The following is a 498,004-nucleotide window of genomic DNA, read 5'->3' as shown; positions in this document are numbered from 1 at the left end:
AGTGCAGCGCAGCTGCAGAATGATGAGACGTACATTTCTTCATGCAGTTTTCCTTCATTAAGTGCTTGAGAAACAAAAAGTGGTAGAACAGAAAGAAAGCAGTACAAATATTTTTTTCATAGAGTATTCCTTACTTCATACAGTGCTTCCTTGGATAACACCAGTGAGTGCTTGAGAAGCTTTTATTTTAAATGAGTGAGAGAAGTCTCTTTAAAGTTCAATTACATGTTTGTTCTTGCCTATGTTGGGAAGAGTGAGACTCTCAGGAGGTCTCCCTGCTTGGAAAAACATGTCAGGAGATGCAGTACAGAATTTCAACGTAGTACCTTTTGATAGAAGTTGCTCGATATTTTGGCAAATAAACATTTCAGGTCATTGGAGAATACCAGCTTTTGGCTGAAGTTCCCCAAGCTTGAAGCCTGACTCAGCTGACAAATGCCTGAAAACTGTATGACCTAAGAGACTCATTTTGAATGCAGAAGTGAAAATTTATTATGTAGATTATTAGGCATCTATATGTGGAAATGGAATGTGCACAAGGCAAAAGCAGGTATTCAAATATAGGCGTGATACATTGTTGACCATTTAATAATGTTCACCTGCTTACCAGTATTTGTAGGTTGGCACCACACAGATACATCTTTTGATACACCTCACTTTTGCCCTGGCAAAGCAACTACTGGGCTTTCTTCTTGCAAAGGATTTCTTCCTTGCGTTTGTAAAGCCTGTTATTATACCCTCCTTCCTCCCTCCTGTTGTGAGGTGGGCTGCATAGCTAAATTGGGCTTCATCAGCCAAGTTTGTGTTTAAGGTGGTGAGAGAAAAATAAATAGAAATGTATATAGCAAATTATATTCTGGTCAGCTACTGTGCTTATAAGCAGCTCTGCAGTAGACAGCCTAAAGATGGGGTTATGTAAGCTATGAGGTCTAATACAGGCTGTCTGAAGAAAAAAAGATGGAGTAACACAAACAAGAGACAGCGTATTGAAGTCTGGGATCCACACAGTCATGGAATCAATAGAAATTGTATCTTTCCATTTGAAAAAGGCCCTTTTTTTTTTTCTCTAAGAACTCGATCACTGAGGTAGAGGATACAAGATTTGATTATCCTATAGCATATCTTTGAAGTTGGTTCTTCCATTTTTAAAGCAATTTTGAAGCAATTGGCAGTTCAGCATCTGTTTCTAACTCATACAAAACTGAATAAATGCTGTCTTTTCTCTTGGAGATTTCTTCTCCTGGATTGCTGGCTCAGTAAAAGCCAAATACTGTAAAAATAGTACCCACATCTAGAATGGTCTCAGGATTAATATGTCATTCCTTGCACTCATAAAAAAAGTATAATGCACAGTTCTTGCACAGTTGCACTCTGGATGCCGATACTTAGTGTCTTTTAGAGATTTAGTCTCCTTCCTACTATGCAGCAAAAATAAGCAGCTGATAAGAGAAGCTGCCTGTATTTTCTGAATGAAAGACCACTTAAAATCAAGATCAGTATCCGTGGCTCCGTTACATGTAGCTGCATTTCTGAAGTAGAATTCTTTGCCTTTGTTTGTGAGAAAGCATATAAAAACTCCCTGCATTTGTTAGCAGGAGTGACAAGATAGGTGGTAATGTCACAGCTGAAGGTCTGGGAATTTTATTCGATTAGGTCAGAATGGTCAGGTTGTCAATGAAGCTCTGTTTAACTGATGTAGCACATGCTTTTATATTATTCTGTTTATCAGCAATATTCCCAGCTGGAAATCTCTTTCTACTTAAAGGAGCTGTTCATTATGTTTATTGTTGGAAAAAATTGACTTAATTTCTAGTCTGAATTTGCTAACTTGTTTTTTGTCTTATGATGTATTTGTAAAACTGGAAAACTCTTCCATCAAATTTCTTTTCCTCTTCTGCTTTTACGCTGTCATCTAATGACCTCTTTTGCTTTTTCTTTGATAACTTAAACAGGCTGAACTCTTTGTTTTTTATGTTTTGCAACTCTTCAATCTTTTTGTGTTTTATTTCTGAAGAGAATGCCATTGCTTAAAAACCTCATTGCGTTGCGTATGCTAGAATTGAAAACTGCACCATGGTCTGAAACAGATACTATGTAAAAATCTTCCTACTTCTTGTTCTCTTGTATATGCATCTTAGAATTAGACCTTTTTTCTTTCTTTTTTGTATTAGCATTGTGCTGAGGGCTCAGGTTCAGTTATTCATTTATCACTATTTTCAAATATTCTTAAGAGTCATTACTTCCTAGACAGGGTGCCTGCTATGTAAGCATGGCTTACATCCTTTGTTGCTTGAAGTTTAAGCTTTAATTTATATCTATATATGTTATTTGCTGGTTTTGAACTGCTTTGCAGTTTATGAAGTGATCTAGGTCAGTGGTCTGTCCTCTGTCTGGTGTGCCAGTCACAAAAACATGCAAAAGAAATCTCTACAATGACCCTAGTAGGAAATCTGAAAATAACATTTAATTATAAGACCTATTAGTTAAACTTTCCTTCCTCAATTTAATATATGCCATACTGATTTGCAGCTTTCAAAAAGGCTGTGTATATGCTGACAAACAGCTAGTTTTCAAAAAGGTTTAAATTCCCAGCAGAATTCTTATTATAGTGGCAATATTGCTTTTACTCAACAAAACTTATCAAAGAAAGATATCAAGTTATTTTAACAAGGTCTATTTTATGCAATCCTGTGTCAACTGGTGTTAATTATGTCACCCTCCTTTAATTAATAATCCCATATTAATTAGACTTTCTGTTACTTTGCTTGGGATTGCACTTTGATTGACAGGCCTATAATTACCTGGATTATCCCATTTATCCTTTAAAATTATTTTATATAGCATTACAAAGAACATGCTAATGTTCTTTTTATTTTAGTGAAAAGAAATGATTTTGTATTCGTGCACGGTTAGGCTTTCGATTTTTCTCCCTGGATTTCAGTTAGTCATAAACCATCTTACTACTTTTAAGTTTGCAATACCGGTTATCACCACAGGGAGACACTATTTAATTGATTTTGGGTTGAAATGGTAACTTTTGCTTCCATTACCGTGTCTAACAGGCTAAAATTCGACCTTTCAGCTTCTGTGAACAAAGTGCTTTGAGTTGCTTATGACATAACTAGACAAATTTCTTCTCAAAATAAACTAGAAACTGATGCTGTTCTGTAATTAAAAAAAAAAAAAAAAGTCTTGCAGATCTCTTCAAGCATGTCAGGAATATGCAACTACATGATGTTTACAATTATTGGAAGCATAAAAGCAATTTATTTATCACAATACCTGATTTTTACTATAGTATGCATTTGATTTTCTTCCCACCACCCTTTTCCTCCTTGGATGCATTCATCATATTCAAAAGTTTACTACATCAGTGAATTGCAAAGTTGTATACTATTTTGTTTCACTTATTTTCTGTACCTTTACTTTGTTTATTCCAGGGTTTTTACGATATTTACCAATGAGAGATCTGAAATATTATTTAAAGGAAAAGAGCCTTTATACTAACATCATTAGAATGTTAAGCTTTAGCTGATTAAGGAGCTTTAGGTTATTTGTAGATGGTAATAATTTGGTGGATTCCAGTATTTCTGCCTTCATAAAATATGTTTATATTCATTCTGCTAGAAATTGTGAAAACAATTTAGATAGATCAAGGGAGGAGTCCACCATATCAATCTTTTTGTCTTCAAAATGCATTTGGTTTGGTTGGAGCCTTTACATTGAAACGATGTTCTGTGGTGCCTCGGCCTCTGGAGTTGCTCCTCTATGGGTTCAAAGGATAGTCGCGGTTAGAGATGGAAGGACCTAACAGGTCACCTTTTCCACCCACGACGAAATTGGGATTGCGCCCTACAGTATATCTAGCTCAACTTTGGGGTCAGTGCTGCACAATATAATGCTCCAAGGTTTATTTATTTATATGCCACAGTAAATAGAAAACAGAATTGCAAGGGTGACTTTTTTTACCCCTGCTTTCAAAATCACAAGGAGAAGTTTCTGGGTGAAACTGATTAATTTCCTCTTAGGCTTGTATCATAAGAAATTAAATGGGGTTGACCTGTGTTGGGTGCTCTGCTGTTGTGATTTGCTGTACAAATGAGATACAAAGGGTTTTCCTTGAGAGCTCAGAGATGTATATTGAAACTGAAGGAAAATATATCATACTGTATTTCTGGTCTGCAGCTGTGCCTCCTAGGTGCTTTATATTTTTCTCACTTAAAAGGCTATAAGTAAAGATTTTATACCCATAACTGCTCTACTGGGTAAATAACATTTTACTCTTTTTTTTTTTAAATTGTTTACAAGGAAAAAAAATGCAAAATTTCAAAATACATTCTTTTGTCATAATTTTTGTCAAGAACTAAGTCTTAGCCAGCAAATAATTCAGGTATACCTAACTGAATATAGTAATACTTTAACCTGTGCTGTTGAGTTCTGTATGTAATTATATTATTTGTGTTTCCTTACTGCAAGCGTGTGAAAACTGACCAACAGTGAATATTTTGAATTTAGCATAAAAGTCATAAAATGACATATGTACTGCTAACTATGGATTGTGCAATTTGAGGTTTTCATTTGGCAAATATTCAAGCTTAAAATGTGTTTTTCATGATTATACCCCTTATTAAAGCTCATTTGCTATTCATGGAACGTGAGCACAAAAGGGATGTGAACAGTCAAAAGAAATCCATTTAAAAATTCAAATGAATATCCAAGGGAAATGGATTGCAGTATTTGCCCAACTCTAGTGGGTATACTGTGCCGCTGAATGTCTTATTAATAGGTGCCTTTGTCATTGTCCTTAAGGCTTTCATCACAAATGTTAGATAGTTTTGTTATGACTTCATATTGCAGTCATTATGCAAAATTTGTTCTTGATATTGCTAAAATGGTTCTGTTAGAGTGATGCTAGGTGAGAGTCTGTTCACCGTGTGGCTGCTCCTTTTTCAAATTAGTTAAAAACTTACTTGTGATACTAACTCCCGAGTTTAAATGTGGTGGAGTCGAAGAAACTCAGATCATCATCCCTTACTAAAAGCTGAGTCATTACTTCCAACGGCCTTGCTCATACTAGCCTCAGGGACTCCAGTTATCCCTCTGTAACCGCCTATGTAGAAACAATACTTACCTACTGATGGGAAGAATCTGGATCATCAACCGTGAGAGCAAAAAGCAGTAACTGCCGTTTATTTTCTACTTATGCTGAGCTCCTGCATGCTAAGTTGCGCTTTTTTTCTTTGTTTGCTTTCGTGGGAGCAGGATATGTATTTAAGGTCCTTTTCTCTCCACTGCTTTCATCCACAAGGTCTGATTGAAGTAAAAGTAAGATGATCAGTAACTGTCCTCTAAGTCCCAATCATTTGATACAACTGCCAAAGTGCTACTTGTTAATACTTCACAAAATGGTATGACATCTCTGATCACAACTGAATCATAGTTAGCAATGTGATGGGGTAATAACTGTGGCTAAGGTGTCAGATTCTGCAGCTTAATGCATACCAGTGTTGTCTTCACTGTGTCGCCTGGCCCTCTGTGAGCTGAATCATAGAACAGTTGAGAGTAGGAGGGACCTCAGGAGGTCTCTAGACCCTCCTCATTGAGCAGGTTGACTAGGACCATGTCCAGTTGGGTTTTGAATATCTCCAAGCATGGAGGCTCCACAACCCCTCTTGGAAACTTCATGCCTGACTACCCTCACAATAAAACATTTTTTTCTTAGTTTTAAGTGGAATTTCCTGTTTTTCAGTTTCTGCCCATTGCTTTTCATCCTGTCACTGGGCACCACTGAGAAGAGCCTGGGTCTGTCGTCTTTACTGCCTCCCATCAGAGGGACTATATACACACTGATAAATCCCGCTTGAGCTTTCTATTCTCAAGACTAAACAGTCCTATCCACTCTATTATTATAAGTTAAGCTACCTCCTAGAACTTTCTGGAGGGATGGACTTAAAATGAAATTGAGAAAAGACCTTTTTTAGGTTTTGTTTTCCTGGATGATAGGAATTGTTTTCATTACAGATCAATATAAATATAGAAAGAAAATCGATCTGAAGCCCGATGGTAAAGAATAATATAAGTAGTTGCTCTTTTTTCTTTCTTTTTTTAAATAAGGCAAGTTGCAATAGCCTTCGCATGTGAGTCTACAGTAGTACTCTTTGCTTCCTGTAATTTCTGAATGAAGAAAAAGTGCTAAAATATGGGCTATAAGCTATATGCTATAGTTAAATAGTGCAATGTTTACATGTCATAATTCCCTATTATGTTGGAGAGTTGAAGTTATGTGTGCAACTGCATGGTTTCTAGGGGTAGATAACTGGGAAAGAATTTGCTGCATCATTTAGCCTGAGGTTTTGGAGAGGCATTTACTCATGCAAGCTGAGGTCAAAGGCTAGTTCTTTTCAGAAAAGTCTTGCTTCTTAGTCAAATTTATAACTGCTTGAATTAAAGCGAAGAAGATCAAATTATTTGCCTGGGGTCACATGCCAACTGAGTGGCTCAGCCAGGATTTGAACCAAAGATCCATTTTCTTGGTTCATCACCCTTGACTGTAAATAGTAGATTTCATTCTGTTTTATGAAGATATTAGGCAAGTAGCATAATGTTTTATAAGTTTCTGAAGGAGACTGAGCTGCCGTTACAATGAGCAGATAGTCTAATGGGCTAATAAAAAGTTAAGAAAAAACAAGATACAAAAAATATTATCAGAGGAAGAAATTAAACCTTGGACCAGTAGTTTACTCTTCTGTTAAATAGTCTGGACCAGGATACAGGGTTTCCTTGGGGAGACCAGTATGGGTTGCACAATCGGGCAGTCTGTCACCTCTGGCTGTCCCCATGACCTCCAAAGGGAAAATCCACCATGGATATTGTAAGATACATCAGTTAACTTCAACGCTTCAGGTACATATCTAAAGTTAAGGAGGTAGGCTGACCTAGCTTATTTCTAGTGAACAAGGAGAAAGACTTTTGTGCTTAGAAATGGGTGACATGAATACTCTTTCAGGTACAGCACTGCCCACTCTATAATGATCTTCCTTCTTCCCACCCAGAGTTCAATCCAGACCTGTAGAACTGGCAATGTAAAGAGATTGCCAAATACATTGCATGTCCTCCCTTTACAGGTCACAGGGAAGAAAGTGACTGCTGCTATGCATGGTCCAAACAGAATCATTTGAGCTTGTGCTGTCCTGGTGTAAAGAGGCTGCCACAGGTTGCCTAAGATTACAAATAGATCAGTAATAAGACAGCGTTTCAACACATCCTATTCAGAAAACTTTGTGTTTAGCTCTAGAAATGGAGCTACTTTATGTGGCAGCTGATATGATGTGGAACTTTCTGGGGGCATGAAGGACATGAGAATGCCCATCAAATACCAAGATGCTCATTTAATCTAGTGAGACACTCCCTGATTTTTTTATATTTTTGACGTTGATGCTTACTTTAGATATTTTTTCCACTCTTTCTCTAGTCCTGATTCCACATCCTAGTATGCAGTGTGTGCTGCGGAGGAAGTGCAAAGCACCAGTGTGTGGAGGTGTCCCACATGTTGGACTAGCGAGTGCAGCTGCAGGTAAGAGAAAGTTTTTCTGCTGGTGCAAACTGCACACAAAAGAGCAGACCCAATTCTGTGGCAGAACAGTTCTGTATTTAGAGTCAGGTGACATGAACACTCTTTCAGATATGACAGTTTATACCTTTAGAAGCATATAAGAAGATGGAGGGACAATCTCAGATTATTTCAATCTAATATTTTTGCTTAAAATTGAGTTCAGTGTGTTATTTTCCAGCTTATCTTGCCACCCCTCGTTTTTTTTTTCTTCTGACATGTCCCATTCCTTCAGTTTCATTTTTGGAATTTAGTATCTCCCGTTGATTTCTGTTCCTTATCTTCCCTTGATCCATTTCTGGTTCTCTGTTAGATTCTGTCCCCTTGAGTCTCCAACTAATGTCCCCCCATATGTCAGATTAAAAAAAAAAAAAAAATTTGCAACATGCTAGGCTGTGAAAGGAACTAGAGAATGTTTATGTGGTTGCAGCAGGCCGACCATTAAAATGGCTTTATTTCTACAGCATTTCATACAGTTTCCTTTCCGAAACTATTTATACTCACAAAAGTCCATAACAGCATTTCCATTATTTTCTTATATGCTTTTTTTTAAACTATATTTTATCAAGTTAGCTTCTTCTATTCAGGCCTGATTTCAGATAATAGGAACACAAAGTGGAAAAATCCTTTCTAAAAGACACTGTAGCTTTTTATCTATTAAAGCATCTTTCTGTGTCCCAACAGATTGTTATCTCAGTCTACTTTTCAGCTGCTTCTGTTTATTTGATCCAACGGTATGACATGCAGGGGAGACTTAGATGAAAGTTTCACCTGAAGAGTTTGCGTGCTCATAGCTGAGGAACCTTACTAAAGCTGCCTTCCTCATTATTCACCAAAGCCCTCTTGCTGTTCCAGATACTGCTTCCAGAGCATGCCATATTAAAGTAAAGGCTAACTGTAACTGTTGCTTCACATTGAAAACGTAGAGGGAGTAGTTATTTTACTAATTTAGTACCAGTGGATATCACAATAGGCTAGGATGGAGAAGAATGATCGATTTTATTTTCTTGCTTTTCTAAATATTATGCTGTCCAAGCATTTATATATGTGATGATTCATTTTCCTTCTACTTCATTAAAAGGAAAAAAACCCCGCACAAATTGCAGTTTTGGAAAGGAAACTACAACTAACATTAAATATTCTTGAACAACATCATTGTATTAAATTCTGACACAGTTTGCATAAAGAGATTGTGGAATATCATTCACTGGAAATTTGTAAGAATAAGTTAAATATATGTCTGTTAGGAGTAGTCTAGGTGTAACTTGCTCCTTGCCACAGTAATCAAATGAGTGATTCCCAGGCTTTCTAGTCTAGCAAAGCATTGTCAGCTCTCAGGACTTATCTACAGACCAGCAGACCTCCTTAGTATCAGTGGTTGTTGAAAACGTAATAAAGACAACACTCGCTATGATTTCACAGATTACAGTTTGGAAACCACTAGACAGAATGACGGCTTTGGTTCCCTCCAGCTTTATATTTCTGTGGTTCTCTACTGTTGCCGTAATTCCAGGGCAATGGTAGAATAAGTTTGCGATGATATATGATAATAACAACTGTCTGAGCTACAGCCCTTACTACAGTCTCATTCGCTTGCCTCAGAGAGACTGCTTGCCCAGGAAGGTCAGCAGGTTTTTTGCTTCCTGTTGAGCTAATTGGCAGGGTGACAACCACGGCCTGCCAAGCAAATGCATTTGTTTAATCTCTGCTGGTTGTGGATAAAAACCACCAATAGACACAAGAGGCCTTTTTTTAAAGAGCTAATTTAGAGCTGGGTGAAGATGGGTTCTCCCCTTAAACCCCAAAGTATCAGTATTAGCTGCTGTAGATGTGTACAAATAATATACATCCAAGCTCAGTTTGGATCCCTTTCTTTACCTGACAGTGCGGTAGTAGGAGAGGGGAACTATTGATCTCAGTATAACATGAAAAGTTTACCAGAACCAGGTAGATTTGATGTCCATTGTTATGTACTTAAAAGCTGATGCCAACTGTAAGTGCAAGATTGAATGGAATATAGGAGAGATGAGGAGCTTCCTCAATTGATTTAAGGTGTGTGAAGCCAGTGGACAGTACCTTTCCACTCCTGTATAAAGGGCGTATGCAAGGCCCAAAGGAGTCAGCGCAAAGATTCTTGTTAACGTTCATGGGCTTTTGATCAAGTCCTAAAGACAGAGTCAAGACTTAAGATGTTTTGACTTTGTAACAAAGACTCTGATGCAATTACATAATTTCTATTAATCTCATTTAAACTGATTTGTGTTATTCATCATGCTGATAAGAACATGCTTTGCATCACTGTACTATTTCTGGTTTGATGATTGTGATTGATAAATTTAGTAACCTTTTTCAGCCTGTGAAGTTGTACACTTCCTTCAGATCTTTCATTTAGCTTGTAAAAGTGCTTTTTAAGTTTTAAAGGACAAAATTTATGTTTGTTTTTGCCAATTAGAGATTACTGAGGGCTAATGGTATTCTAAAAATGTAGGAATACTTTTAGTACTGCTTCATCTTTGCCTCTTTCAGAGATTTCCATACTTTCCATTTGTATGTAGTGTGCTTGTTGTTGCCGTCTCCCTATAACAGAGGGCTATCTGTTTGGTATCCTTAGGATTTGCAGGTTTTAATTAGAATGGATTTATGTTGATTAGAGTTGATGGGATTGAAATGCCATGTAGTTATTAATTTCCTAGTTTTAATTTTGCTACTTAGTCATACGTTACCAAAAATATCTTAGAAATATATTTTTTTTCCCTTGTAAAGTGGCAAAACAGAAAAATAAATGCATTGCAGCATGCTGTCATTTTGCAGATAAACTTCTGGCAGATCCTGACTTTTTAAAATCTTTGAATGCCTATTGAGCTGGATGAAAAATGAAAAGAAATATTTGCAGCCAATTTTTCTTAGATTTTCTTTGAAAACTGAACTAAAACTTGTAGGAATTTCTGTTAGGATTTGCTTGTTTTCTTCTTACATTTAAAATGTCAATGAACATAATTCCTTGAAATTCCAAAATTTGAAAATGTGCATTATGATTTTCATATCCGTAGCCTATACAGTACAGACCTAGGTTCTGTACAGAAGTTAATATTAATCAGCACATGGAATGCTATTTCCATTTTTGCAGGTAGGAAAGTGAGGCATAAAATAATCTGTGGTCCAGTCCAAAAGTCATTACAATCAATCTAGAGGTGTATCTTTAGATCTCACTGTAACAGGGTAAGGTCTTATGCAGAATGGACTAGCTCTGTAGGCTGCTCATCTTTGCAATGACGAATAAAAGCAGCAACAAAAAATCCCAGAGCAGATAAAAATTCAGATTATCCTCTTCCCAAAAGTCCCATGCTGAGCCCATTGAAGATGAAGACAGTAGACCGCAGCACTGAGATACACAAGTCCAGTTGGCAGAGTTTTGGACTAGGAATCAGAGTCCCAGGTTTTATTCCCTACTTTGTCGTTGCAACTGTAGGCAGTTACGTTTCTTCTATTTTGCCTTCACTCTTGCTTGCATTATTTTTTTTGAGATTGTATATTACTGTGAATATATGGGAATCAAATGAAGTCCTGGTCTTGGTTAAGAACTCTGGGTGCTACCTTTATGCAAGTAAATTATAATGGCTAAAGATAAATGCGGTCATAGAAAAGGGGTACAGTTAAGACAATGTTTATATCCAGTGTTCACATTCAACTAGTTCCTAAAACTTCAGGGCAAAAATTCATGCAGAAATATATCATAAAGATAAATTCACAGCTTCTTTCAGCTTGTCTCTTCTTTCTGTAGTAAAACCCATTCCTCACTGAATACAAGACCAGTGAACACAAAATTTCTTTTGATAGAAACATAGCAGAGCAATGTGTGTTCCACAGTGTGTCCAAATAACACCAATTTCTGTAACAGTACATTTCATAGAGATTTAAGTTCTGTCCTTAATATTATGTCTATCTGGAGACAGCTGATTGAAGGAAACTGGCTAAACTTGATGATAAACTTGCCCCAGCATATTTAGAAGTACTTGTAAATAAGATATAAATGAAGATATCATATAGACTTGTTTCAGAGTGCAAACCACATGAATTTCTATCTATCTGCTTCAGTCTTTATTTTAACTTTATTATCTGGTTTGCTATCACTTGGAATTCTGGTCAGCTTTCTCCAAAGGGGAATTTCCTAAGTGAGAGCAGTCCCTTGGGTTTCTGTGTGAAGGAGCAGAACTTTGGGGGACCTCACTGTATTGGTGTAGGCAGGTGAAGTGAATCAGCGTTCTTCTTTAGCTGCTGATTCTATGCCCCTTTTTTGGTCTGTGCTTGCTCATGGCTGTTCTAGCCTTTGGGTTTCAGTGAAGGAGAAATTCTGGTGCTTAATATCACTAAATTTCTTCACAGAAGACCTCTTGCAGTATTACTGCTTTACATCAGTGCCAGCAGGTTTCTGATTTGGTCCAACCTCAGCTTAAGGAAATGTAGATGTATAGTCTTTAAATAATGGCTCTCTGAATCATTGGACAAACTCAGGAGGTTGGTAATAGGCTATGCAGCTTTTAACCCAATTACAATACAGCTGATAATGTTCAACCTGTAGATGCCTGTTTGGTGGTGTAAAGTTGGGAATTGGTTACATTCCTCCCATACCCTTGATTCTACCTCAGCCAGTACTAAGAGGAATGTCCTGTAGACACTCAGGAGCCTGACGGATAAATTGTCCTTTAACTCTCAAAAACAGAAGGTGAAGATGTGGTTGGAAGCAATGGGTATTTGCTTCAGTTGCAGTATGTGTTTTCTTGATGGAAAAAAAACCTAGTCTTTGAGGCTATCCATACAGGATTTTTCACTAGAAAGACAATAGTTGCTGTTGACCTATATGACATTGCTATTAATTATGCATTATGTATGCTGCTTTTCATATTTTTTTTTCATTGTGAGGGGCCTCTTTGCTTCTCAGTTCATATGAATAACTCTAATAAGAATTTACGTATTGTAGAGTGATTGTCAATCTATTTTGATATCCTTCTCCAACACTTACCTGTATCCTGTGATTCAAATGAAGGCAGAATGTCATTCTTGTTGCCAGCATGTACTTGGGGATCCTGATATGTTTCATATAGAATTACACACTGAAACTGTTTTTCTTTGCTCTGGATAGCAAACCATTTTTGCTATGAAGCTTGGAGACTGTAATGTACCCAAGCTATTTTAACTGCTTAGGCTATTCTGATTCATCAAAATAGTCCATCTTTTTCTACAACAAAGCTGTCACAGCTATCCTGCAGCAGGGAATTCCACTCGTGAATTTTGTGAAAGACTGGTCTTTTATCCAGTTGATTTATAATAAAAGGAGTAATAGCAGCGTACAACTGACTTTCTTTTGTTATTTTTGTTACTAGATCAAATTTCTCCCTGAAGTAGTCGGCTATAGTTCAGTTGAATGAATGCTATTTCTTCCATTTGCATCATTGCATAATTATTTTCTTCAGCCTTACCAAATCCTTTTTTTATTTTTAAATTTACATCATACTAAGCAAAGAATAATTTCATGCCCTAAGCCAGTGCAGATGCCTTGATTAAGAAAAATAGCAGTTGCTAAGAATGACGGTCATACACACATGATTAAGAGCAGAATTTGACCTCATATAGATAAGATTTACACAAAACCCCTAGTCACTGGCCAGTTCTTAACTAATTTTGAGTGCCCTTTATATTGTATATGGGGAACAGACTTAAAAGCTATGTTAATGGAAAAAACAATTGACACAATTGAATCAGGCCCTATATGCTTAGTGTCTATTTGAATTAGATTAATAGCTTCTGTATACTTTTGCTAATGTTATGCAGGATTAATGTTTTCTGATTTTTTTTTCGTTACCTGTTAATTAAGAGTAGTGGGACAATTTGAGTGCACCTTCATATTTGGGAGAATGGGTCCATGATATGAAAAAAGGTAAATTAATGTTGTCTCTGGAGCGGACTCAAACTCTGAAGGATATCTAAGCTTTTTCACCCTTTGGATTGAGGTATTCTACTTCTCCAAACTTGGTAGCTTAGTCAACAATTCTGACATTGAATAAAGTGAAATGCAAGTCCTATGAATGCAGGCATTACCTTTCTAAATGAGAATTCTTGCAATCATTATTTGGATAGATCAGTGTCCTGGTTTCGGCTGGGATAGAGTTAATTTTCTTCCTAGTAGCTGGCATAGTGCTGTGTTTTGGATTTAGGATGAGAATAATGTTGATATCACACCGATGTTTTAGTTGTTGCTAGGTAGTGCTTACACTAGTCAAGGACTTTTCAGCTTCCTATGCTCTACTGACTGAGAAGGCTGGAGGTGCACAAGAAGCTGGGAGGCTGGCTCTACTTAAGACTGTATTTTCTACACTGCCTACAACTAATATGTTTGTATTTGATTTGGACACTTTGTATTGGTAGAAGGGAGTCATGCATAAATGAGGCCACACTATTATTCAGTATTATTAATGATGTTGTCTACTCCTAGTTTCTCAAAAACTAGAAAACTAATAAATTTTACATATTGGAAAAAAATCGCAGATAAATCAAACAAATATATAAATTCTTTAAAGTATTTAATATGTGTTAAGAGGACAGAATGATGAATTCAATATTGAAAACCAATATCAAGTTTACAATTATGTACCATTTATCATCACTGATTGCACAGACAGCATATTATTGTGGGGAACAGAATGGTGCATAAACTAAAACCCTGATTGGTTTTATAAAAAACAAGTTAAAATTCATGTTATGTCTGAAAAGCTTTGTTTTTCTTCTGCAAGAATTATTTTCAATAATAATTTCATTCAGACACAAATTATGCATATTTAATTTCTTGAGCTTTAATATTAAATGTGTAATAATTTTAGAGTGTTGAAAACTGGTGTTTTTACGAACAGTAACATGATTCAGTATGCTGCTGTTTTCTGAGGCCCAAGTCCCCCTTTAAGAAAAAAGAACATATGGAGAATGAAAAAGTGGATAGGAACTAGTTTTGAGTTGGACATGTAGAAGCAAACAAATAAAAGCAGTAAAAATGCTCTTGAAAGGTGATTTGACTTTCAAGAGAAAGCATGTACAAGTGGTAGTATCTTACTCAGCAGATCTTCTCCCAGGGTACAATTCTGTCTCCCCCAAAAGTCAACAGCAAAGCTCCCGGTGACTTCAGTGTTTTCAAACTTCCATTGTCTGTCTGCACTGAAGGACATACCTGCTTACCTTTATGAAAGAGCTGCACTTCTTTAAACTCCTGTCACCCCAGCCGAGCTCTGGGAGAGGGAAATGAATTCTTCTCTGGCTCACACTTTATCAGCAGAATTATTAAGCAGTTTTCTGTTGCAGAGTCACTCTTGTAATGCACTCTTGCTTCCCCCCCCCCTCTGCCCCCCAAATTCTTTTCTCAGTTTCATGTTGGTGTTCAGGTTGCATGGGGATAACCAAAGATATCATTTCACCAAACTGAGGCTGTGCACCCATAACTGAGAGTTTTGTCCTTCAGAATTTCAACAACTCATTCTGATTTATGAAAGAATCTAGCTAAACTTGAAGATTCAGCTTGAGTTTAGAGTTATAACTCTAGGCTAGACTCGTTGAGTCAACAATAATAAGAAAAAAGCCAAACCATCTTTTTATATCTTTATTTGTAAACTGCGCATTTTAAAAACAGAACCACTGAACTAGAATCAGTGTGATGCAATCTAATGCTGTTTATACTGAATGTCTTTTTAGAGGGGAGTTGCATTTAAATAGAGACCAATAATAAATGAGTATTATAGTAGTCACCCTCAAATGTAAAACACATCCATAGTCAGATTCATTGACATTTACTAACATCTACTACCCTTCAAGTAGACAACCATATTGCAGAGAATACCAGAACTATACTTTCCAAATGAAATTACTGAGCTGGATGGGATTTTACATGAGAAAGAAGAGCAGGGCTGAATGCGTTATCTCAAACATCTGTAAAGAGTCATACAACAGTGTAATATCTTGGGGTTTTTTGATGTCCAGGGCAGTCATAGTTTGACAGGACACTTCTTTGGAAAGTTTTAGAGAGAACTCTGAAAGACAAAAAAAACATGTAAAAAAAAAATTGTAGCAGCAAGCTGGCCTAATTTACTTTAAGCAGACTGGTTTTGTCTCCATGCATTTCAGACAGCATCTTACCTTTTAAAAAGAAAAATCAGGGAGGCTAAATAGTTCCCCAGCTGGAAACTGGTGACAAAACTGAGTCATAAACAATGCCATCAGTATAGAGCAACTGGTGTTTTTAATATTCTTATATGCACAACAAAACCTAATTATCTTTATTCAATAAATCTAGTTAAAATTTGATCTATTACATTTTATTAAATATTGCAAATAATAAATAAACATGATTGCTAATTTAGTATTGATAGTCATTGTTAGGATGTTTGTAAAAATAATTAAAAACAGGTCAGGAAAGATGGGGATGAATTCACCTCAGGCACTAATAGTGCTGCAGATCCTGGTTAGGTTGCTTTAACCATAGCTAATGAAGAAAAATAGCCTTCTGGACTAGGGAGAGAGCAGAGGGCTGGGTTTGCAAAAAAAGAGGTGGGGAAGCCAGCCGTCACTGCCAGCACGCATGCATTCTCCACTGCCCCGTTCTCCTGGTTCAGGTGGCTGGTGCAAGATCTTGGGAAGGCTGCAAGCTGGGACAAAGCAGCAAGGGGAGGCACGAAAGCAGTGGTGGGAGCGGAGAAGTTTTTTGGGAGGCTGGAAGGTTGCAGGGAGTCCCTTATGGAAACAGTGTATCAATTCTGGCCCAAACTATCTTTATCCATTTTGAAACGCTGCCATCACCTGCGGTCACGTACTGGCATGTTGCCAAGAAACACACAGTGCAGGACAAAGGATTTTGGCAGCCTGATGCATACATAAAATATTGTACCATGTGGGGATTCATCGTGTGGCTACAATGACAAAAAAGTTCTATTAGCCATTTTGGTACATTATCAAAAAGGGACTTGGTCTTATGTTTCTTACATACTGAGATGATAAAAAAGCAGGAATTTGGCCAATATTATTATTATAATTAGAAAATAATCAGTAATAGTACATGATACAAATAGAGCATTTCATCTTGAAAAGACTGTGCAAGCATAAGATTCCTGGCTAAGAGCTAAGTTAGTGCAGCTGTTCAAATCACCTGTCATAAGCATTTTGGTCTAGTGATTTTTATCATCATACATTTGTGACTTCTGGTACATCTTTCAGGAAGAAAATGACAACCATGGGGTGCAATTCGTTTCCTGTCTGATACCTCTCTAAGCATTCAGTGGCACTGAGCCACCCTAAAGAGCAGCAGTGGTGCAGTCAATTTGACAGTACAAGGGCAGATGCTCTGGACGGTAGAGGATGCTAGAGAAGAGGTAAATTTTCCATCGCGCTTTTCTCTGCCTATTAGCATCCCCTCAGTCTTGCCTGATATCAGCTCTAGCCAGCTTCTCTCCATCCAGGGGCTGCTTTAGGCAGTCAGAGAGCTGCATGTCTTTGCTTATGTCTGCATGCCCCTACAACTGCGTGCGTGTAGTTGCAAACTGAGGTACCTTGAAATGGGTCCAGAAGTTTGCACCATCTCCCACTAAGCACATCCATGGAGTTTGATAGGTCTCTGCTCTGGAGATCCTGTTCTTTCAGCTGCAGGAGGCAGGGAGCCTTGGTTTTTTCCCATCTCCTACCCTCTGCTGAGCCGCCAAGTGTTTCTGCCTCAGCTATAGAGTTTGCTTCCTCATTCCCACATGCACTGTTCGGGCAGCAACCTTGGGATGCCGGGGTGTCGGTCTGATTCTTTGTCCTTTTAGTTTATTTAAGGTATTTTAATTGAATCGGGCTGAGGAAAAAAACCCCAAAACACATACACAAACCCCAAGGCTTCAGGACTAGATCCCCCTCCCCCCAAACAGCAAATGGTTAAATAAATAATGAGATGTCAAACCAACCATCACCAAACAAATAAGCCAAAAATCAGCGTCAGCGCCGCAGGAAAGGGGAAAGTTTCTGCGCTCTGAAGCTGGCCCCGTGGTACCGCGCGTAAATGCAAGAATCCAGGGGGAGCGGAGCGGAGCTCGGCCCCAGCCCGGCGTCTGCGGGAGCCGGCGCTGCACCGGTGCGCCCAGCCCTGCATCCCGGAGCGACAGCCCGAGGGATGCTGCTGTGACTTGGTTCTGCGCTGGGAAATGAACGGCTCCGAGCCCCCACCCCCGTCTCCTCCCTCCCTCCCTCCTCCTCCTTCCTCCTCCCCCCCCCGGGTCCTGCGGGGAGGCGGGTTTAAGGTGGGTCGTGTGGCCGCGGTAACTTTCCTAACAGAGCCAAAGAGGCGCCCGGAGTCCCCCGCAGCAGCATCGCCTCCCCGTCCTGGGCAGCGGCACCAGTGCGGTGCACCCGTGCGAGCGGCCCCGGCTCGGCCGTTGCAGCCCGGGCTGCCGCTCGCCGCCTCCCGCCGCCGCCCCTCGCAGCGTCGCGCTGCCGCCGCCGCAGCCCCACGGATCCAGCCCCGACGGCGAGGCTCCGGCCCCGGGTCCCGCCGAGGTAGGTGCGAGTCGGGACAGGGGCTGGGCGCTGCGGGGGACGCAGCGGCGGAGCCCCTGTGTCTGCAGCTGCGGTCCCCCGTGCCCCGTTTGTTCCTGGCGCTGCTGCTGCGGGGCAAGGAGCTTCCTCTGCACCCTCTGGCTGCAAGGGAGGAAGCCCCCTTCCCTGTTCCTCCTGGAACTGCCCAGGCATCCAGGACGAGCCGGGGCGAGGCAATCTCTCTCCAGCCTCCCGTTTGTGTCCCTTCCCTCGATCTTTCTTTGGGTTCTCGTTGGTGATTTTGGAAGTGCTGATCTAGGAGATATGTGCGTGGGTGAGATCTTACGGGTTTATTAGGACTCTCCCCTATCAGCGCTTCTCTCGGAAGCCGCCCCCCCACCGCATGGTCTACTGGGGTGTTGTGTCGGCACGAACTTTCTTCTGGTTTCGGAGGCAGATTTGGTCCCCGCGTGTCCCCGTCCTCGGGCTGCTGCTCTGCGCGGGCGAGTGGACTCGCTGCTCGAGTTGTAGCGGCTTCCCTCGCCTGTACGTAATAGGGCTCCTGATGAAGAGGGTCTTTGGGGTAGGGAGAGGCACAAGGGAGAAGTTGTAGGATGCAGTGTGTAAGCGATGCCTCAGTTTCTTGAGGCTGGGAAGCTGGTGGAATCTCACTCTCGCTGGTGCTACTCGCTGCTAGCAAACATTCCTTTCTTTTGCCTAGGAAGGACTCTGGCCGCCCTGCCAGATGGTTCTTAACAAAGAGGGAGAAGTTTGGGAGTGTCAGGACATCAGCTCCCAAATTCAATGCTCAGCTGAGATCCTCAGGTGACAGCACACGGTTCTGATGCCTGTGTTTATCAATATTCATCTGCAAGCACTGGGCATCTGGGTGGCCCAGAGAGGTGGGCAGAGGATCAATATTTTGTGAAACCAAGGCAGCCATCTCTCAAAGTATCACAGGGGTTGGAGATTTAGATAAACCCTGTGATCACAAAATACTGCAAAGGCTGGGGTTAGCCCCTGCCCTCCCCCCCAGCAGGAAGAAAGTCCAGAGTTAACTAAAAGGAAGTCTACATTTTGTATCTTTATGACCTAGTTTGGAACATAAATTCGTAACTTATGAATTAACTAGAATGTAGCAGCCTGTCTACCTTCCATATCCTGTCAAATGGGGCAGACACGCCCCCCCTGGTCATGCTCAGTCCTGTATTTTGGTAATAGAAATCTCAAGTCACGTGACTGGATGTTATGTCTCTTAATTTCACATTACAGAGCTAATTAATTCTGTGGAGATTTCTTCTGGGATATCCAAGTTTCAGTCCAAATCCTTCCCGTTCTGTTAGACTTCTCTTAGAGTGCAGCCAGAGCTTTTCTGTCCCACTCTCTGTTTGGACCTTCCTTACATGTCCACTTTGTTATTAAATCCCACAAGTTTTCCTTCCCAGAGTAATGTCTGATGGATGGATGGATTTTTTTAGGTGTATTGCCTTGCTTATGGTAGTGCTAAATAAAGGTAAGTAAACCAACTAAACAGCTTCGTCATAGGATTTGATTTTATGTGATCTTTTACAGACTGAGGATCTGGTCTTGCAAAAGCTTATGAACAAGTTTACATTCATGGGACCTGGTCTGGAGTCTATTAAAGTTAGTCTGAGGCACCTGAATTGGCTTGGCATTAGGACAATAAATACTAATAAGCACATGTCTTTAAGGATAATGATACATATTTGCAAAATTAGTTTCAATGCAAGTGCATGAGTTCTGAGCAACCTCTGGAGGCTTCTTCAATGTTCAAACTGTTGAACTTAGTTTTCTTTCTGCTTCTTGTTAATACTGGAGTAAATTTGTTACAGAACTGTAAAAGTTTTATGGTGAAAGTGTTTCAACATATGAAACATTGAAAATGGTCATATGGTCACTATCTGTTTTTCAAAATAAAATTTCAATGTTGTCTTGCTTTCCAGTCACCTAGTCATCTACTTTATAAAATTTTGTAATTTTAGTTAAAAAAAAAAATTGGCTGAGGTAAAATATACAATATTAGGAACGCATTATGTTGCACCTGGTTTTTACTTATTGAAAAAGGACTAATTTAATCTCTTGCTTTTACAATTAAAAATACATTAATAGTCAAAAGTATCAAATAGAAACCAGTGTTCTCTTTTAATAAGTTGCATGTCTGTAAGCATATTTACTCTGAATGGGGCATTCAGCCATTTTTACTTTGAATAATCCGTCCTGCTTTCAACGCTAGGCAGCAGAATTAATATTTAAGCAAATGCATACAGCAAAACTATAAATCTCGGAAAACAATTAATTATATTAGAACTGTGAATGTACCTTCAAGTACAGTCTGTATAAACTATTTCTGTATAGCGTGATCACAATTCTTGCAAACCTTTTATCCTTGTCTGTGAAATAATTTCTAATTCTGTGCTCCTACAAAGCATGTGCTTGGTTATTGTTTTCAAAACCATGTGGTTTGAGCTACTATTTAAATGTAATATTTATGATACTACTTTCGTTGTTCAGCTTAGAAAGAGAAGTGCTGCATACCATTGCATACTTAAAAGCTTCTATATAATTACTACTTTTCGCGGTACTGCTGTGCAAATCTCTGGGGCGGGAATTTAAATGGAGACTTTATGCAGTTCACAGTTACTTTATATAAAAGCTATAAACTCTTTTTCTTGAAACATGGGGGTTGCAGGCATTGGGGAGTGTGGAATTATGGTGCCTGCACTAGATTTTACATTTTAATTATTGCAACATGTATGCTTGCCATTGGCCTTCGTGTACTTCCAGGTGCATAGAGATTGTGTGGCGGGTTCCCACACGCTATCCATCTGTACCACTTTGGGTTTGAATTACCTGTTTATACACTTCGTTCTTATTGTCATTTTATGCAAATATGTCAATGCTGGTTGCGTCTTGCAGAGGAGTGCTGAGAGGCATGGGGTTACTTATGCTGCCCCTCTCTCCTTTGCATATCCGTGCAAAGGAAACTGACACTGCAAGAGTCAGAGTCTCGTTCCAATTCAAAGCCAAAGTTACTGGGAACTTCTCCACTGATGGCGATGGACTTTAGACCACCCTGTAGTTGCAGGTAGGATTCAGGTCTCGCAGTCATCTTAGGTTCTCCAGGGTATCCTACCTGGTCTCTAGTTGCTGCTCCACCAGCATTCAGTTGTCCTGTGAGACATGTGTCATGTCTGGTGCCCTATACAGATATCCTGGTTTTCCTAGGGTGTCTCAAATCACTCTTGGCATCCGTGTTTAGGCAACTGAGTCCCTCCCTGACTGTTTCACATATTACTAAAAATGACTAATATGTAAAAACTGGGATCAAGGAAATAGTTACAATTACCATTGTGATTAAAAATGAGTTACCCCTAGAAAGGGTTGTTCAGATGTTAATGGAAAAGATCAAAAAAATTCAACTCATTGTTCTGTACTGTGCAGGCTGACCGTGCTGCAGTAGCGATTGGTACTTTTCTTTGCACAAAACTGAAACCTCAGTGAGGAAGTTCTGTATGTTAAGGAAAGAGAGATGAAAAAGCTTGTAGAAAATTAAAAGGGCTCCTTTCAAAGGAGACAAATCCCAGATAGAACCAGTTTTAAAGATTGCCAGATGAATTCTGCCATATGATTCTTCTATGTGATTCCTGTGAGTGATGTACAATTGGTGTATGCATATAGAGAGGAGGAATTTTGTTTAAGAGTTTACAAAATGTGATCCTTACCTTAGGAATTAAACATTGTGTACCAAATTCATGGAAGACACAGTATTCCACGCCCTTGTGAAGATCAGACTCAGTAGCTGTAAAACAGTGGGCTACAGCACAGAGAATCTAAGGTATTCAGTCAGGATGTCCAAAGACAAGTCCAGAATTCTCTAAGATAAGTGTGTTTATGAACACTTGTATATGAACAGTAGTGCTAAGCCCTTCAGGCTGTTTCTCCTGTCTGGCTGCTGCTCTAAAGGGAAAGTATTGAAATTTGTATGAAAGCTTCTTTCTGAGAGAGGGAGAGAGATACAAGATGAAGGTCACCACTTAGCCTGCTCACAGAAATGCAGCAGGAAAGAAGAGCACATCCAACTTGCACCAGATTGCAAACAAGACCAGAACTGGTAGACTTAACTTTTTCCTTTGCAGTAAGAACTGGCACTGAGAATTTCTCCTAGTAACAGCCTGACTATAGAGGCTAATGAATGAATAGGCATGAGGCTGAAATCAGATTCACTGCTAGAGATATGATCTGCCTGGAAGAGGAGTAAGACACAGTAGCTGAGCAAAAATAGTTCTGTGCTCTAACTTCACATACTTCATTTTCTAGGTTTTTCAACCCAACACATTCTATGAGCACTAATAGTCACTCTGAAAAATATTTTAAAGAGTTAAAAAGGCACCAGAGAACTGCCAGAATATGACAGCTTAAAGGTTAGCCAAGTGTGAAATTTGTGAACAAATAATCTTTTTTTTTTTTTTAATATATTTTAATTTAACTGGTAGATGTGAGTGGAAATGGGTCCAGGTTCTCTTAAGTTCAGATATGCAACTGAAGTTTTCCTTAACCTTTTTTCTTGGATTCCTTGTTAAGATGTAGACTTTTGCTAACCTCCTGGTTTTATCACAAGTCTTACGGTAAATGATTTTTTGCAATGTTTATGGAGTGTTGTGAAGATGTGAAAATCTGCTTTCTCTGGAACAAAGAAGGTGGGAAAAAGCTATAGAGAAACTATGAGGTGGAATATTGGAATTCACAGTTACCTCCTTAAGGGGCCAAAACAGGAAGGTAAATTAAAAGCTGCAAAGGTCTTTAGTTAAAGGATGTAATCTATTTCTATAGATTGTATGGCTAGATAAGATGATTTGGGAGCATATTCTACTTTTTCATAGGGTTTGAATCTTTAATACTCACCTCTGTTTTTGAGGCAAATACTTGAATAGTGAAAACTCTCATTTGACACAGCCATTTTAAGAGCCTTTGAAGGTTTTTAGAGGGTTCGATACAAATTTTTCTCCTTTTTTTTTTTACCAGCATAAAACATGGAAGTATACTGATATAAAGCCAGCGTAAGCATGAGGAGAATCAAGTTCTTTATCATGCTTTTAAAATCTACCAAGTGAGGGAAGCATGGATGATTTGTAAGTAGTCGACTGGCATATGGTACCATTATGATAACATCATGTTCACAGCACTTTCCAGATTGATATACAACCTTTCTAAAATAAGCTCGGTAGAAAAAGAAAAAAGAATGTAAAGTCATTTAGCAGCCAACATGCTTTTGGTAGCAGCATAGGACACCAGTAAGTGACTTCACTGACACTCAGTTTGTCAAATGAGTTGTGCATCATAGTCTGGTACCTACTTGACAGGCAGTCACTCCAGAAAACTGCCGTTGCACTTTGTACACCGGGGTCTGATTCGTGCTTTCTTAATTCACAATGAAATGCTGCATTCATTTTCATTCCATGCAGTCTTGGCGAAGTCATGGGGGTTAGCACAAGGTATAGAATTTGTTTCTCAGGAGGAAGTCCAGTATTAAGCCCTTTGTTAGCAGTATAAGGAGAAAGGCTGGGGTTATCTGGGGATGGAAACTGAATTATACTCTAGTTCTGGATGGAAATATCCAGACTGAGATTGAAACTGTCTCATTGACATGCTGTGTCATTTATGGTTCTCAAGGAATGGTAAAATCATAAATATTCTTAGAAGCAGGAGCCTTGACAAGACAAACTATGGCAGTGTTTCGCTATTCAAAGGGGTTTTATCTACTTGCCACAGCTAGCTTAATTCTATTAAAGAATTAAAACAATGATACTTTATATGTCGTTATTATAGCATAAATTATACATTTGTTTGCCTTCATTTAAATGTAAAAGCTGTAAATATCACTTTAAAGAATGGCTTGCTGATTAATTTGAAATCATATTAACTTCTGTGTGTTAAAATGGATAAGGCAAATCAAAATCGTTAAAGTTGCAACACCTACCATTTCTCAAACTTAGTAAAAATGTCCAATGTAGCAATGTTTGTCATCCCTTCTCTTCTAATTTCCTTTTTTCTGCATATTTCAGGTAGGCATTTTATCAACCAAACAGGGCCAATGAGTTTTTTTGTAGATACAATTCAAACATCAGAAAATTTACTTCTCAGTGTTATTATGCATTGTCTTCTACAAAACACCGTGTGACTAGTCATGCACTGAAACACTAGGGAAAGACAAGTTTTATACCAGTGTTTCTTTGCAAAGGGATTAGACATTTGGAGGCTTGTTTTTGCAGATGGTATCACCTTTAGGATGAATTGCCTTCTGGGTATGATGCCTGCCCCCTTCCTCCAAGGAAGTCAAGGTAGTCCTTGGTAATCTCTAGTCCTCAAGGTGGACTAGCAGACCAGACCAGGCCAGGCATCTAACTTTTGGATTACTCAGATCTGGTGAGATGAATCCCACCCTTTCATGACAATGCCTAGTTTCCATTTTACTTGTAAAGAAAGGTAAAAAGACTAAAACCTTTACTGTAAATGAATGAATTAATAAATTTGAAAATTATCATTTGTAACTCTGAGCTTTAGTTTAGGTATGATGGATTTTGATAGTGTCATGGTTTAACCTCAGTCAGCAATTGAGCACCACACAGCTGCTTGCTCACTCCCCCCACCCGGGTGGGATGGGAGAGAGAATTGGAAGAGTAGAAGTGAGAAAAAACTCGTGGGTTGAGATAAAAACAGTTTAATAATTGAAATAAAATAACAACAACAACAACAACAATAATAATAATAATGTAATAATAATAATATACAAAGCAAGTGATGCACAGTGCAATTGCTCACCACCCGCTGACCAATGCCCAGGCAGTCCCCGAGCAGTGGCCCCCCTGGCCAGCTTTCCCCCAGCTTATGTACTGAGCATGACGTCCCATGGTATGGAATGTCCCTGTGGCCAGTTGGGGTCAGCTGTCCTGGCTGTGCCCCCTCCCAGCTTCTTGTGCACCTCCAGCCTTCTCAGTCGGTAGAGCATGGGAAGCTGAAAAGCCCTTGACTAGTGTAAGCACTACCTAGCAACAACTAAAACATTGGTGTGTTATCAACATTGTTCTCATCCTAAATCCAAAACACAGCACTGTACCAGCTACTAGGAAGGAAATTCCTGCCAAAACCAGGACAAATAGCTATAGTGTTAAAGCAGGACAGAGCTGTGCATATATCTTATACAGAGTATAGAGTGATGTTTTTGCTGTTTTACTGTAAGCTTTCCCTGAATGAGGATTTTTGGATGTAGCCCTAACTATTACCAGGTAATATTATGACAGGAAATATCATTATACTTAGTTATGTAGAATTGTGTTTTGAGGAGCAAAGTACAGTAACTGCAGTCACTGACTAGAGCTACTAATAATCACTTTTTCAGAAGACTGCAAAAATCTTGAATAATAAGTACTCCAACAAATCAATCTTCTTTAGTGGTGGTAAGTGTAAATTACAGTGAGAAGTTCTTTTGGTTTGGAGTCTTTGGTGCCATTATGGCTGTCATTAATTATATATTACGTGTTTGAAAGGAAAGACATCAGTAGCCTATAGGATGTATTTGCATAGTAATTGAGGATTGATTAGATGCAGTCTCTGCAGTGAGGGCTACTGGGAATAAGTCACAGAAATTACAACAGTGGTAAATTACATTTACAAGATATTAATTTATAGTAAATAATGATGGTCAAATATACAGAAAGATTTGTATGCTGCAAATGGAAGGAGACTCACTTGCATGGTACTGCCTGTTGCAGGAGAGGATCCATCCATTTGTTACCTAGCACTGGATTATAAACTCTTCAGGGCAGAAGTTGTGATTTATGTAAACAGAGGTCTGTTGAATGACAAAATACCATCTGCTGTTTGTGGTCAGAAGATAGCGAAGTATCAGTTAACAAACGAATGAATGCAGTGGGCGCTCATGGCTGAATGCAGTGGTTGCTACGTCCATTCCAGTCCACAGGAATTTTGAAAAGTTTTATTTTTCTTAATCTTTCTTTTTGATTTATATAGTACCACTTTGGCTGATAAAGATGTAAGTGAAATTTATTTCTCAAAATATGTTCTATGGGATTGTTTGTGGATGATCTCAGTGCAGCCTGGAAACTGAGCTTGTTCCTCTTGCTCTGCTCTGTAAAATGCAAAAAATGTGGGAACTCTGAATAAGGGGCAAATAATGTTAAATGAGAAAGGTAATGGAAAACAGCTTGGCAGGCAGAGGTGTGTGGATAGGAATGATACAGAAAGTCAATTTTAAGTATAGAAAAGAGCAAGAAAAAGAAACACAATTAGGAAAATAAGCACGAAGAGACAAAGAAACAACTAAATAAAATTCGGCAACAGATAAAAGGCTCACCCAGAAATTATTGAGTTAAATGAGAATGGTAAAGTGAGGAATCAGATCTGTGTATGGTGTGCAAAATCATTTTGCTTGACAGAAAGAGAAAGAGAGAGACAAAGAGAAATAGTTAGCAGGATGCTGCTGCACTGATTAACGTCCAGCATTTGACGCTGATGGTTTCTAGATAATCCAGGCATCCTCCTAACTTTTTTTAGCAGATTTTTTTTTTCCCTGCTCTCTTATTTTCCTGCAGGTCTTTCTTTTGTCTTATCCTCTCTAGCATTCCTTCAGGCTTTGTTTAAGGATCAAGTTTTCCACTTGAAGGGCAGCTTGATGGAACGTTAAGCAGAGGACAATTTTAGGGTCTGTGTTCTCTTGTAGTAGAGAGCTAAGTTTAGGTTGTTTCTTCTGTATGCAGGCATGTAAAAAACAGGAGACCTACTTAAAATAACGTGCACTGGAAATAGAACTCATAGTTCTGTTGACTTTTGTAAAAGAAACACGTTTGCACAGGTACTCTAGAATGAAATAGTCTCTGACTTTCATACATAGCCTACCAATGTGCAGACTACTGAAGGTGAAGGCAAATATGTATTCTGAGCTTGCAGAAGTGCTGTTGTGGTGTAAATTTTAGTAATATAGCACACTGTATTTACCTGAAGGGATACATAAATATTGTTAGGATCTGATTGTTCTGTCCTGCTGAATTGTGCATGAAGCAGCACCCAGAAAGGGGAAGGACTGGTGTCTCAGTGCTACTTTTCCACTTCAGGATGGAAATTGGCCTCAGTTTGGCCATTGTAGTAAACTTAACAGACCCTGCTGCCTGTGTGCTCCCACTCCACTGTGGACTGCTGCCACCTGCCTGGTATTCTCCAAGTTTGTCTGCATCTGGCTTCAGCAGTGCGATCCCCAGCTGCCTTTCAGTTGCAGCTTTCCAGGTGAGGGGTTTTTTTTTGAGGATCTGGTAGTCAACGGACACCTCATTGGTGTTTGGCGTAATGGGAATTTGGGAGTTTACTGGTGACAACACCAAAGAGAATAAGTAGAGAGAGTGAAAGGAATTCAACTTAATTCTGGAAGAGGAAGTAGCACACAAGGAGGACATAAAACTCTGAAATGAAAATATCTGGGTATGTAGATGTATTTTTAGGCACTTACACATTTCAAAAAGCTATGAATGTAATCATACAAAACAAGGATGTAATCTTAAAAAACTCTAAGGATGTGGAGTCTCCATCCTTGGAGCCCTGACACTGTCCTGGGCAACTGGCTGAAGGTGGCCCTGCTTGAGTAGGGAGTGGTTGGAGCAGACGACCTCCAGAGGTCCCTTCCAGCCTCTACCATTCTGTGATTGTGTGAAATTGGGATGAATTAAATACTTAACAGTTGTTGCTGAAAAGTGAACAAACATGCCTAGTATTCTTTCATGGATGCCGAGTTCACTAGAAGACATTACTAGAGTTCTTGTTAATGCTTCTGGGTTGTTTTGGGGGTTTTTGGGTTGTTTTGTTTTTTTTTCCTCTTTTGCCATTGCCAATAGACTGTATCATACACTTGTTAGCACTGGATTTACTTCAGTGAACCCATTTAGGAACATTGACTCTCTTTACAAAAAGGTTACTTTTTTCATTTAAAAGTGGCTCTTTTCCATATTCTGGACTGCTTGCATAGTACTTGTTTATTACATTGTGTGGGAAAAATAAAACATAATGTAAAGTCTTAACTCTTGCGTTAGAGTTCTGGAGAAGAAATCGTATAAGTCAGTATGCATAAAAATAGCACTGTTAGGAGGCTATGTTGTAAATTATAAGCTTGACTCCTTGTGTGTGAGGGTTGATACCTCTGCTCTCATGAATCATTCTGGTTAGCAGTGTGAAGAATGCAGTCTTAAAAAGTTATGTCACTTCAGGTAAATTCTTAAGCCACAGTGAGAAAGATCTTATGAGCAGATATGATCCCCATTTAAACCGTCTGATCCACTCAAAGAGCAAGCAGAGCTTGAGTGTCTGCATTTCATACTGAAACCCCAGCTGCTAGTCAGACTCTTTCTTCCTTTCCAGCTAACATCTTGGACATCTGTGTATGAACTAAAAGAAGTCTTGTGTTGCATGTTGCCTGTCATACAAAAAAAAAAAAAAGACATATACATTTGATACAAATAAGTATTTTCTTGCATTAGTGTAATAGCTTGTTATTCATTATGTAGGAATTTATAATGGACAAAGAATTCTTCTCATCTAGCTAAAACTAATTAGTCAAAGGCTGTTTGGAAATAGGATAAGGTGGTTTTCATGCCATTCTCGTTCATACTGTAATATTCTTTTTTAATTATACACAAGACTTAAATCTATACAGTGTATGCCAAAAATAGAATGTAGCCTCTGTGTTGCTCACTAGTGTATTGTAACATACATTCATAACTGCTGTATGAAGGACATCACTTTTATTGTTTTCAGCCTCTATCAGAGCTGAGTTTCAAACCTGAACTCTAAGTCCACAATGATGGAAAATGCTAGCAGTCGGGATATTCAACTGCACTGAAGTCTTGCTGTTCTTTTGAAGATGAGACTTTCATCACAGATATGTAGGGCAGTAAGTTTTTTAGAACAAACAGTTTCTTTGGATGTCTTTACATAATATATAGGCCTTCATTCTGCTTGAGACCATTGAGCGCTTTAGTAAATTTGATATTAAGTAATAGATGTTATGGTTACTGTTGTTTATTGGATAAATCTACTGCCAAAAAAAGAGATGTGTTACAGAATCAGGAAAGGTGAAGCCTGTTCTTGGCTTTGTCAAAGATTGCCTCTAATATCAGTGCCTTATATTTTCTGGGAATACTAATGCTCCTGATATTTTTTAATCTTAATATATTTGTAGAGTGCTCCAAGATCCTGCGCAAACTTCCTGTGAGTACTGTATGCATCCCTAGGTGAATTAGTCTTGTATGAGCTATAGACCAGTCTACCCTGCTCATTTCTCTTAATTTTATGGAGGTGACTGCTGTCAGTTGCTACTAAGTTCAAAGCCAATTAGTTTTGTTCCAGTTTGTTGTTATATTTTGTGCAATTGGATGATAATAGTTTCATTCCAGAAGATCTGATTATATATCAGTTTTCTCATCTATCTGAGGTCTGCTTGAAAATAGAACTGGATATGTAAGCAAACTTTTATTGTCTGATGAAATCATATTGGACTTTCCTTCTTCTAATTTCTAATCAAGCAGAAGCCTTTGTAAAAAGGAAAAAATTGTTGGGAGCAGGAGAAACACTGTTTCAAGAAACTATTTAGTGTTAGGTCATCTGTGTCAGCATTGATTCTACTGAAATTAAAAGTACTACAAAAGATGAACACAAACACAAAATAATTTTAATTATTTAAAATATTGCTTGCTGTGATAGAATTGTAAGATACATACATCTCTTTTCTTCAGATGGGACACAATCTAGTTTTGAACCAGTGTTTGAAGTTAGCTATCCCGGTGTCTGCTTCTTCAACTTTTGTAACACTCATGTGAGTGAGTAACAGCCTAACCCAACGCCAACTGAAGTCAGTGGGTGTGGTTTAAAGGATTCAGAGTTTGGGCTTAAGTAAGAGGCACTACATTTGTAAATGGTACTCATAGTGTTATTGAAATATATTTAAATTAAATAAGGTTCTATGGCCTGGTTTTAAAAAAAAACAACAAACAAATAACTTGTTTTAAAAAGCAGCATATAATGAAACCCCTAAATGCATTTCTAAATATGTAAATTCTGTTAAAGTCACATTTAGATCTATGTTCCCTTAGTCAAGCTACTTCCTCAAGATATATGCTCTGCTAATCAATATCCAAATAGAAAGAAATTGAACTTGCAAATGATGAGGCACTCCTTGGGTTTCTCTACTCACTCCCTAAAGCTTCATGTCAAATACAGTAGACAAATCTTCACATCTAAATAATTCATCTGCAAATGGTGGGAACAAGAGGGGGGGGGGGGGGGGGGGGAGTTGTTCCATGCTAAAATACAATAATACATTAAAATTAATCAATTTCCTCCTGCTGGGGAACAATCATTTAGAAAACATTTTAATTACCAAAACTGAATAATGGGATCAGTATTTTTGAGAAGGTTGGATTTGCCCTACTGAGCACTGGAGAATCCTCTTCACAGGAGCCCATAAAAACATTGCTGTTTTCGAGCTGCTACTTTCAATCATAATACTTCTGGGGAGAAATCTGATTTTTTCACAGCAGCTTTTAAGGAAAATGTCGAGTGGACAGCAGGCATGTGTTAACTATTCTGTGCCCAGAGCAGAGCTTTGCATGCACTCTAGCATTTCTTTTTCTTTTTTTCATTTGGATGAGAATTTATTGTGCATTACTTAACACATATCTGAAGTCAAATTTTCAAGCCAAAGCATTTGGCTGCAACAACAGACAATGTTGTAATGTAATGTTGTAAAAATAGCATTCTTGTGTCTATATTCAGCCTAGCAATGAATAGAAACTTGCAGAAATAAGACATCCTGGTCCATTGTCTTGGCTAGAAGTGGTATTCAAGGAGAATGTTCATGGCTATTACATTAGGTATAATCACTTTGACTTTCAGAATTTGCCATGGAAGAGTCTCTTTTTCGCTCTTTCATGTATAAGGGTGTTGGTTTCCAGCTCTGGTTTCATGGGCATTTGTCAGAGATCTGAATGTTAATCAGAGACGTGACTCACTAATTGTAGAGCATATGGTGACCCCCAAGGAATAGCCACTACCTGGCCATCTGGGAAAGTTGTAGGAGACTGTAATAAAAAAATGTGTTTGTAGAAGTTTCTTTGCATATACAGGATATATTTTAGTCTAAAACAGTTTGTCACTTATAATTTTTTTCTCCTATTAAACTGTGGAAGCTTTGCTTTTTTGTAAACATGGCATGGCAGGCACATAGTCACGTTTACTAATTTTGTTTAAGTTTCTGTGGGTGATGGATAACACCCCTGCAAAGATGTGGCTGATACTGTTTAATATCTGAATCCTAACTGCAAAGCCCTCTCATAAGTCCTGCAACTGAGGTGATGTAAAGGGTCTCTTTAAGAATATGTTTCACAGTAAGATGACGGAAAATTTTGTATAACATATGTTTATACTGAGGCCAAGTGATAACTGGTATTAGAGTATGTATCAGTCATGGGAGGGAAGCCATTGTTTTGAAGGATGTATTGTAACTTTTCTTTCACAACACTGGACATTGTTCAGCAAAATAGTTAAATGGCTAATTGGGTGCCTGCTGAAGATTTAGTCACATTAAACTTTAAAGATAAGCCTACATTTAACAATTTTGCTGAAGCTGCCCTGCATGAATTTCAGGAAAATTTACATTGACTGGGGTCTTCAGAGTGTGCTTAGGGTAAGCTTGTATCTCAATACTTTGCTGAATCAGGATATTAAGTTTGCAAAGAAAATTAAAATAGATTCACTGAGAATGATGTAAATCTTTATGTTCACAGTAGGGCACACAAGCAAAGCTGAATATCCTAGTAATAAAAGTACCTTGTAACTTGTGAAATGAACAAAGTTCCCAAAATGGTTATTGCATGCCGTATTTTCTGTTTTGGATTATTGAAATAGAATTACTGAGAATTAAGTTGTATAAAAGGCATTTTCTTTTTTATTTTCATAATTATTCTGTCACCCACATAAAACTTTTTTCTATCTTGAAATGGTCTTGGTTGGTACTGAAAATTGCTGTAGGATAAATAAAACCAGTCTAATTGAGATTCATAAATCCACTTTTTAACAAGTACAATTAGGAATAGTTATTAGAGACCAGCTGGAAAGCATTAGGGATAAAAATTTACCATAGGAGGATTTTTATGTGTTTGAAACATTGTTTGATACCAAAACCTAAATTAGATCACCAGAGAAATGAACCTGCTATTTAAAATCTAATTTGTACACAGAAAGTTAATTCTGAATATTCGTATTGATAAAAATTTTATTATTAGGTCTTGTTAAACTGCCTGTTTTTAATGGAAGTCTGACTTTTACAATGCTTTTCCTATAATTAAAATATGAGAAGTAGCAACTTGATTATATTGAATGCATTTGTGTCCAGTGGTTGTGTAATAAACTTCAGTGCTAGTCAATTCTATTCTCTATTATGATTTTTGAAAGTACAGAAGTTTATTGGGCTTAATTCCAACCCAATTCAATTCAAAGGAATTGTTCAGTTAGCGCATTTTGGATTAACATTTTAGGAACCTAAGCACAGATTTTCAAACATATTAGCATACAACTTGACACCTGGAGAGATAGGAAAGAAGTAATTCACCGAGACTATCTCCCGCTAAGGAACGCCATACCACAATGTAACAACATAGCAATGGCTGTGTTGGGTCAGATCAAAAATTAGTCTAGTCCAGTATTCAGTCTTCTGCTGTAGCACATAGCAGTGGCAAGCCCACAGAAACACTTCCCTGAATATTCTTCTAATTTAGTTTTCCTGGGCTCTTTCTACAGTTGGTGCAGAGAAAGAGAGGCTGCTCTAGTGGCTGAGTCGGAAGAGAAGACCAGCTTTGATATTGTGTGTAATCCTGCAGACCAGCCTTTTTAAACTGGAGTTTGCCTTTGTGTATTCCTTTGTTATTAGCATGACTTCCACAATCATTTCAATAGCTAAGACTCAAGTTTTTCGATTCTGTTTAAAAAAAAACAACAAAAACCCTTTTGAGAAAATTTATTTATTTATTAAGAATTTATTAATATTTTTCATTATTGTACCAAGGAAACCATTCTAACAAATAATTTTTGTTGGCTATGTATAATACTCAGTCAGTGCTCAATACAGAAAATTATGATATGTGGAAAATCCTTCCTCAAACTTTTGGTTGAGTTTTCACATTACTCCTGTTGCTTTATTTTGGAAGTGCTGTTGCCACAAAGAGAGAATGCTTTTAGCATAATTGAACTGAGTGTCTTAAAACACCATCTCATCTGTCAACTTTGAATTTTTTCTTCTTATTTGTGATTAATTGTATTTCCTTCCTGGAAAATTGGACAAATCAATGTAAATGAAAGAAGATTATTATTATTTTTTTAGGATAAATAGGTAAACACTGTTAGCCATAATAAGCCATCTGTGAACAATACAAATCAAGGATGTAAATTCACTGCAGTCAAATGTTTTACACCACTGATAACTTTGACACATTTATGACTCATCTAATTAAATTGCACACGCAGAGCAGGCAGGAACCTAACAACGTATGCAGATGTCAAATGGATATTCAGTACACTTCTGATTAAGATCAGCTAGTTTACATCACACTGGGTTGATTTGTTATGATCAAACAAAACATGTTCAATAGAAAAGAAAATGATTGAGCCAATTTCTGTTCTACATAAATTTGAGTTTAAATTTGAGTAAACTCAGTGGTTTTACTGGGATCGTATGGGTGAAAATAGCGGGAAAAGAGGTCAGGAGTTGTCAGGTGTTCTCTTCTGCAGCACTTGTTTGGCTAGCAGATGCTCGCATTGAAGCTAATGCAGTGTCAGAGAACTGGCACACAGGAAAGTGAGGCTGTATCTGTGGGACACCTATAGCAATACCACAGGGAGTCATTAGTCTGGGAACAGCAGTTGCTTGACAGAATTCAATGGCATGTGGTATTCATATGGTCAGGTTAGAGTGTCACAGTACTTTGGAGATTAGAGATCAGTAAGACCGCAGGGAAGCTGGTGAGGAAGGCCAAACTGTACATGAATTATGTGACACTTCATGTTTAAATTATCTTTGTAACAACATGCCTATGGAGGTAGACAGTAGAACTTTTTCAGTTTCCATCTTATTTGCACAAAACCCAATCCCCACTGCCTCTTTTGTTCATCTGCTTTTCAAATACTTGCAGCAACAATCAGTTACTTAGCGGGTAGGAGTTAGGCTTTCTCCTTTTTGTCAGTTCACTCCTACAACCCTTTTCATTGTGAAGTATAAGCAAAGGGAAAGAGCATCTCTCTGTCTCCTCTTTGAAAGGCACAAGGCAATTGGTTCCAATGTTGTTCCTCTCTGGCTTGCAGCAAAGGGAAGGAAAGTTGGGTTTTCTTTAGCTGGCTTTTTGTCTATCTGCATGTATAAATCAGCTCAAGCCTTAGGGTGAGTGCCATACAATTCACAAGGAAGAAGAGTGCAGGACAGCAAAGAACTTATCAATTTTTTTTCTGCCCAACTTTATGAACTGGGTTACCACCTAGGAAGGTGTTTTTATTTGTTATATAACCAAACTGGTTTGTACTCAGGCCAGAGCCATTTATTTGAGACAATTAATTACCATTTGTTATTCCTTCCAAATTTACTTCTTAAAGAATTGTATTGCCAGGGGCATTCTATTTTTGGCAAGACTAGCGTAGAGCCACGATTGGGGTACACGCATCCATATATGTCAAATCCCTGCAGTAACCTACTTGATTCCTTGTGGAATCCTGTGAAGGCAGTTAGCACAAGGATAAATACCAGGGAAAACCTGTGCTTGCCAGTAATGGAATGCATAGATGCAAAGACTTTGCTCATCAAGCTTATAGCTGGCTGGAACTCCAGAAAGTGGAATTCTAAATGTAGACATTTTCTGATTCTTAGCCCTTAATTCTCTGTGATTTATGGCACTGACTGAGTCAGAAGAGATAGTTTCAGAGTCCTGCAGTTGGGACTGTTGAGGGCTTGTACCACGAAAACTGGCATTTGGAAGTCCATCCAAAATGAACTGGCAGTCAGTGGCATTCCAAGACATTTGCTGCTCTCAGTCCACTCCATGTATAAATGGGCAGATACAAGGTGCTTTAGAGGGATCTTTTAGCTCAGCATCGTCGGAGCACTGGGCCAGAAAGTAGAATGTGTATGATTTAGATGACTGTGATCAGTGTTTAAGAAGAATAATCACAGGTTTCAGAACATTTGGTGATAAAAGCAGTCATTTCTGGTGACTGTATTTTGTTTACTACATCCAGGAATATCAAGGAATCTAGTGGGATTTCAGGCCTTTTGATTACTTTGAACTATGACTTCTTGAGAGTGTAGGAGTCTACTTGGTTTACTGGACTGTGTCTAAAACAATAGTCTTCCTTTCTGGCCTTGCAGCCGCTGAAAAGCAGATTGCTGATAAGAAGTTGATAATATTTTAGTTTATACTAGTATGTTCTTTTAGAGCTAAAAAGCTGATGTAATTCAACAGAGACACCATTAACTTTAGCAAATTTAAACCACTACAGTAAGAGAGCATGAAACTCATCCCATGATTTGATTTTGCTGCTGTATTCTCTATCTGTTTAGGAGATAACTTGATAACATTTTCCAGTCAGCTTCAAATTAAATGCAAAATCTTTGTTCAACTGAATAACTTCTAACTTAGAAAGAGACAGAAATAGCCTCCCCTGAATGTCCTGTGCCTGGAGGAAATTTTGTGCCTCATATAAGGGCCATGTTTTGGGCCACTGGTAAAAGAATCTACTATGACTTTGTCTCAGAAAATACACTAATTTTAATCTGAAACTCTGAGAGTACCTCTCTTAATTCACTTCCTTACAGAAGCTTGCAAAGCATTTTAAGTGTTTCTAATTTTTAGCTGGTATTTTAGTCTCCTTTTTATATGAATTCCCAGTCTATTACTGGAAGTTTGTCAAAAGAAGTTGTCTATATTCCTATACTGTTTGTGTCTCCAGGTACTCCGCCTTCCAGTGCTATGGCACCTTGTGTCCCACACACCCTGTGACCCCTGGCATTACAATGTTCTTTACAAGTTAGATTTTGTCCTGGTCTATTTTGATGATTTTATTGCTTCACTGACTTCTTCAGTGGCACACAGGAATTAAGCATTTAGGACAAAAAGTGACGAAGGCTTCATTGAAATGAAGACACGTTAAATGTGTTTTATCATTTTTGAGAAGACAGAAGCTTACCTCCCAGTCGTTTTCTAATAATATGACTCCAGCTTTAAGCAAGTCCTGCTCTGTATATCTGACAGCAGGTCTTGTAACTAAGTAGTGGTACACATAATTTTATGTACCTTGTTTCTGCACTTTTCACCCGTCAGTCTCTTTGTCAGTCTATTCCTTCTCTCTTCCTTTCTCAACTTGGATGTGACTTTCTTCCCAAATTTCTCCTTGCTGTTTGAACCCACTCTCAGCAGCATTTCAATAGTGTTGTGGGACCAGTATTTTAATTTGGTTTGTAGCATGTGAGTGTCAGGCTCCTTTTACTATGTAGCAGTTTAAATGATGAGATGAAATAGAGTTCCCCTCAATGCTAGTACCCTTGTTCTTTCGCTTGAATGAAATGCCTGTAAGCCAGTACTAGGGTGAAGGAAACAAAGGCAGGCATTAATACATCTGCTGTATTTATGAACTCGTTAGAACTGCGGTTTATTGACCATTCAAATTGCTTTTGGTGTAAGATTTCAGGTGGAAACATTTCATTACTGAAGATCTTGCTCTTCTTTGGAGTTACATTTTTTTTTTTTCCCCTGACACTGCTTTCATTTTATTGCAGACTTTATCTGAATAATCAAATTCAGCCCAGTATAAGACATAAGGTCTCTTCTTGCTGTGGCCACGTTTACATGCATAATTCCTTTTAATGCATCAGTACATCAAGAAGAAAATATACCACTTGGTGCTCTCAAATCCTCAGCTTGAATATTAAAAAATACATTCCTGTAGCAGGTGTACATGTATGTATCCATTGTCAGAACATGGAAAAGCATATTTTCAAGTCATTTAAAATACATTAGTCAAACCATATATGGGTGTACTTGCTGGCTGCATTCACCCTCATGTTTTTAGGAAACAACTGGTTATTTGGATATAAAAGTAGAACTGACTGACAAGATGAACATGTCAGATTTAGATCATTTATATCCTCTTGAATATGAGGACATATTTTGTAGTGATAATTTACAGTGAATTATCTTTGAACCATCGTATGAAACCTTGGAATACTTTAAATGATGCTGTCCTGTTCATCATTAAGAACTATTTCATATTGAAATCCTCCATTATCTGAGAGAAATCTTTAGGAAAATTACACTCTTGCATAGTTCTTCAAGTAACTAGAAGGACTGTTCTCAGGTCTGTGAGCATGGGAGTTTAGGGAGAAATATTAATGGCATATGAAATAGACACACACACACATATATATAAAAGAAGCTCTGTGTGTGTGTGTATATAACAAATTTCAAATATTCAATACATTTTATTTTCTGGGGTTTTGGTTCTGTAGGTATTTCTTTCATTTAGCTAAAGAAGGGCTAATTTTTTTCCGTATTGCTGACAAGAGTGTTCATAGTAGGTATATATTTAGATAGGTATATCACGTGGCACAGCATATATGACAGCAAGTGGAATATAAGCAGCTTCTTTTAGATCTTTGGGTGAGTATTCAGTTTATAAAAGAGGTAATGGGAGTTGTAGGATTAATGTAAATTCATGTGTCTTTTTCTAAACACATAGCAGAATAAAAAAAATACAAACTACACCAATACCTAAAAGTACTTATCTAAATAAAGTTATAATTACCACATGAGACCTTGCAATAAAATTTTTAAGTACCAAACCATTTTCAGAAGATGTAGAAAAAGGACAATAAAATTGGAGATAGAAAAAGGGAATGAAAATAATATAGAACATATATATTATTAGTTAATATGGGAAGCTTTATGGAGAGAATAATAATCTAGAAAACAAAAATGACATTGGTTTTAGATGTGGTTCGGCTGCCTGATGTAGAATATTTGTATTTACTGATAGATCTTCTACTTCATATTGCTTATTAATTACGGGAATAGGATTTATATTCTATGCCAAGTCCTTGTATGTATTACAGGTGAGCATCAGGCCATTTATTTGAGGTTAACATGTCTTGAGCATAGGCAGAAAAAATTATTGAAGAATATCACAGGAAAGCTAATCATAGTCGCAGAGAAAGCTATAAATTAATTACTTGAGCTGGTTCTGATCATACAATAAAAAGAATCACTAGAGGGGATAATTGCAGCAGCTCATTCCAGTCAAAACTGTGTTCATATGTATTCCTCATACTGACCATTGTGTTTATTTGGGGGAAAAAAAAAAAAAAAAAAAGGCTGGCTAGTTTTCACCAATATCTGTACTATACCAGTAACCATTTTTACACTAGGTATGTTATTTGCCTTAATGAAATGCTTAGGCAGTAGAAGTGAATTGCTTGCAAACTATAAAGGGCCAGCTCATGCTGATTTTTACTGGAATTTCTCCTTTAAATATTCTATGCTTCTTCATTTTGTCGCCTCTTTGTAGATGATTGCAAACATCATAATTTCCATTATATTTTGTGAACTGATGGGATAATGTATCATATCAATCTGCATGTTGGCATTTAATTTGTTTTATTTAATTATTTTTAATTTCATGAATGGAAGTTAAAAGAATATGTTTTAATGTTACTAACCTACAGTGCCATTAAAACTAGAACTATTAATTAAATGTAAACAATAATAATATTGCTGGTGTAAAATTTGTTAAGAAACCTGAACAGTCACTTTTGTAATGAATCTTTATTTCACTGGCAAGATGTGTAATTAAAACAGATATCCGTCTGTCAAGATATCCGTCTGTCAAGGTGTCTTGCAATTTATATGTTGTTATTTGACTGTGTTTGGGTTCACCCTGATGCAAGCATATTACATCCAGCTTAGTTAATGTTCTGTCAGCAAACGATATGGGATTGATATTAAGTAATCATGATGTAAGACTTTTTTGTAAGTATTGAAATTAGTACATAATATTAAACATCTATTACAATACAAACCCATCTTGATCACCATTCCAATAAGAAGAAAATGTAAACCAAAGTTAAGGTCTTTTCCATATTCATATATTTCTGTGGAGCTTTCTACACTGAACTAGTGAAATCAATATTCTCTAACCATTTTAAAAGTCCCGGTGACCTCCTCCCTTGCTAGCAGTGTTGTTCTAGCATAGAAATGAAATCAGTTTGTGACTTAGACATGAGATTGTGAATGGCAACAATATCTTCCAGATACAAGGTGTTTGTGGTGTTTGCTCTTTAGAGATGCTAGCTGAGTGTGATACATTTTGTTGACTTTTTTTTTAACACCATTTAATTTGCAATGAGTTACAAACCCAATGCTTTGTAGATATGGTCTGCTATTATTGTCTGCTTGGTGGGGACAAGTTAGTGTTAGATATCAAATTGTTAATTCTTGTTGCAAATTGTGGATGGTGAAGATGTGGATGTAGTTACTTCTGATGAGAAGCAGGTAAAAAAATCTTTATCTAAGCAGATTGAGGGAGACAAAGTGTGAGAAAGTGTTTGTTTATTTTATTTTTTTAACTTCTGTTTCTAGCATTTGGAAATCATAACAATTTTAGTTCATGTTCTACATACACAAAGTAATACTGGAATATGCGTATCAAATACAGACTTGGATTGTGAACCTTGTGAAATCAGGTGCAAAACCAGTAATTTAAATGGTTAGTGCTGGGGTACAGTAGGAATGTGCTAGATTTTGGAGACCTTTTCAACATCTGTGTCTCTTTTGTAGTCAGGAGTTGATAACCTTTTTAGTGTGCTTTTCGCAAGCAGCAGAGTATTGTTACAAGGGTAAATTTGCCCATGACAACCTTGTTAAATAATTTCAGATCAAAGTGAGAATATTTATATCACAGAGCTGTACTATGATCTTGAAAATGTTTATTTTGTTACCAAAAGCTACTTCTTTGAAGTTGCTAATTGCCTTAGGTTAATGTCTAAAGCATTCTCTATCAGTGTCTCTTGAATGCCACACCCAGTAAGTTTTTGTGGAAAGAGCTCTCAAACACTTACATGAAGAATGTGACAACCAGTGTTGTACAGACATAGGTCAAAATAACGCTATCTGTAAGATTTTATATTCAGCTGATGGACTTACATTATTCTGAATTAGAGAAAGATGCCTCCTCTGACAGTAATCACTGTGGGATGTTTGGTACTTACTAAGAAGGCTGAGCAGGCACTGCCTGGTTAAGTCAGTTCTTGGCTTCTCCTGCTCTTGATGGAATGTCATTCAATATCAGATCTCTATTCAGTTCATCGCACAACAAAGATTGCGCTGTGTTGTTTTGAAGCATCTTTTTTTCCTGGGGCAAACGTACCACATTCTGTAGAATTGGCAAAAGCTCCTGTTTTGTCCACCTCTCTAGCTAGCAGACGTTGCTCATCCTACCCTCTGCTGGTTTCCAGTCTGCCAAAGATATACCATCGTTCTATTTCTTTTTACAGTAGAAACCACCTAGAAATGCCTTTGATGAGAATAAAAGAATAGCCAAAGCAATGTGGATGTGGTATTGCAGGCTGGATATGATATGAATCTCTGAGATTGGGATGAGACTTCGGATAGGATGTCCCATGAGGTTTTTTTATCGTGAAACAAGGATAGAAGAAATGGGTTTAGTGGATCTTCATTTACATTGGGGCAAAATTTGCACTGAGGCAGTAGCTCAGGGGAAGAAGTGTAACTGAGAAAAAACAGAGGAAAGTGAGTTGATGATTTTTTAATTTTGTTTTGTCTTCTTCAGCAGATGTTCTCAGTCTTATTCTCCCTTCCAAAATGGGGAATACTGAGCGACTCCCAGATTAGTCCATATAGGTTCTGAGGAGGGTCCACTCTGAGTGACTAAAACAGGAGTGTGAACCCTGAACAAGGGGACTCGCCTGGGGTGGATTTTTGGCAATACTTTGCAAATTGTAGGTCTACAGGAAAGCACTTATCTGCGTGTTTATTTTTAATTAGACCCATAAGTCCCATTGATTTCAATGGGAAAAGAGTGTTGTAAGTTAAGTGAACTCCTGAACTGAACTCTGATTTATACAGCATCTAACTTTAGAGAGATCTTTGCAAGCTGAGGCATCTGAAATGCATATAGAAATCCCAAGGCCACAGAGAAGATTTGCAAAAGATGTAGCTTTAAAATCACAATATCTCAGTCTTAACTGAATGATGGCAACTGCATCATCACATTACTAGCCGAAGTTCGTTTATCCTTTGTTTCACACCCGGTATCCAAAAAACAGGTACTCAGGATCTGATCTACCCTCGGTTTGCTTGAGCACAATATGATAAAAAGCAGCTTTCTGCAAAATCTCTCTATATCTTCATGTTGAAAGGACATTCGTTTGTGACTTCACATTCCTCTTATTTCAACATGTTCAATGTGCTTTGTGCCTTGTACACTGAGGGGAACTGTGGAGAGCTCCACTGCATCACTCCACACACCCAACCTTGAGGTATAAACTCCCCAGGCCTCTCTAGCAGTGAATGCTGGAGCCTCTGCTGAGAAAGGGGGCAGGTTATGACTAAGATAGATAGTTCTTGGACACTAAAGAAATTAATACTGAAATTATGCACCAAATACTGAGCTAAGTGATAAAAGACCAAAACCTTTCTATTCCATGCCTGATAACAGTTTTAATGATCAGAATATAATGGAAACTCTGTGATATGTTTATTAATATCTTTCCCGTAACTAATTCTCTTTAAAATTTTACTTCTTCCTTTTTTTCAGGAATGCTGTTTGTGGATGACCTTGTCTTTCTTCTTTTCAACTTTGCCCATACACGTCACTTCTAACTTCCCACTGTATAGCTATAAATCCTCTGCACTACTTGCAGACAAGAACAGATGACCCAGTACTATCTAGTGCATTAATGTACAATCAAGCAGAACTTAAAATACAAAGGAAGCCTTGTTGATTGTGTCATCCAAAGGCATGAGGCAGGAAGTTCAGAGACAATACTGGGCATTTACTTCACAAATGAACAACTTCTGATCTTGAAAATCTTTATGTTTGCTTTCATATAATTCTTACTAGACTTTTCTGGCTGCCACACCATCACTGAGTTGCTCTGTATGCCGTACACCCTCTTTATATGTTCCCTGTTTAGAAAGCTAAGCAAAGCCTTCATGGAAGATTTGGAAGAACCTCAGTGACTCCTGTACACCATGAATTTGCTACTTTTTTCAGCTAGTTTTTTAAGCTGAAGGTCAGGAGAAAGTATGTTCTTTTTTTATGTGCTTTATGGTGTCACCTTCAACCATCTGTAACTAGCCTGTGGAAAAAGATCAAAAAGTTTGCCAGATACATAACTTTTTTCTCACCCAATTTATTTTTGCATTTATTGATGATTTATTATACTGTAAAATGTCCTCATTTGCACCGTGGAATACTGTGCTCCCTTCTCAAACTCTTAATAAAAAGAAAAATCTCTAAGAGAAGTTTTTAAATTTATAAGTGGAGGAAAGCCTGAGACTTGTGTGGGGAATATGATTTGCTCAAGTTCATACAGTAAATCAGTGTCAAGTGACAAGTAGGACCACTTAGATCCCCTATAATCAGTTCAGGTCATTAGTTTATTAAAATATTGTTTTAAGAAATAAGCATGATATTTTTTTCCTTCAGTTCTTTGCACTATGATAGCTTATATTTTATTGAGAACATCCAGCTGCAATGAAAGCATGTGCTTTTATTGTACATTCCTGGCATAGAAATATGTTGTCAATGCTATATTGATCTAACTGCACAAGCTAGTTTAACAGTACAGTGTAACTTTAGTTCCTTTTGACAGGTTGCTCTTTCTTGACTGGCTATACTGTCTTCAGAGAATCAGTCTTCATGCCTGATTAGTAGTTTTGTCTCCTCCCCCCCCCCGCCCCTCCCCCGCCATTCCTACAGATTTGACAGATGCAGAACCTTAACATCTTTTAAATCCTTACTTAAAAACGTTACTCACTTTCAACATGGTCCTTCCAACTAACTGCCGCATGTCACTAGCCAGGCTGGTAGCCAACCGTGTGTAAGTGAGTAGTTTCACAGTATTATCAGGAATCAAATGCTTGCCTTTATTGCAGTACAGCTAGGACTATGGCAGTCAGGGCAATGACCGTGGTGGTGGTGGTGGTTATTAGTATTGTATCTTGCACAGTGATGCACTGAGCCCGGCCCAGTATGACTTGCAATGTCAATAGTTAGCAATAACAACTTCAGGAAATGTGGGGATTTCAGGCTGCATATTTATGCAAGAGTAGTGTATCTGCAAGGCAACTTTGCGGTCCATTCATTAAACTCTGTGTGGTTTTTTTTCTCATACTCATGTCCATGTAACAAATAGTTGCTGTTTCCTTTTTAAGAGAGCAGACAGTTAAAAAAAACAAAGCTAAGATCAATGCATAGTTTTAGGTGTAACTTAACATCCTGGCCTCAATGGTATTTTTGTCCCCTGACACAGCGCTTCTTTTATTTCATTTCCTCTGAATATTATATCATAACAAATGTGATGCTTCTTGCAGCATGCTTTAATGTGGAAATCCCAGTGTTAAGGATCAATGAAGTTAATTAGTAGTGATTAATGAGAGAACGTTAATTGCTAAACTAGCCATTAGAATTGCAAGCGGTCACATAGCTGTCAGAGAGGTATAACTGTTCAGCCTGCAAAGTCAATTTAGATTGTTTGTCGCACTGTATGCAGTTTGGTTAGTTTTATCATAATGCTAATTAAAAACCTTGAATAGAAACTCTTAATGAAGGATGTAAGTTATATATCACCATATCTGCAAAAATATCTCAATGTATCTTTTCAGTTTGCTGAAGTAACACTACGATTGTCCCACACTGCTTAATGATGGGTTAGTCTGGAGCAGCACAGTTGACTTCATTAGAATTACTTGAATTTACCACAGCGTGACTGAAATAAAAAACCTGCCAATTGTGATTTGTTTGCTGACTTGCTATGCCTCAGATTCTTCTTACTATTCACTGAGTAACTCTACATAGTAAACAACCAGTGTGTGAAAGTGACTTTTTTTTTTCCCCCAGTACCATGAAGTAACGAGGCAGATCTGTACACTTATTTGTATACATGGATGTAGTATACACTGCCTATATGAGCAATTAATGCTTATTTTTTCATTATCACTTCAAGTATCTACACAGCTTTGGTGATGTACTGGGCTTCTTTCAAACAGTGTGACTGTAGCAAAGTTTGATAATGTTGCAGAGCTTTAAAATGCAACCCTTCCCTTTCATCATGTCATGAAAGAAGAAGAATGCACAATTCCAAAGAAAACCCTTTTCTTTTTGCATGACATAACCCCTTTCATATTTGAAAGTGTAGTGCCAGAGGTTGAATTGCTTGCTATTTAATCTTTACTAGAAGCAGCACAATTTAGCCTTTGGCTCTCTTTAGGAGGATAGGAATTGGAGAACAGAAACAAACAAAAATACATGAATGTCTTTCTAGTACAGATAGCTATTAAAGGACTGCAACTCAGGCCAAGCTTTTACTCAATAGCACAGCAGTTTTTTATATACCAACAGAGGGCTTTTGGTCTTTGTGGCATTACGCTTTCCTGCTTTTAAATAAAAAAGAAATAAAGCTTGTGTTCAGTTGATGAAATGTAAACTGACTTTCTTTAAAAAGAAAACTCTTGCCCTCACAGTGGGTTGCGCAGTTAAGCTTTCCAAACTGAGTAGAGGTTACCAAATTTTATTTTAAGAATCTGAAAAATTATCAAATATTCTGAGGATTCTGATTAATATTTTTTTCTTGTATCTATAGTTAAAACACTTGCCTGATATTTTTCAACCAATATATTTGAGTAGAAGGGGATATTTATACTCTGTAAATGAAACCTTACGATGTCAGCAATTGGGATGAGTGGCCTGATGACTCAGATCTAGAATTAAGTATTTGTTTATGAAGAGCCTAGCTCAATGTGATCAAGTCACAGCTGGAGCACGTAAATACTAATGCAAAAATTATAACTTATTCTTGTGGCCTAAATTATTGGCAAAGTATCTGAAAATTAAGAAATCAATATGCTTCAATTATTTGCTGTTTTTTAAAATCTTTCTCTCTCTAGCCAACGCATGTGTCTGAACTCCCACCTCATAGGAGAAGAGCTGTCCTTCACACAATTTGGATAAGCAGTAAAATCCCTAGCCAGGTTTTCCATCAGGCACAAAAAATAAGAAGAGAAGATTATGAGCTGAGATTTGAGAGATCTCTCATATTTTCCCTTTCCTTATTTAAAAAGGTAGCAAAGGAGGAAGTTAAATATAAAATACATTCACATAATACTAAGAACAAAGAAAATAAGGATTGGGAAATAAAGAAGTTAAACTAATTTGTGTTCTTGCACAGTGAATTTTCATGCTATCAGATTGATTGGTTGCAATATATATTTCCTTGAAACAGAAAATTTGCAAATAAGAATATTTCTCTTGCAAGAGGACATATTGAAAGCATTGTAAAAGAATCTTTTCTCCTTCACATATCGTCTTCATGGCTTGTTGCAAAGGAGAACGCTTCCTATTTTTCAGGCTTCTAAGTTCTGAAGTAGAGGCTTTGAAAATGCCAGTATTAACACTTCCCTAAATGCGTGTGATACTTTCTAATATAGGTAGTACTCTCCTAAATCACTTGGGGACTTCTGAAAGTAATACAAAAGATATTAAAAAAAATAAAAAGGTTTTATTTTTAAAAACCAACGTGCTGCTTTGCTTTGTTTAAAAAGAAAAATAAAATAGAGGCTTATCTGAAAATCTTAAATAAAAAACTTAGCAAATAAGACATTGTTTTATTTACAGAAGTTCCACCTACCTGGAAAACTGAAACTTAAGAATGATCTTTCTGTTCCAATTTTTAGATCAGACCAGCCATTCTGATATTTGGATCAACCAGCTTCTACTGCTAGACTGTTTTTAAACATCTGATTTTTCTTTTAAATTTCACATAATCTCTAAATCTGTTGATTTTTAACTCCTGATTTTTTTTTCAGTTACCAAGTAAAATATTGTTGAAATGTTGGTTAACTCAAAGCTGGTTTGTTTTTTTTTTTTTTAATTCCTAATCCTACCTTAATCGTAAAGATTTTTCTCTGTTCTGGAAATTACATAAACTGTTATGCTGGTTTCATGTCAGTGGTTGATTCAAAGGTTGCAATGGGACTAACATGCTAATATGAGCATGAAAGCGTAAGCCAAGTGTTGCTATGTCTACACGCCAAGGTCAGCTGAACTTGGTTCACAGGCAGAAGGTGAGTATAGGCTCAGTTTTTGAGTATGGAGTTTTCTCCTTGCAGCTGTGAGCTGTGACATGTATCTGGCTAGTGAAGGATGACAGCTTTGCTTTTGTGAACCTCCTGTTTCTACCTGGCCTAAGTAGCAAGAGTTCTAAGGATTTCCTCAACTGGGATCTTTTGCTTGGTAACTCACTTTTTAACATGGCTTGTACAGGAAAAATTGCCATAATTTATAAGTGTTTAGCACTTTGTAAATGTTAAACATCTAACTAACTCATTTCTCACTTCAAGTATCCTCAGCCAGCAAATTGCACTCAAAATTGCGGTTTGGAGTGATTTGAAAAATACAAACATCAGCAGTCTTCAAGTGAAGGCCATGATCCACTATAATAGCCAGCTAGTTCTAATTCCTGCTCCGAGTGTTGGAGAGAACTTCACACAAAACTGGAAGTAAAGTAATTGACATAAGCCTGGAAAATGCGCTAGACACACTGGTCCACTAGTCTTGCTAGCTAAGGGTAATGGAAAGAGACTACTGAGGGACATCTCTGAAGGGATCAGAAAGTAACTTAATTGGGGGACAAACTTAACAGTGTATCTAGGGTAGCAGCCTTAATTACTAGTGTTGCTTCTCTTAACTATTTAATGCCTAGAACACATCATAGGTCCTTGTCTATGCAAAAAGGAAGGAATGGAAAAAAGATTTGTGATATTCTTTGTGGATGCTGCTTTGTATACAGAGGAAAAGACATCAAAAGGTCACGTCATCCATCTTTCTGACTGGATGTAAATAAGCCATTCATGATAGATGTTATAGAATCAGAATAGTTGAGGTTGGAAGGGTCCTCATGACATCATCTAGTTCAACCACCTCCCAGGATCATCTAGAGCAGGTTGCTCAGCAGCTTGTCTAGTTGGGTTTTGAATATCTGCAAGGATGGAGACTTCATGCTGGGATGCTGAGAGAGACAGTGTCAAAAGCCTTACTAAAGTTGGGATAAACAACAGCCACTGTTCTCCTCTTGTCCAGTAAGCCAGTCATCTCATCATAGAATGCTATCAGGTTGATTAAGCATGATTTCCCCTTCACAAATCCATGCAGACTACTCCTGATCACCTTCCTGTCCTTCACATGTTTGGAAGTGGTTTCCAGGATTATTTATTCTGTCACCTTCCCAGGGAAATGTTGTGTACTTTGTTCACGGTTGCCTGTGACTTGCCCGTGTGCAGGTGCACCGGATATTCATGAAGAATGGGAGAAAGTACCCCTCCCTTATGCCCCAAATAGGCCAGTCAGCATGGCTGACATTGCAAATACCCTACCAATTTCTTGTAATTTGCTAGTATGGATTGTGGCAAACTATTGCCTTGTTAATGCAAGGTGGCAAAAAAGGAAGTACTGCTCTCTGATGAGTGATCTGGTCTTTGCATTACTCCTATTGAAGTGTACTTCTATTTTCCTTTTAAACTTGGCTGGAGACAAAGAACTGTAACTATTTGATGGTTCTTTAAAGATTTTCCAACATTATGAGTCTAAAACACTGTAAAAAAAAAAAAAATTGGTCTGGAGGAATTGTTTTTAATACACGTGTATTTTAATAAGAGAATTTAATGTCAAGTTGTAATGCTGAGCACACATGGCACATGAAGCAACATCAGTGCCTGAAGGGAAGAATCCTTCACAAACATATTCTGCATTGACTAACATGGGGAGTGTTCTTTGCAAATGGGTGTGTACATCCTCCAGGCATTGCAAGTGAATGACATTTAATCCTTGGTGCATTAGACCTTGTCTGAAACTGTTCTATAAGTATTATAATAAACTAATTAAAGTAGACATTTTTAAACCAATCAATTTTGATGTAATTATCATGTTGGTGTTCATTACTCAGCAGACAGAACAACGAATCCCAAACAGCTTTTGTTTTATTTAAATCAAATGCCAATATCTTAAAATAGATTCTCTGAGCAGCAAAAAGATTGTCTCTGTGGTTTAATTCTGCATGGGAAATTATCTTGGGGCAAGCTTTCTTCAGTTCTTTTCAGGTTCTAAATGCAGCATACTAGCCAAATAGTGGCTGTGACAGCAACGAGGGAGGAGGAGGACCCTGCCAGAGCACTGGCCAGTGGCATGAACTTCTCCCTCTTCCTCCTGAAGACAAAATCTATCTTCTTTTGTTCTTGAGACCCAGCTCTTTTGCTAATATTACCATAAGCTTGTTTTAAGTAGGATGATCTAGTAGCCACACATACACAATATTAAAGGACCAAGAAAAAATTTTTAGAGGCAATAAAAATACCTCAACATCTTGTATCTAGGAACACAGTATGAAAAGCTAAATTGCCAAGTTTAGGGTTTGGAGCAAATCTTTGTTTTGGATGTGCTTTGGTTTCAGGCTTGTAGTAGAATTAGCACGTGAACTGCCGTACAGATCTCATGGAACAGAGACTGCAAATTCATGACCTAACTTCGGACTCTGGCTGCATGAAGGATTACCCGGAGCACATCTCTGCAGTGGCTGAAATGCAGATTTACTGCAGCTGCTGTCTGCATCTTATCCTGCAAAATGAATCAGTCAGTGGAGCCTTATTTCCTCTACAATTCTTTGACCTTTTCCTGTACATAGAGGGAATGTGAAATTTCTGTTTTGGCATTGACCACTGGAAAGAACAGCTTCCTTATTTTTGTCTGGAATGTCTTAGGCAGAAAGACATGCATGTGTGCTCCATGTCTTAAGAGGATCAGCCCTAATGTACAGGTAGTGTTTTGCCTTTTGCGTATTGCTTTCCCTTCTGTATAAAAAGTGCCTTAAAGGCTTGATCACTAGCCAGTTGGAATCAATGGGCAAATTTTCATTGATTTCAATGGGTTTTGAATAAAATCCCTAATATCTAGTATTTTTCACCTCTAGGCATTGGAAACATGGGATGGTGCTGTGGAGAGGGCTTTCCAGTCCAATACCACATTAAAAAAAAAAAGTCACTCTTTGATTAAATCTTGAAATGGGCATAATGTCTTCTCAACTGTCTTCTCAGCAGTTTACTGTTAGGTCTCACGTATGTGCGACCATTTTGTCTAATAGCAGTTAGCCAAACTTGCTAAGAAAAAGTTACAGATTGTAAGGTACTCGGCAGTGAATTCTGCTGACACGAGTAGACAGTGTGAAAACATGTGAAAGACTAGGCTTTAGGGTTTTTTTTCTCCTAAGACTGGAGAAAAAACTACAATAGGATTTTCTACTGCTCTGAGCTAAACTGGGTACTGTGGGCCCTATGCTGATTTGAGTTGCTGGCTAGAGTTCTCCCATCTGTCCCACTGGACGTCTACCTAAAAGGAATGAAAGAAGCTATGAAGGAAATAGGAAAGAAAATCAACCAAACAGCAATAAAAAGAAAATAGTGAAATCTGACAGTCTGATAAGAAATTTTTTTTCAAATCCCATGTGAAAGTCTATTCAATGATTTTTCATTAGGCATCTAATTAATATTTTTATTTAGAAGACTAGCAAGTTGCAATACAGCTAGGTTTTGAATAATTTAGGTTTAAAATATGATAGCTCATTTTGCTGGTCAGTAAAGGCAACATGATTAGAATGATAAATTTCCTGAGCAAAGGAACATGCTTCCCACACTCAGGATAGTTGAGTAGTGTACAGTCAGAGACCTAATTCCACTAATAAACTGTCAATGGAGCTCATGCTGTGTGTGCCATTCAAGCATGCTGGTGTCTTGATAAAGACCTCAGATGAGAGAACAGAATAAAGTAAGGAAGGATTCATTTCAGGTTGTGACATTTTAGTGGGAAATAAAATTTATTTTTTTATAGAAAAAAGCTAAGTTCTTTTTGGTTTGTGTTTTTTTTCCCAGGTTTACATTGAGCAAAGAGCATCCAGTTGCATGGGTTAATGATGACCACAGCTTTATTCTCTTTTGCTGGGTTGCAACTGAGAGCATGTGTTATGTGATATCCCAGGAGATTAATTTTTTTTTTTCATTTGGTACCCTTATTATCCCTTCTTCATAGCAATCAGCTGTAAATGAGTCTCGCTCTTCACAGTGGGCTGTGTCCTTATGAACTTTCCAAAATAATGGTCTTGAATTTGGCATTTGTTGAGGCTCAGTTTGGATAAGCAGCTTAAGGACAAGGTTGTCGGTGCAGCTTTCATCAGCTGACTAATGTTTTCCACTTATTTCAGGCCTTGGAGAGACTTTCTTTCTAGATGTAGTTAAAGTAGTTGATCATATTACTTCTCTTATCTCTAAGACGGTGTCTTCATTGAGCAGAACTGGATGAATTAATACTCTTTAGTGTTAACTTAGTATTAACTCTACAGAAAGTTGGACAGCTTAGCTGGTGGTTTTAGGTAGGTTTAGTTTTGCAGTCAAGCAGATAAAGACACTTACTTGTTCCATTTGTCTACTTGTATTCCAGCAATTAGACAGTGATTGGCAGTTGAGGAAGTTGCAAAAGCAACCTGTGCTGAGTGAAATTCTACCTCTTCATTTTTTCACAGTGTGAAAACATTCTTCCGGAATGTATCATTCCCACTGTGGAGACTCCGGTGAGGAGTCTTTCCACATCATGCTATATTAGGTATTTTTTTTATATATATATATATTCTTATACAGTTAGCTTGAAGTGTATGCTAGACTGTCTTCAGCGATGGATAATAAAAAATAGCTAAAATGAGGTTTTTTTCTTTAAGGCAGCTCCTAATCAGTACGATTTGTTTTGCCAACTGATTTAACGTTCAAATAGCATTATTACAAAAATCACACCACTTGCTTGAAGTAAGTGCCTGTTACTTGTCATGTCAAGTACCTCCTGGCCATTTATTTTGATCCTTTTCTTAGTAAAATGCACTTCCTTCACAGTTTCTGCTTAGTATTCTGCTTTTTCCTATACAATACTTCTCTGAATTACGTGGCATATTCCTTGAGATAGAAAAGATGTCTGTCCGTATAGATTTGAAAGGAGACAAGGTTGCACCTTATACTTACAGAAGCTAAACAACATTATTATTAAATTACAGTGTCTCTGCCATGGAAATATAGATTTATGATAACACAGCATTAAGTCTTTTGTTCTGTAAAGTAATCCATTTAAATAGCTCACTCATCTTGAACAATACTTACTGAAAGATTCAGACCTTGGTTCATACATCATCTTTAATGTATTCTTATCTAAACTCTGCCATACTTGGAGAGGTCTGGGCATGGAGAGTTTGAATTCATGATGCTCCCAAAACAAGGTTTGTAGGTATACTTGGGAACCATCACCTACCTGTGTACCTGATTACAAATGTGTTGTCTGAAGAGCATTATAATAGTAGCAGAAGAGCAGAACTGATATGCACATGCATTTGTGCCAGAGAAGAAAGAAAAGGACTATGCTCATCTTTTCAAGAGCATGTGAATGCTATTTTGGATAGTCAGTATAATCTTGGGCAGAAATGGAGTAGGAAGGTGCTGCGGTACTCTATATGGATCTCCTTGTAATGGCCAAAAAAGTAACTGGGAAGTTCACAAAAAAAGTAGAAAAAAATATTCTTAATGTCCAGGAGTCTGAAGAATCAAAGAAATATTTTGAGCATATTTCAGAAGAGAGGAGATCTCCTAAAAATGATTAAAAATGTATGATTGAAAACTAGAATGTCAGATAACTGACAGTCTGTTTACAGCAAGGTAGGAATAAACTCTTACAACGAAAATTAGTGAGTCAGCGCTTACTGATAGTCCACATAGTGTTTTGGAAAGCAAGTTTTATAGGACTGAGGAACCAATGTTGTAATCTTTGATGCAGCAGAACAGTCCTGACACTTTGAAGGTATGTAACGAAGATATGCGTAAACAAGAGACACTGATTCAGGTTCCTGGTTCATACTTTGAAGGGCAGAATGGCTTTTTTCAAGACTATTTTAAAACACAGATTTTACAAACAGTGGTGAACACAGTGACAAAATCCTACCACCAGATAATCATTTATGGATCAGATAATGATTTTCTCCTGTGCCATAATGATGTTTCTCCACTCAAGGGAGCCCAGGCACTTTTGTCAAATATTGCTGATACACCCAGTATGTCTGCCAGTGTTGCCTTATTGCAAGTGAAGGAGCTAGATAAGAATTGTCTTCATTCAAAATAACTTGCATGAAAGTTCCTTGGCACCTTTGTTGTCAGCAAAAATTACTTGAGCAGCAACATACATTACGAAAAGAAGCAAATTAATATCTGGATTTTACTATTGTCAGGAGTTTCATATTATAGACAGATAGTATTAAAAATCTATTTTTACATAATGATTTTTTTAAATACCAATTTTTCTATTTGTTTCTTTGGGGAAATATTTTGGAAAGTGTTGTATAGCATTTGAAGCTGCTGCATGAGTTAAGTGCTCAAATAATAGAGGTTTTACAATTAAAGGAATTCTAACAGCTAAAATTTAATTTTGTAATGCTATAGTTTTGATAATAATTTACAATGAAGTTTTAAACTTATAAGCCACTAAAAAAGAATGCCCCTTTTTATCCCAGAAAGTTTTATATCTATATGCTACATTTACAAAGTATGGCAATTTATGTGCTTATTTAGCTGTGAATGTGTACTTCCTTGCTGTATCTTAGAGTGCAATAATATATGTAATTAAATTTTAGTCACTCAGTCAAACAAGCTTAACTAGAGCATCTTCACGCAACATGCTCTAGAATTTAGTTTTCCAAATAAACTCAGTGTGTCATTGATGTCCAGAGAAGATCAATAGAATGGAAATTGCTTGCAGTTTCCCCTAAAGTGCTGCAATGTTTTATTGCTCTCACATTTTCACTCTATAGCCTTTTCTCTGCCAGAGAGGGCACACGCCCGTGCCAAGCACACGTAGTACAAGGAAACAGAAGGATTATATATACAAATGATGCACAGTTCATGCTCCTTTTTCTTTCTGTGTTTTACATTCTACTCTGGTAAAGTACTGAGCTTCTTTATCTCCCCAGGGAGCAAGAATTTCTCTAAGGGTGTTTGGTGTCTGGAAGGTTTGGACCTTAACTTTGCAAGTATTGTCTAACCAGTATTATTGGACCAGAGAAGTGGGTTTGAGTGTGTATACTCACACGTGTGCATCTTTGAGAGGGTGTAATACCATCCAGATCCCTGCAATATATGACTGTAGCCTCATTGCTGCTTACTGGCAGCTGCAGAGAACAAAGTGGTGTCCAGACTTCTCCTTGTGCTGGTTGCTGGGAGGAGGTACGCATTCAAGCATGTGAGGAATGGCCTTACACTGCTGAACTGCGGATGTTACTTGTTGACTTGTCTGCTGGATTCTAAGTTTCTTTAAAGGGGAAGTTAGGGCCAAGAAGGCCAAGAACTAAGCTTGAAATGTGTCTGAATATTTGTGTGTATTTCTCACCTAGTAACGATGCCAAGCTCACCCTGAAACCAGTCTTTGGCACAAGCTTAACTAGTTAAATTCAGCAGAAGCAGCTAGCAGAAGGTTGTGCTACTGCAGAAAGTACAGCAGACACTGCAGAGGAGTGGGTTGTAGTGGGCAGCAGCTAGCCACTTTTGGAGTGTAGTCTCTTTTTGGTGTGATATTAATTGATTTCACATTAATGGGAGTTACTTGTATGCATCAAACACAGATTAGACTTTACAAATTAGTTTGCTGTCTCTCTCCAGCTTTCCCTCCCCCAGGTTATATTCCATATGCTGTGCAGTATTTTGTTTGATTTGTACCCACACAAACTCAGTGAAGCAGTCTCTGTAGTGCTTAGGCCAACAGTGGTGTGTTCGTTTGTGGCTTGGTTTCTAGTCTGAAGCAAGGAGATCATACTTTCAATGTTGAGTGTCTCAGTATATATGCAGGATGCTAATGATTTAACATGAGGCAAGCTAAATGCAGTTCAAGGTGAGACTGGACTCTTATTATCTGATAGCTTTTCTCCACTGAAACCTGCCCAGATGTATACCTATTACTGTAGCAATTACTGTTACTTTAACAGGGAAGCCTTCTACTACTGTTATCTAGCATATTTAGTCTAAATTAATTTGAAGTTAGTCTAAGTCATTGCCAAGATTTGAGTTCACTGGAGTTTTTCCTAAACAGAATGAAAATTAAGAAAAACATACAGAAGTTCTTTTTTCCTGAGGCCTATATTTATCATTCATTTTGCCAGGTTCCCCGTTGCCTTTGCTGTAGTTGAGATCCAAGCTCTTGCACCTACCAGCTGCAATGACTTATTCAATGAGCAGATTCCTGGGCCTTTATCTGTTCCTTATTTTCAGTCTGACATTTATATCTTTCTCATTTTGATATTGATAGACTTTGACTTCTCCTTCCAGGTAACGGAAATTTAGTCAGGGGGTGGTATATATGTATACACCCTTCTATTCATTCCAAACTGGGACCATATATCCTGTAGTATGGACAATAGCCTCTTCTCAGTGCCTTGTAAGGAATTAGAATCCCACTGGAACCTCTCCCTGGTGTGGGTCTTCACTGTGGTGATTTCCAACCCTTGTCTTCATTCGTTGTGGAATAGCAGCACAGAGGAAAACTGCAAACTCCTATGGCATATTGTGGGTCAAATGTAGTTGGTACTTTCCAGGGACCAGGCTACATTTTTAGGTTCTGTGCTTCTCCTACTCATTGTGAGACTTATTCTTCAGCTTCTGAAAACTACTTCAAGATTTTGGGAGGGAAAGTTGGTGTGCCCCGTGTCCTGGTTGTAACAAGTTACGCAGCCAGCCACGAGACCTGAATTTGAGGACAACCTGACAGAACATCCCTCCAGTAATGTGGAGTTTAGACTTACCAAGAAAGCATTTTAAGTATTAGGAATATTGGAAATTAGAGGGTAAGAGACTGCCAGCCAGCACTGTTTGCATTCTTTATGCTGACCAGTTTAAGAAAGCAGTGTTTGCATTTTTGTTCAAGAAAAAGGGAAATGTTTAATGAAATACTGTGCGCATGCTTTCTCTCACTTTTTCTCTGTGTCTTTGAAAGAGTATGAAAAATGGATAAGTTGGACAATGATGTTTGACAGATTATCTCTTGTATCCCTTTGGAATGAAAAGATTTTGCAGTAGGGCTTCCTGATGTGTTATTTAGCAGAATAGACAGACCTTTAGTCCTTTGGTTTCACACTTTGCAGGCTCTTTGAGTACAATTGAAGTACATGCTGTAGCAATGTCGTTCTCATATACATAGGAAAAAGCATTATCAGATAATTAGACTGTGTCATGGAGATGTAATAAAAATCCTTAGGAAATTAATTAATGCACATGTACAATAGCTACTTTAAACCACAACACTTTAGCCATTTAAAATTAGGTTCTTTTTAAATAGCAAAAGCAATTAGTCTGCTCTGACTGATTGCTTGCCAATTTTTTTAATGTAAGACTTTTTTGATTTATGAGAGTAAAAAAACTAAGAAGGGGAAGGGTAAAATTCCATTGTGGCTGTTAGTAGAGGAAAAGTATCAAGCTCAATAGCTGTTTTTTCTGTGCTGCAGTTCTCTCTTGCGTCCTACAGTCCTGAGGTAAAGCTTTGAAACTTTTTATGCATTATCTTCACAAGTATTAGCTTACTGGTGCAATAATGTTTACTAGTATCTGCTGTGTTCAGATAGAAGAGTTGGATGGTATTTTTTATAGTAAATCTCTTCCTCCTAAAGGAAAGATTATTCAAACTGAAAACTCCATGTTCTTTTTGGTGGCATCTTGGCTTTTGAAATAAAAACTCCCCTCTTAAGTCCCCAGCACCATAACTTTTATTTTGACAAAATAAGCCAGAATATCAGCTGTGAAAGCAAAGCAGGAAATGCAGCCTATTACTGAAATGGCCACGACCTTCGGAACTGAAATAGAATTTCTGCTCTTGGGCTGGATTCAGCGTAGCTGTCATGCTACATGCCTGACTTAAAATGGGTTCATTGGTTCTACTAAAAGCTTGTACTTTGGCATGTATTTTAGTATCTAATTGAATTGCAGCTCATATTTGCAGTCAGGCAGTATTTACAATGTTTTTTGTAGCTACAAAGAAATACAAAAATTTCCTGCATCAGTTCCTGTCTCTCCAAAGGTGGGTGCTGTATTGAGACATTGAGGAGCTGAAGAAAACTGTGGTCATGTATCATGCAGAATTTTAGGCAAGTGAAGAGTAATGAATGCATCATAACTTTGATGATGGTGACAACCAGCTTTAGATGTGGCTCATTCCCCTGCAAATATACTCCTACTGGCAGTTAGTGCAGACCATTATGATCTTCAGTGTACTTCACTCTCTCTGTGGGCGCTGCTTGCCTGGGTTTCTTCAGTAGAGAAGACATTTACTTGGCTTCCCACCTCCCTGCCTGCACTACCCAGAGCAAGATTAGGACTTCACATTCCTTTTTTTTTTTTTTTTTTTTTTTTTGGTAGAAAGGGAAAAATATTGAGTAAGTGACACAGAAGAAGAATTGCTATGCATATTAAACAGAGAATGATTGCTGACAGCATGCATTATGTAAAAGGGGAACCTGCACAAAATGAAATACAAACCTTGCTGGAATTTAGCTGTTACCTGTAATGTATATTATAGGATTTACAGGTATTACATTGTCTTCTAGGGACTACCCAGCTTAAGTTTTCTTACAATTCTCATAATGTACTAGTGGTCTTCCTGTTTCAGCTACATGTTGAACTTTTTCTTGTCATATCAAGCTTGTCTCCTATCATCACTGGTGTGGGTTGAGAGAGAATTATTCCAGAAAAAATATTTATCTTTTTCAAGAAAAACATGTTCAACCTTGTGAAGTCTGTGGTTTTCTTTCAGTCTTGAGGTTTTTTCACTGCTTGTAAAAAAACCTCCTGAGCCCCTCTGTCATGGCATATGACAAGCTGAACTGCTGAGATGAACGATAGTTGTGTTCTGCTCAGTGCTACTGGATTTACCATGGACACATATTAAGCAAAAAAATGTATTTTTCAAGTTTATTAACTTGGAGTGTTAATAGAACTTCTTTCACATTAAAGTCTGTATTCAGGAGGCACACAGAGGTGCATGTCTCGCTGTAGGCAGTGCAGCTGCTATGTTTATAGCTATGGGTAGTGTTTGACCACAAATTATTCAGAAAACCAGGAATTATTCTATTAAGAAAAGGAAATATCTACTCTTTAGTTCAGTTCTCTGTAATTTATACACTCTTTGAGAACTGTGTTTTATTAAGTTAGTTATTAATACTTTCTGTGTCAACACTGTGCTCAGTAGTGAACAAGCCAAAAGTGCAAGGCCTGCCTCACTCTGCTATGATTTCTGTTGCTTTCATGTGGAGGTGAATGTGAAGTCCTTGTGCACTGCAGGGTTGGTGTACAGGAGCCTTTGCATGCAGGTAGATGATACAGATGACAGAGCACTCGGAAAATACTATGTGCCAGGAAAACAAAAAAAGTGTCTTGTTTTCTGTGAGGTTAATGAGTTAAACAGGCTGACTGTGCAAGGTAGGGAACAGAACAGCAGAGCCAGGGAAATGGGAAACAGCAGAAGACAAGAGGAGAGATGTAGGTAGAAGCTGTTATGTTAGAAGAAGGTAGGAAGAAACAGGTTATCTGAGTAGCCTGATCTATGTTATGTCAGAGAAACATCAAGATTTGCATCACTGTATAGCATCATTACTGTGACCTTATAGATCCATCTGTTATTGGTGAAGTCTCCCGTGTGTCACTTTTGTAATAGAGGGGTTTATTCAGCAGGAGTACTTCACCTGAAATCAATGGCTCAGACTTGAGATTGTAAATTAAACAGCTTTTGACTAGAGCTTAAGATTTTGTACTGCATAAGTGAAAATTCAGATAATAGCCATTCTATGAATAATATAAAAGCCAGACGCCAACAGGCAAGCTGGGATGGAGACAAAGGCAGTGGTCATTTTACTTATCACTCAGTGACATTCAAAAGATATTTGGTTATGGTGCCAGTCAGATGGTATGTTTCTTGAAGACTTTTAGTTGGACATTAGCATTTTATGTTAGAACTAGTAACATTGGTGGTTCAGCATGGAAAAGAAAAAGATTGTGCATTTAGTATGTGTGGTTGAGGTAAAACTGAAGGAAGCTGCTGACATTTTCTGCAATGGATTTTGACAGAAAATTTGCAGGTTCACAGTCTTGAAAAGTATTAAGTACTCAGATTGTCTCAGTTCCATGAATCTTCCCAGGAACTCAGTTTGTTGCAAGACAACTGTAAACAGCTTTTAGAAACCTTCAAGCCGTCAGTTGGGGTATGTTTGAAACCATCTTGTATTTTTTAAAATACTATTTAGTGATGCCAAAAATTAAAAGACTGTATACTAATCAGTAATTGAAATAAAATATTTCACCTGATATGACCCAGTGGGGAATATCCCACAGAATCAAGGTATCTGTTACTTATATACGCTCTCAAAGAATGTCTCTCTTGTATGCTGGGCTTATCACAATTATCCTTAGTGTTTGGTTTTACCATTAAATTCAAGTAGTGATCACCACGGGATGCTGGAAATGTGCATAACTCTTTGGAAGCAGCAGAAAATAGCTGTCTGCTTACTAAGCTGTGCTATACCTGTAGTCCACCTTGCAACATGGCATGATACTCTGCAGTAACTGTCAATGCATGCCAAAGTGTTCCTGAAACTCTTGGGCTTAAACCACAGGGCTGTGTGATAAGTAGAGGGTAAACAGCTTCAGTGCTCTGTCTACCAGGATATATTTTCCTAATTCTCTTCTTTCAAGAGAGAGCTTCACGTTATATCAAAATGAGGGTGGATTGTCTGGCTGATGCCACTGTCCTACTGTTTTTCCTGGGTAAAGGAAATCTCTTCCTTCCCAGTACTTCCTCCTGAGTTTCTGTACTCTGAGCTGTTCTCAAAAGGCTCCTCTGCTTTTATACTGGATAGCTTTTAGTCCCATGATATCAGCTATCATTTTTCAAAGCATATAAACAGGCTCCTTTCATTCAGGGTGTTTGAGACAGGCAGAAGTAGCTTGGAACAAATACATCCATTCGCCCAAAAGTACATTACAGCTGGAGGACATAAGGGGAAGAAAAGAGGGAAGGTTTAACATCATGTTGGTAAGTCTTCAGCTTGTTACAGCTGATTGGGAATTGAATGGCGAAACAGGAAAATGCTGTTTCCTGAAACACATTGTTAAAACATGAGAAAAAATATTGCGGACTAACGCAGTGACTAAAGCACTTAGCTCAAATGGAAGGAATCAAGAGTCAAAACCCTGATTCAGATCTGTGGCTTGTACCTGATTTTTTCCCATCCTAAATAAAAGCCTGGATCTTTGGCCTATAAAAGCAGTCTTCCTCTTGATCTCAGATGATGGATAATTTTATATATATATACAAAGTGTAGCAGCTTCATCTTTTTCTTTTTATCTCTATAGTGTCCAGATATTATTTAAACGTTCAAAAATGTTTTCAGAAAGAAAAAAACGTGCCTGTTTTCCCTTCATATAATATATACAGATAAGTTGAAGGCTTCATTGAGGTGGAAAATGTCCCTTGTTTTAGGAATTATTTGTCAGATTCTGAGCTTTCAAGGCATACTGCCAAACCTACCTTTTCTGCAGGCATCTGGTAGGTCAATGAACTGGTTTATAAGGACTTATCATATAGTGATTACTTAGATGGCTCGTGGTAATGTTATAATGGCAGTTCAATTAATATGATAAGATCTTAATTGGTTGTGTAGAATATTGTCTTTTAATCTATGCAAAGTGCCAAGGGTATAGCGGAGGTGCATATAAATCTGACTAAACCAGAGTGCCTGTGCCTCTAATTTACTTAGCCCCAGCATTTAGACCACTGGAGATAGAAGAGTCTTGTAGGACACCCATTTTTCCCCAGTGACTGATAATATTGTTGGTGAAAACTCTGTCCAGAGAAGGGATATAGAAAGGTCCTGTCTCCAAAAACAGAGGCCCTAACTCCTACTCAGAGAAACAAGGTGCTTGAACAGCAAAGGAGTATGTCTGACAGTCATATTAAAGGCCAAAAGAGTGACCTGTGGACCCAAAAACACCCATTTCATGAATTTCAGCTAAAAAGTTGGGCTTTGTAGGTAGAAGCTTTAACAAATCTGCATTACTGACCTGAGTTTGTGACTCCTGTACATTTTCAAGTTTAGGTATATTAGGAAATATAAGTCAAATGATGGGAGGCTTGTTTTTTCTTCATTATCTTTCACCAGGCTGTTAGAAGTGTCTTCAGCCCCCAGGAATTCCTAGACCAGTTTCAAATCTGAGAACTGGGCACAAAGAAAGGCATGCTATACAAACCGATAAGGGAGCTTCCTAGCCCAATCGTATACAAATTTACCTGAGTGGTATGCACAAGCGAGGTGTACGTGCTTGCAGATTAATTAAGTTTTAACTATCCATGGACATACCCAATTTGCGTGGGCAATTACGGCATTGCTGCAGGCAATCCATGTGCCCTTTTTGCATGCAGTCCCTAAATTCTGTATTTAAAAATGAGCCCTTAGGGTTAGTTTAGAGGGTAGGGAGCTTTTTGGGGTCAGTTGTTGTGTTTTGGTGGGAGGTGGTGTGCTTAAATGGAGGTCTCACTTTCACAGAAAATAATTAAATGTACTAAGGAGCAGGATATAGACCTGAAGGAACATATGGTTCACATTAATCCAGCAAGCCTCCTCTTCTTCCACTTATTTTGTGAAAAACTATGTTTAATTGATGGGCTAACAAAACGTCACAAATCCTCATCTGTACCGAAGTGGCATTATTGTAGGAACATTGCATTAAATAATAGTTAGTCACCTAGTTTAAAGTACAATTATTTCCATTTAAGTTTATATCATCTGAATGCAATGGGGCATGGTAATGTATTAGCCAGTAGGGCTGTCAAACTCATTTGTGGTTTTTCAGTTCATATGTATTAATATGTCTATTGGTGTTGCCATGTTGAACGCTCACTATTGTATGAATGCAGAAGAAAGCTGAGTGTTAGAAAACAAAACGGTAAACCGGAGAGGCAAAATACCTGTATAGCTCAGGTGGCAATCAGCCACATCTGGAATATTCTACTCACCTAAAGTTTTAAGGTACATTCGTGTGAATTTTGTGGAGTGGCCAGTTTTGGTTGTTAAAGTAAACAATCAGTTCCCAAGCATTACCTTACTCCACAGAAATGTTTAGGCCTTGGAACACAGGAACAGATCAATTGGCGGCAAGTCAAGCTGGTGCTGTTTTAAAAATCCCCAAATAGCTGACACAAACTCTTAGCAAGGTTGTAGCTCTGCCCTATATTGACAAATAAACCTATGGCTGAAATGCTTGTGTTTCCATGCACACACTAGTTGTTTCTCACTTTTCAGATATCAGTTGGGTCATTTGTGTGTAATTGCCATGGTGCTTCTTGCCCCAGATTTATGCCTGGAGCTTTTCCTTGCTACTACAGGTTGCCTTGGTCTTAAAATTGTAAAGGAGCTGTGGTAGAAGACTTTCTGAAGGATCTGAAAGGTACTAACTTTGTGGATCAGTTTTGACAGTTTTACACAGGGGAAGGGTATGGAGAAAATACGAAGAGGTGCCAATGGTTAAGGTGAACAACTGAGACATAGATGATGTGGAGGAGACAGTAACCGACGGGGGGGGGGGGGGGGCGTGGGAAGCAATAACTGCTTGATTCGGGCCCTGAAGGCAAGAACAACTTCACTGTGATGAGAAGAGGGGTACCAGTGCAAAGATTCAAAGGTTTTGACATGGTTTAATAATTCAGAGTTGCTTGACTATGAAAGTAAAACGGTTCTTCAGTGAGAGCCAGAATCCAACCTGTCATTAATGAAATTAGTTCCTTAGTTCCAGTGCAGTCTGGAGGGGACATGATATATCCAGCAGCCAGCTGGGCTATCACAGTAGGTATTACTTGCCCTTCTGAGTAACTCTCTCTTGCAAAAAAATAATGCTAATCTAATGCAGATGTTTTGCTATTTTTCGTCTTCAATGTTCAGGTTGTTCATTTCCCACATTGTATGTGGCCTAAGAATAAACAGAAGACTGCAGTTTTCAGAGAGCAAGTGAGCATTTACTTAATCATCTTGAGCACATGTTCCCTCAGCTAGAGAAACATTCTGTCTTTATTCTGTTTTTCCACCTCTGCCTTTTTATTAGGAAAGAGGACTGCTGTATCTTTAATGCACTACTTTACAACCTTTTATGTAGAAAGATTAACAAAAAGGAACCACACTTAATTTAAGATGACAACTTAGGTTTGCCTCTGGATTCTCTTTTGGCAGACGTTCTCTTAGTAAATTACATTTGACAACCTGAAATATATTCAAACCAAGATTTATGCCTGCATTTGCTCACAGGGCTGTGGTTCATCAGACGGTGTGGTTAAAAAGCTATGAAAAGTAACAACTAATTTGAAAATTTATTTTTAGACAACCTACGTGGGCTACCGATGCTAAAACTTTGTTTAAGAAAAGTAAGGTTTCTGAACATGTGGAGGTAATTTTTCGGTTGATAATATAGTTATAGATGTTTGTGCAAGAAAAAAGAAAACAACATTACAAAACCAGAAGAAATGAGTCATAATGATACATTTTTCAGTTGCAGCTTAACACAAAAAAAGGTTTTAAAAACATAACCAAGGACATGGCATCTTTGAAAATTTTCCCAAAGGAGAAGTCAATGTTAGCCGAGATTGCCAGAATTTACTTTAGCTATTACTATGGGTGAATAATTATGCTCAATTCAGCCAGTGATATGGGTTCACAGCAGGTTAATTGGTAATAATGGGTTTCATTCCAAACAGTGAGGAATGATATTTCAACAAAAAAAGTGCTCTCACTGAGAGCTGAAGATGTCCTTGCTTTCAGTGCTTCATATTCACAATAACACATATAGGAGACCAGTGTTCCTGTTTCTGTGGTATTGAGTTGCCCTCAGTTGCTCATGGCTATTGAAAGACGTAACAAGCTGAAGAAGCATCTAAGCTGTGCAACCTGGTCCTGCTTTTTTTTCTTCTTTTCCTTCCCTCTGACTAAAATTTGCATTCCTTGGGACTGGACAAAGGAGAACAGAGTGATCTTGTTAAAATCACTGATGCAAATAGACCTTTATCTCTGTTCCATAGGTGTAAACACAGAGTTAGCCATTTGAAGTAAGGCATGCAGATATCAATTGGACAAAGAAGAATTTTCTGTGCTTGTGAGTGTGCTTGTGCCTACTGCACAGCACGGGAGTTCTCCATCCCTCCCTCAGTCTCGTGCACTACACCATATAAATAATAATGAAGCAGGAATAAATCTATTGATTGTGATCTGGCTGAAAACAGGATCTGAGCCTCTCAATTCAGAATCTTCTCTCACTTCAGCATCTTCCCCTAAGGTGTGGGTATCGTTTGTGATGTACAACATCCCAGGAATGAGGAATAGTGTGTAAGACAAGAGAAGATATGAACGCAATTCATCCTGGATAAGCCTCCTCACCTGGATTATACCCTAAGTCATCTCTCTTTAAGTGTTGTATCAAATTCTTCCATCCTCCAATTTCTGTGAACCTGTATGATTTCCTGTCTCAGCATTCAAGTCCTTGTTTTCCTGTTGCTACCTAGATTGTAATTTCTTCATTTGAGGATCCTAGTGACTCTATCAGAAGCTCTCCAGACAGCAGTGAGTAAATCCCTGTTTTAAAAAAGAAAAAAAGAAAACCCTCAAAATTTAGTCCTTTCATTACTTTTGTTCAAAAAGAGGAAAAAAACCAAACCTTTGTATGTGTGTTTAGAAGCAGTTAAATCTAGTTCCTTTGGATTTGTATGCAAGTCATTCCATACAAAGAGAAGTTGGAAATACATTAATAGGACACTTCCAAGGTTGAAATATTTGGTCCGTTATTTTCTCCTCTGCCCTAACTGATTTTTTTGTAAAGTTCTCCGGAGAGGAAAAGGCTATTATAGAGTTTGGATTCTTCCTCTTTACTTTTGATGAGCCAAAGGCACCATACCATGCCTTGGGATCTGTTATAGCTATAGCACATGGTGAGTATATGTACATGAGCACTGAATTGTGCCTGCAAATGTTTTCCCTCTTAGCATCCTGAAGCTTGAAATCAACAGGATTGTTTGAATGTGCTCTGTCATAGGTGCTGTAAATCTTGTGCTCCTGACTGGGTAGCCCAGCTGTAATGAGTCAGGCTTGCCTATCCATTCAACTCTATTCCTCAGACTTTTCTTCCAAAATATTCAGCGTATTCAACATATTTCCTATCAGCAATAACTGCTGCAAAGTATGGGAACACAGATGCAAATGTCAAAATTCATTATGTTTAGACATAATAAGAGAATGTAGCAATATGTCAATGGATTTTTTTTTTTACTGGAAAAGTAATAGATATTAGCCTCTGTTCATGCGTACCTATGCAGTACCTGGTGCTGTGGATAATCAGCTCAGCTGGGATTCTGAGTGTCCTTCCAAACATAAGTTTTAGATAATAGGAAAACATTATCTTATTGGACTTTCTATGGACAGTGTGGGCTGCTTCTCTGCTGAGTTTTCTTGTGTTTCATCTTGGTGACTGTGTTGCTTATTTTATATAAACTTTCCATCCATTTTGTAGATTGTTGTCGTGGTTTAATCTCAGTCAGCAACTAAGCACCACGCAGCCGCTCGCTCACTCCCCCCCACCCGGTGGGATGGGGGAGAGAATTGGAAGAGCACAAGTTAGAAAGACTCGTGGGTTGAGATAAAAACAGTTTAATAATTGAAATAAAATGATAATAATAATATGATAATAATAATAATAATACTACACAAAACAAGTGATGCACAGTACAATTGCTCACCACCCGCTGACCGATGCCCAGCCAGTCCCCGAGCAGCAGCCCCCCCGGCCAGCTTTCCCAGTTTATGTACTGAGCATGACGTCACATGGTATGGAATGTCCCTTTGGCCAGTTTGGCTGTGCCCCCTCCCAGCTTCTTGTGCACCTCCAGCCTTCTCAGTCAGTAGAGCATGGGAAGCTGAAAAGTCCTTGGCTAGTGTAAGCATTACCTAGCAACAACTAAAACATTGGTGTGTTATCAACTTTGTTCTCATCCTAAATCCAAAACACTGTACCAGCTACTAGAAAGGAAATTAACTCTATCCCTGCCGAAACCAGGACAATTGTCTTGTTGAAAAGTTTCCACTAGTATTCCATTTCAATATTGTCTTTCTTAATCTTTTTTTTATTTCTTCTCGATTTAGTCCTGTATGATCCTTCTCCTTTCTTGCTGTTTGATCTTCAAGCAGAAAGAGGCTTTTGTTAGCTGTCTTGAGGAAGGCTGGAGCCTGTACTAAAAGACAATCATCCCCATCTTATGTTGACACAGATAACCCTGAAATACTGACCAGCACTTGTCCGTTCCGTTCCCCAAAGGTCTAGGCTAGCGACTGCTTTGCCTACGATTAATTACTACCACCCAGAATCTCACCTTGGACTTTTAAAACCTTATGTAGTGTTTTGTCTAAAAGATTGTCTCAGATACAAATTGCAGGTAGTTAGCTACATCCATCATTCTTCACTGTGCTTCACTAAATATGAAATGGTTCTGCACTGGTGTCTTGACTTCTCTGTTTCACTTCCCTTTCTGCCTATCAGTGTCATTAAGGACGTTTTACTTCCAAGGTCTGCAAAGGGCAGGTAGGATGAAGTCTCAGGTATTGGGATACCAGCATATTAGAACACCACTTCGTCCCCCCCAAAGAATAATAAAACATACAGCATATGTCTTGGGTAAAATAACCTTTTGCTTCAGGCTTTATGACTCCTGGGAGCTGTATTTTACCCTGAGGAAATATTTTACTGCTTTTGTTCCCCGAGTCTGCCACTAGAGTGATATATATATATAATATGCTCTCCATGCAAAAAATGAGGTGACCTATACATCATACATTCAAATTCAGGAAGCTGATGCTGATTCTGGTTTCACTAACCAAGAAGGAACCCTCCTCCAGTCAGTGAGGTTATTCCAGTCTGAAGCTGGTGAAAATAATGTATTAAACCATGACTACAGCAGTAGAGCTTTTCCAAGTGCATTTCTTGCAGCGTAAGTCACTTGGATTCAGATCCTTAGCTTAACTGAATCAGTGTCATTCTACTGAAGCTTTGAAACAATCCAAGAAATCTGCTCACATCCTTAGGCAAGTAAAAAGGATATCATGTGATGCTCTGATTTAGGAGCAGATCTAACACTTTTAAAAGTCCCATTAAAATCACAGTCCTTTGCATTTCAATGAATTTTGAACAACACAATTTATTTAAAAAATAACTTGAATTTATTTTTTAAAGAAAGTTTTGAAATGTTGCTGCTATAGCAGCTGAATGAGTTTTACAGATGTGACAGGAGTGCTTTGAAATGTAGCAAAACTCTCTTTTTAGACTATGTTGAAGAGCTAGAAATTGTTTACTTTAGAATAGAAATGGATAATAGATTTATATAATAAATGATGAGCAGTCTGGAGTATGTGGATCAAACATTCAGATCAATTTGTCTCATAACTCCAATGAAATTTCAGTTACACAAGAATGAAAAGGAAAGCTGTGAACAGCACTTGCATAAAGGTGCAAGGTCCTGCACCTGGGTTGGGGCAACCCCCAGTATCAACACAGGCTGGGGGATGAAGGGATGGAGAGCAGCCCTGCCGAGAAGGACTTGGGGGTTCTGGTGGATGAAAAGCTGGACATGAGCCGGCAATGTGCACTCACAGCCCAGGAGGCCAATGGTATCCTGGGCTGCATCAAAAGAAGTGTGGCCAGCAGGTTGAGGGAGGGGATTCTGCCCCTCTACTCTGCTCTGGTGAGACCCCACCTGGAGTACCGTGTCCAACTCTGGAGCCCTCAGCATAAGAAAGACATGGACCTGTTGGAGTGGGTCCAGAAGAGGGCCAGGAAAATGATCATGGGGATGGAACACCTCTCCTGTGAAAAAAGGCTGAGAGAGTTGGGGTTGTTCAGCCTAGAGAAGAGAAGGCTCTGGGGAGACCTTATTGCAGCCTTTCAGTACCTAAAAGGGGCTTATAAGAAAGATGGGGACAAACATTTTAGCAGGGCCTGTTGTGGCAGGACAAAGGGTAAAGGTTTTAAACTAAAAGAGGGTAGATTCCGACTCGAAAGAAGGAAGAAATTTTTTACGCTGAGGGTGGTGAGGCACTGGAACAGGTTGCCCCAAGAGGTGGTAGATGCCCCATCCCTGGAAACATTTAAGGTCAGGTTGGACGGGGCTCTGAGCAGCCTGATCTAGTTGGAGATGTCCCTGCTTATTGCAGGAGGATTGGCCTAGATGGCCTTTAAAGGTCCCTTCCAACCCAAACCATTCTATGATTCTATGAATATCTCAGAGGTCAAGCATTTGGCATAATTCAAGTGAATAATCAGTCATTCATATAAATGATAAAAAATGTCCACTATTTGGTAGTCAAGGATCTCTTGCATGCCTCTAGCATGTAAATAGCAGGGAATCTGAACTACTTGGATGGCCGTTTTGATTAAATGTAACTTTTTTTAATCTTCTTGCATTCCTGAAATATTTTCAATTTCACAGGTACTCTGAAACAGCAGTGATAGTGACAATATGGTGAGTTTTATCAGCTTAAGAAAAGCTCTGATTCTCCTGAATTTCTATATCAGGATGTGGATTCTTTCAACCATAAGCAGAATCTTAATTATTTATATCTTGATTATATATTTTATGTATTTTTTTATATATATAAATTATTTCTGACCCACACACTGGGAGATTTATTGATGTAAAATCAACTTGTTGATTTTTATTATGCTTTAAGTAGTGGGAATGGTTTTGATTAATATCTCACAATCATATTAATAATATTGTTTGTCTATTTTCATGAGTGTAACTCAGCTAAATAAGGATATAGATCTGCAATGGCAACATATTAATTTTGTAGTAGTACAAACATCTATTTTTTGTTAATGCAACTTTTATGTTCCCCTTTAATTTCCGGAGCTGATCCTGTACTAACATGCAGGAGTGGACAGAAGCAGCTACAGAATTATCATTCATCACAATTTATAAAAACTTTTTAGCAATGTGTGGGTTGTCTCGTGCTTACAGTAAGGATAGAATTCACTTGCTGTTTTCTGCTGCTGAGGAAACAGAGCCTTTCTCTGAGACCAGCAGGAATTGTGCTTTAGTTACATGTGCTGTTACCTCCTGATCCTCATATCACTTCACTGTAAGAATACAGCACAGCCTTATCTCATAAGAGAAGTGTAAACAATTTTTCCTTACCATTAGGGCATAGGTCACCGAAACATTTCTTAACCAAATAGGTCAGAATAGTGAAGAAGCAATTATAGTCAGCGCCCTTCCATTATGATGATTGTGGAAACACTCCTACGTCAGTGAGGTTCTTTGTCATCTTCCCAGTAAATAAATGGTCCAGTTGAAAAATTCCACTGATGTCAATCAGAAGGAACTGGTTATATCACGCTCATGTTTATGCATATACATTATACATGTATACATGTATATAATGTTCATATAATGCTATATGAACAATGACTGTAAGTTGGAAGGCCCAGATCTAGAACCAAATTTCAATGTATGCCACTGATACCAAGTAGAAGTTGTTGAAGTAGAACTGTAAGGAAAGTAAAAAACAAACTAGGGCATGGAACTACTTTACTGGTGCAAATGTTTTTGATGGACATTCAGGTGTACCCTATACTATTCTGGCAAAAATCAATACTTAAGTTCCTTCAGTGTTGTTTCAAAAATTGTACAGTGAATTATATAGCGACTAGTTCAGCAAACAACTTTGGAGGTGTGTGAGTATATGTGTGGTGGTGATTTAAAGCTATGGCTTCATTTTTTTAAAAGCTAGTGGACAGAAAGCGATCGGTAAATTAGATTATAAAAAAGCAAAAGGTTTGCAGTGTGTTTACTGCAAAACTCTCATTGGTCTTGATTTACAAGTCACCATCCTTCCTAAATTCTTGCAAGGTTTCTGTATCAGCCATTCATACGGAGTAGACACTTGAGCTAGTAATATGAGCAGATACCTTTGTGATCAGAATACAGTTTTGGCTTTTTAGAAAAATGAAGTCCCCTGTGGTGTCAGTTTGGGTAGTGGCTGCAGAGGAGTATAAACCATAAGGTGAAACATTTGGAAAAGTGCTGCTGGATCTCTCAGTCCTCAGACATGATTCCAAGGAGCTTAATTTTAAGAGAGTAGATGTTCAGTAGTTTTTAAAACCAATGCCAGAGATTTTATACATACTGCAAAATAATAAATTGTAACTTACTTTGAAATATCTCATCAAATCATTAGTCATTACTTGCACTTGTCTTCTTGGTACTGGTTAAGCAAATGCACATGAAAAACCACACTGTTTCCATACGAAACAAGTAGGAGCTGAATACTTGTTGCAAAAAAAAAAAATTAGTGGTTTTAAGAACCACTAACCTGTAAAAATTAAATTTAAACTATATTCTACTGCATTTTTCACATTCAAGACATGAAAATCATATCTAGTACATTTTCAGCATCTGGCAGTGATTTGTGGCATTAAACGTTATAGGCATTTTCATCTACATAACATTAGGCCATATCCCTTTATTTGAAACAATCAGTTTTAGATAAACCAATAATTACTTTGTTAAATATGGTGTACAATGCTCTTGCACAGGAATCCACCTTTTATCCAAAGGTCTTACAACTTGATACCTCTTCCCATTAAAAAAGTAAACAAAACTTTAACCTTCCTTCAGAAATTCATCACAAAGGTCAGCACTCTGTTCCCTCCAATTTCCCAGGCTCAGCTGGGAGCTGATTAAAGCTGTCAGCTATGACCTGTCAGTTTTGTCAGAGACAACTATATAAACTCTTTGTTATTCACTTTGGTGTGTATTATAAATATATTTATCTCCTTCTGTCAGGTGTTGACTGGACAGGTGCTAGAGGAGCAGTGAAGCTGTAACATTAAATGCTCTAACGATGTCATTACTTAGTAACTTAGAACAAAACATAGGCAGAATATTCAAGAACTTTCTCTAGTTCTTCCTCTTATAGGTGACTGGAGTGGTTGGAGGAAAAACGTTTGTTATTCCAGGAGGTTTCCAGCAAGTGTATGTCTGTATAAAATCAGAATATATGACTGTAGCTGTTTGTTATTCTGTATCTTTGGGACAATGCTTTGGGGCTGGTTTTGATACCCAATGTGTTTGATAAGAAAATAAAACAAACTTTGATAATAAAGAGCATCTTAGGACTATGTAGATTATGTTTTGATTTGGAGAAAGAGTAGAATATCATAATCAGAAGCTCAGAATATCTTTGGAAAGAACTAGTGTTGCTGGGCAAAATGGGAGCAAGCAGAGGTGTAAATCCCATGTAGCAGAATAATGCACTGGGGAGCAAATGTAACAGCAAATTGTGCAGGTTGATGACAGTAGAGTTTCTGGCTCAGGAGACAATAAAAAGATAGAAAGACTTCTTAGATTTATGAACTGTGTCATAAAATTTGTGTCCATCCAGACCATCATCTAGGAGCATTATTTTGCAAAGATGCCCAGTGACCTGATCTTCAGTCTAAATAAAGAGATAGAGAAATATAGAGAAAGTAGTTGGAGAGATTCTAGTCCAGCTTCTATGACAATAAGCCCAAGCTAGGAGATGCTTCTAGGCTGCGTTCGCACCGTCTGCTTATAGCAGTATGGTCAAAATGGGAGATCTACAGATTGTGCATCATGAAAGAAGTGAAATCAGTAGGGAGGGAGCCTTCAGCTGTAGTCTGTGGGTTCATAAACTTTTCTGTCTATTTATATTTGGGACCCAAGTATTAGCTGAAACTGACTCTCTTTCTTACTACCTTTTTGTTGTTGATGAGGCTTGGCAGGCATCACCTACTGAATGTAGACATCACATTTTCCAGCTACGGGTTTAGGCATAATGCTGCTGATCCCTGCTTTTTCCCAATCAAGTAGAACCTATGTATAAAAACAGACTGTGTAAAGTTGGATTTAGTCTAACAAGAACTGTTAAGCTGTTGAATGTCTTCAGTGAAGCAAGGAGATATCACATGTTGGCATCTTGTTCAACAGAACAAGGTTCTGGAAACATGGTTGGTTTTTCTTTGAATTTGGTATAAGAGTCTTGTGACTTGCAGATATATAGGGATACAGACAAAGCAAAAAAATTTTATATGATATGACCTGCAAAGTGAAACAATATCATGAAATGAAAATATTTCTGTATTTGAAAATAAATGTAGACAAAATGGTTCTACAAGAGAGAGCCTATAGTTGTATGAGATTTATACCCCAGAAGGACACTGATCAGTGAGAAGCAGATAGGAAGAAAGCATGGGACAATGAATTAACTGTTTTGTCAGAGAGATATCAAGCAACTTGTGCAGAGGGTGAATGAATTCTGCTCTGTGGGTTTCTGTGGGAATATACACATCTGGGTGTGTCACATTGAAAACAGCAGAAGTCTGAGTAGGGATGCAATCAGAGATGAAAGGTGGCTGATCATAATGAGAAATGAGTACAGGTAATTGGTAATGTTTTCTTAATCAGAAGATGTCAATACATGAAGCTATCCTTTTGTCAGAGCATGTGTACTGTTTTTGACAAGGGTGAATTTCTAGTCAAAAGGAGAAAGGCAGTTCATCTCAAATTGCCAACATTTGGAAGGGAACTGACTCAGTTTCAAATGCCTGTTCTTGATTCAGGTCAGGGTTTTGAACTTCTGCCTCTCTAAATGAGTTTAGGGGCTATTATATAATATATACTATTATAACATAGCTGTGTGGCAAAGGCATTGACTATTACTTCTCCTCTAAAAGGTCTGAATTCATTTCAAAGTAGAATAGGAATTTTTTGAAATCTTGAGAACTGTCTCAGGGAAGTGAAACTACGTATTGCCTTTCTCTAATACTGACGAGTTTCAAAATGTGACATCAATGTGATCTGGAACAGACAAAAGACTAAAGGGCAGAGAGCATGGCCTGGGGTGAGCAGGTATGGAGGAAGTGGCAGAGGGTCATTTTCAGAAATCATAGAATCATAGAATAGTTTGGGTTGAAAGGGACCTCCAAAGGTCATCTAGTCCAACTCCCCTGCCGTGGGCAGGGACATCTTCAACTAGATCAGGTTGCTCAGAGCCCCGTCCAACCTGACCTTGAATGTTTCCAGGGATGGGGCATCCACCACCTCTCTGGGCAACCTGGGCCAGTGTTTCATCACCCTCAGCGTAAAAAATTTCTTCCATCCATTAATTTCCTGTTCCTGCTTTGCAATCTAATGCATTGTAGATGTGTGTCACTTGTTTCTTTTCTTTTATTTCTCAAGGGTCATGAACAAACAGCACAATTTTAGGATTTTCACGAGTGTTTCTGCCAAATTCTCCTACTTTTAGACTTGACTGGAATATTATTTCAAACTGCAATAAATTGAAATCATTGTTGATATACAGTACTTCCTCAGAGGCTTTATTGTATTCTGCTTTCATAGTTGGGAAATGTGTCTTTTAGTTATGCTTAGCATCACAAGCAACATAAATTTAATGGTTTTAACAAATTCCCTCTTGGACTTTTTCATCACCAAAACTGATGTTTACAAGTTTGAACATGCTGTTCTGTATAAGGCAATCTGTTAGAAGAAGTGGGAATCAGGATGAATAAAGGCAAACAGAGGATTTCTTCCAGGTCATGTCTGAGTGATAGTGTTAATGTGTACATGCTTGTAGAAGACTTTAGTTTCTAGTTATAATCAATACTTGACATATTTTTCCCATGATTAAATTAAAGCTGGGAAAGTGAGATTTCCCTTAGGAGAAAACAAGTGGCAAAAGAGTTCATTGGTGATCTGCATCTAATCCAAATAAGTGCTACAATTACCTCTACTCTCATTCATTTATTTGTCCCTGTTTCCTCCTGCTGGCCTGGTGCCTAATAACTTTTTGGCTTATCACCCACAACAGAAAGAGAAATAGTTCATACATGTGGACTTGCTATCTTCAATACTCTACAGGATTCCTTATTAGTAAGGTAAAAGAAAACAAGTTAATGTTACCAGTATTATAGCTATATTTCTTCTGCATAATATTTTGCAAACAAACCTGCAGACACTAAGCGTCCTTAAGATTCTGTGCCAGAATCCACATGCTGCAAGGTCACGGAGTAAGCATGTTTTCCATATCAGTAATGAGGATAGTTAGATACTGGTTTCCAACCAGCACAGCTGTGGGAAGCTTTAGGCTTCTGTAAGAATATTTTTTTCTTAGAGGTTGGATTGGCAGTTGGTGCTTTCTTTGCCTTGTGTCCGCTAGTATTTTTGCTAGGGGCTGGGATTTCACCCTCTTGTATGCGCTCCTTGTGGGATGTGGTCTTAACTACATGCCTGGGCTTTGTAGTTAGGTGTCAGCTCCTCACTGCCTGCTTTTCTTCCTGCGTGTCCACCCATAACTGGGCACTGAAGAGTTGGTGGTGTGAATGACATACTCATTTGGTTCTTTAGGGAGAGTTTAACAAAAAATGAAAATAGTTATGTATCAAAATAGCTTGAAGAAAGACATCAGGTATTAAAGTGTGACTGGAACCATTTAAAGAGTATTTTCCAGAAAATTATAGTCCAACTTTATCTTCCCCACAACAGTAGTTTCATTAGATTCTGAAAGAGCCTTTTCAGAGTTGCAGTGCGAGCAACAGTCCTCATGGTAGGTCAGCCAGAACATACCTGCTTCTGTGAGCCAGCTGTAGCCTTATTTCTTTGTTTCTAGGAATATAAGTCAGCAATCACTCTTCCATTAATGATTTCTACATCCTGAGTCTCTTTTCCTGTGGCTTTTTGAAGGATTAACCATTGGAAATAAATTATTCTTTGACACCTTACAATTTGTTTTTGATTTCTCTTAGACCGTGGAAATAATTAAACTGTTTTGAATCTGGAAAATTAGTATATTGAATAAGTTGTCTGTTTTTTCATTTCAAAATCAAACTTTCTTTGTGCACTGCTATTGAACTATGAAAAACCTTTAAAAATGCCTGACAAGTAAAGATGCGTAGCCAGTTGTTCCCATGAAAAGTAGAAGACATAAGAATGTTGTCATTTCTGCTACATTCCTGAGATAGTTGGTAACAGACTATAAGATTATATTTATATGCAAAGATGAAAATTATGGTAGCATTAAATTAAAATCAATAACTCAATCTTTATGATGTTAAGTCAGAGGCAGTCTAGTGTTATACTGTCTATGAAGCCTACAGTTATTTACAACCCAGATGTTTACAGAAAATGAATCAACCTTTTTCTCTTCTTTTCTTTTTCTTTTTTTTTTGGGGGGGGGGCATGGGGGAGGAACTACTGTTTCCTCATTAAGTCTCCACCTTGGTGGTACGTTTGGCTGTTTCAGGTAAATGTTGTTTATGACACATCTCAGAACTGATGTTGATTCAGAGTAGAACAGATAGAAACTGGGAATAGTTCAGTTACAAAAATAAGCAATAGTTCAGGTGTTAAACTACCGATGTGGAAAATTGCTCTGACAGTTACGATGTTGTTCTATCTTTTAGTAAGACTTAAGCTATCATTTACTTCAAATGCATCAACTGATGCCTTCTTTCCTAGCACATGCTAGCCTGCACTGTACTGCTTGTGTTTGTGGTGGCTGATGTTCCATGTTGTGCATGTATGCACATACTGAAAGAACACATTACAAACTGGACCAAAGAACTTTTTCTGTAAAAATTTACACAATTTATCATGCAGGAGTTATTCTCTGTTGTCTATACTGGTACAACTTATGCTGAAGCAAACTCCAAATAATAAAGTACAGGAGCAGATTTATCAAGCTTACTTTCACTTTTATATATTCAATTATGAGCATCTAGCTAATTCTTCATGAAGAAATGCATACTCTTTACCCTATAATTAGTATGAATGCAGAACCCAGAGATTCTGTTTCCATTTTCTGGATGTAAAGTTTTGGTGATAAAAGGCAACTTGATGTGATTAAGAAGAATTTGGTAACATGAATACTTAAGTCTAGAACCCTTCTTTCAGATTTGGTCTATTGTAATTTAAGTTATACACTAAATGATTATATGCAACCCTGTAGACTGTACTAAGGTTTTGCTCATTTATTATGTCATAGGACTTTCATCTGGAAAAGCTACAAGGTATCAAAGTTCTTGAGTGTTCCTTGCTTGCTAGAATGGTACTCCATATTTAATCTAGGAGACTAATGAGCTTCTCAGTACCAAGGTGGACTGGATTGTAATACAGGAAGAACTGGATGACCTTGTGGATTGGAGTAGCAGCAAGAAATTTAATAAAACAAATGCGAAGATATACGCTCAGGGACTAACAACATGAATTTTTGCTATAAGGTAGAGGTTTGTCATTTGGATGTGACAGAGGAGAAGAGAGGTCTGGTTATAGTCATGGGTTATAGGATGGCTGTGAGCTGCCAATATGAAGTGCAATGCTGTTCTAGGACTGATGCAGTAAGGTATTTTTGTGCAGACATAGAAAAGTGTCAGAACCATTGTACAAGGTAGTAGTGAGACTTCATTTAGAATGTTATGTATTGCTCTGTCCCCCTTATTAAAAAAAAAAAAAAAATTAAACTTGAACAAATGTAGAGAAGGCCACTATGGTAATTAAGGCAGGGAAAATCCTATCACATGCAAACAGAGATTAAAGAAGCTGCCCTTTATTCCTCAGTTTCTGTCACTCTTCCCCCCCCCCCGCCCCAAATGTACAGCATCCTAAAATGCATTTGGAAGTGGGCATTGGGGGTCATTTAAAACATTAATTGCTTTAGAACAGTCGCTTTGGAAAACTTGTTATTGATAGTGCCAAAAATAGTGACAAAATAATGGTCCGCTCATGCAACAATGGTACGGCTGAAATTGAGAGGGAGATTTACACGGCTCACAACACTTGCAGTTCTACTAGCAGTAGCACCTTCTTTCCTTTTCTCATTTATATGATCTTCCTATAGTCTATCATAATTATTAATTGAAATAAAGGACCAACCTTAAATACATAACTTTTCCCGTGCACTGCTCATATAGTTGAATTTGACATGCCGAAGAGGGGTGGTGGGAGGGGTCATGAGTAAACAGAAAAATAAAATTTGGCAGAAAGAAATAGAAACCTTTCTCACGTGAAAACTTGTTTATTCATGAACATCATAAAGCCCATATTTTTTTTGAGCCCACTCACAGTGCCAAAAATGGCAGCATGAGGAGAAATTTGTCCAAGAACAAGCATCAGATGTGAGGCTATATGATGTCATAGAATCATTATGTCACTCAATGCCAATTGATTTCTAGGGCTGATTGCAAGCAATCATTAATCACTTTGTATTGAACAGCATGCCAGCTCCATCACATCTGGGGCAAGTACAAGTGGCACCTATTTAGCCAACATCCTGCTCTCAGCACTTTCACGCTTCGTCTTTCAAACTAAACCAAACTGCTAGAGATGCAGCAAGATTATTATTTTTTTCCTCTGTATGTCTCTTATTTTTCCTAGGAATTTAGATAATTGAAAACCTTAGCTTACTTGTAAGTTCAGTGTTCCCTGCTCATACTGACAATAGTGTGCCATTGAACAATAGGGCATGTCCTAGGTGGAATTAATAGAGCTGCTGTAAGAATATTTAAAATTTCTGAATATTATTATGCTACTCCGTATGTTTATTAGAGAGAAAAGTGAGAGAATATGAGGAGTATTCCTTTTTTACACATCTGTATTGGAAAAAGTTGTTGCAAGTGAGGTGTATACTCAGATTCTGGTATTAGAATAGTCTCACCAAACCCAGGGATTCATTTACTATATGTAGCTAATATTAAGCAAGAGCATTAGGATATATATTATCAAAGGCAAAATGTCTTGGGAAATGGGAGCTAATTGACATGACATATTAACTATAGAAGCTGCCCTATGGTGTTAATACAATGCATTTATTCTACCCTTCCTTTCTAGTTTAGAAACAGACATATTAAACCTGATACAATGTTTCTGGTGAATCCCACAGCATTTTAGAATAATGAAAAATTTCCTTTTGCCTTTCTCCATGTGCCTGACAATCATGAAAAGTTACTTAGACATTTTACATCAAATTGGAATATTTTTAAATATAAATGTTCCTTGATAGCTGGGGTCTCAGACAGTCAAAGTAATTGGTAGCAAAATGTTGCATTCCTATGAGATTATGAAATAGTTTGGCCTTCTGTAACTGTTCTTCTCTAAGGATTGTAGTCATTCTTTAGAAATCCCTGCTCATCTCCGCAGGTTCAGTTATTTATTTTGTCAGTAACTTCAGTTGTGATGGTTTCCTGTCAATCATCCATTGTTAAAAGATAAGTGAATTTCATAAAATATTCTGTCAGTGCTGTCCCACAGCTGAGGAAGAATTTACCTGTAGACTTTGCTATTATAAATGAGACATAACTCATCAATGAACTGGGTCATCTGTTGTACACACACCAGCTTGAGAAAGTGTTTCTGTAAGGCAGGAGAAAGCGTAGCTAAAGATGACTTGTAATCCTAATGTCTTCTTAGAGTATCCTAAACAACAGTCATTGATATAAACATAAATTACAGTTATTACATACTTCATTTTTTATGGTACGTAACTAAATAATTCTCTAAAGAACTTTTTATCAATCACATGTCTTTTCATTAATTAACATTAAATGTTGTTAGCAGTCAGCTCTGCCTGATGAAAGACAGATAAGTTGTAGCAAGATTCTGAGAAATAACATACCATTTACTAATTATATTATTGATTTTATGGTCTGAAGAATCCTAATTATACGTGATACAAACTGGACCTAGCTGAGCCTGCTGGGGGTACTTTGAACGTGAATAGTTCCTGGCAGTTCTGAGCATCTCGCTTGCATAAATCACTTCTGGGCCTGATTGTGCATCTGTTTTCAAAGGTGATGTTTTAATGGACTTTGAAATCTGAAAAAGTGCATTCTGTGTGGCTCCACATGAAAGAGGAAAGAGATTTGGAATTTTTTACTCCGGATTTTAATCATTCTGAAAAGATTTTAGATCTGTAGGCGGATACATTTGAACAGTGGAAGTAATATGGCATAGTTGATTTTAATTAGTAGGCCAGCTTAATACAGAATTTCCCATAGCTCCCTATGACTTTTTTTTTTTTTTAATTAGTTTTTAGTACTTTCTTCGAAGTTACTGGTAGATTCAGACTTTCAAAATTTTAATTTCATGTGAAGGGAAAAACTGAAAAAAAAAGTCACGACGTGAATATTTGATTAGAACAAATGCAGATCTGAGAAACAGGAACAACCTCAGATGCATCTTATGTAAGTATAGTGCTTTCACAGAAAAATGCAAAGGAATTTAGATCAATGACATAACTATGAAATGTTACTCTTACCCTTACTTGCTTATCTTTAAGAACATGAAAAGCCTAGTTTTTAAAGTATGTGTCTGTGTATGTAATTAGCCTATTCAGTTGCATGAAATTTCAATTTACTCTCAATTCCTGATAATAAGGTGATACATTACTAGTCAATGTTTTGTTTAAATTGTAAAGTGTGGACACCTTTTAGAGCTAAACTGATATCCATATTCCCAGCTGGCCTTTTTGTGCCTGTTTTCACTGAGATGTTATAGGGTCTGAAGGGGATATTTTGACCAAATCTTTCTGAGGAGGAACTTAAACAGATAAAATACTTTGTTAGAGTCAGTATTTAAAAAAAAAAAAAAAAGTGTCTGAAAAAATGAGAATTATTTGCTATACTTTTTTAAAATCAACTTCCAATTTTCAAATTTTCAAGCTGTTAGAATAACATTCTAAGACCTTCTGACTGCTCTGGTTCCCACCTACTCATTCCTACTCCCACCTGATGTTTGACTTGCTGGTTAGCAAATCAAAGAGTTGAAACAGTCTGAAAAATGAATGACTGGGCTGGTGGGTGGGCTCTGAGTTTAAACAAATAAACAAACAAGCAAAACACATCACATCTCCATACCTCATTTATATCTGTTGTCTACTTTGGCATAGGATGAGGGGTTTTTATTCCTCAGTAGATGAGACTGGGCAGCATAAGTTATGAAAAATAACTAAAATCAAGTTAACCATTACATCGTGCATTTACGTAAACTTTTCTTCTATGAATGACAGTCAGAAATGGGAGGTTGGGAAGAAGGACTTGTTCCATTTTACCAGGGGGAAGACTGAGCAAGGACAGCTCAGTGTACACATGGCCCTTGGTTGACAAGTGTGTTGGTACACAATACTGCTTTATTCTGTTCTACTTGTTTCTTTAGCACTCTTATCACTATAATACCTGAGAGCTAAACTCTTGGTTCCTGCTTTTGTGATTGGGTTGCAAGACAAGCTTTCTCTTCCTAGTTTATATGAGATTCTTTTTGAAATGCGTAGTGAAGTAAGAATACCTTAAGATAGAACAAGCTAAATAATTTCCAAGGTGCAGAGCGTAAGGCCAAAAGTCTAGACACAGGTACTGTTTTGACTTGCAACCCACTCTCCTAGGGGGATTCAGAACAGGGCAGCAATTACAAGCCTGGAAGCACGGGTGTTGCAGGGAAATTCAAGCACTGTGTTCCATCTTGATGTGGCAGAAAGCCAGTACATGCTATACCTTCTCATCCTCTTGGTAGAAAATCCAAAGGATATTGCAAGGTGTTTTATCAACACAGTCCTGAAGAATCAGCGAAAGGAGCAATTCGGGAGTTGCCCTAGTCCAGGTTATAAAACAGTAATTGATGATTTATTCAAATATTTTTGTGCTGTATTTATGTATTTATCCTTGTGGCTGTCTCTTGTTTGATTGGACAGTGATTACTCTGTCCCAGGGAATTGGCTCATGCATATCTGTTAAACATCTTCAACTTTGTATATGTCACAAGTATAACAGTAGTAAACCATGTAAAGTGTTGGTTTAGGAAGAGATAAGCTATAGTTTATCTTCTCCATATTTGAAGAAAGGAATGCCATGAAAGGAAGCAATGCTGTGTGTGATGAAAGACAGGAGGAAGAGGAAAAGGTGGTTAAGATAGAAGAGTAAAGTGCAGGCTAGTAAGATTCTAATGAGTGGCAAGAAGAGAGTTTACAGTCACCAATCTTGCTTCTGCTGTTCCTAGACTTTAAACACTTTCATGCACAGAGAAAACTTGTTTCTTCTGTGGTAAAGGATGGATCACCAAATTATAGGATCTTGTCCCTTTACCCTGCAATACATGGCATACCTGGAGTCCCAGCAGATGCTCAAACTTGTAGCTAAGAGCCTAGAGACTGCACAGGTTGCCTTGGAGATGGACTTAGTTAAGTTGCAGTTTAAACAAATAGAGATGCAATTGCCTGAAGTGAGTTTTGTGAAGGGGAAGTGGAAAGTGGCTGTTGATCTTGGGAAGAAGTCCCCATACAATTTTAAATGGGGTTATTCAGAGGGGGTTTTGGACTGCAGTGTGTAAGATAACAAGACCTAGAAGTTGATGAGAAGGTCAGAAAAATGGCTGAGGAGGGAAACGGGACTCACAGCATGTACCTAAAGAACTGGGGCAGATGGAAGGAGGTGAACAGTCTGTGGGGAGCTTAGAAGACCTTCATTAATGCTGTGCTCTGGAAGGGAGACCAAGATTAGCTCATGCTTACAAATATAAGTTTTCCACAAGTTTGGTGCTACAAGAGTCTCAAAGCTTATGCTTTCTTTACTGTGCTTAAGATTGTATTGGAGAGGAGAGGAGAGGAGAGAGAAATGGGGAACTCACTTGTTTCCTGCCAGTCATTACCTTGTGTGCCTATTTTGTGGAGAGGAGGACTTCTGCTATGTTTGGTTTTGTTTAGTAGAGTACATGTAAGTGATATTTGCTCAGATAATCTCAACACAGAGTAAACTGCATTAATCTTACATTACACTAAGTTAAAAAATGTATAAGCAACTTTTTAAGCTCCAATTTTTATGCCTTTGCAGAAGGGTTAATAAAGCACTTGTAGGGAAGTGTTCTCCTTGACCATCTGAGTGCTGTGGATCTGAGAGCAAGCTATGGAGAGGGCTCAGTAAGAGGACTTAGCAGATGGTACATGTATGATGTTGATGACGGAAGAATACAGAGAGAAAACTGTACTTTACTTGTGGAAAAAACTTTAATTAGTACATCTGTAAAGTGATGGAAGTCAAGCCCTAAAATTACCCCATAAACTCTCTCTCTTTTATAATTTTCATTAACCTTTTTTCTCAGAGTAGTTAAAGAAGTTTTCAGTGCCAAATGTAGGAGGAGGGGGAAGAGGAAGCCGAGGTAGTTATATGCACCAGTTATTCAGATCTGCTTTTGTCCGTAGTGATTTTTCTAGTTACTGTTTTTCTGCCAGAAGGAAAATACTAGCTCTAACCTGAGTAGCTCCAGTACCATCTGTATCTGATGACTGAGCTGGTAGATCCAAATACTCTCCAGATACAGATTGGCACAGTGAACTCAGTGGAGTTCAGCCATTTACACCAGTAGAGACTTTGGCCCTTACATCTTCTTTGCCTTCATTCTACCTAAGATACCCCTCTGCAGCCCCTCAGTTCTTTGTGGGTTTGCTCTGTCTGATATATTTATGAATGTTCCTCTCTCAGCTTTATGACAGATATTTTGCACAGTGCCCTGTTACTGTAAGCCAGGTGCTTTTATCCTTAATGAACAATTTCCTGGAAAAAAAAAAAAGAAATAAACAATAGATAAAGTAGGTCATGGAGACAGCAGAGTCAAGAGCTTTGCATAGTGATGTAAAATTAAATAAGGCTGGGGTCATGTTCTCATTTATCTCTCCAGTTATTGCTCTAACAGTGTCTGTGATGGTTCCTGGAAAGGTGAGGATATTTTGGGAGACTATTTGGATCTGCTGGGAATTCTGGCTACACTCTCCTCTTCTCTCTGCTCTGCACAGAGGAGAAAACAGTTTTCTTACACAGAAGTGTAAGACTTGGATGTTATGAAAGAGCATTTGCAGATGCTGTTATTGCCCGTCTCAACCCATTGAGACCCATCTTAGTGAAGGTGCAGTTGGGTACTGCTCTGCACCTGACTGAACACTATTCATGGTGCCTGTCTTTGGTTATATAGCTTGAAGGTCTACAGTCAGCGGTGGGTGGCCAAGAAATGCAAATCTAAGTCTAGCTTGCAGAGACATTTTGCTTCTTGAAGTGCCCCATATTCCTGAGCCCCGCAGTCAACCCTTTAGGCACAGTAATCCTCCTTTCTGGTTCACAGCTGGGTTCACAGGGGAATCAAGGCATGGAAAAGGATTTGGTGTGTGTCTGAGTCTTGCCTTGACATGGAGTCAGGCCTTTGCTAGGACATAAACCTGACCTCATGTTTCAATATGAATCTTGAGCTTCCTTTAGAGGTGTTTTGAGAGACTAGCTTTAGGTACTTTGAATAGGTGCCTTCTTACCAGCACAACGTGTGACCAGCTGGTGGATAGTTATGAAGCAATAAATCTGCAGCAGTAATTGCAAAGACCTTGTTCACACGTCATGACCTTCTCCATGGCATCAGCTTTCAGTCCTAGAGAAGGGCAGATCTGTTCAGCCTATTTTCCATGTTGGATGCCTAAACCTTTAAGAGCTTGTAGCCATTTCTAGGCACCTAAGTAATCAGCCTGATTCTCAGATAGACAGAGATTTGTGCATGCTCTGAAAATTAGATAAATTACGTGGACTCCTAACTTCAGGCTTTTTGCTTTGACATGATTGAACCAAATACCATTCCTCCGGTATTGATAGTGTTCCAGATATGCCCTGTAAGAAGCACAGAAAAGCACAATGGATTATTGCAGCTTCTGAGGAAACCTCTCATATTTCAAGTAAACTTGGCAATTTTTAAGTGGCCACTCTAATACTTAAGACATTAGAAATCTAAAAATTGATTTAACATTTATCTTACATTTAGCAGACATTCATAGAAAAAGTTATATTCTGTATGGGCCAGTCAATGTTTTTAATAGCTATGAGGTTAAAAAATTTTAGATAAAGATTTCAAGAGGCTGAGAGGGAAATTGAATGCAGGAAGAGAACATCTGAGTGCTGTTGTAACAGAGAATGCCAGGGAGGATAAAGCACTGGGAAAACCCAGAGGAGAACAGAAGAAGATACATGCTCTTGGACCAGTGGGGTTAGTAAAGGTATAGATGCAGAGGAAGCAACATTATTTCCTTACTGTCTTATGAGGAAACTGAAGATAAAAAGCTTTGCCCTGCCTGCAGCATTTCTTGAAAACACATGTTTAGTTTCAGTGTTCATTTTATTTCAGTGTTCGGTTTCATTTTATTTGGATTACCATCTTCAAAGTTCAAGGCATTCACCAACTTTAAAGCCAAATTGGAAAAACTGAATCTGGATTCTCAGTGCAGCTCCAAGGCTTGCAAATCAGCCTTCTCCCATAAATACTGCACTGTTTCTGGAAACGAAGAGATGGGTCTTTAAATGAAATATGAGATGTAGCATTGGGATGTGATAGTACTGCTGTAGATCAACAGCCATCAATCTGTGTTACTTAATTTGTCCCTGGCTCAGCTGTTCACTGTACTTGGGACTTTTTTGCTGTTTGTTTCATTTTATTTTCCTCTGAGATAAATGAAGACAAAAAGAAGGGGCCAATTGTTCTTGAAAAATAGAAGTAATTTTTAAAAATATAACTGTAAAGGATATTCTACATTTTCAAACAGTGCTTTTTTCACTGACTTTCACAGCACTTTCACAGAATCATACTTAATTTATTTCACTGCATATATGTTGAACATCCTTATATTTCATTGCTTGTTACTCCCATTTTCAGACCAGCTTCACATGCACTCTTTAAATGCTGTAAAAAAAATTCTGTTGGGATAAATGGTTGGGTTTTTTTAGCTAAATACTTAGAAACATATTATTCCTCATCTGGGCATGCCTGTAACACTTAATTTGCTTTATTTATCCTGGGTGTTCTAGGGATACAAGGTCTTTGTTGGTCTAAGTGTCTAAGGAAGCATATGTTGTAATTGTTTGACATCTTGAACATGGATTAGGTGGGTGGCTATGTGTAAGCAAGCTAACTTGAGTTCTCAGGAGATAAGCTTTTTGATGTGTGCCAGCTTACTTTCTCTTCTGAAGTAATATATGTGAAGGAATATCTGAAATATGCATGGGATAGTGAATATAAATATACTGTTAAATCAGTAGAGAATGTGACTCCCCACACAATTTCAGCAGCTTTAAAATTCCACTGTGCAAAAAGACTGGGATCGGTATGGGGGACACTGCAGCACCGGCTGGCTTCCTCTGCCATCCCCTTACGGCAACGGTCAGATGGTGAGATCAGGGTAGGAGGGTTAAGCAGGCAAATGCATAAAGTGGCTCTTTCTGACTTTCCTTATTTATCATGTTTTAATTGAGAAGGTTCAGAGATGACTGCCCCAGGAGGATTTCTTAGCTTGCAGGAGGTCATCTTCTGTTGAAATACTGCAGGGTACCCGGATTTTGCCTTCAAAGCCTGTCGACACCAACTTGCTTATGGCAGAAAGTGCCAGTGGAATGTCAGCCATCTCTCTGTCCTAACTGGCAAGGCTTGGAAGATCAGTTCAGGGCTTAGGCGCTAGAAGGAACACTAGCATTTCAGTGGACTTGAGTTTGGATTAATAACTTAGAGGGCCAAATGTTCAAAGGGCTGGCTTCCAATTTTACACTGGTAGTTGAGTATAAGTACAAAATTATGGGCAGAAAATCACAGATAATTTTTTTCCAAGCTGACCTTTCTGAAAAGGAGCCAGCAATTATCTGGATTTGGGCACTGTTTCAGCAATGTTTTTAGGTGTTGTTAATGTAATATTTTCATTATATTTCTGCTGGACTATTGATTAACTATTCAATTATTTAAGAAAAAGAAATTTAGTATTGTAATGAATAATAGCTTTTTGGATTGGTACTTGTGCTTTGCACAAGCGTGCATGGATATTGAGTTTGTGTAAGTACTGATAAAATAGGAGTGTCTGCGTTTCTTTGTGTGTTGATGTTGATCTCATACAGTGGATGGATAATGCCAAATGTGTTTATACATTGAAATTCAGTATCTAATCACTTTTCAGTTTGTAATATGCTTATTCTTAAAGCCCCTGGCAGGTTTGTCAGTCCTCTTCCCCTCTTTCCTGTGGAAGAAACTGAGACTTTGAAAATTTTCATGTCCTAAAATTCACCTGAAGTTTCAAAGCCCTGTGTTGTATGGTGGTTAGGTGCCTCTGAAGGCTCAGAGCTAGCCTACAGAAAATACTAGATGCAGAACTTGGGTGGAATTCGAGCTACCTCAGTCTAGCCCACTTTGTTAACCCAGTGTCACGCCTTAAGTCTTTGACAGTATGATTTAAACTCAGGTCCTCTGAATCCTAGACAAATACACCAGCCTTTGTCTTGATGAACATATTTCATCACCCATAACTAAACTCATTGCCTAGATTGCTTGCCTAGTGGCATGTCTCTGTGGTACTTTGACCCAGTTTTCCTCTGAGAGCACTGAAGGAACAATCCTGAGTTTCCAAAAATAACACTTGATAGATTGAAAAGAGCGTACTTCATTATTTATTCCTGCTTTGCTCTAGCCAAGCTCCCAATGACTCCAGTGGAAGTCAGCTTTATAAGAGTGCTTAGCACTGAAGCAAACCTTCAGACTTCATAAGTTATCCATGGAACTGTAATAATGTTCAGTGTAGCAATTGGAACTCACACTGATATATTTTTGAGCTTAGACATTTAAAGCAACTTAAAAGATTTGGACATTTGGTTCCCATTAAAATCAGCCCCCCACCCAGTTTTAGAAAACTGAGCGACTCTGGTTCAAAGAATATAAGGGAGAATCATGAGGGCACCCTAGCATTTAGGACCCCGGTGCATTTATCCAGTCTTTAAAAGAAAGCCTCTGAAATTACGTCTTGGGAAATGGCATTGGTTCCTTTATTTGTACTGAACAGCACCTACTTCACTGAATGATGTAGCAGAGGTGGCTGCTGCTAAGACTAAGCAAACAGGACTCAAGATGTAGCTCTTCATAATTTCCTTGATGACTTCCCCATAAACTGTGAAAATCTCTAAATTTTGCTTTTATTCTTTTATTTCCCAAGTCATGTTAATTACAGAAAATACCATAGAATTGTTTAATTTGTTTCATTCCCAACATTCACTGTAAATTCAGGCATGAACTTTGGTTCAGCAGCAGAGGTGCATGGTCAGCTTTCATAGAGAACATAGAATAGTTTATCCTGAAAAGTTAAGGTTCCTGCTTATGTTTATTGGCATTACCTTTATGGCTAGAAGGACAAAGTTGGGACAAGCTTGTCTCCATTGTATGAACTCAACTGTAAGGTAAGAAAGGTCCAGTTTTGTACATCTGTTTTGTACATGTCTGTTCCTAGCTTGTGCCACTGCTGGGATTGGCCTCTTCAAGGAACTGAACTGTACGAACTGGTCCTGTGCCGTGAGCCTTCACAGGATACTGTGAAGGAAACCTGTGGAAAGTCAAAAGCAGTTGTGCTGTCCTGGTCAGCTCTGTTTCTCCCCTTGTCTATGTCACCTCCAGGTGACAGGAGACTTGTGTTTGGAAATGGTATCAGGGATATTTGTGAATAGTCGTGACTTCTGTATCTACTCCAAGTATTTCCAGCTATTGAACTACCTTCTTGAAATCACAGGCAGAGATGCACACAAACCTTAAAGAGAGCAGTGCTTAAGGAGACCATGGAAAAGCTGAATAAATGACTGACAACATGGGTTTTGTAGCACGAATTATAGACCAGTTATTTTGCCCTGCATGTAAGGGATAATAACTTGCCCTCAATAAAATGACTCCTAGAGGGTTAGATAGACCCTGTTAACTGAAATATCATCTTTTGTTAACAGGCAGCTTCTTGTCTACTGTCTTCCCGCATTAATCATGTAAAATGTCAGTAGAGGCAACCCAGCATCCCAGTGCATAGTCTGGTGTTTCTGCTAGTTCTTCTATCACTTGAATTTTTCTGTGCTCAGATGATAAGAATCACATTGTCAGTGCTTTTTATTCAGTACCTGATCCTTCCTGGAAGTGTTTATCTGTTTGAAACAGCTTTAAATTTTCATTAAAAACAAAACAAAACCACAACCTGTCATTGGCAATATTTCTGTTGGTCATGGCAACAATTTTTAAAGGTGACTACTGAGTTTGAATGGCTTAGTTCTTGACTGCCTAGATTAAAATGACCTGTTTCTTAGCATGCATTCTGAGGTCTGCATATTATTCAGCCCTTTCATGGTATCTCAAGTTATTAATCATAAATGGAGGCATCCAAAAAATCCTGATCAGTTTTGAAACTCATGGCCTCATTTAGCTTTCATAACAGCTTGTTTCTAACAAAATCTGATGTAGAGCCAAATGAAGTGTGTGTTTAAATGATCCCTTGCCTAAACTACCATGAAAATTTCAGATGGGATGAGAAGGAGGAATGCCACAGAGGGCAGCTTGTTGGAAGCTTGCTACTACTTAGAGACTAAAATAGCGTAATCAGCAAACACTCAGTCACTTTAATGCTTCTTCAGTGAAATCCAACTTTTTGTTTTCTGGCTTAACTGTTCTCTTGCATTTTCCTTAATCGCTCACATACGAATACTAGAATACATTCTAATTTTGATGCACCTAGATTTTCCTATTTGGTAGAAACTATAATTAAGACCAGAATAAGGGAACCTCTTGATAAATATAATACATTTATGAAGAATCAACATGGCTTTGTAAAGGCTTCATAAATTGTTAAAGCTCTTTGAAGTATACAGATGGACCAAGAAGATCCAGTTAGATTTCCAGAAGGCTTTTGCAAGGTCTTTCATCAAACTTTCACCGAACTTTCTTGTTGGGATATAACAGAAGAAAAAGTCTATATGTAAACAAAATGTTGTTTATATGATAAGAAATGATAGGAAACAAAGTCTGAGAATCAATGATTGATTTCTAACAGAGGAGCAAGGAGGTATCAAATGAAATAGAGGAGGCAGACAGGAAAACAAAGGAAGTATTTCATACAGTACATGGCTAAGATGTGAGACCATCACAGGATGTTGTTGACACTAAAATTTAAATTTAGGGGACTGAAATTTATATTTTAACAGATCAAAAATAGTTAGACAAATTACTGGAATAGAATCCACTAAATGCTATCAAACGCAAAGATACTAGTCATGGCTAAGGAAGTCACAAAGTTGCAAATTGCTGGAGGCTAGAAGGGTATAAAAGGGATGTATTGCTATCAGCCACCATCTTACGCTCTTTCCTAGACATTTGCTATTGGCTGAAAGCAGGATAGTTGTCTTTGGTCTGATATAGCACAATTATCTTATGATATGTAATTATTTAGAATGTTTTTTCTCATTTCTGTCTTAATTTATTTCCACTCCCCCAAACACACTTTCTTTGACCCAATATGTTTTCTGTTTTTCTAATTGATTGGTCACAGGGCCAAGCAACTTCTGAAGAGCGTTCTTCTGCTATCCTGTTAATGTGCTGTGTGTCTTCATGTGCTGATAGTCTATAAAAACAGGATCCATTAGGCATTTTTAGCACTTTGAGGTAAGACTTTTTAACGTGGCTCTTTGTTAAATGCATTGCATGGAAGTTTGTGGGAAAAATTCAGGCTAGGTTAATCGACTGCATATACATTTAGACATCTAAAGGAATGATCTTCAAAAGTATATAAGGTTTTAAGAATATTGCATGCTAGTGAAAGACACTTCTGTAAATGTTTTCCCTAATTACAGCTGGATACCAAATTAGTTTTTTGCCTGGTTCAGAACTCATTTCATCCCAAATTGAGACAAAAGCATTCAATTTAGAACTTTGTCATGGACTGGAAATTCTGTTTGAATTTCATGTCAAAGTCATGTTATGAAATATTTTATGACAGAAGTGTCAAAATGAAATGTTTCACTACTTCTGCTCCTAAACAGCAAGTTCTCTAATGGTCACTTTTAGTTAAATTTTCTAGTCTGTCAGCCAAGGAAGCAGAGGAGAAATTTAATCTGTGGTTTTGTTTTCCTTTTTTTTCCCAGCCACTTAAAGTATACACTAGTCCTCTTTCACAAGACTATTACCAAAGCCAGGTCCTCAGCACCTAGAGAAAGCTTTAGAGGATATTTGCTTCACCAAGCAAGGATTCTTTGGGGTCTTATTTTCTTTGCATGTAGGTCCCAATCTTGTGGGGTACTGTTGTCCTCAGCTTCTGTCGTATAAACTGCAAAAGGGAGTAACAACCAGCTTTTGTTCACACTCTCATGTATTTCATCCAATTTAAATGATCATCTGCATCTTCTGGTCTCTTTGCAAACCCCAGCACAGTTTCCTCAACAAAGGTTTTTGTAAAATGAATCCACAGACAAATAAATCAATGACTTGCCACCTACTAGTTTCTCTATAGCTAAGATTTGGGGCTTAACAGTGAAAGTGTGTTTCCTTTCTTTTGTGATGGAACCAGTGACCTGTATCAATATTGTAGGTGAAGTACTGAAATTTATTCAAAAAGGAGGGAGCAAGGCATGTGAAAATGGCTTAATGAATAACAGATACCTAACGTAATCAGTTATAATTAACAGAGAGTGAGACACTTGTGAAAAATCACCAGATTGTATTTTGGATTGAAAGACCCTCTTTCTTGCCAAATTGTACCTAAATTGGCTTCTTTCACTCCTGAAAAGAAAAATCAGGCCTGGAGAGACAAAAAATTAGAGTCCATTTAGGGATTGCACAGAGGACCTATGTGTCATTTATTTTCTTGTTAAGCTCAAAAGGCTGCCTATCCTCAGGAGAGTGGCAGTGGCAGACACTGGAAATGTTTATATAATTTGGCTCTATCTTTAATGAAGTTACAGGCATTGTCCCCCTGAAAGGCTGATGCTTGCTTCATTGGGAGAATATGTTCCAAACATTAAACGCAATGCAGGAATCTAGTATATATTATGCTGAGCAATAAAAGCTGAAAAAAAACCCATATTAGATGTCATTACTGGATTCTTTTTTGATGTTGGTTTTTAATATATGTCCTCCTATTTTTAGAGTTTTATTCTGAATCTTGTAATAGCAACCATTCCATTTTAGTATGAGGTCTTTTCTATTAACAGTGATCAAAGTGAAATATTTCATTTGCGTTGGAAAAAGAGACACTTGAGATGAATGAGCTTCTGCTGTATTTGGAGAGTTGGATGTTTCTGTTATATGATCTGACTTACAAAGTTATAAAATTAATTGCACAAAGCAGTTAATTTATAAACAGATAATAAAATACCATTAGCATTAAAGGTTTAGAAAACAATTTTGAACCTCTTTCAAATACACTGTAAAAAAATATTCTGCATGCTATTAAGGCTTATAAATAATTATTTTGGTGTTTATTTGGTTTAAAAACTAAACTGATACATTGTTTTCTTAAGAACAAATTGAGATCTCTGAGAACTACAGAATTCAAATAGCGGGCTGCTTTAGCTAAATGAGAAAAGGCTCATTCTCTTTAGGTTGAAGACAGGCTGTCTTTCTACCTTTAACTAATTTAGGGATAAATCCAGGCTCTTGATGTTCTCAAGAAGTTATCAAACTGAGCACAGAACTGTGTTTTAATTTAAACCCCCCCTCTCTTAAGGACTGTATTTCCTTAAGCAGTTTTGCCTTGCTCTTCCTTTGACCATTTCTGTTGATTAGAAGCAGGCTTTCCTCTAGTCCTATTTGTTCAGTGTTGCCATGTACCAAAGGTGTAGAGAATGAACAAAGGGGGTAAATTGCAACCTGTAAATACAGTGCTCAGTAAAACTTGTTCTCTGTAATTTTGGTGTAATACGTTAAAGGCATCTTTTGAAGATATTTTTGTCTGTCATTTTGTTGAGCCTCACACTTGGTGTGAACAATAGTTCACATCTATTGGTACATGTTATGTTAAAACAAAGCTCAATTCTACTTTCAAACAAGCTCTCAGTTTTTGAACGTTAGGTTTGTTGGACTTTTGTCCCGTGAACACTTGCAGGTCAGCCACTCAAGACACTTTTCCTCTACGGAGAAGTAGTGTCTAGGACAAGTGCAGTGAATGTCTTTTCAATAAACACAACTCTCTCTCATGTCCTTTTCTCGTCAGTCATCTTAATTTCCAGACTAAGCTGTTGCATTGTTGCCATGGGAATTTGAAACAGCCCGCAGGTAGAGAATGGTCACTGATAGACTTAAATCCATTTCATGAGGAACATTAAATGATGTTAATTAACATTAATATGACTTACATGGCTTAAGACCTATCTTTGTGTTTAGCAGAGCTCTAGGAATAATTTAAAAGATGAGCTATTACTCCCACTGGGATCTTGACTTCGAATCCACTAAAGGCAATGGGTGTCCTTGAACTAGCTTAGAAGGCTTTGAAGCAGGTCATTTCAGATCAGCTTTCCTGGCTATCCCTCTGCTGTTCATTCTGCTTTGTGATGACTTCTTTATGCTGGGCTTTATATCAGTGCCATGCAGAGTAAACCCCTTAACATCCCTTTTGCTGTTCTGGTCCATGAGGCAATGAGCCATGTGTTTTTTAGATGATCATATGAAGATTCAATCTATTTTTAGGGCAGTCTTGTTGCCAGGAATAATTTATGGGACTTTTGATTTGAATGGTGGATTATATGACGATGTAAATGCCTGAAATGGATATTTAAAAATACTTTTTACTGACTTAATGTTTAACAGATTAACACCTCTGATGCAGTTACATTTAAAAGCAGCTTTGTATTTCCTATCTATTTTGTATTTTTGACTGATGTCATTGGAGACCTCTAGGCAAACACCACGACTTTGGTTTCAAAGCCCCAAATGAGCAATAAATAGGTATAAGTAGTACATTTAATAGATGAACTGTAAGATCATGAAGAGACCACACCTAATGAGTTTTATACAATCTATTTCCAACTTCAATGCCAATATTTTTATTTCATGTTTAGAGTTCTGCATAATGTGATCCAATATGTTGATCTCTGTCATTCTAAGTGATCCCCCTATCTAAGAGTTGAAAAGTGAATTGATTTGCCTTCAGTCGTGTAATAAGCATATGTCTCAGGTCTAGCCTACTATACTGACACATGTAAAACCCACTTAAATAAATCAAAGGGGGTATTTGGGTATTCTTCCATTTGCCTATAGGTTGATGGGAGAATAGATTGTTTTCATACCTCAGTTATTTATTTTGTTGGTACAGCCAGCCAGCCATAAAAATGATCAGTATCAGAAATGTTCTTTGGAAGAATCATTTGGGCTATCAATATCTTGGGTAGCTTAATCATCAAATTCATCAGTTTTAGTAGGTTTAAATGTATAAATTCCTTTTGGAATGCATTTGCAGTTTTTAAAATTTTACTGTTTAGTTGATTGCTATTTCAAGTATTTCAGTTTGTAAATAACTCCACAGTATTTGGATTTGCACAAAAGCAAGGATGAAAAGGCCTAGAAGGATGTTTTTTTCAAAATTGTCTTTAATGGCTATACTTTCTTTTCTTTTCTTTATCTAGATACAACAATGGTGGCACATATGCTGTTCAGGTGGATTCTAAAAGGGCTTATTCTGTCTTTTCTGCTCAAAACTACTCTGTCCCTAAACCCAGATGATCCAAATGTTTGTAGTCATTGGGAAAGGTAATGTATAACATGCCAATTTTTTTTTTTTGGCTAGCCGACTCAGGTTTTCATATTTAAAAGGCAAAATAAGAGCCATCATTTGCTAAATACCACCCTGCCTCATGGATTTGCATGACAGAAATAGCACTTCTGAGCGCCTTTGAGGATTTGGATCATCCCAAAGAATTGGTTCTAAAGCTAGGGCTATAGACCACATACCCCTGTGTTTCCTCTCTGCTCAGCTGTACTTTGGAAAGCTCCTCCACAGTTTCAGCTAGAGGACTGCACAAGCGTATTTTCATTTATCACGGAGAGACCTAGAGAAATGGTGGCCTTGTTCTGTCTTGCTTTTTTGTGGTTGTTGTCAAGCAAGACTATTAGAGATTTCAACTAAGTTTTAAGCCCTTCCTGCTGCAACATGCAGGCTTATTCTGTATGGCCTGAACTTTGTGGCTGTATCTGCCAAATTTGTGTCAGCATCAAAGAGTATCTGCATGAAAGCACTGAGAATTAAAGGCCCTGGTAATTCTGTTCTCTCTGTTGTTACAGTGTCTTTGTCCTAAAAGTGGATCTGTGCAAGACAGTTCTTATGAGTACATAGAAACCCACTAGCTTTGATAGGGTTCACATTCATGCAGGGTCTGTTTGCAGAGGCTAAAGTTCCTGTACTCTTAAGTTTAACTTGCTAAATTTCCAGTTCTGTTCTGTGGTTTATTTCCACACAAATATGAATTACTGTACACTTCAGCAAAATAAACCCCTTAACAAGAGCAAAAATGGAATCATACTTTAATGGCATTATGTTTTGACTTTAGAGGCCTTAATTAGAGAACTAACTCTTTGTAGGTAATGCAGCTGCAAAGCAAAGACTGTACAGGAATAGGATTTTGCAGTCTGTGTTGTGAGGTGAAGTGCATTCAGAGCACAGGAATAAAATATTGATTTTGTCTGAAGAAAGTCAGCAACCTAGAGACCCAATCAAGGAGAAACAAAAATTAAATACCAAAATTGATTGGTTGTACTGACCAAGATGACTTTGTTACTTAGATGTTAATAAATCAAAGGGAAAAGATTGTTAGGGCAATTGCTGGATAAATAACGGGATCATAAAATAATAATAAAGATTTGTGTTACTGTTTTACATTAATAATAAGCAATGTAAATACTTTACATTTTGGCATTAGTAGAAGTAAAAACATTATTGTCAAACCCAGCAAACTGTGATAGAGGGCAAAAGCAACATCTAGTAGAATCTTGGCTTGTCTAGAAGAGGCATGACAAGCAGGGCAGTAATAGTCCAATCTTCGATTTCAAGCCAGTCAGACCCTCCAAGCAAATATTTTGGTATTCCCTTAAGGGTGCAATCTCACAGGGCTTAATCATGTCAGCAGTCCCGTTGATGAGAAAGAAATCGCTTGGATGATTAAGACAATCAATATAATGAATGACTTGGAGGATCTAATTCCGGGGTCTTGACCCTGCCTAGAATGATTTCAATATCATTCTCCAAAGGTATTGTAGATCTGATAAAGTAGAGCTTGTTTCCAGATCAGAACTGGAGATTATGAGTCTCTTAAGCAGTGCACACACTTACTGTAGGGCAATACAATGTTCTAAAATGACTGACACTAACAAGTCAATGAGATTTGTGTTGCTATATCATGTGAGAGGCCCAGACACTTTCAGTATAATCATAGTAATTAATATAGTACCTGTTGCATGAATAAGTAGTGTTTTGGGAAGGAGATTGCAGAATTCTTAGTATTGTTGGAGTTCTGTGATTTCTGATCAATTTGCCCAGTTTTTGTTTATATCCATTCATTTGTACAAAGGGAGGTAATCCCATTCTAACTGTATTGTCAGTGTTCCATATCGAGACACCAGTTAACTCATGTTACAATTTTCAGATAGTTCTGAGGTTATTTCTGCTACAAATTAAAAAGATTAAATTTGTGCAGCAGAAAAATAAACACTCTTCAACCTTTTACAAATGATCCTATTTGATTGGTGCACCCAATATTTGAAGTAATGATGCTGCTTCATCATAAAATGAAGTGTGAGCATCCCATCATGCTGGCAAAATGCAGCAGTGCTAAGTTAATATGAGATCTTATTAGCATTGTGGAATACAAGCCAAAAAATTAACAGTCCTAGGCAGGAAGGCAACTGAGACATTTTAAAACATGGTGCTTTCCTCTCTTTTAAAATTTGCACTATCAAGTTAACCAAATACCCTTTTCACCTTCTAAACTACCATGAATTTTAGTAACATTTGTTTCTTTTCCAGAAGGGAATGGTTTATTACTCAGACTGAAACCTCTATGCCTATTTTAGTTATGGAGCCCAAGTTAGACGCATTTCCAAAATTTTCAGGAAGAGCTGTGTTTGAAGGAAGCCCTTTTCTGGTTTTCAATAATGCCCAAAGTTTTAAGATTATTGATTTAATTATTTTTCATAATGGAGTTAGATGAGTAGCATATACAGGGAACTGAAGCTTTTCATGTTGCAACAAACACCCTTTCACTTTCTTTCTTTGTCTACTCCTAGCTATGCTGTGACAGTACAGGAATCTTATGCTCATCCTTTTGATCAGATCTATTATACAAGATGTACTGACATACTGAACTGGTTCAAGTGCACTAGACATAGGTAAGAGCTGATCCCCAGATATTTTAGTTTTATTTTGCCTTTTTATCTCCTTGCATAACTTTTATTTATCCAAATTTTTGTGGTACTCTAATATAGATATGTACGGAAAGATATATTTTACTACAATAGCTGGGGGGTTGGCATTCTAGGGCATTGATTGAACTAGAGAGATTTTTGCATGGAATTTGAGTGAGATCAATGGTAGTCAGTCTCTTATGGGGCCATTCAGGAGTATGTATCCTTGCCATTCACCCCGCCATGCAACTGGAAGTTTTTATTACATGACCAAACATGACCAACTATCCTTTCCAAGTGATCAGTGCATATCCAGGTTTATGGTGGGAGGTTCCTGCAGCTCCTAAATCTTGAAGAATCGGGCACTTGAGGGTTAGTGATAGTTATAAATGGATCTATATTTGAAATACTGCACCCAAATCTGTATTGAAAATCAGGTAAAATGAAGATGGGTCCATTTCTAGCACTGAGTGAAAGCTAATACTAAACAGTTAATTTTTCCCAGGCTGCAAGATATCGTTGTTATATTCATTATGATTCCAAATAGAAAAGTATCCTAATAAACATCCACTAATATTTGCAATCTTTCAAGGGGGTTTAAGCAAGCTACTTGGTACCTTAACTTTCACGCATTCAGTAGCAAAGAGGTTGTTCAGCACCATCCCAGTCTGACTGTGGGGTTTTGCTTTTTAGCTTCTGTGTTACGATGTATGGAATTGAACAGAGATGCAGAGCTTTCTGGACTATCGTGTAGCCTGGAATGCAGCAGAGTAAATGCAATCAGTTTATCTAACATGAGGGACAATAGATTTTGTTCAATTTAGATAATTTCAAATAAACTAGCATGAACAAAGCTGTTCTGAAATGCTGTTAAATGTTCTCTATTAAATATTACTTTTCTAATGTGGTATCATTGGTAATGCTATGAATAAGTCTAGAAAAGCTACAGAATGCTTAACACGTTTTAATTTCTGTGCACTACAGATTCTGGTGGGGAAAACATGCTTTAAATACTGAACTGGGACTATAATGTCATTTTGCAAGGCATTAATGTCTTGGAAGGGTTAGCAAGCAGGAAGAAATCACTTGGGGTTAACTTCACATTTTGTGTATTGAGAGCAGTTTCCATTGTGGTAATTTCTTGTGTAGCACGCTGACACAGTGGTCTCTGTAGAAGATTCTGTTCATTCTATTGATGATAGCTGACCTTGCTGATATGCAGAAATGAATTGTTTATTCTTGAAGAAACTCCTTGCACTTGCTTTAGGACTGGGGAAATGTTTTAAGATAGCAGTCCTAGGAAAGGCTACAGTGATTGACTGTCATGAGTACTGTGTTCATAATACAAGTTATATTTCAAGTTTCAAAACAAGTATTGATTTTTTTTTATTGTGGCTTTTAATATCAAAAGCTTTCATGCATTTTAAAATAATTATTGAATGCTATCCTTACTATAATTTAACACAAATATAATTCCAACAGTAGGCATTGATTTTCAATATTGTCAAATGGCTTTCTGTCTTGCAATTTAGAATAAGTTATAAAACAGCATATCGAAGAGGACTAAGAACTATGTATCGGCGAAGATCTCAGTGCTGCCCTGGATATTATGAAAGTGGAGACTACTGTATACGTATGTACAGAGCTTTGATTCAGATGTGACAATTAAAAGAAGTTTTTTGAGGAGGTATAGACAAATTAAAGATATATTGCAGTAGTAATACTGAGGGCTGATTTTCAGAGCTGCTCAGAACCTTCAGGTCCCACTGATTTCAGCCAGCATTGCAGATAAAGAACATTTCAGGTCATTTCAGGTTTATGCATTTCAAGCACCTAAGTAAAATTTTCCTGAAATCATTGGGGAGGGTGTTAATCAAGTTCCTGAGTACTTTCATGAATCAGACCTTACTTTGGGGAGTAATTTATGCAAGTATGCACTAATGTTAAAGAATTAGGGGAACTGAGGACACTCTTAGGAATTAACTATTACATAATATAAGAAGCAGCGTAAAGTTTCTGCCTCTTAACTTTGAAAGTTCTTACTTCAGGTAAGAACAGTTAAAATCTCATTGTGTTTCCCATGGTTCCTGTCAATAATTTTGCTCTTTTTAAAGCTTCCAAATGTCAGAAGAACTTTGTCCTAATTGCACCGTATAACTAAATAAAAAGCTCTGGAGTGTGTTAGGTCAGTCTGAGGGGGACAAAAAGCAAAATGGATCTTTCAGCAACACCTAAGAGCTTTGTTAATTAAAAATGTCCTGTACATTAATGTCATGTGTTTTCAGTATTGCAGCTTTCTAAATATTCTGAGACAGAATGCATTTGCTACACTTTGCTCAAAAGGAGAGTGGAGCTGCGGATCTCTTGTCTACATCTTGTTAGAATGGGATTATGACACAAGAAAAACACAAGGAGGTTTTGATCAGCATCAGAATCCAAATTTTATTGACGGGTTTAGAATGCCATAGAATAATTTAAATGTGAAAATGATACATTTATCCAGCTAACTTTAAATACCTTGACACAGTGCTTTAAAGCTATTTCTATCTAGTTCTGTTGGTGTTTTTATCTGAGTACCTATATTGTACTTATATTGTAATATGTGAGCACCTCAAAACCACGAATGGACCCTAATCTCATTTTAAATGACCTTTATGCCAAACAGTTACTTTAAAGGGGCTTTGGACTGTGAAAAATTACCAGCCTTTTGAGATAAGGCATTATAATCAGCCTTATTTTACAGAGAGAGTAATAATTTGATCTTTTGAAGTATGAAGTGCTGTTACTCAAGTCCTGAAAAACATTTAATGTAACCTATTGTCTTTGCTAAAATCCTTCCTATGTTAGGTATGTACTTACATTTAAATTTCTCAGGTGTCAATATCATTTCAGCAGTTGTTCCACATACTTTTTTACCAACTTGAATTTTGTGACTCAAAATCCAGAACATATTTTTTTTCATTTTTCTCTCTGCAATCTATTGATTTTTTTATTTTTTATATTTTAATTGCCATACTGGTTGCAACAACAGGAGATCTCTGCAGACTTTCTGATTCTTTGAGGATATTAACATTTATTTTAAAGTGCTTTTTTGTTAGTATTAATACTCGAGTTCTGCTGCTGGCAGGCAAATTTTGTCTTTATATTATGGAGAAAGAACAGCATACACTATGCACCAAAGTTTTGCTAATGCAGAACAGACAGCAGGTATCTGGTCAGGCCAGGAGTTTCATGTTTGATACAGTGCAGATAATACTTACATTCTCTCTGTTGTTTCATGTGCAAGAGTCAAGTTCTTATATTTCATTATCTGCATGGTCATAAATGCAAAGTGCATGCCTCAGGGACATTTTCTATCTATCTTCCTTCCTGGGAGATCTGAGCAGCCAGTGCAGCTGAGAGAGAAATGATGTAAAGGAAGAAGTTCTCCATCATGATTGATTCTAGATACTTGGTCTTATTTTGATACCACAAGTAGCCACATAGCAAACAAACAAACAAACAACCTCATCAAAACTCTGACCCTGCAACCAACAGTTCAAAGGCACAACAATATTTAGGTAATGTGACGCTTTTCATGTCATCCTTTTTGTTTCTAACACATGAAGCCCTGGTCCCATTAGTTTTGGTTTGTTTTGTTTTTCCACAATACATTCCTGTGCCAACAAGCAAATTCTCCCATTCATCATTCTTTGCAGTCAGCAGTGAATTCCATTTCCATTCCTGGTGGCACCTCCCTGCTTTTGCGTCTTTCCTTACCTTCCCTTTCCCATTTCTTTCTTTTCTTTAAACTCATATTTTCTGCTGTTTCCTAACAAGGTATTCTAGCACTCTGTGCCACATTCCTCCAGACATGTTCAGTGCCTGCTCCTTTAATGGCAGCTGCTACAGGAGAGAGGTCAGGAGACACCATCAAAATCATTCCACTTGCCTATGCTGTCATAGGGCGGCATGGTTTGGAGATGAGCGTGCTTCCGCTAAGCCCCACTGACATGAAGGGAAGGAAGCTCCAGCCCTGCAGAGAAGGTTCTTCCCACTCAGCCAGCCCTTTAAAATCTATTCCATTAGCAATCATGGAAGCCACTACAACATGGGGAGGAGAGAATACATCCCGCAGTGAGTCTGATGATCAGAAGAAAGTTTGATTAAAAAACAGTGTGTAGATTAAAGGCTAATTGGTTCTTCTTTCATTAATAGCAGTCTTCATTTCTTGCAAAAGTTAAATAGCTTTGTAATTAACAGTGACATGTTTAGACTAGAGAAGGCTGAGTTTAAATCTCTATTAATGACTGTTTCTTGGATTTTAAAGCAGGAATGAAGGCTTTCAGCTACTGTTTTGAACTTTTCCCTTCTCATTTACTATTTTTAAGGAAATGTCAGATATATGTTTTTATATTTGTCCTCTTGTTGGGACTTACTAAATGGATTAGGTCTAATAAAATCCACCCTCAGTTCTAAATAATCAGGCTGACCCACAGCTTCTTGCTCTGCCACTCTTTCTCTGATGTTTTTTTTGCCTTTTTGAGATCTATATATGCTACTGCCCCATAAAATGTGGAATTCAGGCACAAGGTCAAATAATTTAAATTGTTGGCTCGTAAGTTATACATCTGGCCAGCCCACTAGTACTTAGGCTAAACAGTTTTGGGGTATGAAATTGTCTTTGTGCCTATAAAGGGCTTGGAATATTTTTGGGTTGTAATGGTATTCAAAAAATACCACCTGAAAAATGCTGCAAATGCACATCTGCATTTTTTTTCCATTGATGTCTTAGAAATGGTTGCTACCGTTCTGGTAGTTTTGCAAAATGCTTCCCCTTCTCTGAATGTTCTTATACACGACATAGCTTTTCACTGAGCTGTCCCTGAAAACAAACAGCATAGTCTGGGTAGTAAATCAGAGCAACTATGATTTACTATACTTTGTATGCTAAGGTAAGCTTTTGGCAGAGCAAATGCATAAACTGCAGAAAATCTTTTTTTAAACAACCACAGGGTTCAACTGCCCTTCAAGGCTTTCGTAAGGATGTTTTAAAATTATATTGCTTAGATTAGTATCTGTGGTAGATAAAGCATCTCTGAATACTTTGCTGCTCAGAAAAAAAAAAAAAGAAAAGGAATATTACATGGCTCTTTTGTGATTTTTACTCTCTGAGTAGATGGTAATTGAATACTTCCCTTTAAGAATATGTCAGGTGGAAAGATCCCCTGTGTACTAAATGGATACATTTTTGTCTGAGACACCAATGCTTTGCTCAGTCTGTCCATTTTAATCTTATTCTTGCGCTACAGATTTATATAAAAGAGACGTTTCTTCTAGGTAACAAAGGGTCAGAGACCCAAGCATCAGAGAAAAGGAAGATGGGATAACAAACAGCATCTACTTATATCTGACTTTTTGGCAGAAAAAAACAACCATGAAACACAAAGTTGGGAATTCACCTTTTCTTCATAGATTGAGATATTTTAGCTTTTAACAGTTTTATTTTTCACTCTCATACCTTACGCTCTTTTTCTAATGTATAAATCTATGCAATGTGACAGGATGTAATAATGACAGGATTAGTGATTTAACAATCTTACATGCTGCCATTTATCTGTCATTCAAACCTGCCAAAATTCAGTAGAGTTATAGATTGACCATTTCATGGTTCTTTCCTTTCTTGGCCAAGATATTGATCTCAGGTTGTTTCTAAACATTCAGCTTTCCACATTACAATTGCCACAACGATCATCAGGGCTCCTTGACTTTGACAAATCTTTTTATAAAGAAATTCTTGGTCTCGCTGGTTGAATCTCAATTTGTCACCTAGAGTGGTAGTTCACTCAGGCCAGAGGTTAGGGACATTATTATATTTGCATGTAGTTATTTACCCATCTTTTCAGCTAGCCTATGTCTGACGCCTTTAATGAATTTCAAAAACAAATTAGCAATGTTCTTTTAATAGCTGCCTTGGTGAAATTATGCAAATTTGGGACCTGATTCTTTTCAGGATTTTAAATAATGTTTCATAAATTCTGTAATTCCAATAGACATGCCAACTTCATAGACATGATGTATGCTTTTATATTGTAGCAATATGAACATTCGTACCTCAGGATTGCACTCGAATTTACAAGGCTGCATATCTACTGTGGTTTTTGTAATCTTTGAAAAGGCTGCCTTATTGGAGCCATATGGCTAGATTGTTAAACATCTGTACCATAGGAGTAACAATTCCAAAGCTTCCTGCCATCTGGATGAATTACAATACTTGCAATTCAATGCATATGTTACAACAACACACTGACACCACAGTAGAGTGTACTTATGATGAAAAGAAAAATAATAGCTTATGTGACCAGTTCCAAAGTTGTACACTCTTAGAAAATGTTGAATCAGCGGCTTAAACTTTGTGAATATTCATAATGTTTGTTCATATGTCAGATTTGTTGATTATTTTCACTTTATAAGGCAGTAGCTCATTAAGATTTTAGAAGAAATGTTGTGTCCCCCCTTCTCACCTCAATTTTAAATTCCTCATGGTGAGCATTCCTGTAACTTGAAAATATATTGTTTGAAAACTGCTGGACTTAGGAAATATATTTTTCTTATCTTTATAGACACACATTAAAGCTGGTGCTAGTGCTTTCTGTAAGAGCCTTACTGTTACATTATTCAAGTACGGCATTCTGTACATCAATAATGCAACATAAATTAAGGGAAATGATATAGCAGTACATAGATACTTTGTATCAGGGGACATTCTTTTTCTCTTTCTGTTTTGGGATGTATGAGTGTGAGAAAATGGTGTGGAAGGCCATTCTGCATATAGGGTTATTAATTATAAAATTGAAATGACAGTAGGAGACACTTTGAAATTTGTCCTTTTATATGCATTTGAGATGACTCCGTATGTCTCTTTCCAGTGAAGAATATGGGGAAAATAGTTTGGGTCCTGTGTTCCCATCTGAGGGGAAACTTGCACAGGAATTAAGAAATTCTGCTTCTAGTAGTAGCGGTAGTAGTCACAGTTGTAGTAGCAGCTACAACAACATTCTTACCACTGTGTGGTGACTGGAAGGAATCCCTGTTTTCTATTGAATGAGCAGGTGGGTTGATAGGAAAGCAACAGAAGGAGCATGCAACAGAACTGGTTATCTGCATTCAACTTCTGCTACCATACTGCAGAGTGTAACCTAGGAGCTGTATACCAATGTCTAATATACCATTTTACAGAACACAGTGGAGCAGGCCACAGCTCTGCAAACAGTAGAGGCCTTTGCTTATTCATTCTGAGGATCTTGGGAGGCAGGTGTATGTGGATAGGAAAAGGGAGACCGGCCTTACAAGTAGGTCAGTTCATTTTGTGGCATAGATGAAGACACTGGGTTACTATTTAGCCTAAAGATAATGGAGAGACCTCTTTGATGGGAAGGTGAAAAAATCAATTCTCATCTCCCATCCATCATTTTATATTTGCAGTCAGCTTCTGGATGCTGATGGATTTGCAAAGATGCTGATGGGGAGTAGTAATGAAATAAGGGAAGGACTTCTGGAAGAAATGCAGTAGAAGGAGAAACAAAGTGTTCATACAAAGGAATGAGAATAGCATAAAGGCGGAAAGGAGGGTATGCTGAAGCTATATAATGTCTCAAGGGGCTTAATAAATATCAGAGGAAAAATTATGCAGGCATTACATTTAGAAAAAGATTTAGACTGTTGCTAGTGTAGCAGTAAAAAAGCTTTTCTGGCTGCTTTAGGAAACCTCAGTTGCATCAGTATAAAATAATACTGGGAATGTAGACACAGAAGGAGGCACTGGATCCAGGGCTACTCATAGTATTCATGCTAATGGCCTGGATCCCTGGAAGCTTCAGCAGGATCAGAAAAAAGGCACAAGAATCACAGATGTGAGTTCATTGTTGAATTCAAAGAAAGAGCCATGCAAAGTTTAGTCCATTAATTTGCCTACTTTTAGCAAAGACAGATTGGTCCCTAGCTGCTGTAAATCAGCACAGATCCACCATGTTTGAATGCACTTCTTCAGTTACTTATCCTCGCTTTCATGTCTTCTTTAATATCTCGATTCCCTTTCAAAATCCCCTTCCTCCTTCTCCTGCTTTAATTCACTTGAGTGTTGTTAATGCTAGTTTGCACTGATCTAGGATGGCATGGCGGGCACTGGTGCTAATCCACAATAGCTTTATGGCTCAATCCTTCCTATGTTGCTGGTATCCATTCCCTTGCATAGACTTATAAAAACAAGATCTTGTCCATCCCATATACGGGTGAACTGTTTTTCAGGACATATACATACAGGACGTTTGCCATATATCAAATTATGAAGGCACAGAACTCCAGAAGATTTTTCCCTCCAAAAGAGTTTGAAGTTCATTAGTAGTCCAGACGTGTGTCGTGGTTTAACCCCAGCCAGCAACTAAGCCCCACACAGCTGCTCGCTCACTCCCCGCCCGGTGGGATGGGGGAGAGAATTGAAAGAGTAAAAGTGAGAAAACTCGTGGGTTGAGGTAAAGACAGTTTAATGGGCAAAGCAAAAGCCGTACACGCAAGCAAAGCAAAACAAGGAATTCATTCACCACTTCCCATCGGCGGGTGGGTGTCCAGCCATCTCCAGGAAAGCAGGGCTCCATCACATGTAACGGGTACTTGGGAAGACAAACGCCATCACTCTGAACATCCCCCCTTCCTTCTTCTTCCCCCAGCTTTATGTGCTGAGCATGACGTCATATGGTGTGGAATATCCCTTTGGTCAGTTGGGGTCAGCTGTCCTGGCTGTGTCCCCTCCCAACTTCTTGTGCGCCCCCAGCCTGCTCGCTGGTGGGGTGGTGTGAGAAGCAGAGAAGGCCTTGACTCTGTGTCAGCACTGCTCAGCAGTAATGAAAACATCCCTGCGTTACCAACACTGTTTCCAGCACAAATCCAAAACACAGCCCCATACTAGCTACTCTGAAGGAAATTAACTCTACCCCAGCCAAAACCACACAGTGCGGTGAGCTGGGTTAACTTATTGAAATCAATAGGGTCAGAAAGAAGTTGGATGTGTGAAATGAAACATGTGTTTAAAAACGAAGTTGTTCTCTTGACCACTCCTTTACATCCTTCTCCCATTTAATAGATTTATTTCCCTTGTGCTCTGAAGAAGTTTTAAAGCCTAGTAGAAAATGAGGGAGAGAGAGAGAGGAAAAGAAGTTACCTAAATCTAGATGGCCTTTAAAAAGAGCTTCTGATGTACATACAAAATCTGAGGTAGAAACTTTTTCCACTTATTTTCTATTGTAGTTTCCTCTGGCTGTGACCTTCCCCTGACCACTTCCAGAGTCTTTGTCACACATTAACTCTAGATGTCTGGGAAACCATCAGTCAGATGTGGGGGATTGTTGACTGAAAAAAAGAGCTACTGCAACCTATGCCAGGTGTAAGCGCCAGTCACCCCTCTTCCTTATTTCTAGGCATCTTATAAGATTGAAACTGTAAATAAAAATGAATCAATATCACTACAAGAATGTCTGAAGTGCATACAATAGGATAATAGCATAGCACAGTGTTGTGGGTTAACTCCAGTACCTGCTCGCTCACTGACCCACACAGTTGCTCTTGCTCACTTCCCCCGGTGGGACAGGAGAAGAGGAAAGGAAGAGTAAAAGAAAGAAAACTTGTGGATCAAGATAAAAAAACGTTTAATAAACAAAAAGAAGTGGAAGAAGAAAGAAACAAACCAAAACAAGTGATGCAAAGGCAATCACTCACCACCTCCCATGGGTAGATTGATACTAGCCAGTTGCTGAGCAAAAGATTGTTCATCTCCCGAAAGCCTCTCCGCTCCCTTTTTCTTCCTGAGCATGACGTTATAATGCATGGAATATCTCTTTGCTTAGTTTGGGTCATCTGCCTGGTTGTGTCCCCTCCCAACTTCTTGTGCACCCCCAATCTATTCACTGTGGGGGGTGGGGGCAGCAGCGTGAGGAACAGAGAAAGCCTTGATGCTGTGCAAACACTGTTCAGCAACAGCTAAAATGTTAGCATATGAGCGTTGTTTTGGTCACAAATATAAAACACAGCACCATCCAAGCTGCTATGAAGAAAATTAACTCCATCCCAGCCAGACCCAGTACATACAGCCATACTGTAGTTAATAAAACATACTCATCAATATGATCCTCATGAAATCTCCTTATGGGGTTTTTTTTTGGTCTTTCCAGCTCTTAGTTTCAGTAGTGACAGGGGACTACTTTGAAAGCTGGTGTGAACCGCTCTTTTCAAATATTTTTCACTCACTTCAGAACCTTGGAAAGGATGAGCCAGTGTTGGCAGTTGTCTGGGCTGGCTGAGGGTTTGTGGACCTTGCTCCTGCCACTCTCTGGTCTCTCAGCCATTTGTAGCCACAGCCATGGATGCCCTAAATATGTCAGCCTGTGCAGGCAGGAGGAGGTATTTGGCTACCTGGGTGCATTTACATACAGTTCAGCTATTCCCCATCTCCTCTATCACAGGAATGAGAGTGGCAGGAAGCACTTGGCAGATTGAATTTGGCCCAAGAGCTGTGTGTTAGGCTTAAGTATACTGCTTTCAGCATCTTCCTGTGCATAATGGACATTTCTTTTATGTGAACTTTTGGAACGTGTGACTGTAATTATTACATCCTTTTAGCAGTCCCTCTGAAAAATATCGATGACATTCACACGAGGAATACCACATGAGCCTGCTGTATGAAATACCATACCAAACTAGTTGTGTTTATTGTTGCTGGTTTCTCAAATGCTGGGTAATACTTGGGAGTGGGTTCACCAGATGGGAATTTAAAGAGGTTGTAGTTCCCTTTATTCCCAATTAGCTTTGTCTTGTGTGGCACGTATTCCATGTCTCATGGTAGGATAAAGATATATTATCCCATGGATTTCCAATTGCTTTTGCAACTGCATCCATTTCTGATTAATGTGTGGCCTATAAAAATAGGCCAGCTACTCTGTAGCTTAGTGCAAGCAGATAGTACTCTGTTATGAAACAAGTCTTCAAAATTTGTAGAAAGCGATCACATATGTTAAAATAAAAAGCACTTACAACTCTGAAGTGTAAATCATTTAGACCAAAGTGTAAAAATATTAAAATGCCAAATAGTGCAGAAGATTACTGGGGGACTTTAGAAAAGAAGTAACTTCTTCCTACTGAAACCATGCTTTTGCATCAGGAGCCTGGCTTTCAAAGGTGTTGAATGCTACAGTTTCCATCAACTTGGCTGAGAACTGTGGATATACACCATTTCTAAGTAGTGGTAACACCTCAACAATAATAAATGTCAGCTGTTGTTGTAACAACTGATCTGCAGATTGAGTTGTGCTTTCATATAGATGTACTAATTCTTTCTGTAGCTTTATATAGCAAAGCACCTTCCTGAGACATTTGCATGAGTTACTTTAGTGAAGTGGGTGATAGTGAAGCAAAACGGCATGAATTCTTCATGGGGAAAAAAAAAAAAGACTGTGATAGGGCAAAATGGCTAGTAGGAGTGAACTAAAGGTGCCCAAAGTGCACATAGATGGCAATTTTGGGTTTGCAATAGAGTCAGTCAGCAAATCAGTTTTCATTTTTGGTTCCCTAATTGTTCTCAGTGAAAGAAGATGATGTCAGCTAATAGCTTGAAAAGCATCTGTTAACACTTCATACTCTAGTACTGTGTAAAAGTATTGATCAGATATCATAAAGTCTAATCAGAGACAGAGCTCTTCTAACCAGCCATGGGTACTTCCTCTAGAACCAGATACTCTTTGACTGTTTACACAGACATTCTCTTTTTTTTTCTGTTACAGGATTATAGCATTCCACTTCATATTTGTGTATTGTTGCACATACTTTTCACTTTAATAAAGGTTTTTTAAGACTTCCCAGGGAAATTTTTCATAAAACTTTAGTGCATTGCAGATTTGATCACAAAACATTTTTGAATAATTTATCTTAAGCTCAGTATTTCTAACATAGGTATTCACTTTTGCAAACCTCACTTTCTCTGATCAGTAAGTTGAGATATTTTCAATCTATTTAATCCCAAAGCTTTTCTTCTTTTTATCAAGATTTTTCCCTTCTGAATATGATGATTTACTTACAATTTACTTACAATTATTATTGTAGTGCCCAGAAATCCATGTGCAAAACCACTAAAAGATAGCCTTACTTGAAAAAGCTTACAACTTAAGTATGTAAATCGAGTCAAATATTTTTCTGATCAAAAATAAGAAACTGTGTATGAAACACGTTATAAGCATACTTGTAAAGAAATTAAACCTGATATTCAATATAGCAAGGAGTATACAAAAGGAGGCTTTCAGTTACAGCAGTGTAGTTCATATACGAGCTCTGCTGAAGCAAGTCACTGGTACATACCTTAGGGTCTGATACCACTACATCTGCATTCACAGGTGTCATGTTTTAGGAAAATCTATGGTTTAAATAGAATTCCTTTTAAAACATTATTAAAAGCATCCAAAATGGTCTTTTTTTTTACCAAATACTATGTAATAGTTTTGTTTAATGCAAATGCTATTTAACATTTACCTTATAGTAAAGGGTAGGCATCTTCAATAGCTTCCGACAGTGTAGGTAAAAGTTTTTATTTCCAACTCCCACCTTCTATTTTCAGGCAACAGTGAATCACAGGAATCAGAAAGTACATTTTACTATGTCTCATTAGTAGAAAGTTTCTCTAGACACTTGGACATTACTAAGAAGTTGGACTTGATCCTACATCAGCTGACCTCCTGCATTCTAGAGTTGGTTACAGACAGTTTAAACTAGTGGCTTGAGATGAGAATCAGCCCCCATAATTATACAAGAATTTGTTTCCTGGGGTCTTTTTTGCAGTTCTTTTCAGTAAGTTGCTCTGAAACACATTGCTATGGTTCCTTTTGAAATGTGAGAAAAGTGAAAAGTGTCTGCATTTAAATATTCCATCCCCAGTAATGTTCGTGTAGCTTATACATTAACATGATCTTCAGACTATACTTCTATCCTTGATTATCAGGGTGACCTTCATTTGCAGTGTGTGGCTTGATCTGAAATGAAATCTGAAGTGCGTTGGCCTTCTAGGGCCCATGCCATCTAATAGGTTTTGCCTTTAGAAATTTGTCCATATTCATCCTATTTTGGTGAGAAACAAAGAAAGGATTTTTGTTAGATTGGCTTGATGAAATTTGGAATAAGAATGAAGAAAGATTTTGTTTGAAAAATCAATAGTTTATTCAATGTGCTACAGGACTAAAATTTATCTAGGAGAATCGGTGTAATTTAGTTTTATTAGGTGTTGCGTTGCTCAGCAAAGATAGCCCGAAGTATCATGCAGTCCAGATGTCTTGATCTATCTGCTTTTGATCTTTTAGGAACAACATTTTTGATGCACCCATTCTCGCTCTTACAGACAGCACATACTCTCTGCCTATGAAAATCAATCATCAGCAGTGGAGCTGTGTCATTTACTGACAGAAAATAGAATTTTCTTGGCATAAGACCCACAATTCAGGGCAAGTCAGTAATCAGAGAACTACGGACATGTAGCAATGCTACCAGAAAATAAATATTTCACAGGAACAGTAATATGATGGAATTTGTACACAAAGAAATTCACTTAATGCCCTGAGTGGGTAACCTGCAGCAAAGTACGCAAGTGCTGTAATTTGAGGTGATTTCCAGAGAATGGGGCAAGATGGCTTGGTTATTTTACTAGACTGTTTAGGCCAAAGTCCTGCTCATGTCTCCCTCACTGTCTGCTGTAGCACCTCTGAGAATCTTGCCCATGTTATAAATGTTTTTTTTATAATAGCTCATTTTCTTTGACATTATCCTATATGCTTCCTCTATCACTGCTTAAATCAAACAGCTACTCAGCCAGTGTTGAAACCTGTAAATTCTTGGTCTATTTGAGTGATACAGTCATAGTAAGAAAACAGAGGTAGCTGTGATATGAAGCAAGGCAGTAGTAATATACTAGCGAAATTTCTATAGTGAGGTTCACTCGGCTAGAAATATCATCCCACAACTGATGAGTTTCATACAGTTCTGCCATGTGTGATACAAGTACTTACCTGTTCATCTGTAATTTAGTTATCACCTTCCTCAGCTGTAGGGCACTGTATGTTCATCCAGTCTTTTTATGATGGAAATGTTTGTTTATATCTGACTTACCACTTTTAGCTAATTTCTAACTTTGTACTTAGCAACTGGCAGCTCACTTTCCATTCCAGCACAACTCGTACGAGGGCCCAGACTGCAGACAAGATACTCATACCTATGAATGGAGAACAGTCATTCCTTCAGCAGCGTGTTGAGTATAGTTTGATACTACCTGCTATCACAGGTAGTTTGGTAGATCTGGTTATGCTTGCTCTTCTGGTAGGTTTGGCTGCTTCTCCATATATTGGCAGGAAAGCTGAAAGGACCAGGGATCTCAGGTATGAGGTTCTCCTCTATTCCCCAGCCTGTCAAGAATTTCATTCCCTCAGGCAATAAAAAGAATTCCCCTAAGGTTAAGAACAGAATGATTGGGGAATTCTTCCACTGGCTTTAGCACAGAATTGCTTCTTTTCTCTTCTGTCCTCAAAATAACTGGAGCCTCCTGCTGGCAAATACTATTTGACTGCATTTGGTTTTGGTGGAGTGAGGTCTGCTAGATCATATACAGAGAAAATGAAAGACAACACGTAAAAGCAGATGTTAATATTTCTACATTACTTAGAAAAAGATAGTAGTGCTCTTTCTAAAGGTGCAATATAAAGCACAATTTGCAGACAAATTGTCATTAAGTTTGCTGGTTGGATGAATCAAGTTCCAGTAGAAAATTAACTAGTGAAAATGTATTTTCTACAAATTGCTGGAAAGAGTTGGTCAATTTACCAAAATGGAAGGAGTAGACAGAGGGCACAGGAGGGGAAAAGCTTTCCTGGGTCATAGATTCTGATCTGCTGATTCAGGATCTCTCTTAACCTCATTAACAGTTTGAACTAGTGATAATGATTGTTTTGAACCCTGCAGTGAGGCAATGGGAAATCGTTTACCAGAAAAAGTTAAATGCTGAAAATTATCCCACAGAATAATATTGTATTAAAACATTGATCAGCAGAATTGATCTCAGCATAAGTCATTCCTCTCAACATGGTAGAATGCAATGATTATTTCCAGTTGAAGCAATGGCATAAAATGCATAAAATCAGTTGCAGGCCTTAAACTATCAACAATTGTCAATATTTAGCTGATCTCCAAAGAGTTCTCTATGGGCCCAGATTCACTTTCTGTGATGGCAGTGAGAAAGACTGATCCTTAGAAATGGTAAGTGATTTGGGAGTGTAATTTACCTTAGGGTGGTCAGGATTTCACCTGAAGGTGGAATTTCTCTCTTCACCCCACAGAGCAAGCCCAGGTGCTTTTATCTCCTGATCTCTACAGAGCACTGGGGGTGAGCAAGAGACATCCCTGTGTGGACTGCCATCTCTGACCTTGGTCTGAGGTTTTCCCTTTATGTGTGACATTAGTCATGAATCTGTTGAAATCAGGCATTAGACAGATGCTTTGTCTTCATTGCAGAATTTGCCTAGGTTCTTAAACTTAACTCCCTCATACCTTCGCACACATTCCTCTTGCCAGAGCTTGGTTGTGACTTTATCTACAGACTAACGGATTAGTGTTGCTTTTACCCAACCTCGTAACCTGTCCACTTTGCAGGGCAGATGCACTTCAGTACTCAGTCCTGCAATGCCTTCCCACAATTCTCTTTTTGTGCTTTGAAGTACTGCAGAGCTCTTCTGTTTTTCGAACAGCCAAAGATACAAAGCTGTTCGGCTTACTGACCCCAGTTCTGCTCTTCTGACATTTGCTGCTACAAGGAGCATTTCAGCTTTTCAGCTTTCATTCAGACATTATTAAATGGTAAGTACTATCTCCCATTCCCTCTCTCCACCAGAGCAGATGAAGACAATGGAGCATCAAAATGACACAAAGAGTCTATTAAATGTGTGACTCCCATCAACCTCTCCTTTTTCAGGGCTCTAACCTTCTCCTCTATTACAGTCACTGGCACTATTTTATGGTCACTGATGCAATGCCATTCCTGTTTCAGGGATGTGCTGCTCCAGCTCAGCTTTTCCTCAGAATCAACCAGACTGCAATTCCAAAAAGTGTCCCACCAGTCTTGCTTTTCTCAAGACATGTAGAAAAAGTGGCAGTCTCTTCTCTGCCTTGACCTTTCCCTAGCACAGTTTACTTCCCTAACCACTCCCTAGAGTAAGGCCTACAGCAGGCAATAGATTGCAACATGGACTAAACTAAATTCTCATCAGTGCTAGATCCTCCAGTATTCAGTAAACTGTGAGCATTCCTCCAGTGAGGGACCTGAGAGTCTGAAACACTGAGGTCTGGCTGGAATTATTCCAGGGCCTGTACACTAGCCCATGTCATCTGCCTGAGACACTCAGCCATGACGAGAATGTGGGAGTCCCTGTGTTCACCTTCTCATTAGTCATCAGAGCCCCAGATTGCCATTTATCTGGTAATAGAAATCTGAGCTGAAACTATCGTAGGTTTTATGCTTATTAACAAATCTTCGCCTCCTAGCGATTCATATAGGGATTTACTGATATTTTGTCAGTGATGACACTGACATATGTCAGATTCTGCTCCTGGGAGAAGACAAAATCCTCAAAATGTATCTCATCTCCTCAGTTCTTTTACTTCAGACATTTGCAAGTCATCTCTGGCATAGCCTACTCCCTAAGCTTTGGCAGGATGTCAAGACTGAGGATAACACAACCTAGCTGCTACCTTGAACAGATCAATATCTCACTAAGGCAGTGGTCAGAGACTGCCCATGTCCCAGATGACAAGAAAGACCATTGATTCTGTTCTGATTGCATAGATGCATAGTCTCTACTTCCAAATCTGCCAAAAAATGTAATGGAATTGCACCTACAGGAAAAGGAGTTGATCTTGCGACCCATTGCTGTTATATGATCTGCATCAGTCTCATCTTTCCTTTGCTCACATTGATCTCCTTGGTTTTGTATTTTTTTATTAGTACTTTCATCGGATACCAAGAGGGAGATGAAAAATAAGGGTTGCCATACACTGAAACAATAAATTCCTCAAAGCTTGAGCAGGCTTTGAGATCTCTTCATATCTTCATCTATTAAAGCTGCTAAACCCTGCGTTAAAGTGCTATCCAAGGTGATAAATTAATGGATGTATCCTGAGTGATGACCACAGAAATAGACATTAAGCAATGCAAAGAACTATTATCCCAGTTCATTGAAACAATTATTCAGGAAACCATCTAATCAGCCTGATTCCTGACAGAAAGTCAGTGATTTAGAGAGGGAATCTTCCGTTCCACAAATAAGCAATAATCTAAGAAGGAGGAAAACCTACCTAGATGCATTAGCTGTAGTCATCTTTCTTCTACTATCAAACCTCCCTTTTCTGAGCACATTCTAAGAGAATCTAGCCAAAAGCTGACTACAGGCTTATCTAATGAAGCTAATATCCTAGACTCAGCACAATCTGGATTCAGGCCAGTACATTAAGATGGAAACACCATAGTGGCCCTCAGTGAATAGATTCCTAATGGATAAGGGGGAAGCATCTTTTTCATCTTTTCTTCATCTTCTTTGACCTCTCCGCGTTATCTAAAACCACTGGCCATGGCCAGTGATAAAAAGATAACTTAAATAGAGATAACTGCTATTTCACCTGACAAAATTATTCTTTCCCCTAAAAGTGGCATGAGGGATTGGAGGAATGTGCTAAAAAGGCCCAAAATGTTCCAGGGACACACATTAAATAGTGAAGGAAAACATCACTTTTTCCATTAAATTTCTACTTTGTGTAGTCCAACAACTATGTAGCATGGGGCAAACTGGTTAGAAGACGTGAAGCTAAAATGCCAGCAACATATGGAAAAAATGCAGGTCTACTTTTCGTTCACAGCAAATACATGAAATTGGTCAGAGTTTGGGTGAGATCAGTGTATAGTGAAGAAAAACTGGCAGAGACTGCCTATGGTAGAGCAGAGAAAAGAAAAATATTTTAAAGAACTTGCAGTCATGGGGCAGTGTCCTTTTGCCACATGTGCAGTCAGAATAGACCAGTTCATTCTGTGTAGTTCTAGGAGAGTGTCTGAATTTCTCATTGTGTCTATGCTCTCATATAGTAGCATCTGTATCTTCATTTAGCAATGTTTTCCATTATTATAATGTATCTACAGTTATTTATGCTTTCCATCACCTGCTGGCTGCGCTACAATCCCAGGGCAGAAAGCCTGCAGAGCCCAGGAAACTAGCTCGTACAGAACACTCCAGCACGTCTCTTCAGCAGCAGACGCTGCTATGAATGAGTGCAGTTCATGAAGCCTATTTTCTGCTTTCTACGCTGGGTTCCTTTAGACTTTGTAATTATACTGGTCTTTGTTTTGAAGATATTTTGCTTGTCTGGCACAATAAAGTCCCACCAGCTGAAGTGGGAGGGAGATGGAACTTGCTGGGTCAGTGGCTGTGAACTCCTCTAGGTTCAAAGGACCACTGCAAATATTACCATGTTCCATCGCAAGCACAAGACATTTTTTTTTGACTCTGCCTTTTGTGAAATAAATGCACAAGTTATGTGTTTGGACAAGCTAACAAAACTTTCACAAGTTAATCACTCCATACTTCTTCCCCTAGAATGAAACTCTTCTGTAAATGCACTTTCACTGCTAGGAAAGAGGCCAAGAAGGTAGTTGTGGCAGGTGTTATTTACGTTGCTTAATGGAGTACAAGAAGTCAATGGGTTGATAATGTAGTGATGAGCAGGGTATAACAGTGCGTATAAAACAGCGTGGTACAGGAGGGTTAAATCCTGCAAAGTCATAGTTTGGGTCCATACAGAGGAATGCAGCACCAAGGAAGACAGAGTAGCTCTGGATCCCTGGACTGTGGCTGCTTTTGTCTGGGATAAACCATCTGTGGTGCCACTCACTTGGAGTAACTCTGCAATGAAAGCATTCTCCAGGCAGAAGAGTCTGCTCCACTTAGCAGTGTACTCCTCAGTAACAATATCCTGGCTATTTCACACCTTTGTGGATAGGAGACACAGACAACCCATTTAGTATATCTAAATTCAAATTCAGGACAACAATTAAAAAATAAGTGCTAGTGTTAGAGAAATCTATGCAGTCATTTCAGGTGTGAAAAGAGTTTAATCTTCGGGTCTGTTTCCCTGAGGATTGACCTTATATGTTAAAAAAAAGCACTGTTTGTAATTATAAAGTAAGTGATAAGCATCAAATGAATTGTTACAGAACCCTTTTGTTGACTTTATTCCATGATAAGGAGCAGTTGCTGTGTGACCTTGAATATGGCCAAATAACTCATGCTAAATGCATTGCTACAAAGATGGCATTTTGGCAGGGCTTTGATGTAGGTCATTTGATTACCAGGCTGAATCAAACTACAAACTGATCTTAAACTCATGCCAAGAATGCTAATAATAAACTGATCAATGAGGTGCTGGATTGTTCAAGAGAATTGGTCAAGGGAAAACGCAGACATAAAAAGTCTGGAATTCCAAAGGTTGAACTGCTTGGGCTATTATACTGGGAGGAATTATATTCCTTGCATTAGTACAAGTTTTCTTTACTCCAGGGGCCTTTAGCTGAGTGTTGAACAGGACAGTGTCAGAAAGTATATACTTATCTTTATTTTTCTTGACCTTTATGTGCAAGTAATTTTTATAGTTCCATTAACTAGTAAGATCATTTGCAAACCACTGTACAAAGTATATTATGAAGAATGCCTTGGGGACCATTGTATCCTATTATGTTGAATGTTAATAGAATGAAAAATTAATTTAAACTTTAAAGATTAGAGCAAGGCAAGACTTCCCTTTTATAGAGGAAATTCAGAATTTTATTTGCTATGGTAAAACTTTAGAGTTGTAACCTAATATGACCTTTATATGGACCTTTATAGGCCTGATTCGAATCAGACAGTGCGGGAGTCTGATTATTTGCCTCCTTCAATGAAATGGCTTATATCAAAGCTTCCCCTTTTAAAAAAGGGGGATTTCTGTGACCCCCACATATAGGATTACTCCTGCGTAATTTCACAGCTTTAAATGACTATATGCTAGTGAGCTTATAGCTGCTTGTTTAGCAAGTTAATAAACCAGAGATGAGACAAGCCACAGTTCCATGGAATGTCTTTACCTTACTTAACTCTTTAATTGCTCATGAAACGTTGCCATCTTCAGCTATGTGGAACTTCAAAACATCTAAAAACAGAGATGCAGTTCTCTGTAGTACTTTTTCGTATTTTGCATATCACTGATTGCTTTGGAATGAGGAATTTGAGTCTTGCCTGTAAGTCTCACATAGCACTTTTCCCAAGGGACTGGAGCACTACTACAGAAGTCAGCACTTCTGTCCATAAACAAGTGATTAAGTAAGCTTTATTAGCTTAATTAGTCATTATTATTTCATATTTATGTTAACATAGTTAAGGTGTGATATGTTTGTATGGCTAAATCAACTAAATTTAGACCAGTAATGAGCAGGAGTTTTGTTATTTGGAAGAGCAAAGAAATAGTTCACCATCAATCTTCTTGTTCACAAATTATGCCTTGACCCGAGAACCTGGCCTAGTTAAAAGCATAAAAAAGTTGCATGTTTTACATGTAAGAATTATTTATTATTGTAAATGTCCATACAGGGAACAGAAAAATCTTCAGTTCCAGTTTCCATACCTCTTACAAAACTAATGTGTAAGAGTTACATCAATGAGAATCGTATTCTTAAATAAAGCTATACAGGGCAGAATTTTCAGAGTATCCTTATCCCACCATATTGTATATCTTTTAGGACACTGTATTTTTAATAACAAAATATAAATTTGTGGCTGTTCTGTATGTGGATTTCTTGTCATAGATAACCAGCCATTTTTAAATGATTGCATGAAGGTGTGTATTTCTTTATTGGAAAATCCTGTTTTTCCAATACCCTGTCTTGAATTTCATCTTACAGCTGTAGACTAAGATGACTAGCTGTCTTCAGAAACCCTAACTCAAGTAAAATAAATGCACAAAAGATTAGGACAATTAGTGACTAGAGAATTAGCTATCAATATTTCATGCCCCCTGCAATACTGTCTAAACACAAGATATGAAATAAGAATAAATCGCACTTTTGACAAGCAGCGAACCTAAAAGGAAATGACTAATCTAGAAGGATCTTGCAGTTGTTATAATGAGGCAACATTCTAATCACTAGTCACATGATTTGATGGATAAAGAGCAGGAAGATTTGTCCCATGGGATTATTCAAAGTTCACTTGTGATTTGAAGTTGGATTTAAATACATTGTGAATAGCTTAGTGGGTTTGGTCTGCAATGACCCAAACACAGAATAGACAGCAAAATGTTTCCATCAACTTTGATGCCAGCCTGAGTGCAGATTCAAGATGTGATCCAATCTGTAGTCCAAACAGAATGTCAAATGCAGCAGGAATCGTTCAAATGTAAAAGACGTTGGTGGAAAACATTTGGCCCATGAGGTACCTGGGAACTGAAAGGGTGTTTCATACGCACTCCCAGTGCAACTTTAAGAAGGTTCACTGGCTGATTTAAAATGAATTGGGTAGTTCAGCCTGGTTTTCAGTACAGCAACACAAAGCTACTTCCCAAATCAGCTTTGCTGGCCTTGTTTTAGACAGGAATGAATTAATCTTTGTCTTGGAATAAGTCTTTTGTAGTCCAGCTTCAGCCAGTTCGTGGTTAAGTAAGCACAACACCCACATTTCCCATCTGATATAAAAACACAGGATATACAAACATAGGTTATATATGATATATGTTATATATGTGTATATATATTTTAATATAGTGATCTCATTGCCACTACAACATATTTGTTAATAACTCATACATGTTAGTCTAAATAGAAATTATATGTTCCAACTTAACCATAAAATTTGAATCACTGACACACTGAGTTTTTGGCAATATGTCCTAAGTGGTAAAATGGAAATAAGGTAGTAAGCAGTAAAGTTCAGCCTTTAAAGTAGTTATTCAGTATTGTCCAAGTTCTTCTGTATGTGATGGGCATACCGGCATGCACTGGAAAGTAAGTCTGACACCAAAGCAGCACAGGAGAAGAGAAGTCTTAAAACCATGAGCTGTTCCTACCCAGGGAGAAGAAAAGGAGATTCTCCCATGTATATCTCTAGTCAACTGGCAAGTGAGACAGTAAAACCAACCGGTTTTTCAGAGTTTGAACCTTGAGGATATTGAACTTTCAATAATGTAACACTGGACAAATAAGATATAGAACACTGTAGTTATGGAAAACTTGATGACCTTGAAAAAGCAAGGCTGCACTTATAGCTACTGCATCATGCAGTAAAATTATTTCTTCTCCTTGAGCTATTTTTTCAAATCTATTTTGGATCTTAATATACTTTCAAAACTGAGCTCCATTTTATCTTATGGACAGTAGCAACTTGAGTGCAATAGAAGAAGCTGGTATTCTGTAATACAATAATAATAAGTGTCAGTTTGGTAAAAATGTTATTATGAAGCAAAACTGCTAACCAAAGTAATTTCTGGTGTTAGAGTTTTTCATTACAAAAAGCTGAAGTGACAAATGAGTTTATCGCTGCCAAGAGACCTGTTATTTTATTTTGGTCACTTAGTATTAATTAAATCTTGCAAGTAATTCTTTTTGGTGTGTTTGCTTCATTTAATATTTTTAAACAAAATATTGCTCTCTAAGGCATAGTTTACTGTATGTTTACCAACCACTTAATATGTTTACAATGCTGTGTATTGTTTCTTCTTAACAGCACTCTGCACAGAGGAGTGCGTGCATGGAAGATGTGTGTCTCCTGACACTTGTCATTGTGAACCAGGATGGGGAGGTACTGATTGCTCTAGTGGTGAGTAAAGATTACAAAAATGTGATAAAGATATATGCTGCTATTAAAAAAGGCCTTAAATAAAGCAGTGGCCTTAGAACTTGGATGCTTTAAGTAGAAAAATTAAGGTTGTCAGTTGGTTATTTTGCAACAATTACTATGTGATAATACCCTTTCCTGTGATAATGACTTTCACCTTTTTTGCTTTGTTTTTACAAAGAAGTGTTAAATGCAGTGGAGGATGCTCTTAATGCTTTTGGTCCTGTTATTGGGATACCAATATAGATAATATAGCTCTATTATGAAAATTTTTCTCTCTTAAATCTTTACTACAACACATTCTTCATTAAATACTTTTGTGGAGTACTTGGAGTACTTTGGAAAGCACACTCTCTAGGCAGAATCCTTGTTCTGTTGAAGCCAGTGGGACTTCTGCCATTGACTCTTCATGCAGCCCAGATTCTACCTTCTGGCTTGAAATCCACACCCTAAATTATCCATACTGCAGAAGTTGGGGAAATGGTGGAGGTGGGAGTTCTGCACCTTTTACTAGGAAGTTAATTCACGCTTGAGGCTTTCAATTCTTTCAGCTGGAGAAGCTATGTATGTCAAACTCTCTTAATTGGTAATGATAAGTTTAAGTCTATGTGATTAGTTCATGCTGGAATGAAACAGCTAGCGTTCTTTCCAGTACAAACATCAGAGATATTAGGTAATACAGGCCCAATACGTTATTGACATAACGGAAATAAGCTTGTTAAATGAAGTCTATTTGTGCATCAAGCAAGTAAATAAAGCTGCATCGAGAAAGATGCTGTGAGTCATTTACTGAATGAACGTTTCATTTTGCTTTTACTTCCTCCCTTTCTCCCAGACTGATTGAGATTTTAAAAAAGAGGCATCATTACCACGCAAAAAGAGAACAGAAAAGGGATCTATAAAGGGAGGTATTAGAAGAGAATAGGAGTTAAATGTGACTGGGGACAAACACCTCCAGAGGCTGAAGTCAATGGAGCAGACTCTTCTCTGGTCAAGTTATGGGTGTTTTGTCTGCAGCTTTGCTGATGTCTCCTCAGTTACAGCAGAAAAGGCAATAGGGAGAGAGCAGGAAGGACAAAAAGAAAGTCCGTGCTTTGGGGTTTGAAGCAACCTTTTGGGATTACCTGACAGGTAGACAAGGAAAAAATTGGGCAGCATAATATACTGAATACATATCTATAACAATATTTTTAAAAAGAAAAATAGTACCTTCAATTGTAAAATATTGTCTAGAATCTCAGGAACTAATTTTATCCTTTGGTTATTTTTAGTAATAGATATGTTTAACCTAACAGCCAGTGAGTATTTATACACTTAGAGAAGTTAAAAAAATGAGAAACAAAAATACTATGATAATGTAGACATACACATATAGATGTATACATTTATACACACATGCATACACAGAGTAACAAGCACTCCATTCTTTGTAATAATGAAGCGGAAAGAATAAGATGTCAAAGTACAGAATGGTCTCGTGGACTAAAACTACCCAGTGACTCTTATTAAATTGCACTAATCTTGCAAGTGAAGATAAAAAGAAAAAGAAGGTTTTTCCTATATTGAATATTTAGCTTTTTAAAGTAATTAGGAATATTAAAGCACTGACAATGATTGAGATAGAAACATTATTCATAACTTTTATTTCCGCACTGGGCAGCAATCCAGTATATTTCATTTATGAGGTTTCAGCGGTGGAAAGCGAAGCGTTAGCCAATTCCTAAATTAAATATGCCCTGTTAACTTTTATAAATGATAGCCCAGGATTAGCTTAAAAATTTAAGCTTTCATTTTATTAATACAATTAGTGTGTTCGCTGGACTATAGTGTCCATTGTCTTTCATTCCATTTGTTATACACTGGGCAACACGCATTCTTGTCCTAAGGTCTGATCTGAACAAGCACTGTCCAATGTAATGCTTGTAAGTGTGAATGGCCTCATAGAAGTTAGCTTTTACTGCAGCTGAGAGAGCTGCTCACCTTTATGCTTGACACTAGAAATTTAGATGACTGGCCTTTTTCTTGTTAGGAGACTTTGTTTAAATTAAAAGGTATAGAACAGATATCAGCTGAATACAGTACAATTGTAACTCTGAGTATTTCCAAGAGAGAAGAGAGAAGCTGGGAGCCTTTGCCTAACTGAGGTTAACTGGGTTTTTCAGATACATTGATGATCCACGTATTGAGCCATGTCTTACTGTTATCCAGTAATAATGTGGAAAACATTTTTCACTTCTACTGGAATATTGTATTACCTGTGCCTACTTTCTTCCTATCACTTCATTAATATCAGGTAGCTATGAAGGTCCGTGTTTGCAATGACAAATATCGTTTGTTGGATGTTTCTAAATGGCTGGCCCTGTAGGGCTGTGTTCTGGATAAACTGAAGCTGTTGGCTGTATGCGTGCCACCCCACTCCCCATGGTGCCATAGAACTTTCCTATATGATTCTCAGTATCGGTGATTTTATTAAGTCACAGGCATATTGCTTTTAATATTGGCTGTTTGAAACTATTTCACTGGGAAAGGGATTACTAGCCAAAACACTTCCTTTAAATTTAGAAAATCTCCCAGGAGCTGTAATTCTTTCCTGAATGATCTCTCCTGAAAACAGTGTTGAGAAGTGGAGCCTACCTGACACTGGGGGTTGTTTGTTGTCATTTACTTGGAAAAGATCTAGGGACACTCACTCTTTTTGAGATAGTATTTCAACACCCTGCAGACCAGACCATTATAACTTTCTCAAAGTTATATATAACTCTCATTTGATTTGATGGGTGAAATTCAACCATAAGCAGAGCTCCAGCACAAGGTCCAAGTGTCACTTCAAAATCAGAAGTCAGATCCAAATGTTTTTCTTTTTTGTTGCGCCGCAAAGACTGCCTATGCCAGGAGAGGGTATGAATTCTGACGCTGAGCACAGATTTCCATTGGGGAGGCAAGGTTTTGGTGTTAAATGTAGTTTCCCAGTGTTACCATTCTCCCTTGGCTAGAATATACTCAGTTAAATGTTTTGAATAGTTACAGCTACAGCCTGTAGTCAATTTAATCATCTTTCTCAGACTTTGTTTCACGCTTTCCTAAAACTCAGCCTGTAAGACAACAATCACAAAACTTGCTATTCGGTGCAGCTTCCCAGTGACTAATCATGGTATGTGTTAGAGTTCATCTGTTGTCAAGGTTAAAATAACTTCAGATTAATTGCTAAACAATTATAAAAAAACCCTGTGCCATATTCAGCTCTGCATGCCTCTATACCTGTGTTTTACTGCATGCTGTTGTACATCTGTCGATGCCCTCAGGCCTAGCCTTGATTTCATGCTATAAAACTGCAATATATTAAGGCTTGATTACCATAACAATAAAAAAAGAAGTAATGAGGTATTAACTGAAGAAGCTCTTGAATAAAATGTTTTCAAGGTTTTAATGATGCTAAAAATTAAAAGGAAAGGTCTTTTCCCTTCCCTTTTAACTTGTTTTACTAAAATCATGCCTGTTTTGTCCACGTAATCTGCACTGTTGTTCTTTTAAACACAAAGGAAAATTGCAAATGCTCTGTGTGAACTTACCTGCTCACCAGTCCAATTATTTCAAAGCAATTAACTTCAAACAGTAGGATATACTGGCTTGAAGTTCTGGTAGGAATATAATTGATTGTTGGTGGTTACCTGGCCTCTTCTGGCTCTTGGTAATAGCCACCTGTATTTGCAAGCCGTTAGGCCCCAATCCAGCAAAGCACTTAAGCATACCTTAACTTGACACATCAGTAAGACTTTTCATCTGCTTTAAGTTAAGCAGGTGTTTAAGGATGTTGCTGAGTCAGTTTTGAAGAAACAGCTAAAAAGACCTCAGTGAAATCTAAACAAGCCTGTCATTGAATTCATCAGGCCTATAAGGAATAAGGTGGTCTTTCTTTCAAAATGCTAAAACTCATAGACAATATTACTGAAGACCATTTTTACTCTCATGAGCATTTTTCACTGCGGGGAAGTTAACAGAAATTTTTGTGGTTAGAAGGGAATTCACAAAACAGTGGACAACAGGTAGGAAAAAGAAAGTTCAGAGCAAGAGCCCTGAATTAAAAGTAAGAACCTTCCAAAATTGTGTGTGCCAGTTTGAGAAATTTCGAAGTAAACAAACACAGAGGTTGTAATGAAAAAATAAAGTAGTTTTGAAAATGTTTGCTTTGTTATTAGTTTCAGGAGAAAATTTAGTACTTGCCCAAAGTGTAATTAAAGAGACGTTGGCATAATAATGCCAAACCATCTTTCCTCATGCTATGTTACCTGGGCGAGAGAGATTATAATGTTGCTGTCTGGCATAGGCTGATCAGTAATGTACACATATGGATAACATAGTTTTCTTTGGAAAGGATGTTTTGTACCAACTGTCATTAAGAGCAAGAGCTTATTTCATTTTTATCTCTTTGTCAAAAATAGCCAAGGTCATAACACCAGGCAAGTATAACATCACAGCAAGATCACATTTAAGGGTATAGCCCTAGAGCAGCTGGAGTGCTTCAGTGCTGAGACTTGTGATGAATGAGGACTGCAGATACTTTGCTAAATCTGAAGGGGGGTTGCTTGACAAGCTATGGAAAGCAACAGTAGAAATCTCAGGAGAAAAATAGAGTATTTTAAAGTGAGTCTGTGGTGTTTTTCAGGCTTGATTTTGGCTTCCATGTTCTCAAAAGGCTTAGAACTCTTTCTGAAGTAGAAATAAAATTCAAAGGAAAGATTCCTGGTTTGTGAATACAGGCTCAACCAAAATTCAGCCTAATGTCAGGGACTGATATGCTGGAATCATTAGTTAATTTTTTGTCCTCAGGTTTTTAGGATAGGATTGACTGGGAAACCACCAAGGTCCACCAAAGAGGTGCAAAGGTGCAAGACCTCGGCTGTTCTAAACTGTTAGTGGGACACTACTTAGATTCAGGGTCTGTCCCTGAAGGACATCTGTCCATGTTTCTTGTATGGGAATTTGTCTATGCCGTGGGTTTGTATCACAATGACTGTTGTATCTAAGTGCCGAATGAGGTGACAGAACCGGGTACAATGTTTCTGTTCCCATCAAAGCCCATGTAGAATCGTAGCATCATAGAATAGTTTGGGTTGGAAGGGACCTTTAAAGGTCATCTAGTTCAACCCCTCTGCAATGGGCAGGGACATCTCCAACTAGATCAGGTTGCTCAGAGCCCTGTCCAACATGAGCTTGAATGTTTCCAGGGATGGAAACATTAATTTCGTTTGTCACGCCGGTTGTTGAGTTTAGATGCAGTTTCTAAAGCTCTGTTTAAAGTTGTGAAACTTCAGTTGGGATCCAGGCTTAATTATTGCTTTAGCTGAAACAGAATTTCATATCCATAGCATGTGGACTTTAAAGTTTTAATACACTTTTCATTTAAGCCAAGCTCAAATTGCAGCTTAATTTTGATGTGATTTGTAGACTCAGTGACAACTACATCGTGCAAAGAGATGCAAATGTATAAAAACAAACTCCAATGAGGAGCTCATACAAGGATCTTTCCACAGCAGTTACAGAGTGGAATTGATTTCTGTCTCTTTCAGTTCTAACAGTTTGCTCTTCCTTAAACTTAAAAAATATCCAACTCCCTTCAACCACTGCTGAACTGGTGTAATCAGGTAAACAGCTTGTGTTTAATTTTTGCCTCTGCTGGATGTTGGGCCCACGCACTTTGGCTTGAGTACCCAGGTTGCATGTGTTAAGCAGTCTCTGTAGCAGCATATATTCATGGGCCCAGCCTACGCAGGACAGCCTGTAACCAGGGAATAAAAATGTAAACACAAGCTGCTGTTCAGTGCAGTTAGTAGCACAGCAGCATGTCCTGTATATATTTTTACACAGATAATTTGGCTGCATTAAACTGGGCTAATCCATAATTTTTCATTCAGTGGGAATATTTTGTCTCTTGCTGAAGCTGTTAATATGTACTCAATTATTTGTGGCAGTTTCTCCTCACTCTGTTAAAGATATGGTAGTACCTCTAAGCTTCCATGAGCTAACCGCTTTGGAGGTGCTGCAAGCTTATGGAAAGGTATGAGAGTCATATGAGCCTTGGCTTTTCCCACAGTAACCGGGCTGAGCAAAGGGCAACAGTTGATTCTGAAAAAGGAAAAGTAGATCCAAGATTTACTTTGGGAAGAAATTGCTTTCTACACTTCTTCTATGTGATTCATTGATGATGAATAGATCAGTTGCCAGTTGTCCTAAGTCTTGTACTAAAGTGAGTGAAAAACAGAAATTCAGCACCTTGTGTCATTTTACTTTTCACCTTCATCTTCATCTTCCCTGTCAGAGTGTGGGAAAGGATGGGCTTCCTTAAATCAGCTGGTCGCGTCTAAAGCCAAGGTAGTGACAGATATTTCCCCCCAGCAGTCCCAGCCCTCCTTTGAGACTGCCTCTTTTGAATGATTTTGAAGAGTCAATTGAGCTGACCTGACTCTGCTTCAGTCCCTGGAGTTCTGTCTTCCAGTGCGTGCCGTTGCTCTTAAGGCTTGATCTAGCAATGTACTTCATGCATATGAATAGTCCTTTTAAACTCAATAATGAACAACCTATGTTATTTAAGTTAGATAAATGCTTAAGTCATTATCTGAATGGGAACTTAAGAAATGAGGGGGGAAAATCAGGTTGATGAGGATCTCATTTAGGCACCAAGGGTTACTGAGTATCATCCAGGCTGAGCAATAGCAGGTACTTCTTTCAATGAACTAAAACATTCAGCTTCACCAGTATCAAGAAAGAGAGGCTTAAGCCTAATGTCAGGTCTCCTGCAGAGCAGGAGCACGATACACAGGTCAGTGATCTGAACATACTCCTTAGTTCTAAACAGAGGTGATGTTTTGACCTACCGCATAGGTGAGTACCAGAGGATAGAGATGTGATAAGAAAATAATTTGGGTATATAGTATAACAGATTTCCAGTTGTCTAATAAAGATTTTTTTAAAATGTAAAATGTTATCAGAATGTCTGCCCAATTATATGTAATTATTACAATATTACCACAATTGTCTCCTCTGTTAAAGCATCCAGTTCTTTCCATGTTTGACTGCTTTGGTTTAAGAGGTAAGCCCATAATGAGTTACGTGCTAGAGTGAATATTCATATAAAATTCAGATGATCTGTTAAAACCATGCTTCCCGTCTGTACCCAGGGCAGTAGCTGATGAGGCTGCTGCATGCTAAGAGTTTGTCTTCTAAATTGGCCTGAGGTAGCAAAACTATTTTGTAGTCTTTCTCTTTCTCTTGATGTAGTCTTTCTATGCACACAGACTTTCTCTCTATACTACTGTAAAGAAAGTGACTGTGTGGATCCAGACTGGGGCTGCTGGGATTTATGTAGTCAGCTGCAGTGGTCAACAGACATGCCTGTATTGATCTGGTCCTCAAGTGCTTAGCTGGGAATAAAAGACATACAGAAAGGGGTCTTTCCAAATCTAGATAAATGATACATTGAAAATTCTATATGTTATATAGTTAATAACGAACAATTCTATAATTATAATTTTGATATAATTATAGATATACATTGATTTAAGGCACATAGCTTACAAACGGGAGGTGAGAAGCCAGGTTTAAGACCTACTGGCTATCTGGGCATACCATCTCACATTTACCTACTCTCCAGCCCCTGGTGAGCTGTATATGAACAGTACAGAAATTCTGTGTTCCATGTAACCGAATTATTAGGCAATTGTATATGCTGGGTATTTGGAAAATCAGTCTACTGGCTCTCTGAATCCAGCACTGAATTCATGCTGAAAACCAAAGATGAGGGAAGCTGTGGGCAAGCCTTGTTGTACGAAACCTTATTTATTGCCTGTCATTAGGGCAGTATATCAGGGACTGATGCTTCAAAAGGGAGTATAAAAAGACATTTAGATTTCAGAGAAGAGATATGGGTGTGAACCTTTGGGAGCAAGCAGGGTTGTACATGGAAGTTCTGTACCAAAGCAAGACAATCGCATTGATGAGGTGTTTGTAACAAAGTACAGAGTAGCCTGCCCTCCCAAAGCAGAGCTCCACTGAACTTTACGCACACCTGCCACATCTGGAAGTGAAGTCTATAATGTAGCTCTTCTCTTTTCTGGGGAATGGCTTGGTGGTTGACTAAGACTTTACAGTTTAAGGATAATTTTCAGTAAATGAAACCATGGTTACTAGTACTGAACGGGCTAAATGCATTCCCATGCAGGTTTTGTGTGGTTATGCAAGGAGGAATTTGGCTCACATACATCTTTCCTTGGCTGCCAAACTGGTGAGAGCAGAGGAGACTTCATAGAAAGGCAGTGTATGTGTGACGAGTTGTTAGTTTTATTAATTTGACTGAGGTTTTTCTCACTTTAGACAGGGTAATAGCTATAAAAGAAAGAACCTACTAAAATAACCTTTTTAATGAACTGAATTGCTAATGCTAAATTTCATTGCTGAAGCATCTTACAATAACGTGGCTTTAAATGTGCACTACACAAACGAACAGACTTTAGATCAATTTAAAAGTACCATTGGTATAATTTTATGGCCTGGTCACTAAAGAGCTGTCACTTGGAGAAAAGAGCAGAATTCCCTTTCCCAAAGTGTAGGCAAAAATCTCGGATGTGGACACCCACTCGAAAGTATTCCTGGGGTTTTTGCTTGCTAACAAACAGAAAAAAAGGCATAGTGGTCCTTGGGGAAAGCTTCTAAACCACTTGCCTCTGTTTTAGGTATGGTGAGGTATTTCAAGGAATGCTTGGAGAGGGCAGAGCTTTGCTCACTGTCCAACACTGAGGTATCAGAAAATCTCCTGGGAGCTATTTCAGGCACCTGAACCTGGAGAAGCCTCAGGCCTGCTCTGAATTTTGCTGAGTTATGAGTGACTGTCTCCAAAAAGATGTGCTACGACTGGGAAAGGCCCTACTGCCCCATTCACTGCTCTCAGGATTTTTCAAAAGATGCTGTTCTTCCTAGTTACAACACTATTTATAGGCAGTTGTTAAAGGTTGAAGTCAAAAAGGGAAACAAAAGGTTTCATTCAGAAATAAGGCTTGAAATTTACCTCAGGCCCCCAGCCGGTAAAATTTGCTAGAAAATAGCAGTCATTCATCACCTAGTGTTAGATACAAGGCTTCTTGTGTACTGATACCTGAGAGCTGGGGCAGAGTCAGTAAATTCATTCGAACAGCATCAGTGAGTATGCCCTAGACATGGGAGGAAAGGCTGCAGGGAGAAAGCATGGAGATATGCAGCTTTCCCTGTTAGTGATTATTTCTTTGTTTAGCTGTAAATTCCAGCATTTACATACAAAGATCTTTTATTTTAAAAGAATAGCAGCTGGGTTTATTTTAACTGTACTTTGGCTGCTGTACTGAACAGCTTTCCAAAAATGAAGTCCATATCGTTCGTGTCCCCTCCCTTCCTACGCCTACTCACTGACCAGGTGTTTAACATTTGGCAGTGTCTTTGCTAAGGGAAAGTGTTACATGCTAAAATTTTTCCTCAGACTTCACCCTGATTTTGTATGATCCTAGATAAGCCTCCACAAGATGGGGAGTCCATATTTGTTTTTGATTTCCATGGGAGTTGAGTATATTCATCATGTGGATTAACTGGGCCCGTATCAGAGCTGAAAAAGGACAGCAGACTGCAGTGGTGTTGGTAAGAGCTCAGCCATCAATGAATATCTTTGCTAAAGATGAGTGAGGCTATAATCTGCACCTGGCCTTCGTGTCTTGGGTGGGTTGCATTTAAAACATAGCCTGGAGGCAGCTTTACTAACTTTAGAGATGTGATGATCAGATCTGCAGAAGTATATGCAGAAGTGATGCAACATGACAGTTTAAAATGAGAGAATGATAATGCTGATTTACTCCATTGCCTAATGGGTATATGACAGTATATTGAATCATTTTGCTATTTATTGTTTTAAAAGTTATTTCCATGTCAATAAAATATGTATGAAAAAGAGACCTCTCTTAAAGCGAAAGCTAGAGATAAATGTGCCATTGTACAGGTAAAATTCAGGTAAAAATTTTCTTTGGAGTTTCTTTTTACCATAGCCTTACAATCACTTGCATTTCTAGTAGCTTCTCAGTGCCAAGAGTAGGCCATCATGACCTTAAATCACTATGTGTAAAATGGGGAAGTTTCAAGGAGTTTTCTTCTTTGTTTTACCCAGTGTTTGTGCTATTGTATGATAGCATACTTTTGAAGTGAAATATTTTCAGAAGTTGTTTCTCTGAGAAATCCTGTTCTGCTAAATTACACTCATGAAAATCCCTCCTAGACCCCTCAAATGATACCCTGATACTTATTTGTAGTCCTTATAAAACACTGAAAAAGAGTTTGCCACAGGAGCAGATATCTTGTGTCCCCAATGAAAGGCATGTTTGTTGAAACAGCTTGTCTGCCTCAGTGATGTGGAGAGAAATAATGAAATAGCAGAGGACTTAACAAGTACATATCTGACTGTAAATCCAGGGTTTGGCAGAACAGTCTTCACACCACTGCTCGCAGGTGAGCATTTTGCTCTCACTGCTAATCTATCTTTGGTAGGGAATGTAGAGGGCCCATAGTTTTCTGTAAGGAAAAGCATACAAAATGAGGAAATGTATTGTGACCAAAGGAAATAAATAAGCAGATGGTGTGCTAGCATCATACCTGACACTCCAGAGGAGATTGTTGTAGCATAACCACCGATTACAAACATATAGTTATGAACAGAGGACAAATCCAAGAAAAGCAGGGGGAAGGTGATATGCATGGAAGCAGGGAGTAAAAAGCAGTGCAAAATGAAGATTGAGACATGACAGAGAAGGAATGTGTCAGGGGAAATGGAAAAACAAGCAAGGTGAGACGACAGCCAGAAGCAGCTAGGGATAAACAGCTGAATTCAGATGTTTTGCAAAATGAACACTATGCTGCATGTGAGGCACCAAGAATTTCACACTTGTGAGCAGACAGTTACTGGCTGATTCTACCAAGTAGAAATTAGAGATTTTGTCAAAATAAGAAAGTGAAGTGGAAGGAGGGAGGATAGAATAGTGGTGGGAGATGCCACAGCCAGGGCAATGAGGGTGAAAATGACAGTGAATTTTAGAGAACAAAAGGGACGGCAATGATAAAGGGAAGGCAAACTTCAACATGCCAGGAATTGCCTCAAATGGGAAAAGCCGAGATGTTGAAAGAATGTCTTTTTATCATGCAAACAACTTACTAAAGTGGGAAAGAATCTAATGCTTGCAAACCAGTGGTGATAACCTGACAGAAGAAGGATTTAGAGGTGAAGTGCTCTGGTTAAAGTGGCATTTGTCTTTTTTTGGTGCCAGCAAAGAAACCCATTTAAGTATTTATAAACGAACGTAAACATCTATTCTATAGTAGTCATCGGCACTACAGCTTCAATAAACACTGTTTAATGTTTAAACATGATGTATTGAAGTGGGATGCTGGAAGTTATAGTGTATTCAACTGCCAAAACTGCCTTTTGTTGGCCTAGAAGGGTAGTGCAAGCAAAGAAAGTGCAGTTTTCAGTAGTCAGTTTTTATTTTGTTACTGACAAAAATGTTAGGTGAAATACCAGAAATATTGCACATTAAGGAAAATTTCTACAGTCAAAAGTTCGCTTGTATTTCTGTACTCATGAAAATATTTTACACCTTCAGTCTTAACCCTTCCTTATACCATTTGATTGTCTTGAATATATGGTCTATAACAAGCACATCCTCCAGTCACTTCTTTGCAGCTCAAAAAGACTTGATTCAGTGCAGAGAAACTGCAGGTTTTTACTTATTCAGCATACCTGTGTTAACCCAGCAGAATATCTGAAAGTTTGGGAGTGAAAATGAGAGTTCAAAAGACCTGAATCTTGTTCAAGAAAGCATGGTGAAGGCCATTTGTCAGGGATACTGGGAAAAGACCCAAGCGTCACGGATGTGGGTGTCACTCTTCTTGTAATTGCAAGAACTCATGAAATATGATCAGTGACCTAAAAGATGAGTAGAATCAGATAATAACAATGCACGTTGAGTTTCTGGGTTGTGGAGTTAAATAAAGAGACCTACTGCTACACATAGATTTATGCTTAAAGAACTATAGGGACTTCACTGAAGAAAGGTGAAAAAGGGAAAGCGTGTGAGAAAGGTTCCCATCCACAACCGCTTTGTAATAGTAAGTTTCAACCACTTTCATAGCTTTTGTGTGTGTTGTGCAAGAACCATTTAGGCCCCATTAGAAACAACTGTAAATGCCAGATAGAAATGATGTGTGTATTATTACTGAGAGTATTTTATATCAGGAAGATCTTTGTGGGCATCAACCAGAAAGAAGAGAGATAAAACACTCATTCTTTGATCTTGGAGGGTGGTCATTCAACAAAAAAGTCTCTGCAGTTCATCATTTTCAATAGCTTTTCTGCCTATCATACAGTGCCTATTGATGCAAGGGCCAGAGACTGCTAGGCTATATAAGCCCTGTCCAGAATGCTTAAAAATATGTGCGTCAAATACAGGGCAGATTGGGTGAAATTAGCCTGCAAAATTCAAATTTTAACAGAAACAGCTGAAACATGAAACAATGGATATTTGTGATAGTAATAGAGGTAAGGGTTTCTTACCCTTCCTACTGTCTGATTAAATCTCACCTTTATGAACCCTTTGTACAGAGTTGCAGTGTTCTAATTATGTAGCGGTATTAGTAAATCATGAAAATTGATTGTAGGAGAGTTTTTAGCCAAGGACCAAAGTCTGATACCCTATCTCACTTAGTTTGCAGTAATAGTATCCTAAATAAATATCAAAGCCTAGAAACACAAACTGCAGGAGGCAGGTCTGCAGAAAGGTATGAACATTTGCATGGAAGGTCCATTTTTCCATAGGGATTGCAAAGTTTGCTGCTGGGATGGGAGGTAGGGAGACATGACTGTAAGCTTGATGAATTATTGGGAATCCAGAGTAACCTTTGCTTCATCATCTTCTTTAGCCTGTCTATTAGTGCTTCCCAGTTACATAAGTATCTAGTTCAATTGGGATAGCAGTAAGCAAACACATGCATTTCTGCAAATCTTATTTCCATCTTCTAGGATAAATTTCAGCTACTGGCATTCCACAGAGTCCAGTTTGGTGATACTGGTAGAGGGTCATAACTCTTCCTTCCAGATTTAGTGAGGTTATGATACAACTTGGAATATGAATCTCATTACAGAGCCCAATGAGTTTGTTTTCAACCTCAGGTGAGGAATTGCTTTTGTCAGAGCTTAGTCAGAAGTGTATTGGGAAGAGGGTCTTGTTGTTTAGGCTCTTCATAGAATCTGATGGCAGCAGCCCAGTTGTGGGTTTCTTAGGGACCACCATGCTCTGAGATCAGTAAGACAGTCTCAACAACTTTCATCCTCAGCAGATGGGTTCCAGGCCTCTTCAGCGTGCTTAGATTCACAGCTTACTGAGATAATTGAAATACAAGAAGTTCCATTTAAGCATTAAAAAACTCTCTTTTACTGTAAGGGTGATTAAATACTGGAATAGTATTCTCAGAGAGATTGTGGAGTCTGTCCTTGGAGATACTCAAAATTCAACTGGACACATTCTTTGGCAACCTGTTCTAGCTTAGCCTGCTTTGAGCAGGGTGTTTGGACTAGATGATCTCCAGGGGCCTTTTCCACCTCAACTATTCTACAATTCTATGATTCTATGAATTATTTTATTCCTGTAACTTTAGTGATCTCTGCATCAGAGCAAGGGGCTTACTGAATTGCTAGATATGATAGAAAACATAGAATATAAAAGCAGCAGGTCAGAGTATTCTGAAAGCCCATGGGAATCTTCTGCATACAAGAGTTGAACTTTACTATGGTGAGCCTATCCAAAGAATTATGTGGTTATTCTCATTCTGCAATTCTGAAATGCCATGGAAATTCTCTTGACAGGACGGATTTTGGGTACCAGTAAATTCAATAATACTAGAATTCCCTACTCATATTCAAGAATTTAGGCTCTGTTCCCAACCCTGTTTCTGGACTGCTCCGTCATTCTGGATGTATCCCATTCCCTCTTTGTATTTCATTTACATTTTATAAAATGGTGAGCCTAACCTCCTTTGTGTTGGATACTAGAGTTTCTAAATGAAAACTGCTACAGAAGAAATAGGTGTTCTCATTAAATTAGTAAGATCAAATGTTGTGTTTTCTGTAGTGAATACATGTGTTCTATCTGGCAGAAAGAAATGAAATTAATTAATTACTTTGACATGCAGTCATGATGTTGCAGTCTGTATTATAGATGTCCAGATGTTGGGTTGTTCTTCCAGGATGCAACATGTTTGAATGTATTAGGAGGTGCATTTTTTCTTTGTGTATGACTATGACAAATTGAGGCACAGCCAAGCTGCTTACTTGCTTGAAGGCATCTTTCACGCTTCATCCATTATATGAGTTATAGATGGTATTAAACCACTTCTTCTTTGTGAGGAAAAACACATTGTGGATAATGGAAAGGAAATCATCAGTGCTAATATTTATCCCAACTTTATTTTGTATCTGCAAGATCAATGTTTTTTTAATTCACTTTTCATTCTCTTTTGCTTCATTTGCTTTGTTGTTGTAAAGGACATGTTGCATCTTGGGAGAGCATTGGATCACATTTTGATCACAGTTTTACTAATACAGAACTACACAAGTGGAATTATTCTGGATTCATCTAAATGACAACAGAAACTCAGCCATTGTCAGATGTTTAAACTCAATATTTAACATCTCTGAGTTGTTTCTTTATAGTAGGTACAACTATTCTCATCAGAAATTTCTTCTAGTCTGATTACAGAAGGAGACGTAGGTAATCTTCATGTGTGCCTATCATGTCTCCTGCACTGACCAATTCACCCAAATCTGACAGGTTGGTAGAGAGTTCAAAGTTATCAACTTCCTGCAAGTTTTGTGAAAAGCATTATCTGGATAGAGCAGATTTGTTCTACAGTGAAGGGAAAGTTTATAGATCAAACTCAAAATTATTTCTTCTGTTTGATTTGTCAGATTACCATTCAGCATGCACATCCAGGCCAGCCAAGCAGCACAGAGGGTACTCAGAAACAGGAACAACTTTTTTGTTGTTTTTTGCCCCTTGGGGGTTAGATGGCATAGGAAGGGTCTATTAATACTGAGCAGGTGTGGCAAGGGAGAGACGTGGAGAGGAGGAACTACAGGTATTGCAAACGTATGAAATTATAGGGAATTCTATGGATTGGGCTGGTATTGCAATAATGGGAGAGCAGGGAAACAGAACACAGACCTAGCTGTAGGAAAACAGGCTTCATTATTTAAACTAAAATTTAAATCTCAATTCTGATTCTCAGGATCTTTGCAAATGCTATTTCAACTACGTTTTTGAAATCCCAATAATGTGACTATGTGGCCAGTGCACTGCCAAACCAGGAAGTTGCTTCCCCTTGAAGTTATATGGTTTCTTTTAATCTTTTGTTTTCTAGCGACCATTTTGATTTTCCTTTTGCTCAGTTAAGATGAAATAAGCAGGCAGAGTCAAGATAAGAACCATCAGGTCAAATTAGAAAGATTTACACTTTTCAAATTTCCATAGTTTCCTTTACAGTGGAGACACTTTCAAGAATTTGGATGGATCCAAGTATATTCTGTACTTAGCTTTGAATTGGTTCTGGAGCTACTTAGGACAATTTTACTAAATATTTAGTTCATGAATATTTAAATGTGCTGACATGTAACTGTTATTCTATTATTGTATCATTTTTGTATTTATCTTGATAATTTTTGAGGACAAGTCTTAGTATTCAATACTAATTCTTTCATGTAATTGATTCTTGAAATAACATTTTAGTTCTCTCTGTGTTTTCAGTAGGAATTAAATTTTTTTCTAAATTATTCTGTGCCCTGCTAGATTCCCTGTGCAAGTCCTTTGGGCTTTAAAATGCCATCTTAAACTGAAAGTATTTTAAGTACTTAAAAAAAAAAAAAAGTCCAGTAAAGAAAATATTGTCTTCTCTTGGTATCAGTTTATGGAACAGTTATTCCTCCCTTTTGAATTTTTCAGGAGAAAACTCTTAATTGTTTTGTTACATTACTTGCCAGTGATACCAAGGTCATTGATTCACTCTTGGTACATAAGCCAGCCTATTCAGATAGGACTCTCAGAAATTTATTACACTGGATACTTATATTTTTATCAAATGTATGCCATCTTAACTCAGGAGTAAGCAGGGCTCTGAGTGGAAACAGGAATTTTGGACTAACCAAACTGTTTCTCAAATTTAAATGTTTTTCTCAAGTTGAAGAGTAGAGGGAAAAAAAATTCTGATTTTTAATATTCATTACTTTTTCTGTGAAAAGTCATAAAAATTAATTGTTTCTAATCCAACAACAAGACTGCCTTTTGAGAAGACACTCCTCCAGTTGTCTTTAACCAAATAGTTCCTCAAATTAAGATACAGGATGGCTTCACTCCTAACTTGCAATTAAAGGCTGCCACACAGTGCTCTGCTGCAGATAAAAGTCCAAATTCTCCCTTTTCTGTAAGTCTTTCACACATTAAAAAATAGGAGTAGCAGTATAGCATGTTAAAATAAGACAGAAATTATAAAGCTTTATGTCAGAGCTGAGTACTAGTCTTGATCAAGAGATGTTCTGACTCTGTCAGTATCATTTTCCATGATGCTTCCTGTGCTTGTTGCACAACACAGAATTTCCACAGTTCTTTACTGAAATTGAATACTTTCTTTAATAAAATAAGCAATGATCAGCACAGGTATGTGAGTCATGCTTCTTGTATATGAAATTCAGAGTTTCAAAACATTCAAGAAAGGCAAGTTAAAATTATAGTAAATTAGGTTAAAAATCCTATTTTTCTTCATCATTGAGAATTTCTTCTTATACTTCCATTGAAATGGGATTCAGGAGGGACACATGTTTTGAAGTTCTCTATCTGGGAGACAGCACCTTTATGAAAAACTTACTTTGTCAATGGTAGTCTGCACACTGAACATTTACAGTGATGCCCAGTCCTTTGTGAGAGGAATTATGAGGTTCCTCTACCACTTACATTTCATTGAAGATCTCAAACTGAGGCTCAGGTCCAGCTCCTAAATGAGATTTCAGTAGTTAATTGATCTGGTGTGAGCTCTCTGCACAGAAACTGAACTTTACTTTCCCTGTACACTGTGTATAGGAAACATGTTCATTATCATCCAGGAACTCCATGACTGATTAGCTTATATTTACTTCTCTCTCAGTGTCTTCCTCTAGAGCCATGTATTTTCCTAGTTTCAATACAGACATGGAAATTAAATGTCAAACTAGTCTCTGATATTTCAGAAGAGACAGACTTGAAAAACAGAAACATGGCCAGAAGAAATGTTTAAAATTTTATCACGGCCCAGTCCCCAGATATCTAGCATCTGATTCTATCTGTGCAGTGGCTGTGCGTAATTGCATTTTAAGTAAGTGAACAGACCAGCCTCAGTTGCAGGATTGTTTGTTTTACTGTAATTAGGTAAATTAATCGGTACATTAACTTCCTAATGCAGAGCACAGTTCTGAAATGAATTGCAGATATTCACTATTTTGATAAGATTTAAAGAACAAAAACCTCCACGGCAGGTCAGCGTTCAAGGCTACTAGAGCTCTGCAAATGTGTAAAAGCTTTTAAACTCCAGGAAAAGATGTACAGTACAGAGAAAGTTACACTTGTGTTATTTTTTGTTTTTAAGAGAAAGAAACAGGTTTGTTTGAGTTAGTTATTCCATTTTCATCTAAATATGTAAACATCAATGCATAACTAGTCTTGGCCTAACCTATAGTTAATGAAACTGTATTTCAAAACCATGAAGCAAAGGGCTTCCTCCCTGTCCTTTTTCTGCTTGCAGTGTTCCCACTGACAACATCCATATGATCCCAGAAATTAATCTTCCATGTAGTCGGGATTGTTTCATGTTCTGCATAAGGGACAACTTGTGTAGCACCTGGGTGACGGTGCTGCCAGACTTTTCAAGGTCCAAAGTCTCTCTTACCAGAACACGTTACGTGCAGCCCCCTGTTGTTAACAAAGGGACATCTGACAGTTAATGGTAAATATAGAATGGCATGTTAAATCAGGCTTTCTGGTTTCTCCTGACTCATTCACCCTTTTATGTCTGGCTTTCAACACAGTGATTCTCTGGACACATTAAACATGAATCAGTTCCTTTGTTTTAGTAGTTGAGTGCAGTCTTGTCTCTCATTAAAGAAACTAACTCACAGTGAACAATGTCACATTACTAAAACTTTTTTGTCTCTCAAATAAATACAGGCCAGAAAGCAGGCTAAGTTTTTTCCTGGGTAACTTATTGGGAAGGGAACTGGGACTTATGGTTGGCATCACCAGTTCCTAAAATACCCTGGTCATGAGATGCTACTACCACAGCAGGCTGAAGTTAAGAGATGATCCTTTGTGCTGGACCCAGGCTCTGACTGCCTTTTGTCCCCATGGTTCGCTCTTTCTGTCTCTTATCGTCTCCCTTCCGTCTCATTTTTCTCTTGCTTTCTGCTTTTTTCTTTACTTCCCTCCCTTATTGCCTTTAATACCACCTAACTCTTGGATGGGAAAGTCAGATACCCTTGCTCTCGCCACCAGTCTGCCTTACAGGCAGTCAGAGGCCACAGGCTTGTTTGTTTAGAGGCCTCCTGAGCTCACAGCTCTGCATGGTGAGCTGCCTTCCTGATTACGTTATCCACCGGGCAGGGAGTAAAGTGGGTTTCAAGGAGCTGCCTACTGTTTTACCCACAGTAAGATGTTGCAACAGAGCAACTAAATGGCTCTCAGGCAGAGCAGTGGCCGGATTTTAGTACCTCGAGTTCTCTGTTATTCCCTGTCTTCCCTAGATTGCTCTGGTGCTGCTTAGGTAGCCTGGCTAAGAGTCTACAACAGCATTTTGTATCACAGAAAGATTCCTTTAATGTATTTCAAAATGACAGTCTGCTTTTTCAGGCTAGGCATTGTCGTGGGTTGACCCTGGCTGGACGCCAGGTGCCCACCAAAGCTGCTCTATCATTCCCCCTCCTCAACTGGACAGGAGAGAGAAAATATAACAAAAGGCTTGTGGGTCGAGACAAGGACAGGGAGAGATCACTCACCAATTACCCTCACGGGCAAAACAGACTCGACTTGGGGAAATTAGTTTAATTTATTACCAATCAAATCAGAGTAGGATAATGAGAAATAAAACCAAATCTTAAAAACACCTTCCCCCCACCCCTCCCTTCTTCCCAGGCTCAATTTCACTCCCGATTTTCTCTACCTCCTTCAGGGGGACGGGGAATGGGGGTTGTGGTCAGTTCATCACACGTTGTTTCTGCAACTCCTTCCTCCTCAGGGGGAGGACTCCTCACACTCCTCCCCTGCTCCAGCTTGAGGCCCCTCCCACGGGAGACAGTTCTCCATGAACTTCTCCAACGTGAGTCCTTCCCACGGGCTACAGTCCTCCACGAACTGCTCCAGCGTGGGTCCCTTCCACAAGGTGCAGTCCTTCAGGAACAGACTGCTCCAGCGTGGGTCCCCCACAGGGTCACAAGTCCTGCCAGCAAACCTGCTCCAGTGTGGGCTCCTCTCTCCACAGGTCCACAGATCCTGCCAGGAGCCTGCTCCAGTGTGGGCTTCCCACGGGGTCACAGCCTCCTTTGAGCATCCACCTGCTCCGGTGTGGGGTCCTCCACAGGCTGCAGGTGGATTTCTGCTCCACTGTGGACCTCCATGGGCTGCAGGGCAACAGCCTGCCTCACCACGGTCTTCCCCATGGGCTGCAGGGGAATCTCTGCTCCGGCACCTGGCGCACCTCCTCCCTCCTTCTTCACTGACCTTGCTGTCTGCAGAGTTGTTTCTCTCACATATTCTCATGCCTCTCTCCGGTTGCAGTTGCACAGGTTTTTGTTTTCTCTTCTTAAATATGTTATCACAGAGGCACTACCACCGTTGCTGATGGGCTTGGCCTTGGCCAGCAGTGGGTCCGTCTTGGAGCCAACTGACATTGGCTCTGTCGGACATAGGGGAAGCTTCTAGCAGCTTCTAACAGAAACCACCCCTGTAGCCCCCCTGCTACCAAAACCTTGCCATGCAAACGCAATAGATACATCCAAATAACAATAATTCAGTGTGGTTACTTTCTTAGCTGAGTCATTATTTAAGTGGAAACTGCCAAGTGTGCCACTGGTGTCACATTGTGGTCACCCTCTCCCATAGTAGTGGAGAACAGACAGGTAATCAGAAACACGTACTTAATGTAATCTGTGTTACGTGAATTCAATGCTTGCAAAGGATGCCAGGCTGACACCCCAGGCGACTTGAGCAATGTATTTCTATATTTGAACTTTAAGTGGGGGGAGGAGAAGAGGGGGGAAAAAAGATACATATATAAATGTTTATGAGGCATTTTCTAAAATTTAGGAAGTAAGAGTCTATAAAACACAAGAGGATTTGTATTCACTTTAGTTCTAGTAATGGGCAGAGGACTGTTTCTGCAAAATCAGTGATTGTTGCTGAAAGGCATCATAGCCACCATCTGACCCTACTTTCAGATGACTTTTCAGTACAGGTGTCCCAGCTCCAAAAGCCTAATTAAAACGAACAGAGTCTCCATTTCTCTAGAAATTGAACCCAAACCAATCTCAGGTGCTGGCAGGTTTTGAGAACAGGTGGGGATGATTAGTTTTCTGACTCTGACCATATACTGCACTGAGTCTCCTGGCACGTGGCACCTACCTAGTGTCTTTTGTTTGTTTATGATCATTAAAAAGTCATTAGTGAAATTAAGGAGTTCTTCTGATTGTAATGTACTGTCTATTTGAAAACAAGATGGATTTTGGTGAAAAGTCTCAAATTAGTTCCTGGCGAAGCAGTTTACATTGCATGTCAGATGTCAAAATATGCATGGACAGGTCTTTTTGTTGGCCACGTGTAGAGTAAGTTCATGCCTCAGGGAAGAAGAGCCTGTAGCTTCTGCAACGTACTTTGTATAGCGCTGAAGGGTTTGGAGGGCCTGCTCCCTGTTGCCGTTTCAGATACACAAATACTTCATAAATCACAATAGCTCTCAAGCAGCTCTGACTATTTCTTCAGCTGAGTGAGGGGTAGCATCACTCCAAGACAGAGAGCAACCAGCACGTTCTTTATGTAGGTGGGGAGTCCCAGGAAGCAGCCTGTATAATAGCAGCAGCATCTGTTGATATAATACATTTCCTACCATCCCAAAAGATCCTAAATAGACAGTGGTCTCAGGCTGAAACATCTAGAATTGTTGAGGGGCACTACTTAAATTGCCATTACAAAGCTGTCTGTGATGTTTTGACTTCACTTTAATATGTAAGTCAAATGCTAACCACAGTTGTGCGTTCACTCTGGTAGAAATTACTATCAAGACCCTCAAAACCTAGCCAAAGTGAGATCATTAGCTGTGGCTTGAGAGAAGGTGAATATGCAAATATTCTTTCTAGTTGCAGGGAGTTGAATTATTTGTATCCAACATAATTTTTTAATGCACTCTTTTGTTCAGCAATTAATATTAAACAGTCTCAAATAAAACTGTCAAACAATATGGTCTTCGCAATACAGTTTTAAAATATCTACCAATCCTTCATACTTTATTATAATAAAACATTGGAATGGCTAATGTGAGTAGTGATTTAATTTGGTTATGTTAGTACAAAGATGAGCTTTAATAATCCTCTTTATTTTATTTCACTTAGGGTTTTTTTGTGTGTGCATGCAAGAGAAATGCAAGAAAATGTGAGTGCACAGGAACATCAATGTTTTTCAGGTGTCCATTCAGTGACTTTTCTCTTACACTCATTTGTAGGCTGCCTGGAAATTTATCTCAACTTAATTCTCTAGTTATAAGCAATTTGCAACTTGAGCAATAATCTTCATAACCTTTGCTACAGTTTTGTCCTTGATGTAATAGGGAAGGTAACGCATTAGTAGTCACATGCTGAGCTCTGGCTGTACCTGAGATTTAATGATATTTAACTCTGGACCTAATTTCAGTTTACAAGCGATTACATGCTGTCCTCTGGGACATCGCTGCAAAGAATTTCCAAATAAGTTGCAAAATAGTGACAAATTAACTTGTAGTCTTGTCAAAATCAATTATCTTACATGACAGCTCAACTACACTTTTCTATTTGCTGCACTGCAGCATGCTAAACATCAGCCAAAGCGTAAACATAAAGTCCTTGTATGTCAAAACTCTGTTGTAGATTGATCTTGTATTTCATGTGCGTGCAAATCTCCCGTAGGCTTAATGGGAATGTTTTACTTACATTCACAAAAAGGGAATATTCTTTCCTGCCATGTTTATAAACTGTTTCACTATGCAATCATATAAATTTGATATAATTTGATCAAAACATTCTTGTGGATGTTGTCCTCTGTTGATCAAAGTTAAAAACCTCCTTTCAGATTGATTCTGCTAGGTCAATGCCAGGTGAGACCCTCAACCAGGTGCACGCTGTACACTTTTGCTGCAAGGGAGTGGCCATACACCCATCAGGTGAATGAAATGATACCTCCCTCCCCAGGCATGGTGGAGCTGCTTTCACACTGATGATGTGACCAATTTGAGTCTGGTCATATAATATGGAAAATAAGTACAGGGTCTTTAGGAAAACTGTCAACAACCAGTCAGATACAGCCAGCCCCCTCCCCGCACCTGATGGGGTTTTGGAGAGGAAAAGGAGAGTTAGAAGGACCCAATGAGTCAAATCACTTTTTCTATATTGAGGAATTTAGAGTTAAATTTCCCAGCCTGGAAAACCTGGTGTGATTTAGCTGCACCCACGGACCTGATTTGTTCCTTCTGTTTACGAGAAACTCACTCTGTACAGAGCTGTTGTTTGAAGTCCCAAACACTTAGGAAGGCAGGACTCCTTCAGTTCTTACTCGGTTTGTAGTTTTAAAGGTTTCATCACATGCTGTGTGCAAAGAGACATTATCTGTGAAAGCATAGACTCTTGTACAAAATTCTGTAATTATATGATTATAAAATGCACAGAGACACTTTATTATAGTTTATATATAAAAGACAGTTAAGCTGACAGGGTAGCATTATGCTGTAGGGTTATGATCGGCTTAAGAGAAATAAAAGATAGTAAAGATACATCAACATCTGTTTAGGTCAAAATCACTGCGCGAAAGGCTGCTAAAAGTTTTGAGTGGTGTAGTGCTAGGAATCTGTTTTGCAGGTTTAGCACTTCACTTGACTATATGTAGAGGCCTGTCAAATGTTACTACAGAGAGAAATATATCTAGGACTTGTATCGTTTCCAAGCTTTAATTTCTCTGATGTATTTTGGAGAACAAGTGTTAGTGAAATAGTAGATATTCCTGCCAACAGATTACTGAACCAGGAAAATACTATTATTTCAGATGTAGTACTGGTAGATAATGAAGATAGAATAAATGACCCAGTCATAGAAAATAACGTCAGACCGAATAATGACCATTTTGTTCATTTAAATCCAAGGGAAGTGAAAAGAAAAAAACCCACATCTCCATAAAACAAACACTCAAAACTAAGGAAGTTCATTTGGAATGTCTTTTGGCCTGGAACACTCACAAAATTTTGTATGATAGGTGCCCTGAAGTCCAGGTTCTAAGAAAACTGTCAGGAATCAGCAACTTTAAGAGGCAGAAACTTGTAGCTGGAGACCCTAGAGCCAATTTCATACTAGTTATCAAAGGAGAAGATAGTAGAAATAAGTAGAGATCTGTAAGGAATGGAAAAAGGAACTGAACAGTAGACAAAACTATGTCTTAGAAGTCAGGATATGTTAGGGATAAAGTGAGATTTCCCAAAAGTCAAGCTGAGTTATGCCTAGCACAGGCTATTAAAACAAATAGCAACTGTGTAGGTAAAAAGAGAAAAGAGAAGGATGGGAGAGTCCTGCTTTAGTGGAAATGGAGTAGGATACTGGTGTCACCTAAACTAGACAGATAGTTTTTCCAGTTTTCTGCAAGAATGATGAATGTGGGGTCAAAAAGAAGATGAGTAGAGGGGAAAGAAATAACCACGACTGAGGTAGGAGCAAAATTTGAAGACATTAGTATGCTCACATAAGAGAAGCCAGGTAATCTGCCAGCCGTTAATTCTGAAACAATGGCATTTGAAATCTGACCTGATAGCGAGCATTTGTTAATAAATCTTGCCAAGGTGAAAGGGGTACTTGTCAGAGTCCAATATATGCTGACCAAGTTCTTGCAGATATTGCACACGTGGGGGGTTTAATGCCTAATACAGAGTTTACTTATTTGAAGTTACACGGCATTTTGATTTAGCAGAGTGATATAGCAAAGCACTTAAATTACAGTACAAGTACAAATTACACTTAGCAGAGTGTAGCAATTGCAGTATATGATTGAATCATAATACAAACATGAATTTCATTACTGGTCTCCATAGTGTGTTCACCATCATGACGCTCTGCATCCCCAGTTGCTGGGAAGGAGTATGTGGGTTGAAACCAGCTCAAGCCCATTGCTCTCTCCAAAGTTCTCTTCTCCATTGTTCCTTTTTTATACTCTGTGTTGGGTTGAGCCAGGTATACACTCCCCATGCTAGTCTGGCTTACTCAAGAAGACATATATTTGCATTCTTTTGATTAACTCAGGAAAGAGCAGTTACATAGTTGGTTGATCCACTCAGCTGATATAGCTGGTTGAATTAGAACAAAGGCTATCCTCCGACTCCCTTTTTGTTGAGAGAAGTTCAGCTTCCTTTGTAATCGCTGTGGTCAGTCACTCACTCATTCATCCTTGAGCCTCAAGGACACACAGCCTTTGCCTCTCTCCGCAGAGTCTTCTTCCATTGTAGCAGTTCATTGATTGGTCACAGTATCATGTACTTGAAGAAAATCAAACACAGTTGCTACATTTGAAAGGGTGGAAAAATAATGTGCGTAGCTAGAGGCCTGTTTTTCCAATCTCAGTAATATAAACATCATAGAATACATTCTGAAGGAGGTAAGAGAATCAAATGCCTAGAAGTAAATGAAAAATGGGATAAAATACAACATATATTTATCTAAGGTAGATAGTACTAAAGGAAGCTGATAGCTTTCTTTGATAAAATAGCCCATTTTCCAGGCAAAGGAAACAGTGGGAAATGCTTTGTAAACATAAACAAGTGGAGGCAGATTGCTGGCTGATGGGTTCACTCTAAGCGTTGCCTTGCCATGAATTCTGTAGCTTGTGGTAAGTTACAAAAAAAATGATGTTCAGTTTATTTATATGAAAATATCAGCATGAACCACGTAACATGTACTAGGAAGCCAGCCACATCGTGTGTGCAGTATTGGAGCTGCCTCTTACTTGATGAATACAATTTGAGATACATGGTCAAGATGGGTTTACATCATTCTACCATATGCACTGTATGCCAGAAGAGGAACCCTTGTTCCTCAGTATGTGGGATTGGCACTCAAGTGAACCTTGTCCCCCACATCCAGGATTCAATTGTCCATCTTGGATGCTCTTGTTTACTGACTGCTCTATAGCTAATAAACTCCACATGTCTTCTAGGAAAATGTATGGGAAGGGCAAAGATGGTGACGCTGGGGAATATGTGTATATAACCGCAGAAGCAGAACAGAGCCTTTAGTCTTCCTAAGAGGATGTTGAAGAAGTTTGAAATGTGCCATTGGCAAAGAATTTCTGAAAGAACATTTGTTTTCTGATGAAAGCCCCTATTTAGGACTTCACAGTTACTTTTTAACTATTAACTCAGCCACAGAGTTGACCTCTATGGGTGGTTTGAGAGTCTGCAATCCACAGTGCAGGATGTCCCGTTATGAAACCTCTTCCCATGAATGTAAAGATTGTTTTCATACTGGGTGCATCCAATTCCTCATCTTGTTGACAGTTCCCCAATTCTCTTGTTAGGCATCACTGTCAGCATTTCAGTTTAAAATACTCTCCTGTTGACCCCTGCATGTTAGAAAAAGCAGTTAGTTTCTAGCTGGTGTATATAAACAACACTCTTTTATTAAAAGCAGAAATGTATTCTTTTGTAAAATTGAATTTGGCTATCAGACTTATAAAACAATTCATTATTATTTATACCTAGTAGCAGTGGGAGGGATACCCCAGTAAGATCAGGACTGACTTGTGATAACAGTTTAGATATCTGGGCTGGAGTGACCCGACAGTTTTTGGGTGCTCTAATCCTGATGAAGGTGCCTGAATAGAAGAAGAAGCAGCTCCCATGAAAACCTTATCCTGGGAATTTGTAAGGATCCTGGGACCCTGAAAGATGGCATGATATACCTATAGTCACCAAACTGGAGCCTGGAATGGAAACTCTGGTGGAATGGAACCTCTGCCTTCAGAGTTCACGTCTGACTTCACCACTCCTCTGGTTTTCAGGCACTTTTCATCATTAACAGTTGGTATTTTTTGCCTTGGAGAGAGTCTGAACATTTCATCCATAGAGCTCCATTATGCTACCTCCATTTTTAACTCTTATTTAATAAGGAGGAAAGGGATTAGTTAACATACTGAATTAAATAAAGGGTGACATTCTAGTCCTGGAAGGCAATGGGAATTTTGGAATTGAATTCAGTGGGGTTAGGATTTTATGCACAATATTAATTTCCTTTTTCAGGAATACTCATGTCTGCTCTAATGTAAATAAATATTACCATGGAAAGTTATCCAACTGCAATTACTTTGTGCATTACATCCTAAATATCTACTTGTACATGACATTTACTAAAGAAAAACACTTGCAAATTACATGTTTGATTAACATTACATCTTTCACAGTTTAAAAAGGGTATGGTAATTGAAAGCTGCATTACTTAGAAACCATGAACTTTATTTGAGCTCTTCTCTATAGCTGCAAATCTTCCCTTTTTTATTGAATATTTCACTCTGGATTTATGAACATTTATAATAGGTGGAAGGAAAGTCCTCTTAAAGCAAACATCCCAGAACATGAAGGTAATGAATATTTCCTGCTTTGTCACTCAACAAACAAAGGTGCACATGAAAGGAGAAGTGGGTAGAATGATGGTTCAGGTTTTGCACCCTGTTGGTACCTTGCACAACTGAGTATAGTTCTGTAGATCTCTACAGAGGGCCTGCCTGCACCACTGATAAATGTTACCTGCAGTACTCACTAGCATGTTGTGAGTGCACGCTTTTGCACCTACCAAGTGTGAAAACAGATGTTGCCTTTGAAAATAGACATCCTTGAAAAAAGGTAATAATTACATTCTATCCTCATGAGACTTCTTCACAAGTCAAACAATATCCTGTGATATTATTTTTGTGAAATGGCACTTGACATATTGTTCTTTCAACTCTGGTGTTCAGATCCCACACTGGTGCAGTTCCAATGACTTTAGGAATGTATTAGCTGATCCCCTCTCAGAATCAGTGTTGGTTTCGATAAGTGCTGTTAGATTAACTCCTCCATGTGAAGCTGAAAGGAGATGTCTTGTCACATGCAGTACATTTTGAATTAGAAACGAGCTCCTCAGTTTTGGGAGTGAATATACTGGGAATACAACAGCGTTCCTCTGGGAATTTTTTTGTGCTGTCTTCAGATTTCTGTATCAAAACTAAGCCCAAAGTTAGACAGTTACAGTGCAGTTCCTGTTTGGCTTGGTGGGAACTGCAGGTCCTCAGCCTGTTGGGAAGAGAGGTGACTGACTTTTCTGTTTGGGGAGACAGGGTTAGCATGAAAATGAATATGAAGAACGCTGGCTCTAAACCTAAATAAATCTTACCTGTGCTCTTTTGTTGCCTTCTTATGATGCATGTATGACATAAATTCTCAAAATCTATTTTTATGCTATTGCCAGCAGCCTAGAAGTCGAGTAAGTAAGAATTATGGCAGCCATAATGACATCGCTTATGAGGAAATAAAAGAAAAGACAAACATGTCCATACAGTACTTGTAAATCTATTATAAACTGTGGTTTACACTTTGCAACAACATTCTTAATTTCATCTCCATTGCAGTTGATACAGTAAAGAAAATTTACTGTGCATTAAAGTTGTGAACCGATTAACTTGTTTAAATATTGGAATCAATTTTTGTATGTGTGCGTATATATATAAACCTCCAGGAGCTTTTGAATATGTGATGGTCTTGTAGGGATGAGATTTGTAAAGTCAGTTGGCTGTTAATTTGAGATTGTTATTAATCTGTAATTGCAGCCGGTTGTTCAGAAATGTTCTCTCACAGCAGGCCGTGCAAGGGCCATGTTCCAACATTGGTAACATATTGCACCTTGGGACTGATGTTGAAGAAACAATTACTGCACTGATGTGCACCTGATGGCGATAACAATTGCATGTCTTGCTCAAGGCATGATGCGGTTCTGAAATTAAAGTCATGCATTGGGCAGTCATAGCCCAAGTTATTTGCTTATAAGTTGAATGTCCTGTCACTGGATAATTTCACTTCGTGGGCTAGTTTGCAACATGAAGTGCAGCCCCTAGTGAGGGATTCAACCCATCTAATCCAGTCCGCTGCTCTGGGAAGAGCAATTCTTTGCCAGCCCTCTCAGTGACAGAAGTGGACAGTGCTTTGATGACCCTGGTATGTCCCTTTTCACTAGTTTACTTTTAGCTGGCCTATGCCTCCTCCTTGCAGCTCATTTGTGAGACTTTGGAGTTTTGCCTTCTCCCATTCCCTCTGGCACAGGGCATGGTCCTGGCAGGTTACTCTAGACAAAATCTGAGTGGAAGACAAAGCTGAATGGAAACAGAGGAGTTTTGTGAGAACTCCTTTAAAACATGAATGCACAGTTAAGTCCTGTGCATTTTAAGTCCCCCCTCAAACAGGGTTTTGGTTTTTTTTAACCCCTCAGGCCACCCAAACCACATTCATTTTACCTTCTCATCTCATTATTCAGAGGTTTGCCACACAGCTCCCAGTGGCATTCCTAGAAATGCCATGACTTTTTTCCTTTCCTTGGGGCTTGGCCCTGTGCAGCGTGATCATTTTCAGTAAGCTGTGCTGATTAATAACTGTATTTCTATCCATTTTATTTCTCAAATGGCCTTTGCACTTACTGGAGCAGCCAGGTCATCAAGCAGCAGAATGAAAACTGAAACAACGCACAGTCAAAGCATTCAGTTGAAAAATAAATAAATAAATAAATATCACACACCCTTTTTATGGAAAGCATTAAATAAACTGAATCTAAGAAAGATACTGCACTTGCACTATTCAGGCCTTTGAAGTACGGTTGTATAATGTATTATTTATTGTGCATCTGCCACTACTGCAATATCAGCTAATAGGGGAAAGATGTTTTAGATGTTACTTAAAATTGTAAAAGAACATGACTTAGTGAGTCATAGGCTGTAGGAAGGGCTTTTTCTGCTGCTACTTCTGTGGCTGCAGGTAACAGAACTCCTTACTTTTCCTGCTGAATAATGATTGAATACATCGCAGTCCTGTCCACTAAAGGGAGACTATGTAGCTTAGCAGCTGATTTGATTTTCACTAGATGAGTTAACAGCTGTAAGAAAGAGTATCCAGGAAAACACCCACCTTCCTCATCAGCCTGGCCCCACAGTGCCCCAGGCCAGTGCATCCCTGGGAAAGGCTGGCTGTGTTTCCACTTCCAGACTGCTTTGGGGAATTGGGTAGGTGGGCAGAATTGGATAGGTAGGCAGCTCTAGGGCCCTGATCCACAGTGCACAAGCAAGAGTTTAACTCCCACTGAGATCACTTGGAGGTGGACTTTGGCTGCTATCCCTTCCCTCTTCATAGCCTACTCCACAAATGTCCCTTTGCAGGGACAGGAGGCATTGGCTTTAACACATTTGCATCTGCTGGTGTCTTCACCAAACAGAATATACCTGGTAAGGATCTTCAAAGAGTTTTTCACTCCCATTGTTCCAACAGAGCTATAATTTGGGAGTAAGTCAAAGAGAAAAATCCACCTTTTACCTGCTTCTAATTCAGAATCCCAACAAGGAAGCCAACAAGGAAGCAAACATGACTTTTCTTTGGTGACAGATGAACTGAGTGGCTGATCGCTCTGCTGTGTGTTTGGTGGACAAGATATGAATCCTGAGGCATGTATACACAGTATCTTGTTTTGTGATGGAATGTCTCTGGGAGCTGGAGCAAATGACCAACTCTCATGACTGGGAGAAACTTCCCTCCACTCCACTGGCCAGTTCTGACCATGGACCTGGTGTGGGATCAGTGGCAGTTTGTTTACTATATTGTACTTCAGTATCCTCACCCAAACGATGGAGAAAAAAAAAATCATGTAAGATTTAATACTAAAGTGCCCCAGGTTTTCTCAAAAGAAAGTCTCTGTATGAGGGGAAAGAACTACTATATCGCTTCAACACGCTGCTCGGCTGAAACTGTTTTAAATATCTGTAAAAAATGTTTACTTAAAAGTTGCATAAGCTCTCACTTACTACTGTACATGAACTAGGGAGGATGCTGTTTCAACGTTACTGTAATTCTCATATTTGCCACTGACAGCCTATCTACATTATATAAATAATCTCTAGAGCACCTAATTTAGTACTATTACAGTCCAGATGAAATATTTATGTAATTTCCCTTCTTTTGATATAAACTTCAGTTACAGAGAGAAAATTAACTGTAAAAATGACATTGTAGGACTCTATATTTATCTTCTCTCAGTGATTTCCATAGCAAATTTACTCCATTTACCAGTTGAAGGCTTTTTTTCCTATTGCCTGATTGTAAGCGTGGCAAACTGAGCATGAAATTTTAACATCATGGTGTGTTTCTCCAAATCACACTTGTCACACTTGTAATCTCAGTAGAGGCAAAAGACAGATTTGGTGTCTGGGCTGCACTTGTAGCAGTGATCCCTCTGTAATTATAGAAAGGCTGTTTTATTAAATGATACCACACCTCTGCTATTCCTAGTCTGTAGACAAAGACAGACATGTTGATATTAATATTACAGTTTTGCAGCCCCAGTCAGGAACTGGCACTTTGTTGTGATAGGCATTGTATTATCAGGAGACAAAATTTAAAACCTTTGCCTCCAACTGATTAGTCCCATATGCATCCTTTGGTGCTTAAAAAGAGGGTTCTTTTCCTCAGGGCAATAATGAAATTACCCTTTCCTGTCTCATTGTCTATCTGCAGCCTGAGAACTGCAGTATTTTTGGATATTCTACCAGTCTGCGAAAGGCTGTTGAAAGTGGCCAGTGGGCTAAAACAAGTTCCTAGTGAGGATGGGAGGCAGGCAGGCAGGCATGCACAGACACACAGTGACAATATACATCTTATTTCAAGAAGAAAACAAAAGAGATCTTTTACACCAGAGATCTTGCAATCGTAGTGCTTTTCAATTCAGCATCTTTTCAGCTCAGATTCTTGTCTGAATGCCCAATGACTTTGGTAAGACAAGGTAGAACTTGTTAGAATTGTTTTGTGTAATGTTGCAGAAGATAAATCAAAACTCTGATCTCAGCCAGAGTTAGAAAAACCTCAGCAAGTCCACTGAAACCACTAGGCAAACCATTGTAAGTACCTACCCCTTCTAATATTGTAGAACACCTAGCAAAGTGGATATATGTGTGGAGCAAGAACATGGAGCAAGAGATCTGATGGATCTGGAGTTGTGTAGTGTAGATACATTTAAATATCACATAGATTTCATGAGGTTCAGAGTATGTGCTCAAGATGAGATTAGGCAGCATATGGTCTTGGTATCTGTGACTGTCAACACATCCCTTCTCCCTTCATCCATAGAAAACTGTCTTCAAGAGGTAACCTGTTGGTGGAAAAAATGACTTATTTATTGGCAGTCTACTCAAAAAGCCAAACTTAAAAAGCAAGAGTGATATATTAGAAAATATTGAAGATCCAAGATCAATTCCAATTAAATATCCTTGTGAAACTGTTTTAATAAAGGGGTACCTTTAAAGGGAATGGCATACTCATTTTGGATAAAAACTAGTGCATTTCTGTGGCTTTGTTTTGTCCACAGAGGCACAGGTGACATTCAGTGACAATCTAACGCATAACCTTTGAACTGCTCCATCCACTATATTGTCTTAGTGCCAAAGAAAATTTGGTGGTCAGGTTTTCCTAGCATTGGAGATGGGGGAGGGAGTTTCTGACTAACATCTGTTTTTGATGTGCAGCAAAAATGCCATATGGATTCAAATTGGTGATCACTGCTGCTTCAAATAGTGTTATTTCTTATTTGTGACATCTTAAAAAAAATCACTTAAAGCTTGTCTTTTAGTGCTGGGCACTCATATGTTAATGGCCAAGTCCTTGATGAAAACAGAGAACAATCTGTAGAAGTCAGTTTTACACAGGGATTATTCTTCGTTTTATTTCAAAGGGTCTATTATTAATAATTGTAAAGAATATTCTTTTAATCTACTGACGTACCTTCTCATTAACATTAATTCATTTCCCGTGATGATCATGGTAATACAAAGCGTGCCTCTGTAAATTCTGGGTTGTGCAGCTAGGCCGAAAATTGCAGTGTTCCTGTGCCTCGCTGCTGCAAAAGGCACAGTGTGTTCATAACTCCAATTTACGGATGGCAATTAGCTTTCTAAAACGACCAACCTTTCAACCTCCTTTCTCTTCTCACTGGGGATAATATTGACATTTAGAATCTGAAGACAAATGCTGCAGTAAGAAAGTGAATGTTTTTTTTTAATGGAGACTTCTGCCATATCTGTGAGAGTGTAAATGCATGTACACAATTTGCATGCATTTCAATATATATATCCTGATGAATTTCAGTGGGCCATTTTATTCAGTGGGAAAAATAGCCGATGCAGTCCCCATAATTGAATGAATATTATTTTTAATATTCTAATGTGAGAGAAAATCATTCTCTGCAGAAGGCCAAAATGAGCCTGTGTACCTATGAAATCACATTTCAGTCCTCAAAATAGACCTGAAGTAATACATAGACCTTTTGTTCGCTTCTGGCACAGAGATAAGGTCCACAAAAAGCTTGATGACAGTTATGTATCTAGTGTACTGGTAAGCCTGTCACTGACTGGGATCATCTCCTTGTTCCCTTTTGTTCTCTTTGTTTTTAGCCATCTGTTGCCTCCTGACTTAGACAAGAAGTATGTCTGCATCACAGCCTGTTGGTGTGACAGTAGTGTGTATATACATGTACTTTCAAAATTTCTTGGTTGACGTGCAGGTGTTTCAGTATAACCTGCATGAACCTACAGAGGCTAAATATTGGGTGCAACAGTGCTATTGATGTCTAAAGTTTGGGAACTAACTTGTATATTTTAGGGCAGGTTGCCTTCACACCTCTGCATCACAGCCTTGGCTCCTTAGATAGTCACCTCTTTGTGGCAGAGACTGCATTTTAGCTCTGTGTGTATCATGTTTAGCCCAGTGACATAGGACAACACAACTAATGGTAAGATGAATTTCCTCTGACAAGCTGCCCCCATCTTACTTACCCTTTCCTTTATTAGTGACTGTGGGAACAATCAGGACACTCAGCATTTCACAATTCGATCAAAGGCTTATCTATCCCAAGCCGAATCCTTAGGGAGTTGCTTGCCACCCATATTCTGTTACCCAGCTTTACCTTTAACTGTGTCTTTTCCTTCAGTAGCTTTGTTTTTAGGGTAAAGAATACAGAAGAGTTTTAGAAAATTGGATAGAATCATGTTCCATCCCAGTGGATCACAGTAGATGCACCTTCTTGTCTATACAAGTGTTTAGTTACTCATCACGGTCTTAGGTTGAAGTCTTATAGCAAAAACTATCCAGCCTCTTCCAATATTGACATATTATAGATTTGGTTGTCAACATCAGGCAGCTGTTGAACCAAAAGCCAGACTATTGAAGGGTACCATCAGTGGGCACTCCTTGTTCTCCAGCTCACTGTTTTAACAGTGAATCAACTTTAGGAACGAAAAATGTTTTTTTGCTTTTAACAACTAGTTTTGATATTTACCAGTTGGCCATATAATTTTTTCTAAGAGCAACAGGACATCATTCAAAACTGAGTTTTAAATGCTTTGAAACTGACTGGTTTGCAAACTGATGATCTTCTAACTCCACTGAAATTAAAACAGAAAACACAGATTGAAGAATGTCATTAGGCAGGGACCTACATTTGGATTTTCTCTATGAAGGTTTGTTAACCCTGGCTTGTTTAAGATTGTCAAGTGACTGTGAGCACTAGAATTACTTGTGCTATATCCATAATATAATATTTTTATGTATCCATAGGATTTTTAAAAATTTGTTCTTTCTTTTCCTTTTTTTGTGGATATGAGGCAGGGTATCTATTATTCAGTGAAGCTTGATTTTTAGAGAACTCGAGACATTTAAGAACATGGCAGAACTGGTACAGAGTGGAGCAGAAGCAGCAAGGCAGCAGGTATTCCTAAAACACTGTAGCTTTAGTAACCCAAGAAGAGAAGCTTTTGGCACTGGGACTCCCACTATTTGTACTATGGCACAAATGACTCTTTGAGGTGAATAAGGGCATGATGGAAGTAGGAACCAAGATAAAATGTGCACTGTTATCCATCCTTTACCAAAACCAAATTTTACAGAAGTGACAAATTCAATTTATTTCCATGAAACCTTCAAGTTGCCTAGAATGCAAGGAAACAATGTGATCCACGTGGATTTTTTTACTTGTCTCAAACCTGAAAGGAAATCTCTAGTCCACAAATGATCAAGATTAGTATTTACTTTGCTTTCATGAAAGGTTACCTGTAGAGTGCCTCACATTCATTGTGAAATTTATTTCCTGATGAATCCAATTTACATTAATGTGGGCTCATTAAAAGATAATTATTGTGCTGAGAAGAGGACCACAGCATACATCAATAGAACATCTGTAATTGTTTTGGTCGTATGATAAAGAGATAATTCTGAATTCAGCTTTTCATAATGCCACTCTTATAAATGTCAAAACTGGATTCTTATTTTAACAGCTATGGCAAAACTTCATTACTGTGATAATTATTATCAAGAAGCAGATGCCTAGCACCAGCTTACCTTCTCTCTATTAGCATAGTATAGAAATCTTTAATGTTTTAACAATTATGATTTTGAAAGAGACTACTAGGGTCATAAATGTTGAAATATCTGGATCAGCTAAGTTTTGCTCAGAGGGAAATAGCACTTTTAAAGTCAGCATTTGGAAGACACAGTGGTCCAGGTGCAAAACTCTTCTATAATTTCCCAACATAGATAAAATTGGAATAGATTTAGCGAAGATATTAAATAGAAAATTCAGTTTTATCTGGTGAATTTTGCTCCACGTTTGGAAGTACATACTAGAGTTTTGGTTCTATTAGCTGGCTCGCCTTGTGCTTGACATTATATAATAATAATTAATGGATTCTTGCATTTATATAGCTATATACCTTCATGTTCCAAATATTTCATAGCATTAACTAATTAATCATCACAGCAGCTGCATAAACTAGGAAGATAGATACACTGTACAATAGAGTTCATGTTCTTTAGCCCTGGCATTCCAGAGTAACAGCTCAATAATTTCTTCTTGGTGTATGCAAACAAATGCTTGATAGCACAGGATAGAATGAAGAAAATGAAACAGTCAGGAAGAAACAAAAGGGCAGATGAAGGATCCAGTCCAGTGCTGGAAATCAGTGGAAACTTATGTGTGTGAGGTGGTGTGGGGTCTCCGTGTGTACTACTGGTACAACAGTTAATTCTCTTATCTGTCATGGAGTATGTCATAATCAGCCAATAGAAAATATACTAATAAGTAGTGCCATATGGACCACATATTTGGAATAGTGAAGTTCATTCTTTTTTGTGGGCCTTTTCTGTATCTCTCTCTATACCAGCTTACTGCAGGGTTTCTGTTGACTTCCAAGGGCACTGGATTTGGTCAAAACTGGAGAGGGTGAACATTGGTTTGCTTATGTTGCAGCTTGTGCTGCTACATGTGTTGCAAAGCCAATCTGTAGACTTCAACAAGTTCTTATGCCTGTAGATATTTAGGATGGCAAGAGTCTGTACTTCCACAATCAAGGCTTCTCATGAGGTTTTAAGGCCTGAATTCATAAACCAATAATGCACAGTCTGTAGTGATGTAAAACTGTATGGAATCACTGAGAGTGAACAAACCCTCCAACCTTCTACAATTTTCATAGCTGGAAGTGAAACTGAGGGCACACATAGACCTACTATAGCAGAAATGCATCAGTGTCAGCAGCAACTCTGCCATACCATGTGCATCTCTCTAGTGATCATTGAGTAAGATTCTTTTCTCTGCCTCACTGGAAAACTTATACAGAAAGAAACATTTATTGATCCCTCTGAGAGTCAGAAAACCAAAACAGTCAAGAGAAAATTCATAAACGCACTTACTAGAGGGGCTCTAAATGTCCAGCAAAAACAGAGGACTAAAAAAGAAGAGAAAAAAATCAGCACCATTTGATGCAAAGAATATACTTTAAATTCTCATTCCTAAGAAGGTTTCCTTTCTAGTTTGTACTTATAGAAGGCATATATAATTGTAAGGACATTTATCAGCCTGAAACTTTGCTCATCTGTTTAAAGAATATCCTCACTAGGAACTGAGTCACGCATTTAGGTTTGGTGTAGCTGCTGCAATCTACCACTTTGATTAAAAAGTCTAATTTAAAATTAAAAATGTATTTTTAAATCATTCTTTCAGCTATATAAATGTTGAGATTCTTTCTGAAGTCTAATACAGTCACTTTACTTTGTGAAGTAATACAGTTCTCAGTGTGTCTCAGATAACATCAGGCTCTTAGATATTCCAACTATGCAATGAATTTCAGTTAATAATAATGTTTGACACATTAGCACCTTTCATCTGAAAATACTGAAGAAATATAAAAACAATACTTAAATCTCAGAGAAGGCCTTCTGATGAGCAGACCAAGGCATGAAATGTGGGACATTATTCATGTTTCACAGTAGGTCAGCCACTTCTCTTTAAATGCTAGGCTCTCAGATCATTTCCCATACAATAGGCACAAAGCCAGTTTTAACATTGTATTTTTATGATACTGCAAAGCAAAAACCACCTCCCACTGCTTCTTGCATTTCACAAAGGTGGGAATATGACTGTGATAAGGCTGCAATTCAGAAGTTCATCCATATTTAGAAAAGCATTTAGCACATCCTAGGCCAAGTTTACGTATGCATATGCATGTGATTAAAGCAAAGCAAATGCTGGAAGACTGCACCGAATTAGCATGAAGAAACATCCAGTCCTACGACTTGGTCTAAAAGATGACAACAGGGTGAGTTTGGCATGAAACCCAATCCTCTGGCTGCCCCAGCTGAGTGCTTTCACACTTTGATGCTGTTCTGCCCCACAGCCTTTATGTGCCACATGCTTTTCAGAAAAACTGTCTCCCAAAGATGTTCCAAAGACACACAGTATCATTTTACTAGAATTACTACAGATATCAAAGTTGTCATGAATCCACCAGTACAGATCGCTGAGATAGTAACAATGCCTGCCTAAAATAGTTTGCAATTGCTTTCCGATGGTTTCTACGTAAGATTTTATATCTTAAACCATCCCATGATTAGTCTTTTCACTGTATATCACAGTGAAAAGCTGGGATTCTTGAGTTCCCTCCTATATTTTTGAAGGATATCACTACCACATATATGGCAGAGTAAATATACCTGTCTGTGGAAAGTTAGATGGAAATAGATACAGATTATATGTGTAGCTGAAATAATGAATAAAGCTGTTTTCAGATGAAGAGCACACATCTGAAATACCCCGTCACACAGCTTTTTTTTGGAAAGTTAAACCTAGGCAGAATCTCTCCTAGGAAAAGAGGAAATTGATTTGCTTACTGAAGTACTCACAGGAAAAGATGATGTTGAAAGCTAAAGTAATTACAAAGAATGGAAAACAATTGGGTCCAAATCTCAAGTTTTTTTAAATCACTGCTCCATTCAGTGCCTTTGACTTTTGCAGTAATGTAGGTGTCTATTCCCCTGTCACAGTGAGGATATGGTAAGCATAAAGACATGATCACTGTGCTGACATACACTGTAATGTCTGAAAAACAGATCTATAATTTCTTTCTTCTCTCTCTTGCTTGGTTTACCAAGCTGTCCCCTGGGGTGCTCATTGTTGAACATATTCATAAAATTGCTTCAACTTAAACAGAAGCAAAAGATACAGAGAAAAATCCTACTTTGGGTTAAAGCTGAGTAACACCAGTAAAATTAGCCAGTGGCTCAGATCCTCACTCAGTGTAAATTAGCACTTTCAACCCCAGATGGAGTTTTGTTAATTTACACCAGCTTGTTTTGTTTGCAGCATTGCAAGTGACAGCTGAGTTTGGCTTGTCCTGCTAGAACAAATAGGAAAAGGAAAGAACAAAATATACTTTGCCAGCACTTTCCAGATGATCTTTCTTTTTGATAGAAGTGTTTGTATTTTAATAAGTGCCTTTTCCACACAGTCCAGCTACTTTTGCTTGAGCCTACAGAGAAGTGATACAAGCAGATTCTCAGTGGGTGTCAATTCATGTAGCCTCAGCAGTGTCAATGGACAACTTTTTAAAGCATAAACCTATAGCTATTTGCCTGCAGCTCTTCACCTGTAGAAAATAACATTGTTTACTACAAAGCAAGGCTGGCATAACAGCCATGAAAAGCACCTAAAGTATGCAGTGATCTGATACAGACTAAAATTTTCCCATTGAGGAAGTCCCCATGCTTTCTTTAACGATTATTATGCAGAGCCAGTTCAGGTTTGTTGCTCTCTCCTTTCTTTGTGTTAGAAAATAATATGCATACTCTGCATATTATTATTGAGATTATAAAACCTCAGTCTTATGCTTTTAAATCTATACCATATGCAATATCAATCTGTCCACTTTTTTCTGTCTGAATATAACAGTTATCAAGCTAATAACAACTGATAGAAAACCAGACCCACTTGAATTGAGACAGGCTAGCTGAAAAACTCTGTTGATTGAAAAAGAGTTAAAAGCCATGTCATCTCATCACCTTTCACTGTGACAGTGCTCCCCCCTCATCCTTCATTTTCCTTGCATCTTAACACCAACTGCTACTCTAATAGTACCCAGCAAGAATCCGAAGGCTGGAGCAGGGTGGCTTGGGCAGACAGTTAATCCATCTTTCCTCAGCTGCAGCACATTAGGGGGGTCAGCAAGCACCCAGTTTTGCTGATTTGGAACAGGCTGCTTAGGAGTCTCTGCCTGACAGAGACTCGGCAGACCTTGAATAAGCAAACAGCAACATCAGTGCTATTTTTAGAAAGGATCTAACCTTCTGTTGTCCTCATCATTGATTTGTGATCAGAAAAAAGAAAGAAGAGTAGAATTTGATAGGTGACCTCTGACATGAAAGAGTACAGCAGTTACACAGCCAGAAAAAGAAAGAAAGAGGGAAAAAAAGAAAGGAAAATGTTTTGGATACCTGTGATGTGTCATATACACATATATGACTGATAAAGAATAAGAAACGATATGTTTCTTATTCCAATTGTCCTCTGCACCCCTTCTTTCAGAAGAAGGGATAGTGATGAAGTTTTATTACACATAAAATTAGCTTCGGTAAGTGCTACCATTAACTAGATAATAAAAAGAGTTGCCTGAATGTTGCAAAAGAATTGTTTTTTAAAATGTCAGTTAATTGCTAAATGGCTCCAGCTCCTATCCAGCGACTTTATCTTTGCAACAATGAAGACTTCAGCAACTGAGTGAAAGATTTTATGCCCCTCTTCTTTGTTCCCTGCAAGGAAATGCAAAAACCAGAGCCTCTTACACACTGCAGCAACTTTTGATATTAGAGCATCCAGTCTGTCCCTGGCCCCTTTAGCGTCCCTAGGACAGACTGACAGACCAACTAACCAAAATCCTTGGGATGTTCAGCAGGACTCTGCCACGCCCTGGCTCAGCCCTGGTGTCACCTGGACTTTCCAGAAGGAATGTTACCAAAAAAATTATCACAAACATGCTTTGAAGCATAGCTGAACATCAAAAGGGGTCTTGAAGGGGAAAGCACTATAAACCCTGAGTTAGGGTTTAAACCCATTTCAGCAGACAAGAGGGAAGTGGGACAAGGGGGCAGGCAGAGGCGAGGGGAAGATTCACATCAACAGGAGCAAAGCTTGCATTTTGAATCCTCTTTCAAGCATGTTTATTACTCCTTCGGACCTGACCCCGTGATATTGTTTACAGTACGGAACTGCTGCCTGAAAAGCAGCTGGTCATATTAAGTCAGGACATTAAACTAACGGATTGTAACATTTCATTACCATTGTGCCATTTGTGTGAAAACTGGGTCTGTGTTGTTGTTGGGCACGGTCTGTGTTAGGCTGGCATCCCGTTCCTCCAGGCCCCTGAGACCTGACTCTCCTTAGCTTTGGCTGATTCCAGCTCTGTGGTCACTTTTATGTTCGTTCTTCTTGCTTACAATATCTACTTATTTAAACCTAGTTCAACAAAGCTTTTAAGCACATGCTTAAAGTTGATCGCATGGTTTGCTGAATAGAAATGATTTTAAGCACGTTTAAATTTAAGCATATGGGTAAGTGTCTGGCTGGAATAAGTGCTGTCATTATGAGCAACTTTTGAAAAGCCTATCAATCAATTGTGTGCGTAATGCCTGAGTGTCCCTATGCAGAGCACTCTTTCATTTGGGAGCAAAGGAGCCTAGGGACCTAGACAGTAGGTTTTCTGGCTTTATTCACAGCCTAAATCATCATCAGTAATAGACAATTGTATCACTGTGTCTTACATGTTCACTTATCTTTCAAGAGCTTTGTTTAGTTTATTGTATAGATTAATATGAAGCAAGTTTTGCTTTGCTTTTATACAATGACACTGTCTTGGCATGCAAGCTCTCCATGTACTGTATAGGAAAAACACTACTTTCCATCAGATCTGTCATCTTTATCCTGTTCTTCTTGGATGAAGTGCCTGTTGACTCAGATGTCAAGATTAGTTCCTGTTTTATTAAAAAGTGATAGGAATACATATCAAATAGGTTGAATTTTCTCCAGCAAAAATGCCACCTCTATACTGTGGCTAGACTCTGCATGAAGTTTTAATAGGGAGCTCAGGGAATTAATTAGGTATGTAAAAATTGTCAACAGTAATGAGAACTCATGTCCATCACCAAAAATGTAAACTATGGTTGAAGAAAACATATTGCTTGGGGACCCATCCAACATGGATTTTTTATGTGAGATCCCATTGACTTCAGTGGGCATTCATTTATGGAATATGGCACCCTGGTCATTGTTCCTTAAGAGGCTTTAGCTGCCCTACAAGACAAGGTAGATAGTCTGAAGGTTTTAGGTGGTGTGGTTCTGAGATGAATGCATAAGTGATGTAGATAAGCCAGGTATGAATTAAGTGGGTCATCTGAAGTGCATGCATATAAACCCTTCACCCTATACTGCCAAATCGCCTATTTTAGATAGATTTACAGAAAAAATATTTTATGTAAGTTTTGCAGAGTTTAAATTCATATTCTTGAGACAATTGTCCATATCCTGGCAAGTATAAATGTAAATTTTATTTAGGTATGCTGGTGGTCCTTCTGAAAAAAGATCAGAGGAATCTTAAATGTCTTAAAGCAAATCAAGCTCTCCAGATATTGTTGTACTTTTGAATATGCAAAATATCATGACTGTAAGGTCTTTTAGCCAGGAGTTTACTGAGTCTCTCAGCTGATATGTTGTTTAGGCCATTGACAATCCAAGAGTTTCTCTTCCCACAGTGCAGAAAGTTGACAGTTCTGATTCTCTGTGCATATAGAAACCCTGTAGCTGTTCAAAGGGCAATTTTTCCCCTAGGTGTAGTTTTGAAGAGATGGAGGCAGGGACTTCTGTAGCCTGGCTGGTGAGCAAAGGTAGTTTTGTGGGATGACCTCAGAAATGGTAGCAGCTCTAAACTCAGAAGTTTAGTTCTGTACTGGGGAGGTGGATTAATGGGCAGGCCACCACTGAGGTGGATGGAGTTGGATTTTATTTTTTGTAATTTATGGTATGGATTTGCATTCCTTCTCTTTCTCAGAGTATGTGTGTGTGCTAGTTACATAGTTAGAGGTGCTGGTGTTGACATTGTTAAAGTAAAAGTTTAAAATAATTCATCGCAAATGATTATTTATTACCTGTAATTAAAAATATAGACACTATACTCCTCCCCAGGAACAAGTTTGATACTGTGATGAAATACTATTTATGAGTAAAGCAAGATGCTGTTACAATGCTCTAGTAATGAAGGGAGAATTCTGTGGGTTCATTGCTTCTTTGTTAAATGGTAAACCCAATAAAGGGATTTGGAAGATGCCTGGGAGGGATAACTAGGAGAGAGTGAAAAAAAAAGGGAAAAGGAGAGAATAGTAGAATGGTACAGATGAGAACACACACAGGCAATTCCCTCTGGTTTATATTCTGATCACACATCAGTGTTACTCTGGAGTAACTCCTTGAAGCTAATGGTTTATAGACAAAACAAAATTGCTCTGGAGAGAAAAGAAAGTATTACAAATTTGTAAAAGTGGAAGAGGAGTTTGACCTCACCTAGAGACATTAACAAAGGATAACTGGGGGTGAAATTCTCAAAAGTCTTAAATTGCACTTTGAAAATTGATGTAGGATGTATCTACCTCTACACATGATCACAGCAGAAGTACACATAAACAAACCAGATTGAACCTACTAAGTTAAGATATTAGTAATGCAGATGAAACAGTAAGAAGCTTTCTGCAAGTTGCTCCTTGAGTGGCCTGGCAGTCAATGTTGAGTTTTTTGATGCCCCGTATGTACTGCCAGCAATGCCAGAACTACCTAATTTAGACCAGCATAGATATATCTAATGAGTTGCAGCATAAATATTTTAGATACTTAAAGCCAGTGATACTTCAGCTTTTAAGCTTTCTATCAGTTCTGAAATACAAAATAGGCGGTTGGACTAGATGATCATTGTAGGTCCCTTCCAACTGAAATATTCTATTCTATTCTAAGATTTAGACTCCTGACATGCAAGGCTTTTGAAGATTTTCTTCTGCAACTAATTTTTATTATAGAAATGAAGCAAGTAAGCAATCATCTGCATATCACAACTTTTGTTTCCTTGGGTTAGATGGATCTTCCCTTTGCCTGCTGTGGCCAGTTTAAAAAGTGACAGTCAGTTTTAAGGCAGCACATTTGAATTCACTATTTGCCAAGCTATCGTCGTAGTGTAGTCTCCAGAATGACTGATTTCAGGATGTTGTTTTCTAAAGAAATTGGAAACACTTGGAAATGAACCCCTAAAATACTACAAGGAACATTTTTAACTCTTTTGAAAAGTGTTTAGAAGTATCAGCTATTTGAGGAGGTGAACACTGTGCATATTAAAATGATGCCTTTTCAAAGCTCTGAAGCTGTTGCTAAAATGTTACAATAAAAAAGCCATTCCATCCAGAACACGTTATCAGTTAATGCAAACATAGGATTTTTAAAAAGCTATTACATTCTTTGGTGCTCAGAGCAAGGAAACAATAAAGTGAATACAATCTCATCAGCTCACACTTGTGACCTCATGTGGAGTGCTGGTACTTCACAGGACTCGCTGTAAAGCTACCAACAACCTACTGTATGACTCAGTGTTTTCTGTTCAGATACAAGTCCCTCTGGAAAACAGTGTCCGCTCGGGACTTCAGTGGGACTGTGACTAATTAGGGGACAATAGGCAGGAAGAGCTCCAGAAGTTTTAAACGGGGTCAAGAAAACCTTTTGATCAACTAATAGAGGCATTTTAGGATGGAAGTCATGAATGTTAAAAGCCCATTTCAAAGCAGCATTGGAATAGAATAAGCAACACTTCAAACACCTGAGATCAAATAAGCAATTGTTTTGTAGAAATTCTTGATCAAAGTGACAGTAGTTACCTGGCTGGTGAATCAACAGACTGCGAGAGGGTGAAATCAGAATCTGAAATTCAGATATATCTCAGCTTAAAACACAATGCTGTATAGACATGGGTAGCTGCACTGTGCAATAGCTGAGGATACATCCCTACCTTCAGCACTATAGGAAACAACATAAGTATTTTCCTACTTGAGTTCCAGATGCAGGGAGAAAAAAGGATGTTACCAAAGGGAAAATGCAATATGCTGACCATCTGGTGAGGCACTTGCAGGCAGGGTGTGATCTCAGCTACAGGAATGGATCACCCACATCTTTCTTATCCAGACTGCCAAGCAGCAGTTGAGATGCAGAAAAGATTTGTCTATTAAGAGGTGCAATGAAATATCATCATACTTGAGAGAATTAACATAACTAAGTGCAGGCTTCAGCTTCTTGACTTTTTGTATGTTTTGCACTTGGATTATGTAACATAATGTAGCAATAACTAAGGTAGTATTACGTTTGACCATATGTTTACCATTAACATGAGTGATGTCACAGACTAATTATCACGAACAAATGACCTATGATTTAAAAAACATTATTTCAGAAATGTCCAAGTTTAACCCTGTTTTATGTGAAAAGTATTATCAACAGTTTAATAGAATTGTTATACTGGGCAATTATTAGGATATATGAAATACATCTCTAGATTAGGAACAGGGCTCTGAAGAACTACTTGGATGCTTGCTTTCTTAGTTTTTCTTTTCTGATTTGCTGCTTACAACATGCCTAGGTTTTTACGAGTTTACAGTTAATGCCTTCTCTGCCTGTCAATATACTGGCAAATCTGCAAGTAACTGTATGTCTTCCAAACCAGTGAGTGGTGTTGCCCCTACTGATAAAAGAGTTCTCTGTAATAAATGTATTAGCATTAAATATTGGTACTTTTATCCATGCCACATTTGATTAGGCTTGGTTTTGTCACATTATTGATCTCTACTATGTAAGGCTTGGGGGGTTTCTGCGGCTGACCAATACTTACACCTCAGACTTCTATTTCTGAATTTACAGAAGGTCCTTGATCAAAATGTATCGAAACTCATACAGACATGTATAAAGTGGTGCGTTGTCATCTTGTACATTTCTTTGCTTGTTCCTCATGAGTGACTCTTTGAAAGTCTGTTTTAGGAGACCTACTCAAGATACTCAGGCATGGTACAGCAACTACCAAGCAGGTCCATGGTGACAAGGCAGGTCCGAGGTCAGGCCAGGATATCAGTCCATGTGCTGGGGATCAACAGGGTTCATGGCCAGGCAGAGGCCTGGCTGGGACAGAGCTGGAGGCAAACACATCTACAGCATAGCTCAGGCAGGGACTGAAGGCCCAGGGCTGAGCTGAAATGGAGTCTCTGGATCCTTGGGCAGGGAGTGTGGGTGGGGGCCCCACAAGAGGCTGGGCAGGGCCATCAAGCCCCATCAGTGCACCCAGGACCCTGACAGTATAGTCCACTATAGAGAGCAGTACTTGAATGGTATGTGCCAGAGGATTGTCTCCAGTCATGCGCTTCCATGTAGTCCAGGAACAGCTTCTGAAGTCACTTTCAGCTGTGATAACCACAGCCTCTTTCTTCAGAGGGTTTGGTGTCTCATGCCATGTATGTATCATTGTTTCAGTTTGACCAGAATTTCACTTTTGGTTACCAAACGTAACTTCCTTTCCAAGCTAGCATCTTAACCATTCCATGCCAGCCTTCTTTGGTAACCTTCCTTGGAGTGATGAGTCAAATTTGGAATACATTGTGAATTCCAAATTCACTATTTTGACTGTGCAATGCAGAGGTTACGTTACTGTTCAGCCCTTTATATTTTGAAAGTTGTGTAACAAACATGTTTAGAGATTATCATTCCTTGTTTCTCCTCTAAGAATCAGACACAGCATACATGTTTTTGATACATTATTAAATATACCCACCAGGTAGTCAGGTTGAACACTGTTCATCCTAAAGGCTCAAAAAATAGTACATTGCAAATGCAATTTCTACTTATTATGCAAGTCTTCTTCTGCAAGCAGAAGTGAAGAGTGGGAGAGGTGGAGATACAATCCCATGTGTTGATGGAGTGATTACTTCAGGAATTCATTTATGTTTTCTAAAACACTTTATGCAGATTTGTCCAGGTCATTTGGATCTCTGCCTCTTAGCTGTACACATGCTGAGGATTATGAAACCCCACTGAGTTCTCATCTTCCGAATTCTTTTTATCTTGTTTTCACTTTGGACTGCATCATACTGAAAATTTAGTGGGAATATGTTATATCCCTAACTGCAAAGTTATCATAATGCATTTAACATCAACAACATTCCTATAGTCAAGAATACATGGGGTAAAGAGTCTGGAACAGCACATATAAAGAAATCAAGAATTTAGTTAGGTTTTATAACCATGGGCTTATAGTCAGTGAGAAATAAAAATGCATGCAGACTTGGTTTTTCTTCTCTTTCTTTCCTTGGGCAGCTGCCCAAATGTTGCATCTCTGAGTTATAAGAGGGAGTTCAGTTTGGCTCCTGTACAGATTCCACATTCACTGAACTGCTTTCTTCATTTAGTTAACGGTCTTTCTGAGCAACACTGGGTTGCATTCATCTTTATCATGCAGTAATGGGAATCACTGCATGGGAAGCCTTGATCTTGAGTTTTGCATAAAATTGCAGCTTGCAGATGCTCTAATCCTACAAGCTATTAGTACAACAAACTTGTAATTGATACTTGTAAGTCTTCCACATCACCTACCTGAAAGCCAAGAGTTATGAAATTTAATAAACTGCCTGTGTCCTTGGAGCTGCGATCTCCCTTCATTTAGGAGAATGAAATGTCCATCACTGCTCCTGACAATTATTAGAATAATTGTTAATGTACTATGAGAAGTAATTCAATATCAGGGCAATTTCTGAGACACAGTAGGCAAATTTAAAACATTTTATTGTGCTAATATTACAGTTACAAGTGATATTTTAAAGCAATTTACCATGATAATGCTAATGCAGTGCTAAGACAAGTAATTTCTTTTAATGCTGGTCACAGAAAAACTGGTATCCACATAGATGTAGAAAAGCTTCTGGAAGATTGGTTTAATAAAATTAAAAAGCAAAATCAGTGTGATACAGTATAGTTGTGAAGAACAAAATGGTGGATGAATTTCTAGAAGTATATGTAAATGCCTGGTATGAAGCAGTGTTGAGTAACATATTGCAGTCAATACATGCCATTGACTACATAACGGTGTGCAGTATAATTTATGTCTTTTTCTTTCTAAGAAAAATAGAAATTCTGTAAACATATGCAAAAATATTTAACTATTACCTCCAAGGCACTATTTCACCACATTTCCAGAATATTAAGACTAACTAATCATGTATGTAACAAAGAAATGTTGTTTTTCCTTAGTATGCAAGGGAAGTACCATCTTTCTACAGACGTATACTTGATGAACTACAGCAATGATTATTTGATTGATTTAGCTATCAGAGAGGTTATAATAATCATAAAACAATTCAAAACATCATTAACTAGCAGAGCATTTGAAATAATACAAATGAGACAGTGATTCATGGTCGTGTTTAGGTTTACTTCTATGTACTGTTATGGTCCTTAAATATTTAGAGCTAGTTTACACATAATTATGGACACTTATGTAGTACTGTTTTCTAAGAGAGATTCTTGGTCATAACTAGTTTGTAACCAAGGAAAAAAAAAAACCAAAAAAGCATCTTATGTCCCTAAAACAAAAAAAAGAAAGAAACAAAATCTCCAGAAGGAGTTAGAAAAATCCAGAAGTTTAAAGGAGAGCTTAGCATGGGGTAAGAATGGAAACTACCTCAGAGCCATTATTATGGAATGGCTGTTGTAACAGTACATATTGGGCAATTAGTTACCTCAAATTTGGTTTGGAAGGCTTTGGAAAAGAAATGGTTCAGCAACATTTTTCTTTGTCATGCTTTTTTTATGCTGCTTCACCTATGGATGTCTTTAATTATGCATATGCATGCCTTAATGCAATTATGTCTTTTGTTGTAGACAAATATTAGTGATATTTGTGAATGTTGTGTATGCCTAGGGTAAAAGCTGACTTTTGAGGCACCTACATGTGAGGCTACCATGGGATTAAAAAGATGTAATTTATAAGTGCATTCATCTGATTAGTGAAACTTCTGGGCTTTCATTGCAGTGTCTCATAAAGTCCATATGTCTTTGCATAGGAACACTGATGTTTTTGAGGATCATTAGCATAAATAAAGACTTTGGAATTATGGCTTCCCCATTCTCTCCTTCCTTCTGATACTGTGCACATCCTTTACATCCAATGGGGAAAACTGATCTCTTGTAGAGAATTTAGAAGCAACAGATGAGGACTGGGAGGCTCCTCTTCCCCTTCTGACCACCACCAGAGACCAGGTGGTCATAATGTGGGTATTGGATGTTTCATTCAGATTTTCTATGGTTCTTTTTTACTGCAACAAAGGATTTTCTTTAACTAGGACACACATCAATGATCAGATACTTTTATCCTTTCTTGCCAGAGCCCAAAGTCTTTTCTCCTATCCATAATATTCTTTGCCTGTTTCTGCTTGATAATCAATGTAGGCAGTTTTATAAGTTACGGTACCTAATTTAACATCAAAAGAATCAGACCACCTCTCTGGTGTGTGAATGATGGGAAGACCTGATTCAGGGAAGACATAAGGCATGTTAAGTGTTTCATAGGAATCAGGTTTTTTGTCTGCGAGCATCGCTGACTTAAATGCAGGGAGAGCTAAGGGAGACCATGGTGGGTACAAAAGCAGCAGTAAAGAATTTTTGTGCTAGATCCCAAAAGTGTGCCTGTGAAAATATTTCCTAAGGCGGCTCTCCGTCACTGCTCGTATTAAACCTTTCAAGTCAATATGTAATCTGGTAGATCTTATTCATCCAGATAGATGCATTTGAATGAGAACTCAGCCTGCGAGTAAAGACTGGCCAGTAGAAAGATAACAGTTCTTATTTGTCATTCTCTATTATTGTAATCATATTACAGAGGACAATGAAGTGCAAGTTACAGCAATTAGTTGGTGGCAGCACAAATGATAAGCACAGCACTATTACTTTCATATACTGTGCTGTGCAATGCAGCCTATTGATTAACAGCAGCTTTTCTTTTTTCCCTTTCACTCTGTAGTAAAAAACAACACTGAGATTTATGTGAGCAGTATTGTTTTGGAATACAGATCAGGCTGGAGAAACACTGGTGTGAATCTTTGGATGCTCACTATTTTAAAAAGACCAGCCTAGGTTAATTCATAAAGTGCTTTACAAAATAGGATAAATGCCGTGTGTTCCACAGTAGGGCTCCTTGGCCTTTTTCCTCACACCTGACTGCCTATTAATCTGCCTTTTAACTGTGCCTGCATGTAGCCACCATGTTGGAGCCACCAGCAATGTATCTCTCTGCAGGCCTCTCCGAACTGGGTCACCCTTTTGCTATTGGTTAGTGTTAAATTATTCCCTTTGAGATAACCAAGACACTCCATGGTGCTATCTATTGTCATGTTCTGGCACTGAGATTTTATAACAGATTATGGGCAATCTGTCATTTCAGGCTGTTCAGGGATATACAAAAAATTAGACACATGTTGCTCTCTCACACTGTGAAATTTGAACAAAGGTAACAAAAAGCATATTTTTCCCCATTTATTATTTGATTATTATTGCCTATTAAAATATGGTAAATAAAGCATGAAGTGCACCTTGAATGAAGAACTTTAATGATGTATGGCATTTGTCACTATCAAAATGTTCGTATGGATTTCAGTGGAGAATAATTTCAGCTGTCTTGAGTCGGCTTTGATATGCAGCAGCTTCCACAGACCACTTGAAGGCTGAAGCCCCATCCTGAAAGTGGCCTTTGGTTGCACCTAAGAACACACTTCACCAGTTATTATTTCAGGATTGAGGCCAAACGACTGCGGGATGATAATGCATTTAGATTAGTTTGTAATTAATGTCTCCTGGTACAATTTTAAACATTTGCTTCCTTTTAAACTGGAAAATAGGAACCCAGAAGAATTTTATTGTTGATTCCATGGGGATTTTAAGTTCAGTCTAAGTCATGGCCTTTGTATACAACCAGATCACTAACATTGTAGAAATACTTGTATAGACCTCAAGAAGTTTTGAATTTTAGCCAGGTAAATATCTCATATCTGAGTGCACATATGTGCACCTGAATATTTCAGTTCTGACTAAACAGTATATATTCAATGTATATTAGTAAGGTGTACATATATTTTATATTTCATCTGTATGTTTTACATATTTTATACATATATATGTAATATACATTTTTATAACTTGTATATTTATATGTCTTTATATGCATGTATGTGCCTGTGTACATATAAATATGTGTTTGTTGTACTCATAGCTGTCCATCTTTAGTTATCTATGGTTATGAAAGTATATGTATGTGTAGATAGATGGATAGATAGGTATTATCTTCCTACTTACACACTTGCCCTTTGAGGCATTTCCTAAATCAGAAGCCATTGGTGCCATTCAGGAGCTGCGTTTGCTTTTGCCTGGATCGCTCCTGTTCCTTCTCTTTCTCTTTTGAAAAGACTTTTAAGTCTCTGTTAATGTTTGGGCCTCTTTTCACAAACATGAATGTGTAAGCTGCCCTCTGGTTCACAATCCATGGTTCCAGGTGCTGTCTGGACCTCCTTTTCTCCAGTGCAATCACAGACTTATCATGCTGGCATAGTGCTTCTCTCTTGGCCAAGCCCCCCAAAAATGCTATCACCCTCACCCTCCTATTGCCTATTCTTGACAATGATGGCTGTCCCCTCCTTGAAAGCAGTTTTGGTCTCCTTCCCTTCTCCACCTACACATAATCTCATTTGTGTATGTGTTTGCCTACACATAATTTCATTTCAAGAAACAAATTCCAACTAGTATGTCTGTCTGGACAGCTCACATTATCTGTGTTCAGAACAGAAGTATTTGCATCCTTCTCTCCTCTCTTGCTGTGCCCTGTCTACTACGTCCTTCACGTATTGTGAGGGACACTACCATCATTCTGTTTGTCACCCAAGCACACAACATGGTTTTCTTTGCATGGTCTCCTATACGTTCACATCCAGGCTATGTCAAAGTTTTTAAAGGTTCTTTCTGCACAAAATCTCCCAGATGTATATTCCTTCCCCTCTAATGCTGAATTATGTAATTTAGTGAATTGCAGGCTCACAATTTAGCAGGATATGGCTTTTATTGTGCTTGTCTCTGATAAATAGACATCATCTGCCATTGAACATTTAATATTTTCACCTAATATTGTATGTTAAAAAGAGAATTGTGTTGGAAATTTAATTCTGAAAAACAAGCAGTGAGATGATAAATGCTGTGAAAAACAACTCCAGTCACTGCAATGCTTAATGTTTTCTAGTGCGTCTTGATTTTATATGTTTCCAATTACCACTACAAAGACAGAACACCAATGTTGATATAATTAAAAGACATATAAGCAAATTGAGAATTGAATACATATTTCAGAGCTTAGAATAAACAATCCTAATAACCTTTTTACACCATTAAGGAAACCTATTTTTATGTTCTAAAAAAGGACATACTGGCAATGACTGAACAAGGACTAGCAAGTTGTTGTTTCGCATGGGGGCAGAGTTGGTGGAGAGAGTAATTTATTCTGGGACAAGTAATCCCTGCCAGCCCTGCATCTGGTTTAGATTATTTCTCTTGCTGTATGTTGGCCAGTACGGTCACTGGATGAAGCCTCAACTCTTGGTTAAAAACAGAATGCCACCCCATAAATGCTGCACTCCCATGCCCTCTGGCAAGTTGTAAAAGTAATGATGCAAAAGGGTTTAGGAGTTTTATTGCAGCAGGGAGGCAGCAGGGGTCAAATCTGCACCAGAAGACCTATAACTAAGTCTGTAATTCTTATATGGGCAAAGCTGCAGGGATTTCTGCTTGATTAAGGAGTGCATGATTGAGACCAGTGACATTAACAGGCACAACATCCACTCTGCATCTGAAGATGGTGATCTAACGTGTAAGAAAAAGCCATGGAATAGCAAGATCCCAATACTTTCTTCCTGGTAAAAGTGGCTATATGCTTCCCATACACGTGCCAAGTCTGTAAATGGAATTTATTTCTCAATTTTTCTGCTATCAAAAGCAATTTTAGGAACTTTCCGGTTGTATTTAATGCATGTCTTTTGCCTGTATGGGCTCTGAACTTCACCAGTATTGTTTTGAGGCTACGTGATCAATAAATGTCAGCTTCTGAAGTGCTTTGCCAGTTTAGGTATTAGAAATTAAAACATAAGCTTCAAGTCTCTTTTACTGGTCATGACAAATTGATTCTTTTCGGTCTACCTTGCATTTCTATCACTTCAACTGACTGAAGAGAAGTGGATTTCTCACTGTTACCTGCTGTTAGGCCAACCTGAATTCCAAAATCCTTTCAAAGTTTTGTTGCCAAATTTGTCTTGTGGTCATGTGCACAATAAAATGGGAACCAGTGGGATTCTGAATGTGCAAGGACTGGGAAAGCAAGGTTGGGATCTGCGTTAGCTTGCTTTAACTGTTCATAGCACCAAGCTGAATTGCACATTTCCTTGGGCTAGTATCTTTATTAGTGTTCAGCCTTTGAGCAGGCAGTTTGCAAAACAGAATCCAACAGTTCACTTATATTTTGAAACCTTTTGTGTTTTGGCAATTAAATAGTAAAACAAAGACTGTACATGCACAGTGAATGTGCACTTGTAATTGCAATTTGTACATGAATATTCATGTTTATGCAATTAGGTGAGGAATTATATGATTAAATGGCCACCTGGGCACTTTATGGCCAAATAAAAAAGTAACCATTCATATGTACAGGTGCATATATGCTTACTTAAAAAGAAACAACAAAGAACTGTTGGATCCCCAGTGCAACGATGTACTTGCTTCCCCAGAAAACAAGAGGGTCAACTCGTGATGAAGGAAGCATTTTTATCCTTGCTGCAAGAAACCTTAACAGGATTGTTTTCCCATTACTATTTTGAGCATCAGCACAAGTTCAGGAATGGATTGATCTTAAACTATACTTGTAGTCCCCTAAAATATATCCACAGTTTACTCTATTTTACAGCCAGCTTTTGCTGAGGCACAGAAGTGCAGCATGCACTGCAATTTGGTTTGGCTTTTTTCCCCAAAAAGTCTGTTAACAAACACTTTCATTGTTCTTAAGGGTTTGTGACACGTATGAAATGTAGCACTTGCAGTTTTTCGGAGTTAGTTAATGAATTGAGTGTGCATTGCTGTCTACTGAAATCTGTCTCTGAGATTTCCAATTCATTTTTGCTTAATTTCTGTGTTCTGGAAGTTTTAAAACTGTCAGCAAAGATGTTTTACCAGTCTTCACATTATGACAGTAATCCGAACCCTAGTTTCATTAAAGGGTGGGAAGGGATGCCAGTTACATTCCTTTTCCTCAGATCCCATAGGAGGAAGTACGGGTGAGCAAAAGCTGCTGCTGAAAGAAAAAAGAGCATGTAAAATATGTATCCACAGGAAAAAAATAAAAAGAGCATTAGTCATCTATGCAGAACATATATAACACCTAATTAAATCAGGTTTCATTGAAATTAAATTAAATGGCATGAATTAATGCGTGCATTTTGTGATGAACACTCATCTCCCATTGTGCAAGCAGACTTTACAAGAGGCATTTTAGATAGGACATTTTGGGGGGCAAAAGCTGTCATCAACTGTATGTTTGTACTGTATCTAAGGGCAATGGACAGAACACAGATCTCTACTCTAGCATCTGGATGTAGCCCAGCTCTTCTGCTTCCCTGCTGGGTGACCTTGGGCAGGTCACATCTCCTTGCATTGTCTCAGTCTCCCTATTTGCAGAATGGGGATTATTTTGCTAATGTCTGAAAGAATTTTGTAGTCTGCTCAGGAGTAGCAATATTTAGGAACAAAGCATTATTGTAACAATAATGCATGATTTGCATGCCACTTTATTCCCCAGTATGGGACTTAAACAAAATTTATGTGATATACTGGCTTGTGCTGGATCTCTGCACAGGAGTGAATCTTATCCAAGATCAATATAGTCATTCCCCAGTCCTGTGGTTTTTATGAGTTCTACAACATAAAGAAATCAGGTCCTTCCACAACAAAAGCACTATGCCTCTGCCATAATTGTTAAGCTTGGGAATTGGATAAATACTAAATTCTATTTTTTCCAGTGTTTTCCACTGCTTCTGTAACCATTAATGAAATTACAGTCTTGCTAATAACAATATGACATCTGTCCATGTAAAAGGTACGTGTGAATTGTAAGCAAATAGAAGTTTAAGTGAAAAATATGCAGGCCGTCACCTGTTGTTATCCTGCTGACTTCAATGAGGTTATACAGTGTTTTCAAAAATGCACAGGAAGTGGTATTTTTCAAGTTATAATCCTGATTTTCCATAAAATATATCAATAGCACTCATTTACAAGTTTTGTCATAGTATTCTTCCTATGGGGAATTGAATTTTTTGGGAAAAATCACTTTGGGCAGAAAAAATATCAACTTATTAAAAAAATTAAATTGAATTTTTCAGTCAGAAATCATAATTTTTTCAATAAAAAGAGGCATTTTCAATGGAAGAGAAAAGAGGAAAATAATTTTTGTAGTGCAGGTTTGTTGAAATTTCCAGTTGTCTGTGACTGCAGGTTAAGGACAGCTTGCAAAACCACCCTGGGTGCCTGCCTGCTCTGGAGCGTGAACCTGCTTTTGTGTGAAACAGCTTCTTCACGCCTGACCTGGAGCCAGTTAGGGCCAATGCAAAGTTGTCACTGACAGGCCCGAAGTGTGCTCAGTGTATATGTATAATGAAGCTGTTGGAAGAGTTCGGTTACAGATGCTCCCTTTCCCTTCTTTTACCCTTCATGTCCCCTTCTTCCCTTTCTTTGTTTCGTCTCTCCCTTTTTCTCCCCATTCCGTGTCAGGAAGGGCCACCTCTGAAGGGCTGGGGGAGCACAGCACCGCACCGGCAGAGACTAGTGGGAACAGCACCTACAACAGTGAGTGGTTTCAAACAAATCCAATGGCTAATGTAGGGTGCCTTGGGTGGTGGGATCTGAGGGTGCTGGTTCCAGCCTTTCCCTGTGCATAGTTTCTCTGTTGAATGGCACATAATCCTTTGGACTCCAAACCTGAGGGACGCTGAACCCTGCACTGCCCCAGAAACTCAAGGGAATTGGGTAGTTTCATACAGTGCTTCAGGCTTTCCAGGATTTTGTCATTTGTTGTTTTTAACTGGGTTAACATTTTAAACCCATCCCAAACCTGTGTTTTAGGCAACTGGATGGATGCAATTTATAGTGCTATGTCTTTTAACGCTGCACCGTGTGCTGCAGTCCTGTCTGATGCTCAGGCTGTGCTATTTGACACCTCCGAAACACCACACTGGTGACACGAGATGCATTGCCTTCTGCTTTTCTCTAACATGGTGTTGCTGAGATAAAGGAGATGTCCTGACCTCTTCTGATTACTAAAGACCTTGTGGAACTGTACATTAAACCAGCACTTGGTCAGTATGTCCTGGCCAAATTTCAACTTGGATAATCACTCAGGGCCCAGACTCGGAAGTTTCACTCAGGTTTTTCACACTCCTTATTTAGGCGAAAACCAAGTAACACCATTTAGATTTCCTTGGGCATATCTCTCAGCTTCAGTTATAAAAGGCACTTACCTTTCCTAAGGTTTGGTCTGCTGTCTTGATCTACAAGTGTTGTGGTTTAACCCCAGCCAGCAACTAAGCCCCACACAGCCGTTCACTCCCTCCCCGCCCGGTGGAACGGGGGAGAGAATCTGAAGAGTAAAAGTGAGAAAACTCGTGGGTTGAGGTAAAGAAGTTTAATAGGTAAAGCAAAAGCTGCGCGCACAAGCAAAGCAAAACAAGGAATTCATTCACCACTTCCCATCGGCGGGTGGGTGTCCAGCCATCTCCAGGAAAGCAGGGCTCCATCACGCATAACGGTTACTTGAGAAGACAAACGCCATCACTCCAAACGTCCCCCCCTTCCTTCTTCTTCCCCCAGCTTTATACGCTGAGCATGATGTCATATGGTGTGGAATATCCCTTTGGTCAGTTGGGGTCAGCTGTCCCGGCTGTGTCCCCTCCAACTTCTTGTGCCCCCCAGCCTGCTCGCTGGTGGGGTGGTGTGAGAAGCAGAGAAGGCCTTGACTCTGTGTCAGCACTGCTCAGCAGTAACGAAAACATCCCTGTGTTATGAACACTGTTTCCAGCACAAATCCAAAACACAGCCCCATACTAGCTACTCTGAAGGAAATTAACTCTATTCCAGCCAAAATCGCACAACAAGTTAGATAGCTGTGACTTGTTTGTTAAAGAATCTTTGTGTTGTTTATGTTTTAGGTTAAATAATACTTTGGCAATGTATTTTGCCCGTTGTAATAAGTAACACACACTGTATAAGTGAAAAATGTTGTAGTACATTATTTTTAGCAACCACTAGCTCCCCAGCTACTTTGTGCTGAGGTGGATTAGAAGTTGCTTTGAATCACCCTGTGGCTGGTTGAGCTAGTGACCCTGCCGTGGCTGTTTTACGTACCTTCCCCTTCCATTTCAATAACTGTCAGGAAGGAGCAGTGTACCTCTGTACTGATGGGTTGGTGATATGTATCGTTAACACTCTGAGGACCAAATTGGCTGGCATCAGCTGCCTATGATACAACCACACCCACTTATACCCAGAACAAATTTGATCTCACTTCCTTATGCAAAATATCTAATGAGAGCACTAGAATTTCTTCTTAGTGCAGTCTGTGAAGATAGTACCTCTAATGTATCGGTATTTTCTCCTTTAATATGTTTTGTCATATGTGTGGGTATATTTACAAAGCATGTGTAGTTAAATGTCATTGAAAAATATAATTAAAAATCAATTAAGAGACCATTTTAAAAATAAGAGGTTGTAAAAATGGAATTTACAATAATAACCAGACTAAGCATTTGGCATTTACATGTCTGTACCAAATAGTGATTCCCTTGTTAGCTGTGCTTGAGTGACAAGGTGCTCTCTTATCTCCTGGATATAAATTCCAATATTCTTGTTATTACTGGGACAAATAAATACCTGCATAAAGACTTCTTGCACTGCCAACTAACACCAACTGATTAAATTCAGACAATTGCTTTTTTGTTCTTACCTGGGCCCAATGCCAAAAATATCCCATGGTATGAAGGGCCAGATTTTGCACTCAGCTTATGCTCAGTTAATGCAGAGCAAATACTGGTCTACCGATACAAGTCTAGGCACAGAGAGACATTTTAAAATGTTTTCATTTCCTGTATGAAACCTGAACATATTTAGAAGCAAGCATGGAACAGGTATTTGGCCCATAACACGATATGATGGTGTTATAGACACCATCAGTGACTATAGTCGTGATGTGACATCAGTGACAGATAGTCACACAATTGCTGTGACTAGACCTCTCCGAGGTCTAAGGACATAGGTGCATGAGGTGTGCTTGGACCCTATGAGATACAAAAGTCGCCATGACACATTTTGGCTTCCACAGAAATATAGCCAGACAGATAACTGGCAATGTCTCCATGAAATCCATTAGGATGTGTATATGTACACGTGTAACATATGCCTGTGTGGTCTGGATCTATAGCCATGCCTATGAGGACACGCTTTTAAATGGTATGAGTTCAAGAACTGTCTTGCTGTGGGATCAAGCATCCCAGATTTATATCCAAACCTTAAGTCTTTTTACTTGTTAACATTCATAGTCTGCTTCCCCTTCCTCTTCCATCTTCATCACAAACAGTTGGCAAATGTTTCTGGAGATCTTCCTGAGGTTCTTGTAAAAGAAGTGGAGATTAAATGTATAAAAAGCATTTTAAAAATCATAAACCCATAGAAAATACTAGGATCAGTGATAATGTCCATCCGTGATGATTCCATGGTTGAAGGGAACGGGCGGGATTACTCTTTGAAAGTGCTAAGCCTACGCTTGTGTTTGTGCCAGTTCTCTTCCCGGGCAATGGTGAGGCGAGGTGGTTCGCTCTTTCCAAGCAGTTTAACTCACTGTCTGCTTTGGAATCAGTCTGGGAGGACAGGGAGGTTTTGCTCGCAAGTGGTGTGCCTCTTCCTGGGGGAGATGGAAGGTTGGTGGTATTTGCTACAATGGACCATTTCTCTCAGGTTGTGTGTTAAAGTGAATGTGTGAAACATCACACATCCTCCAGTTTGATTCCTTGCTGACTGGGTTTTTCCCATGCGTCTGGCTTTGGTTTCCACAATTTAGCTATCTCTCATTCCTCAATACATGCGCAGACCAAAAAGAATCAAAAGCCTCTTGAAAACCTGACATTTCAGCCCTTTTGAATTTGGGGGATATGAGGAGTCTGTTTCCCCTATTTATGAGCAATCAGAGGCTTTGCATGTGCTACTCCATGGTCTCATCAGTTTAAGATCCAGAAATCAGCCCCTTTCTTTTAACATTGCTTGCTTCTTTGTCTCTTAAGATCGTCATTAAAATCTTACTAGAATACTCAATCTGCGTTTTTCCTATTTTTTCAACCTGTGGATATGCTTGAAGTAGCATGCTTACACATTTTATGAGTATGGGTTACTTCAAGTATTTTGTTCCTTTTTAAAGATTTCTCCTCTCTTTTTTTTCATCCCATGTTCAGGCAATTTACATAGGTCATCGCCTGTGACATTCTTGTGACACTACAAGCAGGAAGCATGCTGTTGTAGTCCTCACTATACATATTCTCTCTGAACCATGCGATATGTGCTCAGACTTGGACTGAAGATGGTTTTTTTGTGTTTGCATATGAACATCTGCTTCAAAATCTCAAGCCAAGAAAGACAAGAAGCAAATTAAACTATTCTGCTTTCTCTCTAATATCAAAGTAATTTCTTATATGCTATTTAAGCTTCCACTTTTGATCAGGAGATATTAAAAATGAATCTAAACAACTTACATCTTAATCATATTCCTTTCTGAAAACAGGATAAGAGTGAGAGTGAGCTAGAGAAAAAAGCAATAGCTACTTTGCTGCTAATGCACACATCAGCAACCTATGCTATTAATTCTCTGCCCTGCCCCTAGAGCAGAGATGTCTGCCTATGTCTCCCGACTAGCCCTGCTGCAGAGCAAGAGGCCTGTGTAACATTGTGCAGCTTGAAATCAATCTCTGCCTGCGTTGAAGCAGCATGTGAACAATTCCCTATTGCTCTTTGATTTGTGCTTGAGACCTGGAAAAGGGAGAGTTTTGAGGATGACTCAGATATTCCTTCTTCCCCCGGGGCTTTCTTGATATGCCAGCCCAGCAACTAAGTCACTATTCTGGATGCCTCTATTGCAAGTTCTCAGACTGTTTCCTCCAGAGTGTCCTCTAATTTTAGAAAATGTCTTTAATAAAAAACAAACAAACCTTGCATGTTTTCACAATCCTGAGCAGATTTTGGACAAGACATTAACTCCAGGAGGAAAAACAGTACATTATGGTGTTAATTGGATTCAATCAATGAAAAATTAAAAGATAGGAATTAAAATGAGGTTTAGTTCTTCACAAGAAATTGGTCATTCTACACAAACCTGATTTCATTCTTTGATGAGATCACAGATTTGGTTGCTAGTTTAATTAGGGTAGCTGTGCAAATATAATAAATTTTTGTAACATGTTTGATTCAGTGTATTCTGATTAAAAAACTAGCACTATACAAGTATCAATAACATGCATGGAAAAATTGAATATGAGCTAAGTAACAGATCTCAAAAAGCAACTGTCAATGTGGAATAATCATCAAATGTATTTTTGGTGGGCTTCTGGTATTAGACTCACTCCTATCAATATTTACATTAATGATCTAGAAGTAAATATAAAATCACTGCAGTTAAAATTTGTGAATGACAGAAAAACTGGCAGAGTGGCGAGTATTGATGAGGACACAGCATTCATACAGAGTGATCTAAACCATCTGACAAATTATTTTAACATTTCTAGAGGGAGGATGAAATTTATCTCCTTAGTATCTGCGAGCAGTTGTGCTTCTTTTTGTAGGCAACCTAGGCTCTGAGAACTGAAAGATCTGGGTATAAGGCAGGAGATGACAGTTAGGGTTTGCCAGACGAAGGGATCCAAGGAAACAGTAGGTATGTCGTGGGGCCAGGTGATTTTCTGACCCTGAGGTTAACTGGCACAGCCTCAGTCATGTCCATACAGCTCAAATCTAGCATTCTCTCAAATAAACTGGCTGCATCCAGCCTGCCCACTGGGATTAGTCCCTGGGCTCTGCTAACGCCCATGTGGCACCTGGACACAATTTGAAGAAACACTATTTCATGCTGGCCTAACGGTGTGATATCAGTCGAGTATTCTGGGTAGTCACATGCTAATATTGGCCCTATACCCTGGTTGGTGTACCGATATAACTAACGAGGCAGAGTAGTCAGTGTGAGGGATGATGACAGCAGCATTCAGCACACCTGCTGCCTCCCCACTGCCAAATTTCTCATCTGCTGCAGCAAAGGAGAATTTCTAAGGAAAGAAGTGATGAAGAACAAATGTGATTGATACCTTTCCTGCTGATGAGGTATCTCTCAGAGGCGAGAGGGCAGCATGAGAGGAGGCACAAATGCTTTAAGACCCCAGAAGTGTAGAAGGGAGTCCAGCATGATTTCCAGAAAAAAATCAGCACCTCATTTCCATGCATCTGAATTCAGTTCAGTGTTTTGGTTTTAACAGAGCCAGTTTAGGTCAGTGGAAAGATTTTAATTTATTTAGTGAGGTTTACATTGAGCTTTGCAGCTCTGCAAAGGAGGGAGTGGAGACTGTCATCCTTAAGGGAGACACATAACTGTGAGGACTCTTTTATACTACTTCTCCTTCTGTGCTAGCTCAGATTTCATGGATAAGTTAAGAGCTGCTCTTCCTCCTACTCTCAGGTTGGCCATCTATCACCAATACTAAAAACTCTTGGAACAGCAATATTACAATGGTTTGGGGAAGATCTTGCCATGCCTTTATAGGGGTGTGAGGTTTAGTGGGCAGCTGTATAAATGGCTTCGGTTTATGGATTTTACACGCTATAAAAAGCCAACTCACTACCTACAGTCTTAATTAGAGTGCACTGCACTCTTAAGGGGGATGTGGGAGCTTGGTCCATGCCAGGCAGAAATCACCCGGTATAAATCTTATCTAGAACAAAGTTTTGGGGAAAAACCTCTCTGTTTGGATGTCCTATTCCAAAAAACATCTGTTTGCAGTAAAATGACAAAAAGAAACATTTCAACTCTCACAGCTCATGCCTTTTCAGAATAGTGCAGATCTGTGAGTCTCTGAGCTCCCACGGGAGTTAAATAATGATTTTTATAATAATTTGTAAAGCTGTTCCCTTGGTTGTGTAATAGTTAGTCAGGAATGAGCCTAGCATCTCTTACAGCACAATCTTTCTTTCTAAGTGAGGAATGAAGGGAGTTCACATATCTTCTCATGAATTATACACTGATTTTTGATTCCAGACTCACATCACTGTAGCTCGCAAGCCAGAGGATCATGACAGCAGTCCAGGTCTCCTCTTTCTTAGGACTTCATGAGCACCTACTGAATTCACAATGAATTTTCCACTCTCTGTTTACGGTTTGGCTCTATGTGCCAAGACGATCGGTGGTTTCTTTGTCTCTCCTTCTACTGAGGGAGCCTAAACCAAAATGCTCCTTGTATACTGAGGACCTAAATAGCTTAACACAGTAAAGAAACCTTTATCAGTGAGCTGTCTGACATCCATCCTCTCTTTATATGTACTCTGCAGGTCAATAGTTCATAGCCTCTATGAACCCAGAAACCAACCAGCCAGACAGCTTAATCCTTCTATCCCTTACATCCCACCGTTGCCTTTTTGCTTTGGATAGCAGTGGTTCCAGTCAGAGTCTCTCCTTCCTCTAATTGGCAGACATTAAGTTGTCATCTAGAAAAACAGTAGTTACAGGGGAAATCAGCATCTTTGAGTCACACAAACTCATCCAAATCTTTCCAGGCTTGTTAAGTTCACTCCACTTCCAGTTTTCATGAGCTGCTGTATAACACCTCACTAACACTGTACAAACACCCCAGGAACATGGGGAGAAGAACCTCTTTCAGACCAGGAAAGCCCCCTGAGGCTAGGTAGACAGGAGGACCTGCTTAGTTTGTGAGCTACAGCAAGACTGCAGAGGCTGCAGTTCCACCCTGGCTTGTAATATTGTAAGATTTATTGTGAGATCTTATCTGCAATTCACTGTGGGCTGCTCTCTGCTGAGCAAAATTCATCCATCAATCTACTTCTATGGCCACATTCCAGCCTACACTGAGGTGACAGTTCAGTTGTACTAATGATCAGCCTCACATACGCATTCCCCCCTTAGTCTGATTCTTCTCCTCTCGTGATGATTTAATTGATTGAGCACACTGGCTTCTAGTCAAGAAGCTCTTCTCAGCTTAACTCTCGCTTTAAAAAAATCACTGTTCAACATCTCTATAATTAGAGTTAGTTGCTAAACCCTGTATCCAGGTGATTACTGGTATATAAGAGGGACTTATCTTGAACTGATCAGATCAGGCATTTGAGAAAAATGCCCTTGATCCATATTTCACAATTTCTTAATGTCTTCTACTTTTGGTATTTTTCCTCTTTTTTTGGTGGCTAAATAAAACTAGGTTAGGAAGGTCCATGTAGAATTAGGACAGTTAGGGGTTTTTTTAATTCGTATCCCTGTTATTGTTTGGGGAAGCTCAATATGGTTCATTAATATTGCATTTACAATGGAAAAGGACTCAAAAGCCAAACAGTTCAATTATATTCTGAAGCCTGCAATGCGATACAAAAACATGCAGTGCAATGAGTTCCTGTCGTGGTTTAAGACCAGCTACTCCTGTTCCCTAGTCAACAGCAGTGTTCTCTCTTTTATTCCACAGTGCAATTGTTTCATAATACAAACTGAAACCAAACGACACGATTTGAGGGTTTCATCCAGTTTCTCATGCTTGATTCGGGTTCACTGAGCGGCTCAATAAACAAAAGAAATCTTTGGGACTGACTTGCCTGATAGACAGAGTCTGACGCATCCCATGTACTGTGTTGACCCTACTTCCATGAAGGTGTATATTAAGCATATATGTTGAAAAGCTCTCACTGCACAGATAGAACTGCAGCTGGTAAAATGGGGGAGAATAAGCTAAGCTTCTTTTTCTGCTTCTGCATTTGCTTGGTCCAATAGTAACATTCATACTGCGGTAATCTGCATCCAGAATTGCGTAGAATTATGAACTAGCCCCTGCAAAACCTGACTGTTCCCCTTCATTATCCCCTGCTTCCCTAAGACAGAGTGAGAACTTGCGATTGATTTCAATAAAGGAGAGATCATCCTTTATATACAGAGTAGGCCACTGATTTTCCTGATGCAATGTGATCTGGTTGCTAAAAATGATGATACATATGAATTGATTTTTTTTTTTTTTTCATTTTTCTTTATAGGAGACACCAAAGTAAAATTTGATTTTGCTGGATTTATGGCTTGATCAATCACCCTATTAAGAATAATGATTCCATTCTCTGACCTTGTAGGGCATCAGCTATGAAATTTGATACGATGGTCCAAACATTTTTACAATACGACTCCTAGCTAGTGTATGACAGTCTATTGACTGAAATACTGTCAATGCACAAATGAGATTATAACCACAGAAGGTCTTGATTGCTTTGGTCTTTTATTCAATACACTCCTCTGTTACAAGCAACTTCTTGGCATTTTTTTCAAGATAGCCTAGACATTTCTTTTCTGACAAATAATGCATTAGTTGATTGTATAGACAGACTCTTTTCCACAGTTTTTTCTATCTTTAGAAGACTTATCTATAATAGGACTATTGCATCTGGTGTCTCTGCACTGTTCGAGTCTTGTACTCTGTAATAGCCTCTTTGAGCGTTACTGGCTGTTCAGTTTTCCGGAAAGTCTGATACAGCTGTGATGGAGAGAACCGGTGCATTTTTACATTCTGGCAGGGCATTGTTCCATAGCTGGAGAAGAGAAGGACAGCTTTAGTGCCCGACTTTCATTTCATTTAAATGAGCAAAATTGCATTACTTCTACCATAGGTATAACAATTATTAAGAATTTATATTGCTATTCATTCTGTATAACAATGAACAGAAACTGTTTTTGCACTCTTAACCTTTGCTGTTAGGTAGAAATAAAGAAGCAGCAACAGTGACTACTATGAGACCGTATATATCTATGCTATCATACTTACTGCCACTTTTTATACTTGGGGAAACAATGAGTTTATGCTGTGTCATGCTGGTGTTTTCCCACTGTGAAAAATAACTAGCTAATGCATTTTTTACTTTCTTTTGAATGTTTCCAAAATAGATCTATTTATCACTTAAATAAATCCACCCAGCATTCCTCATGTATTCTGATTTTTCAGTTAAATATTGTTTGTATTTAAATATAAATATTGCCCAAAATGTAGCATTAATATTTTGCCTACTGAAGTGCAGTTCTGTATCTTATTAAAATTTAAACAGCCATTATGTACATGAAAGATTTTTTTGTTGTAGCTTGCAAGGTGGTATAACAATAATTACCAGAGTGCATCAATCATTTTTCATTGCCTCATTTGTATCACGGGGATAAGTAGCTCCAATTAAAATCCCATTTTACATAAATAGATATGGTTTGTATCAAACCACAGTCTGTTTCCACTTCTGAAATGCTGGCCATAGGAAATCTTTCTCATTATTCAAAGTGTATGATGTGTACTGCTTATCTTTTTGTGCTCAAAAAGACATAACTCTGCAGGCAGGGAACAAATAACTATTACTGTAATTATCTGTCAATTTTACTGTTCCAAATATTTTAGCCAAAAAGCTAACTAGTATAATCACATGTTTATTACTGACACATTATAGTTTGAGTATGCAGAAACAGAAATGTTTACTATGAATTAACAGCTATAGGAAAAATTTTATTTTTTCTATTACTACTGATTTCACCTCAACCACAGCAGCTTTTCTGCTAAATCTGCTTCCATTGTGGACTGTTGTGAAAAACCAAATGAGGGGAAACTTGGTAAATTATCTTCTGCTAGACTATGATTAGCTCTGCAATGAAACAAGCAGATTAAAAATCATACATTTCCTTTCACACCTCTCTGAAAAAGCTGGTCCCAATCCCAGGCTATTCCTCCTTACAATTCAGTTAAAAGAATGCTCTGACCTCTGTTCCTTACAGTGAACGGTGTGACATGTCTCTGCCTTCCCATTGCATTCAGGCAGCAGCATCCACATTGATTTTTCTTTTCCATTCTGTAATGGTATTTGGCCCAGCATTCAGATCTCATTGCATATTTGCATACAAACCTGGGAACAGCATAGTTCCAGAGGTTTAGTTCAAACTCATCCCAGTTACAGTCGGTGTCATTATACATGCATATTCTGTGCTGCTGGCTGGAAGTTGCCATTTTCCTCTGGATTCCAATGCTTTTGATTTCTTTACTACAATAGGTTGTTAAATGAGGCAATCATAGGTGAGAACCGTTAGTTGCTCCACACCCATAAACTAGGGCCACTCATTCCATTGCATTTTATGTGCCATACCTTTGTACTCTGACATTTTTCAGTAAAGCAGAGGTCCCTGGGGAGGTGTGCGGGGCACACCAGAGAGCAGATTTGCTGCATAGTTGCAACATTCAAAGTGCAAATGGTTAAAAATTCTTTGTGCCACTACCAGTGGCTTTTTATATAATTTCTGCAGAATTTGGAGCTTGATGAGCAGAGAACTGCAGGAATTCTCAATAACTCTAGCAAATGGGGTAAACAGTAGCTTGGGCCACACTGTGCCTTCTCTGTAAAGTCCCTTTTCTTTCTCACCCCTAGTGCACTACTTCTGGAGCCAGCAATGGTGGGATGCTGATGGGGACAATCATACAGTGACATCAGAGTGAGCATTGGCCATATGTGAGCAGGTGTCAATGGCCTGCCCACCCTGCTGCCCCTATGAGCACCTTCATAGGTGAGCTATTGAGAAAAGAAATAGGGAAAAATGCTAGACTCGGGCTCAAAAATGTACTGAAGTAAGTGCTTACCACAGATATTTAAGCATGTGCTTAAAGTTAAGTAGAAGTTTTGGGGCTGTCCAAAATGAGTACAAATTAGGAACTTAAAGCAAATTATTTAGCTCAGTTTTACAAAGACTTTTCTAACTGCTGTCTTACCATTTGCTTTTTTCTTCAAATCAGTGTCTACCAGCTTTATTTTCCTGCTGCTACTGCTATGACTAAATCCCCTTATTTGTGTCATAACTTAATCACCAGATTCCGTCTCTGAAGTGCTGAAGTAGTAGATAATGTCTGTGTTTTTATTTGTAAGGTCAGGAGCACCAATTCATAGCTTAGGGATCATCAGCACAGTGAGCTGACAACAGAGGCAGTCCAGCTTGTGTTTTCTTACAGTCGCGCAACAGAAAATCAATGGTGTCAGGAACATTGGGATGATTCTACTGTTACAATCAATACATGCTGATTAAACTAGTTGTGTCTGTTGGGTAAAATTGCTGCATCATAATTAGAATTATTAATTAAAAATAGGAAATCAATTGACACAAATTAAGCAAAAAAGTAATTTGCTTTATTTCTTTGACACTCTCTGCAGAGGCCTCAATAACTGTGACAACATGAATGTGACCGAGTGACATTTGTCAGTTTTTTAACGCTGTCCTGAGTTTTAAAAATTGACTTATAAAAACCCCTGCTAATGCAGCTCCCAGGAAATCAGACATTAGATGATGTATGTGCAAGAAGCAGTTATTTGTTTTATTACAGCTAGTCATTATTCCCTGTGTATCCAAGAGTAAAAGGCAAGAGCCCTGCGTGTGTCACCAGGGAGAGGAAGCGGCTGGGGAATGAAAGCCTTGGGGAGCAAGATGTAGCCCATCCCCTTATCACATTGTTTTCTGTTTTCAGTTAACAAGGATAAACAAATTGATCATTTCTGTGGTGGTTGTAATGGGCTACTCATTGCTGGCTACTTCCTATAATATGCTGGCGACCTTCATTATTTTCAGGGACATACTATGTGAGACACTAAAGCAGGGAGTCCTTGGTAATGCTCTTTGAAAGGACAGCAGGAATGTATGTCTTCTTTCCTTTCAGCTGTTTATTTTTCTCTCTGTTATTTCTGGATTTTATGCGGGTTTTCTTTTCTTTCTTTTAACCTATTTCCCTCTTTGTTCTTTCCTTACATACTTTTTCTCCTTCTTTCCTCCAAGTCTCAGTGATTTTCTTTTCTCCGTCTAATACTTTCCATCCCATGTTTTCTTCCTCCTGTTCTGCTTGCACACATTCAGTAGAGGAGAACAGCATCAAAGTGCAGGAATACTTTGGGTCTACACACTCCTGTGTTCTGCTCAACCTACAGCCAAATAATTTCTCTGAGCTTTCACACCTATGAAAGATCTGAGGGCAAAAAGGATGACCAGTTAGGGTAAATGTGTGACTGGTAACGGGTGGTGCTGTATAATATACTGTCTTTCACTAATCATTGGTGGTAAACTAGTTTTCCAATTATATCAAACTTGTGGTGATTTGATTGCTAAAAAGAGTTGGTTACTTACAAGATAAAATCTCACATGTGGAAAACCTTACAGGTAGATAAATGTGTAATAAAGTGATCCAAGAGAATTACCCTGTAAATATTCCTTAGCCAGTCTGTGCATACAAACGTAAACCTTGTCTCTGCTTATTTTTGGGATATCTATCTCGGGCATTTATTTTTGTTTTTTATAGATGCTGACTTATGAACGGCAGACTTTTAGGACCAGCTATACAAGGTGAATGGCTTTGAGCTTTTCTCAAAAATTTGTACACACCAGTGAGACATAAGAACGGAGTATGCAATTATTTCCCAGAGAAAAGCTTTTCTGCCATCAGGCTCTCTGGTAGTTCCTAATGCACAACGTACTTTCCAAGTGTTGCACAATGGCTTTTCATTAGCCCACTGTGAATTGTAATGGACATTATTTGTGTAAGCTCTGGCACTGTTATTATTATATTTTTAATCTCCTTATTTTTCTCAGGAATACCTTTCCCTATGTTAGAGTGCAGTAAGTAGGTGATAACCTGGGAAATCCATCTCAGTAAAAAATAATTCCTCCAATCTTCACAAAATGCAAGATCAAAACCTAATAAAAATCTTAACTGCTCCACTATGTCTAACTTAAAATATTTAGGGGGACAAAAACCCTCAGCTATTTGATTATGATTGCTATAAATTAAATTTGGCTAAGGCCCTTTGTAAAACAGGAAGTATTTTCTTCTTTAATGGGGTGGTGAAATGCTGATAAGAAAGCAGTACTAAGCATTCCTGGGTTTTGAAGTTAAAATTAACTGGCCTGTAGATTTAGCTGCAATAATATTTAGATCATTGCTAATTATCAAAGTATCATTGCCAGATGTGCTAGTGAAAAAGATTAATATGATTGAATTCATGTAGTTTTTCTAGACCTAAAACTGGTTTTTAAGGTGTTTTACAGTAACAGTATTTCATTGAAGTATATTTCCAAGAACAGTCAAAAGTAGCAGCAAATAAAAATGTCTTTAGTTTAAATGCCAAGACAGATTGAGTGGTTTGCACAAGAATCAGGAAAAGCAGAGTTGTTAAAAGCCCTAATTCCAAAGACTTACAGTTGTATCTCAGACGTGCTGAGCAAGCTGCCAGTTTTGACCTCACTGACAATTGAGAACATATGGATACCATGGAGGATCTTTCAGATATTATTTGAGCACAACTGCTGAGTGCCTTAAAATTAAGCCGTAAAACCTTGGCATCGATAAATAATTTTACAGTGCTAGTGTAAATAGTGTAAAATAAGGTGGATGTACTCAAGCAGTCAGAACCTGCGAGGAGGAATGCTGGCAGCTACGCTCAGAGTGAGCTGTGCTCCGAATGGGACATAATAAAGATCTCCCACAAGGAAAATGTTACAGTAATTGAGACTTGAGAAAACAAGGACTTGGATTGACAGTTTCAAATCTTTTTTACTAAGATTCAACCTGGCAGTATTGTGTGGGTGGCAGCTAGCCAGTCTGTTGCCAGAACAAATCTGAAGATAAATTGGGTTATAAGGCTACATTTGGAAAACAAGTGGTGTCTTTTGCTTTCATTTCAGTGGGCTGTGGATCAGGATTTTAATTAGCATATCTGCTTTATAAGTCTTTGTTGTAATATTTGTTATGTGTATAGAATGGCTGTCAGCATGGTAGCCCTACTCCACAACTGGTCCTGTTGCCATAAGTGAGATGTAAACAGTCATCACAGTGGTTCGCCTGCAATTGGAGGGCAGGCAGAAATCAATTGCAAGGTTATCTTTCGAGGTGTAGCTATGATGAGCTACAATTACTATTTTTTCAGAGGCTTAGAAGATGGAATTAGTTAGCTTATGCATAAAATGTGCTTGTTGTCGCTTGGCAGTCAAGTGGTGTTTTGATTTTTAATGAAATTCAGAGTATTTGCATTATGAGGTTATAATTGTTTTAAGAGCCCGTAGGTCTAAGAGTTAGCCTGAAGTCACTTGACTGGAGCAGGCAAAAGTAACACCTTGAAATCTGTGTTCATCTTTAACATGCTTTAGAAACTTTTAAAAAATAGTGTTATCACCTGTTAATTATTCATTGTAGAGCCCTGTATTTAAAAACTGTGCAGAAACTGATACCAGACTTTTAAAAATTGAATCCTTTTCCAGACTGCTATTAAAAAGTTGGCTTTAGCTCTTTTACACAGGTCCTCTTGCAATTCCTACGAGGAAGAGCAGAGAACGGGACATTGGTTTCAACAACAGCCATGAACATTGTGGCCAGAGCCGCCATTGCAGTGAATTAAGAGATTTTGTTATGCAGTTGCTAAAACAGTGTTCCTGTGTTGCTTTCAACTCTGTTTAGCTGCTGTATTGCTAGCTGCCAAAGAGTCTTTCCATGATCGACAGACCTGTTGGGTTAAAGAATTGGAAAGTTGTGAGATATAGTCTGGAAGAAGCTGAATTGCCACGTTTACTGCAGTTCCTCAACAACTTCCTTATTTTGCTAGCAAGTTTAAAATGTTAAAAATGCAGATTTTTAAAATTATGTGCACCTGTGTTCTCAAGTCTCAGTGGGAAGTCACCTTCTTAATCTTTTAAGTGCACAGACCCAATGATTTCCACTACCTTGATACTGATCCCCCAATTTAATTTTCTATATGCCTTTCAAGGGTTGAGGATAATTCTTGGGCTCATAATGTTGCTTTCAAGTCTTCCTTCTTTCAGATCTGCCTAGGAATGAGTGAAATGAGTCAACAGTAGAGGTTTTTTTAAGCTTTCTTCAAGATTTACACCAGCTCCTTGACAGAAAATGTTAGAATTCTTTCAGTTTGACAGAAATTAAGGATGTGCCAAATACAGGAGTCTGCATATATGCAAGTTACAGAACAATAAAGCATTTAAACTTTGCTAGCTATGAGGTGTCTGTAAGGACAAGTCCTTCTGGTACAATATGAACTTAATTCTTTTTACATTTAACAATTTTAATTAACAAATATTTGAAGAAGCTCCAACAAGTCTCTGCATGTGTAGTTTTACTGCCTTTTGGATCCCTTGCCTTGCAAGGCAACAATTCTGTGACCCTGGCAATCAACTGGGAAAAAAATCATACCAGGTCTCAGCACAGTCTGTAGAAAATCTTGCAGCAAATATTGTGTAACTTATCGTGGGTTTTGTTTTGTTAGAGCCCAAGTGAGTGAGGAGATCAGCACAGGTCTGTAAAAAACAATGTCAGTGATAATGGTGATGGAAGAAAATACAGAGAAACAAACTGTGGCTAGAGAATCCTGCATTCCCTTAAAGAGAACAGTAGAGCTAGGACCTGTAAAACCAGGAAAGGGAATCATATAAAAGTGGAGCCTTTTTATTGAATTGCTATATATCATTTGTGTAAATCATAGAGTCATTAAGGTTGATGAAAGACTTTAAGATTTTCTTCAATTTCTCTTCTGTGGTTTTCTGATGCAAGCTGGTAGGCTTCACACAGCTGGGAAAACCTTGGATCAAGAAGTGCCCCTTTTCTCTGTGATCCAGCCTCTATCTTGTTTTGACTCTGAAGCTCGGGGGATGGCAGTTAGAGAAAATGAAGAAGTGATTACTGTTTTAGCCATCTTTAATTAGAATCTCATTATGCTGAATAAGCATTTATTAAGGTTGAATCCACTTTGCAATCAGAGGGGTGATTGAAGCAGACAGCCCTATTAGTTCTACCCAGCCTTTTCAATTACTGGTAGTAGTGAAGCCAAGGGTAGCAAGGGCTTTTACCGGTGAAGTTGTCAACACGGGTACGTAGGTGATTCTTGCCTAGCCCATGTAAAGACAGCACTGCTGAAGCTTCACTGCTCTCCTTGCTTGACAGAGCTGGATTACAGCCAGCTCAATAGGCCTCTGCACGCCACAGTCATGTTGCCAAATGCTGTGTCGATGTGGCCTGAGTGTCACTTAGTGTCACTTGCTGAGCTAGAACTGGCTGAAATGATGTTGACTGGGAGGTAGCAGGGGTTCTGGGCTGGGTACCTTCCCCAGGACATTCAAGTCCTGCATCAAGCCATACGCCACTTCAGTTTGCATACCAGTCATGTTGTTTGTACCAAGTTTACACTTTTTAAACACTATTGTTGATGAGACACAGAAAAATACTTTACAAATTAATCTCTGTATACATAAAAGAATAATTTTTCATATGTTTAATTCAGCACAGAATTATAAATATAGTGAAGAAATATACTATAAAGTATTTATAGCATAAATTTAGACTTTAGAACTTGGAGCTGTTCTATCTCAGTGCTACCACTTACTTTCTGGGTAACTTTGTAGTTTAATGTAATTTGACTGTCTCAGTTTCCCTTCTATGAAATGGTGATAAAATATATTTTCTAGCTCATAAATGGACCATGAGAATTAGTCAGTGTTTGTCTGGGACCTTGATGGTGGAGGCAATTCTATTAAATGTGCAAAAAACACACACATTTTGATCTTATTGCACAATTTAGAACCCAAATTGTTGCGTATTGTCATTTTTTTATTATACCAGCATACTTTGAATTTTATTTAGTAATGTACTCTGAATAATTAATTATTCAATTAATAATTATCCATTCCAAATAAAACAACTTGATTACTAAGTCTGATGAGGAAAATCCAGTCAGGAAAGAATCCTTTCAAAAACAACAACATTCTGCAGATATTCTTAAATATTTAAAGGGTGAGCTATATTTAGTAAATTCTTCCGAAGGGGGAGACGAACGGATGCTAATTTCCTGTGTCATCAGATTTGTGTATGTGTGTCAGCAGCATTCCTAAATCACCATCTACTACACAATCACCATCTATACAAGCATCAGGCGGTGTTCAACATTTCCCTGGGTGGTTCCTGTTTATCAGCAAGGAAAACGGTCTACTTTAGGGTCATGTCATTTTCTTCTCATCGATTATTTAATATTTGGTGTGTGCGTGCAGTGTTTGCTCTGCTCAGATAGTCAGCAGTGAGCAGAGAACTTTGCTTAGCAAAGGAAACATAAAAGTTGTAGCATCAATGTCATCTTCCAGATGGCACTAACTTAACCCACGATGGCCAGCCCCTATCAAAGACCATTATAGTCAATAGAAAGAAATTCCCTGACTGTAAGGGGCACTGGATTAAGTCCAAGATGCTTGTGATGGGCATCGTACAGCATGGTCAGTGGACAATTTCGATGAAGGTCTCATCTGAAAACCTCTATTTTCTCCTGTGGCATTTTAAAATACAGCTCTGCTGCCACCAGGGAAATGGAGAGATCTGAACCTTATAGGGAATCTGGCATTTAAAAACCTTAATGCACAGATGCTGTGTTCTCTTCCAGCAAAATCCCGTTCACTTCCCTGCTGCCATCCAGCCAGGAAGTCACGTATGTCTGTTTTGCTTTTCACTTTTCAGTGACAGTTGTCACTAAAAAAGAGAGAAATTAAATTAATCCAGAGAGAAAGCTGTTTCACGTAGGCGGTTTCTCGGACTGCTAAAAGTGAGGCTGAACCTCCAAGAACTGACACAGCAGAGCCGGGAACTTGAGCTGCTGTGTAAATTTTCCTGGTTTCTTTGAAGCTGACCCACTGATAATGCTGGAGGCACTAACACATTGTTTGTAAACAATGAGGAAAAAATATGTGGAGTGATGATTTACTGTTTTCTGCCTGCCTGACATTTGATTGCTTAATGCAGTAATCCACAATGGATGAAACTGTTCTGAAAGCACTGGTTTCCATATGGTTGTGATTTTGTCAAAACATTTCAGTTCAGCAAACCCATAACCAATTGTGAGAATGAACAGTTTTGATCATCCTGTTTTTCAAAATGTAAAACAGTTTGAGAATTGTCTGTTTTTAACATCATAACAAAAAGTTTCATTTCCCAGTTTAGAGCAACTTCTGGTTTAGAAATTGGCATTAATTTATGCTTCTGTGAACAACATTTGAACATGTTCAGAAGTCAAAATAAAATATCAAGGTTTAGACATCCAATCTCAATAATTTATGAGACAAGACTTTATCTTCCTGCCTAGCTCTCCAGAACTAAACTAAAGCCCTACCAGTATGTAGAGGAAGCCACAGGGAGACAGGCTGTGGTGTCTTCTTTATTTTCTGCTCAGCACTTGGGGCTTGTGCTGACTGTGCTTGTCGCTGGCTGTGACGTGAGTATAAACTGCTGGATCAGGTTATGAGACCTGTGTCTGTTTTGCTCTCTCAGCATTAGCATCCTAAACAAGTGCAGAAGAGCTGCAGCAGTGTTGAAGTCTAAGGAGCTGCTTTAGGGACACTGGGATTTTACTGCATAAAACTCTCTTGGTGCTGGGGTGTGTGTCCTCTGCCATCCACCACCCGCTTAGAGCCATGCATGCTTTGACTCCTGGTATTTAAGCTACGCAGTATTTGTTTACCTCTCTGATTATCTCTTTATTAACAGAACATCCCACATCTCAGTGCCTGAGTGATGTGAAAAGAGAGCCTAATATTTTAGTATTTCAGTATTTTTACTTTTTTTCCCCAATAGTTTTGGACTTGCTATTTTCTGTTGGTAAATATAAGAAAGGTTTTGCAGAGACTGTGCTGAGTCTCACAATGTGGTTTTGATGAGTGAACAATCTAGGTTTTACTGGGTTACACAGGGCAAGACTTTTTTAAAAAACTATTTCTTTTTATGTGCCTGAAAGGGACATTACTATTAATGGTTTATAAGAGAAAGACAGCAGTGTATTTAAGATATCTTGAAGACATTAGGTAACGTTAAAGAGCCATGTGAAAATTCAAGTATGCCTAGAAGAAAAGAGAACAGCAAGTAGCTTGTGCAGATACCCGCACATAGCTTTTGGTAAGCATTTGAAGTGTTTTAGATATAAAAGACAACCCCATTTCAAAGGCCACCAGGCCTTCTGCTGCTCTAATTCTCTCCCAAAGTTTTAGGTAACAGAATTGACACTAGAGAAGGTCAGATTTTTCCTAGATTCAGTTACTGGGGCAGAACATCCTTTAAGCTGATATTATTTGGCTGAAAAGCAGTGCACAGGTAGTAAAAATGAGGATGGGACTGTGGCAAAGGGGATGAAGCAGTTCTTTTTACTCTACAGCTACACTGTTGGAAATAAAAGCAAGTCCCACAATTCACAGTGTTTACTTTGGGTTTCAATATCAATGCAATAAAATACATTGCTTATTGACCACCTTAAAAACGACTGCTGAGTCAGCACTGTGTGTTATGTTATGCATGAGGGATGTGTTTATACATCCCCTTGAAGGTGAATCTTTATGGTATAATTTGAAGCTGGCTAGCTAGCTGTGGCATTTCTTCCATATGCTTATCTTGATAGTACCATTTTATCCACTGATCGGCCAATCCTTTTGCTCATGTCAATTTGCATGCTGACCTATGCAGTCAAAGGTGAAGGGACACATACATCCCTGTATGTGAATGGGAATGAGAAGGAACATGCTCTCTAATGCCTGCTATTTTAGTGACAAGAAGCTTTTCTTCTTTAAGCACTGCTTTAACTGCAAATAAAGGTATATTGCATATCTGGCAAAACATCAGCAGGATGACCTTCCGATGCTCAGTTTATGTGCTGTGAAAAATAAAGAGCTGAGCATACCTCCCTGAGAGCTTTGCCAAACGGGGTTGATCCCACTGGATCCTATGCAGTTAACACCACTCTGCAGTCACAGAAGGTGGAAAGGTGACTTCAGGGGTCAGATCAGATTACTTTCAGCATGGTAGATTCCTCAGGTGATGGACAATGTTCTCCTGCCCAGTTGCAGGGAGCTTGGTGAGGATGTGACTGAAGGGCATCCAGCATGTCTAGCCTACTGCAGTTGCTGGACTGGCCCTATGGATCTGCTCTAAATTGTATCAGAGTCAACCGGCATTAATGAACTGAGAAGGGGAAGAGGGCTTGTTTCTGCTCCCACAGCTCTGCCTTGCTAATCACTCAGCTAAAGACCATACACTATTTAGAACAGCAGGGAGCCATATGTAGATACTTGCCCATAGCTTTTTATAAGCCTTTGAACTGTTTCACACCAGGCACAGATGTTGTATCAACAGCTCCTGATCTCCAGTGACAAAGGCCTCTCTCTATTTCTGTGTAGTTTTCTTTAATCTCCTTAGAACAGTGCTGCTGCCACCACTCCTGAGCCCCTTTGGTGGCCTCTCCAACACTTCATTGTTGAAGGATGCTTGGTCTCTTCCTCTATACCTGTCCTGCCGTGTTTTAGGCATATCCAAATGTGTTTCTACCCCTTCTTGCAGGCAAAACTGGTAGTACTTCTGTGCAGGGGCATTGCAGGAAAATTTCATGATATAGTCAATGAAAACATCTAAAGTCCATTAGAGAGAGAGTGAGAGAGAGAGAGAATGTTTCACCCAGTTGGAAGACAGAATTTGGAAGTAAGTTACTTGCGGATCTTATTATTACAATCCCATCCTAGACAATAATAATGAAGTATTGATGGAAGTTTTGCCAGAGCAAAGACTGCTGGGTTTCATACAGAGGAAAGATAGTATCTTCATTTAGTTTTATTAGACTCTTGATACTCTGCCCATGTATTTTTTAATTCACCACAGTAAAATTCTAATTAAAGAACAGACTTTGCCTCCCATTAATATGACACTAAAAAAACATTTTAAAGAATGCAGCATCTTCTCTAAAAAAATTATGAGAAGACAAGCCGCCAATGTTACATAGATGTTGTCGCTCCCTTATGAAGCATTTCATGATTTTAAACTCCTTGTAACATCTAGAGTGTCAGTAGAGTTAAAGGCTCATTAAACTGAGCAGTAATTTCTACAAAAAGAAATAGGAAATATTCTCAAATTTTTTTTGTGTTCTAATTTTCACTTCTTTTGAAGCCTCTGTCAAAATAGCTCATGATGGAAATTCTGAAAACACAACACTTTGATATCTGTCAGGAGTAGAAGTTGTTTCTCCCATTTTGCTGCTTCCAAAATATATTGAGGAGTTCATTACAGGATTTGACGAGGCTGACATCCAAATACTCAACTTTTCTTTGTCTTAGAGTGATTTTGTTTTAATTTATGCAAAATAAAAATGTACAGCTAGGTAACTGTTCTAAGCATTCTACAGAATACTGTAGGAACGTTCTTTAAACAAGGATTACTTTGGAAAGAAAATGTTTCCTCGGAGGATACTAAATAAACTGCAGGGTCTCTAAAGTGCTGTGATTGAATTAGGTACCACATGTTGGAGAGTCAATGACTAATGAGATCATCGTCTGAGATTAAATAATGACCTAAATCAGCTACATGTTTCTTATCTGATTCAGACAATGAACTTTAGAGAGAATCAGTACAATCTTTCTTGAAAAATGAAAAGCTGTCCTTCTGTCTCTAATTAAAAAAAAAACAAACACAAAATCAGATAAATTTCCTCCCATGAGTAATAATCTAGCCATTTTGGGAAAATCGGCTGATGTTCCCTTCCCATCTTTTCCTTTCTATCTGATAAAGACTGATCTATAAGCTTGGAAAATGAGATTGGCTGCAAGTTCTGCCAGCCTCAGATTAACCTCAGGTTTTTGCCACTTGGGTGGATAGTTTTACAAATGCATATTTACATATGCAAAATATATTCTCTGGGCAGTCTTAGAGACGTAAAGATTGAGACTGGCATTTTCTTCATTATAGTTGTGTATGCTGTGACTGAAAGTCTGGCATTAGAGATAAAAATGCTAGTGCATACACCGTTGCACAGAAACCCATGTTTAGGAACCTTAAGGCTGCAAAGCTACAAGCTCAGAAGGTAGAAAATGCCAGAGTATGTAAACGGTAGCCTGTGCTCACATAATTAAAGAAAATATTATAATTCATAGGCTCAAGTACTGAATTACTGCTGCACTTCCAACCTGTAATCTGACATTTTTTATTTTTGTGACACCAACTTCATAAGTCAAATGTCTTATTTATGTGTGATGTTCCCTGGTTTGTTTGTTTTTCCTTTAAAAGCAAATGGAGAATATGAAAAATCCCTTCAGGAGTGTCATCAAGCTGATATACAGACAGTTCATCAGCATGGACCAGAACAAACCTCTGATGTGTGGGTAATGGACTAAGAGTAGAAGGCTGTCACCCTCTCTGTGGACCTCTTATTACATGGAGATTAAACAGCCAGTGGCCCATGGCTGCTACTAGGAACAATTGTAAGAGAAGTCCTGCTAAGCCCCTGAAGCCTTTAATTGCAGATTGCTTTTAATACAAATGAAATCTCTGAGGAATGTGGGTAATGAATTATCCAGAGGTGGCACTGAGTGTCTGCAAATTGCATTTTTTATGGTTTGATCAGGTACAGGTAGATTTTCACTGGGGGCACGTGAGCACACCCCTGGGCGTGGGACAGTGCTCTGCCAGATTTCAAGCTATTGCTCTGTACATGAAAGGTGTCCCAGCTTGTCGGTGAAAAGGATATAAAGATGTATGTTAACAAGCAAAAACTACTGCTTTAGCTTACTGATTTAAGCTAAAATTCCCTTTCCTCTATTCCTTAAACCAACAGACTGAGTGAGCCTGAAACTGAAACTGGAGATGGTAAATTCTATATAACAGAGAAGTTGTCAGGGACTGGACAAAGCATCTTACAGTGGAAAATGAACAATGCTACCAACTACCTGCCTATGACACAGTTCAGATAATCTAAATTATATTTGGAGCAGGATTATTTATTAAAATCTATTGTTAACTTCATTGTCCTCCAAGAAAGTATTTATTTACAGAAATCCAACCTATTTGTTGCTTTGACAGATAGGACCTCTCTCATTTGTAAGACCTGAGCAAGACATGTTGTCACATGGTAGATTATCAGTATCTTGATATGGTTATGAAGAAGAAAATTAGCTGCAGTTTGAGCAGTGTGGCCTAATCTGCCTGTACCCACTAGTGTGTCTGTTGTATGGATGAGGTTTCCTCATTCTGAAATCACAGAATTATAACGTTGGTCTCTAAGCATTTGTAAGAACATTTTTGAAGGGAATTTCTGAAAATCTGGGTTATTTTGAGGACAGCCATAGTCCATAAACATGTGTTAGAAATTCCCAGTGTAAACAGTATCATAAGATAAACAGGTATTTTTGGTTTAGAATCGAGCAGATCAGTGAGTGATTTTTCAATACACTGGCCCATGCCTTTAGAAGTGTATTGGTATTACCTGCAGTGCCAGCACATGAGGGACTCGGCGCTGCTCAGAAGCAAACACAGAGTGGTGTGAACTGTCATTGTAAGGGGATTCCCTCTTCATGGACCTTGTTTCAAACCTATTGCAGGCTTGACTTCTGTTTCCAAAGGTGTTGAACTGTGCCAAAATTAATCACGTTTGTGCAGTGAGTAGACATCAGCTCAATACAGGGGGCTGATATTGGGCTAAGTGCAGGGAATAAAAAGCTAATTGATTATTTTAAATTTTTATTCACTACATCCAGGCATAAGTTTTAGCTTTCGCTGTTTCTTTTCCTGCTTTGCATTAGCTGGGCCAATAATTTAAAACCCAGTCAGATTCCAAAACTGAATTAGACCAAAAAAACCCCACCCAGAGTTTGGGCTGCATTTCATCTTAATTGGTATTCTTACAAACATTCTACAGCAATACAGTTATATTAAGGGGAGAATCTAGCCCTAATTTCAAATTAAATTCTAAAATAATCTATCTTAAACTATGTCCTCCAGGATTTAGTAAGTTAATTTTATTTCCTGTTTGCATTTTTTAAAGGCTAGTATCTCATTTAATCATTTCAAACTGAATTTGGAAATATTCCAGAATATTGATTATTGACTATGAGCTACATTCTGTGCTTTAGCAAATTTGCAGAAAGTACCTTTAAAGCGTAGATTAATTGAAGATCGCCATCAGCTAAATACAGTCCTGAGTCCTTAGGCTAAGAAAATCAACCACTTGATTTTTTTCAGCTGTGCCTTCTGCAGAATGTTTATGAATGTCCCACTGACTTTGCACACCTAGAATACAGGACTGGTCACTAGCTATAAAAAGAGACACATACAGGCTTATGCTAATGAGAACAAAATAATCATAGACCTTAAGACCAGTTTCTGCTGCTGCTGTGATAGAAGATGCTGTTTTCATATTAATAGTTTATCTGTGCAGTGATGGAAAAGCACTGGAAGAGCACTTTTGATTCTCTCTTGTTGGGATAAGTCACTTGATAAATGTTGTCCCTTCCTTGGAAGTACTTTTATTTATCTGCTGAATTTTCAAACTTGTGTGTTTGCTTCATCTTTGTCTGACTTGTGCTGCTGCACTAAATAGTGGGTAGCTCTATTGAACCAGAACACAGCAATTCACTAATCATTCCTAGAGGGGAAAACAGCCATTTGGGAGTGAAGCAGCACTTCCAATGTGTCCTCGTTGTGTATTTAACAGGACAGAGTTGGTAACAGGATGTCATGCACGACTATAGCAGTGGATATGCAGAGCCTGCTGTAATTAGCCCTCACTTCAACAAGCCACTGAGGCTTTGGGGTGGGGGTAGGGATGCAGAGAGGAAGAAAACACTTTTGCGGTATCGAGCAAGCTTTCCACGGAGGGATGAATCTTTCACCTGTCACACTACCGTATGCAGACAACTGTAATTATGCTTAGGCACCCAGCATCATCCTTTACAGAGTTATATTCATTTTTATTGGTGGCAATTAATCTCTAGTCATATTTTCAAAGGAGAAAAAGTGAGTAAGTTAGCACATTTGCCAGGGAATGTTAGCACGTGACCTGAAATATGGCAGCTCCCTTTAATGTAGCATCTCCCAAGAGAGCGCTAGCTATTTCAGACTCGTCTCTCATGGTATTGACATCCACACATGCAGTCTAAAAGGAGCATTTGTACTTCCCTGACATCACCACTCTCAGGTTGCTTTTCTTATTGATGGTACAGTTAAAGTCTCTGTATCATTTTGACATTTTTAATGGCATATGCATTTACAGTGTAGCTCTTGTGTAAGCTTTAATCAGCTTTCTGTTCACATGTTGTTGCTCTTATTATTTATCTCTATTATGGTAACACATAGAGCCTATCAACAAGAGCAGGATTAGACTGTGCTAGGCTTGGGTTGTATTTTAAAATGGCCTCTCTCTGCCCATAGGAGAAGTGGTGCTGACAATCCTGAAGTGCAGCGGGCTTCCGTGGCTCTAAGGCTGCTTTGCCCTGTATCTCAGAAACTGGAATCACTATCACACACCAGCTAGGATTTGCCACACTGATGTAGATAGAAAAAATATGTCTTGATTGCCGAAGTCTTTGGGAACTACTAGATCCCAATCCCATAGCTAGTTACGCACTTGAGTAGTCTCACACACAAGTGGTCCGATTGAGCTCAGTGGAATTAATTGTATGAATAAGTACTTGGATTTAGCTTATCAACTCTGTATCTGCCTACCTTTGTAAAGGTACAGAAGTTATCACAGTGCAGATCTATGAGTTATCGCAATATAAGTATCAGATAATGTCCCAATGAAATCACATAGGTAAAGAATTTACTTGCATAAACAACTCCACAGTCTGTCACTGCAATATGGGAATTAAAGGAAAAGGGAAAAGAAAGCCAACAGGAACTGAAAAACTTTGAGCAACAAAGATCTTATTTTCATGTGTGATTACTGCAGTGTAAAATCAGGTAAGGATGATATTTCATTATCACAAATTTTACACTAACACCCAACGAATTTCACTCAATTCCCTTTGCAATTAATCAGCAGTGGATGAATTGATACTGCATCAAACGGCTCTGCTCATTGTGACATATATAGGGCTTGAAGTGATAGCTAAAAGCAGAAAATCTTTACCATCTGAGGTAAAGACTTAAATCTAGAAGAGGCCAACTTGTCATGGTGTATATATGATCTTGTCACTAGAGAGACAACAGGATGTTCACCTTGGTTATACACACATACTATGACTCCAGTTTCAAACCATTTAGAGGACTGTAGTCAAAACTTGCTTGTAGTTTTAGGAACATGAAATGGAGCCCAACAAGTGCAAAGGCTGTATCAGGCATTGTAAATGAGACACAGTACAAGCCCCATCTTTTTGTAATTCTATTTTTTTCTGTGTCTTCCATGAGCATTCAGATGTACTTTAATCCTTATTTTTATGTTCTATCCCGAATAAATCCCCTTGAAATTCACATTCTTAGTAGCTATCTGGTATACCAAGCTGTTTTATTTCATAGATAATTAAAACATTTTGGCTAGCTACTTTGGGCTAAACATACTGAATGTTGCAATGTGTGCTCACTGATGCCTTGTACTTAGAAGCCTTTGGAAAAATCTGTCTAACTGCCAGATGGTTTTCTGGTCACTGCAGGCTTCTTTTATTATCCAGATTTGTTTTTTTATGATTTTATAACCAATTAGAGAAATTTCTGCTCTTTACTTCAGCATTTTGCTCTTCCCTTTGGCTAGATTGTGAAGTGAAATTTGGTCAGGGAGAAAGCAAGCATGTGACCAAATATCAATAGTAAATAAGTGTTCAAATAAGATTGACATGTAAATAAAAGGAGTTGTGTTTGGGGCAGACACCATAAATGTGAAACAAGATGCTTGAGCTGATGATGGGAAATGGTTTTCCCTTCCTATAAAAGGTTTGCTTTCTCCTTCACTTTCTTTCAAAGTGAAAAACACAAACTGAGCAGACAAATCTGATGATTGGAGCACTCACCTGAGACATGGAAGACCAAGGATATAAGTCACATCTTCTAATGAGTGTTATTTATTCATATTAAGCAAATTAATTGCAGCTGGAATTATATCAGCCCAGAGCAACCCACAGTCTGGCAGTCAGGGCTTTAACGTGAGGTGTGGTAAGGCACGAATCAAGTCCCTGAAGCAGGCAGGGTTAGGTTTGATTCCTGCATTCCACTTCCCCATGCAAAGGGCTATTGGCTATGCTTGTGTGGTTCAGATTTGTACCCTTTGTGGAGGCGCAGAACTGCATCCCTTGGTGTTCAAGTTCTGCGGAAAACAAATCAGTGTTTCTGGAATGGAAATTGCTGGGAAACTCCATCAGCTCCAGCAGATTTGCTCCCTGCCCCAGAAGGCTTACAGAGTCTTAGCGAATGTCTATGTGAAATAAAGATAGATCATGTATTTCCACAGATTCTCAGTAATAATTTAAGACTTATAAAGAGTAAGATTTTGTTTGCTCGGCTCCCAGCGGTGTTAGTGAGGAACTATCATCCCTGTTTAGAGCTGTGGGAAAAATGATGGAAAGCAATAAAATATCTTGTGTGAGGCACAAGCAGGATTATGCACAGGGGTATGTTGCACACTCTGCTTTCTGCAGGACACGAAACCATATCTCTCTGCACGTGCATCCTCTAAGACCCTGCAGACCCTCCTGGAGACCCTGAAATTGTCTTCGCTTGGGTTTATTTTGGCCTTTAACACTGTTGCTCAAGAAACACAAGTTTGTAAATTGGTAATCAGCAATGCTAGTTGAGTAAAGGCTGTTTCTCTTTTTCTGCTGAGTATCCTCAGACTGACCAATGAGAAGGACAAAAAGACTGCCAAAATTAACTGATAGATCTAGTCGTCCAGTGTGGGTTTATAGCCGTGTACCGTAGAAGGAGAGGGCTATGAAATTTCTAGGACAAGAGCTTCAGGCTTAAGTGGGCTTTACATTTACCTTGCTAAGTCTGGAAACAGAGATTCAGGCCTGAGAAATAGCAAGTGTCACCTGGGGATTAGTTTACGTGTTTGCAAATAAGAGTTTGTGAAGACAGCTTTGTTGCTGGGATTACACACTTGTTTCCTGCATGGCAGTGGATTTTTACAGTGGCAGAAGAGTTGTTGTTGGTATAATTGAAACCTTCTCTCTGAGCACAACCAACTGTACCTGGAAAATGATCTGTAACTGTGTCTTTACCAGGGATTTTGCCAGCAACTCTATTCTGAATAGAATGGTGATTTTCTTCACCCTTGACATAGCTATATTGAAAGGCTGCTAAGCGGAGGGTAGGACTACTGAAGAAATCCTTGGTTTTCTGCTGACCATTTGCTGAGGAAACCTTAACCTCTGGGTGTTTGCTTTGAGCTGCCTGTTTAGTATGCATACATCTATCTTAAACGGGTGTTTTGCAGGTGCTGATTGCTGTTTCTATAGCAAATCAGGATCAAGCTGTTTCTGTAGTGCTGACTTCCCTCTCTCATCCTGCATATGGTCCACAAACAAGGAGAAGGGATCAGGCAGGATTGTCATGTCAAGGGTTCTCACTGTGCTTTAATGCATTCTGTAGGGAACCTCCCCGCCATGTCAATGGCCATAGGGTTTGGGGCCCTTCTGTAATGCTAGTACGTACTGTTAATAGCACAGAAATTACCTGACATACACACTCCATACTTTCATCCCTAAGCCTGGTTTGAGCAGCCTCATGAATTCCCATCTCCAAGGTTATTTTCTTCCCATCTACCATCTTCTTCCCATTTCTACCATCTCTTTACTCCAGGAAAAAAAACAACAAAAAAAACACCAACAAAAAAAAAGCAACACCAAAGGAGAAAGCCTTCTTTAGATTATCGTATTTATTATCTTCTGGGAACAGTGCAAAGAAACAATATTTGATAACATTATTAAATCTACAGGATTTGCTTGGCAATACTACCTGCCATTAACTACACTGCAGTCAGGATGTGATCCTCTGCATCTAATTCCACTATAAATTCATTCCTTCCAGCTATCTAAGAGCACTAAGAAACAGGATATTAAAAGATTTAGGTCCTGATCCAGTAAGGGTGTTAAACAAGTCCTCAAATTTAGGTTTATAACTAGTGCTGTTGTCTCCTTGCATGCTAAAGTACATTGCTGGATCAGGGGGGTATTTTTAGAAAGTTTAAGGGCCTTTTAGAAAGTTCCTGGTATTAACAGTGCCTTTGCCTACTTGCCAAGCTAAGAATAAGAGGCTGAGATGATATGCTTGCGATGCACTTTCCTAATCATCTTTGTAAATGACTGTATGTTTTCCAGGTTGCGATAGCGAGCACTGGGGACCCCACTGCAGCAACCGCTGCCAGTGTCAGAATGAGGCTCTCTGCAACCCCATCACGGGTGCCTGCGTCTGCGCAGATGGGTACCGAGGATGGCGCTGTGAAGAGCTCTGTGACCCTGGGAGCTACGGCAAGGGCTGCCAGTTTAAATGCCAATGTCACAATGGAGCTACCTGCGACCACAAAACGGGAGAATGTCACTGTGCTCCTGGATACACGGGAGTATTGTAAGTTCAATGATAGGTGTATTTTACTCCACATCATTTAACAGCCTTGCTTTGACCGCTTTTAATGCAATGAGTAATTGGCAAAATTTACACAATCTCTGTATTATACACTTTCCTTTGTAGAAATCAGGTAACAAAATTTCAGAGAGACTAAATAAAGGAAATCTCTTTTACTGCTAATTACACCTGTCTGCATAAAAAAATAGAATTTAGTGCTAAAGTGAACTTAAAAATCCATTATATTTTCCAGCTTGTACAACAACTGTACCTGTTCCTAATTTCAGTATGTGAATACAATCCAAATTACAGTTGAGTTTTTATAAGCAATTGGACATTCAACTAATTAGCAGCCCAGTGCAGTATCAAATGGGACTTACCATCCTCAATTTATTTGACTTTTAATCTAACTGAGGAAGCATTATTGTTAACTATATCAGCTTACTATCTAGGGGGTAAATTTTTAGCATAGTGAGCAGGGATTTAGCAGTGTGACTCCTATTAACTCTAACAAGAATCATGTAGCTAAATCCCCATCCACCACACTGAAAGTTTACCAGTAGGATTCACAAAATCTGCATATTAATTTTAGGACAGCAAGCAATAGTTCCTTGTTTAAAATTGCCCACAGTGTAACATCAGTTCTCATTAGAGATCTTTCAGTAGTTTCAGAAGTAATTATGTTTTTCAAAATTATTTAAGGGGAAAAGAGAATTTAGTCACTGAATTTGGTTGGAGATCTATTACAGGTGACTTAATACTTTTGCAATCTAATATTATTTGTTGACCTGGATAAGGGGAAGGTAAAAAATAAAGACAATATCAACCCTCATAAGTAAGTGATATGCATCTGAATATTTTATTTAGTACTTGATTTCCTCATAGACTTGTGACCTCAGTCCTGGAAGCACTCACTGTAAAAGACTGCTTACTATTAGGAGTGGTCACATTGACATTAGTATGTCATTTCTCAGCAGTAAGTACTTGCAGGCCCAACCACCAATATGTTGTATGAACACCCTCATCAGAGGATAGTCAGTTAGGGGAAGAACCTACTGTAGTTTCTGTAGAATCTGGGATTAGAGAAAGAAGCAATGCTGAAAAGCACCAATGTGCAAATGTAGGAGACACTGTTTTTTGGAGGGACTAGCCTTACACTGGCCCCCCATGAGCACTAAGAGAGAGACACAACGAGTTTAAATGGCCTTTAAATGATGCTGAGTTCTTGCCAGTCCATTATACATTGCAAATGTTAACATTTAGTAGTGACTGGAGAAATTTCAAGCATTTTAATCCCATCCTTTTATTCTATTTGCAGCTTCTTTTATTGCCATGTCACATAATTCACGTTGAGGGCTTCAACCTTCAACTCTTACTTTCCTGGGCTATTTTAATGGATATGAGTTGTCCTGTTGAGATGGGTGGAATTTGGTATGTGCATAAAGATTACACACATGCATCAGCCTTACAGGACTGGATCCATGGCACATAAATAACTCCAGCAGAAATAAAAGAAGTCTTGGCTAATTGGTAATGCCAGCTGAGGCTTACTGAGGTTTCATAATTTACATAAGGACTCCCATGATGACCTGTGTTGTGGATTTTCCTCATTTACTGTTTCCTGTAAGTCCTTTTAAATGATCTCTTTGGTTTTGTTTCTTCCACAAAGGTGTGAAGAGCGCTGTCCCCCAGGCAGTCATGGAGCTCAGTGTGAATTGCGTTGCCCTTGCCAGAATGGGGGAGTCTGCCACCACATCACTGGAGAGTGTTCCTGTCCTCCTGGATGGATGGTGTGTAGTTTGTTCATACTCATCCCTCATTTAGAGTTTGGAATAGGAAGTTAATTGTTCACTGTCTCAGCAGACGTCTTCCCTGTGCGCTTGTGATGCATATCTGCTCTTTCTTGTCAAGAGGCTCTAACAAATCTGAAACCGGGACCACGTTGTTATGTGTGAACAGCACTTACACAAACAGGGACCAGTCTACGACTGGTAGCTACCATCATAGAGTTAAACAAACAACAGTAAACGAAGCAGTGACTATTCATTACACTTCTGTGTGGGAGAAGAGACAAAAAAATTGTCTCTGAATTACAGTTCCTTGGAATATTCCCTGCACCCTTAGACACTGCCCTCACATGGGACAGAAAGCTCAAAGCTCAGCTCAACATTGTCAGAAGCGCTGTTCTGTTTCCCCTTCAGGAGAGAGGGAGAGGGAAAAGCCAGGGGGAATTCAGTGGCTCAGGCAGTTGTTAAAGCAGGACTATACATAGGACACAGAGACAGTTCAGTGTCCTGTCCTTACTCGGGCATAATTCCCATTGATTGCAATAGATTTGCTTGCATCAGGGGTTGCACTGGAGAGAGCAAATTGCCCTAACCTTTAATCCTTTGTGTCAAGAAAGCAGGGCCAAACATTTTGAAAGTCCTCAACTTTATCAATAATGTAATAATTAACTCTCTTGGGGTTTGCCAAGTCTCACAGGCCTACATACCATTTAGCTGTACTAAATTTCCTGGCATTTTTCCTGTATCTGACAATTAGTCTTTTGGCAATCTTGCTGGATTTTAATGCATACAAGTACTGTGACTTTTTATTTTAATACGTGGAAGACCCTGAAGATCATCGTACAACTATGCTTCTGAGGTGGACCTTATACCTGTTGAAACATTTAAGGGCTGAGAGAGATGTTTATGTTCCTTTAGATTAGTACAGCAAATGCTGCCTCCATTTGATCACACAGCTACTTTTAGTTAAAAAGTATGAACCATGAGATTCTGGTGGCTATCAGGCAGCAACATGGGAGAAGGACATTGCTGCCCATATTTTTGGTGGAAGCTGTGTACGGAAAATCTCTCTCTAACTGGAGAGTTAGAGTCTCTCTAACTTGGCCAGTCATGGCAAAGGTGGTGATGATGTTATTCCATTTCAAATGACAAAGCAGGCAAAACTTTTCAGAAACTTAAGTAAGAATATGGCACCTTACCCTCAGCTGTCATTCTGTGGAGACAAAGAAAAGGTTCTTTCCTAAAGAGTACTGGAGCTAAAGCATAAAGGAAGCAATTCAAATATTTTTGAGGGCCTATCAGTCCATTCTGGGACTACCCCTAAGAAGCGATCGATAACATGATTAACACAAAAATATTACCTTTAGGATATTTTTTTCACCTCCCCTTATCTTCTGCATACCAATATTTCTGAGGATCTGAGTTGTTTTGCTGTACTCTTCCTTACCTGTGTTTTATCAGGAGTTTTCTCTTTTTTTGCAAAGTTAAAAAATCACTAAAGAGATATAAGAGTATCAGAATAGAGCAGGAAGTTTTTTGAGATCTTTTAGGATGCAGCATAGACCCTAAAGAAGAACCACAGTACTGGGGCTGCACAGCACCTGTGGTCATGTATTCTGGCCCACTTCTGCCCTGTTCCTTACAGCTTGGAGTTTCTTCTCTGCATTTTTAGTGGCCCAGAGAGACTTTCCTGAAAAATGTGTTGTTGGCTGCTCTGTCCCCAGAGAAACCCTAGAGTTAACAACTGATGTTTGAAACAAGCATAACTGAAAATTGAAGAGAGAGATTAAGTATTCTGGGGAAAGAAACTGAAATTATAAGTAAAAGCACTCAGCTTGTAAATGTTGAGATTTTAAGTATAAAGGGTCTCTCCGGGGTTTTAATGAAAAGCTGGTAATTCAGTACACAGAGAAAGAAAAAAATATTTTTTCATGCTATATTTTTAACTCTTAGTGGTTGGAATGGTTTGGGAAGTGAGACATGAGTGGGCTGTAAACGAGCAAGTGAGATAGGATTGCTAGATAGCATTCATTTTATTTCACACCATGGATAGTCTTTCTTTGACATCAGGAATTTTACTTGCTGATTTTGAGGCTTGAGACTGCATGTATGTATTGAACATACCATCATGTTGGAAGGAGAGAATTCTCCCTGGATTTATACAAGTGCAAATCCACTTGGATTTTATTGCTGCTGGATGAGCTGAGACTTTTATCCTCTCCTAGGGTAGGTTTATTGACAGCAGCTCAGCTCCCTTAGGGGCTTGGTTGCCTGTGGGATATGCAACGGGAAGCAATAAGTTGAATAGGAGGAAATTCTAGGGTTCTTAGGTTCTTCCTTGGATCTTCCATCTTCAAAGCCTGGTTCATTTATTACTTGTAGTATTTCTTTCCTCCTGCTTCCTCCCACCCAGTGCAGACTCTCCCAGAAGCACAACAACTTACACAGACTGTGTCCTGTGAGATTTTACTGTCCCATGGGTTTTTCACCAAGAGGATGATGGCTAACAACATATATTGTTGAACTAGTCAACAAAATGTGGCTTCCAGCATACTACGCTGTTGGGCTTTTTCCACTTCTGTGTCTTTGCAGCTGTGGGAGTTAGTGGGTGGCTGCTTTAGGGCCTCATTAACAATTTACAGGCTTAATTCTATACTTCTTTTTCATTTGCAGTATTAAATTCTCCAAGCACTCTCAGGAAGTGGGGAGAGAAGTTAAATTTAGCATTTACAATGCTTTTCAGAAACACTTGAAGGACTAGATCTCCATGCCCAGGAAAGCAGCAATCTTTCCTTACATGACAGAACATTTGTCACTGGCAACACACCCTGTTTGGTCCCAGATCCCATTCTCAAGGCTCTGCATCATGGTGCCATGTTAATACAACATATTCTGCTAATCACTTCTTTCTCGTTGCCTCTGGGCTTTATGAAGCAACTACAATTTGTATTTTTGTCTATTTTTCTTTCTCTTGTGGTTTTTAAACATGGGGGTATGTGAGAAAATGGAACAGAAAAAAAATCTTTTCTATACTACAAAATGGTAATAATATAGCAAACTGTCAAAAGCAGAAACTGATGAGATCAGGGCCTTAAAAAAAGGGGCTGATGGGGTGAACTTTACTGATTAGATGTATAAGCAGCAGAAAATATTGGTCTGACATTTGATCCTCTGTGGAGGCATGTTTTGGATTCCCTTAGTACATATTAATGCAAAAAGTATGCTTAAAGATTCTTTTGGCTCTGGGGGGGATGCATCACAGAGTATTGCTTTCTCATCATTTGTTGATAGAAATCCTGTTCCTTTTGAGTCATGAAGAGAGAAAGTATTTATTATCAAGATAAATGGATATTTAAATTTTCTGATATATACTGTTGTGTATTACTTAAGCCCAGAGACACCAGTTTTTTAACACTGTAATCTGAATGTTCTTGAACTGAGGCCAACCAGCCTCAGTTGTTGTATTGTACAGCCAAGGAGCCAGCTATCACTGATTAGGAAAGGCTTGAATTACTGTTTTATGATTACATTGAAGAGCAGCCTTTCCACTTTGGGGTTATTGATATTGCTAAACTTCGCAAACTGTTGAGCGAGAACCCTGAGGAGTGAAAGCAGCCATTATGTTCCTGTTTTATGTTTTGTCTAATATGTGCCTTGTTCAAAACTCAGAGCCCCTGGGGCTTGGTTAGGGAAATAAGACTTCTGAGAGATTAAAACGAAACAATAATAGGGACAGAAAAACACCATTTCTATCAAACACTGTGCACTGTGCATGGCACTGGCAGCAGCACCACTTGCTACAGTTGCCAAACATATTCCATTATAGGACCCCATCTTCAGATCACAGCACTGCCAGACTTCTTTTGGCTGAAGTTACTCAGCTGGATGCCAGCCTCAGATTTTATGTTTGCTCACATAAAAAAACATACATACAACTTCTAAGAAAGTCTAGGGAAATCCTTGTAAGGCCTTGATACTTGGCAGGGGACATTGTGTGATACTTGGGGGAAAACCACCTGAGTTTGGCAGATAAATTCTCCAAAGACACAACCCATGGTAAGCATTCTCTGCCACAGGGCTGAACAGCTGGAACAAAGCTTGCCCAGCAATTGTTTTTCCTGATGAGCAGTACCAGGATGCACAACCAAGAATGACAGTCTGCCTTTTCTTCACTTTCAGGGATGGTTAAGCGGGGAGGGGAAGGAGGAAACAACTCAGAGATGGGGAGTTGGGTCCGTATGAAGGAGAGGACTAAAAGGGAGTCTGCAACAAGGATTTGGGGTAGACTGGAATATAGAGGCAGGAGAGCAGAGGGCTGGGAGCATAAAAAGGGGAAAGGAGGTAGCTGCTGAGATGTGGAGTTGAGGCGGGTCAGGGACTGAGATATGGCTCCAAGGTTGGGGATAAGGATGGGGATGATGTTGGATGTTGGATGATGCATCTAGCCAGTGTTCAGGGATTAGGCAGATATTCCACTGCAAAATCACTTCTTCTGGCCAAAAGGCTGCTGCACTGCTGATGTGGAGAGTCAAATTGCTTCTGTGTCATCACTGGTGGCTTTCTGCAACTATCCCAGTGTGTTGTTCCCATCCTGCCTCGTCCATGGCTTAGACAAAGCACTGGCAGATGCCATTCTGTGCTGCTTGAAGAGATGAGTGTGGGGGATGGATGAGAGTAGAGGGAATGAAGTAGGTAGGATCTAAAGAGTAGTAGAGGACTTCTCCAGCAGTTGGATTTGGTCATCTTCATGGTTGGATGAAGTGGGGCTGTCTGAAAACGGGAGATCATCATAGACTATCACAACTAACAGAACTTCATCCTCCCAGTGCAGTCTTTCCAACAATCCCCCTCTTCCCAAAAGTTCACTTTGTGACACTTACCCAGGGTAGGTCCAACAACTTTTCTGACTCTCTATTTCACAAAAAAAACCACCAGCACATATGCAGCTTTGTAGCCTTCTCTGGTTGCCTTTAACCTCTCCCAAGCCTTCCTGCGTCTATTCAAGGGGCAGTGAATATCCTGCCACTCCAGCTGCAGTTTACGGGGGAGATCCAAAGAAGAGAATTATCAATGACTGTGGCAAGAAAAATCCCTTCTGGAGATAGGGTAGACAGGCATTTACTCTGGTAGCAGAATTTTGAGACTGTCTTTAGCCCATCTTAAACAAAAAAAATATTGCCACTACACTTAGATCTAGTTTTAGCAAGAAGGACAATAAAAACCCAAGCTGCATATAGAAATTTATTGCCTTATGAATGTTGATTGAAATATTGCTCTTTCTGCAACCTTACCAGGGGCTGGTGTGTGCACAGCCATGTCCTCCTGGAACATTTGGAATTAACTGCAGCCAGGACTGTCCATGCCACAACGGAGGACACTGTGATCCCATGACAGGAAAATGCATCTGTACAGCTGGCTATATAGGAGACAGGTAAAAATCAAAACCCCAAAGCCTTTAGTTTTAACCATGAATTGACAATATTTATATCCCTTCTAGGACAATCTTACTCTCTGAAAAATGGTGTTATGTTTCTATCGCTCCAATTAGGTTCATCCTTCTGCAGCAGTTCAAGCATTATAAATGTGGCAATGTTATTACTTTTTATTTGCAATGCTCTCCATTTACAGTTTTTTTTAATATAACTTAAAATTTAATGGATTAAATTTAATTTAGATATTTACAGTGATAAATTTAATAGAGAGCATTACATGTTTACAAGATATGTAAATGAACTATATTTATACAAATTAATATCCTCAAGAGTAAGCAATGCAGCAGTTTAATGTTTCCCTCAGCCCCTCTGTGCTGCTGCAGCACTGATCCATCTCAGACACCAACAAAAGGTGATAAATCCTCAAAATTTATAAACGGGAGCCTTCACCCATAAATTGATCAGAGAAGATGATAATATTATTTTACGAAGGTGTCATAGATTTAGTAAAATGACTACACAGCAAAGTCAAGGTAGGATTGTAACACATTGGCTTAGCCCTCCAGCTAATCCTGCCAGCAGGGCTAACAATGGTGGGGAAGCTGCAGTTAAACAAACTTTCATATGCAGTTTTCACTAGGGTTTGGACTGTGTCACAAGGGTTTCCAGAGACCATGGGCACAGCTCACTAGTGTATGCTATGCTAAAGCCCTTTCTCCTATATCTTCCCTTTTTTTATTAGCTAGAACAAGCTAGTATCAGTATACTGACATATGCTAGAATTATACTTTTATGCAGCAAAGCTCATTGGAATTTCTCATTTCTTGCTTCATTGTACAATTTGCAAGTCTTTATAGCACACAAACAGACCAGCCTTCAACACTCTGCTAGGGTTCAGAAGGCTATGTTCTTTCCCATTAAATGTGGAAGTTCCTTGTTTCCATTTTATCAAGAGCTGTAATTGGAGGGGGCTCTGGAGATTATGTCAGGATTTGCATGTGGTTGAGTATGGTGGAAATACTAATTATTTAAAATTAATTTAGTGGAGAAGACATCAGTGTGTCTCTCTTCCCCCATCCTCCATCTGGAGACAGTGATTTCAGCCATAGGGTACCATATAATTACTGTTGCTAACCAAAGCTTTCTCTTCCTCTCCTTTTGGAGACAATTTCACTAAAGGAAGCAACTGTGCACCCTGGACACTTGTACTGGTGACCACACTTCAATTGCAAGCCGTCCCCAGTCTTGGCCATGCTCAGGAAGGCTGACAGAGGCCCTCTGTCTCTAGGGTTCTTCATTTGGTTGTTGCAGACCTAGATTGATTTCTGGCTGTAGGTGAATCAACAGCATTAGATCTGTCGGGAGCTCCCAGCCAGCAGCCTGCAGCTGAGCCAGCTTCTTTGCTCAGCTGCCAATATAGCCCCCAGCCATGAGTGAGGACATGCAGCAGAAGAGCTGGCTCTGCTACAGGCATGTGGCATAGGGAAAGAACAGTAATGGAGCTGCTGAACTGCCTGCAACACTCCAGCAGTAAGAGCAGAGAAAGGACCTTTGGGGACAAGAAAAGGAGATGGCAAGTAGAAAGCAGAAGGCCTAGTTCTGCCTGCTGACAAAAGCGGAGGTTTTTGCCACTGATCCCCCTTAGAGAGGGACTGGAGAAGGCAACTTGGGGAGAGGCTGAGCAGAGGAGGCACTACAGGGCAGACCTGACAAGAGTTCACAAGAATTGTTCTTGAGCAAATTCACAAGAAGTGTTCTTGAGCAAAGCAAATTGTTCTTGAGCAAAAAGAAATTTTACGAGTTTTCAGGTCTGTACTTGGAGAAAAGTGAGAGAGATTTGGACTCCAGAGGGAGATGTGGCTTGGGAAGACAGAAGCAGGGAGGGAGAAAATAAGGCATGATCAGCTGGAAGAGGTGGAAAAGAATCCAAGGGAAGGTCTCACTGTGGACTTGCACCCAAACAAAACCCTTAGGAATGGTTCACCTGCTCCCTGCTGGAGCAGGGAAGTAAGAGTGACACTGAAGGGAGAGGCAGAAGAGCAGAAATGCAGGCCTGTGGAAGGATGAATGAGAACAGGAGAAAGTTAGGTAAACGGGCAGTTCAGAAAGCTTTTCTAGCAGCAGGGAAAAACTGTACTAGCCTAGAAATTCCCACCTTTCAAACAGGTTCTCAGAAGGTTAAAACATGTTTATCTATCAGCCTTTAATCAGCCTTCAATAAGGGAAGTGAAACCTTAGGCCCATTATATTCAATTGGAGTTCTGCCTCTCACTTGGGCTAGGACAGCACATTGCTTGTAATGGTTTGTTCTGAACAGGCACGTGTACCCTTACCTTGCTGATAACTACAGTTGGCTAATAGTAGATTGCCCATTGATTTCAGTGACGGCAGGAGCAGGCACAAGGTCTTTAAAAAGCCTAAATTGCCTTCCTTGGTTATGTGTTCATACAGCATGGACAATGGGACAGATTAGTCAGCACCATTTTAGCTTAAAGTCTATTTTATTTTCTGGATCTCATGCAACTGTTGCAGTGTTACCGTATAATTGCAAGTATAGCAGGAGAATGCTTCTGCACAACAAAACAGTGTTTTCTTAGAAATTTTACGAGGCACTGAAAAAATTTTCTTAATAATAACAGATATTGTGAATAACAACAATAAAAATGTAAACACACTTTATCTACTACCATCTTTTTTAATTGTCAATAAGTACTATATAATACTACAGTTCATCATCTTGTGCAGAAGATAATAACATACAGTTAGTTAAATATTTGTGGAGATGAAATGGTCATAAAGATCTATGTAAGTGTAATTGCCACACTTTGTTTCCTACCTGTTTTCCAGGCAGTGGCACTGCACTAAATATCTAGGAAATTGGCAAGCACTGTTAACTCCAGGAAGCTTTGTGCTCTGCTAAAATGACTGGATATGTCATGTAAATGTATGTTTTGCAAACTGGAAAGGAATAATAGCAGAAGCACAGTTAGAAGCTGAGGATGGGGTGTCTAAGAATTCAGTGGCTGACAGGAAAAGTGAACATACTGTTTTAGCTTTGTTTTCCATATTGCCATTAAACCTAAAGATTGACTCTTAACAGAATAAATACCACATTTGTTATAACAATATGAGCAGACTTATTCTCTTGTTGTTGTGTTTGTACCTGTATCTTTTATCAACAGAATGGCAATCTCCAGGTTAGTGTATTTTGGATGGCTTTTAATATTTGTCTGTGCTACATAAATGTGATCACTGTTTCAAAACAAACAAACAGAAAAGCCTAAAAAACTTTACAGCATTATTCCATGAAACAAAAAAAAATCTGGAAAAAATGTAGGTGTATGTACTAAGTTCATCTGTTAAGCAGGCTGTCTTATGTTTAATATTTTGTGAAATTGCTTCCATTATTTCTACAGGTGACAGCCATATTATCCTATCCCAACCCAAACAATTATAGTACATATTAAAGTTCAGTGGATATTATAATACGAATCTCCCCAGATAGGCAGAAAGCAATGTAAATTAAACAAGAAACATAACTAGGGCTTAGCAGCTCATTTTGAAATTTAATTGAACAATGTATCTGGTTGTTAATGGTGCTATGGACACATTAGATTGATATGTTGCAAAGGAAAGATGTTTAAGTAGAAAGCTAATTCCTGCTGTGATTATTCTTATGTTCCAGAGGAGTCATTATTAGTATTCTTTGTATAAAATTCATTAGCGGTAGCTGCTTGATCTCCAAATAAATAAGTTGGTTAAATTGTTAGTAGAAAAAGGCTAATTATGTAAATGGATTAGGTCGTCAATATTTCATTTCCAGATGCTTTTCTCCCTGCTAGGTAATGCTTCATCTTCTATAAATATAGAATGATATAGTGCACTATTGACTAAGTATTCATCTCGTTGAGTACAATGCTCTCCTGCTAACTAGTAGAGCCGTATACAGCAATGGAGACATAAGGCATCTTAATATGTTCTTCATTGCATTTCATTTGCTTTAAGTGTTTCAGTCCTAATGTTACCCATTCTTTGCTGGTTATTTCCTTTGCAGCTGAACTACCCTGAGAGCAGCAGGGCTAGCAGCCAGTAACGCTGGTGATTCTCTGGGCTCTTTCCCTTCCTGTTTGTCACAAGCTCCTCTCTCTTTGGGTCTCATATGAACTCCTGAACTTGGATTGTGTAACTAGTAACTGTGTTGATGCTTATTGCAATTAAATCACTAGCTAGGCCTTTTGCTTTGTTAATTTATTTTTAGTAAAACGTGATAATCTGAAGCTGCAAAAGTAATGCTCCTCTTATATACTGACTGTGTTCATTGCAGTTTTGCCTGGCTTGCATCACACGTTAATCTTTTATTACTGATCATTATATTAACTCTCACCTGCCAGCTGTGAAATGACCTGCAGAAAGACATGTAACAATTGTCTCTATCCACTGAGTTTACAGTATACACTTTAATCAATGCTCAGGATTAAATTAATGCTGATAGGCATTTTCCAATATCTGGCATCCATGCGATAAGGGAATTGGGCTTTTCTGGGCTTCTTTTTCTTTTTTTATTAACTGAAAAGGCCTATCTGTATTTCACGGTGGATCATGTAAACTGTAGTACTGACTCATTGCAGAATTTTGAAACCACTGAATTGTGTCAAGCACAGAATCGGTTGCTTTCTTTAGGACCTTAGTTGAGCTTTTCAAAGTAGGAAATATCATGAACACTTCAACTGGTTGTGTAGGACAATGAAACAGACTTTTTGGCAGATTCACAATGTATCCAGTAGGGAAATATTTTAAACAGTGCGTGGAAGGTGCAATTTAAAACAATCTGTGTATAGTGTTTACAGGTTCCATTTTTATGTGTATCAAATACTAAAAATGTTGGCAATTTTGGAGAAGATACTACACTAAGGAGCGTGAAAGTGATTTGTCTTGAGATTTTATACTACTGAGCATCCCTGGAGTAAGAGATGAAAAGTAAATTTGAGCTTTAGTTACTCAGAACACACACAAAAGACAAAGGAGTGTATTTTCTCCCAGTTGGTATAAAGCTGGTGCAATGACAGCATAGAGGGAAAGTAAAACTATACGTTGCTGGAGGACACTTTACTCAATATTGCTTAATAGACCACATTCCCTTTCAAACCTCATTATCACTAAGAGGACCATATGCTTTTAAAGAAGGTGCACAATCCTTCTGTAATAAAGAGAAAGCAAACAGATGAGGTTTTGTTTATAAAGTATCTTATTCTATATCAATTTCTTATGGTTGATGAATGGAATTGTCAAGGTCCAGGAAACAAGAATGCACTTTGTTAACTAAGGTAATATTAACTAATGCAAATTTTGCAGGATATAATTGGACAGAGATTAATGCACTTTCAGTTAACAGCAATTTACATGCCCAAGATATCACATCACTCCAATGATATCAGTTCACAGTATATTACTTAAATAAATGAGCAATGATTTTGTACTTAATTCATTAACAAAAATATTCCCATGTAGAAGTCATAAGCAGACTAGACTATAGCATTTGATTGGATCCTGTCTCACATTTTTCATTGCAGGTGTCAAGAAGAGTGTCCTATTGGGACATACGGCTTTCAGTGCACGCAAAGATGTGACTGCCAAAATGGTGCAAAGTGTTATCATGTAAATGGAGCGTGTATGTGTGACCCTGGATTTAAAGGGATTTATTGCCAAGAAAGAATGTGTCCAGAAGGGTTTTATGGCCTCAAATGCAACAAGAGATGTCCTTGCAATATTACCAACACTCTCAGGTATGTACATCGTATTATATGCTAGTGCAGGGACTGGTCAAATAAAAGCATTGGGGAAAAAAATTAATTAACTACACCTACTCCCTTTCTCTCTGTAGTTTTAATTAAGAACACAGACAGTTCCTCTGGCTTGCAACCTTTGATTTAAATGACCTCAGGTTTGGAACCGTAAACCTCAGTCCAGCCAGCTACTAAGCACGTATCTGTTAACTATTTAAACAGTTCTGCTAAAATCTGAAACAATCTGACATATGGCCTTATCCTGTAACTGCAGTCTTCCAGGCATAAGAACTATCATATGATGTCCATATGTATGTATAGTAACCCACTGAAGTTTAAAAAATATAGATATATTTACTCAAATCCATCATTTTGGCTCTTTTTATGACATGGGTTTTCTTGTTAGATCTATAGACAGCAACGGGACTCTCAAAACGAAACCTAATTTGCTTCAGTTTATGTCTCGTGGCAAATTACCTTGTTGAAAACACTTGAGGCAGATGTATAAATAGACTGAAATCAATATCCCCAAGTCAGTCTATGGAACTGTAACGAAGTTGACATTGTCAAAACAGACATCTCTTCTCTTCTCATGTATGCCTATTTTTGCTCTTCATTCAGTACGTTTATGTGTGAAATATTCAGGAAAATAAATATCAGGGAAGTATACCTAAAATGGAATAAGCCATACTTAAAAGGTCAGGTTTCGATGTTTTTTTCCCTTTTGCTTTTTTTAGAATCTGATTCTTGAGGTTCTCATTACTAAGACCTAAAGTCACAAAGAGTCTTGGGCACCTAACACGAGATAGGTTGAATTTACTTTCCTGTTGCAGGCTTGAATAAGTTTTCTGAACCCTGAAAAAAGGAAGAATTTAAGACTCTTCCCTATTATCCTATTTGTTACCTTTTGTAACTCCTTGCCTTGTTTACTGACTGCTGGAATTGCTATTTGGAGATTCTTCACTCCCTCACATGCAGTAAAGGAAGCCTGGACAGCAAAAACACCCCGGCCTGAGCTATTCTGATAGACTAGAGTGCCTGCAAGATGCTGAGCCCCTCAGCTCCCACTTGATTTCCTCCTTTTTCTGTCCGTTACTTTAAACATTCATAGCCAATGCAGGATTATGTAGTCTTCAGAGGGAGGTGGGGATAATTGATGCCCAAGCAAAAATGCCCTTGATACGGACATTCTTCAATTTTAAACCAGACAGGTAGGGACCTGACTGTCTTGCTGATGATGACAAACCTACCTTGCCATCTTGCAGCCTGCTAAAATATAAACAGTCTCCTCAATTATGTATGCAAGCAATACCACCTAATTTGTGTGCATTCACACAAACACACATACACACACACAAACACTTCAGGCAAATCTGTTTGTGTGCTTGAGATAAACTCTATTTGTCTCAGTCTTGGAAATAAACAGGTGATCTTTCTTGTGAATTCAAGTTCAACTGTGAGCAGTTATGTTTTGCTTAACTGAAAGCCAGAGCTCACAATGGATTATTTAAAAGCCTTGTAATTCTAATGATATGAGTCTTCTACAGAAAGATAGCTCTAGCTCTATTGGATTTGACAGCAAGGATCCAAAGTGTTTGACACCTCAAAGGTACAACAGGCTTCTATCACTTCTGATTATTTTGTGTATCATAAAATCATTGCAAAAAATAACATCCCTAAGGCATGAGCTGAGCATTATACACAAAAGGTTAATGTTGTGTTGTACTGAGGATAGGGGATGTCTCAAGAATTACTGCAGAGTGAGCTAAGGTATAAATTCCTGCATGTCACATTACTCTGCAGTACCTGCCAGTGTGCATGACTTAAACCTGCGGTAAATACAAGGTATTTATATACAAGGTAAACTGCTCCTCAGTGAAAGCTGTTCTTCATGTGTACTGGAGGGTGAGAATATGCTCTTGGACAGCAGCTGACACAGTGTGTCTTCACGCCCTCTCCTAGCCTGCAGAAACCTGTTTGTGTGCCCATTTTCCCAGAAAGGTGAAAATAGAGTGAAAGGACTACAGGGCACAGGCAAGGCTGAGCTTGGCTGCTGTTTCTCAGCTAACTGCTCAATTCATTAAGAGTCTTTTAAGTGGGGGAAGATAGTGGGTTTGAGGGTGCAAGAGTTCATCCTGGGTTACTCAAAGAACTACCTGGGAGATGCTCTGGGGGTTTGCCAGAAGATCCTTCCTGAAAGAACAGACTAGCACCATCGAACTGTGAAGAAAGGTGAGGTCTCAAGTTTGAGAGAGCTCAGAAAGGTGGAGGATACACTCCTCTCACAGCTCTTTTCTGGGCATGTCGTCATTCTTACACACCATGTACCTGACCTGTGCCTGGTTGCTGTCTGACATATATTTTATGCCTTCCCTCCCATCACTGCTCCATCAACTTCACTTGCAGCATTCTCTGCTAAGATGGTATCTCCATTTCCTTAATAAATGAGTCTAGTCTCTCCATTGATAAAATCTTCCTTTTTCCTACATCTTATCACTGCTGTTATGGAACAAAGAGATATCAGCAAGCTGTAGAGCTGTAAATGTTCTTTCATTCATCCATGGTATTTCAGCTTTCCACTTTTCAATGAGCTCCTCAGAGTGCTGTCAATTTCTGAGCTGAGGAGTGTCAGAGTTGATGGAAAATGACCTTCTCCAAAGGTTCTCCATATTCTGAACAAATCTTTTTACTGATTGTTTAACCAGTCCCATACAGCACACTTCTGTTCCCACCCACCTCCTCCCATTCCTCCCCTGAATTTTTATCATTACTGGAACTGTGGTCTTCCAAAGTGATTCATTTACTGACAGCCGTCTATTTTCCCCAGAAGCAGTTTAAACTGTCGGCTACTTGTTGCGTTACCTAAGTGTGTAGGATAATTATATAAACACTTGAAAGAAGGTGAGGGAAGCTTGCTTATTTCTGTCAGTGCTTTTGACTCATTTGATCTGGTTATTGGAGAGCTGGCTGGAACGGAAAGTTCTGGGGGCTTTGAGAAGCAGGTTGGGGAGGAACATTAAGAAATACACAATCAGCTTTTCTATTTTCATAGATCTATTTATTTTAATGTCTGGAGAGACCAGTGTGATCATCTAGTCTAACCTCCTGCATAGTAACAGCTGAAGAACATCATCCAATAATTTCTGCATCAAAGGACACTGAAAGGCACTTGTACAGGACTTTTGAACAACCCCAGAATTAGGTAATTTAGAATGCGCTAGTGACTTGGACTGTCCTTCCACAGGGAAGGATTCACCTGTAAAAAATTTCCCCATGCAAAAAGCCCATGTTGAGACAGTCTACAACAGTCAGAAAGGCATAATCCTGGCTTGCTCTTCTGAAAAGCAGAGAGGGAAATGAATAGCTGGAATAGTCTCAGCCACCCACCCTTCCTGAACACTGGTGTGGAGCCAGTGTGTGGAGCCATATGCCTTTAGTAATGTCTTTCCCAGGTCAGAGACATGAGAAGGGAAGGAAGGCACAGTGACCTCTTAAGCCTTGACACTTTCCTACTGTGACAAAGTCTAATGAAACAGATAGATCTCCAGAGGCTCTAATTATTGCCTCAACACTGAAAAGTTTGGAAGGACCAAACTCCATGGACCTTACATGAAGTTTTGCCTTGACCTAAATCAATAATGCGCTTCAATGAGGCTGGCTTTGAAGACTTGCTGGACTGAAGTAGTGGCCCTATAGTATCATTGCGGCTACTTCTTTAAAAGCAAGAGGGCATTTTAGTAAGGGAGACTGAATGTAGTATTGACATTAAAAGACAGAAAATACTGTTAAAAAAGGATTAGGGCTGTTGTTAATTAAGATGAGATGACTGGTGCTAGTGTATAAACAGAAAGTTGGGAAATTCACTGGGAAGAAGTTGTTTTGGCTGAAAGATGTATGGAGAACAAATTCAGAATTTGGAACAGACTGTGCTGTCTAAAGCATTTCTTTTCCCAATTTGCCTTAAGAAAGTTGCATTACCTGGTTTCCTCAGACTTCCTCAAAATTAGGTGCTTAAAAAATGTAAAGGTCAAAAATTACTTTCTGTTTTTCAGTTCAGCTAGTAAATTTAAAAAAATGAATCTTTATTGCTGTAAATGTGGGTCAAAAGCCAGGGACTGTACAGCAGCTTCCAAACTCCAACAAGAGCCATGGAACAATTTCCTTCTCACGCCATGTTGTGTGCTGGGGACAGCTTCCACTTTCCACCTCTACTTGGCCTAGTGCCAGAGAAACACTTGGCTGCTTGCATTCACTCTAGGTTTCCTACAGTATTCCCTCCTGTTATGCAAGAGACATGAAGAAATAAAAGTTGTTAAGATTCGATGCAAAATACTAATGTATAACACTGCCAGTGTCTTTCAAGAGTGTAAGGTTCCCTTCCTGCTTGCAGCAAGTGGTTGGAAAGCAGCTGTCAGTGGGTTTTGCCTTCTGGGATCCTTTCAGAGGCCTCACATCTTCTTACCCATCTGTTAAGTGATCCTTCTCCAGAGGAATTGCTTGTGCTTCTTAATTTCAGCTTATTGGTGGCATGGAGAAGTGCCTTACACATGCTGCACCCCATGCTGGCAAAATGTTACATGGACTCATGACCTTGAAATGTACATTCAGAACAGGAAGGGAGGAATGTAGGTTTGAGGTCCTTTTGCTTGTTATGCTACCATAACACTATGGTGTGTGTCAGCGTTTGGCTTGCCAAAAGCTTTGGAAAGATTTATTCTGCTACTGTCAAGGAGAAGTTTCCCTTCCCCTGCTGTACAGTCTACTCACCAACTGTTGCTACCTACCCAGAACTATTGTTACGGGTACCATAACTCTGGAATTTAATGTGGAGGATTTTTCCTAATCCTACAATGCCAGCACTCTGTAAGACAGCAAAAGATACTTATTTCAAAACACTGAAGGACTACAAGTGCTTGGCCTAGGAGAAAAACAAAACTCTGCTATGCTCAGACCGATAATAAAGTTGTTCTTGCTTCAACAGGAAGATTATATGGATGCAGGGACCCAGACATCTGCATTGAACTTTTCCTAGCTCATAGCCTCATAAAAGAGTGGAAAAAACTTTAGGGGGGCAGAATATGGTCTCAACCTCCTACTGGACCTTGTTCTGGAGTCCAAGCCCCCTGCCTCCTGCAGACTCTTCTGCAAAGCCTGTTTGGTTCTTGCTTCTTATTTTAGTGCATGTTAGGATGATTTTTAGTCCTTTATATATAGCTTGCATCTCATGCAAAAAAGCTGTCCATTTTGAAGGAGCCAACCTTGGAGTAGAAATTCTTACTGAGTATAGTGTTTTCAATTGAATTGTCATAGGCTGATTCAAACTGCCATGATCATATATTATGTTTGAAAGATTTAATTTAGCCAACAGATGCAGTTCTCATGGAACCGTATGATATGTGCAGTAGTAGTGAAAATAGAGAAACAAAAAATCCACTTTAAAATATTTCTTTAATGTTTAGCTTTCTGCTCCTATTACATAATGATTAATAGACACAGAGGGGGAAAAAACCAAGCTTTTATTATTTTCATCTGAATGTTAAGAGATGCTTTGTGAACAACCATAATTTCAGGGACTGCTTTGTCAGAAGAGTTTCATGGATGGTAGTTTGTTAAGCTGATGAAATGTTTTAATTAGTAAAACACTATCTATGATGAAACATATGACACTCACAAAATTTGATCATTCTTAGTCACAACAGTATGTGACTAACCTCTCCTACCAGTAATTGCCAGAAACATACTTGGAAATTACATTTTATGAGGTTACCTTGAAAATTAACATATATGATATTAATTTTATAGAGGTAAAGAAACCCATCATGTCTGCAATATTGAACTATAGCAATAAATAATCGTAAAGGAAAATAAATAGTTTCTATGAGGCAAAAAAATAGGAGACAGGTCCATAGAGAGGTGCCACCTTGCAGAAGTCTATTTTTTCTTGTTCTGAGAATAATAGAGAAAATCTGATTTGTAGCAATATTATTTCTCATCTTTCTCACTGAGGGCTAGACAGTGCTATTATGGTACAATCTTGTGGTGCAGAGGCCCTCAGCACATACTGAGCTCTCAACTGAAGCCTTACACTCCCAGCTGGCCTCAGACAACATGGGGTCCTTTTCCAAAGATCAGATTCCCTCTCCATCCCCTGCTCTCTCTTTTGACCACCTCATCTCCCCAGACTAGACATCCCCCTGTGCTCTCCCTTCCCATCCCCCAGAAACCTCTGTCTCTTCAATCCAGGACTTAACACATCTCCAGCCTTCCCCTCCTTTCCCAGCCCCCAGCCACAGCCTCAGCGTGGCTCTCCTGCTGTGGGAAGTTAGTGCCCTAAGGAAACCAGGGAGATGCTCTTTCTGTAAAAGAGGAAATTGTGAATAAAGATAAACTGTTTCATAGCAGGAGGAACAAAGGGGTAAGTCTTCCACCTACCAGATGCAGAAGGACCAGGCATTGTCCGGTCTTTTGGGCTTGATTCTCCTTTCTACTTTTCTCTCTGTGTGCTCTCACAACAGTGTGGAATTGTCTGAATAGAAATGAAAGCCAGAGGATTAATGTTGGGCAGCAATGCTCATTATTCGGCATAAAGGTACTTGACTCATTTCCCTGCACAGCTGAGATTTAGTCCAAGGGCTCCTGTTAACTCCTGCCCCAAATAAATCCCAAGGCTTCAGGGAGTCATCAGTTCTGTTCACTATGGCTGAATATTCCCTGCAAATTTCTTTTTCCAAGGAGATTTTTCCCTTCCAAAGCACTTTGCCTTCCAACTCTCCCCGCTGAAAAGTTCTGCTTAGGTGGCATTCACTTTTAAAATGCAAATGAGGAGAGGAGAGGAGAGGAGAGGAGAGGAGAGGAGAGGAGAGGAGAGGAGAGGAGAGGAGAGGAGAGGAGAGGAGAGGAGAGGAGAGGAGAGGAGAGGAGAGGAGAGGAGAGGAGAGGAGAGGAGAGGAGAGGAGAGGAGAGGAGAGGAGAGGAGAGGAGAGGAGAGGATATTTGTGGCAGGTTTATCTTCACAAATCTCTTGACTGCATTCCTCCATCCATTGGAACTTCTCCTCCATCTATTGGAATTTCTCCTACCTGAACATCTTTGACTGTATTACAGCCAAATAGTATGGGACATATATGTCATACAACAGTATGGATTAATTGTGCTGTGGTTAATGTCAGTAATCCAAGTCACATTGATTTGAGAATGGAAAAGCATAAACTTCAAAGGTGTAAAATTACCAATGCTGTGGCAGTTCCCGGATGTTTGGAAGTGGCGTGCCAGGCTGGTATTTAGCACCATATTCCCTATTCACTTCCTAAGTTATGTGGCTGCTTATGTTCACCATCCTTAACAGTTTTCAGGTTTGTGTGACTCTTGCTGGCATTGCATGTAAAACATTCTACTGCTGTTTACAGACTGTATTTTTCTTTCATGTCTACATCTCATTAATGTCTGTCTGTCTTCATTAGTTGCCATCCATTGTCTGGAGAATGTAGCTGCAAAGTTGGCTGGGCTGGACTCTACTGCAATGAAACCTGTCCCCCTGGATACTATGGCGAAGGCTGCCAGCTGACCTGCCCTTGCCAGAACGGTGCAGATTGTGACAGCATCACTGGGAAGTGTACGTGTGCGCCGGGATATATGGTAAGTGAGAGCTGTGAATAATGGGGCATTTCATAAGGTACCTGCAAAAAATTAAAGAGGATTTTAATCTGTTTTCAAATAATATTTGCATAAAAGTGGCCAAATGCAGGTAATTTTTCCCCATTCTATTATAAGTCCACATAATTCTCCTTTGAGCAGTGTCAGCTTATTATTTCTGGTTATTTACTTAACATCAGTATTGTAAGTTTATTACTGTTATAAGGATAAAGACACGGTTTCCCATCGTATATTCTAAGTCAAGACATAACAAAAAAGATGTCAGATTATTGTCTGCCTGGAAGAGCAGAAAAAGAATTCTCATGGCCTTTCAGCATGTTCCTTGTCAGTCACACTGTGATTTTAATAGATGAAGATCTTTTAAAATGTTACAAATGATAGAGCAATTTATGTCTTTTCTGAGCATATATGGCAGGTGTCTTTTACCTGAGCATCAGAAAGAGCTTCAGACATTCTGAGGTAAACAAGCATTACATTTTATAGACGAAATATAAAATGGCTGAAGAAATCAGCCAAGATGAAACAACAAAAGTTCAGAATTAACGATTGCCAAGTTGCAGCAGAAAGTATTAGGACATGGATCCATGTGTCCAGTCCTGCTACAGCTGGGCATAATGGAACTCTTGCTAGTAAGTTCCCTGGTCATCCATATATGAAGCACCTCTTTACTTCAGGAGCACACCATGGATGAGATCTGCAGGCTACGTTTAAGAACTTCCTAAAGAAAAAAAAAATATTTTCAAGAGAGAATTCCACTACAACTTCATTAGCAGTTGTCTTTCTGTAATTTATGTCCTTAATTTTACATGATCTGTCCCTACAGGCCTATCTGTTTTCTATACTATTATAGTAATTATTACTTATAATTACTAAGTTTACTAGAAATCAAGCTTCAGATTCAAAGACGTTCCCAATATTTTTAGAGCTTCCACTGACATTTAGGAGCCAACTAATATGTGCAGCCTCCTAGATGAGTTTTACCCTGTATTGTTTTAAGTTACAGCTTCAAAATGAGATGAATAAATATCTTCAAATACTAGGGAACATGAGATGTGATCTTTGGCCATGTTGTAGCTCTTTTGATTTGCATTTATGAAACATGGTGGACATCGTATCAGGTAGCTTTAGAAACAATGGGAGGGGAATGGAATGTTGAATCTGGACAGCAGAGCAGCCATGTCCTACCATCAGTGCCCACTGCAGTGTTTAGGGTTTTCTTGAAAAAATGTTGCAGTATTCTGCAGGGGCATATGCTGCTGTCATCTACAGGGGAAGGCTGCACAGCTGTGTGACAAGATCCATAGTGTGGGAGTCCTATATGAGATTAGTGGGATGCTAAAGCCTTTTTAGCCTCCCCCACTTTTAAATCCACACCTGAGCTTGTGATCGCCAAATGTCATCTCCAGAACTGTGGCATTGGAGTTATGGCTTAAAGACACTTTTGTTCTCTGCTTCATGTCAACAGCTGAACCTGAAAGTTGGAGCTTCCATCTAATTTCCAGGGGTTCTCTCAATGCCCGGTATAAACAGATTTATTTAGGTGTGAGGGGTAGGACTGTCAAAAGCATCTATGCAAGACACTAGTACGTAGAGATGTAAAAAAAAGAAGAAAAGAGCTTTGAGCTTTGATTCCCCACTCACTTACACTAACAGGAAACAAGAATTTATCTTCTCTATACAGTGGTGATACACAAGTATTAATATAAAGTGGAGGAAAGTATGAAGGCAACAGCATGTTAGTAACAAATGCAAAATAAAAAGATACCAAGACCCTCTTTCTTATCAGGAATGCTGTTCAAGTTTCCAGCACAAAAATATTTTGGGACCCTTTACTGTACACATTTAAAAAAAACCATAGTTTGTCCAATATATATTACTCCAAGACAGTACTATTGCAGGCATGAAGCCTGAGAAGTTCCTATTGCATTGCTTCAAAATAATATTTAATCTCATAATAAAGAGCTTTCTTACATTGACATTTAAACAGCTTGGTTATTGAGGATAGCTCTATAATCACTGAAGCATATTTAGGCATTAGTATCATTGCTCTCTCATAATATACTATAATCTCTGGCAATTAGTCCATGAGGGGAAATAAAGCCTTGAAATTGCTAATTTATTACCTCTGAAGCATATTTGTCATTCGTATGCATGCCAGATGACTCGAGTTGCAGTGGTTCTTTCAAATGCTAGAGAACACAGGCTGTAAAGAAAACTTGACAGGAACCTTTACTTCCTACCCTGGAACGGCGGTGTCCTGCCGAGCTGCTCTTGCTGTACGCTCCATCGTCTAGGCAGGGAGGAGGTGTCAGCACCGCTTCACGACGCAGCCTGCAGGTCATGTGAAAGACACTGTGGGGCCAGAACCCTCTCAAGGCTTGAAGTGGCTTATCTCAGTGACACACTCAAGACCAGACTTTGCCTTCAAATATGCATGCCTACCTCTTGCTGAGGCAATGGGGAGCTTTGCCTGCGGGTAGAATTTTGCCCTTGAATTCAGCTAGCCTGCAAGCGAGTGGCGCGACTGTTCATGAATGCAGGATGTCTCTTTTGGCAGCGCTGACAATAGGGTGATGCGAATACAGAACTGGGCAGAGCTAATTATTCAGAAAAGCCATAAATGAATCCCTCTTGCTTTTTCTAGCATGAGGCTTGGCTGATGCAGCTACAGTGTCAGGAATTTTGCCATATGATTGGAAAGAACGAAAGTAGGATCAACATCTTACATTTTACAGAAACATTTGATCTACACATGATTTTATATAGCAGAGCAGACTGAAGGGTTTCTAAGTAAGGGGGAAGGAAGAGGTTATGATAGGACATGGGATATAACTGCAAAATCTAACTGCAAAGGCAGAGAGGTTGGACCCATAGGACTTTTGTGTTACTGGATGCCTAGAAAATATAGTGACCAAGAAATGACAGTCTTTTCCTGACAAAGCACTCCTCCAGCCCACTTCTTTTGCACAGATGGCTTGTTTTTTAACTGTGCCCTGCCTCAGCTGTGTCAGGGCAGCTGGGCAGGGTTTCAGAATGATTCATCTGCAATCGCAGCCAAAACAGGGACATTTTGTTGGGATGCAGAACAAGCCATTAAAAACACAAAGCATCTGGTCACCTTTATTAAATGTATTAAGTAGGAAGGCAGCCATCCCATAGGTTGACATGTACATGAGCAGAGCACTTAATTTTTGGAAGTTAAGCAGATTCAAGTTTTAAAATAAAAATGTACATTGTAGCTCAGAAAATAATACATTATTTATTAGCTGTGACATTTCCAAAAAATCAATTGCCAAAGATAAATATTGGTGAGCTTGCAGTTTTGGATAGAATTTCAAAACATTTTATGTCTTCTTTTTTTGATGAATATTTTGGGTCAGACTCAACAACCAGATTTGCACATACCTAGCTCTGAAAACAAATTACACTGTTGTAAAGATGTTATTGGGTACCAGTACAGGTTATTTGTGTGAGGTTCTGATATGACTGTGCTCACACTAGGGGATTGCACTATTTTAACTGTGTGGGTGTCTAAACCACAGTGCAGACACTGTGTCTAGGTTTGACTGAAGAGGTAGCTGAGAAATCCAAGTGATCCACAATCATACCCAAAACAGCCCAGTTCTTGGAGGCAACCTACAGGACAATAAAAGTGGGATAATAGGAGCAGATGAGACACAACAAAATCTTCTTCCCCAAAGTCACAGAGCATGTCTAGAGCTACTCCTTATATGCTCCAGCAGTAGAGTCCACACTGCAGGCCTGTTGGAAACCCTGTGCTTATTACATCTCATATGTGAAGGGAGGATAAGGGTTGTATAATTTATTTAAGATGATTGCAGGGAATCATGATGATAAACATGCCAATAGGGCACGGCCCTGAAACTGGTATTTTTAACATGTTTGAGGATTGCCTCTCAGTACTCATATGATGAATTGCCAGTGATGCTTTTCTGAAGAATGGTTTTGAAAAACCATTCTGCTGCCATCTCATTTGTGGCAAGAAGGAATCTGATAAACACACAGGGAGTACACAAAGATTAGCCTTAAAAAGTATAGAGGGAGATTCTTGACTGGTAGAAATTGGATCCTTACTCCCACATGCAAACAGTTGCTCCTTGCAATAAATTACTTGGATGCAATTATGGGGGTGGTGAGAGGGGTTATACTGACTTGTACCTTCCCCTCCTTTCAAATTCTGCTTTAAGATGCTCTCTTACAAGCCCACTGAAGTCAGTTGCGCAGTAAGGACATAAAAGAAATCAGGATTTGCCCTGTTCTCTCTTCTTTTGTTTTTGGTTCATTGAATTTTATTCCTGTAATTCAATAAATGTGGTGGAGAAGACCAGAGGATATGAATTAAATATGACAGGAGACCACAGGAATCCTGACCTTCTGTCTCACAAGAAAATCTTGAAACCAACCCCCTGCACGTACCTATCAGCGTTCTAGATACTGAAATCATTATAAATGCTGTTGAAATACAACTGAGTTCACCTTCTCCATTGCACAGCTAATTGCAACTTTCTTGAAAACAGTAGCTATCTAGAGACCTCATCCTGTGATATGCCTTTGTTTCTTTATGGATGTTTTGTTTTCTTCCTTTGAAAAATGGATTTAACTTCAAATGCTTTCATTCTGTCTATCGTGGCAAGGAGGTATGTAGTTAAAACATTTCTCAGCCCAAGACACTCTGAGAAAACTTTAACACTAATCTATGGAATGTGTGGTCAGCTTTTACTTCGGTGGGCACTTAGGTCTATATTTCACATCTAGATGACAGAACTTGTATTACTTTAAAGACTTCATCTATTTATGCTGCAATTTTTTGAAGACATGTCTGCTTTTATTGAACCCTGCACGCTGGCAAGCAAAGCTAGCACTTCATCACCAAAATGAAAGAATTCATTTTGACGTTTTTCTATTCCTTGACTATATTGGTAGATCCCATACAAGCCAATCACAGTACAGGAAAGTATGGGAACTATAGGAGTGATGACCTCTTACTAGAAGGTTTTTCAGCTTTTGGAATGTCACTTGGATTCCCTAAGACTTTCCAAGATATATCCTAGTACTGTGCATCTATAGCCATTTGCATCTCCTGTTGACATTGCATCAAAATTGCATTTTAAAAACATAATAATGCCTTTCAAATATATCCTTATATAAGTGCTTATGTATATATCTCTCTGGCTGAGCTCAGTGGGAATCTGTGCACTTAAGGACTGAAACACAGGCTTAATCTGGGTCTATAAATCCATAATTTTGTCTAGTTTGCAGAGTTTCTCAACATAATGCTTTCTCTACCACAGGGGTACAAATTGCTTTCAAGATTTACATGTACATGCCTGCACATCAGAGTAAAAGTCAGCCCCTGTAACACACAATAAACAATAGCTCGAGCACTTAGTAAAAATAAATGTATATTATAGTGCTATAAATCTATTCAAATGCATAGCAAATATATAACAAACTTTGTAACAGATAATCTCTCAGTCAGTACAAACACCCAAACACACAGTCTCAGGCCAGTCTTAGTCTGCCCCATGCCTACCCAGTGAGTAAAATGACCAATTTACTCTTCTATAGAAATGAGGAGGACCATAATTTTGTGTTACCTATAGAGGTCATAAGGAACTTACAGGTCCAGTCTGTTGAGTATTCCAGCCCCACTGGCTTCCTTCTGGTGCATACAATATCTCTTGTTCCCTGAAGAAAACATACAGGAGAGAAAAAACAGTCTTTCCTTCTATATTAAAAAAAAATTGAAGCCTGCTCCCCTGTCCTACACCTTTAAAATTCTCTCTGTTGTCTAAAAGAAAAAAAAAGTAAATAGAAAGGAGCACCTTATCTTATCTTCAATTGAATTTTCCCTGAAGGACCGAAATCCCAGGTAGGTCTGGAGGAATTTGAAGAATCGTTGCCTGTAGGTGTTTTCTAAACACTCAAGGTTGATAAATACAAATTTATCAGAATATTCCCTCTCTTCTACATATTTGCTTTCATCTTTATTCTAAATGTATCATCCTTCACTACTTCAGAAGGAAGCAGGAAAAAATGAATGAGACTTCTTTGTCTTATAAGCCCCTGGTTCAGTAGTAAAGTTATTTTATAAATTTCACAAAACTCTTAATATAAAAAATGAACCTAAGGTTGGAGATAGTGGATCTGTTTTGGGGGCTTTAACTCATTTAAATGATCCGTTTCTCTTTGAGATAATTCCAAAAGAACTTCAGTGGAAGCTCATCTCAGAGCAACAGGACACCTCATCAAAAGGTTTAAAAAGAAAAGACGAAGGGAAAAAAATCTTCAATAGAGCCTGTGTCCTTTTATCCTTGATTTACCGAGCATATCAGTTACCCCTCTTTGTTAAGAGCTCTTTTCATTTATAGGTATAAAATAAATTCAACCATTTTATCAAGATGTTCTTGTTACCAACCACCAGTATAAATTTTACTTGCTGTAGGTGGGGAAAAGGTTTTCTAGCACAGCAGTTGTCCAATTAACTGGAGTATTACAGGCAACAGAAATAGTTTGCCCAGTCTCATTTCATGAATTACCTAGATGCACAAGGAAGATGCATTTTCTTCTCACTGGTTTCCTATTTGTATTCATAATCCAATGTCTCAAAACCATTGTGAATGACTAGCAGTAGTGGCAATGGGTACACAAAAAGGCATCCATACTGTGCAGGGGGGTTTGAGCATAGGCTATAACTGGGAATGAGTGAATTATTAATTAATAATAAAAGTAAAACAAGTTGTCCTATAAGTAGTGGAGCTAAAAGAGCCCTGTTTTCCACAGATTTCTATCCTTATCCCCCCTGGCCTTTCCTACCCCACTGCAGTAACACTGTTTCTGTCAGGTCTCCTATGACACTTTAGCTAGCAAAGGACACTCACATGGGCTCATGGACCTCAAATTCACATAATCCCCTCCCTGCATAACCAGGTTAAAAGTACCATGCATTGCATGGTACATGCAATGTACCTAAAAAAGAAAGGACTTTGCCTGAACAAAGACTGAATATTAAGTCATGACATGGAAGAAATTGATTCCCGTGCTCACAGCCTTTGAACTCTCTCCTATTTATTAGTTTTTCCTTTGTTTCTCCTCAATTATTCAGAATTTCTTAGTAGACTTCATTTTAAGATGTTCAGGAATATCCCTCTGCAGCCATGACCAATTCCCCAGCTACCCTTGAAGTAAAGAGACATAGACAACCGGAAAGGGAAAACCAATCCAGGAGAACTATCACTGGTGATCCAAGAAGCAGTGCAAGAGGGAAAGTCCCTGCTTGGATACAAAGAGAGTAGTGGGATGTGGCTGAAGAAACAGCAAAAAGACCTGGCAGTTTCAAAGTGTTCTGAACAGTTTGAGAAGATTTTATCAAAGTCAGCAAGAAGGAAATGCAGTCTCTTTGATAACAGATATTGATGTGAGATTTAGGTCTGGTGGTAAAGTGAAAGACAGGGATATGGGAAATTCAACTATAATAACTTTTAAAAAATGGAAGATGTAACTGTGCCCTGGGAAACCATGGTGGGAAATGTTAAAAATTATATTCACATGGTGCTTGAAAAGTGGATAAAGATGAAAATGCTATTAATTGTGAGACAATCAGTCACAATAACACAATCAGGTCCTCTATACTAACTATGACTGCATCCTAGATCCCCCTTTCCTGGTTCCGATCTCTGAGGAATGCATTGTCCTTCGAACTTGCGTTTTCTTGGTGTTTTCTACATGAAGATAAGTCTGAAAACTCATCTGATAATTTTTTCTAAGCTTACAATTTGCTTCACAAGTGGATGTGGAACAAGAAGAGGGCAACAAAAAACCACTCAGTTCCATACAGCCTAAATAAGAGTGAGCTGGAAAATTGTTCTTGAAATGAAAGAACTGTCACTTTCTAGTTGTACAGAAGTTCTTCTGTCAGCTGGGCTGCATGTTGGTAGGTCTGAGTTGTTAACATAAATCAAAACGTCTCATACCCAATGTTTTGGTACATTCCTCACATAAATAGAGCTGGTCAGGAATCATTAGTACCTATCAGGATTTTTGCATATTCATAGACCAGATGAAAACTACCTGTGAATTGCATCTAGATATCCCTTTTCATTGATGACCTCTGAGTTTTCTTACTTACTTCTCTATGCATACAAAAGTACATATTTATGTGAGTAAAATGGCTGTACTTTCATTTTTTTTGTAGGCCATTGGGACTAATAACAGACTATAAAGTTTTGCATCCCTAGGCTACTAGGTCTGATCCAGGTCAGTACAGATTGAAAATTATCTTCTCTTGGCTGTGCAGTGGCCTGCATGAAATGACTTTGGTCTCAGTCCAGCTCCTTGTGGATCAGTATGTACATCACAAACCCCATTTCTATCAGCAGTGACTGGCAAATTTGCTGGCACACTGAGCCATTTTACCATTTTACCTTCACAAACCATTGCTTCAGGTCAAGCTTGGTGGCGTGGCTGTGTGATCCATTTCAAAGGCCCTGTAGGACTTTTTCTGAGGACAAACAGCACAGGTACTCAGAACTTTCAGAACAGCACCCTTCATGAGCCTTGCAAGCCACCCAGATTGTACTGCATCTTTCTGAAATGGCAGGTGCTTTTCTGAAAAGTCAATCCACTTCTGAGATGGTCCTGCCGCATGTAGACTAGGAAATGATGAACATCACCTCAATGCAAAGAAACTGGATGTGGGCTAAAACCAGTATTTCAATAACAGCTCAGAAATGGATTCTTCTGGCTCTGCTGTATTACAGGAGAAGATATCCTACATTCAGATCCCAATGGGGAAGATCATTAAGGGGGGGCCACCTGTGTATTCCCAGGCTTTCAGACTAAGCCGCTCCCCTATTGATTTTTATATCAATGAACCAGGTTCTTGCTGCCTATTAGGCTTGTTGGTGTTCTCCCCCCGGAGCTTGGGTTGACCAATTAGACTTTTCTGCTGGAGCACCGGCAGCCACAGCATTTAGGAGCCTGTGTTTTCCTAAAACCTGACAGTGTTCATGTCAGTGCCTGGCTGCATGAGCCGTAATGAAGGGTCTTCTCTCACTTCAGGGCATTTGTTTTATGCTTTTGAGCAGGTGAAGTATTGTACCGGAGTATTTAACAAGGTCACTGGATGCACAAGACACAGTGGGTCTCCCTCAGTTGTGGAAACTGCATCCCTTTCTTTGGATTCAACAGAATTTTTCAGACCCTTTTATGAACTACTATTTCATTTTGTTTGCTCGCTCTCTTATCAATGTACAAGCTCCAGAAATTGTCTGTGACAGCTCAAATTCTACTTTGTCAGCCCAAGTTTACCTGAACACAACTGCTAGGTTCGGTAGGATTGTCCTAGACACACAAGAGTGGAGTTTGTCTCAGTGACTGCCTCTACTAATGAGAACTTATTCAGTCACACACAGTGTCTATAATTTGATGAGAACTGTGAGCAAGTCCCAGGTCTCCTCCTCTTTCTTCTTATACTTACTTTTACTTTTGGGCTCTGCTGCAGTTTTATTTACCTGAATAACTCCAAAATTTTCATAAGTGGGTCCAAAGGAACCAACTTCATATAGAAAGCCTGAATGCCTCTGCCTTTGTTGCTAGTTGACATATTTCCTGTATTTTATCCTTAATTGGCAATGTGGCTATGTCAAATTGCATTTCCATTCCTGTATCCTCATTCAGAAGCAGTGGAGCTCAATATTCTGTTCAGACTGAGTTATTTGATCTGAATTTTGCAGGGGAATAAACTGCTTGCCAATAGCAGTGTCTCTTTTCATCTATTAAGCTTCTAAATGTATATATCTTTATCCACACTATCTGTGGATCTATGCATTAAAGTGTTGGTAGCTGACTCTCCTAGTAGTTCAAATTGCAAACTGACTTCATTAAAACCACATAAGTATAGGATTTAAGTCACAGGTTAGTTTTTAATTTTATTTTCTGTCTAACTATACTGTCAAAGGAAAAGACTTTATCCTTTACAGTCAGACATGTATAAATGGAAAAGCCTGGTGTGTTTTCTCATGCCAAAGAGCAACTGAAACTTTACCAGATCTTGAACTCTTTTGTTGTAGGTTTTTGGATTTAGGAATATCTGTGAAAGTTTGAAGGGGATATCTATTTATCTGCCTGTGTATGATTGCCAGGTTATTTACCAACTTTTCAGAAGGTACATCGCAAACCCCATTAGCTTAAAGTTGACATACCTTTTCTTTTTTAGATGCTTTCTTTTTTTGCTTTGATCCTTTCACATGTGGATCATGCAGCTCAGAACCAAGGTCAGCCGCAAGTGTTAGCATCATCAGCCCCATACTTGCATATTTTCCATCCACATATTGCTGCTTCTGTGGCTTCAGTACTCTTAGCAAGAGACCAGCTGAGGATACCTGCTGTGTACAGCACATTTAACTCCTCCTGGACTCAGTCCATCCAGTCTGTGTGAACAAGTTTCAGGCATGCACTGATGTACTGAACTTGTTTGGCAGCTTCTGCCACAGAAGGATGAAGATGCAGGTCTCAGCTAGTGACCACACTGGCGAGTGCAGACAGTGTGCGTGGTAGGGAAGTTTAGATTTGGGACTATGCTTGGACATTACCCTTAATTGTATAGTACAGCCGTAGAAGAATTCTAAAAGAAAGTTTGCAAATAATGCAAAACTGTTGGGATTGTCAAATATAAAAACAGTAGCAAATTTGGGGAAAGTTTTCATGTTACTGAATGACTGGGTAGGTTGAAACTCAGTGTTCAGAAATGCAGAGTAATAGACGATGGGAAAATAGCATTAAGTAAATACACAAAGGGTGAGTTCTAATTTAATTCCTACCATTCAGGGAAAGAGATCAGGCAATCACAGTGGATAGTTTTCTGAAAAACTCAAATGAGTGCTCGGCACCAGTCAAAAAACAAACGAACCCAGAGCACCAGATAGAATCGTTAGAATGATCAGGAAGAGAACAAAACAGGATGGAAAAACCATTTTTGTGGTATTGTATAAATCCATAATATATCTAAACCTCAAATTACTGCATACAGTTTGGCTGATTCCTGCTTACAAAAGATATAATGGAAGTAGCGAATGGTGACAAAGATCATCTTTTATATGGAATAGCTTCTATACAAAGAGTGACTTGATAAGCTAGAACTCAGCTCAGAAAACAGATGGCTGAGGAGGGATACGATAGAGATCTATGGAACTGTGGATGGAGCATAGAACATGAACAAGGAATGGTTATTTACTATTTCTAATAACACAGGAGCAAGGGGCAACCAATTAAATTATTGCACAGCAGGTTTAAAGACAAAGATAGTGCTTTTCACAGAATGCGTAATTAAATTGTGAAATGGCTCCCATAAAATGAGAATAAGAGAGAGGGATGATTTTGCTTAGAAAAGGGGTCACCGAGGGTAGAGGTCTCTTACACCATGGGGGAAGGGGAAGAAGGAATGCATGTTTGCTATTTATCACAGTATAAGGAGTTTCCCAATTAAAAATCAGACAGTGGATTTGAAGCGAACAAATAAAGATAATTTTTCTCCTTTGTATCTATAATTAAACTGTGGATCTTCTTGCCAGAGGATGTCATAGAGTCTGAAAGTATAAATGATACCTTTTATTTCCTGTTTTTGTTAATGTCCTTTTTGCAGAACTGTTCAGACTTGTCAGCCAGAGCCGAAATTTATTACTGCAAAAAAGTCAGGAGGCCATAATTGTTCCACAAGGTAGATCTTGGACTGTGCCACTCAGGCTATGTGGACAGAGCAGAAACCATCTCTAATTTCCAAAGATACTGCCATAAAATAGCTGGTGCAGAATTGTCATAGCCAGCTCTGAATTCTCACTCTGAAGTACACTGCACTGCACTGAAATGCTTCTCCGTATTTCCAAATGGCTTAGGTTTCTGTTAGCCACTGATCTGTTCTGCCCAAATCTGGGAAAGAAAATGATGGAACTGCACAGTGTGTTAAAATCTTTCCTTTACCATACTGATAACTCCAATTCAGACGCCTCCATTTAACAAAGCAGAGGAAAACAGCTTTTTTTGTCTTTACCAGTAGTATTCAAGGACTGTGATTTAGTATTTTGACATACTTAGCTGGCTTCTGTCCCACAGTTTGGACACAAGTAGCTTGTTGAGTATATCATGAAGAGCAGATGTACCAAGTGTATACTTCTCTGGCATGTAAATACTTTCCACTAACTTGAAATAATGCACATTATGCCTGGGCCATTTTACCTTTTGGGACATTTAATTGTGATATTTGGGCCATGTTTCTTTGGAGCATTTTAGAATAGCAGCTGATCAAAGTTGATTATAGTAATAGCAATGAGCCCCACAGATGTTTGACTCTTTACAGCTTCCCCAGAGTTAAGTTTAAAGTATTCTGAGAGTCTACTCCGTGCCTCACCTGAATAAATCTGCAGTGGCCTTATTCCAGATTTAAATTGCTTTAACTAAACAAAGGACTTGGTTATCCAGCTGGCCCCATAATGTATATTAGTAATCCTTCTGATAGAGACAATTGACCTGCCTTGATAATATATCTTCCCATTAACTAAATCTAAACCCATGTATTTTAGATATTTTCATTTCCACCTGAAATATCTGTTCCATAAACAACCTCCCCAGCTCCACTGTGAACAGAATTAGGAGTTTGTTTTTGTATTGTGCCCTTATGTAGCCAGCTGCTGGGGCTGGCCGAGCTCTGCACACCCATCCGATTTAGCTGAACACTGACCTCCATCATGTTTTTTGAACTGTGCATGGCTATGTTGCTTGTACTCCATTACAGGCTGCCTGTGGGAGGCTGTCCTCTCAAGTATGATGCGCCATCTCGCCAGATGAAATGTCCCGAGGAAATGATGTAGGAGTTGTTTTACCCAGTCTAAATCCAATCTCCTATTTTTGGAGAGGTCCCTCCTGGATAAGTGTGTTTTGTGATATTTTATTAGATGAAAAGTGCTGACTGTATAAAAAATCTTGTTCAGAGGTTGATGATCATCTTTTTTACTCTCCACACTACTTTCCTTGTGAATGCATTTAATTATATGATGCTGTATTCATTGCCTCTCTGACACTAAAGTGCTCTGCAGTTAAGGCCTAAATACTAAACCAGGCAGATATTCAAGCGTTGTAAAGTTAGTCTAGATTTTTTTGCCAGCAACAGTGCTACACTGATTTACGGGAAGCTGGGGGGAGGGTGCTATCTCTTGCCTGCTCTCTTTATTGAATTCTCTTTCTTTTTTTTAATGCCCATATTTAGGTGGCTTGAACAGTAGGAATGGATTTTTTTAATTGCAGATAACTGACTGATATTGGGCATATTTTTAGTGCAAACTAGAAAACTATTCCCTGGTGGTGAAGGGTATTATAGTGCTTAGTGACAGAAATCCAACTCAGGTTTGCTGAGTTTTAGTATGCAAAATCCAAATTTTTTAATGAAAGTTTTATTTGTATTTGTTTTCGTTTGATTTCATGGAGGCAAAAAAACCTCACAAAGCTAGAATTTGCTGCCTTTATTCTTACAGAGTACTGCTCCATTTCATCATCAGTTTTATTGTGCCAGATCATTGTTCCTTTTGGATGTATGAAGCATGTTGGAGCTAAGATGCTGGAGGACAGGAGAGTGGTGAGATTCTGAGCACCCTCCGCTTCAAAAGATGAGACCTATCTTGCACACAGTGTCTATTAGTTTGCCTGTGTGGGTTTACTGTATGTGGATCATGGGGTGCATGCACATGGAAGAAACCCTCTCGGTGCCTGGAATGAGGGCACCCAGGGCAGCTCTGCTGCCACCAGTGCTGTCAGTACAGCTTGCCACCGTTACCTCTTTCCCATGGGTTCGGGAAAGGGACATATTCAGACAGGAGACCTCAGGGCCCATGCCCTGGATTCCCAGTTTGAAAGGACCCTGAGCCAATGTGCAGTGCCTGACTCCCTAGATGCACAGATCCTTGCATCCTGTACAATAAATCCCTCACAGTTGGGATTTACTGTGCTGGAAGCCATGAGCACTATGCACCTAATTCCAGCTCTACATATGCATACATGGTGTCCAGACTGAAAGGCTGCACAATCTTGACAGGTACAAATTATTCTCCAGGTAGCCAAATCCTAATCAAAGGTTTTCCTAAGCTGTGGCCAAAGGCTTCCCAAGGTGCCTGGTCAATGTGATGGGGAAGGTCCCTTCTGGGAAGATGGATGGAGAATTGTTGCTCTGAAACCTATACAGCCCAGGGACCATAGGCTAAGTACTCCTTTTTTGAAATAGAAATAACCCAAATATACTGCTAATGTATCTCGGATCAATTGTGAAGCTATGCAATGGGAAACAGAAAAACCCAGGTGGGGGAATGAGAGGCTTTAGGGCCCCAACAGGACAGAAATGAGAATCTGGCCCAGGTTCTTCTGTGGCCTTACTGAGGAAGTAACGTGTTATGCCAGTAGCAGCCTGTAGCAGGCCACAGCAAATATATTTGGGTTTAAAAAATAGGAATCCACAAAGTTCAGCCAGATTTTGTACAAACAATTTGGAAAATAACAAACTACAGTTTTTGGTAACTTTTACTCCCCTCACAGTCAGTGCTCCCCACTTCGCTTTTGCGTAACAAAGGCTTTGACTATAACTAGTAAAATGAAATTAAATAGTATTTAATAAAGTACTGTAAGTACTTAAAATTAACATTATCTATAATAATTTTACTTACTAATCTCTTTATAAATAATAAAGTTTCCATTTTGTTTGTGTGCAAGTTTTGCTGATTACTTTTGATCAAACACCAAATTTAAGAATTATTATCAGGATGACTAATTTTGAACTTGGCATTTACTGTGAAATTTACTGTATGAATTAGCATATTAGCACAAATTCAGAGGTGAAATAAAATGCTGACATCCATTTGTAAATGTTTGTAAATCCTTGTAAGATTATAGGGAGCAAAGCTGCAAGTTCCTCCCACTCCCAAAGGTTGCTGTGCTTGGTCCTTATGGCATGTCCATGTTTTCCAGTATGCTCAGAGGACTGTGATGCCACTGAGGCGCAGATTGGGGAAAGCTTTGCAGATGGCTGTTGGAAGTGCTTTCTGATTTAATGAAAGACTTCGGCATTCAGGACTGCCAATGGTTGTGTCTTTGAATGAGTCATGAGCTGTAAAGTCACTTTTTAAACATAAGAAAGCTCTTTCCCATCCTTTCCACCTTACCCCATCTTCTCCCATAAAAAGGGCAAAGGGAAAAGGAGACTGAATAAGGTCATCAGTGATTTCATTGTGCCATTTTAGATGTATATCAAACCCTAGCATAGCTACATCATATAAAGTTACAAAGCGGGTAAAGGAACATTTGTCAATTCTTAGTAACAGTGATTACCTGCAAACTGAATGCTTGGCTTGTTCAGGGCATGAGATCCTCCACCAACCTTTTTTCTGCGTTTTATCATTAGCACCAATAATAGCATCTGCAGGGAGTAATTAGTAACACCCAGAGGGGAAAGGAATTCTGCCAGAGGACATCATTATGTCTGGAAAACTAAAGATGCTGTATGGTAAGGTCATGAATAAATTGCTTGAGTCTAGGGTGGAGGAGAAGACCGGTAAAAGTACAAAGTTTCCTACTGCTGCTAATATGCTTATGAAGAGCACATTAATTTCCACTGGAACACCATTAGGGAAATTAGTTTGTTCTGACAGTTTGTGTTGCTGGATACCATATGTTTACCTTGAGGGAATGTTTGTGGAGAACCACTTTGGGTTAATTGTAAATGTCACAAATAAGTAAATATACAGAAGTGTATTTATGATCTGCACCAGTGCACAGACACTGTGTACCAGCACACTGGTGTGCCATGTAATGTGTGTGCATATAAATATATACTTTTATGTACCAAATCCATACCAATCAGCTTATCTGGACACACAGACATCAGGTACAAACAGCACCTGCATTTTGTCTTTCTGATCTGTTTATCATTACATACATATGGCACTGCACCATGCCCTTCTTTCTATTTAATGCCTGCACTGTGAGCTCTGAGAACGGAGCATCAAGCTTCCCTGTTGCTGGTGACAGGTGTTGCACCTCTAATTCATCTGGCACAAAAAAGCCAAGGAGGGGGAGAGGGAGGAAATCACAGACCGTGTTAAAAATCTCACATTAGTTGGAGTCACATTACAGATTACCAAAGGTTCAAATATGTTGCCTTCCAGTGTTGTCAGTCCCCCACTAATAATCTGCACAGGAGTTGAGGATTTTCAGCACCTTGACAGATTAAACCTTAAGAACACTCAAACAAACCTGTCACATAGGTCTTTATCATGCAAACTTGAGGCCACGTTCAATAACAGCCCTGTTAGCCTTCTGCATTGCAGAGGCCTTGAAAAATTGATTTTCTGTTTTGCCACTGACTTCAGTGGAACCAGGCTTTAGCCCTCCAAGGCAAATTTATTCCTGTGTATTGTAGCTACTTCTGAAATTCTTAATTTCACATCCTTAAATAGTCAAACTTTGAGACAGACCAGGTATGGGTGCAGACTTTGCCGGGTGTTGTTGACCATTGCTGGGTTATTAACTCCCCTTTTGGTCTGGGATACCCTTTTTTTTCCTTTGAAAATGCATTTCACAGATTTAAAGGCCTGATCCAAAAGGTACAGAAATAAATACAAATCTTTGTATTGAACACTGGAAAAAGATTTTAAAGGGAGTTGGTCATTGTTCACAGCAGGAATGTATTTTTAACAGAAACAAGAAACCTAATCTGTTAGGGCAACATTAATCCAGGGAAAACACTTTCTGAAGTGTCCAGAGCTTGTTAACACAGCTAACACCTAAGGCAGCAGTGTGTCTTTAAGCTCTACTAATATTGTACAATAATAATTTTTGTGGAAGAAAATCTTCCCCTCTCCCTGAACAGAAACAAGACATATTATTGACTGCCATCCGGAAAGATGTATGCTCTGGCCCTCGTGAGTCTATTAATATTTGATGCTGATGGATGTGAGCTGGCAGCCTGAGTTATTAATGCAGTTTGGTTCCTTGGACCTAATCCTCAATGCATAGGGGAGGATTAACAATAACAAGAACTGTATGCCCAAACCTCTCCTGGTGCTAGAAAGGCCTGTCCTTTAGTTTCAGCAACAATTAGTATTTCTGAAGTACTTACTTAAAGGTATGGAAGGTCATATAGGTGGTGTTAGTTACGTTACTGCCACCATTCATTTTGATTTAAAGCTGACTTTTTAGGGTCCCCCACCTGTATCTTTGCTATGTTGGGATACTCCCATCAGTTTTGGATTTCAAACAAAAAAAGGCTCACTTTTAGCTTCTGAGCAGCTGTGTGGAGATGTGGGACACCCTGTCCTTGGTTGTACTGAGGTGCCCTCTCACAGACTGGGGCCTGGGAAGGGATAATGCAAAGCAGAGGGCAGGAACGTGCTGCTTCACACATGGAGCGGGGCATTTACTGGAGCTGGCCCCACATTCCACATCCCATAAGGAGAGTTTTTCATTGATTATGTCAGCGTCAGATTTGGCCCCTGAAATTAAGAAATAATACATTGGATAGATTTCAGGGGTATATTTTGATAAACTGGGCCTTCTAAGTGAAAATGATGAAGAAAATGAAGCACTTTTGAAAGTTTGTGATGTCCATATGGATCACTGTCTTGGAAAATAGAGACGTAAAATACCAAGTTATTTATAGCTAGATTTCTTAATATAGCTTTAACATTTTCAGGGGTATATGTTTGAATTAGCTACTCCTTCCTATCATGTATGCCACATCCAGGCATTTCACCACTTTCATTAACCTCCCAATCTTAATAGAAAAAAGAATAATCAACATAAGGAGCACAGCTGTTGATTAATTTTACTAAATAGGATAGAAATATAAAGTACCATATTGCAAGAGTGAAGATTCAATACACAACATTTGAAATCAGTTTAATAGAATATATAACTCATTAACAACTGGATAGACGTATACTGCAGCATTATTCACTTGGGCAGGTGGTGAGAGAGAGGTGGAATTTACATATCTTTAACAGTACCTGAATGCATTTAATTTCATAGGTCATTCTCCCAAATCAAGTTCAAAATGCTAATAACAGGGTGTGCATGTATAATTAACAAAATCTTAGAGCCAGTGCTATAGTTCAAGTGCATTTTCCTCTTATGTAATTAAGAAGTTAAATGTATTTGGCAGTTGTCACTCAGAGAGCTCTGAAGGTCTCACTTGTCAAACCCGGGGATAGAAATCTCATTAAGCCAGTTAGTTTTTCAGTTAAGGTTTGTTTGCAAAGTGCATATAAGGTGGACAGCCAGAACGACCAACCTCTGTTAGTCCATAAAGTATAGTATATTAAAGTAAATGCCAAAACTCAAAGGCATGTTGAATAAAGATGAACCAGCCTGATGTTTAGCTTGTATACAGTACCTAAGTCTACAGAAAACTGGTGAATCCGCACCAGCCTATTGTGCACGTGGCCAGGGAGAACTTACTGTATAACACGAGCTGATCTGCAGACACAGAGAGTCAGCTGAGGAACTGGAAATCCACCTTCTGCTTCCACCTGTGGCCTAGATGCTGTTTTAGTTAATCTGGTTCCCAAGGGGATATTTTAGCTCCGCATCACTCTGTTCTACTTTGCTTTTCAAAGGAATTTTCTTTTACTTCTAGATCACTAGTTCAAATCCAGATAAGGTCAGTTGTCATAGAAATTATTAGCAGTACCAGTAGTTCTGTGTTGTACATGAAATGAGTTGGGAGTTTCATTCACACAAGATACGGCTTTCTAAGTGGCACTAATTGGCTATCTAATTGTCACACACAGGAGAAAGGCAGAGAATTGATTAGGTGTGGAGGCTGAATGCCCCTCTGCCATCCTGCTCGGCTCTGGGTTCCTGTAGCTCATTCTGCAGGCATGCTGGCAGGGTAATGAGGGGCAGCATGCTTTGGATTTTCTGGCTGTCAAGACAGCACCTTTTACTGCCAGGCCTTTTCAGGGCAACTTGTTTTACTCCACCAAGGTCAAAGATAGCATCTTTTACAAACACTGCTTTCACTCAGAAACCAGAGACTTGTAGGATTTACTTCTGAGCAGTACGTATTTTAACTGTTTCTTTTACTTCCCCCTAAAACAAAGTTTTTAGTATAAAATAGGATGAGTCATACTGGTGCTAGGCAGAACTGCTACAGCAAGCATGTGGGGGTTTATGGTGCTCAGAAATCTGTTCATATTTCCTTTTACTCTTTCAGTGTCTGATGCTGTGATATACAGGCTCCTGGAGGTACTTGCCATGGCATAGGGAAGCTGACATTTTGTGCATTTATCTCCTGACAAATGGATCCTCCTATCAAACAGCGAAGCCTCTCACCTGCAAAAACACATTTTGACCAATATCTTTTCCCCTGAGCTATGGTATAGGTCACACTGTGCCATGTAGTTACTATTTAACTTTGGAGTAGGATAGCTTTCTCTGACATAGAACTAAATTATTAAAGTTTGACTCACTGAAGAAGTAAATTTAGGAGCTAATTTGTGATGTGAAAGTCAGGACTACACATAGAAGAAAAAGGAGCAAAAATACCTTGTATATGCTAACATACGTAGACCCGACTATGGGACTCAGTAAGTAGGTTTAAAGGAATTGTGCTCACATTTTAATTCCCTAGTTGTAACGGATGAACAATATTAGTAAGAACTGTGTCTCTCCTTTCAGCCACACAAGCTAATCAGTGCATACAGTGTACCGTAATTTACTGTTGAAATAGTCTATATTTCTGTAACATGTATTTACTCTCCTTTCCCTCACTTTCCCCCACACCTAAAGCAGAAATAGGACCGTGACCGTCTGTTTCTGTGTTCCGCTCTGTGTGCCTCCTCCTTCTGACAGACTCATCACTCCTTGTTCAGCGTTCTTCCTAAAGTCACAATCTCATGCAAATTAATTGCAAACAAGCGCAGGTACCAGCTACGCTTCAAAAAGGTCTAATGCACCTGCCATGTAGTTTTCCTCTCTGCCATTCTGTGGAAGATGAGCACATACGAGATTCTTTAGCTTTTTAACAACCCTATTCTTAGAATATATTTTCCAAGAAATGCAGAGCAATCTTTGCACGGTTTCAGACTGTATGTTTTGTGATTAGTGTTTCAGTAAGTGATGTTTTGCTTAATGATCTAACATCTGTTCTAGGAGGTTTGTTTTTGTAACTTCCCCACCTCCTGCTGAATGAATGCCAAAAACTTGTCCCTTTCCTCCAAGTCAATCAAAGCACTAATTGCATCATAATCATGGGAAGCAGCGGTGACTGCTCAAGTGCTGAAGACTCAGCAATCAACTCATAACACTCTGTTCACTGTTTCGAAAGAGAAAGCCTCCCTGTGCAGAGATGGGAATTTCCTGCAATTCAGATTTCTTTAGCTGACTCTGACTGTTTTTGGTTTGCAGGGAGATGACTGCACCATTACCTGCATGGCAGGAACCTACGGTACCAATTGCTCATCAGTCTGTAATTGCAAAAACGATGGTGCATGTTCCCCTGTGGATGGTCTGTGCTATTGCAAAGAAGGTAAACAAAATTCAGATTTAACAATTGTCTACACTTTAGCATCAATGCTTCTCCCCTTTTGAAGTGGCACAGCTGTGCAGTCAGTAACTCCACTATTTTCTTGTGCCTGTCAGTAATTCTACAGCCTGCCCAAGTATCAAAACTCAACAGGGCCTTGACTGTATGTTTTGTCTCTGCCCTGAACAGGGGCCAGACTTAACTACTCTGCTGCAAGAACAGGTCACAGAACTAAGTGTGCTGGCAGAGCCACAGCTCTTCTCCAAAGGAAATGCAAAACAATCCCCAGACTATTGGGGTTTTTTCTCTATCACTTTGCTGCCCTATTTCTCCAGGACTCAAAAGCCCCTGTTCTCCCCTGTATGCCTAGACTAACACAACTGGGCAAGGGAGCAGAGGCAGCCTCCTGCCTGTCTTTTCTTTAGCCCATTGCACTGGGCTGTGCCCGGCCGTGGTTATCCTCACCAGACCTGACCCTGACCTGCAGACTGCCTGCCTGTCTCGACCTTGGACTGGTCTCATTCCCATAGGCTTTCCTGGTGGTCTGGCCTCCTAGCCAATCCCAGCTGCCAACCCAACGCTTGGGGACTGTGGGGTGGGCCCCGGCTGTCCACCCTTGTTGCCTTCCTCAGCTCCCCATCCTTGCTGTACCCTGACACTGTGACACTCCAGCCATGTGCAGGTATCCTCTGTCCCCTGAGCTGGCACGGGGTTGCAGGATGTGGCTGTCCTTTGTCTGGGGAAACAAGAAGTCTTGCTTGCTCCGGAGACTGTCTGCAAGACTAACCTCTTTTCCTCCCACACATGTGTCCATAATTCCCTTATGTGCCTGGTAGTGAGCATAACCCATGTATCCAGTAATCACTTGAGAAATCTTGTACCGCTCCATAGCACAGTACCTCTTACATTTCCCGTGTAGCAGTGCCTTCCCCCAGAATACCAACATGAGCTATGCCTGTATGGCATACATAAGCCCTAAAACAGAAGTGAGGCAAATAATGATAAGATCTGGCATTTCAAACATGAATTAATGGATCACTGTAGAACCCCATTTAATGAGGGTGTATAATCCATGAGTTACTGCTCAACTCCATTACATACAGCTGCAGTGTAATGAAAGCCATTGTACAGCTGGTAGTTAAGATTTGAGCCTTAATGGTTAGAAATGATGGCCTTGGTCTTTTTTTAGGTGTAATAGCTTCTTTATATTAAAAAGCATTCTCAAAAAAAATATGAGGGAAGAAACAGGCAGCATAGAATGGCAAGTTTCTTGCATTCTTACTGATCAGCAGGTCTCCAGCCTGCCAGACAGTACCACACTCTCTCTTGCTGCCCAAGCAGTTCCCAGAGAGGCATCAGACACCTTAATCTGGTAAAGAGCGAACACAGTGATACCTATATCGCCCTTCTGTACGTATAGATGCTGGTAGATGAAGTTGGGAGGTCATTATTAAACGGTCAATCTTTGACCCCATGATAGTCTTAATTTACACAAAGATCGGGAGGAAACTGGTCCTAGAATCAAAGAGCTACAGTTTGCAAGCTGCCTTTCTTGCTGTCTCTACCTTGCTTTTTTCATGAAAACATCCCAAATGCTGTTTGTCTCATATGTTTATTTAGGCTGGCAAGGAGTGGATTGCTCTATTCCATGTTCAAGTGGAAGTTGGGGTCTTAACTGTAACCAGACATGTTATTGCACAAACGGAGCAGCCTGCAGGCCAGCTGATGGCTTTTGTCTTTGCTCACCTGGATGGCAAGGGGAGTACTGTGACCAGCCATGTCCTGTAAGTACAACTAGGATGGTTATGCATCCCCTTTAAAGCCATAGTCCACATAGCTCTTCTAAATGTACAATAGGTCAGTATCTCATTTTGTCTATGCATATCTGAAGGAAATCATGTGTAAATAACAGATTGGGGTTCTAGCAGTCAAGTAGATGTATTATACTTTGCATTATATTTTATCAGAGCTACTGCCGTGTTATCTGCGTTTTCTTGAACATCATTTTTTAAAGTAATTCCTCATTTGGTTCTATATAGAAATGTTAGGCACTGAGTTGTTTCTATCTTCTCTGTATGTTAATTTAAAAAATGCGACTCAGCATTAAGAGGGACATGGTAGATGATTTTGCACATTTTAGAACAAAAAACTGATTACTGAGAGACTTTTTTATTTATATTTTTGGAAGGATGGAACATATGGTCTTAATTGCAGTGAACGTTGTGACTGTAGCCATGCGGATGGGTGTGATCCTGTCACCGGTTACTGCTGCTGCCTTGCGGGCTGGACAGGTAAAATTAGCAATTATCTTTGTAAACCTTGGGGGTTTTGTTGTTTTGGGGTTTTTTTGGGTACTTGGTGGGTTGTTTTGCTTTGCTATTGCATCAGTTATAGCACTGGACTTGTGACTGCAAACTTTTAAATAATAGATTGAGAAAAGATCAGCTGAACTTACCCTTATTTAAATCACTCATGATGGTGACAATAATTGGCATTCATTAAATTTGTATTCAGATTAGTTGAAGATGGCTCCAAACCTGGAGCCAGATGTTAGCTTTCTGTAAAAAGAATCCTCAGGATGGATACAGATCATCTGGAAATCCTGCAGAGTTTTTCTCCTTGAATGGCCCTTTCCACAGGGGTGCAGTTGTGGTATGGTGAATCCTAGGACCATCCTACCTAGGGATGCAGATAGGTGTTTTCTGAATGCTAAGAGTAATTACAGCTGCTCCATCATACAAAAGCCAGTTTTGTCACAAAACCCTGTCTTTATGCTTTTCCCATTTTCCCATGCTTCTTATCACACAGAAGGGTAGTTATGGAGAGCAGATTAATGCTGGTTTGACAAACAGTTCTCGTGATTACACAGAAGCAGAGAGGAATATTCAGTGAAGTCGGAGAGTCCAGGCTGGAGATCTCAGTATGATCAGACCTGCACTTGACTCCATACTGATATGTCTCTTTGCCAGCTTTTGACAGCTAGCATAACAGCAGCGGGGGGCAAGTTATTGACCCAACCAGTATTTCACACTTAGCTGCCTAAAATACTTGTTAATCTCCCTCAGCTCTCTGTAGAGGCCCTGGAGGGAAATAAACTTATATTCTTGCCCATAACTGCAGAACCACCACTGGCACTGACAATCAAAATGCATTTGTATTAACAGCAATTCATTTGGAAAATGCAATTGTTTTTTAAACAAGGACAGGTTGGAAGAACGTAGGGAGCAAAGCAGGCTGATCAGGCAGCTAACGTTTGGGATACTGTCACCTTACCTCTTCATTTATGCTTTAAACCAGTGCATGCCTTCTATTTCTGATGGAGAGAACATCACCACAGCAGCTCAGCTCCTAGAAGCACGAAGTAAAAGCAATGAAATTATACCGAGAACGTACAATGGAAAAAATCTTTTAAGAATTAAATAAAATGCAAAAATACAAAGTTCTACACACTGCTTACAACAAAGCTACTTTTCAAAGATACTGTGCATGCATCCCTGAAAAGGGCATTTTTCCCACAAGAAAATCCATTTTATAAGCTCACTAATATCCCTTCCTCCAGCTTGCATTCTTCACTCACTGGACTGCATTCATCTTTCTTTGAGCCTCTTTACCGTCAATATATCCATCTATCAGGCTTTAAAACTCTACTGTGCATTATTGATGATCATCAGAGAAACAGTTGGTAGGCTTCCCTGTAGTCATTGTGAGTTTCTTCAAGGGAGAAAATGGTTTTTAAAAGTACAGTAAATTAAAGAGATATATTTATACACACGTACTCTAAAAGTTTATTACACATCTTTCTGGATGTAGCATTCCAGAGGAAAGTGCAGAAAATGTACTTTGCAGACAATGCAGACTAAAGGTGTGGCTTTTTCTCAAAGGCATTTGCAATAAATACTCTGTACTTACTCCCATGCACATCTGTAAATGTACATCAAATGCAGATACAAATTACTCCAAGTAAAGGTAAGAATACTTTCTGTGATACCCTTCTTTTTTTAATTTCCATGTTGGGCAAGACAAATGTGTATTAACTTGCAGGGGACTTACTACAAACTAAGCACTTTATCCTTTAATGTGTCCCTGCAGTTCTGGAACTCCCTTCTTCAGGATCACATTTCAGGGAGAAAAATATGTTAGTATTCGAGACCAGGTTGGAGTTGAGATGATGACAGGGCCATGTAAGGTGTGCACTGGAAATGTTGATAGACAGACAGAGCCAACGTGTGTTTTGTCAATTCTGTTTCCAATTTTTTTTCCACTTGGCTTAGCACCAGACACAAGGATAAATTCTGCTCATACTAGTTTGAAAGTATGTAATTTAAGAAACTCTTCAGCTAGATAATTATATTTTCATATTAAGGAGTATGCCATCGGTGAAAGATTAATCTTATCTGTAGTTGTTGTGAACTGGGCCATGATGTATATTGCAGTGCATTTTATAAATATAACATGATAAATAATTCAGGCTTAAATTTTTGCTTTCTGAATTTGGTACTAATTAGGCATGGCCTGAAAAAGATCAGAAAAGTTCAGGATCATGCAATGTCTGAAGGTTTTCCTGCCCACTCACACCAGACAGAGAATTCACATGGCTTTCTGATCCTAATAGCCACAAAACTTCATCTGAAACAGCATATTCTGTATGTTCATCCCACACATGGGACTCCCTCTTGATGTCAGTGTTCTATGTAAAGATCAAGGGGAAGATTGAACCCATTTTCTTTAAAGTGATTTTCAAGATGTTACTGATATAAACCTTCAGAGACTGGTAGATGGCAGGAGCATGGAGGAAGACTGGGAAAAGAAGAAAAAAGGCACGTAAAGAGTAGCATACAATGTAAATTAATGGCAGTCTACCATCCTTTTGCTATGTTGTGACTGCCACCCATCAAGACTATTATTCAGGACAATGCCCTTCCGTGTGTACCAGCTGGGGGAAGGTAATTTTCAGGACCTGAGTGTACCCGGCAGAGGGGAAGTTGATGAAGAGATTCCCACATATCATCCAGGAGATCACAAAGCTGTGCAAACCAGCTGTATGCATAAATAAGCACACTGGCAACAAGCTGCTTAGAGACATGTACATACAGTTTCCATTAAGTTCAGTGGGGAATTGCACGTGTGCAGCCAAAGGCAGAAGTTAGACCCTGAGAAACAGATCAGATCTAAAGATGACTGTGCCCTGCCATTATTGCTGAAAATTACCCAACAAAGTACACAGGCACACTGTATCACAAATGGCTTTGTAGATAGCATGGCAAGTATAACATTTGTGCTTAAAAGATGAAAACCACATCGGCAAAAGGCTCTAATGTGGTACAAGTGAAGTGAAACTTGTTCAAATGTGGGCCAAAATCAGATCGGTGACCTGCTGACGCAATGCAGAACTGAATTTTCCTCCACATGAAGAAAATGTCAGATGCAACAACACTAAGGGCTCAGCCTTGCACTGAATGGAGTTCTCCAGCGTACACCAGTACTGCATACGCATAACCTCACATATATAAATAGTACCCTTGAAATCAAAAGGAGATGTGTTCATATCTATTGCTAGGTTAAAAAGGAAAAGTGTAGCCCCCAGCAGGATCAAGTCTTGACTGATTAGACTGATTGTTTTCTAAAGATTAATAAGGGTCTCTCTTACTCCAGATCTGCCATGCATTTTAGATACATATCGCTTCTGTGCTTGCAGCTCTATGTTTGTGTGTATGTGTGCACACAGATACCTTAAAGCTCCCAACATACTAGTCATTTGTGGAAGAGGTATTATTTTGTGTACATTCAGGTTAAAATGGAAATGCTTGAAAATGGAGTGCTTCGGTGCTAATTGCATTTGGTTAATTAGGGATCTTGCACACACTGAATCCGCAGAGAGAATGGAAGTGCAGAAAAGCTGCATGGTAGAGCATTTCCTGTAAGTCCTTCGCAAGCAAACAGGTCCTAGAGGAGCAGGCATCAGTCCCATCTCACCCAGATGCAACCTCCTTTTCTGGATGCTCAGTGACAGTGATAAGGTCATAAACTTCAATTAGGTTCCTCTTAATAAATAACCTGAAACTGGACAGAAAAGGACCGGCTGCCCTGGTAGCCTTGCTGGGTGGGTCAGAAGCTAGGGAGAACATGGGGAGGCAACGTTCCTCTGTTAGGTGTAATGCTGCATGGCTCTGGAAATTACAGCTCCAGCTAAGCCGTATGGGTTTTGCAAGCTGAACTGCAAACCCCATCAGCTTGGTTCTCTCTCCTCAAGGTGGCTGCTGGCAGCATGTTTCATACCAGAAATGGCTTCCTCATAGATACCAGCTAGTTATTACTACATAGCCTTTAGTTGGTTCACTCAGTACAACTCTCAGTAATGAAATTGGTCATAGCTGCTAGCCTGTCCTCTGATTTCTGGAGGTGCTCCCATTGAGCTTGACCTGAGCCAGGTTAGCAGGACTCTCTGTGAAGCCAGAGGCAGCCATTGCTCATCCTGTCTCTAAGACCTGAGTCTGTCCGTTTTCACAGTCAGACATCCCGCTCGCAAACAGATTACAGAAAGGGAAGCCACAGACCTGGCTGATATTCACAGCAAGCTCATTTTCTCCCTGTAACGAGTCAATGTGCTTCAAGTTAATTGTGGCAGTGTGTATTTGTTAACCTTTCAGATACTACAGTGGGATTAAATAGGAAGCGATCTGCAGGGGGATATATTCCATTCCTATAAATGTTAAGGTCAGTTAAAATCCTGTTTATCTGAATTCCTTTAATCTGAAATGCTGCCTTACCCGAATCTTGGTTCTGTCTTTCTTTTTTTTGTATCGCGCTCTGGTTTTTATAGAACGCTGCAGTTGCGATGCTATCTCAATTATCCACTGAACTAGTTTACTCAGTAGCTTTTCTGAATATCTGAAGCCGAAGTTTATTCAGTAGATTTTAACATCCCAAAAATGTGGGGGGGAAATAGGATGGTACTGTAGATGTAAGACGGAAAATATAGAAGTGTGCATCCCATAGTTAATTATAAAAGAACCCCTCACAGGTTTTCCTTAATTAATCAGGATGGCAAATACAGGTATGAAAATGATATATGCTGGTAAGGAAGAATCATCTTGTTATTGCATTGGTACTTTTCACCTTCAGGCTTCATTCATGTCTCATAAGAGCAGCCTCCCTCCTTGCTGTTACATACGGGAAATCAAAATATATATTTCACTGTCCTTTACAACCTCAATAACTTTCATACGTTGCCAGCAACATAAACCCTAATTGTCTCTTATCATGTCCAGAAATATTGTACAGTAGTTGTGTTAGTCTCAAGTTGTAGGGATTTCCACATGTGATTGTATAAGTGAGTTAATGGGGTCAGGAAACGTCGGCTGGTCACAGATAAGGTGGCTTTGAGGCTTTGAGGAATGAGGCTTCACGTTTGTGAGAATTTGCAGGCTGCGAGTGACATCTGCACTGTCACTCAAACACAGAAACATGTTTCTTCCCTCCTGTGGACACATTAATTCAGTAAAACTGATAAGCCTGTTACTCAAGGGAAGGCCTTTTTGAATTTTAAAGAAACAGTGACCACTTTGACGGTGAGCTCTAAGGTATTTTTAACTTCACTTTTTCTGAGTTCTTTGCAAAAAATGGTTTATCTTTCAAGGAAGAAAAACAACTTTCCATTTAGCTTCCCATAAAATGCATTTTGTTGGTATCAATATGCCTTTTCTTCCATTGCAGCAGTATCCAGTTTAAATTCTTAGGGCCAGATCCTATCCTCAGCTGTAATAGGTTGAAGCCAAAATAATTCTATTGTCATTAATAGATCAACTCCGAGAGCATACTGATGTAACTGGTAGCTGACTTTTCCACACCTCTTTAAAACCAGAAAAAATCTAGGACTTGTTTTATGCACCTACAGATTTTTAGCTGAAGAGATCCATGGTATTTTAGAATTCATAATGTTGTGGGTTGGCTTTTTTTTAAAATCAGACTGTTTCATAGTCTCGTGGTTTCTAATACAAAGCCTAAAATATCAAAAAGGAGCGATAGTAAGTTCCTATTAAACATGCATTTTCTAGATGCCTAATCCCATTATCTAAACCATATTTTGCACTTATCACTTTTGGCAGTCTTATCCCAGATTTTTAAATTAATAATTTGTTTCTGTGATTATTCTGTATCCTTACATTAGCTTTAAACAGACAGAAAAACTAGACATTTTTAGAGTCAGTCTAAAATGGTGCATTTTAGCCTCTCTTCTGGCCTCTGCCTTTCAAATGTGAAAATCTTTTCCATATGAAAAGGTATACTTACTTTCTGGATTTGACAAGTGCCCTTTAGTCAATGAATGTAACATAAGCTTATTAGAAATTAGCTTTAATTTTTCATTGACTTAATTTCAAGTGAGTTGATAAGATTTTAATGTCAGGCTGTGCTTAAAAATTCTCTCTTTGACAGGAACCTTTAAGTATGGATCCTGCTGATATAGGGCTAATTTTAAAAAACATGAATTATCAAGTTATATCAAAGACTTCATTGATGTCCTGACATTAATTATGTCTGTGCATTCCTTGGCAGATATCTAGGGGGCTCCAGATTCTCATCTAAGTGAGGTTTAGTTGTGTTTGTCCTGCACCAGATTTAGTATATATTTCACCTTTCATGAAATCAATTGGATTTTTGCCACTCATTCACTGGGAGTTGGATCAGACCCTTAGACTACAATTAGAATCTGCAGTAAGTCTACTGCTAAACTTAAGCATGCATGCAAATGATTGCAGTATTAGTCTTATAAACACAGAAGAGATACAAATTCATTTATCTTTGTATTTAGTTTGGGGTTTATTGCCACTTATTAAAGGACAGCTTTTAAATTTATGTGAAAAGATATAGCTTGGATGGCATCCTGGATTATGCTAATTTAATGGGTTCTAAAAAAATGAAACTTGATACTAGAGATATTCAGCCATTTTCCATTTTAATATGGAGGCATTCTATATATAAGCTTGGCTGTGTGTACAATACATTCACCTATAAATAAATGTGGGCGAGAAGAGGTGAAAAATTATTTATGAACATTTCAGCAGACTAAATACTGGATGCTGGCATGCTGTGTGTGAACGAAGAAAAAGGAAAGATCATTCAATAAACAGCCAGCAAGCTAAAATGTTGTATACATATGTTATTGGTGAAAGTGTTTGCAGTGAGAAATGTTGTAAACATCTTCCTTCCTATTCTACACAAAGAAGAAAAAGTTGAATTTCAGTCAACATTATTAAACATGAAAGGCTTGCGCACATTCAGTTGTACAACAGCTCTTGCTAAGCTGCGTTCTTAGCTCATGGCTTAGCTTGGGGGCTTGAACGTTTAAAAGTCAGGAAAGCAATACATTTTTTTCCCATTTACAAGTTCCTCCCTTACCTGCTGATGGTCTGCTTGGATCTTTCTCAGGTTTCTCTTCCTTCCTGGCCTGAAAGCATGTCCAGAGTTTGAGAAGTAGTAGGAAAGAAGTGTCCTAAAGGTGGAGGAGGTCTGCATAGGACTTGACTCCTTTTAGTACTGTTTTCTTCAAGATCTGCCCTTTCTGCTAGTGGCAACTTTTCTTCCTGCAATAGTGCACCCTGGAGAATATCCTGAGGCAAAGGGAACCAGATGATCCTTAATTTTAGCAAACATTTTGACTTCCTCAATTTCTTGTGAGGTAGGTCTCTTGCCTCTAAAGCTTTTATTGCATAAATTCCCTAAGTTGGATGATTCATATCTGGAGTTTTCTCTAGATAATTAAAAATAGGGGTACGATTAGTGCTCCACAGAGGTGCATTAGGCTGGAAGCATATTACTTTCAGAAAAACACTTACATTAATGGGTGCATAAATCGCCCATGCAATGATGAGAGAAGAGACAATTTAGAATTTTTCACTGGCTGCAGGGAAAGGCTTATTCTTCACTATTTAGGACCAGATCATGGAGCTTTCATTTAGACTGATGGGCTGTTACACACAGGAGTCATCATAGAATCACAGAATCATAGAATGGTTTGGGTTGGAAGAGACCCTAAAGATCATCTAGTTACAACCCCCCTGCCATGGGCAGGGACACCTTCCACTACACCAGGTTGCTCAAGCCTGGCCTTGAACACTTCCAGGGATGGGGCTTCCACAACTTCTCTGGGCAACCTGTTCCAGTGCCTCACCACCCTCATAGTGAAGAATTTCTTCCTTATATCTAATCTAAATCTACCCTCTTTCAGTTTAAAGCCATTACCCCTTGTCCTATCACTGCAGGCCCTGCTAAAAAGGCTCTCTCCAGCTTTCTTGTAGGCCCCCTTCAGGTACTGGAAGGCTGCAGTAAGGTCTCCCCAGAGCCTTCTCTTCTCCAGGCTGAACAACCCCAACTCTCTCAGCCTGTCTTCATAGGAGAGGTGCTCCAGTCCTCTGGTCATCTTCGTGGCCCTCCTCTGGACTCACTCCAACAGGTCCATGTCCTTCTTATGTTGGGGGCCCCAGAGCTGGACGCAGTACTCCAGGTGGGGTCTCACGAGAGTGGAGTAGAGGGGGAGAATCACCTCCCTCAACCTGCTGGTTACACTTCTTTCATGAGGCAACTCCCCCTCCTCATGTCCCCTGCCTGTCCTTCCTAAAGAGCCTGTATCCTTCCATTCCAACACTCCAGTCATAGGGGCCATCCCACCACATCTCCGTGATGCCAATAAGATCATAGCCCTGCAGGTGTGTGCACGTCTCTAACTCCTCTTGTTTATTCCCCATGCTATGTGCGTTTGCATAGAGGTGTTTAAGTTGGGCCCCCCGATGAAGCTGACTTACTGGCTAGAGTGGCTGGAATTCATTTGTGCTGCTCTTAAGGTGCTCTCCTGCTGACCTGTGATCCTTCTCCAGGCTCTGGGCATCTGTTGCTGGCACTGGCATCAAACTGGTAGGAGTGGGATGGATTGAGTTTCCCCTCCCCCAGCAACTTTAGTTTAAAGTCCTCTTCACCAGCTTGGCAAGCCTATGACCGAAGATGCTCTTCCCCTTCTCTGAGTTGCCCCTGTCCTGGTTTCTGAAGCCCACCAGTGAACAATACTTAGCAAGGTAAGTAAGGGCTCCACCACATCAGTCTGAAAAAAAATTCACAGTTAGAAAAGCAGTTTGAGAACACCACAAAAGTTCATAGATAATGTGAATCTGGCTTCTGTTATCTCTGTTGAAAATTTTCACTATATAAAAACAAAAATAGCTTATTTGCAGACTGGATGAGCAGCCATCAATTCTTAATGTTTCCATTTAATTTTATGAGAGATCCCTTTATGTTTTCTTCCATCTGCTGCCCTCCCCAAGCAGATTTTCTCGTTCTTCAGCATCCTTAAATGCTGAGCTGTCACAAATTGTGCTGTGGTGTTTCTGACTGGATCTGAGTCAAATACTTAAGGGTTTGCCTCAGGTAGGAGTAAATATGCAGATGCAAAAAGTGATAGGAAAGCATCAAGTATTCTTTATGAACTCTTGTTCGTACGCTGTCATAACACCTTCTGAACAGCTGATCCAGAGCTAATCGGACAGTTCTTTCTTATGTTCTTATTGAATTTTCTTTTACCTTTTATAGACTGAAGCAGCAAAATATTATTCATCATATATATATCATAATATGATTATAGAAATCATCAGAAATAAATATACAAATTAGGAGGCCAAGGCAAGACGTCCAGGTGACCTCAGTGGACTCTGGCTCTGACCCTGGCATGACAACCACATGCCTAGGAACTCCTCCAGGGCTGATGGCTTGGTGGGAGATGTGCTACAGCCACTGAAGTGATCGCTGCAGGCAGGACAGTCCTGAGTGATGGAGACCGGAGGGATGATATCACATGAGGGAGCCGCCCATTTCAGATATCACATTCAGTGATACATTCCCGTACCTCTTTTCAGTACAATCAAGTGCTTGCTGGCCCACTCTCTGCAATTACTTACCTAAAATAGCCTTAAAGCTATAATCATGAGGCTATTTTCTGCTACTGAAGCAGTATTGGTACTGTTGTGGTTTTGCTCTTATGTACTGTGTCAACAGGTAGGCAAACCACCACTAAGAATCAGTATTGCCAAAGACAAAAGCTACCAGGCATTCCAGATCAAAGCCAAGCGTGACTCACCAAACTTCAGGCCTCCACTGTATTGCCTGCATAAATCCAATGCCTATTTATGCATAAAAAGCAGTTCTTTCCAAAGCTATTCAAATGCCAGAAATAAGAGATTATTATGACTTCATGTCATGTTGAAAGACAGGTGGAGGAGAGCACAATGTTTGTGTTGGATTCAAATGTCTGCTGAAATCATTCCTGTCATTGCTAATTGATGTTGCATCTGTCTTTAGATTGTGACTATTGAAAAAAAAAAAAGCTGAAGAGCTTATTCAGAGAAATAATTACAGTTGTACACTGGTAGACGTAAAATTAAAGTACATGGGGGGAAGGGAGCTACATACTATAATTTATCCAATTCCTATGTCCCTGAAAAATAATTAGATGCTGGGCAGCATGCAGGCCCTGCTGCAGAGGCTACTGTCACGGGGATAGCAGTGGTCAAAAATAGGCCACTGATTCTCATTTATTCCATCCATTTTTTCTCTTCTGTTGTGTTTGGAGTATTAGTTTCCAACTATCTAGAGACAAGGCAGAAAAACAATGGCAGGCTTTATTAAGAGCTAGAGACATAATCCCCAAGCACGAGTGGAATTGCACAAGTAAGCTGGAGAGGGAAAAAAGGGAATTCTACTTATGTCTAGCTTTCAGGAATTTCACCCTCCAAAGTCCTTCAGTGTGATATAGTCACAGGCAGCACTAAATCTGCATTACTTTGACAAACTTTCATTGAAGCCACTGAAGATTATTAATGGAAGCAGTATATGAAGTAGCTCTTCAATAGATGCCTTACATCCCAGTTGTATGGCTTGGTGGTTTTTTTCCTTTTTCTTTTTCTTGCTCCTTTTCATGATGGTTGTGTGGATGTTAGCTGAATCCTTCAGAGCCCAGTTTGTAAATTTTAATACAAAGAACCGACTTCATCTGGTAGACATTTACGCTGCTCCATGTAAGCCAGACACAAGCTTATATCACATCAAGTCACCAGACACACACGTCTCTAGCCACTATGCAGCAGAACTGGACTACAATATATGATATATATTATTACCATACAACATATGTGACTTGACGAGTTTCTGTCAGCCAGTGCTCTTGCCAGACATGCTTCCTCCTCTACCTCTATCCCTGCCACTTTCCTTTATCAAGATACCATCTTCAGCTCTGTTTTGGAAGATCCCGACTGCTTCACCCTTGGGAAGCCTGTACTTGAGATACGACAGATACTCCCGATGTCCCAGACAGCAGCTGTTTGGCCACTTGGTAGTAAACTATCCTGGAAGGGGCCTTAAGGAGAAAGATCTTGGAACAGCTCTCCCATGTAGTTGTCCCTTAAAAAAGTGCAGTCATCACTGCTTTGGTGGGTTAAGTTCATTCCAGATTGTGTTTTTCACAGCATACACAACAGCAATTCAGGCAATTCAGGCACTTAGTACTGTTTTTTCTACTCACTGCATGCACAAAGTAAGACGGTGTGGGGAAGGGGGACTGAAGCCACTCCTGGGACTGTCAGTTAAATTCCATGTACAGAGCAGTCCAAAGAACAGCAGTGGAAATCCTACCGGAGAGCAGGCAGTGTTTGCAGAAATCCAGTACCCCAAATCCACTCCGGGACATGGAGGTTTTGTGGCTGCTGTTTCACAGGCTGAATTAAAAGCCACAGTGGACTCTGCTCTTACCTTGGCTCTGGATTACTTCATGAGAGTGCAAATGTCCTTTGCCAACGTAGAGTGGATAATTATAATTTTATGTAAGTTATGTGAATTTCATTTATAATTCACCCCCCGAACATTGTTTAAGAAGGTCTTGGAAGTGTAATTTCATACTAGTATCTGCAATTGTGAACCACAGCCCCAGGCAGTAAGATAATTTCCTGGTATCTAGGCAATAGAGTTTATGTATAGAACTGCTTCCTGCAGCTTCAAGGACTTCTTCTGATAGTTGCCTTTCTAATTTCTACATCATGCTTGTGAAACAAGGAATTTGTTCATAAATTAGGAACCTGTGGTTGTAACATGAGATAATACAGAGGTGTCAACTTCAGCGTTTTTTATATTTCTGAAAATTGAAAACTAATTGCTTATCAGAAATGTTCATCAGCAAGTTCCTAAGTAAATATTAAAGTTTTACATTAAAGAAGCTTGCTGCTTCACTGACTCTGACTGTAAAGTAGCTGGGAGGGATGGACTCCCCCTTCATATGCTGTCAAGTTAGGGAATTGTAAAATGAAGGTGCACAATTCCATAAGACATGCATGTCCAAATGCAACTTCTCATTTACATTTGCAATTCAATGTGTGTAGGAGCCTCCAAAAATGAAGTCTTCCATGAAAATTAACTTAGAGTAATATAAAGTAATAAAAACTGATTGCGGCACCTTCTCAGTTGTCTTCTGAAAAATTATAAATAAGTAACTGCTGTAATGGGTATCAGTGTCTTCTAGAAGGTTTCCTTTTCCCCCCTTTACATTTCGTTACAACAATCGGCTTCACAATGACTCATTGCCTTCGTTAGGAGCGGGAAGACATCCCTCATTATTCATTACTAAAGGAAGGACTTTGCTGCTGCAAAGAACAGCCATGGCATTCTAATTCAGCCACCCTTCAAGAGAAAGGAGTCAATGTCATTCTTCCCCAAACTTTGCCAAAAGAGACAAGAAATAATGCTGTTTAATTGTCTCTGTTTATAAATAGCCCATTCACAATGAGAGAATTGTATTTTTAATGCTGCAGTCAGGAGGAAAAGATACACATTTTTCTGCATTTGTGTCTGAATTTCATTTCTGGGAGCTCGCACTGAGACTCTCAAAACTATAAATGATCATATATATGTATGTATAAATATGAAATGCATTTATTTATTTATGATTTATTGTATGACTTTTTAATTACAGAGTACTGTAGATGTATTACATAAATGCACACACAAAGCATTTACTATTTAAGTAATCCAAGGGTATATTTGATTTCAAAGGGTGTAGGGAAGACTGTATTAAAATAATTGTTTTTCTTGATTTTACTAATATAAATGTTCATTGTCTCTTTTGCATTCCTTTTTTTCAGATGTATTTACTTAGATATTAAGGGATTGAGCTTGTATTATGTTTTTACTGTATTTGAATGTGTTTTTTATTAAGCTTTACAGCATAGCCTCTTTATAAATAAAGCTATGATCATGTATTACTAGAAACCCCATTTCAAACTGTACTTTTGCCAGACTTGGTTAAGATTTTCTAGGAAGGGATATTATAATTGTGTGATTAATCTTCAGAAAAGAGAAATTTTGGCTCTGCAGTATTTCTTACTGTATTAACTTCAGAGATTTATAAAACCAACTTGAAACTGCATTGTAAGTGTGTTTATAATGACTTTTAGCTGATTTAATAATCCTCAAAGTTTGGTGACTGTACAGATCACAGCTTCACAAATACAGTCCATTACCTGTAGCATCCACATGAAGTTATCAGAGGTGGAGGAAATTACTTGGGATTGTATTTCTCCTTAGCGATGCACTAATCCAACCTCTGGCTGAGGCTGGGGCTCTCAGAGCCCTTGTCTGCATTTATCCCATTATGCAGTGGGGACATGTGCATGGATGATAAAGAACATCTTCATGTTGAAAGTCTAGCTAGGGCATGTGTATAACATCAAACCTTGGTGGCGCAGTTGTAAGGCACCTGGTGTGGTAATGTTGTTAGGAAAATTTCAAAGCCAGTCATTGATTAATTTTTTCTGTTGTTATTAGTATCTACAGTGTGCTACTGCTAGTGCCACTCCTGAAGCTGGCAGTGCTTAATGTCTCTCTTAGTTCATGATCCTGCAAACCTTTTTCAATCCAAGGATCCTTTGATCATGCAAATAGCTCTGCTAATTGCAGGTATTGGTACTGTCTTTTCCCAGTGGAGTAAGAGCCTCTCGGACAAGTAGTGGTGTGCAGGATCAAATCCTTAGATTACATTTATATGTGACAAGCCATGGCACAAAGTTGTTTTTAAAAGTCACCACTTAAAACAAAACCGGTTGAAACAATGCCAGAAGCCTCATGTTAAGCTTTCTGGCTGTGTGCTTCTTTCAGTGTTTCCCAACTTTGCTTTTCATAATAATAAATATCAAACAACAACCCTGGGAATCACTGGGAGCTGGATTGGCAGGTCTCAGTCTCCATTTAACATGCAAATGATCAGCCTGTGCCCACATATGGCCACTTGCTAGATCAGAACTCAGTTCATTAACACAGAACTCTGAGAGCTCTGGGTGGATGTGGGCTGTATGCATAATAACCCCAAGCACAGTGCTTTAAGCCAGGAAGTGAACAATACATAGCATAGAATTGAATTTACATATGTTCAAGAATCCAAATACTGGACATGTTTTTGCAGAACTCTGTTTTTCCTTTTTTGGTCTTCCAATTCACAACAGTTACGTAATCGGGCTTCAGTCAACTGCATATTTCCAGACCAGTTATTTGAGACATTTTGTGACTTTAAAGCAATTCCTGACCTTCATCTCTCAGATGACATGCAGAGTTTCTTTAATGGTGGGAGGACTGAAAAGGAGCCCACTAACACCTACAGAATTCACCTCTTTGGCATTTTCTTAATTTTCACTTTATTAAGCAGATAAAAGGATAGCTATTTCCTTTCCAGGCTCCCTTGTTTGCTCTGTGATGTACTGCGAGGTATCAGTCCAGCCAAGCATTTCTTTGATCAATGAGCAGAGTAAGCTGTGTGAAACCTAACGTGTGCCTTTACGTCTTTAGGTGTCCACTGTGACAATATATGCACCCAGGGCCGCTGGGGACCAAACTGCTCCATCTCCTGTAACTGTGAGAACGGAGGATCCTGCTCCCCAGAGGATGGCTCCTGTGACTGTGCACCAGGATACAGAGGACCCTTGTGCCAGAGAAGTAAGATTTTCCATAGATGTGGTGGCAGAAGCAAAGTAGGTAGAAATGCTCATTTATGACAAGAGACAGACAAAGCCACAGGTTTCTGAGCTGCTTTAGCTCATGACTTCCTAAGGGCAAAAGCTAGCCTAAAAAATGCTTCTTGATCAAGAAGTCAAGGCTCTACTGCATTGTCGTGCCTTGTGTTTCTCCTTCTGGCCTTCCACAGCACCTGGAGGTCACAGGTGACCTGAAAGAAGGAGCAACACCTTTACATACCAAACTTGGCAGGATCTGGGAAAAAAAAGATTTACAGTTAAGTAGTGGTAAACTATAGGATACCTATTAAACAGTCAGCTATGACCCATCACATAATGAGAAGTGGATGAATGTTGGCTATCAAAATAACACGACAATGTTTTCTTATATGCCAGAAAAAGAAACACAGCAGCCTGAAATAGCTCCTGTCTGATGCTCTACTGCTACATATTAAAATATGCCAGGGAGATAAAAAATCCTCTCATTTGCTTTATCTGGGAAGCTGCATTTGCCCCTTAGGGACCCTTATTCACTGATCCAAACTACACGCAACCTTCTTCCTGTGTAAACAAGAATGGATTTGTCTTTCTTTTCTGCAGCAGCTCTTGTTCTTCCTGTAAGACATTCTGCATGCCCAGTTCATGTATCCCCTTTGATTTCACCAGTTACACTTGACACTAGAACACACTCATCTCTAAAAATAATTTGTAGCTGACAGTTTTTATTTAAAGCCATTATAACAATGACCTCTAGCACTGCTGTAGTTAATGGCCTATAAGCATTTCCATTATAAACCCCAATTTCCAGGTGCTTCAGCATATCTATATAGCTGTAAAACCACTCTCCAAGGCTAAAATGTGGTGCTCAGAGCTTCAGGGAATTGGGGAAGAAATTGTTTTACAAATTTGAAACCCTAAGAGTGCGAAACTTCCAGAAGTTAATAGTTTCTGACCTTTCTGAGATGAAAAAAACAGCTTAGTTTTATCAGCTGATGGCATGTAGGCTACAAGAGGCAAACCACGTCCACAGCTTGCAACTCTAGTAATCAGGCTGCTCCCTGAGGACATTTGCTGAGGACCTAATGGGGAAAAATTTTCCTACCCACTGGGGTGACAGCAGAGGGGTTCTGTGGATGCTTCTGCTATTGCTTCATGTTGCTGAAATGCCTCTCTTGAATACACGGCCAGGGAATTCAGCTTGCACCCACCTCTTCTGAGAGGTTCAGGCTCAAGACTACCTTGTGAAGAGGACACATCCGTAGGTGAAGGTAGCTTTCGCCTGATAAGTTTGCTCTCAGAATCATTCCCATTTTTCTCTTGGAAATTCATTTAGAAACAGAATTTAGCCTGTAAAAGGCAGTACTCAAGATGATACTCAGCCAGCTTGTTCTGTCTGTGTAATCAGGATTACATGAGACACCGGGATAGTTTACTGCTCTTAGGCCTGCAGAAATGTCTCCAGGAATGATCCAGGTTGTTTTATAGCTAGTGCATCATCAACAAACCTGTCAGCTAAGTTCCAGCTGGAAATCTGCGGTGGTGTAAGAACCTGACATGGTCTGTGAACATATGGACCAAGAGAAAAATTGTCATTCGGTGAAAAAATAGAATGGACATGATATAGTAACCACTGAGCCAGAACTATATAACAGAGAACCACAGGAGTAAAAATAAAAACATATAAAGTCATTTTTACAGTTACTTACTGCAATTTAACATTTCTTTGTGCTTATCTATCGCAGTGAATGTTTGGGCAGTGGGTGGTTTTTCATTCTACATGTGCTTAGAAGCAACAATACGCATTTATAAGAGATACTGAGCCATAATCTTGGCACTATACCTTATGTACAAATTCTATAATAATTTCAATCCAGGTTTTAAGCAAATTAAGCACACAGTTCATGACAAGTTTGCTCAGCTATCCAGTGTGATTACTGATGCAAATTAGGTGATTTTGTATGCTGTTACTGTAATTACCATTTTTAGATTCTGTTCATCACTGATGGGTGCTGCTCTTGCAATGGCATGTATAAACTGACTGTCCCAATTGAACACAGGTATTGCACCTAATATTTAGAAATCAGCTTTTTGACATAGTGGTTTAGATGTAAAATATTGAGAGTTTCCTAATACACCTTCTCTGATCTCTCAGCTTAATTTCCAAAGGAAGTGGCATTCTGAGTTTCTGTTGTCTGTACATGTGTGTGTGTTTCTCTTCCTACCCATCTTAAAAGCTTTGGAATATGTGTTATTAACCATATCTGTCAGTGGGCTATGAGGTCTTGAACATCTTAAACTCCCATGTTTTATAAAAGAGTTTAGTTGGAGCAGGTTAGAGGGACTCAAATTAGTGTCTTGAGAGAGAGAGGCTTCTGAGAGAGCTCTGCTGTATTATTAAATAGCTAAGGACTTACATGAGGTAGGATAGTGTGAATGTTTGAACCACAGGAGCAGTTTTACTCAGAGCTTGCACTTTATTAGACATGGAATAATCCAACAGGCTTCATAATTTCAGCTGTTCCCAAAATTGTGTTTTTATAAATTAAGAAATATTGGTTTGGGATTAAGACAGAGAGAGAATTCTCAAGCTCTCAGCAATGACAAATCTTCTGAAAACCCGTGACAGCTTATTTTGTTTTCTCTTCAGTTTGTCCCCCTGGCTTTTATGGACACCACTGCAGTCAGCCATGCCCTCAGTGTGTGCACAGCAGCGGGCCTTGTCACCACGTGTCAGGACACTGCGATTGCTTGCCTGGATTCTTTGGCGCTCTCTGCAACCAAGGTACTGAGCCCAAGACCCCCAGATGCCACCTCCTTTCCTAAGTTTCTGTGCCTGTGACTTTGCAGCAAGACTGATCACAAGGTTGCTGCCTTTTTTCCTTGTTTCAGCAGTTTAGATCACAAGAAATTCTTTACTTCAGAGTGAAAATGCAAATAGGTACTTAGTCACCCTTTTGTAAATATGATGTGTTCCTGCTTTCATAAATAAAACAGGTCTGCTGCTCTGTATTGAAATGAAAATGGAATGAGACACCTGCTGTAAATATATCAGCCATCCAATGGTTTCATTTTCCTTTCTGCTAAGCCTACCATATCCTAAATGTCGACGGCACCTTCATGCACTCTTTTTCAGCAGGAGGTGTAGATAGTAGTTAAGATAAAGGCCAGCTCAGGTACACAAGCCCAAACACCCAGTTAATGCACCTATTTACACTGTCAAGGACCTGACTGGGAATAGTTAAAATCTTGCGTACCCAAACACAAGTGCAAGATACAGAAAAATTTGCAGTGGTTTTTCACAGGTGAAAGAGTAGCTTCAACTCCCCCTATTGTCCGTCAGCTTTCTGTACCTTTGAAAGTTAGTCCACTTTTAACCATAGGTTTCATTCTCAGTTTTATCCTAAAAATGCCCGCAAAATCATTACAGTATTCTGCAGAGTCTCAGTTATTGCATACTACTGTGGGTATTTTCTACATTCAGATTTAAAAGAGATTATTTGTAATGGCTACTGCCCTTGTGAAGTCACCGTCCCTGTAAAAATTGAACTGACACTTTTTAATGACCTGCTTTTCAGTAAGTCAGAAATTGCAGACAGCACTTATGCAAAATCATTAAACATCGATTAAGTATAACCATGTTTTCTTTTTCCTGTGCTGTATAGTCAACTAAACATTATACCAATTAATTTATTAAAATGAACATATTTCAGTGAATTTGTCCATTTTATATGAAAAGTTAGCCAGATTTCAAAGCGTAAGCAGGGCTAATTATCCTCTTAAGAAAACTATTTTATTTTTGCTCAGATGTTCAGCACTTCTGGTTTTACTTTGAAATGTTGATCTATCCAGCAAATTAATTTTAAAATATTCATGTCCTAATTAAAATCAATTTGTGTTGCAGTTTGTCATAATGAGTTAGCATGTAACTTTATTTTGTAGAAAGAAAAATGCTAATTAATGTTTTCCATTAGAAAAATGTGAAACAAAGATTTCACTTTTGAATTTTCATCTCCTTGTGCCATATCTTTTCTGGCGCAGGAACATTCTTCCATCAGCAGCACGTGCATGTGAGGAGCTGTGTAACCTCTGAAATTGCACAGGTTGACATGGTCGTGCTGAGGATTCTGAGCAGCAGACAACTAAGCAGCTGTTTTATGAATATCTTTCACAATCATGTAGCAAGATGTATTGATAATAACTTGTTATCACTGCTAGAACACACCTGACATCCCACAGGGACTTTTGGAGTCCCACTTCAGAGCTTTTATAGCTAATTAAAATCACTATCTGCATTGTACAATCAGATTGCTCCTGAAGAAAGCGATATTAGCCCTTACTTTACAGCTTTTTTAAAAAATGTTTGAGACATTTGAAAAAGTTCTTGTATTTGGATCTCGCATCTTTACAAGAGAGTCACTGTGTCAATCCACAACCAGGTTACTTAAATTAATGAGAAGAACCATTTTGGCAGGATCGGTTTTGTAATCCTTCTGTGTTGACACTCTGGAGGGCATCATACAATTCACGGAGACAAGAGGTGCTTACATGGTAGGAACCCCTCTGCTAGCTCCCACTGTGTGGAACCGAAGCATTTCTTTTATAAAGTACGACCTGTTGCCTTTGTCAGCAGCAGTGTTTGGATCACAAATCTTTTCATGATTCATTAGTATTCCATGTTGCAGTGCAAATCAGCTCCTATTTTAACTAAGTCTTTCGAGAACTATTTTTCCATCTTAAAGATGCAATAAAAATGTTGCATTGAACTGCTCTATATAGAGCATTGGAACTGAATAATGGTGTAGCACGTATGAGAACCTAGGCTGACACATCATTTTAGTTTTTGCTTTTTCTGTGATATGAGGGCTTTTCTTTCCTTCTCTCTCTTTCTCTTTGTGTCTGTGTATTGTTCTTCTCATTGTGTCTGTATATTGTGTTTAGTTTTATCTCTTTTCAGTTAGAGAACTATACTGTTTAGCATATAATTTGAAAGCCAAAACCAACTTTATCCACTCCTACAGATAAGTCCACAGTATATAGAAATGCATGCAGAAAACAATGGTATGCCATAGGTTTCTGCCATGGTAAGAGTAGAGGATGGCATATTGTGTAAAAGCAAATGAATCACAGCTCAGGATTTCAATCTGTAGCTGATTCACAGTCAGGATAGATTGAGGTCACCTGCAGAGACTACATATGAGAAAGTGAGAATGGCTGAAGTGGTAAAACAGTTGCATAATTCAAGGAAGTGCCTTAATCACTTTTTTGACATCACTATTATTTACTGGGGTACAAGTCCAGTTCCATTTGTTACATTCTTTGCAAAGATGGACTGTATGTTTTATCTTGTTTTGAAAATACATCTGTTTTTGTCAGAGAACACAGCCAATAAGAGCACAGAAATTAAACATTTCATTCATTACTGAGCAAAGCTTTCCATCAACTTTAACGTTAAAGATTTCCAATAATTTGATGGGAGGTTGAAGATCTACGTGTCTATTAGTTTTATGTCACTGTGCTTAGGCTGTTATAAGATGACTGAAAAAAAATTATAGAGTTTCTTTTCTTCCAACTTCAGGAGTAAGCTAGGTGGACCAACAGGAATAGACCCTGATTTTGTTAGGATGCAGCGTATCTGTTTAACAACTCTCAGTCAAAGATATATATCATGCATGGAAACCACCATTTGCAACCTAATTGAACACTTACTACAGCAAGGGGTGCTGGAGATGAATAGGTGGATGGATGCCAAAAGACAAGCATGACATTTCAGCAATTGGATATGTGCTTTATTTGTGGGACTAGTCTTCCTTCAGACTTATATGGTAAAAATACTTATGGAAGTGGCAGTCTTGCTCCTGGTTTACTCTCCACTTGAATGATTTGATTCTATGAGATGCTGGGAGCCTGCCTCCCACCAACATTGCTGAAAGTTGATCTTCAGCAAAGCCTAGTGTATTTAGTAGCAAAAGGCACCTTCTTCTCTCACCACTATTTGATCCAGAAGGAATCAGGACAGTCATGAGGTAGGTACTCTAGCATATGCCATATTGCAGTGCCACATGATGCATGATGCATTTTGTGGTGCTAGTGGAATAGCAGAGAAAGGACTACAGCTCTTTCAGTCTCTCCTTGCAAGCTTATCTGCCACCAGCCATTTCATGGGCACTGGCCTCCTAGTACAATACCCACAGCTAGTATGTCAGGCCATCATACCAGGTAGTAAGGTTTGCAGCTTTTGGTCCATTATTACTGTAATTATCAGTCGTACAAAACAAGGGAGTTAGTTAGGTTCTAGTGACAGACCTGAAAGTAAGAGTCCCCATTGCTCTTCATCTTCTTGAGACTTCTTCGCTAGGCTGATATTTAGCCTAAAATGTTCCTTTCTTATTTCTCTTGTTCTCATTGTTGAAGCTGTAATCCTCTGAGCCAGCGCAGATCCCTATTTCAGGGTTTGCACCGAGGGACCCCCTTGGCAAAGTCCCCAGATCAATCCCTTCTAGGCACTTACTTGTGTTTGCCACTACTCTTCAAATTCTTCTCAACTTTATTGTTCTCTTCCTCTCCCAATAACCCCTATTCCCCTTGTCTCTCCTCTTTCCATCCTTCCATAATGCTCTTCAATAATTGTAATCTTCTAACTATATTAGATTCATTGTCCAGCAGAAAAATGGATTTTGACATGACTTTTTCCTGTTGTTTTTATGCCTGGGATGTAAGCAAACAAAATGGACTCGAATACTTTCTGCCTTTTCCTTCTTTCCAGAAGAATTTTGCCCATTTGGCTTCAGCAAAGAAAAATGTCGTAATTACTTTTATCTCTAATTGCTAAATGTCGAGTCCTATGACTTCCTCATACTCATCATGAAGAGCCTTCAATAAACTGCCTTATATTTTCACAGTCTGTCCCAGTGGAAAATACGGGAAGAACTGTGCCGATGTCTGTCTCTGCACCGAGAATGGGACGTGCAATCCTATTGATGGATCATGCCAGTGTTTTCCAGGCTGGATAGGGACGGACTGCTCTCAGAGTAAGCAAAGTGTTATTTTTCCACCTCTGCTTTAAAATAACATATTTTCCTGTTTAGTGTTTTCTGAAAGTTAAAGACAGATTCTGGGGAAATCGCTGAAGTATTACAGCAGCCAGTGCCTTACTCTCTTTATAGCTTATTTCTTTTAATTAATCTAAGTTCACTTTGGCTTGAATTAGTTTCTGCATTTGGAATTTGCAGAAGCCGTTACTAGCTTCTATTACAGGAAAGGGAGGTCACAAGCTCTTGTCAGAAAAGAAAGCTCCATGCTCCCTTTTAATTTCTAGCTGGATTCCTTTTTATTTATTTTTTGAAATCCTTTTCTTTCAGCTATTACATTAGAAATTATTAACCAGTAAATGTTTTCATGTACCAAGCCCCCAGAACTGAGAAATTAGGCAGCTGAAATGTTTCTATTAAATGTAATTTAATTGTAAAAGTCAGTGTGGGCTTGGAGGGATGGAGGATTTCTTCTTGCAAATTGCCCTGGTAAAAGATTGGCATTTGCTGATCCCAGAGTGTCATTTCCTGAGAGCATCCCTTAATTGAAGATAGATCACAGAGGGAAGCAATATCCTATCATTCAGAAATGTTACTTCATATTCAGGATACAACTAGCATATTAGACAGCATTCCAGAGTAAAATATATTAAACTTCAAGTGATAAAGTAGGAATCGGATAAAAACAGACGGCTGTAATTTTGCTTTTATTGTGTATCTTCCACAGGCAGAATATTGCTGTCACTCAAAAACAGAGAAAAAAGAGAAAAAGACAGAAAGCTCCACAGATTCCTCATTATATTTAGCCATGTAATTGGGAAATGACTGTTAGTTTCTCTTAACCTTGAAAAAAGATGTTTTTTCTTAGAGAGTGAGGCAGGTCAGTTCAGCAGCAACAATTTCCAGTTTAGCAGGCAGAAGGACCTGGCGATAGCTACTTTGTATTTTGGATGAACAAAGTGGGAACCTGACTGTTTCCTCAGTTACCTTCTCGTAAAGAAAATGTCAATCTCCCATCGTGAACCTGGCCTCACACCGGGCTTCTGTCGGAACCTGGCCTCGCATACCCAAGTCCGGTACTGAGCTATTTCGGTCAGACCTCCCTCCGCACCAGTTAACCTGGAATGACCGAGAGACGGAGCTGCAAAGGAGATAATTTTAGCTCCAACTCCAGAGCCAGTTCTGGAGACACTAACAGACCCTGCAGCTCTGGCTTACAAAGACATTGTGAAAGTACTTCTGGTTGCTTATAGCATGAATACTTTAGGCCAAATCCTGTTCAGCTTTACATTGTGTGAGTTTGGTGACCTTTTGTTTGATTTACGTCATGGCAGGGGTTTTTTGCTATTCATTCTGGCTTTAGAGATGTCTGTCATATGCCAGAAACTTGTATTTATAGTCAGAATTTGAGCCAATGGTATACATGGAAATAGGCACGGTTTCTGTACTTTCAGGTTTCCTGGGAACCATGCCTTATTAATTCATGTCTTTAATAGGAAGCAATGGGAAGTGCTTTTTAAAGCAAAAATATAGTTGTTATCTTGAAGGGTTATCATCATTTTGGATCTTTTAGTCTGGCACTAATAACTGTAACTTACTGTATTCATTTTTGGAGGGACACTTAAAATAACTTTTGAAAATGTATTAATATTGTACTTGTTGAAATATGTAATAGACCTGAAGATTTTAATTTAATATTAGCCCCATCAACAAAAGCACTCTGATTTTGTGGATGGAAATTCATACTGTAAGAAGTTTTCTTTACATTCTTACGTAATTTGAGTAGCACTCTATGCTTCAAATGAATGTGGTAATTTCAGTAGTTGATTGCATAGCAAAAGTAAACCATGAATAGCTGTGCTTTATTATGCAAGAATTCCAGAATATCAAAAAGAAAATTAAATTACCTCCATATCTTAATCTGTCTAAATTGTCTTCACAGATAATGCCAGTAAGGCAGGGAGAGTGGCTAGAGCACTTAGAGTAATGTAGTGTCGAGGGTCACTGTTTCAGTGGTTCTCAGTGCACATATGCAGCAAAGACCTGATCGTGCCACCTGACCTACACAGGAAAGAAATCCTTTGTGCCAGGGCTTGACAGCATGGGTGAGGTTGCAGGCTGGCACCTGGGTTTGCAAAACAATCATTGGCTTGGAAGAACTGGTCATTGTCAGGGAGTCGCTGCAGCAATGCCAAGCTCTGCAATGCAAAGCTCTGCCTTTGCTGGTGTCTCACAGGTTGTCCCTTTGTTGTTCCTCCGCAGCACTAACGCAGTATCATTGCTTTTTTTGTCAGCTGACAAATCTTTTTTATTTTCATAGCTTGTCCCACTGGTTTTTGGGGCCCTGATTGCTTTCATTCATGCAACTGCCACAACGGAGCAATGTGCAGCCCTTACGATGGAGAATGTAGATGTACTCGTGGTTGGACGGGGCTCTACTGCACTCAGCGTAAGCCTTTCAGAGACACTGTTGTGCCAGGGAATCTGTCAAAGTATGTGCTGCTACCTCGTGTCTCTTCCAAGTATTGCAGTCTTCCCTGTTAAACCATCTGCTTCTTACTTGTGATAACTTCACATCACCCCGAAGAAAATAGTCCTGAAGCTTTTCAAGGTTTTTTATGCCTTTGGCACTCGATAAAGGAGGGACCAATCATTTAGATTATTGAATCATTGTCAGAATTTGCATAGTCTGTGTCCCTGCTTGTCAAAGCCCCAGTATACGTGGTCTGAGATTTCTCATCCTAATAGTGCCAAATTATCAGCACTATATGAAAGAGGAGATCAAATTCTGGTGAGCCTGTTAAGAAGGCTCTTTCACTTGCAAGTCATTGATTGATCTCTGGCCTTTTAGAGAGTTTCTGTTTAGCCATCTTCTTTCACTTTTTGAAAATGTAGTTTGTATAGATGGGTCAAGTTTTCGTTCTTCTGAAACACTTAAGAGGCAATTCTGTAAGATATGAGAAACACTACTTCAAGAAAATTGGCTGTCGTAGTATCTCTGCATTTAGATGATCAAATAAATGTTATTAAATATACAGAGGCTGAAAATCCATAGATTTATAGGCCTACATATTTTGTGCTGATAACGCATCTGAGTTTGTGTTTCAGCTTATTTCTTAGTCTTTCCTTATTCTGATTCCTGAAAGGTTGCCCAGCTGCTTTTTATGGAAAAAACTGTGCCAATGTTTGTCAGTGTCAGAACGGAGCGGACTGTGACCACATCACTGGCCAGTGTACATGCAGGACTGGGTTTACAGGCAAACAATGTGAGCAAAGTAAGTAGCGACATGACTTCATTTTTCTATTTCTCCGGGGGGATGTATTTCAGAATTCTTTGCAGAAATAGGCTCTTAAATGAGGTGTTGATGTCAGCAAGACAGTAACCCCAGGAACCTTATATAATCCATAGGGAGAAGAAGGCATCTCTGGAAAGCTGGACAGTCTGTTTAAGCGTAAAGAAATATAGTGAATCCTCTGCAAATTAGGCCTTTCCATTCCCAGCCTAAAGTTAGGCGTGATAAAAGCAGGTCGCTGCACTCGTGCTGACTGGATGTAGCCTTCCCAAACAACTTGTACCTAATTAATAGAAAAACGCAAGCTGCATCATGCCTTGCTACCGTTGTTGAGAGCAGCAGCATCAGGTTTCCCTAGGCACGAAGGAAGACAGAGGGGTTAAAAGAAAGAAGTCCTTTCTGCTCTCTGCCTTCCAAGGAAAATTTGGACTTTCTTGCATAAGTTGTTATGCTATAGATGTGGACCAAATAAAGATTCATCTTCACAATGAAAACAGATCAAGGAAAAAAAAGTTGCTTGCAGTTTTTGGAAGGATCTGTGTTTAACTTGAGTAGTGAGCAAGTGTTTAACAATGAATTTCAACTACCTTGCAAGGGTACTGGCATATCTTACTGTAATTGTTGTCAATGTCTTGCTGGCATATTTAGCACACTGTGCCAAATGGCTTCTTTTAAGAACAAAGAATTAGGGTAGTGGAAACTGTATGTGCTGTAGTTGAATAACTACTTATTTGTCCAGTATAGTAAATCAAAAGAAAATTCTCACACACTTACTTGGATTCTAAATGCAAGGTGAAATCCATCTCACCTTACCAAGGCATTAATTCCACAGGGTTTTGTTCCTTTTTTTGGCAGTAAGGTAATACAGTAACATTCCTGCTAGATTTGCAAGTGAAAGCTTCTGAACTGTAGCTTACCACATGGATCTTTATGAAAGTATTTGTACATATAACTAAATTCATGAACATCTTTTCTTTTTGCACATACTTGTGTTCAGCAAAGCATGTATCTCAGGCCCAGCTTTGCATGCTTATGTGGGGATTACCTATGGCACCACTGTAACTCTGTAAGTGGCCAACTAACTGTGAATTTGTGTACACCCTTACTGCAACCATAAATAAAATAGGAAACTAAAATGTCCATAGTAGAACTGCATCGTAGCAGATTTTATACAAGCAGCTACATTTATAATTTGACCTCTGTACAAAAGCCTGAGGCTTTCTTTTCTATCCAAACTATGAATGTATTTATTTATTTGTTTTTCTACTATTTAGTCTAAAAGTATCTCTTCATTAAGACTCCTTCCTTCTCAAAATTCTGCTGAATGGGCAGTCACACCACATTGCAGATGAAATGCCTAGATGCAGACATTTGTGGTGCGTTCCAAAATTTCAGGCCTTATCCATTTTAAGTAGGCTTCAGGTTAATATCAGAATGAGCATTAATTGTAATAATTTTATTTTTCCTTGTTTGGGGACCTGCAGATGAAAGAAAGAGATACAACTTTAATACGCACTGCAAATCATTATACAGATACTGGCTACTGTTCATTATTTAATATTAAATTTTGGCTACTAGAAGTTACTTAGAGACTGACATTGGGAAGGTATCGTCATGCTATGCAAAACATTTGCAGTGACACACAAGAAGTTACATCTTAAAACAAACAATATATATTCTAAAGAATCATAGCAAGTGTGCATGCATTCAATAATGTGTCTTCTCCATAGAAATAAGTAGGATGTGACAGAAGTTGTTTCTTTCAATTTATTATTGAATAGTGCCTCAAGAAGTATAGTAAGCTGCCTACAGATTTATTGTAATAGCCTATCATGGTAATTGTATGAATAAATTTCTCAGCTGGACATTCAATCATTTTGTCTTTGATAGAAATACAAAGACAGGATAGAAATTCCTTCTATATTAGGAACCCTAATACAGAAGCAGAGCAAATCAAACCATTCAGATGCTCAATTCTGTAATTCCACCTACAATGTTATATCCATCTTCTAGCACTAGTAGGGATAAGTATGAGGGCATGTGGGATTTGTTTGGTAAAAGTCTATTGTGTTCATATAAAGGTACATTAAAACTTTTCTTTGCAACTACCCCATGAAAAAAAATGTGCAGAGTTGGTGGAGAATGCTATGCTCTTTCAAGGTGTGGTCTACAGCTTCTGAGCTCATGCCCTGTTAAATTCTGTACACTTGTAATATATATCAAGCCTTTTAAAGTCTCTGTACATATTATTGGTTTCATCCTTGTGAAATCTTGTGTGACTTTTCCAGAAAGTTACAGCTTAATAAGTAATACCCTAAATTGTACATGAAATATATTTATCTCCTGCTTTAAAATAATAATAATCTAACACTAGGGTGTTATCCTAGAGACACTGAAACCAGGGAGACTTTTCTACTGAATTTTCCATAGCAAGCATTTCACCCATTCCCAAAAAAAGTAGAATTCGTTCCAATCTTTTTCTTTGGCTTCCCAGAGTGCTCACCAGGAACATTTGGTTATGGTTGCAAACAACTATGTGAATGCATGAATAATGCTACATGTGACCATGTCACAGGTACTTGCTACTGCAGTCCAGGCTTCAAAGGAATCCGATGTGATCAAGGTACAGTGAAATTCTACCTGTGAAATCTCTCTCTCTCTCACTCTCTCTCTTTCTCTCTCCTCCTCCAATGATGCACTTGCTTTAAAAAAATAGTATTTCAAAAATGAAATGCACGATTCAATTTACAGTGTGTTATGAATTACTTTTAACAGCGGCTCTTATGATGGAAGAATTAAACCCCTATACTAAAATTAGCCCTGCTCTTGGATCAGAGAGGCACTCAGTGGGAGCAATCATTGGAATTATTATTCTCCTTCTAATTATTATGGTCTTGCTGGCACTGTTTGTGTGGTATCGACGGAAACAGAAGGAGAAGGGCCATGACATGCCAAGTGTGTCTTATACTCCAGCCATGAGGATGACTAATACAGATTACTCACTTTCTGGTAAGGGTCTTTCTATGTTAATCAAATATAGACTCATATTCCTGTATGTTGGAGAAATATAAGCTTCTGTAATATATAACGTGTTATTGAGCCTCAAAAATAATGACACTTCTGTTCTTCTGAATACCATGATCTTTTAACACTTAACAGGGACAGGAAAGCAAATATAACTTAAAACTGACTTAAGCTGCTTTATATATGAAAGTTTACTTAACATGATACAGGATATACCTAGGCAAGAAATACGCTCCGCGGAATACATCAACTCCATTTGTTTAAATCAGCTGCATTCCTATTGCAGTGCAGAGAAGTTTTCACTTTGTGAAACCTTCAGAAGATTTTTTTTGCTTGAGGAATGGGATTGACTGGGTCAATCATAAGGTTTTATTTTTGTCTATGTTTCAGTTTGTGATTCGAGGCGCCCTATTCGTTGTCACTTTCCTCTGTGTGCAGACCAATCCCCGTCACCTAGACAGCTGGTGTGAATTTTCTTCACAGGAGCTGATGAAAGCAGGAGAGAGGAAGAGGAAGGCTCTTTAAGACAAAAAAAAAAATCATACTGAGATCACATTTCTTGCTTCTTTCCATCTTCTGCTACTGCTATGGAGGACAGTTTTTCTTGACAGATTGGCTAAACTTTGGAGGATGTGATCTCCTTTTTAACGCTGTCATTCTTCTTCATTCCTCTACGGCCAATATCAGATCGGATGCCAGACAGGAGATGGCTTTACTTCCTTCTTGTTTCCTCTGATCTGTCTCTAGTGGGGATCTCCTTGGGGTTTGCTGCCCTCCGACTGCGCTTTGCTTCTTCACTTCCCTTTAAATAGCTGAAACTGTAAGTCCAAGTAAATACAAGCTCCTGAAACTGGCAGAGGTTGGCCTAGCAGCTCTGCTTTCCCAGTCCTGCATTGCCTTTTTCTTTCTGCTTTCTAGTCTAAATGCATGAGGCCCAGCTACTTGTTGCTGGCTCTGACTTGGCTTCTGTGCTGTCTTGGGGTGGCATGGCTGGAAGCTTCATTCTGGACTTCCCTGCCCAGGATGCACCTGGAAGGAGCAACGATATTAGTGCCTGGCTACAGCTGGGACTTAATCAAGGAGTTTCTGTCATGGCACCATGACTTCAGCCCTCATATCATGCAGTGCAACAGTCCTCATAGCAGAGTTTCCTGCAATGGCACCTCACACATCAGGGGCTGTCTGCTGAACACCATTGCCTAAACTCATATTTAGACCACTCAGGCCTATACTAGAGCATTCCTTCTTCTGATAGCTACAAGAAGGGGAAAAAAAATCAGCCTTGGACTTCCTCCCATTGCCTCTTATTTTTGAATTTTAGCTTTGCAGGCTCTTGGTTAAGCTGCCATTTGGGTAAGAAATGTATGAAAGCATTGCCAGAGAGAGCTCATCTGATCCTTGGCTAGTTGCCATCACAATTTGGTCTGAAAATTGTCATTTCAACGTCATTTGAAGAGTCAGGCCATGAACACGCAAAAGACTGCATGCTGCACATCTCAGTAGCAGTGAGGCTCCTAGTTCCAAGCGAGCAGATCACAGCCACTGGCATGGAAAAATGTTCTGAACTTTTCAGCAATCCTTTTCTTTTTTATTGGCACTTTATCCATTTATTTACAAAGCCTGCTACACCTCATTTATTTCTGTGCTTTTCTAGTTAATGTATGTGTAACTCAGCATGCTTAAGAGGCACAACTTAAAAATTTCAAAATAAGGAGAGGAATATTGCTGAGGTTGGGAGTTCCTGACTGGAGTAATTGAGCTTCTCCTTTCAGACAAGGGGACAAAAATCCCTCGGTTGTTTTTTCTCCATATTTTACCATGAATGGAGTCTTCCCAATCGACCTGATGGTATCCCAGTCTGACACTCTGCAAGAAGTCCGAAAAAAGGCTAATGCTGAGAAAGGATACTGTCATCCTTCGAAGTTAATATAGACAGATGACTTTCCTCCTCAGCCACAGAGGGAAAGCCATTACATTTGAAGACATTGGTAGCCCAGGACTATCCTTGCAGGTTACGTCTTTGTGGGCATTGCATCTCCCTATACAACGTTCTTCACATTCCTTTCAGGTACAGCCACCTATCCCAGAGCTCTTGATGCCACATGATACTTAAGTACTTGAGGAAACAAAATATTTTGGGGACAGCTGAATTCCTGGATACATCATAAACATGTGAGGGATCACATCCTTCAGCTGCATTGAACCTGGGATCTCTTCTGGTCCTTGGGCAACGACAGTGAATTTAATTCTTGCCCTTGTGACATTGCTGCTCTGTGTCAGCTCAATTTGTAAAAAACCTGAAGTACCAGGTCCTTGCAATCCCAAACAGCACCAGGTCAGTGGGGTTGTATGGGCTTCTCTAGAAAAAAATTTCTCTAGAAAGAAATTGGATAATGTTTACTTCCTGTTCATCTCAGTCAGTGATGGGGATGCAGAGACTGGGCCTTTTCTTTCTTCTTTCTTCTTTCTTTCTTTCTTTCTTTGTGCAGTCCTTGTAGCAATATAAATTTTATCACTCAGGAAGCTGCAGCTGACTGGGGTCAGCCATCTCTTTCTGGAGGTCACAAGAACAGTTTTCTTCCTGCCTCCCCCTTGAAAAACTCTGCTATCTGAGCTTTCAGAGGAAGACTAAGAAGTTAGAAACCATACTGCTCCATCTTCATCTCATTATAAATTGTCTGCAGGTAAAAGCATTGTTTCAAGTTTTGGTCTTTGTTTTAGAAGGGCATTTACAAATTCTAGACAAGGCTTCTGAAAGCTCCCTGCCAAATTCTGACTGTCCTCCAGCACATTCTGCTACTGAAACTTTCTACCCATCAGTAACCTTCCCAGCTTTGGCCTCACCAATGCTGTTTTCAGCCTTTCACTTCCATAGAGCAGAAAGACAGCAAGAGGCACTGACGTGCACCTTTGGAAATGGGGAGACGGATACTGAGACAAGATCACAGATAAGGAACAGAGACTCATAGCATGGCTTGATGGCAAGAACAACACGTGTGTATATGAGTGCATGTGTGCATTTGTGCTTTGCAGAGGACGCTGAAGGACAGTAGCAGTATTACATAGAAGTAACAGGGATTTCAACCTTCACCTGGAGTTTCGTATGTGGATTAACGGCAGAATACTATGCAGATGTACTTGTGCAATTAATATAATCCCACAAAAACCCATGGACTTCAGCAGGAATTCCACCTGAACAATGACTGCAGTGTCCAGCCCTATATGGGTTGTAACATTATGGCTAACCTGAATCACCACTGCTGTTTTTTCGCTTGTTTACTCTTGTTAAGGTAGTGTTGTTTCTGAATAGAGTCACGTATGCAGACCCCTAGCTCCTGTAGGCAGTAATTTCTTCCAGCACATTAATTTATTTCTGGAGGATGTTTTTAGTCTTTACATCTTCAGCTCTTCTGATGCTGATAATCCATGCATATGTGTGAGAGAGATTATAAGGAAGGGGAACCCCCTGGGCAGCCCTTAGACTCTTTTGCGTTTGTGGATGAAGGATGTGGCAGCAAAACAGACACTCTGCCCAGCAGCCAGTGGGAAAGAAAACCAACCATGCTGGGAGAGCTTAACCACAGCACACGGATCTGAGAACAGATTTTCCCAAATAAGCCTGAAATCAAAATGGTGCTCCCCAGCATGAGAACGATACATTGCATCCAACAAAGGATTTTAAAGTGCAGGTTGTTTAATTCAAGGAGATGGGGGCAGAAAGGAAAACTATGCAGCAGTGCTGGAGAGCAGCAGAGATTTCTTTTTGTGACTTTCACAAAGACTTGGTTATGGGCTGAAGTGATCCTTGAGGTCTTATCAAGGTCTTAAGGAACTTTCTGATACGGGTGAATCCTATGCTGAGAGCCAAAACCTAAGCAAAGCTCGATACAAATCGAGCTTTGGATCCTGCATGGATCCTGCAGCCTAGATAAGATGTTTACAGAAATGATCCTGCAGATGACGTGTAGTAGGAGGTGGCAGAGTGAACCCTTCTGCATGAAGTCTTCATCCACACCACTGACACTCTGTATGGGTGGCAAAGATCCACACAAAAAGAAGAAGAAATCAGTTCCATTTTGTAGCTTGAGATGTCTGGGTTTGTACTTACTGCAGAGTGCTTACTTATTCCCTTTTTTCATGGTTGGCCTTGTGCCCAGTTTCCACACTACACTGTCCCGCTGCTGCTGCAGGATTGGGACCAATGCTCTTTGTGTCACCTCACAGCCCTGGCTCGGAGCACAAGCTTAGTCTTTCAAGTGACAGAGTGTTCTGGCCTTCACTCAGACCTTATAGGTCTTCTACTGGAGCTCAGCCTCAGGCCTGAGGGGCTCACGGCAGGACTCTGCCATCATGGATCCCTTCACAGGACTGGTCTCCCCATGTTAACATTAACATAACCTTTGGGGGTTTTTTTGTTTGTTTTCATTTAAATCATTCCCTTTCTTTTTTAGTCATTTAAGTCTTTGCTTACTGTTCAGAGCAGAATAAAATTCTCATCCTTGGGTAGAGAGGGGGTTTTGTGTTTGTTTTTTTCTTTTTTAACTGGGATAGCATTAGATTTGAATTTGATGTATTTCCAGCCAGCAGTTATAAGAGCTTCATGAATAAATGTGTAGAAAATGGACTGTGCTATCAAGGTAAATCAGCCTGGGTGGGTACTTAAGTATCAACCAAATGGAACTGTGTAGAAGGAGTAATTCTGAGTATATGATGCTGCATGCAATGAAGGAAGAAAAGATTTTTGGTGATACAGACTTGTGTGCAAGCTCAGATTCATTAATTCAGCACTGTGCTAAGTAGAAGGGCAGTCTGGTAGACTTTTCCTTCAGCTCATTTCAGGTGCACAAAACAAGCTACGACCAGATAAGCTGGGTGTGAACTTGTAATGCGTCAGCTGGCTCACAGTAACCATCAGTATGTGCCCTCTTATCTCACAGCAAAGGCAGTGGACTGTGCCTCTTTTCCTTTGAGCTGGTCCTTCTTGCCCTCAGTTGAGCGAGGGCATGACAGATAAGGGAAGGGGGAAGGCAGAGCTGAGAGCTGGTGTGACTCAGCCATCAACACTCACCTACAAAGCAGAAAGACACAGATTCAAGTGTCTATAACTGGGACCGCAGGTTGTGAGAAGGGTGGATGAGCTCTGCTCCCCTGGTGAGCTGCCAATCCCTCATTAGCAGGTTCAAAGCTGTATGTGAGCAGCTGTGTTTGTGATGGGCATACACTGACTGCAGTGTTTGGGTTCCAGCCCCAGTTCTCATTTGCAGACCCCCGGAGATATTTGTTTCTTGTTAATTCTATTTCAAATATTACAGAGTTATAGTTAGGGGAGATGGCAAAGTCCTGGCAGCCTGGCTGCTGTGCTGGGCAGTGGCTAGCTGAAAGAAATTTAATGCAAAGACTTTAGTCTGGAAGTCACACCCTGATCTGAGATTCTTTGTTAGCAATAACCTCGGAAAATAGCTAGAACTAAAAAGCTCTGCACTTGCTACAAAATAGAGCTGACCTCAAAAATTGCTCTGTGTGTTTCAGCAGAAAATAAATGCTTGGTCAGATATGCACATGTGTGTGCAGTTTCCTCCCTCAGCTGTGTGCCACAGCGCTTATGTAATAGACACCCTGCAGATAAAACCACTTATTTGAAACAGGGTATTTTGCAGTAAATTAAGCTAAATCTAGATCTCCACAAGATGTCAGCAAAGCAAAGTGCATGTTCACAGGAATGCAAATGCAGAGGGCGAGGAGAGGTGGCTGATGGTGACTGGGTACCCCTCTCCTGCAGACAGTACCAGCCAGGTCCGTGTCCTTCCTCACCCACCTGCTGCCAACCTTCATTAAAGATCTCCGGTGAAGGGGACAAGCAGCCACCCCAGCACTTCATTACCCTTTCCATGTGAAGGTGTTTCCTATAACTAACCTCTCTGCCTGCAATTTAAGCCCATGGTTTATTAAAACTAATCCATTCATTTACTTCTTACAGGGCTTGGCTGTTTAAATGATACTGCTTCAGTTTAAATTTTTCATCCTTTCTTCTGATTGTACTTTGAAATATTTATCAATTTGTTATTAAGCTGGAACCAGATTGGGATTGATGTTTTCATTAGAACTGCCAGTATAAATATGATGCCTTTCTTGGTAAATTATTTTGTTTGGTAAATGTGTTCATAAGTTAAAGTAAGGAGATAGATAGATAAAATGTCTCTAAGCGTAACAATGTGACTGCCCAAGTTTGCCTTTCAGTGCTGCAGCCTTCTTTTTTTCTAAGCCTTTGCACAAGAAGTTGTGTCAAATGTTTGGGACTCCTCTGTACAGTTATAGCACCTCGATTTCTAACGTTAACTACCTTTTTTGTAACAAAAAAAAAATTAATTGTTTTGTAACTATAAGGGTTATTCTCATCAGTAGCTCTTACATGTGTTTAAACCAAGGAAGAAACTCTGTTGCAGATCATGCATTTCCTGAGTTTTGCATTTCTTCCCTTACCTGCAAAGCAGCTGGACTGTCAGGAATTACTTTAAGATCTTCAGAAAGATAACACTGTATTAATTAAATATTTTGCTTTTTTATCCTATACTTAATGCTAATAATCAAGAGCTTCACACCATGATAATGCAGGATAGATTTTATCTGGAGATGTTTTATAACACTCAGTACTCTAACAAATTTTTCTAAACTAGATCATCTCTAGCATGTTTTCAGTTTCTTAAGAATTGTTATGGCTTCCAAAGTATTTTGTGATGACTTGTTTTCTTCCCAGATATATCTCAAGGTAGCAGCAGTGTACATTGTTTTTCCAATCCAAGCTACCACACTCTCTCATGTGGTGTGACTTCACGCTTCTTTACCAGTAATCTGGATGGAAACAGCTCCAGTAAGGTAGATATTATCCCACCCTACTGTAGCAATGTTCTTATCAGTTCAAGGAAATCAACCAAAGCAATGCCTGTTGGATCCTGTTGTCTGCCAGCATTATTTAAAAATCCAGTGTAGCAGTTCCTGGCATTGTAGCTCTAACAGACACAAAAAGGTCTGCTTTCCCCTGTGTGTGTCTTCATAATCTCTGTGCGTGGTAACTGGAGATTCAGCACATGCCTGTCTGGGTCAATAAGGCTTGGTGTCTTAGCAACTATAAGGTATGTTTGCTTCTCAGAAAAGATAAATAACTAGATAATTGTAATTATCCATTAATATAACAAAAGTAAATCAATGAAGCATTAAGTCAGTAGTCTAACTTTGCTATATCATTGTTTCCCAGATCAGTAGACACACAAATTTCCTGCTGACACAGACAAGCGGATAGATGCAAGAAGGTATCTAGGGTGTTTCTGAGCACTGTTCTCGTCCAGGGGCATTCTGAGAGCTCTGCTGTTACTTGTGGCTCTCCAGCAGAGCTATTCAGACTGTATTGCTCGAACATCCAGGAGTACCTTATTTATCACATGTTGCTATTGACTCCCTAGGACCATTCATGGACAACACTATTACTCAGTTCACTAGCAATAGATTCAGATATGGTAAATGGTAAGCCAGCTCTTCCTTTATAGCCTTAATAAGCCAAGGTAGAGCAAAGGGTAGGGAGCAGAGGAAAAAGGAAATGCAATTGATTCCATCAAGGTTGTCAGCTTTAAAAATGATGGTACTTGCAGGCTGTGTCACCTTAATCCAAATATAGCTCTGCTAACTGGAAAGCCATGAGAACAAGATTAATGCAAAAAAGACACTATTCTACAAGAGAGGGTATGCAAAAATATTTCTACATGTGCTCCTGTAAGTAATTTCTTGGTTATTAAAAGAAAATCTCATTAAAATGTAATAAAAAGGCTGGCTCCAGAGATTTCTCAGAGAAAAGTTTAGACAGATGTGTAAATATGTTTTCTGGTGTAGATGGTCCCTTCGCATCATGCATTTTTGCTCCCCAAGTTGAAAGTGCAAATGCTCATAATGTCAAATTTAGGATGAACACCATGAGTGTGGGTCTGGACCACTAATCCTGTTGTAGTTATTTAAATGAATTCAGAAAAGGTCAAAGCAAGCACCTATCCTGATTTCCCAGCCTGCAGTGCCATCTTGTCACAGAGCTACTTCAAATATTAAGCTGCCGAAAAGGTTTAAAACCCAAGTGATGCATTTGGACTAGCCTGGAAGCTGCTAGCCTTCCTGGCTATCAGTAGTCGGTCAGCAGGTTGTCTTGATATTTAAAAAAGAAAAAATGATGGATCTGGTATTTTTAGGGCACTTATCACAATACATGGCCTGTCTTTTCCTTTAGATCTCCCACCATCTTACTTATTCATGAGAATTCTTTGCAGTACTGAATAGCTGAGGATGGCCAAAAATACGCTGCTTCTGTCTATTCAGTTCTCCAGCCAAGTGAGACAAAAGAGCATATAAAGTCTCTAATGGCTGCCTTAATGAGTTTCATTTCCAAATCAGTTTGTCTGGTGCCATTCCCACTTTCTGCAGGGAAATGTGCACAAGTTGTACTCGGAGGATTCATTTCTTTATAGTGGCAGCTGGGGTCACAAAGGAACCAGCACAGATGCAAAATGAAAAAAAAATGGCAGAGGAATCTCTGAACTGCTGAGCCAGAGCCCTGGCTGTATTATCCTTCCTGTGCTCAAAGGAGATCATGCCTTGAGGCGATGGACTGGAGCCATTCCTCTATCACTTCTTTCGGAGAGACAGCTTGGGCAAAGGTACAAAGAGACGGCAATGGGGAGATGCAGCCCTACTCCAGTTTGAGAAGACTTTCTCGTGTGCTCCCCCTGCCCTTCTTGTCCTCTTATCTCTTTCTGTGTCTTATTTTGCCTTTTCTCTCCTCTTCCCTTGGTGTTGTCTCCACTCTATTATCTGTTTTTTCTCATATCCATTTTCCTATTATCTTTTCTCACCCAACTATACACATACTATTTCTATTCTCCTTCCTGCTGTCTCTGCTTTCCTCTCCCAGCCCTATACCAGCTCAGCAAGGGTCAGTCTGGCCGCAGGGCACTGAGCACAGCTGTCCTATGCTGTTGACTGCATTTACTAACCCTGCTGCTCTTATCAGTGTACATGGTGGGTACTTCACTAGGGAAGCAAGGTGAGCAGGGATGGCTGATAGAAGCTAAAAGGTCCAGCATCGCACTGAGGACTGCAGTTTGTGGGACAGGTCTGTCTTCATAGGAAGGGAGCAGTGCCAAGCCTTCCCGCATCCCTTCTAGGACCAGAGGGAAGGTATCTCACCTCCTCATTTCCCCTCTGCCAGACAGACATTGGCCACTGCTCAGGACCCTATACATGTCCTGAAGGTAAAAACTTTGAAGTTGCTGAGAGACAAGTACGAGTGGAGGCATTAAAATCCTCCTGGTGTATACAGGACGGGTTAGTTGTGCTAGTGGAGCGCTCGGACTGGAACACATGCAGGCAAAAGCAAGTGAGACGATAAGGGAGAATGTATGAAAAGAGAGTAAAAAAAGTCTTGGCTTCTTTTATCTAGCAAAATGAATGCTGAGAGAGAGTATGATTGCCATCTATAAATACAACAGGGTAAACACTAGGAGGGAGAAGAACTATTTAAGTTACATGACAGAGCTGGCACAAGAACAAATGAGGATGAACTGGCCATGAATGCATCGAGGCTGGAAATTAGATTTCTAACATCAGATCAGTGAGATTTTGGAATAGCTTCCCAGTAAGACTAATGGGACAAAGAAATCTGATTACTGTTAAAATGGAGCTTGATCAGCTATCTAAGTGATTATGTGCCTGGGTGTTTGCAGTAAAAGGTGGCTGGACTCAGGCACTCAGCGTTCAAAGCCCTTCCAGTCCCGTGTCCCTAAAGCCTGCTCCGGCTGCCAGCAGGAGTTGGTAGAGTTGAGCTGTGTCTCTGTGCAAGGTCCAGGAGAATGGCTCTGCATCCCTGGGGTTAAGGAGGAAGCAGAGGCTCCTGCATCTCAGTGCAAGTTTGTAACTACCAGCACCTTGTTACAAGTAAATGCTCTTCCCATTTGAGCGAACTTGCGAAGTCAGCTCTGCTGAAATGCTGGCCCCATTGAAGTCAATAGATATTTTACTATTAGTTTAAGCAAAGCCAAAATTTGACCTTTGCCTATTAGCTCCTACAGGTAAGTTTGGCCTTTATTCTTATAACGTGCAGCAGCAAATAATAATGATGCTGCAAGTTACCAAGGAGTATCATACATGAACTCAAGTGAAATTGTGCTGCAGAATTACTGCACCAAAATCTTCCGAAGTAGGTAAATAGAGATACAGACTGTTGTGGTTTAACCCATCAGGCAGCTAAACACCACATAGCCATTCGCTCACTCCCCACCCTAGTGGGATGGGGGAGAGAATCGGGGAAAAAAAGTAAAATTCATGGGTTGAGATAAAGACAGTTTAATAGGACAGAAAAGGAAGGGAAAATAATAATAACAACAACAACAACAATAATAATGGTAAAAGAATATACAAACCAAGTGATGCACAATGCAATTGCTCACCACCCACCGACCGATGCCCAGCCAGTCCCCGAGCAGCGGTCACCGCCCCCCGGCCAACTCCCCCCAGTTTATATGCTGAGCATGACGTCCCATGGTATGGAACATCCCTTTAGCCAGTTTGGGTCAGCTGTCCTGGCTGTGCCCCCTCCCAGCTTCCCGCTGGCAGGGCATGGGAAGCTGAAAAGTCCTTGACTAGTGTAAGCACTGCTTAGCAGCAACTAAAACATCGGTGTGCTATTGACATTATCCTCATACTAAATCCAAAACACAGCACTGTACCAGCTACTAGGAAGAAAATTAACTATATCCCTGCCAAAACCAGGACACAGACTTACCTCCGTACCCGTGTCTTCACATCAGAGCTCTCATTGCTTGAGTTAGAGACCAGATTTTCAAACGCTGAAGACTCAGAGGCATTTGGTCAGACCATTCACAGAACCACTCTCAGTGCTTCAATGCTAGCTGTATGTTTGAGTTTTTGAGTTGTGCATGAATGTAGGAATATATGTCCCTTTTACAGAAGGCTGCAAAAGTGTGTGAAAAATACCCTGTATAAAGCATGAGGCTGCCACACTGGTATGTCATGAGCAAATGAAGGATTCTCACCTTGCTCTTTTGCAGAGCTCTTAATTCCACCCTCACTCCCTACCAAAGGAGAACAGCATTGCAGCTAGAGCCCAGGTGTTGCTAGTTTCTACAGACATCATAAAAATCAATTGCTATTAGATGTCCTGAGTTTTTAAAGCCAGCAGATTCGCATCTATTAAAGGAAGTTCTAAATTCTACCAAAGACTTCACATAAAATTAGAAACGGCAAAACAGACATCACTGGAAATGGCCTGACTGGATGTCACCCAGCTAATAAAAACAAATTCAACCACAGAAAGCATCATTAAGTAGCTTTGACTAAAACTTGCCCAAGAAAAAGGAAGACTGCAAATATAGAATCACTTCAGAGTGTTCAGGATGGCCATCTAAAACTGAGAAACACAGGCTTGGACCATGGAAACCTGAAGTCAGTAGTCAGGGAAGTTAATGGCAAAACTCTTATCAGTTGCTATCTTGGAGGATAAAGGTATGATGGAGTTCCCACCAGCACTTCTTTGGCTAATCACCTCGGACTTCTTAGAAAACCTGCGCATTGACACATGGCATGTTGGTGATCAACTTGCCACTATGATCTATCCAGCTATTTCAGATGGGCAGATAATGACTTTGCTTTACTTATGCTAGTACCTCACTGATCTTAAAGGAAAAGTTGCGAGTTATGAGGTAGTTTTAACCAAATTGCTAAAATTACAAGCTAGGATTTTTAGTGGATAAATCTAGTATGAAGTATTTTTTCCTCCAGAAAAGCAATTTTGCTTCACACTAAAAATTGAAGTATCTTCTATCTTAAAAAAAAAAAAAGTTAACAAATTATAGTGTGTTAAGAAATGATAGTAGCACAAAGAGACAGCTATAATCACATTTCTTCGTAATTACTGCATTCTGAAAAACTTAGAAATGTCCCCAAATCATTTCATTTAAAAAAACCAATTCTAGCCCATAGCTCTTCATGCCAAATTTTAGGTTTGTGAGCTGATTTATAAATCCTGCAAAAACACAGCTTTCGATAGAAACTCAAAGACTTCAATAAATGTCATCTCAGTGGTGCAGCTGGATTAAAAATCAGCATTCATGTTATTGCTGCAAGTTTTGAAATGAAGAAAAAAGCTGTCGGCTCTGCTGATGAAAGCTGACAGTGCCATTAGTGGGGCTGCACTGATTTACACGGGCCAAGTGTAGGGCCAGGAACATCGGTTTCCTTCTGTGACCACATTACAAACCAATCTGCTTTTGAACGCCCTGCCGTTGCTTGTTTGGTCTGACTGCCCCATCCATCCGTACCATGTATCTGCTGTCAGTGTTTATTTTCCCAGTTTTGGGGGAGTACAAGGAGCTGCTGAATGATAAAGAAATGACTCCTGTGTAGTCAACTGGGAGACACCAGATGCACAGCCTGTGCCAGGAGCAAGGATGTGCAGTCACAGCCACTGCTCTCAGGCAATTGATTGCTCTAGAAATATTGCAGGCAACCAGCTTTATCAACTTTCTCTCTGCTTTGGGCATGTCCTTGAGGAGAGTGGCTGGTGCAAAGGTGCCTAATGAGCTGATGACACGTTACCTTAGTGGGAATATATAGAGACAGAAAATGAGAAGGAACAGGATGAGGCACTAGATACAGCTATCACTGTGCTGCTGGTGCTGTCTGATGTGAGATTCATGGACTGTGGGGCCACAGGGACCGTTGTGATCATCTGGCTTCACTTCCCACACAGCGCAGGGCACAGTAGCGCCCTGAATTCATGCCTCTTTCAAGGTCAATGCTGGTGGCTCAGCAGCAGGATCTCTTTCAACCAGAGCCTGGCTTTCAGATGAATTTGAAATGGGCTCTTTTCAGTGTGCTGGCATTAATCTATCTTTGTCTCTGTGTGTGCCTGTGTGTATACTTTTACACATATATGTGTGTGTGTGTGTGTGTATACACACACATCTCTGTGTGTGTGTGGTCGGTGTATTTGCACTATTGTGTGTCCTGAATTTTTCTTCCAGGCTGGAGTTCAGCCCATTTGGAGCACACTTACATGCTTTGTAAATGATGAAACCTATTTGTGTAAAAGCTTCAGCTGAATAGCTCTAAAAATACTGTGCAGTTGCTTGTAGAGAGACCCAACATATTGTGTGTGTGCACACATGTGTGTGCATGCACAGCCTTTTCTAGCTGTGCTGTCTCCTATGCCTCTGTGTAGTGCTCACACTGTGGTTTCTCCTGTGTCTGTTTAAGCCAGGGCAGGTTACATTTGGTGTAAAAACACATCAGATCACTTTCTGCATCCTGAATCAATGGAATTCAATCAGTAGGATTCAGTCAATGAGGGCCAGGTTTTGCCTGTGGTTGTTAAAAATCTTCACCCAAATGAAACCCAGTTTCTGTGATCAGATAAAAGCTTCTAAATGTCAATATGCAGTTTGTAATGTATACTGTAGTTGTCCTAAATGTGGTACTCCTGGTAAAGAGGAGTATTTGCAGATGCTTTCCCTAGAGATAAGGGAGAGGCTGCAGAGCTCTGCAGCTTTATCCTCAGTGACCCAGCTTTGGGGATGCTCACAGAACATCTGGCTGGCTGGGAGGATCTTGCTCATCCCCATTGCCCTAGTTATAGAAGAACTTTTGCCAGAGGAAATTTCCTGACCCTAAGCCCTCCCCAGTGTGGTCACTACCTAAACCAAGGGGCAGAGGAGCTGCATAGCTGCCCAGCCCCATGCCCTCCTCCCCTCTTTTGGTCCAGCATTTCTCCTCACTGCTGTATTTCTCCACCTCCCATGACATGGTTATTCCTTTCAGGCCGTGGTGTGCTCCTTGCAGCAGACTCAACTGGCTAAACCACTTTGCCTGGTGACTGCCCTGCCCCTGAGATTGTGTCCATGTTACATGGCACAGAGCAGTGTCCCCGACTGCTACATGGGACAGCCCTTTTATCCCTCCCCATCTGGCTGTATTTCCTTTAAGGAAATCTCTCCAAAACAGGGTTTGAGCCATCATGCCTCTTTGCACAGCACCCTGCACAGTGCACCTCACCCTTCACCGGGCTCCTGGGCTGGTAGCACAACATAAAGGTGTTTGTGACCACACACTCGGGGGATGCATGGGACTACATGTCCTAAGAGCACAGGGCCATGTCCCCCTCCCCTCAGGTGGCATGTGCACTGTCAGGTATTTACAGGAGTGTTGGGGGACTCTGGGCTTCCTGCAAAGCCGTCCTCAGTGTCCAGGGACAGCGGGTGTTCTGCAGACACATGGACAATGTGTCATGCACCCCCAAAACAGCAGCCCCTCTCCTTTCACTGACTGCCATAAGAGATGCTCCAGCGAGCTCACTCCAGGTCCCCAAAATCCCCATCCCTCAGGCAGACGCTGTGCTTGCCTCTTGATGTTGTGCTTAAGCATTACCTACCTCGAGTGAGGCTTCTACAAATGGCAGAAAAAATCAAAAGCATATTGACACGTGTGCTTAATACAATAGCAGCCTTCTCCAGATGGTACCACCCCGGCGGCGCAGGCTGTGCCCATCCGCCCCTCCCCAGCCGTGCTGGCACAGGAGCCGGCTGCGCCCTGGGCACACGGAGGGTCCCAGCTGCCGCCCTGCAAGAGGTGTTTTTCCAACAGTAGCATCTGGATGGCAGCCCTGGACTCCTCTCCACTTTTGCTGGCAGATCTGCACGGGGCTTTATGCTTCGTTATTGCCAATGTTATTTTCCTTGAATTGAGAGAAATCTTGTAGCCATTGCATGTCTTTTAACTAAATACACAGATGCATTAGCAAATCTCCTTTGTTCCAAACAGCTCCTATCTGCATGCTCATGTAGGTGGTTTTGATCCATCCATCTTCATTAGTTATTTTGAAACTGCCAGCATGTCACTCTATGTACATAGGCATTGGAGTCGTGATTACTGGTTACTGAAGGAAATCCTCTATTTTCCAGCATGCTTGTGTTCATTGCTTGGTGAAGTGACTTTCCTTTGTGATTTTCCCTAATGCTAGTGAACAACTGTCAAATTCATACAGATAAAGAACTGAAATGGTGAGGCCAAGGTAATAGTCATCCCCCATTCTTATTCGTGACATCATTGGGCTGAAGTCTTGAGTGGGAACTGTCTGTTTATTTCAGCATTAACCCATTATCATACTTTTTGAACAGCTCAGTAACAAAATCCTTGACAGAGAAACTGCAGACTGGAGACCCTACACCTATCTGAATGAACTAGGTCAGTAATTTTTAAACAATTTAATCATTTTAGTAGACTTTAGAGCAATTCCAAATCCGAATCAACCTTTTATAAAGGTCTTAACAATAATGAAGAATATTGGCAGTGTCTTTATTTCACAATCAGAATTGCTAGTAGTGAAAGATCAAGAATTGAAAATTGTTTCCTTTACCACAAACCACAGATTGGGAAAGCAGGGTCAATATTCATTCTAGCCTCCCTTCCTAGGTTGCTCGGTTGAATCACTATCATCTATTCTATAAATGTTTTTTTAAGGACTAACTTAGAACATTAAAAATTCAAATTTGTTTGTTTGTTTTTTCCTTTCATGCTTAATAAAGTTTAGCACTAAATACTGGTGTCTTGCTAAAACTGTGGAGCCTCTGGCAGGAGCTGGAGCGTGCGATACACCCTGTTGTCTCCCAGTTAATTATACAGTGGCCATTTTTCAGGCAATTTTGAGCCACCAGCCAGTGCAAACAAGCCAAAAGTGAAGTCTAATTGCCCTTTTGAGTTGATTCTCCCTGGCTTCAGTTTTAACAGGGTTTTCAGCAGCTTGTATCTCAAAACCTATCCAGATTTAGTGCTTTGGATGCTATTTGTAAGCACTTGGAGTTTAGCTTGTCAGTGGCAGAAAGCATTTGCCCTTTCCTTTACTGAGATTACTAATATCTTACTCAAAATATGCAGTATGAGGGAAAGTGCAGTACTGAGTGATATTATAGGATTTTTAAGGTCAACTATCTCACAGCTCACATGGCAAAGGAATTAACATGAGGCACCACCAGGCATCACATCTTGTCACTGCTCTTTTGGTCACACACCATGCCTTGCTCCAAAGATCAAGTCTTCCCTGCATCAGGAAAATCACAAAACTGTCGAGCTTCAATGCAAAGCCTTTTCCACCTTTATCAACTATTAATGTTTTCTTCTCTATTGTAAGCTGCAGAACCGCTGTTGTGCTTATCTGTATGTAACATGGAGAGTTGCGGGTGGTGAGGATTGGGTGAAAGGACTGGAAAATGCTCCTCAGATCAAGTTAATTTTCCTTTTACCATTTTACCGCTTTGCTCACTAGCTTTATTTGTTTTTATCTTATCTTGTGGTGTCCTGAACTCCCTGTGTGCCACATTTGTCCTGCAGTCATGCAGTTTATGTTGCTAGCAGAAGGGATGCTAGATGCTTTTGCAGTAAGAATAATGTAGAAGTGATAAATACTTTAGCTAAGTGCTTTCCAGCAAAAGTCACAATTTTTTCCATGGCATTTTGCATCCCAGATACTTTTTTCCCCCTTTTTTTTTGTTTCTTTCAAAATGTCTTTTTCACACTAATTGATAAAAATGAGATTTTTTTTTCTTCCCTTTCAATACCAAAATTAATGCTTGCTTATGCTAACTTTCATAATGTTGAATTCTTGCTCAGACCAAGGACATTTTCACATGAAACTGTAAAATATTTTCATTTTATGGTATCACTTTTGTGCAATGAAAGCTGCAGATGCCACTTGCATGTGCAAATTTCAGAAGGAAGTGAAAAACTTCAATTTTGAATTGTAAACTTACTTAAAATATAAGTGAAGCCTAATAAGGTCACATAGAGGATCTTGACCTTTAAACTGCATCATGCATGGAAGTACCGAAAAGTTAGAGATGTACCACCTTCTCATCCCACTATTAGCCTTAGTTTTTATGACACAGATGCTCCAGCTCATGTGTTGGAATAGCAGCCAAGCATTGTGCATGGCTGGATTCAGTTAAAAAAAGTTAAAATAGCAGTAGACAACTCCTCTGTTCTGACCCCGTGAAATATTATAGAAAGCAGATGTGTAAGTGAGCTAGAGGCACGGAAGAGGACTTAAAGGGAAATTGAAGAGAATTCGGAACGGATGGAAAACCCTCAGCTCTTCTGGTCGCCTCCCTGGTTGTTCAGCCAGCGACACCTCCGGCTGAGGCAGTGGTCCCAAAGGATAGGCTCTTTGGACCAACCAGGTGGGAAAGAGCATCAGGCTCACAAAAATGTCTGTAGGCTTGTTAGAAATTGCAAGTGTCATAAATATGAATTATAGTTGGGGGAAAGGAAATTGTAAGAATATCCCTGTGAAAATTAACTCAGACACTCATCTTCTAAAACCTGCAATCATAAGGAGTTTTCTTAATTCTTTTTTAACCTATGAAATACATTTCTGATCAAATACTGTGCTCAAAGTTGGATGCTGTCCAGACCTGTCCCAGGCTGACACCTTCTGTATTTTGAACTGCAGCATACCATCACTTTTCAGGGTCATAGGTGTGCTCAGACTGGATGTAAGGATTCAGGGACTCTTCTTATGGGGAAAACCTTGCTTCCCAATACCACTGAATCCAGGCTTAGAATCCCCTTTGATCTCACAGCTCAGGAGAGCAGGAGAAGCAGCTACTCCCAAGGAGAAGATGCTGCCTTACTCAGGAGCAGTGGCTGGCAGCTCAGGAGAAGCCAGGAGACTGTTTCTAGCAGAAGCAGAGCACTGCTGCGCAGTTGATTGGTGGTATCATGCCCTTTTCTGTGTGCCTGGCACCACAGCTCCTCACTTCCAAGTAATTTATCTCTATATCTGTGTCTGAAAGAGGATCAACAGAATGCTTTCTGGAAATACCATATACTTTCTGTTTGCTTGTGTATTATCTCATAAAGGCAATCCCACAGGTAACAGACACGAGTGCTTTAATTAACCCCTCTTTGCTCTCCTCATGCTTGCAGGCTGCACTTTTACAGTTTTGGAAAACACCTTTTGATTGCTCACAGTTTGCATCATTGGCCTTTGCTCAGCCAGGAATCATTCCTCAGACATTTTATTTGGAAAGGGAAAGAAAGAAAGATGTTCTCTGAGGGAGCAGAGAAAGGGCTGTTCATACCGAGGGGCTCAGGGCCAAAGGAACAGCCCGTTTCAGGGTCCACCATGGTCCTTATTTCAGATGCATGCCCTACACACTGCCACAGCAGCACAGATCAAGGAGATGATAGAGCAAACATAGCAAGGAAGCATGAGAGTGAATCTGCCAGCACCAGCTTCCTGGGAAGAGTGCGGATCAGATGGCCAGAGGCTGTTTGCTATAAGTGATGCTAAGAAAAACTAATTAGTCTTAACTGAGGACCCAATGTAACTCCTATCTAAGTCAATGTGTATGTTCCCTCTGGTATCAATGGGGCTCTCTTTGAGCCTAACAGGAAGAAACTGTGGAGAAAAACATGAGTCTTACATATGTGTATGCATGTCTATGCATATATATAGCCACTGTACATACACATACAGTGGATCTTATGAGACTGCAGGTATTTTGCCTATTTTGCAGGACTTCAGTTGCCAGGTTTGTGTTCCTTCCAACTGGGAAATGCAAGGAGCAGAACAAAGCCTGTATTTTTACTGCTGGCACATTTGCTTGTGAGCTTCAAATATCAGGCTTTGTCAGAGAGATAATCATATCTGTTAAATGGAGTTGGAGTCTAGTGATGAGCACATTTGCGCAAGTAATTCTCATGGACGTGTGCCTGAGATCAGAGTTTGGGGGCTCTGTAGTGCCAAGAAGAGGCGGCTTTGTCACCTTCACTCTGTGTCACTACCTGTTCAATGCAACTTCCTCCTACTAGTTTCAAGGAATGGCTTGTCTTTGCATTTTCTATTCGCTCTCTTGTTGCAGAACCGGAATTGTTTGCCCCATGACTAATCTCTCTTGCTTTAGTCCAGGCTGCGTTAAGCATTTGCATAGTCCAGCTTCCAGCTCCTATTCCAAGCAAGTCAAAAGTCCTAAACCCCCTACTCATTAGCTTGAGTGCTGGGCACAGCAGGCTGCAGACAAAAATTGTTTTATCATCTGTATTGTTTTTTTAACAGCAGTCCTCAATGCAGAGACTAAAGTGTAATTCGCAGCACATCTTGAGTGACTCAAAGCTGCATTTATTCCAGAGGACCAAAGCCACAAAGTTTGATTCAGAGCTGACTGCATTTTCCTCAAAGCTAAGGGGTGTGGAAAAATATTTCCAGCCGAGACTCTGATTTCACCCCAGCAGACAATTTAGCTTCAAACTTAAATGTAGACTTTCCTGACATGCCAGAATCCTGGCCTGTTTAGGGCTTTTCCACATTAACTACTTTTGCAGTTTAAAAAATAATGTATCCATCATTCATTTCACCTCCTGGGGAATGCAATGAATACACAAAAAAATGGGTCATAAACCCCACAGAATTATAACAGACATAAAAGAAGGCTAAAGGCAGAGTTACAGGGAATAGGTTGGGAAGGGCTTTGAGGGGTCGTGTAGCCTTTCCAAGGCAGCACCAACCCTACTTGTATCTTTCCTAGCAGGTGTATCCCACCTTTTCTTAGCCATCCTCCCATAAGAAGGATTCTTAGTTTTCTACAGGTACACTGGACTAAGTGAGAATTGAGCTCAAGCATGGCAATGTGCTATTTTGCAGCTCAGTGTGGGCAAGGACTGCCTGTTACCTGACTCAGAACCAGAAGTCAGGTTCACTCAGACAAACCCTGTATTAATACAGCAGCCTGCCCTCCCAGAGGGTCTCACAGCAAGTTTGGGCTTACTCAGAGCAGGCACAGTGATCTTTGCTGCTGCAGAAGCCCTTCCAGACGTGCCTGACATTTCCAATAGGACTGGCAGGAGCTCACATGGAGCTGAGCTAACGAAATACGCTCAGAAGGTGGAGTCCTTCCCCTCCGAGCCACCAAAAGTGCCGGTTGATATTGCTGCATCCTTACAGCAGCCCCAAGGCTCCAGCCTTTGTTCAGGTCTTCACAGTCACAATGGGAACATTTCTGTAAAGATCTGATGAGGATGCTCGAACAGATGCAACATTCTTGTACAAGGATGGACTGTGCAGTGAGCACAGCTAACCATTCCCTGGGTAACCCCTGTTTCGATAAGTCACTTATTCTTCATGGTCCTTATTCTAACCATCTCATTAATCCCCAGCAGTTATGAGGACATTATCCTACAGGATCACTCCTGGGTTCTTTTGCTGCTTGCTTTGTTTCTAACAACTCTGACATGGCTGGTCAATATTTTAAAGTTATGGGGAGGACTAGATCATGGTCCTGAGCAAAGTTATTCATCCCCGTCTTCTGAAGCCAGATGCTCTTCCAGTGTTGCTGTTGCACTACGTGAGCAATGCTGTGTCCAATGCACCTCTCCATGGGTCAGCCTGGGTCTCCTTTTCTTCCCTGTCACTGCTCTCTCTTTGTGGGTACAGCTCCCTTCACCCTGTAACCCCAGTTGTGTGCTCACCAGCTTCTCATATGTCAGCCTTGCTCTGTGTGGCATGAGCTGCTTCTTGCTGGAGGCACCCTGTGTATTGGGGAGGCACCAGGGAGGCACCCTGGCCCAAATACTGTTTGGGCGTTCCTGCCCCTGGAGGCTTGCTCAGCCCTGGCAGGAGGATGTGTGACCGCCAGGGATGACCTTCGAGAGCACCGCAGCTGGGAAGGGGAGCACCAGCCCTGTGGATGTGAGCCAAGGGATGAATTAGCTCCATCCTCTTCACTCAGGACTCTGCCCTAGCAGAATACAGGAGAGAAAAAAAAGCACACAGCTAATACTGTGAGGTGAAAGAGCTTCCCCGCTATGCCCAAACTGCCCAGTCAGCCTTGCCCTCTGCATCTTCTTTCAGGGGGTGAGTCTGGGAAGTGGCTCAGGATGAGTGGTGGGAAATGAACAGAAGGTTCCCAAACGGTTTTGGGGGGTCACTCTTGGCCAGAAGGGAAAGAGCCCCAACACAGAGAGCCAGTCATGTACTGCCAGCCCTTTTCCTGTGCTCAGGGATGGACACTCTGAGAATCAGAGCAAAGGGTTTTGTCTTTGATGTGCCAGTAACACCTTTATTATCTAATTTAGTGATTTTCCTTATTTAGCAAAAAAACAAGGCTGTTTTGAAGAAAGGACTGGTACAGCATTGTTAATGGTGGTGACAGCTTTTTCTGTAGAGACCAGAGGACATGCAAGGACAAATAGCTGGGAGACCTCTGGGACATGCTGTTTGCAGGACTCTTTTACCAGCTAACTTAATTACTTGATTGGGAATCCCATAAGCCACAAAGACATTTCTATCTCAGTAACCAAATTTGTGTTGATTTTGCTAGTCAATAAGAAATATCAGACTCTATAGTTAAAAAGATTTAAAGGCTTACATTGATTTTCCTTTTGATTGATATCTAGGATAATTTGCAGTAGTGAAAATGGAAAAGGTTCCCATCCCCTTCTATCTCTGCATCTGCAAGGAACAGCAAGTTCTTATGGAGTTGCATAAGGCAGAAGCCTTTGCTATCATCAGCTCTCTGCTCTCAGTTGCTGCATTTTCAGACCGCTGTAGCCACTTAGGGACTATTGTCAGTTATTGTCAGTTATTGAACTGTGCAAATTTATAAGCAAGGTCATATAAGGTAATTTAGAAAGATTGTACACACCTTAGAATCTAAGTCTGTAAATTAAATAACCTACTATCCACAAATGAAACAAAGCCTAAAATTAGTCACAGAATAATGTAACGTAACCTGCGGACTCAAATTTGAAAGGCTGTTTTAGGCTTCTTTTACTAATCCAACCTAGTGTTTCAGTAATGAACGTATCGGCAGATGATTTTTTTTCTGTTCTGATGGATAGCTGTTCTTGGTAATGAGCAGTACCCTGCTTCAGGAAAACCCTCCCTTCCAGGGAAGCTCTTAAGTATATGCATAATTTTAGGCGTGCACAGAATCCCCACTGAAGCTAAGTGCATGCTTACAGCTGAGGATGTGCTTAAGAGCCTCCCTAAATGAGGGCCTTGATGTACAATTTAGAGGAAAGAATGTATGCTGCTCAGTAGTCAAAGCAATCCAATTTACATCAATATTTATTTGTTTTCCATTATATATCATTTTTATGCAGGTGCTTGTGGGATGGATAGACGTCAGAACACATACATAATGGAAAAAAGCTTCAAAGGTATGGTATCCAGTGCCTGCAGTCACCCTGGCAAAGAGTTTGAGGAGGGTGTCATAGAAGAGGTGAGATAGGAGACCTGAGCACCCGGGAGAGTGGCCATGCAGGGACAGAGCAATTACCTACAAAATATGCCTGCATGGCTCAGCTGGCAGCACTCTTGACTCCGAGCCAGATGTCTAGGGCCCATAAATTATGGATGCAAGTCTTTACAAAGCCGTAGGCTCCTGCCTCGGCAAAGCAGCATAAGACGAAAAGGGAGGGCTTTGCTGCAGGGACAGGAGGTGCAGGTGGAACTGTCTGGCCAGAGGAAGCTCTTTTAGGAACTATCAGCCATCCTAGAAGGGCTTTCTGGTGGCAGTTGCTGATGACAGACTGGTGCATTTGCCTACTAAGTCACAGCTCCGTAAGGCTCTTAGCCATCCTGAGCTTAAACAAAGCCACTAGAAAACAAGCTGACCCTGCTATGTGGCCTTCGCTGAAAGAGATTTATAGCAGAGCTTGAGAAAAGACCTCACTCAGTACATTAACCAGTCATGCTGGCACAAAGCAATTAATGGGCATTGACTCCAGGGCAGGTCTAAAAAGGGATCATAGATGAGTCATGAGCACAAGCCCAATGATTTTAGATTTCAGTTGTCCTCTAGGTTTACATTGAAAGTATTCCAGTTATGGATGGACTACAAGACCACTTGGCGCAGTGGCCACAAGTTCCTGATTGACTGCGCTGGGGTTTAGCACGCTGAACTTGTGGTCCAGGAGATGGAGCAAGGAGTCTGTCTCATTCGGAATAGGCAGGTTTCAGGCTGAGGTCCTTGATCTGAATTCAAGGCTGTTGTGTCTGTACACACCAGCTGGGAATGTCCCTCCATCAGCTGAGGAAGTAAATACTGCACAGCCTCTTTCTGTAATGTCCTTGAGCTGGTATCGGCTGAGTAATGGTCAAAATGGTACCTTCACACAGAGCTGGTTTCAAGACACCCACTGGTCTGCTATGGCTGAGGTGTTACAGAACAAGACCTTTATCTGAACTAACAAGGAATATTGAAAGCTAGTCCACATAAAAAAATGATGATCAGTTTATAGCCAGGCCTAGAGAACACTAATCACTTTGTAGCTGCTGTTTACAAAATAAAGTGCTATAATATTTGCTAAAACACCACCTTACTACACAGAATCACTGAAGGAAACCAATAATCCATGACCAAGTCTTTCTCAATAAAGCTAAATTTAAAATTTTAAAAGGGTTATTTATGTATATTTGACTCAATCCACTGGTTTCAGCTACTTCAATGATTCCCTCTTTCAGAAAAAAAATCTTATTATGGTATAGTTAGTTGTTCTTTTTACTTGGAACTATTAATTTCAAGATTAAACTCAATTACTGTGTTCACAAAGTTAAAAAGCTGCTATAAACACACAGTAGGAATTCCCATCCACAGACACAGTCACACAGAGAGTGGGGTACCAGTGTGAACGAGAGAAAAAGAATTACAGTAACAGTGAACTGTGAAATGTATTTTCTGCTGCTACATATTTTGTTTATTATTTAGGATCTGAACCATTTTCTTTACATGTTTATCTCCTTATAAATTGAAAAATCAGGCCTAGAAGCCATGTCAGGAAAGTTGATGTGTTCTTTGTGGCTGCCCAGCTGCTGCAGACAGGCACAGCTGGCGCTGGCAAGGGCAAGGTGCCGGGGACACAGGAACACACCTGGCTTTCCAGGGATTTTCGGTAGCTGAACATGCAGGTAGTTAGCAGCTGAGATTTTTCAGAAGCATCTGCCTTTGGATGGCTAAAGGTTTCCAACAGTCACATCTGAAGGTCAGTTTCTGGGTTCAGGCAGCCCCAGGGCTCTGGTGGCAGCATGGGCACTCAGTCCCAGATGAACCCCCTGCCAGAAGGAGCTGGGTGACATCCCTGATGCTCAGTGCACAGCTCTCCTTGCCCTGCCAGGTCTTGTGTTGGCCCTGACGAGCCACATTCATCTGAAAGATGGAAGGAAGCATCTGCTAAGCGGGGTCATTCACATAAAAGAAACTCTCAGTCCCGAACAATTGGATTCTGTCAGCAAAAAGACTTGGCAGGCGGGTGCTTTGTGTTTATATACTTTTATGCTTTTTAAAGATGTCTTTTCCCATCAGTATCTGCTAGGTCTAACTGGAGAAAGCCTGCCCTGCAGCTGAAAATCATGTTTGGTGCTCCTGACCCCAGCCCAGAGCGTTGCACGGGATGCACTGCCGGGGCGGGGCATGGGGTCCCATGGCTTGAGGCTGAGTTCAGGCCGTGGTGGACCTGATCTGCCACCAGCTTCCTCCAGTTCTCCTCTGAGGAGACCAGAGCCCCCAGCTCCACAGCCCCTGTGCAGCACTGGCCTGGCTGGAGGCTGTCCCCAAAGCAGGGCAGCCAGGAGAGGGACATCCCTTTTGCAACCTGCCACTAGAAATGCAGTGGCCGTGCTGCTAGTGGAGGCACAGGGGGTTCAGCATGTCTGGTTTGCGGTTGCCAGGGTCACCCATGGACGAGCCCAGCTCACGCAGCGGTATCTGACAGCTCCTTACGCTGGCGCAGCAGCAGCAGGAACCCTTCGGGGCAGCGAGGGGCTGGATGCCATGGTGCCAGCTCTGAGCCCCATGGCACATGGTGACAGTGGTTGAACAGTCACAAAGTTTTCAGAGCAGTTTCTTTCCTGTGCATGATGTTCAGTGACAGCATTTCCAAGCTTTTATTTGCAGCTGAGTCCTCTTCTATTTTTTAGGGGTTTTTATTAAATGAGTGCTGATGCACTGGTGGAATAGTATGACCTCAGGCGCGATACCCAGCAAAATCCAAGCAGTTAGAAACACTAATGCACTTACCTCAGGGACTTGGGGCTTGGTTCAGTGTGGGTCATTTCTTTGTTGTACAGAATGTGTCCCTGCAACTGTGTCACACTCACCTGAAAAGCAGCAGTAAGCTATTACTGTCCTAGCAGCAGCGAAGGTTAGCCAGGTTAATGAAAGCAGCCAGAAAAGCACACTACACTGAACGTCACCCATAAATGTGATTAAATAGTAGGAGAGTGTGTTTTATCTGTGTACATCATATTTCCTTAGCACTTCAAACGTGGCAGTAGGTACCAAGGCTTGTCATTAGTATGCCAGAGGATATTCATGGCAAAAGAGAAGAACCCAGTCTGTGGGAGGGACAAGAACATTTCCAGTCCCTGGTAACAAAAATAAAACCTCCTTCAAAGGTCTGGTGATTGGTATCCAGGCAACACAGAAGACAGGGACTTCAACATTAGAGCATATTCCCCATATTTCTCTAGTGTGTCCAGCTGATCAAATGCTTACAGTGAGTACCAGCACTGCTGGTGGCAGTGCCACCGGTCGGCTGAGCTTTGCACCTCCACGAGAGCCAACCCCGTGGGCGCACAGATGATGAGGTGGCATCACCAGAGCTCACACGTGGCCTGCAGGGTGAATGGGCTGAGAATTTCTAAATACTTTTGTTCTGGGTTAAGTTAATTCATGAAATGAAATTTGACAATTGATGCCAGACTTTTTAATTATCCCCAAATTACCTTAACAACATAGTAACTCAGATGCTTCCACATCCTTTAGAGTTAAATTCTCCACGATCCTGTGCATAATGTGTCTTGTGGGCTAATGACTCCCTGGTGTATAGCACGTTACCAAACATATGCTGGTGCTCCATAAATTATATTGTATCCAGAGCGAAGGGTCTAATCCCTAGCTAGACACGGAGTTCCCATTTACATCAGTGGGAATCAGCTCTTAGGCGTGCTGTTTCTCAATATCTTCTGGGAAAAGGCAATTCCTGGGAGAGACCAAATGAGTCTGGACAGCCCAAGAGTATTTCACTGGTCTTCCCTGGGAAGGGAAGGTCTGGTGCTGTGGCTACAGCTTGAGGGACACCTGCCTGGGGGGTAGTGTCAGCGCTAGCAGCAGTACAGGTGAATTTTAGCATAGGAAGATAAAAGTAGCTGAGCTGGACTTAATAAAATATATGATGTGCTGGGATTTTTGCCTATGCCAGCTCTGATATGCCCACTTTCATAAACAAACCAGCAGTGACCCACGCAGCTATTTACCTGCATGCTACAACACAATGGGAGCAGGACTTCTCACTCTTCCCCCTTTTTCGCTCCAGTAGCCAGCAGTCTTTTATAATCTACATTTTATGAATTTAAACCCAGCTCTGTTTCGACTTGTTCCCTCCCAGCCGTGGTGCCAACAGGGAGTGTTTTGTAGTGGACTCCCAGGGCACCAGCAGCCTCATGCTCACACGTGGAGCTTGCTTTGCCCTCTCGTCCTCGCACGGTCCAAAAGCCGCACACACCTATTCACGCTGCCCACTTTTGTGAGCTCCTGCCTTTCGCCCCTGTGAGCATCTCCTCAGCAGCATGGCTTGAGGCAGAGAAGCAAGTTTGTGACAGTCTTCCTGTCCTCTCACCCCAAAATTTAGAGCTGGCTTATTAAAAGCTGCCTAGGCTCTCCTAACGAGCACTACGTACTTGTAGTAGCCACCAGAAGCTGTAACTTGCTGGCAGGTAGAGCTGAGCCTTTCTTTGGCTAAGAATGACATAAAAGCCTCGGGGCTGAGTCTCTCTCCCTCATCAGTGCCATGTCCCTGAAGCAGTGAGTGCTCCTGCACCGGTGTTGGCTCAAGCACCACCAGGAGCTTTCAGCTCCTTGCCCACAGTTTACCCATGTGCACCCCTCCCAGTGACTGAAGAATGGGGCCCAGTCCATATAGCACAGGTATTTTTAGCCTAAAGATTTTTATTTTATTACAGGATTTGTTAGTCTTTGTCTATTGCCTCCTCACCTATAAACAATAATGGATCCTAGACTGTGTGGCACCTTAATATATATACATAGCAAAAGCTAGTAGCACTGAGCTCACTCACGCACAAAAGCCTTTGGTCTTGCAGGGTTGCTCCATCGCTCATTAAAAGGACAGGCCGGGACAGCTTTTCACTGACTTGCCTGTACCAGGATAGGGTTGGTAAAGCTGGAGGGCCAAACCCTGCTGCCAGCTTTTATTTTATTTGTGTTGCTTTGGTTCCTGTCTCCTGTGATGTACCAAAACAGACGTGTTTCACTTTGAAGCAAAGTCATTGTTAATCTCACCCAGGCTGAAGTCAGATGAGGAGTTTCTTAATTTTATTACTAAATAAACATTGCAGTGGTGCCAGGGCCTCTGCCAGCCCTTACACCCCTGATGGTCCCAGCATGGTCCAGCTGGTTTGCTTTGCAGTAGAGCTTCCTACCGAGCTGGTTTCAGTAACCCTGAGAGCTGAGGACTCTCAAGATTTGCTTGTATCACTGAAATTGGAGCACACAAATGCAATCGCTTGCTGCAGGCCGCAGGGCGTGACCTGACACCTTGCTCTGGACGCCTGCTCAGCGCTATCCCCTAGCTGAGCCAAGACAAAGGGCACCAGGCCCGGGGGCTGATGGACACACACACACAGACACAACCCCAGAGCTGATGGAGGGAGCATTGCACCACAGAGTGAAGCGGACCTGACAAGTGAGTTAGCAGGACGGGGCAGATAGGCACAGAGACGAGGTTTGTAAAGGAAAAGCGATATCGTGTTGTCTGTCTATTTCTTAACCTGAATTTCTCTTTTTGTCTCCCATACTAGATAGCGGGGGCAGCTGGGATTGCAGCTATTTTGCAAGTCCCGCTATTTCACCGGGAGTATTTCATATATACCAGGATCTGCCTTTGTACTGTAACCCAGCACAAGAAAATGCCTCATCTTTCATTGCATCGCTCTAATTCTAAATTAATGGCACTGCCCAGCAGGATGCACACAGCAGCAATGGCACGTTCTTGAATGTCAATGTTAAGACCTATTTATTCTCTATTGTTTTTTATTTTTAAAGCAAGACTGGCACTGTACCTTGCAGCAGGCTGGCATACCCCAGCCAGGGTCACCGACAGGGGAGACTGGTGGTTGCAACTCTAATGCCAACCTTGTTCTCCCCATGTAGCGCCTCCTCCGTCACCATCTCCTGTTTTCTCCAGCCTAGGGGAGAGGAGAAGTAGATGTCTACAGCAATGGAGGGGAAAAAAAAAAGCAAAGCAAAAGCGAGGCTCAGATGGAGGCTTGTCCCCCCTGCGGAAACCCAAGCGTTCCCCGCTAGCAGGAGAAGCTTCCTCCCAGTCTTAATGGCAGAGGGAATATGAAGAAGTCGGTTTCTCCTTGTGCTGGATAGCCCCAGAAACCGGAACTCTCAGGGGACATACGCGCATACGCTGCACTGGGGCAGTTCTAAGCCTGCTGGAAATGTCTTGCATTCAAATATACAGCATTTGATGTTGACCAAAGCCCTCGGGACACTAACCCTGTAGCTGGTCCAGCAGGCCAAGTACCAGCAGAAGGTCCTGCCTGCAGAGCCGACTCACCACAGCCATGTGCATGGGTCTGCGGGCTGGCAGGGCAGGCGGAGCGGGATTAAAACGTAGCTCCTTAGGAATTAGGGGGAGGGAGGGAAAGGATTGCCACCTCAAATTAAATATTGCAGTAAATGACAACTAGAACCTTTTACAGGAAAACCTTCGGTATCGAGCAGGTTTTTCTTTCTTTCCTGCTAGTGAGTTGTGGATGCAATGGGCTGGACACACCCAGAGCACAAGTGTCGGGTGTCTGTGCTGGATGCTTCAAGGATCTTCCTTACCCCCTGCCCCCTATGTCCCCCCACCCTTCCTGCAGAGGTTCAGTTGTAATTAACCTAAGCAAGCTAACAACTCTAACACTCCCACTCCGCTCTTGTTTTGCAGATTATATGAAAGAATCTGTGTGCAGCTCCAGCACTTGTTCTCTGAACAGCAGTGAAAACCCATATGCCACCATTAAAGACCCCCCCATTTTAACATGCAAACACTCCGAGAGCAGCTACGTGGAAATGAAATCGCCTGGTCACAGGGAGTCCCCATATTCAGAAATGCCAACTTCATCGACAGCCAATAAAAACATCTATGAAGTTGGTAAGCGGGGTGGGCAGCAGAAGATCTATTCCAACAATTGGTGTTTTTATCGTAGATGCTGATTTTTTTCTTTTTCTTTCCTGACACAAGTAGCATGGACTTGGCGCGGTGCAGGGAGGCGCTGGCTGGAGGGAGAAGGCCTGTGCATTAGCGTGTTGATTTGGGCAGCTAAGTCCCGGGCGGGGGCCTGTGCCACGGTGGTGGATGTGAGTGTGCTATGGCACTGAATTGCTCCTCCAGCCCCGGCAGAGGAGGGTTGCAGTTCCCTCTTTATGCTCTTGTTTTAAACTGCTGCAAAGCCCAGCCACAAGATTTTGAAAATGCTGAAGTGTTGGTCTTTTGAAGACATTATCTGCGGGGCTTTGGGAACTACCTGCCCTTGGATCTGTTTGTTGTTTTTCTCCCTGGTCTGCCCCATGTGCTGCCAGTAAAGCTGCAAGGGGAAGAGATGGTTTGGGAAGCTGATGTTCTGTGCTTGTGACAAAATACGTGAGTAGTTATTAGTTTTGGGAGCACTGCTGGTTACTGTAACCCAGTTTTCCTTGCTTCCCCAGAGCCCACTGTCAGCGTGGTCCAAGACACCCGCGGTCGGAGTGCCAGTTACCTCCAAAATCCATACGACCTGCCTAGGAACAGTCACATTCCTAGTCACTATGACCTCCTCCCCGTAAGGCACAGCCCGACGCATGGGCCATCTTGGGACAAGCAGTCTTAAACGGATGAACTTCACTGTGCTGCAAATACAAACTTTGAGGAAGCAAAAGAGAAGACAATCCTTTTCTGCGCTGCAGGATGCTGACAGGACTTCAGACTGTCTTACACAAGGACCTAACACAACACAACATCAGCTTGGGCCAACTGCTGCTGGATGATGTTATTTATAAAGACATTTTTATATGGGTAACAGGGACTAAGGACAACCTCTTCCACGCATGACTGGAGTACGTCACCCCAGGAAGGTGTCTACATGCTCGAGGCAAAAACTCTCCGTGGCGTGTATTCTAACCCTGGCTTTGCTGTAAAATAAACCACGAAAACATGCTAAGTAGAAGGACTTATAGATGTACATTTCTACCAACTGCATCAAGAAACCTTTTATTGTTAGGAACAAGGTGACTAGGAATATGCTGGAATGTATTTTACATCTTTGTCATGGAAATGGACATTTTTCTGAACGAAAGCAGGGAAACATCATTTCACTGTCTGGAAACCTCATTTACTGCCATCACCATGTGCAACCTGTGCAGATCATGCTTGGTAATTAGCACTGAGATGTTCATCTTTATATTCAGTCCCAGGGTATTTGAGTAGAGGAATATCAACACAGACACATGCTGTGCAGTTTTTAAAATGTAACATCTTGGCAAATGTCCAGTGATCTTTGCTAATGACTTGAGTTTCAACAGTAAATCTCACACCCAGCTTACCACACTTTTAACAAGCTATAAAATACTTTGATTGGCACAGATAGGCTTTAATTTTCCTTATACAGCTTCTGTTTTGTTAGATAAATCCACCAGATTTGCCAGGCAATGCAAATTGATGGACCTTCATTTACTGCCCTGGGACGCTGCAGGTTTGCACAGACTAACCCTGGTTTGGCTTCCTTTCCTAAAGCTAAGACACGTCGGCTTCTCTAGACCGTCTTTACAAACCATCTCATCACAATTCACTTAACAGCATGCCATTTATGACACCCTTTAATTTGATGTGCATTACCATGTAGTGCAACTTTATCCATTGATGATTCTACCTGAAATGTCATTAAATTGAGCTGAAACTGGGTTTTCTTTTTCAGCAGCTGTTTGTGAAGTAATTATCAAGGGGTTGGCCCATAGTAAAGTTTGGGACTAAGCCACCATGATTTTTTTTTTCCTGGTAATCTTTATTGACCTAGAAAGTAGAATACTTGCCGTTAAGCAGTTCCTTGTAGATTTTGAGCATGAAATAGTATTGATTCTAAGTATGTAATTTTATTAGGCAAATGTGGAAGTAGCAAGTTGATTGCCTCTTAAATATAAAAAAAAAAATTCTGTTGCACATTCGCCAGTCTGATGGAAGTAGAAGAGAACGAAACCAGCACCAATCAGTTGCTCAAAGCATGATCGCTCGCGTAACCTGCTAGTCTAGGGGACCGGTAAGAGGAGCCTTCCAGCTCGGAGGCAGCGGCTTGATCCCGGCTCTGAGTCAGACCAGGCGTCAGATCACTCGGAGGACCCAGCCCGTGTCCCCGCAGACAGGCTCAGCCCTCGCCTCGGGGATCGGAGCCCCTGGCACGGTGGTACCGAGCCGCTGGCAGCCTGTACGGCACCCCTGGGCTCGCTGCCGCAACACGCTCGCGTCAGGGCGTGGGGAGCCCCGGCGATGTGCTGCTGGAGGAGCTGGGACCCCGCCGGGCGGTCGGGTTGGCTCTGAACTCCTCTGTGCAAACCAAGAGTTTTGCAGTGAGACAGCCGAGCCGAGCCCAGAGATCCCCCAGGCTTCCAGAGCAGCAGATTTTCATGTTGCAGGATAATGCATAAGTAGTTACGTGAATGCTGCATGTGTGCATGGGGGCAATGACTGATCAGCAATAGTAATTTTATTTTCCAGGAAAGCCTTATTTGAGATGTAAGTAGACAATTATTTTGTAGGGCCAGTAGGAATATATTTTATGTACATGAATAGAAAGACTTACCTCAAAAATATCAAGAGAAAGGCAGTTCGATAAGGAATACTCTTGTTAAAGACCTACCTTGACACCTAGCACAAGCAGTCTCAGCTGCCAGCCTGACCAATGTTTGTGTGTGTGTTGCTGTGAAGTTTGCGATGAGACTCCAGAGAGCAGAGATGTGCTCAGTTTGGGTTTTTTTCAAAGCTGGATTTTCAAACCAAATGCAACAATGTGCATAGAGCTTAACAGGAAACAAACAAACAAACAAACAAAACGAAGAAAAGAAGTACCTTCTTGTATATTAGCATTAGCTTAGGAAATAGGACCCAAAATGGCAATACTTTTTTAAGGCAAGACAGATTTGTAATATATTTGTTCACTGTGCAAAGGTATTCTACCTTGTACAAAATAAATTGAATTTCTCTCAATGTGTATTTCTCAAACATACTCATTTGCAGACTAAAACTTCCAGCCCGTGTTCAGGTCTGAGTTCTGCAGGCGATGGGGCTGGTCACGAAGGGGCTGTCCACCTCAATGAAAAAAACCCCCAGGCGTCAGGCTTACAAGCCAGAAGCTGGTTTCTCTGTTGCAGGATTTCTCAGAAAACACAACGCCGTAATTCAGACTGTAATTTGGAGTTAATTTAAAGTAAGGCTCAGCTTTAAAACAAAAGGTAACTGGCTCTGTGTGTGTTTTACAACTCCTCTAGTAGCTCTCCTTCCCCAGCAGTTTAACCCTTAGCGGGTCTGGGCGAGAGACCCCGGTGAAGCACAAACCCAGCCGGACACGCTCCCGCACACCTACAAAGAGCAATCTGGGGCGAGTGCCAACGCCAGGTCTCTCTTTGATTTTCATGCGATGCATTTCAGTGCGTGTTGTGACAGTGCTCGGTGACACCAGTGGGTTATTGTGCCTTCAGGTGGGCACTGGAGGATACAGGCCAGCACAGTTACCCTACTGCACCCAGCAGTGATGAGACCGGGCACATGGCAGCCGTCCCAGCAGTTTTGACGGTGCTCCCAGGGAGTCTAACTAATAAATCACGAGTGCAGATTTGCAGCAGAAACGCCTTCAGAATTAATGACGCCCAGGCAACACAGCGGACTGCTACGTGTTGAAGCTTTTTCAATATTTGTGCTTCATATTTCCAAAAATCTTGTTAACTAAAGCCCAGCATGTAATCTTATTTGACAAGCCACGCTCAATAAGCTATTTAAGTCTGGAAAGTCATCAGGTTTGAACTGATAGAATAAGTAATTCTAGCTTAATAAAAATGTCTTTAAATCAGAACAATTCCATGTCCTTTCTGCTCAAGAGTCAGAACCTCAACTCCCATCAAACACAAGAACCACTGACGCTCACTGAACAGCATCGTAATTGTTAAGGCCGGGACTTTCAAATATGCAAATGATAGCAAAAGCTTGTGGCAAGTAAAGCCAATTTTGCAGCATTATACAGAGCTCCCAGGAACTCTGAAGGCTCATTTCAGGACCCAAAAGCAGTATCTGTTACAACCAGTTGTGTCCTATTAGCAGAGAAGAGACACTTCAGTCCAGAAGTAACGCAACTACAGAAGAGAATGATTAATCAGCAGCTGAACGGGAACAATACCCCGTCGGGTCAGTGTTCAGAGGGAATAATGTCTTGCATTGTCTCTCCAAAAGCGCTCTGTGAAGTACCTTCTTGTCCCAGGAGTCTCACCCAGCCCGGGGCCAGCCAGGATCCGCTGCCATAGCACCGCGGTGCTTAGCCAGGAAAAAGCAGTACAAAACCACACGACACGAGGCAAAGGCTTTAATAGGCGAGAAGTTAGTCTCTGTAGATACACCGTTTGATTTTGCTTTACAAGTTGATAGCTCACGAAGGCTTTACAAACTATTGCATGAAAATTTTATGATGTTCCGTGTTGCAGCAGTTCATAAGTACAGAATCAGTTTTTGCACAGCATTTCTAAGGCCTGTTTTATAATTATTAATTTTAAAGTTCTGGTGGGGGGAAAAAAAAATTATCAGAGTTCTTATTTTGCTAACAGCACACGCAGCCATTTCACAGCTGCCCAGGACTTAAACACGGCACTGTTTATTGCGAGGCGAAGGAAGAAGCACGTGCAGACACGCAAACTCCGCGTAGGACAGGGGCAGCCTCGGCTTCTGACAGCGATTTGTGCTCTGATTGCATTTGCTGCAGAAGGAACATCTTGCATAAAACCATGCGAAATCCAAAGCTGACGTGACAGCTGAGTCAAGCTGCCTGCTTACGTGAATCAGAAAAGGAAGCGAAGTGAAACTCATCCTGCATTTCCAGTTGACAAATTTAGAACTTGGTTGCCCCGGTAATTTGGTTAATTCCAAAATATGCTCCGGTCCGGCCAGAGAAAGTGCTCCGAGAACAGTTCCCACAGTAAGCAAGGGCCCAGTCTTACACCTCATCCTCACTCTCCTGCAACGCTAGAAGGCCCTAAATTGCCTTTGTCCCCACAGCCAGCAGTGCTGCCCCACACGCTCTGTGGGTGACTGCTGCCTGCAGCAGGCAGCCAGGGACACCACGCGCGCTCACTGGCAGCCTGGCTCTCCCGTGCACCACTTCTTCAGCAGGACACCAAACTAGGATAAAAAAAAGCTCAAATAATTTGCTGTAGAAGGCGGTAGTTTGCTGTCCCACAGGATGTTCTTACTGGTGGCAACGTGGGAAAAAAAAACCAGGTTTGTAAAAGCTATTCAGAAGTGTGACTAGAGTGAACCCACAGACTTTTCAGAGCATAAAAGCTTCCTGAAGCTGCCAAACTGTCATGGCTATGAACTGCAGCAGCCCCAAAAAGCTGCAGGCCTGGTCTGAGTGAAGGCGGCAGTTAACTCTGTTACACGACCCTTTCACTTCCTTTTCTGGGGGTACTTCCACTTCAGTGTCTTCTCGCAGGCTGTTCCAAGAAGCTTACTAGCTTCCAGTAAGTAAAAACCTTCAGGTCAAATCCCAGTTATCCCAAAAAGTGCACCCAACACCATACTGAGTCGTCCCCTGTAATTCTTTATTAGAATCATGGATGAATATATTTTAAATCAATCTAAAAAAATAATGAATCAAGGTACAGTACATGCATAAAATACAAAGTAATTTACAAACAGATCAAAATCGCATCTTCAGAACTAATATTAGGAGGAGAAATGGACTAAAAAAACCAAGCGACCGACTACAGCAATGCCTTCCGTGTGCCTTACACATCATGAGCACCGCAAGACAGAAAGGTTGGGTACGAAACGCAGCTGGTAGTGCCTCCCCAGATTTGGATGTTCCAAACGGGTCATATCAGAGTTTGAGAAACATCCCCTACAATCAATTACTTCCCTGCAGTTGTATAAATAACTGCAGGCATTTATACAACAACCAGTTCTTTTAAATACTGTAGAAATTCAGTGCCTATAGCCCCCAAATCTCAGTATTAATGACGTGTTTGGGAATAGCACATACGGAGTGACATGCCGTGGTTTCAGAGTGCAGTGACAGAAGGCACAGTTCATGTATCCCTGAACAAGCTAATCCAACAGATGATTTGTACTGAGCGACAGACCACAGAAGGAAGGCACCCAGTAAGAAAACTACTCCAGATGCTTTTGTTAGAGAACATACGCCAAACCATAGGAATAATTTAAAAACACCAGATGAAACAGAACTGAAAACTAAGACCAGGTTGTGGAAGTCATTGATTCATCGACTCAAGCATTTGAATATATTAATATACGTGGCACGTATTAATAAATGTGATATGTAATACGTGACAACACCCTTCAAGTCGGTGTGCCATGAAAGAAAAAAGGCATCCTCAAATCCTGATACCACCAGCTCTGTGGAGGCCAAGTCTCGGGCAGCACAAAAACATGCTGCAAGTTCCAGCGTCAGAGCGACCCTTCATCAGTTACGCAGCTCGTGCTTTTGCTTTCTTCACAAGAGGCACCTCAAACAGAGTCCCACCAGCGTCTCCCCGGCCAGCCTCCCAGCAGCTCTGCCTCACATCACAACCTCCTCTGCAGCAGGTGCCAAACCACAAAAGCTCATTCACAGGTAGCAAGAACCCTGCTGCTTGTTTGCAAGAAATTCTCTTTTCTCCCCCATAATATTCTATTAAAAAAAAACCCTCAACGTGACAATCTGAAGATGTAGCCAGAAACATTAACTTATATTAAAATTGCACTTCAGAGCAATGGGCATTTCATCAAGCTTTAGATGCAGTATACACCACCTTAAGACAAGGAAAGATTACCCTGCCCAGAGATATTTTCCTAGTTAACCTGACAGTAATTGTTTTGCGAGGAGCAGAATAACGTCTTCAAGTGCTCACTAAAGGTGTCTGTGCTCTGACTAGCGGGCACCATGTTGGGAAGAGATCAGATCAGTTCCAAACAATTTACTGAACCAAAATGGACAAGTTGGTGTTGGGAAAATACTGCAGCCACACAGAAGCAATAGATTTATAAACACTGAAATCAAAGTGTTTAAGACATGGAGAAATTCAGGAGGAATAAGCAGTAACTAAACACAAGAAAGTAACCACGAGAATTACAAATATATTTAAATCTTGGACCTGGGGAATATACACAGCCTTTTAGGAAAGAATGAACAATTCTATATATTCTGACAGCACTGCATCTTTGGTTTGTTTTCAGTGGTTGGAGGGACGTGAATGGGAACCACGTTGTTGCTTGGAGACATATCGTTTTCACGTCTGTCGGACATTTGCTTCTGGGAAACAATACGATAGATCTCTGGAAGATGAGAAAGAGCTAGTTATTATGCGTACACCAGCAATACACCATCAGAAAGTTAAGTCTGGGGGAAACCAGGCATAAAATATACAAAGATTTCCCATAGTTTTGGAAATATATAGGTAATGCACAGAAGTGTTCACATGAAGTTCAACTGTGATGCTTTCTATATTCAGAAAATAAAATATTTATATTTTTGCAAAAGAAATTTATCTTTTAAAAACTGTTCTACTCCCCTTGAGATAAGAGTTAGTAAATGGACAGAATTCACCATTTTTTTTTTGCTAGGAATCAGAAACCATGTACCCCATCATTCTTTCTGACGGTTCCTAAGGCTCCAGGGACAGTGGCTGCATGTTTGCTGACGTATCCGCAGACAACAGCGGGATTGAAAAGAACCACTCAAAATGTCTACCTCTGACAGGACTGCAAGGGCAGTTTCTTCTCTCTCAGCATGCCCATCACATACAATAGCCTGGCTATCATCCAAGCGGTTTTAAGTCTTCAGAAAAGGTTGATTGGGGCCCAAAAGAGGAGACCCGGCCCCTTACGCAGAACACAAGCCCTTTACAAAAGTCACTGTGTTAGTGCAGGTAAACTTCAAAACTACAGAGAAATATGGACCCCAGACAAAGAAATTCCAGCATAAACTGGAGAGCACGGGTTAAACTCCTGTGCCTTTCCCAGCACGCTGCCAAGTGGGGAACGCTGCACACCTGCCCTGAAAGCCTTGCCCAGTTTCCTGGGATTTGTTAGTGGCCGATGGCACGTGCTGTACATAAACTCAGAGTAGCTACAAAAGCACTTATTTCAGTTACGCAGAAGAACGTACGGATGTGTAGCACTTCACCCCCAAAAAGGAAATAAAGGATACCAAAAATAGCACATGGGGAACTCACTTGCAAATTCAAGTTTTAAACCATTGAATTTAAAAAAAAAAAAAAAGGCTTGCTAAACCTCAGTTTAACAAAAAGTTTGAAAGTGTTTCGGAATCAGCAAAAAGCCGACCCTAAAATGACAAGATCACATCTTCTACCTTGCACAACAGAAAAGCGTGCTGGCAAAAAATACACCGGCACCACCAAGCAGCAGAGCCCCTGAGAGCAGGGAGTTGATGCCCACACCCAATTTGCATGCTCCAGCTCACTGCCCCACCGTAAGGTTTCGGATAAGGCCAGGCTGCAGAAGATGAGGGTGTCAGCACTTCACTCCTCCAGCAGAGCAAAGCAGGGAAGAGCACAGCTCGCAAACAACTCTGGCAAACCAAAGCAAAGGTCCAAGTTCTTTCGGACTTCTGAAGTCTCTTATCAGCTGGATAACGACTGTCCAAACACACACCTCACCTGACCCCAAACCAAGACACATCTTTTCCACCAGAAATTTGTCATTAGCGAGTAGCCTTTGTTCAGAATTTTAATGAGCTGCTGCTTAGCGCACATCCTGACATCATTTCAGTACTGGGAATCGAGCAACCTTGTGCAGAGGTCCCCTTTGCTGCCAAGGGCTGATCACACAGCTAAGCGCCTGCTTTTACGACAATGAAAAGAGATGGCATTGAGGAGCTAGAAAGGGTCCCTGACAAACAAGGCTTGAAAACCTTGCCCTCAATGCAACAAGCCTGCACTGATTTAAGCTGCCACCACAAACAGAGGCCAAGTGCTCCCCAGGAAGAGTAAGAGCAGGGCTGCACGCATCCACAGGACTGCTGGCAAAATAATCTCTCACGTAGATGCTGTGCTCTATCTATGGACTGTACAAGTAACATCAACCCTTGCAAGTGGCGCTTTGAAAGAATCTACCTGTTGGGCCTCCAAACTGACAGCTCAGACTCAGACAGGGATAAAGCGTTCAGAAAAATGGATTTTACATACGCATTCAGTTACAGATCAAGTCACTGAGGCAACCAAACAAGAGCTGCACACGTAAAAGGATTTTCTGATTTCACCCTCTCAAGTTCAGCCTTCTTTCCAACAGCCTTACACATAAACAACTTCAGAAGTTAAGTGAGTCCCATGAAATCAGATCTTTAAAGCCACCTGCAACCCCACGTGGGAATTTGCAGACAAAGATCAGCTTCACCCTGTGGCAGGCCACTCCATGTTGAGCAGAGTGCCTGCGTGCAGAAGAGATCTGCTCTGCATTCTTCAGGACAAGCTTTCTGCTCCCCTACCCTGCCCCAGCTCAGGGTAGACAGTCAGTTTACCTCCAAGTGCAGAACACTGTCCGTTCCTATTCAACAGGAGAAGGCTCTTGCCACCTTCCTTACTGGAAACTCTCTAGTAGCACCTTCGGCAGCAGCAATTCTCAGTCTTCCAAAGAACTGCCTGAACAAGTTCATACTAGTCCCTAACACGAGCTGTCACACGCTTCCTTCACCAAGCAAGGACTGGCAACCAGGGTGCCCTCTGTATAACACCCTCATCTTACAGCAAAGATCTTCAGTAAACAGCCCTGAAGCCTTAAAACAATCTTAACAGCATTGATTTCTCTGCTGATAAAGGGTCTAGCCCTTCTGTCTCTGGGAACATATTTCCATGATCCCCACTTCCACGGCCTCCCCATCAGTCCTGCAAGGACATTTAGCAGCTTGTGCTGCTTGAATCAACTTGCAGCAGTGCCAAGTTTGCTGCTCACTGCCGCTTCTCCCTCCTCTGCAGTGCAAACCTTTGTGCAGCCGCAGCGTGCTGCCCTAGATGAAAGCCTAAATGTCTAAAACCTGCCTTTCCCTGGATCAGCTGCACACTCTTTCACCCCACATAGCTGTGCTGCTGTGAAAGGGGAGGTGGGAACAGCTTAAACCTGCTCTCACCAGGGCAAAACACCCAGCAGCAAAGCCTACACTGAAACTAGTCTGCACTGAGGAATGCCAGGCTAATGAAGACATGGGCTTTTTAATGAAGACACTATGCTTTATGCTCTGCTCAGTAACTGAATGAGACCTTATTAAGAGCACATTCAGCAGAACGCATCACTGCATAATTGGTAACTGTGCGAGACAGGCCTTGCACTGTAAGACGGCTGGGAAAAAGTGACACTGCTGCCTAGGAGGAGCTTGTCTGGTCCTTGTCTGCTCAGCCTGCACTAGTGTTTCATTCATTTTCAGGTGTACAGAGCTAACAAAAGAAGAAATCCCTAGAATTTTTGACGTTAATGCTCTGTGATGTTGTTTCCTTGGAGATGGGATTCCTTAGAGATGAAACCGGAGCAGAACGCAGTACAGGAACAGAGACGGCACAGAGCCGGGCAGGGAATGGAGGCAGACTCCAGTTTACTTTAAGGATGCTTTACCCTGCTGTGAATGCTCAGAGTGGATAGGATTATAATACCAGTCTCTCCTATTTGCCAGAGATACAAAGCAGCTTTGTGTGCACAACAATCAGCCCTTGAAGTCTAGACATCTTGCAACAGAAGAATTTGGACAGGGACCATTACTCTAAGCCACAGAAGGAAAAGGTCCCCAAAACCTCATCTGGTATCCACAGGAAGCCCACTAGATGTAAGATATACCCCCCTCTAAAAGTCCTCTATAATACAGGGAGAGGAAGGCAAAGCTGTCTCCCCTTCTTCCACCTGTAACAACAGCAGATCACATACTCACTTAGGCTGTGCTAACTGTAATGGATTCATATTTCCCATGCCCCAAGCCATCTATTCAAAGTAGCTTAATCTGAGAATCTAGGTGCGGAGAAGTTTAACATGGACCCTGCTACACCTCCAAGGGAAGTACTCTTACAAGGTTCCATCACTGTCCCAACCAGACCAGCTTCAGTAGGGCTGGGGAAGAAAGGATTTCTGCTACAGACCTTAGTCGCAACACCCTGTTCAGGAGAGATCTAAGCAGCTCTGTGAAAGGTATCGGGAGCCACCTGGGATGCGTCTGCAGTGCAGTTCCCAGCACTGCAAATACTAGCAGAGCTGGTGCAGCAGCATACCCTGCCCCTTCTTCTGTCAGCCACCTCCACTTACAGCCTGTGGCAAAGCCTGTTGGCTTTACCAACTTCCTTCAAAGGACAATGAGCATTCCACCCGCAGGCACTATGCTTGGAGGCAGCCTTGCCAAATACAGACTATACATGATTCTGCAGGGTCACTCTGAAAACCACATTCCCCAAAAGACTGCTCCCCTCTTTCCTTCAAAGCAAATCATTAACAGAAAAAGCCAGCTGTGAAGTGTTATCAAGAAGTTCATTGGCAGAACATTTGTCCTTCGCATGCCAGTCACAGCTGAGATGGAGCCAACCTGCTGCTAATGCATTATTTACTTCATCTTTATCTCCCTGAAACAGGAGCTCCTGTCTGGAGCAAGCCACATGCCCACTAATCAGCAAAAGTGTTTCTTCCAGTACAGTTGAACCAGCCCCTCCTGAACAAAGATCCTGTCAGCATACCCAAGAGCTCTTTACTGAAAACACTGTCAGAGCAACATGCAGGGAACATTGACATTTGTGGAAAAGCAACAGCCTCAACAATCTGTCAGAGTCCACCGAGGGCAAGTTTTAATCACTCATTCTCCCATTACAGACTGTTCTCCCTTACAGAAAAATTAAACTAGAAAAAAAAAATCAAACCTCCGCAAATTAGAATCCAAAATAACTTCTGGAATAAAAGGTTGGAAGCATGCGAGGAGAGATAAAGAAACGGCCTAGCCTGTGCCCAAGAGGTGAACTGCTTCCCCATGGCAATGGCAGTATATCGTCTGAGTGTCACACAGCTCCGTGAAGTAAGGCAGCAGCCCAGGGCACGCAGGAAACTTTCTACCTATTCAGCCATCACTGTTAGAGAACAGAACAGTCCAACGGGAGATGGGGGCAATTAGGTGACCAGTTTATATCGGCCATGACAGCCTGACAGCCACCTTGGGAGGGGATAAACAATGTCTGACATATTTCCAGTTCTGTTTTATTAGTGCTGGTGCTGAACGAGTATGGAAGTTAATTAACTGGAAATAAAAATGCCTTTCTCCTGAAAAATCCATGTCCAAATTCATGAGCATTTTTGACAGGACTGCCTTAAGGTAGGTGAAGAAAAGAGGAAATCCAGCAGGCATACCAGATACCATCGCATTCAGCCACTCCTTAGCCATCCACCCTCTGATGGCATTAGTAGTTAGTCATGTAGGGAGTAAATGTATGAGCTAACACAACTTCTCTCTTTTTTTTTTTTAATTTGTGCAAGATTGAATTACAACCAAATGACTACACTGAAGTTAAAAGGGAACCACATGGTTCCCCTGAAGAGGGAACAAACTCAAGTTCTAGTCCCAGCATCGCATGAAGCAGCAAGATGACAAGCATCCCTATGCACTGTTGATTCATCTAACAGACACACTTACTTTTTTGCTAGTATATGGACAGGAGCGCTACTGCTTAGGAACCCACTGTAAGAAACATAACAGAACCAGAACCTATCTGAGGCCTCTTACAACTAAGGATAAGACAAGAAACAGATGGACACAGGCAGGTAATACTCCAGCAGCCTAACAACTCTCTCCACTGCTAGGGTGTTCATATAGCATTTCAAACAACTCAGGAAAATGCTACAGGATTTATACTTTTATTACAGTAAATGACTTCCTAGTTGCCTCCTCATCTGCATGTTCCAGTATGGCTAACAAGTCCTTTTTGGTGTGTTTTTAAAAGAATGCCTAAATTAGCTGGCAAAGAAAAAAAATTCAAAACTAACGAGGTGCCAATGTCACAGCAATGAGATCTGATTAATAGAGACACATAGTTTAGAAGTGGGGCCGCTGCTCATGCCAAGCAGATCATGTAGCCTGGCACACACTACATTGAGATGGAGGGAGTTTAAACTTGCAACTGGGAAACATGTTGGAGGCACTTGGAGAAAACAGAGACACTCCCTGGTGCACCTGAACTCTAGAGACACATACCAAAACAGAGGAGAGTCTCAGCTGTTTTGAAGACCTAGACTAGACATTTGGAGAGGCATTTGCCACAGCTGGGAATGGCAAAAGCTCAAAAACCACACACACCACTGTTGTTCCACTGTGCCCTGGCTACAGCTGATGGGGTACACAGCAATACAGAAGTCCCATGACAGCTAGTGATTTCCACACTGATCTGTGAATTCCTACCCTATCCTTTATAAGCCATGGTTAAGTTAAGGTCCCCCACGTAGTTGTAGTTGAATGTCTCAGACTCTTAACAAGTTTTGCCTATCTAAAAAAGAATTTAAACAAAAAGGAAGTACTGTATCCACAGAGCATAAAAAATGCAGCACTCACTGCCATCACATGTTGCAGAGCCAAAAGTCCAGCCAGGGCTATTAAATGCAATGACAGTGACTACCCTGCAGCTCAGGAGTCACCACGTCTCAGACTACTAGTATTGTTCAAAGGAAGGATCTCTACTCTTTCATCCGTTTTGCCTTGGCAACTGCTATGGTCACCATTAAAAATGGAAACAAACTAGATTGACTTCTCCTCTGATAAACAATGCCTGTTTTAACTTCATGCTTGCATGAGACAATTCTCTCCTGTGGGCATTCCCTATGCCATACACAAATGGGAAACTGAAACATAAACTAGGCTGACTAGAAACCTGGGGCAGATCAAAGTGAACAAGGATTCATTCCTAAGTCCAAGACTGGCCTTTCAACTGTCACGCTTCGAAACTGGACTCCAAATCTTATGGCTGTGCAGAATGATTAAATAGCAAAATTTTAAACACTTTATAGGCAAAGAAACGCCTATGTGCATCATATCTGAGCAGCCTTCTGCCCTTCCCCCTCGAAACACAAAGCACTAGATGACTCACCTGTCAGAATAGTCTGGAAAGCTGCTTCCACATTTGTAGAGTCTAAAGCAGATGTCTCGATAAATGACAAACCATTCTTCTCTGTGTGGACAGAAATACTATAATTAGAGGGGTACATCATGTATCTGTTTCCCATCTGGAAGAACTTCTGTACCAGATTATATTTGTGGTGTTCCTGATGAGACACATGGGTATCAAGAAAAAGTATAAAAAGTTGTGGGTTTACGTGATCTGAAAGCAACACCACCCAACACCAACATTAGAATTTACACTCGTCCTCAAGCACAGGAATCAGTCCAGTGCTGTGTTACTCTGAGGCACATCTTCCTGCATCACTGAAAGTGAGAATTTGTTGCGCTTTCAAGAACTGTGTGAGGAAGCTTCCTGGATTTTCAACCTCATCAAGTTTCTCAACCTCCCACCTGCTGGCCTGTCATGGCAGCTTATTTAACAGGGCTAGCCCTATCAGGGGAACGACAGTCCTCGACCTGCAGGCAGGGATCCTCACTGGCCATAAACTCCTCAAATGCAGCTACGGCAAGCCTTAATGTAAGAAACCCAGCTACACTCCTGGATGAAAGAAATTTGGCCTAAAACAAGGCAAGATTTACAGAAAGTAGAATTATTTTTCACAGATCTTAATTATGTAACAAGAGTCAGAAAGCCGGTTTAATGAAAGTCTGTTCAGCCACAGGCATCTGCACAGGGCTCCAGATCAGTTGGTACAAAGAAGGCAATATACAGGTGCAAAGCTACCACCATACAAGAAACACAAACCTAAAGCCATAGGCACAGTTTCTGTGAGAAAAGCAATGCATAGGCAAGAGAATAAAGTCTGGTTTAAAATCTTCAAGTGCCTCTGGCTGATTCTTGAAACCACATCAGCATGTATGTTCTACAAGGATTCCTTTTTGACTGAATTAAAAAGAGGCAAACAGCAGTATGTGACACTGAGGAACATCACCAGCAGCACTCTTTTTCCTCCTACCAGCACATTCACATATCTAAGACCAGGTAGGCAGATCCCCAGACAGCATTAGGAAATTATTTTGAGTTCACCAACCTGCAAAAGCTCTGGCCTCATCTGTAGGGACTGCTCTCAGGTGGCGCAAGTCACTCTTATTTCCCACAAGCATGATTACAATATTGCTGTCAGCATGGTCTCTCAGCTCTTTCAACCATCGCTCTACATTCTCGTAAGTAAGGTGCTTAGCAATGTCATACACCAATAATGCCCCTACAGCTCCACGATAGTACCTGTGGGTGAAGAGATGTGTTAAGAGAACCAGCAAAAAACATCATGATTAAAAGTGACAAGTTATGTGCAATAACGGGAAATAGCTATTACTAAGACAGCTATACAAAAAAAAAAATCCAGAAGCAGGCTACGTGGGACTCAAAGCAGTGAAGTAGAGCATCCAGACTAGGGTTATGCCACAGGACCACCAGAGCAGCCAGGGCAGCTCAGAGTCTAGGGGGTAAGCCAAGCCCCATGCTCGTGGGGAGAACCCTGCATCCCAAAAATGAAGCTCTGGAAATTTGTGGGGAGCTACTGTCACCTTCAACCTCTGATCCACTCCTAAAAAGTCTCCCTCACCCATCACTGCGGGTGCAGTACAGGCACAGCCCATAGTGACAGAGAGACTTTAGAATGACTCACTGGATCATAAAAATGTCAGCCTGATCTATTCCCTTTACAAAAGGCCACAGCTGGTCTCCCTTCAGACCAGAGAGAGGCACAGGAAACAGGCTGTGTTCTCCCACCCCACAACTACCTCCAGCTTTTCTTAAATCCAGCTTTTGCTATGCTATTTTTTTCCAATTAAATAAGCAAGCAAAGTGAGTAGTCTTTCCTTACTGCTACAGGAGGATTTCTGGTCTTAGGTTACCACTGATAAAACCTCCATGAACACTGGTATTACTTTATCAATCACTTGCATTGAAATGAGTCTCTCAAAGCTCTTGCATTCTAGGCTTGAAATGCCTCCAGTTACGTATCACGAGAGCACTGAGAAGTAAATCAGTTTGTGCAGGGACATCCTATATCAAGTGTCTGGACTGAATAATATTTAAGCTTCTTTCCCCCATAGGTTGTGGATATTACACGATAAGACACCCCATTTGCAGTTTCTGAGGAATCGGAAGGGCCCAAAATTACCCTCTTTAGCAAAAGTTTTTCTTCGACCATACAAGCTATCACTTACGCTGATGTTATAGCTCGGTATCGCTCCTGCCCTGCTGTGTCCCATATCTGAGCCTTTATTGTCTTCCCATCAACTTGAATGCTTCTTGTTGCAAACTCTACTCCAATGGTGCTTTTGCTTTCCAAGTTAAACTCATTGCGAGTGAATCGAGACAGAAGGTTACTCTTGCCTACTCCGGAGTCTCCGATAAGTACAACTACAAGACAAAAATTACATGAGAATCAGACTCCAGATGTAGATAATACATTGACAATCACCTGCAATAAACATTTATTTTCTGGAATGAAGCATGAAGGAAAAGAATGGCAAAACCACCACTCCTGTCATGGGTCTACTGTCCAAGTGTTAATATTTCTAAAGGATCAGAGCTGCCACGTTCACCAGCACTCCGAACAGACATTAGACTCAACTTTTACTTGTTTACATTTCAGTCTCCTTTGCCCAACATGGAAGAACATTCCTCCTCCAGAAGAATATACATGGCTGTCACTGCAAAAGTCGGGGACAGTTTGGATTTCACATCCTTGTAACAACACTAGAACTAAAAAACAAAACAAAAACCCCACATCATGCAACTGAAATCTGTTTTGCTGAAGAAGTCCAAAACACAGGGCAGGCAGCAGACTCTGCCTGCATTTTACACTCTTCATACCTTTGCAGAAGAGAGGTTCCCCACTGGGGCAGAAAAATTTGTGAATGGAAAAAAGAACCAAACCCAAAAAACCCCACAAGACCACCATCACCCTGATGGACAGTTTAAAAATGTTAGCTGAGCCACAGCACTCTGCCCTTCCGCAGTCCCTCACTGCTGCTGTGACTCCTGGCCACTTTAGGCCAGAGCCTGAAACTGCTCTAAAATGCTGCCGGGGTATTGCTGGGCTTCAGAATTAGAGCCACCATCCACTCCCCCTTCTCCGGCTCAGCTTGACTCATCACAGCACCAGTGCCAAGCAAACTAATTGGAAGGAGTCAGCTATGCTTGATGAGATTGACAGGAGGTTTAAAGTCCAGTTCCTACAGGAAGAAAAGCGTCACAAGGATTCGCTGCAATATCCTGTAATGCTGAGTTGAAAGATGCAAGTTTAAGCATAACTTAAAACTCACTATCAAGATGCAGGCTGCTGGATGAAACACATTCACACCCCTGAGTCACATCAACAGGAGCCTCTCGGGATGATCTTATGCCCTTAACGAAGATAAGGTAACAGAAGGAAATGGAGCAAAAAGAGGACGAGTAAGATCCTCGAGCAGAATGGCTAATAACCTTAAAGTTCAGCAGTGAATCAAGGCCAGTCAAAGCAAAAGAGTGCACACTCAGGTGACAAAAAAAAAGTCGTGGCTATGCTTGTTTTGAAAAAACAGAAATACTTGCTCGGTAACATACATCATTTAACAGTTAAGACACTGCAACACAGTATTAAAGATTGTGTGGTACAACAGAGGAATGAGTCCACCAAACACACTTCAATCACATGAGAAACCCCCCAGTGAGTCTTAGCCCAGCAGCACAAATACTCCCATCTGCTGCTGCACCACGCAGCAGCCCTCTGAACACCGTCTTCTATTTAAATAATGCAAAACAATTCTGACAAATGGGATTTTCTCTGACTGTAAGGGCAGAGCAGCACCTTTTAAACACCCTCCATAAAATGAAAATTGCAGCAAATGCTAGCTTCAAACATGGCCTTGTGGAGACTACTTCATCAACATAAACAGCTTTTCAGCTTCCTCTGCCAGCTGACTCAGCACACAGCCGGCCAAGCTACAGAAGTTGCATAAAGCAGAGTGGCTCTGTTAACCACTTCTGTTTATGAAGATCACAAGTGCAGGTAGGTGGCAAGCACGTATGCTGAATGCAAATAGGATTCTGCTTTCCTAGGTGACAGGTCAGCACTGTTCGGTGTCAGCTGCCCTGACACAGCTGAACAGCTTTGCCAGCACAGAAGATGCTAAACCATAATAAACTTAGTGCAGGGGACAGGGCACCTAATTGCATCATCACCACCTGGCAAACTGCCATAGCTTTCCTCTTTCTTTGGCAAATAAGGTCTTCAATGCTATTTTCGCAAGTTTAGGCCACAGTTTTAGATGACATCATATTTGTATTCACTGGGATGCGTTACAAACAACAAGTTCTTAGGAGGCAAAAGTTGTCAACTCCCTTTGCACACCTCAGTCCTGCTATTACCCAGCATTAGCTTTGGCAGCAGCTGAAAACTTCTCTCAACAAGGAAAGCAACCTACATACATAACTTCCTTTTCCTAACAGGTTGCATCATATACCTGTTAAGTATTCCCCTCAAACATATTTTTGTTGTTCAGTGCATATTTCAAAGCACAGCTTTAAGTCATTTAACAATAAACTGATCATTTTAATTCCTCTGCCAAGTTTTTTTTCCTTACCTTGTCTGAATCCCATGCTGCTTACGTTCAGAATGGTTTCCAGCGCCAGATTAATATGTCCCAATTAAAAGGGGAAAATATTAGACTTTCCTCCTTGAAGTCAGCTATTTCCTCTACTTAATTGGGCCACTGCAGCTCCTCTTGAGCATGGACACAAGAACAGCTTGCAATGTCAGCAGGTGCCTAAGACTCCTCATGCTTTCTGCAATTCTGCCAGTCTGAGCAAGTATCACTCTTTGAATACAATTATGAACTGAAACAGCTTTAACAGCCACTCAGATTGTATCATTAATTTTAATTTTGCTTTCCTTATCAAACCACCTCATTTTGATATTTTATACTACACAGTGTTCCCATGTATTATATTCTTAGCATAGAAATACAGTAGGAATGATGCTGGATGGCTGAGTCCCATTCTAACTATCCCAGGCAAACAGTTTCTGGGAGAGAAATGACGTTATCCAGTTCCACGTCAAAGCCAATTGTTCCTGCACATACACTTTTATTGGGCTTTTCTTCCAGAAACTCACTCCTAATGGTTAGAAATTGCCTTCTAATTTTCAGAAGAAATTAGCGGTCAGCTGATGGCAGTGTTCATGTGCCAGCATTGTCCATTAGCTTATTAGTTTCTTCTCCCAGTGGTGTTTATGCTGGGGTATTTACAGAAAGCAACCACATCTTCTCTCTGCTTTGTTCTACTAGCTAAATAAGCCAACTTCTCAAATGCTTCCTTATAAACAGACTATTTCCCCAAACATCTTCCCTACAAGTTTTTCAATTTCTTTTCCACACAGTGAGAATAACTGCACACATCATTCTGAGCGAGATCTCCCTGTTATCTATACAGGGATTTTAACACTTCCATCTCCACTAGGCATACCTGGAGCTGGCATTACCTTTTCCTGACCATATCAGGAAATTGTCTATGGTAACAGTTATTACGCAAGTCACATATTACACAATTTAAAACAAGTACACCAGCGTGTATGATGCTGATGAACACCCCTTCTGCCCACTTCAGTTGGAGTTTAAAGGGAATATGAGTAAGACGACCCGATTCTACACCTTGTAGGTAGTTGGTGATAAACCTAACATGATCATGTCTTATATTAATTTCCCTCCTCACCTGTGCCCCCCTGTTTTATTCACCTGTTTCCTGTCACAAAGAGAACTGGCATCTCAAAGTCACTTTTGGGTAGGGGTCGTTCGTTACCTGTACATACAATACATAACGCAGAGGTGGGCCTCCAAATACCTCTGTAGTAACGTGGCTGAGCCAGCAGCTTTATTATAGCACAAAAGTGCCTCCACATCTAACGCAGTGAAGGCACAGGGCTTGCTACCACTGTAAAAACCAATAGGTGTCATGCCACCGTGTTTCCCCACAGATTTCTCTAAACAACACACACAAGAAAAAAAATGTGTTTTCTAAAACCCAAACCAACAAGGTTGTTCAGTTTCAGAGCATTTCCTCAATACCAAAGGGAAAAGTTGGAGAAATGAACATGATGCAAAGTAGGAAGCAGGTAGCTGAAAGTGGAGTTTTTCCTAACGATAAGCTGAACGTCACCACAAGTCAGGTCCATGTTCAGAAATGAGAAGTGTGACCCCAAAATCAGAGTTCCAGATGGTCACAGAAAACACAGAAGACATCTTCTACAAGTGAGGGTTACTTTGATAACTACTCATCTACTGCAAGTACATTACTTTAATCAAAAAGAGTACAAAGTTCCTGCATTTAAGCCAGGCTTAATTTATTAAGTAATAAAGTAATATCCTTATAATCACCATTATATTTTCCTCCCATTAAAATTAGAGCAAGATTTCTACAAACTGGACTTTGTAGGTCTTGCGTTTCCTCAAGTGCAGTGCTGGGAACAGTAGGCACTGCTCTCAACTAAACCCCAAAAGTATGGAAGAATACAAAGACGTGTAGCTGGACAAGAATAATTTACCAGAAACTGTCATTTTACAAGCTAGGCTTAGCCTTTAGCACATGCTGAAGTGTTGCAACAGAGTCAGGAGAGTCGTATTTTGTAACAGGTACTGTGATTTAATTGTACAGCAGCATAGGTGGGCTCCGCTTACACCCACCAGCAGAGTCAGACAGATTGTGACATACAGCTGCTGTCAGTGGCTGACAGAACAAAACCAGAGGTCTCACATAAACAGACATGCGGCAGTTTAACTCAAGAGTAGTAAAAGACAGCTAGACTACAGAGTATCACCCAATTGTTTTAAATCAAGTCAAACTCGGAACTCAGTCCCTCCAACCTACCATGTCCCTTCAAGTTCACAAACCCAGAAGAACTGTCCTACTGGATTAAGTGTCCTTATAGACCAACACCCAGTCTGACTGTCAAGGACTAATGTCAGAGAAACATTATGTGTAACAGAACAAACAGGCTATCCTTGTCCTAGCAAGCCCTTGCATCTTCAAACAAGCAACACCCTCAGACTTGCCATTGTAGCCATCACACTGAAATGCCCCAACAGACATTTTTCTTCCTCTATAAATTTGTGCAGCCTTTCGAACCCATTTATAGGATTTATGGCAATATACCATTCCAAGATTTGCATCCACATTCTGTGAGACTTTATGTCCTTTTGTTTTCACCTGCTGCTCAATAAAAGAATTGCAGATATCCAGAGAAATTATGACAAACAGTAGATACTTTCCCTATTTGCCCATATCACTCATTGTTTTAATTTTCATAAAGTTGTACATCACTTCACTATAAGGGACATGAATCCATTAGGTCTCTCTTCTGATTATTTTGATGCCCTTCTCCATCTTTTTAATTCCACAACATCCCTTTCAAAATGGGTATGCCTGTCCTGCCTATATTTTCCCTCAATCCCCAAGATGCTCATGCCTCGGATTCAAAGATCGGCTTAGTGTTCCTGCTGAGTTCTCATTTCCTTTTCCGAGAGTTTTTACCTACCTCTTGCCTTTTTGACCAGCGCCTAGTAAGGAGACATTCATTTCAGAGACCTACTAGCAATAATTTCAAGATCATTCCAGAGCAGTGACAGCTTGTTTAGGACCACCATCACCTTTGGGAAGTTACAAAAGTTTCCACAATTTGTATTACTCTGCATTTGTTGTGTTATTTCAGCTGCCACATTAATCCCAGTTATGTGACATTGCATCAACTTCCTGCAGTCTACATTAGCTTTGCAAAACCTGAATCACTCATCTTCACACTATTTTCACAGCATTTCCTGCACTCCCAACAGCTTCTATAAAACTAGTCTAAACAGAAAAGGCTTTAGGAGGGGCAATCAATTAAACTAGCTTTGAACTTTTCTATATAACTGGATCCCAACTTAATTATTTCCTAATTATATAAGGAAGGAGGTCTAATAAAATATAGGACCTCTCCCAACAAACTCTGCATCACTGATATTCCCAGGCCTTCACAGCTAAAACATTGATTATAAGCATACTGACAGAATTGTATGAACAAGTAAAAGTAATGCAATGGTTTTGATAACTTGTACACATAAGTACCTAAAATAAGATTGCTTGATGCGATTAAACTAGTGGTCAGCAAGGCCCTTGCCAATACTGCAAGCTGAGAAAAGAGGCCCTTCTTGGTACTTCCCAATTTGATTTTAACAGCAGTATAGATGACCGATTTATAGTTATAAATAATGCCACCTTCCACATGGCAATTGGATAAAGCAGGCAACAACAACAAAAAATTAATTCCTCAAAGTTATTACAGGAGCAAAAGGGTAATAAAAGAAAAACACTGATGTTTTCCTTAGGTTACCCAAGTTTCATGATGACAAGCGCTGGATCTCTCACCATCACAACGTAACAAACAATACTCTAAATCCTAAATTCAAATTTACGATACCATATTGCAATAAACAGCTATTTTTTAGAATACTTTGCTTGCTTTTGCAATAGGATTTAAAAAATGGGATAGTCAGCTTCAAAACATCAGCACTTCTGTGCGCGTTTCACAGCATGCTTTAAGAACCTTTACAGCAGGCTGATATTCTACTCTGCAGGGAATGAAAACTGAGCACTTAACTACAACCTGCAACGTTTTAACCCAGCTTGCTGCTGTGCGGCTGACTGGAGGGGCATCGGTCCTGGAAAACAAGGTATTCCTGCCCTTCTCTGCTGGGTGCCGCATGAGGTGCCAGGACAGGACGGGAGTGCACTGGGTGTGGAACAGCAGTTACGTTCACACCTCGTGAAGGGCCCAGAATACAGAAGGTAGCAAATAATACTACTTTAGTAAGTTACCTGCATCATCTACCAAGGCTGAGCATATAACTCATTTACTTTGCAGTCCTATTTAACAGCTGGAAAAGGAAGTAGCCCTTATCAACCTTGGGCATCCTCACTAACGATCTTTGCTCGCCATCCCAGCAGGCTGGCCGTCACCTCAGCCTGTTCACGGGGCGGAAGCCTTGGACAAGACGCGGACACGCCAGATCAGCGCTACGAAAACCAGTCCAGATTGGACATTTTGGGGCGAGGGCGCGAGCAGCACCCGCAGCGCTCTGGGGCAGGCAGCGACGCCCAGCACGCCCTCGGCGGTCAAGCTCCAGAAACATCCGAGCAGGGCTCGGGGATGCCCGCGGAACCGCAGCCCCCGCCTCGCACCGGCGAGGCCGACACGGGGCTGGCCGCGGTGCCCCCCCGCCCCCGCCCCGCAGCTCTCCGAGGCGGCCTGCGCGGGCGGCCGCATTAGCGGAGCGGCGACCGGGACCCGCCTGTGGGTCCCTTCCCCGGGGCTGCGAGGGAAGCGGCGGCGGGGCGGGGGCCGGCTGAGGCGGCGGGGCGCCGCCCCCCGCCGGAGGGTCGCGCCGTGAGGAGGCCGCCCCCCGCCAAGGCCGGGACCCCCTCAGGAAGGTGACCCCTCCGGTTGCCACGGGGACGAGACGGCGCTGCCGTTACCTTTGAAGAGGTAGTCGTACTCGTCGTCGCGGGTGCCCATGGTGGGTGCGCCGAGGCGCGGCGGAGGCCGAGGACTGGGAGTGGGAGCGGGAGCCGGACCCCTCCCTGCCGCCGCCGCAGCGCTTCCGCCCTCCGCGCTCTGCCCGCCCACGGACAGGTGCTTCCGGGGCAGCGCAGCGGCGGCCCAAAACTGCTTCCGTGGCAGAGCCGCCCGCCCCGGCCGCCCCGGCCTTAAAGGGACGGCGCCGCGGGCCGGGGCGGGCGGTCCCCCCGGCCCGCAGAACCCGCACAGGCGCCCCGCATCGCCCCCCCAGCCGTCACGGCCGCGGGGACGGGCTGCAGCGGGAGCGGGGGGGGGGGGGGGGGGGCGGGGCGGGGCGGCGGAGAAGGGACTAGTGGCGGCCGGAAGAGGGTGGTGGCAGAGCGGTTCCATGGTGTAATGGTTAGCACTCTGGACTCTGAATCCAGCGATCCGAGTTCAAATCTCGGTGGAACCTGATCCTTTTCCTCCCTCCCGTCTTCTTTTTTCGACCTTGCTTCTCTGCCCGAATTATGGCCAGACATGCTCCTCGGTCCCCTCCCGGGCTCCTTCACGTGCAGAGGTGCACCAGCGACGCCTCACCTCTTCGCTTGGCTGGTGTCCACCAGCCCTATACCCAGCCACGGCGTGGGTGCCCTCCTCCTGCCTACATGGGCAGGTGATGGCTTCCACCCCGGAGCTGCCCACAACCACGGTGGAGTTTGGGGCGGGTTGGCGGGAAGTCCCCCAGGTTTCTCAGATCCGTCCTGTGAACCAGGCTAAGAGTGGTGTGCAAAGCCAATGGAGCTCATGGTGGAGGCATCAGAGATGCCAAGAAGCTCTTTCAGCTCATGAGGTGCAAAGAGGCCGCAAGTGCGGGCTCCTTTCCTGCCGCCGCGCCGCTGCCCGCCCTACTTCTCTCTTCCCAAAAGCTGGTCCCCCTCGTCTGCCCCTGTGTCGTGGGAGACACCAGCTTTGTCACCGGCTTCCCTTGGCGCAGGCTTGAGACCTAAATAGAAGAGGATAAAAACAGTGCTTGTGTCCAAATGATTAAACCAAAGCCCTTAAAACTGCTCTTTTTCCACCAGCTTGCCATTAGCAGCAGCAGTAAGTTTGCCATTTCTGCAATCAGCAGCTGTGTTATCATTTCTGTGCACAGAAAGAAACCCCCGGGCATCGGCAGCAATGCTGTGCATCAGTTACCGTCTGCTGGAACGATAACAAACCATAACGTGATCCTCTGCATTTAAAAATAAATAGTTCACACTGCCTCAGAGCTTCTGGGCAGAGAAAACAAAGCACTAATAACAAAAACACGTAACGTGTGACCACGATGTGTCACACCACAGGAGTACAGCAGAGGGTCTGCGGGAGCACATGGGTGAGGTCAGAGCATCGGGGTCTGGGCTTGCCCCATGTCCAGCCTCCGGCATGCCCTGGCAGACCGTGCACCTCCAGCTTCTTACAGGTGCACAAAACCCACCAAGCATGTGGGGCGTCCCATCCCTAGGACCCCATTCCACATGTCCCGTGGGAATAATTGCATGTGCAAGTTCTGTAAGGGCATTGCAAGGCCAGACCTCGCAGGAGCAGAAAGCACTCTGGTAGCATAGCAGGGAGGTCTGTAGGAGTCTGCGTTGTCTTTGGATTCATCCTTTTTATCTCCAGATGAACCCAGAATGCCCAAATCTTGAGTCTGAAAAGGCTTGTCCCACTCCTGCTGCCCTTCTCAGAAGTTATCCTACTGCATTGAGTAGTGCATTAAAACTGATAATGGATATTTGTATGTGTAGAGGCTGGGGTGTATTTATAACTCTGTAGTTAAGGTTTCCATCTCACATCCTATTTGCAGTTCTCCGTTGAACTTTGTTGCTAAAAAGCTATTAATTTTCACTTGAAGTTTCTCAGGCCTGGTTTCATCCTCCAGAAATGCTATTAATTCTAAAGAAATAAAAATAACACAGATGAAGTATTTTTAGTTATCCTCCTGTAAGAGCTGTTCTCCTTTTTGTGTTTTGGATTTTGTTTGTGAGCCTGGAAACACCCTTTATTTACATTTCTTACATGCATAAGCATTACTTCCTCTTGCACCAAATTGCAGATGTTCCTCATCTGGAACTGGCTCGTCCTGCACAAGACTTGAGGGCACAAAATGAGGACAATGCCTTTTCTGGCTGAGCTGAAAATCACAGTCCCTACATTGCTGTACCGCTATCACTTGTCGAACTTAAGACGTTACAAAGCAGAGGCATTTTTACCAGTCATGCATTGTAACATGAAAATTCCTGCAGATTGCCATGTATATGAGCAGCAGCAGGGGTTATTTCTAGCCAAGCCCATGTAAATGCATTTGATCTTTTAAAATCAGGTTCTTCACGGTGTAGAGAGGCAAAACTGAAACAGCAGAAAGAACTTTGCATCTAAACAGGAGTCAACTGACAGCAGGGCATGGGGATAGCATAGTCCAGACTAGCAAGGAGCTCCAGAAATTAAAATCTTATATTCTGTTCAGTCCTGGGTTAATTTTGTTCCTGTTTGGGCAAGCCCCAGATGGGAATATACAAAACCTCAGGAAATGTCACTGTCAGCGCAGACTGTTTTTGGCTGCTCTGCTCTTTCTTTGTGTCCCCTCCTGGAGCATGCTGCTGTAGTTACAGGATGGCCTGGGACACCTCCCGTGCGTATGAAACATGGCCAAAAAGCAGAGGTCAGGCCTGAAATAACAGAGGACTGTGTGCTCTGGGACTGACAGCTTCTAATGTGAGAACAGTCATTCAGCACTGGCATTTCTGCTGCACTAATTGCCATTAGTGTCATCCTTGCGGGAACACTAAATTCATTGCAAACCTTGAATTAGCGCGCTCTCGTAATTCTTCAGTTTGTACTTCAGCACAACCATTTGCAGAGGCAGCACGTTCTAAGCAACTGGAGCAGAGACAAGGAATGATACTCAGCTGGCCATTGGATGTTCAATTTAGCGAAGAAAAGAAGCAAAGGTCACACTCATAACTGCGTATTTATGGTTCTGTTCTCGAAATTCATACAGCAGCTGCCAAAAAGGCCCCAGCTTTTGCCTCGGCAGCACCACTAATGTCCAGATGTGTCAGAGCTATCAGCTCCGAGCTGCTCAGCCCCAGGCGCTGTGCATCAGGCTCTCCCCGCGCCTGATTCTCCCACTTCCCTCCTGTCAACGACTCCTGAGACCCCGAGAGAAATCCTGGCCTAATAAAGGGGAAAATTTGCCATCAACTTTGATGGTTGTAGCGTTCCCACAACAAGGTCAAGGTGTCTTTGCAGAGTACACCAGTGGTATTTGACATGGAAATAGAAGAATGTGAAAGAAGGATGGCCAGTATTTGCTGCTGGTCCCAGCTTTTCTGGCTCTGAAATCCCTGTTCACACTTTGCAAAGCTCAGGGAAAGATTTGGAATTGGAAATGGCAATAATTTAAAATTGTCCTTGAATGGCTGTTGACCCAAATTCCCGTTTCCCAGATGACAGGAGCCACTGGCCTCCCCAGGGCAGAAGGCAGGAAGGACAAAAGCAAAGCCCCAGAGTACTTACCAGAGGAGAAATATTTCCTAAGGGGGAAATCCAATCAATACTTTGCAATTTTCTAACAATCCATGAATCATTGCAATTATGCAGAGATAATTCAAGCTTTCCAATCCAGCTGCTAAATTAGAGAAAAGCATACTCTTAGCACTCACTAACCCCAGCTTGACATGTCAGTCAGAAAAAAAACCTTGAAGTATAAAATCCATCCACTGAAATTAAAAAAACCCCTCTCTTTTTAAAACTCTGGATGAAATTAAAGGGTCTACGACATAGAAGGAGTTCTATTTTTCAGGTAATTCCATGGCAGAGTAATGAAAATGCGTGGAGTTGATATGAATTTTTCTGTTGATAACTCACTTGAATTTCAGCACCCGCTATGTACTTTTTCTAGTTCTACAGTTCTAAGAAGAAAAGAATATATAAGAAGAAATGGACCCAATCAAAATTATTTTCTATAAATCAGCCTTTTCTTTCCTAACCCTGGAGTTGGAATAAAAAAGGACCTGGATCTGAATGGGGAATGACTTATCCAAAATCAAACGTCATCCTGGTTTTGTTGTTCTCTAGGGGTCTCTGTGGCACTGAAGAAAGAGTGGGAAGGGAGCAGCTCTAGAAAAATTAACCATCTTCTCTAGTCATTTTTTCGCTAGTCCCATATTACGGTAAGCAAAAGGGAAGGAAAATTTTCAGCACGCTTTGGGAACAGGAATCAAATGCAACAGACTCGATGACTTGGTGTTTCTTGTGATGACCGTCAAAATGAAGTCATCAGTTTCCTGCATCCATTTTGGACTCAACACACATCTCCTTGTCTGTGTCTGTTGCCTCCAGAGACATATTAGCAAGATAATACTGGCAGCTCCAGGATAATTGCTGGCCAAGATATAATTTCTGAGGCATGGCTCAAAATCTTCTTCCTCTTACTACACCCTGCCACAGGGTTTTATTTCCTATCTAGGGTCAAAATCTGCTTGATGTTGGTGTCGCTACTAGACAAATACAATGTCAACGACAGCAGTGCAAGCATTATCACACGTCCCATCATCTTCTAATTTGGATTCAAAAGATCAGCCCTGGGGAATGAAGAAGGCAGTTTGATTTCTGTGGCCAATTCATTCACTGCTGAAACAACCAATGGAGCTGGCTGGCTGTGCTCAGCATGGCGATGCTTGTTGCGAAGCTGTACAATTATCTGGGGAGCCAGGCTGAGACTATAAAACTTTGCTCATTAAGATCATTAGAGAGCTGTCAGATGGAACAACTGGGATGGCTTTGATCTGGCAGAATACCCTTCCTCCTGTTCCTAGACCTTGGGAACCATCCGGTTCCCCATAATTTTTTTTTTCAAGTCATTCAAACAGTACTCATGGGTTTTTTATAGGGTGCAATAACTTCCTCAGGCAAACTGGAGGCTGTAACAGCTATAACAAGATTAATTTATTAAATCGGAACCCTGATATTTCAATGATTCCTCTATAAATACATTCATAGTTGGTTTTGCCAAGAAAATTACAAAATGTTGCTCATAATCCCAAAGATATGCCCTATAAATCCACTAGATGTCCTACTGTTTTCAAGCAATTAGACTCAAGGTTTGTTTGGGTTTTTTCCCTAGTTTTGCCAGTGAGGAATTAGTTTGAGTCTTTAGTGGAATTAGGTCTGGGTTTGCAGGTTGATGAAACATGTACGTATGGTTTGTGCGACACAGCAGGACATCTGGCTCACAGTGGCAGATCTTTTGGCAAATGGCACTAATGTTTCCCACAGAGACTGACTCAAGGTTAGAGGCTGGAAGAGAAAAAGGAAAAGAATCTGCCTTCCTCTCTTGGGAATGCTAAACAAGATCCATCAGATCAAATCCTCTTCTCAGTCAACCTTGGGCATCTATTTATAGGACTGCTAAAGTGAGCCCAGCGCTGACCTCAAAGGTGGTGGCAATACGTGTTAACCTTCATCAGAGCCGCTCTGCACAGGCTACAATTTTGACATTCCTGGTCACTGTGCCAGTCCCTGACGGGCGTCCCACTGCCTGCCAGCACTCGCGCCTGTCTGCAAAAGCCAGCACGGCACCCGCTCATGAGGTGTCCTGTCACTCCGAACACAGAGGGCGTGTCAAATACATACTAAGAAAAGCAGGCTGAAAAATAGCCAGAGGATAATTTTCTCACGCCAGAAAATACTTGAGGTGGAGTGTGGCCACCGGAAAGCAGCCAGCTGCTTGGCTGCTCCTTCACTGCGCGACTCGGAGCACACACACAGTATCGAGTCGTGCTATTTGGGACATCCCTCAACCGCCTTGGGATCTGTTACTTGTACTGAGTCCCAGCACGGCAGCCTAGACTTCTCTGAAACAGTCATCTCCTAGGTATCTAAAAAACACCTTTCATTATTTCAGTGTCTTTAAGTGGTCCAAAATGGGTATTTGCAATATATCAGTGAGGGACGACTACGGGGTGACTTTTATGGTCTTGTCACTGAAGCACAAATCACATTCTGTATAGACCCTATAGCCTTACACTTTGCCAAGCGGTGATTGTTGCATTTGCAAACACCCCTCCCATTCACTCTAGTTTCACAGGGGTGCCACATCTTGAATTTACCCCAGATCTATGTGAGGCAAGTGAGGAGAAAATCGGGTTTGTTTTCTATTTAAAAAATGCCAGAGGCAAAGATGCTCTCCAACAATGAGGTTATCTCCTTTTTCAGTAGGTGCTTCATGACCAGAAGTACTGCCCACGGCTATTGGCTGTGCAAATAGGCACCGGGCAAGGTGTCAGCACCAGTTTAATCACAAGCTGCAAGGGGAAATCAGAGGGGGAACAAGAGCCAACCGTCCTTGGCCCACCAGGATTCCTTGCCATCAGGCATTGCGCATCACGGGAAGTGCCTCACATCTGTCCTGTGCCATGTGTTACTGCACTGCCTCTATTTCTTGCTATTTGTGTTGAAGGTATGACAGTCATTTTCCTGACAACCTGCAAGAAGAAAAGATACTCCCATCTTCTGACTGTATGTATATATAGATACCTGCTGTAGTACCATCCATATGCAGTATGCACCATATGCTAACTGTGAAAGAGTTTAACCTGGTCCAGTGCGTGTGTTTGCTGTTATACATAACAAATACCTCAAGCCTTGCCATGATTCAGTGCATTATGCATGGGAGCCATCTGGTCCCGTAGCTGAAGATGCAAACTGAAAATTTGATAAAAGCACAAACAGTCACAATGAGAGAGACTGAAAAGATGTGTTCATATTCCAAGCAGGAGTCTCCTCCCGTGGGGGCTAATCTCATCACCCATTGCCTCTTTCCTGCTCCTTTCACTGGAAAGCTGCTGTCAGACAGGTTGCACTCTCAGGTCTGTGAGTATGCACACCTTGGGGATGCTAAAAATGTTTCGTGTGCTTGAGTGAACCTTCTGGGACAAGATTTTTCTCAGTAATCAGCTGTGCAGTGAGCAAGATGTGCAAGATGTTTGGAGCACAGCACATTTTATGGAGCTTGGATTGATCAAGAACTCTGGCTGGTTTAAAATGCACTCTCGATTATGATTAGTCATTAATATTGTCTCACCGCTGTGCAGAATTACAGCTTATGGCTTTGACAGACTGAAAAGAGGTCCATCGCAGCTTGCCTAGATATCCTCAGCCCTGGAGTGGAGATGTATTTTGGAGGGACTGAAGCATCAGGGGAGCAACAAGGAACTCGGTGCAGTGGATGGGGTACAGTTTGGGATGGCTTGGATTTGGCCAAGAGTTTGTGTATAACTTGGCCAGGAATACTGGGTTACTAAACCTGACTTAATTAGATTTTGGAGTCAGACCAGGTTTCCCCCATTCTGACCCTAGTTTCTGATGTTTGGAGGGTACAGGGAAGGAAGGCAGACAGAAGATGTCTATTTTAGTACGTCTCTGCAGGGAATGCACATGCTTCAGACAGGTACACATTTGTTTCCTCTGACATCAAATTAATGGGAATTGATGTATTGATTCTGCAGTTCTCCCAAAAATTGCTTCAAGTTTTGGCCTGTTTCCAAGCCGGTTAGATGCAATGTGCACACAGTTCAAGACAGATATTCAATTATTCTGATATGAATACAGTTTAAAAAATTCAGTTCCCTGTGAAATCCAGAAGATAATAGCATTATGATCGTGCAAATAATGCAGCCATTCCTGCTTCATATAGACCATTTTCCTGTCCAGCTACTCCTTTTGGCTTAATACAACCAAGCCCCTCCAAAATCACAGAATTATTAAGATATTTGCCACTAGTGCAAATTCATTCAGTATTTTTCATCTTGTTTTTTTCTTACCTGTTTTGAGAGTACACTGTTCAGAGCAAATGCAATCTGCTGTTCTGTTTGTGGATAGTGTTCAGGATTATGGTAGGGCTGTACCAAAATGAATATGTTACTGCCATCACTATTATTATTATTATTATTATTATTATTATTATTATTATTATTATTATTCAATAATAACCTGAGTCAGTCATTTGCCGGTCTCAAGGCTTAAAATCTACTGTCTTTGTGGATATTCCCATATTTAACTAACTAAATACTGTCAAAGTATCCACCTCATATACTGTATTTGTAGACTATTGGAACATCTCTGTGCCAGGTAAGCTCCTGGTCCTAGAAAGAGAAAGCATCTTGTATTAGGGATGGAGTAAGAGTCTTGAATTTTCTTGCTTTGATCACTGTGTCTCTGCTTTTATGATCTCACTAGGAAAGTTACTTGATGTTTCTTTATTTTGAGTGTCAGCATGGCTCCTGCAAATGTTTGAAGTCATCTTTGTATTTCATTTATTTTCTGGCAAAACAGCATCCATCTGCAGTTTAAGAATAGAATGTATAAAAAACTGCATACAACTCCAAATCACAGAACACTATTTCTGGGCAAAATTCTCTTCTCAGTTACACTTACATAACTCTGGAGTAGTGTCTTCATCTTTCTCGTCGTTACTCTGAAACCCATTTTCATTTCATTGTGTCAGACCCAAAGGATCTACCATATACAACTAAATTCGATTTCACCACAACTGTTGTAATTTTCTAGGCAAACTTACAATCTCCAAGGAAGTACATAAAGACATATTTACAGTACGTGGGCCTCAATACTCTAAGAAATATGCTGCTGTCAGTTGTTCTCTGTTAGTAGTTTTCCATGCAAATAAAAATACGATGTAGGTGGAGAACTGCTGAACTAGCTGGAGCAGAGATTTCCTCCGCATACACAAGCAGAGAATCTGCACTGTATGGCTGAGCTCATTTTTAAAACATCACGTTCAACAGCTCTTTCTTTAAACAAAGAAATAGTTTGCTCTAAATTGTTCGATATTTATTCTGTATAACTCTGTTCCTTGGCTGTCCATACTATAGAAGTGCTGTTATGCTGCAAGAAGACAGATTGCCCGGACTGGAAGCCCCAGCCCTGATTCAGGGAAGCACATGGTTTCCTTACAATGATTATGATGATTATAATTACTATTCAGTATATGGTGCAATTGTTTTTGGTGTTTAAAACAGAACAAAGCAAAACAAAACAAAGCCATTTTGGAAAGGAAAACAGAACATTAGAAAAAAATAATTGTAAAATAGGAAGTGGTTGACCTTCAGGAGATAACTCCATCTGCAGTGTCTGCTATCCAGTGTTTCTGGTGATCAGAAAATGGAAATAAAAAATCCCATTAAATATCCCAATACTCCTTTAGAAAATAATGTACCTCATTTTCTGTAGGTATGAAATTTTACATCTCCTGTTCAACAGCTGCTAGTGTCAAAGGCCAAGCAAGCAGTACGTGGAATGCAGAGCCTGAAGTTTTTCAGCGGTTGCTGAAGGCAAAACCATCTAAAGCTGTAGCAGATGTTCGCTTGCTTCCCGTCTGCTTATCAGCCCTGCAAAGACACTTCGGTTTTGTGCTTGTTATGCCAAGTGTAACTATGGAGATCTAATACAAGCTGTGCAATAGCGATACGATGAATAGTTCTTTACGTATTTGGTTATGAATGATCAAGCAAAATATTATGGTTTCTAAGAACTCCCTCAAATTTTTCCATATGCACCGTACTTATTCCCCTTGCACAAGAAAATGACAGTGTACAAAATAATTTAAGAAATACTACGTTACTGCAGCTCTATAAAGATTAATTTAAATATCATTAATGAATTGTTGCTCATTGGACCTTCCATAGGATCCTTTCCAGTTTGACCTGTGCTTTCGATTGGGACTGTCAGAGAGGATCCCATGCAACACATTTACGTTACGCCGACTGAACAATAGTTACATGCCGTGCTTGATGTTAATTGCCGACTTTGTTAAAAAAAAATAAAAAGTGAATTAGCATCTGCTGGGTTACATTTCTGTCGTGAAATTCTTCATCAACTTCAGTCCACATCCCTTTGTATAATGGACAGAGTGACGATGTTAGTTTAGTCTCAGTGTGTTCACATTTTATATGTTGTTTCTATGAAAGTACGAACACCATGAAATACAGAATGGTATATCCCAACTGACTGTATTCCCCCAAAGGCCTTGAATATGCTACAGAAGAGAGTTCTTAACTGTCAATTTAAAAATCAGTTACACTAAACACTTTTTGCTGAGTAATCTAGATGCACCTCAGCTGTTTTAATTCCTGTTTATATTCATTATGAGCTCCTGTAAATTATAACTTCAATATGAATGACTATATGCAAGTGTTAAAACAGTATTCCATTTTAGGGCTTTGAGCTAGTTTAATGAGACTGATTTTTACACTGTTGCATTTAAGTTGATATGCATTCCCAGTACAGGCAAGACCCAGAGCAATTGGGTTTATGGCTTAATAGACAGGAGTTCTTTTTCTTCCATGAAATAGAAGAAATAAAGAAATTTACTTTACGTAAATCCTAGCACAGATGTTTTTGCTTTAAGTTTTTAACAGTAACAGAAAAAGATGGTTTTGGAATGGTTCCTCTGCCCATGTTGAAACTGGAAACCAAAAGTGACAGCTTTGGCCTATCACTGGTAGACATGGTTATAGATACTCCCATGGGAAACAAAAGGTTTCAGACCAACAGTGGCTCTGTGGTGTTTGCCACATTTCATATAATGCTATCGAGGAAAAAGAGCACTAGGTAACCATTATTGCCACTTTTAAAATGCTGATAGCATTGCAAATCTGAGTTGATCTGGAAAATGCAAACAGTGGGCACAGTGGTTCCTTGAGTAGTCCTTCTACGGGCGATAATCTGTTGTATTACAACATTAAGGCCCATGTCCTCGAAGGAAATGAAGCACTTTGGGACGATTGGTTCCTGGGGAGGTAGGTATGGATATTGTTTTGAGAAAATGAGCTTCCATATGAAAGCTGTAGACCTAAAATTCGGTCACCTTCCTTTCCCCAAAGGCAAGCAACAACAAGGCAACGCATGAAGCAAAAGAGAAAAGTTGTTGAAAATGAAGATATGAGGGACTTTATGCAAAGGACAGATTTGCAGGCAAAAGATGGAACTGATGAATGCAGTGATGGAAATTGCCTGAAACATCTGGGAAAACACCACAAGAAGTACGAAGCTGAAAGAGGAAAAGGGGAAAAAAGGGGACCCAGGGATTAAACTCATGTGAGTTGGGAACGTGGAGGAGGTGAGCACAATTCTTTGGGTGAATTCCTGGAAGGGATGCAGTAAATATATTAAAAAGGCAACATATTGGTACTATGACTGAGTAAGGGATTTTTCAGCTGAAGTATTTGAAAATAGAGGTCAGTATTTAGACTTAGTCTGTGAGGGGTAGCACAGTAGGAAGCAGGATGGATGAGATGGTTTAACAGGGCTTCATTGTAGTCAAATTAATTCAGTTTAAATAATTAATTCTCTTTTAAATTGACTCTGCACACTTGACATTTTGGAAAAGTTGCCATTCCCTGGCCTTCTGGTAAATGCTTTTGCATCTGTTTTCCATTGTTTCCTTCTTGAAAAAAATCCTTGTCACTAACAGGAACCATCAGCAGCATGGAACAAGTTGACTTGCCAAGGACATTTCCTCCAATCTCATTATTTATACTGGAAGTATTCTTTTTTGTATTAAGACTCAGAGTGTGATTTTAAAAAATTGCTGTATATTAAGAGAGTTTTGTACTGTCATTGTGAGTCAAATTCAAACTTGGTTGCGTGAATTACTTCCATTGCATCAACATTTGGTCATACTTTTTCAAGGAGGTTATCAAGTAGTTTAATTAATCCACAGTTCTCTCCGCCTTCCTCGTTATATAGAGCTCCTTACTGTTGCAGCAGAGGGCCTGCCTCAGGTATGAATCAGATCGGATATGTTACTCTCCCTCTTCTGCTGTTAGCACATTGATTTTGAGACTTACGCTGATGAGAAGGGGCGGGTCCATGGTGTGATTTGGGGCAGCTTGCATTAAACAAATAGGGTTTGTATTTTATTCTCAAGGTGCTTTGGTTTGTGTTCACTCTCATCTCCTTTGTCAGCTGCAGGTTGTGGACCAGTTGCAAAGAAAGTGCTCATCTCCTCTAAACTTCCGTGTTGAAGTGGCGCTGCTATTATGGCAAAGGAATAGAAACAGAAGTTTGTGTTCTGACTGCACAAGGGGTCTGTTGAGGTTAGGGGCTCCTTCAGGTAAGCTGGACCAAATCCTCAGAGAGCTCAGAAAAGGGCAGAAGCTTGGTCTGACCTGTATTCACAGTGACTCACCGGTGAGATTTAATGTTGTTACTTTGTTTTGCCTCTGTTTCTCAGCAGTTGCTCACATTTTGAACAAGTACACTCTTACCTAACCGAATTGATAGATGAGTATAATTAGGACCCAATATAATAAGGCCAGTATTTGTAATAATAAGGGAACATTCCAAAGCAGTTACAGAAGAAAAGAATTTCAGATAATTAGGAGTTGGGCAGTGATACAGATTTAAAAAGTACCCGAGATAAAATAACAGATACTAAAAATATCTATATTGAGATGAAATCCTCATGACTCAGTACTTGAGCCAACCTCCACTCTCTAGGAATTAGTAAGAAAATTGTCCAAACAGGGTAGATTGTAGTGTATTGCCTTACTCTGGTGGGCCTACACTTACACTTCAAAGAAGTATCTTACGCTGAAAAAGGATAGACACAGGTCTGACTTAACAGGGCAATTGCAGTATTTTTTTTAATATGTTCTGTAGCTGTAGCTTTAAAAATCAGTGGTTTTACTTCTACCTAGAAAAAATTCTAATAATGAACGTTCTGGATCTTGAGTGACAAAAGCACTGACAGCAGGGCCTGAGATGCATTCTTTCAGTCAACCAGGACATATTTTTAAATACCTGTGACTCTCTAGCTAATAGTTGAGGAGTGATGAATCTAGCTTGCAAATAGAAACACTGAAGTGCCATTTTTTTCTTCTTTTTCTTTTCTACATAATGTGTTTCCTGATTAGATGCAAAATTTTGAAAGTATTGAAAGTACTGTAAGCATTGAAAGTGTTTTGGAAGAAAGAAGTATTTTGAAAAGTATTTTGAAATGCTGTAGAGTTTCAGAAAGGCAGAAAAGCTGTGTTATGAGAACATCAGCTATAATCTGGGTCAAATTTTCAGTGCAGATGTGTCAGATGCATTTTCTGGGAAACCCTCCATGACAGTTAGTGAGAAGAGTGACCCAATGTTTTCTCACCGTACAAAATAACTGTTCTGTTTGGTGATGTCATGTGGATGAAGCACTGCTTGTATTTCCAAAGCGGTGTCCTGTTTAAGCTTGTTTGGGAGCAGAGATTTTTCTCTCAGAAGAGTTTCAAACAGGGAGTCGAGCAAATCGCTTTGGTACATCTTGACTGATCTCAATCTGACTTGGCAGTTTTCTGAATTTTAATGACATGGTTTTATTTCCCGATAATGACTATTTATGTAAATGAGATGTCATAAATAAATATGGAAATTTTCCCATAATATTAATTACAGGCTTTATGGTTCAAATACTTAATATATTAAAAGCAAATGGTGATGTGGCTTGTCTTTGAGTTTATTAATTTAGTTATTTTGGTGGTTTGTTTTATTTTAACCTGACTTACATATGTTGGACAGCGTTTCCTGAACTAAAGCAAACTATGTTATGTACCTGGATGTATCAAAGGATATCGAAGGACAATAAAAATCAAAATGCATCATACAGTGGTAGCAGTAAATGGAAACCCAGATTTCAGAATGTTTTTGTCTAAGAATCAAATAAATCAGTTTTACTTGGAGAACCTCAGTTTAAGTGTTGTTAGCCATTTACTCAAAAATGAGATAGTTTTAAATTAATTATAATCCTTTGCACTTCTATAGCTGCTTCTCTTGAGAATCTCAGTAGTGTTCTACAAACATTAATTAAGCCTAATAGTACTCCTGAGAAGTGGTTAACTGATAGATATACTTCACTTAACCCATCATAATATAAGTGATCTCTAGAACAAAATACAAAAACTTTAAACAGCAGGACTACACAAGAGTTTAGAGCCTGAAGTAAGTGTCTTAGCGAGATAAAACTGTGGGGAATGTTTAGAGGCATGGAATGTAATTACTTGGCCAAGGCATGATTTGAAGATAAATAAAAGTGCAAAAACTGAGGAACTGAGATCTTTAGTGAAAGAAAGCGGTTTTATATCTGATGTGAGAGAAGATACCCACAGCACCACAGTATCACATGGTGTGACTCTGGACGATGAATTGGACTGATTCAGAGAAAAAACTGCTATTTACAGAAATCACCTCCAGATGGGCCAAAGAGCATGAGTCCAAATCGAACCTTTAAGGCTTATGCACGAACAGCAGTGATAACAGTTAAGTCCTTACTCTCACCCCTGAGGGTACAGGAGCTGCTGAAAATAGCAACAAAACAGCAGTATCAGTGTGTACATTTACAGCCCGAGACTGTTAGTTTTGCTGGCGAATCTGCATGCATAATTTTCTTCCTGATATTACTCCACAAAGAGAAGCTTTTGTTATCTTGCTTTACTGATGAGAGCAATAATTAAAACGAGTTAGTGCTGGAACAGACAACAAGTTGGTTTTGGTACATGCATTAGGACTTGGATCATCCTCAAGCACCCCTTCCGCTGTTCCGTTCTCAAAAAATCTGCTGCAAATATTTGTTTCGGAGCTTCCAGTGTCTACGGGAAGAGCCATTCCAGAAATATGCTCCAGCTGTACATACTTATTTTCCCACTAACAACAGCAGAAGAGGTGTGGAATCACTTGCTTGATACCCCTACCCGCAGCAACACAGCAAAGCACAATTTTAACTGTTTCTCACCGATTAATACCAATGGCGATCCAGTGGGTCTCTTATTTGACATTTGATAGTTGCTGCAATGCTGAAATGCCTTGTGAATAGTTTTAGCATTTGCTGAGGGAAACTTTATGATGCACAGTCTAAATTCTCACATGCACATTCTGAAATTCTGAGGAAGCAAATCAGCACTGAAAAGTGACATGGTAATGAGTTTGCATCAGATTTTTATTTATAGAAATGATTTGGAAACATTTGGGTCTCCTCTTTGGATACATTTTCTTTCCTTTTTGTTTCCCAGCAGTTCTGTGCTTCTGGGACTACAAACTCTCACATAAATATTGGCAATAAATCCTTGCTGAGAAAGACTACCTGCTGGAGGAAAATCTGCTCATTTTATCCAAGTGGAATGCCTAGATACTGCAATTAGACTTTATCCTTACTCATATACAATAAAATTCTTTATTCGCATTTTGTGAATTGTAATTCATGACATACATGACTCTGATGCCTAATGAACCCCCCTGCAATGCTTCTGCTGAGATCAGTGGCCTTTGCATCAGGCCCTGTGTTTGCTTCATTTCCCCATATTTTTAGCTGCTTCAGTAAGTTCTTTATCTAGAGAAGGGTCTGAAACCTCTTTTTTTTTTTTTTTTTTTTTTGCACATATGCATGATATTCTATTGCCTCTTTTATAATTTATAATAAGTAGTTTCCCTGGAGTGCAGAAAGCTTTTCAGAAATACTATACCTGAAGCAGTAAAAGGAAGGGTAGCTGCACTGTTGTACCACTGCATCATAATATTTAAATACTTTATTATTTCATAATCTGTCCTAGAATTTAATCATTCCAAGCAGGGCCGGTCTCTTTATGTCAAAAGGGATAAGTTCCCGATTTTCAAATATGCATATATAAAAAAACCCAGGAAGATGTTGCTTCATTTTCAGTGTGATTCCAGCTTGCCAAAGGCTCCATTTCATTGCATAACCTTCTGGACGTAGATCCATTACGGCACCGTAAAGTGGCTTACTGGACAGGGTAAGGCAATTCATCCTCTGAAATGCAGACTGTTGTTTTGCCAGTTACATGGTTTATAATTATCTATTATCATTATCTTTATAGTTATTTTTACCAAGGTTACAGACATGTCGTGTCTATTTGAAAGATGTTCTGTTGGGTTCTTTTGGAGACTCATTCTTCCCCTCTGTAGACGTAAATGAGCAGTGCACATAGCACAGCCAAGTGAGTTCAAAAGGAATAAAATTGGTAAGAAAGTGAACAGATTAAACCCCAAATTGCGTACTTAAGAAACTGAAATAGTTTTGAAATAGTTTTGCCTGTGGAAGCCAGTCTCTGCCAGGAACTACTGTGACTAGTAATAGCTGCTTCTTTTTTTTTTAACTTTTTTTTTTCTTTCTTGAGCACTGCTGAAGCCTCATGAATTATAAGTAGTCAAATCTCACAACCCTGGGACAAAGTCTGTTAAAACCATGTCCTGGGACAGGGAAGTTCTCCATTCCATTCCTGGCTCTGTCACTGACCATCTGCCACTTGTCCTCTGCCTTGCTTGAGTTTACCCATGTGTAAAATGCACTTAAAATAGGCTAAACCATACTTTGAAAATTACTTTAGTGCCACAAGCTAGAAATTTGGGGTTGCAACATGGAGAAAAATGGTTCTGTGGTTGCTAGTCGATAGAAATCCTGCGCATCTCCCTGGCCGCGCTCCTGGGGAGGCTAAATCTGGCTGACAGGTCTCCACCCTGCACTTGAGAGGCAGCAGAATACCACATTAAGCATGCATGACGCCTGCCCACCTGCAGCTTGTTAATTTGTTTAATCAACTTACTATGCACAACAAGAATCTGATCCAACACTAACTGGAATTAATAGGAAGACTTCTGTTGACTTCATGATCTTGGGGTTGGTCTCGATATGCATGTAGAGACCACTGCCTAGAGATCCCTAAAGTCCCCACAAAGGGAAAGGCTTTGTTTGACTGACACATAGATACATTTCTGTGCAATGAGCCTGCAGGAGCTGGGCGCACAGTAAATCTGTCTCTGCCTGTACAGTAACTCTATTCACTGATGCTGCTCTTTATTCAGAAATAAATACGGCACTATAGTAATTATTTTTCATAGGCCCTTTCGCACATGGCTTTAGACAGGCCTTAATGTGGAAAACTGATGACAAGCTATGCAGGAAAGCTCTGCGGCTAGATATGTTAGGAAAGGTAACTTGATAGAGGTGGTGACAAGCTAATAATGAAATGGAACATTGCAATTAAATGTGCTGGTGGGGAAGAAAGTGTGCCACAGCCAAGAGGGCAAGCGAGCAGCAGGTAGGTCATGGAGAGAAAGCAGAGGAGGCTTGATGGAATAGGGTGGGAAGGAGGGGGAGATGTAACAACAAGAAGGACAGGACAGAGATAAGCACTGTTAGCTGCGATGGTAGGATTGGGCAGAAACTACTTTGGTGTTTGTATCAGGCCTTGCACAGTGAGATCCGCCTCCCTGACTGCGATTTGTTGACATTGACACAATATGTAATTAAATGCAGATAAGTCCTAGAAGGACAGAAATGGTGGAGGGAAATAAACAGGTTGGGCTATAAATTAACAGCAAATCAAAGACATCTACACAAAGTTTTACCTATGACATGAGCTGAAAAGTATGAAAACTGCCACAGGATGTTTAAGAACTATGTTTCTGTAAAATTTAACTTTCCATTAGAAATAGTAAAAAATATTTTAATGGTTATGAACCTCAACTCTGAGAGGTGAACTATTCGTACATCAATGCAGTGATTTTGCAGCTGAAACAATACTCTTAGAAGTAGGAACAGACCCATTAATCTTGGATGTTAACGCTGAAGCCTAAGAATTATGCCTACATGAAAAACGAGCAAGGGCAGAGAGCACAGAATAGTTGGAATATCAAAATTACTAACACAAGCCAGAAGATGGACTTCATTATTGTTATTTATTTGAAAAACATTTCCAGGATTAAAATATACCAGAAACTGTCAAAGGATTTAGAAAAATTTCTACCAGCACATTACATAATTTAAGGGCTCACAACCGAATGCAGACAAGCTTGCTGCAAAAAGTACTGAGGTTCTGGGTTTTGATCTCTCACTTACTCCACTGTATATTGTTGAGAGAGAAAACATCTTTATGGGTGTGGCTAGCAACACATTTTACGTAGAAATACAAGGAATGAGCAATGGTTGTTCTTGTAGTCCCTGCCTGGGGTAGGGGTTTGACACATTCCTTAGTCAGTATGCTGTCTGTTGAGAAAAAAAAAAGACAGACTCAGCTCACAAATATCAAACCTGGCAGTGCAAAGCTGTGTCTGCATGTGCAGGCTTGCACATGGGTGCTTCTGCAAGGGCAGAGACTGGCTTGTGTCAGCCGCTCTGTTTCCTACGTGGGGGGTAGGAGGAGCGGCATTTCTGCTATAAACAGTCGTATTAATAAAAGCATGTGGGGAAAAAAGTTTTATTTTGTACTTTTTGCTTTTATATTCTCCTATTTGGTCAGATTTTTCAGAGGGATGAGGTAAACCAACACAGTAGGTTTGAACATATGTAAGCATTTACAGTCCAAATTCAGAACTTCATATGAATTTTCTGTCTTTATAACATCTAAACCCTTGAGCCAAACGTCCAGAACTGAGGGAACCTTGAATTCAAAGCCAAAATTGTATGGTTGGAGCCTATCCCTAAACATCACTTCAAAAATAGCACATCGGTACAAAATTTTGAAATCCAGGGCTGCAGCACACAAGGTGCCAGAAAAGTAGTTTCTGTGTGTCGGTACAAGCAGGAGGACTCATTTTGTTGTGCTCAGCAACATCTTGACACGCTGCAGTAATCTTAGCCGCACGCTCTTAAAAGATTATTTTTGTCTCGGGTTCTTTTCTAGTCTTTGATGCAACAACCTGGTGCGGGTTACATCAAGCCTGCAGAAAATCCCCCGTTTTCTCTTCCGTTGTTTTCCAGGCAGCCGGCACCTCCTCCGCGTCCTGGCGACGGGCGCCGCAGGTGAGCGAAAAACTGGCGTATTTGGGCCGGAGATTAATTTCTGTTTAAATTAAAGGTGCTGCCGGCGAACGGGAGACACTGTAGGGCGGGGGGGGGGGGAGGAGGGGGGGAAGTGGGGTGTCAGAGTTGAGCCCATGACCTGCGCGTCGTATTTTAGGCTGTGCTGAGGGGGTTTCACCGAGGGCGTCCCGCTCCCCCCTCACGGTTCACAGCCGCCGGCGCCTCTCTGCTCCCTGAGGGGGGAAGGAGGGAGGCGGGGGCCGCTGGACAGAGGCCCCTCGCCGACAGGCCCGCGCTGTCAGAGGGAGTCCTCAGAGGCCAGCTGGGCGCCGGAGTGGCCGCACACGGCCGTTAGACAGCGCGGTGGCGGCGGGCCCGCCTCAGGCGCGGCGGGGCACAACTGCCTCCCACCGTGGAGCAGCAGGACCCGGCGGGCGCCCTCCCGCGCCTTCCCCGCGGTCACGAGTCGGCGCCCGCCTCCCCCCCGCCCGACAGGCAAGATGGCGGCGCGAGGAGGCGGTGCGGAGGGGAGAGGGGATCCCGCCTGAGACGCCCACGCGGCGGGGAGGCGAGTCGGCGAGTCGGGCTCCGCTAGGATGAGATAAGGACGCGGGGACCGAGAGCGCTTCCCCCCCACTCCCCTTCACCCTCCCGCTCCTCGGCGCCGGGGGGCAGGAGGCGCCGGCGGCCGTTCCCCCTGCCCCGGGGAGCGCGGCCCCCGCCTGAGGTGAGGGCTGCGGAGCGGCGAGGGAGGGCGCCGGGCTGTCACCGCGCTGGGGCGCCGGGGGGGGGGGGGTTCTCAGAGGAGATATCGCGGGGCGGCGCTATCGCGAGCCTGGGCCGGCGGGGAAGGGGCGTCTGCCGGCCCGCGGCTCCTCCGGCCCGCGGCGGGGCCGGCGGCGCGCTGGGCTGTCAGTACCGGGCGGGGGCAGGGGGCTCGGCGGGAGGCCGGGCGAGGGGCTGAGGTGAGCGCAGGGGCGGCGGTAACTTTCCGCTGGGCCGTGGTAGGAAGGGGAAAACTTTCTCCTTTTCCCCATCGGCCCGACGCTTCCCGCCAGCCCCCCGCCGCGGCGATGGCCGGGCCGGAGGAGCGCACCCCCGGCCCGGCTTGCGGGGCCGCGGAGGCAGGCGCTCCTGAGGGCGGAGAGCTGCCTGCTCCTTGACTGAGCTCTCCCTGCTGACCTGCCATGTTACAAAGGCAGTGCAGGAGCGTGCTGGCGGGCTTGGAGAGCTGCTCGGGGAGAAACCGGCCGAGGTGTGTGTTCCCCAAATAAACGTGCAGTTTTTCCATGCAGTGTGCGCTGCGTCAGCTGGAATTGTACAGGTAGTGTTCAGCCTTGTGCGTGCGTATTTTTATTGCGACTTTCCCTTTGGCTCCCACAGCCTGGGTTACTGTATACCTGGATTAATGCAACACACTGGACATGATGGTAAAAATTAGCCCTGACGTTTTTATCTTTGTTCCGTCATGATGTCTGCATGTAGTGTAAGCTGCGGGCCAGCGATGATAATATTTAATAACTTCCTAGCGATGGTTGTTATTCTGGAGTAATTTCAAACGGGCTGCATTTAAAAACGTGCCACCTCTGAGAATGTTGATTTGCTAAAAATGAGGTCTTAACTTGGTGCTTAGTTCTGAAGGTTTTTTTTTTTTTAATTAACTGAGTAGAAGCGTGGTGTTCTGGACAGCTTTTTACTTCATTTCACAATTTTTTTCTGGAACTGTTGCTCAACTAGAGGTTTCCGTAAGGAGTGTTGCATTACAGTACATAATCTTTCACTTTCTGAATGATTAAACACAAATACTTAGTCTTGGCAAGTACGTGTGGTGGTTTAGGAAAACTAATTGAGTTAGTCTAGCCAAGGAAGGTCAAGGGGGAGTAAATGGATTATTTCTGGTTTGTGTGTCTAGCATACAAGTCTTACTTTGTAAGAGTCTCCTATTTCTCTCTCCTTTTTAAAAAAATTCATATATTTAGAGTATTGGTGAAACTGTCTTGCTTTTAGAGTATTGAGGAGTCTGTAAGCTCATTTAAAGTGAACATTAAAGTGGAACTGCGTCTCTGGTAAATGAAGCTAAGTTTTCTAGGCGTAACTGTGCCTTGGCGTTGAAATTGTTTCATTATCAAAAATAGAGCATTTTTGTGGTTAGCTTTTTGGGGAAGGAGAAATTTCATGGAGCCTTACAGACAGAACAAAAAAGATTAAGCTTCTCTACAGCCCTAAGAGCTTGTGTGATGTACGTGTTTTACTTATTCTAGAAACATTAGGGTCCAGCTGGATGAGGTACTTTCCTCAAGTTTATGAGCAGCTTCTGCTCCTTTGGAACAGGTTTTACCCAATGGCCTCTTCTAAACAGTGAATTTACTAGAAAGTAGCACAAAAGATAAGATCAGTTTCTGCAAGCAGCAAGCCAAAAGGCACTAGGACAATGTTTTTAAAATACAGGCTTAGAAATGTTTTTCCAGTATTAAGGATGTTCATATGCGTGAGTTTTCATACTTTTTGTAGCAGTGTGGTTGTAGGTCTGCATTTCTGGTGAACGGCTTATTCTATATGCTTTACTTGGATATAACACCGGTATGGCGCTTAATGGAATTTCTGTATGTGTTAATGGCAATATTAGCAATTTTGTAGTTACATAGCCAGAGTTAATTATTAGTTAGTAAAAGCATAAATATTGACATAGCCTGGCACATACTATAGGGCTCAGGTGAGCGTAGCTGATTCAGGTCAAGCATTAGGAGCAATGTAAATAACCTGGCCCTATTTCAGATACGTGCTTGAAAGGGAAAGTAGCAAGGTAGAGAGTAGAGCCCAGCTGGTGCTCTGAAGAGAATGAGGTTGTCTCAGGAAAGTGTCTAACTAATACTGCTGTTTTGTGTTACTCTCACAAAGGAATTGTCGGCACCACTGTTCAGAAATCAGTCTGGCAATTTTTAATCTACGGGATTTTGCATTGAAGGGTTTACTCATTTCTAGGTAAATTCATGCTGTAGTGTGTGATAGCTAGAGAAAACTGTCTTGTGACTCTTCAATAGAGGAAGACGATATCTAGACCAAGCTGAATAATGATAATGCAATTTGTTAATCTTGAGGTTTTGAAACTGGAAAAAGAAATTTGCAGTGTCACTTAAATATTTAACACCCCTTTTCAATTTCCATCATACTTCCTAGCAATTGAATTTGAGTTAGTTTTGCAAGTCATAGTAGGTTGAAATGCTTTTTATAACAGTGGCTGTAGAAACAGTTGCACTCATGGTCAAACACCGTCAGGTTGTGGAAAGGGAATAGTACAATAGCTACTTAGTCAAAACCTTTCTCAATCTTAAGTATCTCCCAGAATGACGACTTGTAGAAAGTCTTCTTTCCATTCATTGTCCTTTACTCAACTTTGACCTTAGTTTTTAAATATGGTGTTGGCATGACCAAAAAGTTGGAGGCTAAAATGTTGCACAATTTATATTGGATTAAAAAAAAAAAGTCAATGTAACCTTGTTCAAACATAATGTTTGAGGTATTGGTGATTTCCAAGTATCTTGCTGTCTGGCAGAGGGTTCCAGTAGCTCAGGTTTTGATACCTCTGTAGCTGTGGATTTAAGGTATTTGTTCTGAAGTTTTCTGGAAAGAACCATAATACTTAAAAGGAGGGGGAAAGGACCAAAAAAAGACACCAAAATAATTTCTTATGTGCCTTAACAAAACATGATGCAATTTATGTGGATTGGTGTATTTCCAGTATGATTCTCTTGTTTGTTAAAGAGAAAGTATTTAAAACGGGCTTCTCTGTGATGTATTGAAATTTCAAATTTTTTTTAATGCTGACTCAACCCCCCCCCCAAAAAAAAAAACCCAACCAAACAAACCAGCCTGCCCCCCTCCTTTCACAATCCCTTCCCCAAACCAAACCCTGTAAAGATTTAGCACCTTTGAAGAAAGTTTAGGTTGAGCTTGCACTAAAAGTAAGGGTAGAGGTGTAGTTTAGAGGGCTGAGTTGTACTTGTCCCTCATCCTTCTGCTGTAGCCTCTCTGGGTGGTCTTAGGCAAGAGCACAGAAAAGGCCCTGCATCTATTCCCTTATATATCAATTCTGCATATAAATAACATTTGCTACTGCGAGCACAAATCATGATAGAAACTTTATGCTATACTAAAAGCAGCAAGTCCTCTGCAAGCTAAAGGCAGTTATGCCTTGCTTTAATTGAGGATAGCTAACAGGTAGGAGATGAATATGTATAAACAGTGAATGCATCACCACTGTTCAACTATTTAAAATCAGCTATTTCTAACAGTGGTAGTGACCAAGCAATTACTTCAAGTGAATGAGGTTCTGTGCTATGTTGCATAATAAGCCTTGGATATTTTCTGCTATCCTTCAGTTCAGGCTTAGCCTATGCCTGGTCTGGAAGCTTGGTCTATGGCTGATCTGGAAATACTCTGCTTGATGCATGTATACTTATAAAGTGTCCCCACAGACTACAGAGTCAAAATTAAAATATACAGTGAAGGCTGTGTGAGGCAGTAATGCTGAGAGGTTTGATCTATAGTAGTCATTTTAGTAGCAGTCTATGATGCAGAAATAGTCATTGGTAGTTCCCTAAAGAGCTCAGAAACAGAACTAGGAGGAAATTGTGGAGGAGAAGTGGAAACAAAAGACTTCAGGAAGTGTTGGCCCTACTCTTTTAAATGGCATATTTTACCCTTTCAAAGTGTACTTTTGTGTATTAGATACAGGGTTACTGTAGGGGCTGAAATAGAGTGAAATTGAAGTAAACAATAATGGGGGGGAGTGAAAGAAGAAGGAACTATGCTATAAAAATAGGATGCAAAGAGTAAGGAGGAGTGTTAGAAGTAAGTTAACTGATTATATCCTCACTATTTAATTTTTACTTTAAAATTTGACTTTTTAAAATTTGGGTCGAAAAAAATAGTTAATACTAATTAATCAAATTATTTCAATTTAGCCATCTGAAATAAAAGTGGACAAGTAATAAGTGTGGTGTATAAGTTGTATGTACATATAAGCAAATGAGAAAGTCCTAAGAGGAAACCCCCACTTTTTTTGTGTGCAAGGGTTATGCAAACAAAGAGAAGGGGATTGTGGGGTGGACTCTTGAGTTTTGGTTTTGTCTTGAGCTTCAGAAGAAACTTGTGGGCTTAAGGAATTATTCTCAGTTGTACAACCAAGATCAGGATCTGGTCCAGCTCTGGTAGCTTCCGTATGTAAGCAAGCTTATCTGCGTGGTATTTTGACTAAAATTACAGTGAAAGAGGCAATGCTGTCCAGATCCTGCAAGTGCGAAAGTAATCAGGCTCAGCACAATGCTGTCAGTTAAATCCCGGTACAGGAGCGGTGTTCTAACTGTGCAACTTCGTAGTTACCTTGTATACTGAACTCCTATTCAGGACAGTGAGACTTCATTATGTAGGGTGCCGGGGGCAAACCCTTCTGTGAGTGCTTTTCTCATAATATTTAGCACATAAGGTGACTCTCCCTGACTCACTATGCTCCAGCCTTTCTTTTAAGGGTGTGGTTATTTAATAATTCTGGTCCAAAAGATGAGGAAGGGGTTCTAAGATGTGTCTGTTCTATGTTACAAAGAGGTATTTTGAGCTGGCTTTGGAATCCTGAAGCAGTAGTTACCTTAGCATATCATTGCACTTCAGCTAATTTACTGTGATTATTTGGGGGATACCCTAGTGTTGCTTTATATTGCTTTGCTAGCTAACCTAGCTAGGAAACTTACAGCAATATGTGTTAGTTGATAGATATATTTGTAGCTGAACTGGTAGCAGTACATTCACACCTTCTGTGGGGTAGATTTTTGCTAACTGGATATAGAGATTTACTAGATGAGGGAGGTATTAGTCAGTGTTATCTCTCCGTTAAACCTTTCCAATGCAGTGTAGATCATCTGCAAACAGCAGTTACAGCCCTGTAGTCGCAGTCTATGCATGTCATCCACTCAGTGTCTATAATTTGCAGCATGGCTGAGTTCAGTTTTCTTACCTTAGAGGACATTTTTGCTGGCCAGAGAAAAAAAGAATGTCAAATGTTCTAAGTCACAATTAAAGTGTATTTTTAAATGTAGCAAAAAATGTTAGAAAAAATTCCCACCTGTCTTTCCCTCCACCACACCATGAATTCAGAACTTTAATTTGGGTAGAGAATGGCTTCAAAACTAAACTGAGGTTAGCATGTGTGTCCAAACATGGCTGGGTGAAAGCAGACCACTTCTGTCAGTCTTGGTTGATGCATTTTGACATTTTCAGTGACAGATTTGGGGTTTGAAGCTCAATATTGGAAGATTTGCTACCTTCATTTGCCTTTATCTACTGTGCCAAGGAAAATGGAATATTCTGTTTGGGGGACTTCTTTTAAAAAGTTGTTGTATAATAAGTAGTTGTACAAAAAAACATGGACTAGCTGCCCTGAACTGTTTTTGGATGAAGTAATATTTACATTTTATAGTGCTTACCTTGGCTTCCCTCCCCCTCCTATGCTATAAATTGTTTTCTGCATCCCTCCTACAAACACAATTGTACTTCAGAAATTGTTTCCATTCTTTGGTTGTGCTTTTTGGCCATAAATACTGTAATCTAGAAAGAAAAGTACAAGTTTTAAAACCGGCCTTGTTAAGATTTGTCTCTGTCATGAGTCTTGTGGGATACTTGAACATCACTTTCTTGACTTTTTGTAGTCAAGGTTGAATATCGTGGGATTTTGTTGTGGCACAGCTGTAATGAACACCTAAGCAGCCTGTGCTTTGTTAGACCCTCTTAGTAAATAGTTTTATTTTATTGAGACTAAAAACAGCAATGAAGAACAAACAAATGGAAGACTTGGTGAGTGATGGTGGAAAGTACAGAAGATGTAGAAAATGCCTGATCTTTCCCTCAGGGTGAGGTCTGTTCCTTCCTGCCTTCTCTCTGCCAGTTATTCTGCTTCCTCCTCTAAGCTTTGATACTCTAGATGGCTAGTTCTTGCTCACTGACTGCAGTGATCCCACTGAATCTAGATTAGCCTCTGAATTGAAGTCTAATTTTTCTTTCTTCCTAGGCGTTGCTGAACAAATCTGCTTGTCCCTCAGTTCTTGGCCTGCATTCCTGTTTTCTGCTCCCAAACTCATAGTCTTGTGTTCTGTCCCTGCGCTCTTATCCAGCACTTTTCTGTTTCCTGGGCACCTCTTAGAGATCCTTTGTTGCCAAGTTTTCTGAGCTCTCTTGATTTATCTCCTCTGCTGTTTGGATGAGAGTATGTTAACCATGAGTTGGAACAGATGATTGTGAATGGGCCTGCAAAAAACTTGATAGCAATTCCAGTCTAGTGATGTAGGGGCTGAACAATGTTGGGGTTTTTCTTGTTTTGTTTTTTTATATGCCAATATGTTTCTTAGCACTAGTACTACTATTGATGCAGCACCAAAGGGAGGTTAGTGGAAGCTAGTGACTTCTTGTTAATTACTGCATTGTCTAATATTACTGAGTGCAGATGTATGCAATAGGGTCTAAATAGTAATGCAATTGATCACTTTAGCCCTAATTGTTAGCAACTTTCCCTGTTGCTGTCATTTGTTTAACTGTAGTAGTAGGAAATGTGAAGAAAAAGTATAGGCAATGTCCTACTAAAAAATAAAAATGCTATGAGAAGCTCTGGTTGTATTGGGGTAGTAATGTAGGTCTTTTGCACCTTGTTTCTTGAACAAGTAGATCTTTTACTTGCTAGATGGAGGACAACAAACTAGTTGTAAATATGTTCTACAAGCTGGAAGTACTACAAAATAGAGCTGCAAGTATGCTGGCAGCGGTTCTGCTGTGTTCCTTGTGATGCATAAATGTGTATTTTTCTTTTTTTTTCCTTTAACTCTCCTCATTGTCTTTCCAGATAGTTGACTAGGAAAGATGGTTTTTGAAGTGTCCATGGGGAAATTCTTGATGTGTTAATTCTCCTTATTTCTTAGACTTTTTGCAGCTGTGCTTGAGGTCTGCAGGTGATCCCTAAAATTATAATTTCTGACACTCCTGGAAACTTTATATTACAGATCAGCTCACTGGACAAAAATATGTAGTGTTACTGCTGTATGCTCTCTTTAGTCTTGTATAAAAATGTTCAAAGTCAGTTACCAGAGAGTAACTGACTTTAACTGGTACTAGTCCATAGTGCTGTATGGATTAGAAAGACTTGCACCAGGGGCTGGATTCACTCTCTAGGCTGTCACCCCTGCGCTCCTTCCTGTAGGAGTAATGAAATAACAGCGCTGATTGCTTCTGCATGATCTGAAATAAGTTGTCTTGTACATTGGGGTTATAAACAGAACCTTGAACTTTGTGGTCCCCAAAATATAATTCTGATAATCTAGTGGAATTTTTTCCCGAAATTTTTCCACTTCAGGAATGGAAGCAAATCTTTTATGGTTTGCAGAAACCCTCCTGAGATGTTTCTTCCCAGCCTTGCTTATGTTACACTTTGTTTTCTGAAGTCTTCTCAGGGTAATCTAAAAGTGTTCTCCAAGTCTTGGCAAATAGAAGCCTCGTTTAGACAAAGTTTATTTTTGACTACAGCCTTGCTGATGCTAATGAGTCGTTCTGGGAGATTGAAGTCTGAGAGTGTCTCCAGTGAGATATTCTCCTCAGTCCTGTGGTGGAAAGCTGTTGCTTCAAAATGCTTAAATGTAGCACAGGCTGCCTGGCTTGTACACACCTCAGTGTAAAACACAAGCTCAAGCTGTCTGTGGTCATACCAATGTTTAAAAGTGGTCATACATATCTGAAGAAAAACAGTGATTTGTGACAGTAAATGGCAAGAAGACTGTAACACTAGCTGCAAGAATGGGGAATTGGAATAAGGTGGCTAAATGGAAGAGTATGTGTGTCTTGCTGATTGTGGAGTAAGAAGGATCTGCTTAAATTTCAGAATCTTGCAAAGAGGGACAATGTTTTGAAGTAGACTTTGAAAGGTTATTGAGCTAAAAGAGCACTTTATAGCTGGCTAACACCTATGAATAGGCCTGGAAGGTGTTTATCATCAGAAAACAGTGGAAGAGTTGAAATAATTTGAAGTGGCTGGCTCAACAGTTCTTTGATTTAGTTTGGTTTTTTAAAGCAAAATGTAAATGTTGTTTACATTCTTAAAATATCAATGCAACATAAAACTTGATATTTTGTTTCTTAAGTTTAAAATCTGGTTTCATATACTTTTTTTAATAGTTAAGTGACATGTAGGACTTGCTTGCTAAGATAAGGTTACAACAATTCACAATGTTCATTTAATGTGACTGGTGCAGTGGAGTGTGCAGTAAGTATAAGTTTCAACAAATACATACATTGTTTAATGTTTGTTTTTACTGTTTCTATAGGGAATGAAACTTTAACAAGAAGTCTATGTTAAAGCCTGGTTAACAGCAAGAGAGGCAAAGTGTAGAAGCAATGCCCTGATGAAAAGGTACGGAACACACTGAAAGAGTTTTCAAAAGGCTTGTGTTCTAACTGGAGAAAATTCCTGTGATATTTGAGGTGCTTCTGCTTTGTTCCCAGGATTGTTTACTTGCTATGAAGAAAATACTGGGGGGGGGGGAGGGGGAAGGCTTGTCTGTCACTTCTGTCAGGCAACTTTGGAAGTACAGGGATGGGGTGAAGGTTTTATCCTGGGTAACTGCAGTTATTCACATGTTCTCTAGACTGTTGAGCTCTCATGTGATTTGTGCAGTGTCATGGCTGAGAAATGGTTCTGAGTAGCTATAGCAGGACTGACTGATCCAGTTAACTTCATTTTGCTCTTGCATGACTAGCTGCCACATTTCTGTGTGCTGGCAGCATACTTCAACAGGATAATGCAGCAGTACACATGAGACTGAAATGCTAGGGACTGTTAGAACTTTACCGGCAATTTTTAAAAATTGGTCACTGATTTGTCTATTTTTCATGTGCCTTCAAAGGAAGGATGTTCTTGGAATGTGATTATATTACAAATGCTTAAAAAAAAAAAAATCACCATTTTTAATAAAGCTTTGAACTATTTTAAAAAAGATGTTGCAGAGCCCTGCAGTGGTTTTCAACCTACACTAGGACATGTTTGGTCCTTGTTTACAAACAGAACATCTCTTTGGAGTCAGGCTAACAAAGTAAAATGTCACCTGCTGTAGACAGCTAATGGACCTAATAAGAAACTCAAATTAATAAGTGATTTAATATTCTCAAAGGAAAATGCAGGAAGGAATGGGAATGAAGACAAGGAAGATTAAAAGATTACAAGGCAGTTGTTGTGTTTGTGTCTGCCAGAGGTGGACTGGTGAAACTGTTCTAATGGAGTCAGATGGTCTTACTGCTGTCTTTCACAGGTCATGTATCTCTTGCACATGCAAAAAGCATACAAGTAAACCCTTTTTGCTATCTGGGAAAGCTGGCTCCTGGAAAGAAGGTGGCACTGCTAGAGCAGTTGTTCTGGTCTGCAGCCCACTTACAAGTTACCTCTACAAAAGTCTGTGGGTAGGAGCAGGTTGTATGAATTATATTAGCATTTTTCTCCTTGGAAATGGTGTAGTGCATCTGTAGTAAACTCTGCACTTCGTGAAGCATTGTGCCTGTTGCTGCTGCACAGATGGAATATATGGCACATCCGCATTAGTTCTGGTCGTGTGGTGAGGAAAAAGCTGATGTGTACTTCCCTCTTACAGTATTTGAATGAAAAATGTGATCTGTTCAAAAAGCTTGGACACTGATTTAGTTGTTCTATCTGAAAATATGTGAGCTAGTATAAAATCATGCCTTTCAATTTTTTTTTGCTTTCTGTCTGAGAGTTTTGGATAGCTTATAGCAAATAGAAAAAACTTTGTTGGAAGCAAAATAAGTTAGCATATATGCTCTGCTTCCTGAATTGAGGGTTAGATCTAAGTCCCACCGATATCTTATCACAAAAGGGTCAGCCACGTGGAACTCCTGTAAACCTCCTGATCATCTTTCCTGTAATAGCAGATTGTTTTACACTTTGCAGCAGACTGGTCCTCTTTTAACACTAGCAATAGATCTATAGTGTTAGATCACAAAGCTAATTTTTCAGATTAATCTCTTTTGCACAGTTGCTAAAATGCCAGCACCTATGAATTACAACAGTAGTGACAGAAAATTATTAATTAGTATTTTGTAAATGTTTATGAAGAAATATGATGATATTAAAAATTTAAATTGAATAAACAATGAAACTGAGTTTAGCCTTTGTCTTTCAGCAAAGTAATCAAGCTAATAGTTTGTGGATCTGTGGCAGGATTATCCGATTGTTTCCCCTGTTCCCGTATTTTTAGAAATGACAAAAAGCCCTCTTTTCTCCCACATTTATATAGTCATGATCTGCAGAGTCTGTGTGTTTTTAATATGTTCTTACAAGTCAGTTCGCTATTTGCAAGGATATTTTGTTTCTTACTCATGTTTATGGTGCTTAATTTATAGTGGTATTAATGATATGCAGTCCATTAAAATGACTGTCATGAGACGGCTCAAAGACCATATATTGCACTTGTTTCCGGGGACTTCTGTAAGAGGTTATGTTTATGATCCCATGGCATTGTCTTCAAAGCGCAGCCTTTTGTTTCTGGATGACCAAAGTGTAGAGAAGCAATAGTAGCTGCTTCTCAGTGTGGCACTGTTAATGTTGTTGAATTTCACCTGGGACCTGCTGCTTCAAGTAACACTCTTGTGCAGTGTGACTTTGTTTCTGTTGTGGTTTTTTTTTTTCCTGGAAGTTGACTTGTAGTACTGTGTGATGTATATCATTATATATTATAACATGCTTTGGAATACCTTCATGGTAAGAGTTTCTACAGAAATTATTCAGATTTGTCAGTTTATGTGAAATTGCTTTTCACAGAATGCTTATTTGTCTCTGAATTAGCTCACATTATATACCTTCTTTCTGGGGTCTGTTAACATAAAGTTTGCATAAATCTCCTCTCACAGTAAACAGATGTTGAGAATTTGAGTATCGCAGTAGCTCTAGTAAAGTCTGAGTCGGCTTGAATAAAATACCACTGAATTGTTCTGATATCATCTGCATTTTATCCCACTTTTCGCTGCAAGCCTTTGTATCAGAAGGCAAAGATCCGAAGGGATGATGCATCATCAGCTAGGCCTTTTTTTTTTCCTCCCTTCTGTAAAAGCTGCATTAAATTATGAAAGTCTTGCTGACTTGTGTATTACTTGCTATAACCTTAGGAAGCAAATTTGTGTGATAGCAGGTGTTTGTATGTAGGGGATTCTAATTTTAACTGGCTTTAAATGAGGAAAGCTTGTCCCAGTTTTTCTTGAAAGTGCTTTTGGGAATAAATGAATGTTTGAATTTAAGACTTTTGGTATAAACTTGATATGAAATAATAGTGAGGCTTAATTTGAGATAGGTATAATTCTTCAGTATAATGTATATATTTCTGTTTGTTTGTAATGCTGTCTTGGCTAATTAAACTGGAATAGTGTGCTGCTAATACATTGAAGTTATAAGGCTTACTTGCAGTTTTAACAGTCATAATTTGTATAATTTTTGATTACTAAAATATTGTTTTCTTTTCAACTTAAAAGGCATTGTGAAGCACTCCAGAAATTGGTGTAGTTTTTGTGAAATAATGCTAATGAGAAAAGGAACAAAACTTAATATTTTTCTAACTCAGAATCTTTACGGCAAAGTTCAGTTTTGTAGTGTTTCTGCTGCTTTGCACTGAGCTTGTGGTTACGGGGCATTTTTCATATACAACAGTGCAAGACTTAGCCAGCTTTCAGTCTACCTTTTCTCTTCTCAAGTCTTTTAATGGAAAACTCTTTCACCGGAGCTCATGATGGCTTAAGTGTTTAGTTTAAATTGCTTGGTTGGTAGCTTTTACTTAGTCAGTCCTTTCTTCCTCAGTGGTTCTCGAGGAATATTTTGGGTTTTTTTATATCTATATCTTCCTCTATCTTCTGAGCAGTCTTTGACCATAGCTCTTTTCTGATCTATGTTATGAAGTATTCATTTTTTTTCTACGTTTCCTGATGCATTTTCAAATGATACTTTTAAAAAGCAACTGCTTATGCTCTGATGTGTATATATATTTTTTTTTAACTTAAGACCAAATGTTTGCCCAGTGTATTGTAGCTTTAAAAAAAATGTTACAGCTTATCTGTTGGTTTAGAGCAAGTGCTGGTTGATAAAGATAGAAAGTTTTCATGATAGTTAAAATGTAGTATATCATAGTTAAGTTTTACAGATAATTATTAATGTTACAAAATATTTAGAACTCCAGTCGTGTTAGCTAAAAGATGTTAGTGTTTGGTCTTATGTTAGAGTTTAAAGATGCTTTATGAAACTTCTTTATCTCTCCATGCATTTGTTGCTAGCCTATTCTGGATTTGCTGAAGCCAGATGTACAGTGAAATAATAGGCAGCATATGCAGTGGTTGAATTTGTGTGTCTTTGGATACATCACTCAAGGAGAAGTCTGAGTTTGTAGTTACTACTCTCATATACTGCTAGTTAAGTAACATATTCCAGATGTTTTTGAAATAACTGAATTTAGGTTAAATTAAGCTTAGTTTTGTAACTGCATTCTCTCTTCTTTCAGAAAACAAGCTGAACAGTTATTTACAAACTGTTACACTGCTATATATTGATGATTGTTTCCCAGTAATCATATGTTCTGAAGTGTCCCATACTGCTTATTAACCATATAAGAAAAAAAGAAAGGTTAGATAGTTTGGGTTTTTTTCTTGGTGTGTTCTTGAATAATGTAAATAACCTTAAAATAAAAACTGTTACTCATTTCCTTGTGACTTTAGAAGCTAGTCAAGTCAGTTACTCCAGCAAAATACAAACAACCTATGAAATAAGAGCAGGAAGATGGAATTACCTTTCTTGTACTGGTGGATGAGGTTGATAGTGGTGATCAGGCAGAGGCTGACATTCTTCCTTCTTGAGCAGGGACTGGTGCTGGAAATCTGAAGTCAGCTTGGAACAATTTGATTAAATGTACAGTATCAATTTAGGACATAATTTCCCTAATTACCGGTGAGAAATGTCCAAATTTATTTTGCTTGTTTTAACGAAGAGTTGTTGGCAAAATCCAAGAATCATGATGGTATGAAGTTTGATACTTCATTGAGTATACTCAATATAGTATCTTATTGATAATACATACTCAATATTGAGTATACTCAATACTATTGAGGCTTAATACTGGCTACCTAGAGCAAAAAATAAAGGCACCTAAAGCAAATGGAATAAAGGTGGCATGAAAACTGAAGTCTTGTACCAACCATTCAAACTGTTTTAAATTCTGTTGAGTTTCTGAATGTTAGCAAGCTCTCGAAACTCCTGTGTTGTTACAGTTTCTCTTGCAATAAAACTTTACACCCAAACAAAATTAATTCAGCAAAAAGGAGTCTTAAATAACTTGTCTGGTTTAAAAAGTCTGGAACTTGATGACAGTAAACTTCCTGAAGCTACTTTAGTGAGGTTCAAGCCCATATGGGTGAGTTAGATAAACATTTTTAGCCCATTTCTCAATGTTCCGTGAAAGAGCGGAAAGTATTTTCTTTATCTGCAAAATCAAGCTATTAAATAAGACATGGGGTTTCAGTGACTTGCAAAGGTATTCAAGAGTCTCTGACAAAGAGGAAACTGAAACTCCTGATACGTAGTGCACTGTATTGTTTGCAAGGCCATCTCTTCATCCTACAGATACTACTTTGTCCTGTGCTGAAGTTAATTTACAACATTGGTAGCAAACACTGCAAAAAAATCCACTATACAGAAAGAATTCATATGTAAAAAATTTTTTTATCAATATGTTCCAGGAAGAAAGAATGTAATTTCCCAACACAATTTGGCTGGAACAGCAAGGCTGTTGTTCCTTTTTATTACGAAAAACTTCATGTGGTCTTGAATGTTTTTGTTTCACAGTGGTCTGTAGTCCATTGAAGTTGACTTGGTTTAAATGTCTTGTATAAAAGCTGGTGTATTGCTGGCTATGGATGGGTTACATATCAAGGATCTGAGTGCCAAAACACTATAAAATAATATGATACCAACTTTTAGCCTGCAAAAATAGTCCAAGAAGATCTGGCCTTGGTATCTGATGTAAAATCCCATAGGGTGAGATGGCTGCAAACATTATAGTTGTATCTTTAGAATAATCAAGACAGCCTTTGCGTATATGTTTAATATTCAGGAAGCAAATTAATTGCAGATCATGCCTTAGAAGATCCATTGTCATGGTGAATAGCATGCAGTAATAAACTATATGCAAAATACATGAGAACTACTTTTTGGCTCAGCCATGAGCTTTAAGTAGTGAACTATCTGCAAAACTTTTGCACAGTATTTTGCTGTTACTGTTCCTGTTGGTTCAGCTACTCCAGTGTGTAAGTTAGCAAAAAGAGGCCACTTGGGTTTTCCATTCCAAGATTTAACAATTAACTCTCATGATTGTGGCTCAGAATTCCAAACTGGAAAGATAGTGATTACAAATGAAAAATGTTACATGATCTGACGCTGGATCTCTCTATTTCTTTTGTATTCTTCTATTGTGTTTTCATTTATATTATTGCAAATTTTCTGTTTTAAAAAATAAACGTTTTATTATTTCTGATACCTTATAATTTCCTTTAAAAATACTGATATATATTTCTTTCTTACCAGTTATAACGTCTTGTAATGGAAGATGGAAGACAAAGGGGCTCGTGTTGCCGACTACTTTGTTGTCGCAGGATTAACAGATACTTCAAAACCACTAGAGGAAGAAATCCACTTCAATGATGCTTGCCATAAAATCGCTAAACCAAAAGAACCTATTACAGATGTAACAGTAATTAATAAATCTCTGGGAGAGGAAGTTCCTCAGGGATATAAATGCATAGATGTTACTCCCTCAGGACTGTCTGCAGATCTCAATAATGGCAGTCTTGTAGGACCGCAAATATACCTTTGTTATCGCCGAGGAAGGGATAAGCCCCCACTTACTGATCTGGGGTGAGTGGTTTTTCTATTCTAGTAAGTGATTTTGGCAGTTTTATTTGACTAATGAGCAAATAAAGCAGGTTTATTGAAATATAATACTTTTTAAATATAAGGCAAAACTCTAAACAGGAAGATATTTGTTGTCTTGAGCATACTGTAACCCAGTATGGTAGGAAAAATGCATGCTGAGTGGATTTTAGTGTCAACTGTAATCCTTTTGCATTTTGGAGTTTTCAAAGCCATTTATAATTTTCAATGTATATGTTTTGATTGAGATAAGATGCTTAACCTATTTAATACAGATTGAAAAGAGGTGAGTTGTATGACATTCTTAGGATCAGGCAATGAATCTTTAATAGAATTGAAAATAACACTATTTTGCAGTAAACAAAACACTTAAAAGCAATTATATGTGAGGAAAACTAGTATAGTTTCATCACGAAGCTTTTCTGTTAGAATGCAATTTGAGATAAGGGGACCTGGACTTGTCAGTAAAAACGTTTTGATCAGAGATGAGACAAGAGCTGCTGTTAAAATAGTACTATTCAGTTATAATTCTTAGTATAGTATTAGTATTCAAAGTGTTTAAAAATATTATGTGCCTTCTGACTTTTGTTCATCCCATTTTAACTAGGGTTTTATATGATGGGAAAGAAAGAGTAAAGCAAGGTTGTGAAATAATTCAAACTACTCCATATGGTCGGCCTGCTAATATTAGTGGCAGTGCCTCATCACAAAGAGTGTACATCACTTACCGAAGAGCATCCGAAAACATGACACAAAACACGTTGGCTGTTACGGATATATGTATAATCATACCAAGTAAAGGAGAAACCCCTCCACATACGTTCTGCAAGGTTGACAAGAATCTTAATAATAGTATGGTAAGATTCAAAATCTGGATTTTGAGTACTTGATATTCAATGATGTAATGTTTGTGGAGTATTTGTGACAGTTCTCAGAGTACCTGGTGAAAAACTTTGATAAGCACTCTCCAAAGGTAAATCGGATCTTGGAAGAGCTGGAGGATTAAATTTCTTTTCTCCTGCTTGGAACAAAGTCTTTTTGGAAGTCTTGGAGCAAATAGTCTTTTTAGTGCTGACATAGAAATGCTGACTTCAGCAGCTTTGGATTAGTCCTTAGAACCTGTTGTGTCACCATGCGAATAACCGGAGGTTTCAGATGTGGCTGTTTCTGACACTGATTTTACTGTTGTGATGGGAATTCTGTATCTAATAGCTGCCTTCTGTTTTGTTTTTAAACTCCCCTATTACCTACAATGCTATTTTATAAATGTCATTCTCCTCAGTAGTTTCACAAACTTATTCTCTGAAGAAAGTTGCATATAAGCAATGTTGGATGCTGCTGACTGTAAGCCTGTTTAAATGCTTAATATGGTTCCAAAGTTAGGCCTGCTAAAACACACAGGTGTCACAGCACTTTGCTTTGCAGAACTTAATATTTAGGTGTCTCCTAGTTGAATCTGCAGCCCTGTACGCTTGCTTTTGTAGGGTCCTCAAAAATATAGGGTCAGCATGCTTATCGGCATGCTGACTGCATATGTGAGTAGTATTGTGTAAAAAAGATCATGGAAATTCATCTGTACCTGTTTTTAAATAAATGCCTGTAGACATTAACAAATGGATTTTTTTCAGTTCTACCAGTCCCTGTGTTGACTGGGTTATGGGAATGCTGTCTTATGGAAATTGCTGTATCTTTCTCCCATCCCTAAAAGCTTCGTGTGGCCTTTAAAGGGTGCCAGTCTTTTCTGTTCTGTGGCTTTCCATGTTCTTTATTCTCATGTCCAGAAATTGAGAACTTCAGAAATATTTAAAAACATTAACAATGCCAGAAAGAAAATTGTTTAGAAGCTGCAAGAACTATGAAGTTATGCTGCAGTGTTTCACAGACTATGAAATCACAGACTGAATAAGGAATCAGGCTTAAAGATTAGCATGATTAAAATAAAAATGCAGGCACAAAAGAAAATCAGTATTAAGTTAAAGTAATACACAAATGTAGTTAATAACAGAAACATTGCACTGTGTGTGTGTACATACATAAATGTGTGCATGTATGTATATCTGTCTATATATACATTTAAGCCAGAAGTTTAACAAAATGGAGAAAGGTTTAAATATTTATATGGATAACAATTGTACTTAAAATTCTGTAGTTGTGTTAACAAATGTTTTGGAGGAGAATTTGTAGATGTCATGCTTCAATCTCTAAATCAGTTCTGTTTTAGAGGTCAGGCTGATGCCTGCCATGGATTGGCTAGCTCAGAGCTAAACCAGTACTTTTTCTTTCAGTTATCTGTTTGTGGCCGTTGTCAGAAAGCATAGTGTAGCAGGCCCAAAATTCCTATATCTGAACGCTCTATGTTTTTGTGTGTAGATTATGGTTCTTTGTAAACAAGGAAGAGGAGGTTTTCCTCCACTCTTTTCTGTTATGTCCTTTTGTTATACTTCATCACGTAATCCAATAATTTCTTTTGTTTTACAGTGGGGCTCAGCAGTATATTTATGTTATAAAAAGTCTGTGGCAAAAACCAACACCATATCATATAAAGCTGGTATGTAACTACTATTTAGCTTTTTTTAATCTTCAATTCAGGATGTACAGGCTTGTTTGTAATGTAATACATTTTTTTTATTGAAGACTTACTTGACAAAGACACCGTCTTGGCATTATCCAAAGAGGAATCTTTCTCTGAATAATTCTTTTAAAATAATGTCCTAAAATAAGCCTTAGAATTATGTATCATGACCATTTTATTTTAAAATTTGCTTTTAATTGGAAGCTCAGTTGTGTTTTGATAGGTTCCTACAAACCTGTGTGTCTCCCACCTCTGTTTTTGTTGCTGATAACTGTCTCTTAAGGGTGTGTGTGTGTATATATGCAGAAGAAAACACTGCAAAAATTATTTGATGCATTTTCATGTTCACTTTCTTTAAGAAATGCTTTGAAGAATACTGCAGACTTCCACGCTGCCCTGAACATCAGTGGCATTGAGCTCTTTAAGTATTTTTGGATTGTGTATCATCTTTATTTTCTTGTTTTATTTATAAGACAGAATTAGATTTGCTATGGCTCTGATGAAATGTGTTGGCTTTTCTTTTTTTTTTTAAACCCCTGATTTTGTTTGAGTGCAAGTCATGAGCATGATTCAGACTTAAGCTTTAATTCACTTATATCCCTTTGAGATGCTGCTCTCTGTAAACACAGTAGTTTAGGACTAACTAAAAGGTGGACAACAAATTTGTAGATAAATAATTTTAGAAGGCTCCACATCTGGTAGTAGCTTGCACAAAATTTTGCTTCTTGGAGGGGAAAAAATACATTGCCCTTCTTGAGTACCAGTTTTTATTGCTTATTAATATTTCACTGTATATTAGAAAAGAATGTGTAGTGATTGTGTTCTCTAATGCAGAGAAATCCTAAAGCCCTTCACACAATATTCATTCTCAGTTTGGAGTCCCCTTGGTTGGCAATAAGAAAGGTTAGATTGCTGCAGCCATATGATGTAATTGAAGACCTGTATGTTAAGAGCCTCTGCTTCAGAACTTCGTGTTTCACAGCTGTGGTTAAAATTAAGTCTAAACACATTAGTCTGATAGCACATTAGATGAATCCTCAGCTGAGGTGGATCAGTATAATTAATTGGTTCAATTCTATTGATATTAAAAAAAAAATCTATCTAGTATCTAACATATCAGATTTTCCAGAAAACTTATTGGCAAGAATTAATTGCTTTCATAATTGAAAGCATCAGTCTTATTTCTCAATTATTCAGGTTACCACTTTTTTAACTAAATTTTAAATCTTTACTCATACTAGTGATGAATGTAAACTATTATAATAATAGCTGAGATGCACACAACCTGCAAACAGAAAAAGATAAATTAGTTATGAATAGTTCCTAGAATAGTGAGTAGGACTTCAGTCTGTTTTAGTCAGGTGATTTCTCCTCAGGCCTTGGGAGCATGCTGTCCCTTTCCAGCTATTTGCTATGCCTGATTATTTATAACTTTACTGGTCTTCTGAAGTTAGTGTGTGCTCATATACAATTTTTCTGGGCGTGTTTTTATGCAATGAGCTGTTAGAAATGTTTCTGCTCTTCCTTACATAACTGCCTCTTTACAAATTGCCTTTATAGGTTTAATATGCAGATATCCTGAAGAAGATTATGAATCATTCCCATTACCAGAATCTGTGCCTCTCTTTTGTCTACCTATGGGTGCAACGATTGAATGTTGGCCATCTAACAGTAAATACCCCCTCCCGGTTTTTTCTACATTTGTACTAACTGGCGCTTCTGCAGAAAAGGTATTTTGAAAGCTTAAAAAAACCAAACAAAACCATTGTTAATAATATAAGTTAAAAAATTGGGTTGTCTGTCTTTTCAGGATGATGATAATGCATATTTTCATTGACAAACTTGAATCTATTTGGGCTTAATTCAAAGACTACTTTAAAGAGTGACTTGCATTTATTTCACTGCTGGACTGTTGATCATATAAACCTGTACTCCTTTGCTTTCCAATCATGTTAGCCTTTGAAAGTACAGAGCTATAAAAATTCTGACTGCATATACATGCAAATACACTATTTTCATTGCAAGCATGGAAACAACCTTGCATGTATATACTTGTTCTACAAAGTAAATTGGATGTCAGAGGAATACTGCTTTGAGTTGCTTATAAAGGATTCCTAAAAGAAATTTAAAGGCAATTGTAGGAGCAGTTGACTGTAGTTGTACTCTGTATAATCATTATTTTTCTCTCACTTAAATCGTTTCATAAATTACTCTTTCTCATATGACATTGTGTTTTAAATAAATAATAGACAGTCTGGATTTTCACAGCCATAAGAATATTCCTGAATAGATTGCTTCAAAAGATGGTGCATCAATGTAACTTTTCAAACAGTAACATAGACTTGATTTTGCTTGCATGTTTGGGGTTTGTTAGATTGCTTTGAAGATTGAGGCAGATTTATTGACTTCAAATCAACTGTGTTGTTTGCAGGTATATGGTGCTGCTATTCAGTTTTATGAACTGTATCCTGAAGAGAATCTCACAGAGAAACAAAAATCTCAACTGGGATTAGCAGCTGCTGTTGAGGGAAAGTCAGAGACATGCAGAACAGTTCAAACAAATAAATGCATCTGTCTGCTCTCTCACTGGCCTTTCTTCGATGCTTTCAAGAAGTTTCTTACCTTTCTGTATCGTTACTCCATTTCTGGTCCGCATGTCCTACCCATTGAGAAGTAAGTAATTTCAAAAATTCGTAACAGTAATTTCAGTTGATGAGAGCTCTTTTTGTACTTCTAAGTTTCCTATAATATCCTTTTGACTTTAGTCATCAAACATTAAATATAATGGTTACACTAGATTAAGCACTTTTCTCCATTGATTAAATGTACCTTTACCTACTTCCTGAAAAACCCTAGATTTTTATTTGTGATTTAAGTGCCTGCAAAGGTTTATCTGAAAGCCTTTTTTAATTAGCTTTGCACCCTTTAGCATAGTGATTAGGAGGAGCAAGATTATAAAGCCTTTCTTGATGTTGCATACATTAAGTTAGGAGAATGAAATATGTAGTTTTGCGGGTTTTTTTCTCAGACACCTATTGTGTAATGAGAGATAATAAAGCAGATTGAATTTTTTGCGCTAGTAATCCTCCTCTAGTTGTGATAAATGAACTTAATTTCCTTCTTACATGAAGGATTTCACGTTTTAAAATGCAGAGGAAATCCTTACATCCAAGAAGTGGTTGATATCTAATTGATGTGTAATACCGTTTAACATTTCTAGGCTAATGTAACTTTCTAATGCATTAGATTTCAGATGCAGTATTTTCTTTTTTATTTTATTACACATCAGTCTTTTTTCTGATTAAACTTCAATATTAAGTTTTATGAGACTTTGACTTAGTGGATTAAGCTTTTTTGTGATTGTTTATCCACTTCGTTATTCCACTTTGTATCTACTATACTTGTTTTAAAATTCTGATAGCATAAACTTCCAATAATGAAAAGAGTTTTGTTTGGTTTTTTTAAGCTGAGAACTATTTTTGGTTTTTGAGTTTCAGGAATGAATAAAATGAGAAGTAAATATAATAAATGGTTTAATAGTTTTGATTTTACAGATTTATTTGCTTATTCTGATTTCTCTGATTTGTAAACTGACTGGTCAATTTACTGTGGATAACTTAAATATAGCTACACCGTGTTGCATGAAGTTAATATAGTATCTAGCCTAGTTTCTTCGGCTATTCTAATGATGAAGGTTGTCTGTGCCATACATGTGTATTTGAACATTTTCAGTCAGCCCTGCTTCTGCAAGCAGCAGGCATTTCCTTTGATGTTTGCTTTTTGTTCCATATTTCTGCCACCATCGTCATACACTGGTAATAAAGACAAAACCCCAAATCCGTTGTCAGCCTGATTCCTTTCCTGTTCTTATTGCCATGTGGGTGCACAGACATTGATGCTGACACAAGGGAGGTCAACCGGGGAGTGGCAAAGAGGAGGCACAAGACTGCTTTTGGTTAATGCCAGTTATATGATTATAGAACTGCAACAAAAAGTTAACCCTAGCACAAGTACACAAAATTAAAAACACAGTAAAAATGTGTTGGGTTTTTTTCTTCCATACATCTAATGGCATAATATTGAGATTATTGAGATATACATTGAGATATGAGTATGAAATATATAGCTTTGAATCAGAAACATGTAAAATGAGTCTTCTATATAAATCAACACTTATTTGTGGGTTTCTCTGAATTTCTTCAAAATTTGGTGGTTGTCTGCGCCATAATAATGGTAAAAGTTGCAGAAATCACAGTAAAGTATGTACTGTAGCATGTAGTTATGATGGATTACCTGTTTCTTCCTGAGTTTCTACTGATTGTGTGTAGTTTTTTAATGTGAAAGTGTGTATTATGTAGAACTCCTACACTTTTAGAACTTTTGTAAGTTTAATCAATTTATAAAACTGAGAACTTACTCAAATTTTAAAAACATTTTTCTGTATTTGTAGTATATAGAAAAACTTTAACACTTTTTTAATCAGAAATCTTTCATAACATTTTGTATTTGGAAGTAAAGAAAATGGATGAACTTAATGACTCTCCTTGATACTCAGCTGTGAATATTTTTTTGCAAATAACCAGTGCCAGTCTCTGAGGTATAGTGCTATTTCAAGCCAGTCTCAGAAGCAGGATTGTAAAATGGTATTGTGATGCTCAAACATCAATATTTCTACTTTACAATTTAAAAAAAAAAAATAAAAAATCTCCTTGTAATTTTTCAGTCTCACAAACCAAGCTTGTAGTCTGAAGGATAATCTGGCCTGCCATTTTGGTTGTCACTAGTAGAAAAATAGGTTTTCAAGGTCAGAATATCCCTGTAGGATTTAGGGGCTGGTTTTTTTGCTCTCTGTCTTCTGAATAAGTATGTGCCATTTTTATATAATAATTTCTCTTACTGGCAATAATTTTTGTCTTGAGGTAAAGCAGTTTAAGATCATAATTTCTACTAAATCAGTATTTTTCTTTTCTTCTAGACACATTTCCCATTTCATGCACAAAGTTCCTTTTCCATCCCCTCAGAGGCCAAGAATTCTAGTTCAGGTAAGTGTAAATGTCTTCTTAATAGCTATGTCTTAAGACAAAACAGCTGTTGAACAGGTTACTAAATGGAAAATGTAATTTTTATGTTCAAGTTTTTTTTGTTCAGGATATTTTTCCTGAATTCATACACTTAATTTTTACAAATTTCTCACTGTTGTTTCCAGTTTAGTTAAGGACTTTAATGAGATATTATAAGATACTGTTTAGTGAGCTTAGAACTCAATTTTTTTTTTTTCAGAGTACGTGGAAATTAGTGGAAAAACTACTCAAAGTTGGCATCTGGTTTGATTTTTACAATAGCTTTTGAACTGTTTTCCTCTTGCTACTGTATGAAGGCTGAGTGTTAAATAAATAAAATTAAAACCAGATGTGAAGAGTATATTAATGATTACCTGTTTTCCCAAAGGGCTTCATGCTGTCCTCTGCATAATGGATAGCTCTTACTGAAAACTTCAGGAGCCAGGCACATTCAACAGAGGGACACTTTATCAATTATGACCCTTATTCTGTCCTACCTGCAAGACCTAACATATTTTACTGTGTGTGAGTGAAATGGTATAATTGCTAGGATTAGGTTACCTGTTATTTGAAATTTCACCCATGTCACTGTTGGTAGGAAAGGAAATCCCTATCTCTAAGACTTCTTGAGTGAAGTGTTATTAAGTTGTCTTTTTTTTTTCTTTTTTTTTCCCCTCCCCCCCTCCTAAGAGACAAAATGGGTAGAGCAGTTTAATTGCTGAGAAAAGACATCTCTGTTCCGGTTGTAGTTATTCTACCAATCCTGTCATTTTGAATGAGTTATTACAAAGTGATGTTACTCTTACTTCTTGTATGAAATAAAATATGGAGAGCCCTGTGCAGTTTTCAGTCTTAACGTAGTAGCCCATATGCTAGTGAAGTCTTTCAGAGTAAATACAATCTTGGGTTATGTCTTTATAGAATGTATTGAATATTAAAGATCCTCCTTAATGTACTTGGATATTCTAAAGAAGTGACATTGGAGAATAGTTATACTGAAACTGTATCTGACACTTCTGTCACTTGTATTATTATTTTAAAGTTCTATTCAAAACCCAGTATTTTTACATCTTGGGATTTTCTTTTGTGTTCACATTCAATAAAATATTTGTGCTAGGGAACACTAAACACATTTACAGAGAACTGTAAGTGAGTTTAGAGAAAAACATTTAATCTTTTTAGTCTGAATTTTCAGGGAGCTCTGTCAAAGTATACATGGGTGTATATCCCGGAACAAAGTTTGAGGACCTAGATGTAAGTGATGTGAAATTGTCTGTTACACCTTATTTTCAAAATGCTGTATGTGTCAAGTTAGTACAACTTTAGTAGCTGATAGTACAGATGGAGAACACGCTGCTTTTAAAGTAAGCAGTGGTTGTTGAGGTCTACAAATAAGTACTTCCTTCAAGCTGCTTTCAGGGTCTTTTGAGTTGTGTTTGATACAGTCACCTGTGATTTTATTCAGTGCAGTATCTAAGATGTTTTCCCAAAAATAGAGGGGGAAATGCCTGTATTCTTGAAAATTACAAGCTTTTAGGATTCCATTTCACTGAAGAAATAGTAATTTCTCTCTGAAGCTTGTTAATGTAAAACATGGTAGTCTTTTGCTAAATAATTAGTATAGCAAATCCTTCTGAATATGCGTTGCTGTAGAATGTCTCGCAAGTGCCTATATGCTTTCTGAAAATGAGACCTGATATATTTTAGTAACTACATGTATGCCAGTCTGGATGTGTAACCCATTCTTAGATCCTTCTTAGCATCTGTTACAAGTGAGAGAGAACATGGCATGTGTCTGACTTTTAAGTTTCAAAGAAATTATAGGCACTAGTAAAACATTCAGGAATGTTCCCCATTGCCAGTTTCCAGCTGCCATTGTTGATGGGTTGTTTCTGATCTGAAATCTGCTAAACTTCATTCTCCATCTCCTACATCCCCTTATTACACAGATGTTCCTGTTCTAATGATGTATTCACAACCTGCAAACTTCAGGAGCACATCGAGTAATATGTTTCTCCCTCTGAAGAACGGGGGCAGTAAGTGCCCCTTCTGCCTAAGGGAGACATGCTCTTTGAATAGATGCTTGATTGTGTTTATCTGCTTTTGCTGAAAAACAAAAGTCATAGGACATTAGGCCGATGCTTCCTTTCTGAGGGTAGTTTATGAAGGTTACCTCAGGCTGAAAAAATGAAGTCTCTGAATTCTTTCACTGAACAAGCTAATGGTGGTGGTTGTCACAAGGTGACTTACTTGAAGACAAATCTAGCATGTAGAGTGGTGTGGCCATCCTCATTTGTCATTGAAGCTATATGTAGCATCAGCCTTCAAAAGCTCTGTTATGTGAAATATGCAAGGAACCAGTATTGCATAGACTCCTGTTAATGTCCTATGTTTTGCGTGTCTGTCCAGGCACAGTGTTGGGTGACTTAGTGCTTCAGCATTTGTATTACTAATTCATCTGGTCTTCTAACTTCTATTGTCTAGTTATCTGCGGTGGGGTCTAAAGTGAAACATACTCAAAAATGAAATGTTACTAAAAGTTGTCTGAACTTGCAGCTTAGTTGTACAAGTTACTGTGACTTACTGAATTACTATTGCTATTTGTATGTGTGCTTTTATACAATAGATAGAAAATGCATGACCACTTAGCAGAGAGGATTAAGCTAACTGGTATCTTGTTACCTTGGATTTACTATGGCTGAAAACGTCACTAGAGCTTTGATAAATTGATTGTATATCTGTATTCTTGTACTCATTTGAATCCTATTCATGCTGAATATATGAATGATTTCTCCTGATGTCATCTCACTGTAAGAAAAAAATACGAATGAATAAGATTTGTCGTGGATTGTCAACTAATGCAAGTTTGGAGCCGTTTCTACCAGCTAAGAGCCTAATTCTCATGTCTTCCAAAGAAAATGTTGCTTTACATTACGATCTGCCATCATTCCCCTTCACGCATTTTGCCCATCTCTCTTCCCCTAAATCCAAAAAGAATTCTGCCCGGCCCCTGAAAGCTACATGTGAACTATGGGTCCTCACTTCCCTTAAAATACAGAAGGCTTCATTTTTCAGCAGTTAATGTATTCAATTTTTTGAAGGATTAGCTAGGTTAAATTCCTCTTTATGAATATGCGATGTATTCAGTTCTGACCAAGAAAGGAAGATCATGCTTTGCCTGGCTTTTAGTAAAAGATACTGATGCGTAGCATTGCACACCACTTCTTACAGTGCTATACAACTGGGATATGTAAGGTTAAACTTAGTTTAAATTTTATTTTTAGGTGTTCTTTGTGTAATTTCTAATAAATATTTCCAAAGTTCAGAATAAAAAGAATGTATTTTAAAATCTTTTTTCAGCTATCTCCACATGATAACCTGATTCTTAGCCAACCTGTGTCATCACCCCTTCCACTGAGGCAAGTAGCAGTGTCTTCTGCTATTTAATTGTGAAATGTATTCTGATTTACATTGTGGAAAAGATTTGGTACTTTGAGTTGTAATTGTGCAAATTAACTTACCTTGTCTGGTGCCTTTTGTAGCTAGTGTATCTGAAATTTATTTACGTGATTAGACCTGCGCCCTGACAAGGATACATACTTAATGAACAATATCTGTGTGTTCTCAAATAATTTTAGTGGTTCTTGAGGCAGAATATAGATTGTTAGATCCCCTTTCTAGGAGTTGGTACCTGGTCTCCCAAGACAGTGTAGCTTTTGTATTGCAAGGTAATTGAAGAAGTTCTGTGACTGTCTTAACTTTTGTGTCTCAGTGCAGGAGAATGATTAAAGAAATGCATGTTGTCTCCCTGTAAATTGCTTCTCAAAAAGAAAAATCATCATGCACGTATCCTGAAAAAAGCCTAGACTGATTGAAGAGTCTCAAGGAACCATGGTTACTACTGGGAAGTAACCATTCTTCACTGAACAGTGAAGTGTACCAAGTAGTCTGCCTTGCAGTCTTCTTTAAAAGAAAGATTTGCAGATTTACGTTTATAAAATTGTACTCTAATGCCTTGTTTTCTATTTTGTTATTGAACATTTTTTTTATGGTTGTAACTCATCAGTGTGTTTATATTCTGTAACAGTGGGGGCAAGTTTTCTACACTACTTCAGAATTTAGGACCTGAAAATGCAGTAACTCTACTTGTATTTGCTGTGACGGAACATAAAATTCTCATCCATTCATTGCGACCTTCTGTCCTTACTAGTGTGACAGAGGCATTAGTCTCTGTAAGTAATGTTTTTTTAATCATACATCTGTAAGTGGAAAAAAATGTTTTTTAGATAAAATCTAAAATTAGTAGTAGTGCTGTTAGGCTTAGATGTTACTTAAAAACAAGAAAAATAAAGATCATTAGAGAGAAAAATTGATGTTGCTAATGATATCCCATGAAGACAGAAGAGAAAGAGTAACTGTTGTTGGTTCTTTGTGTGTAAATACTGTAATTAAGCGTGTTGTTTGGTCATCACAATGCACTAAATAAGAGTTCCTGATTTTCCCAAATAGCACTGTATTCTCTCTTGCAGAATTTTAAATGCATGTTATTTTCCTGCTGAAGAGCTTTTTCCTGCAAATTTGAATTTTAGAGAAATCAGTGCATCTTTTAATTAATAATCTGCATCTCGATTTTCAGTAATAATTATCTGCCATGTTAAATAATTTTGAAGTGGCAGTTAGTGAAGTGTGGTTTATACTTGCATAGACTATATTATTATATGTGTTTAACCTATGGTTTTGTCTCCGTGTATTTTCAAAGATGATATTTCCCTTCCACTGGCCTTGCCCATATATTCCTCTGTGTCCCTTGGCACTGGCAGATGTGTTAAGTGCACCGTGCCCATTCATAGTGGGAATTGATTCAAGATATTTTGATATCTATGACCCTCCACCAGACGTTAGCTGTGTTGACCTAGATACCAATACAATTTCTCAGTAAGTATTTATTAACAATTTTTCTTCTGTGTTAATTTTTTTTTTTGCTTCCTGTTTTCAAAGGCAAAAACTAGCTTTTTGGCAAAACTTTGGGGGGGGTTGTTTGTTTTAAACCTCTGAACTTTCTAATGTATAATCCTTTCTGAAATGAGCGTGCTGTTCAACACAACAGAGCGGAGGTACAAATCCTCATAGAACATTATTGCCTTTTATTCTATTACGTTAAAATCTTGTGGCACACGTTGGCACGTTTCCTGGATTAACCATATTGTGTCTCACTTCATTGTCCCTGGAGGAGAACAGTCATTTCTGTTTTTCATGATCAGCTTTCTTAGTGTTGAAGAAATTCTAGTGTCTTTTATGGGCATCTGCTTGAAAATTGTAACAATTAAATCATACTCCATATCAATATGAAGTATAGGAACTTCATGTTGAGAATTAGAGATGTGAACTTTCATGGGTGAGAGAGTCTTAATTAAGACTCAGAATCATGCCATCATTAACAAACTGAAATAGCAGTATTATATTTCTCTTTCAGAACTGTGTAGAGTACTACGTTTTTCTGTAATACTAATATCTAGTATCTAAAATACTAGTAAGGGACAGTAGTGTACTGTTAAAACCATTGGGAAGCAGTCCATATTGTTATGATATTCAAAACAAAGAACTACTTGTTTCCTTGTGATGATGTGATACAAAAACAGAAGAGGGTAAGGCTTCTAATTCAAGATTATAAAACATACAAAATTAATTAAACTTGTATTTCGGAATTAACCTTTTATTTCAGTATAATGTTTAATATACTCAGTATATACTTAGTGTAACTTCTCAAAGTCTTTGGTCAGTGTTCTTTTGTATCACCCTGTTGGTAGCAGTCTTTCAGCATTACTATACCTAACTAAACTATTTTTTTCCTAAACTTTCTTATTTGTGCACTTATTTTTGCTTCAGTAGTTGTGTGTAGATTTAGAGAAGGTTGCATATATTAAATATTTGTAAATAGAATTTTTTGCTAAGGATTTTATGCTGATACCAAGTTTGTACAGCAATTCTGCTCTGAAGTTTTTAGGAACTAGTTCAAACTAGGCTGCGGTAACCAAAAAGTAACAAAACCAAAACCGAAGTTGAGGAATATGTTTGTGCATTTCTTCTGGTATTTTTCTAATTAGCTACATATTCATTAATGGAAATAGCTTATTTCCAGTTACTTCTGTTTTCATTCTACTTCTAGCTGATTTTCTATGTATTTTCTCAAACAGATTAATTCCATTTCATCATATGGAAAAAAGTGTCAAACAAGTGCTTACAATTTTTGCAACGTTGTGACCAGTAGTGTCTCGAGGCTTGCTGGTGCCCTCTGTTGACGAAGAATGTTGTAATTTTTTTCATCATGATAATGATATAGTTAAGTCCAAATCTATACGCACTAAACACAGAGCAGTTGTCATATCAAATTGATTTCAGGTTACTATGAGCATTCTAGTCATTATCTCCATCCTAGTTTAGGTAATTACAGCTCAGAACAGAGCATGTGTGGTGGTTGCTTGTGCAATGGCACACTATTAATCCGTCTTTCATGAGTTCTAAGTGGATTGATTTCAGTGCTAAAGAGTGTGGCTGCGTAATCATCATCCTGAAATACGGGGCATTGGTTGGATGGCTGTGATCAAATCTCCATATAGTAAATCAAGTTTGACTTTGTTGGTTGATTTTCAATCCTTCTCAGTCCTGTTTTAATGGAGCAAATTGTATTTGTTCTCCCATTTCTCTGGTGGGATAGAAAAATCCTCGAATATAGTCCTATATACACACATATTCCAGTGTATACTCATACTTTTTTTTTTCCTTCCAGAACGGGAGATAAGAAGGCTATTGCTTGGAAGATCTTACCAAAGAAACCTTGTAAAAATCTGATGAACACTTTAAGTAATTTGTATCAGCAACTGGCAGAATGTGAGTGGGAAAGTACATAGTAAGATTTACATTTGGTATAGTGTGCCACATTAACAGATAAATATAGTTAATTAAACATGTTCTTAAGTCACCCATTACACTAAACATAATGTTTTCATACAGAACAGGAAAATCCGTGCTTTAAGTCCAGAGATTAGAACCCATGTAGGGGCTTTTGGGGTGGAGGAGACTTCCATATATATATATATATATATATATATATATATATATATATATATATATATATATATATATATATATATGGCAGTGCTCAATAGATAGCCCTTTGTATTGATGTTATCCTCGTACCAAAAAAAATGCAGAGCTTTTATGAGAAGGGAATAGTAAAGCAAAGAGTAGGCCAGGACCTAATAAAGACCTTTGTTTTGTCTTCAAAGCCTGCTCAAGTCTGCTCATGTCTTGACAATTGAGATAACTTTGACACTCAAGCTGCTAGTACCTTACCTAAAATTTTAAGATGGAAATAACAAATGTTTTATAAACATAGGGGTTTTTAAAATGTATAGCACAATTACTGGACATTTCTAAGAAAAAAAAAAAATGGTTGTTGATAGAATCTTCAAATATTGCAGAGCAAGGTATATTGAACCTTGATGTGAGAAAGCAGAAAAATGGATAGGGATGATGTTAGTCAAATTCTTTAAAACAAAACATTTGGAAATATAAATGTAGTCAAGGCCTGCTGATGTGCTTGGGCGTCATAGCTAATGGGCTTTGAGAAGTGGGAAGGAAGTCCGTCAGCACTCTGATGTTACCCGTTTGCTTAGAAGATGATTTCCATAGACATTGGAGGGAGCCTTAAGAAGCAATAATGCAATTGTAAAATCAAGTTGCTGTGGCAGAGACAGCAAGTGGTTAAGACTTAAATCAGAGTATGAAAAGGATGGGGTTGATCAACATTGCATGTTTGAGAAATATATACCTGGAAAGCATATTGCATGAGATCATTGTAATTGTCACCTGGATTTAAGGCACTTTTTTTTAAAGGCTGTTTACACCTTCTTGGCTATTGAGGTCACTAGAATTTAATCGTGTCTGAATTAGAATGTACAGAAACAGAATTTTATTGGTGTATGCTGCGCAAAAAAAGTGTATAGTGGATAGGTGATAAATTGTCTGTTGCTTCAAAATTTTGATATATTTTGCTGTGAGGATTTCTTTAGAGAATTTTTTAAACCTTATGTTCTCTATACTCTATAAAAAGAGTGGTACTGATCTTTAAGCAATTTAGCCTGTAATAAGAATTTAACATGATATCAATATAAGATTGGCTATAATTATATTATGTGGAAAGACAGTAATGAAACCATCCTTTCACTTTTTTGAGACATTATTAAAATGTTACCAGTCTTTGTGTGTGTGTAGCAGTGAAGTCTTAGCTAGAGTTCTGATGGCTTCAAAACGTTGATACAAGTATCTACTTTAAGAATAGGGATTTTGCTAGATCTTTTACAAAAATGCCTGCTTTCTCTCTGTATTGGTGTTTTGCATTGTGTTGTGTTTTGATGGCTCCACTTTGCATGAGTGGTGTATATAGGTACTTAATATGTATAGTCTGTTTTTTGGGAACACTTTGAAATGAAAGGGACTGTAAAAAAAAAAGGTAATACACACATCCCATCTATGTGTTTGTCTCTAAAATATGCTTCTTTAATCAGCTCTTGTATAAATTTTCACGTTTTTATAAACAGCTTTCTTTGAGTTTTTTTTTAAACTCTGTCCATACTAGTTCTCTCTGCTGTAGTAACTAATGTGCTGAAAATGTAAATGTATCTTGCTTTTGGTATTATCCAGAGATACATGAGTTGTATAAGGTCAAGCTGAATCCATTGTCGCATGTCATGACTGAATTTAATCGCATATATTTTAATCTGTTCCAAACTTAATGGAGCTCAGTAATCAGTGAATCTAGTAGGATAAAGAGAAATTTTTTTTACCAATATTGGAAAAATAAATTATGTGGAACGTTATAATGTTGGTTTTGTTCACAGTGCAACAGAGACCAAGAGAAGATGCATTAATGGAATTAGCAATGAATGACTACGATTTTAATTCTGGGAAGAAATTGCACCTGTTAGATTTGGAGATCCAGGAAGCATTCCTGTGTTTCATGGCCTCAATACTAAAAGGTTACAGGTCTTATCTCAGGCCAATAACAGAGGCACCCTCTGAAACAGCCACAGATGCAAGTTCTCTCTTTGAACTACAAGGTGAAGTCATAAACTTGTCTTATATTAATTTATCATTTTAAATTCTCTCTTATTTAAAGAATAAAAACATTTGCAGCGTTAGTGTTGTGAATGATGGTAGAAATGTAAGTGAAGAAAAAAATTGCATAGTAGTGGCAAAGATTACAGAAAGGTTATTGCTCGTTAGTAGAATGTATGCTGACTTTTGGTGAGGGCTTTTTTGGTTTAGGCATTCTTATATCCTTCTGACTTCACTTTATAGGTTTCCTCAAAAGTCGAGATCGTTCACATCAGAAGTTCTACACACTGATGACCAAAACTCAAATGTTTATTCGCTTCATTGAGGAGTGTTCTTTTGTCAGTGATAAGGATGCAAGCCTTGCATTTTTTGATGACTGCGTAGATAAAGTAAGCATGTCTTCATACACATATAGTTTTTTTTAACTTCTGCTGTTGCTTACATTATCTAATATAGTACAAGCAGAATATATATAATATATAAAAATATATATTATATATAATATATAAAATATATATAATAGAAATAAACTTGCACTTTATATATATTTTTTTTTCTTCTACTTCCTTTTTTCCTAGTCACTGGAGCCTTCTGTTTTCCTTTTTTGTTGGGCTTTGTTTCATTTTCTGCTTCAAATTCTTGAGAAAGTGTAAATAGAATATTGTGAGAACAAATCAGAAGTGCTAATTTTCACATGTATGTAAGCTTCTGAAATACTGGCCCATAGTAAGAAGTGTAATATTCTGATTGTAAAGTAGCAACTTTGAGCTTCTTTATCAGAGAATTACATTCCTTAGATAAAACTGCAAGCATTTTTATAGATTGTGTAATATTTCATGCAGCCATTTAGGAATGGGGTTGATGAGCAGCACACTAAAAGATAGAAGGCAGACTCACTATTTTTTAATCATTATAAATGGAAGGTTCCTGGACCTTTTTTTAAACAATGTGCTGGCCAGTTCTTTCTAATAGTAATTCTCTAGTTATTCTTAGAGAATCTTTAGAAGGCTTGTACTAGAAGTAAATAATTAAAATGAATCTGTATCAACTCTCCTTTCATTCATACTGCTGTCACTTGCTTCCCCCAATTCAAAACCAGCTTGCTGATGTAAATATTTTAAATATAGTGCTTGTATTGATATTCTTCTCTTGGATAAGAATATTTTCTAATGACCTTGTCATCAAATATTGATGGATATGAAATGTATGGGTTTCTTAAAGTAAGCAAGATTTATTATGGTGTGTCACATATAAGCTTTGCGTAAGCTGACATTTTTGTGGGTTCTGTTACTCTACCGTGAGGTTTGTGTTGCAGTAAAGGAATACCTTGTTATCTAGTTATCTTGCTATGCTATTTTCTCGTTTGTAATGAGAAGGAAAAGCAATTGTTAAGGATTATGTGACAAGGAGTGTGAAAGTGCGACACGATCACAACTGGTGTTTTTCTTGAAATAAGCTTAGAACTTCTGCTGGACTGGAGCTCACAGAATGTTGGATTTCCCAGTTCAAAGTGGATTTCTTTTTTAGTCTTCTGTGGAAGTGTCACTCAGATTTTTTTTAAAAATCCTAAGATATTTATAAGAAAGGTCCACATTAGTATAGTGTTGAGCACTGTGAAGAACTAATTTACTAAAAAGTACAGGTATATTAGCTTTTGAAAATTCATTGTATTTCCAAAGAGGGTCTACAAAAGTGTTTTGAGGCTGCTTGAAATTTTTTTTGCATTAGTTTTTGTTTTCAGAACAACTGAGCTGAAACCCACAATCTTATATCCCTGTTTGCTTCTATTGTAACATGAAAGAAATTTTTATGACTATTATAAGAAATTCCACACCTACTTGTCATCTTACTGGCTACCTGTAGCACTCTATTCTGGGACACTGATATTTAAGTAATGTACAGTTGTCTAGGATTTTCTGTAAAGTAGGCCACCTGCTGTTTGTTCCACAGGAATTAATACTGAAGGCTATGAAAACTGCTGTTTACAGTTTCTATTTATGGCTATTTTTGCTATGAAAGTGCAGAAGAGCTAAAAGGAGTTGTTTTGAAAACAAATCTGAAAGCAGTTAAGTTTAAGTTTGAGAGAAATATAAAAGCATGGTCTAATGGTATTTAATGCTCTTTATAGCTTTTGCTAGTCTCAATATTTTATTACTGGTAGTTCTCAAAAGTGTGCTTCACAGTTCTACAGCATGAGTTGCAGGTATTCGTGGGTTGTAAATTGATTTAATTACAAACATTTCCATAATGTTCACTCGATTATCCTATAGTTCAGTTAAAAAGCCTTCAACATGTAGCGCTTGCTTTGCTGTATGCCAGTTAGTCTTTTAAAAATGGGAGGTCTCATAGACAGGAATATACGTACCCCAGTGACTAAACACTATTGAGCAGTACTAAGTTTCCAGTGTGTGGCAGGTTAGTTCTCTGACTAATGTTAAATAGGATTTTTATTCTGAATGTGATGACTATGTAAGTGTCAAATTCTACCTGTTACATTCCATTTTATAGAATGGTTTAGGAGGGCACTGAAGTTGATGCCCTAGCTAAAGTTATCTTTCCTGGGAGTTCAAACAGTTCTTCCAAAAAAGTTGTACTTAGGTTGGTGATGCTACTGTGAGCCTGCACGTAATCTGTGGAGCTTTTGGAACTTTCACCTTTTCTAAAAGGTTTAGTAGCCACTCGTACAGATGAAACACTCATCTGTTTTAATGCTAGTTATTTTGCTAGTTGATGCCTTAGGCAGCTTTCTTTCCATTTCCAAAAAATGCTCATGACAGTGCCATGAGAATAAATTTTACAGAAAACACTTGTACTTCTCCAACTTCTATCTCTGTCAGTGAGGATTTTGTTCAGTTTTATTAAATGGGACAACTACTTCTGTGCCAGTGATAATTGTGGGGAAACTGAGGCACTGGAATTACTATGTGTTTAAGATTTGCCATGGCTTTAGAATTGCTTGTGAAACTAGGTTTTCATTGACATGAGGGAGTGCATTCCCATGTAGGATTTCTTTGAACAATGATATATTTGCCTCATCTTCTCTTTCCTGCTTCTCTTTCTTGATTTCTGGTATTTCTGATGTTAAGCTTAACAGTAACGTACAAAGTCAAAATATTGAAGTATACCAAGGACTGCTATACAAACTAGAGCTTTAGCCAAGATGCTCTACTTCGACCAGATATCAAATTTGAATGATTCCAATAAAGTGAATATTTATTTAATATATATTAATGTCTTTCACTAGGTGAACCCAGTACCTGAAAGGGTATGCATGAAAGAGTGATGTCATGGGTTGAAAGATGATACAACACTTTCTTATGGGTAGTTACAAGCCACTGGGTTGAGACAAATTTTATGTACTGTGAAATTAGATTATATTTTATAGATAACTAAGTCCTGCCTCAAATTTATAAGAATAGTTTAAGCTCAAGAGTAACCTCTTCTACATGTTATTTTATCCTAGACAGCAGCAGTAGAGATTGTAATTGATTACCCGTTGTGTCTACTGAAAGATATGGTGCAATTGTCTTGCAAGTTTTCATTTTTCCAGGAATTAAAAAATTATCTCAATTCAATACATGTGTAAGCTACTGGCTTTATTGTATTTCACTGGTGAAACTTGTAACTGTGGGGTTTTTACATCCTTAGAAGTATTTAAATTGCCAAGTAAGGTTTCATTTATTTCTACTTTTCAGGAGCCATATATTCTTGCTACTTGGCTGGTTTGATTTGCTAATACTTTCCATCTGTCTTATGCCATAAAATGTGGAATTAAGAACACCTCTTTGTATGTTTATCAAATTTTAAATATTCAGGAATTCTACTGAAACTACTTGATATGTTTCCACCTCACTGGAGGGAGAGAACTGTGGAATATGCTTCTTTTTGTACATTAATTCTCTACTGAAACTACTTGATATGTTTCCACCTCACTGGAGGGAGAGAACTGTGGAATATGCTTCTTTTTGTACATTAATTCTCTGTTGCTAAACTCTTAAGGCACGAAGAACACGCATCCTTGGGTTCCACAGGTTGCTTATTCATTTCTTTGAAATAATGTACCATTTGGCTGTAATTTGGTTGCCACTTAAGCCATTTAAATAATGGCTATAAATGTAAACTGTTGACAGTATTTGAGCTGAATGCTGTGGCTATCAATATGTGAATAAAAAGCATGTTCTGTGCGCTACAAAGTAAATAGTTTTGATAGTGCCAGCTCTCTGAGGTGGAGACACATCTCATCCCGCAAGCAGAAGCAGTGCTTATGAGGTATTGGAGGAGATGCAACTGGTGACAGAAGATCAGAGACAAAGCAATACAAATACCAGTACAAATATCAAGTAAAGGCTCTCGGGTGGAATGTAATACATGTTATATTTGCTCTGTTTGTTCCTAGGGGTTTCTGTAATGCGAACAGTAACAGTAGGAAGCTTGTAGTATTGTTAAAGGCTTGTCTGTCCTTTTTCTCAAAGGGGAACAGTTCATAGTTTCCGAAAATCTTGTTTGGGGTGGCTGAGTTTTGCTTTGGTTCTTTATTTCTGTCTCAAGCAATGGAATGAAATTCTTCCAGTAAATTTGTTGGACAGTTTTCTCCCACTTGATTCTGCAGTTTGATGCTTTGAAATTTGCCTGGAGCCTTGGAGTATGTCTCTGCTGCTGTCTTTAAAGCAGGGTCATTAATTTGGGAAGTGCAAATTTCTACTCCTCTGCAACAGCCAGGCTAGCAAAGCAAAAATTTATGGTCAAATTGCCAGTTACAAAGCTGAAAACAAAACAAAACAGGTGCAGCTGTAATTTATGCTTAATTATAGTATTATTACAAGTTGCCTCTGTTATCCATAAACTGAATTCCTATGCTAGCTATGAGAGGACAGGACCACCCAATATGTGCTGTATTTTCACACATACAACTGTTGAGTTACCTGAAAGAGGAAAAAAATCATGAAGCTACCCTTCACCTTTCAGATTACTGGTTTGTTTGTTTTTTTTTAAATGAAAAACAAAGTTACTTCTATCCCCCTTTAATTTTAGTAAAGTCACATGCTTTTATTACATCATCTCTTTGAATGCTTGTGTATTTCTGCAATCTCTGCAACCTAGCATGACCTTAATGATTATGTAAGTCACTGAAATTTCTGGATAGTGTTGTTTGCAGATTCTGTATACATCACACAATTGGATAAAATTTGTTATTGTTTTCAGTGGTTAAAATAGAGGGAAAAAAAAGCTGCTATTTTCATATTTTAAAATAAATTTCAAGTTACTGCTGCAGTTGGAAACATAGTTCCAGAAATGGTTGTATGCAGGAAGACAGTCAATTCAGAGTATATCGTTAAACATTGATTATTGTGTTGGGGTAAAGGTTACAAAAACAATGCAACACTTACTATCCTCATTATAACTTTGCAAGGCATCCTTACTTTTAAGATGCAATCCTTTGCTGATACAGACTTTGCCCTGCTTGACCATATAGCTTTAACAGCAGAAAATACAATAACACTAGTAACTACTTTTTCTTTTAACATAACTTCTCCAGGTAGATATGGACAAAACTGGAGAAACACGACTTATAGAGCTGGATGAGTCATGCAAGAGTGAGCATACAGTTTTCATAACACCACCTGAGATCCCTCATCTGCCAAATGGTGAAGAGCACCCTCTACAATACAGGTAACCTAAGGACACAGTAGGATGCTAGCCAAAATCCTAACAGCTGCCCTTGTAGAGTTTGGTTTCTAGGTTCTTGTGATAGCCATGAAGTACAGATTTTTCCTGTCCCTTTATGTTGCTCAAGTAAAAATATGCATGTAAAATGCCTGGTGTGCCAGCTCTTTTGAAGTTTTAATGATTTTGTGTGTGTGTGTACGCACAGGAGCAATAATACTTAATAAAGCTGGCTGTGTGCTCACAATACATTGTGCTGTTAACACTTTTTAACATTAAAATTGAAATTAATGGACCCAGTCCATTAATGGCCTGCTGCTACTACTGATAACAATACAAGCTGCAGATACTCTTTGGAAAGAGAGTACATTTTAAAGAATCACTGAAAACTGGTGTTACTAATTTAGTAATTATGTCAAATGAGCTTGTCTATTGGTTTCTTCATTAATTCTGAGAAACATTTTTAAATCTAATAGAATTTAATCTCTTAGTTTGATATTGTTCATATTGATTTTTATAAACCTCTGTCACGTGATGCTCACTAGGGACTAAGCCACACAGATTTTTTTTCTTAAATTGACTAGAATCAATATTAATGCATTTGACACATTAATTAAAGAAAATGCTATGAAAGCAAATGTATTTATCAATTTAAGTTGCTTACACTGAAATAACAGGTTAAGAGACTGTTTGTGCAAGCTCATGAAATCATGCAGATGGATTAGTAAACCACTTTGCTAATGGTGTCTTTAAAGGTTTACTTTTGTTTTCTATTTCCTGTGTAGCTTCTAGTGCAACTGTGTAATTGATTTCATTTGCTATAAGGTGACGTGTTTAATTTGGAACTGCCTTACAGGAGTTTAAGTGACGCGTTTCTTTTACAGCTATAATGGATTTCCAGTATTAAAACTAGATTTGTTTGAGCGACCTGAAGGATTTCTTACAGCACCAAATAACAAACTGTCCTCAAAAGCCAGTAGTCCCAACAGCCCATCACCAATGTTCAGAAGAACTAAACAGGTACTTGCAGGTATTCTTGTAGCATTGGAAAGTGACAGCTTGCTGCCTTTGTCTTGAGTTTGGCTATAAAGACTGACTGGTAGTGGCTGCAGCCTAACTATAATGGTTCTTCACTGATATGGTGACTATAGGGTAGCCATGCCAATTGTTCTTTGGATGTTTACCTGTGCTTCTTGCCTACACCGTATCGTACAGGGCCCCTGTACACAGATTGCTATTTGCTGTGCTGTCCCTATACCTTCCACGTTCTTCACGCTGTTCTCCATGAGCATAGACTGTTGGGCTTCCACATCCACTTTTTGATTGCTTTTCACTGTCTAGGGCTTTAAGAGGGGCTCTAGCTTTCAAATGCTTCTTACAAAAAATGCAGACCAAAAGTAACAGACATAAATTTAACGAAATGCAAATTTTTAGGAGGGGAATATTGCACAGCAACTATTTTTGGTATCACTCACTCTGCTTTCATTTTCTTTCCCACTTTGAGTATGTTGTTCATCTTAATGATGCAGTTTCTGTAGGTATAATGATACATGTTCAGTTTTTAACATGTAGGTTTGTGTAATGTGTATGTAAATATACACAAATAATCTTTGTGATTCTTTACAGGAAATTAAATCTGCACATAAAATTGCTAAGAAGTACTCATCCATACCACAGATGTGGTCCAGGTGTTTGTTACGTCACTGCTATGGCCTCTGGTTTATCTGCCTTCCTGCCTATGTGAAAGTGTGCCATTCAAAAGTCAGGGCTCTGAGAACTGCATATGATGTGCTACAAAAAATGCATACCAAAAAAATAGATCCACCTGATGAGGTAAAATAAGTCAACCCCAGAATTCCAGAAGTAGCCCATGGGTTTTACTGAACAGAGTACATGTTCGACTATAGAAGCACAATACTAACTTGTGTGTGTTTTCAGGTATGCTACCGAGTACTTATGCAACTGTGTGGACAGTATGGTCAGCCTGTGCTAGCAGTGAGAGTGCTTTTTGAAATGCAGAAAGCTGGTGTTGACCCTAATGCCATTACTTATGGCTACTACAATAAGGTAAGTATTTTTGAAAGAGAAGAGGGGAAAAAAAAAAAGCGTTTTTATCCGGGCAAACAGAAGCAAGCAAAATAGTGGAGCAGTTCACATGTAATTCTGTCTTTTCTAATAACTGGAAGAAATACAAGACAGAATAATTGTGTTGTCTTTGTTTTCATAGGTTTAGAAATCTACTTTATAACTGGCAATGTAACCCAATTTGAAATTTAAGTTAATGACTTCACATCTGACTGTTCCTTAAGATGACTTTCTTTGACTTTGATATTTCCAAAATAGGCCGTTTTGGAAAGTACCTGGCCTTCAAGCAATCGAGGTGGCTATTTCCTATGGATGAAAATACGAAATGTTGTTTTAGGAATAGCACAGTTTAAAAAAGCATTGAAAAAGCTACCAGCCAGCACCTCACATACAGCCATTCCTGGTAAAGTATTCACATCCTTTTCTTTCTTATTTTCATGCTGATAAGAAAATTATTTTGAAAAGCTTTCTGTTGTGAATTTGATGATAAAACAGTCTTAGAGAAGAAAAAAAAAATTCTTGCATAATTTTTAAAAAACAGCTTTTTTGTCTTTGAATCCAAAATAGTCTGCCCTTTATTTATTGTATCAGCTCTTCATGGAGACAAAATAGGAACCTGAAATCGATGTGATAATTATCCTAGTTCATGCAATAGCCAGTCTCATAACTGGCCGAAACTTCTGTCCAGCCTTGCCTTTTTTTGTTTTCCCCCTTTTTTTATGTTAGTTAAGAGGCAACTAGAACTAGTCCTTGAGTTTGTAGTACTGTTTGCAGGTTCTGTGTACCAACTGAAATGATCATATTTATTTTTATCTAGTATATAAGTACAATATTTGAGGCTGTAAGTTTTGATTTTCTTTTCTTTTCTTTCCAGTAATGATTTACGTGACGTTCAAATGGCTATATTACCATACTGGTGATTACCTGTAGTTTGTATTTTTTGTAGGTACTACTTTCCACAGTATTTATAACTTACTACTTGTAAAGCAAGACAGTACATTTTAAAGTACTAGCGATATAGTTATTTTAGTTGTAGTTGACCTTGGAAGACCTTTACAATATACATGTATAAATGTATGAAGATCACCTGAATCATCTTTCAAGGTCCCTTCCAACCGGGGCTATTCCATGATTCCAAATATGTACAAGTAACTCTTTGCCCTGACAAACAGAATAGATATGATGGCCTTATGGCTAGAGTATTTCTCCTAGACTCAGGAGACTACAGTCCTACTTCTGGCTCTGTCACTAGCCTTCTGGATGACCTTGAACAAATTTTCTTTTTCTGCCCGTTCTTCATGAAGCTGACCTTCCTGATAAACCACTTTTTTGAAACTCTTCTGTGCAAAGCACTATATAAGAGCTTAGGGATGTTGGTCACAACTCAGACTGTGTAAATTAAGGAAGTGTAATTAGTCCTTTACTAAGTAACTGTCATTTATATAATTAATGGTATTTGCTTTTGACATTGCCTGATTTTTCGAGATGCCTTTGCATGAAAGCACATAACTAGAATGCATGCTGACTCTTCAGGCAATCCCAATAACTTTTCCGTAAATTCCAGAATATTTTGTTATCTTCACAATAGCAACAAGGTTTTACCTTCTCTGTAGAGATTCAGTGCAGCATCTTTAGGGGAAAAAAGGGAAAGAAGCTGACTTTCAGCCATGTCATACCCTTTTAATCTGGGACAGGTGCTTACTGTTTTCTCATAAACTGCATGAGAGTAAAACGCCTAAAGGTGCTGGAGACTTCAGGTTGACCTGGACAAAGGATGTGGAATGTGTGTGACTTGAAGTGCTCACTTAGTATTTATAGTGAACAGAAACTTTCTTATCTGCTTTGTTAATTTGCTTTATTTCGGTGCTAATGCTTTATAACAACCTGGAAGAGGAACAGCCACATTAGTATTAAGTAAATTTGGTTCTTGAAATCAATCAATCATTTAGACTATATTAGTTAACACTTGGGGCAGTGTTTTGTCTTAAGAATGACCAGATAGTGGCTTGACTGTTTGCAGGGATTATTTTTTTGGGTGGTGTTAGTTATTTTTATTTTAATCTTATTTTGCAAATAAACTCATGGTTGCTGCTGCATTGTTTCAGTTTTTTACTTTCTAGAGTAAAACCATGAGAATTACATGCATTAACTCTGAGAAACATACTACGCTAAAATGAAACCATGTTTAGATGCCTCTTAGAGCTCTTGAAAAGATGTGACATTCTGATCAAATAAACCAGGCAACAGAATCAAAGACAAGCAGTGCTTTAGTACAGTATTTAAAAAGAAATGTTACAAATTACCCCTTTAATTTCATCCTGTAGAGCATCACTTCAATGTTTATACTGTAAAAGTAAGCCAATCATTTTTCTCACTTTTTTGTGGTAAAATGTTCACTGTTAATTGGAATGTAGTTGATAAGAGGCCTTTGAATTACTGTGGATATTCAATTTATTCTGTTTAACAATGTCACGCTATTAAATACCATTCTGTCATTGCCCTTGTTATGATAGGCGGACTTTCAGACTTTGGCAATAACACATCATTCAAAGAAGAAGCCAGTCAAGGGAAAACTTGTCTTCAAGGTATACAAGAACAAAAAGAGGACAAGAGAGAGAGTGACTCCAGTTCTCGTATGTATCTTATGAATACAGATAACTAGTTCATTGTGCATAAATAGGGATTTCAGCAAAAGCTAAGTGGGGCAGCTGACTTTTTTTTACAGTGAGTGTATGTGATAATGCCAGTTTATGCCCATGCCTTAAGTTCTTTTCTCTAAATGTAATTTTCTGGATGTCTAATGGTTTAACTTTTAAAATTACAGTTCTTTTTTCCCTCTTCTGTTTCAAATAAGTGATAATGGTAATATAAAGGCTTAATGATAATTACAGCTTAATGTTTTTGTCTTTTAAAAAAATTAAATTGCTTTATAGGCATAATCTACAGGAAAGCCTTTCCTACCAGTCTGTTTTCTTTATAAATCCTATAAGAGAACAGCTGAATTTTTGCAGGTCTGTGAGAGAGGTCTAAATTACTCAGCTCCCTGGAATTCTCAAAATGTAGCAGATAATCACAAATGAGAAGGGCTTTGGATTTGCTGTGGACCTTTTTTCTTCAGGTTTTACATCTGCTGCTCATGATTCCCTTAACTGCAGTTGAGCAGCATAGACTTTATGCAAGCGTATAGCAGATCAGATTGTGTAGTAAAAATGTATAAGTACTATAGATTCCCGTATACATTCATTGAAAATACTCTTCATAATAAATGTTCTCCTAATAATATCGTTATTTAAAATTTTCAGTGTGCTTTCCCCTACTATTTGAGTTAATTATCCCCTTGTCAAATGGAAGTGGTGTAAAAGTATGAGAAAATATGGAACCAGGAAAGTTACTTCAGTGTTTTCTTTTCACCCCTGTCTTCCTTCTAGCATTAGTATTTTTTCTTCAGTTTGCTTGAGAACTTATGTTCTTATGACTATGGGTAACACACATCTGTAAGACAGCAGGCAGGTTATTTAGGTTTAATGAAACCTTTGAGGATGCAGAAAATGTGAATTCTGCTGAAAGCCTGTATTCTTTTTAGCCGTAATTAAGACAAGTTTGTGGCTCTCTATAGAAATACTATGTCCTGAAAATGTTTTGCACTTTTGAATACAACTTGAGAATATTAAGTTGCTTGAATTCCTTTAGAGAAGTAATTGTCTGTTTTGGGTAGCCACCTGACAACAGAATTCATCTTTCATATCTAAGAGGTGAATATAAATACTGCAACATTTGCTTCATTTCTTTTGTGTAGTCATGGTGATGGGGGTAATGAGATCTGGACAAAGACAGGCTTGTAGACCCTGAGCTCTTGCAAAGGCAGGAGAAAATACTCTTATGCCTATCCTTTGCAAGTGAACAAGGGTGGTCTTAGTCTCCACAACCACCACAAATTTTGGTATGCAAGTACTGGTTACTTGGATTCTATGTACAGAAGCTTATGGAACTTCCAGTTATAAAAGTAATGTCGGGATTTAAATATCCATAGGTCAGTTGTTGCAGCTTGAAAACCTCTGCCCAAGTAGATATCAGCCTGTGCATCATGGGATATGTACAACATGCTGTCACTTAATCCTGCATAACGCATCTAATAGGTAATGGAAACTTGAGATTTAAATTAAGTTGCTTTGATTCTGAAGAACTGTCTGTCCTTTTCTATATACAGTGTCCGAAGTGGAGAGTGCAAAAGGGAGTGGTGACTGCCTACCTAAACTAAATTATCAGAACTCAAGTAATGCCAAAGCTGCTTCTAGCATAGTGCGGCTCAACGGTACAGTTGACAATACCGTAGCAGAAGCTAGCACAGGTGAGTGGAAGAGAAAATAGATTTAGATTCTTGTGCAGTTTTGTGTGTATATATATATATATATATTCCATTTCTAACAAGAGCTCTAAGTTGTGTGCCTGAGTTCTGCTGTCTACAAAACTTACAGTGTTTTCTTGGTGTATTGGCAGTGGCCAATGAAATTTGTGGGAACAGCTTTGTGGGAGTGAGTTGATGTTAAAGTCTGCATATGCTGTGTCAGGGAGATGTGTCTGAATATTCTGCATTTCCAGATTTTCCGTTTGCCTTTTTTTTTTTTGCTATACTTAACATCTGCTCACAAAATCCCAGGTCTTAGGTGGTTTTTTTTTTTTCTTATAATCTCCAGCAACTAATAAATTCCTTCAGGATGGACAAGAGGTTTCTATGCAGTACAATTAAAATAAACTTTCAGGCATTTTCACAAGTCTTTAGTAATGTCAGATCTGGTTATTATAATACTGTCAGCTGTGCTTGAAATACTGTAGTATCATACTTTAAAGTCTGCATCTTTATGCTCTGGCAAAACAATGGAGAATTTCTCTGACAATAACTCCTTTTGTTGGCTCGATTTCTAATTCATCAGGTTAGAAAGTGTTGCTTTCTTTTGCCATTTCCTAGATACTTTTGCTGTCTCTAGCTTTCAAACCTCTTAATAATGGAGTATGTCTCCAAAAGAGGAAGCTAAATACATCTGAGACTTTTCTTGATGGTGTCTCTCAAAGTACTCTTGAGTTGTATGAATTGACTCCCTTTTAAATGTTTGATCGTCTGACCCTTCTGAAAAGTTATGATTGTGGTCAACTCAACTTTTCAACCACTAGCACATACATAGTGAATTCCATCTCTGTGTTGTAAACTGTTTGAAAGATGAGACAAATTTGCATTCTTTTGTAATTTTGTTTACTTTTCTTGCATAGCAAGAAATAAAGCACCTTGTTTCGTCTGTTTTTATCAGAGAGTTCTGTAGGATTGCTGTTTACATCATCTTTTGAGGATGCCAGTGAAGCAGAAGTTACAAAAAGTAAATCTTTAAGAAAGAGACATAAAAGTGCAGTAGAACCTGACTTAAGGGCGATACCATGGGAAAGCAGGAACCGTAATCTGAGTGGAGACGGCTTAGTGGGACTCATGATAAATAGAATAAATCAGGAAGCAAACCCTGGAGAAATTGTTGAAAAACTAGGAGCTGATGCCAAAATCCTATCTAGTGCATTACAGAAAAGCATAAGGCCAAAAACTCTTAATATCAGAACTTCCTCTTTAGGATCTAAGAGAGAAAGCCTGGAGAAAGAATCTAGTGATGAAGATGCAGCTTTTGATTGCAGTTTTACAGATAAAACAGAGTCTCCGGTTATCTTTGATCTGGAAGACTTGGATGCAGAACCTGAAACATCTACAGCAGTGAAATCCTCCAGTGAAAAATCTAGAAGGCTGCAAAGAAAGAGCAGCTTTCCAGTAAAGCCAGTTGAAAAGACAGATGTTGAAACTGGATTTGATCCACTGTCCCTGCTGGTTGCCGAGACAGAACAGCAGAAAGAGGATGATGATGAGGAGGATGATAGAAGTGTTTCTACTCCATCTGCAAGGCGAGATTTAGCTGAAGAAATAGTCATGTACATGAACAACATGAGCAGCCCTTTGTCAAGTCGTGCCCCAAGCATTGAGTTGCAAAAACCCTATGATGACAAAAATGCTAATAAAAAGAGCCCAACAGTAATCCAACCTTGTAGGAGGTCCAGCCTTCCCCCGAACTCCCCAAGGCCATCCAGTCTTACCAAATCCAAGAGTTATCATGCAAAAAATGAAGAAAGGCCAAGAGACAGGCTTTGGTCCTCCCCAGCTTATTCCCCAAACAGTCCAGCAAAGGAACAACCACAAGATGCAACTAGTGCATTAACGCTTGTGTCTTCGCCGTCATTTAACTTGGATACGCTGTTAACACCTAAGTTTGATGTTCTAAAAAGCAGCATGTTTTCTGCTGGAAAAGGGGTTGCAGAGAAAGCTAGCAAGTGGTACTCAAAATTTACAATGTATGCTGCATCCTCAAAGGTAAATTTTTATAATTACTTTTTCCCCTCCCCTACAAAACCTAAGTTCCTATAAATTAAGGAAGAAGCTTTTGTAAAGGTTTAATCACAGACTCCTATGTGATGAATCACCCATTTGAATGACATGCATCATGGTAGACCTTGTGCATTAAGCTGTTTTAATCATGTTTGAATTTCCAGGACCTTAATTTTATTGTCCTGAATCAAACAAAATTTTGGTCTAATGTGGGTTCAGAGTATATTTAATGAGAAAACGTAAGTATACCATAGTGTGTAAACAAGGCAGTCTTCTCTGCCCTGCCTTCCCTTATTTACCTAAAGAAAAAATACTTAAATAAACAATAATGTTTTTAATTCTTTACAGCTTTTATGAAAAAAAGGGAAATCTGCTTGTATTGATTACCAAAGTGATTTAAGGCTGACTTTGAACCGAGGTCATTTGTTTAGAAAGTTCTTTGCTGCTACCAACTCAAACCATTTTAATTTATTGGGAATGAAAATAAATGCAGTTTGCTGTTGGTGTATTGTCTTAATGTGCTTAAAAGCAATCTGAGACTAATTAACTAAAATATCAATGATGCCTTGCCTATTCTAATGCATTCCTACGACTGCTGATAACTTCTATTGCAATGGTGGTAAAAAGTTATAGGATTAAAATGTTTATGTTTTTATTTAGGTCTTATTTGGAGAATCTCTTAAAGAATCCTCATGTAGCTATTTAACCCTGAGTGAAACTCGCTTTGTTTCACATTTGTTCGTAATACAGATCTGAGCTGAGTGACTTTTCAAGGAGGGAAGTTCATGCCTTGAATTTACTGAGACAAAGAAGGCTGCCTCTTATTTTCAGAAAAATTTTTACTTTCCTTTTTTTAGTGGAATTTGTTTTCTTCTCTCAGGATCAAAATTCAGACCGAGCAAGTGTTTCATCTCTTGGAGCTCTGGACTCAGAATCTACTTCTCTAACTGATGAAGATGTCTGCAATGATTTTGAAAGTGCTTCTCCTCAGGAGAATACCACATCAGAAATTAAGGGAATTGGCCTCAGCAGGACAAGTCTAGAAAGCTCAGCTTCCCATGATGGCTCATCAAAACAATTTGACCAGTGTGGTAAGAGACAGCTTTTGCATTGCATTCATTGATCTGAACAAAAATATTCCAGTTTTAGAAGTTGTTCTTTCATAATTCTTGGTTTGGGATCATCCTAGTCATTAGTCCTTTTTGCAGAAGAAGTATATTTTTCTTTTCCTACCTGTAAACTATTACTCATAGAATCATAGAACCATAGAATAGTTTGGGTTGGAAGGGACCTCTAAAGGTCATTTAGTCCAACCCCCTTGCCGTGGGCAGGGACATCTTCAACTAGATCAGGCTGCTCAGAGCCCCCTCCAACCTGACCTTGACTGTTTCCAGGGATGGGGCATCCACCACCTCTCTGGGCAACCTGTGCCAGTGTTTCACCACCCCCAATGTAAAAAATTTCTTCCTTAGGTCTAGTCTAAATCTACCCCTCTTTAGTTTAAAGCCATTCCCCCTTGTCCTGTCGCAACAGGCCCTGCTAGAAAGTTTGCCGCCATCTTTTTTTTTATAAGCCCACTTTAAGTACTGATAGGCTGCAATAAGGTCTCCCCGAAGCCTTCTCCTCTCCAGGCTGAACAACCCCCAACTCTCTCAGCCTTTCTTTGTAGGAGAAGTGTTCCATCCCCGTGATCATTTTCCTGGCCCTCTTCTGGACCTGCTCCAACAGGTCCGTGTCTTTCTTATGCTGAGGGCTCCAGAGCTGGACACAGTACTCCAGGTGGGGTCTCACCAGAGCAGAGTAGAGGGGCAGAATCATCTCCTTCAACCTGCTGGCCACGCTGCTTTGGACGCAGCCCAGGATACGACTGGCCTTCTGGGCTGCGAGCGCACATTGCTGGCTCATGTCCAGCTTTTCATCCACCAGAACCCCCAAGTCCTCCTTGGCAGGGCTGCTCTCAATCCCTTCATCCCCCAGCCTGTATTGATACCAGGGATTGCCCCAACCCAGGTGCAGGACCTTGCACCTGGCCTTGTGAAACCTCATGAGGTTCACACAGACCCGCTTCTCAAGCTTGTCCAGGTCCCTCTGGCATGTCAACCGCACCGCTCAGCTTGGTGTCACCTGCAAACTTGCTGAGGGTGCACTCGATCCCACTGTCAATGTCATTGATGAAGATATTAAACAGTACCGGCCCCAATACGGGCCCCTGCAGGATGCCACTCATCACCAGTCTCCATCTGGACATTGAGCCGTTGACCACTACCCTCTGGATGCGACCGTCTAACCAAATTCTTCACCCACCGGACAGTCCACCCATCAAATCCATACCTCTCCAGTTTAGAGAGAAGGATGTTGTGGGGGACCGTGTCAAAGACCTTACAGAGGTCCAGACAGATGACATCTGTAGCCCTATCCATGTCCACTGATGTAGTCACTCCATCATAGAAGGCCACTAGGTTGGTCAGGCAGGACTTGTCCTTGGTGAAGCCGTGCTGGCTGTCTCAAATCACCTCCCTTTCCTCCATGTGCCTTAGCATAGCTTCCGGGAGGATCTGTTCCATGATCTTCCCAGGCACAGAGGTGAGACTGACTGACTCATACAGATATGTCCATACCTATGGATATTTTTATTGTAGAACCTTGTTCTGGGTGTTCTTCCTTGTGGAGTAACTTGCACAGTAACATCCTATCCCTGAATAAGTTTCTGGATGCTACAGCTATGCAAATAAGAGACCCTTTAGGTCCTTCAGTATTCATGTAATCATCTTATTTGTAAGCTGTACAGCTCCAGAAAACATCTATAAAAACTTTCAAAAGGTAACTTTATGAGTCTGCTTTTGTTTTCTAAAAGTAGTAAAAAACCTTTTTGGAAAATTGTTATCATTTTCTATAAGGCACTGTTGAAGCTGATTATCAGACTGACTTTGTAGTATTATTTTTTTTTTTCCCTAATCTGTGCTGGATAATTGGTAATGACTGTTATATTAATTCCTGTACTACTGTCATTATAGAGTACAGTGTGTTAAGCAGGATCAGGATGAAAGAAGATCTGTCTACTTAGATCCCTCCGCTTAGCACCTAGAAGAGTATGTCCAGATTTGGGTCCCTAGTTTGTGGGATGTGGAGGAACTGGAGAGGGGCGATGGAGGCTGCCATCACAGCCAGGGGACTGGGGCATCCTGAGGCTGAGGGGAGCCTGGCTCGTTTAGTGTGGCAAAGAGAAGGGTCAGGGATACCTGCAGTCACAAGCAGCACCTCTTATCCTTCCCTAGTTTTTGTCCAGACAGAAAGTGTAGGTATGAATTACTTAATCTGTAAAATTTGTTTCCAAGCTACCAACTGTTGTAAAAGAAGTAAACTGAACATATGGAAATTCTATGTTGGTAGATGTTATTTTTGCTGTTGTTGGTGCTGGGCAGATGGCAGCCTCACACTCCAGCTTCACGTTTCTTTCTGTCTATCTGATTTGTTGCATCTTCCATCACACATTTTATAACTGCTGTATTGTTTGACCAGAAAAAGTCTACTAAAAATGCATATTCTGAATAACTAATACTTTGGGTTTCTTCTGTTAATAGGTTCTCTTTCAAAGTTCCCTTTACCTGACAAATCAGAGTTGATATCTTCTTGCAGTACAAGTAGTACCAGTGTGTTTCAAAACTACGCTATGGAGGTACAGGATGAGTTATTGATTTTAATTGATACACTAAAAGCATGTGTCTTTAAATATAAATGCTATCTGAATCTCTGTTGAAGTTCAAAGCTTAAAACTAATGCACTGAAAGATAGATAAATATTTCTGTGAGACAGAGTAGGTTTCATTTCAAATCCTGCTCTAGAAATGTCTTTATTGCAGTCACATCTTTTGGTCCTTAAAGCTGCAGTTCTCAAGAGTTTGAGAATTGGATGCCATTGAATTCAGGCATCTAAATCCCTTGCGCAGCTAAATTTCTTTAACGTGAAAATACCATGTCTTAAATAGCACTATACATTTAAAAATACAGAGTAGGTAACTAGCTATTTCTTGTTGTAGCTTCTAGTAAGATCATTTTGCTTTTCACTGTCACACTGGGTTTGGGTGGCTCTTTTTTTTTTTCTTTCTTGTTTATTTGTTTCAGTAGATTCGGATTAATGACTGGTCGTTTTCATCTCTTTTTTTTTTCCCCCCCTCATTTCTATTATACTGGCAGTCAGTACAGAAAAGTGTTTAAATTCTAAGAATAATTTATGTAGCCGCATAAATATTCCTGTACTATTATGTTTGCAAACAGATTACAAATGACATGTTATTGTTAATAAAAATATTATTCAATAACTGGCTGGTTTTACTCTGGGAAGCCATAAAAGGATCACCTAACCCACTTAGCTAAAGTATATTTATTTCACGAGCATAGTTCCAGATCCCAGTCTACTTGCTACAGTAGAACAAAGATCTGCATTTAATAAATTTTGTCAGACAATGCTCATTCCAGTCATTTACCATATCAGGGTCTGCTAATGCAGTTTGGATTTAAGATTTAATAGTTTTTCTGAAATACGTAAGTTTAAACCCATATGTTCCAACCTAAAGCCTGGGAACAGATATGTGGCTGAACTTGTATGCAAGTGGTGAGTAGTGTTCATCTAAGGGCAAAGATTTTGGCTATAGTTTTAACTGCTTTGTAAAAGAAGAGTAGTTTTGAGAATGTGTTATAGTGGAGTTCTGTTATCTGCTGTTTGCAGGTCCTCATCTCAAGCTGTTCGCGATGTCGAACTTGTGACTGTTTGGTTCATGATGAAGAAATCATGGCAGGTTGGACAGCAGATGATTCAAATCTCAATACCACGTGTCCGTTCTGTGGCAATTTATTTCTGCCTTTTTTAAGCATAGAAATTAGAGATCTTCGGCGACCTGGACGGTAATAACATTATTTGAATTTTCCTCAATTTTGAGTGCTCATAATTGTGGTTTTTGTTTTGTTTTAGATAATACTAAGCTTTTGCTTTCCCTGCAGTTATTTTCTGAAGTCCAGCCCTTCAACAGAAAACATGCAGTTCCCATCACTTTTTTCAAATCAGAGCGGGAAGTCCTGTAACACTGCAGCTACTGTTGGACTTGCTACATCTCTAATGTCTGTTCAAGAGGATATAAATTCAAATAGGTAAACCTGCATTTTCTGCATAGAAATTACTCAAGTTCCCTGTGGATATGCATGTATTCCTTATCAACAGAAATAAATTTAATAAGATACTCTCTGAAGAGGAGAAATTGATTTGAGAGGATATCTCTGTGCTGCCTCTCCCTTACCTCCGAGTTGGCCACATCATGCTTTTTCAGCATGGTGTTTACCATTTCATCCCTAATATAAAAATTCATGGAGGCGTCTAATTCTGCAAATTCTGCAAATTTTATGAACTCTTTTGAGGATGTTTGTGTTCATTATCGGTGCAAGGGGGGAATAAAACTTGCACTGTAACGTGAATGAGTGTGGTGGCTGACAAGGTAGAATTTGGGGTGTCAGGTTGATTATTTCTGGTTTATTTCTGTCTGTGTACATGTTTGAGCACTCAGAGTAAAACAAGAAGCTGAGATTCTTAACCTTTTTTTTTTCCCCCCCCTCTCCCCGCCCCCCAGCAAATCTAAGCAGCATGACAATATTTGTGCCAGAAGTATCCAGATCCCCTCAGGAAGAAGACAAAATACCTCTGGGTCAGAATGTACAAGTCACCCTGTGGCAAGGAGTATCAGTACTTTTGGTCCATTGGAAGAAGATGAGAAAGAAAACCAGATGATCAGCCATATCATTCCTACTGGTAGCCTGCCTGCTACTTTGCAAGGACCAACAGTGTGTAGTTTTTCTACCTTAAATGTCATTTTTTTTAAGTGTGCAATAGATTAGAGAAATGTGAAACAGCATTATTAGAAGAACAGAATTAACCATCCCAAATTACAGGAACTACTAGGTTTTATTATTTAAACTAATATTAGCTGTAGCTTTTAGATGTTGATGTGTCTCACAGGGAACAAAAGCATTCATAAGACTTTGTAAAGATAGTTACATTCCAACTAATGGCATCTTTTCTTTTTTACCATAGGATTCCTTGGGCCTAGAATGGTGCTTACCTAGCCCTGATCCTATAACGGTTCCTTATCTCAGTCCTCTAGTGGTATGGAAAGAGCTTGAGAGCTTACTTGAAAATGAAGGGGATCATGCAATAACAGTGGCAGACTTTGTAGATCATCATCCTATTGTGTTCTGGAATTTGGTGTGGTATTTCAGACGCTTGGACTTGCCCAGCAACTTACCAGGATTAATACTTTCTTCTGAGCACTGTAATAAGAACTCCAAGGTATGGAATCAGATAGGAAATATTGACATATGAGAAATGCTTGTTTTCCCATATAGGAAATCATTAGATAATTCAGTAACTCTTAGAAATGTGTCTTACAATATGCTGGGCCCAGTTCTGAATTGGTAAAGAATGTATCAACTGAAGGAAAACATGCATAACTCTGGAACTTGGGCTCAGCAGTACTTGTGTGGGGTGTTTAGCTCTTACTAGTCACACTGTAATTTGTGATCCTCAGTTACAAAGATGATAAGTTTCTAGTTGGTTTTATTGCAGTTTGATGACTATTTAAGCAGTAGAAGGAGGAGGAAGTTATGATTTTAGGACTGTAGGAAGATATGCAAAATACTCATTCGCTATGTCACTGACATCCTGTTCAGATTTAGCTTTCTCTGGTTTCACAGCAGTTTAATATTAAAGCTTTTTACCATGAGGTCTATAGATGTGAAGATATACTGTAAATACAGAAGTCCTCTGTCATGACTTTGTAATAAAATATCTTTATGTATGCATTCTCCTGTTCAGATTCCACGAAACTGTATGTCAGAGGACAGTAAATATGTTCTTATTCAGATGCTATGGGACAATATGAAATTGCATCAGGATCCAAGGCAGCCTCTGTATATTTTGTGGAATGCTCAGAGTAAGCTTTGTTTCTTGTGTTTTTGGTGTTTTTTTTTAAAGAACAAAACATAGCCTTCAGTTGTTCAAAATGAAAATTGAAAAAAGATGTCTTTGTGGATAGTTACAAAAGATACATAACTGATTTTTGATCATACTACTTTTTGTCTTGCAGGTCAAAATCGCACTCTTTTGTTTGAGAGTGAGTGTTAAGTTTGGTGTTGCTATTCTAAGTTTGTGTGACTTGTTTTGGGAGAGAGGGAGGGTGGCTGTATGCTTAGCAGTGAACTGCTTGAACAACTTTAGTTTTCCAGCATATCCGTTTCAAATCATTGACCAGTATCCTCCAGTGGCTTTTTCTTCATTGGGAAGGGAGGAATAAGAAGGAATATGTTTCAGTGATACACTGAACTTATATTGACAGTTCATCCACATAGCTTGTTTTCTTTTTTTTAGAACTTGCTTACTAAGAATTCTGTTGCCAGTGTTGGATCATATGCCTGAAAATAGCTCATGACCCATTACAGCTGTTGAGTTTTCTCCTGTGCGCTTTCTGTGTTTCTTACGTTGATATTATTTTGACTTGATGTTTATTGTTCTTTGTTCACTACACATATGTCAATGTTTTCATGGTTTGTGTAGCCTCCCACCTTTTTTTAACAACTTTCTACTTGCTACACCAAGAATATATTTATTCTTACAGCATTTCTCATGTTTTTCAGCCCAGAAGTACCCAATGGTCCATTTATTGCAAAAAGACGATGACTCTTTTAATCAGGAGCTCTTGAGAAGTATGGTGAAAAGCATTAAGATGAATGATGTGTATGGACCAATGAGTCAAATATTGGAGAGATTGAACAAATGGCCACATATTAAAAGACAGCGGTAAGAATATGAACGTGCCTAACTGGAGCAAAGTTGGACAACAGTAAGGCTATTGTAACATGAATTATAATTCCATAGTGTGCGTTTTGAAGAAAAAAGCACTTTTTCAGCAGTGTTCTCAAATTTATCACTGTGTGGTAATATTCTTCTTTTTTGTGATAACTTTCACAAATGTAAGTTAGAAAAAAATTGGAGAAACTATTTTTCACTTTTTCCTCTCCCCTTCACAGCCACCTCTCTTTTTCTTCTTACCTCTGAATGATGGGCAATCAAGTAGGGCGTGTGTATATATGTGTGTATATTGTTATTAAATGTTATTTAGATATTAGTGGTTTTTTAAAAATAAAAACCCCTTCACTTGTTCTTAGGGTGCATGGGTGGATTTTTTTTGTTTGTTTTTAAGTTTCCACTAGAGAACAGAAGAGCTAAGAAGAGAGGTTAAGTCTCATATTTAGGAAGTTTTTTTCCATTAGCAGTGGAATTAGTGAAAATTCTTTCCTATGAATTTATATTTCTTGCCTGGTTTTACTGATTTTTATTTGTAATAGGATATATAGCGGTCTCTTCAACAGCTGGAGCATTGACAAGGTGTTTATTTGCTTGTCTGCCTGCTTTTTCAAGATAATGTAGAAATGCAGAACAGCAAGCTCCTTACCTGTTTGTCAAATTTGGTGGAATTTGGTTGAGTGCCTTAAGTGCATGCTTCAGTCTGCATGCACTTGGTGCAACTTCCAGCACATCAGTGCACACCTTAAGGACCTACCATGAGTGATGTCCATATGCGGGGAGTCCAGGGCATTCTCCAGAGGTCAGAAATGACAACATTTTGGAGGTGGCAATCAGGAATTATGTTCAAAATGCCACTTTTAAAAAAATAAGTTATCTTTAAGTGCTTCAATCTATTTTTAATATAGATTGTTTTGTGGTACATTATTGCAGTATATAAATTGACCTTTTTACAATTTCAGGAGCCTTTACAGAGAAATACTATTTCTTTCACTTGTTGCCCTAGGAAGAGATAACATTGATATAGGTAAGTTTCATAAATTATTCAGATAAACATAGATGATGAATGTATGCAAACTAGTTTTTCAGCTTCCAAAAAACTGTAGATTAGATGTGTGTCATTCAGTGGTAAGTGCTGAATAAAAAGGACTTTACAGTTCTTTTCTGCTGACGAGCATACTAGCTGTCATTGTATTTGGGTTGTGGTTTTGAGCATGGTATATAGAAGTTGTTTTTCTATTTCTGCAGATGCTTTTGACAGAGAGTACAAAATGGCCTATGATCGTCTCACAGCTAATCAAGTGAAGAATACTCATAACTGTGATAGACCACCAAGTACTGGAGTGATGGAGTGCAGAAAGATTTTTGGAGAACCATATCTTTAAATATACGTAGATAAAGGGGTGATATCTATGATGTATACCTGTGTAAAATAACCACTTCAGTCACAAGGAACACCTCAGTCTTCAGTGTTTAAGAACGTATGTACGAATGTACTATGGCAGAAGGCCTTGGAAAAATTAGGCCTATCTACAGTTGTGGGAATGGACAGAGTGAAAAATGGGTCAAATATTATTTCCCTGTCCTTTGTCCTTTCTGCAAATCAATGTGTAGAAAGGAAGATTTTAAACAAAATCAGGTCTTTAACTTGGGACAACATATTACAGTTCCCTTCTTAAAAAAATTAAACAGCAGGTGGACAGAAACAATGCACTGAAAGTAATGCGAGTGAAGTAAATTCTTCAAAATCTATTGTTTACATAGAATATTCATGATATTATGAAGAGCATACAAAGTTGTATTATACCTATTTTAAATTGTTTATAGTAAGTTGATATTTTTTTAATTTTTTTAAATTACTGGAGTGAATTTTAAATGGACTTGCTGCGTAAGCAATACAGTGCTTATTTTTTTTGCAGTACACTGCTATTTATAGTAACTTGTCCAGTTACTTTTTGAAAAGTGATTTGTTTTTAATGCAGAATAGAAAATGTCAACCTTCACCTAGACAGTAGTCTAGATAGAGGATTTCTCTCATGCACCCATGGAAAACATGTTACCACAGCAGTCAGAAGGAAGGTATGGTAAACTTCTGTAAAACTCTACTAATGAACACACTGATGTCTCTGTGAAACACTTCTATAGAAATCCCCTTCTCTTCCTCTCCTGTTCCCTTCACTCCCCACTCCCTAGTAAAATCCTACAGATTATGTTATGGAATCAGTCCATCTCCGCTGTTGGCATTTATTAATGTGACCTCATTACAGATGTAATACAAAGCAAATGATGAGCCTGCAAGAAGTTCTTCATAAACATGCAGTGTTCAGAGTCTTGGTGGATGTGTTTGAAACACGCTAAATATGACACATACATAATGCTAATCCAAAGCTTTTAACTAAAGTACATACAGCAAACTTGCTACAGGGAATATATAGGGATTGTAACTTACTGGGGCATATTGTGCATAGTTAAATGTACTTGGAGTGTTTGGTCTCTATTTCACAGGCAAAACAACTTTTTTTTTTTCTGTGAAGAAAAACACTATGTCGGTCCTTGTGGTGGAGTCATGGCTTTTGACTCATGTTTTCTTGTTCTAGAGATTTAAAAAAATGTTCTGTGCTCTCAGTCACATAGCAACTCCTCACCAAAAGGTAGGCTACAGAGAAGAATACCAGAAGTCTTGTACGGAGGTGGGAAAACAGACATTGAATTGTATAAAACACCCTAAACAAATTAAACTATGCTTTAACAAATAGCTTTATTTTAAGTAATCTTAATGGTTTTCCAATTCTAATTTCTTTTAGTTGTTGCTGTTATAATACTTCTAAATATTCAGCTGTTACATTAGATTTTTATATTTCAGTCTGCCAACCAGCAGGTATTTTTTTAAAAAACTCTTTAGTTTGCAAGTGTAATAATACAGTGATATTTAGTTAGGCAGAAAGGAGATAAACTTTAAAGATCACATTTACTTTATTAAATGAAATAGAGTGAGCCTCTTAGAGGCTTAAATGAGAAGTAATGCTGCTGTGAAGCTCTATGTAACCTCCTCCCAGACCTCTGTAAAGTAGTAAGAAGATGCTGCCCTAAGGAGAAAGTTAAGACGTGTAGATGTGGTGCTTAGGGACATGGTTTAGTGGTGGAGTTGGCAGTGCTAGGTTAACGGTTGGACTCGATCTTAAAGGTCTTTTCCAACCTAAACGATTCTATGATTCTATGATTTAAAATTTGTAGAGCTGCAGGTATATGCTGATGATAATTGCAAGATGCAGTCTTGTTGGATACAGCTTTCATTGGGTAATACCTCGTCTCTAATTTGCTGCTAATTATGTAGCTGACCTTTTTGAAAGTATCCCCCCAACCTGAGGTGGAGCTAGCAATGCTACACTTACCAACATTTTTCACATTTAATTTATTTTAACAATTTGTGATGCTCTTCTTTTGTACTGCCACGCTTGTAAAGTATTCCTCATGCATGAAATATAGCTACTTTTTTCACGCAGGTAGATGGTAAACAGTGTATCAGTGTAGGGTGGATACATATCCCCTTCATTCTTCTGAACTGTTGTGAAAAACACCAGGTTATTTTTTAACATATTCATTATAAGTACCTATTAGTGTGCATGTATGCTCTGCTCTGTACAGTAGGTACACTGTGTTTACCAAGTGAAAGTTGTGTACAGTAGTTGCTGTGTATATAAACTCAAACATGTTTGTGCTGTGTATAAGGTAATGTCCCTAGCTCTTCACAGTTCTGTTTCCCATGTCATTTACCGCTTGGGGCAGCCATTGTTCTACAGGACCTTCAAGCCATGAAGGAGGGCAAGTGCTTTTTCCAGAGCTGCCGTGGTGTGTTAGAGGTACTGAGCTATGAAGCACGCTTCACGCTTCCTATTTTAGTCTGGCAGAAGTGACTGAGCCTGGTCTCTAACCACCTCTCACTTACTAGGACATTAACTGTCTGTTGGCACAGGAATAGATGCAACACTTGTAATACATGGCCCACTTTCATCATCCTAGTCCCAGCTTAGTTGTAAGTTCTTCCAACTATCTTCAGACTTACAAAGCCAACAAGTTTGCCGCTTCATTCAAATATCAACAGCCCTGCCAGTATTATCAGAAGAGTGTATATACTGTACTGTGAAAAGGACTGTATATGCATCCTTCAGACAAACAATCTTACTGTGTTCTTGCATCCTCAGAGTGGCACTCCTGAGCATTGCTGATGTTTGGGCGTGCTTTTAAATTACTATATCATGTAGTAGTTCATCAAGTGAAATCATTATACTTAATGAATTGTTTTATAAAGTCTGTTGCAAGTCAGTCCACTGTAGAAATACTATAATAAAATATAGTTGAAATAGTGATACACTTTAAGTGGGAAATTTTCCTCATTCAAGTCATAATGTTCAAAATGTAGGTCCTGAGGTGGATCATTTTTAAGCATCATACAATTCAATGTTGAAACAGTTCTCAAATCTCACTGTCCTTTATTAGAAAAGCAATTTGAGTATATTTTCCAATACTGCAAAGATGGACAAATAAAATGAGACATATTTTCAATTTAAAATTTTGTATGAACTGAATTTTCTTCTTTTGTGTACTTAAATAATGCTTATGTCAAAAACCTGAAACAAAGGTTTTACATTTGCAGTGCAATATATATTTTGCTTTACTTATGGTTCCACTGGAATAATTATTGGAGATTAAATACTGAAATGTGAATAGAAATTGTGCTGTTTCTCTGACACTGCTAACTGTTTCCCATTTTGAGAAGGTTTGCTGTTGGTACAGTTACAGCCTGATGAATTAGACTTCCACTGGGGAATTAAATGATTTGTACCCCAAGAAAGAGAAAATTCCTGCATGTAAAATCTTTGTGTAAAAAATGGGAGATGCAAATAGTTATAATAGAGAGGGGTATTTCTGGATATTATCTCACTGGGATTTAAAAATGGTACTTTGTTAGTCTGCAAGCAGCACTTTTTAAATGAATGGTTGTAGATTTGTAAATATGTAATGTTTAAATTTTATTTACCAAAAACCAGTATGTTGGATGTTTTGCTTTGGTTTGTAGTTCCTTTAACATATGCAAGTCAGTGTTCACAATGTTAAGTTTTTTTTCTGTCTCATCCAAAAAAGAAGTTTTACGGTGAGTCAATAAAAAGCTTAAAATCTTTCTGGTTATTTTCATTAACGCTTTATTAGATGGATTAGAATGACAGAAATGTCTGCAACTCTTAACTACATTGTCTGCTCACATGAGGCATTGCATTGTTAACAATAAACCTTTCAGGTTTGTTGATAGTTGATGTCAGTGGCATTTTTTCATAGTGGTTATGTAGAAGACAGTGCTAACAACAAGAATTAGTGCTGGATACAATATGTAAATTTCAGAGATTAGTGTCAGGATGAAAACAAAACTCAAGCAGTTCAACTTCTTGTGATTCTTGGTTTTAGCTTTTGTTAGTGGTAATGTGGTATTCTAACCCCAGATCCGTTTAGTCTTGTTACAGTAGGATGTAAATCCATATGACATCACACTTGTATTGGTGGCACTTACCGTAAATTTTAGGGATTGTATTGCAAGATCAGATACAGATTTAAAAGGAGCCATATGGATACCTGTCAGGATTGCTGTGCAACTCTCAAATCCCATGTTGTTCTGCATGCAGAAATAACTCTTACTGCTTTGCTTTTTCCATGAAAACCTTAGTATTACATTTCCCACAGTCTTAAGAGGGCCAGCAAAAAGCATTTCATGAAGTTCATCGCATGTTCTGTGTACACTTTCTTGGAGGTGTGTGTAGAGTACCAGTTGTAGATGCTTTATAGTGGCATTCATGAAAGGATGAAAACTACCTGCATTAGGGAAGTCATGGCAAACTAGCTGCAGCACAAACCTCGGGAACCACTGTGCTCATTGCTTTTATGCAACTTGAAGGGAGTTAACTTCTGAGATGCAGAATGTGTGTCCACACAATGATTCTAAGCAGAGTAGTTCTGTAAGGGTAAGCAGTAAATGTCTGGTTCTGTTACTGGTTACTGAAGTAAAGTTCATTGATTTCAGTGAGTTTGAGCAGTTGACTAAGTAATTTAGAGTGCGTTCCTGAAAATATTTCTATAATGAGTAAATATTCTGTGCTGAAAATCAGTTCCGTTAACTTGAGGGGATCCGCCATACGGAAAACTTCATGCGTCTATATCATATCAGCCTTTCCACAAATGCCTAAATATGTATGTTATTTGATATCGGTCACTTCATTATCTGATCTTTTGTGGTCATAAAGAAAAACAGTAGAGGCTGACATACCACTTGAGATTTTTTTTTTATATTTTAAAGATATTTTATTCCCAGTAAGTTTATTATAATTCTGGTTGCTTTTTTCAGTAGAACAATTGCTACCTTAAACCCCTTTTGATTTTCATGTATGCTTACATACATCTTGAACTGTCCAAATGTCATACAGATACTGGGCAGGATATTATCTTGTCTTCTAACATCACACTGATGATCAAAAACACAAAGTAAAGAGCAAACATAGTGAGCCCCAGCAGTTTGTTCATTTTCCATTTACATAGAGCGATTGAGATAATCACAAATAGGAGCATGAGAAAAAGGAGAACAATTGCACAAAACAAACCATTGCTACTGACTGCAACTGGACTGAGCTCATTGAAGACAGAGTAAAGGAACCAAGGAACCGGCAAACTGCAAGTAAAGGAAAAGCAATTGAAATAAATGTTTTAAAGCAGTTGATTTTCTGCATCATAACTAAGCAATTTTTCCAAACTCGCAGGAAAAAAATGCATGATTGCATTCAGTATAACCCAGCATAAATCTAAAATTGATGTTGTTCGTGTCAAAAATTGCATTTGGATAATACTTGCACTATCATAATGCAAGCCAAGAATCTAAAAGGGTTTTTAAAATAGTACCTATGAATTAAGTGTCTCAGCATGCTATAATAAAGAAGTAAGTCCTGATGCTTTATTGATGAAAGATAAACACAGATACTGAGCCTTGATTGCATAGGATCTGAATGTCTGAGTGACTGGATAACTATCCTGTCTTTGATGTTAGCCAAAGATTTGCTGCATTTTTGCCTTGAAAAATCAGTAATTTTCTGTTGATTCAGAATTAGGTGAAGATGGTAGTGCTTCTGTTTTGAGTTACATACCATTATTTTCAGCTGCAGAACAATGAGCTGAACTATGCAACTTAATGTTCACTCTGCTGCACTAAGTTAGAAAAATCTGTCTTTCCTGACTACGTTAGGGTTTAAAAAAAAAAAAACACAAAAAACCAAAAAAAACCAAAAAACACAAAACAAAAAAACCCAAAAACTGGTTGTCCAGCTGCCCTTCATTTAATTACAGCTAAAATGAAATTAATTAAGACCCTGTTTGGAATAAAACCAGCTTGCTTTGTATTTCAGAAGAAATGCATCTTTTAGCATTGAACTAGTACTCACCCAACAGTGATATCGAAGATGTTGCTGCCTACAGAACTGGAGACAGCCATGTCACCTAAGCCTTTCCGTGCAACAATGACACTGGTGATAAGGTCAGGGATTGATGTTCCTGCTGCCAGTATGGTTAACCCCATAATTTCCTCTGATATCCCAATTGTTTCACCAACCTAATAAACGCAAAGAAAGTTGGGCAGGGCTGTTAGTTTTGGAACGTGGCATTTAATTGCTCTGTGCAGTCTTAGGTTTTGTGCCATATTTGAGTTAAAATATTCTGAATCCTCTTGAACACGGTAGTAGTTTTCTGCTTTATAGGATAAAAAGTTAAGTTTCATAGTCTATGTTGATCTCAGATTTGCTCTATAGTGCAGAGCATCCGATCGCAGTGTTGCCAAGACTAAGGAAGGCAAAGTCAGGTACAGCGCAACTCTTCTGTCCTAAGTTCACCTCTTCTGGATGCCTTCTACCTTTCTCTCTCCAAATACAACATCAGCTATGTATGATCCGAGAGCTTTGGGAAATGACAGTCTTCTGGATTTATGGCTTAATCAACTATACTGTGAATGTGCAATATATCACTAAATACAAACTGTGGGTCTGATTCTACAAGACGCAAAGTATTGTTTCCCAGAATACCAGGTGAACATTAAGGCAATGGGAGTTGAGATCATTTAGCGGCTTCCAGAATCAAAACCTGTATTTCCCTACAATTTTAATTAGGCAAGGGATAATTATGTTCTGCACAGAAGCATTTCTCAATGAAAAGGCAGTATTAAGATAAATCTTGACAGCACTTTTCCTTTCACTGATGCACAAATTCCCTTGGAAGCTCTCGAAAAAGAATGAGTCTTTGTCAAATCGAAAAGAATGAAATTGAAAATTCCCTTTTGGCTTCTAATAAAAAAGTTTCTACTGTTTTGACGGATGACCGCAGCTGTAATTCATCAGATAAAAAGTCACAGTGACACTGTTCCCTCTCTCTCTATCTACTTGTTCTGAAATGGTCTTGTTTGCAGAGATAAAATAAACCCCTCACCTGGTGAGCCCACCACACCATGAGGTAAGAGAATACAGCAATCCAGACGATGGATCCGAAAAACGTGATGACAAAGAATTTTCTGGAGTCCTGTTAAAACCAAGTTTGAAAAGAAAAACATGGAGAAGTTTCAGGAAAGTTAACAATCCCCAATGAAAATTATTTACCTGAAACACTTTACTGCAATCAATTGCTTTAACATGGACCCTCATCTCTCTAATTGTATTTGGTTTTTGTCAGCTTCATTAGATGACCAATAGTTGCTAGTCTTCTGTAGTTTATTAAATTAAGTCTCTGGAACTATGCTATGCTGCAGCTGGGGCTCCTGTCCCACTCCCTGCAGCATTAATAGCACTTTAAGTACGCAAAGTCTCTAGACGTGGAAAAACAGAACTGGGGACTCTTGCCGAGAGGAAATCTATAGTTCAGTTAATGAATCCAGTAGCAGAAGGAAGATAGATTCTTACTGGGTTTCTAACATCAGGCATAGTGCTCCAGAGAGGAAAGACAATGGGAAAGAGGAAAAGGTAAATTGCTTGTTTTTTCCTAGTTTCTGGCCATTCAAGAGATAATGGCTCATCGTTTTCATCATCATCTGTGCTGTCATCATCACTGTCTTCCTCACTCTCAGAGCTGCTGTCTTTGGAGGTATCGCTGTCTGAAGAGGGCTGTAGATCAGAAAAAAGAAAAATAGCCAATATGTTTTCACACTAACAAGGAGCTGCACAGCATTTATTCACCAGGGCCTCGCCTTGGCAGAGGTCAAATTTGTAACATGGCTGAATGCAGACACAGCCCATGTCTTGCTATTGTGGGACAAAATCCAGCCGTACCCTATCTCAGTGCCTGTGTATTATGTTAATTAACTTGTACGTATTAACTAGAATCAACTTTTAGATGGGGTTTTGACACAAATTAAACATTTACTGTCTCTGAAAACCTTTCCTCGTCAGAACAGCCAAATTACATCAATTGAAAGGAGGGATTAGGGAAACAAAGCAGAAACATGTACTGATGAACACAGGACAGGCAGATACTCATATCTTCCCTTATGTTGGAGTAGCCCTCTGACCTCAGAAGAGTCATCTGAAGAGAAAATACTATACAGTATCAGTTGGTGTCATATTTTGGACCTGATTCATGTTTGTAAGCCGAAATGTTTCAGCTAACGCCTTAATATATCTTATCACTACACACACAGTCTATTTATTGTTGCCAGTTACGGGAAATGGGTTGGGTCTTACCCCAAAAGTTCTAGAGAGGGAAGAAGGAAAGTACATGTGAAGTTTGGTCTGGACTGAGTGCTTATTGCCTATGATGCTTATTTAAATACCTGTCCATCTTGCGGTGCATCTGCCTTCTGTTTGTCTTTGCTGGGTTCAGAATCACTGGCAGGAGTTACCTGAACAGTGCTTGGTGCCTTCTTTTCCTCTTCTGCTAAAAGTGATAAGAGGGAATACCGGTTTCAGACATGTTAGCGTCAGGTAGTCGCCTTCCCCTTGATCAGCAGGAAGGTTTGAGCTTCCTGCAGAAACGTGTAGCATTTCATGTTAAATGCATTCTGATTGCTTAGGTTTTCTGTTTGTTCTCTCTGTCTTCTGTGGATTGTGATTAGTAAAAGCCGGGCAGAATCTGGCCCACCTGGCATAGAATGATACCTTGATGCTCCTATGACCTTCTATCTGAAACTGCTGTAAGAGGCACATGCGTAACAACAGGGAAATGCTAATTATCTGACCTACAACTGATGAGTGTTTCTTGGTTTCAGTCTGGATTCTGAAGATCTTATTAAAGCCATCCTTAAAAGCCAGAAAGGATGTAAAGCTTTGCTTCCCCTTTTTTTCTAGTAGAGCGTGGCATTCTCCAGGGAACTGATATTCTTTGAGGCTTCTGAGAAATGACTGTTAGGTGCTGCCAGACTTTAATCCCTAATCATTTGGTAGGTATTCAAATGTAAATAGGAAAGTGCTGACACATACAAGGAAATAACTGCAATGTCCTCTGTGCTGTTCCTGTGTTAACCTGCATAGCCAAGAACACCACACAAACCTCTATACAGAATACTGTAGACATATGGGTAACACAGAGCAGAGGTGAGAGGGAGTGCCTGACTCTCTGCTTGGTCACAGCAAGGGCCCTTTTCAGACTGCTGCAATTTAGGTTAAGGGATCCCTTCCATATAGTCAAGCCTGTCAAGTCAGTAGGATCGCGTTATCCCATGAATTGTACCAGGATGGGGCATTATAGGGTATCTTATCCTGAACTGGGTAAGCTGATCCAGTACAGCACAACTGCACTAGGGAGCAAGTCTGGAGGGAAGATTTTCAGAAATATGTGTTTTCAGTGAGTGTCATTTGGGATTTCTAAAACCAGGCCTTAAGAGAGTTCACCTGGGATACTTTCAGCCCAAAGTGGGAGACAGAGCGATAACACTTTTGGAATCTGCACAGCTCTACCTATGCACCAACAAAGTTTGTGGAACATGTCATGGGCTGAACGTTCATAGTTCAGTGAAGTCAATGCTGTGTTGATAACTCGCACTGAGAATTTACTTGTTTGTTAAACAGTATTTTCCTCAAGTTTGGTGTCATTCACATAGGTGAGGCCCAGTGTGAGGTACTCTGGTGACTGCTGTACTGCAGCAGGGTGCTTGTGGAGGTGGGACCTTCTACACAAAAGTGTGCTTGTTTTTCAAAATCTCCAGCCTCGCTGCCAGCACAGACCCGTGTTGTAGCACAGGCCAGCTGCTGCCTCTGAATCAGCTCAGAAAGCCTGTGTATCAGTAGTGATATAGAAAAAGCAAAAACTATTAAAAAGGAGGATGTACAGACCCTTAGAATTGTTATAGACAAAGTCAGTGCAGCTTTTCTCTGTGGAGGAACCTTGCGTGCTCTTCTGCTCTTGCAAGTGTGCCAAATTTCCAAGCTAAAATGAAGGTACTTTGTTTTAACGAACACCTCATTTGCAGGGTCTACCAAAGATCAGCAGCATAGCAGCACCCAACTGCTGTCTGTAATGGTCTGATTTCCCCTCTTCCACCCTTCCGGTTGCAATTTACACTACATCCTTGTAGCACTTTCTGTTTGGATGCTATGTCCTAGACTCCTGTGGGGATGGCGCTTATTGCCTACTGTTAGCAGGCATCGATTGATTTCTGCTGCATTATTATTGCAGCCATCTGTGACCAGTAATAACAGAAAATTTGTGTTAGACCATAGTGTTTCTTTGCCAGCCCTTGGGTGTTGAGTGCTGGGAAGGTGAGGGATTGCAGTGCAAAACAAGGCAAACAGCACTGATTCTTCTTGCACTCACCTTCTGGTTTTGATCCTTGTCTAGCCAGAGTCTCTACTTTGGCCTTGGCTATGTTGCTCAGGATGTCAATCCTGTCTTTAAATTTTGCTGTGGATGAGAAGGATGCATTCATCAGCAGCTGTCAGCTATGCAAAGCCCCCATTTACCTGCCTCCCCCCAACACACGCACGCTCTCTTGCCCCTTTCCTCTTGCATGGGTTGCAGTCAACACTGACGTGTGAGTTGTCTTTCTGGCTGTGGCCCTAGGTTTTGGCTGCTGCTAGTTGATCATAGCTGTTATATTTAAATGCTTAGTACTACGACAATTATGCCAACGTTTGACATGTAACCAATACTTTCATATTTAAAAGAGAATCTAGAGGGAAGAGAAATCCTTTCCAGTTCAGTAATACAGGGGATATCTGTACTTCATAGGAAGCAAATGCAGAAAGAACAGAGGACTGCTGATTTTTTTCAGGCTAGGTTATGTCCAAGCTAAAAATTACATCTTCCTTCTGCCATGTGGCTGTTGAAGAGGCTTTACTGTGCTGCTTGCAGCCTGGCGACCTGATGGTAAGGAAAAATAAAAACCTTTTATGTTCCAGTTATCTGGAATATGATTGATTTCTCTAAGTGTACACGAGTGTCTCCTCTGCTGGAGTTGATCTAAATTCCTGGTATCCAGGTTCAACAGGGTCCAGGCTACCCAAGAGATCATCTTCACCAGTGCAGTGCCCAGTACTATATTTCTGGGACTGCTGAGGACTTCTTCCACTGTAAACGGTGCTCTGCTCAGCTGAGCTGCTTTATTATTGTTTTACAGTGAACTGTGAAACTGTGTGTGTGTCTCCACCATTAGGTGTTGTGCTCAAATACCTTAACTCCTACTCTCATTGAAAGTGAGCAAGTCATTGGCTCAAAGAAAAGCCTCGTTTTGCTCTAGTCTATATTCTCTGTTGAGCTGCCTACCCAATGACTAAGCTGAGGGTTACAGGGTTTGCACAGGGACAGTAGCCACAAGAAGGCGGCCATGCTATGCTTGGCTTGTGTGCAGGGCTGTAAATTAATTTCCTCTGAAAGTTTTATCACGCTGATTTAATCTACTGTACTGTTGACTGTGCAACCAGAACATGCTGTTGTCATTTGCCTCAAGGGCAGGGCTCTGCCGCTTTATTCATCACTGTGATACTGAGTTAATAGAAATAGCAGGTTAGAGGCCCTCAGCCATGCAGGCAGATCTTCTGTTCTGAGCCGAACCTCATGAAAATCAGTAGACTCTGGTATATGTCAAATAACTGGGACTGGCTCAGACATTAAGGCTTCTGGGGACGAGTCCTGTTCTGGTGTGATTCCTGTTACCGTCTGACAGAAGCATTTTTCACCAACTGGGATTTCCACTGAACACTGGAATGGCTGGACAGAGATGAAACAATGAGCTCTTCTCCTTTGAAAGGCTGGCTGGGACTAAAAAGCCTGACTCTTCCATGCTCCTTGTCGATATTGAAGCCTACCGGAGGGGATGTGAAGAGCTTTGCTTCATTCCCCCTCTGCTGAAGCTAAGCACAAGCATACCCATCGGTGCAAGGCAACGAAGAGGTGACTTTTTGCTCCCAGTCTCCTCTAACCACTGGGCAATGCATCTTTCTGTTCAGCTTTTCCCAGAAGCTGTTGCAAAAGCTTCTGTCAGCAGGGTCAGGACGTTCAGGCTCAGCCTGAAAGAGATTATATAAATTCAAGATCCTGGCTCCCTGCCCTCACCTAGGCTGCGGGCTGAGTGCCGACCTGAGCGGAGCCTGTGAGCATCTCTGTGTCAGGATAAACAGATTAGGTCCAGGCCACTATCCAGTTCTCATGAGATCAGCCTTATTTAAAAAGGTGTTAATTCCTCTGACACACATGACATCCACATGCAGGATGGACTGAGACTGGAGGAAGAGCTGGCTATAAGCTGGCCAGATCTGCAGGTCAGCATGGGGAGGAAGGAGATCTGTCAGCTCAGTCCTTGCTAGTGCTGGGGATTAGCTGAGCAGGGCAGCGTGCTGGCTGTTTCAGCAGCCAGGGGCAGGGCACTGCCAGTGCTCCGCAGCCCTGTGGGCTCAGTCCTCACTGAGGACTGCAGTCCCCTGGGGCATTCGCTGCTGGTAACTCTGCCCCCTGGTCTGAGCGCCCATCACACGGGACATGCCCGTGTCCAGGGGCCCTGAGATGCTCTTCAGGAAGATTCCTATCCTGTGGATTGACAACATCCAGGCTGGACTTAAGGTGGCAACTGAGCTTCTACCTTGAGTTTGGCTCTTATTTTTAATTAATTATTTGGCTCTAATATTTAATCTAACAGGACTAACTTACAACATGAACAACAGGAAGGACTTTTTTCTCTAAAATTTGGCAAAACCTGGAGGATTTGGGGATGCTGCTGTCTAAAAGTAGACATAAAAAACATCTCATGACTCCCTTTACCCCTTCATATCATGATTCTCTTAAAACAAGTGATTGAATGCTAATGAAGCAAGGAGAAACTGTAGCTGCCTTCAGTCTTCTAGCTCAACTCTAGCCTGCAACACTGCCTGCTGCTCTATTCTGGTCTAATTTCCAAAGTCATTAGCTTGTTAACTGGGGCATACTGAGGGTAGACAGCTCTGATAACCTTGCTGCTGGAGCAAGCCTTTTTCTTCATTCAAAAGTGAAAGTGGGCTTCTGTCTTCTTCCCTGTATGACTAGAATTTAAAGGATAATCTGATGGTAAGACTGGAAGTTCAGAAATGAGAGGGTTCCTCAGTTTTTCCAAAATCCTTGTTCCCTTTAATTCTCCAACAGTTCCCTCTGGTGTCTAGCCGGAAGGTCTTGAAAAGATCTCATGCTCTGCTTTACACACTTTCAGAGAAAGTGGGGAAAAGACCAAAGCTGCTAGAAATTCCTCATTTAAAAGAAAAAGGCACTTTGAAAATAAAAGCTTCTATCAAAAATACAATTCAGGATGCAATGTAAATGTTAGAACTTCTGAAGTAAAACACCTAGTATCCTGTAGACAGAGAAATCCCTTCCTAATACAAAAAGAAAAAATAAACATTCTAAACTTGGTTAAGTTTCTGTTAAATGAGAAATTTTGTTTCACACAAGAAGTGTTGCATTAGGAACAGTGAAACAAAGTTTGTGTTTCAGACTTCTGCTTTATTTCTAAGGCCTCTGCCTCTGGAATTCGGTTTTGGAGGCCCAGTGCCGGCAGTTTTTCTACATTTTGGACCCTTGCTGCCCTGAAACTACTTCTGTGCTGCCCAAATAAAATGCAGCTGCAGCAGAAAGAAGGAAACCCTACAGAGATCCTAATTTCAGTAGGTTAAGTTAGGAACTGCTGAGCAATAGTTGGCAACCTTTTTCTTTTGTAGCGTGTTCTTTACCACAGCCTCTAAGTGCTGATGCTACAGGCATTGGCAAGAAGGAACAAGGACCCTTGAGGAAAGATAAATTGCTTTGGGATCATCTTTTATGTTGCAACCTAATTACAGAAATGTGTCCGGTACAGACAGTGCTGCACACACTGTGAAGAGAAAGACTTTGTTGGTGATCAGTGGGAACTAGGCACCCAGCTGTCCTGAGGGTGCCAAAGGGCTGCAGTACTATTAACACAAAGGCTGAGCTCGCAGTCCTGATATACCTTTCGGGTTCAAATCCTTTTTCAGTGTCATCCTGGGGAAGTCACTTCATCTTTTTGGCCAAGATCTTTAAGGCACTTAGGTTTCCCAGTCTGTTCATAAACGATTCCTTTTCTCCAGACTCCCTTTTCTTTAGGTATGAATTTACCAGGGTAAGGAGTGTCTTCTACTAGATACACAGGACCTAGGACACTGGCTCCTTGATTTTGAGTGCTGTGCTGTTGTAATATCAGTAACTTTCTTTATCATTATCTTTTCTAAGGAGCTGACTGTTCCAGCAGTGTTGAGTGAAACAGGCATGTACCTGGGGCAGAGGTTTTGCCCTTAACTCAGTGGCATTATTACAGTAAAGGGTCTAAGAAATAACAACCTTCTGGAGAGACTGTAACCCATCCTCGCATCGTCCCTGTTGTATTAGACTTGCTTAAGTACCTATGGTCACACTCCCATCTAGTGGCTGCCGCATACAGAGACAGTAACTCAAATTCTGCCTAGCTGAAATGAGAGGGCAAGTTTTCTTTCAGAGAATATCCAGACCACTCCCCCCCGAGTCTCATTTATTCAATATTCACAAGTCGTGGTAATAAAGCCTCTTCAGCAAGGCCAGTGTCTTACAACTGTATTGAAGCCCTGCAGCAGTGTATTTTGGGCTGAGCTAGCTGGGACAGCACTGGAGCACTCTCCTTGGCCTGGGCTGGCATCCTCAGGCCCCCACAATTCCTGCTGAGGTCCCAGGGTTTCACCAGGACACCAGCCTGGACTATCAAGCCAAATGTGTGCTGGCCTGGGGTGGGCAGATGCTGCACAAAGGCATTTAAAGGTGCAGGAAGGATGAGAAGGAGCTGGAGGGTCTCTGAGGGGCAGCAGTCCCTCAGGTATGGCACTTTCTGATGCTAAAGGCAATGGCATGTCTTCTTGTAAGTTTTTGTTTTTGTCCTTGTGCTGTTGACACCACCTTTTGGGGGGGGTCAGGAGGCAAGGGCAGTAGAGCAAACCCTGATGAGTCTGGCTCTTGTTAGGCTACCATTAGTAACATGATGGGTGCCTTCACTAAAATCTATCAAAGCGGACACTTATCTGACTTGCTGTCCTTATCAAGCCTCCTTTGTCCCCTCGATCAGTTCATGCAGCTGGGATTTTGATCTGGAGAGTCCTTTTTGTAACCTCTGTGATAGACACGAGAGGTGTTGATCTGCTTAGCTTCAATCTCTCTTTGAATGGACAACAGATAATCTCTTTAGAACAAGTAGGGCAGTGGAGGGGCAGGGCATGTGTTGAGCTAGGAAAGAAAATCTAAAAAAACCTGTCTTCTTTTAACATGCTTCACCATTTCTTGGAAAGTGAACCTCCACACTGTGTTTGGATTAAAGTTGACACAAAGCAGCACGTTAAAAGTTTGTGTGCAAAGATCCTGGGTCTCTCTGGAGATGTGGCTTCTCTGCACACTGGGCAGTTTAAAAGAAGGTGTTTTAGTCCTGAGCTGATCAGCCCTTGGCCATGGGGAGTTGGCCCATTGCCTGCAAAGTGCTGTGGGTACAGTTTACCATGGCAGTGATGATGATACTGCAGTGTTGCAGGTGGGCTTTTAGATGTGCTCAGTGTCAGTCTAAATCACATACAGATTGGCTTAACCATCATAATTGGAACCTGCTGTGTGTTTTAGATCTCAGCTGGCATTTTAACCACTGTCAAAACAATAATTCTTCAAGGGTTTTAACTTCTTTTTCCTCTTCTTCAGGTTTATGCCTTGTGAGGGGCTTTGTGCACAGCTAGGGTGGTGTGTAGGTAATGAGCTCTCCCTGTGTTCATTTTCCCATTATAAATGAGACTGACAGGTTGAGCAGCTCTTTCTCAAAAATGTAGTCAGCATTGAATGCTGCTGTTCCAAGGCTGTGGTGAGGTCTGAGCTAAGAAGAGGAAGGAAGATGTGACATGCTATGAGATGGAGGAAGCCTGTAACTCATTTGCTGCTCCTGCTCTCACAGGGTCAGCAGAAGATGGGGGACCGCAGTGAGTGCCACTGCAGAGACCCCAGCAACAGCAGCTGCTCCACATGCCCTCATCCTCCCTCAAGCAGCAGCTGCCACCACAGCAGTAACCAGTTTGGCACAGACAAAGTAGATATGGCAGGGCCAAGATGTGAGGTGTTTGTCCTTGCTAGCCATGCAATTAGACAGGGTTCATCCCACCGTTGCAGAGCTCCCCCCCAACATTACCTGTGATACTCAGAGCTGCATTTCAAGGATGATCCCCAACACCCTGACATACAAAAGCTGTATTCCCAGTTAAACTGCTCTGCGCTCAGGGCTGCAAACCCAAATCCCTCAGATGTGGAGCATTCACTCACCTTCTGTCAGGGGGTCCAGGGTGTGGATCATGAGTTGGAAGATGGTGCTGCGCATTTGAGAGTTGTGTAGGGAGGCTGAGCTGCTGCCTCGCTGTAAGGCTGATGCAGGCTATGGAAAGGTACAATGCAGCAGTCAATAGCAGTTTCCTCCTCAAAACATCTCCACCGTTGGTTCGCCTCTGCCCTGAGGATGCATTTATATGGAGGCTGATCTCCCCAACCCAAGGAGCAGCCTCAGCATGGATTTTAAACAGCCTCTGCATTCAAGTTCACAGGATGGCTGTCAGTATCAACTGTTCACAGCAAGAGACATGCTCTTCAGATAGCAAGCCAACCTGTCCTTAGATAAATACAACAGGCTCACACGGACTCAGCATCAATACAATGTTATTATAAATTATAATAATCGAAGCATGCAGTGCTTTTAGTTATAAACTTGTTAATAACTGTGTAGATTTATATGCTGCTAAAAGATAATGTTACAGTCATGCCAAGTGTCCTGACTTAACTCAAAAGCTCTGGTGTTCTGTTCCTATAGTCAACACCAGAGTCCTAATGAGCTTTTGACTGAACATTAATTAGTACAGGTAGGTTAAGTGCGCAGAGGGACAAGTAGCATCCATACGAGGAAGCTAAGACCTGTTATTTTACGTACATATGCAGCCACTACATCAGATAGGCCTCTCCGTGCAATGGCTGGCCAGCCACGGGGAAGACAAAGGGTCAGCAATTTAACCAGGAGCAGAGGAATAAGCTCTTCAGTGTTAGCTACGGGGAAGGACAGACCCTACCAGCCTCTGCTCTGGGAGCTCAGGAGGACAATTGGCCATGAAACCAGGTAAGAAAAGTAATGCTCCGAATTTCTCTACGCCCATTTAAAGCATAGAATGAATAGCACTCTGCTAGTCAAATCCACTTGGGAAGCCTGAGCTGTCTCTTAATTTTTATAAAAAGTTCTTTGAGGACACAACTCAGCCAGGTGTCCTCTTAAGTAAGCTGTGGATATTGTGCCAAGCATGGCTGGTTCTTTGCACAAAGTAGGATTTGATCCAGGTTTCTTGACGCAGAAGTTGACACCTTTATTCATGACCTGACGTGGGGAGGGGTTCAAAATACAATAACTTCAGATCCCTGAAAAGTTGCTTAGACCTACCTGCAGCTTCCTCCCATCTGCTGGATTCTTTGTTCCATCATCTGCAACTGCCCCACTGCTTTTCTGCATGGAAGCAAGAACAAAAATGATTGAAAACCACTACCGCTTCCCCTGCTTTTTCAGGATATAATGATAGCTCTTCAGGCTGCTGTCTGTGAGAAAGTGGGACAGCTAATAGAAATGACTATTCACGGATGCTACTGAAAGAGCTGAAACCATGTGCTCTCCTTAAAACCATGTGGCCTCCAAGAGAAACAGGATTCTACCTACAGGTCCTCAGTGATGATGTAGGTACCTGGAGGTGGACTCAAATGGCCTCTACTGTCTGATTCCTATAGATATAGGCAGCCCCAGACTTCATCCCCAAACATCTGTATCCTGACTCATTTTCCAGCAGAGGCAGAGTGAAGGTGCAAAGGGGTATTTTTTTCCAATAATCAGCATTACTTTCCATATAGGTAATTTATTTTTCCCAAGGGTTAGGTCCAGCAGCTCTCTGTCATGCTACTGTGTGCTAGTGAGAGTTCTCTGTAAACTTAAAGTGCAGGGGTTTTTTTTCCTTCAGTCTGAATGGTTGGATTCAATTTGTGATGATTGGTGATGTCCACAGTGATGTATGTGTGTAGCTGCAGTATCTTGCACGTGTATCCCACTGGAATGCAACACATGAGCTTTCAGGACTCCCAGCCTCGAGCCCTGGCTGAAAGACAGACCAGGAGGAGAAAAGAAAAGCACTTTCTTGATTCTGCACCACTTCAATTATCCTCACCTGTCTTCCTTTCTTTCCTTAAATTATGTGGAGTGCTGAGACCGGAAGGGGCAAAGCATGCTTGAGTGCCAGTGACACACGTCTGACTAGTAAAGCATGTGAATGCCAGAGGACAATTTGAAATCTAATGGTCTCTGCTTGACAGTCAGCAGTAGCAGAGGTCAAGAGGACAAAGAGGCAGCTGGGGGAGGGACAAAGGAGGAAGAAGTGGGCAGGCACACTCAAGAAGACAAAGCCCCAGGTGTTCTGGAGACCATGTCCGGGCCAGATCTGCTAGTCTGAAAGGGTAATTGGCTCTGGGGTCACCCTCAGGTACTGTCTTTGTGTAAGCAGTCAACTCTTCTTTCAAAAGACAATGAGTGAAGGGCACTGGTCTCAAATCTGGAGCGTGTAGACAAGCCACAAACCTCTCTGCCTGAGCACCAGCGGCATACAGAATTGTCTCTGAGCACACACAGCTGTGGTCAGTGCATGGAAATGGGATCTGGGCATTTCGATCTTGTTGCCAAATGCTGATCGGGAGAGGTGGCAATGGTTGCTAAAGGCTGCCAGATCCCCTTCTGTGCTGCAGTTTGGGTAACAAGTGATACCACCAGCATCCCAGCAACACACTCAGCTTCAGAATGGAAAAGGAGAATTTCCTCCAACATCTCTCATCTGCAAAAGGTTTGGACAGCACCTCTTACCAGAAGCCTTTTTTCGTCTATTTAACACAGAATTGTCCGATCATGTTCTCAGACTAACAATGTGTTCCTGCAAGTGGTTTTTTTGAAACTCCTTTGCAACAACTGAGTGAGGAAAATGCCACGCATGTCTTTGAAAGTAGATAATTGACCGCAACAGATATCTTTAGTAATTGCAAGGGTAAAACTCCCTTTTAGTGGTGTTCTCTAATTTCTTAGAATCTCTACTATCTAGATTGCATTTTCCTCATTCTATAACCGTAATTATTGATCAGTACCTGTATTCTGAGGTTTTGTTTGAATATGCACTTTGTGAAGGAGATGCAGTTTTTCTTTGTGGTTTACACTAGAACGAATTATTTCCAAGTTGCCCTCTGAACAATAAGGACACCAACCTTCCGTATATGCTGTGCTGATGCTGCCTGCACAGCATTTAGCTTCTTGTTCAGCTCCTGCTTCACCCATTGTTCTAGGTACACGTTCTGTTTCATAGTGAATACATATGTGGCATAGGCAGTCAGTAAAAGGAGGCTTTCCCACCAATCAATGACACTGTCTAGGAAAAACAGGATGAGCATCAGTAAGTCTACAATGTAGAATGAGACGTCTCTAAATAAGGGCCACCATGTCAGGTGGAGTATCTCCCTTGAGAAGAGGGCACAGGTGCCAATGACAAAGAGGATATTAAACACTGCTGAGCCCACAATGGTACCGATGCCCACATTGCTGTGTGAGATGAAGACACCTATGAGGGAGGTGAAGAGTTCTGGTGCTGATCCACCTGCTGCCATGAAGGTGGCTCCAGCCACATCTTCAGAGATCTGCAACTTCTCTGTGATCACTCCCAAAGCAGGGACAAAATACTCATCACACACTATGGCCAAGGCCACGAATACATATATCATGCCAAAGATGTGAAGTACAACCCACCCTTGCCTGCGTTCTTCCACACTGAATAGGTCCTGGGGATATTCTCCTTTGGACTCGTGTGGTGCCTTTTCATCTGGGTAGCTTTCACTGACATTTTCTCGCTGTGGTGTTGTATCCACTAATGTAGTGATGGGCACAGTTGGCTCAGGATCCACATATACACAGTGCCTTATTTTGGGTGCTGCTGTGACATTGCCTGTTACGGCAGTCTTGTTGCTGGAGAGGTCCCTGGAGGTCACTTTGCCAGGGTCCGTGGTTTGGGGTGCTGTGTGTGGTGCTGGAAGGGCAGAGGGGCTGAACTGGAGCTGGTAGAGAGAGAGGACCAACACTATGGCAAGCAAGAAAAAGATTCGGTTCCGTTGTAGCCGTCTTCTCCGTGGTAAATGCATTTCCTAAAGGTTCAAAAATCAGAGCCGTGTCCAGAAGCCACTGAAGACTTCTCTTGATCAGCAATTTGCATTTATATCCACCATTGGAGTTTCTAGCTGATCTTAGGCATCAGGAGTGAAACTGCATGACACGAAGTGTAGAATTCTGCAAAAGAAAATCTGGTGTAAAAAATAAAGTACTGCAACTTGCCACCATTTGGGTAGCATTACTTCACTGGCTGCTTTTCTGTTTTTCAATAAAAAGAAATGGACTTAAATGAGTAAAGGCAGATCTAGATTCAGGTTTCAGGCTTTTTTTTTTATGACTGTAGGCTATGTTGATTAATAATCAAAGGTTTGGCTTAATAGAGAGGAGTTGGCCGAGATAGTGCAATCTGAGCTGTATTCTGATTCCACCTAATGCCCACATCCAGGAGCTATTAAGGCTTGTGTTTTCACTTGAGTCCAGCTGTTACTCTGTAACATAAACAGTTGGGTCACTCTTCTGCAGGAGGAGAGGATAGGGCTTCTGTTAAGGAACCTACTTTAAATTGTTAGAAAAGATGACACTCTGAAGACAAGATCATGCTGTTAAAGCCTCCCTCCTACCAGACCAGTTATTCACCTAAGTAACATCAACAGGAGGATGAAAACTACTTGATAGTTCCCAACTCTGCTGCTCCGTGGCTCTCCAGCCTTGCACTCCCACAGAATACAAACCAAGCAATGGTGAGCTTTTTTCTTTCGGTTTGAGAAAAGCATGAGAAGACTTGGTTCTAGTAAAACTGAGGGTGCTGAGCATCCATTTGTTTCTATGACTACATCTTTCAAGCCTTTCTGTACAAATCAGAACTGGCAAAGTGGAATTGCAATCATACCTTTTATTAGGGGATAATTAGCATATCTTGCATAATTATTTGCACGGCATTTAGAAAGGGAGAGAAATTGTAAATGCCAGAGTGACAGAGCCTGCAGCTGTGACAGTATGGAGACAGTGATTTGGGGCTGGACAGAATGTACCCTTCAGCACTGCTTGAATGTTTTACCTTAGAATATCACTCTTCATTAATTATTTTTTTTCCCCCAGACTGGGAATGTTACGTTATTCTTGAGCTGGATGTGAATCACAGTTCTGCAAGCCATTCTCAGATAAGCTCTTCATGCAAGTTAGCACACACTTACCCTCTTGCACAACACCCAGTGAAGTAATCAGCCTAAATGTCTTGCAAGACAGGCATTATTATCTTCTTTTAAATAGCTGGGAGGATCACTAAGGCAACAGTAATAGAGGGTCATGGGAGTACACCTAGATAAATAGATGATATAAGCTTTGCTTTTCATATGTAAAAAGAACAAAAGCATGCATATGGCAGAACTGCATAATATGTATAACAAATTGCACACTATTAGAAAATAACCCTTCCTAACAAAGATAAGAGAGTAAAAAGAATGACACACAGAGCAGAAGACGTATGCACACATGCCTATTTAAACACTGTTTTTACTTCTCCTCTCCAAAATGAGCTGCTTAAAAGACCTTTTGCAAGCAGAAACATATCCAAAGCTAGGATCAATTGTAAGAGCTCTCCAGCCTTTCACAATACCTGACCATCAGCCTCTTTGTTTCTCTAGTCTTGTAAGTTTAGCAGTTCTCTTACAGGTCAGCTCCTGATCAACTCCTTTCTCACTGGTTGGACTGTCTCAGTCATAAGAGATCTGAAGCAATCAAATGAACCTCCACAGCTTACCTTCCAAAGGTGCTGTCCAAGAGGAAGAGGAGTACCAAGGGTTGAGCGTAGTGCTGGAAGCTTCTTGGATACTTAGCAGCCAGATGGGAGATGCTGTTGCAGAGAGAGAGGGGCAGATGAAAATGATCCCATTTTCACGATGCCTCTGCTGGCGGAGTTCTAATACAAGAGAGGGTCAGGTGTGAAGGACATATTACTGGAGGAATAGCCAATCCAGTTTAATACCTGCAGTCCCTAAGAAGATTAAATAGTATTGTATAGATTTGGGTCTATCTCTGAAGCCAATATCTTTGTCTGCTACTACAGGTTATTCTCAGTATAAGGGCAGGCGATTATCTCCATTACAAACTACCAGATGAAAGTGCCAACCATGAGACACGTATTGTTCTCACGGCAGCTATGGAAGAGAGCAGCGGGGGTAAATCACACCGGTCCCCTGCATGGACCAGTGGTCACTTAAACAAGACAACTCACACGTAGCTTCATTTTGAGGCATCTCGTACGGCTGACCAGACAAGCAGCTCTGCTGGCCTTTGCCACAATATGAGTCTACTTCGCAATGCCAGAGGGAGGTTTAAAACCCGCTGTCCCCTGGACAAATCCCTCAGCTCCTGCACCACGATCACCGAGGCAGAGGGACGCTGCAGGGCCCAGCCCCTCGCTGGCAGAGCCACCCGAGGATGGTGTCAGTAACTCTTTCGTACCAAGCGGCACTGATACGGTGCAGCTCCACAAAGGAAGAAACAACAACATTCCCGGCCAAAGATATAATGCTCATGAAAATCCAATCAGCAGATTTGTTACAGGGGAATTCGAAAGTGATGATTTGATAATTTTAAAGCAAACTGTTGTCTGAATAGACAGTTTTGCAGGGGTACATCCGAGCTTTGCAACGGAGTTTATTGAACCCCCTATCCTTACTCCCACGTTTACAGAGCTGGGAGAAGGAGGCCCACTAGCCCGTTGGGACGCTTACGCATAAACTCTTCTCTGTGCATAGCAGTCTATTTCATGGTGGCAGTACTTTTCCACAATACGGGCACCTAACTGAACTGCTTTCCCTAACGTATGCAGTATTACAGACTTCTCCTGCTTTTACTGCTGAAAACACCCTTTTTCCCGGCCGCCCCCGCGGGGCGGCCTGCTGTGGGAAAGGCTGGCCGGGGCCGTGGGGAGCGGCGCCCGGCAGCCGCGGCCCGGCCCCTTCCCGCCTCGGCCGCCGCGTTCCGGGGGGGACGCTTTCTGCGACGGACCCATGGCGGCACGGCGGGCTGGGGGTGAGCGGCACCGTTTCCCTTCCCCCTCTCGCCTCGCTCGCCTTTCAGCCCCCGAAACACCCCGGGCCGTCCCCGGGGGAAGGCTCCGGGGAGAGGGCCCGCTGAGGGGGAAGGCTTGGGAGGGAGGGCTGGCTGCCTGCTGGGGGTTCCCGGGCCTCTCCTCGGCCCTCGGGGTGCCCCTGCTGCTCCCTTTCCCTCCTCGAGACTCAGCCCTGGCCGCGCTCACCGTTTCCAGGCCTTTACAGCGGTTGGATGTGCTGTGTGTGGTTCAGGAGCAGATCTGTTGACTTAATCTGTGCTAAATCCCACGTTTTGGGGGGGAAAAGGGTAATTGTCACTTCCCCTGCTGCACAGTGGGGTCAGTTGAGAGGGCGAGACGCGTTGCCTCATAAGTGCAGCTTCAATAATCGTGTGGCCTTTTTCTTCCCCCTCCATGCAGGGGATCACTGTTCTCCGCGACGGTAGCAGAGAGGAGCAGCTCATCATGCCGACGGTGGTGGTGATGGACGTGTCGCTCTCCATGACACGGCCGGTGTCGGTGGAGGGCTCCGAGGAGTACCAGCGGAAACACTTGGCTGTTCATGGCCTGACCATGCTGTTTGAGCACATGGCGACCAACTACAAGCTGGAGTTCACAGCCTTGGTGGTGTTTTCATCACTTTGGGAGCTGATGGTGCCCTTTACGAGAGATTACAACACGCTGCAGGTAGGCTGCATGAAACACAAAAGCAGTAAGCTGTCAGCATTTAAAAATAAACCAAAACCCCACGCATGTTTCCAAATCATGGTGAAATTGTGTGATTTCATATCGTCCTGTGCACAACGTCTTGAATTGAGCATTTTATCTGTATTTTAAGGATAAGTGAAGTCAATGCATTTGAAACGTTTTTCTACTTCACAAATTGTACCTTTGCAGGTGACCTCTGGAGTGCGGTTATTTAAGTTAAAAGTGGGGATGAAGGAAAGGGCTGCCTGATGAAGCTCTTAAAAATGCCAGTGGTTCTGTGAGGTTCACACTTTTGTCTGTAGTTGTTGATTTGCTCTTGATAAATGATGCAGCAGACAGGACCATTAGAAAGATTCTGAGTCAAGTGATTTGGTATAGAGAAGATGCTTTTAAGAGTGTGTACCAGTTGAAGCAGGGCAAGAATGAGAATGAAGTGATTTTAGGCCTCGCAGATGCAGTGGGAAGTTGGGAGAAAATGGAAGGGATAAAGTCCAAGAAAGAAATTTCATATGAATGCAGTAAGGCACTGAAAGTCTCTGAATCCAGTAAAAATTGTACATATGTATCCGGTTATCATGCCTAGTATCGAGACAAAATGGTATGTCACTGTCACAGGGCACCACGTTTTAGGTTTGTCAGTTGTGAAACATACAGATTTTAAAAGATATTGTCTGTTACGTTTGCATTTTAGCAGATGAATGCCAGTGCATTCTGTTTGCTTTACTTCCCCCTGCCACTAAGAGTTCATCTGAGGAATTTCTGAAAGCCACGAATCCAGCCAAACTCCTCTAGCATGTTAGTTTTACAGCTGCACCCTTGTTATGATGCTGTGTTAAGTGTGAAGTTTTTATTTTAAGGAGAAAAGCTGGTTTATGGTTATAGAAACAGGATGCAGATAGGAGTTTTGGATTCTGTTACTCTCTCTGCCAAAGAGTTTTTGTGAGACAAGCTCCTTGTGGCGTACTTTCTGAATCCCTAAGAAGTTAAAGTTGCTCTGACAGCTGGGAGGATTTTCTAAGCTAAATGTTTCATGTTAGGCATTGCTTCAAATTTTGACTTTACTGTTTCTTTGAGACATGCAAAGGATTTTTTTTCTCCCAAAGAGCTGTGTTTGTAAAATTACTGTTTCTTCAAAGTCCGCTTTCATTGTTGTCTCATGATATCGTTTGCTATTTCTTGTATCTTTCTTTTTTTTTTTTAACTTTGCAGGTTGTATAAAAGAACATAGCACTTCACCTTGTGTTACAACGCAAAGCAAACATACCGACTTACCACAGAACTGTGAATAACTTTTCTGTGTTTCCTGGTAGTGATATTTCACCCAGCAATGACAGTGGTGTTTGTCTTTACAGGAAGCCCTAAGTAACATGGATGATTATGACAAAACCTGTCTAGAGTCAGCGCTGCTGGGGGTTTGTAATATTGTCCAGCAGGAATGGGGTGCAGCAATTCCTTGCCAGGTACGACTGATTTCACTGTTCTTAGGATCCAACGTATACTTAGTACTCCCTCTAAGTTGCAGATGGAAACGTAAATGTAATTTGGAAACTTTGAATACTCTCAGGCACGCTGGTGCTACAGGAAGACAAAGAGTTAGTATTTTGGATATATTTGGAATATGAACAGAAGGTGATCTTTATTAAAATATTCAGCAGCAAAAAACTAGACTGCTTCCTGTCCAGCGTATTATTGTAGTGGAGTGGATTATAAAATCCGGCCCAAGAGTACTATTTTGGAGGCTTGGCATTTGATCTGGATGCAATCTCTGTGCCAGGAGCCTCACTCAGTTTGGAAAGGATATCGTCACACATACAGTAACCTTTCTCCTCCAGTACCTGATGGTTTCCAGGGCTTGTAACAGTTCCAGGTCTCAAGCAACAGCATGGGACTACTGCTGAGTGTGTGTTGATCTGTCTTCTTTCCCTAATGAGTCATTTGGCATGCATCTGCTCACACACTCCATTCAGCCCTTGCAGCTCTCAGCCTTCTGAATTTCCTGCCTCTTATGGCAAAGTCTGCTTTTAGCCCTCAGTTTTCTGAGACACTTAAGAGCCTGTTGCTCTTCGTGTTAGGATTTAAGTTCAGTAATTTTGCAGCTCAGCGAGCTAGGAAGATGTCTCAAGCAATATTCCTTAAGGAGAAAAAGGATAGAGGTTTATTGTCTAGGCAATGTTTCATAGTCTAGCAAGGATAAAAGGCACCTTGGAAAAGCAGACATTCAAAGCAAAGAACCAGAAGGATGTAAAAACCAAGCATAGATTAGACCTCAGCAACTTGGTCTCTCGTTTGTGTCATGGCTCATTTTACTGGAACTGCAGGTGCTGGGCTGATGAAAGGCAGTGGGGAAGGTACTGTGCGGAATCTTGTAATAGTGAAAAACATTACAGGTGAGCAACAGTTCAGATGGTAACTGAAGCGACTGCAAAAGGGAGAGATTGAGCATGAAGAGAGAATACAAATCTGGACGTAGCAGTTACATATTGAGTTTCAATTGGATTTAATTTTCCTTACCTCTCAGCCAAAAATAATGCCTGCTCTTGCTGTGCAGTGTTGAAAGAGCAGCTGTTTTACTACTCTGGAAATGACTGGGTCTCAGCTGAGTGAAAATAGTTCCATTGTTCAGCATAACCTGTTAGTGCAGCTTTCTACAAGGAGTGACTTTGGACGTGCGACTGAATGGAAAAATACGTATTTTTGCTTTAATAGTTCTGCTGCAAAATGTGAGCATACTGCAGCTGTATTTGTTTGCAAAGGGTTAGGGTAATTAATACCACCTTTTGTGTGGCTTCTGTGGCTTGTTGCGGAAGTTGGGTTGCCCTCCAGATTCTGCAGAAGAAATGGTCATAGTTGGCCTTTATCTTCCGTCTGAAAATAAATAAATAAATAAAACCCGAAGTTCTTGAGTCCAGCAGCAGCAGGCTGCATTTTTGGCTGTATAGTCACTGTTTTTCTAGTGTACACTTAAAAATGGCCATGTTTATGCACAGTATGGTGTGTTTCTGGCTATGAAATTGACATTTTAGTGCAGTTGCCTAATTACAAAAAAATGTGTATTTACCATGCACGTAGTTTAAATTGCAATGGTTAAACCTTCAATTTCTCATTTATGTACCTGTTTCTGGAAATTTTACTCGCAATTCTTTCCCCAGCTCAGTGGAGGAAATCCCCGTGTGAGCCGGGATTTTCAGTGTAGAAGTGCGTGCTGCTAGGAAGGCTACTGAATTGTGTTGGTGTATAGTTGCCCTCTGCAGACAGAGGTGTGTCTTTACTTGGAAATGCTAATCTATCCTCTTTCATTCAAGGTTGTTCTTGTCACTGATGGCTGCTTGGGGATCGGCAGAGGCTCCCTACGGCACTCACTAGCTACTCACAACCAGCGAAGTGAAAGCAACCGGTTTCCGTTGCCTTTCCCATTCCCATCCAAGTTGTATGTCATGTGCATGGCAAATCTCGAAGAGGTGATGCCTTTAACACATACCACCTTCTTTATTACATTGGATAATTACTGTTCTTCTCTGAACTAATGATCGGGTCAGCACAAAACATACTTTGATGTTCTTGTGCTTAGTTTTAAAGTTTAGTTGACGTTCTGGTGCTTAGCGTTAGTTACTCGGTGAAATTTAACTGTAGTATCTTTTTTAAAGTTTATTACTGCACTATTATTATCTACTACTATTGCATTATTATCATAATCTTTACAAATCATGTCAGTTTCTCCTTGGGGGATATTATGCAATTTTTATTTCTCTGTTGATATTACTACCTTTACTGCATTAATGACATTGAATGGGTTTTGGGTCTTTTCTTAATCTACAGTTAAATTCTTGAATTAATTACTTCTATTGCAAAGATGGTCAACACTTAAAACAGCAATAGCTTTATGTAGAAATGTGAGTGAGTAAATTTCTAAAGTCTCTAAGCCAGTGTTCAAGCCAACTTCCCTTAGTTTTGAAGGAAAGGTGACTGTTTTCTTTCTCTTCAGGTACCTTTGAAAATCTCAGTATCAGCTTTAAAAATCTTCACAGTAGTTAGAATTCTGTTGAATAAAAAATGTTTAAAAAGAAGCCTATATAGACTGAAGTTCCTTAGATTAGGTTTTATTAATAGCATTGCTTTTGACCTGACACCTATATTCTTCTGTCTATCACAGAAGGATTTTCTACTTAGGCATGCAATAGATATTTCAGCTTCAAGGTCTTTATCAAGGATGATCCTCTTGATTAAGCTGATGGATTGAAGCATTGTTTAAACATCAGAATAACTGGGAAAATGTTTGAAATAAATCTTCTATTACTGATAAGTTTAGGTGCTTTCACAAGCATTCTCTAAGAACTTCTCAAAAAGAATTCTATCTGCCTTCCCTCCTAAAAATTATATGATCCTGAAGGTGCTGGAAACTTAGCATTACCAATAAAATGTTATACTAGTTAAGGCATTCCTGTGCTCCTGAAGACTGAGAGCTTCTGGGATTTTTGGTTGCTTGAACCTGCTTTCAAAGCAGAATCTAACATGATGAAGCAATGTCTTGGGAGTTGGACTCGATGATCCTTATGGGTCCCTTCCAACTCGAGATATTCTATGATTATTTCATCTGGTGTAATATAAATGCAACATAAGGAGTACATTTCCTGGGAGACCAAGAGTGTTGGTTTATTCAGAAAGGAGTGAGATAACAAAAAATCATGATAGCATCCAGTCAGATACTTTTTGCTGTGTTGTGTATATTTTCTGAAAACATACTGGTTAATAAAAAGAGAGTAAAAAGAAAACTTAATAAAAACATTTCACTTTATTTCTTTACAGCTTCAAAGCACGGATTCCTTAGACTGCCTGGAACGGCTCATAGATTTAAACAATGGGGAAGGGCAAATTTTCACCATTGATGGACCCCTTTGCCTGAAGAATGTACAGTCGATGTTTGGGTTAGTAGACTTGTAGATAATATGCCTTTGTGAAGGTTTCCAGTTAGTATCTGTAAAGGAAAACAAATATAATAAGAAGTCTGATGATATGAGGTGTTCTAATTAACCTTTTTTTCTTTTAGTTTATGATCTTGTTAACTGTATTTTCATCTTGACCTTCACTGGTTAAGGTCAATATTTATTTTAATCATTATGTAACCAAATCATAGCATCTGTTTATGATTAGCAGATAGAAGATACTAATTTCCACAATTATTGTTAGTTTGCCATCAGTGTGATAATATGCTGCTTTGTTTCGTAATTTAGCAATGCTAGAACTATTGAATTAACTCTAGTTAAAAAAAAAGTTTTGGGAGCTAAGTTAGTGTGCTTTAGACAAACTATTTTCATTTGCTATGTATTATGTTTTCCTTAATAATAACTGATCGTGTTCTAGAAAGCTAATAGACCTGGCTTATACACCATTCCATGCTGTTCTCAAGTGTGGCCACTTAACATCTGATGTGCAAGTATTTCCCAGACCAGAACCTTTCATTATAGATGAGGAAATAGACCCCATTCCTAAAGCAATTAATACAGGTAACAAATCTTCGATTGCTTTTTTACTTAAATCCATTTGATTTCTACCTTTTCACTACCACCTCTTATCCTGTATAGTTACTCTCTCATCCACTTTCTCTCTACAAGGATCAATTGCTGACTGTAATTTTTTTGGTATATGTGGCACCGGGGGACAAGAACATCATCCTGTTTCAGCCATGTGTACCTGATGAAAGGGCTGGAGTAGAGTAGAGGCACTTTCAAAGCTCAGGGTGCCAATTTCTAGGGGCAAAGACTGATGAAGACAGCCACAGGCTGCTTTCCATGAATACCCTCATAAGCTTCATGGAGGATAGGAGAGGCGTGTTGAAGAAGGGGCTGCATTTTGTGTTAGAGTTGCCTTTATCAGAAAGGCTCTGTATTATCAGGTGAGACAAACTAGCATCTTTCTGGAGGTTTCTTCAAGGAATCCACTAGGAGTGGAGTCGAGAAGAATTGGTGAGGCAGCGCAAGTAAAGTTTGAGATTTATGAAATCTTTGTCTGTCATCCTGGCACTTCTTACCAATACCAAGTTCTTTTTAAAAACAGCTGTGCAAAGCAAACCTTTCTCAGCCCTCCCATTAGTGGACACTTCACCCATGAACAGCAGGTAGTCTGTAGATAGCCCATGCCTGTGACTTGCCAATGGCTAGGTACGCTTCTTGGAGAGAATACACTGAACTTCACTGCTCTGCTTTAAGAATTAAGTTTGAACTGTAGCATCAAAATTGCTCTCAGGTCCTCAGCAGTGCACTTGGCCACATATGTTTTGTTGTTCTTTCCAGTCAGGCAGTAGAGTGCTGTGGCTCTTGAGCTAAAGGTTGGCAACCTCAGTGACACCCCAATGTGGCTAACTCTGCAAGGGAGCTGATGGGAGTTCCTGCTGGCTTTGTGCTATTTGGGAAGTGCAAAGAGAATGACTTGGTTAGATCGTATGCCCAGGTGTCCTTTCGGATAATTTCTTTTTTGTGAGTTTCTAGCTCTACGGGCAATTTCATTCCCTTGATCTGTCCTGTAGACTTCTTTTTTTCTGTGTTCATCAATAAAATGTGCATGTGAATAAGGACACAATAGCGGTAAAATTTTGCAAAGAAGTGAACTGCAACCCAGAAATTACTGCCACCAAGACTGCCTTGATTTCTTTGGGTTTTTTATAATTTGCAAGAGAAAAAACATTTCTCATTTGGGGTGTGATCGCTTCTTATTTGTAGTTGCATACTGTTTAAATAGGAATGAGTGTGTCTGTACCAAAATAGCAAAAGCAAAGAAAAAGAGCATGCAGTGTGTCTTGATGAGGGAGGCTTTGTGTTGCATTCAGTCTTAGAGTTCCTCCTGTCATTCCAAAGATGGGAATTTGGCATGAAGGAAATTTTGTTCTGTGTGCATTAAAATGCAGCGTATGGTGTGCTCAGCCCCTGAATTCCTCCATGGCTTTAATCAACTGTTCATTGTTCAGCTATGAGAAAAATGGATTGAATTGCCTTTGGGCCAGGTCCTTTGCTTGGGCTGTCAAGGAGAAGACTGTGCTTTCCAGTTCCAGCTGCAGTACAGGTTGGAAATGCATTGAATTTCTAATTGTGCCATACACATATGGACATGTGTGCATAGCTAGAGCACAACATGTGTCACCATGCTTCGGGTAGGGAAGAGTTTACAAAGCAGGTACTCTCTACACCTCTGCCAGTGTAGAGCTGGTCAAAGGCTAGGCCTAAGCCACACACCAAAACCTTCACGTGGCTAAAAGACATGAACCTGATACAACATTTCTCGCAGCCAAGAAGTGGGGAGGAAATCGGACAAGGCTGAGCATGAAGGACATGGCTGCCTCAGTCTTTTACCAGCAAATGCCCACAAGTCTGTATGAGGTAGAGCTGCATTTAAACTTCCAGTGGGCATATAAAACTCAAGAACCACAACTCAGTCTTCCCAGTCCTAGGAACATGCCCCATTGGGGCTAACCCTGCCAGAGAGTTGAATGGGAATTCCTGCAGGTTCTGTGATGCCAGCTGGAAGCTAGTAGATTTGGTTTAGTCTAGCTACACCCTTATACTTAAAGAAAACCTTTGTTTTCTCTCCTTTTGAATTTAAAATGCCAGTAGGTTGGGTACAGTGTAAAAAACACGTGCACAATTCTGTATTTGTCTCGCAGCACAGTTCATGGGACAACAGTATGTGTGTGATGGAAATTATGTTCTCATCTTAAAGTGTTACAGTATTATGTATGAATGTTTGTATCTTACTGACATCTAGAAACCCCAATGAAGGTTGGGGCTCTGTTGTGCTACCTCTAGTCACTGCTTCAGAAAACTTAGTGGTGTAACAAGTTGTAATGTTAAATTGACTCTGAATACATTTCAGCTATTTCCAAATCTGACTTAAACCTGTTGTCTCCCCACAGATCTGGAAATTGTTGGTTTTGTGGATATAGCTGACATTTCTAGCCCTCCTGTCCTGTCCAGACACTTGGTACTGCCCATTGCACTTAACAGAGGTGAGCAAGTTTTGTTTCTTTTAGCAAAAATTGCCTTAAACTTCCTTTGTAATGTCTGTGGTGGTTTAGACTAGAAGCACAGGTTTTATGCTCTATCAAAATGCCAGATGTCTCTAAAGACATGTTTGTGTGGTTTCATTAAAATTAAAACCTTGAACATAAGCTCTTTCTTTTTTTGACTACTGTGTTGTTTAGAAAGTTAATAGAGGGAACAGTGTCCTCATAGCATCATTATTAATAGAACATGCTAAACTTAAGGGTAAAAATATTTATGGGCCATGAAGTATGTGGTGCAAGATGAATATTTAATGCCTGCATCTAATTGGTTCTTGGAATGATTTGTTGTTGTGAAAAATCTGATCTTAATCACAACTAGATTGCTCAGTTGTACTTGAGCATTAATTGCTGCTCATTGGGGCCAAGTATATATGTATCTATACAAATGACTGGTGTAGGCTTTGAGGACGTGTGCATCAGCCTGTGATAAGAAGGACTTCCCCTTTCCTTTTGTCATGGCCTTGGAGTGGAGCAAAGAGAAAGTGGGATTTCTCTTGGTAAAGAGGAATGAAAGCTCCAGATATGCTTTCATCTCTCTATTAACACTCTTATCCTGCTAGGCCTTTCACCTTAGAAGATATTAACAGTTAAATCACAGCTGTATTCCAGCTGCTAAAACATAGTAAGTTTCTCATAATGACCACAAATTGCATAGGAGAGGAGGACTTGAAATTCAGGATGCTTTTGGTTCAGCAGCAGACGTGTATTTGTTGCCAGACTCTTGGTGCCGTTTCATTTCACTTCTAGTTTCTTCAAAGCTGAGGTTTTATTTGCAGTTTTTTGGTAACTGTTTTGTGAGTAGGATGCAGTGGAATATTTATATAACATTATAGTGCCACTTTGTCCAAACAGCTCATTTAGCAGCTGTTCGTTCTACAGAAGTATTAATTAACTCTTACATGGCAGAAAATACAGGGTGGTGTAATGGAAATTGAACTAGTGTGTTTGAGTTTATTCTTATGTTGTCTCTTTGTTTGCTTTTATTCTTCCCCAGAAGGTGATGAGGTGGGCCCTGGGATCACAGATGACACCGAAGATGAGAATTCAGCTAATCAGATTGCCGGGAAAATCCCCAACTTCTGTGTTTTACTACACGGCAGCCTGAAAGTGGAAGGCATGGTGGCTGTCGTCCAGTTGGGGTATGGAGCTGGATGTCTGCCTGAAAAATCTCTTACTTTGCTCATTTATGCTTTATTTGTAAATTATGCTTATTTATATCTGTATTCTGTACAGAACTCTGCACTGCTAGACAAAGCTGTGGATTTTTAATTGTGGATATGTTTCTGCCAGTATAAATTGCAAACAGTGAGCCTCTACACAGTGGGAGGGAGGCAAATTCTAGGCAAAGAGGGGCAAAAGATTTTCAGCCTTTGGAATTTGCTCTTTTCAATAGGCCAGAGTGGTATGGAATGCTCTATTCACAAGCTGATAGCAAGAAGAAATCAAACCTCATGATGTCGCTCTTTGAACCTGGTCCTGAGCCCCTTCCATGGCTGGGGAAGATGGCACAGCTTGGACCCATTTCAGGTACTCGTCACACTCATTTGAATAACTCTTAGACATTCAGTGTTGCATGAATGACCGTGCCAAATCTTAGTTAAGTCTGTTTATTTTCTTTTTTCTCCCAGATGCGAAAGAAAATCCTTACGGAGAGGATGACAATAGGAGCCCTTTCCCCTTGCAACCCAAGAACAAGCGCAGTTATGCACAGAATGTTACCGTATGGATTAAACCAAGTGGCCTCCAGGTAGTGATACAGGTTTTGGACTTGATGCTTTACCTTGATCACCAGTAGCCATCTTACCAGCAAAGTGGAGTCTGTGTGTGTCTTGTCTGTTTAATGTAATTGCTTTATTGCTTTTCTTTCATTTTTATAAACGCTGCCTCTTAAAATGTCATAATTAAAATGCAATCAGAAAGCGTAGCTTTCTGTGTAATGAAAGCTGTGTCTCCAGTGTAACATCTGGCTTAGTTTATTGGATTTAGTATAATTACTGTTTATGTTGCAGCCTTTGTGAGCTGCAGTCTTGTCCATGGTCAGGATAATTTAACAATAAATAGTTGAGGGTTTTTTCTGCAGCTTCCCCAGCAGTTGCCAAGATTTTTTTTTTCTTTTCTGCAGACAGATGTACAGAAGATCTTGAGAAATGCAAGGAAACTCCCTGAAAAAACTCAAACCTTCTATAAAGTGAGTAACGTTTCAGGCCAGCCCAAATTTGATCCACAGTGATAGCGGTGCATTTGACAGAGGAACAATACTGTCTGTGTCTGTGGTATGTTCTGTGCCGGTTTGTAGGGCTCTGCAAAAATATACATGGTTCTGTAAAGGAGACATCCTGGGTCTATTTTACAGACTAGTTAAGGTGAGACAAGGGGGTCTGGTTTTCCTGCCACCACGTTCTCTGGCAGGGTGGTATAGATGTGTCATGTTTGCAGGTGCCCCTCATGATCCCTGCTACTTCAGTGGTGAACTTCTTTGCAGATTTTATGCTGTTGTCCAGGCAGAAATAGAGGGATGAGAGACGAATAGGAACACAGATGTCATTCTGAGTCTGAAAACATCTCCTACATTTTTTCTACAACTGAAGCAGAGAAAGACAAAATTCCAGGCACATTTGGCCACATCGTAATAATCCATAATCTAGAGTGTAGCTGGAGGTAATTGTTGTTCCCCTTGTAAGCTTAGTGCTGAAGCAGTTTGTTATTGTAGCCCCCAGAGACTTCAAGAATGAATACCCTGCCTAAATGCACATAAGCACTTGTCAGTTTATAGTGAAGGAAAATCAATATATATACATTTTGCTGGACACTGTGGTTAAAGGCAGCAGTCAGTGAAGGCTAAGTTGGAGGCTGCTCCCAGCTGGGACACAGACAAAACAGGCAGGTACAATAACTGAATGCACAAAAGGGAAAAGGGAGAAGTGAAGATTTATAGGAGGGATCAAGGGAAAACCGACTGTTTAGTTGTGCCACTATCAATCATCTTCAGCCCTGAAGCATTTTTTATCTCGTGAGCAACTGGGCAGTTTCCAGCAGCTGTACTGATCACTCAGGTTATTTTCCTCTAAGTGAATAAGCTTGCCTTTAAAAAAAAAAAGTAAGAAAACCATGTTTTATGTAAAAAGGCTTACAGTGGCTTTAAAAGGAGTTTTCCTTCTTTGCAGGAACTTAATCGTTTACGAAAGGCAGCTCTAGCCTTTGGCTTTTTGGACCTCTTGAAAGGTGTGGCAGACATGCTGGAGCGGGAATGCACCCTGCTTCCTGACACGGCTCATCCTGATGCAGCGTTTCAGCTCACACATGCTGCTCAGCAGCTTAAAGTGGCAAGTACTGGTGCATCGGAATATGCTGCCTATGATCATAACATTGCTCCGCTGCAGACAGACTTTTCCAGTAGCAGCACTGAAAGAATGTGAAGTCTCCATTTAGGGAACTTCTATAGATTAAGACTCAAGTGGTTCAAATTTTCTTGTCCCGTTTACTTTCTAGGGCCTGTTTAATTACTGTTTGGAGAACTTCCTATGAAAATGCGGTCCCTTACCCGCATCAGTGCTCTCTAAATAAATGTAGCTAGTTTGTGGAGGCTTTAGTCAGACCTGGAAACTATGGAAAGTGTCCCAAAGTCAATTACTGTGTTGGATGATGGGTGGAAGTTATTCAGTACATGCGAGGAGAGAAAGAAAATGCCATCATAGGCAGCAGACTGCTCATGGCTTTTGGTCTCCCCAAAATGCGGTTACTACATAACTGAACTCACTGGTAAAAGTATCTTAAAAGGCAGCTACTATACTTTATACACTGACTTGATTAGTCCAAAGAAAACATGTGAGAATCGCTGTGCAAGATCAGATACACAGCTAATTTCAGGGTGTTGTCACTAATTTTATGCCCAACTTGAAAGCCAGTCTGTACTGCCGTAATGAGTTATCACTTGCATTGCCGTGCTTATGCTTGTGAAAGTAACTTAATCTTGTGAGACGTTTTTTATTTGTGTAATATTAATAAAGAGTAATTCTTCATGAAAATTTAAGTCAGATTTGTTCCATTTTCATAGCAACTAGGCTGTGTGGCCTAAAACATTGACCTGGTAAAGGCTCGGCTCCCAGCTGTTTATCACAAGAGTTAAATTATACAACTGCTCACATTCAGGGAAAGAACAAACAAGTGAACTAAAGCAAAATTTGGTTGTAAATCTTTATTATAGAAACACATTCTTTCTGAAGGATTAAAATTCAGTAGTGTAAGATCCATGACAGCTTGCACTAGGTACCACAATTTCACTGAGAAATACCATGTATTAATACATATGGATTTCATAACAGAAGTTTAAATGCCCAGTGGAGAAATTAAAGTATGAAAGTGATCCTTGCTGTTCCATTACTCAGCTAATTCAATCCTTTGACATACTTCAAACAGGTACAGTGTGTGCTATAGTGAAATACTATGTAAATAATGCTCAACTCTTCTGAGTAAAGTAAGCTGCACTCTCCTTTGAGTGCGAGCCTCAAGTATCCCTAAAGAGAAGTTGCATCATTCCTTTTGTTGACAGAACACGTTTGTGAAATGCAGCATGGAGCTTGTACCAATTCTTTGTTAAAATCTCCATATAACACTATTTCCCTTCCTTTACAGTAACAATCACTGGGTCCGTATCACAAACATTAAGCTGTTTGTTACCTTTAATAGAGAAAATAAATTTTCTGGAGGATATTGTTTTACAGTAGAAAAAGATAAACAGTAACATGGCACTAAGCTAATCTCAACTTCAGTGCCTGTTCTGGATTGCTGGCATTGCTTTGTATTGCCCTGGGGGTGGTGGCAGTTATTGTGAAGCAACCTGTTCATAACCACAATACGGTGTAGAGCAAACTTTTCGTACATTTTCTAAACTGGATTAAGGAGGCCAGAGGGATCTGGAATTAAATACCGGAGGCTAGGTGTGAAGAAGGGCATGTTGATATAAAGTCAACTGAAACAAAGGTTTCTAGGTGAGAGAGTAGATGACCTGGAATGTGGGAGGAGCTTCTCTTTTTTTGTTGTTGCTGCTGTTTAAAGCAAGCACAGAGGAAAGGGCCCCTTCAAACCCTGCGTGGGATCTCCCTTACTGAGATTTGATACATGCTATCAAAATAATACACGGTTATTTTGACCCACTACTCCATCCCATCAGGGACCAGCCAACAAAGCACATACATACACCAAATTCTCAGTTGCACCCCTAAGTTTAAGTAGAAAAGCAATCTTTACTGCCTTTCTGAAGGCTATAAATACAGGAACTACCGCCCTGCCAGGAATGATCAGAGGAGCCCGGTCTCCCACGACAGTTCCACGTTTTCCTTTGCATGGGTGGGATGGAGTTCCGTTCAGGTTCACATGCTAGGAGAAAGCTGGTACCTATGTTTCCTTACTTTGTTATGTTTCAGTGCTTGCATTACCAACCAGGAAAGCATTTCTGACCATGTCACAGAATGACTGGATAAGGATGCGTTGCTACAGGAATGCTAGGATCCACACAGCGCTCCTATTCTGTTAAGGCTAAACTAGAAACAGACTAAGTTGGTAGCATTTAAATCGACATTAGCTACTTCCAGTTTTAATTCCGCAGCATCAGGACGCTGCAGAAGAAAAGGGGGGTATGTGCTGAGCAAGTTTACCCCAACCGTTAATAAACACCCAAACACCATTCACAGCAGTCTCAGACTGTGCTCCTCCTGCCATCCAGATCCACCCTAGGAACAGCATGTGCCAGCTAATAGTATATCCCGACATCAGAAGCCCTATCTGCATGCAATATTGAAAGAGCAAATACCCAATTAAAAGATAAACACTATTTCTATGTAGTGCTGCTCCACTGTTTATAAGCATATTATATGCAGATAATAGGATTTCTTTCTAATATGGTAGTTGACAGGACACAAGCTTAAATGTTACTGTTCAATGGTAAATGCCATGCATACATGATTGAAAGGGAACAAAATACAGTATACGGGAATGTTACCTGAATTCACTATGAAATCATGAAATCTAGCGTGATCATTTAATTTTACAAAATTCTTTACATTACAGTGGGTAAAACTGTAAGAATTAGAGGCTTATCTTGTCATTGAGATAAGTTAGGTAAGAAAGCACTGCAGTCCTCCTTTACTTCATCTTTCTCTTCTTTGGTCCGAGGTGCTGTTTCCTTTGCTTGTAGAGGTGACAGAAGTTTATATATACCCCTGAAAAAGAATGAAGTGTTTAGGTAGGACATTATTGCATCTTTTTAATGCTAGATGGCTGTACCAAATTTAAAAAAAAACAACAAAAAACAAACAAACCAACCACCACACAAAAAAAGCGATGGTTTAAGGGTGTGTGTAGCATTGAAAGGTAATGCAAGTTTTTTTCTTGCTGGGTGAGGCAGGAGTGGCTGCACAGGCTGTTTGGTACCGGGCTGCTCAGAAGGTTGGTTTGTCACTTTTAAAAAGTTACAACACCGGCTGTGCAGAGCTGGGGAAGGATCAAACAGGTATTTCAGAGTGAAACTTGATTAAAGGTATTCTTTAAGCAATGTCTGTGAAAGGGAAGAAATCTAGTGAAAGTTTAGGTTAAAATTCTAGGTTAGATTCTACTGAGTTGTGGATACCCAAATGGACTGGGTGTGCATACTATGTTATGTTAACATAACATAAACAGTTACATTATGTTTAAAAATGTAACACCAGAAACCAAATATGTATCAAGCACCACTCTTCTTCAAATATACTACTATTTAAAGAGCCTTCTATATTGTTTCCCGGAAAAACATGACTTCATGTTGCACTAGTGATTATAATGCAGTTTAGTTAAACATTGCTTTAATTTGAAATTATGTTTAGATTTCCACTAAATCATTCCAAAACTCAAAATACCATGTAAAAGGTGAAACTAAGTATACTGAGGTTATAAATACATGTAAAAATTACTCTTTTAACCCAAGTGATCCGTAGATAATGCCGCTAACTTGTTACCAAGGTCTCCTTCTTGGGGGGCTAACCAGTGCTAACTGCAGATGTGTTCCCCTCCATCAGTGACAAATTTACATAAACAAGCAGCAAGGATAATGCTTAACCTCAAGCAATTTTGTGTTGCCATGATCCCCAAGATGCAGGAATTCAATTTTCTTTGAAAAATATACTCATTCAGAGGAAACTGGCCTTTTTATTTCAATAGTGAGAAATACAATTAAATATCTTACCTAAAAACAAGGCTATAAGGTATATTTGAAGCAAAAATGAAAACTGGATTGTGACGTTCAGTGGATTTGGCAATCCCAGACTAAATTTCCCTGTTTCACTGAAGATTGGAATGGATTGAATGATACAGACAGCTGAAAGCAGAAGGCCACCATCATTATCAAACACAGATAAAATACACAATTTCCCAGCCCACTCCAACTTTTTCAGGATACTCCCTTCTTATCTGCTAGCTCTTGTTAATTATACCAATTTTAAAGCTGTTTTTTTTAAAACATGCAGTATGATGGAAAGCAGCTAGCTGAGGCAGTATAGCAGTTCAGCTATGAAAGTCTAAGCGCAGTGAACTTGCCTGGTGAGACACTGTTCTCACACACAACTGTAGCCTGCAGGGCCCATGCCAGCAGCATTTACCATGCAGGAAAACCCACAGCAATGAAACAGGCGTAGTCTTTCCTCTGTTTGAAGTTGGGCAATGCTCAAGCCTACTCCTGGCTCATAGAAACAGGTTCTGACAGGTATGATCACAACACATTTCTTACAACTAGAAGCTAGGCGGTGATATGCTGCTTAAATAAATAAAAATTAAAATTAATCCAGACCTGTTAAGACAGAAGAGGTCACTGTAAGGCCCCTCCGCCCACAGGGGCTACAGCAAGAACACTAGGTGCCTGCTTCTTCCACGGACCAGTCACTCTCAAAGCAGAAAGGGAGCAGAGCCCTATCTGGGAAGCACCATGCCTGTCTCAGAACAGGCTACGCTGCTTTCAGAGGAAGAATCGGCCCCTGCCTGTCCTGTGCAATGATTTACAAGATAACGTCAAGATCTGTGAGCTGGTGTGAACCCAAGCTAGGCTGACCAAGTCAGGTCTAGCAGACAAAAGCAAATACACTGCTTTGGATCAGCGGAGGCAAGCGAGCATTGTCGTCTTGTGCTGCTTCCATGGACTGCAGCACACGCTTGGTCACTTTGTCAGGTAACCTTTTGTTGCCTTTACTTTCCTCTCCAGTGCCCAAAAGGAAGACTTCTTTTCACATCAAATTGAAAAAAATATTTGATTCAGTAAGAAAGACAAAAATGCTTACATTTGGTTCAGCTCAAAGCAAATGGCAGTTCATCTGTTGTTCTATTACATGATTTTTTCAGTCCAGCAGCCAAACCAAAAATTGAGTTATTTGCCCAGCCTTGACTCCATTGTTTATTAAAATGTCTTTTTCGGACATACCTTCTGCCAAGCCTCCTAAAGGGTAGAGAGGGATCCAGGCAGTGTAACGGAGCCAGGTTAGTGGTTTCCATTCAATACCGATACATGAAAGCATGTAATATGGATACCTAAAGCCAATTCAGCGTGAGAAGAAACAGACACTGTTTAAAATGGAAGCTGCTGCTAGAATTAGTCTTGCATATATCTGCTCTATAGAATAGTCAACGTAATTCCCAAATGACACAAGAATATTCAAAAATCGTTCCTCTAGATCATGATGGACACACCCTTATTTGGCAGTTTACAGAACTAATGCTATTATTCTGACCATATAGATGAATGTAACTGCCTGGCTTGCCTGATAAACCTTTCCAAATACTTCTTTTGAAAGAGAAAAAGGGCATAGTGCACTCACTTAACAATGGAAATTCAAAACAACAGAACCCTCAAGAAAAAAAGCAACAGGTTTCCCTAGGTTCAGGGTAGTATTATTTTCAGACTCCAGCCTTGTCCCAGCTTTTGGCAGATGGAGCAACCTAGGAAGGCTGTGATAGTCCGTGTCTAAAGGAGATTTTACCCTCTGGGGCCAATGCACTAGAGCCACTCTTCCAAAAGGTACAAGGATCAAAACCTTCTCTAAAGAGTTCTTGGGAACAACCACGTTGTTCTGTACACATCTGCTAGAGGAAAAATCCCACAAACCTGAACAGCTCAATGATACTCCAGAAATAAAATATGAAGAACACCACAGGTTTGCTCTGCATTTCCTCTAAGCTTCCAAGGACAACAAACAAAACAAAGTTTCTTCCAAATATCTGTTTAAGAAAAACAAATTAAGGAACAGTCACACTCTTCATCAAAAGAAAGAGCAAGTCCTTGCTGTCAAACACACGCAGGATATCTACTCTTCACGCCCGAAACATATGCTGAGCACATAACTAACCGTGCAGCTGAGCTGTGACCTGCTTCTCACGAGCATGCATTTTGCTCTGTATTTAGGTGCAATCCAAGGGACCTAGTCTTAAATCATCTATCCTCATTTTTATGCACAACAACCACAACCAGGATAAAAAAGGCCCTGGCACCAAATCAAAATCATGTACTTTTCATCAGCCTCTTCCTGCTTTTGTTGTCCTGAAGTATCTTACGTAGGTGATGGAAGAAAACAGCCTGCCACAGCTAAGGCTGGGAAGCACGAGTTCCTGCCTCTTGAATAATATATTCTCTAGTCCAGTGCCAGTGAGGTTGTATCACATATTTTAGGAGAGTCTCAATGCTTGCATAAAATAGAGATTTACTTTAAACATGGGGGGAGCAAGGAGAAGAATTTTAATATATTACCTGCGCTACAGTAGGTCTCAGCGGTGATCTGACTAGTCCTATTAGTGAATTCATGATCTCCATTAATGCCAGGGTCTGACAGAAATACATCATGTCAGCAATAGTGTGAAAAGTATCATAGAAGGAATCTGTAAGACACAGGAAACCATTTTAGAGAACAAATGAATTTCTAGTTCAGGAAGCTGGCGCAGCAGCATAGCTTTTGATAACAGGATTCTAGTTGTATTTCAAAAACCGTTATGCGTAATTATGTAACTTCTTTATAGGCCTTATCTTGAAGTCGCAGCAGTTAGGCCAGAAACACTGCTCAAGTGCTCCGTTTCACACACAGAAGGATCAAGAGCTATTTCAGTAAATACTTTACAAAAAAAGCGATAGCGCTGTACCTCAACAGTGTAAAGCGTTCTCACTTCAAAACCAAAATATTCTGCCCGTCTCATTTTCAAAAATACTAGTATTGCAGTGAGCGAGACATTTTGCTCCAACTGATTTCTTCAGAAGTAATCTTGGCAGAGTACAAGTATCATTCATCGGAATATGCAGTTGTGATTTACCAGAGGTCAGTATTTTCCTATCCTTGACACTGTGATGGCTTTTGAGAGGCTTTTGTTGCATGCTTTGGTGATGCTTTTACAGTTTTGTTTCCTAAATGTGTCTTCCTTTAGTTTTAACTATTTAGAAAGTATTAAAAACAACACTAAAAAAACAAAACAAAGACCCCGATGTAAATAAAATATTATTACTTGCCTGTTCCTAAGATGAACAGTCGTACTGTCATGTTCACAAAAATCCAAGAGAATCCCAAAAACTGTACAAGATTATACATGATTAAGTATCCCTTCTTCAGGTGTTTGAAAGCTAAAATCAATAATGAACACATCAGGTGATCAGAGTACAATGGTAACACTTCTGCAAAGAGTACAGCTGCAAACCAGGCTTTGTGTGGGAATAAAGCTTACAAGAAAAAGGGAAGCTATTGATTGCAGTGAAAGGGTTGCTGTGTGCACTGTGGGTTCTGCCTGCTTTTACCGCCATCTGCTAGAACTCAATTCTTGCTAGTCAGGTTTTTTAAATTCCTTGGAAACTGCAGTCCATTTTTATTAAATTTCTAAATAACTCACAATACAAAGATCCCCCTCCAAGATGCACCAAGCCAGTCAAAATTGCTCCGTAAGAGTTGAGGTTCGCGTATAAGAGTGACAGAAGCTTTCTAAACCCCACCTTACACACTAAAAACGTACGGTTACTTACGGTCTTTTGGGACTCTGGATTCTATTTTCATTTTGTTAATCTTTTCTTCTTCCTTAAGATGAAGGATAAGGTTTTAAAGACTGATACTGTAATTAGCAAGTGATTTATTAACTATACTGCTGCAAAGCTAGTGGGTTTAAAACTCAGCTAAGCAGCCAGTTGCTAGAGCGCTTAAATTTTCACCTGCATAAAACAGCACATTCATCATCCAGAAATTATGATATAGTAAAAGCTAGAGGGTGTTAACTAGTTATCCTGCCCTCACTATGTATTTTATTCTAGTAATTAGATGCTTTTGCTGAAAAAGCCTACTGTTTTCTGTGTTAATTCTCACTTATTACTGTTTCTTAGAGCTCTTCCTTAAAACTTTCATGATCCACCATTGACCTGAAGGGAACTGAGAACATCCAGCCCAGGCTCGCTGCCTGCCCTTCACTAGTGCTTTCTGGCTCCCGGCACTGCAGCGGCCCTTTCTCCTCTACGCTAAGCTCAGTGGCTGTGGAGGAGAACAGGGCAGCATTTGTTGTAAAACAGATTTGCAGAAATGTCGTCTGTTCAAGTCTTTTCCAAGACGGTCTTTCACCTCCCTGCTGCAGTAAGCTGCTCGAGCTTACCAGATGGTGGGAATGCACCGTCAGGGCCAGCCCAGTGGCTCAGGAAGGCCTTAGAAACCCTGCTTTCCAGACAAGCAATGCCCGGGACTGGCATCTCTGGGCTCCGTATGGCACATTTATATGATCTTCATATGGATCGGGACACAGGGCTGCAAAGGCGTCGTGCAAGGGGTGCAAGCCTTTGGCTGCAGGCCCTGGCCAGTGCTGAGCTAGTGCAACAGCCACCAGTTCAGATTCAAGCTGCTGCTCTTTCTAGCCAGAAATGTGCCTATTTCTGAACTCCTGCTCACAATTTAACTCTTTAACCAATTCTACATGGGATCTGTGTGAAACAGCAGTAACAATCAGCATGCCAGACAACTTCATTTAAGAACACAAGTTCTTAACAGCTATCCTTGCTTTGTAGCTGGCAGCACACACTACATGTGCCCACAGGACTGACCTTCTCCTTCAGCTCCATTTCAGCATCCGATTCATCTAACCAGCGGTCGAAGTCAGGAGCTAGGAAGAGTGGGCGCTTCTCTTGCTTGGTGAGTCTCTCCCACCAGTTACTCTCTTTTTTCTGCACAGTGATGTTCAGCTGCCTTTGAGTCACCCTGCATACAGGCTGAGGGCAGGCACAGAAGCATACATCAGCAAAAGTCCTAAGAAACAAGCTCTGAGACTGGGTTGATACCCAAGCTTTCCCTGTCAAGGAGGCAGGGATGACATGGACTGCTGCAGCACAAGCATCTCTCTGCCGCCCAAGGCATGGAAGCAAAGGGCAGCCCAGTTGAAGACGGCAACTGTGACGACTGTAGGACTTGATAAGCGGCTTGAAAGCCTGCCTGTACCACACAGCACCATTGAATCCCACTACAAAGAGCTAGCACAGACCCTGGTGCTAGCCTTCCTAGGCAGAACCCATGATCTTGGCTTTAGACCTTCCCGCATTTAGTACTGTGAACCATCCACTTCCTCTAACCAGTGGTAAAAACAACACTACCATCAGCCACAGGTCCCTGTCCAAAATAGGGGACCCCATGTGACATCTGCTACAGTGAGAAGAAGAGCTAATAGCCTTAGGAAACACCTGGAGACAATGGTTAGCTGATGGCCCTAACAGTGTGGTCATTACCACCCCATGAGCCCTCTCCACCACGACCACACTCTGCATAATGGCACCCCAGAACCCCTCCATCCTTACAGCCCACAGCATTGTCACCTTGGGTACCCACCCTTACTGGCATCATCGCACCCCTCCACACCTCGAGCCTACACCAGGGTGCTCTGCATGGGACTGCCTCTCAAACCAGCTGAAACTGATGCAGAAGAGCCATGAACTGCGTTCTTAACTGAGCACGTCACACCAGCACTGCTCTCTCAAGGCTGTCTGGATGCTCCTAAGACATCCGAAGGCTGTAGCTGTAATTTACAGCTACCAATGCCTGATCCTTGCCTGTCAAAGGCTCCATCTCTCGCTGGTGGCCAGCCTGGCACCAGCAAGCGGCACTCATGGTGCACATCAAAGCTAAAAGAGAAAACCCTGGACTGCAATACTTCCCAGTCCCGACCACCTGTAGTTACACAGATTTCACTGCATCGATCCTCTTGCAGGCTCGCAGCCCCTTCCACGGTGACTCAGAGCGACTAGACTTTTGGAAGGAGGCTGCTCTGCAGAGGCAAGGGCTTGCCTTCCAGGCCTGGCTCCCAGCACAGCCTGCGTCTGCCAGCACAGGGGACAAGCATGGGCAGTGGTGGGCACCTCTCCCCACACTGTGGACCAGGCAGCTGCTGCTTTACAGGACAGATGACAAACTGGTGACCAGATCCTGGAATCAAGAGATGTTCATTGTCTGCCACTGAATACCTGGTAGGAGCCACACAATAAACCCGCCTGCTGACAGCAGCGTAGAGCTGGGGATGCCTTTCCCCAGGAAAGTTTCGGTTCAACATCAATTTCAGGATGACCAGACCCTAGAAATTTACCCTCCGGCCCCTTGCTGTGTTGCACAAAGGGAACGGTCTCCTCCCTTGTTGAAGCAGCAGAGGTGAATGGTGGCTCCCAGTCTGACTGCAGCTATCCCCAACAGGCAGCCAGGAATAAGCAGCACAAATCCTGCACTGGGAGCAGAGCCCCGAGTTTTCCTGTGCCTCTAACAGCTTTGAGAAGTAAAGACAGACTTTACAGCCACCTGTGAGTAATGCAAAGGTGCTGCTCTTCCAGCCAAGCTCTCCTATCTGACTACGACAGCAATTAAGAAAAGATTTTGCAAGAGGAGCCACAGTGTATCTGTACTGGCAACCTAAGAAATCTGCATAAGCCAGAAGCATGTTTTCATGACTTTATTTTGTCAGGCTGCAAAAGAAGCCAGGAAACATCACACTGACACTTTGCAGCACAGCATTCCCCTGCTCTCCAGTCAAGGTTGCATCAGACAACACGTTGCCAGATTCTCCCATTATTTTGCTGCTTTAAATCCTTAAAAAAATTTACAACTACTGTTTAACAACCGATACATGTAAGGCCCTGTTTCTATTAGAGCTGACCCATGCAAGCACTATCTCCAGTGAGGTGATTTGCGTTAAGGCAGGATGGTGGCTGAGCACCGGGACAGAGGACTGCCACAGGCAGCTTTTAGTTTGCAGCAGTTACAGAGTCACCAGGAAAATCTAAACAGCATATTACGGACTTTACACACAGCCATTTTCCTTTCAAGTTTTTAAAAAATTACTTTTTCTTTGCAAGAGTTAGAAAAGTAAAAATACCTACTTTAGGTTCAACCGGTTCTAGGAACTCAATCTGAAATTCGTAGATGTTGTCTCCTTTAGCACCATGACCCTGAGCTAAAAGACAAGAATTAACAGTCAGCATGAAGGTCCTAGCCAGTTCCACACACCCCACCGGCAAAGGACGCTTCATACATAGAAATATTCAGCGGTTATTTACAGTGCTTCCCCTGCCTTGCTGGGAGGCAAGAGGGAACCACATGATAACAGGGAAGACACAAACAGCCCAAAATGTTGCTCAGAGGTGTGGTCGCTGGAGTCTGCAGCTAAAGCTGCTGCAACTCTGCGTCACGCTGGAAGAGGGTCCTTGCTCGCAGGAAGGCAGCGTGCAAGCTTCCCAAAAAGAGGGGCCCAAAAGGCTGCTCACAGCTAGCTTGATTCAGACTGGAAATCCTCTGCGCTGGACAGCCTTTGGGGGATCCAGCCTCCACACCAACGAACGAGCACCCAGGGAGGCCGGTCTCTGGTGGGTCTGCAGGAGCATGATGTGGGGAGTCCCCTCCCAATGGCAGGAGGGTGTGTTCAGCTCTCATTTCCCGCATACGCAGGTCTTGTCCCTGGAAGGGCTCCGAAAACCTGCAACTGAGTTTAATTTCCACCCTTCCACACCGTAAACTGATCCTGAAGTGATCATGATGCGCAACACCCCCCTATCAAATGGCCCTGGCTGTGGCTCACTGGGGAGGCAGCATTTCCTAGACAATGCATCTTAAAGAAAACCACCAAATAAATGAGAAAACCCAAATAAAAACAGCTACAGCATATCCTCAGTGCTACCCGGACAAGCCAACCAGCACGAGCTCCACAGTGCTGCAAGGTGCAGCTGCCCAGCTGGAACAAAACCATCTTTTAGGAAGAGATCTGCTTTACCTGTCAAATCGAGCGCTAGTTCCCGATGCAGAGGTTTGATAACAGTTCCTCTCACAGGTCTTTGTGAAAGGAAAAATTGCTGCGAGTTATCTCTGGGGTTCAGTTGAGACAGGATAGCAAAGACATATGGAAATTTCACTGATATTTAAATATGGGGACGTTGGGTTTTTTTCTTACTAGATAAGATACAACCTGCTACCGTTGCTAGTGCCGGAACACAGCGGTTTGTAGCTGGCTGTGTGTCATGATGCATCCATACACGCCCGGCACCCAGCACAGGGCTCGGCCGCTGCCACCAAGGGCAGCGATGGGGACCGGGCACCCCGCGGCTGCGGGCACCCCGCTCTCTCCTCCCGGGACGCCGCACAGCCGGGCGGGCCAGGCTGAGCGAGCAGGCGCCTGGCGCAGGCGTGGCTTTGCAGGAGAGCCCCCGAGGGACGGAGCCCCTACCTTTGAAACGCAGCACGTTGTCGGCGATGGTGATGTCCGGGTTCTGCAGAAGGAGAAGCGGCGTTAGGCGGCAGCTCGCGCACCCACGCCGAGCACCGGCTCCCCCAAACCCCCGCGCACGGCCCGCCCTCCCTGCGGTGCAAGACCCCGCCGCTGCCGTTAAGCCTCCCGGCACCCCTCCCGGCCCGCCTGCAAACCCGCCGGCACGGAGCGAGGCCGCCTGGGCGCCCTCCCCGTGCCCGCGGGACAGCCCCCGCCGGGGTCCGCGGGCGGGTCTCCCCCCCCCGTGGGGGGCGGGGCCGCCCCCCCCCTGGTACCTGCACGTCGCTCAGCTCCACGCGCAGGTAGAGCTCGCGGTGTCGCTGCGCCCAGTGCACGTGCGGCCGCAGGCTGGGGCCCGCCATGGCGCGCGCCGCGCCGCTCCCGAGGCGGCAGGGGGCTCCCGCGCGCCTGCGCACAGCGCCCACCGCCCTCGCGGGGGTGGGCGGTTCCTACTGCGCCTGCGCACGGCGGGGAAGGGGGCGGTAATGGCCGCCGCCGAGCGGGTGTCTCTCCTGCGCTCCCCCCTCCCCGGGGCGGCCTGGGCCCCGCTGCGTCCCGGAGCTCCTCCTGTGGCCCCAGGTGTCGTCCGGTGCACCCCCACTCTCCCCTTCGGCCCCTCGGGGCCTTGTGTGTCCCCCCCAGTCCACGTGCGGCCTCACGTCGCCGTGCCAGGTGGCCGCACGCCCCAGAGGTGCCGCCTGTGTTGGCCGCGATGGCAGTGACCTCGGTGAGAGAACACGTCAGGTATTTTAACACAACTGTGACGCCTTTCGGGCACCGCTGGGTTTCAGGTCCCCTTGGCAGCTTTCTACCGCGTGGGATGTCCAGTCCCTCAAGTGTGCCTCGCCGCCGCTCTTGGCCCACAGGGAGTTTGCCTTGGTGTTGGCCCCCGTCCTCCTCCCTCTGCGCCACAGGTCTTCACTGAGGGGTGGCCTCCTGCGAGGGCACGGAGAGCTTCTCGAGCCATCTTAGCCGTAACCGAGGGGGGCTGAGAAAAATATAGAAAATACCGTGCCTTCTGTAGCCTGCCCCGTGACCGTGTGCCCCAACCTTTTAAAATTCTTACATGGTAATTATTATGTGCCCCAAGTCCTTGCTGCTAATAAGGCTAAAAAAGGGCAGCATTGATTTTGGTGATACTTTCAAAAAGGCCACCCCTCGCTCCCTTAGCAGCTCGCGCAAGGGCACTTCGCCTATGGCTTTCCACATTGCGCTGGCGAAGTTCATCCTCCCCTCCGCACCAGCTCAGCGCGACCTGTCCCTCCCAGCTTCAGGGCACTTTCACATGCTCCTGCAGAGGGTTTTCTGTGCAAATCTCCGTGTTGCGTCGGTAAGAGACACTGGCTCCGTGCCTCAGCCTGCCTCTGAGCAGAGGATTTCCAACCTCTGCCAGCCCCTGGGGCTGCAAAGCTGCTGCGGAGGGACAGGCCAGCTGTAGCAATAGTTGCTGGGCTGCTTTATTTTGGAACGCAAACCCCAGGTGCCCTTTAGGGGCCAACAAGCCCTGGGGCAGCGTGTGGGAGACAGCGCTGAGCAGCTGGTGTGGGAAAAACAGTCCTCAGGTCCGTGTGTGACCTGGGGCTTCTACTTGTGCACGCGTTTAGGAGGGGGCACCTGCAGCAAAATTATTTTTTCTGGTTTACAGCGGATCAAAAAAGACTTTGCTTTACAAAAAGTGGCTTTGCTTTGCAAAAGGAAGTTCAAGTGTATAGAAATGTTTGGCTGGGGGCTCACTGCACTGGAGCCTGTGGGTGCCCTGGGCTGAACACGCGTTATTAGTAGCTGGGAAATTTTTTTGCTGTGGGAAGTGTGTCAGTGTGGAACTGCTAGCTTTTTTGGGGGAAAAAAAGCCGATTTTTGAAACTGAAGGATCCCCCTGCATGGGGGCTTGCGTGACCTGACCCCCGTGAATGGGGTTGTGTGTGTGTGTGTGTGTGTGTGTCCTGGGTCCCCGCGCAAGGGGTAAAGTGTGTGTCCCGGGTCCCCGTGCACGGGGGGAGTGTTGCGTGTCCCGCTCCTTGGCTCCCCGCAGCCCGGTCCTCCCGGCCGGCAGGCGGCGCCCTCTTCCGTACCCCGCGGTGCTCGGCGCGGCTGGGGCGAGTGCGGCGGCGGCGCCGCTTCCTCCCCGCCTGCAGGGGTCGCCACCCCGCCTAGCGCGGCCCGGCGACCCCTCCTGGCGGAAGCGGAAGCGGCCCGGTGGGGCGGCTCGGCAGCATCGCCGCCGCGGAGCGCCGTGAGTACCGGGGTGGGTGAGTACCCTCGTGGGGCCCGGGGTTCCCGCGGGAGGTGGCCTCCCGGGAGCGGGGCCGCCGCCTCTGTCCTGGGGGGAGCTGCTGGTACCCCGTGGGGTGGGGGGGGGGGAGGAAGAGGGGGGGGAGGAGGAGGAGGAGGAGGGGGTTCGCCCCGGGGCGGCTTGGCTTTCCGCCCGCGGCCAGGCCTGCCCGCTGCCCCCGGCGGTGGAGGGCCCCTCCTGGAGACCCCCCTCTTGCTCCGACCTCGGCAGCAAGGGCAGGCCCGTGGCCGTTCACCCCACTCAGGCCCGACCTGCCCCTCCGGCGCACCCTGCGGATACGAGACGTTCTACGGTGTTGTGGTGCTGGAGGGTCCCCTGAGCTGGTGCGAAGGATGGGGCAGTCTCTCTTTGTTGGTTGCAGGAAGGTGGAAATAAAATGCTTCACGTGGCAGGAGGTGGCTGCAGTAGAGATCCCGCAGTGATCTCCTGGGAGGCAGATCCTCTCATTACCCCGGACTAACATCACCTTGCTGGGTGGCAGTTCTCACTCTTGTTTTCTCATTGAAGTCTGTCACTCTTTGTTTTCTATCTCTTTTCTTGGGAGGGGAGCATGAGAAGTAGGTTAGGTTAAGACATACCAGCATCTGGGTGTAGGTGGGGAAGGGAGATTTTTCTTTGTTGATACTCTGCAAATTAGATGGGAGTTTTCTGATTCAGGATTGAAGTCTTACTGTCAGTTTCTAATACTGTCTGAGCAGAGCAGCATTCTGCGTATGCGTTTGGACTCTGCTTCCAGTTTTACAGGGCTGTTTAACTTGTGCTGTATTTTTCTGTTGTAAATAGCTCAGACAAAAGAAAGACCTGTGTTTGTCTTGTCAAAGGTGGAACTAAACTTTTAATCCAGACTTGCCCTGCTTTGCTTTTAGCAGTTTGTGATAAAATGGGTTTGGTCCAAGGTGTAGGTCATCTCTTTTTCACTCATCTGTGACAGATATCTCAGCAGCTGTGGAGAGCCGCAGGGGAGCCAGTCCATCCGGGAGCTTTGCCTCGGGCGGCTGTGCTGCCCAAGGCCATGCCTTGAGATTCAGTGATCTTTTAACGCCTGTTTGTGCAATAGGAATGCTTTATTTAGGCCGTATTAATGTTTTTGTTAGGCTCAGGCCACCAAGCTCTGCCCTAGCAGTGTGCAGAACAGTTGTGCAGCTTTTCCATTCTATATATAGAAACAACCTCTCCTTTTGAGGATTGACAATCCTTAAGCCGTGGTCTCTCCAGTAATGAACTGTATGGCGGGAGTTTATGGCTTGGATCCTTTTGGAGCTGCCGTCAGATCTGGGATTTACAGTGGAAAGACTCGATTTCCTCTTGCCAGACATCTGGGCTGTTTATTCCAGCTCAGATCTACTTCGTAAAGCACAGCTGACTGCAGGAAGAGATATCTGCTAAATTAACAACCTGTTCGGGAGGATAAGACTTATGCTGCAGATAAATGTATTTGGAAACTGCTTTTTTCACTGTGTCCCCTTTCTTCTGGTATCGCCTCACACTTCTGGAAGAGTCTTATCCATACAGTATTTGTAATTATATCCCTGAGATGATATAATAGTGATGATCGTTGCTAGACCCTTCCGAGCTTTGTTTGAAAGGAGATGCAAACAAACCCAATAAATTATAGGAGAATAATGGGAAATAAGGGCATGCAGTTGCCTAGGCCCATTGTGTATGGCCCAGCAGTTCCAAATCAACTGCTAATGTTGTTTCTTTTAAGCAGTTGGCTGTCCCAGATCTTGCTACAGTCCTAATCATTCCCTGTTCTGATATCAGTGTAGCGAGGTGATATTTGTGCAGTTCACAGGGAGGAAGAAGCACATAGGAGCTTAACGAGGAAGAATTTATCCACTTCATGAACTGAAATGAGTAGTTGGGGGGGGGGGGGCAGTGGCAAAGGCAAACAAAAATAAATCTGTGTGGCTCTATGAAGTTCTGAAAGGCTGAGTGACGGCAGCCTGTTTTCCACAGCAAAAATCTCTTTCCTAGTCTTCATTCTGCTATGGTTTTTTTTCCCACGTGGAATGGTGGTTTTCCTACAGCACTTTTGCTGTGGTGTGTTTTGGAAGTCTGCAGTGAATGTTTGCTGGGCTGCTAGAAGGCAATGCTGAACCTCTGCTATTCTGTTCTTCCAGAAACATGCAACATGGCAGCAGCCATGGAAACTGAACAGCCGGGCCTTGAAATCTTTGAAACTGTGGGCCGTGAGGAGCAGGTCCAGAGAGAGGAGCAGCCAAAACTGGAACCTTTCTATGTAGAGAGACATTCCTGGAGCCAGCTTCGGAAACTGCTCACAGATACGCGGAAGTATCATGGGTACATGATGGCAAAAGCCCCTCACGACTTCACATTTGTGAAGAAAAATGATCCTGAAGGACCTCATTCCGATAGGATCTACTATCTGGGTAAGCTTGCTGGACAGCCTGTGTCTTGACTAAACAGTCACTGCAGAGGCTGTTTGGGTTTGACTGTTCTTGAGAGCTGTATGTTTCTGGCAGTTAAATCAGAATGGATTTCAGGCCAGATTGGCTGGTCAAATGTCATGATCATGATTGTAATGACTTATTAAAACTTGTGATGTAATCTCCCACAGCAATGGTGTGGTTGGAGGTGACCCATTAGGCCTGTTGGAGCTGGAAAAGAACTGTGAAGTGTCCCTTGGGGCAAGTTCCCTAGCTGGGAGGACAGGTTAAGTTTGTTCGGTCCATTTTCTCTCACTCCAAGTACAATATCGCCTCTCCAAAAGCGTGTCAATTTGATCTCCTTTCTCTTAATTACAACTAGTGGGTAGAACCTTTTTCTCTTTCAAAGTTTCCTCCAAAACAGAGATTATAAATGGAATTTGGAAAGTCCTTTGTGCCTCAGCTGATGATGGAGTAGGTTTTCCAGGGATTCTGGAGGGAATAAATAGCAGTGTAGGGAGGGGGCAGCTTAAAGAGTAAATGTTTTTCTCAGCAATTTTGGTCTTGATAATGAAGAACTTAATGTAATTTATTGTTCTTGGCCTCAGTGCCTCACTTCTGCATTGTTTCACTAATTAGTGTTCACTTGATATATCTGCATTTCTAAATTGCAGCTGTGCTTGAAGTGATTTGGCACTGTAAATGATACTGTGAGCAACCTTCTGGGTGGCTTTTTGGAGCAGGCCTTGTGGTAGAGGAATGCTTTTGTCAAAAGCTGTGCTAGCTGAACATAAGTCCATGAAAAACTGGGTTGAGGAGAAGCAATGGCCAGAGCAAAAGCCTAGGAGCCGGAACCGTGTTCTAGCCCCATTGCTTGCTGCTCGGGCTAGTTGCTTAAGCTCTGATTTGTGATTCCCAGAGTCTTTGCGTGTGCTATGCAGTGACATAGTCGGAAAGCTGTTCATCTGTCTCTTTTTCCCCTTTTCAGAGGATGGGGGTCATAATCCTTGAATGATGCTGAGTTCAAGCACGTTGAGGGTGGCTTAAGGCTGACCCCAGCTGAGATAAGCTCTGGTTTCCTATGTGCCATTTCCTGAGCTATAGGTCAGACTTGGCCTTCCCCGGGGCACATCTGGCTCCCTCTGGGCTGATCCCCATGTGCCTTGGCAGGAGCTTTCAGAAATCTGAATAGCACTGAGGGAAAGGAGTAGGAAAGGGACATTCAAACCTTCCTAAAGATGCATTATCTTTGAAACACAAGTGGCATCATGCTGTATTCCAACCAGGGGAATCGGCAGAAAGGCCCTCCTTGATTTTAAAAGCTTATAAAATAAAAGGGCCCCCAGCCTTCAGGAAGATGCAGATATGCTTCAGGCAGCATGGGGTAAACCTGGGTGTATTTCCTTGTTCTCTGCCTTCTCCGTGACTTGCATTTCTGTGAAGCAGGGAATTCCCAGAGCAAGGCTGCAGTGCGGAGACTGTCAGTACTTTCTCTGGTAGGAAGGGCCTGTGAAACTGTTCCTTGGTAACCTTTGAGAGTGTTTGGATTATTAACAGAAAGCTAATACACCTTTTTTTTTTTTTTTCTTCTCACTTTCACAATAGCAATGTCTGGGGAGAACAGAGAGAACACACTCTTCTACTCTGAAATTCCCAAAACCATAAACAAAGCTGCCGTCCTGTTGCTTTCCTGGAAGCCTCTTTTGGATCTTTTTCCGGTAGGTCCTGATTGCTTTCTTGCTTCTTGGAAGCGTAGCAAGTACACAGGCTTTGGGGTTGCACCTATAAGCCATCATTAAAATTTGGAGTTTATTGTCTTAAACATTTTAAGTTCTCCTTGTACTTGGCTAACTCTGCAGCCATCTCAAAAACAAGCACAGCTTTCTCATCAGTGTTTGGATTTACAGCCTTTGTGTCATAAAAACTGTATGTGCTGGATGATTCCTCCTTTGCTGGCAGAGATTGCAAGTGCTAATTTGCATCATATTCTCTGCTATGAGATCCTGGGGATTGCTGAAGGAACCTGTAGTCTCCAATAATCACTGTCTTCCACGGGGAAGTGATGAGTCTCCCTGAGGATCAGTCAGTGGCTCCGTGACTCATGCTGGAGCAGAGGATTCCTTTCCCACTCACTGGGACGTGTGTCCCCTTTTCACCTCTGCGCACAGCAAGCCCGCACCAGTCCCACCCCATGCACCATGGCAGGCTGGAGGAGGTGGGACAAACCCCATGTGGAATTAGGTGTGTTCTTTCCCATGTTGTTTCCTGAGGCTGTCAGCCAAACATAAAATTCATGCTGTGCTCTCCTCCCACCAGACCAGTCACCATGTATCTTTGTGAAAGTTAGCAAAGACACTCCTGCTCATTCTAGAAATAACAGATGTTCAGTCTGATCTTTCTTATACAAGTGTATATTGGAAATAATGCCAGCCTTGCTATGGGAGAAGCGGCTATCAGGTTTACACTTGTGTAGGATCCGATCATGGCCTGCATCTACAAGTCCTGATGGCAGAGGCACAAGCAGGAGCGGGCTTCTAGCCGCCAGCAGGATTCTGGAGGAGGAGGGTGTCTGCACAGCCCTCTGCTCCTGGAAGCTTGGCATGCAGAGGCGCTCTGACAGTATAGTAAGGTATGCAGAGCAGAGGTGTTGACTGTGCTTCTCTGCCCGTATTCAGGCCATCCTGGACTACGGGATGTACTCTCGTGAAGAGGAGTTGCTACGGGAGAGGAAGCGAATTGGCACCATTGGGATTGCCTCTTATGATTACCACCGAGAAAGCGGCACCTTTCTGTTTCAGGCTGGGAGTGGAATTTATCACGTAAAAGATGGAGGCCCTCATGGATTCACTGTGAGTTTACTCATCTCTCCTGTTTTCTGCAGTACTACTTTCCTCTGGCTAGAAGCTCCTTTGGCTTGGAGCAAAAGCAGAGCGTAGCCTTGACAACCCTTGAAATGCAGAGAAGTCCTCCATAGGCATGCATTTCCATGGCTGTAGAAACTCAGATGGAGAATTACAAGAAATGGTAGAAACCAGGGCAGCAAGGCAGGACACCAGATTTTGTTGATTTTTCATAAGTAGCAATGCCAATAAAAAGCAACACAAAAGCTGCGATGCTCCGTGCTCTTTCATGTAGTCAGAAGTCACAGCAGAGGCAGCTTTTGTTCCCAAGCTGTCGTTTAGAGGTCACTGTTCAGCAGTCAGTGCTGTATGTGTTACAAGATTTGGCTGTATAACTTGCAGAACAAGCAGCCTTTACTCTGCTGGTGCTGAAGCTGGACTTCAAAGCTGAAATAATTTCTTATTATTATAACAAATGCCTGATGTCTGTCTAACCCCGTTGTCAGGGGGAATTTACTGTACCCTGAGTTGCTTTTGGAGGACAAGATTGTATGTTCTGCCAGCCTCTTTTTAGGGTGCTGTTTTTAAGAGTATGCCAGGCTTCTCTAGGCAAGCTGCCTTCTGATTTGTGGCTAATCCTCAGCACTGGTGAAAGAGGCCCTGGTGGGATCTGTGCAACCATGGTAGAAGCACAACTTTCCCTATAAAATACCTGCGTAGTATTTTTCTGTGTTTAAAATAGATAGATTCCTCTGTTGTAAACCTGTGTATTTGAAGTCAGTGTCCACACTACTGTAGTCTTAGAGACCTTCTGATAATCCAGTTTAGTTTCTGTAAGTGTCCATGTGTTATCATTGTTTACTGTGCCTTTTCTTTTTTTTCCTTTCAAACAGCAACAGCCTTTAAGACCCATTCTGGTAGAGACCAGTTGCCCGAATATCCGTATGGATCCCAAGCTTTGTCCAGCTGATCCAAATTGGATTGCATTTATCCATAGCAATGACATATGGATATCTAATATAGAAACCAGAGAAGAAAGGAGGCTAACATTTGTGCACAATGGTAATGCATCCTGAATTAAAATCTCTGTACCTCCTCTGCACTTGTTCTTGCTAGACTGAATTAAGCAATGGCACTAGGGGTTCTTCTGAAATCTGGGGGAATGGATGCTGTTTATTCCACCTTGTTTGTCACGTTTTATGTGTTTTTTCTAGTGCAAATATTGTGGGGTGATTCTTTTCCCTGCACTGTGGAATCTGGCAAAGTGAGTTATTTGTTGAATACACATGGAAGGGCTCTTCTCCTGAAACACAGCACATTCCTTTTTACTGGAACAGCCTTTTTTGTGTGGAGGAGCTGTGGGTGGAATAGAGCTGGAGGAAAGTTTCTGTCAGTGAAATCAGGCTGCAGGGCTTTTAGAAGCAATATAGAGAGTTTCTGAATAGGACTGTGGCTTTTGCTGGCCCCTCATACTCAGTCACTTAGGTCCTCACTTCTTACCCTCTCCAACTCTGTTTTAGACATGTATCCTGGAGGAAGGAAAATGGGAAATTGTCGATAAAACACTTTTTAAAAATCGATTGCATTTTGTAATCATACTTTGTATTTAAACTATATCATTTAAATTTTAGTTAAATTAAAATTTCTGACACTTTATAATAATGCTTTAGCTTATTTAAATGTTAAATATTAAAATATTATGTAAGTACATTAAAAATAAACTGTAGCAATGACTCCTTCTCAGATGATAATTATTTATGGAGCGCTGCTAAGTTACCTCCAGGGTAACAGCAAAAATATTGAAGCCCTATGGATATGTCATCATGTTGAGATGTTATGTAAGTCTGTTACTTTTGGTTTGTACAGTGAATGAAATGCTGATGCTTTCATTTTTCTGAATGTTGATATTTTCAGTTTCAGTTGTTCAGAAAGGTTTGTGGTTTTTTTTTTTCTTTGATTTTTCTTAAAAGTTGTGGTTCCAATTCACTGAGCTCAGGTAGAGAGAACATTTTCTTTCTTCGACTAGTACATAGAAAATTGAGAGACTAATTGGGTAGAGTAGGAAGGGAGGATGGCTTTCCTTTCCTAAAAGAAGCTGCCGTGTCAGAGAGGATTAGATCCTCCCTAAATAAATCAACAGAGCAGGATGGAAGCAGAAAACAAATCTGCTGAGAAGTCAGATTTATTATTGTGTAATTGCTCCTGGGGGGTGAACTTGGGCCACGTTTGGGATAATGCAGAACTGGTTTGATTCTGCAATACAACATGAACACTTTTGTGTCGTCTTTTAGAACTGGCCAATGTTGAGGAGGATCCAAAATCTGCTGGTGTGGCTACTTTCGTGCTACAGGAGGAGTTTGACAGATACACTGGCTACTGGTGGAGCCCAAAGGCACAGCCAAGTAAGTGTGGTGGATCCAGTGTGTCTGACAGGCCCAAGTAGTGGCCCCCCTGCTGTGCTGTCCAGTGCAGAGGTTTTTTTTTTCTGTTACTTGTCTTTATGCAAGATAGGAACGTTACACTCGTAGCTCCTTTTGAACTGTCTGCAACAGTGGACATGTTACGGTGGCCTTGTGAGCACATGTTACTGGGGGAAGAGACTTTCATTCTCACAACAGTGGTAGGAGTTGTAAGAGTCTCAGAATGTTTTGCTTAATGAAACATGAATTGCAGACTTGGTTGGATTTTTCTTCGTTCTTCCAACCTGCTTGTGCTCCTGAGAGAATATTGATGGCTGCAATAACTGATAATGAGAGCTGTTCTGACCCAGGAAATGTTAATTCGTTTACAGCACTGAATGGGGGTAAAGTTCTTCAAATTCTTTATGAAGAAAATGATGAGTCAGAGGTGGAAATTATTCATGTCACATCGCCCATGCTGGAGACAAGAAGAACAGATTCCTTCCGGTACCCCAAAACTGGTGAGACCCTGATACCTTACATCTCTATTTCTGGGAGACGCATATTTTATTCCCTGTGCCTGACAGCAGTGACTCTCCTAGCCTAGAGCACGGGGTTGTTGGAGCGGTGTTGAGTAGTCTTTGAGTTGGTGTCCAGGTGGTGGAAATGTGTTTGGGGAAAATGCTGCTGGGGAGGTTAGATTAGTCACTGGTGACTGTGCTGATATTCCAGCCATGTGCTTACTAAAAGCTCTGAGTCTGGGTGTTTTCAGGAGTTGGCAGAAACCCTATCTGATTGTCACTATTTTGGAGCTGCTGTCTCAGATCCTGGCAGATCTGAGTTGTTAGGGGTTGATTCTCATTACAGCCCTGTGTCTCTGAGGGAATAGCTGCAGAATTATGGCCCTTTGATTTTTTGGGAGGATTTCTGTTTAGCTGCTGGCAGTGCCCTGGTAGTTAAGTTCTGAAGGGCTCTGGTCTCCGTGGTTGCTCTTGGACTTTGAACAACAAACTCAGCGTGCATACAGCCTACCAGGAAAGCTCCCTGTTGTCATATTTTCAAACAGTAAATGAGCTGGAGGCTTCAGCAGTAAAGGGGTGAGGGCAGGCTTGAAGCATATTAAGTGGAGTGCCATTGGAAGCAGGGAAGTGGGACTTACGCAGGCCTGCTGGGGGCTGATTCACTGGCATGTGTCGGGTGTATGAGGCAAATTTGAACAGTCTGATCCTTGTTCTTCTGAGATTTCCCTGCTGTTACAGCAGGGCGTGTTGCTTGCAGATAACAGTGGTTCACTCTCCTTTCTCACTCCTGAAATCTTAGTTTTTTGGAGAAATATCTTCTGTTTGGCTGACCTTCCTAAGCTGTGGAATTCATTCAGATATTGCAGATTCCCTGATCCACTGGGAAAAGTTTTCTGCTTATGATCCTGATTTACTATTTGTTTCAAGGAGGAAGAAAGGCTCAGTGTTAGCCTGGGAAGCAAGACACGACTCCTCGTGGTTTTTCAGTGCTTGTGTACACGCAGATTTCTGAGGGTATTTTGTCATAGCTTTTTTCAGTGCTAAGTTTCAGCAGTATAGGAAAATGAGCCAACCAAAGCCCAAATCCCTTTAAAAAAACAAACAAACAAACTAGGTTTTAATGTCTGGGCCTTAGTTTCCAGTCTGAGCTGCAGGGGCACTAGCCCTTTTCTGTGGGTTGTTATAAGGGCAAAGCTTGAGGTAGTGGAGAAAATTCTTCCCAGGGAGAAGGTAAGTACTTAAATAGGCCAGCACTGTGGCCCAAGACAAGTCGTTTCACCTCAGTGCATTAGTTTTTGTGTATAAACCAGGTTGATGAAGTGGGAGTACTTCACAGCAGCATTGAGAATATTCAGAGTACATGGAATTTGCCACGTGTGGCTTCTGGATCAACTGGCAGCGGCTTTATTCTTTATAGTCCATCTTTTCTTGCTGTGGAGCAGGCCCCAGCATTTAGCACTGCAGGTGCTGTACGGCAGGATGAGTTGCTGCTTTGTGTAAAGAGTTAACTTTAGATTTTCAGTGTTCAACACAAATATGTAGCTTTATTATCTTAACTGCATGAGTCATGGCAATAGGTTTTTAAGCGTTTAATTTTCACAGTTTAATTTTTACAGATGCTTTTTAGCACTGGATCACTTTCTATGTACCACCTTGAGAATAACAGCCAAACAGTAAACCAAAGCTTGTTTTGCTATCCTGATCGCTCCTGAGCATTTACTTCCAACTAATATGTGCATCCTTTGACTGTGGGAGAGAAGACTGACTGTGTCAGTAGCATGGCTCTTGATGAGATCTGTTTGCAGGATTACGTCCACTGAATCTGCCTCATGTTTGCAGTTTCTTTTTTCCCTGCCTGCTTCTGTGCTCTCTCACACATGCAAGCAGGCTATTTGATCAAAGAGCATTCTGCTGTTTGCCTTTCCCAGTTCTGCATGAATAACACCACAATAATCCACAGTTCAAGTCTGCCCTCTTGGAAGCAAACAATTGGTGCCCGACTGCTAACATCTGTTTTTATAGGTACAGCAAATCCAAAGGTCACTTTCAAGATATCTGAAGTGACAATCAATGCGGAAGGCAGAGTAAGTTCTATGTTCTGCTTGTTTTCCAAATAAATATAATTTCTGTGATTCTTTTCTGGTAAAATTCATTTTCCAGCTCAGTACACATAAACGTCCTTGGTTGTGATAGCTTAATGGCTTCTCTGGAGGCAGTGCACTTGGCTCGTTCCTATGCAGATACTTGGTGTCTGTGTGTGCAGCAGTGTTTCTCAAGGCTGTTCTTTACTTCCCTACTACTGGTTTATGAACTCAGCTGCAGAGCAGAATATTTTAGGTGTGGATGGTTAGACCTTCTTATGTGACAGATCTCTTGATTGGCTGCAGATATTGGGAAAATTTGATTGCAAAGAGAATATATCACCTTACAAAAGCATGAAGATATGGAAACAGATGAACTTTGCTTTCGCCCCAGGATTTTTTAACAGATGCAGAAATTTCCATAGCCCAGTCCAAGATCTTCGGACAGTTGGGAAATTAATCTTACCAAACAGATACAGTAGCAGCCACACATTATTGGGATTCTCTCTACTCTTGAGCTACTTCAGCCATCAACAGTCACCTGCTGGGATAGCGATGCTGACGTCAGCCAGCAAAGGCAGGGAAAGCCATCAGGACCCTTTGGGTACTGCTGTGACTTGTTCCCAGTCCCAGCAGGGAGAGACTGCAGAACTGCATATCATAAATTAGAACCACGTTGATAACTGGATGTCATACAGGATGTTCAACATCTACCGATGAAAACACCTTACAAAATAGCTCGGTACAAATCACTTCCCCTTTACAGGGGAAACTGAGTGTTCAAGTGACTTGTCCGAGATGAACAATGGATTTGCGAGCAGCATCCAGATTTCTCAAGTCCCAGCCCTGTCTGTGCTGGTAGTATGCAGCTCTCCTACTATGCTGGTGTCTGGCTACAGAAGGGGTTGAATCCCCTGTGTTGCAAAGGCTGAGCATTCTAAATTGCATGAGCTGCACAGAAGAAGTCTTCTGTGTCCAGACTCTCATCGTGCATGAAAATTGGTTGGGGGGGTTCATCTCAGTGTCACTGAATTGCTGCTTTGTCAACAGATTGCAGATGTTGTGGATAAAGAGCTAGTTCAGCCGTTCGAGATCCTCTTTGAAGGAGTAGAGTACATTGCTAGAGCTGGGTGGACGCCAGAAGGAAAATAGTGCGTATGTTAATCCTATCTCTGCTTAGAGGGTTTGGGGCGATACAGTTAGAAGCAGAATGTAGTGGTCTCTGTCTTCTTCAAGCTTCAGCCTGCTTTCATTTTTACATTGCTACGAACTTGTTTGTGCAAAGGGGATGATTTTTCCAAAAACCAAAACAGAGTCGTCCTTGTCTCTTTCTCTGGTACCTGGCCCTACTGCTTTGGTATTGGGCACTCGCAGCCTTTGATGTATGTGTCCTCTCAGCATCCCTGTGAGAGAGAGAGTGCAGTGCTATTATCCCCATTTTACAGATGGGGAACTGAAGCCCAGAGAGGCTAAGTGACTTGCCATGGTCACACAGGAAGTCTGTGGCTGAGGAGAGAAATGAGCCCAGGTCCCCCAGGCCCTAGGCTAGCGCCCTAACCACTGGACCATCCTTGCTGACCAGACTTACTGATCAGAAAACCTGCTGTAAGTGCTACTTACATTTGCATGTCATTTTTAACCCTGTAGATGATGTAGTACAGTGTTTCTAACTCACCAGGAGTTTCTCCAGAATTGCACTTCTCCAGTTCTTGAATCTAAAGATGGCTTTCACCTTTTTAATTTATTTCTTTCTGCCCCCCAAATGTGGAAGAAATGCAGGGACACATTTGCTCCATTACCTTGCTTTTTGCAGAATTATTGTTAGAGCTACATGTAAAGTCATCAGAAGTATGGCAGGGTCTGCTGCCAGTCCATTTAGGTGCCAGTATTATTCTCTTGTCAGGTATAGATTTAAAGCATTAGTATTTTCACAAGTATCCTGAAATTTAAATTGAAATTTTTCTGTTTCATTATTCCCTCTGATTTTTCTCTTCTCTTTCTCCCCTAAAGCACAGTTCAAATCTGGGAGAACAGAATTAATTAAACTTTTGAACCGGCAGTGCTTACGCAATATTGAAATGAAGTGAAATAAGTTCTTGTGTTGTGGAAGAGATTTGTTTATGTGGGTGACATTTTACATGTGGCTTTGTGCTTAATCTGAAATTGAACATTCTTGATTCCCTCAAAATGCCTAGTGCTAATGAGTGTCTGTCAAGATTTTCAGACCTGTCTAATACTCATGGTTGCATGTTATTTTCTCTAATATCTGTCTCCTCAACAGCATCTGGTCCATTTTACTGGATCGCTCCCAAACTCGACTTCAGATAGTCTTGATCCCTCCTGCATTATTCATCCCCACAGAAGATGATGCAATGGAAAGACAGAAACTTATCGATGCTGTACCAGATTCTGTTACACCTTTCATTATTTATGAAGAAACAACAGACATCTGGATAAATGTAAGAATATGAATTTCAGCCTTCTCTGACAGCTTGTTGTTCAAGACCCTATTTGTAGCACTTGAGCAACGTTGGTGCTACTGTGCTGCCTAGGAGAATTTTCCCATTGTACAAGTTCTGTGCATACTCTGTGCTTCCTGCTGTAAAGAGTTCACAGTATGTAGAGAACAGAGAGATTTGGGATGTGAAAGCAGAGCTGCTTTGCTTGAGGCTGCACAGTGGTCAGACAGAGCTAGGAGCAGAGCCCAGGGCTCTGGCATTTCAGAGCAGCCCCTTGCCTGCAGTGTTACCCACTGACACCCTCCGGCTTCTTGGTGCCAGTTGTTCACCAACAGCAGTGCCAACAGGTAAAGTATTCTTCAGCCAACAAAGATCTATCTAGCTGATATTGGGTGAACAAGTCCCGAGAGTCTGCTAACAGTCACTAAAACCCCTCCTTAACTACATATGGTCTGGTGAAATAGATTTGTGTGTAATGTTCTCGGAGGTGTGCCCTAGGGCCTGTGCTGTGAGACCGGACACCGGTGTGCTCAGGCTAATGCTGTAAAAATGAGTGCTGTTCACACTTCTGCAGAAAAAGATCGATGTCTCTAAAATAACATCCCATTGGAGGTGTGCCAGGGTGCAGGAAGGCCTGGGAACATCAATCACTGACAGGTAGTTGGATCTTTCAGCAGAGAGCATTTGCACAAAGCCTTCCAGTGAATGATCTCTATACAGTGGGTGGTCTCTATGATACCATGTTTTCTCCTTAGTAATAGTGTGCGTGGTTTCAGGATGGTGCAGTGACTTGTCCTTTCTCCATTATTTTCACTGGCTGGAGTGGTTTTTGACTGGCAGCTTGTACTCTATAGATAAATGCTCCCCAGTCCCTCAAAAGATTGTCCCTTGAAGCAAGAGTTGGCATCTTCATGAGTGGGAAGATGATGTCAGCTCATCTTTCTTTAAATAACCCTTCACTTGTGGGCTTCCAGACAGCACTGGACAGAGGAGGCCACTGAACTCTGGCTTCTCTGGGTGGCTCTCATATGCTGTCTGCAGAGCTGGACCCACTCTGTGTCTAAGCTAGAAAGGCAGGTGCAGAAAAATTTACTTAATTACTTTGGTGGCCAGAAGTTAGAGTTAGACTAGCAAAAAGCCTGGAGCTGTGCAGCATATGAGGCCCCTGCCTGCAGACACCCCCTGACTCATAAGCATAACTGGTTCTCCCAGTAACGGACAGTGCTGCACCCTGCTAGTGTGAACTGCGTTGTCTGTGTTGAGCAGTAAGAGGAACTTATTATGTGTGACTTCAGTGCCAAAGTGCTGCTGATAACAATAAACCCCTGTTCTGTCTCCACAGATCCATGATATCTTCTATGTTTTCCCTCAAACCCATGAAGATGAGATAGAGTTCATTTTTGCCTCCGAGTGTAAAACAGGATTCCGGCACCTATACAAAGTCATCTCGGTTTTGAAGGAGAGCAAGTATAAACGGTCGTGTGGAGGCCTTCCTGCTCCAAGTAAGTGAAATTATTCTTTTGCTTTAATTGGGCATGTGCTGCTGACTAGTGAGGAAATAAGTGTCCTTCCAGGTGGCAGGAATTATTGTCTTATTGGAAACTCCTGCTGTTGTCCAGGAAAGCACTTCACTGTACAGTCATTCCTCTTGAAATTGTACAGGGGTTATTCTGTATTCAGCATGCCTTAGTTTTAACCCTGATTCTTCCCCGTGGACTAGAGGGAAAAGTTTCAAAAAATCAGATGGGAAACAAGCTCCCTGTGATACTGTGAAACGCACTTAGTTGGCTTTTCCTTGTCGATGTTGGGACTGTTTGTGCGCTGAATTTGCCAGAGGTTAATCATTATAGCAATAACATAGCTACCTCTGATGTGCAGGGTCCAATGTATCTAATAGATGCACGCTGGTTCAGGACTTGATTTTGCAAGTAAAACCAGCATAGTCCCTGTCAGCCTTTTTACAAGCAGATTGGTAGCAGAGAGGCTGACAAAGAGCACAGTTTGAACACACTGTAAAAAGGTCCATAGAGGGCCTCCCTGTCTGAGTGGGCCCACATGTTAGTCCCTTTAAAATGAACATATGTGCTTGGCAGCAAAACCTATGATGACAACTATTCAGAGAATTCCTCTCTGCTCTTAAAAACAATCATGGTATTACTGTATAGACAGAGATGTTAGTAGGAGAAAATTACTGGCAGCTGTTGCAAATGGAAATGGAGGAAGAGTTATTTCAAGCAAAAAAAATTCAAGGACCGCGTGCTTCTGAGCTGCAGTCAAAGTTTGGTCTTGCTCAGATGCATGATATAGCTGTGTGCAAAGCTCCCGGAGTGGCTTTTCCACAGCATGTATTCTTTAATTTACAGTTTCATGCTGTGATACTTAATTTACTTGCTGAGTGTTGAAGGCACTTACTGAGCTCTGCATGCACAAAAAATACACCTAATTTTACTAGAGGTCCTAGTTTCATGCAACTGTTGGGGTTTTTTTTCCCCAGATAGCATTATATCCTGGGTTGATTAGATTTCTCTGAATGCATCTGACTTCTTTTTCTCGCTAAATCTCCCTCATTCTAAGGGAAATGAAACCATCTTATAAAAGCAGAGTTGTTCCCCACCCTGTTGCAAAGTTCCACATTTTTTCACACCTGAGATTCCCTTTGCACACCCATTTTTCAGTATAAAACTTCTATTTCTGTGCAAGTGACAAAATACTTAAAAAAAGCAAGCAAGCTGTCCAGGCCTCGGGTTGAATCCTGTGAATCCTTTAACATACATTTCACAGAATGTTAAATAGTACTAGCCCTAACATTTGTCTGGGGAGCTGGCAGAAGTGTGGGTCTTCTGCAAAGGCAGGTTGCTCTTGGGTTTAGTCTAGTAAAAAAGCTTGGAAGGAAGAAGTGTTATTGTGACCCTGTGTTTCGTAAAATGTAAAAGCGTAAAATCTCTGTTTGTGTGTTGGTTATTTGTAGGTGACTTCAAGTGTCCCATCAAAGAGGAGATAGCGATTACCAGTGGAGAATGGGAAGTGCTTGGCAGACATGGATCCAATGTAAGTCTCCACTCTTGCTGCATGGATATCCTGCAAGCAGCACACACTGCAAGGAGGTGGTCTCTGGGGCCTCACAAATCAGTACATGTCACATTAGTGAGGCTCTGCTCCCTGAGAAGAGTGGACCTTGCCCCTCCCTGGTATTGAGTTTGAGCATATGTATCATGTGGGTGTTTTTGGTCTACAGTGTGCTTTCATTCTCTACCTCTGATACGCTATTCTGGACCAGAGGTTGTGTTTTTGGAAGTGTGGGAAAGCAACACAGGCAACATTAGTTGGCTTTCTTTTCCTGCATGTTCCTGTGTGGATCCTTGTCAACAAGGAGTTTTCCCCACTAAGTTAGAATCATAGAATAGAATCATAGAATCATTGAGGTTGGAAAAGACCTCTAAGATCATCGAGTCCAACCGTCAACCCAACACCACCATGTCCACTAAACCATGTCCCTAAGTGCCTCATCTACTCGTCTTTTAAATACCTCCAGGGGTGGGGACTCAACCACTTCCCTGGGCAGCCTGTTCCAATGTTTAACCACTCTTTCAGTAAAGAAATTTTTCCTTACATCCAATCTAAACCTCCCCTGGCGCAACCTGAGGCCATTTCCCCTTGTCCTATCGCTAGTTACTTGGGAGAAGAGACCGACACCCACCTCACTACAACCTCCTTTCAGGTAATTGTAGAGAGCGATGAGGTCTCCCCTGAGCCTCCTTTTCTCCAGGCTAAACAACCCCAGTTCCCTCAGCCGTTCCTCATAAGACTTGTTCTCCAGACCCCTCACCAGCCTCGTTGCCCTTCTCTGGACACGCTCCAGCACCTCAACATCCTTCTTGTAGTGAGGGGCCCAAAACTGAACACAGTATTCGAGGTGCAGCCTTACCAGTGCCGAGTACAGGGGCACAATCACTTCCCTCCTCCTGCTGGCCACACTATTTCTGATACAGGCCAGGATGCTGTTGGCCTTCTTGGCCGCCTGGGCACACCGCCGGCTCATATTCAGCCGGCTGTCGACCAACACTTCAAGGCTTAAAGAGGAGGAGAAGGGAGCAAAAATACCGCAAGGCAGCAGCGAGGAAATTCCACATATTCCATGAGCAGCAAGATGTCATGATGGTGTCCAACTGCTGTCCTGGAATCAAGAGATACTCGTTGGAGGGATCAGCATAAATCTATTAGCCCTGTCTCTTCTTAGGCAGAATACAGTGTTTACGTTCCATATAGCCTGTGAGCTTGCACAAGGAGGGAGGGAATGCTCCCCAAGCTGCTGCTCTTCTATCTGAGCTGGATGAATTCTTTGATCATTTGAATCAAACAGCAGTTCAAGGAGAACTCTTTGGCTAGTTTGGACTTTGTAAAGGTCTTTGAAATCCTTCCTAAATAGTAATTAGAAATGGGGTTAGGGAAGGAGGTGTGCAAATTGACCTGCATTTGAATCTGTTCTGCTGTCTGCTCAAAAAGAAGGGACAACTGGGGAATATTTAACGTGGCAGTGGTTTACAGTCAGCTGCTGCCTTGATTTCCTTCTGGGGTGGTTTATATCATATGTGATTTGGGAAAGGGTCTGAAGAGTGGGGAGATGACAAAGAATGGGAGACAGAGTTATTTGAGGGACGGGATGCCATCCGGAGGGACCTGGACAAGCTCAAGAAGTGGGCCCATGTGAACCTCATGGGGTTCAACAACAAGGCCAAGTGCAAGGTCCTGCACCTGGGTTGGGGCAACCCCCGGTATCAACACAGGCTGGGGGATGAAGGGATTGAGAGCAGCCCTGCCGAGAAGAACGTGGGGGTTCTGGTGGATGAAAAGCTGGATGTGAGCTGACAATGTGCGCTCGCAGCCCAGAAGGCCAATTGCATCCTCGGCCGCATCAGAAGAAGCGTGGCCAGCAGGTCGAGGGAGGTGATTCTACCCCTCTACTCTGCTCTGGTGAGACCCCACCTGGAGTACTGCGTCCAGCTCTGGAGCCCTCAGCATAAGAAAGACATGGACCTGTTGGAGCGGGTCCAGAAGAGGGCCAGGAAAATGATCACGGGGATGGAACACTTCTCCTACGAAGAAAGGCTGAGAGAGTTGGGGTTGTTCAGCCTGGAGAGGAGAAGGCTTCGGGGAGACCTTATTGCAGCCTATCAGTACTTAAAGGGGGCTTATAAGAAAGATGGCAGCAAACTTTTTAGCAGGGCCTGTTGCAATAGGACAAGGGGGAATGGTTTTAAACTGAAAGAGGGTAGATTTAGACTAGATAAGATGGAAGAAATTTTTTACGCTGAGGGTGGTGAAGCACTGGCACAGGTTGCCCAGAGAGGTGGTGGATGCCCCATCCCTGGAAACATTCAAGGTCAGGTTGGAGGGGGCTCTGAGCAGCCTGATCTAGTTGAAGATGTCCCTGCTTATTGCATGGGGGTTGGACTAGATAACCTTTAAAGGTCCCTTCCAACCCAAACTATTCTATGATTCTATTTAACACGGCAAACAGTAGGGGAGACTGGGAAAAGTAAAGGACCTGCATGAGAGAGCTGAGCAACAAGGTGTGAAGTGCAAACCGTAACTGACAGAGTTGTGGACAGTAAGAATAATCATTTGGCTTATTCCTTACAGATTGTTGGGCTATAACTCAGCTTTATGGAAGTGGGGCGGGGAGGAGACTTGGAGGCAGTAGAACTGGGTATTGTTTTGGCAAGAAACAATATTGAGGGATGTTTTGGTTTTGGTTTTGACAGATCTATGTTGATGAAGCCAAAAAAGTGGTGTATTTTCAAGGCACAAAAGACTCACCTTTAGAGCATCACTTGTACGTTGTTAACTACGAGAATCCTGGAGAAGTAAAGCGGCTGACAGAACGTGGTTACTCTCACGCCTGCTGTGTCAGCCAGGTACCTGTTTGCCTGTGAGGCCCTGTATAGACAGGGCTGGCTGGGTGTGCTGTGGCTTATTGGCAGTCTTGTCCTTCATCAATCAGCAGACAAGGCTGTATTTGAATATAACAAAAATAGATTTTACACTCTGTTGTGTGCTCCTGTATGTTGTACAGTGAGTGCATAAACCCACCCTGGAAACCAGATTTGACCTCCCAGTTCAGCTGCTCTTCAGCTCACCTCAGGCAAAAGGAGCCAGGATGAATTGTTTGAAACTGTTTGAGCTTGGCTCTTTTTGCCTGAAGTAGGCTATAGAGCAATTGCCAGAGATGAGCCTGTGGCAGCGTTGGGTGGGGTTCCAGGCATCTGGCACAGTAGCCCGTTCAGCTGGGAATGCTTTACCCAGAAGAGGATTTGTGACAAGGTCCTCATGCCACTGTTGGTTTTGCAGGTGTATTTTTGGCTTTGGAATGTTAATATCTGAGTCTTGCTAGGGACTGTAGCTTCTCAGAATCTATCTGCTATCAAAAGAGCCCAGACTTCCTGATTTAATTTGGTCCATAAACATCTTCTGAAAGATCTAGATGCAGAAAAAAGTGATCACTTTTGCTTGTGCCTCCGCACTGAGGAGTTCAAGATAATGTTCTTTTTCTCCCTAGGATTGTGACATGTTCATCAGCAAGTACAGTAATCAGAAGAACCCACACTGTGTGTCACTTTACCGTCTGACAGGACCTGAAGATGATGCAGCTCATAGGACAAAGGAATTCTGGGCTACCATTTTAGATTCAGCAGGTAACAGCATGGATAAGGAACAGGAAGAGGACAACCAGGATCACAGAATGAAAGATATCCCAGAATATGCTTGCTTGAGATTTGCTGTTCTGGGTGACTAGACTTGTCTCTGAAACTCATGCTTGTGTGAGGAGTTCTTGGAAGTACCTGAGTGACATTTTCACCTCAGCAACGAATGGGTATAAACTGGCCATGAAGGAATTTAGAGTGGAAATTACTAAGTTTCTGCCGCTAGAGCCAGTAGAAACTGTAGAAAGCCAGTTTTAGCATCGGGGGAGGGGTTTAAGTGCAGTCATTTACTCTGTGCTATATGCCTGCTAATGAGCATATATAATGCTCTGGGCCTCTGGGGGAGGGTCATACACTCTGTAAATAGTTGTGTGCTGCTTCCTACTCACGTCTTCGTGAGACAGCTCTTGGGCTTTTATTTTTCCATTTTGTTTCTATTCCCTTTCATCTTTCCTTCCCCAAGGCATACTCTATATCCTATGCTTTCCATGTATTAATGCAGTGAGTCCGAAGTGGGGTTAGGAAGGGATGGGATACCTGTAATGGCTGTGTCAGGGGAGAAGAGTTACTACTGTTCAGAGGAGAGCAGGGATGGGAATGTGATAGGACTGAGAAGGCTCCCCTAGGGCCGGGGCATTCCCAGTCTCTGCCTGGTGCCAGTCACATCCACTGGAAAGTGTGGGAGAGCTCCATTGGGATTGGGGCAGGGCTGGAGCAGAGCTGCGTTATTCATCCATTAATGAATGAATCCAGTTAAACCAGACTCTCTGTTCCCTCCTGTGGCAGGCCCTCTTCCTGATTATGTTCCCCCAGAAGTGTTCTCCTTCGAGAGCTCCACAGGGTTTACGCTCTATGGGATGATGTACAAACCTCACAATCTGCAACCTGGAAAGAAGTACCCCACTGTGCTCTTCATCTATGGAGGGCCACAGGTGAGTGTGGCATGTTGGTGTGGCCAGCAGTGGGGCGGGCTGGCCTGGATCACTCCACTGTTGTCCTGTATGAACAGTTCCTGCTCCGTGCTGAGGATAGCGTGCAGTTTTTTGCCTGCTTGGTGACTAGCTGCTTGGCCAAAGGTGCTGTAAGTGGTCATGATTTCCAGATCATACATCGAGGCACTGCCACTTGTCTGAGAACAGGTATGGAGTAGCAGAGCTGGAACTGGGATAAAGGGGAGTGCAGGCAGTCCCAGTTCTATCTCCCCCTCCTCCGTAGGGGCTCCTGTTCTTTGTTTCCACTTCCCCCATGTGTATGTGAGGGGAGCTCTGTTAGCACTGACCATTGAGCACTGTGTGTGCTTAGGAGAGCTTGCTCCCCAGTCCTCCTTTTCCCACTGATGAAGAGGAGAAGGTGAGCCCCTTAGCCCTGCTTTGGTTCCCCCAACTCTACTGTGCCCTGCTATGGTCCAAGGCAGCTGGAGTGAGACTTGGTGAAGGGAAAGATTTTCTCCTGGGGAAGAACAGAGGGAGTGGAGAGCAGAGCTGCAGGCTCAGGCTTGGGTTGTGCTGTCAGCAGCTGCCCCTCTTGCTCTATGCCCATTGGTGCTGCAGTGGAGCTCAGTTCACCTCTTCATATCTGTGACACAGAATGGCTTGTTACTGAGGGAAGAGAGTTTATTTCACAGCAGACCACAAGCAGGGAGAGTGAATCCTGCAGCAGGGAGTAGGGATCTTGAAAACTTTACATTATAAAAATGTATAAAACATTTAAAGGAAGGTAAATATAAATAAAATCTGAAATTGGATTAAGGGGTGACCTCTGGATTCCATTACATATGTGGTTGTGTTACTGCTCTTCTTCTATTCCAGGTACAGCTAGTGAACAATCGGTTTAAAGGAATCAAGTATTTCCGTTTGAACACTTTGGCATCTTTAGGCTACGTCGTTGTTGTCATTGACAACAGGGGGTCCTGCCACCGAGGGCTGAAGTTTGAAGGAGCCTTTAAATACAAAATGGTAAGTGGAGCTCTGAGTCTGGCTCTTCATTTTCAGCCAGAGGCAGGTTTGAGTCCCAGTGTTATCTGAGCTGAAGCACTGATTTGGCACAGATGCCCAGCATTGCCTGTGCGATGCTGCCTAGGTTTGGGGAGGGGAACTGTGTATAGTTGAGCACTGTGGATTTGAGGGAGGAAAGGTGCTCAATGTGGGAAAGATTTTATGTCAGGGTTTGAGGTTGCGAACCAACGCCAGCTTGGCAGGCATAACGCGAGGTGGTTCATAAGGGGGTGTCTGACTTCCACCAGATATGCTTTGGTGCTCACATGAAGCAGGATAGTTTCATTACAGCGTGGGTTACTATTTAGGGCAGTTCCTGTGTCAGGCTGGAGAGGGTGAGTGTGTTTGGCTGTGTGTACAGGCAGGGAGGGCCTGTGCCAGGCTCTGCTGGCTTTGTAGTGTAGCTCGCTGTGTGTTGGGAATGGCATTTTCATGCACAGAGCTAGAATGCAGCCTTGCTTTTGTAACAGCAAAAAGCGAAAACACTGAAAGATCTTAATTGTCCCCAAGCAAGGAGACAAATGAAGAAAAGGATAGTTAAAGAGGTGGGTTAGCATGTATTTATTGTCTTACGGGGGAAAGGGGTCATCTTCTGTAACAAGCCTAGCACAGTGGAGTACTGGTGTGGGGTTGGGTGCTGCACAGACAGAAGCAGCAAAGGTCTAAAGGTGGTTACCTTTGGAAATCCTGAGAATGTAACTTTTGCTGGAACTAATAAAACTTACCTCTTTCTCTCCCCTCCCAGGGACAAATAGAAATTGATGACCAGGTGGAAGGGCTGCAGTATTTAGCATCGCAGTATGACTTCATTGATCTGGATCGTGTTGGCATTCATGGCTGGTCCTATGGAGGCTACCTCTCTCTTATGGCTTTAATGCAGAGGTCAGATATCTTCAGGGTATGTTCATACATCGAGTACTTATTCTGGTGGTGCAGACAGAATTTTTCCCTTAATTGTGTAACCTCCCACGGGTGTTCACAGCACAGGCTTTTGAGCTTGCTCTAGACAAGTGAGGACACAGCGCTCTGGCTGTTTTCTTCAAGACTCTTCTATTTGGGTGACTTCAGAGAGAAGTTGCTTTTCTAGCAAACATTTCTTCCACAGTATTTCTAATTAGGCTTCCAGGCTTTGATTATTTTTTTGATACTTCACAGATGACAGATCTGAAAATCTATTCACTCTTTAAGGCTAGTGCCTGCTAACAAGCCACAGTACCTTTTAAAACCAGCAGTCAGCAGGTGTTGCAAGAGCAGTTATAAGTTATTGTGTGACCTTGGGTTGTCTCTTCAGTTCTCTCCACTTGTGTTTCTGTGTGAAGCATGGGGATGAGATGCTCTTCCTCCGTAAGCCTATTGTCACTGTTAGGCTTTGGGAGGTGTCTGGTACTGGTATTCAAATTGAGTCTGTACTGGTACAGCTATGGGACTCAGCTTTCCAGAGACAGTGATACCAGTACAGCCCCAATACTGACAGAGATGCCTCAAATCAGAAAATTGCATTTGTGGAATTAAGTGCTGCACTTTCCTACCTCTCCACAGAAATTTGCAGCTTTTCTCCCCAGGAGAGTGTGGTGGTCTTATTTGAGTGTAACCACCCCAAGGAGCGTGGTGTGACCGCACCATCACTGTGCTTGCTTCCCCCAGCTCCAAATGAGCCAGACATAATCTTGACCTGATGTGAAGGTGTGGTGTTGTCCATGACGCTTCCTGCATTAATGCAAGCAGGGTGCTTTTGGGCAGAACATGCTTGCCATCCAAGAAGCCTGGCATGTAAGAGGAGTGTGGGGCTGTTCAGGTAGGCCAATTTTACTGGAATATCTGAGAGTCTGTTCTCATGAGCTGGGGTGAGGAGGAACAACTGGTCACCCTGTTCAGCTGAGCACAGAAGGATATTCCCTCTCTGGAACTGTGTAAGAGAGCTTTAAACTGTTGGACTGTTGAGCTTGCAATAACTTAACTGTGCTGGTATAGCTATACCAATCTAAGGTCACCTATGCTGAAGGTACCTTATATAGTCTCAGCTGCTGCTCACTTTGTGTCAGCCGAGCTCTTTGTCCTGTGAACCAACTAAGAGAAATGATCCTGCTGAAAAACGACACCTCCTTCTTTTCCTCCTCCCCTCTTTCCTGCCCTGGGAGAATAGTTTCTTTGCAGACTGATCTATTCCCAGATCACATTGCCCATGCTGCTTTGTAGCAGCATGTTCTGAAGCAGCCAGGAGGGCAACCTGGGGACAGGGAGAGGTACTGAAAAGAGGTGGTTCTGATTACGTGACTTTAGACAGCTATAGTAAATGGCCAGACTGCTGTTGGGCAAGTCTCAGAGGTAGAGATGTGGTAAGAGCTGGATATTGCTCTTGGGATGTGTTTTGTTCTTTGTGGCTGCTCTTGCTTTGTCTAAGTCCAACCTGAGTATTCCTGGGAGGTTTAATAATTACTTGTCTCAAGTCCTTAAGGATTGTTAGATTTTTACTTTTATTAAAATACCTGCCTTGCAAAGGGTTGTTTTTTTTTCTCGTCGGTCTTTTTTTTCACAAACCTCTCTGCAAGCTGGTGGTAGCTATGCAAGGTAGTTTGCTGCGTCCTAGGGAGCTGTCGATCCCAGTTTCTGTTAGACATTTGAATGAACAAAGGTTTTGCAACCCGAAAGCAGAGCACTCTGCGTTTTGGACAAAATCCACTTCCCTCAGCAGGCCTTGGAGGTGATATGTTTAGTGTTGCTTCTGATTTGTCTGTAGGATCTTCCTTGTTTTCAGCAGCTGCCTGTTTTTCAGCACATGTAGGTCATAGCTGAGCTGTGCTAATATGTATGAACTGTGGGAGGGAGAGTGAGGATTGCTTTTCTTTTTCCACTGCAGGCTGTGGATTGTAAACTTATCAGGGTGTTTTGGGCAATTATAGTTGCACTGGGATAGAGTTGTGGGAGGGAGGGACATCCCCAGATCAGGGGGTCAGGTGTTGTCATTCCCCTCCTGATGCTGAGAGCCCTGTTGAACTTGCAGGTTGCCGTTGCTGGAGCACCTGTCACGCTGTGGATTTTCTATGACACTGGTTACACAGAGCGTTACATGGGCCACCCGGATCACAACGAGCAGGGGTATTACCTAGGTTCGGTGGCCATGCAAGCTGAGAAGTTTCCTTCTGAGTAAGTTTGGTTCTGGCTCTTGCCTTCTACTTTTCCTACCAGGAAAGTTCAAGCCCTGTGGACACATTTTTATCTCCATCTTCTTGGCAATTGAATTCTGGAATCACAAATGCTAGTATTAAATAATAATTAAAAAAAAAAAAAAGACCAAAACCCAACACTAATAAACTTAATAGACTTGAATGAACATTTGCATAATTACAGGCCATTCCATGTAATCCCTTTTATCCTAGCTGTAATTAAAGACTGTCTTTTATGTCTAAAGAAATGACAAACATATCTTCAATTATATGATTAGCACTTTAGAGCCGCATTAAGCTAGACAAAAATTACTTGATCAGAATGCTTTCTGCATGCTCTAAGGCTGTATCAGCACAGCGCTGTCTGCAGAGCAAGCTGAGACCATGGGCTTTCTTGCCAAAGAGCTGAAAATCAGCAGATTCTGAGCAAGTGTTAAGCCATTGTATTGTCCAAGCTAGGAAGTACTTCTGAGAATAAAGAAGATATACAGATGAAAGGCCTGACCATGATGTGCATATGCAGGAAGAACATTTAGAGGGGGAAAGAATAGGTTTGGGACACATCTCCATCCAGAGTAATTTACTATAGTGAAATCACTGTCTTCAATGCAAATATTTTTTTTCTGTTGAGTATTTTTGAAGGGATGTTTGTGGACTGTGAAATGACTGGCAGGTTCTGGGATGCTGTCTAGAAATGTTTGTCTCTTGCTTTTCTCAGACCAAACCGTTTGCTGCTGCTGCACGGATTCTTGGATGAGAATGTTCACTTTGCACACACTAGTATTTTGCTCAGCTTTTTAGTGAGAGCTGGGAAACCATATGACTTACAGGTAAGGCCAGAACCGGGATGTAAAGGTAATGTGTCTTGTCTTTGACTGAGGAGTCCATTATTGGAACTTGTAACATGGCTGTGCTGGGCAGCTGGGAATTCTAGGGTAAAACTGTAGTATTTGAGCCTAAAATTTTTTTAAAAGGAAGATTTTATGAGTAAACAAAAAAAAAAATAGGCAAATGAGCAGTTAAGAGTGGTTAAAGCTGCTCCCAAGGAGAACTGCAGTTTGGAGGCAGTACAGCAGTGTTTGTGCGGTGTGGAACAGGGTTCTGCATTTAATTAAACCCTGCTGGTTCTGTGCAGATGTAGCCCAGGTATCCCACATGATGCTGCAGAACTGGGAGCATGCTGATTGACGTGATGGCTCTGGACACCATCTGCCTCTGTTTCAGCCAGGCTGATCACCTCCAGCACAGCACTAGCTGGATTAGAGGGTGCAGTGGGTTGTCTCTGGGTTCAGGCAATGGAGGATGGGGTGTATTAGCTCAAGTGCAGAGTTAATGCAGGGAGATTACATAAACATTTTGAATGTGGCTCTGGGGACCGGTTTAAATGTTGGTGCCCGCAACTCTTGTGGATACTTACAACTTTATTTTACATTTTAGATCTACCCTCAGGAGAGACACAGTATAAGGGTACCCGAGTCGGGAGAGCACTATGAACTCCATCTACTATATTACCTGCAAGAGAATCTGGGCTCTCGTATTGCTGCCCTGAAGGCAATGTAATTGACCTCTGCAGAACTCTGCTCCGCTGGCTGCTTTTCTGAACAAGGAGATGTAGGAAACTAGAGAAAATAGGATGGAACATTGCATTTTGGTGCCTGCCACATGTACACACACGTACACACACACAGAGACACTTTTTTAAAAGTAAATTTGGTGCCATACAGGAAATTAAAGTATGGTGACCTAATAACTTCAAAGCTTAGGATGTAAATAAAATCAAATGTCTGTGGTATAATGCAGTACCATGGGTGTTCTCTTGCGGGAGGAGTTGAAACTGAAAATAACGTACTTCTACAGCACCAGATCTTCACTTTTTAAAAGCATTATGACATAATTGATGTATTTTTACAGTGTGTTCCTTGGTATCTTATTAAATAATACTGGATGATTTACTCACTACACAGCAAGAGTTTACCTGAATGGTTACAACTTGTATTACATTTTAAATGCTATCATATAGCTTTTATGCTTCATGAAAGGGATGTGTCTCACTTCTTAGAAGCTGGTCACAAGTTAGACACATCACCTATCTAGATGTTAATTGTTTTTTAAGAAGAAAGACTTTTAAGCTGCCTCCTAAAGAATTTAAATTTGGGATTCAGTTCAGTTGATGCCAGGTTCTTTTCAATGATTTCTTCTCTCCCCAGGATAAATCATACTCTTTTTTTTCTTTCAGCAGCTTGAGATCCTATCCTGATTGTACTTGGTTTCAGTGGGGAAGTGAAATGATATGTTACTGTGATATGGGCATAATAATCTTTTATTCTGAGATGCAAACTAACTTAAGTCAAAGAGCTGAAACTTCATAAATTTTAAAACAAGCTTAAAAGTGCAGCCCATTTCTCATTGACATTCTTCCCTGATGTTCGTTCTGGAGCTGGTTTTGCAATACTGTTTTTGCCGTCACATCAGCATGATATAGGTATATGCGTCCTGTTACAATTTTAAAATTCAATACTCTAATTCAAAGGTCTGCAGAGGATTTAGTGAGGAGAGACCTTACGAACACTACATGTGAGGCAATATTGAATTTCATGCTTTATTTGAGGGACTATTTTCCAGGCTTGTACTCTGTTCAGTCCTCCATTCCTGGGTCCTTTCTAGCACTCCTGCGTAGCATGGTTATGATGCTGTGTTTGAGAAACCCCTTTCTGTAGAGCTTAAGGTAACCCCGCTAAGCCTAAAGGATATGCAATCCCAGTTGTGTTTTTGCTAGTGAGGTTTTAACTAAGCAGCAGGCTTGGCTAAAAAGCATCATGAGTGTGTGAGGTCACTTTTAACTTGCAACAGGTCGTTTAAGATAGAAATCCATAGCAAAATGATTCTCTTTAATCCAGGAAATTCTCCCCTTGGGGCTTGTCTCTGAAACTCCTATAAGTTTTAATGGTTTTCTTAGAAACCTAAGAACTTCCTTTTCTTTCTGTTTTGGTGCTAGAGAGAAACAGAGCATGATTTTCTTTTCATCTTCTAAAAATCTGGAATCACTCTCAGTGTTTACGCTCTTAGTGCTCCACATGTTGTAACCTTGTATTTTCCTCGCTTTTGTACCGTTCAGCTTGATCCTGAAACTCTGGGATTTAACACAATCTGGCTGTATTGTATCAAACCGCATCGTTTCTCAGTTAGGCTGCTGGGCATATGCACCAAAGCTATCGGAGCTGGTGCAGTTACACGGTTGTAAAATCTGTGTGTGAGAATGGGATCTGTGTTTTGGGTTGCACAAAAGATAGCCAAAGCAAACAGGCATGCAGTAAATGCAAATTTCCTCCGAGGGGGGGATGTTTGGTTTGGGCTGTTTTCTGGTTTTCAGATCACAGCGATTATAAGTGGATCAGTTAAAGTACCATTAGGAGGTCAATAACAGGCTTACGGTTTTATTTTGGGAAGGGCGTGGCAGGGAAGGAACCCAGCTCCTATAATGTCTTCTCTTAGTAGTTCATTGTTGTGACTGAAGCGAACGCAGCATCCCTATGGAGTGTGCTATAGTCAGTATTGAGACGGGTAAGTGTGCTGATACATTTGAACTAGAACGACACGGCAGTGAGTAGAGACAAGTATAAGCTGTTACTATGGAATTCCATTGTGTTCCTTATGTGTTTATGTTGTATTATATATACATATATCTATATCTGTTCATATATACAGATATGTATAAAATTACACGTGGATAGTATCACCTTTTCCAAGGTTGTTTATATTTTGTTCAATATTAAATTAACTTGCTTTTTGGGGTGTTTTAGTTCTTTTTCTATAGGTGATTACCCTTGAATGTAAATGTATATGATTTTTAAGACGAAATTGATCCTTTTGTTTAAAAAACATTAAAAAAATGGCCTTCATCAAACAGTGCTTTTTTGGGAACTGAAGAGCTATATGTTATGCAAGTAAACCAGGCCAGGTTTTGACTTAGCACAGGATGTGATTATAAGTGCTGACATACAACTTTTTAATAATGCATCTTTCCATTGTTTTAAATATATATATCAAAAAGCTATTAAATTACAACGTTCTTTAAGTACTCTATTTTGCAACATAAATTATGTATTTCTTTCTTTCCTACAAATTTTTTTCTTTTTACAGTAGTTAAGCACTTTAAGACCCCATGCTTTCTTATCCTGCGGAAATGCTGGGAGGATTTATCATCAGAGTTTTGTAGTTCTTGCAAAAGACGCCTGCTTGTAGGTGAAGGTGTGAGAGATGCCTTATATGAGGTCTGATCCAGCCCTACGCAGTCAATGACTAAATTCCCAGTGACGTGGGAAGAAGGGAAAAGCCCGTTGCAATTGCAACTGCAGAGGTAGGAAGGTGTTCGTGCTGAGGACCGTTGCATCAGTACTTTGGTGGGGAGTAGTAGCCCTGCACCTCGTATGGTGAAGTGTTGGTCCAGCACTGGACCAGAGCTGGCATGGAGTGGTGGTTTTGCCCTGCTCTGTGCCACTGGAGTTGCCTGCTCCAGGATGAGGTCGTACCTTGCAGTCCAGGAGATGGTACTGTCACTCAAGAAGAGATTTCCAGCCTGTTTGATATTTGGGATTATACTTTGTCACTTCCTGCGTGTTAAAAAAAGTCTTGGTTAATGTGAGTTTTAAGCAGAACTAATGAGATCCTGGGGGAGCACATGCAAGGGAGGTTGTCTGTGGAGCAAAACCGTGTGAGGAGAAACCGTCCCTGTTGCTCCCAAAACAGACGTTAGTATGTCCCTTTGGGGGATCTTCTGCCTTCAGCAGAGGTCTGCTCTGTGCCCAGCAGGACACCTGCTCTGAGCAGGAGCAGGATTGAGCCTTTGTTGCATGGTGGACATTAGTTGCACAGGTGTCTTTGAGATGAATGTTTTAATTTCATATATTTTAAAAAATATATATGAAATATATATGAAATATGGGGATCTGAGCGATGAGATACTGAAGTTGAGTGTTGATGCCAGCAGTTTCTTCTCGTTTGCAGCAGTTGAGGTTGGTTGTGCTTGTTTCTGGTGGAAGCACGCTCTTTTGCCCTGTTTTAAGGCAGCTTCCAGTATTTCCTCTTGAGTGTGCAATGTGCAAAGCTGTTGGGTTTCACCCTTTGCATTGGAGTTGCACCTCCTACCCCACCCCTTTGTTTTCAATTATCTCTTTTTATTCAGAACAAAGTAGAATTAGTAACTACCCAGAACTGCTTAATTTTTATAAACTCAGTTAACTTGTTTGTTAATGAAATAATGAGTTCAAAGCATAAAGTAAAGCTTTGAAAATCGACTAACTTCACTATATTAGAATGGAAAATGCATTCCCTACTTACTAGTGGCATTTGGGAATAGGCTATGGAAATACTTTCTGAGCGGGATGGTGTAGTAATGCTTTAACCCTGGAGCGCTGTATGTCTGAGCCTGTGTGGCGAATTACAGAGAATTCACAAACCCTGAGCCCGGGGGTCCCAACCCTTACTCCCTACCAGGAGAAGCGGGTTGTGTTTCTGCTGTGTGTGTCTGTGTGTAAGGCAGGCTGTTTTGCTGCTGGCGTGACGCTCAACTTTTGATGAGGCAATAATAGAGTATAAATAAATGAAATAATCAGCCAGGTTAGGACACTGCCTTGAATTGCCTGTTTACTTGAGTACCAGAACCCTGTAAAGACTTTTTGTGTGCCCCTCACAGTTCTCTGGGCCGCTCCTTTGGAAGGGGAAGAGAGATCTTCATGTGGTTTTTACTTGGCTGTTCTGCACAGTAGAAGTTCAGGTGTTTAATTTTAGAACATGAAGTGCCTGCTGTTTGCGTTAACAAAATTGCATGTCTCACTCCAGTGGGTTTATTGGTCTCCCTCCTTCCCCCACCTTTCTAGCTACATGGCTTTTAATCATGTAAAGTGGAGACATTAGTTTTGCTGCGTTTTATTACAAAACCTTTGTTGCAATAAAGATGCTGCTAAATAAATTGAATTAAATGGTTTTTTTCCCCCTTATTTTCAACTGTCTTCTTGATTTAGTAGAGTTTGTTTGTAATTAAATCTCTTCTCTCATTGCACTGTGGAAAGCAGCAATGATGGAAAATGTGTGCGTGCGTTTTATGTACATGTTGGGTGTTTAGTAAAAGCATCTGCGATTTTTCCTGCCCCTTGTGGTTAGGTAGATTGATACAAACAGAAAGATCAGGCATTTGCTTGGCATAACTACGTTCCCCCTCCTAAATGTTTCCATGTGAATGCTGTTAGCGGCCCTTGGCAGCCACCAGCTGGAGCTGTTGCACTGGGTACGGCACAACCGCAGCTTTGCTGGCCAAGATGGGCCAAGCGCCACGGGGGAGGAGGTGGCCCTGGCGCCAAGGCGGAAGGACAGAGGCACCTGCGTGTAGCCAACGGGCTCTGCCAAGAGAAGAGATGCCTCTTCATACAGTCACCTCACATTTGGCCTCAGGTATGTCTTTGTGAGCAGTATGGGCTTTGCAGTCACCCTGGTTCCGCTTAGTGCTGCCCCAAAAGGGCTGGTGCGGGGCTCAGGGCAGTCACGATTCATGTTTTTACTCATTCAGTCCTGATTTTTCACCCATGGGGAAGCACCCCCTGTTTTGGTGGCTTTCAGAAATAAGCTGGTAACTAACGGTGTGTTGGTCCGTTGCATTGTGTCTCGCTCTGGGGTTTGTGTAGGCCCTACCATAACACGCCAAAGCTTCCCCATGAGCCTTCAGCAGCCCTTGAGCAATGCAAGCCAGGACACGAGTGTCATACCAACTGGCCGTGGGCTTTTGGGTTGTGGCTGGTGGTGGGACCTGCTGGTGCCTTTGAGCTAGATGTGTAGCTGTGTCTTCCTCACCAAAGAGCAGGGAGGGAGGTTTCTCCACATGCTGTTGTGCCTGGAGGCACATTTTATCACGGCAAAGCATTTCTGTCCTCTTCCAGGTGCCCTAAGGCCTCGCGATATCTTGCAATTTGTGGTAGGATACGCAGGGAGAGCTACAACCGCCTTGCAGCCGCCCCTTCCACGGTCATCGGAGATGGAGGAATCAAGGCAGGCTTTCAGCAGTATCATTTAATATAAACTCTGGCAGTTCTTTGTGCTAGTTAGAAACACCAATGGGTCTTAATCCTGGAAATGTTAATATTGTAAACTCATTTTCTGTCTGTGCTGTCCTGCTGATTTATAAAACGTTCCTGCTCTGCAAGAACGGAGAGCCTGGCTCACACTGGCACAGCCCTCTTGGGCTGGGCTGGAGATGGGACAAGCCTGAAGCTGTGTGGTCTCACCCGCAGCCTGTGCTGACCAGGAGCAGTTTCAGGAGCGAGCAGCTGTCCCGCGGAGGGGACGGCTCCTGCTCTGGCGCGGGCGCTGCGGGTAGGGGCACGTTCCTCAGGTTGCGCTTGAATTAGCAGCTCGCCGCGTTTCCGCGTCATGCTGGCAAACGAGTGTTTGTGCTGTCCCTCTAATTCTAAATTACTTTGGAAAACAAGTTGTGGTCTTTTAAGTAACCATTTATCAACCTGTGTTCACAGAAGGGGAGGAAACCAATTCCATGAGCCATTAGGTACTCCCGCTCTCCGCCTTAACACAGATGCCCATTTTTTAAGCTCTGGAGACTGGCATGGGCTTTGCATCAGGCGAGGCACCTGAAGCCTTCTGCTACTGCCAAGTATCCTAATTTGGGTGGCAATTATTTTCCAATTATGATTCTGCCAAGCGTGGGAGGCCGATCCCCATGTTGGATGCTCTGTGTGGGCAGTGCTGGATCCGCACGGAGGAATCCAGCGGAGGAAGGACGTGCAGACTGGCAGAGGCCGGTGAGATGGGGGAGAGGTGACCCAGCCGGGAGGGACAAGCTGATCCAGGCCACTGCAGCTTTGCCTGTCTCGAGACAGTCGTTGTTTCCTGTTCCCATCCCTGTAAGCTGAAGGGCAGTAATAAATCTCATTAATCCCCCCAGAAAATGTAATTCCCTGCCCAACCCACCCTGAGTATTTGGGCAGAGCTGCCTCTGACCTTCCATCACCCTCCCCCCAGTGGGGTCTGGGTTTGGGTGCCTTGCTGATGGGTAATGGAGGTGACTGGAGCGGGGCAGAGCTGCTGCAGGGACCCGGCCCTTTTCCCTGCCCTCCCCATCGCTTCTCTCCAGGCACATGAGGGACGTGAAACTGAGCGTTCCCGGAGTCCAAAACACTCCAATCAAGAGAAACATGAGCTGCAGCACCCGGCCCCCTTTGCAAGGTGCAGTGGCCTCAGTACCACAACACATGGTGATTGTTTTCTTCTGATGAGCTAAGAGATAGTGCTCAGACTCCAGCTTTATATAAAAGACTAAATTCCTGCGAGAAACCCGCTGCCAGGGCCTGAGCGCATTTAACCACTCTCGGGGTATTTCAGCAGGTGGGTTGAACAGCTTCCACTGAGCTCTGCGTCTCCCTGTCTCTGTAGCTGCCCCTTGCACAGGAGCAAGCAGCCATTAAAACCCTCACGCTTTGATTTTAAAACACAAGAAAGGCCCCGGTTACACCAAAAAGCAGTCGTGGTCTTCGGGGAAGGTGCGTGGCTTGGTGTGCTTTGAATGAATTTTGCAGGGGGGACACAAAAGCCACTGTTGTGCCCCACCCTGTACCAAAGGAGCCACCAACAGCGCTGGGCTGTTTCTGTGTTCTCAAGCCTACAGGAAGACGTTTGGCATTGCTGGGAGCTCTTCTGCGTTTGCAAAAGGAGTTCAGCAGGAAAAGAGCAAAAATCCCTTTGGATGTACCAGCCCAGGAGGTTTTAACTTAAATTCCAGACTTTTCTGGCTGTGAGCTCTGCTTGTCCTGTCTCTGTCACCCTAAATACAGACATAAATTACATTGGTGCCCCACCACCGCCTGGGTGCTTTGGTGTGGGAACTGCTGTGAGGCTGCTGCAGGGCAGCGGGGTCTGGCCAGGCACGATGGGTGCTTGTACCCGCTTCACCTGCCTGTAGCTCTAATGTCGCGCTGGCATCGTCGATGGGGAGTTGTCCACATGCTCCGGGTAGAAAGACCCATCCTAGCTTTCATGGGCATCATTTTCAGGGCACTTGGCTTGCCTGCGGCCCCCAAAATGCTCCAAGGTGCCAGGAAGGGCCTGTGCGTGTGTGCAGGGGGTGTAGCAGGGAAGGGCTTGTCCTGGCGTATGCTCGCACTCTGGCTTACAGCAGCAGCAGCCCTGCTGTGAACAGCGAGCTCAAGGATGCTGGGAGAGCCCTTCCCTCGTGTCGTGGTTTCACTTCTTTTCCTCTGGAATTCTAGGAATCTTTTAAAAAATGTTCCTATTCCCTTGGAATAGGGAAATCTGTTTCCCATCACCCTGGCTGGGTCAGTGCCTGGGGGGGCTGTTGGGGTGCGGGATCCTGCCCTCCCCTGTGCACCTCCATCTGCCGGCATCGATGGTGGCTGCGGGCAGGGGAGCGGCGAGGCCCCCGCTCAGACCCGGTCCCAGCCCCACCTCGGCCGCTAGACAAGGAACCGTGGGAGCAAACGGCTGCGGCATTGCAAGTCGCCCTTCGGCCACGAGCGCCCTGCCAACTCGTCAGGCTTTTCGGCGCCGGTTTCTCCCCATCCCTCGCGAGATGTCAGCCGTGTCACCTTACGAGGCTGCTCACTCGTCTGTTTGAGAGGAATAACTGTGCGGTTCCCATGGAGACTCATCCCTCCCGCCGCATCGGTGCAGCCGGAGCACTTCACAGCCTTTTCAGGCTGCAACAAAACATGTTTTCTGCCACGTTTTAAAAGGGGGTTTTATTTGCAATTCAGCGAGCTGGTGGGCATGTGTGCTTTCTGTTGCTCGCTGCTGGAGGGAGCTAGAAAATACCCCAGGTGTCAGGGAAAGTGCTCACCTCTGCTCTGCACCGTGCTGGCCTCAGGCACAGCGGAGTTTTCCCTACGCTGCTCTTGAACTTCACGTGGTCACGGCACAGCAGCAACCCTGAAATCCTGTACCAGCAGCCGCGGCTGTGCTGCTTTTGTGGCTGGTCCATGAAGCAATGCTCAAAATTGGTCCTCAGTGCAAGAGGGCACCTTCACTCGCTCTGGCTGGTGCAAGCTGAATCCTCCTGCATAAGAGCACAGAGTCCTGGTTTGGGGTTCGCGATGTTAAGATATTTGCTCTGGAAAAGCTGCTCTCTGCCGGGTGACTGCTTTCGGCATCACACCCTGCGTGGTCTGGCCCGAGCCTTGTTCCTGCATGAGGTTCACAGTCTGCAATCCTTAGTGCTTGCACCTGCGGAGGTTTCTGAGACCCGAGAGAAAGGAGTGAAGATTTAGCAAAGTCCTTTCAGGGCTGAAGTCATGGTTTATTTTTAATGTTTGGGGTCATAGTGCTAGTCTTGGACAGGGTAAAGGGAAAATCTTTCCTGGAAGAACTTATGGCCTGGGCAAAATAAACACTCTCTTCACTTTATGGGATTAACAATGAAGCTGCAAACGGTGGCTGAGATTGAAGGGCTGCCTTTTCCTCCCCGGTGTCAAGTCTTTTCTCAAGATGATCATTCCTGATGATGGGGGCTTATAAAAAAGATGGCGGCAAACTTTTTAGCAGGGTCTGTGGCGACAGGACAAGGGGGAATGGCTTTAAACTAAAGGGGGGTAGATTTAGACTAGATATAAGGAAGAAATTTTTGACACTGAGGGTGGTGAAACACTGGCCCAGGTTGCCCAGAGAGGTGGTGGATGCCCCATCCCTGGAGACATTCAAGGTCAGGTTGGACGGGGCTCTGAGCAACCTGATCTAGTTGAAGATGTCCCTGCCCACGGCAGGGGGGTTGGACGAGATGGCCTTTAGAGGTCCCTTCCAACCCAAACTATTCTATGATTCTCCAGGCTGCCGCTGCCAACAGACCTGTGAAGAAACCGGTGCTGTTTAACTCGGGCTCCCCGGAACAGGCATGAGCCATCGTGCGTTGGCCCCACAAGCTTTCCCCACTCGCTCCCCACGTGGCACCACTGGGCTGGCCCCAGCCGGGCTGTGCATTTCCCAGGGAATTCCCAATTTCAGGATTTTCTCTCTTAAAAGCAAACAGCAAAGGACTGCTCCAGCAAGCAAAATCCTGGCAAGAGGAAAACTTAAGATGTTGCGCTTTGAATTAAGCCTTTTTCAGTGGTGTTTGACAGCGTTTTAGTTGAAAATTTAAAGCTTGTTTGAAACAGAAAGTCAAACTTGCGGGAGTGGAGCGGAAACAGAGTGGTTTGAGCTTCTGGATGCTTTCTCCAGGTTGTCTTCCAGGCAAAATTTTGTCTAAATAGACACGTTGTACAACTTGACCCAGGTTACAGTTTAACTCCCACATGCAGACTCGGTGTCTTCTGCTGCGGGGCAGCCAGCTCTCCAGGCGGCCGCCTCCATGCAGCTGCATCCCGGGAGGTGCCAGGCTCAGGTCCCCGCTCACCGCAGCAGTGCTGGATCAGCCTCCCGGGAAGGACGGCGTGGAACTGCTGGATAACCTCCCAACCACATCACCATCTTCCTGGTGCTTCCTCCCAGCTCAACACCACTCCTGGCAATCGCAGAGTTTCTGGTATCTCTCATCTTCCCAGGGTTTCTCATTTGGAGGTGGCTTTCTCCAAGGGTCGCATTTCTTCAAACAAAGGTATTTTTTCCAGGGATGCTTTCAGAAGGGCAGGATAGCAATACTGCACATCAGCTCGGTGCTGTGTGTCTGCAGCAGGACGGGGAGCGGGCAGCATCCCCCCCAGTGCTATGCTGGGGCTCTCGTCCCACAGGAGCCTCGTGCATGTGATTCCTCCCCCCCCCCCAAGCAAACCCCACAACCCTCCAGGGACAAATCCTGCCCCATGCAAGGTGCCGCTGGGGCTAGTCTGCACATTTGGGATCTGGTAGGAGGCGGTGGGCTCCGAGCTGCCTGACGCATCCTCGGTGAGGGAAAGGCCAAAAAACCCCCTTGAACCAGCATTTTGTGTTGGACTTGGCTCTCAACGCTTTGCTCAGCAGTGTCCATGCTTTCACCAAAGGCCGTTTTATTGCCGTGTCCGTGAGAAGCCCTTCCAGGAGCTGCAAGGAGCCGTTTATTAACTTCAAGCTGCTTTTTGCTGAAAAACATAACTTAAAAATCAAACAAAAGCCTGCAGAAATGTGAGACCCGAGGAAGGTGCCCAGCTGGGGCAGGATGCGAAGCGCTGGCCTGGGAGGGAGATTTCATGCAGCAAACAAAGAACAGCTATGGCTTGGGATTTAAAAGGTGGACTTTGCAGGGCATCGTCTTAAGCATGTGCCCCATCTCTCTGTGGGGAGGGAATCTGGGTTATTTTGGGGCAGTTCGGCAGCAGCAGGGCTTGGCTGAGGGGCTGTGGAGAACCCCAGGTGAGATGTCAGAGACATCACCCTGTAGCCCTTAATGCCACCGTGTTGTCCGTGGCAGAGGATGAGGTGATTTCCAGGGCAGGTGTTGAGCTCGAGGAAATTTTTCCCACATTTGTGGCCGGGTGGGTGTGTTGTGAAGTGAGTGTTTGGCAGCACCTCATCTGCAGCTCAGCAAAAACTCCATTTGCTCTGTCCCTGCCGTCCTCCCGGCCCCAGGACAGCCAAAACTCCTTTTTCCTCCAGACTTGCAAAACCCCTTTCAGCCTGGGGTTTTTTTTCCTAGCTTCTTTTCCCATCAACAAAGCTATGAGTGCCGCAGAGCTCGTCTAATAAGGAAAACCAACAGCAAGCAAATGACCAAAAAGTGTCGAGTTAGGAACGTGCGGGAGGCAAGGGCGGTGATGCGGGGCTGGGGCTCGGGGCTGAGGCAGCATCCCACTCCCTGGGCACTTGGTGCCACGCTGCTTTGCACTCTGCATCGGGTCTTCACACCGGAAAAAAAGCCCTTTTGCTTTTCTAACGAGGATGATTTTGGCGATTTGCTTGCATCGTCCCCCCCTTCCTTTTTCCTTTTCTATTCTACTTTAAATTTCGTTAGAAATAGATGAGTAAATACCGTGTACATTTGTGTGGGAGCAGTGGTGGCTTGCAGTTTTATGATTTTCCCCCCAGCTGTGATTCATTGCTTTTTACATTTTTTAATCTATTCCCCCGCACCCCCTTCCTGCTTCTCCCTTTCTCCTGTGCAGCCCAGCAGCTGTCGTTATCGGTAAAATGACTTGACATTATTTTGCTGTACTTTGTTTCTATTCATTGATTTGTTGAATGAAAACTATTTATCTGGGACTGACACACGGGATTGGAGCCTTTCAAGAAGAGGCAGCTCTCGGTATGATTTTGCTCCAAAACAAGCAGAGCGAGAGCTCCACATTAAAACAGCCCAGCTGAAATCCCCGGCCTCTCTGTGCCGTGATCACGCAGAAGCAGTGGCTACAAAACCTACAGAGGTATTTTATGGGAAAAGGCTCTTTCCTTTCCCCGCCTGGCCCCATGGGCAGCCCTGCTGGGTTCTTGCTGGAGGCAAATTTGGGGTTTCTGTAGGGGTGGGAATGCCGGGAGGTGTGGGTGGGGAGGCAGGTGCTGGGCAGCAGGTATCTGGGTGCAGATGAGCTGTTCCCCTCTGCACGGTGAGCACAGCGGTGCCAGAGCAGTGTCTGGGCGTGCTCCTTTACCTCCCCTCTTCTCCATCCCCTGTGAGCACATCCCCACTTCAGTGTAGGGCATCCGGCAAAAATGACCCTCTGGATCCCTCCTGGGACCCAATAAGCCTGGAGGGAGGGTTGCACATCTCTAAAAATAGGTGCCTGCCTCGTCCCCAGTGAGAAACGATGGGCATCTGCAGGGAGCACATCCCTGCCAGCCTGGTTGCTGGGTTTTGTGCATTAATATTGAGGATAACACTGGGTGTTGAGGTTGCAACATCCATGAGGTTGCAACGTCCGCGGTCGAGGCTGCAGTAGGTCTCGGGGCGTTGATGCTCATCCCCAGGAGGACCGGTGAGACGTGCTGGGTAAGAGGCGCTTTGTACTGCTGTATGGACAGAAGTAGGGCTGGAAAATACGTCTGGTTTTTACATTGCTCATACTCAGGTCTCCAGGTTTGGGGTTTTTTTAAACTAAAATCACAGTAGCCACTGGCCACTGTGATTTTCGTTTAAAAAAACCCAAACCTGGCCACTGTTACCTAAAATGACAGAAGCTGGTTCCCTGCCAGCGCTGCTCAGAAAAATCCCACATCTTTCGCTCCATCAATACCATCCATGCAGCTTGAAGGACAGGTTTTGCCTGGGGAATACGCTCTTGTTTGAGGGATTCAGAATCCCTTTTTCCCACAGAGCCCTGGGTCCTTTCTTCCCGGCACAATCAGCCCTCTAGCCGCTTTTCTTGCCCTTTCTTCCCCCGCTTTCCCACATTCTGTTCACACCTTCATGAATATTCAGAGGCCATTGGCCATATGAAGCTATTGAGAGCTCTTGTTAACACTCCTCCTAATGACATGCACCTTCAATAGAAAACAAAAACACAGATAAGAGCTTGTTAGCGGAGACCCTTGTTCCCCACCTAACAAGGTTTCCATTGACTCGGACACTTGTGGTGACACATTGCTTGCTCTCACTGTTGCCTCTTTTGATTTGCGACTGGCTTTTACGGAGGGTTTTTTCTTTTTTTTTTCCCACCCCCCTTTTTTTTTTATTGTGCAGTTTTAAGCTAATTAAGAAAAAGGTCAGGTCTCCTCGAACAATGAGTTATGGTGCTACAATGAGCCCAGGGAGCAGCGCACGACGCAGCCCCAAATTGGTGGGCGATGGGCTCTCCCGCCGCATGCCGCAGCGCGTGGGAAAGTTGTGCCGCGAGTGGCATTGCTCTGCCCGCGCCGAGCAGAAAGAGCCGTAGTTGGGTCAAGAGGTGATTAAAGCCCGACAAGAGGCTCTGAAAAGGGGCTGAGACCACCCGCCGCGGTTCCCAAGGGCTCTCCGGGTCCCAGCCTGGCTGGACATCCCCAGCGGCCAAAGCGCTGTCCCCAAGGCCATACTATGGGGTGACTCTTCCAAAACACGACCAGGCTTCTACACTAGCATTGCCATGCTCCTGAGATGCTCCCAGTGATGTTGCTCCTGATTTATGGCTGTATAGAGAGAGCAGAGCCCCGTGGCCACGTCCCCAATGGCACCGTCTGCTGCGGGGCTTTTCCCCAGGACAGAAATCCCATCCGGCTTCGGCGACTCTTTTTTTCCATCCTCCAATTGTGCTTCACCTTCCTCCAGCCGTCACCGTTATCTGCCAGGCTTTCATTAGGCTGGGCCCACCCATTCGATACCACAAGATGCCTCACTTGTTGTTGGTTTTTTTTGGCCACACCTCATTATTTCTGCTATTATTAGGCTCTCGCGGCATTGTTTGTCATCTTGTCAAGGCCCCTGAGTTTCTATGGATACTGCTCCCCTAAGTGGCCACGCTATCAATTAAGACAGCTTCGTGTCTGAACTCTTCCAGAGGACTTTGCAAAGATCCGGAGATAATTTCCCTGCAATGCTCTGTTTGTTACCGAGCTGCCTTTTCAGCAACGGCTGCTCGGTCAGAGCTCAGGGTGTTTGGGTTTTCTAAGCATTACCAGTCTCAAAGGCAGGATCACCTGCTTGGCAAATAGAATTAGATAGAGGGTGATAGGGGTTATAAACCACCAGATTTTTTTTATATATATATATATATATATAAAAAACCCATATATACATATATATATGGCAGGCTGTAATATATAAGCAATAATGAGATAACCATTGTAGTGATAGAAGTAAAAAGCACCAGCAAAAAAAACCTGCCATGGAATAAAAGGACATTGGCTTTATTGTGCTCCTTTGTGACTCTCTGGGAGGAGGGAAATCCTCTTTTTTTCCTTCTTAATGCACAGCTTGAGGACAGACACTCGTGCAAAGCCAAGAGGCTGCTGAGTATTTCTTCTGAAAATGAGACTGCTTGAAAATTTCCAAATACAGCAATTAAAATTGTTTTCCTTATTGAAAGCAGCATAAGCAAGCAAAATGAAAGGCATCTCATTTTCAAGGGGAAAAGCAGGCAGAGGAAGATCGTGCTGGATTTATTGGGACTTTACTGGGAACGGGCTGAGCACAAGGAGCAGCTTTGCCCATCGCCGGGCAGTTTCTCACTCTCCTCTCGATGTTTCTTCCACACCCAATATGTTTCCACGGACAAATTTGCTTCACCTACTCAATTTCTTTTGTGGCCGATTTGGTATCTAACAGTCCTGCGAGAGCCGGCGTTGCCTCCATGCCTGTGCCAGCTCATTTTTGCCCTCCCTGCAGGGGTGAGCAGGAAGGGGGCACATTGCTGGAGAGATGCGAACTGCTGCCCAGAGCGCACCCTGTCCTGCTCCCCAGCTCTTAGATAGCCACGTAATTTTTCTATGCCCTTCTGCAACTGTAAATTGTTGATATTTAATGATTTCTCAGAAATATCAGGAGGCTTACAGCCTTTCAGCTGGACAGCGAGCCTGAGCACTGTTTGCATTTGCTCTCCGGTGAGAATTAGTATCTGGGGGCAGGAGACAGCAGAGAAAAAGGCTTTGATTTGGATTTGAGTTTTGGCTGATGATTACAATTCTTTAAATGCTCTAAACCAGTTTATCTATCCCTAGGTGGATGTGTGCTGCCAGCAGTGCTATAATATCCATTGAGGGCCACCCAGAGGTACAAGGAATAAACTCATACGTTATTAGCTAATACAGGAAAGTGATTCAGTATGGGTCTCAGAAGCTGGAGTAGATAAATAGGATGATAAATGTTGGCATTAGCAGACGTGACTGACTCCTCTGTCTCTGTGATTTGGTAGTGCCCAGTAATTAAATAGTTGGAGTCTAATGTATTTTAAACTAGAGCCGCAGCCTGTAAATCACTGAGATTATGCTCTTCCCTGCTGTGCGCTCTCTGGGTCGGGAGGAATTTCCACTCCCGTGCCGCAGCTGTCCACGGGCTCTGGCTGGGTATTGATTCAGTCGGGACTGGGAAAGGCAGCACCGGCCCCGCTGCTGGTCCTGGGCAATAAAGCCATTCCCAGAGCCTTTCCGTCCCAGCAGGGCATCGTCTCCAGCCCCGGAAGGGTCCCAGCCCCATGTCCTTTCTATCTTGGGTTGTCTCATCTGTTCTGGCTGGAGCAGCTTCATGCCCACACGCACATGCAAACACACCTGAGATCACTGCAGACCCTAAAAACCAGGGTGCAAAACACCCCAGGGGGGCAATTTGCTCCCAAAACCCGTGCTGTGTCATTGTGAGAGCATCAGCCCCTTGGGCTATCTTTGCTTTCAGACATGATCTTCATGATTATTGTTTTTGATGATCCAATTTCATCATTGTATTTACATTGAGGTTTAGTTTGCTTTGCAGCCAGACTACTACCTTGCACTAAATAAAAATGTTTTGTCTTTCTTTTTTAATATAAGTCCAAGAAGGAAACCCAGCTATTTCCAGTGCGGCCTGGAGCTGCACTGAATGAAAAGTTACTTTTTATCTTTATACAAAACTAGTTTTCATTTCTAATCCTTTTATTGGCCAGACCTGATTCTTCTGCCAGAGGTTGGTTGTATTATGCAGTTTCTCCATTAACATTTAGCAAAGGACAGATTTAAACATTTCCGTGCCATTCAGCCATTTTACACCTTTTAACACTGTTCCTGGATTAGCTCAGGCTTTCATTTGAAAATTTCTCGGCGATAACTCGCCACACGTTCAGCAGACATCGCTTTACAAGAGACCTGCTATAATGACCCTGCCCACATGCAGCAGTGTTGCCTGCAACCACAGCTGTGATAAAACCTATCCCTGCTCTTCCTGGATATAATTAGTTTTAATAAAATCTATTTGTGCCTCAAATTCTTTCCTCTTCCAGCTCACGCATTTTTAAATAAAACAAGTAATTCTGCTGTATTGTTACAAAATGGTGGCCACACAGCGGCCACGAGGAACTTTCCTCCAACGGGAAGGATGAAGGATAAGGATGGATTCTCCTTCTGTTTTAGCTAAAAGCAATGTTTCTTCTACTCTTTTTATTAGTATAAGCTGGTGATCTCCAACCCACGGCCTGAAGTAACAACTAATATTGCTTGCAGCAAGATTAGCAGTAGGTTAACAACTGGTGAGCAGGAATTATTGGAGAGGGGTTTGTGTTTTGGAAAGTGTAAGGTATAACCCTCCCTGCTGGGATTTGCATGGAGTTTGCTCATCTGTAAATCATCCCATGGCTTGTTTTTTCCATACGCTGTTGCTGTTTTGCCTTCCAGCTTATTTTTAGCCTGCCTGTTCCAGGTACTGCTCTGATACATGACCCGCACAAACCCGAGGGACTTCACCCTGCAAACGGTTGTGCCTTGGCTGCCCTTGGCCAGCGGGAAGCCGAAGGACACACGGACCTTCAGACTCGCCCGGCTCCATGGTGGGCTGCAGTAGAATTAAAGATCAACCCTCTTTCCCAAGTCCCACGGTAGCCTCCTGCTTTCCACGCCGTCGTGCTGCTCTGTGCCCCATCCTTTGAATGGAGGCTGCTCCGGCGCCGCGTGGGTGGGATACACCGCAGGTTGCCCATGGACCAAAGGGATGAAGTTTTACAAGCTGTTGCTGAGGGTTTAAACAAAAGAAGATGTGAGCTCATAGCTTCCTCTGGAGACACGCTGTTGGAACAGAGAGGCTCTTTTGGTACGAGCAGGGGACTGCTAAAAAGATTTTGGTAAGTGGTGGTGTAGACCTGGCAGAGCTGTCAAATGGTAGTTGCACAAAGAAACCATGGGGAAGCTTTTCCCATGATGAAACATCTCTGGAAGGAATGAATTCCCAGCCCTGGATGACCTACAGTCCTAAGCTTTGAAGAGGAATGAAAATGCCCAGATCCTGTCCCCCTTGGAGCTGGAAGTTTAGGTTTCCTATTGTCTGGTCCCCTCCTAACCGAGTCCCCCCTCCTTCAGCTAACAGTGCCTTTGGTTGCTAAATGCTTTTCTTTTTTAGCATAAATATAAATGACTCTAAGTGGTGTGTGGAAAGCAGTCGAAGCCACCTGATCTGATATAAAAGGGATCAGGATGTTTTAGCCGAATGAGCTGGTAAATGGAAAATGCAGCTGGATGTAGATGAATGCAAAATGATAATTGGAGCAGTGAACAGAAAGAAGGTGTATAATAGCAGGGGCACAACGAAAAGTGTAACAGCCAGAGAGGGGAGGCAGGGGTTACTGCAAAAAAATCCTTTAAATGATCCACCTAACGCTGGCAGGAGTGGAATAACGTACCCCCAGCCCCTGATGTACATCAGCAAAGGCAGCAGTGGGGTTTGCAGAGGTTTCCTGTGTAAGCAGCCAGCCCGCGGCTTTGCAGCAGGAATAGTAAATGTGGTCGTGTCCGATAAACTGCTCCTTACAGCACCTTTGCTCTGGCACCTCCTCTATAATAGCAAAGATGGGTCATTTCTCCAAGTGTGTTACAAACGTCGCTGAGTTAATTCATTGGCTTTTGTGTGTGTGGAGTGGCAAACAGGAAAGCAAAGGGGTTCAGGTTTGCCTGCAGCCATCTTTTATGGTCCAATCAGCCAATTTTCTGTGTAACTATAATAAATCACGGTGACAGACACACAGGATGGCGTTGTCTTTATGTAATTATTCCATAAATCGCCCCATTTTCTCCCCTAGAAAGCCCTCCCAGTTCCTTCCCTTTTCTTTGCTGGAGAAGGTTGTTATCCTGAACACAATAAGACAAACGCGTTTTAAGAACTTATTTTGTAAACAAAGGGTAAAGAGATGGAGCCTGCTCCTTTTTCCAACCCGCGGCTCTCGCGCGGCTGTTTGCTCCAAGGGAGGATTTGCAAAGCAAGGGAAACAATCTTACAGCTCAGGAAATCGAGCGTGAACTCCAGGACTGAAGCAAAAGCATCTCACTGAAAAGCCAGTCAACACAGAGCCGAGCTGCCAAGGGTGATGAAGGGGAGAGCAGCCGGCGGGCTGGGGGGACGGGTAGCGGCAGGGGCGAGCCCGGCTCTCCCTCCTCTAGCTCTGCATTTCATTTCACCTGGGCTGTGGATTAGAGGTGTCTCCTGTACTCTGCGTAAT

At 40.5% G+C, this 498,004-nt stretch overlaps 7 protein-coding genes and 1 non-coding gene across 16 annotated transcripts; 5 read left to right on the top strand and 3 right to left on the bottom strand.

The window, feature by feature from the left end:
- The first annotated feature begins 89,116 nt into the window (after positions 1-89,116).
- MEGF11 (multiple EGF like domains 11) lies at positions 89,117-306,697 on the top strand. 2 transcript variants are annotated; one of them, XM_076348089.1, is made up of 24 exons: positions 89,117-89,203; positions 93,157-93,280; positions 95,810-95,911; positions 97,459-97,559; positions 118,771-118,863; positions 173,786-173,860; positions 203,442-203,688; positions 205,355-205,475; positions 210,767-210,903; positions 216,475-216,687; positions 224,148-224,322; positions 244,801-244,921; positions 246,539-246,702; positions 247,107-247,209; positions 261,785-261,931; positions 264,596-264,730; positions 268,848-268,976; positions 271,297-271,425; positions 272,123-272,251; positions 274,764-274,892; positions 275,045-275,278; positions 297,497-297,553; positions 304,352-304,558; positions 305,113-306,697. In XM_076348089.1, the coding sequence occupies exons 2-24, from the start codon at positions 93,165-93,167 to the stop codon at positions 305,271-305,273; spliced, it is 3,225 nt and encodes a 1,074-aa protein (XP_076204204.1). In that variant the 5' UTR covers positions 89,117-89,203; positions 93,157-93,164; the 3' UTR covers positions 305,274-306,697. The 2 variants fall into 2 exon arrangements, with proteins under 2 accessions (XP_076204204.1, XP_076204205.1); XM_076348090.1 differs by lacking the exon at positions 173,786-173,860.
- Positions 306,698-310,215: 3,518 nt separating this feature from the next.
- RAB11A (RAB11A, member RAS oncogene family) lies at positions 310,216-328,416 on the bottom strand. The gene is made up of 5 exons (XM_076348091.1): positions 328,273-328,416; positions 320,949-321,144; positions 319,808-320,001; positions 318,745-318,825; positions 310,216-311,968 (listed from the first exon to the last, which is right to left on the bottom strand). The coding sequence occupies exons 1-5, from the start codon at positions 328,310-328,312 to the stop codon at positions 311,829-311,831; spliced, it is 651 nt and encodes a 216-aa protein (XP_076204206.1). The 5' UTR covers positions 328,313-328,416; the 3' UTR covers positions 310,216-311,828.
- A 281-nt stretch (positions 328,417-328,697) lies between these two features.
- TRNAQ-CUG (transfer RNA glutamine (anticodon CUG)) lies at positions 328,698-328,769 on the top strand. Its single transcript has one exon. It is a non-coding gene; the product is annotated as a tRNA-Gln (tRNA).
- An 18,208-nt stretch (positions 328,770-346,977) lies between these two features.
- On the top strand, positions 346,978-407,214 carry DENND4A (DENN domain containing 4A). 3 transcript variants are annotated; one of them, XM_076348087.1, is made up of 33 exons: positions 346,978-347,147; positions 356,504-356,589; positions 362,803-363,132; positions 363,755-364,004; positions 365,626-365,695; positions 367,280-367,449; positions 368,151-368,392; positions 370,695-370,761; positions 374,140-374,198; positions 374,867-375,011; positions 375,539-375,714; positions 377,567-377,667; positions 379,680-379,898; positions 380,140-380,285; positions 385,433-385,566; positions 386,445-386,580; positions 387,187-387,393; positions 387,499-387,627; positions 387,904-388,048; positions 390,159-390,278; positions 391,853-391,993; positions 392,949-394,042; positions 394,938-395,148; positions 397,639-397,733; positions 398,783-398,958; positions 399,055-399,201; positions 399,675-399,885; positions 400,136-400,390; positions 400,916-401,033; positions 401,187-401,213; positions 401,734-401,896; positions 402,865-402,929; positions 403,151-407,214. In XM_076348087.1, the coding sequence occupies exons 3-33, from the start codon at positions 362,825-362,827 to the stop codon at positions 403,285-403,287; spliced, it is 5,664 nt and encodes a 1,887-aa protein (XP_076204202.1). In that variant the 5' UTR covers positions 346,978-347,147; positions 356,504-356,589; positions 362,803-362,824; the 3' UTR covers positions 403,288-407,214. The 3 variants fall into 3 exon arrangements, with proteins under 3 accessions (XP_076204202.1, XP_076204201.1, XP_076204203.1); XM_076348086.1 differs by lacking the exon at positions 346,978-347,147 and adding an exon at positions 347,664-347,874; XM_076348088.1 differs by lacking the exons at positions 346,978-347,147; positions 401,187-401,213 and adding an exon at positions 347,664-347,874.
- A 1,128-nt stretch (positions 407,215-408,342) lies between these two features.
- SLC24A1 (solute carrier family 24 member 1) lies at positions 408,343-423,646 on the bottom strand. Its single transcript, XM_076348707.1, has 9 exons — positions 422,702-423,646; positions 420,855-420,917; positions 419,702-419,810; positions 413,723-413,809; positions 411,744-411,847; positions 410,878-411,078; positions 410,411-410,500; positions 409,378-409,544; positions 408,343-408,614 (listed from the first exon to the last, which is right to left on the bottom strand). The coding sequence occupies exons 1-9, from the start codon at positions 423,623-423,625 to the stop codon at positions 408,365-408,367; spliced, it is 1,995 nt and encodes a 664-aa protein (XP_076204822.1). The 5' UTR covers positions 423,626-423,646; the 3' UTR covers positions 408,343-408,364.
- Positions 423,647-426,540: 2,894 nt separating this feature from the next.
- Positions 426,541-439,436, top strand: INTS14 (integrator complex subunit 14). Of its 2 annotated transcripts, none has more exons than XM_076348083.1 (12): positions 426,541-426,629; positions 427,069-427,335; positions 428,709-428,816; positions 430,659-430,814; positions 432,160-432,278; positions 432,715-432,857; positions 435,257-435,349; positions 436,401-436,545; positions 436,800-436,933; positions 437,035-437,153; positions 437,529-437,594; positions 438,571-439,436. In XM_076348083.1, the coding sequence occupies exons 2-12, from the start codon at positions 427,114-427,116 to the stop codon at positions 438,820-438,822; spliced, it is 1,557 nt and encodes a 518-aa protein (XP_076204198.1). In that variant the 5' UTR covers positions 426,541-426,629; positions 427,069-427,113; the 3' UTR covers positions 438,823-439,436. The 2 variants fall into 2 exon arrangements, with proteins under 2 accessions (XP_076204198.1, XP_076204197.1); XM_076348082.1 differs by lacking the exon at positions 426,541-426,629 and adding an exon at positions 426,831-426,956.
- A 150-nt stretch (positions 439,437-439,586) lies between these two features.
- HACD3 (3-hydroxyacyl-CoA dehydratase 3) lies at positions 439,587-451,542 on the bottom strand. Its single transcript, XM_076348084.1, has 11 exons — positions 451,438-451,542; positions 451,121-451,163; positions 449,784-449,857; positions 447,474-447,638; positions 446,418-446,469; positions 445,914-446,024; positions 445,167-445,294; positions 444,528-444,640; positions 443,847-443,953; positions 442,623-442,754; positions 439,587-441,624 (listed from the first exon to the last, which is right to left on the bottom strand). Exons 1-11 carry the CDS (start codon positions 451,522-451,524, stop codon positions 441,548-441,550), a joined length of 1,089 nt encoding a protein of 362 aa, XP_076204199.1. The 5' UTR covers positions 451,525-451,542; the 3' UTR covers positions 439,587-441,547.
- A 291-nt stretch (positions 451,543-451,833) lies between these two features.
- DPP8 (dipeptidyl peptidase 8) lies at positions 451,834-484,000 on the top strand. 5 transcript variants are annotated; one of them, XM_076348079.1, is made up of 20 exons: positions 451,834-451,889; positions 455,579-455,848; positions 457,451-457,563; positions 458,521-458,694; positions 459,579-459,747; positions 460,977-461,087; positions 461,477-461,605; positions 463,628-463,689; positions 464,737-464,837; positions 465,968-466,145; positions 467,488-467,647; positions 469,114-469,193; positions 471,908-472,060; positions 472,702-472,837; positions 473,633-473,778; positions 474,655-474,801; positions 475,586-475,738; positions 477,842-477,984; positions 478,723-478,834; positions 479,442-484,000. In XM_076348079.1, the coding sequence occupies exons 2-20, from the start codon at positions 455,590-455,592 to the stop codon at positions 479,562-479,564; spliced, it is 2,649 nt and encodes an 882-aa protein (XP_076204194.1). In that variant the 5' UTR covers positions 451,834-451,889; positions 455,579-455,589; the 3' UTR covers positions 479,565-484,000. The 5 variants fall into 5 exon arrangements, with proteins under 5 accessions (XP_076204194.1, XP_076204195.1, XP_076204193.1 ...); XM_076348080.1 differs by having other exon boundaries at positions 451,847-451,906; XM_076348078.1 differs by lacking the exon at positions 451,834-451,889 and adding an exon at positions 453,365-453,395.
- Positions 484,001-498,004: the final 14,004 nt, after the last annotated feature.

This window comes from Aptenodytes patagonicus, chromosome 10 (genome assembly GCF_965638725.1).
Source record: "Aptenodytes patagonicus chromosome 10, bAptPat1.pri.cur, whole genome shotgun sequence".
NCBI classification, from domain to species: domain Eukaryota; kingdom Metazoa; phylum Chordata; class Aves; order Sphenisciformes; family Spheniscidae; genus Aptenodytes; species Aptenodytes patagonicus.
The sequence above is the reverse complement of the archived record's forward strand: the minus strand, read 5'-3'. Positions and strand labels throughout refer to the sequence as shown.

Coding starts and splice junctions, on each gene's coding strand:
- SLC24A1 (XM_076348707.1), bottom strand. CDS start 423,625: ATGCATTTACCACGGAGAAGACGGCTACAACGGAACCGAATCTTTTTC. Junction 420,918..422,701: donor CAGCACAGCATATACGGAAG/GTTGGTGTCCTT, acceptor GCTTCCATGCAG/AAAAGCAGTGGGGCAGTTGC. Junction 411,848..413,722: donor ACAAGGATCAAAACCAGAAG/GTGAGTGCAAGA, acceptor TATCACTTTTAG/CAGAAGAGGAAAAGAAGGCA.
- MEGF11 (XM_076348089.1), top strand. CDS start 93,165: ATGGTGGCACATATGCTGTTCAGGTGGATTCTAAAAGGGCTTATTCTG. Junction 205,476..210,766: donor CCTGTCCTCCTGGATGGATG/GTGTGTAGTTTG, acceptor CAACCTTACCAG/GGGCTGGTGTGTGCACAGCC. Junction 261,932..264,595: donor AGGACCCTTGTGCCAGAGAA/GTAAGATTTTCC, acceptor TTTTCTCTTCAG/TTTGTCCCCCTGGCTTTTAT.
- DENND4A (XM_076348087.1), top strand. CDS start 362,825: ATGGAAGACAAAGGGGCTCGTGTTGCCGACTACTTTGTTGTCGCAGGA. Junction 363,133..363,754: donor CCCCCACTTACTGATCTGGG/GTGAGTGGTTTT, acceptor CATTTTAACTAG/GGTTTTATATGATGGGAAAG. Junction 401,897..402,864: donor CCACATATTAAAAGACAGCG/GTAAGAATATGA, acceptor TTACAATTTCAG/GAGCCTTTACAGAGAAATAC.
- HACD3 (XM_076348084.1), bottom strand. CDS start 451,524: ATGGCGGGCCCCAGCCTGCGGCCGCACGTGCACTGGGCGCAGCGACAC. Junction 451,164..451,437: donor TGGAGCTGAGCGACGTGCAG/GTACCAGGGGGG, acceptor CTCCTTCTGCAG/AACCCGGACATCACCATCGC. Junction 446,470..447,473: donor AAATGGAGCTGAAGGAGAAG/GTCAGTCCTGTG, acceptor CTTCATCTTAAG/GAAGAAGAAAAGATTAACAA.
- DPP8 (XM_076348079.1), top strand. CDS start 455,590: ATGGCAGCAGCCATGGAAACTGAACAGCCGGGCCTTGAAATCTTTGAA. Junction 461,606..463,627: donor CTTCCGGTACCCCAAAACTG/GTGAGACCCTGA, acceptor CTGTTTTTATAG/GTACAGCAAATCCAAAGGTC. Junction 477,985..478,722: donor GCTGAGAAGTTTCCTTCTGA/GTAAGTTTGGTT, acceptor TGCTTTTCTCAG/ACCAAACCGTTTGCTGCTGC.
- INTS14 (XM_076348082.1), top strand. CDS start 426,882: ATGTGCTGTGTGTGGTTCAGGAGCAGATCTGTTGACTTAATCTGTGCT. Junction 426,957..427,068: donor ACGTTTTGGGGGGGAAAAGG/GTAATTGTCACT, acceptor CCCTCCATGCAG/GGGATCACTGTTCTCCGCGA. Junction 437,595..438,570: donor AAACTCAAACCTTCTATAAA/GTGAGTAACGTT, acceptor CCTTCTTTGCAG/GAACTTAATCGTTTACGAAA.
- RAB11A (XM_076348091.1), bottom strand. CDS start 328,312: ATGGGCACCCGCGACGACGAGTACGACTACCTCTTCAAAG. Junction 320,002..320,948: donor TACCGAGCTATAACATCAGC/GTAAGTGATAGC, acceptor CTTCACCCACAG/GTACTATCGTGGAGCTGTAG. Junction 318,826..319,807: donor TGAGGCCAGAGCTTTTGCAG/GTTGGTGAACTC, acceptor CTGTCCACACAG/AGAAGAATGGTTTGTCATTT.